At 37.4% G+C, this 576,551-nt stretch overlaps 4 protein-coding genes and 1 long non-coding RNA gene across 18 annotated transcripts; 4 read left to right on the top strand and 1 right to left on the bottom strand.

Annotated features, from left to right (window-relative positions):
* Positions 1–1,381: 1,381 nt before the first annotated feature.
* On the top strand, positions 1,382–9,360 carry FBXO43 (F-box protein 43). The gene is made up of 5 exons (XM_057400556.1): positions 1,382–1,423; positions 2,055–2,131; positions 5,755–7,280; positions 8,171–8,278; positions 9,207–9,360. Exons 3-5 carry the CDS (start codon positions 5,803–5,805, stop codon positions 9,217–9,219), a joined length of 1,599 nt encoding a protein of 532 aa, XP_057256539.1. The 5' UTR covers positions 1,382–1,423; positions 2,055–2,131; positions 5,755–5,802; the 3' UTR covers positions 9,220–9,360.
* RGS22 (regulator of G protein signaling 22) lies at positions 9,275–81,011 on the top strand. Its single transcript, XM_057400561.1, has 27 exons — positions 9,275–9,392; positions 21,810–21,869; positions 22,531–22,559; positions 25,063–25,125; positions 33,238–33,459; positions 37,826–37,911; positions 39,317–39,482; positions 39,833–39,995; positions 42,849–43,518; positions 44,072–44,233; positions 45,194–45,374; positions 46,761–46,900; positions 47,433–47,538; positions 49,394–49,519; positions 51,083–51,184; positions 57,243–57,437; positions 61,688–61,780; positions 62,292–62,458; positions 65,369–65,531; positions 66,146–66,304; positions 68,110–68,169; positions 70,172–70,333; positions 73,150–73,329; positions 74,850–74,990; positions 77,692–77,826; positions 79,221–79,343; positions 80,869–81,011. The coding sequence occupies exons 2-27, from the start codon at positions 21,845–21,847 to the stop codon at positions 80,977–80,979; spliced, it is 3,930 nt and encodes a 1,309-aa protein (XP_057256544.1). The 5' UTR covers positions 9,275–9,392; positions 21,810–21,844; the 3' UTR covers positions 80,980–81,011.
* Positions 81,012–96,366: 15,355 nt separating this feature from the next.
* Positions 96,367–102,169, top strand: LOC130594569 (cytochrome c oxidase subunit 6C). The gene is made up of 4 exons (XM_057400559.1): positions 96,367–96,503; positions 97,348–97,475; positions 99,082–99,219; positions 102,047–102,169. Exons 2-3 carry the CDS (start codon positions 97,362–97,364, stop codon positions 99,199–99,201), a joined length of 234 nt encoding a protein of 77 aa, XP_057256542.1. The 5' UTR covers positions 96,367–96,503; positions 97,348–97,361; the 3' UTR covers positions 99,202–99,219; positions 102,047–102,169.
* A 2,354-nt stretch (positions 102,170–104,523) lies between these two features.
* Positions 104,524–546,826, bottom strand: VPS13B (vacuolar protein sorting 13 homolog B). 14 transcript variants are annotated; one of them, XM_057400543.1, is made up of 61 exons: positions 546,615–546,826; positions 539,009–539,152; positions 505,596–505,716; positions 503,184–503,351; positions 501,921–502,102; positions 498,635–498,809; positions 491,516–491,784; positions 488,797–488,892; positions 488,321–488,443; positions 486,816–486,953; positions 485,481–485,568; positions 480,353–480,544; positions 479,579–479,748; positions 477,190–477,384; positions 475,332–475,456; positions 456,888–457,072; positions 415,597–415,731; positions 414,532–414,705; positions 353,791–353,900; positions 346,236–346,383; positions 335,100–335,227; positions 327,081–327,315; positions 316,095–316,315; positions 311,114–311,320; positions 301,311–301,482; positions 300,215–300,329; positions 299,008–299,074; positions 295,893–296,301; positions 289,934–290,045; positions 267,762–267,965; positions 259,027–259,153; positions 257,196–257,339; positions 221,593–222,295; positions 211,876–212,013; positions 200,244–200,651; positions 188,278–188,477; positions 184,832–185,039; positions 184,307–184,491; positions 167,555–167,751; positions 160,539–160,720; positions 158,419–158,768; positions 151,816–151,977; positions 142,516–142,671; positions 141,044–141,307; positions 140,805–140,888; positions 140,462–140,637; positions 139,188–139,358; positions 138,343–138,544; positions 137,520–137,708; positions 136,976–137,122; positions 135,621–135,904; positions 133,955–134,082; positions 133,173–133,372; positions 130,490–130,608; positions 128,472–129,295; positions 123,894–124,070; positions 122,812–122,982; positions 115,995–116,171; positions 113,447–113,549; positions 112,554–112,803; positions 104,524–106,589 (listed from the first exon to the last, which is right to left on the bottom strand). In XM_057400543.1, exons 1-61 carry the CDS (start codon positions 546,759–546,761, stop codon positions 106,344–106,346), a joined length of 12,027 nt encoding a protein of 4,008 aa, XP_057256526.1. In that variant the 5' UTR covers positions 546,762–546,826; the 3' UTR covers positions 104,524–106,343. The 14 variants fall into 14 exon arrangements, 12 of the variants coding, with proteins under 12 accessions (XP_057256526.1, XP_057256523.1, XP_057256525.1 ...); XM_057400540.1 differs by lacking the exon at positions 299,008–299,074 and adding an exon at positions 298,097–298,238; XM_057400542.1 differs by lacking the exon at positions 299,008–299,074 and adding an exon at positions 298,097–298,238 and having other exon boundaries at positions 128,472–129,292.
* Positions 467,676–469,685, top strand: LOC130594576 (uncharacterized). The gene is made up of 2 exons (XR_008971120.1): positions 467,676–467,742; positions 469,160–469,685. It is a non-coding gene; the product is annotated as an uncharacterized LOC130594576 (long non-coding RNA).
* Positions 546,827–576,551: the final 29,725 nt, after the last annotated feature.

Below are 576,551 nucleotides of genomic sequence, written 5' to 3'. Positions count from 1 at the left end.
CTTCTAGATGGTAAACAAACGCGGTCAGAGCCAAGCGCAGCGTATGTTGCAGACTGTCTTACCTCGTTTTGTTTAGAAGCAGTGTTCTCAGGTTTGGAGGGTTTGGGTTTGTAGTGTAGGTTTGCATTTTTCTGATTCGTTGGTTGGTGGGTGTGTAACGCATTTTGTTAAATCGCGCTTTGTTTTTAGCGCGATGTCTCTGTTTATTGCATTAAATGCGGCAATTACAAATTGTTACTTTTTTTTTTTTTTTGTCTATCAGGGTTTGAGTGACCAGACAAAACTTGCAGCTACTGGCCCGCTTTAATGAGCTAGCAGGCTGCCAATTTCACAGAAAAAAAAATCATTTATTTTATAAATAAATACAACTATTTGAATCATGTTTTCTTCTGATACACGTGAAATAGACGATATTACAGAAGGCACTTCTGGAAAACTTGTATTACATGCTGGAAAGTTTCTAACGATTTCTTCTAAAAAGGAAAGAGCAGATACCCTGACTTTTAAGCCCGTGTTTCCTGAAGCCACTCTGAGCCTGCCGGGCAGGTCGGCTGTCAGAGACTGGAGGTTGCCAGAGGGGAACGCTGCAAATTTGGGGATGACAGTATCTCATTTCGGCCTTTTTTTTGAAAGCCTCTACTTTGCTTCTTTAGATGTAGGTGTTGCTTTTAGAGTCGCACACGGCGATTTCATATCTCTCCTTCATTGTCCTGGTGGAGGAAGAAAACTGGAAGTGTGAAGAGGGAAAGAAGCAACAAAATTAGAGATAACCCGGAGTAATACTAGCGAGATGAAGGGGAATAACACCCAGCAGAAGGAGAACACTACAGTGATTTAATTGGGTCTTCTTTATGCCCCTGTGTAGCAAGCTCCTGCTTCCCCCCCCCCCCCCCCCCGTGTAGCCCCACGTTATCCTTACTGAGCTCACAAAAAAACAGGCACCCAGGTACTCGTGGGTTTGTTTATTCCTTTTTTTTTTAATTTATTCTTAATATACAGATTAATTAAAACTAAAACCATGCAAAACCTAAGCGGCTTCTCACTGTCTTCCACCCGACAGTTTATTTAGATGGCGCTTGACAAACGCTCGGTGATTGCTTTGTTTCTGGGCTGCCGGGTACAAACGTACTAATTACTCGCATTAATTAGCACCCTTATAATTCAACCTTAAAAGTTGTGGTGTAAAGTTCGTAATGTGTGAAAGTCTGTCGCTGGCTGAGATCAAGCCGCGTCTCTGCGGCCCCCCAGCCCTGGCAGCCCCAGCAGGGAGCTGAGGGGGGTCCCACAGAGGCGGGAAAACCGCGCCCTCCCCAGGCACCTGAGGAGAAGCAGGGCGCGGGGAGAAACGACTCGGGGGTGTCTTTAATGGTGGGCTGGGTGCGGCGGGGGCCGCAGGGCTGAAGTATAAAGTGTAAGGAGAAGGGTAAGCCCTTTCGTATCTCGGAGGAGTGGGCTTTCACGTTCGGCGGAGCCGTCCTCCCCAGGCTCAGGCCCTCAGCCCGCTGCCCTGCCCTGCCCTGCCCTGCCTTGCCTGTCCCGAGGGCCGCAGCACGAAAGGGGTGGGGGAGGCAGTGTGGAGCGGTTGGTGCGGCGGGTAGTTCAAATCCAAGCGAGGGAAAGCGGCGGCGGCCGCACGCGAGGAGCCGGTGTGGGTGGAGAGAAGCGAAGCGGCTCCTCACTAAGGGCAACGGGCTTCAGAGCCGGGAGGAGAGCTGCTGGAGCGGTAGGAGCCCTGTTCTCTCTAGTCTGCAGGTCCTTGCTTTCAGCCCTCAGGGGGTCCCGCCAACCGGCTCAGCTGCACCCGGTGGTAGGGGGCCTCTATGCTCTGAATCCTGTGCCCAGCCGTTTGCCAGATGAGGGAGTAAAGCTGTTACTGTCCGGCATCCCAGGTGCCTGAGGTACCCTCGGGGGTTGGTCCCTAGGTAGCCGTTACCTTCATCGCTGGATAATTAGATATTGCAGTAAACGCATAGATGAACTGACAGTTGTGTCTTAGCTAGGTAACGTTTCTTTTGCACCTCTCTCTCTTCTCTCCACATCCTTTCTCACTTCAGGTAATCAGTAGCGGTAAACAATACTTTGACTATAGAACCTTTCCTTTGGAAGATTTGTAGTTGCTTCACAAATTGAGGTAAGTGACCCACATCTTACAGATAGGACCTAGCTATACCATCTTCAATATTAATACCTTTGAAGGCACTCATAACTTCCCTGTTTTTATATATGGATGCTTACAGAGCAGGGTCTTCAGATAATTTTACTGCAGATATGGTATCTGTTTAAATCACAGAGAAAATAAGTCTTGTACCACTGGAACTTTGCCTTTATCTGTTTTGTTAACAATGGTGGCAAGGACAGAAAAGTTCAAAGCATCAATGTTCAGTGTGTGTTACTGGGGAATGTAAATTAGTATTGCAAACAAGTGTGACTCCGTCCTATGATCTCTGCTTAAGTTAATAGGCACCATATAGGCATCACTGCCTTCTATGACCAACATTTTTATCTCTTTAGGACACTGTAAGACTGAGCTTGTCAGAAATTATGTCTTGTCTAAATACCAGAATCCTGTTCTTTATTTAGTTTGGGACTCTGAATATGAAATATTTTGTTCTGTAAATTGCAGTTGACTTGTAGATCAATTTGAGAACTACAAAATTGGTAATAGATGTGAAAAATGCATACAGCACAAGAATCTACATCTAGAAGATAAGGATTTTAGTCCTTCCTTGGTAACTGACTTGCTTGTATGACCAGTCTTCGCTGCACATGTGTTTTATGATGTCTAAGCCAAGGTTAACAACACTTTCAGAAATTACCTCAAGATCACCAAATGAAAAGAGCTTGATGTATTGGATATAGTAGATGAAAATTTCCCCTCATAAAAAATGAGTGTTTTATAATTTAGATAGGTCATAAGAGGTTTTACTAAACATCTCTTATGAATGTGAGTAGCATCTCATTTCATATGAGAGATGTTCAGCAACTCTGAAAGCCTTTCCCTTCTGTAAAATGAGACTTTTTGTTAAACTTAAATCTTCATTTGTACAAGGAAAAAAAGTATATACAAACCTCAGCTGTATACCGGGACTTGCTGTAAAGAAGCGTAATGGACTTTGTTCGCTACTGTATTGCAGCAGCTTGCTTAAAATTTCTTAAAGTTGTTCTCTCAGAATCCATCTAATAAGTTTACAGGCTCCTCCTGCTGGGCGCTAGCGTATTTACAACGTATTTACAGTTTGAATTACCAGCATTCTGTCAACTCTACTGTTCTGTTCTCCCCTACAGCTGCAAAAACTTGTTTTTCTATGATTTTTGTGTTATTTGAAGCACAAGTTTGCTTAAGTTATTTTATGCTGTAATATTTTAAATTTCCTCTGCTTTCAGTTGTTCATAAGGCTAAGTGATTGGAATGTCCAAGAATGAAATTTGAAGAGTGAGGTTTTCCTTTTGTTGTTTCTTTAGCATGTTGGCTGAACACTAAGTTTCTAAACCTGCAAGCCTCTGCACTTTTGTTAAATGTGTGTTTAGTTTCACTGTGTTTAAGGAAAATATTAATATTTTTAAAGGTAAGTGTGGGTATGTGATTTTTGGGGTGTGGGGGATGGAGGCATTGAGATTTTGAATAGCCAACTCGAAGTAACACTCAAAGTTTAAAGGTCTGTTTATCAGCGTTTTTGGTAGGAATATCTCCTGACAACGTTTGTGAACTACTGCACTTCCACAAATTTCAGCATAGAAAACTGAAAGCTCTATTCTTGCAGATTACACAATGATAATGCCTTATTGTTACTACAGGTTTCTTACAGGTCTTCCTCCTTTTATGAAAACAAGAGATGTTCTTATGTGGTTCTCTGCTCTTAGAGTAAATAATCATCTGAAGAGCAACTACAAAGACTCTTCATACCTTTTTCCTATATTTTAAAGTTATTTTCTAGTTCATAACACAGCATTTTCAGCCTATTGCCTAAAATGTTGAAAAGTGAGGCAGTTGAAATGGTAAACACTGCTTGGAGTTGGTCCTCCACTGTTAAGGAAGTTATCCCTAATTCATTTTGTAACTAGCTTAATGCTGTGCACTTGTGTTTCCTATTTGTGCTGTCATTTATTTCACAAAATGAAAGCAAGGAATGAGGACAGATTAGTGAGGGGAAAACAAATGTGAAAATAAGGTACCTGTAGAGGTAAATGGGAGAGGGAAAAGAAAAAGGCCAGACTTCAGAGTTTGTTGTCATCTTGGAATTATTTTTACATACCTTTCTTTTCTGGAAGAATTTTCCTCAATTATATGGATAGATTCTTTTGTTGTTGCTGCTTTAAATCTATTTGATTTCATACTAATCCAACATGATGCTGTAGGACTTTATGCCAAGTTCTGTTTGCTGTTCAAGATCCTGTTCTTTTTGAGCTTCTATACATTGCTCTCTCCTCCAGAGTAGAAACCAAAACAAAGCATTTTCTATACTGCAATGATCTTCTAAAATGCCTTCAGTATGGGTCAAAAAATGCTAATTAAATCATCTAAAATCATCAAAGGATAGTTCCCCTTTAACCCTTTGGCAATTTGGGTTCCCACTGCCTGTATTTGGTGTCTAGGGGCTTGACTAAGTCGCAACTTTTGGAATATTAGCTATGTCTTAGTATTTGGTGTTTAAGCCATCTTTAAAGTTTCCTGTGTTTGTCTGTTCTGAAAATTCAGCCACTATTTCCAGGCTTTATGTTCCAGAATACCAGTTCTAGAGGCCAGTAACATACCCCAGTAAAAGGTGCCAATTCAAACTTTGAAAGTCTTTCAATGTTGATGTGAACTGCTATGGTCTCTGTGAGAACAGCCCTTAGACTGGCATTTATTCATAACATTTTTTACTGTGTCTTGTGTTCAGAAAGCAATGACCTATTGCCACTCTGGTTAACGCATGAACGGCAGAAAATAAGTCTGTATTCTTATATCTCTTATTTCAATGGATGCATTGGTCACTTGTAACTTTATTCTAGGAAAATATGTAGTAGTTCTTAAAAGCTTTTATACTTAATAAGTTTGAAGGAAACTTTATTTCTGTGTGCGTGATGAGAGAATGTGTATAGCCAGCCCATCAGTTTCCTTAAAGTGTAAAGCTTCAGAACACTCAGTTTACACACAGAACTGAGCAAAAGCAGAGAGCTTCTTTACAAGATAACATTTAAATGCAGGTAAGAATGCACTACTGTTCCTGTTGTAACTAGAGGTCAGATTTTATTCCACCCAGGGACTGTAGGGGTCTAAATAAAAGACTTGTGGACTTGTGACTTCATGCTTAATCCTCTCATTTTTCTCAAGGAAAATTTGTCTAAACCTTCTTAATAGCTCCTGCTAGTTCTTAAGACTGAACTGTTAGTGGTTGGATGTATCAATATTGTAGTGCTGATAAGAATCTTGGTGTTGTTGGAATGAGAGGGAGTTTTGTCACCAGTTTCAGCCCAGATGAGATTAGCTGCTGTGCTACTTATTTGAAATGTTTTTCCTTGGATGAGGATTGGCAGATCAATTGGCTAACTAGATGTACATTTTAATATGCCTCCTGGTATACTGTGTATTTTAATTAGTCATTCTAACGATCTACTTGATTGTAATTTATCTTTGTGTTCAACTATAAGCACTATTTCTACCTAGGACTAATATAAATACTTTTTGTCATGGCTGCTAGCTTGATAGATTTACAAAAGGCTTTCTCACTAATCTGAGGGTGATTTGGTGACTACTTTTATCATTTGTTTCAGAAGTAACACTGGTATCCTCATTTACAAAGTCAAAGTACCAAGCAGAAGATGTCGGACAGTAGTTCCATAATGTTCAATGTTCTTAAAAGAAATAGATTAACCTCTCCCAGCAGCAGCTTGAAATACTCCAGTTTTAAAGACACGTGTTGCACTTCATTATTTTTGGACAGCAAATGCAATGAGCCAGTAAAAGATCCTGATGTAGAACATAGAGAAGGACTGAGTGCAACAAGTTTATCTTTGCTACAAGAGCATTCTGAGCACATTCGTCCAAATGTCCCCTTTCCTGTGTCACCATGTATTGAAAATGAAATTAATTCTATCACCTTATCAGAAAGAAAAGAAGCAAACAGAAGTGCAGATTTTTTTGAAACTCCTAAAGTGAGTAGAAAAAGCTCCTCACTACGCAGGAGGCTGCTTTTATGTAGGGCTGTTCCAGCTGACGCAACTGTAGGATGCTGTGAAAGACAAGCTGGTTCTTCAGGAAGCATCCCGGGGAAAATGCTCTCCTGTGTTTTGAGCTGTGAAGAAAAACTTTCACAAACTGCTTCAGATTCTCTAAAAGATAAAGGTTACAAATGTCTTACAACTAGTACTTCAAAAACTGAGGACTCTATTCCTGATTGCTCAAAGAGGAGACTTTCCTTTTCACAACAAAGAACTTCTACACTAGATGAGTCCAAATGTAAGGATCCCATATTGCTAGAACCGGAGTGTTTATCTCCAATTCAATGTAAGGATGTTATTGTTAGCAATGCTGATGAATTCAATGAAAGTGCCCTTATAAGTGTTACTGACGGGTTGCTTAGGACTCCTACTTACAGTGTGTTACCTGAGGCCAATGAGGGTAAGTTTCTGACTTCCATCAACAGTCCTATAGAGAACTTTAACTTTGAACTATGTGATATAAATTCTCCCCCTGTTAAGCTGGCAAGTTACCAAGATCTTTCAACACCTGAGGATAGTGGATATAATTCACTTCATTTGGACAAATCGGGAGACTCATTGTCTGATCATGAGGGATCTTTCCAAGAGTTATCCCAAAAACGTAAAGAAGATTCCAAAATTCTGGATAGTAAAAGAAAGACAAGAAAACTTGAACGAGTTAGAAGGTTATCCACTCTTCGTGAACAGGGCTCACAGTCAGAGACAGAAGATCGTCATGGCAGTCCTTCTACTTCAGCATGTATGTTAACAGAAGAAAGCAACTTTGTCAGTGAAGACCATGCATTAGTTTCAGAACAGCCTACTGGAGATGTAGTTGTAAGTCATGGAGATCTCTCAAGAACTCCAGCTCTGAAAGTAGTTCATGAAATTTGCTTGCAAAGACAAAGATCAGACCAAAATCAAATATTGGAGAATATTGATGGAACAGAAATATTTGCATTAGAGCATGTTCTTGCTGGACTTATTGGCAAGAAAATGGGCCTTGAAAAATTAGATATTTTAACAGAGTTAAAATACAGAAATTTAAAACATGTTCTTGCTATAGTTTTAGATGCTTTGACAGTGGAAAGTCTATGCAGGTAAGTACTACTGCTTCCTTCTTCCCTCCTGCCCCCTCCCCCAAAGAGGAAAATATGTGTTTCTGCAAATAAATCAGAATAACTTCTGGAAAGGTGTCAATAGATTTTGTTTGTAAGGAAATGAAAAAGTTTTGTTGCCATTAACTGAGTGGCTCTTTCTGTGTAGTTTTAAAAATATATTGTATGGGGGGAATTAAAAACCAAAACAAATGAAAAGCCAAGCATGGGAATTAGTAAATTTAAAACTAAATCACAGTATTTTTAAAATGTAAAATGTATGAAAATTTTATTTAAATGTAGGAAGTTCTTCTCATTACAAGTTCCCCAACAATGTGTAGTACTCAAAACACATTTTCTAGATTTTTTTCTTGTGTATTTAATTTCCTCAGTTATTTCTAAGTACAGAGATGCTCAAAGAATTTTGATTCCTGAGTAATGTTCTAGATTAGTTTTTAATTAATAGAGGCTGTCACTTATTTCAAAGAAATCAAGAGTGCCATGTGTTCCATAGTTAGAGGGAATGGGAGAATAGGTATAAAGGCATGGATTTTTTTGGTAACATTTAATGCATGAAAATGTTACTTTGGAAACAAACTTGGTAAGTGGAAGGAAGGAACTTAAATAATTTTGTAAGTCAAAGATACTCTGTGTTATTTATATTGCAACTGTTCTTTAGGCTCTTCTACTATTCTATATAGTGGTGTGTAAGAGTACATGAGAGCTATATTTCCTAACAATATGGTGAACTAGAATATAGCAGTAGTCTGTAAAATGACCAATAGGACATGAAATCATGCAAAAATCTTTTAAAGGTAGTCTTACTAACGTGACTTCTGTACTTCTTGGCAAAAATGTGCAGGTGAGTAACTTTTTTCGTTAATTTGTTCCAGCATTTGGGAAGTAAGCAAAAGCTGGCGTGAAATCATTGTACAAGATAAAAGTGCAGATAAGAGGAGAAAGTTGTACATAAAACACCTGAAAGAAGAAGCTGGGGTAAGGTTGGTCTCAAAGGTAATTTTTTTATGTTTTTTTTCTTCAAATGTGGACCAAGGCAGGTCAGAGGAAAGAGGAAACATGTTGTAAAGCTACAGAAAGGTAGCTGGTACATTTCCAACATAAGTATGTGAAGGATTCTAGTAGGAGAATGTAATAGCTTTTATTACTTTTCAACTGTCCACAGTCTGAGTACTAGTCTTTCAGCTATGCAAGACACTGCCCTGCCCCATGCCCCTTGAGAATCCTGTAGGATCTCTTCCTTAACTGATTCTGGCTTTAGATCTGAAACCTTGTTCACACCTTTGTGCCATACTTTTCCTCATTTTCCATTTCACTCTATGCTGTAGGAGGCAGCCTAGACTACTTCCTGTTTATTTTCAGGACTGCTTGTAGCAAGGCTTCTTCATGGTGTACTTGTGAACATCAGGACATGTAGGAGTTTTTTAAGGGGCATCTAGAAAAGCAAGCATGTTAATAGCAGTATATATATATATGTTTGGGTTGGTTTTGGTTGGTTGTTTTTTTTTTTCAGATCCTCCACAAGTGTATACAGACACACTTCACTGTAACCTTGCTTTAATTGTGATGAAACTTATACTTGCTATTTCCATGCTTGCTGTTGAGATGTGTCCAGATTTGGAAACATGAAGTCTTCTGGTAGAGAGTGCTAAAAGACAGTTGGCTTTTTACCCTGTTCATGGGACTTTGTTTTTAATAGTTCCTGTCTTTTGTTCTCTTACTAAACATAAATATTTAAGGAAAATACAGGCACTATACATAATTTCATTTCCTAATGTGTTGTTGCAGAGGGAAAACAAAAAAAAAGGGCAAAACCCAGCTGCAAATCTTAACTAAAACCTTATTTCCTTTTGTGTGTTTTTGTTTTTTCTTCTCTCTGCTTGCTCCCCTTCCCCCCATGAACTTTAACAGGAATATTTATTGAAAGCTGAAGATGCTGCCACAAGACTTAATGTCCTCAATAGATCTGCTCTAAGACCTGTTCAAGCTCAAGCCAGAACTCCTGTCTTACAAACACCATTTTCATACACTGAAGTTACACCTAGGAGATGCAGTTCTGTTCCCCATTCAAGCAGTAGACAGGAAGAATACATCAAAGTAAGTAGCTAAGAAACTCGTCATTTTCAGTTTTTAGAGACTTTTCATTTACAAGGTCTGAGCAGCTCTTGTCTCCCTCCTCTTGCTACAGGTTGCTAAAACTCTGTGCACTGATGAAGCTATAAAACCTTGTCCAAGATGTCAATATCCTGCTAAATATCAATTGATAAAGAAACGGGGACTATGTAGCAGAGAGACATGTGCATTTGAGTTCTGTATTTTATGTTTGTGTGCATTCCATGGGTCAAAAGAATGTAATAGTTCATCTGCAAAACAGAACAAAAAAGATGCTCCTCCAGGAAGTGCCCAAAGCAAAAGAAATTTAAAAAGACTCTAAATTTGTAAGACATGTAAGTCCATACATTTAATTCCCTTCCCCCTTCTAAATTCCTAATCTTGTTCATATTATTCCTAAATACATGCATTTTGAAAGTCTCAATGTGTTTTTGCTGACTTGTTAAGATAACTTCTCATGTATATATCTTAATTTAGCAGATTTTTTTTTTCTGAAAAAAGTGAACATTTCAAAACATTTTGTCATATTTTACCTGTTGCGTAGTAGGTGGGCATTTGCTAATATCTGGATTATTTTAATAAAGTGTCTTAAATGTAGTCTTCAATATCTGGCTTCCAGCACCTCATAGATGTTTAAAAATGCAATTTTTGTCTTAATGACAAATTAAAGAAAATTATTTTTTAAATAAATCTTTTTAATGGAATTTATTTATTTGCTTTAAGTTACAGTGAATGTTATAAAGTGGAGCACTAGGTACATACCCCCAAAATACTCCTACCTATATAAATGATGATACCTCAAAAGCAATATATTAGTTGTCTGAATTTTGTATTAGAATAATTACTTTGTTTTTCTCTTAGCCTCTGTAATGTAAGTCAAAGGAATAGCAATTTCTAAACCAAGCTGTACTATGTGAATGTTACATTGTACTGTTTTTTTACAGATTTTGTCTTTACTTGAAAAATTCAGGTGATACTGTATATATTCACACATCTAAGCATGCTGTTGCATTACCCTTGTTGCTTTGAACTTAGTTTTATACTTTGCCTGACTTTGGCTCCCGGATACTGGATTATCTTCATACTTCTGCTTGAATTAGAGGATTATCTACTGCTAGAAATCATTCTTTCTCTATCTGAGGATTTAGTTAAGGGAATTCACTGATTTTTGCTCTTGAACTGAATATGCTGAGCCTTTACAGTAGAAGAACTCAGTCTGTCTCTTATAATACAAAAATCATTTGAGGTATTTTTTTGTTTGCCTTTTTTTTTTCCCCTTGAAATCCAGGTGACAGAAGTGGACACAGTACCTGCTCTATGAAGAGGTAGTATCAATTTACTTCTATTTCCCCTTTCAAGGAGTTAACTCGTCACCAGCATCTTGCAGAGTGCTTGTAGTCAGCTGGTGTTTCTTCCTCACTCTTCTTCTGATTTTTGTCCTATGTGTTATATTTGTGATGATGCAATTTTACTGTGTTTGTAGGTAAGCCTTATCACTGAGCTATTTAAAAAGTAGTCTTAAAAAAACCCCAACTTTCAACTAAGCATAATAAGCTGTGTATTTGCCTCTAATATTTATTAACGTATATAATTCGGTTCAGGATGTTCTATAAACATAACTTCCTCATCTCTAACTGTTGTGATTTGTAATTTGGTTAGTACTTTCAGTGTATCTGACTTCTGCGGTAGTAGCTCCACATAGCATTTGGAAGGAGGAGAAATAACATGGTTAATAAGATGCTTATGGAAGTTTTGGTACTAAATCTATTAACCAAATATGGTATTATTAAAGAAGGGATCAGTGCAATATATCTGCCAGAATCCTGTTTATTGCATGAATAAAATTATCAACACTTTCATTCCATGCATACTGGTATTTGCTAAGCCTTTGCATTATACTTGTCTAGGGTTAGACTGGTAGCACTTGAACTGGAAGACTGAAAAAAGAGTCTGTATAGAATCAATTCTGAAGAAACAATTGAGGGGAAGGATTTGGGAGCAAGGTAGGGGTGTAAATTGGTTCTGGTATAGGCATTATTGTTTTTTAATGGTAGCATCTTGAATATCTGCAGTGTCCCTCCAATGAGGACTAGCTTGAGAGGAAAAAATCTTGAATACTATTTCACAATTTTGAGGTTTTTCTCCTGTTTTGACATCTCTAAAACTTTTTTTTTTCCCCTCTTCTAGATCTGTCTCACAAAAATCTTTTCTTGAATCAAATGTCTCTTGTTCAGTTAGGTATCACAAATGTAAGTATGCTCTGGTGTTCAGGTGAAATGAGTTCTCTGCTGTCATCCAGTGCTATACTTAATGTGTGGGGAAAGAATAACATATCTAACAGAGCACAAGCTATGTTATAGATATCTTGTAGCCTGTAAAAGTTTGGGTAAAAGGAAACAGAATTCTTTCCTGATATTTGATTGCTTAGTGACAAAAATGAAGGCTCTGGGGTAGGAGAGTGGAAGTAGCATTTGAGTCCTTGTTCATATGCATTTTCTATATACTGTATCTCTCAATTAGCCTCCATCAGATACCACTAAGCTATATCAGTCTCAACTTGAAATAAATAGAAAAGGAGAACATAGGTTCCTACTTTGTTAAAAAAACAAACACACTCCCCTCAAAACAAACAAAACCAAATCATCAACCCCCACCCCCTAAAAAAAAACAAAACAACACCACAAAGTCAAACCCAAGAGCAACACCCCTCTTGTCCCTGCCCCAACCCAACAGTCCATGAGTGTCAGGGGGTCTAGGGATTCATGTCCAGCATCTTTTTCTACTGGGCTGAATTAATTCCCAGAGACTCAAGGTCAGGTACTAATACAGCTAGCACAGGGAAGAAGGATGCAATTGGTCTTTAGCTAAACATGACAATGATCAAAAGTTTCCAAAAAATATTCTGACCATCATTATTCTCTAGCTCAAGAATTTTTCTTACAATTGACAACAGATTGTTGGAAAGGGAGGAGTGAATTGTCTTTCACTCTGGAAGATGGGGATGATGAGTTAAAATTAACGTTCAAGATAATATTTGGTTTGTTGGCTGCTGAAAGTCTTACTCTCGCAACGCTTATTTCCCTTCAGACAGACGTGATCTGTAGTAGGAGGAGTGATATTACCTACAGAGCATGCCCAGGGAATGCTTTAATGCATTTAGTTTTTTGGAGGTGATGGTTTGAGCCAGACCTGTGGGTTTAAATTCCTGAACAGAAATCTTAGACGTAACATTTTGCTCCTGACAAACGTTGCTGCAAGAATTGTACTTCATAAATCTTTATTTTTTGGAGCAGCACCCATAAACCTCAAGGTTTGTGAGAAGGGAACTGAAATTACTTAAGCCTCTGATCATTCTTGGTGATAAGAATGGAACAGATTAGGCAAAAAATTTGTTATAAATCTTTTGAATTGTTTATAGGATAGAGCATTTGTATGTTCTATCACTAGTTAGCTAAAAATGATAAAAAAAATTTGTTTCTTAATTTAAGGAGCTCATCAACACCTACCATATTATTTTCCTATTCCATATGCTGGTTATTCATTAGTACCCCTTAGGCAATTTAGGCAACGTAGGTTAATTTTAATAAAAGAGGTAACTCCCTTTCTTTCTGTTTCCATAGGCACATGAAGAAATACAGCATTGTCAGATTAGAAAAGGGATTCCTGGAGTCTAGCACCAAGCTCTTAAATCAACTCATCAAATTCTGCCTTAAAACTGGATATGATACTGTCTTATGACCTTTATGTTGGAGACCTTTTGCTCTACTGTTCACTTAATTGATTGCCTTTTTTTTTAAGCATTGTGATTCAAGTAACTATTCTTCCACTGAGACTTTTTTCCCACAGTGTTGTTATGACTGAGTGGTACAAATACCACCCCACTCTTTATTTCATTGACAAAAAACTCTTAACTTAGTCTCATCTCTTAGATACAACCTTTGTTTCTTGTACTGTCTTAATGACCCTTTACTGTTACCATTGGAATCTGTTCTTTCAGTCAATGCAACCAGTATTCCAGGTAAAACCTCCTTAAGATCTTGAATAACATTAGGGCTTTCTTTTCTGTGGCAGAAATAATTGACGGGTGCATATGAAGACTAGCATTTTTTTTACGTCTTCTGCACACTCACAATTTAGTGACTAGGTGCAGTACTCCCATGTTCTCTCACAAATTTTGAATACGTTATTTTTTTCCATAAATTCTTACTGAATCTTAAGTGGGTAACCTTGTACTTTATGCTCCAAAGCTTCAGGCTTTCTTCTTTCTCTACTTCAATGTTGCAATGATTTAATATTTGATGTGATTATATTTTTTTATAAATTAAAATTCTTTGTGGTGACTCTTACATGATTTTTGATGCAAAACATCTAGCAGATTCTTTTATCACTTGTCAGATGCCCAAAGAAAATCTGACTGTTTCTTGGGAATGATGTGTTTCTTTTTAGTTAAACAAAAACAAAGCTTGCTTTTACTTTGAGCTCTGATTAGTTGAAATTCTCATTACAAGAAGACTTAGCACGTTTTTTCCTCTTAACTTTGACAAGCCACTGTGCAGTGTTAGAACCTGCCCAAACTTGTCAGAAGCCTAAATGCTCATAAGGCCTTATTGAGTTGGGTGCTAATGGATGAGTAGTAAAGAAACCAACTCTTCAGTTGAAAATATGTGTGGCTTGGCATTCTGAATGAACTCATAAACACTGTTGAATATTAGACGCTTCATATAAAAATAGATTTCTGACTTGGAGACTGAAATTCAGGAGTTAAAATCCTCTCTGATTCCCCTTCTGCACTCTAAAACTCATTCTGAAAACAGTTCTGCAAGGGTGGTTGTGTCTTAATTCCCCCCAATCCCTGGCAAATCGAATGTGGAAACTGTGCCCGCATTTCAGCTGCTTCCTTTCAGTCCTGAATCACAGTGAAAAACCTGTTTCTGTAAGCTGTTTAAACATTGTGTCATGACTAGAACCAGCTGAAGCAGTAGAAGGATAATAACTTCTGGGAAGCAATAGTATCCTAGATAAACACAGTAACACTTGCTAAAAGTTATCATTTGGAGCAGCAAGGTTACTGCAGAATTAGTCAGCAGTTGTGCAGTGGTCTTCCACTTCAGCAAAAATGTTAATTATCATCCTAAAGGACTTCTGTTGCTGAAATGGAGAACTCCTGTCTCATTCCCCAAGTACTGAATTGGGTGTAATGCGTTATTTGGGGCCCGAAGAACATGTTTCTAGAAGTGCTCCATCCTGCTGGGACATGGTAGCTCAGTGCCTAGAGTATATGTAGACCATCACGATACAAAATGAAGTTTTCCTCTGGTATGAATCCATCACATTTCCCTGGTGTACATTTCAATTGATCAGATGCTGCACAGATTGTGGCAATGGCAACATCTTTGGCTCTTAAATGGGAATTTCAGTTGTGCTGGCAACATTCTTCCATCTTTCAAAAAATTTTATACACAAGAAGAACTCTCATGAAATACTGGAATTTCCGATTCACTTTTCCTTTATCCTTTTCCCATTGTCTACTCTGTGGTGTGCAAGAACTATTATTGGGATGCCTTGCTGTTGGAAGCATTTCTGACAAGATACTGTTCCAAGACTCTGTATCGCAAATAGGCATAGTGTGAAGGAGCACAGTGGGTCCTGTTCTCTGCTTGAAACAGAAATGCTTAGTGGTGCACTGTTTATGTTCTGGACTTTTCCTTTATTTTAAAGAATTGTCATAGAGTTGTCCATGGAGAACATTATACAACACAGAATGGATAATAAGAAAACAAACTAATTCTTGAAATGCTTTGCTCAGTTAACTAACTTAAATGTAAAGCTATCTTAAGTGTTGAACTGCTTTTCTCACTGAAAACAGTTCTTGATTTCAAATGACTTTCTGTTGGTAAAAACATTTTATCAGAAGGGGGCACCAAAGATTTTTCTTACAGAGAACTTCAGTCATTTCCCTTCTTGCTTTAACCCTTATACACTAACTGAACAATACAAATGCAAAATGTTTTGAACAGCTTAAAGCAAGGGTGGCCATAATTCCAGTCCCTAGGAGCTTCCTTTGCAGGGTGAAGCTGTGCTGGGCACACAGCCAGGTCCTACAGAAACCAGGCAAGATCATAGAATCATAGGTTGGCCTAAACAGTGGCTGCTGGCTCAGTTCCTCTCTTAGCAATGGGCTTAGATTATCCTGCAGTCTCGATGCCAGCCTGGTGTTGGCTACAAAACGTACCTCTCTCATGGAACTGTTGCAATTGAAGTATTTGAAAAGCGATAGTTTCAGGAGCTGCATGCTCTGGGTTTTATTTCCCAAAGAAAATAATAAAATCCAATATACTTTTACAAAGTATGGATAATATACAAGTGCCTCTTCAATCTACCATGATTTAAAATGATCACAGGAAAAATAACTTATTGTGTATGTCTTATACTTAATTGATGTTCTGATGCCTTTAGTGAACAAGAAAGGGAAATTATTATCTCAAAACTGGAAAGGGACTAAGTATTTCCATGGAAAATATTTTAAACAATATCAGAATGGCAGGATTTTGTTAGGTTTTTGTTAAATGAAGATCGGGTGAGAATTTGAAAAATTAATGTGTTTTTTATCCTTTAACTAAGTACTTTTGGAGTCTAGGAGAGCAGTAAGTAGGAAAGTAGAATACCTACAAAATAAGAAGACTGTAATTTTGTATGCTTTTCTGAAGCATTATTGAAATCTTAAGGAACACTAATTAGTTATGGATTCTTACACCTTTCTTAACATCTATTGTGTTGACACTGCTGTGTTCTGGGAGCTGATGTCCATGAAATGTGTTTCCTTCTTCCTTCTGATTTCTTCTTCTTTCTTCTCCCACTCTCCCTCCCCAAAACCAGATCAGTCTCCCAGTCTGCTTCATTAAGCTGCTGCACAAGCAGCCATGGTGGCATGACACAAAAAGGTGGGAGGTGATGATCAGTGGGATGTGCTGTTTCAAACAGCACTGCTGCTATCCACAGGCTTGATGCACCAGTAGTATCTCTGATAACTTAGCTCTTAGCTGGAGAATCCTGGGTTTGAGGACTGTTGTTGACATCTGTTTGACTGTAACAGATGGAAAAAAGATGGAAAACAGACTGGAGAAAGATATGCATGCTTTTAGTGTTTCTTGTTTGGTATATGCCACCTACTGTCAGGAGATGATCTTGTTAAAGGACCTGTTTGGCATTACTGGTGTATGTTATTCCTGTCTGCTGAATAGTCTTCATACACCTCTTCTGCTGGCCCTCTAGTTGGCTGGAACAGCTTTTAAGCCAAGTTCAAGGAACTGACTGGCTTAAACCAAGCTACAAGTAACACCAGAAAAAAGAAAAAAAAATCATGACATTTGCTTCCACAACTAAAAGAAAGAAATGGTGTTAAACCTGCAAAGCTTAAATTAGCACAGCCAAAATGTATTACAAACCACAGCTCTAGTTTATCCATGTGAAACATTTAGAGTAGACAGTGACAGCACGATCTTTTGTACATAGTGCCAAAATTTCTGATACACCACCTGATAGCAAAATCTCTGTGAGAAATAACTGTTGTAGTTTCTTCTGATCTGTATCTTCTGTTTCAGTTGAAAGCTATGCTATGTTAATTGTAACGGGCTGCTAGGAAAAAAATCTCTCTGCTTGCTGTAAGCTTATGTTCCATGGTAGTTCTTTTATGTTGTATGTGGTTTGATAGCTGTGGGTCTAGTAGTTCTTTCCTAATTTTCATATTTTCATGGAATGACTTTATTTCTAATATACTTCTTCAAACTGCCACAATCTTGGTGAATGTTTTTTTTTTCAGTTAAGTCTTAATGCTCTTTTCCAAACTTAGAAAACGTAGTGTGATACTCTCCCAGAGTTCCAGCAGTTATTTCTTAGGACACTCACACAAATTTGTGAAGGGATAACATGACTGCAGGTATGTATATAGAATTGTAGAATCATAGAACAGTTAGGGTTGGAAAGAACCTTAAGATCATCTAGTTCGAACCCACTGCCATGGGCAGGCACACCTCACACTAAACCATGTCACAAATACACTAAACCATGTCACTAAACCATACCACCAATTGCTGAATGGTCCTTCCAAATCTAATTCACTTTCCAGGTGTGCCTTGTATTCCTTTTGTCTTTTCTAAGACTTGTACTAAACAAAGACTTATACGAAACTTTTAGAATCATAGAATCATAGAATAGTTAGGGTTGGAAAGGACCTTAAGATCATCTAGTTCCATCATAGTGCGGTGCCTATTATATCATACCCCTGTAGACGTGCACACATCTCCACATCTCTAATTCCTCTTGTTTGTTCGCCATGCTACGGGCATTTGTATAGAGGCATCTGAGCCGAGATCCAACTGAAGCCGGCTCATTGGCTGGAGTGGCTGGAATATCTCTACATTGCTCCGAGCATTTATTATAGGTTCTGGCAACTGACTGGGTGTGTTGGGATGGAATGATGCCCCCCTCCCCAACACATCTAGTTTAAAGCCTCCTTGACCGGTCTGGCAAGCCTCCTACCGAAACTGCTCTTTCCCTTAGACCAGCTCCACCACCCCCCGTTAGACCTGGCCTACAAACTTGGGTCCTGTGTTCAAGACACCCAAACCCCTGACTATGACACCACCCTTTTAACCCTTTATTAACCTGGCTGATCATCCTAGATTTTTTTAGGTCCTCCCCTGTATCCTGGAGAATTGACAAAAAGACTATCTGAGCTCCAGAGCCCCACCAGAACCACCTCCTGCAGGGCTCTGTAGTCCTTCTTTATGTTCCCTAGGCTACTACTGTCTATATCTCTAGCACCCACATGTACCACCAGAAGTGGGTAATAGTCTGTGGGACTTACTAGAGCAGGCAGCCTCTCTGCCACATCCCTGATCCGTGCCCCAGGACTTTAAAGACTTTAAACTCTTTAAAATTAAAAACTTCTAAAACCCATTTAAACTTCTACATTGTCCTGGTAGAATAAGATTATTATAGGAATCCTTTGGTTGTTGGTGACACGGACAATTCAAGGAATATTCTCCAGTGACTATCCAAAAAGAGACTTCTGCAGAGGTCTTGCACCCCTTGGTGCAACTTAAGGCCATTTCCTCCTGTCCTATTTCTTCTTACTTGGAGAAGAGACCAATGCCCACTTTGCTACAACCTCCTTTCAGGTATTGTATTTGTTACTTTTTTGAATGAGTAATTAATTATGGGGATGTTCATAACTTCACTGTGACCACTGCCAGGAATCAAACACAAGTTAGCACCTAAAAACACAAGTGCACGTTTGGATTCAATAAAGCTATTCAATTTATGTCTTTACTGAGCAAGTCACAAGGGGACTTGTTCACCCAGCAATCTGACATAGCTTACATGCTTGTTTCTCTTAGTGCAAATTTTGTCCCAGCAGTTTTGATCTGATTTGCCTGAGTGATACTTTAGTTGATAAATTGCTGAAAGCCTAAATTTCTGAGAAATGTGGAGGAAAGGGACAACGACAGCGTAAAGTCTTCACTGAAAGTCCACTTTTCCAAATGGCTCTTTAGTAAGGAGCAGAGGAGGGAGATGTCAGCAGGAATGGAGAGAATCAATCTATGTTTTCCTCCCATTTGTCTTCCTGTGCAGATCTCTTTCTATACCGGTCTTATGCTAATAATTTGAAACCTATTTCTTGTCTTTTTACTTTCTCTTGTCTAGAATTCTCTGTCATGCCTAGCCATTCATCTTTTCTAAAAGGTCAGATGCTTTTTGGGATAGATCATGGCTTTGACTATATTTATGAAACATTCTGTAGATCTTCAGTTCTGCTAAGTTAAATAATAATCAAAATGAAAATAAGAGCAAGGAAAGAAAAATGTGGAAAGGGGGGTAAATCAGCTTAATCAGGGACTGGTAGTGGCAGGACAAGGGCTAATGGGTTAGAACTTAAACAAGGGAAGTTTAGATTAGGTATAAGGAAGAAGCTCTTTACTGTGAGGGTGCTGAGGCACTGGAATGGGTTGCCCAGGGAAGTTGTGAATGCTTCATCCCTTGTAGTGTTCAAGGCCAGGTTTGACAGAGCCTTGTGTGACATGGCTTAGTGTGAGGTGTTCCTGCCCATGGCAGGGGGGTTGGAACTAGATGATTTTAAGGTCCTTTCCAACCCTAACTATTATATGATTCTATGATTCATATCTTTGTTTCACCTGCTGGTGAACTTTTAACTGCAAAATAAAATCAAGACTGAAATGCACACACCCCCAGTACTTGACTAAAATCTATGTTGTTAACTAAGATAATGAGAAAATGATAATGACTGCTAATAGATTATTCATGAGAGAATACAGTATTTCCTGATGAGCTTAATCCAAAATGCAATCGCAATCTTTGAAGCACACTACACAGAAAACAAAAACCTATGAGTTTTATGCCAAAATATATCAGATGACAGGAGAGAAAAAGGACTTCTTTTTCTAATGGACTCATTTCCACACTTGAATTCTATCTAAGCTGAATTGTGGCTTCCACTTCTGATTAAAAAAAAACAACAAAAAACCCAAAAATGTATTCACCATGTTTCTTTGTTTTTGTTTTTGTTTTTTTTTTTCAAAAATTACAAGCAGCTAGGGAGGTTTAGGTATATTATACACCAAAGACTATATTTAAACCTGCATCAAAAAGAAAAAGGGGAAGGGGGTAAAGAAGTGCTTAAACATTTGAAATCATATTAAGTAGTTTGGTTATGAGACAATACAGTCTCATATACAGTTCAGTGCAATTCTACCTGTTGGAAAGGGTTAACTTCACATTTTATGGGTGTCCTGGGTTCAGCAGTAGCAGTCATTTTTCTCCTTCTTAGTAGCTGGTGCAGTGCTGTATTTTTGACTTTCAGCCTGGGAACAACACTGATAACACCAATGTTTTTAGTTATTGCTCAGTAATGTTTAGTCTGACCAAGGACTTTCTGAGTCTCGTGCTCTGCCAGGGATGAGGGGAAGTCAGGAGGAAGAAGAGACAGGGCACCTGACCCAAACTAGCCAAAGAGGTATTCCATACCACAGCATGTCATGCCCACTATATAAACTGGGTGCAGTTAACCAGAAGGGTTAGGTCATTTCTCAGTCAGGCTGGGTATTGGTCGGTGGGTGGTGAGCAGTTGTATTCTCTTCCCTTGTTGTTTTCCTTATTATTATTATTGGTAGCAGCAGCAGTGATTTGTGTTATACCTTAGTTACTGGGCTGTTCTTATCTCAACCTGTGGGAGTTACATTCTTTTGATTCTCCTCCCCATCCCTCTGGGAGTGGGGGGATGAAGCGGGGGGGGGGGGGGGGGGGGGGAAGTGAGCGAGGGCTGCGTGGTTAGTGAGCGAGGGCTGCGTGGTTGAATTGCCAGCTGGGTTTAAACCACGACAATGGGCTATCTTGTCATGCTATTCCTCTTTCATTTACATTAAGTATACCTATTTGAAATATTTCATAATCACAATAGAACAGAATCTTTGAGGGAACTTGCATGCAAAAAAGCCTGAAGCATTTATTCAGTTCTAGGGTCAGAGACTTGCTCAGTAGGGTGTTTTTCAGATCCCACTTGTGGAACACCTAAATTCCACTGAAATCCTCATACAGGAACCTGAATTCCTTCTTTGTATTTAGCTTTTGCTGACCATAACAGAAATGTGACTTTATATCCTAGAGTACCCCCTCAAGCCAACAAAGGAACTAACATTCTGGGAGTAGACTCTATTCTATATCTTTTAATGTCTTTTCTCCTTCTACCCAGCCTAATTATAAACTTTTCCCTAATTGTGGGAACATGTAGCTGCCTTTGGATTTCTGGGCCCTGGCAGTAGGAGGAAGCAAAGAAGGCTGTTACCAAGGCTGCAGGTTGTGTTTCTGGCACACTGCAGTGGGGCTGTTTATACATGTATGGATGCAGAATTATTTGGTATGTGATGTAAATCCATTGGTCATTAGTCATATGTTTGGGGATTTAAGGCAAAATCCCACATGGCTGGAGGCTTTTGCTAATGTAGGAGAAGACAGAATATCATTTTGGACTAAGAACTGCCTAGGCCAGTCAAGAAAAGAGCATTTAATTTCTATTCTTGCTACAAGCATCCTGAAGTTCCTAGTTCACAGGCATCTCTTTTGGGACCGTATCATCAGTATGCCTGATATCCAAGTCTGCTTCAGGGAGATCTGCATCAGCAAGAGAAGTATTTGCTTACTGCTCAGCTCACCCCATGCATTGTTTACAGTGTCATAGCAACGCCCCTTTGCTGGGAGACATGCAGCAGAGGCAGGCTGCCCTGGTGCAGACCAGCACTCACCAGCCAGGTCCAAGAACTCTGCAGCTTCTATTTCTGGTCTGCAGTAAAGGATTTCACCTTTGCAAATGAGATTGTAATCTTGTAGATGTGGGTGCTGGCCCTTACGTGTGTAGATCCAGGATGCAGTCGAAGAGGCTAACCACTGGTATGTAGTACTTCCCACGCAGGGGGATGGACCGAAACTATGTCAGACAGGGGGTCTGACCCAAGGGTGATTGTCTTAGGTACAGAGATGGTGATACAAAAGGGGGGGATTTTGAACTGCTAGGTTTAAATTCAGTAAAATTCCTTCATCTCAAGACAGAACTTTATTCCCTTCAGATGTAATCACGGAAGGCAGAATACTCTTCTAGAATGAGTGAGATTTTGATATCTGGTAACACCAACAATCACATTTTTAAAATTTTATCATATGATTCATAACATTTGCTCTTCGAGGCTCCCCCAGTCTCATAGAAATCTATATTTTCATTAAAAACCAGCAAGATTCTAGTAATCAATTTTGCAGAGCAAAGCTGACAAGTTAACTGATACGTATGAGAAATAATCTAGTTAAATAATACTTGAATTATATTTAAATCATTCTTGTGGTAGATTTTTTATTTAATCCTTTTATCCTTTTTATACATGGGTCAACATTACTGCATGTTCTTAGAGTTTATTTTATTTCCTCAGGCTAAGTTATTTTATTTAAGAATATCCAGGAAGGTTGTCATGCCTCACTACTTTTTGTTTCTGTTCAGTAATCATAGTTGAACAAGCTTGACTGTATTGCTTGAATAACATATTTCATTTTTGTATTTCAGAGCCTCCATGTATAACAGAAGAAGTGTTTGTAAGTATGCTTTATAAAGCTTGATCATTCATTTTGTCATGCAACTGTAGAACACAAAAAGCAAAAGACATTTTTGGAAACTGTTGCCTGATTTCTCAATTCTTTCCTCTCTGTAAGTATGGAGTACTGAGCAATTTCTTGCTATTTTTCTCAGACAAAAAAAAAATTACTTAGTTTGAAAATAATTAGAATGTAAAAAGTAACAGGAAACTATGGAGAAGACGGATGGAAATGAAAAGGAAAGTGAAATATGATGAAGGAATGAAATCATGAGCTCGAATGTTCAACATGACAGGTTTAACAATCTTCTTTATCTTTTCTGCTCTTTGCTTCTAGCTCATTGTAGGATTTCTCTGTTGTTTGCCTTTTTTACCTTATTTGTTACTCTGTTGTTTTACCTTATTTGAAGTGGCACAAGCAATGGATGAGAGGAAATGGCCTCAAGTTGCATCAGGTGAGGTTTAGGTTGGGTATTATGAAAAATTTCTTCACAGAAAGGGTTATAAAGCATTGGAACAGGCTGCCCAGGGAAATGGTAATAAAGAATAAACTAAGTATTCAGAATAAAAAGAATACCCCCCCAAGAATAAAATTAGTCTTTAAAACTAATTTTTGTTGTTGTTGTCTGAGAAAATACTATGAAATGACTCATTACTCCATACTTACTTGTTTGTAGTGGTAAATACCTCCAGAAGGAGTCACCATCCCTGGAGGTATTTAGAAGATGTGTAGACATGGCACTTAGCGACATGGTTTAGTGGTGAACTTGGTAGTGCTAGGTTAATGGTTGGACTTGATAACCTAGAATGTGTGAATATGCAAGTGCAACTATGCTTTCAAATGAAAATAAGACTGACCCCAAAAAAACCCTTCAAACACCAGAGGACAGTATATTGTGCATAGATGCAGTAAGATCAGTAAGTAGCAAAGCTTGCTTTAAAAAGATCATAAACATTTTATTGATTAATCAACCACTGTGTTTACATTTCTTGCTGTTATATGAGACTGCAGAGAATTATATCCTTAGCAAATTAAAAACACATGTTACCTGTATATTCTTAAGGAGCTTATACTTCAGCCAGTAATAAATGAGTTGTTTTGAGTAAGTCTTTCAACACAATATTTTAATGAGATATTATGATATCTGGTTGTCTTCAGATTCATGCTTATCAGTGTCAAATCTAATTTTGCATTGCCCAAACCAAACATAAGGCACACTGAAGCTTGTTTAGATTTTTTTTTTTCTGTTGTTATTATTAATTATGTTAACACTTGCTGAATTGAGATTTCTGGGTCTGATTGATTGCCTAGTGACATTAGGGAGAGGATTTTCTGTTGACTTCAAAATGTTTTGGGTTAGACACTTTGGTAAATTCTCCTATTTAATCAATGCCCTAACATCTCTAGGTCCATGGTACTGCAAGTGCATTGGACCGTGGTCCTGTGATCCAAAAACCCCACTATCTCCGTTATGCAGGAAACATTGCTTTCAGTGTTGTATCTTCCAGGAATAAACGTGAGCTAACTTGCCTGTCCTGTATCACTCCCAGCAGCAATCACAAATGCCAAGGAATAAGTGTTGTCAGGTTAAAGCCAGACAAACACTTTTAACTTAAAGAGAAAAAGGATTTGTCACAAGACCTTTGCTGATATTCGTAAATACATTTGATTTGGGTGAATTCTCCTTGTGTTGCAAGACAGGAATAATAGAATATTCAAGAATCTGAAACTATTACAAACATTTAGGAGTCTTCATTATATTGAAGATAGATTTCTGAAGACCAATGAAATAATGTTCTACTTCTGTCTTCCGTTGAATGGAAATGGGGGCTTCGTGATTTTCAGCAGCGAAAAACATTGATTTCTACTGTGCAGTTTTTGACTCTGATTAGCAGGATTTATAATGTAGGGGTCAGAACAGGTACAAAACCCACCTGCAGATGTAGTCTTTACTTCTGACGAGGTCAACAGGAAACATTTCAGTTCTGTCAAAGAGATGGCATACACTGCTTGCTGGTGAGCCAAATTATAGATCAGTGACCTCCCTTTTATTTCCAAACATCTGCCAAAACATCTCCAAGCAGCAGTGTGGAAGCAGAAGCAGGCTCTAGTGAATGTTTAGACTCTTCTTCTTCCCAGATGCAAGAGAGAAAGGTTTAATGTTGGGAATTTCTAGACTCTTCGCTTAATGCACATTTTTTCGAAAGTAAATGAACAGATTTCCAGCACTTAGAAGCTGTTGGGTTTATGAAGGCTTTATCTGTAAATTTCTTGGCAAAGGATTTACCTTCATGTGTGTTTTTAAATTGCTAAGGGCCTCAGCAATGTGCAATGGCTGGAATACAACAACGATGCAATGATTATATTCTCAAAAGTGGGAAACAACATTTTGCAAAAGTTTACATGTCATATCTCATGGAAAAAACATTGAGGCAATAGTGCATTCAAACCATGTTAGTGCACATTAGTACAAGCTTTGCTTTGTGTTTTTTTTTCTCCATAGGAGGAATTCTTAGCCACAGATGATACGCTTGTGGAATACTTTAATGAATTTTTGAGTCTTCCGGTAAGTACCTTACAGAAATCCCTTGCAAAATATAAGAAACACCTGACTAAGATTAAATCAGCTTAAAATATTTTGCATTTTTCTACTGGGTAGTTAAATGACTTATACAATATATCTGTATTTTAATGGTAGCAACTCTTATTGTTTAATGTTATTATCAGTGTCAGGAAAAATAACAGTATCTGCACTTCTGGGGACAGATATTGTCTTGTAAGTTAACATATTTAAATCATGGCGCACTAAAATAATATGGATTGGAAATGAAAAAAACACATAAATACTTATTTAAATAGTATGAGGAATCCACATCTACTCCAGTATCACAACAAGCCAGCATAACAAATGTTTGTCCTTTTGCATTATTCTGGCAGTGCACTCGGTGATTAATAAACATTTTAGCTCAGAAACCAATTCTGTTTCTCTTCATGGCTGTGCAGGTCTCAAAGGTGGCATGCCTCTTCCTCTCCCATCTGCAGCTGGAAGGATGCAGCCTTACACCGTAGTTTGTGTGCTGATCTGGTTGCAGCTAGACCACTGTACCCAGTGCCCTATATTTAACCAGTTGTCCTATATTTTTCTCCTTTTCCTCATCAACTACCCTTCCTCCCCACACTGTTGTGACAGATGTACTGTCCTGCTCCCTTGACATGGCAGCCTCAACTTCATTTTAGTAGTCTTGGCCCTGACTATCCCCATTCTTTCCGTCTCCACACCTCACATCCCTATTCTCCCTCAAAGTGGCACAGACCTTTCCACAGCATAACTCATGGCTCCCGTGGGGTCTGATCTGAGGCAGAGCTGTCCCATGGTATGTGCCCTCCCAAAGCACTGCAGTCCAACAGGCTGTACTGTGAGAACATACACCTATTTCTGCAATTTGCTTGGCAGGAACCACCACCAGCATTAGGAAGGGGCAGTATATTTTTTGATGCTCCTTGGACTTAAGACTATGGTGTAGCCACCATTGGAATAAATTGTTATGATTCAGGCTTATCAAACTGAACTAGACACAGATGTGCTCTCTAAGCCACATCACAGATTTGTGTAAAAGTACACATAATGGGATTTGCAGAACTAAGGATGGCAGAATGGACTCTCCATACCTATTTTTTATCTTAAAATAAAATCTGGAGGTATTAACTCTGTATCAGAATGTGGGGTTTATGCACAGCAGCGATACTGACTTCCCTGAGGAGACTCAGCCTTTTCATATTTTCACCACACTGCAAGATTCCTAAGAATAATTTTTACAAAGCTAGGGAGACACAGATGGAAGAAAATGTGTGTGAGAGGGCTGTTCCCCCCCCCCCCCCAGCCCTTGCAGCTGTTCTAGAATATCTGTCTAAGTCTAAGCCTAACTACATAGCTTTTAAACCCAGGCCTCCTTCCTTGTGCCAGATTGTTCTTAGCACAGGAATACCATCCTCCATGCCTTTGCTGCTTATTTGGAAACTATGCTTCAAGTTTTCCTCAAATCACAAAGGACAGAGTGGGTAAGAAGTTCAGCTTCTTAGTTTCTGGGTCTCCCTGGATGTGCACAGATCTCAAAACGTTTATTAGAGGCCAAAATTCTCCTTGGCCTCAGAGGGCTCCTCAGCCCCTAGTCTTGGCGCAGCTCAGCAGCTCTGAACTGCAGTGATTGTCCAGGCATTCCTGACCGCTCTGGAAGCCCACAGAAAAGAGTTTACAGACACTCTTGAGTAAACACTGTTTTATGCTGGTAATCTTGTTAGGTTTCTAAGATGACACATGGTCTCTATTCTATATATTGACATATCTTCATGAAAGCATGCTCTATTAGCTACTTTTATCCGTAATGTTCTCATAAATGTTTTTATTTTCTTTGACCTTTTCCTGAGGATTTACCCTCTTCAGGATTAAGTTCTATTAATGCCTGAGTTCTGTGGTTTGAATACCTTATATTCCCAAGTTCCTTCTCCTTCTCAGAAGGCTTCTACTAAAACACCACATTGAAATTTCCATTGCTTTATTCTTGTTGTATTTATATGCAGTTGCCTGGGAACAGTATTACCCAGGTGTGCTAGTAGTTAGGCAACAAGTTAAACTGAAAATATTGTGTGACTTGATACCAGAAATCAGGGGTAGCATATGCTTATTTTAAGGGACTGCCTCTGCATTGATTTATAATGCACCGGTAGTGTATGGAAAATTGTATTACTGGGGACTTGCTGTAGCAGCAGCAGATCAGGGTTGTTTTGTTTTTTTTTTTCTTTGATTTACAGTATATCCTTTAAGTGATCCTGTTGTTATAATAATATTCAATACAATCTGACATGAATATCTAGGTACTCCAAAGCTCTATATACTGTAATGAAGGATAGTTTGTACAGAAAATACTTATGAAAGATAAAATAATACAAAAACCCTCATGAGGGCACTTGTTGCCAGTAGTACAATGACTTCACAATAGCAGAAACCAATTACGTGACACACAATCTAGTAAGTAATCTAAAATGAAAGATTTGAGAGAAACATTGGCAAGAATACACTTCCATTTCTAGCCTGATAGGCATCCCTACAGTTTGAATCTTTTATCCATGTATCTAAAACATCCAGTTTTAATATATTCACCCAAGAATGAAAATTCAGAAGCCAGGAATGAAAATTCAGAAGTCAAGAATGGCCATCCAGCTCAGTGTTGGAGGCTTCAGTAAGAAAGTGCAGTAATGTCAACTTTTTTCTCCTGAACTTTGTAAGCTGACTGCTACTTGTTCTACTCCAAGTCCATGCTGTGGCCTTACCTCGTAATTTTCCAGTTACCACTGATCCTGATGAAGGCACACTCCTCCTCTTTGCAACCTCAGGGAGTTGCACTAGCAACGAAAGTGCTAACTGTACTTCATTTGAAGCATATTCAGGAGATGACACTTTTGGTGGCAAATCCCTGGCTGTGGGTTTTGCTTGCAGCAGAAAGCTACCAAGGGATCACAGTTTCATCAACTTCAGATTTGAAGACTACTTCTTTTGAAATTGTTCTCATTATAAAAGCTCTCTGCTGAGTAGTCAGGATCCAGAATTTGGTGCAGGTGATGATTCTGAAAACAATTAAAGCCCAAGTAATAAACTTTGAGTGAATTGGTCTTTCTGAAAGCAGAATGGTCCTGAAAACCTGGTGCTCTCAAGAGCAGAAACAGCCCTGATCTACAAAGTAGCAAAAGATGGAAAGGACAGAAAGCAATCCACTGTGCTGTATAGTTCCAGCCCTTCTCTGTTTTGAAGATGGCTGTGACTAATTTGATGCATCAATGCATCAATTCAAAGCATCAGTGCATGCTCATTAGTTTCCTCTTGTCTTTTCTAGGTGTGTGGAGGGAGGTTGCAGGTGCCAATGCAACCTCCCTTAAAAAGGCTTTACATTAATAAGGCCCCACATGCATATTATGTCAAGACTCAGGACTAGAACTTGCTTGATATCTTTGACATTCAAGAAAGCAAAAGAAGCATGTTTTACTTTTTTTCTTGTTGATAGTGGGTTTATTCAAAATGTTAATTAGATTGTGATACGTAATTGTGACCTGTGTCTTACCCATCAATGGAAAGGAAATCCTGGACTCATTAAAGTCAAAGGGAGATTTGCCACTGGCCATCTGCAGTGTGAATTTTCCAGATACTTCATAGAACTGCTCAAATTCTCTTCTGGTCTGGACTCTCACTGACATTTAATTATGCTACACACACCCCTGTCTTAAGGAAGTTTTGGCAAAGCTCCTTGATGAGGCCTCTATTAATTCCCACCCTTTCAAGGCCTTAACCTAAGAGGCAGCCAAGCTGTGGTCATTCTATTTCTCCTGGAATCTAACTGCGTTGTTTGGGGCGGGATGTAGTGAACGTATTTACACTTTGTTAACTGTATCTGAAGTTATCTGAAAACTGTTAAGGCAGAGAACAGTGAGATTTATACGCCTGACATCCTCGTAACATGGTGATGGATGCTGTTTTGGTTCCTGTTTTGGGAGGACTGAGAGAAATTTGCCTTCCCTTCAGTTAAATGTATAACTTCAGGTTTCAGAATTATGTATTCTATTTATTCTTCAGCTGAAACCATATTCAATGTGCATTTGACAGTTAAATTTCTTTGCTGTCAAAAATGTACATGCAATGGTTTATTTATTTAATAGTATTGCTGTAATACAATCTGAAAACTGCTTTTTGTTGTTTGCTTGGAGATTTTTTTCTGATGCTGAGGTTACCACACTGAGTTACATTGTTCATACTGAGTTCAAGGGGAGAATTGTCTGAGTGAAACAGTTTGCAAAATCAGCAGACCTCTTATTTGTTGGTATTCTCAAGTCCTAGTTGATCCTATTTATTGTGTTAAATTCATAATGTATGAATCCCAAGCTTCAAGGCTCCTGCCAAACCATATTTATTTTTTCTTAACATCTTGAGGTATAATTTGTCTCTGGAGTTTTCCTTTTCCATCTTCAAGGGATCAAAAATTGGCCCAAACTAGAGAGAGAATGATACACTTAGTCTTTCCTTAGTGTATTTTACTTGTCTGTAAAAAGCCAAAACACTTGCCAAATGTGGGGTAAGAAAGATATTTCTTAATATATTAGATTGGCATGGATGACTTTTTCCCCTTCCTTCCTAGTGCAGGTTATTACCCACTCATTGACACAGGCATCTTCACTGAAGAGATTCATCATTATTGCAATGACCTAGAATATTGGTGGTGCTATAAACCTCTCTCATTACTGTCCTGTGAAACACTGTATGATTGTACAGGTCTTGGCTTCTGTGGAAAAGGTTTTAAGTTCACTACAGGGTATTGAACAGGGTTTTTTTTGTTTTTTTTTTTGTGGCTTGTAATGTGTGGGAATGGTTAGATAGTGTGTTTTGCTCCAAAGTTCTTCACATACCAGAAGGGAAATGGATTGACTGATCCTCTCTCCTTTATTGTAACTGGGAAAATGTTATCTACAAGAAATCACACTTTTTTTTTCTGTTCTCATTTGATTTTTTTGTCTTAACATTATCATTTTATTTTTGTGGCTGGGATGAGTTAAGGAGGTCAGGACTTACCTCTTCTTTTATTATGCTTATAAAGACATTCTGATTTATCATTCTAGTTTTTCTAAGTAAGCAAACTATTCCAAACTATTCTAGAATACTTTTATACGATCACTTTATGAGATGCTCTCTCTAGTAGAATTTGATATCTGTACAGAATCATAGGTCACTCAGGCTGGAAAAGGCTTTGGGGAGGTCTGTAGTCCAGCTTCCTGCTCAAAGCAGAGACAGTGCTTTAGTATTGAAGCCAGATTGCTTGGTACTTTCTCTTGACCTTGAAAACCTCCAACAACTGATTTCATAGTCCCTCCGGACAGCATGTTCCAATGCTAATCATTCTACACACAATACCTTTTTTCTTATACCCAGTTGAGATCTCTATTTCAGTGTATGACCATGGTCTCTTGTCCTCTCACCATGCACCTCCACAAAAAGCCTGGTCTACTTTCTCAGTAATCTTGTAAGTACTTTCAGGTTGTTGCTAGGTCCTCCTAGAGCTGCCTCTTCTACAGGCTAAATAAGCCCTCTTCCCTCAGCCTGTCCTCACAGGGAAAGTGCTCCAGCCTCTGACCAGCTCAGTGGTCTTCTGCTGGACTTACTTGAATATGTGAACATTCTTCCTGTACTGGGAACCCAAGACTGGATGCAGTATTCCAAATGCAGACTTATTAGCATCAAGTGAAGAGGATCTACTGGCTACTTTCTGACTGATACAGGAAGTATGTGATGGCCTTTTGATGTTCTTAGGTGTAGGTAACTACACCTTCGTCCTAACCCCAAAAGTCTGGACAAGAACAACCTTTTTCAGTCAAGTATGTAGTGTATGAAGTTTTAATCTTCTTATCCTATCAGTGTATGTTCTTTGTTCCTCCAGTATATTTGTCTTACAAAGGATTTGTAGTCAGACTCCTAAAACAACAACACACTTTACATTTGAAAAATTGTCGCTTGCATCTGTTTCACTACATTTAAGTTTTTGTGTGTTTTCTGTTTAGGTAATTAGAATGTATACTGAAAAAATGAGATCTAGAGTAAGTTATGAGGGATTAAGTAAAAATAGATGTGTGTGATAAACTAATGTTGTTGCTTAGTTTTCAAAGTTAAACAACATGGAACTAAAACAATCTGATCACATCTAGTCACGTAGCCCTGTATTATGGAATTTGTACTTTGTTTGCTTTTTTCCACAAGCAAGAGAGTTTCAAATCTTGAAAGACTGATGCACCTTGTTTCTTAGTGTACTTCTGTTTCTTTTTTTAAAAACATGAAAAAATAAATAGGGAAGAATACATTTGGAGGTTATTAAGGTTGCACAGTTAGTCACATGAATATTGTTAGCAGCCCAAATTAGGTTTGAAAGTAAATTAAATATACACATAGCAAACTGGGAGGAGGTCTGAACGAAGTACAGAGAAATCTACTACACATAAAAGGCTCTTTAAAATGCTGTTCAGTACATCTGAAAAAACCTCCAGAATACCCTGGAGAAAATTAATGCTAAAAGAGGCACAAGGTGTCAGAGAACAAAAACCAAGCCACGATTTCAGCTGAAGTTAGGTAACTAAACAGACCAATGCAATTCAATGCATGGCTCTGAGCAGTGACAGTCTGATGTCATAGGCACTAACCATACACTTAAAGCTCTCACATGCTACATGTTTTGCCAGGCTGAGCATCCACAGTGAGACATTATGGGATAAGCAGGGAATGTTGTAACCACATGTTGCAGCCACGTGATTCGATCCTGGGCATTACTCTACAAGACTTTGATCAATAAAGGGGCTTCAAACAGAAGCAACAAAATAGCTGACACTGACATGGTTACTTTGGACTTCTATAGGTGTGGAGAAGAATAAAATTGTCTGTGATATATTTCTATAATATATGTAGCATGTATTCAGCATCTATAGTATGTATATGAATTATGTCTATATTCTTATACATGTGATATATAAAAAGTTCAAGGAAATTAAAACCACAGTGCTTGAAAAAATAAAATAATCTTATTAAGTGTAGGCGAACGACAACTGTACAAACACCAGGTGGGATCATGTCTGGAATAAAGCCAAAAAGAATTTTGGCAGAGGGTCTGGATACGGCCAGGATTTTCTTCAGTTCTTAAATACAACATGCCTTCTTGTCTTCCAGCTCTGTGTGGAGATGCTTATATGCTCTGCTTGTATATCATCTCATATTCACAACTGTCTTGGGTATCCTCCATTACTTGTAAAATCCATCCATATTTTCCCTCTTAATTTTAAGGAAGAGCATTTGAAAGATAGTCTTTCAGGGAAATACCTAATACCAGAGCTCAAAAGATGAAAGATGACTCTGTCTTAATGTGTACACATGCAGTGTTTTTTTCTTGTTTTTTTTTTGTTGTTGGTTTTTTTTTTTTTTTGAGTTGACAGAAGTCACAGTTATGTAGCAGAAGTAGAAGTCTGGTCAACCTCATGTCTCAGGCACTATCTGAACTGGTGATGTATAATAACTCACTACAAGCCTTAAAAGTTCTGGTAGGTATTTGACCTAAAAGTAACAATATGGTGAAAAGCCATTCTTACATATGGAAATTTTCAGTTTCATCCTCTTCAAATGCATCTCATTTAAAAGGTCTGCTTCATTGCTAATCTTTTCAAGCCTTGATTGTTTGTGGCAATGAATAGGAGAATAGCACTGGAGATCTGATCCTGTAGGTAAGTAGTCCCCTGCTGAACAGTTACTAAAGTCACTGTGAATGATATATTCCAGACATCTGTGTACTGGGTCTATTATTTGCATATGAAAAAGAATGGTCTGTGATCTAGAATGAATTAACATTCTTCACAATTAAGCGTAGCTGAGATAAAAAGTAGGAATGCATTGGAAAACTACACAGCATAGAGACTAAAGAACAAGAATACAGCAAAAATTATTATTCCAGGCCCCAAACAAAAGTTACTGCGGGCAAGAGAAGGAAACCTCATAATACCAGGTTGCAACCTGTAGGATGCTCCTATACTATAAAAATTAACTTTCTTACATTAAAAAAGTTCCCTTATTACAATGTAATAAAATTTCCAAATATTTTTTTTGCAGACATTTGCCCAGACAGTTAAGTTTAACTCTGACTTTGGGGTTTTTGAAGTTGTTAATGATGCCCCACAATGCCTTGAAAGCCAGCTGAAAAAAAGTCTACATGAGCAGAAATCTCCAAAGCCCATTTATGATGCTCTAAGGAAAGTAAAGAATGATGGGCACCTCTCCAAAATGCGCACTGCTTCTCCAACCTTCAATATTGATGCAAATTACAACACTATGGTAAGCATCTTATAGCCCCTGAGTTTATATTTAGATCTTACTGTAGAGATACTGGCAGTAGTTTTTGTTGTGTTTGGCTTGGTAGCTTGGGAAAAATGTTAATTTATGTTAGGAAAACATAATGATGGGCCAAATTATGCCCTGCAATGCACATGTGTCTAGCAGACAAGTGAATGGAATTACAGATGTACATCCTGTAGCACAGAATTTTGAAGATTCCGTAGGGCAGGATTCAGTTGTGTGGTCTGAATACTTTTTAATATTAAAAGAAAAAATATTATGACAACAGTTACTTTACTAGTGATCCCTGGAATGTGCAAATTGACTGAAACTAATGCATCTCAGTCTTTCCTTATTAATTAATTTCCTTGTGTGGCTATGAGCTCATCTGTGGTCTGGCAACACATAAGTCTGTCTTCTATTAATTCCCAAAGGATTTACATGGTTACCATCAATTGAAATGGCCAGAGAAAACAATCTTTGGCAAAAAGAAAGCAAAATTAATGGAAAGATAGGTTGGATTTTAGAAAAATAATCTTGTTTTTGACTTGCCCAGACATTATCGATTTTGGTATTCTTACCTGTTTACTTTACTTTCAGGGCTTTCTTCAGCACCAAATTATTCAGGTTAAAATCAGGAGTTGAAGCACCATATGCACCTGAAAGAATACAAGACAGTATAATTAGTTGTGGGACTTTACCTTTAGGCAACAGCTTTTGAGGAGAAAAAAACGTTTCACTGGGATACTTGGTTTATTCTTTTCTTGCTTACTTTGCATAGGTGTGACTGCTGTGACTTCAGTTTGTTTCATTCAAGGCCAGGCTAAGGTATTTCTGTATTTTTAGAAGTGGCTGCTCTAAATTATGTCATAGCTGGAAAGCTGAGAGAAAAGCAAGGAGCTGTAGCAAACTGCTATTTTGCCTAGTATAAGCTTAATTATTTTCACAAAAGAAAACAGTGTTGAGAGAGGTCAAAAGGCAAACATGTTTAACAAAGTTATAGTAATGTGAGATAGCAATTATCTGCATCTAGACTGAAAAAATGCTGCAACAGCACAAGGCTCACAGGCATCCCTACCATGTTAAATAATTATTTTCACAAATATTTTGCTTGAGAGCACAAAACTGGAAGAACTATTCTTGATTTCTTACTTTCTCTCAGGATTAAACTGAGGAAACATTGTGTGCTTGTGCAAGTGTGGCTAACACTCTGTGGGATAACATTACATCACTGCAACTGTGGATGGCCTTTCTTGACAAATTCAAAGCCATTTCACTATTGCTTACATCTTTCATGTGGTTTGGAGCAACACAGCTCCTATATTATTTAAGAATACATTGCTTTCTCTGGGCCATTTTCCATAGATGATGGTCTTTTGTGGAGTGATACGCCTCAGTATGCTTTCTTCTTGGGAGAAAAGGCTGAAGTTTTTTCTTATTTTTGACTCCTTCACTGGGTAGGTAACATACATTCCTCACCCAGTTGATAATGCCTTGGCATCTCAAGGCTGAACTGGAACAACATGGCCTGCACACCAGCATATCAAAAATTGTTACTGCAACTACACAAGGTGAAAGAAGCCAGCTTCATTCATTGTGCTACGCTGTGACAGAACCAGAAGAAGTCATCCCAGACCAACTGCATCAAGTAGTTCAGTTCAGCTCAAATAGGATTTGATCTTTCAGGCATCAGCTGATGCTAGCCTTTTTCCTTTAACTTTCTTCACACTGACTGAAGAGACTAACAGTTGCTTTGAATGTTACATTGCTACAAAAAAGTAGCAAGAGGCCATCACTGGCACATTTCTAACGAAAATGAGCTATGGTTGGAGAATCCTAGTAGGCATTTCAGGCTACAGCTTGAATTTAAACAAATCTTACCTAAGAAATACACCTACAGGTATTTTTCTCTGTATTTTACTTCCCTCTTAGACTGTTACAAATTTACAGATAAGCAAAAGTTCTCTGCACGTGTGCATGCACACTTGCAAATTATTGATACAGAGGTAAATACCTTCTTATCAACAGTCAAAATCAATCTGGTGTAAAATACATTAAGAAAATAAACCTGCTGAGCTGGGTAGAATTGATCACAACTATGGAAAAAACCTGGCTGGCATCCCACATACCTTACTTCAGAGAAACCCCAGTTCAGCAAAACACTTAAGTATGTGTTTAACTTTAATCAAGGGAAGTTAAACACATGCTTAAACTTAAACACGTGCTAAAAGCTTTGCTGGATTGAGTCCCAGCAAGGCCTAAGGCTGACTGGGTAAGGAAGCTAACCAAGGTAACAAAACTCATCAGATTAAATGTAGCATCTTTCTCTGGGGGAAGGGGAAAGAGTAGAGATTTTTTTGTTCTGATAGTATATATAATGTTGTGTACCAGCCATGTACAGACACAAACATGAATCACTCAGATAAAAAACCTGGGCTGTTATTCAGTAAATACGTAAATATTAAATGCCAAAATAAAGAGACAATCTTTTGTATTTCAAAAAAGCTTGTCAGTTACCAGAAAGAGGCATACACTGTGTGGTTGGGACTAATTAGTCTCTATCTCCACAAATTAGTGTATGAGCCACTGCCAACATAAGCTTTTCATATTTTGAAATATTTTCTTCTCTCTAAATGAAACCACCCACATTCTGAGTAATTCAGATTTTTTTTAATCCCCTACAGATATATATGAGGCAGAATAACCCTTGTCCCTAATGGAATATTAGCTCATGGAAATAAAATTTAAAATGTAATCTACACAACTGATAATTTGATATAGCAAGTAGCATTCATCTTTGCCCCAGCTTCACCTGTTTTTATGGACAAGAAGAGTTACTGCATTCTTCCAAACCATCAGTCTCACTTTCACTAGAAGGAAAAATGCACCTCAGATAAATAAAACAGCTCATCCCCTAAGAATGGAAAAAGTACACTCTTAAAAAAAATATTGAAGTATGCTGTGTGTCATTTCTAAGGGAAACAGCTATGGATCACTGCGGTCCATAGTCAGAGATCTTGCTCTCTGTGTAAGTTCTTAGGCATTGTTTTTGTTTGCTGGCTCTGTATTGCTCGCTGTTCAACACATCCCTTTCACACCCCAGACCACTCTTTGGAAGCACCTCCCTTTCTGCTTTGATGAGGCACTGATGCTTGGGCTGCCTAAGCAGAAATCTGTTTCCAGCCCGATTCATAAAATACTTAGGTTTCCATTATAAGTGTTACTTTGTGCAATGCAGTTCTGCAAAGCTCTGACATAAAAGTGAGAATCGTTTTAGCTGATAGGCTTTTTATTTGTTTGATTTTGTTTTTAATATCTACAGCTCTCTGATTCTCAGAGTCTAATTTAATATAAGGGTTTCTTAGTCTTCAGATTCTTGAAGAAAAATAGTGGGTTTTTATAAAATGTGATGAAGTCAGAAAAATTAGCTGTTTCCTGTTGCAAAAAAAAAAAAAAAATCTATTTTGCATTTTGATTTGTACAGCAAAAGCACGATCGATGCACATACTATTTCTGAAGAAAAAAAATCACGATTTGTTAAAAAAATTGTACGCTTATAGATGAAATCAGATTTAGACCTTTTTAGCTGTTGATAGGAAAGTAAATCAACTCAGTTATCCCAGCATGATAAAGGCTAAACTGGACCTCACTTGGAGTATTGTGTACAGTTCTGGTGTCCTCAACATAAAAAGGACATGGAACTGTTGGAGCAAGTCCAGAGGAGGGCCACAAGGATGATCAGGGGACTGGAGCACCTCCTGTATGAAGACAGGCTGAGAAAGTTGGGGCTGTTCAGCCTGGAGAAGAGAAGGCTGCGTGGAGACCTCATAGCAGCCTTCCAGTATCTGAAGGGGGGGCTATAAGGATGCTGGGGATGGACTTTTAGGGACTGCAGACATTAGACTGTAGTGATAGGAAAAGGGGTAACGGGTTAAAACTTTCCAATCTAAACTTCCCCTGTTTAAGTTTTAACTTATAAGGAAGAAATTCATTTATAAGGAAGAAATTCGTTTATAAGGAAGAAATTCTTTACTGTAAAGGTGGTGAGGCACTGGAATGGGTAGTCCAGGGAAGTTGTGAATGCTCCATCCCTGGTGGTGCTCAAGGCCAGGTTGGACAGAGCCTTGGGTGACATGGTTTAGTATGAGGTGTCCCTGCCCATGGCAGGGGGGTTGGAACTAGATGATCTTAAGGTCCTTTCCAACCCTGACTATTGTATGATTCTGTAACAACAATAATGTCCACTGCATATTTGTTTTCCTGAGAAAATGTCTCTGTAGAAGGGGATTGGAGTGAATCAGTTACATGGCAAACAAAGCAAGAAAGTCAAGAAAACTGCAAATCTTTGGCATTTCTTTTTTAATAGTGCCTTGATAGAGAACAAGCAATTCAGTGGATTAAGAAAGAAAGGCTTCCAGCATTTCTTGAAAGTGACTGTTATTTTGAATACAGGTATTACAATCTTTTATGCTTTTGATTTTAAATTTGTGTAGTTTTTCTCTTCTGTTTAATTTATCTTGACAGTACTCTTAATATGTTTTCTCCCACCTCTAGGTCTGTTTGTTTAATTTTAGTATTTTTGTGACCTGGATAAAGTAAAATCAGAGCCTTTTTTTTCACTCGGCTGTTTGTAATTTTCCTTGACCATGAATTACTGATTTCTGAATTTGTGTTCCACAGAGATATCATGGTAGTAATGCATCTTTCTCTGATCAGTATATAAGCCATGTAAGTGGAAGTTATGAATCCATAAAATCTATTTAGAAAAAAATAAGCCAGTCCTTTTTATTTCAGTTACTAGCTTTGTGTCTGTGGGACCCACTGTCAGACTTCCTTTTGCAAGGTTCTCTATGGGATGCTGTGGCATAGTTGGATGATGCACTGTTATATACCTGCTATATTTTTCCAGATGTCCTTTCAGCAGATGTTCTTCATGTATGCCTTTTTGAAGATCTGCCTCTACATCCTTCAAGGTTCTGTCTAGATCAAGATAAACCGAGATGCTAAAAGGGAAACTTGCATTTATAGATGAAGATACCCCAACCCTAGAATGAAATCCTATTTTCCTTCAAATAGTGAGGACAAATTAAACTGGGCATTCACTCATGGTCGTAGGCTCAGACATAGGCTTTGTTTTCCCTTCACATGCACCTTGGTTGGTTTTGTACTGCTTTCTAACTTAGCTAAGTTTTGCCCCAGTTCTTGAGCCCGGAACACCAACATTATCAACATATGGTCCTAAGATTGCCTTTTTTGAACATCCTGATGTTCACACTAACACAAGATAGCACCAGAGGGCTCTTCAGTCCTATGATGTCCTCAGACATCTGCCAGTTGAATACAATAGCGCCAGTTGTCAGTTGTCATCTGAAAGTTTAATTAGTATGATCACTCCTGTGGCATCACTGCTGGAAGATTGTTTGTATCAGGAAGTGTAGTGTCTGCTGATGATACCAGACTTCTGCAATCTGGAACAATAGTTCCATTTTAATGATCAAAATATTTGAGGGCTTCTTGGCAGGGCTTGGGACTGCATAGATACATGTAAGAGCATCCTGACAGAAACTGGTTTTACTGGTAAAGACTGATAATACAAGGCAGGTCACCATCTGTAAAGCTGGTGGACTACGGAATGGCAGTACTGGTGTTTATGAACATGACATAATATGGGTGAAATAGTATGATCTGTGAAATAACATGATCGATAATATGATCTGCTGATCATGACCTTCTCTGTAACAATTTATTTTTAGATGGGTCATGGGTTTTATTGCCTATTCTGGGGAAAAAAACCTCAACTTTTTCTCTGATTAAAAGCTAAAATTAGCTATTTTCTTGTCTCAACATTTAATTTCAGGCTAGCTAAATTGATATCACAGGTAGAATGGAGCAAGACTGGCATTAATTTCATTATCGATAATGACTACTATCCCTGGATAAGGAAGCAAGACCCAAGTCCTTCCCCTCCTGAGGAGGATGACACTTCGATGACTGTGAGAAAGTTAAATATATCGCTTGGAGTGGTAATATAAAAATGTTTAGTGGGTGTAACATCAAGATATATTGAATGCATTGGGTGAAATTATGTAAGTGAGGTCACAACATTATTGGACATCTGATTCTCTGAATATCCCTCATTTTCAAAGCTTTTTGTACTGCAGATGAAGGTTTTTGGTTTGTAATATAGCTAAAACACAAGCTGTGTTACAAGTATGCTCAGCTATCATCATACAGCTCTCTTCACTGGGAACTAATGGTACAGAAATCTACACAAACAAACTGCACAAAATGACTACAGACAGTAAGCTCTGCTCTCAGAAACACTGCAATAAACAGAAAAATTTGAATTGTTCTATGACATTTCTTTTCCTAGGCTACAGTTTCTCAGACAAAGGATTGTTTTACATTAGCAAAAGGAAGTGAATTAATGAAAACTACAGATTCATTCTCACATCCTATAGCTTCTAGTCAAACTCAGTGTTTGTCTGGACAGCGTGAAAGAGATGATTCATTAAGTGAAAAAGATAGTCTTCTGGGTAAGTAACAGAGGCTCAGCCATAGTATTTATAACAGAACTCTGACTAGGTGGAAAGAAAAGGCATTCCAAGAAATTGCTGCTAACTCGTTATATTCTATCAGACGATATCTTAGGTTTCAGACAGGGATTTGTTTCCACAGCCACAATGTTAAATGAAATTTTGAGCTACAAACCAAGAAATTTTGTGATAGTAGAAGTCTCTTTTCTTACATATTTCTGTTTCATAGATATCTGTAAGTTTCAGCTGTTTTTCTTGTTTGTTTTTCCATTTGATATGTTTTGAAAGACTTTCTTCATAGAATCATAGAATGGTTTAGGTTGGAAGAGACCTTAAAGATCATCTAGTTCCAACCTCCCCTATCCCTGCCTTCTTGTCTGGATTCTTTGGGTATTTGATAGTGTATGGTTTGTGTTGCAGCCATCATCTTAGGGTATTTATGAGAGGCACTTTCAAAGGCCTTCTGGCTGCCAATTTTTATGAATCTTATAGAATGTAATTGTGACAATCCTGTCAAATTCAACTGAAATTGTTCAGCAGGTTTCAAAGAGAGAGAATGCATGTGAGAGAACATAGAGATGAATTATGGACATACCTGCTTGCAGGTTAGGGACATTATGGGCATACCTGATAACCTTGCTTCTGTTAGGTAGGCAGTAGCAAGATGAACAGGGAAGTCTCAGCTTATGTTAGGAGTTCTCTGGCCCCAATTCTTGGGGGAAAAAGCTGCCGTTCCACTCTGAGGCTTGTTCTGATGGGACTATGGTGTCTAATGGCTGGATGGAAAATTGGAAGACATGATAACTCCAGAAGTCTGTCTTCTTCCTCAAACCTGTAAGGATCATCCCAGGATATATATTGCTGATGCATGGTTTATTAATGAAGTTATTGAAACTGCTTTTGTTTGCAGCTCATGACTTCACCACTAATTATTGCAGTGCTTTGAGCAGAGAGGTCACACATGCACCATTCTTGCAGAGCTTTTATGTAACTCTGTGTTGCAGTGGGCTGGGCGTAAGCCTACAGAAAGCCTCTCTGCCCTGTTTGCCTGAAGCTGTCCTGCAGTCAACAACATTTTGCCTCAGTTAATATTTTACATCTAAAAAAATTATTTTATAACATAGACCTTCATTTTCCCTGTGCTTATTATTCTTCTTTATGCTAATTTCATGGGAAATCCAGCATTTTTTGTCAGAATTTCTATTCAGGCACAGTATTCACCTGGTGTCAGGCACTGGAAGCAGTAAAGGGCATTAGTTAAGTTTCTCAGAGTCAGCCTGCAATTAGAAAGGGTTTGAATTCCTTGCTCACTGCTTCAGTTGGATCAAGGTTATCAATTAATGTCTTGAGCAAAACCCTGATCCACTTGACTTTTGATTATTCAAGAACTGTGTTTCTCCCTCCCTAATTGCCTCAGGTCCTGTTAAATCATTCTTTATGTTTCAATTTCACAGAAATGTGTTGAGAAGGTATAATTTTAGTTTGTCAAGTGAAAACATTTGAATGCAATTGTCTGTCTGTGACAATGGCCAGCACTAGTTAGATGAAGCTTCTTTTTTGGAGAAAGATGGAAAGAATGTTTAACTACCATTGCCATTTATTGACCAGGCCACCATAGATGGTTGCACTAGCTGATGACATTACAAATGTGAATTCAGTGGATCTGAGAGATTTAGCCCTTTTCTGTCGCAACCTTATGTAGGACATGTGCTCAGAGGTTGTATCAGTCTCCTCACTGACAATGTTTTGCCTACCTACAATAGTGATACAACACCTGCATCTTGGCTTTAGGGAAATACAGATTCAGTCTATTCTGTAGTTTAAGCACTGGATTGATATGAAGATATTGTAGAGCCACAGCTGAACTATGACTTTTTGTTTTTTCTTTATTTCACTTAGATTCTGCTGCTGTTCATAATACCTGTAGTTATTCTGCTCAGTTTTATAGGACTGACTTGTACAGTGACAGCAGCATTAACCTAGCTGAGCAGTATGCATAGTCAAGGTCATCTTTGTTGACATGCTCCAGAACTACTTGATTTGCTGAAAGTCTGGCAGAAGTAGAAAATGTATTTGAGCAAGTTAAATCAGTGAATTTCTTTCTCAGCAGACCAGGATGATGGGGCATGATTAATAGCATGGAGACACTGAGGGGCTGGGAAAAAAGGAATTAAATAGAGAAGTGTAGGCAAAAAAAAACAGGGCTGGTCACTGTTATAAACTTGTTAGTTACGAAATATTTTTAAATCTAAATGAGCCATTCCTGGGTGGCAGATTGGACTGCAGGATTATTAAATGTTTCCAGAGCCCTTGACATAATCATTTGTTTTGTTATCCCATGTATGTCAAGAATTTACCCAATTGACAGAGGCCTGTTTGATGCTTTAGTCTTTTCCAATAACCAACTTAAATAGACAAGAATTATCACTTACTAGTTTTCTCAGGCCTAAACAAAACCCAATCCTGCTACATACTGTGACTTTGATCACACTATGATCACAGGCTCAGGAAGAAAACAGACCTTGCAGCACAACAAGGTGGTTTAACAAGTGCTGAGGAGCTGGGTTGTTCAGCTGAGTAAACAAGACAATTAACTCCAGAGGAAGTTACTCCTGAACTCTCCTGCTCTGCTGGAATTCAACAGGGAATGAGTTTCTGAGTCATGGGGCTGAATTTCTAAACCCATAGCAACGGCAGAAGCTATTCCCTGCTCTGCAGTGTGACATGGTCTGATTGTTCGGCAGTAGAGCAATATAAAAATATATTTGCATTTTTTAACTTGGAAATGTTGATATGCAAGAGAACGGTCCTGAATCTAAAGAGTGTTCAATGATCTTTTCTGATTTAATGCAGAAGCAGGTTCCCTGTCTAAGGAAGCCCACCAATGGAGTTTCCTTCGCCCTTCAAGGAAAGCAAAAGCCATCATTTTAAGGAAGACATCCAGAGAGGCTGAGGAGGGCTCTTCTGTGGCCATTGCTGAACTACCTGCTCATACTCAGTTAAGAGTGTATGTAGACCCGAAATGGGACAGTGCAGCAAAAAAAAAAAAAGAACAGGAAAGCGTAACTATTCAGACACCAGGAGAATTCATACCAGATTATACCCAACTTGTAATGAAGGAACCTGCTTCAGAATCAACTCACCAGCCAACTGCTGACATTCACAATAATGTGGATTTCCACAAACAGCCTGAACTATTTATACATGAGCTATCAAATAATGAATTTGCCCGTGGCACTGCAGAGTCACTCCTTTCCCAAAGTTCTCCATTTTCTGTCTTGGACTCCCACAGAGATGTAAGAGAACAAGACACTGAAGAAGTAAGCTTAAAATCAAGTTCTGAAAGTGGTGGGTCAGACAGTAGAGCCTGGTGTATTAGTCACAGGACTTCTGATACTGGCAACAGACATGAGTTTGAGAGATTCAAGAAGTTCATTAAAGGAACACTTGGGGAGAGGTACTGGTGGCTCTGGATGGATATTGAAAGACTAAAGGTGCTCAAAACCACTACAAGGCAGCAAAGGTACTTCTCATTATTTAATGGTTATTCCCATTGTTTTAATACTTGTAACCCAGATGGATTAATGCAGGTTTTGAGATTTCAGAATAACTTGTAAAGTTTGAATAGTACAGACACATTTAAAGTAATCATGAGTGTCATAAGTTAGGAATGACTCGGTTGAAGCCGATAAAACCGTTTTTGCAGTCATGTTTGCAAAGCTTACATGAAGTCAAAATTACCATAGTATTATGGCATTGTTTAGAAAGAAATTTGGAAAACAGGTGACAATAAAAAAAAAACCAAAAACCACCCAAAAACTTAAATTCACAAGTAGGGCATTAAGTATAACAAACCGCTTTAACGAATGGCTCTGTGGAACTCAGATTGTCTATTCTAAAGCACTGTACATTTTACACACAACTTGTCTCTAATTTGTGGATTTTTTGTCTTTTGGCCTCTGCAATTTTCTATTAAAAACACTTTGCATGACAGCAGTTTAACCAGTAGGGTGATCTGTACTTGGTTCTGTCTAGCATTTGGTACATGCTTATATGACTATTTTTATTGACTCAAGGCAACTCAATAAGATGAAGAAACTGTATCTTTTGAGCAGTGGAGACTACTTCCTCAGTTCAGAAGTGTTACTCAGACTTAACTTGTTGCATGGAGATCAGTGGAATGTAAGGCATTTAAGACGGATTCAGCCTGAAGCAGTGAAACCTCTGCTTCTTTACTGGTATGAAAAAGTGAACATAATATATTTTCCTTTTCTTTAATAAGCTTACTAGGTTTATTTCACTTCACTTATCCCATGGCAATTATGGGGAGCAATGTCATCATAAATACTAGCAGATGTTGCATCTGAATTTTTAGTTGATCCTAAACTACACTGCAATCTGCTGACAAGTCAGGTAGATCTGTCTTACTGAGCCCGTTATTTTACTGCCAGAGCATCTGAGCTACTTTGTGTATAATTATCTTGGATACCATTCAAGTAAACTTTAGGCTGCAGGTTAGAGAAACCCCTCCAGGCATAGAAGGTTAATTCTGTCCTAAGCTATTCCCCATACTGCCCTTCTCAAGTTTCTGAGGATGCTCTGTGTATACATCTATGTGGAAATTGACCCTGAGACTTTACTCTTCAATGTCTGTCATACAAAATGCCTTTTGCTTTATTGACAGCTTAAACAAGGATACAAATTCTAACCTGTTTCCAAAACATAAGCTAATTTTTTGAACATATTCTCTCCTCCCCAAGGGGGTCAACAAATTGCAGACATAAACAAGTACCTGCAATTGTGAACTTTGCTGTGGAGCCTCATGAGAGTTGTGGTGTATGTTCTATGACCTACAATCCTTCCCTATTATTTGCTGTAGGATGGATGGGGCATATCCTACTGCAGACTCACACAAAGGCAACTATGTAATGGTGCAGAATTTGCAACCTAAGTTTATTTATGTTTGGCTTGGTTTTAGATTTGGAAGAGTGCAATGTCTAAACATATCTTTAACACTAAGTGCTTTTTAAATTTAGGTGCACATAGCTCCATATTTTGATACAGGAAACACCATTATGGGGGAGGGGAAAGAAGCCAAATAGCCCAGTATTTAATGTTTTGTGAAAGTTCTACTTTTTAGATTTGTGTTTTGTTTTGTGTTTGGGTTTTTTGTTTTTTTTTTTTTTTTTACCCTCTAGGGGTCCCAGATTTCGTGTCACTGATTCAACAGCAATACAAACTGCCAGTGCAAAACTGAAGATGTGGCACACATGCCAACAGAGACCAAGGGTGGACATTGATCCTTTTCCACATATAGTATCATTGCTACCATTGACACTTAAGTCTTGCATGCCCAGGATACCACCTTCCCTTTCTCAGGTAGGTAGGATCACAAAATAGAAAAACAAAGCCTTGTCCCATCAAAAATAAAGATAAAACTCCTTGAATTCAGTGGAATAAGAATATAGTACTTGATTCTTATGAAGCCAAGATTTAGCAAGCTGGTCTGTGGCAGATGCTTGTATATAAAAATGCAACACTATTTTACTATACTTTATGCAACAGGATGCTATAAAACAAGTCAAATTATCTTCTCAGTTACATCCTGGCTATTTCATAGGTCTTTTGGATTGAAATGTAAAATGAAGTATCTATTGGCACAGATTATGCCCTTCAACCAGTTTTATCTTAATTCAGATTAATCCTTACTTCACTGTAGTTACCCTGAATTTACCCATTATGTTTGTAAAAAGGACACAGTTCTTATCTTCTGTTGCCTGCATCCTTCAGTCAACTACACATGATTTTTGCTTCTATAGAGGGTCATAAACACAGACGTTTTTGTAGCATGTCACTTGCAGGTGGCTACTTCAGTTTTGACTCTTGCTTGAAAGCCTGAATTTGAGAGATAACTGCAATGAAAGCTCCTGGTTTTCAGCAGCACAGTGTTAAGGCTCAGGACAGAATGTACCTGGAGAAAGTGACTCAGGTCTGTGGTTCCAGTATCAAGAACCATGGATCTGTTCACACACGCATCTCTTACTTTGAGTTGGATAGTTTCAGGCTACAATTTTATTTTTTAGAAAGCAAATTCATGGAGATACTGGAGGAAAAGCAGTGGGACAGATTTCCTGTTCAGAAGAAGCTGGGTTCAGGAGCCAGATTCCTGCTGATCACAGCAGGAATGGGAGCCAGGCACAGCTGCCTCTTACAGAGACCCGTTCTGGCTTCACAAGGTGTGCTAATGATCCAGGACTAGCTGTAGGTTAGGCAGACAGGATCCTAACTCTGCAGGTTTTCCAGTCCCTGTTGAGTTCAGTACTTGAAGAAAATGATGACCTGGCACCCATGCACCTCACAGAATCAGCTGATGGACTGTTTCTTGCTGCTTTCCCTCCCCTCTCCTCCACTCCACTCCCCTTCCCATCCTGAGTGACTGTATCTATTTTACAGTGACCTACTTAAGGCAGTCCTAGTAAAGAGTCACAAAACATGTTCAGGAGCTTTTCACCTGACATCTGCTGTAATTTCTACCTGTTAAAAATACAGTTTTAAAGCTATAATGGTTATTACGATGTGCTGAAAAATCTTGCAAAATATTCAGAGAAGCTTTTTGCAATTTGCAGTTTTCCATACTGTGATTGACAAGGAAAAATAGACCTGAAAACTCTTGAATATTTTTTAGTAGTTAATGAGAACATGTTAAGGAAACACAAAGGTGGAAAAATAACCAGAATTGTCTTATTTTTCTATTATTTATTTTAGAAAAGTAGAACAAGCTCACCAGCAACTTTATTAAAACCACCTATGTCAAATTTCTCTTTGAAGAAATCATCAAAATTATTACCTACCCTACCATCAAGACAGAGCCCCCAAAGGGATGACATTTCTACCAGTAGAAAGTGGTAAGTACAGAAGTCCCTTGTACTTCTTTCTGCATACCAGTGTACCTCAAATACTTATGAAAGACTTTTAGATCCTACTGTTTTAATGAATATTTTTCGTTACTATAATGATCTGCTTAGGGAAGCACACTTATGGTACAGATTACATGCATGGAGAATTCCTCCCTGGCTGATTAGTTTCCCATTTGTTTGTGCCACCACACAGAACTGTTTATTTCTCCAAACACAAGTGTTTTGCCCTCATTTGTGTAATAGTTGATATTCTCTACATACATTAATATTCTTTTAACCTGTCTCAAAGCACTTACCCTCAAAGACATGCTGTATCAGTGATTTCCACAGGGCTGCATGAAAAAGTAGTCCTCTACATTTCTTACATTTATTGTAAGTTTGAAATCTATAGGTACTTTTTCCTCTACTGTTCACTATGTCATTCTACCTCTTTCCATGCCCCTTCTTAGTTGTTTATTTTATAAGAAGTCCTAGCTTTTCTTAAGTATGTATTGAAAATTTTGTTTATTTGTGAATCCAGGCCAAAGTCAGCCAACAGAGACATGATTTATTGCTCAGCTGTGGATGACACCAAAGACTCAAAATGCCAGGGTCATAGAAAGTACACCTATGCTGAGCTGCTCCAAGTAAGTACTACTTAAAAATAATAGTAATCTTGAATCATGGGTTAAACCACTTTATTCTCTAGTATTAAAGGGGAAGTAGTCAACTATGGGGAGAAATTGCTTTGATTACATAAATCTCCATGCCTTATGCAGAGGTATAATTAGAATGTCAGCATTTTCTGTGTGGTATCTTTCACCTATCTGGTAGGAAATCATGGCATATACAGAGGTTTATTTTCACTAGAAAATGTTGATCTTCTCCATGGTGACCATGTGTTCAGTAGGCTATTATGGAAAACTCACTGAAGAAATGCTTCAGTAGAATCACTGCCTAGAAGAGTATACCAGACTTACAGTGAAAACTGAATCTGCCCTAGAAAGTCATTAAAATAATAAAATCCTGAAGAGAAAAAATGCTCCACTTGTACTATTCCTCTTTGTTGCTTGTGTAATCCACTCTTTTCTTTGTTGAATTATTGCCTGCTAAGCAGGCCCTCAATCCAGCAAACTTCAGGAGGCACAGGCTACACAGTAGAGCCTCTTCTCAATAACTGTTAAAATGCTGACAAACTGAACATATGCGATGTCAAGATCTGGCAATTTACAATATATTCAAAACCCTTCATGTTTGTGGAATGGTCTTAAAACAGCCTGCTGTTTCAGTGAGATATTGATACCCATGGTCTCACAACTAGAACAGCCCACCATATTATGAAATCTGGGCTTGTTTACATATGCATGGAGTTCACTGATCACTTGAGCACATGATTGATTGTTTTCTTACATAAAAATCATACTTTATTACTTCACTGCAACCATTTTACTTCTTTGTTCATTTTGACAGAAGAAAAGGCTAGTCTTCGCAATTAGGGGACATTTGCAGTCAGAAACTTACATTCAGGAAATGTTCACACCATGAACTATTAGTTTTTATACAACTTCATAATTCAAAATTTCCCTCTAGCTGAGAGAAGAAAATACTATCCATTTACATGTACAAGGCTAGATGGGAACCTACAGTCACTACCCCAGTTTGCCATGATGCAAAGGGGAATGCAGGAATTCATAGTTCAACTTCATACTGGGGAGGGAGTTCTTCCTAATCTGCTTCAGAAATCTGGCTTTCTCCTACCCTTCTCCATCACTGTTACTGTTGGGAAAGAAGCTTGTTGTCAGCCCCCAGACTCATTTGCTCCCACTTCAGCTATCAGAGACAGCAAATCAGTGAAAGTTTCTCTCTTGTGATCATCAGAAACTTACCATTTTGTAACCTCCTCCAGCTTCTCTGTGAGCATTGTTAAAATGGATATATCCTTCCTCAAATGCTTCAGGATTAAAAAGCATGGATTTCTTGCCCCCTAAATACTCATGATTTTGTTGCTGATGTCAGTATGTAAGCCCAGAAAACAAATCTTTTGTTCCATGATAGTTAATTGTTTTGAGGCTTGACCAAATAGCCACCTGTTAACTTAATCCCAAACATGGTAGCCTGACCTCAGTCAGCTTTTGACAGCTAAGTAATATGGTCTAGTATCCCTGGAATTCCCTGAATTCAGAGCTAGAGTTAATGACAGAAATAAGGCCGGATTTGCTTTTCCATTTCAAGTATTGAAGAACCACCTAAAGGTTACTATGGCTATTTTGCTACTCTGTGTGCCTTCAGTCATCAGACTTATTCCATTGGATGTGAGTACCTGGTGGAGAAAAGGTATGGAGAGTTATGATCAACTGCATATGTAATAGAAAATTGAGTCTAATTTATTGGGTTGAAGATACCAATTGAACACACTGCATGGCCCTCCATTGCAATATACTGACATTTGAAAATAATGAAACCTTCTTATTCTTGCTGTATAACCGTATTTTATTTGTCCAGGGGAAAAGTGCTTCTGGCAGCGCTGTCTTAAGGGGATCAAGAATGGAAAGCATGCTGCAGTCTCTTTATTTGGACAACAGAGCAGGCTACTACTTCACACAGTTCTGTGAGAAGTCAGGGAATAAGGTATGATCATTTTCCTACCCTGTGATAATTTAGTCTACAATTGACTGAATGCCAAGTTATAGAGGGCAGCCAGACTGAAAAAAAAAATGGAGAAAGAAAGATTGATGACTGGATGAATTATTACTTATGAGACTTCAATCCCTCAACAACAATAAACTGTTCATGTGTATATTCAAACTAATGACAGGTCTTAACCAAGCTGTCAGATCCTAACTGTCTCAGACCGACTGGAAATCTGATTGTACCATCAGGGATAAAAAAAGACTAATTGTTCTTAAAAACTAGCCTTTAACTTGGCAGAAAAAATGAGGTCTTAACCCACAAAAACATTTTTTAAAAAGATGGAAAATCTGCTCTGCTATTACTCATGATAATATACCTCCTTCTTACTTGTTGGGTTAGTGATGTCCAAAATCTCCAATGTTTTAAAAACGTTCTTCTGCTTCCATGAAGCTTCTTGGATTTCTGGGAAACATAACACTATTTCTTCGCAGTAGTCAGCAGATCCATCATTCATTGCTGGGTGTAAATTGAGGATTGGTTGGAACAAGTTATGAATCTGAGTCAGTGTTCAGTGGCTTTGCAGAAAAATTGAGTCTTTAGGGGAAACTTGAGTGCAATCAAGATGGCCATCTGTTTCACTGTTGGCACAACCCAGAATCCAGCAGCAGTAGCTAAAAATGCCTTTGGCTACCAGGAGGCAAGAGCCAATATTTCTAAAGCTGAATACCTTAATCTAAAACTGTTAGATGTGTATAGATAGAAATCTACATAAAAGTAACTTATTTTTTCATCAGAGATAAGCACCTACCCACATGGCCTGTAGTCTTTGCAGGTGCCAGACTCCTTTGAAAATTATTTCCTTAAGTTTCAACTACAACTGTGGAGCCTATTTCACTCATATGCCAGGTCTGGCAGCCTACAGTTTGTGGAACAAAGTTCCCTGCCCTTATCTTTTTGAGACACTATCTTTATTGTTCGGTGGTAGGGTTTTCAGGGTATTTTCAAGATCCAAACCCCATAAGCACATGGTTAAAAGAGAGGACCTGGGGAAAGACTCCTCCTTCTGAAATAACTTTTGATGTTTGTTTGGATTTATGAAATGAGGCCAAGACACTGTGCCTCAGAAATGCATGTAATAAAAATGTAATGACTGTTCCAGTAACATACATCAAGTACACAATATTTAATTGTTTTGGTTACTGCTGCAAAATGCTATTTCACCAGGGTACAAATCTTGCATGTCCATTATCAGCATTTCTTCTTTAGTGCTGGCTTTATGCCACTGAAATGTGGTTACTCTTCAAATGTTAACTACAATGTTAACAATTTTAATGGCCAATTATGCATAAAGGATTCAATAAAAGATATAATATCACAGTGATGATGCCATTAAATATGTTGTCCTTCTGCCAATATGCCTCAGAAGATTAAATCCATCTTAGATTGAGCTTGATTTATGGTGACCCCAAGGAGATAAATAACTACTTGCATTGGAAAGTGAACCTTTTATAAAGCTGTGATATTTGGGTAGCAATAACTTACAATATTTTTCATCTGTAGTTGTGGAAGAACAGCGTGTACTTTTGGTTTGACCTACAAGCTTATCATCAGCTTTTCTACCAAGAAACTCTTCATCCTTTCAAAATCTGCAAGCAAGCTCAAGTAAGTTGTAAATAATGTGTTTTCCCTTCAAAAATACACTTGTTCATTCCCTTCGAAAATACATTTATTCAGTGTAAAGACTGAAAAGAAGATAGAAAGCAGAAAAGTTTCCAAACCTTGACAACCCACACCAAAGTAAATCTGGATTGTGGACAATAAGAGAAGCTCTTTGGATTGGTTCCATGGTATTTCTTGATTTAAATGTTAAACATGCATAGTTTGATTTCTAGGCTCTGCTGCCTGTTCCAGTTTTATCTATTACACTCAGCTTACCTAATCTCCCCTTTGCTACTCTGTGTCATATTTGAAACTATCTGCTTAGTGTTAAGATCAGAGATAATATTTTTCTAAATCATCTAATTGTGCTTTACCTTTGCTTCGACCTGTGTGAGTTAGAATTGCAGGGCTCACAGTCCAGACCTTAGATAATGACCTTAGTCTTGAAAATGGATCTTTCACTGGTCAGTTCTGCTTTTTCTGATTGTCAGGGCATCAATATGCTCTTTTTGCAGTTGTCATCCTTTCCATTTGATCTTTAGACCCTCACTTAACTGTTGAGAGGAACTGGTATTTCCTATAAACAAGCACCCTTAATTACGCATGCACTGTGAGTCAGGGAATTAACCGAAAGTTAACTGGCTCATCACAGGCCATGCGAGCTGATGCTGTCAATAACTGCAGAATACTCTGAGACTGCCAGGGAAGGAGGCTGCAGCAGTGTGATATCATTAGAACTCTCAACTTTTAAAATTACTTTGTGAAACTTCGGTCTGTTTTCCTTCTGCAAACCTTGTGTAGGAGTATATCGTATCTGCGTATTTCAATATATGCTGTAATAAGCAAAGCTACTTCACATGTCTTTCATGTCTTTGAAATTAATATCATAGAGAGCAGTGGCTTGCTCTCTTTGTATGGTTTATGTTACTGAGTGTCTGGACTTCCTTCCATTTGTCTTCTTTTCCTATTTGGAGATTTTACTGGGGCAAATGACAGACTTTTGTGTATTTGTCCAGAATTACCACTTGAGTGTTATTTGTACAGAAACACCAAGCAGAGGCCGAGGCTTCCTTCTGCCACACACTGGCTAACTTAAACTGCTACTCTATTTAGTTGTTTTTCCCTCCAGCTCTACTTATGGCCTGAGGCTGACTGTCTCCCCTGACAGCCCAGCCCAGTGGCTAGGGACACTGCTCACAGCAGGTTAACCATACCTAGATTGTCTTCATTTTCCTATATGTTTTGTTGTAGGCCAAATCTTAGCTAATGGTCCATGGTAGTTTTCAACTTGGTTTCATTTCACACCAGCTCATATTCTTTCTGCAGTGGTTGCATGGCCCAGGTCCTTTTTACTTATTTCCAGTGCTGGCCTGGTGGTGACAGCAGAACATCATACAATCAGTGTTACCAGGCAATTACAGAGAGCTCCATACACATGGCCATTAAAGTAAATACATCAAAACGAAATATGTGAAACTGTTCCATTAGCATAACTAACAGCTGAAATGTAACATAGCAAATCAACACATGTGCTGTAACATTTGGTATCATTCTGTAGCTTGCCTTTTAAGGCTGCACAAATATAATTCTTGTTTTCACTGGAACACTGTAAAGAGTCAAGCTGCAACCAATCTACAGGGTCTGCTTATCGAAGAGATGCCTTCCCAAATTATGTGCTCACCTTTGGCACAATAAGATAGTCATTCCAAATATTCCTAAGAGAATGTGGGTCAGATTCGCGCAACCCATCGTCATGTATATTTTACTATTTATTACAGAAAGTCACATCCAAAGTATTCTGTATGTGTTCTGCCTGCTTCCTATTAGAAACAAGAGCAAACCCGGATTGCTGTGTATCTGTTAGTCATTGTTTCATTTGTTAGGCATTTTTATGATAGAGTAAGAAAATGCGTTCCAAGGTATATATTCATTCACCCAGGAACAGAAACTACAGTGAGAATGAAATGTGATGGATAAAAATAACGATGAGTACTGGTAATCATCCAGGAACATATATGGTTATTCACTATAAACATACACACATGAGTGTAAAATAAATTGAGAAAGAAAAGCAATAAAGAAAAAGATATTGTAGTTTTGGATAAAAAATAGTTATTTATAGTTAGAAGATTTAATGCAGTTATAGCAAGCACAATATTTTAACACTAGAATCAATTTAGACAAAGGGAATTATCATCACTGTTAACTTTTAGGGTCAGACATAAGATTTATGTTAGTGGAATGTGATGACAGGGTTAAGGCAGTTTAACCTTTCCATTTTAGACCAGCCAGTGCATTGTATTCTTCCATCATATGATTCTGTTGAGCAGCTGCACAAGCCCATCGTTTAGATCAGATCAATATTCATGCCTTTGGCAGCAATACAAGGCACTTGGAGTTCAATATTTTTCGTGTTTCTTGCTTCACTCTAGTCATTCTGAAATTGCTTACCAAAGTCTTCTCATGTGGGGCTGAATTCACACCAAAACCCAAGGCCTAAGCAAGTCCTGATTTGGAAAGTCATAAATGAGGCTAAAGACTTAATCTGAATTTCTTAAGTGTTCTGTATCTTCAGATTTGTGCCATTATAAGATGCAAGCTCTGATCAAATTTCCAGATAGGTTTCTGGGTTTAATCCATCACTTATCCTAATGTAATTATAGGAAAATGTATAGCTGGCAGGTAGGGAAATTCTTTATGTGTTACAAAAGGAGCAAAATACTGAATAAATAAAGTATGATGTGCACTTGACATCGCATGCGTAAGATTTTTGTATGAATTTGATAACCTTTAAGTTCATTTAATGTCATTTTTTCCTATTAATGCTTTAGGAGATTAGCCAGTAAAACAGTTTCACTAATTCATTGAGATTCAGAAACCCACAAGACTTCCATGACATGGGAGTCAAAAAAGGCTATGAATATTCTTTTTTAAAGGATAAAATGTATTTTCCCACTATCTCTTGCTAAGTTCATTTCCCAGTGTTGAAGTCTGTGAACACAGCCACTTTTCCTCTATTTTGGCATGTCTAGAACTTGTATCAGTTGGTTTATCTGCAGTCCTTGCATGCAAATCTAGATCTACAAATGCACCTGAACCCTCAGCAAGGACACAGGGAAGGATGCTCCTTCTTTTTTCTCCCGTCTGCATTCACTTTGTCACCTTGTGAAGTTATCTTTCTACTTGGTGGGCCAAATCCCATAACAATGGGTTCTTACTAGAATTCAAGAAAAAGATGGCATTATGCCAAATCCTCAGACACTGTAAATCTGCATCCTTCAAAAGTGAAGAGGCCATCCTGATTATAGCACTGAGGGTCTGGTCCTTTATGTTAGGAAAAGTGGACTCCTGTAGCTAGCCTAACCACCTCTAAATTTCTGCTTCACATGTATTAGCCCTAACTATTCACATGTAATAGCCCTAACTATTGTTTCTGGGAAAAAAAGTCTGTATTTACCATGCTCCAGTTTTGCATGTGAAATGATACAGAACTGGGGATTGGGGGGGGGGGGGGGGGGGGGGGGGGCGCGCGCGCGCGCGCGCGCGCGCGCGCGCGCGCGCGCGCGCGCGCGCGCGCGCGCGCGCGCGCGCGCGCGCGCGCGCGCGCGCGCGCGCGCGCGCGCGCGCGCGCCCGCCGCGCGGGGGGGGGGGGGGGGGGGGGGGGGGGGGCTGAAGGGGTGGGGTTGTGGGGGGCATAGGGCAGAAGGAGTTCTGCAGGTAGAGCAGCCTGCAAAAGCAGACCTTAAAATGGCAATATATTGTGACAGTGTTTATGTGAACAGATTGTCAACAGTTTTTGACTAGAGCTTCCTTAGTCTGGGCAATTTCTGACTCTGTAGGCTGAAAGTTTTTGTCAGCTCTAAAGAAAAGTAGCAAATATACTCAAGTTAACTCATTTCATACAAAATCACAAGGGGAAAAAAGAGTTTCATCCAAGAAACTTGTGCAATGTTTGTTTTGATTTTATTCTTAAAACTATGCTAAAAATGATCAGCCACTTAAGGAACCTGGTTAAAATATTAAGGACGTGTTTTGGACCCTTTTCACTAATTTATAGATCTCTTGTGTGATTATATGACTCATAATAGGTGGAGCAATGTAGCCCTAATGATGAACAAAATGGTTAACCCCTCTATTTTTGAAGATACTATGTCTTGGTATCATTGGACTAGTCCCTTCTAATTTGGCTATTTTATATGTTAAATGTTTTGGATCAGAGTAGAACATGATGTAAATGAAACTTTTCTAGTGTTAGGGTTTTTCAACATAACTTCCAACTTTTTGATATCACTAATTGTATCTAATTAATGCTGTCTCTGTTAAATTTAAATTTATTTGGGGATTTGCTGAGGAGGGCATAATTTAGGATAAATGTGATTATTCTCAACTTGCTATGACTCTTCTTGTGGATGTCCTAATTCTTTGACCTTACCCTTACACCTGGGGTCTTTATTGCACTGATAACATGGATAGCCACAAACCATCTTTGTTTTCAGTGATCAGATCTATGTAGAAAGGGGGTGGAATGCTGCATAAAGAGTAAATATAGTAATCATAACAACTTCTAATTGGGGAATGGATGTCAGCCATCATAGCCCTGTATTCCTCAGTGACCTGGTATCAGGAGAGTCTAAAGGGTGTGTTTCAAATCGTTAAGGTCCAGAACAATAAGAATGTAGTCTGGTGGTTTTAAATAAAGAGTCTAATAGAACAGAATTTCATTTAAAACAAACAGAAACATGATTATTCAATGTAATCAAACATTCTCTCACTATGCTTGAAATTTAAACACAACAGTTTTATTACTGCTGAACATAGAGTAAATATATTATTTTCTTCTTCTCTACCACTTTGTACATCTGCTAGTTACAGCTAGATTTCAGCAACATAAGGAAAATGCAAATTATCAGAAACCTGCATTCTTCACTGTCAAAACTGTGTGATAATAAACAGTGAAGGTGGGCTCCTCGAGGCCATCCTAGAGACAAATTTGATTATGCTACTAATCTGATTCCTTGAACATATGTTTGAATATTAGTTAGACTTTGAAAATATGAAGAAGAGAAAACATTTATAAGTACATGACATCTACTATGGCAGATTCTTTTTTCACTCGCTTTCCTAGCTGCAGTAAGAATCATGCTGTATTAGAAAGATACTCTAGAATATCTTCTTCCAAGATATTCCTGGCAGAAAGTGCTTTTTCACTGAGTTTTCAATGTTCTTTTTCATGGCAATTTCTGAAACATTTAAAAACCAAGAATTTGACTTAGGGGACTATTTGGACGAAAAAAAAAAAGAAATAAAAAAAATTACCCTATGCTTCAAGAATGAACTGATAGAGAGAATGAAACACTCTCCAGGTTCAGCTTTCTTCTGTCTGTACATGGCAAACTCTGTGTGCTCCACAAAAAAGCATACTGTAATCTCTGCTTTGCTAAGTATTTAGAACTCAGTTGTGCAGTGCTATCTCCTGTTATGGATCCTATCCCATGATAGTGTCACTCATATCAAAGAACTGTGCATGAGAATCTCCACATAGAATTACAGAATTAAATCACTTTTTCACTTTTTCACTAATTTTAACCTTAGATTTACAAATTCCCATCTATTCAGAAGAAGACACTTTCACAAGTTGGCCTAGCACATATTCTGCAAAACAGCAAAGCAACTTCATGAAGAATGCAGTTGCTGTAATGGTTGTGGTTCCTGAATCTAACAAGGATCAGTCAATATTTCCAAATAAAAATTACATTAAGGGTTAATTTGTGATCTAACTTTACTTAAAAAAGTAAAAATGGCAAGGAAGTCAGTTATGGCAATAACTGAATTTCAGGCAAAATTGTAATATTGGTGAAAACAAGGCAGGTTTCTGATAGGTTAGTATCTATCTAAATAGAGGTTAGTATAGGTTAGATAGGTTAGTATCTTAACTAGATATATGTTTAGAATATACAGCAAGGCAGTATGGGACAAATATGCATTAATTCTCTCCTCTAATGGACTGTGACCATTGGAACAGATGATGGCTTAGAATAAGTTTTCTTCTGTTTTATTGTAGTTCCTTTATGCAACTTACATTGCCCCATCTGCCAGTATGGACATTGGACTTCATCAGAGGAAGAGAAACATGATTTATCAGAAAATTGACCCAGCTTTTGAAGATCTTTTTGACCCAGCAGAAGAATATATCCTCACTGTTCTGATAGAACCGTGGATGAAGATGATGGAAGAAGACAAATATACTTACGGAAAGGTAACTCATCTGGATGATACAGCAAAAAATTCTTATGATGGTGGAAGAAAACTACAAGAGCCTTCATATGCAACCCTGTTACATTTCTAGTCAGAAAGGGAGAAGTATTATGTGGTGTTTTGCTCACCCACTCCTTTCTACACTGATGAGTGGAGCAGGCTGGGCTTTTTGCAGAGAGCAAATTTCTCATCCGAGAGGAAGGTGCAAGCCTTGTGGACCCCTTGGTCTGTGAATTAGGGAGGAATGTACCTTACTATGGCAAAATTTCTCTTTGTACTCAGGAAGTGTCATGTTTCTGTAATCTTACCATTGATCAAATAAAAATAAGCTGTGTTTCTAGAGCATTAGTACCATGATGTTAGGCCCATATTAATTCTATCATCTATTTCCTGGTGTTCAGAATTAAAGTGCAGCTACTACTTAGCATAAGAGGAAATGTGATATGGTAATCCAGCTGTATTTGCCCTGAACACTTTTTAGATAGCTGCCCTGCTGTGTAAGGTCTAACTGTGCCCTGCAGGCTTCCTGAAGCAGGTGGCTCAGTGGTCTACTCAGTTCTAATTTCAGAAAGCCTCTGAAGGCTTGAATTAAGCAGGCTCATGCAGGTCAGAGGAAATGGCTGCAATCCTGACTGTGCTTTTGACAAATCAGAAATGGTGGAGCAGTGGTGGATGCTGTGGCTCTCTGCAGTTCATACTTTCTTACAAGTTACCAGCTGCAGGTCAAACTTCTAATTCCAAGTCTTTAAGATCTCTCTCTTTTAGGTACAGAAGGAGAAACTTACAATAAGAAATCAGGAGTTGGAGGGTGGAAGTTAGTTCTTGTTCCTATTTTTCTCCACTATGACCTTAGCATCTCCATTTTTTACAGTAAATATCGTTACTTACAGCTGATACTTCTGTCAGCATGTAACGAGAATGTGCATGCATGCATTGACCCCACAAGATTCTGAATTCCTTTTGTGGCAGTTTTGTAGTACAGTGTATTTTTGTTACTATGTTGTGCATGCATGTATGAATAACCAGGAGAACAGATACCCAAAATAAAACTTGACAATGACCTTTTAAGCCTATTAAATTGTGGCCAATATTAAACATTTAAGAATATAGTATAAGAACAGGAAAAAAAAAAAGGCAGTATTGCCAGCTTCAGCACTCTGCAACTGAGGAGACGAACGAAGCAGTGGTCTTATCCACATTTTTGTGTCATAATAGTCTTTGATGAGTAGGTTGGTTTTTTCCCCCCAGGGATTTATGTAAATATGTCTTGAGTAATTTTCTATCTTCAGCCTCAGTGCAGTAACGGGTTCTGTGTTTTAGCCATACAATAGGAGAAAAAAAAGTGTATCTTGGTTTTCTTGCAAACCTCTCCCTGATAATTTCACATGGTGCCCTAGTTTTGTATTTTATGAGGAACAGTGTACAATTGTTATCTTGTATTCTTAATGTTGTTATGCTTTTACATGTTTTTGTTTTACCCCACTTCGGTTACATCTCTTTGAAACTCAGGAACCCTAGACTATTTGTCCTCTCCTCTCACAGAAGGCATTCCATACCTTTATTACACTTATCACCCCCATCTGTTAATTCATATATTTGTGATGAGATGTAAGCAGTACTCAAGATCTGAATGCACTAAGGATTATTCAGTGGCAGAATCATGTTTTCTGTTTTGATCTTTGTTCTTTTCCTAATTGTTCCTTGATTCTAACTGCCTTTTGACTCCTGGTGAACTTTGAGTGGATGTGCAATATGTAAGCTAACAGCCATTTGCAATGATTCCAACATCTCTTAACAGAGTAAGAACAACTAATTGAAAGCCCAATTTGGAGCTTATTAGAATGACTTAATTTTTGTTGTCCTTTAATTCAGCTGCCCTTTTATCATGCAGATACTGAAGTGTCCTGAAATCCTGCAACTCTTCAAAGTCAATATACTTTTTTTTGCCCTGTGTTTGCAAACTTTGCTGTATCCTCACTCACTTCCTTTTCCAGATAATTTCTGATGTTTAAAGAAAACAACCTCAGAGCAGATCCCTGTGAGACTCTAATGGGAACCCCACCCCACAATAAAATTTATTTATTTCTGTATTTTGCACTTTCTACCTTACAATTAATCCACACAGGGGCTTTCCCTCTCATCCTGTGATAACTTAATCTCCTTCAGAAATGTTGAAAATTTGAACTTTGAAAAAAACCTTATCAAAATGAAATATACTAGTCCAAACACATCTGCAAAATATTCTCTTCACTTTTCAGCATCTTTTCTCAGCTTTCAGGTAAATTATTTTTTTCTAAGCTATTTCAGCTATAATTGTTCATGAACTGCAGAAAACCATGTAATTGATCTATGATTTTATTAATATGAAGTTTTTGGTCAGACATTAATATGAAGTTTTTCTATCAGACTAGTTTTAGTGTTTTGTAAATCTATATTTTCCATGTGTATTATCAAAACTAGTAGTCTAGTAGTTGATGCCAGTCCCCACTGAGTCAGGTCATGGACTCAGCCAAGTATTATACATCATTTTTATACAAAAAGGATTCTGCTTTTGAGCACTCTCCAAATACAGTGCTTTCACTGCTTCTAGTGATTGAAGAATTCCTCCAAAGTAAGAATTGAAAATATAAACTTTTGCTTTAAATTAATGTGTTTGTCAGTTTATACCTCCTTGAGTTAACTGAGGGATAGTCTATTGCCCTTTCAGTTTAGATGATGCTTTGCTTTGCACGTGTAGTTAGGTGCAGACTTCTCAGTGCCCTAATAACACAAACATCTTAATCAGAGCATGAAAAAACAAAACTAAATACTTTTGAGCACACAATACATGTGTTTGTGAAGAGTTATAATGCATAGATATAACACGACCTGTTCTAGGAGGCACTAGAGTCTCTTTGTACTAAGCACAGACTGATGCTTAGGCACACACTCCTTCTCAGCACAAAGACAAGGTCTGCTTTACGTTTTGTTCAGTCCCTGGCTCTACTCTTCCCTTTTGTTCTACCATACAGCAGGATGTATTTGGCCCATTATGAAACAAGATACTTTAACAAGAATTAGGTGAGTCCAAAATTGTTTCTTTGGGACATAATCAGCATGTATCTACATTTTTACCTTTAAATGAACATGAAAGCAGGAGATTCCCTTTTTATTGTTGACTCTCATCCTGCCTCTATCTGCTTTCTGTTTAAATTATATAAAAAATGTTTTGGATTATTTTCCTATTTACTTTTAAACTATGTTTTCTTTTAAAGGAAAGAATATCCAAAAGCACTTTATAACAGTGGAATAGAATTATTTCAAGCCTGAAGGCATTCAGATAGCACAGTGATTAGTGGGTGTTCACATGTAGACAAAAGCATAATGAATATTAATTTAAAATCGGCCTTCTCTCTCTTGCGCATAAATGCGTGTATAATAAGACCATAGCTTTCTAATCTTTGTAGTGGGTGTGCTGATCTGTATAACACATTGGCTTAATTTTGCTAAATATCCTAAAAACTGCATTTGAATGGTTTAGTCAGCTGAGAGGCTCATCAAACTATTCCTTATGCAGTTACTGATTGTTTTCATGTAACATCGAGAACTGCTCTAGTTATATACATGAAGCTTCTAATTAAATTAAAGCACACCAATGCTTCATGAGTTCTAACCATGGGCAACTTATTATTTTAAAGCATTACCTGGTATAAAACTAAGAAGGTGCCAAGAAAGTCTGAAAGCTTTCACCTTTGTTATTTAGATATTTTAGCATTCTTATTTTAAATTTCCGTTTCTGGAAGTCTGTGCCACTCTTATCTTTTTGACATTTCCCACTGAGAGTCACAGTTTTAAAAACTTTTTGTGATTCTCAGTGACAGTCTGATACATAATTTGCTGGTATAAGCAATCAGGTGCATTTTATACAATATACACAGCAGAGTATATACACAATATACACAATAGATTGTATGCACAATATAATTTAGCAATTTTTTTTTATACAAAGCTATTTTTTAAAAGATAGCTTTTTCGTGGTGTTCTGTGGAAATCCACGTTATCTTACACAGATATGAAGATTTTGTTCTACTAGAGCTTTTAATTGAATTGTTTCTCATAAAGATGTAATGTCTAGTATCTTCTAAACATCAACCTCATTACTGCCAAATGTATCCTTTTCTATCCCCTGTCACTGGCAAGGTGCCTGTTCAGTTCTCTCCATCTTTCTATAACGTGTACTGTAGGGATGACATAAGATATTATTTTTATTAGGTGGAGCTGGTGGAGGAAACTCGACAGCTGGACTCCGTATACTTTAGAAAGCTCCAGGCTTTGCATCAAGAGAGTGGTTCCAAGAAGCATGAGGTAAGACAAGTACCTACTAACAAAAACAAACTCATTTTTCTATCAGAAAGGGTTGAGTATCAGCAGTGAAAGACTGACTACTTGCCAGTTTGGAGAAGCTAGTAGTCTGACTTCTACCATTAATTCTGGGGAATGATTGACAGGTATTGTGTTAATTACAAAAATAGGTCTTCTGCCAGTAACATCAGCATCAGACCACTGTATGATTGGAGGCAGTAACAGAGTTTCCACTGAAGTCTGTGGAATGTATTTTGGGCCCTTAATCTTGAGTAAATACCTACATTTCAAGTAAATTACCAGTATATATTTGTTTATTTGATTATGGAACCTGGTATGTTTAAAGCAAACATAAAACTAAAGCTGATTAAGAGCTGGAGCTTTAATTTATTTTCTCAGCAATCAAAAGCTGTTCTACAGAGACAGAAGTTATCTAATGCAAGGATTATCAGACTGAGCAAAACATAGAGATGAAAAAAAGCAGTTATGCAAGTGAAAGAATTTCTTCCTTCAGAGTACTGTTGCTGACACTGGTCTGCCATCTTGCCCTGATGCTCTCAAAGAAGACAAGCACTTGAGTCAAGTTCCCAAAGAATTGACAGGTCCTAATCTATCTGACCTCATCCATGACAAAGAGAAGTTAGAACACTTCTGGGCTTTTCTTAACGAGCGTTCTGCTAGGTATGTTTTTTTGTTATTATTATTTTTCCCATTTCTAAGTTCAGAAGAAATTTTTGCTGGGGATCTTGGCTATCTAAATGTTCACAGATTTTAGCCTTTTAAAAAAATGTGTTTGTATATTTATGAAATACACATGCACATTGTTCCTACAACTGAATTGCCTTAACATTTTGGGGTAAAAAGTCTCCCTACATAACATGCTTGTATTACAGTTCTGCTTTCAGTTTCTGTTTTCATTAGTGGCAAAGCCCTGAGGAGAACAATTAGCCTACAGTGAATAAAAATTTCTCTTTTTTAGTACAGACTCAATTTAGTGCATTTTAAAAATTAAAGCTGGGTATTATAACAATGTACAAATAGAAGACAGACACATTATTCTTACAGTGTGAGAACAACTGCAGTTTTGTGTTTGCACTGATCTAAACAGAATTAAGGACCAGCTTGTAGCAGATACAGTTTATGCAGGGTTTTTGGAAAAGTGCGCCCATTTGTTTGAAAGTGAGCATCTAAACAGAAGTTCTAGTACTAGCAGAAGTAAATGTGATTTTGCCCCCCCCCCCCCCCCCCCCAAATCTCTATCCTGTTTTAGGAAAAGGCAAATATACTTTTTAAGTAACTGCTAGCAAGTTCTGAAACTGTCACTTCCTTCCTTTAACCTGGGTTCCCATAAACGGATGCTTTACGTACTGCCTCTTGTTTCTAGTCAAGCACTGCTATCATTTTAGACCAGATACTGGTCAGCTCTTCTGCAAGTGTCCAGAGATAGACATCTAGGACAACTCCTCTGGCCAAAATTCAGTGTCATCACTTCTGCAGGTCCCTATGTTCAAGTGAATTCTGAGTTAGTTATCTAGACCAGTGGTCTCCAAATGTTCTTGATTGTGCACCCTATCAGTAAAAAATTTTTGAGCATGCACCCTTGATATATGTATATTTATTTTTTATAAATTATATACATGTCCTACTGAAGTTCTATTATTTTCTTACTGTTCCCCAATGAACCATCTCTTTGTACACCCTGCTTTGGAGACCACTGGTCTAGAGTTTGCCTCTAACTGGGTAAATGGCAGAAATCACCAGATAACAGGTCACTGGCTAAGATCAGGTCTTGGGACAGGTACACTGAGTTACCCTCGGGACTTCCTGCCTCCCTGTTAATCACAGACAAGTCCCATTTTACATGATAGACCCAAGCAGAGAAATATTTAATTTATGGAGAAATTTTATTTTGTAAAAATTTATAATGAATTAAAAATTTGAAAAAAGTCTCACAAAACAGTGTTTCAGAGCTGAGTCCAGATCTAGTAACTCTGAAGTCCAACCGGCATGCTACAGTTAAGATACTTAATGGTACTATAAGCTTGAAGTGATCCTACAATTAATGCAGTCTAGAAAATTTCAGCAAAACCCAACAAATATGTCATTTGCTTCTTAATCAAAATGTGTAATTTTGTTATTGCCTAATTACAAGAGATCCAAGTTTCAGGAAGGACAGACTGATTACCTCAGCACAAATTCTTGTTTGAAAAGAGTTCCGTCAATAAATATTTTGTTAAATATATAGGACATATTCACACAATTGCAAAGCAGTTACTTTACCCATTACTTTGGGTTAGTGATTTACCACCTATTAGTCTTGCCAGACTGCCTATTCACATGCTCCTGATCTGTTGAAAGGAAAAAGTAGAGTATGGTAAGACAAGCCACCACTGTAAACAGTTTAACCTAACACACTTTCCAATTAGATATTTTGCTTTTTAAATAAAATGGACATATTTGATTGTTTGTCATTGGCAGATGCCAAGGAGTAGCTCCATAAACCACAGTGACTTGGATCACTTGCATTTGGGTGAACTTACGTTGTGATGAACTAGCAAATGAAAGAATTTCAGTCTCAATAGAACTTAGGTCTCAAACTACTTTTGAAAGTGGACATCTGTTCTTAAATCAGTTAGATGCTTGTGAAAATTTTATTTCTAGATTAATTCTTTGAAAAAAACAGTTATTAACTGAATGGAAAAGTGAAACAGATTTGTCTTAATTTAATGTTTCATATTTTCTTCTGCAAATATAGTGAATATCCTCATTAAAGTGCTCACAAAACTTCAGATAATAAGATACTATCAGAAAACAGCCTATAAATAAAACTGAAACTGTAGGTATGTCACTTATTCTGTCCTCTGGTTTAAGGAACAAAACCAATATATGTTCCATTAAACCAAACTTAAATTAACAGTGTACACATAATCAAATATGAACAAAGTTTAAGAATTGCATATGGTGATTAATTATCATTTACTATGAATATTGAAATAAGTAGTAGAACCAGTGATTTATGGAGAGGCAGCCTACACAAAGCCATAGAAACAAAAGCTACCATAAATTGTTTTTGTCTGATTGACTGCAAACTGACTTAAGCTCTAGCACTTCACACAGGGTAGGAACAGCGTGATTTCTGGGGCTGATGTTTCCAGATGTCATCCCTCCTCCTTTCTCAGGCAATATGACAAGGAGGCAGAACAGGAAGTGTCAACTCATCTCTTGGTGGCTCACAGCCTCAGTACTGCTTCAAATTCTCATCTGTTTCATTTTTCATTCTCTCTGTGAGCTCTGCACTATGACTCTGGTTCACAGTCCCTGCTGGAATTAGCAGCAACACACTGCGGAGGTTACTTCTTTCAGGGTACCTCACAAGGGACTTTAAAAGAGATCCCAAAGATGTGTTTGATCTGCCTGTTCAACAAGTGGCATGGTCTCACCAGATGGTACTAGCAAATTAAAAATGACATAAAATTTCAGTCCAATCTGACCTGATATTTCTGGTGGCTTGTGATTAAAGTAATAACTCTCCAGAATGTTGATGAAATTAACTCAATATTGAAAAGACATTCTGTTTAAATTTGTTTGTAGCATGGATCTCATGTGCTGGCTAGATATTGAACAGTTCAGAGAGACGCTCCACAAGGATAAAGAAAATAGGGAGGAAAAATCTAAAGACATTAAAAACAAGTACTTCAACAAACAATACTTCTTTGGACCCAACAGCCCAGCTACCAGAGAACAACAAGAACAGGTACCAGTTACAAAACTGTTCATAGAAAAAAATCACACTGAATATGACTGAGATAAAAGTCCATAAGCAGCTTTGCTCCAGGTTTTCCCCTGGCTATCTCCTAAAATTTTACCTGTATTTTTTGGCCAGAAATCTGGTTCTGGTTGTGGCAGTCTCTTCCTTCCTGTTCAGGCTCTTCCTCCCACTCTCCTTACAGAACATCTCTCTTAAACCCTGATCTGAGGCTGCAGCCAGCGCATGCACAAAAAAGCTCAGAAAAAGCATAAAAATGGCTGTCAGGTAGAGTGACTTGTTCCAGGTTCCTATCTTAGTACATCAGTAAAGCTACAGACAGCAAGTCTGAGCTGTGGTACTCTGATATGTCTTGATACTTCAGAAATTTACTTGGTCAAGCTGGGGTAGTATTTGCTGGAGTCTGTATTCTATTATAGGTAGGGACAAATGTAATCTGTTCCCTTTTATGAAAAGTACATGTGAGCCTTGGGTAAGCATGCATTAAATGCTTTGCTTACAGTTTAAGCTCATGCTTTGCTAAATCAAGGATGTAGAAAGATGAAGGATTTTTGGTATACACAGAAGTTTATGTCATGTGTTATTGTATTTGGATTGCTCAGATAATTCATTCAGGTGGAGGATGGGGACAAATCCTTCAGGATCAATTTTCAGCAACAGTTCTGCTAGAAATTCAGCAATGTGTCCAGAAGAGATTAGAAGAACAATGGCTGCCATTGTTCCTGGCAGATGAGCACCATCGGGTGGAGGGACAAGCAAAGGTAATTTTTTAAGAACAGCAACACATCCAGACTTTGCGTGTTGTTTGGCTCATAATTCACTGTTGGGATAAAATGGTTCAGATGAAAAGCAGCTCACAACTCACATTCAGTTAATGTTTAAAGAGACACTGTTGCATGTACAGGTTGAAGTATTTAGCCTGGTAACTGTGAAGGTAGTTCCTCTGAACGCTTAGTCTAGCTGACAGTATTATTGTTCTATCCTAAATGTGAAGAACCTGGTGTTAGTTTTGCTGCCAGCCAGGCTGCCAGAAGAGTAATCTAATCTTTGCCATAGTGCTTTACTGTCTATATGACATTTTGCCCTAGCCATACCCTTACATACAGAAGAAACGCTGCTTTGTATAAAAGATTTGCCCAAGGGGACAAGAACACAAGCAAATGAGTGGGCTTTCCCTGCTGTATTCTCTCTCTTCCTCTCTCTTTAATGCTGCCTGTATTCTCCCATCTGGAGCTGTGGTGTAGAAATTACTCCAGGGCTTGTGAAATCTGCTGAGTGGGGATGTTAACTGCTACAAGCCTTGTTTCAATTGGTTACTTCAGAAAGTTGCCAGAAAACTGGGAATGAGGAGCCTTTCACTCCTGCTGGCTCATTAGAAGGACTGGGGAATGGGCAGAGCTAACATCTGCCTTTTATGAGTGTGCCTATGTGGCTGGGATCTATGTAGGGAGATCGTCCTGATGGTGACAGATGCAAAATGACTTGGCTTTTTGCACTTCCACAATTGCTTCTGAAATGCAAATGTCACATCAGAAGGAAACTTGACAGTTCCACCAAGCAGACAAATACGCGCACTGTGGTGATTCATAAAACTTGTTTTCTATCCTCTTTTTAATATCAAAAAGGTTATCAGAAGTGTTGTTGGAAGTGCATATGAACTGTAATTCTTTTCATTGATTCAGAGCACTAAGCAATCTGAGAAGTATAGGTTCTGATAAGACAAACAGTGATTTTAATAAAGAATATGCTAATTAGAGCAAAATTTCCTAACCCTCTGCCCTTTTCAGCTGACCTCTGCCTCCTTTCCAAGCCCTGGCACAAGACCATGCACTAAGGCTAAGCTGCTTCCAGGTCTGGAAGCTAGCTCATGCATCTTCTTGCACCTGCTGCACTGTGCTGGCAGGGAGAATAGCCCACACAGTTTGGAAGATGCTGTATTCAACAGTTTATAGGAAATACATACTTCTAATGAGCTTTCAGTCTTTCTACTCCATTGATGTCTGAATTCTCTTTTCTCTTTCTTATTGCAAATTCAGAGGATGAAAAGGTCCTTTGAAGAAAGTATTTCAGAAGGAATGAAACCAGATGACATTCTCAAATTGGCTTCATATTTCACAGTGACCAAGTACAGTGGCCATGCTCGGTAGTCCTTACTCAGAAAATCTGCCCTTGATTTGAGGTGTATTTTTCCTACAAAGAAGCTGTGAAGTCAAGTCTGTGTTTCTGATATAGCTGTCCAAAGGAACCAAAACAATTTCATACCAAAAAAAGAAAAGAAAAAGTCCCAAATTTCTTTCTAACATAATTGATCCCTCAGAGCATTATGGATAAGATAAACCAGTGGAAGAGTGCAGTCTGACCGCTACTGCCTGTTGCCTTCTTTAACTTCCCTCTCTTGATGAGCATGTGCTCATTTATAGCTGAATGAGGGATGGCATTCAGTGTGGGTCCACAACACGATTCAGATATAAGCATCCATATGAAGATGTATCAACTATAATAGTTACTGAGCTGAACAGGAAACAAGAAGAGTTAAAAAAAGCAATTATAATCTGTTCAATCGTAGATAAGGGACATAACTGAAGATCTTTCACGACAAAAACAGAAGACAACTAGGCTGTGGAAGGTAAGTGAAGTTTCCTGACTCTTGTGTCTGCAGTTTCACCGTCTTTTTCATTTGGACCTTGCACATCCTTCACAATTTCCATGCTGACAGTGTGTGGCCCAAATGTAATGCTGTTGAAAGCAGGCATGATTGTATTGGCTGCAGTGGACTGATTGCTCACATCACTGGTGAATTTAGATCCCTGCTGGGTGTTCATGGTAGATTTCTCTCCCTTCCTGGCTGGGGAAGTCATACTTGAAAAAACATGTCTCTTGTCCTGGGCTTTGGAACACTAACCCTCCTCAAACTGATATTGTACCTTTAATTCACATTTATCTGTATTTTGCATGCAATGGACTTATTGGGACAAGCTGTTCATTCCAGCATCTGGTAGTTTATTTATTATTGCGAGTGGATTACGTGCAGACACAAAAGGGAATGTGAAGTATGCAGTGGAGTGGGCAGGTTTAATCGTATCTCACAGTATCTGTTTCATTCAGAATTGTATTTTAATCTTATAGTACTGAGATAATATCAATTTTAAACATCTTAAACCTCTGTAATAATACATTTCATCAGATGTTTGCCAGTTTTTTCCTCTTGAAGAGCAGTGAACTCTTTGTGATTGCCAACACACAAGTTGTGTACATTTATTCAGTTGAACTTTTATTGTCTGTTGAAATCAAACTGGAGACCCGGTCACCAATTATTCATGCAAACCATCAGCTCAAAAGGGATCCGAAGGGCATGTGGGTTCTGTTAGCTGAGTTTTCCCTTTGTCTGTCAGGAAGATGGTTATTTTCCCTGTTCTGCTTCAAGGTTGACCCATAAAATAAGCAGTGTTCATATATTAGTATAGGGATGGGAGCAACATTTTGTTCTTCCCTTTATGCACATGCCCCAGAAACATGTTTTCCAAAAAGTTGCCTAAATCCTGGTCACAGGGGGCAGAACATGACTGGAGAATTGGAAGAGGGGTGAGATGATCCCATCTTACTGTCTAATCTGAGCTGACTTTATTTTAACCAAAGGACCTTTTGGACAGCCACCACTCACCCTTTTGGTAGGGTAGGCTCCTACCCCTGGCAGCCTCTGTGGCAGGACGTAAAGTATAACCCCTGTTCTTAAGAGAAGCTGCAGAAAGACCTTCAGGTTAGAGTCAGGTTAGATTTCCAGGGCTGTCTGCAAGAACTAAAAATGCCTTTGTCCTATGCTGACCATCGAACAGCACTCCATCCCTTCAGGACTTCAAGAATTTTATACTGTTACAAGACAGTTATCATTCATCCATCTGATAACAAAAGTGGGTTGTTTGGCTTGCTTCTCAGTGACAACACAAGAACTGTTTGTTCAGGAACGCAGGCCAGCCTGAACTTATTTCAAACAAACTGTCTCTGAATAAGCCATTTTTCTTTCTCCACCCTTTCCTGGCTGCCTACCACTCTGTGCTTTGCAGCATGTCTCGATGACTGTGAAATGTCTCGATGGCTTTAAATTTCCTTTTACTATTGGTGGCTTTATTCCACAGAGAGCAAACTCTCCAGCTTCTGTTGGTGATCATTGCAACACATTTCAAAGCTCATTTTGTTGGTGAGATCCCTGTCAGAAGCATTTTACAACTTTAAGCTATGTGGTTTTTCTGTGTCTTTTTCTTTGTTGTTTGTTTGCAGAAAACTCAAACTGTTCTCTAGAAAAGTAGCCTGTTGCCATAATCAATAACAATAGCTGTTTCCATACTTTATAGTATGTAGTCATATGGTCTAAATCATTGTCAGTCATTTCCTCTCCCATCACGTCTTCCAAAAAATGCTGCCCAAACCAAACTGGAAAAAAAAAAAGAAGAAAGAAGGAAAGAAAGAAATGAAACCTTGCCACATTCTATTCCATCCATGCCATAAACTCTTAAACTACTGAAAGCTAGGGTCAGTGCAGATAAGAATCAGACAGTTTATGCTAACTATCGCCTTTGTTATTGCTTTCTGAAACAAAGTTTATTTGGTGCATTTATTTCTTCTTTTGACAGCATGCGAACAATAAGTGTGTTTCTTCATCTAGTGAAGTAATTGCTTTCCGCAAAGCACTGTTGAATCCAGTAACAGCCAATGAATTTCAACGTTTTGTGTCACTGCAAGGAGATCTACTGGCCAATGGATTGCTCTTTTGGCAAGAGGTCCAGAAGTATAAGGTACAGTGGCGAAATGGAGCAAGGGAGTGTCACTCAATTTGTAAGCAAATGCATTCAATACTGCATATTAGGAGAATTTTAACAAAATATCTCTAGGTATTTTCTTGTTCATCGTAAAAACTATTTCACTGTTTAAACCTTTTTTCTTCTACAAAAATTCTCACTTCTTAAAGGTAGATATTTTAAATTACTTGAATGTATTATTCCTACAGTTCTTTATGTTTTTCAAACTGTAATATTCTTCTGAGTCTCTAAAGGGACACTACTAACTAGCTAATGCCCAGATTTTGGTATACATCTGCTGAGCAGTACAAAATACGTGAGCATTAAAATGTTCATTCTGTCTTTCTAGTTGCATACTGTTAAATAATGGGATTATTGCTGAATCCGGCAATCACTCAAAAATCAGAGAAAACTAAACTTTTAAATTCAATCAAATGTACAGATACAAAGACAGTATCTCCATAAAAAGCTTATATGTACAATGCAGAACCCAGCTCCCTTGCATTTTGTAGTCACTTTTGACTGCAGCTGAAGACATGGCTGAGATGAAATGTGATGGGGAAGGTCAGCAGGGATTTCCACTCTCCCAAATACATTACCCTTTGTGAAATTGCTGCTCTGTGGGGTGAAACACAATGGGAAAACTCTGGAGTGAGCTTTAAATCACACTGCAGTCTCCTAGCATCACCCTGGACTGAGCACAGGGACACCACATATCTTTCACATGTTCCTCATTCCTTTTGCTTCTGCGATGTTGCTGATGCAAAGGTGCTACCACAGTGCAGAGCCTTTCCTGAACTCCTAACCATAGGCTGTGTGCACATTGCATGCAGGAAGCATGAGGTTAGAACAGGCTCAGAAATTAGGAGGTAAACACAGCTGATGCTGCAGTAGCACATGCATCAGCATCAGCACTGGAGATCCTGCTGTAGGCATATGGGTGTAATTTCATTGTCTGATTTTACACATTTGAATTTGGGGTCTGCTTAAGAAGCTGAAGCTCCTTTGTTTCCAGGGCAATCTCCCCTCACATCCCCAAGCAAGGAATCATTGGCTGAAATGCTCTCTGGGGGTGCTGCTGTCTCTCATTTTTAGAGTGAATAGCTTAGACTAGAAGCTTGACATGAAGGCACCTGAAATTCCAGGGCATAAACCCTTCTCAGATTTATGACTCTTCATTGCTACATTGTGGAGGACATGTGGAGTGTAGTTTAGACTGTTTTCTTTGTGGATCTACTCTCTGAAGAAAGGCTTCATTGTTTTTTGTCCCACCCCCTCTCTTTCATTTGTTAATTTTACTTGTCTTCTTATCAAGATAAAGTACAATCTGACCATATTTTCACATGCATGAGATTTGTCATGGTTTGCAGTTGATGCTCTTTTATAGAAGCAAAGGGCTAGAGTATTAGGAGTGTTGTGGGTCAGGCTGAACTGGAGGCACATTGCCAAAGACGTGGGCAGCACTTTGCACAGTGCATGCTTGTATTGTCTGAGCTCTATCATGCCATCAGTTTAGACAGAACTCCCTCTAGGAGTCAATGACTGCATCGCTCCCTGTAACCCATCAGGCTGGCAGCACATCTTGGGACAATCCCCAAACATTTTTTATTTCTTAAACAAATACAAAAAAGATAACTCTGTGGATCATTTCCATCTGCTCCTCTGTGCTCATGTCTCATCCCTCTTCATATCATATGGCTTGTTTGTCTTCTCACTACGGCTCTCTGCCTTTTCTTCTATGTTAGATGAACAAAGGAAGCCATAATATATTCTTAGGATATATTGAATATGTTTTTGTATTGCCTTACTTTGTTCATTGTAGCTGTTATCGTTCTTTTTTCCATCACAAAACTATTCATAATAATAGAAGCCAGCTCTTTCGCATACCACATTTCTGGTTAAAAGCCCTGTTTTTAATTTCTTTGCAAAGTAAATATCCAGCCTCCTATACCAAAACTAAATGTGTATTCTTCATTTAGAGCTCTCTTCCTGAAAATTCTCTAGAGGGCTCATTGTGTCTCTAGTAGATAGACGAGATGATCTCCTAATGTTACAGAAATTTCTTGGTGTTTATGGATAGATGGAAGGTTTGTGTTCCAAAGCATTTGAAGGATGTTCACTGAATTATTTTTCCTTCTTGTCAAAGTCCAATTGTAGCACTGTCAGAGTGTGAAGACACAGTAATAACAGGCTTTACAAGAACAACAATAGGATCACATTAAAAAAAGGTAGCAAACCTCCAGTGTTCCTTTGACATCTCACCCTTGTAAGTTCAGGTTAATTTTATTTTCTGTTCTGCCCAGAGTGTTTTCAAACACTGAGGTTTTGGGAAGCTAGAAAATGAATGGTGAAACTAGTAGATTTCAATGAATGGAAGATCATACTGGTAGTTTAGGGCATGGCTTTGCCTTTTAGTTACCATGGGTATGCTAGTCATAGCAGGCTCATTGTGAGAATCAGTGCATTTCATGCTTGTAGGTGTGTTTCTCTTTTCAGAAATGCCTCCTATTTGACAGTAACAGACTGAATGCAGAATAAATACTATCATGTTTCATTAGAACGTGCAGGCAGAGATTATTACCTAAAAGCAAAGATTGCTATTATCTGCATTTGCAAACCAGAAGGCCTGCTCATGTCTTAACTATGTCTTTGACCGTGCACATTTGCTAAAAGAATTTTGTCCTACATACTGAAAGGATCTACTGTGTAATTATTTTTGTATGACTATTACTCTTTGATCACTGGGCCCCTGGAAAGGGTCTTGCCTCTCTCTCTCTCTTTCTTGACTGAATATGCTATTTTTCATCTTTCAGGACTTGTGCCATTCTCACTGTGATGACACCACAATCCAGAAAAAGATCACCACTATTATTGACTGCTTTATTAATTCTGCCATACCTCCAGCTTTGCAGATTGACATCCCAATGGAACAAGCAAAGAAAATTTTGGAGCACAGGAGAGAGCTAGGACCTTACATTTTTAGAGAGGCACAGGTAAGAAGCTGGGAGAATCTTTATAATGGGTCTGGCTAGAGTCTGCTTGTCTGATTTTAAGGAGAGTCTTTGTTGCTCATGTGACAATTTGGACTCCATACATAAACATGGGCATGAAGGAGAACAGTATAGTAATGCATTTCAATGAAGATTGTACAGTGGAGATGACAGAAAGGCTTCAGATTTACTGCTCAATAAACCGGGCAATCTCTGACAGCTGGCAAGGCATTACCCAAGACTGTGTTAGGAATTCTGGCAGTAGAAATCACTTATGTCTATGTTTTTAATTGCTCGCTCTTTACCACTTGGTTAATGAAGGCAAAGTAATTTGTAGGTAGAAAGTTTGTAGTTTTTGTAGTTTGTGAAAAAAACGCAGATGTGAGTAAAGCACAAGACAGCTTCACTTAATATCTTTCCCTTTATTACAGAAAGCCTGTATTAAATGGCAGTAGACAATTTTCTCTCTGATCTTCGTACTAATCAGACTGAACAGGAATTTGTTAACTTTACTATAGACTTACTATTTTCTTATTCCTCAATACTGTCTTCTCTGATCAATCTTCTAAACTTAAGAAAGCTAGTTCTTCTTGTTTTCCTTAAAAATCATTGCCAACACCTTTAAGCATCAACTGTGAGTTTATAAAGTGTTTGGACCACAAAAGACGAATGGTTTGTCAGAGAAAAGTGTACCTATAGGTCCTAAGAGAAATAGAAGTGTCATTTCAGCCTGTGTAAAACCCACTGAACTCCAGAAACATGGCACAAAACCAAGGGAAGAACTTGGCCAAAAAGCTGTGACAGGCACATGAGAGGGACTCGCATGTCACTTTCAAATCCAGAAGCAGTGAGGTGCTGAGCATGTTTGGCTCCTTTGAAGCCCAGTTTCTCAATGAGAATTAAACATCTAAACAAATTGAAAAATGTGAGCCTTAGTACGTGCAGCAACAGAATTGACTGACCCCCTCTGTTTGCTTTTGTAAAATTGTTTTTCTTATTCTAGTTCAAAAAAGACCCTGTGAGAGATTATATCATTTAGAAATTATCCAAGATTTGCTCATAGATCTGTAATGTGGTTTAAGAGCCTTTCCAGAGGCAAAAAAGTATTTCCTTTCTCTTAAGGAGGGGAAAAAAGCCCTCCTCCTAATGAACTGAATATTTGAAATACTTGAGCAGAACAGTGGTGCAAAGGCAATTCTACTGGTGTATATGTTATCAAGAATACTTGTAAAAAATGATGGATGTTTTCATTAATGCAAACAATTGTTTAGGGAAATATATAAAAAAAGGAGGTGCCTTTTAGCTGTGTTTTAGGAAGATTTCTCACCAATAATAAACACACTGATGAAAAGCATGTGCTGAGCAAAGCTGGGCTGAAATGTCAGGACACAGTACGTGGGAGGAACAAGGCTGTATATTGAAAAAGAAATAGTTATTTCATTCTCATGGTAAACTACATTTTATTTTACAGTAAACTGTTTTCTTAATATAGTCAAGATTGACTTTTTTTTCTTTCTGCACAGATGAGTATTTTTGCTCTTCTGTTTAAATTTTGGCCAAAATTTTGTAAGCTTCAAAGCAATTTGGCTAGCGACAAAATTCTACTTGCCTTGGAGAGAAAAAAGGGAAAAAAGATGCAAAAGAAGGAAGATGGAACAGCAGAGGTAAGGTTCACAAAGTTTCGGGTGGCAGCTGACAACCACATAAAAACTCCTTCATGAGCAAGCACACATGAATTGTAATATACCCTCAGCCTGATCCAAAGCTACCAACATCTTTTTGTTAGAATTCAAGCTTTACATGCAACCCAGTCCTAGGGCGATTAGTTCCCTATCCTGCCGATGCATATACATATGTTTAACTTGAAGCAGATGAGCCAGTGGAATACTCCTTTTGTTAAGCAGAGAGGAAAATGTATTTTAGTCATCTTTTGTGCCAAGAGAAGAGCGAAAAAGAGGGCTGAATTTAAAAAAATATAAATCTATGTATGGTCCATGTGTACAATGGACAGCATGCACTGTCGTATTTTAGAATATACAGTTCTGGGTCACTATTGAAAGCTAAACAAAACAAAACAAAACCAGATTTCATATCTATTTTTCAGAGGAAGCATTTGAAAAGTCTGCACATTATTAAAAAAAGCCCAACAAAAGTGCTAATTGCTTTGTCTTTGTCTTTTCTTGAATATTTCTCAGCTTTGACAGTGAATTTGTTAGACTGTTCACAATGAGTTTCCAGACAGTTTCAGTGTATTAACAGAACTATGACCTCTACAGAGGAATGCTTGCTTGTAAAATTGTTTTTCTTGGAATTTTGTTATTAAAATATAATGGATTTTTTTTCTATTGATTATAGGCTTTGCAAAAGTTTATTTTTTACAAAATGCAATTGTTTGGCCAGCTTTGAGGAAAGAACATTCATTTAAGGGCAGAGAAATTATTGGACTTGCAAACCATCATAAGTAGCATTAAAAGACCTGCACATATTTTAAATACTATGTACACATGTGTTGAGATGTTACTCATGATGAGAACCACATGAGTACCTGGACAGATAAAGACATATATGCCCATAAGAACATGTACACATTGTGATCCTCTTTCAGACACATGAAAACTGAGGACCAGTGAAGCATTACTCAAGGCCACACACCAGTGTCAAGTGAAGCCTAAAATCCAGGAACTCATGTTCCTTTCTCCAAAGCACGTTGCCTCCATACAGATATATCTGGCAAGGCCATTGGCAATACTTACAGTACAAGAATGCAATATTTCAAAGTAATGCACTTCTGCATTTTCACAGACTTATATTTTCCATCTGTTTGTTCCCTCTCTATAAGATTTCTGATTAAGATCAAGGAAGTAAAGAACAAATCTTGGCCAGGAGCACAAAAGCTCAGCTTTTATGGAGAGCAAACAGGAAAGGTGAATTACCCTTCTAAGCTGGGAAATAGGATAAGAAATTTTAGAAAGTGACAGGCAGAGAATGCACTTTAGTAAACAGTCTGCAGACTACTCTCACAAAAAAAAAAAAAAAAGAAAACCAATTACCTTGTAAAATTTCTTGAAAGAATAGGTGGAACAGGTAAGTTTTTAAAACCCTTTTCCCTTCCTGTTACTGTTTAAGGAATTTGCTATTTCCTGTTCTCTTGCCTAAGATTTCTGTCCTCTCGGTAACAAAACTATTCAACTGATTCAGTATCCCTGAAGAATACTGATAAGGTTCATCTAAAGTAAGTGATAGCAGGTTCACTTGGCATCTTGTAGAACGTGATGATTTCTTGGCATTTAAAGTAATGTCTGTGCTCCCCAGTCTTGCCAGGCTCATGCTGAAGGACAGTAAAGCTCTGGCAAGGGTTAAAACCAGTATCTTTTTATATATATCCCCCCCATCTCTGGCCCCACAAATCAGTTGCCATTTTGGGTTTATGTCAAACAGAAGAATGAGCAGCCTGAAAGAGAAATACTACTTTCTCTTTCCTCACAAATATGTCCCTAGGGTGCCACATCTACCTGGGCTCACCTCAATTTCTGAACTGACAGGGTAGGAGTTGGACTTTCATGTAGTACAACAGAAAAAATGGGCAGACAAGGAAGTTTTCACTGGACAACGATGCATGACTTAGTATGACTTAGTATTATTTGACAATAATTTTTGTGTGTGCCTAGTTGTTATTTATGGAGCAAACCGTATCAAAGGCTACCCGGCAATTGACTCAGGGCAAGGGAGGAGTGGCTGACAGCCACTCTCCCCACGGCGAGGGACGCCAACCAAGCACGGTACAACGCAAAGACCTCTTATCTGGAAAGCAGAAAGGGGTAGGTACAGGGTGAAGTAAGCTTGAATGTTCAATATAATGTGATTACTTCAGTATAGAGCTGAAATAGTTGTTTTGAAAGATACTGCCTTGGGAGAGTATGGTTTGCTTCCATTTTCACATATTTGCCCTTAGTGTGACAGAGCTATACGGACTCATCTTTGGTTCATCTGTGGATTTGTTCCTTTATTAACTGCTAGATCCACATGAAATATACTTAAAATACTTTTTACATATATCCCTCCCCCCATCCCTGGCTCCACAAATCAGTTGCCATTTTGGGTTTATGTCAAACAGAACAATCATGTTCGTGAGGGAGAAATACTACTTTCGCCTTCCTCACAGATTTGTCCCTAGGGTACCACATCTACCTGGGCTCACGTCACTTTCTGAACTGACTGGGTAGGAGTTGGACTTTCATGTAGTACAACAGAAAAAATGGGCAGACAAGGAAGTTTTCACTGGACAATGATGCATGACTTAGTATGACTTAGTATTATTTGACTATCTCAATAATTTTTGTGTCTGCCTATTTGTTATTTATGGAGCAAACCGTATCAAAGGCTACCCGGCAATTGACTCAGGGCAAGGGAGGAGTGGCTGACAGCCACTCTCCCCACGGCGAGGGACGCCAACCAAGCACGGTACAACGCAAAGACCTCTTATCTGGAAAGCAGGAAGGGGTAGGTACAGGGTGAAGTAAACTTGAACGTTCAATATAATGTGATTACTTCAGTATAGAGCTGAAATAGTTGTTTTGAAAGATACTGCCTTGGGAGAGTATGGTTGGTTTGCTTCTCCATTTTCACATATTTGCCCTTAGTGTGACACAGCTATATGGACTCATCTTTGGCTCATCTGTGGGTTTGTTCTTTTATTAACTGCTAGACACATACTTAAAAAAGTATCATTAGTCATTTTTTGCAGACTTCCTTGATGCCAGTATCTGTAATTTGTTGTATATACAACTGCATTTTACCTCCAAAGTACATTTTGGAATTTTTACTTTCAAGTAATAGTTTCAACTTCCGCTGTAAATCTGTACTTACTCCTTCCATGCCCTTCGCAGAGAAAGGTAAAACCATAATCATTGATTTTCCTTTTCCATTATTTCCCTCACCTCTGTTTAATCTTCTTAGCAGTAAGTTTATTTGTTAGTAAGTGGTATGTCATGGGATAAGACACTGGTGCAATGTCATGGGATATGACATTGCCATAACATTGCCTAATTTATTATTCAAGACATTATTAAAGACGTCACTTAATTCACCATTCCCTAGCAAATATAAACTGCAATATATTATTATACATGCTACTGTTATATTTGCTTTGGCATCTCCATTCCATTGAGTGGGCCACAAAAGTTAGTAAGCTGGCTTCTAGAGAGAAGAAAATTGCCTGGGCAGTTCTATACCCAAAAGTCATCCTTACAGATGATGGGCTCATAGGACAGTGGGTGTGATGAGGAAGGAAAGGCACCTTTTTATAATTTTGGTATCATTGGACAGAATTTACAAAGATGCAGCCCCAGTAAAACACTAAACCAACATGAAAATGACAAATAGTTAATCACCAGACCACCTTACCAAGGGTTACAGTGCCTTGTCCTTCACTTTGAATGTTTTAAATCAGATTGCCTGTTTTCCTAACATGTATACTGTAGTTCATTCACAGATACTGGACCAAGCTGGAATTAATCATGACAAATCCAATGTTCTACATTTATACCTGAGGCCAAATTAGAGGATCACAATGGCCTCTCTGTCCTTAAAATGCATTCTGTTTCAGATCTGCCCTCTCACTTAGCTGTATTTTGGAGCAGGTATTGAATCTGAAAGGACGGTAGTCTGCAGGAGTGAAGAGGTCAGGAAACTTTGCTTAGGACAAAGAAATGCTTTTTAATCTTCTGCTACTTTTCATTATGCCAATGTGAGGAATTATGAAACTGGGCTTTACAAAACGTTACTGCATATGACACTATCTTGTTCCCAACGTTAATTTTTCCTTCCCCAGATTTAGCTTTTTACTTTAGCTCAGTAATTATAATTTCCACCTAATTATGAGTACTTCTTATTAGCAGGGTAAAGAAGGGGGGACAAAACCTGGGACAAAACCCATCAGTTTGCTAAGCAGTGCTTTCACAGATGAGACTGGTGTGAAGACAGGACAAGCACCATTTTCAGTTGGACATGAGTCACAGGTGAATAATAAACATGTTGCTATAGATGTCATCATTCAAGAGAGGGGAAATGTCTTGGAAGAATGGGAGGGTGGAGTTTGGTTTTGAATGCTACTGTCACATGGTTCTTCAATAATTATTTATTCTTCTACAACTAACTTCATTGTTATAAGTTTACCTACCTTATAGGTGATTTTTTTTTTAAGATTTAGGTTCTGAGGAGTATTACTATCCAGCAACATATTAAACTCTTTATGTGTGCAGATTTAAAGATCATTTTAATTTAAAGATAAATTGAAGACAATTAAGTTCAATTCTGGAATAAGAAGCTTTAAATTACTTGTGAATTTCATGTCCTGAAAGAATTTGGTTTAGGCTTGAGTCCTGTTCTGCTCAAATGTCAAAAACGGAAGCTGAACTCATTTAGGAAATCCAGGTACTTGAATAGAAAACCTGTCAGAAAACAGGTTTTTAGTATTCCAGAACAACTCTCATGATGTATCAAATCTGTAATGAAAAGGTAACAGTCACTTTATTGGAGAAACAGGAAGAACAGACATGCCACCTTGGGCAGATCAAGGGATCATTTATAGCTGAGTTGATACTGCCATAATGGGGAATCTGTGCAACCACATAATCACAGCTATGATGTGATGCAGGAGTAAACTGCACTTTGGTCACTCCTTGTATTCCACTGAGCTCTGCCCATGGCATTATGTTAGCGATGAGCAGAACATAGAAATAGGCAGCCTGAAATACCCCAAAAATCTGAAACCACCTTCCAAACCTCATAGTTAAGCTCACACTGTTATCCCTTAAACAGACCTTTTTACCTTTGCTCATACTTACTTTTAAAAAAAAAAACAAACTTGAGTTGAGTGAGCCAGTATATCACTATCATATGTCTGAGCCCTCAAGAAGAGGCCAAAGTACAGTTCTCATACTGATTTGAGAGAGTGACCTTAAATTTACACGGAACCTGAACTGTGGTTGTTGCAATGTAAAGAGCAATTGTTCCTTAGAAAAGGGAAGGATGAGATCTCCAGTTGATCTGCCTGTAGCAGTAGCAGCATTCTGCTGGAGAGGGCAGGGAGAAATAACTGTGAGATTAATGAGAACTTTGATGATTTGAGGAAGGGCACACAGGAAGGATGTGGCAGGGAGATTAAATTAAGTCCTCAATAGCACAAAAGACTGATATTTTGGGAGGGAAAAGGCCTGCTGTATTAAGGTTTTGAAGAAAAAAGGAGAGAGAATAGCACTCAGATCAGGGATGGAGAATAAATGAATATAGACATCATATCTATCAAACTTGCTTAAATTGCCTTTCATGGTGTTTCGAGATTCACTTATTTGCAGCAACATATTTTTCTTTTTTTTCCCCCAGGATTCCAGTATTATCGTGACAAAATTTCTCTTCTTAATAATTGTAATTATTCAATATCAGGGATATAACATAAACAAGATTTTTGTCTTACTGTTGAAATTGACCAGGAACTGCAAGTGATATGATCTGGAGGCTGATCATTTTTCATGGTTCTTTCAGGCTTCCTGGTCCTATTCCAAGTACATAGAAGCCTTGGAGCAGGAGAGAGTACTTCTTAAAATGCAAGAAGATCTGGAGAAAGCTTCATCATCTGTCCTTACAGCTTGTTAACCAAGCTCTGCGGTTTAGGAGAACAAGCTTGTAGCTTAGGTGAAATTCTCACAGTGTTAAGGATTTTGTTCTCCTTTGGAATTGTGGATATAAATCTCTGCCTCTCTTACGCTGTCTGCAGGGGAGTTGCTCTCTGCACCATACTTGTGAGTGACAGTAGGTTTCCTAAGAAAGGGAAAGTGAAAGTTGTAGGCTATCAGCATTGCCTTTACTGCAGAGAGGAATATGGACATTTCTTCATTCTGCAGAGTGACATGGCAGTCCTATTTGGTTCACATACGCATTTTACCTCCCTGGCTTCTCATGCTTCATCAACTTACATACAACCAGAGAGATGCAACTTTTTTCTCACCAGTTTGTCAGTGTGCTTTGGGGGTTGTAAGAGGCATTGCTTCATCCTTGTTTCAGCTGTGAATATCTTCTTAGGTCTTCCCAAAGGATTTGATGACCTGTTTGTTCATTAAATAGCTCAATTTAGCAGTAGGGCTAGCAACAGCACTACGTAATATTAAACCCCTTCAGTTTCCCATTATTTTAATTTTCTTTTCATATGCAAATACCTCATCTATGTCCTTCCCCAAGCCTTGAAACTCTGAAAAATCCACAATTTCTCCAAAGATTAGTGTGATGTTGAAGAAACACTCAAATCTTCCCAAGAAGCAGAAAGTAAGTACCAGATGCCAACAAGCGAGCTTTGAAAACTGGGTTCTTAAAAGCTAGTTTTCCTGCTGTCAGTGCTGATGCTTATTAGTAGCAAGTTATCCCACTCCAAATCACAGTTAACTGAAGCTGTACAGCCTCAACATGAAGGCAAGATCATTCTTCACTCCAGTCATGGTAAGCGGACTTAATGCTGACCAGATGGACTTTGTTGCAAAATGGTACTCTCTGAAATGCTGTTAAGTAAGCTTTCCAGTTAAAGTACTTTAAATAGGAGTGTGAGATAACTGGAGGAAGCTCAGACCCCATGGAGTTACTGGCAAAAGCTTGACACAGAACTAGTAATAGATCATCTCTGCCAAAGCCAATTAAATATTAGAATGGGAGAAAGAAGTGGGACAGCAAAGAGGTCTGATAAAGACAGAAAATGAGATTCTGCTTGAAAGCTTGAATTCCTAGAAGGAACTATCCCCTGGAGGTTTTGGTTTGGTTTGGTTTTTCTTAAGCCTATGCTGAAATTAGATGGACTTGAAAAAATTAACAGAACTTGGACTATTGCTGCCCTTCCTCCTCTGCTCCTCTTTCCTCTTCTAATTCTGTACTTCAGCACTGCTATTTTAGGGAAGTTGGTGTCCTGCCCTTGCTAGTCCTCTTGAACTTCTCAGTGTCTGAACACACTCTTCCCATGGCAGCATTTTCTTTATGCGGCTTTAGAGATAACTGCAGCATTCCTAGGTTTTCCTCATGTTCTCTTATTGTCCTCCTATCACCTCCTCTAGTTAAAGTCATCCAGTCACCTTGGGTCTTATGCACCCCTGCAGGTGTTACTGTATTTCATACATTTATGCCTTTTGTACTGCAGTTCTGCTTCACACATGGCTACATCACTGTGGTGTGTCCTTATGCAGGGGCTCTGGTCCTCTTCTGTAGCTGGGAAACTTCCAGCTGTGCCCAGCGCTCAACAAGGGCCTCCAAGGCAGCTGCAGCTCTTGCTGCAGGACAACCCAGCAGTCCCTGGCCCTCCCTGTATTCAAAACCTGAAGTTGCATTCCTGCCAGCCATCAGGCTGTTCTATGGGCTAACACAGTGATAAAGTAGTGGTCTTGAGCTGTTGGAGAGGTCTCTCCCAACAGCTTCAGTTGCAACTTGCTATGCAATACCACTGGAGATTTGCCAGCCCTGCCTAGTCCCTCCCAATAGCTTGTGTTCCCACGAGTAGTTTCCTCTTCCTCCACCATGACCCACCATGTCCTCAGCCGTGCTCTGCAGTGATCTGATCGCTCTCCTGGTAGGGTGAGGTATCTATAGATGACTACTGCTGCTCTTGATGGAGCAGCTTCTCTCCACTTTGCTACAAAGGTGTCCAGACCTTGTGTATTGGCTATAAATGGCAAGGTGCAGGCAGCAGGGGGGCTGTAGGCGCAGCCTCTGTGAGGAAAGTCAGGGGCTGCTCCATGCCAGACACAGCTTATTGCAGTCAGCTCCAATGGACCCATCACAGGACACAGCTGAGCCCCTTATGGTGGCACCTTGGGGAAATGTGTTTAAGAAAGGAAAGAAAGACAGAGAGGAGGAAGGAATTAAAAGAGTGAAAAACAACATAGGGAACACCAAGACCAGAGAAAGAGGAGGAGGTGCTCTACGGTGGAGCAGATATTCCCTGCAGTCCCGGGAGGACCCATGCTGCAGTAGAGGAAAAGAATGAGAAGAAAGAAGGGGCTTCCAGTGCCTCGCCAAAGGAAATGAGTGCAACTTGTGATAACAAGGAGAGGAGAAGAGGTGCTTGGAGTGAACTTGAACCTGGGAAAGGCAGGAAAAGTGTCTTCTCTAAGTGTGTAAATGTTTGTTTCTTCTTTTTCTTGTTTTTGTTTCCTACTACCTGAATCAGTAAGGATTTATTCTAATTGACAATATATTAATTTGCCCAATTCAGGTCTGTTTTGCCTGTGACAGTAATTGGTGAACAACCTTCATCTTGATCCACAAGCTTTCTCTTTCAAGGTTTTTCTCTTTTCTCTCCTTGTCCTGCTGGGGGGAGTGGGGGAAGTAAGGGGGTGAGCAGCTGGGTGGGAGACTGGCTGCCAGTGAGGGTCAACACAACCCGACCTTGTTTTCCTCATTTTGATGCATTTGTTGAAGGACTGTTCTGATGATTTCAATTGGCTTCAACACAGCAATGACATTCCTTTATCTTTTGCAGTCAAATTAAAATCTCTCTGAAGGAAGGGAATGCTGAGACATTCAATGAAGGTGGTCAGGAGACACAAAATTAATGTGCATGGAAGGTTTGTCCTTACATTTCTGAAGCAAAGATGATGACCTGGAATATTATTAAGAACCATGTGACATTAGTCAGGGGTAGAAAATAAACATCTTCCAGTGTGTTCCATATCAGCATGATTGTGATGCTGACTCTTGTGTTACTTATTTATTTAACACTACACTTTGAGGTTCAAATTAGAGTAAGATTCCACTGAAGTATGCATGGTACAAACAACTAAGCAGTCTTGGGCCTAAAGATCTTATAATTAAACCCAGTTCTTCAGTGTGTGATCTAATGAATAAGTGAAACACTGCACTGAACTGACATCCCTGAAGCTGTGTCTTGGCACACTATGATCTCAGTACTACTATTCTCGCAACTTCTGTTCATCAAAGATAACTCAAGAGGTGTCTGAGCTATCATAAAATCAAATGCTGTTGTGGTTTATTCCCAATCCTGTCTGATTTCTGGTCTAAAGTACATCTGCTTCATTTCTAGTTTTGATCCACCTGAAAGGCGTAAAATACATTAGGGGACAAATGTGATTGAGAACTTTTGTAAAATGTCATTAGTCCCAAGGTATTGCTTACCAGAAGGTTGCAGGAGCTCTTAGTGCTTGTGCAGCACTCTACTTTCTTGCTTCTTTTCACAATTTTAAGAGTTCAAGAAAGAAATGGGTTAGAGTTTATGTTGGGACTAGGGCCAAAGGATTAATTGGGAAGTTAAGAGGGGACAGGGGCAGAATTAACTGCTAGGCAGGGGACAGGATGACGATAGACCTCTCCACATTTTCCAGACCACTTTAAACACCAGTCCCTAGCCACAAAGTTGTTGGCTCCATTCATCTCTACATATGTGTAACGCATGTAAGAGAAAAGGCACTTCAGTGAGCTCCAGCTTGCTGAGTCCCTGAGGACTACTCCTGTGTTATGGATGGGATTGTCTTCCGTTATCCCTCTCAACCTCTTGGGCAATGAGAATGAGCCATGCAGCCCTGTCTCAGTTGTCAAAAATAAAGTTTTTTAACTTGGAGCTCTTAGACCATACTGCTAAGGACCATTCATGAGTGCTTTCCTTCTCAGTGTGAAGTGGCAGCTGACTAATTGTCTTTTTATTTTTGACTCTTGACACAATGACCAAGAGTTGTATGGGATTTCCATCAGGAGTCACTTCAAACAGACTGTCAGGGAAGAAAGACATTCTCTTTTATGGAAATAGCTGCCCTGCTCATACATCCTTGCAGAAGGAGCAATGGAGGTAATTGGTTCAGTTCCTACTTTCCCCACAATCTGCAGAGTTTGCTTCATGCTTATCTCCATTCCTTCGGTGTTTGGATTGTTTGCTTGTGTGATATAACCTGAGAAAGATGTCTTGGGTAGAAGCCACAAGAGAGTAAAACATAAAATTCTTGTCCCCATTTTTCAGGTTTTCCCAAAATTTAACAGAAGCAGTAAACTTTAATGCACAGTATGTATGAAGAGGGTGGAATGTAGCATCTTGTAGCGAGTAGAGCACATGTGGTACTGTGTGGCCTACCACTCATTAATGTGAAAGGCAAAGAAGAATCATGAAATACCATAAATGCAGTGATGTATATCAGTCTAAAAAACATGTGAAAGGCCACCTTCTACTGCTGTGGTCAGAACAGTGCACGCAACCAAATGCTGTAGCGCAGCAGTCAGTTTCAGTTTTGTTGTATTCTTGCCTTTGTGGCATTTTGAGACAAATAATATGTAGACAGTGCTTATCTTATGCTGGTAGCTTTGACTTGAATCATACTTGGTTTACTTCTAAAATGAAAAATATTACTGAGATATTGTCACAGATGATGAAACCAAGTCTTTGTGAATATGTTCCAGCCTTGCCAAATTGTTAATGAAAATTTACCAGCCCCCACGCAAAATCTACTGTCCCAGACAGTTACTATGATTAATACCATACACATCTATCAAACTTAAAACCAAAGGAAAATAAAAGTACTTTCTGTACTTCCATGAGAGAGTAAAATTTCACAAACCGGCTCCATGCACTCAAAGTTCCGCAAACCAATGACAACCTTCAATCCAGTTTGCAGTTCTGTCTCCATGTTAACTAAAATATATATGCATGTATATATGTGTGCATACACACACACATGCACAGTCACTTATAGCCCATGTCTCTAGTATGCCACTGAGGAGGATAACATGTGTTAGTAATGCTAGAGACACAGGTCATACCATTATGCCAATTTAATGTGTTAATTTCAAAGAAGTATTGAGCAACTGGACAAGGAATATATTAAGAGACTTGGACCCTTTCATTTCTGGGTTACTGAATCTAATCTGATGCAATGGTAAATACCCCATAACTGCTATTTGGTGATACATCTGTAACAGAACCATGGTTTTAGTCTCGTGCTGAGAGAGCAAGTAACAACTACTGCCAGTTCCAGCACAGAGTTTGAGAACTGAACAGGTACAGAGATTAACTAAACCTTATTGTTCTAAATGAAGACTCCCTTCAGAAAGCCTGCACTCCTACTGCCTTTTTACCTTGTTCTTGAGAAATATTCCCTCTCAGGTTGCTGATCTACATCTATATGAACTCAGCAGTTCTAAAGGGCTAGAAAGTTTTATTCAACGATTCTCATACCTCTCCTTTTAGATAACTGTTATTCCTTGTTTGTTTTAACTATGTATACTTTGGGAGTTTCAGAAGTCTATAGCAGAGCAACAGTTCTCTGTGGAGTTTGCTCCTACAGACAATAAAAACAATTCTTTTTCCAGAAACCTGCAAACCTAGAAACAATTCTAGGTAAATTTATGCTTTAGTGGCATTCAAAATACACAATCCAATCACATTCATTCAAACTTACTTCTGTTGTTTACTCCAAAGCAATGCAACATCTTGGGACTATTTTGGATTTTGTTTAAGCCATCACTTGGATTTTTAAATATTTATGCTTAGATGCTAGTAGTGTGTATTTCACTTTTCTCCCATCAGACTTGGCATGTTTATTAAAACATTTTATAATCTTTGAGGGTGCAGTCCTGATGCTGCTCATGCAAATACTGTTGGTATCAACACAAGCCATGCCTATGCAACTCAGGAAGGGGCTTTATACATTTTGCCTTGACTTCTGTCTTGCTACTGCATGGCACAAAGTATCAGACTAAGATGAATTCCTGAAAATATGTAGCACTGGATTATGTTATTAAGGTGCACACTTACACATTTATGACAGTGGTAGTGGTCATTTAAAACAGGGAAACAGGGCAAAATGCTTTCTCATTTGTATCCGTAAAATGCTGGTTTTGCCATTGCCTCTGTACTCCTCAAGTTTTCTTTTGAGGTACGCTTTCTTGAAGTACTATTAACAGGGAATGGTCTTAAAACTCTAAGTAAGTTGTGAATTCATTTGTCCCTTCCAAGGTGTGGAAATCTCATATTTAATCATCAGGCACTGAGACCAATGAATGCAGAGAGGTACTTTGCAGACACAGCAATAGACCAGGTTCAGCAGACTGAGTTTCTATGTACTGGTTCTCTTATTATACAGTACTGGGTGGCCAAGGCTAGACTGGTTTGTGACACACCTTCTATATCTTTTACGTGAGAAGAATCAGTGTGACTTGCTTTGCAAATAAGATTGACTTAAAATAAAGAGAAACCTGAATTAATAAAGTCTGCAGATAAAAGCACCAATGAACTGGGTATTTTCATAAATGCAGGGCGCTCGGTTTCCTGCTGAGTACTGGAAAATGGCAGGTGTCCATTGCTCCTTCTGTGCTTTTAGCCTTGTGTGGTATCACAGACATGGGGACATTTTCTATCCTGTACCACTCGCATGCTTGTGAAATAGCCAGCCTCAGTCCCACCCAGTGCTACTGCTCTAGTCAGAACTATTTACTTTAACTTATGTGTGTGTAAAAACGATTGAAAAGAGACCAGGTGTTTCAAAGTTCTCTCCCAAACTTGGAAAAGAAAATCCTTAAATTATTTATGTTTCTAATGTTAATAATGGGCCATGCTGATCACTGTGCAGCTGTATGCGGCCAGTGGAGCTGCAGAAATTCAGCTTGAATTTAACCTGTTTGAACTGTGCAATTACATTCAACAGAAGATTTTTGTTACTGCCTTTTACAGAAATGCTTTTAGTCAGTCACTGTGAATCATGTCTGAATACAGCTAAGATGGGGTTAACTGGTATTTATTTTTTAAGCTTATGGAACATTGCTGGGTTCAATACATTCAGTAGCTGCTGTAAAAATGTTAGGGAAAGACAGGTTTGAACAAAAATTTTAGATCTGAATCTGTGCTCACAGTTCAAGCCTACCTCTAATGACCTGATCTGGAGCATACCCAGGATTTCAGAGAGTTATAATTCACATCTGTGTTTCTAACTCCTTCATGCATGATTGTTTGAATGTGCACATTTGGAACAGGTCCACGTCTAACAGGCTAAATTGTAGTTCCCAAATCAGAAGCCACATGGTATTGCTATGTAGTTTTTCATTTTCCCTTTTATTACATAGCCTTCAAATAAGGTTCTGCCAGTCCAGCAGATTGGATTAACACAAAATACCAAAGTCTACATTTTCTGCCTACCTGCTAATGAACTCACACATTCTGATTTCTACCAGTGATTTGAGAAAGCCTTTGCACAATGGCCACTCCACCAAGTAATAATTAATCAGAGTGCTGGAGCAGACTGGAATGATGCAGGACCCACCAAGCTGTCCTAGTATGGTAAGGGTAGTCAACGCACAGATCTCTTATTTTTAAGATTCATGGAGCCAAGCTAATTTATATGTCGAGCACAGGCTGCATTTACTTGGATTTCCCTCTATTTCTCTACTAACTGAAATATTTTAGTTTCATGGTAACATATGTGAAAGCGTTGACAACAGTATTGCTTATTCCACATGTTAATTATGTATTTGTTCAGAGTGCGCATTTCTCACGTTAAGATTTCATTTCATGTCAAAGGAAAAGTTGAAATGTAGTTAAGTGGATTTGTGCTTTTAATTTTAGATTAAAATTATAAATTTTTTTTTCTTCTAAACCAATCTTGTACATGATTCCTCTGTACCATATGCATTTGAAAATCTGGTGTTGGCAAGAAGTTTAAAAAGAAAGTAATACTCACTTCTCAGAAAAGGATTTTTGAACAAAGCAGACCAATTGTGCCATTAATGAGAAAGTTAAATGAAACAAATGACAAGGCAGACAAGAAAAAAACACAGCATCACACTCAAGGAATGCATAGGCACACAATAGCTTATGCAATATCCCCCATCTGTCAGAATCAGTAAATACAGATATATCATTGGAAATATTCATTACGATCAGCCATGGTGCCTATGGATCAGTAAATGTAATCAACAAGCTTACAGCACTCTTAGTAGTTTTCACCTGTAGGCAACCATGTTAATTTCATCCCAGCTGCAAGACCCAACTGATCAGTACTGGTTTTGTAAACCCCAGACCACAACTGGTTTGAATACCACTCACTCCTGAAAAAGGTACTTTGGGAGTCGAGTCTGTCACATCTCTAGAGTGTATATGTGTACGTGCAGGCATTTACACGCCTATAAAATCAGCACTTCATGGACTTGTGTTTCTGTGCAGATATAACTATATATACATTATATACATATATGCATAAAATTACCTTGTTTGGTAAACTATTTTACTGTCATAATCACATAGTGCTTAATTTTGTTGTATATCACCTTTTTCCTATTCCAACTATTTTCTTATATGTGTCCTTTTTTTTTTTTAAAGAAAGGTCTTTGTGTTTGAATTCGTGCTCACTTGCATTTGAGAGAATGCAGCCATTACACTTGCCTTGTTGAGGATTATGGTTCTTTCCAGAGGTTTGCATGGCTGCTGGAAAGAGAAAATAATGCACTTTTTGGGAGTTCTTTTCCCTCTAGATATTATATACAAGAAAAAAATTAATTTCTCTTTTTTTTTTCTCGCAAATGAGAAAGTAATTAACAGCACGTGTTGGGCCATTCACTAAAGGCTATGATAAATGATCTATTATTTTCAAGCTAATGAATGGAATGTTTGTTCTAAAAATGGAAACTGTATGATTGTGTTCATCTTCCAGTTATGACCTTTCAGTTCAAAGATCGTCTTAACTCCTGGCTGCCTGATCCTGAAATTTGCTGAATGTATTGAAAGTTCTTCTCTTAATTCAGATCTCCAGAGGTGCTTCGTAGGCAGTCGTAGGCCTTCAGAAACACTGTGAAAGCAAGGCTTTGTCCTGCAGCTCCACACAAAACTAGGTTAAAAAAAACCCAAAGCAAAACAAAATCAAAACTCAAGGCTTGCCAAGGTAATGTAGTACTAATCACAGATTGTATTCCAAGACAATAGTTAAGCATTGGAAACAAACTGCCCAGAGAGCTTTTGGTATCCTTATTGTCATCAGAGGGGTTCTAAAACCAGGTAAGATACACCTATCTGCCAGGGATGTATTTTGAGACTCATATTGGGGCAGAGGAGTGAGTAGACAAACTCTTGAAGGACTTACTTTTTTTCTGAATCCATATTCAGGTTGTTCTGAATGCAAAAGCTTAGACTTTGCTGAGGAATCTTATGAGAGTCAAGGGCTGTGACACTTCATTTGCTCTGCACCCGAAACTCCCACTGAAGCCAATTATTCAATCTAATTTAACAAAGACCACAGCTTCTCTGGCTGTGCAATTGTTGGTAACCATCAACAAACTGATTCATCCACAATTGGGCCAAATGTTACAAAATCTGTTTCTGAGTTCTTGTTTGTACCCCCATCATAAGATTACACCAAAATTAAAGCATGCAGTACTTGAACTAACTTCAAAGGCTGAGCTTACACTTCTAGCTAGTTCAGCCTTTTTACTGGTTCATGTTTTCCATTTGGCTTCAACATCCTGTTCCTTACTGATGCCCTTCTAGAGTTTCATTTACAAATATTACATCCCTGGTTAGTGAGCCATGCTAATTAATACTGTGGTGGAGGCTATGGATTATAGTAATCTCATGCCTCCTGCTAGGAAAAACGCAATTTTTCCAGACATTTACATGTAATGCTGTATTGAACATGGCCAAATTTGTCTTAGGAAAATGAACTCATTTAATCAAAATATATTCAACCAAGGTTTCTTATGCTGTTATCTATTGCCAGTTTTGTTAATCATGAAGCCCAAAAATTTCAATGCAGTAGAAACCTGAGAGCCACAATCTCCTAATTAGATTATTTCAAACAAAACACTGAAGTTAAAACAGGCTGGTTTAAGTATACATATTTTTAAAAGTTTATGCCAATAACAAGTTTGCTAAAAAAACACGAACAGATGATTTGACTACTTTCTGGAAGCCCCACATGTCTGACTGTGCCTCACCTTTCAAACCAGGGACCACAGTCTGACACGGATTTTAGCTCCACTGGAGACTTTGGTCAGAGACTCCCTTGACTGGAACTTCGAGTGTTGCCTAATTTACAATTGTAAATTGATATTTACAGCCATCAAATACCAACAAATATGAAACAAAAGCTATGGAGCCTTTACACAACATAGCAATCCTAAGTCAACAGGTTCTTCCAACACCAAAATAAACAAAAGCAATGGCAGTTTTTAGGAAGAGCGGTTATCTTTTATTAGACCTGGTGATGTAATTGGAAATAACGGAGGAGCTTTCAGGCTCACAATTCATTCACCATGTTAAGAAATACATCATCCCTGGGGTACTTATTATTTTATTTTTGTTTTTAACTCTGTTCATGTACTCTCTTTTCACAAATGGACACAATTTGGTTGACATGACTTCAGTATGATGATACAAGTCACAACAAACCTGAAAGAGTTTTCCTCTAGACTCTCCCCCCTTCTAGACTGTCATTTCAGACCCAGAAAACTTGTCAACATCTCCTAACACTCACCACGTCATCACCTCAACACGAATGAAAACAGACCAAAATGAGAGGTTTAGAAACCTATGAGAAAAGGTCTAAAAACTTGGTACAGGAAACAACTGCAAAGTGGCATTTTGTATGTAACCTGGCCAGGTTTTTTGTCAGAATGAGCTGTACCGGGTGAATTGAATAAGGGGCACAGATGTCTCTAGGTTAAATCCTATACAGTCATTCTCTCAGGCTGCAGTCCATACCTGAGCAAGGCCTCTTCTCTCCTCTCCATGCAGCTTCTTCCTCTGAGGGGAGCACACTGAGTCAGGACCTGCCCAGAGCAAGCATGTTGAACCTAACCAAGGAAGGGGCTAAAGACAGTGCCTTGTGGAAAGTGAGTCCTACCTTCTATTTGAAGGAGACTTTCCCACTTCACAGCCACTGTTTTATACCCACAGGTAGGTTGGTCTGTCATTTTCTATAAGAATTAATTTCTTGAAAAAAATTGCAGCTGTACAAACAGCAGTAGTTGGCCACTTTCTGCTATCCTGGAGGTCAGAAAATCACTGGTCACATCAAGGAAAAACAGAAGCTATCAGAAGGGCCTGGTCTAAACCCTGTGAAGGTATGAAGAACACTCCTTGTTCCAATGGCTTTGGACTACTGAAGGGCACCCACAAATCTGCTGATTAGACTTACTGTAATGCATCCATGACCAAGGAGGAGAGTACTGGTGAAGGTACCAGATGCATGCACGTACAGACTGACCAGGATTGCTGGACAGGACATGCAGACATTTTCTGCCATATAATCATTTCCATAGGATGGATGATGTTTGGAGCTAGAAAGTTTCACCTTGTGTGAAACTAAACCATGCCACAGCACATCCTCCAAACTGTGCTTTGAAAAGAGTGTGAGAAACTTGGCCTTCTGTCCTTGTGTTACAGTCCTTGCTTTCATTTTCAAAAGGAGGAGCTCTGCTCCTGCGCTGTTCTTACCCTGGACACTTGCCGGAGCTGACCCAGGATAGGAGTGCTTGTAGACTACATCTGATGGGCGGTCAGTTGCTGAGCTGGGAGTGGAGGGACTGAATTACATGTAACAAGTCTACGGGTTGACTGGAGTATTTGTCTGTATTGGTGGTTTAACTCCAAAGATTCCTGGTAAAAACAGGATAAGTAATGAAAAACTTTATTGGATAAGGTACCTCTGCGCAAATACAGATTGGTATAGTGGTTGCCTTTGATGAGTTTATTTCCAATGCATACAGGCTACATAACATTTTAAACCACAAAAGACAGACTAATCATAGAATAGTTAGGGTTGGAAAGGACCTTAAGATCACTTAGCTTCAACTCCGCTGCCATGGGCAGGGACACTTCACACTAAACCATCTCACCCAAGGCTCCAATTGGCCTTGAACACTCCCAGGGATCGACCATTCACAGCTTGTTTAAAAATCCAATTTATCTAAACAAGGTTTTCCCATTGCTAAAACAATCAGTGTAAATTTGTTTCAGAGAAGGCCTCTGAACGTGGAGGACTTCAGAGTGAGAACAATACAAACCATACTCCAGAAAAGGAAGCGGGTGTCACATGAAAATGTCTCAGCTGTGGAACCTGGTGTGTTTCTAGCTCTTGGGCCTGAATACACACATTAGCCATGTCTTGACTGCAAGTTGGGAACTTGAGAAATAGTTGTCTCTCCTTAACAATATAATTCCTGATGGTACCAAACACACGATTATTCACATAATTATATCACTATTTGAGGTGTATAAAATTACAGAAATCTGTCTCTTTATAAGTTGAACAAACTTAAAAAATTAGTTTGGTTTTTTTTTTTTTGAGATTTTTCTATTTCAGAAGCATGCATAAAATCAGCAAAGGCTTGTGAAATCCCTGTCTGCTTCATTTATTCTGATCTGAACTCTTGCTTTTTTCCTTAATTTTTTTTTCCCCTCCTTTGTTTATAATGAGCTTTTGGAAGTATAAAAATATTTTTCTTCCCCTACTAATTTTGACTTTTTCCACTTAGGAATCATTGATTCTCCCTCATTTTTTTTTTTTGTACAGCTGTCATTCCAATTCTGCTAAATAACTTATTGTGCCACAATATCTTTCTTTGTTCCACAGCACCGATTGATGTCGACAAAACCATGGCAAAAGAGTGTTTGATTAGTTAATTTTTGTCACAGAACTGGGAGAAGGAGCACAAATGTATGTGCTTTCGTATGTGGCACATAGCATTGTTTGATTTTTCTTTTTCTTCTGTGATAGAGAGGTAGATTTTATAATAAACTATTTAGGAATGCATCTGGCTCAGGGGATTGCTGATGTCCTATGTGATCTTTTTCCAGTAGATTGGTTCTAATTTGATCCAGATTATGATTATCTAAAGACTTTTTGTGGCATATGCAAAATCACTTGATTGTCACAGTCCTGTTCCTAGTTGGCTCCTGTCCACACCACAGAAAGTACAGTCCTAAGTATCACAGCTGGCACTCTTTGTGGAAAAAACAGGGATCCACTGCCTGAATTTTCTCTCACTAAAGTCAGAGGTAAATTTTATTTTAAATTTCAGTGAAGCACAAGCAAGAAACGATTTAGCATTGATGACTTCCTGCACTCCTCAAAAGACGATCCCTTTCAAGGATACCATGAAGAAGTATTAACTGTTGCTGGTGCTACAGTATTTTCGAGATGAAAAGAGGACTGCGCATTCTAGTCTGGTAACTGTGGCACCTTTTGAGCAAACAGTCCTAATATTTATGTCCAAAACACAACTGGAGCAGGTGCCAGAAACCCCAGGGACTGGATGGACTGGGAAGGAAATAACTGCTGTTGCTGTATTGTATGCCTTGGTGTTTATTTGTTTTGATGCGTTTGGATGCATAAGGTCTGCTCAGGTCCAAAACCACATTCAGATTTATAATTCCTTCAGAAACTGGAGTGATAGGAGCAACTCTGTGCACTGACTTAATGGAGCTGATTATCCTTTCCTTCCTTTCATGGCTCTTTCTTCCAATGTACTCTCCATCCTTTTTTTATCCCTTGATCGCACCATCCTGAACTGCCCTTTATACGGAACAATAAGGAGTTGGCTGTATATTCCACACCAATGACATCAAAGAATAATAACAACTAGCACTTCGTTTAGCATCTTAACTATAACACAAAGATGACTAGCTAGCACTGTCTCAGGCACATATTTTCTTTGTATGTGACCAGTTTTCACATACATAGAAAAGAATTCAATGACCTGGCCAGTCATGAAGTAAGCTACTGAAAACAGCAATCAAAAGATTTTTTTATTTGCAGACCTAGGTCCATCCACCAAAATACTCTCTCTCACCAAGACTGGCATTTATGGTAAAATTCCTCATCAATAATTTATAACAATAGTAACCACAAAACCTGCTATGCTTTTATTCCAATTGATTTCACATCCTCTTTTTCTGACATTGTGAAAAACGAGGGCAAGTTGAGTGCAGATTTTAAGATGCCCTAGACAACTCTCCCTGCCATTTCTTTCCTGGTCTCTCTGAATGACTGCACAAGCTCTCCTCAAGAACAGCAGTATGCTTGTGGACCCAGATATTTTCCTTAGACCCCCCACAATCAAGTTACAGATCTATCTTGCCATTCCTTCTGCAGGACGTCATTAACATTTGTCTTTTTGTGTTAATCCACATGGGAAGGATTCTTGGGCAGACATTCTTTATTTTGGTCTCAACTATTGTAACAAACTTCTCTTCATTTTGAGGAACACTGTCCAAATTGCATCTATTCAGACTGCTGTAGCAAAGAACACTCCCAGCTTGTAGCCACGGCTGTACGATTTCTCTCTGCACTTTTCTACTGACACTCTCCTCTTCTTCAATCCCATCAACGGAAAAGAAACTTCAGTTTAAAGGGCCATCTCCCCTGTCATTTGATGTCAGGATCTGCTGGCTTTGGCAAGGGAGCGCAAGGCTTTAATGAGTATCTCGCTGCGCAGGAGGGGCTTCAGTTTCTTCAAGGCAGGAATTCACAGCATTTAGTGTAAATCCCCCCGAGACTCCCCAGGAATAAAAACGACAATACCACATGCAGGCGGTGATCAGGTGGAATCCATGGGCAAAGCACACATGTGCCTCATTTCCGAGAAAGGTACAAAAATTGGCCAAAGGATAGCTAGAAAGGATTATCAATTGCTTAATTTGTTTCTAGGCTTGGCCAACCCTTCTTAGCAAACTCTATAAATGATTATTATTTCATGCACTCTGGTATTCCCGCCGTTTGGGTTTGATAGCCACGCTGGAGATCTGGAAAAGCGACTGATGTCTCCTGGAAGGGCAGAAGGCACCGATTTGTGTGGGGAATGGTTGGGGCAGTGGCACCATGAGGGCTCTTGGTGGGCGTGAGGCCTGCCACCCGTCTTGGCTCAGCACGCTTCACCAAGACTGCTCCATGCCGCTCCCTCTGCTCTGCACCACAGCGGCGCGCAGCCCGCGCACAGCCCTCGGTGGGCACAACCATGCCCCCGGCGACGGCTCGCAGCTGACACCGCTTCCGCGCGGGCCGCACCGCCCCCTCCCAGGCCCGGCAGATCGCGCACTGCCGGGTTTGGGCCCAGCCGCTCGCCGTACGCCGTCGCCGCCCCGCGCGCATGCGGGACAGCGGGGCCGCAGAGGGTGCCCTGCCGGCGGTGCGGAAGGACGTTGGTGCGCCAGCGCTGAGGTGAGGTCGTGCTCGCTGCTCCCTCCTCGTGCCGCGGGTCCCCTGCCCCTAGTGCCCCACCACAGCCCAGCGCCCGCCGCCGCCGCCCTCCCCACGTCTGCCGCCCGCCCCGCAGCCCGTGACCTTTGCGCGTCCCTGAGGTTGCGGGGACAGGCCCTGCGGCCTCTTCCTGCGGTAACGGCGGGAGGGGGGCCTCGCGGGGATGGTTACTGTGAAGTGGGAGAGGAGGGTGGGCAGCACCAAGGGCTTTGGGGACAGCTTGGTCTTCTCTCGGGCTTCGCTACCGCTCCGGGGGCCTGTCAGCGCAGGGGGCAGCACCTTGCGGGCAGCCGCAACTGACTGAACCTTGCTTTAGACCATGTGGGGTTTTAGTAAAATCCTACCGGATAGGAGGATATCCTTTAATGCAATAAGGGTTGCAGTTACTTAAAAGAAACCCCAGACCACTACACGCGCTCGGGAGTTCAAGAGGCATGTGCTTTTCCTTAGAAATGAATAAAATGTGATCAACGTTATGAATGTCATCTGATGTAAACACCAGGACAGCAAGCCTGAAATGACAGATCTTGCAGGAAGAGAAGAATTCAGTATGAACAGTGAAAGCCTGTCTTGATCTGGCTGTAAAAAAACTTATATAGATTCATGTCATAAATACATTGCCCTTGAATGTCATCCCTTAAACACTCTCATTAAAAGTCTGATAGGAGCGCTGTTGCTTGTACTGTGAGCGTAATTGTTGCACCATACAAAAAGCACGATCTTTCTAGAGTAGAGCTGCAGAAAATTATTTAAGTAGAGCGTATTGTCCCATAATTCCTTTTCTTTTTTCCTTTTTTCCTTTTAGGAAATACAATCACCATGTCGTCTGCACTGTTACCTAAGCCACAGATGCGGCGCCTTCTGGCCAGGCGGATGAAGCTTCACCTATTTGGGGCATTTTTTGTATCTTTGGGATGTGCGGCTTTATACAAGGTGAGCTCTGCAGTCATTCAGTTATAAACGGGGCTCATTAGAGTGCTTTAAGAATTCATAATATTTCTTTGTTGAGATTTGGTTGAGCTGTTCATCAGAAAACTTTAGTAATATATTTTTGTAAGCATGTTTCCAGAACATAAATAAATCTTCTAATCTTCATTTGAAGAAATCATATGACTAACCTGATGCTTTAAGCTGTGTGATCAAGATCACGCAATTCATGACAACTTAACCTTGAGTCTCCTTGTCCTAGACTACTCTTAATCATGTACATTAACTCTAGATAGTCTGTGTCTCTGTCACAGTATCTAAGACAGTATCTAAGAGTGTTGTCAGATTCTTATTTCTAGGCTGACTTCAGAAAACTTGCTCAAAAGCAGTTTGGAAAACCCATCCTTGATGTCAGTGTGGGGAAGGCTGATGTGGTCATTTTATCCTTTCTTTTGAAGAATCGTGGAAATGGAACATTACATTTCCAAAAACACCCCACCCACTTATAGATCGCTTTTCATGGTCCTTAAGAGACTTTGGTAAAGATATGAGTTGTATTTGTTCTTGTGTGCCTTTAACAAATGATTCTTGGATCTCATACACACAGCAAGCAACACAGAGTTACTGTGGAAGAAGTAGATCATGGTTTGCTTGTTGAACTCATGCAAATGTGATTTGCAGCATTTGAGTACTCAGGAAGCTGTTGATAAAAGTGACTAGAAATTAAGCTGATTTCAGGTTGTTCGTCACAAAAATATCCCAATCTATGTACACTTCTCAGAGATCAGCAAACATCTCAGAAATGAGTTTGCACAGTTTAAGTTCAGCATGTACGTAAGACCTCTGTTAAGAGGTAGGCAAGCTTGGTTTTTGTCAGACTTACGATATTTTTTTTATTAATAGTTAATAAAACATAAAAGGTTTTGTACTTTCTTTGGCACTCCCACATTAATACAGTAGTAAGGCAGCAGACCATATTTAGAATTGAGTAACATGGATCTCAGTCGTGATTTACTTTATTACATGTTAAGATACTTTTGGACAAACCCGCCTTGGACTTTCCTTCACGTCTGGGGGCTTTTGAAGCATATCTGTGTGCTTTGTGTGAATGAGTATCCAACGAGTCAGGACTGTTTCTGTTGGTGAGCTGTATGAGTGGCTTGGAGGTATTGTAAAACTTTACCAACTTCTGTAGCTGATCTACAGTGTAGCTCAAATGTAATTGTTCAGGACACCTTTTTATCTGGAGTTAGAGTTCTGCAGCTGCCCACAGGCATAAAACTTGCCATAATGGCGTGTTTTACATACAAAAATATTAACAAGGAGGTTATTGGACACTTAAATGTCAATATAGGTGGAGTGTTTCTGGATCTTAAAAGTATAACGTGCTATCTTGTAACAGACTTTCTTTTTAAGGTTTTACTTCACATAATTGTTTTCTTGACCAGTGGTCAGGTAGACTGAACTGTGGATTTGAACAGAAATAAAATAATATTTTACTTATTTGAGAGAAAGGCTTTTAAGACCAATGATACAAATCATAGTGCCAATAGAAGAAAAGTCCTGGTTGTAAACCTTGGCAAGGTCTGATTTTCTGTGTGTCACTTTCCAGTTTGGAGTTGCTGAGCCCAGAAAACGAGCTTATGCAGAGTTCTACAAAAACTATGATCCCATGAAGGACTTTGAAGCCATGAGAAAAGCCGGTGTGTTTGAGTCTGCACCACCCAAATGATGGCATCCTGATTTACAGGTAGTAAGCTACTCTGCAGTAGAACAAGAATAAATTAGGTTCAGTGAAACATCTTGCTTTCATTTGGAGGTTCTTTCCTTTTGATCAAATAGAAGGATGCTCCTAAAGAAATAGGATATAAATTGCATTTGAGATACCTCTGGGTAATAAAAATACGAAGAAATATGGGAGCTGGGGAGAGGGAATAAGGGCAGAATACAAAGCTCTTGATACCTTGTGGATAATTTGTTTAACTTCCGTGATACAGGAGACTTGCAAAGAGTGATGCCAGGCCTTTCACTCCTCACGCAGCCATGGAGAAGAGACTTGCCTGATACCACTGTTATGCTGCTGCTGTGACACCTTGAACTGCTTAGCTTTAGGCTATCTATGTGTACTACTTGGGTAATTGGGGTAGCACAGTGAGATGAGATAGAGAGGCTGTCTCTCATAGCATGCATCTGAATGTAAGGGAGAAAGGCAGGTTCCACACATCCTTTTGTCTTTTGAAGTTGGTGATGGGGAAAGATAACTAGTCCTGAGAGGAAATATATTTAAATATATACACACACACACATATATAAAAATTGCAGTGGCTCACAGCTCTGTGTGCTAATATTCAGATTTTTGCCATCCTGGGTGAGATGGTTTAGTGTGAGGTGTCCCTGCCCATGACTGGGGGGTTGGAACTAGATGATCTTAAGGTCCTTTCCAACCCTAACTATTCTATGATTCTATGAATTAAGGTTGAATAGAGCTGTGTTCATGATACTGTTTTCCTAGCACTTAATGCTGCCTTTTGTTTGAAGACTATCAGACTTTGTCCTCGCTTAGTCTTCATAACACCAGGAAAAAAGTCCTGATTTCAACCTTGTCTTAGTTATTAATGACCATACTCACTAAACTGCACGAGCTCATGGTGTGACAACTCAATAAAGAATTCCTCCCCCTTTCTTGATCCAAATTTCTTACATTGAGTTCTCTGCTTCTCTTAAAATTACTTCTAACTAATCTAGGATGATAGCTTTTTCATTCTTTTGGAATGTTTTCATATTATGATCATTACGTGATAATCTGTGGCTCTAATTATGCCGGCCAGCTGGATCTTCTCAGTCTGTTTGCATAAAGCAACAAGATTGAATAAAGGATTTGTACTCAACACTATTAATATTAAATTCTGTTGTGTGACAAGCTAGAATTATCTGATTTCTGAGTAACACCATTACATTAAAAAAAGCAGAGGTCTTCTGAAAAGTTTAAAAGTTAAAAAAAGAAAAAACCTCTGTGACAGTCCCTTTGGTTTGGGATTTTGTTTTTTTTTGTGAGAGGGAAACTTCTGTCCTTTAGCTGTGACTGCAACAAAGATAAATAACGAAATGCTACATTTACCTGGTTTTATTTTTGTTAATTCTGCCTCTGGTTTGGTCCCATTGCTTAATATATTGGCACTTCTAAACTTTCTTAGACACTGGAATTGCATTCTTTAGTCAGGTGGCCTTCATCAGTGTTCTGAAAGGCCATCTGGTGGTAAAATCATATGAAACAAACACTGTCAACAAGGATGCATGTTGAATATTTAATTGGAATCATGAACAAGACTTTTTTTCAGTGCAAATAGAGCTTTGCTCTCTATTAGCTGATGTTTGCAGCTTAAAAAAAATTGCACGTTGTGAGCACCTGTTAAAATTAAATGTTTCCTAAACATTTCTTCCATTCTGTAATTACACCAGCTCAAAAGAAAATGTGAAAGTCAAGGCTTTAGATGGGATTTTGTTAGTATTGCTCATGGTTCTTATTCCTTAGCCTGTTTGTATCATAACTGATACTTTTCACTTCTTTACAGTGGAAAGAGTTTTTGGGTTCTTTTTTAATGTATGCACATGAATGCTTGAGTAGGGAAAAGCAATGCCAGTGTTTCAGATGTTCTGGAAAGACACTGAAAATGACAAGTACACAGAACAAATGGAGGACATTTTCATTTGCCTTAGTAGTTTAAATCTTGGCTATGGAGATTGGATGGAGGTTGAATTTGATGCTTTTTTGCTGTACTTACCCAAGGGTATAGTGGTCATGCATGCGCTACATCTCCCATTTTACTGGAACATATTCTGTATGTGGCAGTAAATACAGTGGTTTAACCTCATTGAATACTGACTCTGGAATTAGCACTTAGCCCCAAAACTGAGGAAAGGGAGGGGAGTTCCTTAGCTAAGGTATTAGCTTGGCATGCTGCATGGAGTTTGTTCCTGCTGGGCATGCAGGTAACTTGGTACCTATGGGTGAATTGGCATGGACTTTGTGTGGGGATATTGATAGTGAGTACAAGTGTAAATTTGAGGAGTATCCTACCTCTAAAGTGTGCTCAGTAACAGAAGAAAGGGGCAAGCTAAGAGTTTGGTGCTAACCCCCACTTGCATGACTTGTCATGGCGCACAGCTGGTCTTGGGTTGTGCTCAGTAATGTGGAGAAGCAATTTGAATTTGGTTTTCTTCCTTTCTTGGTAGGTTGCCTACACCACTTGTTTCCTTTCTGGCTTCTATCTGAAAGCTACATTCCTTTCTCTTTCAGGCCCTTAGCAAGATTGATTCAGTTATCGGTGCAGCATGTATAGTGGATCTGACATGCTGTGCAGTATTGTTCCAGCTCTTGATTTGTTCCATGTTTCACTTCTGTTTGCCACATGAAGGGTGTGTGAATCTTAACCCATAAGGAAATAACAGGGGGAATTCCTTTAGACGAAACCACCACATAAACATTTCTCTCTTGCTTTGCATTCATACATGCTAATAATGTTTACTTAGAGCATGAAGTTTGTCTAACTTAACTTAGTATTTTTTTTATCTTGCAGATACCCGTCAGCCTAAGGAGATGTGGTGACCGAACCTTATTTGTTCACTGAATTGTAAAGTGTAATGCACTTCAGTGCATGGCAAACTTTAATGTAACTCAAATAAAATACATCACAGTGGCATTAGTTGTCTTCATTAATGTTGAAACGCTTAACTGCTCAGATGCTGGGAGGAGTGATGGAAAGTCTTCATAAATTACTCAAGGTGACCAAGTCTCGTTTTCTTTTCCCCAGGAACTGTTTGCTTCTGGTTTGGCCAAATTCCATTTTTGATAACAAAGTGTATCATCTTAAGCAGTTACAGCTAGGTTGTCCTAGGTGCTGATGGGAATGTGCAAGAGGATAGTTGTTATAGGGAGAGGCTGGATTTCTGGAAGGGTCTGGCCTCTGGCTCCACAGGGTTGAACTGGCCTTGACATGAAAGTCTTTGGAGAGGAATTCTGGAAGTACGCTGGCCAACCTTCCTATCTGTTTCTGTTGTCATCACTGTGTTGCCATTGTTGCAGAAGCCAACTGTTATATCAAGACCTAAAAACTGTGCAAATGCCCACTCTTACACATGGTATGCTACTCTAATGGAAAAATGACTTTAAACTGCAGGTATTTGATGTATAGGGAAGGGGAAAGATAAAATAAATATTTTAGGGTATTACAGTAATGAATATCTTTGCATGCTGCTTCTAGACATGTATTATTTCAAGTGTAGTTTTGATCTCTGCTACGCTCTGTGTAGTACATGACCTGATGATCTGTGTTCTTCCACGATACCTGTCACGTGGAAACATGCTTTGTGCATTGTCTGTTGCTGAGGTTGATGATGAATGGTACTGGGACTGTGGCTCTTGATTGCTGAGTGTGAGTTCTGAGAGAGGAGTTGGAGCTGACGGTGTGAAGGGAGGGAAGGCTTTGTACGGAGCAGCATGACAAATTAGGCCATCTGTGTTGTATTTGAAGGTCTTCAGTTCAAATCCTGTTTGGAGTAACTCTTATTATTTTAAATGGATCATTAACTACTTAACACTTAATAGGTATCAGTGAGCAACATTTGTACTAATGAAAGCACGTAGGTAATGTATTTGATCGAGAGCACTATTACAGAGCAATGTGGAATTTTTAAACTCTCCATACAGGCAGTGCTTCCTTTAAGCAAAGAAAGAATTTGACATTAGTGGTGCAGGGGGAAACCATCTTGTAATCAAAATACCCCTGCTCCTATAAATGTAAACCAGAGCTTAACAATAGCAAATGATACCCATTTATCTTCCCAATGTACAATATAAACATTCCGTGCCATTGAGTACTGACTAGCGTTTTCTCAGGCTTGTCTGCAGGTTTAAGTAGACAGGGGTCTTCAGTCATACTGACAGCTTCCGAGGCAAAGAACTTGCTACTGCCAGGTGTGCTGGCTAGCAGACCTGCCTTCCCTTGCAGCTCTACCCTCTACTCTTTCCCACTGCTGTGAATTAATTTACTTTTAAAGCCCAAGTTTCTTCTAAACTGTTATAGCCAACAGCTGTTATTGTTGTAGTCTGTGTTCCTTCAGTTACCAGCATGTGCTGATTTAAAGAAATGAGAGCTTTGTGACTGACGGTTTCTTTTTGACCCTACAGCAGAGCTGTTTCTAGCTAAATCTGTTCAACCATGACAAGGACAGGTGAGCTTCAGCTGTTATGTCTGTGCTTTGAGAGGCTGCATGGTAGAACTGTTGCTTTCTGTGTGTATGGATGGGTATAAAGCAAGTGCTTCCTTTCAGCGGCAAAGGTAAAAACTAAAAAGACATTTGAAGTTGTGAGCTTTCCAGGTCTAAAGAGCATTATGAGAGCAGGCATGTTTTAAGAGTACACACTGGAGTGCTTTAGCTGCCAAGTAGAGGCAGCTGCTCTTTGGACAACTTTGTTTTCGTAGTTCACACAGCCCACATGTAGGAGAGTCTTATTTATATGCCATCTCCACACGTTTCCATCCATGTGGTCGGAAGGGGGAGAAGAAACCTGCCTAACACAGTAAAGATGCCAGCTTGATTCACTGAGTGTGATTCATGGAGTGTAATTTAAGCAAGTGTTTATTCCAGGAGAATATAATTCAGAATAACACAAATGTATCTTAAACGATGGCTTCAGTCTGCACTCTACCAACTTTTAGAAATTAAACTGCTGCTTTCCCTCTTTTTTTTAACAGGTGTGTGTGCATTTTCTTGGCTGGTCTGTGTACTACATAAATAATGAACGGATTAGACTAATTCACACAGTAACTACACTGCTGTTTTGATTCAGTCACAAAAGCAGAAAACTTTTCAGCACTCTTTTTTTCAGCAAGCTAATCATCAGTTTTTACTTACCATGTATTGTCGTGATCTATTGCATTTTTTAGGACATGAATCTGATGGGGTCTTACATGAAGCTTGCGTGTCTGTCCTGTTCTACACAATGACCTGTTCATTCCCTGTAACCAAATTACCAAATAGCTCACAAACCCAGTATTATAGGAATAGCTTTATTATCTCTAAACAATCTCATTATATTACAATTTGTCCACCAATATGCAAAATTAGAAGTATTAAACTATTTCCATAAAATATTTAGGAATTAAGCATGTGTGCGTATATACATACATTTTTTTAAACAGCATTATTTCAACAATGAATAAGTTATTAAATCACTGTATGAAATGTTGATAATGGATGGGCTTATTTCACAGTCAGAAAAGGGCGATGCAGATCCCAGGCTTCTGTATTTTTGGTACACGAGAGACATGGCTTTTACAAATACCCTTTAACAAAACAGAACTCATGAGAAAAACATTGCAGTTACTAATTCACTGTGCATTTGGTCGTATCAAGTATGCATAGAAGTTATTAACTATAAAGCATATGCATCTGCTTCAAATGATGATCAGCTTTTATTCCAGTTCTTGTCTCCAATTCTGGCCATGTTCAGGAATCCCCATACAAAATTCATGTCCATAAGTACATAGAAAAGAGGGGAAAAGTAAGACACATAGTTGAACACTAAGTAAGCTTTTGGGTTTTAAAACTGCCATAATCATATTTGGTTTATAAAGTAATCAAACTCTGCCCAGAAAGAGTCTTTTTTTTTTTCTCACAAACTGTAAAACAATCTGAAAAATAAGACACTTACTTAGAAAGCTCTTTCATCTTGATGTGTTTAACATATATTTGTAAGTGTATTGTGATGGCATCATGAACTGTTAATGTAACTGGTGCCTGTGGGTCCATAGTTTTTACTCACTCAACTTGAAAAAGAAATCTCACTTTGCTTAGCACACATTTGAAAGGTCATGTTTCTAAATATCTCTGGTTTTATCTGTTCGAAGATGATAACAAAATGAATCCGGGCTCAAGTGTAGTAGTAGCTGATCAGAAGTAAGCAAGACCCAGCAAGGCTATATTTACCACCTGCACATCTATGTTACATTGTACTTGTGGGTTTTTGGTAGATTTTTAAGGAGACTAAACTCTGTTTCTTAAATTTTTGAACTGCATGTTACCGGCTTAGAGCTAATGACCAGACAATGCACGATGTCATATATACGTTGAAAGTCCTTCTGAACATTTGACAGTGGATAAAATAAAGCTTCTGTATCCAGAGAGTTTTAAAAAGAAATTCGTGTTGTAGTTCATGTTTTGCTCTCCAAACCACACAAAGGCACTAGTTTACATTAAGGACTAATGTCCTGCAAAACTTCAGTCAAATAAAAGAAGCCATTGTAAGGTTAAACTGGTGCTACAACCCAGCTGTCACTAGTAACTTACTTATACCAGCCACACTGGGGTTTTCAGATTTAGTGGGGGAAAATGTTTTACCTCGGGACATACATGTTGGTAGGGGTGCGTGTGTGGGGGAAAAAGACTCGGCCTTGAGCAAGTTTTTACAGCCCAGTTATAAAGCTTGTTTATAACAGAAACTGGCAGACCCTAAAATACGATATAAAGGGTACTGATACACATTGTGTATGTGTGGCAAAACTGTCTGTATGCACACTATTTTTCCTTGTTCTCTGTTTTTTGGCTATTGAAAGGAAAAAGGATTTTGATAGAGCTACAGTCCAAGGCTGTTTGTTTCTTTTCCCTTTAATCATCTGCTATAACACTTGCCTTCCAGCACTAGTATTTTGGCTAAGGAGCAGGAATGTTGTCAAGATTAGAAAAAGCTATTGGGCTTTGTTATCATCTCCTACCTCCTCAAAAATTGTATGCAACTCTGCTTGATGTAGGTTACTGCAGAGAAAGCACTATTTTCAAAACAGGAAGACATGACTATACTCACCACAATTGTTATTAATTAAATCCTTTTCTCAAGGCTTTATTTTTCACCATGGTGAATTTGCTAATGAATACTTGGGCAAAATTTGGATCAACTACATATTGGTATGTTTTCATTGTAGTTGGAAGGTGTTCAATAGCCACGGTCTGCAACGCTGGCAGTGTTGAGGTGCTGGGAGCGAGGTGATACGATGTCTTTGTGATGTACTCCACAAGGCGGTTGTATTGTTGTTCTGATAGTCTCTCTCTAGCTCCATCTGCCTGAAATGCAAATGTAATATTAAATAGCAATATATAGATAATATAGTTACTAATTGACAGTAGCTGAACTTGGTAGTAAGGGCAGTTAACTTCCACATTACTTTCTGTAGTTAAAAATCTTCGTCCCTGGGATCTTTCTTATAATGGTCTAATGGTCTTTCTTATAATGGATGTTTTAATCAAGTGTTCTCCCCATAGTTTAGTGCTTGGTGGATTAGTCATCCTCTCCTTTACTATTTTGGACACTTTTGAGAAGCTCTAACTGTGCCGTAGAAAATTTAAGCACTATCAATCATCTTTTGAACAATTTCAGGGATGGACACCTTGGTCAAAAGTAGATCTTTGCAACAGATCAACTCTAACTTCAGACAGGAAAAGCATCTGAACCCTTTTTAGAAAGATGTCGGTAGCTCTCAGTAGTGCTTAGCAGATGACAGCAATTCTAATTAGCAAAAACATTTTCTCACAAAGTCCAATTGAAGACAGCCCATAGATATATCTGGGCACTTAAGTTTAAGTAAATCTTTAACTTGATTTAAAATAAAGCCTAGAAGCTACTTTCCAGATGAACGTTCTATGATGGGATATATCCATCTGTTTCTGGTAACCAAAAAAGCCGTCCTGGGTCAGAGGACCCAAAAAACCTTTTTTTTTTTTTTTTGATTTAAACAAAAGGGTTTTACTAAAGATGGCTTGGGGGTGTCATTTCTGGAGAAGAAATCAAGGTGTCTGTGCAAACTGCCTTTTCCACCACCGTGAACTGGTAGGGTTTCTTCCCTGCTTGAAGGCTGAAATACATAGAGGTTCAAGGTTCTAGCAAGAGGGATGCAAATAAGCTACCTCTAGCAGAAAAAAATACAAGAAAACAAATGCTGTCAACAGAAAGGTGGCTTCTACCATATATACTCCCGATAAAGTATTAGATGAAAAGCCACAGGCAAACCTGGCTTTGGAAGATCAACCTGCTGTGCCCTTTTTGAAGAAGAAACTGGAGATGACTATGACCAGCTTCAGAATGGAAGGCATGCAGGCAGGCATCAAGCTAGTTGCATAATTTCAAACAAATGTATTTCAGAAATACCACCATGTATGCCACAGAGGTTTCACTAGCAAAGTCATCCAGACTAGAAGTTACTTCCAAAATACGACCGTGAGCAAAAAGGCAGAAGCTATCCTAGGGCTTGATGGTTCCACACTGACACTGAGACAACTGCTGACCAGTTTCATTTTTGGAGGGTTTAAAATGTCTTTGTCAGATGTCATGGTAAAGATTCAAAGACTGCGCTATCACCTTCTGACTTTTTCAGGGAGTTTTACACATGCCTCACTAGATGTGGTGGCATTTTCAAACAGTGCCGTTGGATTCAATTTAACATCCATGATCAGTATCTTGTCACATCTCTGGACTGCAAGGCTCATTTTAAACAAACCCTTGCTTATTTGAAGAATGAATTAATATGACTGATTGACAGTGACAGATGTCACATCCACATCAAAACCGGCCCCTCTGGTTTTTTTTTACTGTGCCTTTGGAGATACATTTGCTGCTCAGCAAGTAGAAACACTTCTGTTTTCAATCATCACCACAAAAATGCTAAAGGAAGCAGGCTCATGAACAAGCTCAGAAGCTCAAGTTGGAGCCCATGCCTAGAAAGAGCGGAAATGATGAAATGGGCAGAGGAGAGTGTGGTTTCCATGAATGACCTTAAAGGGAGGGAAAAACGGTGGAGAATGGTGTCTGAGCCGTATAGAATCACAGAACAGTTAGGGTTGGAAAGGACCATAAGATCATCTAGTTCTAACCCCCTGCCATGGGCAGGGATGCCTCGCTCTAGACCATGTTGTGCAAGACTGTCCAGCCTGGCCTTGAACACTGCCAGGGATGGAGCATTCAAAACCTCTTTGGGCAACCTGTTCCAGTGCCTCACCACCCTAACAGTAAAGACCTTCTTCCTTATACCCAACCTGAACTTCCCTTGCCTAAGTTTTAACCCATTACCCCTTTTTCTATCACTACAATCACTGATGAAGAGTCCCCCCAGCATCCTTGTAGGCCCCCTTCATCTTCAGTCTGGTGACACAGAAAAAGTATCATCTCAGCAGTTGTTTTACCAGTTGAAAAGAGAGAAACATGCTGAAGTCCCACCTACGTAAATAGATTTTAAGTTATGGGGTAAATCTTGCATGTATGCGGCTCCACCATTTTTTCTGATTTCTACTTCAGGACAGGTAAGCCCTGGGAAGCTGGGTTATAGCCCGACCTAAAGACCCACGTTAGTTATTAAAGGAGATGGAAAGGGTGCTGGTATCCCACACACCTGCACTTGTGAACCCATTCTTCATTCACCCCCAGGCTATATTCCACAAATGCAGCATAATTATTCAGAAGGAAATACTAACTGCCCTTGGATGGTTTTCCAAAGTAACTGGGACCCTACTTGCTCCCAGCTGACTGCAACCGTCTGCTTCTCCAGACAGTTTCAGTTTACCTTATATTGTCAAGACAACACCACAAACTTGGAATTGTTGTTATTCTACATTTTTTCCTAACTGGGACTAAACGTTGTCACTAAGTGCCTTAGCCCACTATTTTGAACACTATTAATAGCCAGAACATTCAATGACTCATAAGTGAATCAAGAGCTGCTTAATGCACCTGCAAGAGGAATCTTAAAGATACCACGTGCTGTCATGCTATAAGGCCATACTTTCAGGTTAAGAACTCCAGTATTTTTCCAAAATTCCTCCCGTTACAGCTTATAAAGAATAAACCTTCAGCAATTCTAACTCTACAGTAGCTACAGCACCTTCATGGTGCATTCAGATGTGTGTGCCACTGGTGGGCTGCTCTGTGCACACTGACTCTGGTTCTTTAGGGTTTTTTTTCACTGCTTTAAAAACTCCTGAGACTGTTTTTCATCTCCAGCCATGATACCATGTAGCACTGTCATGGAAACCCTCTTGCAGATTATCACAAAGAAATTCTGGAGTATCTGAAATTTCAGGGGCCTTAATTTTTTTTGTCATCTTGACATTTTGAGCTCTACCAAGAGCAGCTGGAAGAACAGGCCTTTTGAGTTTGATATCTGTCTGGAAGCAAGCGGTGTCTCAATTACTCTGGAAGATAATCCAAGTACAATTAATGCTTCCCTTTCAATAACAATGTTGTCAGTGCCAGAGTTTTCAAGATTCCATCCAGACTATTCTTAGCCAGATGGATTAAGTTATATATTGTGGAAGCGAACAAGCCATCAGGCAAACCTGTTGCTGAACAAGTTAAAATATGCTCTATAACATCTCTGGTGATTACAGCTGTAGAATAACTCATGTTTTGTTTCCTAATAGTTCCAAGAAACTGAGGAGAAGGAAGGGAAGAAACTGGTTTGGGTACAGCTGAAACAAAACTTGGCAATTAGTTTTGTGAGCAGTAAGACAAAAAGGTGGATTTTTATAATATTGAAACTACACGGTTCAATCTTTGACTAAATTAGTCAGAAAAATAGACACAATTTACATTTGGTAACATTACCTCCATTTTGCTAAACTTACCATAATATTTTGGTTGACCTGACTGGGAATTTTCCAGCTTAAAATTCTGGCCATCTTCACTAATATAATTGTGTACAGATGTGCCTGCACTTCAGCTGAGGACAGCTTCAACGCAACAGGATGGCCACCATTCATAGTTTGGGACCATGTCTGTTTAGGCGTAGCTCTCCAGCTCTGAGGCTGCTCACTGCAAGTCACAGCTTGCTGCTCCTAAGGTTCCTTTTCCTAATCATGTTCTAAGGGCTTTTAGAAGCTCCTGCCAGCACCAATGCTGTACACAACACCGCAAGCACCACAGAGAGGAAGCTACTAAATATGACATTTCCCAATCCACTGAGAAAGAAAAAACACTGTAATAAACTTTATATAAAAGAACATTAGTTTAAGTAATCAGTAAAACTTTATGAAGCTTTTGGAATCTCTTACTGTCTAGCTGCCTTAGCATAAAAAACCTAAAACTTCCTTATTGTTTGCCTTACTTTCAACTGCTCCTCCTTGCTTATCTCTTTCTTTAAATTTTCACACAAATTTCAGCATCAGCATCTGCATTCTGAAGGAATATTTTTCCAGGTCTGTTTTGCAGAGCCTCACTCAGCTTTTGCTGTCTTGCCACCACTAACTTTGCACAACTGGAACATTGGCACTCTTCACTGCTTGTGACATATCATACATTTTCACTGCACTCCCAAGAGCCTGTGTCAGCAAAAGAGATTGTGTGCTGAGGCTGGGTGGCTCAAAGCTTACAGCTCCCGGCACTGCTACACTGCTGGAGTAGGACTCCCATATTTCTACCCAGAAATTCAGAAAAAAACATGTATTTGGTCCAGGGCCTCCCAAGCAGGTCCCGTTCAGTGTGTGTACTAGCATGTGTATATGGGAATGCTGGGCTCTGCACATGCCATGTATGGTTGCACTGTGCATGTACTGCAGCCACTTGCCCAGAAGTCCTGTACATTCCCTGCTGCAGCAGCGGTGGGACTAGAATTAGGCTCCCTGTCCCTCACCTTCCCCTCTCCCTTTTGGGCAAGCAGCCCTAAACTCAGAGCAGTAGCTTACTCCTCACCCCTTGCACAAACAGATGCAAAGACAAGAGTCATCACACTAATAAAAGAAGATCTGGGCTGGTGCTAAAGTTAGGGTTATGATGGGTTGAGTGCCTCAAATGCCTTAGAGAGAACAAACTATATTCCTCTTCTCTCCAGGACAGTAGCTCTGGACTGAGCAGGATAGTCTGGATTCAGTCTGACTTGTCCCTCCGGCAACCACTCAGCACTCAGGGATAAAAAAAGCTGAGCTTCGCCCACCTACATTAAAATTTAAGTAATGCCTCATGTAGCTTTGTGGTGAGAGAAGGCAACTTCAACAGCACTCTGTGAGACTGAGGTTAGTGGAAAGACAATACATGTAAATAGAGAATTCACCACTAAAAAAGGCTTTCATGAAAAAATCTAAGCATGGTCATGATACAGATGAATCCTTGTTGTGTTGGAATTGATGGCAAAGCTCTTCAGTGACTTCAGCGAAGTTAGGATTTTACTGAAGGTGCTGAAACGTCCCCTACTTTTTGGCACACCCCATACTTCACGGGTGTTCTTTTCTTGTATTTGGAACAGAGAAATTAAGCAGTCTATGAACTACCTGACATAGATTTAGAAAAACAATAACTGGGATATGTGTGTTTATTTTTGAAATGATCTCTCATATGATTCCACTTGAGAATTTAACACAATAAACATTGTTTCCCGAAAGTGTAAAAATATAACATTCTTCTACCATTAAAAGAAGATAATTCATCCAAAACCTCAGTATTCAAATGGCTTAGAGATCTTTCAATATGAAGATGAAGGATTTCTGCTCTTACTGGCAAACTTGGTGCATCCAAACTCAGCAAAAGAACTGATCCGTTTTAAAGTTAGCATTTGCAGAAGAAGGAAGATCTAAGCAAGTAAATACAGCTAGCAGCCAAGCAAGACCACTGCACTGGAAGAAGCAAGATAAGAAACATGCTGAAAGGAGCTGTTAGATGTCACAGAAAAATAAAAGGAACTGTTCTCACTGTGACTCTGTAGGCACAGGCAGCCTGTAACTTGCCAAACAATAAACAGCTCATGCACATACAGTTGTGAGAACCTCTTAAGAAAAGAGGTGGTGCTTACCAAGAACCCAGACTTCCTCTACTTTATTGCTGTCACAGATATGAAATGTCATGATCAATAAGAGGACAGAAGGAAGAAGCCAAGTCCCTTTCATCCAAAGTTGATTGAAGTCAACCTTGGGGTGCATGCAAGCAGCAGTGCTACAGGTTTGGCACTGAGACCTCTGGCCTCCTGACCCAAGGTGAGTATGCCCATTGCTAAAAGCCTCATCACTGGTGTAACTTTATCTTCAAAAAACCCACCATACTCAGGTCTTTACCTCCAATTCAGAAGGCACTCGCTGTTGTTTCAGCTGCACCTTCAGCACATCTTTTTGCTGATCATCTTCCAGACAATCTATTTCAGTCACGGGGAATGCCTGCTGCTGCGTGTCTTCACTGATGCTGACCACAAAGAGTACCTCTGAGGTGAGCAGCAAGCAGCCTTCATGCTGCTGGCCTGATCCACTCACAATCATGACGTCTAAGGCCATATGGACCTCTGGCTTTCCCAGAGATTGCAGCATTTTCCTGCATTATCAAAGGGAGGGTGGAGGCAGAGGAGAGAAGAAGAACAAAAAAGTAGTCAGTGTTATGCATTGGCTCCTCCAGGACTTCTTTTGAACACTTAAGCCTGTAACTATCACCTCAAACTTTAAGCCAGGGAATATTTTTCAAATCTCCATTACTGAAAGATGTAAGACTTAAGATTTAGAGAATGAATGTGAAACTGTTACTTATCAAAACTCTTTAATCTTTTGCTGCAAAATTGGCCTACTAACTGTGCTAGGTCAGCCTATTTCCCATCCTAATAGAAAAATTACCCTGAGAAGTGGCTTACAAATTCAGCACAGAAAATAAAGCTATCTTCACTAACAGCTGTTTCTGGAGAGGTGCAGTATTTTTCTTGGGCTCAGCACAATGATAAATAAGTAAGAACTCACTGAATGCCATTAAATAAAGATCAGCTCTGTAGTTCTAAAGCTGGAAGCAGGTCAGCAGCCCATCATTTGCAGATTGGGTTTCTATGCACTACCTTTGTGTTTAATGTTCCTAAACAAACTGCCATAACTCAGCCTTTCCTAGAGAAGCAGCCTGTTAACTTGACCACGGGCCAGAACCTATTAATAAACAATGTGGATGTAAAAATGAGCAAGTGTCTAAATAATTTTACCAGACATATTTGACGTGGCTATTTGGAGCCTGCTCAACACGTTGATCATCTGGATGAGAGCGCTGCTTGGGAAGCTGAGAAAGTCCAGCTCCATGCAAAATACCTGTGGTAAGAGAACGTAAGTTTTTAGTAGTTGTTTTCTACAGAACAGTTACGTGTTGCAGTGATGTCATCTGTTTAGAGCAGTTCATAAAATAGTGCAGATCCAAAATGATGTCACATCTTTGGAAGCTGTAGTCGAGATAATTCATTAAATATTACAACGCAAGAGTTGTGCACTTAACCCCAGTGATCTTGCATTAGCAAGAAACAAAAAAACTCCACTGTGTGTTCTAAAAAGCAGCCATACACTTGCAATCAAGAAAAACACAATGCTCCTGAGAGCCATCATTCCAGAGTAGGATCGGACACATCACTTAGCATTTATGCAGAAAACTCAAGACCTTTGTTAACTTTCTTGCTTAATATTAAAATAATTTCATATATGTGTCACGATTAGTACAAATTAGAAGGCAAGTTTGCCTAGATACTGTATCTAGATGTTCAGTTACTTAATCCAGGCATTAAACAGATTCATATACATTTATGAGATCTCCCGGGGCATCTGGTTTATTGTGAATTCTTCCTAATGCCAGCAGAGAACAGAGACTACAAGCAGCAGTTACACAGGTTCCTAAACAGACTATCCAAAGCTGAAGGCGATATGGTATGTATGCTTCCAGCTAGCCTGAGAACTCTTAAAGATGAGGTACGGTCACCAGAAAGAATGAGTGGCTTGAAAAAGAAATCAGAAATTAAGTAGTTTTACAAAGTTTTACAAGGCAGACAGGCAGTAGGTTACGCAGTGAGCCCTGCAGTGAGGCAGCTCAGTGCGAAGTTACTCTTTAAAGAAAGACATTTTCTTTTGTCTAATTAAGCATTCCATGGAAGCAAAAGGCATTTTTGCATAAGGGTGTCAATAACTCAGATTCCTTTTTACACAATGGATAATAATTTAAACAAAACATCAGCACTGAAAAAAAAAACCTTTAATTTTTAGCACAGATGTTGATGGTAGTACTTAAAAGCAGCATCCCAGTTGTAACAGTTGGCTTACCGAGGTTCTCAGCATTATGTGCGTGAAAATGTTATTTACAGATGGAGGAAGAGAGAACATGTGTTTATTTCTGTGTGGTCCCCCACCCCTCGGTCTCCCCCAAGAGGCACGGTCCCATTTCCAATCCAGTTGTGGGTAAGAGTTACTTGAACTCTGTGTGTTTTCCTCTCACGCACCATCAGCTATTATTGATACAGTTTTTATGTTTTTTTTCCTGGCTAACTCTTTTTGTCACATGCTCATGGAAAACATGATGTCTTGTATATCGTATCTGCCATGAAAGTGTCCTTCTACTGTTACAAGTTTCTTGATAAAGACTGCAGCAGAAGTAAATCTAGAAAGAGTAACGCTGAAGGCAGCAAAACCAATGCACAGGCAGCCAGCAACAGACTGAAGTTTCTGATTTTACTGATATGGGTTTTATACCTATGGGATGCATAATTCAGGAGAACGGTTATTATTTACACTCATCAAATAAGATAAATTTAACTTGAAAGAAGTGTAATAATTGTTTCATTATTTCTTTAAGTAGGTTGCTTCAAGGAATGAGTTCTGCATGTGATGGGAAGCATGGAAACAATATCCTGAACTTAAGCCCTGGGAGAGCTACTCATATGCTAATCAACATCACAAACATAAATACTGCTAGCAATTAAAGACTTAAATCTTTAAGATTTATCCTGTGTAATTTGTGAAGCAAAATTATTGACACATTGTTCTTATATCAACAGGTCACCCTCCTTTTCTTTCCTGACACCCCTTTTAAATATCCAGACCAACAGCTTTGATTTATGGATACTGGAAATAAATTAATTAGTGCATTTTCAGATTTTTATCTTTTATGGTTTTTGGTCATTCAGAAGTATTCACATCACTTTGACAGGATTCATCACTGCTGTCACAAAGTGCTCAGCCTAGCTGGAAAACCCACCTCTGGTTGTTAAAGGTTACTTGTATCTCCAAAACCAGGACTCTCTTCTCACAACTCCGCAGTTTAAAAGGGATGCTCCCACTACATGACTCACTTCTTTCTCCCAGGAAAATAACTCTCTCTTTGCGTAGAGACAGCACAACTCTTTCCTTGCTATAACAAAGCAATCTCAAAATAACACTCTAATTGGGTATAGTGTTGCTCTAATACTTTTATGTCAAAAGCTCTTTTGTAAGCACATATGTTTCTGTAACTAATTCTACTGTATTCCAAGAATTACTTCATGCTTTCTGCATTCTGTGTTGCTGTGGCTGTACAATGCTGATCAGTAACACCACAGAGAAGCAGAACAGGATGGCTTTTAAGGAAACGAGCACATTTATAACTATTCAGCACTGGCATTTTTAACCTTTCTCTAAGTAAGCCACACAGCTACTGAGCCAGGTAAGAAAGACACAGCAGGTTGTGCCTGAAAAGCATTTTAGAATTCAAATGGAGATGCTGGAAATAGAGAAACTCACCGTAACCTGTCTGGGAGACGAGCTCAGCTGCTCCTCCGATGGGCTTTGTGAAGACCCCCATGATTCCTTTCCCCACACCCGAGATGACCCCTCTGGCTTTATGCCCAGCTGAAGCCTGGGCCTCAGACACTCGCTGAAAATTCTGCATCGGCTGATCCACAATCCCAGCAATTGCACCTGAAAAAACAGGAGTCCCAGCAATTAGTGAAGATTAATATCCCAGAATAAGAGGAAATCTTACTGCTGGACGTGAATGTTGCCTGGATTACCGACTGTACCCCACCCTTCTTATTACAGCTATTTAGCATGCAACCAATTAGCTAAACACGACCTTAGCTGCAGTTTCAGATAAGTCTCAGCTTCCTCTTTTTTTTAAAACACATTTTACTTTTCAAACATTCAGATCACCGAACCTGACAGCGCGTTTTCATCTTTCAACTACTTTCGCTAAATCCTTTTGCTGAGTTGGTTTAATTTAGCTCATTTTGTGTAGCAATTCTGAAAATGCTGGGCTTGGAATAAAGTCCACCAGTTTTAGAAGACCGGAGCTGCTATGGAAATGAGATTTTCATGTAAGCCTCAGATTGACTTCATGAGAATAAAAACTGCCTGTATTCAATACATCATTTTTATATCCTCTTCCACTGCCAGAAATGTTCATAAGCTAATGCAACTTTTGATATATTACTAAGATTTGCAGAATTAGACTTTGAGACCTTTTGTTACCATTTTGTGAAAACGATCATATTTTACTTTAATGTGCATGGGTCAAACTTTTACAAGTGACACAGTGACCTTCCCAGCTTTTAGTATCAACAGAGAACTCCAGCTCAAATCTTCCTAAATGTAAACAGGTATGTGTGGTGGTACATTCCTTTGATCTTGAGTTTACGCGAGCCACTTAACCACAGACATGTCTCTAGTTATTGCAATTTTGATAGATAAGCTATTTGGAAATTGCTAAGAGTACAGGGATTGGACAAAGTGACATCAGTTAGGAAACAGTGTGCCTGATCCGAGGTTCTCTGCTCAGTGAAAAGCAAGTTTGCAGGCTCCTTGGTACCTTCAGCTGCAAATATCAAGATAAAACAGCTATTTAAGAAGTAGGCCCCTGTGTCACCTTGGTGACTAGGCATTTTTACTGCAACCCAGACATCTCTGAAGATTCGGCTTTGAATGTGGAAGCAAATCCAGGCATAATTCCACAGATTCGGACAACCACAGCTGAGGTATTTGGCCACATGTGGTTACCAGCATGAAATGCACTAGTCAGCTAGCTGCTAACCGGTTTTCAGATGGTTTTAGTTACTGTTACTGGATAAACGGAGAAGTTGCTGACTTTGAACAACAAGAACTAATATCATACTTGGACACTGGTATCCTGTCCAAACAAAAAAAAGAGACAAGGATGAGAAGCAGTACACATTCCCCTAAATCCCTGTCCCTGAGATACTATCTATCAGCAATTCAAGAAACTTGCATTCCCTATAAATGCCTCCCTCTCCTCTTAGAGAGATTGTTTCCAACTTCTACATGTGTATCCTTTACTGATAAATGTATGGTATTTCCCAAAAAAATGCTGGTCTATTTTTTACGTGACACCCAGCTTTTACTGAGCTCCCTCACTGAAGCTGAGCGTGCAGCTGAACACTCACCCTCTGTACCACAAAGGCCGTGAAGCTTCCTCAATGCCATGCCATGGAAACGATACAATTTTCAATTCAGTTCTGTTTCATTAGTACTCACCAGCTGCTCCTGCTGCTTGACTAAAATAATACCCCAACACGGCACTACACAATTGGGATTGTTCATCCAGTCTTTTCTTTTGTACAATTGTGATGCATTTGAAGACATAAAACAATACTTGGTGTTCTGCTAAGTTACAGTATTATGTTACCCTGTGACCTCCATCACCCTATCTATTGAGGTCATCCACAGCAACTGCACTTTCAGGACAGCAGTTATTGCCTTATTAAATGTAATCCACCTAAGTCCTAGCACTAGTAAATTATTTACTGTGATACACTTGAGCAATGTTATAAGGTAATAATAAATAAGAGCCTACTCCAAAGGACCTGTGGTATGCTCCAGGCACTTCTCAGCTGGAATTAGGCCCAGGGGACAAGGAAACAGAATGGAAACTACTGTGACTGTGTTATATAAAATTATTTATATAGTATCCCAAATAATATATAGCTTAATTAACCAGTTGTTTAGTACTTCCACACTTTGTTATTCTGCCATTTTATGCATCCTCTGAACTCGCCTGTGAAGCCATTGCCCTTTTGTACCTGAAATACTTTTGCAAGTTGTGTCTTTCTACCTGCAAAAAATATAACCAATGATGTTCTCTTCTCTCTCTGCTCACCCTTTTTAATCTCTTATCTTGAACTGCAAATCAATGACAATTCATTCATGTACTGTCATTATGCCCACAAATCACATAATAAACTATAGCTTTACTCTTTCATTCAAGAGTGGCTGGCCCTACCACCCTTGCATTGGAGGCAGGATCTGCGCAGCTCCTTTCCTGGGTGCATCATGTGTGGGCAAAGGAGAGGGAAAAAAACACAGAAAGGTCGAAGGCTGAGCAACCTCAAAACCTGACAGCAGTGGGAAAATGATGACACACATGTGAGGTTCACTGCATCTCCTAGTACCAGGAACTGTGCAAAGCAGATGCTCCCTGGGTCCATGTGGCTTCTTTCTTGTGAACATAAAAGTTAGTGGTAGCAGCACCATGCTGGATGGGCTTACCACAGAAGGTCTCTCCCCCAAGATTTCAGTAGGGTATCAGGGAAGCACAGTCTGAAGACAGCTATGGTGTCCTACTTCTGTCCCTGTCTGTTCTCTGTACTGTCCTTTGCCCTTTATTATTTTTTAAATGAAACCATTCTCTATTTTTGTTTTCATTCCTACCCTAGGCATTTAATTTTATACGCATGTCCACATATGTACACACAGATTATGTATGTATAAAGAAAACCTCAATAAAATTAAATACCAAAGCAACAAAACATATTCTTCCATTACTGGACAAAGAAGTTCCAGCAACACCGTAATATCTGCTAAACATCAGATGGGGTGCAATCAGGTTAATGCATGTTGCTCAGTAAGCATAAAAAGATACTTTGATAACTACAAAATTCAGATAGAATCATAGAATCGTTAGGGTTGGAAAGGACCTTAAGATAGCTCAGAATATATCCCTGTATTACTTCAAGAAGAATTTGATTATGGGCAGCAACTGCTTTGCACGCAGACTGACAGTCTTTGGTAAACGCAGCATGGCTTTCAGAACTCGGCAAAGCTCGGCTTGCTTGTGACAAACTCTTTCAGACCAAGAACTAGTTGGGGAAAATCCCCCACCAGCAGAAACTGTCCATGCGCTGCCACGAGTCTGGAAGGTAGCCAAGCTGAAACCATTTTGTTTCCTTTTCTTTTCTCTGTTGTCCGTCAGGATTGCCACAAGCATTTCACACTGAAAACACAGCTGAAGCCTAGTCTCATCACAGCAAACATCACATAAAAATACAGCTAAAGGGAAAGAGCACCTGTTGGTGTGCATTAATATATTTGCAGAATTAGTGTGTGGAATAGCATACACCTTCAGGATTAGCATGGACTCTTAGTATCTCGCTTGTAGATAGGCAAAGTGGAGTGGCTCTGATTCAGTGATAGCTGCACAGCAACAACAACCACCACTCATAATATCAAAAATTTGAACTACTCAAATCCAGGCCTTACCTTCTCTAGCAGCACAGTTGCACTGTCAGTCACTACTACTATCAGTTCACTTTCCCCAAAAGCAAGCAGGAGTACCTGAAATGTTGAGCACTTTTGCCATTGTGAAAAATGTTGTCAGGTTTTTGGTTACTCTGAAATGCTCAACTCCTAAAGGGAGCTACTTCAATACGATATTTTTCACTAGGACCAGTAGTTGAAAACAAAGCTTATAGTTTTCATCTCTTCTTTTATACAGTTACAAATTATTATTTTAAAGCCTGAACCCAGCATGCAAAATGCAAAAAACAGCTCCTTGGTGGGGAGTGCCAACGATCTAAATATTTTACATACAATTCCATTGCATTTTTGTCTAATATGAAAGAAAAAACACACCTATCCCAAAGCTTTTGCTTATTTTCATGCATAAACATTGCTAAAGTGATCCAGAAGTCTCCCTCAAACCAGAAAAGAAGACGACAACCAGCCAAAGATAACAATCAAATCAAACAACACCCTGACAGTGCTTGAGTCATTTAAAATGAGACAGGACAAAGCACTTAAGAATGTACCACAGGGAACAACTTGCACTGAGGAGGAGACAAGAGTACATGATTTTGGCCCTCATTCAGCAAAGCACTTAAGCATGTGCTTAAGTGAATCAAGGCCACCATGAGCCAGATTTTCAGAAAAATCAGGAATGCAACTCTTCCTTCTGCACAGATACCACAATGTATCAGTGAACCGCGGGCTCCTACACGCCCGTGCCTAGGCGCGAAATCTGCATTTGCAGTTCTTAAAGCTGCTTGCCTGAGTCAGATGGCTTTTACAAACATGACAGTCCTGTGACTATCCCAGAAGTCTTTCTCACGTGGCTCAATTATTGCCATTAGAAAGTTATAGAAATTGTGGCTTCCAAAGGTCTTGCTCCCTGCGTCCCTGTGCTCGTTGGAACTCTTCATGATTGTGAAGGGAGATAAGATAGCAGTTTCATTTTGTTACGTATGAAGAACATGGAAGTATTTTTTAGAGTAAGCATCTTCATGTTTACTCTTAACATGCTGGTAAAAGAAAGCAGCACGGTGATACCTCCCCTTCAGCTATGACTGGTTGTGGGGGGAAACCCACAATTCTTTAAAATAAATGGTGAGGACAGAAACAGCTTTCTGATGTGTTTGTAAAAACTGAAATGCAGGTCTAGTCATAATTTAGGTCTCGACACAATTTACATGAACGCTGCTGTGCATACAAAGAAAACACACCTTTTAAAAATCCAGTTTAAATAATTATGGCTGATACAAATTCAGAGGAATAGTTCCAGTTATTCCCTTAGTGAGAGGTCCCACACTTGTCGAATCCAGCTACACATTATCAGTAGCTATTTATCTGGGTGCTGCATTGCCTCCACTGCTAAGAAGAGAGGAATTTTGCAGGCAGGAATCTCGTAATGGCAGGAGTAAGAACAAGATTCTAGCTTGCAGAGGAGCACTGTCTTAAGTGCTACTATGAAGCTCTAAGCTTCTAACATGAAGTCTGATTTTTCAGGAACTCAGGGACGCTGAAATTCTAACTCCTTTTTTTTTTCTGCTTTTGTTTTTAACTCGGGCATACTCCAGCGGCAATGGAAACCTTGTGCACAGGGAGGCACAGGCGCGGTGCATTTGTGCATGCATGGTACGCGTTCCCCACTGTTCTGAACAGCAGAAACTTTGCTTTGCTGCAGCCAAAGCGACAAAGTTTTGCTCTGCAGGCTGTACAGCTGATGCTTTTAGTTCTGAAGAGCTCTGGTGTGTCACTGAAGGGGACAACCACCACATTACCTCGCTGTTTTATTAACGACTGAGCCAAGATCACCAAACCATTTCATCAGCAGATACACACCACGCTGACAGAGTGCTTCTAAAAGTATAATCTTTCCTCCAGCTACTCAACCTGACCGCCCTTAGCCCAATAAAACAAGAAGGAAAAATAAAACCTTCTCCGAAGTGCCTTTGATTTGCAACACCAGTAACAGCTTACTATTGGGAAAGTAGCTACTAATATATGAAATTTCTCCTTTATACGCATTTCTCCCAGGACACTTGCTTGCAGCTTTACAGGCATTATCAAATGACAGTGCTTCACATCATCTAACGTTATTGCTCAAAATAATTTCCAGTAACTTAACCCAAACTTGTAACATTTTTACCACTTCCTCTTCAGGGCTTTCAGGGTTGCGGTTGCAAATTTAGGAGTTGTGTACACTAGTGAAGATTAGGAAAGAGGACAAATCCTTTCAAGCTTCAGCTCTCCTAACCTTTTGCACTGTACTGCTTTTGGTCACTTTGATCTCGAAGGGATTCATACTCTTTAATACGTACTGAGGAACTCTGCCAAACAATACAGTTCTGCATTCCTCTGCTGTGTGACAAGAAACCTAAAAAATACAGCCCCTTACTGCAAAACTTCTCAGAGATTTTTTCCAGTGTGGGTTAGTTTTTGAATTTTTAGGTATTATTTTGAAAAGGCCAGAGTAATCTTCACTTCTAACTACCAACCCCCTTGGCTGCTGAGCAAATACAATTACACTGAATCAGGATAATCTGGGTCTTTTGGTAAAAGCAGAATTCCTCATCAAAGCTTACTTAACATCTGCACTAAGTTCAAGTGGTTTTCAAACAAAACCAAGAATCCCCAATATCTACAGTGCAGCAAAACCAAGCAGGTTTGGAAGGCATTCCTATAACTCATTGGAAAGTAAACATCGGCATGATGACGTCTTTGTGCTTAGTTACAAGTCACCCTGCCCTGTGCAGAATTATTTGTTTCTTCTCAGAGATGCATTATGTACCAATGAAAATATTTCACTAATAGAGTGCAAATTCGCTCTATTAATCTCTGCAATTATTTTATCAGGAAAAAACATACACAAAATTCACGAAATATAATTCACTTGATAAAAAGAAACAGTATCTCATATACATACCGTGAGGCTATTTCACAAGAAAATACCAAAATAAACAGAATTTGCAAGTATAACTCACATGTTGAAAAGGCTGGTGAGCAGATCAGAAAACAGTATCATCACTCAACTTGATATTTAATAGTACATTACCTAGAAGGCTAATGCCTAAACGAGAGAGCCCCTGTCTCAGTCCTTCTCCCAGGCTCTCTGGAAGCTGCCTTCTCCATTCTTCTTGTCTGTTGTAATGCTCCTCATCCAGTGACAGCCTATCCATATTCCGAGCAAGACTTGTTGCCAGATTGGTAATTGATGTCAGTGTACCTAAATACACGGAGATATACATTTGGGTCTGGATCAAAATGCTTTAATTTGAAACACGGAGGCTTTCTATGCCTCACTGCAATACTGAGCTTACGAGAACAGCAAGTCAGCTGAAAAGTCACCCATGTGTAACTTGCTTTACTATTTGTTAAGCATCACCACACTGCTTCTACGGTCTACGTCACGCCTTTTACATTAGCTGGTACCAGGTTTGCCTGTCCAGTGGGAACAGCAGCTCACCCAAACATCAATTCCCAGCTCCCAAACTTCTGTGGGGCTGACCCAAACGGAGGGGGTGTGTGTGTGTGTGATGGAAAGGTAAACAACCGTTTACAGGAGGAGCCAGGGAGGAGGTGTCCTGAGGGAGCCCCCCAGGAGGAGCAGCAGGGTCCTGCCGGGGTCTCTGCAGGCGGCAGAGCCACGCGATGGCACTGTTTGTACAGACTTCGCAACACAAAAGCTGCTCCTGCTCTCCGGCCAGCCCAGCCCTGCTGTTAAAACCCATCCACGCACTTACACAGCTATGACAACTGTATCTATTCTCTCTTTTTTTAAAGGAATAATGAATATGATGAGGCGACAGAGTGTAGAATTTCTGATGGTTAGCAGAAGTACAGAACACCTTTCATATTTCTGCAGTTATCACATGAAATACCGGCTGAGCCAATCTCCATTTCCCACTGGGAGGTTTAAAATTCTGAAGTTTCTGAAATGTTCTTACGCACTGTAGTTAAGCGGTGATCTGTTTAATACATATGATGTTATATGTGAGCTTTGTTACCCTCCCAGCACTTCGCCGCAGCCTAGCAAGCCAAACAAAGCTGCAAGCAATATTGTTTAAAACTTTAACACATCCTTTAACAACGCCTGACAACAAAGCAGTAGTTGGAGCAACAAAGTGAAAGCTCTACCTTTGGAAATGTGTTTTACAAATGATGTTGTTCCTCTGGAAACTCCACTGACAAATGCTCCCGGGCCTCTGGTCAGCCCTTCATAGGGGAGCCTAAAGAAATCGGCTATGCCATTCCCTATACTTCTCACCAGGCTAGCCGGGCTCCCAAGAATTTCCAACGATCCGACAACCCAGCCTGCATGGAAAAACAAGACATATGTTATGGCTGCAAAACCTGCAGGAGCAGCAGTTGTGAAAAGGTTATTCCTTAATTATCTTTTTCACACTAGTATTCATCGCATTCTGACCTTCCTTTGAGCAAAACACAGGAAATAACTCATCCACTATGAATTCAGAAATTGCAATCTTTCATACTTCGTAAATCAAAGAAATCCTTTTGGCAAACTCGCAAATAGCTTTAGAATGACTTCCTTCCAGGAGCTTCCCGTATTTCTGCTAAAAGTGTGCTAGGGAGGCAGATGCTGGAACCTCACAGCTACGGAGGGATGGGACTGCAAGTTCAGATCGCCAGGTCAGTTTTAGACACTATAAGGCAGCCTGGTGATCTCACATCCTTATGTGATAGAATTGTGACAGGGAGTTTACACTGATACAATGTACTGCTTTACGGGAGTGTGCAGGTCAATTGCTTGATGGAGTGTTAGGAAAAGGGATGCAGATTTTTGACAAGTGCTTAAGAAGTTATTTTAAATCCACCCCAATGCTTCTAAGCTGATCATTTTCTTTCAGAGTGCAGTGAAAGCCAGACAAATGTCTTTTGCTCAGTACAGTTGTGTAAACAGCAATGACATCTACATGCTGATTAGGTTACTCATAGGGGAGTATTCCTTATGCATATCCCAGGAGAGGTATCTGCAGATCTGGTTTCCTATATAAGTGCAGGGCTGCCAGCAGCTTGCTGGATGGCCAAGCATGCAGCAATCTGTTGCTGGAAAGCTGTCTGCAGGTCTTGTCTTTCTCAGGCTGGTTGGCAGCAGATTTATTAGGAAATAGTGCTGCATAACTTTCAGCCCTGAGAGAACGATTCAGAAATGGCAATAAACCTTAAATGGGAACTGCCTGGTCTTTGAGTCCTGGTACCATGAATTCCAGCTGGCACTGTGAGAATGACACTGGGTGTGACAGGGCTGGGACACTGAAAGATGGACAGCTTGTCCTCCTGTTCTCCTGCTGAGGGCCTTGATCTGCGCTGCCCTCCTCATTCCCATCTCACCACTGCAAACTCCTGCTATCCAGATGCTTTTCTTGTTTTCTATTAGCCCCTCCCAGTCACTCCTGTGGAAGGCTGAATCATGAAACTGAACAGAAGAGAAAATGTTACTCATATGCAATGAATTAATCTCATACTATCATTCTAAGCTCCTGGAAAATCTATTATTCTTGTTGAATCTGTCCCACATTTCAGCCCTGGCAGCTTGAGAACTCCAGTATCCATAGCATAAAAAGCGGGAACCACAGCAGACATAAGGGAGAGGGTGGGATGGACTATGAGAACAAAAATCAAGTGCTACTGGCAATGCAATAAGGAAGGCAGCAACAAGCACTGTGGCCCCGCAGTGCCTGCCCTGGAAAGGAGCATCCCCTGGCAGTCTCTCCCTGCTGGGACAGGGGAAGCCAGTACTCAGGCTGGGCCTGTACTCCCTCCCTGTAGTATTTTTAATAAATTATCTGTGCCACTGTGCGAAGTGCTGAAAAGCTGGAGGGGTGGGGAGGTGTGTGCAGATGGAAGAGATGTTCTTTCTGCTTGCTCAGATCAATAATGTTACAATAATCCCTTACAGCCTTCGTTGCTTGTTTTTTTTTTTCTCTCTAAATATTCTCATCATTCGTTGTCCTGAGGTGGTGGTGCAATGGAAAGCAGCTGAATGACACCACAGCTTAGTGCCTTGGTGCCCTCCAACTCCCCCAGCAGACACTGCCAGGCTGGAACATGGGAGACTCCAACTCCACTCACCTGTTTAATCAGCTGGTGTGCTCAGGAATGAAAACCACATGAAATGCATGAATGAAACCAGGTAAACACAAAGCTGAGGGGTTGCCTGGTATCCTGGGGGTGAGCTGTGACAGTCTGCCCTGGCTGGTAGGCTGCCACTTTTGGGAAGCTCTGGAAGGAGCATGCTCACCCCTGGAGAGCACATGGGAGGAACGTGCAACCTGCATCAAGTGTGGCCCTCCTTGGCCAACACTCAGAGCAAACCAAATGGCTCCTCACTGCCAGCATGGACCACCCAATCCAAGGAGGAAGGTGTGGGAGTAAGTAAGGATAGGAGAGTGATGAATCAGGAATAGTTCCTCCATTCAGAAGCTCTGTGCTGCATTATACTTTGCAGAAATACAGTATCATGTCAGGTTACCATTTCCCAAAGTATGCTTAGTAATTATGTCCACTAGTATGACTATATCAGCAGAGAGCCACTGCAGTTTCTTTCTAGGCAACTATAGAGTTAGATCTGGCTGATATCAGTGATCTTTTTAAATAGAATTTTATTAACTTTTAAATAGAAGTCAACTTAATTAGAAAAGGATGGGAGATTTCCATTGCAAGCTTTGCTAATTTGAGACAAGCAATGCTAATCAGCATATCTGAGCAAAGCTCTCCAGCGCTACTCACTGCTTACAAGACATATATTCTAGCCACTCTTTTGGAACATATGGGGGGCAGCATGACACACCCCTTTTAGCAAGCTATGGGGTCAATCCTGCCCTCTCCCATAGGGCAGCAACGATCCTTCATACAGCTAAGGGCAAAATGAGACTAACCTGTTTGGAGCATAAGGCATACCTGTTTGGGAATGCCATTTGTGCAGATGCTACCATGATTTATGCATTGGACAGTGGTTAGCAGAAGGGGGTCAAACAACCTGTCATTTTGCAGATTAATGTGGCTAAAATGCAGGAGAGCAAGGTCCTTTTCCACAAGAGACCAATCCAAGAAGTGTAACTCACCTGATGGTGAGGGAAGGTCTCACGGTTTGCAGACCATATAAGGTTTTTGCTTATTTTTTTCCTCCTTTTTAACTTTGTTGACACAGCCTTCTGACAAGTGTCACAAACTCTTCAAAATACAGCATCTTCTTTGCCCAAGCAAACATTAATCAATATAATTCACCATTTTAATAATGGTAACCCCTTTCAAAAAATCTATTTTAGTTTTATTGCTTTGAGTGTGGTTTAAGCAATGACTAAATATATGCTTATGTATTTTCCTGAAGAGAAGTTCCACTGAAGCAAACCTGACTTCATAATATTTAAACCTGTTTGCTTCCATCTACATCATGAGCCCAGAGCAAGGGGTGGCCTTTGCACTGCACCCTGCAAGGGTAGCACAGGAGGTAAGCCCAAACCAGGCTCAGGAATCCCTAACTCTCATATGTACCTCACCTGGGATGTTGCAGATGAAAAGCCGGTATAACCCCAATTTCCTGTCGCAGTCTATCACCACTTGTATCACCACTCCTAGGCAGTTGTGGGGAGAAACATTCACACTGGGCCATAGTTTCACTCTTAATTAGCAAGAAACTACATCTCCCCTTTTGTACTATGGAATTTGACTGTAAAACAAATCCAAATAAGCAGTAAAAGGAAAAACCTGCAAATTTTTGGAAGCAAAATAATGCAAGAAAAAAGTGAATCAGTGCACACTGTGCTGGTGCAAAACTGTGAGAAAGACCAGATCAACATCTCACTATTTCTATTTATAAATACCTGAAATGCATGCGTACAATTTTGGAAATTGTGCACAGAAATCAGGTCACAGCTATGCTTCCAGCACATCAGGATTCCAGAAAATCTGACGGTTAGTATTGCAGGAAAATAAATCCCATGTTTCAGTGTGGATTGCATTACCTACATGTGAACATGGAGAAGCTTCCTCCTGTCTCAGGTAAAAATTCTGTTCCAGACTAAGACATGTCAGAGACCAAATTTCATAATTTCTAAATTAATATTTATGGGAAACAGAATACACCTGCTAACCTAACAGACTAATTGCTTACTATTGATCCTATATGGGAAAAAGTTAGTAACAGCAAACTTCATAGTTCTTGGATCAAAGGACAACAAACATCTGTGTGCCAGTTTAGCATGAAGGCTGTATGAAGAAAGACAGAGTCCTAATCATAAACTGCAACCAAAAGGAGTTTTAACAACAAAAAACCATCCAAGGCTATAATTTACTTCTGAATGCAGAGCAACATGCTGAATAATTTGATTAAACTTAGTTTTGGGGAGTTTATGTGAGGAATGTGGGTTGATTCTGACTAGTGCTATAATACAAAATGACAAAACCTAAGCCTGCTAGAATACATTTTTATGCTGTGTTCAGGGTTTCATAAAGCTTTCAGGTGGCTGGCTAATGTTTAGCACAACCTTACAAATCTTCGCTGGTGTCTGCTCAGCCATTTTATTTCCCTTCTGTTGTATGGCAGAACATGAAAGGTGCCTGAAAATATCATTATCAAAGAGTGTCTGAGGAAAACAATAATGTATGGTTAACATCAAGGTTATTCAGCTTGAGAGACAGTCACAGAATCCTGGTACCTAATAAAAATGTTACGTGTTAAGGAGAAGTACTGACCTGCTCGGAAAAGTGCTCCAGCAGCATAATGCATGGCCAAGGCATGGACAAGTTGCCTGGCAGTGGTGAAGATGGGTCCTCGCTCAAACACAGAGAAAGAGAGAGGGGTGTGATCTGAGGCTATATACAGTTTCAGTGAAGCATGAATACTGACAAGGAGATTAACAGGTTGTATTGTTAATTTTCTTAGCTTCACTGGCTTGACCAAAGCTCTTGCATGCTCTCTCACTTGTTCAGGCAGCACCAGGGTAGTATCTGAAGTATGCATGGATTGAAAAGTGGTTTTGTTTTCTGGAAGATATGTATCAAATAAAGTCTTAATGTAGTAAACAAAGGTGTCTTCCACATACAGCCTAGCTGGTTTGAGCTCAAAGCTGAGGTCATTTATGTGAAACATGAAATTCTCTTCCTCAGAAAAAGCAATGCAGAGTTTTATAAAACAGCTTTCTTTATAGCTTTCCAAATCTTTGTTACAAACAGTGAGGTTGCTCACTCTGGACCACTGCACAGTCTCATTTTTTTCTCCTTGGCACAGCAGGACTGCAAAATGGAAATTGGACTTGCTGTACAACTGATTGTCTAGTTGCAAGTCTTCACAATACACTTGGAGACTATGAAACTGGGGGAGGCCTTCCATGGTGTCCCACTGGAACTCCTGTGATAGGGGTCTCAGGTAGCTGTTGGCTGGAGCCATGTGGAGGAACATGTGGTCTGCTGTGAGACGCAGAAGTTCAGATGACACTTTGTGGTTTGTAATATCATCAAAGGCAGCAAGACTCAACTGACCGATGAACATTTTCAGTGATAGGGTCTGCTCTTGACTTCTAGAAAGGAAAAGCAGTTTTGTTGCTTCATGTACTTTGAGTTCACCCAGCATCTTACTTTCTAGAAAGCTGTCAGAAGAGATGTTCTCTATAATACACAGGAAACTCACTGTACAAGTCCTGTTACTCTTAATGGGATCTGGCAGCTTCAGCCACCACTGTGGATAACACCCAGGAGGTCTTCTAAGAAATGGGATATTTCCATCTATCCTCTTTCTTTCTTATCAATCAACAGGATCGTTTGGACAGGAACATCATTATATACACAGTAATTTCCTATACTTTTTTTTTTGTAACAGAGCCAGATGTTAAAGCAGACAACATTACAATTTTCTGATAATTCACATACAGCCTCAGATGTTACAGTATTTTCTGAGAGACACTACTGAAGGTTACTATTATGGATAATTCATTTCACACCACATACAATGAGTGCCCTCCAAGGAAGCCACCACAGCACTGAGAGCCTCCCTCATGCAATGTTAACTGCCCATTGCCAAGTTTAACTAGCAAGTGGGCTATTATGTATCGCTGATGACCAGTTTCTTGGGGATTAATACTTAATTACTGTGCAAATAAAAACAGTACAACAAATTCCACTCTAATAGTAACAGCATTGCTGGAGGTCAGGCTTTTTGCGTCTTAGAAAGAGGTAGTGTTATAATTGCACTTGAATGGAGCTGAGGTTGCAGTGTGTTATGGAAGTGGGGAAGTCTCCTAAGAAGAGTGTTATAATGAAGCACGGTTATTTAATGACTGTAAGACTATTTCTACAGCCCTTGTACTTCAAAGTTCCTGCCAATTTTAGTGGGAGCCTGTACAGTTACAGATGGCAGGACCTGGCTAAATACATTTTATACTGAAGAACACACTCAAAATTAATTCTGAAGGGAAAATCTGTGTTTTTTGTTGTGTTTTTTTTTTTTTTAAATGAACAACACAGGACTTCTTTTTGTACCAGGCATCCAGTGTTTACCCTAAAGTGACATGACTTTGGTGTTAGATTGTCCTTTTTTAACTGTGACATACAAAGCGTAACATCTGGTCTAAACATATGCCACAGAGCACGCAGCAGTATTAAACAAAACAAACAGTTAAGCCAAAGTTTGTTGGTTAGTTAACACTTAGAAAGCTGACTGACCAGTCAGCACTTTTGGCAATGCTTTTTCATCACCTTTTATGTGCTTTATGTACCTGTTGAGGTTGATCTCGACAGGTCCTGCTCTTCCTTCTGGGGCCAAGGTTATGACTATTGTTCCACACTGATGGGCAATGTCCACATAAACATAGCCAAAGCCAGTTAAGAACACAATCTAGAGAAGAGAGTTAGAAACATACGGAATGCCACTGAAATTACTATTTTTAATGTCGGAATAAGAATTAATCCTATTAGAGATTTCTTACGCAAATCATGACACTTCAGGAAAAACAGAAACAGATATCAATACTAGAAAATAACAGCTCTGATACTTCAAGTATTTCAGTTGAACAGCAAGATGAAATTTGCACCTCATCCTTTAACTGCATAACTGAATATATTTTAATATGAAACTTCTTCTCCAGAAATAAGCAAGATGTGCTGGAGAGGGGGGAAGTTATACGAGAACAGAATAAAAAGGAAATTTTAATTTGCAATTTTAGATGAAGGAGAAAGGCACATTCCTAAAGCTCTGCACAATAACACCTCCACTGGAAAACCAACCCTAAATTAACATTATGTTGCTATGCCCTAGCTCAGAGCTGGTTAGATGAGTGGCTGATAGCATGATGCTAAACACATGAAGATTAAAAATTAAAGTAACATTCTGGATTCATGAAGACTTGCTTAACAACATTGAACACATTCTTAAGCCATCTAACCTGCATTTGAGAGACAACATTCAAAACCAAGGTGTTGCCACAAAGAAATGGCAAAAGTATTAGAAAGCATAAAACATTTTAAAAGGCAGGAAAATGGGAACTTGACAAGAGGTTTGTGTCTTGCTTACAGATGAGCAAATTTTCATTCTGAATAAGTTGTCCTTAGGAATAAATATTCTACTTAAAGAAATAACATATTGGTTTTTGTAGCTTAATTCTACAATAGTTCTGAGCAAGTTTTGTGTTCTTCCACAATACAGAAGACAGGTCTTTTCAGGCTTGGAAAAGTCACAGCAGTCTTTGTTAGAGCAAACTGACTTCTATTTTGTAAGGCTACTATCAGCACAATTGTTTACAAGATTGCAATGACAGAAGAGATAATTTAAAGGAATACAAACTCAAGAGATAACACAAAGATAATGGGCTAGCATAGGTAAAATAAACAGTTGTTTGCTTTGAAGAATCTTTACTGCTGTTAACAAATCACCAGAAGGAAAGCACTTGAAGTTTAGTAGATCAGCACTTAAATAGATTCTCGTTACACTACATATAACAACCTTGCAGAGATAATTAAATTTCATTTATCAAATTATGTCTTATTCTTCTGAGAATTACTATACAAGAATTCATAATTGTGATATTTCAGTTTTAAACTTCTGCTTATCTGAAAGAGATCTGCAATCCTGCATGATGGACGTGGACAAAAAAAGGACACTGAATTTTCAATACACCCTCATTATTCTAAAAACCCCTTACTGATCTTAAAGATTGGAAATTTTAATTCAAATTTCAGATGTTATTAATTTTTGTAAATTAATAACATTTTCATTTAATAGAATAAGTACCTATCTGTGACTAGGTAGAAAGAGCACAAATTACTCAAGATCTTCTAAATCCCAGTTGTTTCACAATCTGAACCAAGCATGTGAAGCTATTAGCTTATTCCTTATTTACTTATAGTTTCCTAAGATGGACTGAGAAATCCTGGGGAAATTCTCTACTTGTAAACCCTAAAACTTTGTTAACAGAAGGCTACACTTCTTATTTGGAGAGTTCTTCAAATAGACAATGATCCCCAAATGTTGTCTTAGCATCTAATTCCTTGTAGGAGCCAGATACTTATAAAGAACCCTGGTCTGGCATAACATTAATGGCTGAAATTTGAAACCTTGCATTGCTTGACTGGCTTGCTGAATGAAACTGAACTACTTGCAATATAACATAACACTCAATAATCAAGAGCATTTTTGTGATTGGTCCCCAGGGAAAACATCTGAAACTAGTATTTCTTTCAAAGAGAGAAGCAGTTTATGTTGATTCCATGTAAACTAATGACTTCAAAGATGGAAAAAATTCCCATCAAAAAGAATTACTCCAGTCAAGGAAGTTTTCATTTACCTCAAAACAGGAGAAAAATAACAGAAGGAAACAAAAGGTTTTTTTTGCTTTGTTTTGCTTTAAAAAGACATGAGTAGCTTCTGTAAAGACACAGAGGGAGAATGACAGTGATGATTCTTACAAGATGTAAATATAAAAATCCTGTGTTAATTAAGTCACCAAATAGAAGGATTTTCCTGGATCCTTTGCTTATAGGGGATTCTTTGTTTACAGGGGCCAGAAATTATCAGGACTGATTTTTCTCCAGGGAACACCAAGTTGATGAAAAAGAAGTGAAAAAATTCAGTGCTAGAAAGCCTGTATTTTTATCTAGCTATTTTTAAAAATAGCCAGTGAAGAAGGTAATCTGTATTCTAAAACTTCCACAGATTAGGGAGGAGAACTCCCAAAACTTAAATTAAAAAAAAAAACAACACCAAAAAAAATTGCCTCAAAGCCCAAAAAACCCAACAGCACTTAGAGGAAGAAGAGCTCCAAATACTTACCTAAAAAACCCCCTAAACCCAACAGAGTTTAATTAACCAACAGAGTATGCTTCTTGCAAAGGAACAATATACTGTGCAGGTCAGAAAGACAACCATTTATGCTGTGAACTCGGAAAGAGTTCATAATGATTTACCTGTGTTCCTTGATTGTTGATATCCACAAAATCACTCCATTCATTTACTAATTCATCATATGACACCACTTTCAGAAGAATGCTGGGCAACAAATCTCTTGTTTTGCAATCTGGATAGCTGGAGACTTGATGGTAAAGTTCATGATGAACTGAACATTCAGCTGGAATCCTTCTACAATAAACTTCAAACTTTGGTGTATCTGAAATTTCATAAAATATACAGGATTAGAACTTTCTAAAACCTGCACGAAATGAAAACTCACCTATGCTTACACAAACAAGGAAGTTTCTGTCTAAAATATTACTAATAAATAAAAACATTACTCTTCTATTGGTTACAATTTTATATGTTTGGGTTTTTTTTCCCTTTCTTTTTCAATACACTAAGGTTTACATAAATAATGTTCTACTTATCACTGCATTAACATTAATGTTTTGTGTTACACTTGTGAATCTTAGGAAATTAAAATGTTCCATGGGATTGAACTGATGTCAAAAGGACTCTACTGCCTACTAGTTTCCTACAGCTGAGTCACCTTGATGGATGCAACTAGGGAGACCCAAAAGCCTGGAGTCATGTAAATTCATACTTCTGACCTCATGCTTAGCTCCATTAGCTTCCAGGCTTCAGTACCTTCCAGAGTCTGTCACTTTCAGATGGATCTTCATGAGGGCATCAAGTTCTTGTTTTATCAAAAACACATACTGAACTCAATTTTGCACTGGAGATACAGAAAAATAATCTATACTATAACACTGCACTGTTTCTGCATACTACCTACCTTTGAAGTTTTCTTTTACAAGCAATGGAACAGAGCACCTATTGTGAATAATTATACGAGGGCTAGGATCTTCTGTAAGTGTTAGGTACGTCACACCAAGATGCTCTTGGTAAGTGAGGGCTATAGCTCTAAAACAGAAGCAGATATATTTGATTATGCATGTTTTGGATGAAATCTTTACATATCATTACTCTGAACAATAGAAACATTCAAAATTAACATCTTTAAGACTCTTTATAATCAAGTTCTTAGTCACAGATATTTACAAATATTTAGGCAAGTACATATCTCCACTGAGAGTTATACTGAAACAGAGAAATGCGTGGAAATACCACAAAAAACAGTATTAGAGAAGAAATCACTTAATAGAGACAACTCATGAGTTAAATCAAGTATGTGTGTTTACAAGATGAGAGCCCTGGCCAGCAGAGATTTATATTAAATTAAAAACATGAGATTGTAGGTCCAAATTTTCAACATAAATCTTTAAAATTTTCCAGAAGAATTTGCACGCATACTTTTTTGATACACATGAAAGATATTTTTAACAAATACATAAATTTGTAACTGACTGCTCGCCTGGAATGATCCCCAATGCTATCGCCCCTTCAAATGTTAATCTTACGGATCATCACTACATAAATTTCTAAAATGAAAATAAATTAATTTAGTTCTACTTATTAGCTGCATAAAATGTCTTCATGCATAAACACAAGTTCATGTTTTCTTGTGCAAATTTATTGGCTCTTTCTAAAAAACTTCACCTCATGGTGATTTTAAAAAATCCAAACAGTCTGCAAATTGGATTAGGATCACGAGATTCTCTGTATCCATCTCGCAATCATGAAGAAGCTTTTCCGTGTTCTTCCCATTATTATTTTTGTTTTAATCTGAGTCTTTATGAGAATCTTTAGTACCCACACTGATACTTCTTAGACTACAGAGGAACAGTATGTGGGTTTGAACGATATCAAGCACTTCAGGCAAGAGGAAGATCATATTGCTGCAGCTTCTCTAATTTCATCAGATTGTTTCTTGTTTATACCAGTATAAGGATAAATAGACTCAGATACGAGGTCTGAGAACTGAAGTTGGGCATCTGACTAGTCATCGGACTGTTACTTTAAACTAGCTGGGTGCATTTGTTTGTAAGTAGAATGCACGTTTCGATCATTTCAAGATTTAAAACATGGATTTTTTTCCTTGTCTCAAAACAGTTTCATTCCTGTTTTGCTTTTCCTGTTTATTTTCTTATTATTCTTGCTAAAATGTATTTTTACCTTTTATAAACAAAACTAAATTTCTGTATTGTATCATTTCATACTGTCCTTGAGCACTCAAATTGTTACCTGCAAATTGAAAAAAGACCATAATCTCAAAAAAACCCTTTTCATGCTCTTATTTTGTATGCACATAAAAAATAGCAGTCCATGCATTATAAAAATAATTGTACAACTTGTACACAGTCATAACATGAAACCATTTATAATAAAAGCATCAAACCCATCAAAAGATAACAATTTTTAAATTAAAGTAAGGCTTGCCTCTACATATGGGGGGCATGTGTTACTCTGACTTCTGCATTAATGTCTTATGGTTTCTTCCTAGCTGAGGCCTTATAGCAACACGCAAAGATCATTATTCATGACTGTTCAGCATACAGTACCTGGTACAAAATCCACTTTCACTAAAGACCCCTGTGGGCACTGCCACGCTCTGTCTAGCGAACTCTTGTTTAATGACAGCTGGTAGACTCCACAGCTCACAGCTCCCTGCACAGCCGCCTGGACTGAAACTCAGCAGCATGCGTTTTTCAGTAAGAGGCACCCCTGAAGTTAAGGGAGTGGTGTCTGACATCAGGTCCCAGCAGGGCACAGCACTCAGCACCTCACTAGGTGGTGCCCCAGCTGGACTGATGCTGAACACCGTACTGTCTGGTGAATGGAAGTCCTGGGAAGAAAAAAGATGGTGGTAGCATGACATACTGGCTTCTAACAGGAAGTTTATTCATGATGACCTTGCACAGAACAATCTCAAGTAGCTAATGACCACAACTAACTAAAGGTTGCACTAAGCTGACTGCATTAAAAGCCGTTGGGCCAAAATCTGTCTTTAGGTATACTTATGCAGTTAACTAAGCACAGTTATCTACAGTCCAGTCTACATCACTCTACCAAAACCAATAGTTATATCACTGTAATAAAACCATGGGAAGAAAATCCATTTATAGATACAAAGCTAAAACCAGGTTTTAGCCTTAACGGTTTTCCAGTTCCCCATCCAGTAAGACTGCCACAAAATGTGTGATGCACAAATGTAGATACTGATGTGAAGAAAACTAATGCAGAAGGAAAACAAAACAAATAGGGAACTTTTTCTGTTTACCTGCCAGCTCCTCTAGCAAGTTCAACCCTGAGAATTCTTTCCACATATTTTACTATAAATGTAATCTTCAATAAATATGTACAAATGGTTGATTAAAATATATTGACCATGCATACATTTCGGTTCCTGCAAACTAGTCCTTAGATACACTGTGCAATTATTAGAAAACTGATATTCACAATTTGATGCAGTTTGCTGAAATACATAAACTTTGGGCACGTCTCTAGTTTTGCAGCTTTGTTCAGATAACTGGAATCTTCCCAAAAGAATAACAAAAAGTTTTCAGCCTGCCAGGCCAATGCACCTCTTTTACACGCAAACTCAGTGAAAATTCTGAGAACAATTTCAACAGCTACTACGGATTACGCTGCCTGTTTTACAGAAATGGCCATTAGTGCCTGAACAGATGGAGAACAGGCAGAACTAATTCTGCAATGTGCAAGAATCTCCTGCTTTGCACAGATTCCTGATCCCAGTTAATTACTGGAGTTGAATTTACCCAGGATTCTGTACTTTAAATACTTTAGCATTGTTATGTCTAAAGATTTCTGTTCAAGCTCTTCTATATGCAGCTGAAACCATACAAATCTAAACATACTGCAGATGACAAGCAAACCAGTACCGACAGTGCTTTACCTCTTCTCCTGAGTGGGTTTTGGAAATTGAAAGCTGTGGCCTATAATAGATTTGATATGGTGTACTATTGATCACTGTTGTCTTATCTTCTATTTGTAAAATTTGTATACCTTGTCGAACCATTGAAGAAATGCAGAACTGACACAACTGTAAGACAATAAAGAAGATGATAAGGTCACAGACAAAACCATAAAATAAAGTGGCAGATCTGCCATTTTCTTTTTAACTGTGGAAATCCCATCTATATCCACACACTTTGTAGCTGGAGCCACATCAAATACTTTTGAAGTTGCATCTATCAATGTTTGCCAAACAAGATAGAAAATTCATTAATTATTTTCCAGGAAATACTGTATTATCTTTATGAGTTGGGCAGAATGATTTGGAGATGTAATTCTTTAAATTATACTTCATACACTGTTTATACTCTCATTAACATAATTAGGGAGGAGCTTTCACACTGCTTACACTTGATTGCTTTCATTCACTATTTGACTTAGTTTTTAAATGATAAAGTTATAAATCAGGATAATTTTCTTCTAACCTTTTGATGACCTGGAAAAGCACCAAGTTTTATCTCAGCTTCAACAAAACCTTCTTCATCCAATGTTACTACTTCCCCATTATCGGCATCCTTCCATTTTGGGGAGGTCACATTATGAACCAGTTTAATTGCCACTGATTTGTGCACAGTATTAGTGTTTGCCCAGTATATTCCAACCTGAAAAGCTTCCTGCAAGTGAAAAATGACCGATTATTACTTGTTGGCAGTTTGATACAGCTCTACTAGAGTTAAATGTAGTTTCCAGTATGAAGTCAACCTCATTTTTTGCCTTTCTCCCTCCTAAAGAATCTTCTTTGTTTATAATTCACCCTATCTCATTATCCAGTGTTTCCTGGTAGCATATGAAATACGAAATGACTCAATCTAAACCGCTCTCAAACCAAACATTCCTTCCAGGTGGTCAGCTTTGCTACTGCGCTCAATCCACTTCCCAGGGGCTGGTCAGCACAGCAGGGGCCAAAGACTTTATTTGGCCTTTACAGCAATTTACTTGGGCTGCTACATTTTGCAGATTCACTGGCTGAATTGAGAGGGAGTAGGCTGCTTAATCAGATGGCGTGAAGGTCTTCTTCCTGCAGTAAAAATTTTTAACTATGCATCTTTAAGACATGTTGCTCTTCAAACATTGCTAGTATGTTGTGCTACTCACTTGGTGAGTCAGCATGGCAAATTTCTACTGTTATTTCTACTCATCATATGACTAACAGTGACTGGAAAGTGGGAATCATCTGCATTAATAACCATTCTTCAGAATCAGAAAGTTTACCAGAACTATGCCTGTTAACATCAATGGTAAAGTTACCTCAAAGTTGGGAGGTATAATTATTTTCCCAGTAGGTACTTGAAGAACAATCTTCTCTCCTTCAAACAGCCACAGGTCCCACCTGGACTGATTGATAAGCAAAGCCCAGGGCAGAAGTTCAATCAACAGAGTTTTAACACACGGTTTCCACACCGACAGCTTTACCCGCATTGGGCTATCCCACTGGGAGAGTTGCTCATTGCTGTTCCAAAACAAACCAACAAACAAATATAGTCAAAGGAATAACGAATTCAAGATTACAAATGATAAACTGTCATTTTCAGAAATTTGCAAGGCTTTTCTGGTTCTGAAAAAGAAAAACAACCTCTTCTTATCATCCTGGAACATACCCAGATGCTTTCAGACTGATTTAGCTATGTGTAGGCTACAAAGACATATTTTCAACTGCATAAGCTCAACCTAAGTTGGTCAATTAAAGAAATATGTTCACAGAATTATCACTATCCTTCAGAACTAAACCTGTAACTTTTAGAGTCATAAAATCACATTTCCATTGGTTTTTTCTCAGCAACTCCCTGTTTCTGTACTTAAACAGCTGCTGAATAAACAACAGCCTCTAGAGTTGCAGTAAAGAAGGTGCATTCACAATAAAAAGATTAATTTTCCTTTAATCCTTGCTGATGTTCACAATGTAATCAAGGGCAGCCCCTAGGCTGACTTCTATTTTTTCCTACCCACGACAGATTCTGCAGCTTACATACAGGAATCACATAATTATTGAAAACATATTCAATGTTGAACACATATAGTCTTCTTGAATGTGATTTAAGTTTATTCGGAAAAGGCAATGCAATAACAATGAAGAAGGTTTAGCAAAGAATTACCCGTCTGAATCCTTCCTATTATATGGCCATGTAGGCTGTGGAGGATTAGTGGCGCCATAGAACTCGGACAGTATTTGGTTGACATTGCCACCTGCATGGGATTTAGTCGCTATCTGTTTAATTAGCGTGGTTGAAATAGGGACTGCACACTCTGATGGATCATCTTCCTCCCTGTCATTGAAAACAGATTCAGTCACTCACACAACAAGATTAAGGATTAGTAGCATAAACATTTTCTTAAATGAAGCTTTCCAAGCTTACTCTACAGTAGGAACAATCACAAGCTAATCACAGATGAATCAAGTTACAATGTCTAACAACTTCCTGAGCATTAACTGATACACGTGAATTTGTTATGACACCGTAATGACCTTTGCGTCTGAGACCCTAGAAACTCTTCAGTATTCCCCCAAAAATATTTCAAGATCATTTAGGAATTTATTTTTCAAAACATAAACCCATGGACTGCTTAAGCAAAAAATGCTGATGTGCTTAGGACAGTTATACCAAATTTAGTATGTTCTGTCATATAATTTCAGGCCAGATATGCTTGTTCTGTCCTATCTCCTTTGCATATGCTATGCTCTCAGAAACAATGCACCAGAAGTTACAGTGTAAATTATTCCTTCTTGTCCTGGGTTCAGCAGTAGCAGTCATGTTTCTCCTTCGTGGTAGCTACCACGTGTAGCAGTGCTGTGTTTTGACTTACAGCCTGGGAACAATGTTGGTGATACCGATGTTTTCGGTTGTTGCTAAATGAAGTTTACCCTGACCAAGGACTCTGTGAGGCTCATGCTCTGCCAGGGAGGAGGTGAAGCTGTGAGGAAGCAGAGATGGGGCGCCTGACCCGGGCTAGCCAGGGAGGTATTCCATACCACAGCACGTCATGGCCGGGGTGGGGGGTAACTGGGAGTTACCCGGAAGGACAGGGGCTTCCGGGTGGAACTCGTTTTCTTGGCCGGTGGCATCGTATTCTCTTCCCTTGTTATCTTCTCTTATCATTGTTTTAGTTGGTGGTAGCGGTGGTGATTTGTGTTGTACATTGGTTGCTGGACTGTTCTTGTCTCAACCCGTGGGAGTTGCACCCTTTCGATCCTCCTCCCCATTCCTCTGGGAGCGGGGAAAGGGAGAGCCCCCAGTGGGGGGGGCCCTCGATTGTTGTCAGCCCAGCACCACTCACTGGGAGTGAGTGAACAAGTTCCCTGACTGGATTTAAACCACGACAGTTCTTTTCCATACAAATGAACCATTTTCAAGGAAAGCGAGTATTTTACCTGGCTTGAAATGTCAGGTGGTGTGTAAGATCAGGTTCTATATTTTGCAGTGCTTTCTCCTGCCCTTTCCCTGGAATCACTTGTGTTTCATTCAGTCCCAGACTTCTTTTCTCTAAATGTATGATAATTGGGTCTGGAAGATGGCTCCTTACAATGAAAAGAGGGCTGAAAACAATCTACAAAAAGAAAATAATATACCAATTCAAGGCTAATTTTATTCCAGTATTACAGCTGTTGAAACAAGCTATTAATAAATCTGTCAAGTAGGTCATTCTACCCTTGATTTATTATATGACATGTAAGGCATAAAAGTTTAGATTTCAGAGACATTAAGTGTACTTACTAATCGTTGCTGTGCATTAGAGTTGGGCTCTAAAGTCAAAATGGTGCACCACACATATGTAATTGAACTCTCTGAAGATGGTACCTGTATACAGAGAGATCAGCAGCATCACACTAAAATTATTTCAGGATGATAATGTTCAACATTTTATCATATTAAGCGGAAGTCTAAATGCTAAGTCCCCAGCTTTCTCAAACATTTTTAATGCTATAATTCCATATACCTCTTTCTAGTCATACCTGAATGACAGTGCTGTGTTCTGTATGTTTAGAACTTAGACATACATCTCGGGACCAGTCTTCATCTCCTGTAGCTTTCACACTCAGTTCAGTAAGCTCATTATTTTCTAGGACATATGAAGGCAACTTCTGCTTGGCTGCGAGGCAGTTGATGTGTTCTTTTACTATGGCCTGTCCATCCTGGCTAATGTAATGCTGAACCACTTTCAGTTCAATACTTTCGGAAAGGTAACTACAGACAGTCTGCCTTCCACAGATTAGGATCTAAAACACAAAAATATGCAGCTCATATATAACAATGGTGAAAAAGAAAGGTCAAAATGGAATTACAGACTGAAAACCTGTACAAGAATAATCTCCCTATTTTAGGTTTTCCCAAGCACTGCTGAAGGCAATGAATGGTAAAACATTATTTTTGTTGGCCAAATGTATGTGCAATTTCATAGAAACCTAGGCATTAAAATGCCTGAAATATTGCTAACGCAGTATCCGGGCTTGAGAGAAACATGTAACATATCCACTTTCGTTCCCACTGAACTCAGCAGTACTGCCCAAGGCTGACATAGCTCTGGACTGGATTTTAAGAGTACCGTGATGGTCTCTGAATGCTGAGCCCTTTCTGAGCAGACACAGTGAAAGGTTTCTACTGACGCCTCACTTTCCCAGCACAATCCAGCGTTCTAGACCTTTCAGTATGTTTCCTGTTTTAATGCTTATAATTCCATTAAATGGCTGTACCCTATTTCTGTATTTAAGTGCACCCACCTAGAAAATCATCAAATTAGACTCAGAGTTGTTGCTGTCCATCATACACGAATTGTTTATCATAGAACATATAGCTGACTTTTTGTAAGCTATATGAAGAAACAGTATTCCACGTGTATCCCTGTGTAACCATCTTCATTTGCTTTTCATTAAGGAGGGTGCACACTCTAGCTACAACCTACCAAGCAAAGTCTCAGCAGGGCTTTCAGTAAAACACCAGGCACTGTTCTCATCTGAGAAGGTATATTTCTGTTGCATAACATAAGGTGCTCTGTCGTATCCATGAGCTGAACATGTTACGTCCACCACATGCTCTGGCTTCTGCCAATGCAGGCTTCTGGACTGTGGTGTTATTAAAGATCTCTTTACAAAGATAGTATGTGAAAAGTCACTGCACAGAAGCCTATTTTCAAATATTAATTGGGTCATTACTTCTTTCTCCTTTAACAAAACTGTCAAAACTTACAAACCATGCAGAGATGTTTACTAGAATATGTAAAATACATGGTGGCAATTGAAATTTTAAATGTTAATATACATATGAAAGTGAAGAAAAATTTGCAAAATCTCCCCAGAACGCCCCCAGAAGACCGCTATATTTAGTGTGGGGTGTTTTTTTTCAGATCCCAGTAGGAGAGAATAAATAACAAGGTGACTAATTCGTGAATTGCCCATGTTATTTTTTCCAAACTGGATCAAATACTTACTTGCTTTTGCACTCCACTGAGCTGCTGAACTTTGATAATAAGTGATGCTGTCCGGCCCTTGTACTGAATGGTACGAATAAAGGTCCCTGTATTGTCCACACTGAATGGTTCAGACCACCGCCAGTTTCCCCAGCCTTCAATACAGATGTGTAACAGCTGGAAAGAAAGCAATTACTGCTTCAATACATAACTGGGGGGGGGTGGGGGGGAAGCCTTTCAGTAGGCTAGGAATTCCCATGACAGAAAAATATTCTTGGCTTTAAAACTCAGCAATGCTAAGCACACCAGTTCGCTGACTGATCCACTCATTCTGTGATTCTGTGATTTCAGATACAAGCAGAAGAATCAAAAATACTGTAAGATAGCTCTGCATCATGCATGCCTAGAAATTACCTGCTTTAACAATGTATTTGGGACGGTAAAAATCCAGCACACAACTGCTTCAGAAAAAAACAGTATGTAGACTAGAAAGATAAAACAGGAAATAAGAGGTTTTCTTTAGTGCCCTTGAAATTGTTCTAGAAATCCACCCTCTTAATTATCAGCAAGGTGATAGGGAATGCGGTCCAGATGAAATTTCTGGCCTTCAGAATAAGAGAAAAAATTACAAATACTCTTCCCTTCAAAATAAAGATGAAAATCTGTATGTCTACGTGTACAGCTCACATATAAATGTGCATTAAATGTAGAACTTAGTATATTGCTGAGAGATGGGAAATATTTCATTTCTTACACAAATGTGGTGGCAAGTTCAAGCTTGACTGCATGAGAAGAAATTTAACTGCATAATTATACTCCCTGTGTGATTTATTCCGGAAAAGGAGTGGCTTTTTTCCAGTTTAACTTAAATCACTTCCAGAGCAATATAGTCTTTCATCATTTGAAGAGCCTTTCATCCATTTACCCACCATACGCACTTACCTCTATCCCATGGAGATTCTTTAAGCCAGAGTAGTGAAAATTGGTACTGTTCCATGTAGGTCAATGAAGTTACATAAATTTACACCAGCTGAAGATCTGGCTATTTAGTTCTGTATAGATCTTTTGTGGCTGTGCAAACTTAAGGATGTGAGTTACATATAAGGGATCAAAGCAATAAGCATTCTGGGTAAAACTTATTCTTTGCAGAGGGCCAGCAGAGAGCCTAAGCATCACTTAAGTCCTTTAAGACAGTTATATAAAGGCCTTGTGGGAATTCTCTCAAGGGTTGAATTTCACTCTGATTTTGGACATCTGTCATTAATTAATTTAAGTAATTAAGACCAGGATCAGGCCCAAATTATTTATACTAGCAAAAATTGAACCTTGTAAATACGATGTTCTCACGTGATTTGTTTCTAGAAAGAGATAGCACTGGCCATGGGTCTGGCCAGATGGACTTAGTGAAGGGCTGGATGATGGGGTTTTTCATTGTTTTAAGAAACAACCGCAGCAACAACTTTCAAAGACATTACAACTCAGTAGACTGTTTGCAATTTGTGGTATCCTCAGCACAAGTTACACACAGAACAATAACATCCATTCAGTGGGTGGCTTTTGAATTTGCAAGAGTGATGACTGTTGCGTTCAGATTCAAATTAGTTTTATGCTGGAAGCACAAAGGCTAATATGTGCCAGTGTGAACATGGGCATGCATCTGGATGTGCACATGGCTGGGCAGAGCATAATATTCTAGAATACATTGAGGGAAGCTATGCACTAGGACACTCAAAGTCGTAAACAAACACGTCACTTTAATTCTTAAGTATTAGTTACAGAAAAGGAAAAACAAAACAAAACAAAAAAGTCCAACTGCAGTGGTTGGAATCAGTTCAGTTTCTTACAGAGGCAGCTGGGAATAAATCTCATCACATATGAAAACTAAGAGAAACAAGAAAACTGTTTACTTTGGAGAGACTGGTAGCTTGAAATGACAGCCAAATAATGAGAAAAGGTACTAAAGCTATAAGGCACACAAAACATGGTGTGCTCCAAAGACAGATGTCATATAAATGCCATAATTGATGTTCAGTAATTTTATGTAGCTCCAACATTAGGATGTCTCTCACCCTGTATAAACAGCTTTGCTCACGAGCTGAATGTTCCCAAGGAAGGCGCTGTCAGCTTTTCCCGAGCAGTCATTAGAACACAAATGTTGCCTTACTAATTTTCTTTGTAACATAATGATTAGTCTGCATTTAACTTCATGGTTCAGAAAGCGAAACAAAAAAGATATACACATACACATACGGGTAAATGCTACATACAACGGGAACAGCCTCTGTAAATTAAAGATATCCAGTATATTTGTATTAGTGACATAACAATGTAAGAATTGGGTACTGCATAAGTTTACTTCTGAGCCAAGAAACTGCATTCCATGAAAATGCAAAGGGATCTCTGGGCAAATCAGTCATTTAAATGTGAGATTTCTGGAAAACATGCCTAGAAGTAATTAGCAAATGACACTAAGCGATACAGAGATATATGGCAGGAAATAAAAATTGAAGCAATTTTAGAAAATTAAGTAATCAGGTTTAACATTATTTTAGCAGAAGACGTCGTAATAGATGGCGTTAGATACTCAACAAGGCAGAGCTCTAAACCTGACCAAATACTACAGATTCACAGTAATTGCCATGAAACTCCCTTTCATTTATCACACTTTAAGTGAATTCTAAGTATTTATTAGATACTCTGCTTAGAGAAAGTTCAACAAGTACAGCTACGCATGGTACATATATTAGGAGAAAAGAGAAGTCATTGCATAAAGTTAAAAAAAAAATATTCAATGGACTTCAAAAGCATTCTAATAAATATAATCCAGTGATTAGTGGCAACTTCTAGTCTAGAGAGAATTTAAAACAGACTATCTATTGTACATGTGAAAACAGGCACTCATTTGTGTAACCATTTGATTTCTGCATTTTCTTTTAGGAAAATGGATAAACAGATAACACAGAGTTTTTTGTTTTGACTAGATTTTGACAGGTTTGGATTTTTAAATCTGAGCCATTATAGATTTCTGTTTCAAGAAGGAAAGAAATTACCTTCAGGGAGGCAGACTAAGGTGAAGCTGCTCCTTTTGGAGTAAATGTCTAGAAAACCTGTATTCTTTACAATGTCTCTTTACAGAATGTTTCTATGTACTCCTCAAAATTCACTTAAGTTTTCAGCTAGCTGTGTGAGTGAAGGATAAGTTCTGAGTAAATAAGGCTAAGTGTCATATGACAAGGCATGAAGACTAAAATGGGGGATTAAAAATGAGACTAAGAAGGGAGTCTGTCCAGAAAAGGCAGCATTTTCCAGCTGTGTAAGTAATTTAAAGCTTGTGGCCTCAAAATGCTTAGTGATACAAATTTGATTTCTACTTTGCTTGTAGATCAACCAAAGTTAGCTTAGTTTCACTGTAGTTAGATTACATCTGTCTTCTAAGTGAAACTAGAAAATGCTTTTGGGGAAGAATAAGGGTTATTACTCTCGACTCGAGAGACTGTGAGGAATCAAGTGAGGACCTGGTTAATGGTGTGGAAGCAGTCATTTTTTTCTAAGAGATATAAGACAGTAAAATAAAAGCTGTGATGACACAGAAACATGGAGGAAATGGAGACCTGGAGATGGGAGCTGATTTCTAAGTCTTGAAGGTATAGTAAGTTTTCATTGAAAAATTAAAGGAGAAGGATGATCAGCATTTTATGGTTTTTGGTTCAGGATACAAGGAGGCTCTCGACCAGGATTATGATATGCCACAATAAAATTAATTAGTATTTGGGAAAACAGTGATTGAAATGTTCATTCTGCACATTGTCAGATACAACGACCACCAATTCAGTTTGAATTTCAGTTTGGCTTCATTTTCTCATGGACCTGGGAGATCTGACCAGTTCTACATCATTGGGCCTTGTAAGACAGAAGGGCAGTGCAGAGCATGGGAGAAAGCAATTTCCATAATCCCATGCTGGCTAGTAGCAAAAAATGTCACACTTGGTAGATAAAACTCTGAGCCTTGGGGTGTCCTGGAGATGTTGTGAGCCTCAACATAGTCTGCAAAGCCGGTCTGAACCTCACGGGTAAACCTAGCTCTACACATCGTGGAAAAGAGTCTTCTGATTAAGGAACAGTAACCAAATTATCAGGGTTCATGTGATTCATGGATGATACCAATCTTTATCTGCTCCAGATATTATCTAGAGAGTCAATTACATATAACATAGTATAACCATTGATTTCAGATGCAGGACTCCAAAGGAAAGCCACAATACATTTGTCACTACTTGAAAAATGTAAAACAGCATAAACCAGCTTTTTTTTGGTTTTTTTTTTGTTGTTTTTTTTTTCCCCCTGATGTTATTCTGTAAATGACCTGTGAAGGATTATATAAAGTACAAAAAGTTGTGCAGAGAATTTGTAAGATCCCTAAACAATAAGACAGGAAAATATCCCAAAATAAAAGTGACAGGTTCTAAGTTCACAGTTTCCACAGAGTATTGTATATCATCTTATACTTTATATAACCCAACACCTGAAAGAATGGCAACTTCGAAATAAATAACATTGAATTATGATCCTGCTGGACATGCAACATACATGAAAATTTGGCTTCAGTCTTTTCTTTGTAGGAGGAGATTCTTAAAGCTATTTCCAAATCTACATCTACCTTTAAAAATTATGTTTATAAAAATCTAGAAAAAGTTGTGCTATGCAGGCACACTATTTAAAATAAGAGAAAAACAACTTTAAAAGGGTTTCAGAGAAGGTATTACTAATATACTAACCACTAATAGCTATTAAAAAATTTATAAGTGTGCATTTAGAAGAACAGAAAAGCAAATGATAAGAGATGTTCTCCCCCAAATTCTATGTAAGTAGCAATAAAGTGACAGAGAGCTGTTTCAGGCATATTTACCTACTTTGATATGAAATAAAACTATAATGTTTATAACCAGTAATTTCACCACATTCTCACTGAAGTCATTGCCCAAATCAACATAGGAACTAATTTTTACCCACTACACTTCTCAACTGTTTCAAGTCAAGGATGGTGAAAAGTGAAAATGGGCATCATAACCTTGGAGGAAGGCTCTGGAGAAAGGTCAGGAGCTGCTACTTTAAATGCAGACTTCTCCTATGCAACAAACATTATGTTTTGCTTAGGAAGTAAAATAATGAATATAGATCCATTATTCTTTGCTTTTGCAGAGGACTCTGCTGAAGTTTGAGTGTGGGGAGAATAACTAGTAATAACTAGCATGTTATAGAAGATTTCTACTGTTTATTCACAAGGAAATGATCTCTGCCGAATATGTTCATGGGACTCTCATGTGAATAGCTGGGTTTTACATTTGCTGTGATCCCCAGTGTGACCCTCTGACTGCCTACTGTCTTGCAAGACAGAATTCCTTAACTGAGTAAATTGCTAGGAAGGTCTGATCTCTCCTAACTTCGGAGTTTCACCCTATGTATCATATGCTCCAGTTCTCCTAAAAAGCACAGCTGTCTTGGAGACAAACATGACTTTTGACATAACTGGGGCCCATCCCACAAAGCAACTTGAAGATCAAGATAAGGAGCGCAGACTGGATCCAATAATAACGTAGGAGCCAGTGTTGTCTGTAAGGCACAGGAGTGATGTAGCTTCTCTTCCCTTTTAATGATATCTAACAGACCTAACTTTCATTAAAATCTGCAAAAGGAACTCGTAAGGTCTGGCAACTTTGGCTAGAATTGCTTAAAGCCTTAAATATCATCAGTTTTGGACTTACCCCAACTCTGAAAGGGACTATATAGTTGGGGGTGTCTTATCCCTAAGGAAGGACAAAACCTCATGAAATCTGAGGAAAACGTGGGGGATGGAGCAGAATAGAAGAGAGCGCATTGGACCTCAGACTTATTACTGAAATATTAGCCAAACTAGCGAGACCTGCAGGAATCAGAGCGAAAGTTAAAAGGGAAAGGTTAGGTTCCCTGAAATGTAGAATATCCGGGCTGTGAAAAAATGAAGGAAGGAAGGAGCTTTAAGTTAAGCCAAACAGTTGGAGGGACACCATCAATAGCTGATAAATCCAAATCCTTGGTGTGCTATAGCTGATTTTGTAACATGAAAAACAGTTTTTAATTACAGACTATTGTAGCTTCATTAATATTAATTCTAAATGTAAATAAAGCATTATATAGAATATAACTATGAGCTACTACAAAAATAACTTTAGGTATATATATGTTAAATAATTCAAATGGGCAATTACTGCATCTCTCACTATGCTTAATTATCAACAAAAGAAAAACGGAGAATTTTCTTGATGTGAATGTGAAAGAAATACAATCCTTTTAAAACTATTTATTTTCATTTAACTGAACTGCCTTGCCATACTAGAAAAACATTTTGCAGAGGTTAAATAAAGTATTTCATGGCAACCGCTGCTTCTTAGTGCCTGTGTAACAAGAAACATGAGCCAGCTGAAGTTGTGCAAGTTGGTTTTCTTTCCCAGTAAGAGAATGTGGTATCTAAGACCTTGTCCTAACTCATTTTATCCCCAAGAGTAAGTCAAGTAAGTCAAATATGAACTAATGCCTGGAGGGAAGTCCCTGACTCCAGAAGTATGGATTATTTCACATTTATCTTACAATCTGCTCTCAGAGTTCTTAAAATTCACTAACTTGGCAAGTCAGGAATTATCATGAGAAATGAAATAATTTCATAACTATGAAGTCATCTAGCATTCCACGAATATGACACTTGGAGGGTTTGTCCATGCTTGGGCATTATTCTGACCTTTGGATAACAAGCTGTTAGATAGTCTTGCATGGAAACAATTAGAAAAGTGCCATAGCATAATAGGGACAACCTGATGTCTTGATTGAGTCTTTGTTTTCATTTCAAGGATTTGTATTAATCACTGAAAAAATTTACATGACAATAATATTTAAACAAACTTATTTCGTATGATCTAAACTGACAAAGGATTGTGCTGTTTAGACTGTTTAGACGAACTGCCATTCAGAAGCATGCGAAATTTAGCGATTCATATTTAGCATTAACCAAATGAACAAACCTTACAGATGGATGCCAAGATTCTCTGACCTTTGTAATGAAAATTTGCTTCTATCTAAATAGTGTGTGGAAAGCCTTATATTTTTCAGTGAAATTACCTCAGTGCTATTTTTTAGTCTCTAAATTTCCCATTAAGAAATGGCTGTTAAAAACATTTAAAGAGCAGAAATATTCTTGAAATGATTCCAAAGGCTGGGACAAGGGAGTTACAGCCCCTCTACTAGAAGAGCCTGCTGCCAACAATGTGGTTGAGTGAGAAGGAGGGAGCTGTTGTTAGATTCACCATCTCCTGGGACATGGGAATCCACCAGGACACTCCTGACTGTTTATGAGCCCAGTTGTTCCCTGAATCTGAATCTGATCAGAGCAAAACAGAACGGGGAAACCCTTTGACATCACCAACTTTTAGCTGAAGAATGAATATCTGAAAAATGACTCTTAAGTTCCTACTGTCACCTCACCCACTCCCTAATGTGTGATTTGGTTTAATGCTGGATTTCTCCACCTTTCATCCTACACTTTTATTTTTCATTTAATAACAGACTTACATAGTGGCCATGGAAAAAGAATATTTTGCACTGCTCAAGCCTGTGACTGAAAGGACAAGCTAAAGATCAATGTTTAAATATTAAAGTTCTGCAGGTGTTAGATGGCTAATGCCATATGTTGGGCTGGTGGTCTTTGGCAGCTCAGCTGGAACAGATAGGAAGTATCAGCAAACAAGCAGCAATTTTAACTCTTCTACTTTTCACTCTGCTTCAGATAACCTTCATTAACCTTCATTTTCAAAACTCTTTAGAGTTTGCACCACCATCAGAAATACACCATTATTAGAAATACACCATAATCAGAACGACACCATTAGTAGAACTACCTAGAATGATGGTCAAAAATAGGATTCTTCCAACTGGACAATTTTATATCAGTAACCAGAAAACGGATGCAAAAAACTGTTATGGGACATCACAGGCATTTGTTTGTATGAGAAAACACATGTCCTTTTCGAAAACGCAACAAGGGCCACGCAGTACTCCAGTGTCTGTGTCTCCAAAGGTCCCCCCTCTGTGTACTATGACACCAGCACACACCATTTAAACAACTCCTCTATCCCTGGGGTGAGACTGTCCTTTATTAGGCTGCTTTCTCTTGACTAAGGCCTTGACTTCAGCGTCAACTTCAACTGTTTAGTCTGGCTGAATTTGCTCTGCACAGATTACTGTATTTATGTAAAATTCAGTAGTTTTGCATATCAGCAACTGACATATGAAAAAAAAACACAGTAAATTGGCCATCTCTGCCTCTCAAAGAAACTTGAAAGTTGTCAGCAGTGAAAGTGGGCACAGCTCCTGTTTAGAATTACCAGCCAAATTTCACCTTTTTCGCATGCTAAGGCTGGTATTTTCCATGGCCCTGGAAGAGTTAGGAACACCCAACCATTACACTTCTCCCATGAGCTATAAAAGTTTTAGCAACTGTGCAGTGCAGGACTACTGCTCATCAAGTAGGGTGGCACAGGTCTCTAGTCTCCCACTCAGCAGGAGATGGGTATATATTAAAAAGAGAGAAGAAATGGCTTTGCTGTCTCATAAATGCTTATTTTTAGATTTAAATTCTTGCCCTGTCTTGAATCAAGATGAAAAGTCCATTTTTCACCACCACTCACAAAAAACAACAACATGGTTTCATTGAAATATTTCCTGAAGATAATTTTAAAATAGTTTACTTCAGTTTCACTGTTTATCCTTAAAAAAACACCCAAGAAACAGAAATGGCATTATTTAAACTTTGTAAGTGGGGTGTTTCTGACAATTTAAAAAATCTTTTCTAATGCAAGCACATGCTGAGTTGAGAGATTTGTCCAGTTTGACCCTGTTCTGCAAACAATTTCAGGAACAGATGCTTCTGGTAAAAATAATTCATTAAAAAAAATTCCCCAAACCTCTAATGTACATCACAGAAAACAGACACTGATCACTTAGTTATAAAAACCTGGCAAGCGATCTTCCTTTGCTTCTTTTTCAGAAGCTTCAGTTACCACAACTGCTCAGTTTAACAAAAAGCGGTCTTGCACATCCAGTTCTACCCTCGAGTAACTTCTAAACACTTCTGGCTTTCCTCACTTTTTGTTTACCTTTTCTCTCTGATGCAGCCCCGGCATTTGACTCCTGAAGGAACCAGAGCTTTAGAGATAGTTGAGACCATAGAGAAAGCCATAAAGCCACCAGCCAGCTTTAGTAACTGCTGCATTCAAAGGGCTGTTTCTGACATACCTGTGGGGACTTGTGAGAGCGCCAGCTGTACTGGTGACTGTGGAGACTAGCCAGCAAAATATTTTCATCAGTATCCACCTGGCCAAACCTCAGTGTCTCTTGTGTGTCATTACAGATCACAAAATGGCTGAAGACCAACTCCTCTGCCTCAGGGCATTGGTTCTGAAAGGAAAGGGATATGAAAACCAGTAAGCATCAGATTAATTGGAAGACATTTGGCAGCTGACTGCTCAGTGGCGACTGTTACAACACAGAAATGCTTCAAGATCTCTTGCCATTAGCTTTGGTCTCATAGTACTCTACTCTCTGCAAAAAAAAAAGGTGTTTGGGTTGACAAAATATATGCTAAGACTTAACATATTTTACTTTATGTTTCTGTAATACTTAGAAATTTAAAACTACAATAAAAACTTGATTTCCTCATCTATGTGAAAGACTTCAATGAAATTAAATTCAGTGGGAAATGACAGATCACATAGGGCAGATGGGGCACTGCAGGCTGAACAGCATGAAGAGGTTTCTCCATGCTGACAGCTGATCTCTCAGGCAAACAGGCTGCACTTCCTCTTCCCCAGCTGCTGCTTCTTTGAGATGCTGTGGTCGGTCAGGAGCAGAAGACACTCTGCTGATACCACAACACTTTAAAAAAAGGAAAAAGAAAAAGCAGGCTAGTCTGAAAATGCACCATGCAATTTGACACAGTCTAATAAGAAAAACAAAAAACTGTTACAGGTTTTAAAGCATTTTATATTCTACAATACTTTTTCTCCTGCTTGCAGCATCCTTCCATCCCTCTCTTTCTGTTTTTCATCTGGCTGCTTGTCACTTTGTTGACACAATGAGATTATATGATAGTCATAAAAATTACCAGAGCTACAGGTCTTCCGTCCCTGAAGGCATGAACCCTATACAGGAGAGGTCAAAGTGTGACTGACAATTTGATTTGGAGATCATCTCTCATATATTTCTGTCCTAGCCATTACTGGGCTGGCACCTCCCACTTTCAAGCAACTATCTAGCAACCATAAAAATTACTCCAACAAGGCAACATTTGGATAGTCTTCACGCAATTTAATGGGTATAACACAAAGAACTCTTCATCTTCTTCTTTTTGTTACCTCTTTTTGACCCATCTTTCCTAGCACATACTTTTGACAATGCTTTATTGTTGGTTGGTTTTCTTCTCTCCGCAATATAGCCCAGCTGCTCTTTTCTCATCCTTTCTTCCCATGATGTTTGCTCCAACTTATGGGCCCTTCATGGTCTTTGAGAGCTGATTCTGTTTCCCTCCTTGCTCTCTCAGTGGACATTTTAAACAGACAAAATAAAGCTAGCACCTCCTCTGTCTACGATCATATGGGTCTCTAGTTCTTTGATACCAATGTGCCCGGAAGCATGCAGAAATTCAGAGATCAAGCAAGAGAGAGAGAAAATTTTTTCCTCATAGACCCCTATGGATCATTAGTTACCCATGAAGAACTGTTTCGTACATTGCTTGTAGCAGACTGCTGGGTGACACACATGGAACAGATTTTCTGAAAAGTGAAGTGTGCAAGGTATTTGAGCTTGAATGCACGTTCACAACTGTTATTAACTTTAGAAGAACATAAGGTACAGGCAGGTTGCAATTCCTTTTGTGACTGGATGTCAGAATGGTTGGCTGGGAGCATTTGTGCAAAAACCATATTCACCCTAGCAGATTTAAGCATATTTACATTAAAGCTTCTCTTCAAATCTCATTAATTTTTCTGCATAAGATCAGGTATCTTCTGTGAAACAAGATTCAGGGAAGCATAACCAAAATCTCACTTTTTCAAACCAGTAAAACTCATTACAGAGCAATATGTCTGTATCACATCCAGTAGCAGATCTGGGTATGCTAAAGGCTGACATTTACAGTGCCACTTCAGAGTGCAGAATTTATTTTGGCATTTTCTAGTGGCAGATCTATGACTTTCTACTGTCAAGCTGCCATACCCACATACTCATAGGTCTACCACATGTATAATATATATATTTTCCTGTTACAGCTTTGCAAAATGTTCTTTTTAAAAGGGAGGATTTACTATCCACAGAGCTCAACATGTTGTTATAGTCAAATCTATTTATAACCCATGGGGAATTGAAGAAATTGTTGGTTATTGTTTTTACTCCAATACATTTTCTTGCCAATTACACAGAGACTGGAAGCACAATATCAGAAGATTGTCAACTTCCTTCTTTTTACCTGAATAACTAACTTAGTTTCAAGTAAGTTAACAAAAACTGTAGGTTCTTGTATTTTCCAGAGGGAAAAGAGAATTTAGCAAGTTTTTGGCATGTACAGAACTCCTAAATTGTACTGGGGGAATGTTATCCCATCAGAAATTATAACAAGACTTGCACACATTTTGGTGCTTATAAATGATGGTCGTTAATCATTAGTCTTAAATTCTAGATTTGCTACTAGAATCTACTGCTTTTAACAGCAACATTTCTCAAAGTAAACCAAAAGAGGTATTTTAATCTCAAATTATAACACTTCCAATGTTTTAATCAAAGAAACATCAACACATGAGGAACATGGACTGCTTCAAGTGAGTCTAGACGAGGCCACAAATCTGCGCAAATAGCTGAAACACCTCTCCTATGAAGACAGGCTGAGGGAGCTGGGCTTGTTCAGCCTAGAGAAAAGAAGGCTCACGGGAGACATAACAGCAATCTTCCAGTACTTAAGGGGACCTACAAAAAATCTGGAGAGGGACTTTTTACAATGGCACACAGCGACAGGACAAGGGAGAGTGGCTTTAAACTGGCGGAGGGTAGATTTAGATTAGATATTAAGAAGAAATTCTTCACTATGAAGGTGGTGAGACACTGGCACAGGTTGCCCAGAGAAGCTGTGGCTGCCCTGTTCCTGGCAGGGTTCAAGGCCAGGTCGGACAGGGCTTTGAGCAACCTGGTCTAGTGGGAGGTGTCCCTGCCCATAGCAGTGGGGCTGGAACAGATGATCTTTAAAGTCCCTTCCACCCCTAACCATTCTATGATACAATTCTGTGAATACGGCATTGCTCCATGCTGCCAGGCTTAAGAGAGAGCTACTGATACCTCAAGTCTTGATAATAACAGCTGACTAAAGGATCACCAAAGAAGCCTGGGAATATTTTAGCTCAGTATGGCAACTACACACTGTACAGGCAAGTTTCTAGGAAACTTTTCTTCTAACTGCAGTAAATGCAGGGGATTTTTGCCAGACAGTACCTCCCAAGCTTCTTGTTGCCTGAGGAACTACAGAAGTTCCATGTACCCATCATACGTAACTGGATCTCAAATTTGCTGCTAAAGTCTGACAGCAGAAGCTTCTAGGATAAGCAGAAAGTAAAAACAACAACAACAAAAAAATTAAAGAAAAAAATAGCAAAGGATGGAGTGAGGAAATTTTGATTAATAAAAGAGAGTGCAGAGAAATTAGACATAATAAAACCAAATAGAACTTGGCCACAGCAGATCAATGCTCGAGTCGGGCCGGGTATCGGTCAGTGGGTGGTGAGTGGTTGTATTCTTTCCCCTTGTTATTTCCCTTATCATTATTATTGGTGGCAGCAGCAGTGGTTTGTGTTATACCTTAGTTACTGGACTGCTCTTATCTCAACCTGTGGGAGTCACATTCCTTTGATTCTCCTCCCCATCCTTCTGGGAGCTGGGGGAGAAAGGGGAGGGAGTGAGCAAGCGGCTGCGTGGTTCTGGGTTGCCAGCTGGGCTTAAATCAAGACACACATCTCAACTCACAGCTATTTCAAAGCTGGATCTGGAAAAAAAACACACCACTATAAAAGCCTAGGGTTCTTTATATGCACAAAGTTATTTTCTGTGTGCTTCACAAGCTACCGAAGACCTGTGCAAGCCTTTTTCTCTCTCTCCAACGCATACACACACTCTCTCTCTTTCTAGCACCTAGTAATGTTTTTTGAATCAAAAATTTTAAAGTGTTTTTAGCAATTTCTCATCTCCCTCAAAACTCCTCTGAGAGAAAAGAACACTTTCCTTCTGATAGTTTAAACTTCATTCTTACGGCAGTATCCTGATGCTCTCAGCTAGAAAGGTAAACTGAAACGACATGCAAATTTTCTGTACCTTTTTCCTTTGTTCTCCGTGCTTACGGTAAAAATATGGGTAAACTACTGTGATCACAGATGTCATTTTGACTGATCCCATCTCATTAAGAAAACTTATGCAACTGCCAACAGAAAGGTTAAGCACCACACAGACCTCAAGGAAAAGAAGTTCTAATGGTTTAAAACAGGTTTAAAACAGGAGCTTTTATAACTTCTGAGGGGCCTGGGAAAACATTTGCCATGTGAGACCACAAGTTTTTCTCCCTGGGAATACTCACTTAGAACTGTACCTGGGGAGCTGTTTTCTCACCTCACCCCGTGTATCTAGATACCACAGGACACCAATGCTATAAAATAACTTGTGAAGGCTTAAATGACCAAGTAAATGGGAAAAAAACCAACATACCCCCAGGTATACTCACAGGAGACACACATTTTCTCTCTCACTAGATACTCTGCGTGTTATTATTAAATAATAAGACTAAATTTTAAAAATCCTAACGTTCCCTGCCCAGTTATTGGATTATTAAAACAATTATTTTAGCCTTGCATTTAGATGTACATTAGTCTGTTTCTGCTTGTACTTAAACAAGGATTTCAGACTAGACAGTGAAATACGTCAAAAGGGGAAACTGTCTTTAAAAACTGCTAATCCTCTCAGATTTTCAGCATGTGACTTAGAAGTATAAAGCAAGTTGTATGCCTGGTGTTTTTTACACCTATCTTCTTTCAAAATGTTCATCATTACTTAAACCACAACAACAAAAAATCAGTCCACATCTAAGAAACAAAGACACTGGCAGAGGCTTCTGGTAATCCTGAACTCTTGACCTAAAGGTGCAGGGGCAAATTGCTTCATGCTTCATCTGCATGTCCACTGAGTACAATATTACTTATTTCAGGTATTAATCCAGTAAAAAAATATGTGGAGAATTCAAATAACCTTTCCTGCTTATTAAATTCATGCTTCCAGTTGGCAACATTTATATTGTACTTTGTGCGAACAGCAAACATCAAATAATGATTATCATTGGGAATTTCATTCCCTCCCGGTGCAGTCCACCCCTCCAGATCTGGAGGTAAAGCCACATACAAAACGTCTTGGTAATAACTAATTTAATAAGCTGTTTTGAACTCAATTGTGTGTTAACTGTTCCCTAATTTTAAAGTAATGCAAGTTTTTAATCTTGAATAGTCAGGGCTAGATACCCACCACATCAGAACATGGTGGCAAGTACCCTTGACATGAGAGGAAACGAGAAAATTACAGCAACAATTACAGAAGTATATCCTCCTGTGGCTCATGTTAACATTGCCAAATCCATGTATAAATCAGTACCAACTATTCATAGAATGTACCTGTCAGCAATATACTATGCGACATATGGCTCTACTTAATCAAATATACAATTCCATTTTTTCAATTCAGAATATTCCTTCAAGGCACAGAGTAGTCAGTCAGTCATTCACACTCTGATGTGGTTTAAAACATTTAAATATTTATGCACCATATTTTATTTATATGTATAGTTATGTCTGAGAGATCTTTTCTTTTTTTTCCATCCTAAGAGGAAACTGACCTTTCTGAAGGCCATTTTGCAGTAGTTGCCACACATGTCTTAGATGAGGGACTAGTACTAAGTCAGAAATATTCTGGGTTTAAACAGCCTATCAACGACTCTTTTCTACTTTCAATGTTTGTTTTTTATTAAAGGCATTGTTCAAAATATGACAAAAACCAGAAATTGGAGCTACAAAGATTTTTGTTCACATTGATATTTGAGCCAGCTGTAAAGATTTAAATCACACTAGATCTTGTTTTATGAATGTCCTTTTGCAACAAGAAAACCATGGAATGCTGTTAAAAAAGAATTTTTTGATATAAAACACATGTTCTGTCCTTTTTGGGGGGCTTTGTTATTGTAGTGCCATGATAGGTAATTAATTCCCAGGCTCCACATAGGTTTTCAGGCAGATGAAGAGAATGATTTGATTTCAAGGCTACAGTGGAATAAGGGAATTACAGGCCTTCGTGGGGTCACTGAATAAGTACGGTTCCTTACGCTGGGACTGGCTTCAGCCATTAATGCTGCTTGTGCAGAGTGTAATGTGAAACTAGTGCTGAACTTCAATAAGGATAGAAGTAGTAGCTGGAAACAATATGCTCTACCACTCAGACTGAGCTGTGCTTACATACCATGCATCATTCACCTTTTCATAAATTAGTGGAACATTATGCATTTCAAGACCAAGATCCTGATTATTTTGATATAAATCCATGTAGTTTCACAAAAACTCAAGCAGTTCTGGCTACATTTACCTTTACATATAGCATTCATTGCCTCCTAATTTTCATTTTTATCATGGAATGAATGTTTATTAGCAGAAAGCACTTTTAAATTAAAGCTTTTGCACCTTGGAATAATTTTAATGAATGCAGTTGGTATTCTAATTTGATATGCAGTTAATTGCAATAGCTACATTTGTTCTCATTATTGTTTTTGCCTACCTGCTGCCAAGCTTGAATTGCTGTATTTAGAGAATGAAGTGCATATTGGCCAAAGTTGATGAAAACGGGGTCCACCATTATTGTGCAGTCCAAGAGCCTTCCTACTGTGCTGCTGGAAATAGCAATCTGCCCCCAGATTTTGAAAGGTTTCACAACACTCTGCATAGTCATGTTTCGGCACTCCAGAAGTTTACAGTCGGCTCGAGTTGAAAACTGGATCTCCTGGAACACTAACTCATCGCTCCACTGACGAAGATATACATGAGGCTCAACAAAGGAAATTATCATGTATTCTAGTTCAGACGGCATGTTCTTATCAGATGAAAATGGCTGAAGAAACTTTGGTGGTGCTGAAAAGTAAAAGAACGAAAAAGATCAGAGCCTCACCATTGAAACATTCTGTTTGGTTTTGTAAATTGCGTTTTAACTGTTTGTACATATGATGAAAAGAAGTGAAATTCGTAAGAGTCAACTCTTCTGAAATCTGAAATTAATCCTGTTCACACTGTTAGATGTAAAATAGAACTGTAATTAATAGCAGCTGCAAACAAAAAGAATCTGCAAACCAAAATCTTTTTACCACAAATAGATTAGCCACCCAAACTGCTTTATCAGCACACTGCAGAATACTTCAGATTGCCACCTATTTGGAGCAGAGACCATATTTCTGTGAGAATTTTTGCTGTAGTACATATATATGATAGCATGTTTTGAATACAATAAAAATTAGCAATATAATATTTGCTGACACATGACTGTGCAGGCTCGCAGGCCTCAAAATGAAAACGGTCTTTACTGCAGTGACAGAGTTCAAGACCAGAAACCCACTGAGATGCTACATATTACTGCATAATAATAGAAATTAAACAAAATAATATCTTGAGACTAAAGTATGAGAAATATATTTATAAAAACTGTTTTATCATGTCCACTGAAGTCTCAGTCCTGGCATAGTGATGAGCACTGTGGCAGCAGATACTGCAAGGCACATATGCCACTTCTGCAGCATTCAGCATATGAATATTTCCTCTGATGTTATTATTTATGTTGCTAGAACTACTCACATGCTTAAAATCAGAATATGCTCAAGTGCTCTACAGATTTGGAACCAAAACACTCATCACTTCCTAGAATCAAGCCCTATTATTCTGCAAATGCATAATGGATACAGTAAGTTTTGTGCTCCCTTCGTGTACAACATAAGACAAAACAGAGACCCAAAACTTAAGGTCTATAACAGGAACAACAGCAGCATAAGCATAAACTCGGTTACTGTTGAAAAATGAAACAGCTGGGCTTGACTTTAATCTGATTTTTGCCTTTTCCAGTACATGTAATTTTAAAGATTGAGCATCTGGAATTGGAGTGTAATAGTGCGGGAGATTATAGTGATAGAGGTAAGCCTATAGACAAGAAATTATTTGCTAGACATTGAGTGTCGGTATGATTTGATAATGCATATATTATAATACTTGCAGAAACACAAAAACTACTCATGGAGAAAGCTGTCCCTGTCAAAATTATCTAAGATATTTGCTCATCTTCCACAGAAAGTATTCCTGGCATCTGCAAATCAGACAATAATCTAAAGATCTCTTGGAATGTATTTGCCATTAATGCAATGACAGAGAGCACTGAACAAAACCAGATGTAGCTCCAAAAGTGATCATAACTGAAATAACAGTTAAATCTGCAGTTCTCAGAGCCTTTCCAAGGAATTCTTACTATAAGGGGGTTTCAAAATCTTCAAATATTTTAATAGTACTGTTAATATGCTGGAAAATTTAAAAGACAAAATTCATTCATTAAGATGGCTCAAAACTGAAGTGGCACCTGCTGTCACTGATCAGACTATGGAAAACAACGGCTTCTACAGTTACCCATTCTGGAGGGAGGAAGGGGACTGATCAGGCAGCCCCACTGCCTACCCTATGTACTTTCTCAATGCACCAAAGTCATCCATTTTACCCTCAAGTCTGCACCACCAGTGGCTGCTGGTGATAATTTATTGCAAGAATTCCTGTCTGAATGAGGAAATGTGGACTACCTGCAGCAGAAGTGCGATTAAGCAGCATGTGTGAACTATGTATTTTAATTTTTCTGTGTAAAGGAATACATACCTGTGCCTAGTTGATCAAGATGATGGCAGAGGTGGACTTCCACATAGGTAAATTGGATCGACACACTCAGTGATGGCACAAACCAAGGAGTAAAACAGGAGTCAACCCTGGTACAGGCTGCTAATGCTGTGGGAGTCACAAGCTGATCCCATGCACTTTGTGAGCCAGATTCACTTTCTGAGCTGTGGAAGGTACATGACAAAATGGCAGTTCAGCAGTTCCAGGATTTTATCACTTTACAACAGGACTTGGGCATGTGCTGTGCTGGTTTTCTGACACAGCCAATGTCATAGTTTTCTAATTGCTAACGTCAGTGTATGTGCTTTTTCCCAAGCAGAACATAGCAGACAAGTCTGCAATTCGACATTGTTTTTATCATGCTGCACTTTCAATTTACAAACTGTAACTGCAGAAGCAAAGTGTACTTACAGAAAATAAAACCAAAACATACCAGGTATCTTTAATTGCTGGTATAGTTGAACAGAGTACATTACTGTTACTAAAGCTGTAAGAATGAGCTGAAAGTTAATCTGGTCAAGAGAAACATTTCTTTCATTTTAAGGAGACCAACTCACAACCATCAAACTACTGCTATGTATAAACCCTGTCCCTTTAAGCTTTCTTTCCTTTGTCCTTCTCACTCTATAGAGTCATCATTTAAAAAAACAACTCCAAGTATCGTAAGCTCAGCCTGGAGCCTTTTACCAGCACCTATTACAACATATTAACTATACATTTAAAATGCCATCCCGCTGATTTTTTTTCCATAGCCGTGCTCCTGACGCCATGAATTTCCAAGCATTATCTTTCAGTCTCCTGAGAGACACTAACACTACATTACAATTCTACAGGTTGCTAAGACACCACTGAAGCACAAATAAACTTTCTAATTTAAGCCAAATCTACCCTTAATGTTCCTTATTCTCACTCCCTTTGCAGTTTGGCATTAGAGTTTTAGTTTGAGTCAAGAAAGCTAAGGTCAAATCCTCAGTCAAATAATGATCTTATTTTTAAAATAAAATTTAATGAAGGACTAACTAAGGCCAACTTACTATTTTTGTCAGAAAGTAATAGGCTTTTACAAAGCACTGTGAATAAACATTTTAAAGATAGTTTAAATGCAAACTTAAGTTTAAATTGGTTTTCAAAACAACGTCTTAAGCCTTTAGGACCAAAGTTTTCATAATTCCACGCATGTTAATACAAAATTATGTACAAATATAGTAGATACTCAAGAAGTTCAGCTGCAAATGCTTAAAATTCCATGGATAAGTAAATTTATCACTATTATTTTGTGTTACGGTAGCCAGCTAGCACGGTATTTATTTATGGAGCTCAAGTCCAACTTCAGATTTGTGGACATAAATTAAAATACTTGTTTAACAGTAAAACATAACTAAAATTAGCTTGTTATCAAAGAATCAAGACAAGACATCAAGAATGGATTAGGTTTGTGAAGGATGAAAGACAGATAATCAGATTTTTAGTTGCTTTCCTGTGCTTCTTTACGTCTTCAAATTGCCCGCTCACATTTCAAAAATGGTGTTGCAGGTTTTTAAGAACTGGCATATTAGGAAATAAAATTATTCTTTGTGTTTACATGACAAAAGATCTGTGGGACCGGACTAGGGTCAAAGAAACGGGATGCTTTGCTTTGCTCTGACATGGATACTCCTTAGATTGTTTGGAACCAAAGCATGGAAGCAAATCCAAAAGCTGCCAAAATCTGGAGGCTGATTTAGACCATTTAACACTTCTGAATCTATGAAACTGGTTAGTTCTCTTAGAATAACTCTTCACATTTTAATTATTGTTGATCATTGCATTTTGATTAGAAACAGAAGTTCAGGGACACATGGAATTAAAACAGAAAAAGGGCAGAGAGGTGCAAACAAATGTTAAACTATGAGGAACTTTTTTGCTTTTAATTATGTTTTAATACTTTCAGTTATTACTTAATTTGCATCAAACAGCTATAGCACTATCTGCACTAACAAAAAAGGACATTTATTTCTAAAATTTGAGGTTTATTCTAAAATGATAAATTTCTTTTCCTTAGAAGCCTATTCCTCAAGTCACCTATCAGTGACTTAGCATTTTAATTTCCTTAAAGATGTTTTTTTTGGAGATGGATGTTTTCCATAAAATAAAAACCCAAACAAAATCTCTAAATACTTAGTCAAATTTTATATACCTGTTTTTTATTTATCAAGCATTCTACTGTGATGGGACCTTTCTCATTTCTCATTCATAACCACACTGATTACAGGGCAACATAACATGCCTCATGCAGGAGGAAATGTGGCAGGAGCTTCACACCAGGGAAATAATTTAAAGCATTTAGCCATACTTTGCTCGACCTTTCCTGCCCCACAAGCAGCAGACCAAGAAGACGTAATATTCTGGAAGTTAAAATGATTGGAACAGTAAGATTCAAAGTGACTCATGGACAATCACTATAGAAACCAAAAAGACCCACCACTAAAATGATTCTCTAACAAACTTCAGAGTCCAACCATATGCTTAAAAAAATATCAGAGTGAAACAGCAAATGAGGATGGGACAGTGTTGCTCCCTGGGACAGAACCGGCTTTGCATCTTCTCCCATGCAAGGGAGGGACAAATGCTGGCAGTGAAGGACTGAGAAAAGCAGGAGAATGTGGGACAAGCTACATTTTAGAAGGGAAAATCACTCTTCAGAGATGAGATCACCTTTTAGAAATCATTTAAAAAGAAATGCAATGAGGATTCGTTCATCACTGTTTTCCTATCTGTTCCTTGTTCAAGTATTATTATCTGTGGAGTCCATTTGATTTTTACTCAACTAGAAACCATAGCAAGAATTATAGCCCCCATGTCATTATGAAAATAAAAATGCGTAACAGTATAAACCAGTTACAGTACAAAATATACTGAAAGCAGCATCCAAATTACTGTAGTATTGATTTAAAATAGAATTGTAATAAGAGATCACAATATAGAATGAGCAGTTTTTTTAAGGCAGACTGCAGTCCTTACAATCGGTACCGTGACCCTTCGATTTTAAATTAAATCCCATTTAAACTTTTTGCCTAGTAGACTTCCGTCAGACCTTTAGCACTGCTACTTTATCCTTTTACCTCGCATAGAGCACAGAAATCAAAAACACAGTCCTTCATCACATGCTGTGCACAAACAGAAAATAAAGCAGCGTTACCCAGGTAACTTTGTATTAAGTCTTGGTGACCAACAGTAGGAGCATTAACATCATAGCTAGATCTCACTGTGAAATCAAAATCTGTGCATGAAATGAATACAGTATTTAAAAAAATTCCAGCATTCCCTTGGCTGCTTTGGAGCTCCAAAATGAACTGTCAACTGTCCACAATTTTTCAGCTGGGGAAAGAAGGAATAACCAGCTTCTACTGCTTTGTGTTTGGCACAAACACATGCTGAGAGATGGGTGTAGCAAAACCAGAGGAAATTCTACACAAAACTGACCTGACGTTAATACTAGAAATTTCTTTTTGCCTTTTTTTTTTTTTTTAATCCTATGAAACAAAATTTTTAACATGGAAAACACCTCCATTCAAGAAATTATATATTATAAAATATGATAGCTTCACATCAAGCAAAACAGTTCAATTTAAATATATGGCAACTGGGAACAATGACTTAACAGTGACCTGCATTATTCTTGTTATTTTAAGAGTGGAATATTTAAACCAAAACTGCCATTTGTGATGAAACCGCAACATGGGAAAATATCCACTGGGAAGAAGAAAGAGACCACTTAATTCATTTAATTTATGACTCAACTGCTGGTCTGAACCCAAACTGTTAGAGGTCAAAATCCAGTACATCATTACTTTGAATAAAAGCTAAAACAATTAGCAAGAAACATGATCATGATTCCTTACTTTAATTTTTAAAAAGTAGCAATTTAAGGCTCATTTAAATGTTTTTGTACTTGTTTCACGGTTCGTATCTTAAGGCATTTTCAATTACTATTTCACATTAGTATGTCAGTAATTATAAAAATACTGTTTACATTACACCGGAGATGCACAAATATATAAAACATCTTGCAATGGAATCCACTTAAACAAAGAATGATAAACTCCTCCCAACCAAACTAAGGAGGAGCTTTAGTGTCTCACCAGCCAAACAGAGCTTTAAACAAAAGTTATTTTGATTATAATTTGCTAGTACTCCAACACAAAAATACAACCTCTGAAAATATTTTATGATAATTTCCTTTCAATTCCCTATTTTATGGTCTTCCATAAAAAGTCATTTATGCCATATATGATTCCTTTGAGAGACAACACTATGCTGAATCCCCATGGGAATGCAAAATTATTTTATTTCAATCTTACTTCAGATTTGTTCATTCGTTGAATAAACGTTGCTAAATGTTCATTCAAACCTTATGCATTCATTGACTAATGAGTGGTCTGCAAAACTCTTAAAAATAAGCAATATATATATAAAAATTATGTCCTTAACCAGATAGCTCCTTGATTTTTATACTTCTAATTAGTTTCTGATCAAACTCAGGAAAAGCTTGCATACCACAAGATTCTGATCATGAAATCTTTGCATATTCCTATATTCATTATTGGTTGATATACTTCAGCCTGCCAGCTACTGCTGAACATATCAGCTGGATCTACATCTTCTCACAAACATTGTTGTTTTCCTGTCACATGAGCCACATAAATTTCACACTTTATAACTGATGCTAGGAATCAGTAATAAAGTACTTAAAACACAAGGGACTAGCTTTCTGCTATTAATAATTAGCATATCATAGAGGTTACCACAAAAAAAACACCTCTGCAGAATCTGAAGGAAAAAATATCCTTGAAGAGCAGCTGCATGCATATGGCAGCTCTTAGTCTGACCCCAAATGCAAGATCAAACTGAGAAAATAAACTTCAACAAATCTAAGCATTTTTGTATTTTATAATTAATAGTGAATTAAATTTGCTAATTAATCACACAGTTACAGAATGTAATTAATGAGAAATCATAATGAGTGTCCAGGATAGCAAAGATCCTCTCACTTGCAGATCCCTCAGCCTTGAAGTTCCCTAGTCTAACACTTGGCACTAGCTTTGAGCATGGCTCCTTGCGGCTCTTCTCACAAGTCTGTACCATCTCATGTTAAATGTCTACTTCAGGAACAAGCCTAGCACTGAAATTTACCATGATATGGGGTAGTCTCCTCCAAAACCAAAAAAGTTTGGCAGTTTTGGCCAAGTAGAATCCAGAATACATTTTAGGGCTCTTGGTCACAAGAAAATATCCAAACTGTTAGCAGTATGCTTGTTTGATGAAGCCAAAATCTCAGCAAAATTACTGCCAGCACAGACTTCCTATCTGCTACTAAGGGTCTAGAAAAGTTGGCTTTCTCTACGGGTCCACAGCATCTGTCACCATCTCCTAACAAGGCTTTCCCTTAATAGAACATGATCCTTTGGGGCTTAACTGTTACCTTAAACTTGTTTTGTAGCTGTAACTATATGCATTTCAGTGTTTGTGAAGAGTCTCAAAATCTCCAGGTCAGTGACATGTGACTGGTGTGATCTGCTTGAAGACACAGCCAGTGTCTTCAACAAAGCAACAGTGTGCCTCAAGCACCATACGTCAAAGCTTCATCTCTGAGGTTTTTCTGATCTGTAAAGTTTCTCTGAGAAGAATCACCTCAGGCTGGTCACAGAATCATAGAATGGCTTTGGTTGGAAGTGACCTTAAGTATCATCTAGTTCCAAGCCCCCTGCCATGGACAGGGACAACTTTCTGAACAATTTCAATGCATTAGATTATCAGATCTCCCTGAATGAAACACTGCATGTAGTGATGAACCCTATTTGAGCAGAAAACAGTAAACACAATTAAACTGCCAAAATTTTGATGAAAAAAAACCTACTAAATTTCACTACTTCATTTTCAGTTCCCACCGAGTTCACATTTCTGTGGTGTTAAGCTGACCAGGAAGGCAATTTTGCCAAGGTCCCACATTCAGAGGAATTAACCTTGTCTAAAACACTTAACTTTTCAATGATGAAACTGCATTCTTCCACAATTAACATCAAGAAATCATTTCCAACCTGATACTATTAATGGAAACCAGATGTTTAGTTTTCTTCATTGATTTCGTTAGCCATGTTCATATGTCCTGATTTCTCTGATTTCTGTAGCTTCACATAACATATATGTTGGATGCTGCACACTCATTCAAGCATGTGTTCATATACAGGCAGCAATAATCAGCAAAAACCAATGATTCAACAGGGTCATTCTGGGTTTTCTGCTCTAGCTATATTAAGAAGATCTTTGAAAGCAATTCCACTGCTGTTTGTGTAGAGAACTTCTACTCATTTCTTCTCACTTTACATATTAACCAAAACTGGATGAATGCAAACAAGAGTATTTATCATTGTACATTGTTTCCAGCTGTAAACATAATGAAAAATGGATCCCAGTGTTTGGAAACACTGATTAATTTTCTTTAGCATTATAAGCAAGCTTTGTAAATAATAATGTAATGCTCTTGAAGTACTCAAGTTTTGTTTAATATATTTAAAATAGTCACTTGGCTTATTTTACTCATTGACTTGCACTGAGGACAAATTAAAGGTGATGTATGGAGAGTACATGGAAGAAGAATGCTTATTACTATGTTATACAACGGATTGTGCCTCACCCTTCTTTTGTCAACTAGCTAATTTTACTGCATTGTGCAGCTAAGAGGTTTCAGTACATGGCCTGTTTGTCTTCATTCTACAGGAATCCTTGTATTCAGAAAATGGATGAATGTAATGCTGCCAGGCTGCCTATAAATCTAAGAGAGCCCTTTTTGTGCATAATACATGCCCTTGCCTGAAGATGAACTACAAGTCTGAGGGTCATTTAAGACCAGCTACTCTTACCGCATACGAAAACAGTATCTTATTTCCTACGTCTCTTTAAAAAGATCTCTCAAGAGTGTAGCATTAGATTTCTGTTTTTCTCTCCTCCTTTAAAATTACCTTTGGTCATCAGCCACATTCTGACTGCTATTCAGGACAATCCTCCACAGGTCGGAGGCTATGAGTTCTTTCTGATCATTCACAAGGTTGATACTTGGTAGCTGTAGTTCACAGACTTTGCTTTCTGACAGATTGAATTCCCGGAATGCAACAAATGATTTCTGAAGCTCATCCCAATACTCCAAGCTGCAAGGAATCTGTGATAAAAGGGAGAAGGCATAATTATTTTATTCTTGATCACAAATATAATGGGATTTACTGTACACACTAAAAGTGTTTTTTAGTTTATTTAGTAAATTAAATTAAAGCTGTCATATAGAAAATCAGAATTTTAACCACTACTCAGATTCTGTGCTATCTTTACTTAGAATGTTTTTACAACATCACTGCAGTATAATGCTTCAAACTTTCTCTTGCTGGGCACAGAAATAGCTACTTGTTCCACAGTAACTTGTTCCACAACTAAACTGATCGTTACTTATATTTTGCAGCTAAAAAAGTCATCAGATGTGATCACATTATGGTATCAAGGCAAATCATTTTGAGAACCCAAACCCAATAAATACATGGTAGCTTCAGTTTAATTACATCCCTTATTTTTAAATCTGTATATAAGCCACTTGGATTATTTCTGGATGTATCATTGTACCTGGAGAGAATGTTATTAGAGATACTTCTGAAGACAGTAGAAAATTTTAATAAAAGCATGAATTTTAAAAGATTGGGTCTTAGGCCTCCTTTTTTTCTTTTTATTTTTTCTTTAATAATAGCATGAAAATGAACGAAAGTATGAATTTAAAACACATGCAAACTCAGTGAGATATGAAGATTTTAGAATTAAGATACAGAAATCCAGTTATGGCATTTGCACATGCTCAAGAAATAATAAAAATCAAGCTGACATAAAGCAAACAGTAAAAAAAAGTGCTATTACTTTTTTGTATCCCTTTGTTTCTTTGTATAGACGTACATATATAAATAACCACAAAAGAAAGTAAGAATGTGGTACAGTTGTAAGAAAATCTCAGCACAGCTAGAAGAAAGAGCTCTGTAAGTATTCTTCATTGCTACTCAGTAAGGACTATAAAGCACTTGACGGTGACAGCAGGCTAATTAATTAACAGGAATGAAGGTTAAGAAGGAAAATTCAGGGAGCTCAGTGGTTCAAGCTGGGGAGGGCAGGGGACCATAAATAATCACCAAAGAATTCTGGAGGAATTAACGTGTGGAACCACAGAGCCTGAAACATGGATTTTTACTACATGTGTCAAGTCACAATGATACCTGAAGACTGCAAAAACCAACTACAGTCACTATCATTTTTTAGTTCAGGATGGAGGAAAACCAACCAAACAAAAAAAGTGCCTGACAACTGCCTGCAAAACTCTGATGCCAGTAATGTATAAAACAGAGAGGAGCATAGCAATATCTATCAGGAGTGCTGATTTAATTTCAAAGACTACAGTCTGAGAAAAAGGAATTATTTTAACATCAAAAAGCACACATCATATACATAAAGATAGCAACACATATGTTTATAAGCTGCAGATTCAATTGGAAATGGTGAAGATACGCAAATGTCAGCTGGAAAATTGTGGGGCACTATGACAACGCCTGGAAAAAGCAAATGCCATTCTGAAACATGTCACGTGAGATACTTCCAAAAGCAAGAGGCAAATAAGAATTAACTTGTGTAAGACACCAGTGGGGCCTCCTCTGGGATATGACACGCATTTCCAATTCTTCATGTTAAAAGTGTATTAACTCACACTGGGATCTGTGCAGAATTGAGGACCAAATGAAGGACATCAAATGGAACATGATTCTTCTACCCAGAAAACTCAGGAGAGAAATAATTAATGGCAGAAAAACTCTGTAGAAATATGGATCAAAACAGAGTTGCTCTATGAATAAAGTGTAAGGCTAGAAACCCAAAAGAAACAGATAGAGAGGTTCAAGGACAGCCTTTGTGCCTGTGACAGCTGCTTTTAAAAGCTTGATCTGATAATAAGCTGAAGACAGTAATAACCACTGGAAGGAGGCTGGGCTTGATGACCCAGAAAACATCTTTCTTGGTTTCGTTAACTAAGAGAACAGTGCTAACTCTACAACAGTGCTGTGCAGCAATATGAAATATTATATTGTTGTGTTTGTAGTCATATTCTTTTTTGCTCTTTGTGTCACTATAGTTTTAGATTTCGGTACTTCTCAGTAGTGAATTATTTTAATGTTTAATGCCTGTGAACAAACACTCAAGACAATACCACAGCAATATTCCTACTCTTCAATTACAGATGTATCCAAGGAATTCCCCTATGTTAACTATGAACACATAAACAGCAACTTCCATCATTTGCTGTCTTTCAGACTATATTGTGAAGTCATTCACACTCACATACTTCTTTTTTAAACCTCTACAGCCTACATTTGATTTTATTTAAAATATTGCAATACTTGGCATATTTCGTATTTGAATAATTTCTTACAAAAGGTTGCAGGCTTTCATGGCTGTACAGGTACTTCTACATACAGCAGCGTGTATTTCTGTGTATTTTTAAATCTCAGTCCTTAAAATACCTCGAGACTCTTTTGGAATCTGATTCAATATATTTGAATAGCTGGTTTGATCTTGTGCCTCCTATTGCCTATCAACACCCAAGTTATCTTCTCCTGTCAATGAGTAACACGTGTGCAACAGAAGTCCCATGAAGCTATCCTATTATTTAGGATATTTATTTCTTTTAAATTACACCTCAAACAAAACTTCCTTTGTTTTAATATGCAAGTCTCCCTAATGTGAATCTCACAAAATTGGATTAGAATGGCAAGTAGGGGACATTGAATAAGAGACTAAGCAAGGTGATGAATTCTATTCCCACTAAGATTAATGATCTGGAAGAACAAGTTAAAGAGCACAATAAAGAAATTTTGTAAGTAGCACTACAATAGGAAAAACATAAAACTATCAGTAAGGCCATTCATCTCTCTTTATATATACATGTCTAAATATATACATATATATAATGTATGTGTGTATATATATATATATATATATATATATATATATATACACACAGAGACCAGTAATGAGTGGTGTCCCTCACGGATCGGTGTTGGGACTGGTCTTGTTCAACATCTTTGTCGCTGACATGGACAGTGGGATTGAGTGTGCCGTCAGCAAGTTTGCCGATGACACCAAGCTGTGTGGTCCGGTTGATACGCTGGAGGGAAGGAATGCCATCCAGAGGGACCTTGACATGCTTGTGAGGTGGGCTGATGCCAACCTCATGAAGTTTAACCATGCCAAGTGCAAGGTCCTACACCTGGGTAGGAGCAATCCCAGGCACAGCTACAGGTTGGGCAGAGAAGAGATTCAGAACAGCCCTGAGGAGAAGGACTTGGGGGTGTTGGTTGATGAGAAAATGAACATGAGCCAGATTCAGTGTGCGCTCGCAGCCCAGAAAGCCAACCGTATCCTGGGCTGCATCAAAAGAAGCGTGACCAGCAGGTCGAAGGAGGTGATCCTGCCCCTCTACTCTGCTCTTGTGAGACCTCACCTGGAGTATTGTGTGCAGTTCTGGTGTCCTCAGCATAAAAAGGACATGGAACTGTTGGAACAAGTCCAGAGAAGGGCCACGAGGATGATCAGGGGACTGGAGCACCTCCCATATGAAGACAGGCTGAGGAAGTTGGGGCTGTTCAGCCTGGAGAAGAGAAGGCTGCATGGAGACCTCATAGCAGCCTTCCAGTATCTGAAGGGGGCCTATAAGGATGCTGGAGAGGGACTCTTCATTAGAGACTGTAGTGACAGGACAACGGGTAACAGGTTAAAACTTAAACAGGGGAAGTTTAGGTTGGATATAAGAAGGAAATTCTTTCCTGTTAGGGTGGTGAGGCACTGGAATGGGTTGCCCAGGGAGGTTGTGAATGCTCCATCCCTGGCAGTGTTCAAGACCAGGTTGGATGAGGCTTTGGGTGATATGATTTAGCATAAGGTGTCCCTGCCCACAGCAGGGGGGTTGGAACTAAATGATCTTAAGGTCCTCTCCAACCCTAACAATTCTATGATTCTATGATATTTTTTCCCTAAGAAAAGTAGGTACTTCAATATTCCTACCACTTAGGAACTTCAGGGTAACCTCTAAGCGAATTATGAAGAATTTGGAAAGGCACAGGAATGACTGCTGGACTTAGTAGTATGAGTAGCCAGAAAGACCATATCACCTAACAGTTAAAGCAGGCTGCTAAGCACGTTGAACAGATTATTCCTCTTTATTTTTGCTCACTGATTTTGTCCTGTGTTGTAATATGTCAAGAAATCTACCAGAGCAAGAGACAGCATGTTTCAAGATGCCGTCTGCACATCATTAGAAGTAAAAGGTCAAAGACACGCTTTATGTGATTGCCTATACAAAACACAGCTCATGCTTTGGGACTGTCTAAACTGTAAGCTTTCTAGTTTTAAGCTTGCAAAAGACTTAGTTGACTTAGAGTCTTTGATTCTTACATATCTAGCTTTATTTGTTCTATGGGGTTTATTACTAATGCCTGATCTGGATAAGTTTAAGGAAAGATGGTAGCTCTGGGCATTATTAGCTGCCAAAAATAATAGTTGTGAAAGCCTGGAAATGGGCTATAATGCCAGAACTGAGTCATAGGCAGTGGGAATAAGTGAATTAACTGCAACAAAAAATTCCCCACATGTAGAATTAAATATGGTGCTTTTACCTTTAAATATTTTAATAAAACCTAAGCTATAATTCAGACAATTGTTATCTGTTAGAAAATGTGAGCACTAGCACTGCCCCTATAAAACCGAACACTAACAAAGCATAGCTAACCACAAACTTCTCTGCCAAAAACCAAGCATGTTTCTTCAACAGACACTTCTCCATAGCTTTTTATTTTCTTTCCTAGATCTCCAAGAAAGTTTTAATCGCAAGGATTTTATTCACCTGTAAAATGCAAACAGAACCATCACTGTACAGTCCCTGTCACTCACATGTGCATAAAACTGTGATTTAACTCAGATTTAACCAAGAATCTCCTAGTTTAATTTTGCAAGAAAACCATATACTATGACACAAACGTTTGTTTAGAAGGATGATTACAGCAACAGAGAGCATAACAGCAGTTAAATGTTTTTTTTTCAGCAGCATTAACGACACAGAGCAGAAGCAGAAATCAAAAGCTACATGAAAACAGCCTGAACACTAAGTACTTATAACAAAATCTGTTAATAAAATAAATACATTTAAAGCAAAGCAGAGGTTTCAAAAATTCCTCCTTTTTCTCTTTACTGATGTTAGCTATAGACATGGGGGATCTGATAATTGCTTGCCACTGTTCTGATAAAGAATGGAAATGGTATTAACAAATTCTGATAGGAAGGAAAGCAGTTTCCTCCAAGTGACAGTTTCAGTCCTGCCCCCGCGAGTACAGGACACAAAGAACGACTCAGCTGAAATAGCTGCCTTGGAGCAGAAATCTTTTGAATTAGGAGTGTGTGGATTCCTGTTCCTTATGGATTTCTCTTTTTGTCCTATTTTATGGGAAAAAAAATCATATATACTACATTAACATAGACATTACAAGAATCACGTTTGTGAACCCACATCAACTCTCTACAAATAGAAGCAATTTCAACATTAGCAGAGCTGAAACCTTTATCATATCCATTTCACAAAAAAAAGAAAAACCCCAAACCAAAAAGAAACTCAAAAACGCTCTTAAAAACCTGTATCCCTCAAGAAATTTCCCACTTTTGTCAGCTTAGTAGCAAGTCATTGTTAATAACCAACTGAAGTATGACCATTAATGAACTGCAATGTGATAGATCATGGTTTTTTTAATTCTTCATATAATGTTTACATATTACCTATACCAGAATCAATGAAGTCCTTTTTGGAAACCAGATGTCAAGAAATGCTATAGAATCTGTTAATGCTATGTTACATATCAATATCTTTATGCATGTGTTGTACACGCTATTGACCACATGGATACTCCTTGTTCCCTCATAAAGCTATGTGTAATAATAAAACACAATGGGAGACAAATGCCTGTTGATCCATATGTGCTTTTTAAAGGCTTTCATAATCACAACATGCTTCTAGATTTTCCCATGTCCTGATGTTATCCTCCCAGCTTTAGAATACTTTGCTAATTTGGATTTTAAAAGCTTTGGGTACACACCACTTACCAGTAGGTATGCTTCTATAGCTAAGCTCTCTAGCTGAACTGAGGGCCAATACTAGTGCACTTCCACAAGGTGTTATGTTACTGTAAATGATCAATACCTATTATTCACTATACATATTGTCATAAAGCCAACAGATCTCAGATAGAGACATCACTGCCATTTGCGACATAAATACTTAAAATATCTCAATTTCTCAGCTAATCCCATCTTTTTCACAGACATCTTTTTCACCTCTAGGAAAAAGTTACAGCCATCTGCCTACTGCTTTGAGGTTGCTGAATGACAGCTATATAAAAGTATTATTGCTTTGTTACTTAAATACCAGAACATGTAATTTTTAAATCAGTATGAAAATGGACTTTTAACTATACATGTGTAGATCTCTTAGGCTGCAAAATACACCTTGTCCAACTGAGAAAGAAAGATATTAACAGCTGGGTTGCAGAATGTGCTTAATGTTGTTTTCAGTGATGCTTCCTTTAGATTCACGTTTTTCCTATAAAATAAGCTTTCACAGAATACATGTTCATTTCTTGAATCTCAGTCCCTCAGATCGTGGGCGCTTCCTCTTGGAAATGAAGTTATTTTTGTTCCAGAAACAACTACTGTACAAGAAAATGTACACAGAAGACAGGAAGCGTGTGTGTGTTTTATCTCCTCCAAGCAGGGCCACCTAAGTGAATGAGAGGCAGAATACAGTACAAACTAGCACTTTGTGTAAGACATCAACCCATGCTGAGATTTTAACTCCAGCTTCCTGAGCATGAGTAAACTGATTACTCTGTCATAAAGCTATTCTGTTATTAGGATATTTTACTGTTTTAGAGCCAACTGCCTTAAAAATACAATTCTCCCCTTAGGTGAACAGTAGTAGCAGGAAATAAAAAGCTTTATCCAGATTTTCATTAGGGAAACAATTCTGGCAATAACTACCAAGAACTTTACTTTTAAATTTGATTTGGAAGTATTATTTATATAAAACAGCAAAATAAATATACTTTCCTGTGGAAAAATACATTACAGAGAAATGAAAAAGAAAATCAATATTAAGTGGAATAAAACCTCTTTAATATGCCTGTTCACAGAACACACACAGTCCAATATGACCAGTGGAACAACATTTTGAACAATTGTACGATACTTCAACATCCACGCTGCTGTTTATCTTATGTGACTGACATTGTGAAATCATGCTGCAAACCAAACTGCCCGTTGGATAACATTTTTTTAGCCTTCCTCAGGGCTAAGATTGTATCATATCAGTGTGGAAAACAGCCTCCCCTGGCACAGCTACAGACCACCAATTTTCCCTTTTCATGAAGATCCAAATAACAACAAAAAAAAAAATCTAGTGGTTTACAGTGAGGTAAAAATTCAGCTGAGTATTAGTAGTATTAAGATTAGCAGTAGTAGTAGCATTAAAAACATTCTCGTTGTACAAGGAATTTGCTGTCCTCCCGGCTCGATCCCCTTTGTGTTTTTATTATGGTTTTCTGTACTTTGACACCATTTTGACTTGTTACATACTCGTATATTTTGGGCAGTTAAAGTTATTCCACGGTTCACTCTCAATTTTCAACACTCGGGAATAATCAGACACCACAACTCTAAAAGTTTTTCAAAATTATCTAATATAATTTCTTCACTGAATTTGTTTGACTTCTCTTTAAAATCTATTAAGAAATTTCTCCTAAAGCTAGAACATTTAAATTATAAATACCCACTTTAAGATCAAATATGCAATATCTGCTTAATTTTTTCCCTATTCATACTGAGGTCTTTAGCTGAATAATGAAAATAACTACTATTTTGCTTCCTGAGTAATAACATATACCTTAGTTCTTTCAACTCTATTTAACAAATTTATTTATGGTCCTATTAGCATATTTATTTCATTTAATTTAAATTTACATCTATACTGCAATTTATAAAATAAATATTAAATACTTATGATAAATGTGTGTAATAGATGTGAAAGAAAACTCCTGTCTTCTGAGAGAAACTGTTCTTTAAAAATATATAACTGCCTTTTAGCTGACTTTGGAAAAAAACTTCTATACATCTTCAACTAATAGAAGCTATAAAAAACCCTTTGTAATATTGGAACCAGTTGAGAAACCACAAGTATTCAAATGCAGGAAATCATGATTTTATAACATTTTAATGTGATCTACTCTTGGGAAACAAAGTTAACCAAGCCCTATTTCTGTACAGGAAATATTCCACTGTACAGTTGTAATACATTGTGGTGAGGGGTACAGCTGCAAGTTTTTCACCTGTAATGCCCCACTGGTATTGTGGCTTACTGAATTGCATCAAGATTGCCTTCCTGTCCGGAAAGCCCTCTAAGTACAAACAAGACTCTAAGCCCAGTTTTTATTTTCCCTTGGTATCAGAATATGGTAATTTAAGAGCCCTGAGAAATGCTTTTTAACCTTTTAGAAGAAATATGTAGCATTCTTTTATTAGGAATGATGTTCTTTGCCTTTTTAAAACAACATGTGACCAACTTATCAATTTATCAGGCTAGCAGGTTCAGAGCAAATGCAGGTGTGTATAGTAATGTAATCTGTCACAATACTGGCTTTTTTCATTACTCTAAACACACTAAAAGCTTTTGTTAAGAAAGCACAGAATAGCGCTGTGCTATAATTGAGACTTCTGCAGGACATTTTAAACAGGAAAATGATACACAAGCCCGTATTTTTTACTAACTGTCATTCATCTCTCAAGATGAACTGAGTTTATGTGAAGATCACTTTTCTAATAGCAAAAGCAACAGTATTTAATTTAATTTATTAGTGTCAACCTATTGTTGCAAGTATTGAGAAAGAAAAGCATACAGAGAAGAGATCTTTCTTACATTAGGGACTTACCTCCTCCTTGCAATACTCCTTATTCTCTTTTTCTGATAAAGGAACAATCTGACAACAGTTTTCTAAAGGCTTTTCATTTTCTAAGCTTCAGTATTTATTAATAATGTAAGCACTATGCTGTTGATATGTAGTCACCTCTGGGATTGAGGGTAGCAGTCTATTAATACATAAAGTATGGCACAATTTTCAGATACAGGCTATTTTGACCACATATTCTCACCACAGTAAAGCCTGATTCCTACAAGAAATGTCACAAGATCAGTGTACAGCAGGAAGGACTTGGGTTTGCAAAGTTTTATAAATCAGAGTTACAAAATCTGCAAAACTACAGAACACGAGGAGAGTGTAAATCTGTCATTAAGATAATCTGATGGTTTCGTCAGTCCTCTGGCACCCGGTAGAATTTTCACTGGCTCAGTAACCCCAAAGGGTAAATTTCAGTGTGATGCAAAGGCAAATTATGCACAACTTCCATTAACATTCCCAACAAGTTACGCTTAACTCCCTGCAGACTGCACAGAAACTATAGGCCAATGATACAGTCTCATCCTGATGCAGTGAACACTAAGATCACACAGCAAAATAATTAAGATTATACACACAAAATACAGTAACAAAATAGTAAAGTCTGAGATAATCCTACTCTCAGGCAAGGAAGTTCACAAATAATGTTTAAAGCTGGAATTTCTAAAGAGAACAGGCTCTGTTTCACCATCTGCTTAAGACTCACTGTATAATACTGCAACTCTTTTAGCCCCTACTTCCTTCCTTGCAAGAAAATGAAGACAATGCTTATCATTAATAGTCAGAGTTTTAACTTTGGGAAACCTGCAGAACTCTGCACAGCATCACAAAACTTGCTAGCATCAGGCTACAAGCCCTCTTATACAGACCAGTTGTTTATAGGATGACCTGCATACATTTTGGATGGATGTAAACACTTTCTACTGACAGGAAAGCAGTTTCCTACATTATAATTACAGGCATTTGTTACAGTTCCAGTTTATCATCAGATACGCTCACTAATTACACTGTACTGTTTCAAGCTTTTTGCAACTCTTCACACAATAGAGTGCTCATAGAAACTCCGTATGCAGTCTATGTATAGGAGGAGTAGGATTAGTACAATCATTTTGAGTAACATCAGAAAGTAGAATTAACAAGAAACTGAAGTTTTAAAAAGCAGAATCCTAGTCAAAACACCAAATTTGCCTTCTGAGTAATCCACAACAGCTAGACAAATTATTTCACCATCCATCTAAAAAACTGATTATTTGAAGACATGTGCTGAACTGCGTAGCAGCAGAGCTAAAAATTTGCAAACTGAAAGGTTTATTGATAAGCACAGTTGAACTTTACGGCTTATTATCTAATAATACTATGAACTTAAATCAGTAATGTGTCACACACAAATCATCTGGATTTCCAAAATAGTTCTTGCTTTGGGAATGTAAAGAAATAAATCAAACATGAATAAAATCTGTGGTTTCCCCAAAAGTTCTTTTCCCAGACTCTCAAATGCCCAGCTGAACACTGCAGCCCCAATAGGGAATGAAAAGTAAAAAGGAAGCAGAGCCAGCCAAAAATGAGATATTCTCGGTTAAAAGGAAAAATGAATGTCTTTGACATTGATCGTAATTCTTTTCCTGTTGACTGTCATGTCAAATCCTTCCTGGAATAATGACTTACAGTAGGTCTAATGTCAGTCATTCTTAAGCTCATGCTTCCTTAAGCCACTGTTTAAACAGCCACAAGGTGTTAGAAAATGACTGTTTATTGGCTGACAGCGTTGAAAAAATGAGATTCCAGACTTCAGAGCTTGTCAATGCTTTATTTAAATAACCTAAGCACGTAAGGCAATGCAACAGACAATTCTTTGAATCCACATCTTTTGAAGTTGGAAATATTTTATGTTCTCTTACAAGGGATTTCACCATCTCAGCAAATGCTCTGAGTGAATTTTACCAGAGTAGTTTTATTTACCTAGTCTTTCCTCATTAAATCTCAGTTAAGCCCTGGCAACCTCAGAACTACACTCATTGCCCTGATTTCCTCCAGCAGACCTTGAAATTTGGTTAATTTAATCACCACTTTTCTAAACCAGAAGTGCTCTGTTTATTAGGACACTATATAAAGAAGAAAGACCTCAGCACATATTCATCTTTTCATTAGCTGTTATAATGCTGACTATGCTTGCATGCAATAGGAATTCTAGCAGGTACACAAGGGAAACATCCTCAAATACAAACACTTGTCAGGGCTATAGTTCAGTAGATAGTTTATTTTAACTTCATATGGAGAAATGAACAAATGTCACAGATTATCTTCCTTTTGTCTTGTAAGCTTTAAGAGCTTGCATCTTTCACTGGATGACAATCCAGAAGAAAGAATTTTAAGTCTCTATTGGTGATGCAGCTTATATAAATCAGAGAGCTCAGAATTTGGAGCATTACACATTATGTGATCACTTTGATTAGACAAATCTGCTTTTCTCCACCTTTTAAATCCATAACCACTTGTGTAAATGCTCTTGTAACAATACATATCTGCTTTTTTTTTTGAGATATGGAGCAGTGTCAGCAATATCCTTTATTGGAAAGATACCTCTACAATGGATGGCAAACACTAAGCATCTCTGTAAAAAGTTCACGAGCCAAAAATAGGCCTTCAGCTGCACAGAAAATCATTTGCATGTCCTGTTCATCTGCCTGAACAGAAAAGAAGAACAATTCCCTGACATTACAGAAATTATTTTCCTATTTTGCTGAGGTCGCTCTCCTGCCAACCCAAACTTGTCAACCTCATTCTTGGTAAAGATAAATGATATAAATACGTGGCCCAGATGAAATGAGAAAAGTAAACCAACATAGGCTAACCAGAGATGAAGGCAAATGTAAATCTGAGGTTCTCAGAATGCAGGAAGACACAGGAAGAAACTAAGTGCATAATGCAAGTACAGTTTTAAGCTCCATAGCAAAGATACCCGACAGCACTTTCTTTGAGCTTAAACACCTAAATATAGTTAACTCGATACTGTATCTGTACAATTTTAAAGTCATCATATGCCATAAAAATCATATTTTCCTTGAAGGCTATTACCAGGCTTCAAAGTCCTCAGGGGAAGACATTTTATGCACAGATTCACAAGAATGAGAATCATCACTACCAACAGATTCCAACTTTTAACTGCTATGGAACAAGGACATCACAGAGCAAATAACAGACCTTTTGCACAATTTTTGCTATAGACACTATCTGCATAAGAGAGTGTCTTAAAAGTAACACTAACTTTTGGAGCAAGAACAGTAGGCTTTGTCTCCCTGGTTTTGTGTGCATAATTTCTGTAAGTACATAATAAAATAGGCTTTTAAACTTGCTTATCCACATATCTTCAACCCAAGACTTTCTCTTAGCAGTAATTTACTTGAATCAAGTAAAAGTTTCACCTGCTGTAACTGAGAAAGTCTCAGAGAGCATCCCTTTTGATGCACCAATATAAATCTTCAATATTTTAAATTAATGGCATTGATATTTCATCTTGCTTATTACCTTTTGAATTAATTTTTTGAATTTTTTTCCAGGTTTGGACTTTCCTCTGCTCCTATGGTGTGAATATGATTCTCACATCAACACTGTTCCACCCTTTGCCCTTGCTGATTTGGGCAGTAATGGATTACCCTGCTTTACATTGATATTAGATGAAGTCAGCACTGGAATTAACTTCACTCTTAAGAAAGGTGCGCTGTCTTAAGTAAAGTTATCAGTGGAACACACTTTTTCTTCTTGATGTATTTTAAAAATAATCTTAGCAGCAGTCAAGATCAAAAGGGCATGCCTTTACTAAGATTTGAGTTCCTGTTTGAAGGTCTTTCTTTTCGGTAGATGCCCCTTATGCAAGGGGTACACCAGAGGAGGCTTACAGCAGTATTAATCACATAACTTGGACAAAATGCAGCCTATTTACTTTTTCTTCTGGTAAGAACATGAAACTACTGCTCGTGTGTATACTCCACCTCACATTGATCTTTACGAAGATATTTAGCTCTATTTAGAGCTTTCTAAACACCAACCAAAAAAATCTCACAACTTGGAACACAGGCAATCATTAGTAGAAATAAAAAAGAAAACTGGTAGAACAGACAAGAGTTGATAGTTTTGATCAAGGAACTAGAAAGATAGTCAGTTTAGAAGACTAAGGAATATTCTACATCAATACCACATCTCTTTCTAGAGAACGCAGTATTAACTTCTGTTCCCAGTTAGCTACACAAGGTTGCACCCACAAGCACAGTGTCAAATTGTTTTTTGCTTTACTTAATTGATTTTGTGTTCTGAAAATAATGCCCGTGTATATCCTTCATTACTAAGAACTTGCAAATATTACCACATAAACTTTGAGAAGGTATATTCAGAACAGATCTTGGCAGTGATGTAGGAAGAGGTACCACGGAAGTCTAAAGGTGTTTTCAAGAAGGATAAATCACGGAGAGCCAAAGAACATTTGTAGCATTTGCAGCATTTGCAAACGGGACAATAAGGGAAGAAAAATTAAATAGAATGGGGTTGCAATGTCTGGTAATCAGGGAGAACAAGTTCAGATACTCAATCTCCCAAAAGAAACACAATCCTTATGTAGTTTCTTACAAGTGCATTTAGAATTCTCTCTCACTTCCTTTAAACAAATAGATCAAACTTCTATTTCAAATCAGTAAAGAAAACGCAACATGTTGTGCCATGGCAGAAGCATCAGTTGCTTTTTTCCCTTCACAAATAAAAGCAACAATGTTGGGATTGTAAAATAGCATTACCAACTCAATCAGTGAAACATCTTTGCAACAACACAAGTAAAAGGACAAGAATAAGCTCTTGGGACAATCTAGAGATAGCAGCAAGGTAAGGTTAAGAGAAATATATCTTACATCAACTCCTATAATCTGAAGCTGTTCACTTATACAGCAGATGACAAGCAACTTCAATATCTAGAGAAATTTTTTTTATGGTGATGCTTTTGCAATTTTCAGGAATTTAATAGCTATCAAAGCAAAGCAATTTCTAAAACCTACCCATGAATAAAACTATATGGCTAAAGTTTAACAAAGATAGCTTGATGAAATGTCACAGCAACTTACTCAAAAAAAAAAAGAACATGTAACTGGCAAACTTCTAAATCAAGACAAACTATGAAGTGCACCTTTGCCTGTGTTTATGCAAATTAAAAGACTGAGGGAAACTGGTAACACAGCTGGTGACATTATGGGTCCTCTTAGCATTTGAACATATACACAATCCAGGGAAAGTTTTAAAATGTATTTTTAATGTACTACGTTATCATTGTATTTAAATTTGGAACCTTTTTTCAAAACAGTTGAAGTCTCCGGCTTGCAGATGTTCATCTAATGGTTCATGTCACAAAGTGAATAAAAGTGTTGTTTTGTCTTTTTTATATTTTGTGAATTTTCCATATGCGCTAAAGAAACAGACATATATCCATATGGGGAAAAAAGTGGAGCTGACAAAAGACTTCCTGAATAAAACAGAATCTAAAGACTGTGATATTTCGTAAATGCAGTTTACCCAAAGAATTTGAAAATCAACTCCATATTACTTATTCCATCCATCTATGTTAGACTACTAGAAGAATGCATACTGTCCACATTTAAAATGTCTGTTTATAAACACTGTGCAGAGCTGCTCTGTGTAGGTGCATGGCCATTTCTGGAAAATATGATAAATCACCACCTAGAACCAGGCAACAGTTATTGCCATAATTAATGGCCCACTACCAAAATATGGATCGTCTTGCAGGCATTTCTGCACTCTGTGTGCCCCAAATCACAGTTTTTAAATAGATGTCCTCTAATTTGGCTGACATCCTTCATCTCTTCCTTGTAACTAAAAAGTCCAAGGTAGTAATATAAGACTACGAATTAATCAGTCATAAAATTGACAGACCTTAAGAAGAAAGTGTGCCGCAGTAAAAAGCATTATGGAGAGAAGGTATACAGGAACGCCTGACCACAAATCTAAAACAAGACTAAAGGAAATAGTTCTCTATGGTCACTGTATAAGATTAAATGCAAATCTGAACAATTACATGAAGACCAGTAGAAGCTGACAGAACCTGAACACTGATAGCTGAGTGCTTTCCAGTTTCTGTCTTACTGTCCAAGGCAATCACAGGTGAAATGAAAGATGACTACGACCACCTTCTCTTCTCTAGACCATGGCATGGAAGTACAAAGCAGCAGGACGGGTGTGACAGTAGAAATCCAGCTGTGGATGCCCACTTTAAGGACCGATGTTACCCCTATACAGGGTCATACTATTACACAAGCATGTACATTATGCACATGATGTCTGTTATCTATAACGGAAGCGTAATGTAATTATACCAAAAATTTGGTGTGCTGTGCTCTGAAAACACCATACTGAAAGAAGGTAAACTGATGGCTTTCATAGCGACCTAATAGGGTCATCAAGACAGCATACCATAACACAATTTTGATCTTTGATTCAAACCTCATGCCAAGTGGTGCTGATTTTTTTCCACTTAATTTTAATTTTCATATAACTAAAAGGAGCTGACATTTGACTGTCTAGAGGGCAAAGAAATTGGCAGGACACTTACATGATCTCACTAACTGTATGTGCACGGTAATAACATTATACCATTTATCTGAGGAAGATTATCCTACTTATCCATAACTCAAAGCATATTGGTGCATAATTCAATTTTAAAAGCAATTTTTAATGTTATAGCAAAAATGAAATATAATTCAAGATTTCTGAACAAATAGGAAGAACTGGGAGATGCTTATTTCCCTTGACTCACAACACTATTCAGACTAACCGGCAGACTGAAATAAAAATAAAGTGATAGACCAAATTTGTAATACAAAAAAAGAATCTGAGATTAACAAAATTAAAATTGAGCTAAAATCAAAATAGCTATGCAAAGAGTAAGAGAATTTATAAAGATGAATTACACTAAACAGGAGAGAATGTAGCTTTGGAAAGTGAAAGCAAAAATTCTCAGAGTTAAAGATAACTGCAATTTTGAGTTATGGTCTATTTTCTGGGCATAGAGTCACACAGCTGCAGCACTCAGCCCTTCTCTGAAGGCCAGTTCCATGATCTCACACAGTCAAACTGAAGCCCACTTCAACCCTCTCAAAGCAGAATGAGAGAAAACAGATTGTTTCTTTCTACGCCACAGATCTTACTAGAAGAAGGACAGCCACCTGTCACCGTGGAGACATGAGAGGAGGGCTGGATTGGAGATTTAAGTTCAATGATTTCACTGAGTCCTGGCGATTTCAGACCAGGTCATTCCTCAAATTTTTCAGTTTCAAATCAAATGAAGTCTCTAAAGACTGATGGATGAAACCACAGGAAGCCAGAATAAAAACTCTATATGCTTGCAAACCAGAAGTTGTAAATTTGGCTATAGCTTATGCCACGGAAGAACGTTACAGGTAAGTGATTAAAATGTTTGCACAAGTAGTTTGAAAACCAAAGATGTGCTCAAGCTGTGGAATTTACCTCCTAGTGATTTTACAGAGCTCCCCAGATTTGTTTTGTGCTCATTGTTAACAAACCCAAGTTTGAAAATTTTCACTTTACAGCAGTAATGTTTTCTTTTGTTAATAAAAGAAGAAAACTGTCATTACTCACCTGAAGAACATCTCCAAGGTCAGCAATGCTAATATCTGGGTCTTCAGTGGTATTAAAAGGAACAGGGTTAATTCTTACAAGAGTGAGCACTCTGGGTTCTGGATACCTCCACAGCATCATCCCTGGACTATCCTCAGTTTCACTGTAAAACACAACTTCGTAGGCACCAGGCAGTTTTTGTGCTTCTGTAAAATGAAAGAAAGCTATAATCTGTTATATAATTTCTAGATAGAAGCATGCTGGTTTATGAGACCAAAGTAGTTAAAAATAAACCCCTCAGGATCAAAAGGAGAGAAAATAAAAAAGCAATTTCCCTGACTTTTAAAAGATTACGGCTTAATGGAAAGAAATCAAAAAAGTATTTTTCTTTTTAATTCTAGCAGATGTCTTTTCAACTGCTCTTCCAAAAGCCATAAAGTTATTTGCTGTAAGAGGCAAATAATCTTTAGTAGATTACTACTGTATTTATTTTAAAATAAAAAAAGAAAGAAAAAAAAAACACGAGAGCAATAATTTCCTTCTTACCTGCATCTTGTATATACTGGAACAGGCCAGTTCTCAGATCATCCAAGGTATGCTCAGTTTTTGAGGCCTGATTCCTTTCCATAGAAAAACACGTGGGGTGTGTATGCTTAGGTATCAATTTTTCTACACTGCCCTTTTTATTGAGGTACTGCCACAGAAGGTCCTGGAGAAGAACTAAACAGTTCAAATGCTCCTGACCCCAGAAAACCTAAAAAAAAAAAAAAAAAAAAAAAAAAATGGAGAAGAATAGAAAAGAAAAAGATAAAACAATTACATACAAATATTTAGTCATTTTTGACAAAAAAAAACCCTCCCCAAACCAATATAAACTTTATCTACCTTTCATACTGTTCTCCCTATACCTCAATTGCTTGCAAGTATCCTTAGTATGAAGATAAAGAACAGGAACAACAAAAAATCTCTACAGAGCCATTTGGCAAATTTGTTCTTTTCATCGGTCAAAGGAAAGTATTAATTATTACCACTTACAACTGATACTGTTGCTGCCTGGAAGAGCACAGACCTTAGAAGTCATATGCAAGAACTTACAGCTGAGTGCAGTACATAATGCTAGGACTGGTCACAAGTTTTGCAGTTTAAGATTATGACACAAAAGCCTTAGAGATGCAAACTTTAAGCTGTTCAAAGAGCTTATTTGTCCAAAAGTGGAATTCTGGAATGCATTAAAATCTAAGTGAAATGGCAAGAAGATGACTAGAACGACGTACAAAAGATCGTCTAAACCACAAATACTGAGTATATATACAACATATGAATGGGATGTACTGAAAGTTCTCACAATGAGGTTTAAAAGTGTAAAGTTCTGAAGCTGTAAAATTTAGAAAAATATTTAATAAAAAGTGGCATTTAAAGTCCAGAAGGTTCATACACTTTACAGCAAAATAATAAGGGAAGTAGACATCCCTCTCCCCCCGCTTTTAGAAGCAGCATTGCTCTTCTGAAATCAAACTCCTGTTTGAGAGAATCACATTAACAGAGACTAGTCCCTTAGTCGTCATGTGCAGGAGTGGGCCCAGAAGCAACAGGGAAGACAAGGAAGCAACTAGCAATTAATAAAGAAATAAGAATTAGCACCAGCGTGGGATCAAATAAAAATAATCAGACAGCAACTCAGAAGTCCATGGTATGGGTAGGAGTAAAGTAAACAGGTCAGGTGTGCACATAAAGAGCAGCGCAAATATTCAAATATGAAAAACAATTCAGAAGATGCCTAAAGGGAGTGTAGTAAGTCTGTCACAAAGGAAGTGTTTCCTTCCCCTGCATATACATGTGAGCCCATGGAACTGATCCGGAGAAAACTCCAGGAACAAACTCGCCAACAAAGTTTTCAAGCTGACAAGCAGGTATTCTTTATTGTGGTGCCGGGAGACACGGGGGATAGCTCCTCCTAACGTGTGTCTCCCCATTGCCACACAAGCTGTCCTTTTATAGCCACTGGGCATGCATACATATTCATAAGGCTACGTATGGATTACATAATTTTCCAGAAAGTTCCCCGCATGCGTACAGAATTGTGGTGGTGGTCTCTGAGGGTCATTTACTTCTTCCAACAATCTTCATCACTTCTGGCAGCCTTTGAAGCATGCACAGTAGATGCTCACACCAGTTTAACGGGTTTGTTAGCACCAGAGACATAATAATCTTCCTACTTATCAGTTAGTTTGACTGTAGCCCATCCTGGACACCTGCGGTTCCCAGATACTCCTTATCCCCGTGTCCTGTTTTTCTAGGCTGTTTTTCTTAAACTATGTCACAACTATAAGAACTATAACGATTTATCGCATGAGAATTCTCAGTATGTTCTCTAGCTGTACTCTATTTTTTTTTCTCTATGTATCATGCACCTCAGTAATTTTCCATTGCTACTGTTACCAAGCCATCAAACTTAACATTACTTAAATCGAATTGTAAAGGTTTCTATATTCCATTTTGTGATTTTGGGCCCCCTTGTTTCAGAACAAAGACTCTTGAAACAGAGCTAAACAGCCAGTCCTGAGCTAAACACTCCTGGGCTACTAGGGCACGAATTTAGTCCCTCAACTGCATTTTCTGAGTACGTCCAAGCTCAGGGTCCCACCCTTGGTTGAGTACCACCTCAAAGGAGCCCCGTGTCACTTAAGCTCATCTCAGGGGCCTCAGTCCCCAACTGACAGAGGAGGGAGGAATGCTTTTTCTCTCCCACTTCTGTTAATTTTATTTTTAGGCAGCTGGAACTCCAGAGCATGGAACTCCTGCCACAACATTCACAGATGAGGCACCGATTTCACGTACCTTCTCTAGGCTCGGCTGCAATACAAATTAACAGTGGTAGAAGATGAGGTCACATTTAGAGCTGGTAATATCATTAAATAAATTAATTTGAAACAGAATTGCTAATGCTTTTGTCAGCATTCTCAAATTTATTCTGCCAGACCAAATACTTAAAAGTTTTCTTCAAAAGCTAATTACCCCAGTGTATGCTCTAATAGTAAAGGGCTATCTCAGGTTTATAGATATTTTTCTGTTCCTCATCAAATCCCCACTATTTTGGGATAAAACCCCCCAACACTTTATTATTAACAACAAGTAGATCTAGTCAGCCAAGTACCTGTAAATAACAAATAAAAAAGAAGAAGAGAAACAAACTGACTTTAAAGATACAGTTTTTAAAAATGTATATTATTCAATTATCCCTATTCCCAGGGCTGTGGTTTTAGGAACTTTTAATGCCAATTCTGGGAAAAGACCTAACGACACAAGTAAATGTCAAAATTGCCTTTTTGTCTTTTATATGCTTGATTTATATATTTATTTTTAAACATTTGGTGTGTATAGATACTACAATAAAAATAATTAAAAAAAGACATATCTTAAAGCCCACTTGTTTAAGCCTCACAGAATCTATTTTTCATTTCCAGAACTCCCACACTTCTTGGACTGATTTCAAGTTGTGGGGACTTCCAAAAAGGAGAGGATATCATGGAAAACTGAGTATTAATTGCTACAAACAACAGCTTATAATTACTCCCAATGAGAAATTGGTGTAAGTTTAAAAAGAAAGGATACGTATTTCTTAAAGCTACCCCAAAGCATTACAGATGCATAGCTCATAGACAAACACACACATAACAGAACAGGGTCCTAGATATTAAGTGTTAGTAATTTGACCCAGTAGTTTAAAGGGAACACACACATACAGCTACAATACATGACTTAAGCAGTATTAAGAGAAAACAAACCCAAAACATTGTACACAATTTTTCAATCAACAGTTTTACATGAAAGAACAGATACTTATTTTAAAAGGTTAAATAAACCCCACCAACCCAAGGAACTGTTGTAACCTGCAATTTATTTATGAATATTTCATGAAATTTATTCATAAAATCTCAATCACCCAAAGCCAGTACAGTTCAACAGCAGAACCATAAGCAGCTTATACAGACCTGCAGCAGTCCTCCTCTCAGATCGATGTATATTTTTGGAATAGACTGCTCCGGGCCAGGATCACCACTGTGTTTACACCACTTGGCTTCCACATTAACTGAGCAGCAGAAAGGGCCCACCAGAGACCTGGCTCTTTCTTTGAGACTTGTTTTAAGTAGGAAATCTTTTATGTCAAGGACGAAAGACGATCCATGGATTCCTAAAAAGACAGAAAGACAATTAATGCCGCTCGTAGCTATTCTCCCAACATTCATGTGTTTATTTCCTGAATACACTTTACCATGAGCCAGGGAATCTCTGCCCACAAGAAATTAGGCGCTCAATTAGTCCCACTGACTTCCATGGAAATTGTTCTGTGAGCAATTGCTCTCCTCTCCAAGTGAGGGCATCACATTTGGGCCACAGGACTTGTGATTTTATAAATTTTATTTGGTTTATTTTAGCTTCTGTCTTCCAATCCTATTAAGAATACTTTATATGGTGCTGCAGTTATGAAGCAGGTATGTCTCATGCGCATTCCTTACATAGAGACATTTGCCAAAACATCATGACTTTTTACGTGTGTATTTTAAGGTTTATGAGAAGAGACATTTTTCAGTAAACTATGATTTTTTTTTTGAGAAAGAATACATTAAGAACAAGAACAGCTGATTCACTTGATTATATTTTAAACTGATAGGAAAAAGCTATTTTTAATGATTCTCTCTGCTTTTGTTCAGGTTAGTTATTATAAAATATTGCCTTGCCAGACTTTAGAGAGCTGAGCAGGAGAATAAGGGTAATGTCTGAATTTAAATAATTCAAAACAATTACTGTAACTCAAGATCTATAATGTGTGTTTACAAAAAAAAAACCCATTTAATCTAAACTTTTCACATCGTGATCACTTGCACTTTACATAGCTTTATAAAACACAAAATGATAAAGGCAGGTTAGATTTCTGACAGAACTTATATACTCTCATTAGATACAAATATTTTAAGAAAGAAACACGATCTAGAAATGTCAGATCTCTTGTGAATTTAACTTACTGCAAATCACTGTTTAATAAAACAAAACACAATATATCTGTATTTCTTTTGTATATTTGCATGAATCAAGTTTGGGTTAACTTTTTTGTTTTCTGGTGCTCGTACTTTGACTCAAGACTGAATACTGAATGTCACCATACTTTACAATGCCCACAGCTTATTTTTCTAATGAAACACGATTATTCACAAAAGGCAAAAGATTAAAACACACCTAAGGCTTACATGCAGATTTTTCAAGGTACAGTCCCATTTCATATTTTCACACTTTTTCCGCTAGAAAAATCCCACAGAAACACAACTCATTGTTTTGAATACATGCAGTAAAACGCCTACAAATCTCTCCTGGAATCCAGAAGTGACAGGAGTTACGCTTTCATAATACCATGAAATATTTCGTGATGAAATATATTGCATTTTTCTCTCCCTCTTTTTTTTTTTTTTTTTTAAACCCAGCATCTACTAGGAAGTTGGTGCAACAGTCCCTATAGCGATAATGGCACTGAATTGCATCCACCCTGAGTAGGAACCACAAAAAAGAAGCAGCTCCCCCTTGAGCAGTTTAGAGTTCAGTATGAATCAAGGGCTTGAGCAAAACTTCATCCTATGACGATCAACAGGACTGCTGTCAATGATTGGGAAAGGGGCTTTAGCTCTGGGCTATTTAGGTTGGCTTCTGAACCCCCGCATCTGGTCTCATGTGAAACAGGTCTGTATGACAAAATCTGTTCAGTCTTTTTTTGACACTGAACTTCAGCGACAATCAAGAAAACTTAACATCAGCACCCCCTGACACCTCTCCTTTTGGTATTAGTTCAGACTTGATTCTGTAAACTGTGGATTGAAGCACCTTCCCAAACAGTCTTAAACTGAAAGAAAAAAGAGGAAGCCCTTTACAGGAAGGGCTCACCTTCACCCTGCTATGCTCAGTCCAGTCATTTTAAGAGGCAGTACAATATTTGGAAATTAATTGTTTTGATATACTGTACGCAGAATTTTGATTTTAAAGAGGAGAAATTCTCAGTAACTATTGCACAATTCTGCAATATACAGAAATGTTCTATAGTTTTATTGGAATACGTGCCAAGTTACAGAAATAACAAAAGGGAAAAAGGAATGCCAGAATACAAGTGGTTTTATTTATGTTTTCTTTCACTGGGATTACACTTGGAAGGATTATACTTTGCAGTCTTTTTCTGTTGTCATCTCCGCTCCACAAAGTACAAAGAAAACACAACATCCAGTGGCTTAGAAACAAAACTGAGCACATAATACTGCTGGTTCAAAATCAGCACTGCCTTTCTCAAATGCCATGCAAACAATGATAAATGTAGACACAATTAAAAATAAGGAAGTGTTGGTAAATTTTAAATAAATAAGATATTACAAGACACACGTTGGACTGTGACATACAAATTCCAGGAAAAGTTTGGGGATTCAGTAAGAGCTTTTTTCTTTTTCTTGTTGCAACCCAGATTGCTCTTGTAGAGGCAAGAATCACATCACCATTCTAGGAAGGAGCTTATTTTAACATTGCTAAATGCCATACTAACATTGAAAGTATATACTCAGTTAGTGAAGTTGCTTTCCTATGACTAAAGCAATGATCTCAGAAAGCAAAAGATGCAAAACTATTCTGGTTTTTTCCCTCCCCCACACTATTTTCAGTCTCCTTTTCTGCATCTCTCACAAACTTCTATTGTAGAATTCTAACTTCAGTTTAAACAGATTAAATGAAAGTCTCCATCTGAAATGAACTTGAGATGGCACCATATAGAAGTAATACATCTTCATAAACAATTGCTGTCATATGTGAAAGTTAACTTGTTCTGTTTGGATTACTGTTCACAAGCACCAACGCACTTTCCAGTACGTGCAATAATTTACTTCTAGGAACAAACAGTTTCATGACTTTTAAAATACTCCTCCAAGAGACTAATAAATATGAAGCACTTGCTTTGGACAGTGTTTAAAAAATGCTGCCAGCCCTCTGTTGTCAGCCTCCACCCAGACCCACAGCAGCATCACAGTGTGCTGCCACGCTAACTGAGCAAAATGCAATTTACACCAGGCTTCTACAGGCCATTGGAAGAATTTATGATGACATATGGGCAAAAGGAATATCCAGGTATTTTAATCAGCTGGAAATAATGTAGGAGGGTTTGAAAAAAAGTACTTGCTTGGTAATGTCAAGAAATTAACTTGATTGGAAATTAAAGATGTGTATCATTACAATAGAATAGTGAAGAAAATTCACTAAAAGAAAACACTGCTTTGATACTCTAACATCTTTTTTTTGAGGCAGTAGAGACTTGATTTATGCTAACATTTCCAAAGGCATCTCACAGAATATGAGTACCCTAATAGAGTTATAAATATAGTTGTATTAGGGTTTATATATGATAGCGCTTATCAATAACAGGAGGCTCCATTTGTTAAACTGCTTTGTGTGCATAAATTCATTTGTGCGTATTGAAAAAAAAAAGAGCTGATCAATGTTAATAGATGCAGCAAATGCATTAAAACAACCCTTGCCTTAAAGTAACAACCACTCAGTCTTTAGGCAAAACAGGTGTTAAGAAAGAGTTCTGTTACTTTTTCCGGCTCATAGACAAAGGGACAGACAATGTTTTGACATTACAGACTGTTTTCAAAAATATTTTAATACTGATATTTGAACCAACTCCAAATGAAACAAGTAGAAATGCAGCCGGAGTTTTTCCCCTTCTACTATGCTCTGTGCATTTGCTCTTCCTTAGATAGCTGCCAATCCTGTTTGGTTCACTGCATTGTCACCTAATACAACGCAGAGCATGACTGTAATTGGGAAGCTTCGGTATGGGAAAAGAGTTTTAAGAAAATGGAAAAACATACAATAAATATAGGAAATGGTGCTGGGCTACAGTCAAGCTATCTTTTAAAAAGTCTCTTGAAGATATTAGCTTTGCAGTGCTAGGAAGAAAACTGTTTTTCTAAGTTTGGGGCAGCTCAGAAGCAAGCCTGCATCCCAGAGCACAGAGCCGGGCAAGCTGTTTCCCACTGGGCAAGATGCACGCAAGTGATGTGGTCTGCACTAACTGCAGCAGCTGGGAAACTTCATTCCCACCCAAAAGGTCGCTGCGCACTCTGAAGTCCAGGCTCTCCCATGGGCCCTCCATGCCTGGGTGGCAGAGATACAATCTGGCTGCTGAAGGTATATTAGCAAGTGGTTTTCCTTACTGCCTTCTGCTTTCATGTCACACATTACTAAGGTGATAATTCTTGCTTCTGGGTGTTCACTCTTCTCATCTGCAACTTCAGTAGCTAAAGTTGCCAAAGATACTAAGCTTTTAATATGTAAATATGCTATTATAGCTAATATATTGATACATTTATCTATGCGATTTTTTTTTTTCCTCCTAAGGAAACTTCAGATACAGCAAGTATTGAGTATTTCTACTTAAGTTACACTGCTCTGTTGACAGGTATCCTCTATGAAGCAGTGTCTGAGAAGAAAGGGTAACAAAGCTACGAAAATAATTACAGCAGAAATACTGCAGTTAATTTAAGAGTCAGCCAATTTATTCAAGCCTGGAAACAGTAGTAGCAAACAAATGGTGAGATGTAGTAAAGGACAATTTTCCAGGAAAGGTTTAGTTAACAATACACTGACCGTACTGGATTTTTCATTAGTGTTGAGCTGAATCTTATGATAGTTCATTCTCCCCATGAGAACAATATTTACACATTACCAATTAACTATTCTTTAGTGAAAGAGTTTTTCAGAATTACATAGGGACACATATGGACTCCGTAAAAACATGAGATGTGTAACACACGGTAAACAGAATGTAATGATCTTAAACAGGCCAAACCCTTGAATTCGTCACTAATAAATGTCCCCATGCATTCAGCAGTCCTGGCTGCTGGGAGCCTGTTTTCTTCAAATACTTCAAACACTAAAATCCAGGAACATTTATTATTTTAATCCATTACAGGCAGTGCTTGATTTAACTTTATTGGTTGTGGTGGTGGTAGTAGTTATAGTGGGGGTAAAGCTATGTTCTTTTACACATAATTTCAAAAGGGCTTAATTATATTTTATAGCTCAGGCCAGGAATCCTGCTTGTTTTGTGTCTAACAAGGTTCAAATGGAGTTCAGGTCAGTGATGAATCAGAAGAGCAGTCAAAGATGGTTATCTATTTGAAATGAGCTCATCTCCCTTAAAGAATAACTGGCAGGTACATCATGTTCGTTACTGCATACTACATAGCTGAAAAATCTCTATTCACTTATGATTTGGCAATTTTGGATTTTGTAATGCCTGATCAGAGAGGGCATATTAGACTTAAAATCTTAAGGGATCTTCATTTTTGGTCAAGGCCATCTTTGGTATACAAGAATTTAGAATATATTTGTAAAGGTCTCTATTGCCCTCTTATTCTTACATTCTTATTATTAACTAGACAAAAATACATAATGGAAAACAACAAATACTGTGTTCATCTTGCATCCATGAGTCCAGATTTCAAAACTGAGTGCTATGCTGACATGAGTAACACTTGTTTCTTGTATCATAAACATTTTATTTTTAGATTATCAGCAGTTTTCAGAGAAGTGACTGAACAGTCTTACTCCTGTGTTACAGATGGGCATGGAGAGTTTTTTAAATTAAAAACCCCCAAATCTACGTCTTTTCATATCTCTGTTTTAGATGGCTGGTTGAAAACTTTATTTTCAGGAGATAGCTGGTACCTAAAACTGTCACTGATTTATACAGTTGTAGATACATCGCACTACTAAAAGATCAAACACTGAATAGCTGCACAGTAAACGAAGCATTACAAAACAGTGGGTGCCACTCAAAACGTAGCCCTGTATAATTGCCATAAGGCTGAGTTAAAATTACAGGTTTGGTGTCTTGCTTCCCTGCTCTACGCTTGATTCACTGGATTTCAACTGCTTTAATGAAGTAAATGGTCCATGAACTAGAGGGTAACTTTTCTTTATAAATAAACCATCCTTGATGATCATGCCTGACAGCACCTGAGCTGTTTTGAGCCTCTATAACCCAGCAAATTATGCTTGTGGAAGACTAAGGCTTGACAGATATACCCAGGCCACACAAACTGAACAGGTTTCCTTGCAATCTTTGGATGTGGCTCCCCAGGATTAGGGCCAGTCGAGGTCCAGGTTCCAATGTTCCTATCTTCTCTCCCCTTCAATCCTTCCTCTCACGCCCTCCTTTACATATTTCTCTGAATCCTCTTTTGTGCTGGCATGGTCATTAAAATGTACCTGTCCAGTAAGCCAGCTGAAGGAGACAATCTTGCTGGAAAGCTTTCTTTCCTGTCGGGTTAGTTTTCAGACAGACCAGTGACCTGACTCAACAAACAGCTGCCCAAGGAACAGAGCTACCACAAGGCAGAGTGTGGAAATGTGCAGCCACAGTAACCTGAACCTCCTATGGAATTGCACCTTTCGTTTGGGCAGCAAGCTGATGATCTCATCCCATAAAAAATATTCTTGTCATAGAAAAAGAAGAAACATGTTGTCAGTATGTCAACAATTTTAAACACCTTAAGGAACATGTCCTTAAGACAGGGCAGTAATGCCTAATATCTGTGTTCTCTACCTCAAGCTCCAAAATATAGATTGAACTGGAAGAAATGCACAGAAATCATTAAATGTATAAAGAAAACATTCAGCTTTCACTGTTATCTGTATCTTCTCATGAATGTAAATATTCTATAGACTTGACTGTATCCAGGAAAATGATGCATCACCTACTACTACCATGTACAGCACTGGGATCCACATAACAAAAGAAATCCCAGTCTCAAAAAAATATGCAATTGCTTTCACAATAAAATCTAAAGAGATTAAAAAACAACTTTATTTGTTCTGAATCAAATTCACTTGGAGTCTAGTTTTAAAAGTCAATTTATTTAAACTGAAAATGCAGTTCTACAAAATTAGTGCATACTGCCTTGATTCAACTACCTACAACTAACCATTTTTTCTTTGTTTTTCCCCACAAGTTAACATACTAGGTCATCAGTAGCAATTCTGAACCCTGTTACAAAGTACCAGTAGGGAATCTGACCAGGATTAATAGTGGTACTTAGTCCTGGGATTAGGTGGTGTCTTGTTTCATGGATTTTAGGCCATCTGTTCTTCTCCCATACATTATACTCCTGCAGAACTATAAACGCACCTCCACCTCAGGGACTATAGAAAGGAATTAGAATTCTTCTGCTTTTCATTATCACAAGATTCAGTAACTCATTTCATTGTCAGGATAATCCCCTTTTACTCTTTCTTTTGCGCTTACAGGGTATGCCAAAATGACAAATAAAATCCCAGATGCTAGAGGCTTGATGAGGTCTCCACCTTTTCTTGAGAGTTGGGTTTAAACTACTTGGGACACGGTGTCAAACCTGACAGGACCTTGATGCCCACACCCAATGTTCATTAAGGTTTGTTAGTGATTTGTATAGCTGTCTACAAGCTGCACTTCCACCTCAGTCCTCAGTGGCCATTTAAATATTTAGTTTGTCCTCTGGCTTTTACTGACAAAGAATTAATTTCCTATTGTTCAAGTGTTAGAAAGAGTTTATATTTCTTTCTAAAAGTAACAAATGTCTTCTGGGTGTTGTAAATGGCTTGTTACTGCTGCATATTATTTTAGGTAGTCATATCTAATTTAACGTTTTATTTCCCCATGGGCTAACTTGCATATCTGCAGCATCCAAAGGCTATGAAAACGCCTTAGCAGAGTTTTCTCAAGAGAGCCAGTTAACTCCAAAATGAATCTTGGTCTTTGCTCTACACTAATTAATAGCTTCATTTAATTTTTAGTATTTCTGTAAAAGTATCTGAAGTATGCAATTTCTTTCAGGTTTAGTAAAAATACTTGCCATTATCATACGCTCAACTAGTGTTTATTTTTTCCCTTTATTTATATGCTAAAGTAATCATCTCTGTGTATGGGATGAAGAGCTGGGGAATTCTGTCTATGCTCTTTGGAATATTTTATGTCCATAACTCTCTTGGTTCAGACACTGAACAGCAAGACTTCCCTCCTGCATCCAGCCAGAGCAAAATAAGGCTCCACTGAGAGGCTACGGGCTTCTTGCTGCCTTTCACTCTGGGGAGAACACAGTCCTCAACCTCTCTCATTTATCTGCTCTTTTGGCAGGTAGGTAGTGCTAATTTCAACACTAAATCTAAATTAACCAAAAACTATATAATTGCTTTCTATTTGTTCATATTGATTGCTAAAAATTATTTCAACTTTACTGGCATGTGACTGCTCTGGAGTGAGCTACGTATCTCAAGTGAGATACCAAGCAATCTCAAATCTGACTGGGTACATGGAGCTCAAGGGCTCTAGCCACTTTGTAGGAGATGTCACATACTTCATAGGAAAGGAATAAGTAAACCAGGTCTAACAACAGTTGTTGAACCTGGAGTTTTCAGCAGCAGTACATATAAACTGCCAAAATTGAGCTAAATGTCTGTTATTTGCTTTTTACAAAATGGATACAAGTTTTAATTTGCAACTTTAAACCACTAAGTATAAAATGACTACAGATAAATATTCTATTTAACATCAGTATGACTTAAAGTGCTGCCCTTAAGAGTATCAGAAAAACAATACTGGTAGCCTCTAATAAAAATGAATAATACATATTTTTTTAAGTGGATTTTGTTTTGGTTTGTTTTTTGCCAATACGCTGCACCACATTCTACAATAGTATTACTTTACTAAAACCAAAATACTTGGGATTTCACCATAGGCACAGAGGAGAACATAAGTATTCTAGCAGAAATAGTAACCATGTTGTTATAAGTAACTATTGTATTAAAACATGAAAAATGTCCAAAAAATGAAATCCCTTGACACACTAAAGGTTTAGGGTTGTATAACAGTGCAGCAGGATATGTAGAAATGGTGGTGCTCTAATTTGATCCAACTGGAATTCAAGTGTTCAACACTTACAATTTATTTTGTTGAGAGTGAAATAATTCAACTAATTAGTCCCTCCGTTTTTCAGAAGCTACATCATTTCACTTTCATAATAAATTAAGAGGAAAAATTAAGACAGAAGGCCTTGAGATTCCACAATTAAACCAGGAAAGTCTAGAGGGAAAACTGATAATTATATATAAAAAAGTTACATAGTAAGCTTCCTGCTTAATTTCAGCTAAAAAAATCAAAGCATTACACAAGGTCACGCACTTTTGTTTTCCCCCTATAAGGGAGGAAAAGCTGACAATACATTCTTGCGAGGTTTTTTTCTAAATAATTCCTAGCAAATAGGATTCGTTACAAACCAACCTCATCTCCTACACTAAAACTCATCTGGAAAGGGGTCATTTACACTGTTTATAAAATACTGCCACATAAAATGTGTAAAAAAACATATTTCACTAAAAATAGCTTGCGTAAGTAAGGGATTAGAGTAGTTTCTACTGCTGTAATTGTTCCTTTGTAGTTTTTTCCAAGATGTTTTTGAACAGTGTTTTTAACTATGTTTATTAAAGTCAGCACATCAAAAAGGATCAAAGAGAAAGCTAGTGAGAACCAAAGAAACCCCAAGCGTATTGTGTTGTCTCACTGGGGAGTTATGCAGATTCAAGTAAACAAGTGCAAATTGTTGAGGTTTTAATGAAAATTTTCTACAATTATTGTATCTGAAGTCATTCTATATAATAACATCTGTACAGCAGATGGCCATACTGTACAAAAGGCAAGCAATGCTCCTTTTTCTTCCTCTGTTTTAACAGTACATCTGAGATGACTACTTTTGTCATTGTGCTTAGTTTGGTTCAGCAAATAATTCGTAAAATGCAGCTGCTGCAGATGGTCACAATAGTTATTTGACTGTAAAATCAAAGCCACAGTGAAGTATTTGCGTATTAGTTTCGTTCTATAAAAAAAAGCTGACATTAACCCTGTTCAGCTCAAAAGGTATATCTATAAAACCTTTTGTAAAAAGAAAAATAGTGAAGAACTGATATATTTAAATACTCCTTGCTTCCAAGACACAGCTACTACATTTGTTTAATTCAGTTAGCTTGCATAATTTCTTTGCAATAATAAAACAATCTTGTTAGTAACTGTGGTATTCTTCCAATGTATTTTTAACACCAGATTATAATACCATTTTCCTCACACTGAGTAATTTATCTTCTTCCCTGAAGTTATAATTTCCACTTTGGTTTCTATCAGCACTTCAAATTCAAATTAATAGTTTTAAATAAATATAAGATAAAAAATATTAAAAGATTTTTCCACTGTTTCAGTCAGTTTTGTGAAAGTGTCTTGCACTTCTTGACACTTAGAACAATTTACTGCTCCACCATAATAACACGCAAAACCTCATGCACAAGTATTTTCTTTTCATAAAGCAAAGATAAGGCAACTTCAACTGGAAAAAATGTGAAAAAAGTCTGCTGATGTCTACTTATTGTCTCATCATAAGTTATTCATATAGAATGACTGATTTTCATTTTCATTAGATTCAGCATCAGTATTGCTTTACTTAATAATGCTTGCCAGACTGCAAACATACTGAAGATTCATGTATAGCTTGTGACATGAAAAATAAAGACTGGCTTCCTCAGACTGCCAGAAGAATTAAAAAGCAGAACTTCGTAGCAGAATATTTCTGAGGCTTAATGTGCAAGACAAGGTATGTCCTTCTCCTGGGAGGATGAAAAACTCCAGGGTAAGTGATATACACTGCTGAGTTTGCCAAACTGCTTTATAGTACAGACAGAACAGGCTTGGCTTTGATATACTGAAGCTTGCTGTGGACACCAAAATGTACCACGGGACAGATAATGTATAAATGATAGAGGGAAGATGTAGAACGAAAGAGGATTATTACACAGAATGAAAACTAGAACTATTTAAAGGACATTAGAAAGGCCTTTTACTCGGTTGCATTGCTTTCTATGCTAGATTGCAATTCGATTGGAAAAGCGTGGGAACGCAGGCACTGCTCCTGCCTGCACTGCTGTTTGTTTATGGATGAATCGAGAGTTTCAGGCTCCAGCACATTCACAGGCTTTCATGTCCTATGAACCTTAAATTTTTCATTTTTAACTTTTAAAACAATAAAGAAACACTAAAACTTGCTGGCCTGAGGAGAAATATTTCTAATGAAAAAGAAATAAATCACCACCTTGCTTGGCTTAAAACTTGTTCCTCTCAGCTACAGACCATTTTACCTTGCAAGCTGTTCTGCCAACTACCTACATCTGGCTCATCTCCACATCATGTAAATGTACCATCTTATTAATTTTATTAAAAGACTAATAAAAGATTTTACAAAGACACACAAAATGTCTTCATTTTAAATGACTCTGGTATCCTGTTAATTGTACCCAAGGCGTAAAGTTTCCTTGCAGTTCTGCAGTAATGAGGCCAGAGCGCCCATTTTCCCTGGGTGATTCTCAGCTGTGCAGAGGAAGCACGTAAAAATTGAAAAGTTCACAAACCTGAAGAAGAGTAACAGTATGGCCCAATATTTACATAGAAGAATATCTCAGGGCTCTGAAAATTATTTTTGTATCTTTGTAAGCAGGAATATAGGGTCCTAACAAGAAAATGTAATTGTAGAGTGAAAACCATCAAAATGTTGCCCTTTGAAGTATGTGCTGAATTATCAGAATACCAGAATAGTGGTTCTTATAACCACTATTCCAGCCAGAATTCCATCAATGAATTAGTAATTACAAGATGGGGGATATTAACTACAAAATTAAGCACTCCTGAGTGCTGCCTTACTGAAAGGAAATGGAGTCAGTCAGGGATTTGTTATTTTCTGTTGTGGATTTACGATGTTAGCTAGAGGAGTTCCTCTCAAAGCCCCACAGTTTAAAATGGTAACTAGGCCACCACTTGAACAAATCAGTAGCACTTGCAGCTTTCAAAACCTCTTACCTGCAGTTTTATGTCCACTTTTAACATTCAGGCTCCCTCTGAGGTTTGATACGGAGAGTAACAAACAAGGTTTACAGGGATGCGGGATGGTTTCCATCGAAACAACCATTTGAACGGTGTGAATAGAAATTTTCTGGAAGCAGGAAAGGGCTTGCCATAACTTTTCTTGTAGTGAAGCTTTCTGCACAGCATGGGTGTGCACTGCAGGTAGCACATCCCTTGTACCGGGATTTCTGGTTATTGAAGAGCCATTCTCGTCTGGAATAATGCCAGCTGATGGGTCAGCCTCCTTCCTGGGTTCATCATCATTTGTGGTTATGATTTTCTTCAAAAACTGGTTTATTTGATCAAGTCTGGCAAAACTGAGATTTGCTTTCAAAGGTTTTGATATGTCCACATTTATGTCAGCTGTAGGAGAGAGTTGGAGAAAAAAATATGAAATGCTATAGTGCAATTATTCAAGCAATGTAAAAATATTAGTCATTTCATCGGGATAACATTATTTCTACCAAGTTTCATGAAAAGGACTGAATGTTAAAACATAATGAAACTAGCTTTTTTAATAAATCTGAATTAAAACATCATGAAAAATACTACAAGGAATCTTCACAAAACACAGTTTTAAAGGAAAAAAACATATCACAATGTGGATCTTATTTCTCTGTTTCTACCCAGGGATCACCACAGCTATCTGAAAGACACACACTTTATCTGAGCGTGTAGGAGGGTAAATACATTAGTCCTTTTGTGTCAGAATGAAAATATACTTCACATTCTCTTGAGTTTTGCATCCAGTAAAACTATTTGACTGAACTCCAAAGCCAACAGCAAACATTTTAAACACATTTAAATGAGTGAGTAACATGTATATTCCATTGTTTTCTATACAGCTAGCATGCAGTATTCTTCAATGCATTTTCATGATGAAATGTGAAAAAAAGTCAAATATAAAAGCCAATGTATGTTGAGATTTCTTTGTTTTCCAGGGAGATTGGAATAACCTAATATTTTCAAAATGTTCTTTGTCTCCTTAGTAAAGGATTTTAGTACTTCCCAGACTGTTTAAAATCTCACAGAATTTTTAGAAATCACAATTAACATGAACAACATCGACAAAAGTGACATTATAGTAGTTGAGATGTTGCAATTACCAAGATCATTTCACAGATGGGAAGCAGGATTTTATGACGGTTGAAACTCCCTTCTGTGCTAACTACTTTTTTATCAGTACATTACACTTCATTACGGAAATCCAGCTTTAACTTAGCTTTAAAAAGTCTTCATTTCAAATTCAGCCAGCAATGAGACAGCTACCCTGGGCAGGGGGAAAAGGTTTGCTTTTCACTTTCCTATTTCATTCCCATTGCCCCACCCCCAAGAACCCACAATGATTAAAATTCTGTGCACATATCTAAGCTAGATTAAATGTTCAGAGAAAACAGCACTACTTAGTTTCAAGTTTCACTATAGATGTATTTGAGAAACACTGTTTGTTCAAGGTTTTGCACAGATTAATAAGTATTTCACCAAAATTAGGACCTAGTTTCAAGTTGTCCAGGATCACATTCTACCCTTCCTGTAGATGCAAACTGATGAGCTCAATTCTCCCACTCTTTAGGTAAATTAGAAGTTTTCAAAACAATGGTAGGGCTGCAGGAGCAGAGTTTCAGAGCTGTTCTTAAGTGCAGGTTTATACTTCAGAGAGTCCCAGGCACAGGACAAAGCACTTTTCTGACCCCCCAAATATCTGTGGGGTTCTAAATTTCAGTTAGATTCTTTGGTATCTTAACAGGCAAGTCTCTGAATTATAAGCTAGCATTTTTTTCTACAACGGTAAGTGCAACTTACTAATGGGCATATAGGATTTATTACAGCTGCACTAAAAAACTCCCAGCAATCTTAAAAAAGAAGTCTGTAGTATTCCACAAGCCACAGATAACTGAAATTTAAGACTAAAAATCTATTTTAACTTAGAATTTTAATTAACGGTTTTCTGAAAATGCTTTCTCTTGTGTTAAAGTCTTCCATGCTGAACTAGGAACTGTGGCAAGACACTTGCTAATGCATGGGCCTAGTACAAAGGCAAACATCAAAGCTAGGAAGCTGGACATCACAAGAGAACAGACCTTTAGGCATCCAAAATCCACACATGATCAACTTGGAAGATTTTTCAAAATGCTTATGCACTGATATTTTTAATTAAAACCAAGGGAAGAGAAATGTCATAACACTTTTGAAAATCTCTCCACCCTTCTTGGCAGTAAAGAATACCCCAAGTCTCCCCTGCCTTTTTGCACACATCACGGGTTCTCTCCTCCCTTTGAGTGGAGAAAGGAGACACAAAGAAACTGAACACCCACGTGACAGTATGATATTTATTTAATTATGATACTCAAATAGAAAGTAGTGTTATTCTAATTAAATGTTCTAAAAATAAACAAACAACCCAACAAACAAATAAGCAGCATTTTTAAAATGACCCAAGTTTGAAATCCAAACTGCACTAGGATTTGGGCTTCTGAACCATTTAGGCACTTTCCAAACAAAACCTTTATCAGCTTAATTTTGTCCATTAGTGACGTAGTAGCACAGGAATAAAACGTATGTTCTTGGCTTTGCTACAGAATTAAGTTTGTAAACAGAGGAAAAGGACCCTTATCGCTTTGTGATACATCTTTCACATCTAACTGCTTTGTCAGTGGCACATTTTATTGCAAACACTTTCTTATGTACTTATGGCAATATTGCCCAAAAGAGGAAAAAACAACAAAACCCCTACAACCTATGATTCTAAACCCCAAACCAATCAGATGTAAGTTGACAGAACAAATGCCAAGCTAAAGCCATAGAGTAAAGTGATTGAGAAAGATTTAAAAGGAGATGAATATGAGAGCAGCAGTTCTCTCTTGGGCTTCCTCAAGACAGAGGAGGAGGAAGACGCAGGGCTCTGGAGAAGCTCACCAGTGGAACAAGCATACGGCACCTCCTGTCCTAGCCTGTGGTTTATCACTGCTGTTAGTCACTTGTTTCCATAAACAAGAGAGCAATAAAAAAATGGACACTAGGACACCAGAGAAATGCAAATGAGCTCCCTGTTTTCTGTTTGGAAGCTGTACATGTTACACAGAAAAATGTTATCATGACTGATAACTTGACAAAGATTTGTCTTAAGTTGTTACTATTACCTAGTGCATCAGCCTTGACTGAAGGTGGTGGCAGACACACGGATAATTGCAGAAAATGTAATTCTGGATCTGTCAATGCAAATATTTTAACTATCTATCTCACAGTGACACAGGTTATTCTCACAACTGGGGAAAGATTATGTAAGGAGATTCTTTGGCATTTTAAGTAAAACGTTCAAAAAAAATAAAAATCCAGCTGATCAATCAACATTTTTCTAGTTTTTGTCCTGCTTTACACTTAGCACTATAAGAGAAAATTTAACATTTCTTCTAAGAAAGCATATTTAATGCACAGAAACAGTGAAAACTGTTGAAATGTGAAGAGCTATTTATAGCAGATGATGAAGACAGATGTACAGCAGCTTCTCCATTCACTCAAAATGGACTAAAAAGAGATGTTATGATGTAAAGGGTCACCTAGATGCAGCTAGAATAACACTTCCAGGGTTGAAAATCCAAGGGTACCAGCCTTTTTAGATGATGTTAAGCACCTTGGGAAGCACATCACAGAACACTGTAAAGATTCTGTACCACTAGGAAAACACAGGTTCCTATAATACAAACAAGTCATTGAATTGTCCAAAATTACATGAAAATTGGGACAGGGCAAAAGGTAGCTCAAAGCTGCCTTTAACTCCTCAATTACATCAGTCTCTTCTTTGGCTACCAGTGACTGGCTACCACAATTACAGCCCAATGCTTTCTTCAGATTTAAGACATAATACATAATAGCAGTAACTCCCCCCTCCACCCCCCCCACCCCCCCCGATGTTATCTATTTCCAGCAAATAAATAGTAAAGAAATTACTGTGCTTGTAAAGATTGCATTCAAGTGAGTTATTTCTGGTTATGTTTACATCAGACTGAACTAGATGATATCATGATATCAAAGCTTCAAAGCTCTTTTTTTTTTTTAATTACAGTGTATCATTTGAATGTAGATTTTGACTTGTCTTTCTTTCGTTTTCTTCGCTACAACTTTTTAGATTATCCAGTAAATCCATGTCTGTCAATTATTAGTTTCTAATTACCCTTCACAACTTTCTGAACAGCTACTAGGAAACAGAAAGATGAAATAACTATTGAGTTAAAAGGAGATTAGATAAATGTAAATAAATTACACTTATTATATGCTCCCACCACACCAGGAGATGACTTAACAGTGAAAGGAAAAGAATCACGTTGCAATAATGAAATCAGAGAGGGAATTCAGGTCCCAGAGGCGATTCTATGGAGTTTATGTTAATGTACACCTTGTGGGGGACCAAAAAATAAACTGGAATAGTTTCCTGAAAACCGTTTCCAGCTATTTTCTCATTTAAAAAGTTCCAACTTCACTTGACCCATTAGTCATCATATTACTTACATTTATTATGTATTTTGAAATCTATTACAAAAAACTCAATGGATTCAATATGGCCTGTTTGAACAAAATCATAACATCTATAAAAGAAAACCTATGAGCAGCACTCTGAAACTTCTGTCTGAAACAATTTCTTTCTTTGTCGTTTTATTACTCAGAGCTGCAGATAAAAAATTTCAGGGTTATGAGTATTTTACTCTTGGTCTCCATAACATTCAGATTTGTACTGTGAAGGTACAATTTTATTCTGTGAACTTGGGGTAAATGATATTACTCAAAAGGACTTTTTATTTGGTGGGCTATGAATGAATAAGCAACACAAAAATAACAGAGCTCCTAGCAAGTTGCATTAGGTCAATCCCAGCTCTTACTAAAGTCAGTGAGCTTATTAAGTTAATATACACCAGGTAACTACTTCTATGACTAATAAACTACCATAGTATACTCTGAATTTGAAAAACCAGAAAGTAAACTCCATTAAAATTATTTATAAACTTTATTTATAAGATTGGGATCTTTCCACAGACTATGAGAAATGCTGAACCATAAGAGAGAAAAATATGGCATTTTCCAAGAATTTGTTCACTTCCCATAACCCTCATTCTCCAGTAGATCTTTTATTTCTTACAGCTAATATAGAAAAGTTCAGGTCTGTTGTCCTCAAGTTGGACATGCGTCTTGCTCTCCCCTACCCCAAGAAGACTGTAAAATATTAAAATTCTTAATAAATCGTAGTGCTATAAAAGAAACTACTATTTGCCCTAAACTCTTAGGACGGTTGAATTTCCTAATCCTAAACAGTAGAAGAGCACACAACAGACACGGAACATTTTACCACCAGTAACATTCTTTCTCCGGGAGCCACCCATCCTGATGTAGAGAGTTTAAACAGAGGAAATCTGAGGAAGGTAAAGGTAATCTTGAGCCCTGATTCTGATTTGGAGTCAGGGTGGCCCTTCAGTAACAGGGAAATGGCTGAATTGCAAAAATTAAATTTATAAAAATAGGAAAGAGAGAGACATGTAAAGAAAAGACTTGCTGTACTGTTCTCAATTGTCCCTACTCAGGCATCAAAAGAAAGACAAATTAAAAGAAATTGAAAAGCAAGAAGAATCCAAACGAATTGTTTTTATCCTCTAATTCATCATTCCCAATTTGGATCAAGGGAAAAGAAGGAAGAAACTTGAGACAAGGCTTCAGAGGCCATCTGCAGTCCATCTTGTATTCTGCTTCTGTGAGACAGATGCCAATTAGTCTGGGGGAGGCTGGTAGTCACTACTCAGTATTTCTACCTACTGCTGTCTGTGTGCTGCAGCCCCAAGGAAGCAGCTCTCTAATGCCAATATGGCAAACTAAAGCCTTATGGGAGCTTCATCAACTTGAGCCATGAGGGATGTCCTCAGCAGTAACAACTCCTGCTTCCATAATCTAGTATGTCATCCACATGATGTGAAGGTGACACTGAAACATTAACAGCTCTAGCTAGCCAGTAGCTGGGCTTGAGACCTTGGACAAGGGTCAGAGTGATGTTAGTCTATTAATTTTTTTAAACGGTCACAACTGAACCAAAACAAATTGTTTTAGGTCGAGAAGACCAAAAATACCATTAATAAATGATGGAGGGTTACTTCTATGCACAGGATGTTGACTGAAATGAAACAACTATGCAACTACCAAATACAATACAGAAGTGTGTTAAGGATTGCGTGGTGAGGCCAAAAACTGTACTGTGAAATGAATACCCTAGCTAAGGGCAATGCTAATTCTCAGAGAGTCAGGGAAGTTGAAGCACACTACAGTGAGAAAAAATAAATTGTTCCAGGTCATGGAGCATGTTTATGGAAATGAACCCATAAGTACTAACTCTGTATTATCTGCTTAGCTGCCAAATAACACATCTATATTAAGACATACACGGGGGGGGGGGAGGGGATGAGAGGATTTCAGAAAAATGAGCAAATGCTTGAAATAAGTTTTAAAAGAATGCCAATACACTGGAAATACACCAATAAAATATTTTCCAAGTTATCCATGTGGCTTTGGTGTGCAGGTTTCATTTCTAGTACTTAGAAGTCTAAGAAACTAAATATAAGTAACTGTTGCAGACACTGCTTTTAGAAAGGTACATTAATACACTGATACTACAGACAACAGATGTGTCAAAACCAAGGCAATACCTACAGGCTGCTACACCTGTTTGGAATATTTCTCTTTGCCCTCTTAATCAAATAAATATCATTTCATGGTTACAGTGTCAGCGCTTTAAAACCTTGTTTGCAAAAGAGCAAAGGGAAAAGAAAAACCTACTAGAAAGCTCAAAAGTTTTGCAAATGACCCAGAGTTAATTAGAAAAGTCTGCACCCTGGCCAGTTCCCTTCTCACGTGTCAGCTCTCATTAAATCAAAAAATTCTCATTTCAAAGTTAACAAACACCATGGTTAACAAAACTGTTAAACTGGGATCAAGTGGGCACATTCCTAGATTTATATATGATGTCATGCTAAGCAGCCCACAGCTGAACTTGCAAGTAGTATGAATAATTTTTCAATATATTAAGTATCTGATCTAATGCTAATTTTCTCTCTATAGGCTAACTGTGCTGGGAACAGGTGGCCCTGCTTTCAATTACGGAGGGCTAACATGCCAGTGTGAGGCCTGGATTAGTTCACCTTCTCACAGGGAATTTGCCTCGGTTGGGAATGGATTTATTATGGCTTCACACATGGAATGGAGCTCATGTCAGCTGAGGGCAGTGATACATCATATGATTCAAATTAACCTGCTGTGGACTGTTCCGCAGGGCAGATATTGTGTATTAAAATGACGACATTTTTAAAACAGCTTGAAAGAAACCAGGATTGCTGAAGTGCAATGGTTCCAATTTGTTCCAACTAATCTATCACCTGCTGGAGATATTATTATAGTGGGTTTCTGGTAGCTGCTATTTTCCAGGTTTCTCCAAACCACTGACCTTGCTAATGGATACAATTGTTGCCTCGGCAAACAAGGGGGGAGAAAAGCTGGAGAGAGAGTGCCATGGTGCAGTTCTGTTTGCTGCTTTTTATGCACAACCCTACATCCAGCGCTGTGCCCCCCATGGCGTCCAAATGCTGCCACGGAGGGACTGCCAAGACAGAGCAATCCCCCGGGCCCCCCTAGTTCTCACTTTATCTTTCAGTGGGGCACGGCATTGTTTAGTTTGCCTGGATAGTTTCTTCTGTAGAAATTATTTCCAAAGGTGAAGTATCAAGGACTGCAGTTATTTCACACTGTGCAGTCTTCCCAAGAAACTACTGAGGGAAGAGGACTTTGGCATAAACCATCCATATTTTGCGCGTGATAAGTATTTTAAGACAATTTGTATGAAGCTGCACTTACATGAACATGTTCTGTATCATTTGCATGCACAAAGAATGCATCAAAAAGACAGCTTTTATAGCCAAGAAGCACAGTTGATTCAAAAAATAAATCCAACGAAAGGACTAGAGGGCAAAGTGAATAAATTTTCAAAACCTATTAAAACAAGATGGTCATATTTGTTCTTCACCTAATGAATAACATCTAATGCTGAAGCAATAAATAGCTCACTTACGTATTCAACAAGAATTAGATGTACAATCCTGTAAGAGACTGAATATAAAAGAGGGTAATGTAAACTCATGTAGATGGAATTTAAAAAATTTTAAATAATTAGTTACTGTAGAAAGAGAAAGAATAGTCCTTTAATACACTGTGGGGTTAAAGTTGAGGTCTGTTCCCACAGGCTTGATGATGAATGCTTATTTCTCCTAGGATCCTATTACCTTAAATCTGGAATATCATTTTTCTTTAGTTGCCAAAAATGTACAAAATAATCAACTCATGTGGCAAGAAGTGCATTAATGTATCCTGTTATTCTCATTTAATTAGTGATTTCCAAGTTTTGCTACTTGCTGTAATTTTTTGATCTCCGAGCTAATACGGACTAACAACCTGGTTTCCTGTGTGGTGAAACCATGCTATTTTTCTATGGAACACTATCTACTTATTTACTTCAGCTAACAAACTATTTACAAGGAGTACTGGTTTTATCTAACACAGCAAACACTGGGAACCCATTTCTTTCAACAGCTTGCATGGTAGTTTGCATCATAAAACATAGTCATGATTGATTGCTGCATTTGGAATTTAACCTCAGCATAGCGACAATGTATTTTGTAAGAAAAATTACATTAAAATTAAACCCCTGAACTTTGCACTCTTAAAATACATACAGAAAACTGTATAGTTATTCCAACTGCTACATCCAGATTTTTGTCTGCCTAGGCACAGCTGTCATCACATATACTGACTTCTCAGAACAGGAGATCAGCTCTACCCAACAGGTAGCACCTACTGGTGCATCCACTGCATTTTAATAATTTACTTTCCGCAGTTATAAAACGCACATGCATGAACAACTATGAAAACACGGAGTATGACCTTAGAAAATATGCAGTTAGCAGCACCATTATTTGCCAAATGTTCACCAAGAAAGAGTACACCTTTCAGTCCTGCAACATAAGCATAATCCAGAAGTGCCTTTATTTATTCAATTTATTAACTGTGATGTCTCCCATCACAAATATCGTTTGTCTGATGACATTAGAAGAGCTCTCAGGAGTTCTGCTGAGGTTCTTGTCCTCAATGAACAACAGCAAGCTTAGTTAGGATCTGGCGAAGCGGACACTTTCTCCAGGCTTGTTGACGGCCAAGCTACCTCACCATGGAAGAAGTTGTGGTTAGAGGACTTCTTCCCCCCAAGGAGTATTAGTAACTTGTTTTCCAGTAGCCTGCTGAGGAGCTGTCAAGCTTTCATAACTCTTTGCATGTGCTGTTCTGACGCAATCACATGCAGAAAGCGCCTATCATTACTCATCCAGTGAAATCTCCAGCCCCCAAGGAATGCTTCTTGGTAAAGGTTAGTTTATTTGACGAGGATCTCAGAGTGGCAACAGCTGAGTTCAGAAAAATCTGCAAAGGAATGCAGAGCTGTTTTGCTATATTACAGCAGCAAAACACTTCATTAAAATTCAGGCTAATTACTGTTGAATCCTGTGTAATCATAGCTCCAATCAGCAGAAAAAAAAAAAAAAAAAAAAAAATTTTGGCTAAGAAGAGATCCTAAAGGAAATCTCTGACGTTTTATCTGCTTTGTGAGAAGAAGTAGACTGAAGTTTATGATGCATTAATTTATGGGTTTTCGGTTCTCTATTTAGCCAAATACCATGGAGGGGAGAGATTTAACACCGATTCGAGATCTGACTGAATTGCTGAGAATGGGGTAGACACTTAGGCATCTTGTGAATATACTTTGCAAGCTGGTACAACTCCCAAGTTTGCTAGTTTAGTTAGAAGTCTGTCTTACTGACAAGAGAGCAACAGGGAAACACCTTCAAGCGTGTAATAAATGAAATATACAGGCTGAGCCAAGAAATTACAGTGAGAATCTTGAGGAAAGGGGAATGCACAGGAGAAGGATCTGGGAATATGGGAATCTGACAGATATGGGGAGAGAGGAAAGAATTGGGGGAGAGGGGGGAAAAGGAAAGGATGGATAAAAGAAAACCAATCTAGCAGCAGTGTCCAAAAGGCCACTGACAGTATCTGTCTCTACCTCTCTTGTGCTGGTTATGACTAGAATGAAAATATACTATTATTATTAATTAATTTTTCAGTTCTAATGATTGTAGGTCTGAAGGTTCAAAGTCTTATTAATGAAGCCACATAAGGATCAATGTAACAAAGGCTCTGCATTATTAGGTGGTTATAAATCTTCTCTTAAATGATGCATTTAAGACAGCACAGAAAAAACAAAAAAGGGGCAATGAGGAGGTTGTTCATGTACTTTATTCTTTCCTCAAGGTTCCTGCCTGCCTGCATGCAAGAAATGGATTTTCAGGTTACTTAACCACAGTATTTATGGTCAGCAGTTAAGTATGTATGTCTCATTCTATGACTGTTCAATTTGATGTTCTGGGGTCTGATATGCAGAAGTGATACTGCTGCACCCAGGAGCAGCGTGAACTGTACTTCCAACATCTAAATTTCTATATTTTTAAGTATCTTTAAAACTGTGTGTTTTAAATTGGTAACCTTAATATAACAAGAAACCCTTTAATTTCCCTGTGCCTCAGTTGCCTTCTGTGAAATGGCAAGGGCATACTATTCTACCACCCATGGGAGGGTTATGCAGATAAATTAGTATTTCCGTAGTGCTTGGATCCTAAAGTAGTAAGCAACATAGAGAAAAAAAGAAATGCTGCTCTAGAGCTGGGTTTAGATAGTGTGCTGTATGAAAAGGTCATGGAATGAAAACAAAAACACAGTACTGAAGAGCTGCTCACTAAGTGACTGATTGAGAACAATTCATACTGCATAATGAGTGAAGTAAGAAAGGGGAAAATACAGAACTCTACAAATCGTAACATATAACAAGAGAAATGAATGATGGTGGCACAGGTAAACGTAAATGAATTATCTAACTTTCAATATAACCATATATTATTCAATATAACCGTATTATTCAATATAAGTCACATTATTTTAAGTAAATACTAATAAACCTTCACACTACACCACATAATATTGTATGTGAAAGAAACACGGTATCAATATTTTTAAAATTTCACGGTGCCAACACTTTAGATGACAGGAATCTGCAATGCCAGGTACCAAAGAGCCCCAGAGAACATGGCTTATAAAAATCTTCAGAAACATTTTAAAAGTCGGCTTTTACAATAAACATAACTGTAACACAATTTCAGCTGTCCCAGGGCTAGAAGCAGGTAGGCTTCATTCCTTTGGAGATTCCTCAGCCTCTGTGAGGAGTAAAATTTCTAATTTCACTCTGGGAAGAAAATAAAAAATCAGAGCTTAAACCTATGGCTGGTCCAAGACTGACCATTCCCCAACTTTGGCTTCAATTCAGAGCAATTGCTGGAAAAAAAATTCACATTCATTAGCAAAGAGTAAATTTTTCTGATGATCTGATGTGTGTGTGTCTGTATGTGCATATCTACAAAGAGAATACATTAGAAAATGGAGGTTAAAGTGCAATGTTTACCTGGTCCATTAAGGAAGTCTTTGATTTGCACAGTGATAAGAGGTGGAGGAATACCACTTTTAGCATCTGCCTCTCCTGCTACTGTTTGCAACCAGATCTTGCAATAATCCAGAGCTTCCGGTAGAGTCTTCCCAGGATCTACAGATGATAATGATTGTAAGCCATCAATGATATTCCAGGAAGATAATACATAACAAATTTCTACATACAAATTGATTAAACAAAATTAAAAAGTTTAAAATGTATCACAGTAAATACTACTCCTAATTTGACTGCTATAAATAGCATTTGTGCCTACAGACAGATGCATGTGTATAACAATGCATGCATACACAGGCAAAAGGGCAAAGCTGTAATTACACAAAATGTAGAAAACCCACAAAAATATCAAGTAAAATATGAGTAAAAGACATCAGTTACCATAAGATGACTTAAAATAGCACAAAATTTTAGCTTTGATTATGATGATACTTAAGCAGTCCTTAAAAGAGAAATCATACTCAAAACCTGCTACTTCTAGATTGTGTTTTCACAGCCAGGTAGAAAAAATAATAATGGAAAGATAAATTATAAAGGCTAAAAGACCGAAATGCTACCAGATCTCAGGAATAGAGTATAACGACAATGCAGTTACATAATTCTCTTTGGAGTTTCACTCAATAGCTAGCCAGTAGCTATTCTTGCATACCACCTTGAATTATATCCCTTTGATCAGTCTGTAATATGACAACATAATACTACATAAGTAATTTCCTCCAAGTGCTATTCTTGCCTTCATTTTTCACATAACGCAAATGGCAAAAACAGTAGTATAAAAAGGCTTTTTCATCTTTAGCAACTTATAACCTTCATTATAACAGTTCTCAATTCTGGCACTACAGGTCTTAAATTCTAAATAATGAATTATCCTATATTATTCAGGCTGCTATGTTAAATACTGAATGTCTGCCTCATCCTTAACTAAGGAGATTTTCTTGATGCTATTCTCTCCTCCCACTTACAGTTAATTAAAACCTGCTGTAATTGCTTTGTTTGAGTGGATTCCTTTCAATAACAGTATTTGCATATCCACTATTATAGTCAACATATGGTATTGTAGTATCACAATCATATGTGGACTGGGTATACAAAGTCAGCTTTGGAATTTGTATTTCTTGACATTATCATGTGATTCATATAAAACTTGGCACATATGAACCCTTATGCGATTTCAAAGAACCTACTGAAACCAATTGATCATGACTTTAGATCTATGGAAAAGATCAAAAGTTAGCACATTCTTCTGTTTTTATTTGATCAATTTTCAGGCAATGACTACAGCAGTATTTGTACTGCATGGCATATACATTACAGCCTTTCCTTCCCTTTATTCCTGCTATACATTTATAAAGTCAGCTCCTAACGGTTATTTAAGAGCTGTCACTGCATACAGCAGATTTGTATATCTTCCATGTGAATTTCTACATCTTTATGGTTCTTAGCCCATTCCTTTAATTACATTAACCAGAATGGTGTGGCACACTCCCTTTTCTATAGTAAATGCTTTAGGGAATATCTTGTTTCCTGTGTCTGGGGTTTGTCTAGTATACTGAAACTAATAGTAATAAAAAATCTTTACCACCAAAGTGTACATCTTTTCCAAAATATAGTTTTGTAGTTGTTCTGAACAGGATGTTATCTCTAACTTGGATATAGAGCTATATATAATATCTGATAGCTCATCATAAATAACATGCTAATGTTTTTCAGACTATATAGTGTAAAGCATTGTAAAAATTACTGAATATTGTGCAATAAATATCACTAAATCAATTAAATTATCTCTACGTTATTGTTCCTTCAGAAGTACTAATATAAACATTTATGTATACCAATATGGGGCAAAATATTGCAATATTGCATTATTTTGTCTCATTCCTGAAAGATATAATCACAAACTGTATACAGCAACCTAGATCACCCACTGGCTTTTCAGAAAATCCAGTAGATACATACAAACATTTCTTCTGAAGAATGCATTTACAGGTATTCCTATTATCCTAAGATGTGCTTATGTTATAAAATACCTAATAGTTATTTCAAAGTTGAAGCTGTTTCAAGATGAAAATATCTCTGATGAAAAGAACTTACATAGCAGAAAATCCTTGCATGACATAATACATTAGCTATACACACACTGCCCTCAGGGCACTGAGAATGGCAGCACATAAGCAGAGAATCAAAAAACCTAAAGGAACCATGGGGCTCTCAGGAGATTATTTTGCTCTGTCAGGTCTCCAAGGACTGCAGCACCATTACCTCATTACCTGGGGCACTGAGTCCAACAAAATATATTACTTTTAATCCAGCACTGGCCTTTCTGATTTCAAGCATTTCTTTCTTTTTTTTTTTTTAACTTCTTATTCTGAAAGTGAGCTAATTCTGGAAGCAGGATAGTTGCCTTGATATGATTTGTATTCAGAAGTAACACTCCCAAAGGGCCAGGGAAAGAACTAGTTTGAGTGCCTCTAAGTCCATGGCATATGGTTAATTTGGTACCTGGGTTAACAGACTTGACCGTACATCCAAATATGCCAGATATGGATCAACAAGCAAGCTTTTACATAATGAAAAGAAAGCTAAAATCCAGAGGTTTCAACCCTGACTGTGACGGTGTATGTGTAAAAAGCTTGAGGCAAGTTCCAAACAGAACTTACAAAATATATCTGGATAAGAAAAATTCTTTTACATCAAAGGACTGAAATATGTGTACCTTAATTAAAACAACTGCTAAAGTAAAAAACAGCTATGCATTTTCATAGGATTAAGGATCAGAAAAGGAAGAAAGCAGTAACAATCAATCAATCAATCCCTATGCCAAGGGAATCTCCAGAGAAGCATTTGAATGAAAAAGAGAAAATTTAGACTGAAAAGTGAGGAATTCCTGATGGGGAGAGCTGTCAGGAAAAGGACTCTTCTCCTCAAGGAAATGATGGAAACATTCAGAACGTTTAAAAATACACTTGACAGAACACTATAAAATATACAATGGGGAACAATTATGCATCAGCAGGGAACCGGTCTGAATAATGTATTATAATAGGTCATTTCCATTTCCATTTTCTATGATTCTCCCAAAAATCAACACTTAAATTTGCAGTTATTTGTATAAAGAAAATGCTGGAGAAAACCCAAGGGATGCATATATAAGTAAAAGGAGAGGCTAGAATTACTCCACAGCAAGCCAAGAGAGAGAAAAGAAAGGCTTGAGAAGTCAAGAGTGGTGAAGACGGCCAGAAATTCTATCCTGTGCACCATGTGAAAAATTTGTCTGTGGCAGCAAAAGGCAAATAGTGAGACAACTATCACAGACTGCAACCAAGACTGTAATGTAAAATCTGTAAGCCTGAGAAGCTGAGGCCTTCAATACCTCCACATTTCCAGCCCTCTTTCTTCTTTCCTAGAAAAAAAGTCAAGCCGTTTTAGAAGCCACCTAAACATTCAAAACCCTTTCAGTCTTGCTAACATCCAGACCTCAGCTCCAAACTTCACAGTTTATGAAGTATCTTCCTAAACTTAATTTGAATTTGCAAGATTTTGATTTCAGCTGCTATCCCATCATTCATATATTAACATCAGACAGCAAAACACAAACCTCTGAATTAAAAGGAGAGTTAGTTAGAGGAAGGGAAAGAAGGGAGGCAGGATAAATTTCACATCCTGAAGCTTTGCATTCTCCAGAATGCAGTTTTGTTCCAGTTTGTAGCTAAGAGCCAGGGCAGCTCAGGGGGAATAGCTCTTCGGAGGCTTTCATAGAGGGGGCTCAGCAATCCACAGCATCCCTGCAGTCTGGCAGAGGACAGGGCTGCTGAGTGTGTGCGTGGAATGGCAACTTGGACTGTTCAGCTGGAACTTAACTCAGACCAAATGAGCTCTGCAACATGCTTTTATTTCAATGGATGAATCATATTTTGGTCTACAATCAATTTTAAAAGCCAGTATGATGCTGCAATCATCTCTGCATTTCAAACTCCGAAGTGGAACGTTTGGTCTTGTTTTAAAAATGGTTTCCACTGGAATGTAAAGAACACAAGTGGGAAAACATTTCTACAAGTGTACTCACAAGTGCTGTGTCAGGAAGTTCAAAAATGAGCTCTTACAGTAACCTGAGGAATGCACATTCCCAGGCCAGCCTGTCTTTACGGGAGGGGGCTGTACCCCTATACGTCCATGGATACAAATGTAGTGGACAATAAATATACTTGGAGGGGAACAGGTGACACTCCAGCAGAACTCCCTCAATGCTATGCTAGGAAACAGCCTTAAACCCTCTCTCTGCCTCGTAGGAAGCACAGGCTGACTGAGAGACTGACTGAATCAGACTTCCTGCCAGAGCCAGCCTGAATTGCTCTCCACGCAGCCTGGGCTTTCCATTAGATCAGAGGTTACATGTGGTCTTAGCTACTGCATCTGCTCTTCATGGACCTCCTGCCATCAAAGGCGTGGGTGTAAAGTAAAATAAAATAAAATAAAAAACAAAATTAATTCTGGACGGCCTCACAATGCTTGCTTTTTGCAAACGCTTCACTGGCGGATGTTGAAGAAATTCCATGCATAGCAGTTATTTACTGAGAAATTTCTCTCCCTTAAAACAACCAAGCACCACAATGTCCTCTTTGAAAGTAAACAAACAAACAAATAGAAAAAAGATTTTTCAAGAATGCCCAGAGCACAATGGTCAGGAAATGAGGCAATTTTGTATCTGGATTACATTACCTGAAACAAAGCAAATAAAGATTTAAAACAATATTTATAAAAGCAGCTTATGAGATTACATTAAAAACAATTGCACCCACTTTTATTTAAGTGGAAATGACCAATGCTCTGTTTGCAAAAACTAACAGTTAGCAGATGCCTTTTTGTTAAATATAGGATGAGCACTGAGTAAAAAAAAAAGGTTGGTTTATAGTATCTTGCAGGCTATATATACAGAATCTTACAAGTAAACTCAGGGAGCAACGAGCCTTCTTAATAGTGCTTATTAAGCAGTTAATATTTATTGCATTAATTTATTTACTCTGATTTGAAGTTCCTATAGCTGGCAGTAGCATAATTGCAATCTAGCTGTGCAATTACAAAAATAATTTAAAACCACAATTGAAGCAGTTCAGCACAACTATAATAAACTTGAGCTAACATTTTAATAACCTAAAAAGTCTCCTCCTCCTCCCAACTTGCAAGTGGACTTGGTTGGAGAGAAGATCTGAGGAAATTGAAAGCACAACTTTCAAGCCTTTAGCTCCAAGGCAGACAAATTCTCCCACATACAGACACTGGCCGATGGAAATGAGCTGCTACTGCTAATTAACACACTAACAATACTTTTAAATAGCCTATTTCCTCTTATTTTATTCTTTTCATTTCTTGCATGCTTCAGAGAGTAAAATAACAAAGCTAGTGACGGAGGGGATAACATCTTTGAATGTAGTTTCGTGTTTTGGCCCCTGTGCAATACTCACAAAACCAGTGACAGCTTAATGTGCAAGATCCTGAATTTTAAGCTCTACTACTATGAATTCTTTCAAAAATAAGAACAAACCTGGCAGTGTACAAGGTCAGGCTGCACAGAGCCTTGTGTGACATGGTCCAGTGTGAGGCGTCCCTGCCCATGACAGGGGGGCTGGAACTAGATGATCTTAAGATCCTTTTCAACCCAAACCATTCTATGATTCTATGATCCAAATAAAATATATGTGGCTTTGTAAAAGTATTAAAAACTTCATTCCTATATATATGTTCAAAGAGTAAACCATTCTAAAGTAAGTTTACTTTTGTCATCAGCCCAGGATTAAGAATTTTTCACCTTGAATTTCTTGCTGGTGCAGTCTTACAGTATAATTTATTATACTGTATATTTATTATTATTTAATTTATTAAAACCTTCATAGAACAGACTCTCCTCACACTACCAGTTAGGCCCATTTCTGAATTCTATTCTTCGTTTATTTACAGCTGATCAATATATTTCTTAGAAATACGTTAAGGGGAGGTAAGGGATGGAAAACAACTAGATTCAGACTATTACCAACATTTTTTTTTTACCCTAGAGATTTTCTTTTTGCATCAAAAAATAAGACCCTCCTAATTTCACAATAGAATTCTGTATTTGCTTCTGCCTTGCAAGATTTGAGAGTTGTTTCAAAACTGGGTTTTCAGTCTTTTAGAAAAACTTGAAGAAATTATAGCACATATTTCATAAGACCTGAATCTACTGCTGTTAAACTAACAGCAGTCAAGTCTTCAGAATTACACAACAGAACTGACTGAAAAAAAATTTAAATGCTTTAAAACATTCCTAAAATATTTGTATGCAGTGTATATGGTGTGTGTATATATATATATATACATACACACGCACACACAGAATGATGATTTGAAATGGTAGAGCTTTTATTAGTATGTTTTGGATGTAATTACATATTTCATATATAGCTTAACCATATTAGTATAAGTAATGAGAAACCACCCCCACAGGAGTACCAATAAAACTTTATAACAAACATCATGTATTTTATCCTTTTGCCCAAAGAAATCTCAATCTTTCTAGGTTATTATGAAATTTGCAATCTCCTCATGTGCTCGATCTTCTGCACTGTTGTTGTGCTGGTGCTTAACTCCATCATGTGATGTAATGCACACAATGTTCTCAACAGGCCTGCTTACCTAGTCCCACTGTTTAAATGTCTGTTGTTTGCTTTTTGGTTTTGGGGTGGAGTTTTTTGTTGTTGTTGTTGTTTGGGTTTGTTTTTTTTCCCCAGGAGGAATACACTCTATCACTTTCTATAATGCAGTTTTAATACACCTTTTATGTTTACCTTGTGTCCTCTTTCCCACCCTACTTCAGGACTACAGAGACAGCTGCATGCATACATACAGACAGAAGAAAAGCAGTCTTCTGAGAGTTTAACGGGAAATACACTTTAGCAATATTTGCTGGAAATTAACTGTCATTTATGCCCCCTTCCCACCCTCCAGACTTTGATATATAGAGAAATACAAGAATGTAGTATACAAAGGCAGAAAAGCTTATTTCTTTCAAATAAACTTTATAGTGTTCTGGATTTGGATGACACATCTCTCTCAGATAAAACTTTCAGCAAATAGTCATAACATCAAGACAAATTGGTGTGATTGATGAAATCAACTGCAGCAACACAGAAAATGCCATCTGAGCTTCTGATGCTGTATTATAAGGTATACAATATATAGAATGTGTATATGTATGTAATGATAGGACAAGGGGTAACGGGCTCAAACGTAAACAGGGGAAGTTTAGGTTGGATATAAGGAGGAAGTTCTTTCCTGTAAGGGTGGTGAGGCACTGGAATGGGTTGCCCAGGGAAGCTGTGAATGCTCCATGCCCGGTGGTGTTCAAGGCCAGGTTGGACAGAGCCTTGGGTGACATGGTTTAGTGTGAGGTGTGCCTGCCCATGGCAGGGGGGTTGGAACTAGATGATGTTAAGGTCCTTTCCAACCCTAACTATGCTATGATTCTATGATTCTATGTTATATACATATATGTTATATGTATGTATACATATATATAAAACACATAGTTCATGACTATTTTCCCTCAAATAGGTGTGCTAGAAATGAAAATTAGAAATTTACAAAACTAAGATGCTTCTACAGTGGTATGACATTAATCCCAAACAATGCAATTACGGGCACAGCACATCTTCCTAAACAAGAGGCAATAAAGACTTTACACTCCTACTTTGCTGTATCAATTGGCATGTGACTTGAAGCATGGATTAGTTTTATTAACTTATTAATGCATTTAGCATAGTGTTTTTAGGCACTAATACTTTGGTACCCACCTCTCAAGCTCTTCTGAAAAGAGCAAGCTTCAGTAGCAAGCACAGAGTTCTGTCTGATACATGAACAAGGTAATTACTACCTCTCACAAAGGCTGAGACCAGAACTTCTGCCTTCACGTAATGTCTGACACCTGCCTCCATACTCTTTCACCCTTGCCTGACAGGGAGACAAAAGCCAAAAAAAAAGGGCAAACCCCATGTACAGCTGATTTTTAGTCCTGCAAGATGACTCCTCTGGGTTTCACTTGAACAACTGCCGGTGATGAAGGAGCTCTCTGGCTGAATGTTACTACTATCTTTATAATTTAAACTTCTGCCATGCTTATGCGCTCTATGATCCACTTGCGATTTGTAGGAAGACTTTATTTCAGCCTGTGTTTTCTAGAATTGTTCCCAAAAATGTGATGGTGGAAGATTTCCTTGTAAGAGCAGAATGGAGAGAACTTTGCCTAGTGCATTGGTAATGTAGTGGCAGCTAGTACAAGAACACACTTCAATGCCTCAGACATGGGAAGTCCAATAGCATCTTTCCAAAACACCAAGTTAATGAAGTTGAGATCTTTAATTTACAACTACTCCCAATTTGCCTTCAAGCTTTGCTTTGTTAATTCTTTTAACTGTTACAATGTCCACCTTCTATATGGTATTTAACAAATATACATGAGAATCTGGAGTAAATCAAATTCATGACAGCTGTGCTTCTTTTAAGACAGGATGGCAATAGCAAAAACAAAAATGCAAGAATGATAAAATAAAGTGCATCAGAGAATGAATCTTCACCCTATTTTAAGTATCTTCTCTCTGGCTGTCTAATCTTCCTCACTGTTTAATCCCTCTTAAAAGGTACACTGTAATTTGGATTTCTAACCAAAGATAAGATCTATTAAAACCAGCACTTTAGTCTTTTGCATAAGGACATTACTTTAATGCCAGTTAAAAAAAAAAAATATTCTCAAAGATTCGGTATAGCTGCACAAAAATGCATATCACTTTTCACAACTAGCGTTATGAACTCTGGCAAGGGAAAACTAGCAGTGGTTTTTACCTACAGGTCTCATTCAAACCCCCCATAACTTTCTGGCTGTGTGTTCAGCATATCTCTGTATCCTCATTTACACTTTTGGGGGCTAACACACTCTAATGATGTACCTCATCTAATTCTTATACCCAATATTGGCTATCAGATAGATGAACTGCAATAATTTGATTTCTCTCTTCTGCAGTACAGATAAGACAGAAAAAGAAAATTTCAGAATATTTTCTTATGAACAGTTATTCAGATATTTCTTATTATAAGCTTTGCACATATGTGCATTCATTAAGAGAACGAAATTCTTGCAAAACACTATTACTCATCTGAATGAAAACTCAAAAATATATGACATCATGAGATACCATTTGGAAGATCACTATAATTTTCTTACAGTTTATGATCAAAACACCAGGTGCTTCTACAATGTTTATCTTTAAATTCTATCAGTAGGTTAGTATAGGAAAATATTGTGACCTTCAGTCATTAAAAAATGGCTTTTATGAAATCACCTTGGATTACAACTCTTCCTTACAAAACACTGAGAAGTTAGAGTAATGCAATAATCCCTGTCGTAATCTGGTAATGAGAAAGTAATATTGAGGAACAGGAAGAACTGGTTGCTAAAAGGTTAGATCTTAATTAATTTCAAACATTTCACACACTTGATTCGGCTGTGGGGTATAATCTTAAAAATATGTATATTTACTGAATGATTTTCAAAGACATGTTAAAAGTCTCCCTGCTGTTTCCTACCACTCTAGTTAGCTTTGAGATGTGCAGTTATTTTGGTAGTTGCAACCAGGAGTGAAAGTTAAATGCTCTTACCTGTGGACTTGTAGTCTGAGGCTACTCCTTTAAGACCAGCATCGAACACTGATATTTCTACCTTTTGCTTTCTGTGGTGGCAGCTCAGTAGCACAGAGGGCTGTGAAACGATGAGGTAGAGAAATGGCTGTAGCTCTATGTCCCCAGCTCCTCTCCGACCAGGCTGCCGAACAATAGTTATACCCAGGGCTTGTCGAGCAGACGATCTTGTAGAAGCATGCAGACTTTCCAGTGACAAAAGACCTCTCTTGCTCCCAGCAGACAGGGGAACATTACTGTTCAAAAGATCGTCTGCTGTGATGGAGGAAATAGATGGCTGACTGGACTTCTTGGTATCATGGTTGCCACCCGAGCCCGCTTTTGGAAGGTTCAAGGAGCTTTTGCTTATTTTCTCTCCATCTTTCTGATCTTGTACTGACTTTGATTTAGGTAAGGCAATGCATGAGTAAGTCATCAAAGAGATTCGACTTGCTGTAACAAAAATGTCAAAAGGAATGAAATTGAGGTTCTTCACGATGGAAGACTGGTGGGAAGGACGGGCAATGCGGTGCTGGCTGGTACCACTCTGCTGCTCGATCTGAATGATTCTGATCTTAACACTGTCACTGCCAATCCCACTGTCCTGTGCCCCGCTATAACGGGATAAGGTCTCAACTGTTCCTCCATCAGACACATCCATTTTTTTCTGCTCTTGTTTGGAAACCTGCAAAGGAAAATATTATATTAACTCAGGATACCCATATCCCAATTATTTCCATTTCAGTGGCAGCAAACAATCACTATATAAGCATGATGTCAAAAGACAGAATTATAAAAAAAAATATCTGCCAAGTTAACTTTAACACAGTAATCACTCATGAAAACACAGCAGGTTCTGTTCCAATGAAATGATGACTCACAACGGACGAAGTGCCAAAAAACATGAAGGGGAAAAAAAAAAGGGGTAATGATTTCTAGGCTTAAATGACTCTTTCTTCTTCTTCAATTTAAAATCTTTCTTTAAAGACACTACAAAAAATGTATGGATTCATATTAACCCATATCTTTGTGAAATAATGCATTGTAAGTAGAAAGCCTAGTCAGAATTGTTTTTCAGTTTTGAGCACTGATGGTCAAAAAGTCCTCTTTGGCGCGAAAATATTTTACCATGATTAGATGAAACAGATTTAATTCTAATCTACTGCAAAAATCACAGAAAGCTGTTAGGAAATTGTAAGCTTAAATGTATAAATATTATATTGTAGAAAAAATATTTTTCTTAAGAGAACTGGAAATGACAGCTGCCTTAGATAAAACACCAAAGTTAAAGGAAACATCACCATTATCTAAAGATTGGCTCTGTGATGGGGTAAGAGCTCTTAGTTTACCAAGGATCACCAAGGCTACATATGGTCTTGGCTGTGACATTCACGGGGTTTCACATGAGAAATCATTGCATATTGAAATATTTCAAAAGGAAAAGACACCACTGATAAACAGGAAAAAGAAAGTTACTTCTATCACAGAAAATATAAGAGTGAAGCAAAAAGTTGCAAATCTGCGTCCAGGGACTAATAGCACAAGGTCAGGAAACAGAGATAGCTAAGATAAGAAAGTGCTTCAGAAATAAAACACTTTCAGTACTGCTTGTGAAGCAAGTAGAAATCCTACAAAGAGCTTGGGGACAAGATGGGAAGCATATGCTAAAATGTTTGGACCTCTCTGTAGAAATTCAATAATGATAATAATAAAAAAATTGTGTACCTAAGTCCTCAGAGTCACATGGAGTTTAGAGTAATGCATTCACCCTGTATAGCTTCCACAGCACAACTAACACTTCTATCTGGGCTGCCCAGAAGTGTTTCTGCTCTGCTCCATAGAAGAGTTAACAGAAGAAATGCCCAACTTGGATTCATGACCCATCCAGCCCAGTACACCAATTCTAACAGCACTAGCAGGAGATTGACGAGAGAGACCATGGACCCTGGCCACTTTCTGCAATCTGTTCCTCTCCTGCTCCCCAGGCATCCACAGCTGTTGCATTTAGGATCCCAATGGTACACGCCTGTGTAGTTGTTTTAGTAACTATTTCTGGACTTCTCGTCCATGAATTCATCTACTTTTTCAACATGTTGACAGTGTCTGGGCTTCTCAAACTTCTGGGAAAGCAAGTTCCATTTTTCTTTCTTTTTTTTTTTTTCTTTTTTTCTGTTGCCTTAAACCAATCTCCTACTAGTGTCATAGCATTTCCCTGATTTTTGCAGTACATGATTTGAATATTCAGGTCCACATTCAGCTTTATCATTGTTACTATGACTTTGTAAACCTTTATCATAGCTTGCCTCAGCCTTCTCCTCTCCAGAAAAAGAAATCCCAGCCTTTTCAGCCTCTCTTCTACCTTTAATAATTTTAGATTCCCTTCTCTACTTCTGTAACTCCATTAGTACTCTACACAGTACTCAAAGCAGAGGGATCACTATGGTTTTATACAGCAGTAAAATGATGCCTTCTGTCTTCTTCTCAGTCTCCATCCTGATGTCTAATACTTTGTTGGTTTTCTTTGGCTGCCACTGCACACTAAGTCAATGATTTCATTTCTTTGTTCCAAGACCTACTTCATTAGCTTCTTTCTACCTTCTCCATCCCACTGAATCTTTCAAAAGGCAGACAGAAACTAGGGAAAACCATACCTTAACATCCTCTTGAAAAATAATGAATTACAAGTACTTATGTAATTTATCAGCAACTTAACTACAGAAATGAAGGGCACTGAATTAGTGAATTTCTTCAAACTTTGGTCTTTTTGCAGCAATATTAATAGATTCCATGTATACTGCAGAAACTGGGCTGTGGGAGAGCTAAAGAAAAGCAATTTTTTAAAGGTTCCTTTATATTGTATTTTATGAAACAATGAAAGCAACCCTCTCTCCTTTTCTTTAAATGAATGAACATACTAGAAAAAAAAGTATTACAGAGGAAATCCTTAAACAGAACCATTAACTAGCTGAGATTTTCTTTGAGAAGGTTTTTGCCAGCTCTGGTTACAATCTTTTCAGATTCACTCTTGTACATATTTTTCAAATAACTAATAAAATTCCTTGCGGCTGATTTCTATGGCAGACTCATATCACTGACTTGTAAATGTGATACCACTTTTAATGCAGCCTCTGTAAAAATAACTAGAGACCATTTTAATGAATTACTATACTGTGAGCCAAGAAATCCTGATTCCTCCTGATTCCTTAGCAAAGTTAGGCTACTTACACCTCACCCTCTCTGGTAAACTATGAAGTGCTTTGCCCATATCCTGCACTGATGGAACTTTCAAAAATGGTATAGATGGTTTTATATCACTGATGAATTGAGGGCACGCGGAAGGCAGAAAGGATGGAGCTGTGAAACAATCTGCTCTATGATTTCATGGAAATGCTGCCTGAAATGAAGTAGAGGGCATATGCTGCTAAACCCAGCAGTTTTTAATTGCTCCATAGGCATCAGTTCAGTCTGATGTAAAATCTTCTTAGAAAGTATGGTTCTGTAGTGAATGACCCTCTTGTGGGTACTACATGTTATTCTCTTGTTCTCTATGCAGCAGGAATTTCTACAGCCACCTGACATTTAGGTTATGCTTGTCTTGGCTAGAGGGATTGAAAATAAAATGTCATCCACTAAATGACAATCTCCAAGGAAGAAAACCATTGCATGTGTATGACTGGCTAGAGGGGAGAAACCACAGGACTTTTGGTTTCTGAATGGGTCCTCTTTCCTCATACTTAAATAGATTTGACTTGAAGCCTAGCTCTTTTCTTCTGCCTCTTTTTATAATCAGGTATTCATTAAATGTGCTGGTCTATGTAAAGCACCTCAAAGAAGGTAAGAAAGTAGCTCTGCTTCCATCCCCATTCAGACTATAGTTTTTTTGCAAAAATTACTGCAAAGGTGCTAATTGGTCCCAACTGCCGAGTTTCCTGTTGTGCGGACATTTGACTACAGAAACTTTACTGAGACCCCAAATCAATTCATGCAGGTCACTGAACAGCAGTAACTTTTTCTCACTACTAAGCAGTATGGAATACGAACCAGTGCCTGAAAGGTGAAAGACACCATATCCTATTTCGGATTTCCATGCCACCTGGTTCCACAATGAAACTTTGACTTATATATGTTCTTACCACATATATTATAAAAGTTGGAACAAGTGAGTAATGATTTGCAAGACAGCTTTATATAACACAACTTGGTACAAAATAAAGGTGCAGAAGTACCACTATATCTTCTTGCATCAATTTCAGCTCTGTAAGCATCAAGCCTTCCAACCAAATATCACAGTTTACCTGAAAATACACATAGTAATAAATTTGGGAATCATTTAGGTATTCCTCTACAGGTTACACTCTGAGTATAACCTAAAAAGATTCTTTGCTTTATTATGGAATAAATGGGCCAATACTTAAAAACGTCAAGAACAGCAATATCAGCTTGCTGTTAGCAAATGTAATGGTAACATTTATCATTGGGCTGTATTGTATCAGTTCTCTTAGTCTTTACATAACCCATTTAAAATGAACAATAAAAGTTTTCTTTAATTAGCTACTGGTGTGCATTAACATGATCATGATTAAACCATAAAAACCAACCGTAAGTTACTCTGGTCCCCTATTCAATGTGTTTTAAATTATTTTAGTTGAAAATGTACTTTGAGTCCCTTTTAAAAGTTCGACCTTCTCCTTTCAGAGAATTAAATGCATATTACTGCAGTGGAGAAGATAATGTTTCAGACCTCCAGGCATATATTAAACGCACTGGCAGCACATTAGACAAAATGCTTTACTTATTAGATACTTCCTATTCTAAACAGTGTCATCAAAGGCTAAAAACAAAATCCATATAAAAGCTGCACAATGCTTCCACACAGAACCTGTGCCAAAATCCCTGTACTTTCCAACTAATGAGGAAAGGATGTGTACTCTTAACATATGAATGTAAGATTTTCCAAGCATTCACTTTAGGAAACAGGACTATTGATTCCACATGGCCTATGTTAAATGAAACTGTATTGGTAAAATAACCTTTAAGATATTTGGCATGATAACTATAATTAAACAGTATTCAAAGGAATAAAACAAAAGGGAATTTGGTTCCACAATGGCTAATTAAAATAAAATGAAAAAACACAGCATGTCATCTATCAAGATAAATTGTTATTGTTTAAGAACTATTTAAATACTGTTAAAATATACTTTTAGATAAAATCTGAAAGGACTGGAAAAATATTTGTGGCTTAAAAATGGATAGTTTGGTGAAGAAAAAAGTATAGGACGCTGAAATTTTATGCTGAGATAATAGCTTTAAAGCTTTGAGCACAACCAGATGGTACTTAAATCAGAGGTATTCTACAGTTTCACTGTCAGAATGAGCTGCAATATGGAAAGGTTTTCAATAGCTAGAAAAAACATGTCAAGATGATAGTTTACTTCTTAGATGACTTCAGTGCATTTTCTTGTCCTTTCACAGTTATATATCCTATCAATACTAGACACCATAGAAAAGGCGTTGAAAGCTACACTAGTAGCTAGGGAACTGTGGCTAATTCTTTCTTTTCATGTGCTGAGATAGGTAACTTTACTAGTTTAACCATTTGAGTTCAATAGGGCATATGACACATATATCTATCTAGTGAAAGGGCATGGAAATAGCATGTCCTGTAGAACACAGAGGTAAATACATCATAAAATCAGGGGTAAAGAAATAGATCTGCTTTCCAAAACTATCTGAGGTGGCTTCAATCTTAACCAGGTAACTCTTATTATTTTCCATTCTTGCTAAAAGCACTTAGATGGTAGAGACATGTCTTCAAAGATTTCACTCCGTAAAGAGAGGCAAGTAAAACCATGAAGGCAAACACACAACCTAATGATTCAGACCAATAATTAACACATTTTCCAAATTGGATGGGTGATTTACAACAATTGGCAATGGTTTTTTTTCCATTATATTTTAGCTGTTTTAATCTCTCAAGAGTTTTCAATAATAATAAACGCAAGCATGCGCAAATTTCACTATAAATGTTTCTATTGGTTTTAGTTTCTTTTTCTGATACTTCACAGGATGACTATTTAATTAATAGAATAATTGTAAGCAACAATCTTTGGAACTGCAACTGCTCTAGATAAAAAGCATCTACATCTGCATAGTTTTTACAGCTTCTCATATTAATTATGGTTATATAATGACACTACTGAAGTAAAATTTCCATCCTTGTGAATAGCTGTTCCTTAACTCTGATCACAACCCTTCAGCCAATCATGAGATCATTCTTCACATTGCATAAATTATGGGAAGAGTCACAAGTGTGAAACCACAGAATCAAAGTGCCAATCACATCTGCTCTATCACTGTGGCATGTGACCTAGTTTTATTTCTGTTGCTAAAAAGTAGTAATATTTTTACAGAAATAAAAATCTTGACTACCGCACAAACTCAGCTACAGAAAGTACTGAAGCAGTGCTAAGGAAAGGAACATATTTTCTATCTTTTCTACCTTTGTTCTAAGAACTCAATCTACTCCATCTGAATGAGTCTCCCAACAGTTTAGAAATCTATTTGACGTACCATTGTTAGCCAAGAAACCTTTTATTTTTTGGTTAACCAAAGTTTGCTACTTTGTTCTACTGAGCACTTCAACTAAAACACTTCAGCTAAAAGTAAACCATATTTTTTTTGCATATGACCTACATTATTTGCTTTAATTCCGACAATTAAAAAATAATTTTGTAAATTGACATATTAATCTCACATAGAAAATATGACACACATACAAGCATACCAGACTGCTAAATTATGTCTTACAGTCTAATAAAATTCCTCTTTTAAGTTTTAAATTAAAACTTCAGTCCTACAGTTTAATCTAGGCAGATTTATTTCTACCTGTATCAATCCAACTGCAGAAACATGAATCCAAAGCTGTCCTCCAAACAGGGAACTATTAAATCAAGCCAAAATGAGGCAACAAAAATATCAGAGATGTCTGAAATAGTGCATTTCATACAACAGCCTAGTTTTTGTTTGTTTGTTTTTTTTTTTCCACCAAGGAGCTTCCTTTTTAACAAAAATTTGCTGCAAAACAAATGATACAAATTTGAAGCACAATGGTGTATAGGAGCTCCCAAATCTACAGATATTCTTCTGGCAGGAATTCAATTTTAGTTTTGATAGTAATTCAGGAATTATGTGAAAGATGTGAGGGCAAGGAGCAATACAAACTCAGCTTCTTTGTGCAATATTTTTCCAACTCTTCAAAAGTCAGTAAGAGGCTATATTCTGTTAAACACTGATCCAAATATTCATAAATCAAAGCTGTGCTAAATGTTCCAATTGTAACGTGTATATGCAAATGCTAAATCCTTTCTAATGGCAACAGAATTATTTTTTTTAATCTTAATACAAACCATATGTTTGTTTTGCTACTCCGTTAAATGCCAGTAAGAAACTTTTGTGTTCAAAAGAAACACTTTCAGTTTAAAAAAACTGGCCTGAAAGCTGGCTGAGTATTTTGCCCAACAGTAATTTTTTATTAATATTTTTTACTAGAAGTATTAGCTTTTTTGTGTTGTTTTTCAAATTTAATTTCAGAATTTTAAGTTCATATTTTTGTTTTTGTATGAAAAAGTCTCGATTAAAATAAGCACACATTTACTTTACACAAGGTGAAGGTTTATTCATTTTTGCACTTTTCTTTTTGTTCTGGTTAAAGCCAAGAAACAGCGGTTTTCCATGGGAGTCTACTTGCACATTTCACTTGTACACTTTAAAAAGCAGCAGTTGAAGCTTCAGCTTGATTTTGTATAACATTCTCTAACATTTCAGTGTTAAGGTTTCGGTACAAGACTTCAGTCCTTTCAGAAGGCTGAATTAACTCTCATTCACTGGTGTGCCTCAGTACATTGAGAAAACTGAAAACACAACAAAAAACATTCAAGGACTTACATTTTTAAGTCATTAAGGCTGTGGTTTCACAACAGAAAGCTTGCCCTCAAACACTAGACAGACTAATTACCTAATTCAGTGCCCAGACTGGCTGTATAAACAAGTTTGGCATTGAAACTGGCATGTCACAGCCCATGGTGGGATTATTCTAAGTGACCAGTCTGGGAAACCACAGAGCTACTACTGGGTAGCACCTACCACAATAACGGGCTTAGGTGCACAAACCCCTGGAACCTACATATTGATGTTTGCTTGATCAGATGTTCCATCGTAGATCAAAAACTTTCTCACTTGATGAATAATTTTAAAGAACTCCCTGAACAACTCTTAGATACAACAGTTTAAATAATTTAATAATAGTAAATACGGAAATATCAGATGATTCACTGTTATGACATCCAGAGATGAGAAATTCAAGACAGTTATTTACTACCATTGGAGTAAATAGAATATTCTCCCATTGACTAATATTCAGTGTTCTGTAAAATAAATGAAAACATGTAGAAGCAAATGCCAAATATCCTGGCAGAGATTCAAAGTAGGATTCAGCAAAGCCCCAGAATGCAAATTAAGGCATCATTTTTAGGAGAGAATGAATGAATGCATGAACAATGAAGAGTCATTTTTGTAATGCAGCAAAGTAACTTGGTACTTGACTTTCATACTACAGAATCTACCTACAACCTCTTAACTGAATTAGTGTACAGTTAAGTTAACTATCCCCAAAATCAAATTCTACAGTCTTTTCCCTAGAATATATTATAGCCTTTATCTGTTTTGAGCATCTTAAAGGCAATTAAATTAACTAAATCCACAGCAGACTAAAAGATGCCATGTAAAAATATTGCCCAACTAAAAAAAGTTCCTTCTACAATATTTCCAGTAATATTAAGTCAGACTGAGTGAGATAATATGCCACAAGCAGAAAAATCCACAGCACAGGAGTATCCAGTGAGAAATATCCAACTGCTCACAGATGACTGCTCACTGAAATGCGTGCTGGTATCTCAGGTGCCTTAGGTTTTAAAGCTCCCAGATGTACAGAAAATTATCTTTCCTGCCTTACTGCATTTTTTTTTACATTGTTAAATTTCACCTGTATCAAGCCAAATAAAGTTGTATCTGGCCTAATACTTGAGTAAATCATGTTTCACTTTGCCAAGAGTATCTTGTAACAAGACTACATGAGGAATTAAAGCACATGAAGTAACATGAACTAAAGACAAGGAAATTAAGAATTCCAGAATACGTGTTTTTGGTAACAAGATCATCACAAAATATCTCCACTTTCAGCAAGCTGTTTATCACAGCCTTGGTGTGCAATTCCATGCCAGACTGAACTTGTGTCTCCTCATTTGTGCCTTGTATGACTGTGTAAAATAGCCAGTTCAGGGTCTTGAAACATCCAAAAAATAATCCCAGGAAAAAACAACCAAACAACAAAATCAAAACAAAAACCTGAGAAAAAATATACTTGTTTTTTTGGCCTGTTCCATTTCCTGCACTGGCTCATTGTACAAAGCGGAAAAGGAAAAGGACAGATTGTGGCAGCCCAGCTTGGATTAGCTTAATGAGCCTCAAAATTGCATCCTAAATTGTGCCCTCTGAACTCGTTTAAAAATAATTAAAATACAGAGAAGAACTGTGGTATTAGAGCAGGAACAAAAGGTCAGAAACAGGACCTCTGTAAGCCCACTTCAGGCGTAGATGACACACAGAGCTGCATCTTCAGGCTCTTCTGAGTGATCAAGCCTGGCAATATTCCAACTGCCTTAGTCAGTGCTAGGAGGCTGCTTCAAAGCACCCAGCACTCAAACCATGCTGAGATTTGACTTTATACCTTATTGGAAAATCAATGGAGAGTTGTTATGAAACACATCCTGCAGCAGTCTGCCATTTTCAAAGCTTGTAACTGTACCACCAAGATTTAATTGGAGCCATCTCTCTGTGGGCTGACAATAACATTAAAGACAATTAGAGGGCCTAGATACAGTGGCTAGTTTTCTTCTTCATGAAAAACATTCTTGGCCTTTACATGCTTCTATACAGCATTATTAAGGCACATCATATTAAAGATGAAAAAAGACTGCAGGTATTACTGAATATTATTTACATATACTGTAGTATTTTTCATAACAATGTTTTTCCAGTTTTTGGGCCATGGAGCTCCTGTTGGTTCACGAACAATTGCTGCTTTTCTCTGCTTCTTCCCTTGTTAAATGTTATTGAAATACTTCCTAATATTAATCTAAGTACAATGTTTTTAAAATTATGCAACTGCTACAGTGGCCATGCAGAAAATACACACTGTTGTAAAAGGAAATGCACACAGCATAAGAACACTGTGTCTATGCTCCACACTTCCAAGTATTTGTGAGGTGCTGCCTTAAAGCTAGTGTTCCAAATACCTTCCAATTCAGCTACAGAGACAGTGCAATGTATTCCTTTTGCACAGCATTTAAAAAATGGCTCTTATTCCTAGTACTGAAAAAATGACCATTGAAAAGCAAGCTCAGGCAGGTCCATCTTCTGGAACCTCCAGACAGGCAAACACTGGACAGAACTGCTTTATCTATTTACAGGTAGTAAAACGATGCAATTTGAAATGATCATACTTTAATGTACTGCTATAGATTTTTTTTATCAAAAACAGTCTTTGAGGAAGTATCAGCATTTTCTGTTTGTCTCTAAAGCATTTTTACAATACCAAACCTGCGGTGCATAAAGTGGTATGACACCGCTATGAACAACATTTAATCATACCTTCAATTTATAGCAAAATAAAAGGGAGAAGCATAAAAGTAATGAATAGAACAAAACCCACACTCCACCTAAGGGAACAATGTTCCACTTGAATTATTACATAAAATACTAACAAATTTTAACTGTTCAGTGTGATGATCATTTCTATATACACATATATAGTCATATATACAAATATATATAAAAAAAAGGTTTTGTTTTTTTTTAATAAATTTTCAATTTTATGGCACATACTGGAAAATTCCAAGTCTGTCAGAATGCAGCACATAAAAACATGGGAAACTTGCTGCTGAATTCAGGTTCAGCTTGCTGATAAATTCATAAAGCCCTGTTCAAACAGCCAGGATGCACAAGTTAGCTATGCCAGCTTTCTGAGTTTGAATTATTTTGGTAGCCGGGACATACTGATCCTGGGCACGAATCCATTTACTACAGTGGACTTCATGGTGGACATATCTGGACAAAGACTCAATGAGTCACCCAGCCCAGACCTGTCCATCGATTACTTTTGATAAGCACCAAGGATCCAATAGGCACATTCAAGGTGTAATCAACATTCATCTGGCGAAAAGGCCTTACTGCCAGATAGACTGAATTTTATGAAAAACAGGGATGTTTTCAAAGGCACATAGAACAGTTAGGTGCCCATCTCCCACTGAGAAAAATAAGAGTTCGACAGATAATTTACTTGTGATTCTGAATCTCTCCTATTCTCTTCTGTCTGTGTTTTGGAAAGCAAAGAATCAGCAAAAGCAGCTGATCCGTGGATACCAGATCACATATTTACCGGAAAAGCAACAAAAGACTTATAAATTACTGCAAGTATACAGCTGAACTACTGCAAACACACAGATCTATCCTTGTAGCTACGTGAAGAAAAAATGCCTGACTTTCTAAAATACTGTCTTAACTCACCATTTTTCAGACAAATATGAGTTTCATGAAACCCACAGGCAGGATCCCTACTAGTAAAGCTAACATTTTCAATTTCATGGATTCTCTATTTTAACCAACATTCTAATAATTTGAAGTAGTATTCCCTGTTAATTTCTGAGTATACTCTACTAAGTCACTATTACTGTTGTGCTTTGATGAAGAAAGTTAAAATTAGTGGAAATCTTTACTTAGGAGATGTTAAGAATGAAGCTTTCAGTCTTGATTCATGCAATGAGTCACAGGCAATTTGGGGGGAAAGTACAGTGAAATGAAAATAGTTGGAAATACTGCCTGGAAACTTTCACTGAGGAAAATAATTGCTAATATGCAAGGTTATTAAGCAAACCCTTTAAGCATAGCAGAAACACCAAAGTGCATACTATGTATGAACAACTGAGAGCTTTACAATGTCTTCCCTCTAGATAGGTACTGGTGGCCAATTATCTGCAGAAGTTCAGAGTAATTGGAAATGGATGCAAACCTGAATTTGATTCAGTAAATGTTATTAGTATCATGTGCATGACTCATATGAGTGTCTTATCACAATCATAATCTATGATTTCACTGTTTGATATAGCAACCAGTAACTAAATCAGAGTGAAGTTAGCTCTAAAAATCGAAGTATTATCTTTAATCTTCTCCATATTTGTCAAAAACACTCTGCAGCGTAAATCAGCGTGACAACTACCTCTATTATCTAAATGGAAATAGAAACACGACTGGGTTTTATCATACTTATCGAAGTCAGAGATCCTATGCATGTACTTTGTGGCCTTGTCACCAAAGAGTGACACAGTATTAACATGTAACTCACTGTAATTTTACTATAATGGTTTTTGTGCTAGATGGCAGAATACATCAAACATTAGAAATAAATGAAATAGAGTGAGGCTTTATTATCTTTACAGTCTGAACACCGTATGTCTAGGAAGAAACACTATTACATTCTCTACCCCATTCAAGGAAAATCCAGTGCAATATTCAAATGTTCAAGGCAAGTGAAAACTTATTATTACTGAGACAAGTGAACTTCGCTGCAAGCAGGACATAGAACAAAAATGAACTGTTGGGATTCAAAGAGGCTTAGAAGCCCACATAATTCCAGAAATTAATGTGGCTCATCAAGGTGAGGATATTAATCTCAGAGAATTATTGTCTAGTTTTGGAAACCTGAAGTGTAAAGTACCAACTATATTCTTGCATTCAAAATACCTAGTTCAAATTCAGCCATCTCTAAACTTTTGCACTGTGGATACAACTAGGGCAGCATTGCAGGGATGAATGAAGCTCTCCAAAGCAATCTAAAATGTTAAAAGAAATACTTAGATTTGAAACCTAAAATTAAATTATGCATTTTTACAAATTCCAGATTAACACACACTTCAAAGTATTTGTCACGAGAGTTTTTCACTGTGTGAAATCTCTGTGCCTCTGTGTCATCCACATACATGCATATGTCCTTTCGAGTAATCCTCTTGTGTTTTGCCTTCATATCTGCAAAATGGACCCTTTTTCTCCAAGCTTCCCATATTAGTGTGAATTTACTTCAGTCCCTGAATCCCAAAGATTTCTGCTTTGAAGAGTCTTAGTAAAATCACAGCTATTTTCTCAGCACAAGAATTGCATCTACGTTTCTACTGGAATGAAAATGTTTGCTCATAGGAAGTATCAAAAAGTACGGCACAGCGCTTCAAAAAGATATCTCCCTGCTGTTTTTGGCAACAAAATCAAATGATGAGACAAAGCTTCCTAACAATGGAAACGTGGTAAGGCAATGACTTAAGATACTGGCAAGGACTTTATTTTGATAGTGTCCTTGAACTAACCAAAGATCACTTTATTTTCAGGAAAACATCCGACAAGTGGCTTTGTGGGAATCCAAGTACTGGTAAAACTACCAGGAAAATGATGCAAAAGTTACTCAGCTATTCCAGCTAAGGGTTTTTATTGGCATCATCAAGAAGTTACACTTTTGGCACTATCTCTGACACTATCAAGCTATAAGTTTATGCTTAAAACTGAACCGAATAGCTCAATGGTATAAATTATCAGAAATTAATGTAATTTATATTTAAAAAAAATTAGCTATTCCACAGATTTTAAGTACTATATCAACAGCAAGACTCGACAGAAAACAAAATAATGCCCAAACCATCAGATAACCCAAACCAGACTACCTGTCCAAAGTAATACAAACAGTCTATTTTACCTTCATGTGAACTACTAACATGTCAACTTGTCAAAGAAATGACAATCTGGCTCAACGGAAATTGTAAAGCAAGAATCTAATGCAATGAATTTACATATACTGTTAAGAAAAATGGAGAAACACTTTTTTTTCCTTCCCAAGAAAGGGAGTAATTTTCACTATGTTTTTTCTCAATTGAAATAAGAACTTATTTCAGATTCACCAGCGTCAGAAACTCTCTTCATGCAGCATGTACATTATTTACAGGCTTTCAAGATAAGTTTCTCTTCGGCCTGTGACTTTCATTCAGGTGTGAATACTCTGCATGTGGTACAATTTCATTACCGCTAGAACAGTGTCCCACCTATATAAGCATCTACTGTACTGCATGCTATTAGACTTTAGCAAGCTAAAATTAATTTTGACTTACTGCACAACATCAAAAAACAAGGCAAAAACCAAGAGGGCAATACTTTTTCTACCTCAAGTTAAAGAAAACATTTGTTAGAGATCAAGGTATTTGGACTTTAATTTTCTTATTATCTTTGTCATGAAGAACTCATGCAATTTGTAGGATTCAATCTAGTAAGTCACACTCACACAGCTTCCTTTCACATTTCAAGGTTTCAGGTCCTTTACATGAAGAGAAATAGGAAACGTATGTCACCTTACAATTAAGCAATGACCATTTTACAAAGGAGCTGCAGAACACAGATTTTCAGATTTAGATGAGATCGATTCAGATGCCATTCTTTTACTAAGGCCTAATGAATAAAGAATTGGATTTTTATTTCTTTTTTTTTGTTGTTGTTGTTTAAAACATTAGAAAAATTACTAAACTATAACATGGCTATAGTTAATCCTGCTCAGCATACAACTGACAGTAAATGGCCCAAGCATACTATTGCAGCTCAGGCAAATTAATTTGAGAGGAAACAGTAAACACCACTTAACTACGTCCAATAAAATAACCTGACCTCTTGAACATCTCTGCATGCATTTGATTTTATACACATAGAAGCCTGTTGTCTTTAATGTTTAAACTCACTACTGATAAAATAGAATCATAGAATGGTTAGGGTTGGAAAGGACCTTAAGATCATCTAGTTCCAAACCCCCTGCCATTGGCAGGGACACCTCACACTAAACCATCTCACCCAAGGCTCTAACGAACGTGGCCTTGAACACCGCCAGGGATGGAGCATTCAAAGCTTCCCTGGGGAACCCATTCCAGTGCCTCACCACCCTTACAGTAAAGAACTTCTTCCTTATATCCAATCTAAACTTCCCCTGTTTAAGTTTGAACCCGTTACCCCTTGTCCTATCACTACAGTCCCTAATGAAGAGTCCCTTCCCAGCATTCTTATAAGCCCCCTTCAGATACCAGAAGGCTGCTATGAGGTCTCCACACAGCCTTCTCTTCTCCAGGCTGAAAATCTACTAATAAGTAGTCTTGTCACTCTTCAAACAGTATTAATAGCTCTTGAATTTCTGCTACAACATGCAAATGGATTTTTGAGAAAATATCTGTACTTGTTCCCTGCACAAACCTCTGTCATGATCTACAGGATGTACCATTCTACTAGGCAGTCTCAGATGCTGCAGCAGTACCTGAATTTGAAAACAGACAACAGCTGGCCAGAAAGATGGAAAAAGTAGGAAGGTAGCTAATGTGCTTAATAGCAGTACACTCTAAAAAAAATTATGCTTCATTGCTTAAGAGACTGTGGGGTACTAAAGTGAAGTTCTGGCCTTAAAAAAAATAACATCTTCATCGCTAAATGACCACCTGGTCCATGCAAGCCACAAAAGTGGCCACTGCCTACTACTGAATAACAGCTTTCCCTCAGTGGCAATACCTGCTTTAGTTTCTCACCAAACATTTACTGATCTTGACAAATACAAATAATAACTAACTCTGAGACTTCATTCTGTTTTTAATTTGGCTGAGAAGACAAAATATTACATATTATTTGAGGAAGAATGACATCTACAGTGATCACATTAACTTTATTTACTTCTAAAAATAGGCTGAATTGCATGAAAAAGACTGTTTTTCATGAAGGAATGCCAGAAAACAGTGAGGATCCTTCCTGCAAAGAAAACAGGGAAGTTGAACATCAAAACTGCTGACTGCTCACGGACTACAACTTCTATTACCTCTTTACTGGCTTCAGCTATCCTTTCTCCTTTTATTTCCCAGCTTCCCCTTTAAGAAAAAAATCCCCGTATTATTTCACTCTAAAATGAAGAGAATTATAGAATCCATGTGTTTACAATTACTGTCAAGAATCAAGTTTTCTTCACTACCAAGCAGGTGATGTTCCATGTAGGGAAGAAACTGTAACTGGTGCTGCCTAATGGTAATGTTGCCACAGCGTCAAACTCTACTGTATACAAGTGTCAGATGACTTAAAGGAGAAGATTAGCCAAGATCAAAGAATGCAGAACCCTCATTCATACATCGTGTGACATAGCACTCAAACTTTTGTCTCCTCATCAGATGATTAAGCAAATCATCACTATGACACATTCAAGGTCCACAGTGTGAGAAAGTCCAAGCACGTGTTCTCTCACACTTCTGTTTAGAGTGATTTTGAGCCACGGTGTTCTCTTTATTGATTTTGTCCTGCCTGCATTTCAACAACCAACTATATTTGTTATTTATGGCAAAACCATAATAATTCTTACATTGTTTCTGGTTTTCTAATCCCTTCTTGCAGAAATGAACCAATTTGTGGTCTTGCACATGTTCAATTAATAACAGTATTTGTATTATCTCTGTAATCAGTATTTCTGATTTCTTGTTTAACACATTAAATTATTCAAAATGGCAAAGTTTTAAATTAACTTTACACACCGTTTAGTTATTAAAAGCATTTTCTTTTGATAAAAAGGTACAATAGTATTTAATTTACTGATAATAAAAATAATGTCTACAAGTTATGTTCAAAATATTGCTAGGTAAAATACATATTAAAGAGATTGGACAGAATATTAATGTCTTTTAGACTATTCCACTAAATGTATTATGAGACAGAAGAAACGTAATTCATTGAGCAGAGACAGGAAGGTATGGATCAGATAATCAAATAGTATAGGCTAAGGAGGGTGGAAGGAAGTGGACTGAAGCCCAACTGCACTTAAAACTCATGTAAAAATTGTTCTATCTCATGAGGCTCCATTTTAAAAACACTCGGAAAAATACCAGAAGAGAAAAGAAAAAAACCACCCAAACCCCACAAACTCTGAGAGATTAATTACTATTAATGAGAACACAGAGGAAAATCAACACTTTGGGGTTTTTTGTTTGTTTCTGTCTTATTACAAGTTTTTATTTTGCTGTTTCGCTTTTTTTTTTTCAGAAAACAACAGTCCCTATGAGGTGTTTTCCCATTAGCTATGTTCCAGCATGGCAGCTTCAGTACACTTTAAGAAAGCAGGAAGTCTTTAAACACTATTGATACAAAGCTCCACAGTATTCTGATTAAATACTTATATGTTTCCTTTCATTAACAATACAAAATATATTTCAATGTTGAAGCAACATTCTTTGGAGTGTCCATAAAAGGAAGATTTGGACACATGCCTATAATCCACAAACTTATTTGCAGGTTATTGTTTTGGGTAAATTCCTCCCAGCTATATTTTATGTGTAATCTTAATATGCATGAACATCTTACCAGCTTAATTTAAGCAGTCACAGAAAGTATTAAGGAAAACGTCAGAGAAATTGGTCCTGAATCTTGCACGCTGTTTAAATGACTATGGGCTACAACTTCCAATACTCTTCCACATAGTTTGTGTGCTTGTGGACATACAAGACTAGAAGGATAAAATGGTTAATAGCAAAAAGGAAACACACTTTGATTCTATATTTTCAAGATTGGTTTTACTATTCTAAGAATTCCTTACCTTGTAAGTTTAATATCATTTGTTTGTTGATTGTTCCTAACTACATAAGTCAGAATTGCTTATTAAACAGAACACTTCATTGTAAAATTTTTCTTAGCTTTGTATCTCAAAGAAAGACCATAACCCCTATTTTTTCTTTTATTTTATATTTGCAGAGTCTGAGCATAAAGATTTCTTCAATACAGCCATTTTAGTTGCAAGAATCAGCTTAGAACATTTGTGGGGGTTTTTCCTAGTAATTCTACAACAGAAGCTAAAGATCACACATATTAACATTAAAACATATTTTCTTTTGCCTCCTAGTTCTTCACTTGCCTTTTTCACATTCTAAGGACATTCCTTAGATCGATAGCAAATAACATTTCTCCTTAGCAAAACTTTGTGAGCTTTTAGGTTATGAAGTGATTTACTTTTAAAAATTTATGTGGGGTATAGAAGGAATAGTCTGGATTTAAAGCATACAGAAGTGGCCTTGGTATACAAGAAAGGAAGCATGAGAAATCTAATGCAGGTGACAAAAATCAGAGCTACTTTGCAGATCTACTTGTGGTGTATGCTTCGGAACTACAGCTTTCTGCAGTCCTTCTCACCTGAGAAAATGTTTCTCTGGAAATAGTACATTATTTCCAAAGGCATAAAATAAATGCAGTAAGAAGCCTAATTTTAACCCCTTGACAAGATGCTTGAGAACCTCTGTCAAACGGCTTCAAATCCAAATAATCCACATTTTGTTACTTTCTCTTTACCTTGCTTCTTAGTGCTGTTAACTTAAATTTTACACTTTGCAATCTAATTTGAAGTTTTATAATATCTCACGCTTTTAAACATACAATTATGACAAGAAAAAGAAAAGGAAGCTACATTTACTGATTAATTATTAATGCAAAAAATGAAGGCAACACATCTCGGGAGAGAATTGCTAACAATTTTATTAATTATACATATTAACCAGCTGCAATAAATTGTGATTCTCCAATTAATGTAGTGCTAGCTTGCCAGAAAGCATCTCACAGCCCAGGATATCAAAGATATAGTATTACATGCTGCATGATCTGCTATTCCCTGAAAAGAAAATTTGAAGCTTTAAAACATGGGGAAAAACTGAGCAGATATGCAAGAACTGATCAATAATTGTGCAGCCTAAGAGAAATATGAAATTCTCTGAGAAGTATTTTACTAGTTCACATTTCAATACCTACCATTTCTGGGACATTACTGTTGCCATATGCTAAGTTTGCTCTGCTTCTAGTCGTTGCAACAAATTTCAAATGCATAATGATAAAAGTCTTTAAAGCCTCAGGAAGCTATCTTCACACAACATTACCTGTTTTATGTGCCAACAGAGTTTCAGATATCAAGACACACCTAAAGTCATCTGATCTATATAAAATACAGAAACAAAGACCCTCTAACACTGATTACCTTAGACCTTAGTAACTAAAAGACAGAAGATAAACAGTTTCTTCAAAAGAACCTTGTAAATGAGGATGCCAACTTCTCAAAGTTTCAACATACTAAAAATACTTCCAATTACAGAAGCTTTCCATAAGGATACTAACCAGTCAGCACAACATCTGTGCAACATGTGCATCTGCCACTTCACACTTTGGCTGTCTGGCTTCTTAAGTAGTATTATCTGGAACTTATTTTACCAGTTTTCTGATTGTTATTATTTCCAAACAAAATAAAAAATGGAAAATAAATTTATGTTTGCTTTAAACAAAAAAATATGGTATTATTTGATTTTTTTTTAATTCTCCACAGAAGTAATACATTGATAACCTTGACTAAAGTTTAATTAAATTACTCTGTTGAACTACCATCAGCAAAAAAGACTGCTATAAACTACACTATCATTCCTTCAAATTTTATGTGTGATATAACTGTAATAGCACTTTTGAAAATACCTCCTGCTGATCATGTTCTTTATTTTACAGTGAAGTTACAGCAACAACAGAGGGTTGACAAGATTTCTGTAAACAGAAATAAACTACAAGGGAACGTAAGAATGGTACCACTGGGTCAGACCAAAGGTCATTCTAGACTGCTGTTCTCTGACAGCAGCAGTAAGTGGATGCTTAGGGAAAAAGTATAAATAAAACAAGCCCATACTTCAGCATACTGTTCCAGACTTCCAGAGCCAGCATGTTACAGGGTATTACATCTTATCAGAAACACTTTCTTAAGCCTAATATGCAGCAATAGAGAATGGCTTATATCTTCTGCAGATATTACTGCAGTATCTTTAATATGACAAATCAGTACACAGTTTGAATTCAACCAGGCTAGAAAGGAGTCAGCTGCTACAGATGAGTTTTCTCTGCCTTCTCCCTTTTGGAGGCCTCTCAGTTAACAATTATTTTGTTGTAATTAGCATGTTGCCTACTACTCACGAAGCATTTGCTGATTTTTGGGTACCTGAGCAGATCGAAGCTGTACTTCCCCCAGCCTTTCCCATTACTGGGATAACTACAAGTAACAATCTGTTCACTGTAAGATATCCAATTTTTACATTAGTTAAGACTCCAAAAATTATTTTTGTGGTAAAAGAATAAAATGCCAAGGTCGAAACAACTTTTGCTTTTCCCCTGTCTTCTTCCCTCCTTTCCCACCCCAAGCTCTCCATATTAATATAATTTATTCATTTATTCAGGAAGCTGGTAATGTTTTTTCAATTTATCAGAACATGGGAGTTAGCCTTATGGAACATGTCGCATCTGCTGGTGGGGTTTACCCAAAGTGAACCAAGAAACAGGTCTAGAAGAAAAATATCATCTGTGAGGCTGATGAATACCACTGAGGCCAGTGCTTGGGCAGCCTAGACAGAGTGCTCAAATATCTAGAAGCAGGTATTACAAAAGCAGAAAAATCTAGAAAAATCTAGAAGCAGGTATTACAAAAGCAGAAAACATTAGCCAGCAGGTTGCGCCTTCAACTTATGAGAGAAAACAAAGCTCTGCCCACAAGAGTTTTTCCCCCTTTTTGCTCAACACTGCCCCCAGGTGACTGACAGTTTGTGTCCATTGGCTTTGTCTGCAAATTGTGCTTAAAATACGTAACAGTTATAAATAAAAATTCCAACCAGACACTTCAGTCCCAGGTCCTTCTTTGTGTGACCATTTTACAAGTACCTCTGACCCCATCCTTCACCAGCTCAACCATTAAATGCAGCTCTTCCTCAACTTTAACAAGATTTTTTTTTTTTCATATGTTTTGGGGAGAAGAAAAAACTTTTTAAGCATCAAATTTGTGCAGAAGCTATTGTATTCTAATGGCTAGCAACACATCAACACAATAAGAGCAAATACCCTGAAGAATTCTGGAAGCTTTCTTTGTTGCTCAGGCAGAAATGACAGAATGCCAGAAAGGAACAGGGAGGTCTGAAAGCCATCCAAAACAGGGACAAATTTTTGGTTTCTACTTATACTATGAGCAAATTTTTCTGTATTTGCAACAACTGATTGTTAAGTGCTGAGTTCCTCACTGCAATTAAAAACTTGTAAATAAGAAATGAATGATGGATGCAAAAGATGATGATTTGGCTATGATTCTTTCAAGAAATAGCTTATTTTGGGTATTAGTCTATTAGCTATCTATTTGAATTTCAGATTTTATGGGACAGATACGGCCTTGCAGCATACTGAAGCATGTATCTGGGCTAACAGAAAATAAACAAGACTACGTAACCTGAAAAAAGGGATGGAGGGGATAGGGGACAGAAAATGGGTGAACACTTCAGATGACATCCTCTGGAAAATACCTCAGATGTCTAACTTGCCTTGAATTTTAAAAGCAAGCATCTTACATTCACTAGCATAACTGATTACTCTCCTTGAGCCATAATCCTCACAGAGATTTTGTGAAGAAAAAGTAAGAATTCGGAAGTACCTTTTAAGTTCTTCAGCGAAGATGCAAAATAACTGTGTTTTGTATTCATAAGTACCTCCAATCTAGATAGTTATTAGCCAGGAACATTATTTAGGGTACCTGTAAGCAAAATGATTATTTGTGCATAAACTAATGTTTTCCCCAAAATCTAGCCTTACTCTGAAGCTTACAGAGGCATACTTTGTACAAAAAGATAGTTGGTAATGACCTCAATGGCTGTATTTCATGGAGGAGTATAAGATGCACTGACTTTCAGCAAGATTCATTATCCATGAATGCCTACATGGACAGCAGCAGACCAAGATGAGTGCTGGTTTGTACTTAATTTCTTTTTCAAAGAGGAGCTCTTCTATTTTCCACTTCTAAATGCTGATAGGACAAATAAATGCTCTCTTGCCAAAAATCTCCAGGTGGTAAGTGATGGACATCAGGAAATGGATCTGCCAGACTAAGAAAGAAACTCCTTGAGAATTCACCTGTTCTATCACTGATCAGCAGTAAAACTGCTTATTGTTTATACTGGAAAGACCATTACCAGAATATTAAACATTCTTTTAAGAATGAGGAAATGTTGTCTTTTTATTAACAATGCACCTATAATCTTAAGTGCATCACTGAACAAAATTGTGACATAAACTTTACTCATATAGTTGTATTTCTTTTCCTGGCACTTCTGTTTCTGTTCTCCATGTGCAGGTATTATACATTCTTGCAAGAATTTGGCATATATTAATTCTGAAAAAATGAATAATTATGAAAAGGCAGCAATATTCTTTGCCCCTCGGGTAATTTATCAGACACCACATGTGTGTCCCTCCTCTAAACCTGTCAAGCAGATCAAAGCAATAGTCTTTGCAATAATAGACTATACTTTATGAAGTCAGTAGAATAGGTCTACTGTACATCAAAGATGAATTTATAAAAGAGTATAAAGCTAGGGCTTATAATAAGTAAAAACACAGCACTGGAGAACTGGCATGAAACTTTTTATAGAATATTAAAACACTTAAAAAAAAGATTTACCCATAAATCATCACTTCTTTATTATTTTTGTCTACACTAATCTTTTACAACATTGCCCTATAAACCATCAAATACAGTCCATTTGGAAATCACACCTTTAGTTTAAACAAGGGGTTGCTACTTTAATGACTGCCAGTATTTATGTAACCAATTCATAAAACAGAGAACAAAAATGTATTTTATTTTTGAGGCAGGAGACAATTATTTAATCCTTCTATTTACCAAGAACTTCCAGTGAAATCAAGCTTCCTAACTAAGATTAATTATGTTTATAGTTGTTCAACAATCCTCAGGATTTATCTAGTCAAATATTTGGAGGAGAGTGAACTTTTTTCACATCTTAAATGCTGCTTTTTTTTCCATTTTTCCCATTCCTCTCTTTCAATACACATTAAAAAATAAAAAATAAACATTCCAATGAGATTCAAAGCAAGTATATATCCAGTGTATTTTTTCTTCATTATTCCAGCTATAAACAATACTATATAAAAATATAGTTTGCTATTTCAAATATGGTTTCCAGACAAAAGGGAGAAGAGGTAACAAAGACTGCCATTCTGACATTTGTCATTAAAAGCGATTATTGAATTTGTGAAGTCATAGATTGTCAATTTTTAAACAAGAAATAAGATGCACTTCTCTAGTTAAAACTAGAGAACAATTACTTCTTGGAGAAGTTTATGTATTATTATAGAGGATTCTCTATCACTGAATTATTATTTTTTAAAAATTATTCAAGAGGAAATAATTTAAAATCTCTCTAATTGAAAATATCTCATCTTAAGATGAATTGAAGGAAATCTTACAGTCTGAAGTAATTCCAATCACATTAATTTCCACTGTCACCTTAATCAAAGATTCTATGAAAAACACTCTAATGACAGAAAAGCTAGCACACACTTTGCTTCCAGTGTTTGACAGATTGATGAAGGACATCCTCTCTCTTTGCCCACATCGGTTTTAATGCCATTTCTTTCAGCCTTAACACAGTACTTGTCTCATTCAGGCTATTCATAGAACTTTCTGAAATTGCACCCATCTATTTTCAAGTTAATACTTTTAATTTCATTTTGGCATTTGTCGTGGCTTAAACCCAGTCAGGTAACTCGTTCACTCACTCCCCCCCTTCTTTCCCTCCCCCTACTCCCAGAGGGACGGAGAGGAGAACTGAAAAGAATGCAACTCCCACGGGTTGAGATAAGAACAGTTTAGTAACTAAGGTATAACACAGATCACTACTGCTACCACCAATGATAATAATGATAAAGGAAATAACAAGGGAAGAGAATACAACATCTCACCACCACCTGACCGATAACTTGCTCCCCCCCAGCCCGACCAAGCTCTGACCGATGCCTCCTCCAACCCTGCAGTCCCCCAGCCCTTCCAGCTAACTCCCAGTTGCCTCCTTGTCATGACGTGCTGTGGTATGGAATACCTCTTTGGCTAGCTTGGGCCAGGTGTCCTGTCTCTGCTTCCTCCCGGCTTCCCCTCCTCCCTGGCAGAGCATGAGGCTCACAAAGTCCTTGGCCAAACCAAAACATCATTGTTATCAGCTCTGTTCCCGAGCTGAAAGTCAAAACACAGCAGTGCACCAGCTACCAAGGAGAAAAATGACTGCTGCTGCTGAACCCAGGACAGCAATTAACCTGTTTTCATTAAAATTTGTTAAATCTCCTACTTCCTTAAGGTCATAAATCAGTAAAAATTCCAGTCATTAGTTCTACCTTACATAGTGACTAAAATAGAAAAAAAATCCAGTATCAATACCAATCCTTCAAAACCCACTAGATGCCTCTAGCAAAGCACTGATGATTTGATAATCCCTTAATGAAGTCAGACTCATTGTGATTGATGAAACAGTGTCATTCAGTGTAACTACCCTTGGAAATAAAGAGCAAGTAGATCAGCTTAAGTTAGTGAACTCATTATTGGTTATTTATAGAATTGGTGCCTGTGACAATCTAATATCATTCTAGCCCGCAATGCTAAACTGTTGAAAGAAGAAAGTTAAGAACTGCTCTTGGCACTTGGAAGGTTATAGCAGGATTTTCAAGTAGGTTAAACAGAACTCTAGCAATCCTTACTACTCTGCTTTTATAACCACAATAAATATTCCAGGAAATTCAGAAATGCCAAAGCTTCAACTCTCCTATTTCAGTAACAGAGCAACTACAACTTACATTTTGATCTTATGTTCAAGGCACATGTACAGAATTCTATTTTTAATTACAATGTTCTGATAAAAAACAACAGTATTATGCCTTCTAGCCCAAATAAACTATTTTTTATGTCAGCAGAATCAGAGATCTGGTTGAATTCACATTGAGAAGTCGCAGTCTTACCAACTGAATAATTGCAAGTTCCTTCAATTAAGTTATGTTTGTGGATTTTGAGCCCCATGGATAGATTGTTCCAAGTTATAAACATATTTAAAAGAAAATACTGTTATAATTACTGAGAAAAGCTGGCGAAGATCCTATTTTTATCTAAATACTCAAAGAGGTAAGAGTTTTATTTCCTGCACTATTAAATGCCCTTTCTAAACTTTCCTTAACTATACTTACTTTGAAAATTCTTCAGATGTCTTTGCAAATAGCACATAATAAATTCCGGAGTACTGTCAAATCAAAACATGCTAAATAGCTGTCTAGCTTTAGTGGTAAGAAAGAACTAGGAGAGCTCTTCCCTTTTACAGCTAATTGCAAAATTATAAATTCATTTTCAAGATTGCCTTGCGGAACTGATTGCAACAGATTCCTAGTAATAACAAAAGCAAATATATGTAAAGACATAGAAATATTTTAACGGTGGCCTGACTTGAGGGTCAATATTCATTTTCATACATTGTAAAAACAGAGATAAAATTGAAAAGGAATCCAATGAGATCCTCTCTAGCAGGTATCAAGTACTGCCCCTGTTTTTAAAAAAAACAGGAAAAAATGGTATTGTGACTGTAGGAAAGCTTTGCTGACTATCACAAAAAATAATTTCAGAATGTGACCTTAGCATTATTTCCCTGTTTCAGAAAGTCTTTAGAAAACAGGACCTACATGTTTTCCGTTTGAGAAGTTACCAGAAGCAAAATAAAGCTATTAGGCACTGAAAGACTTCTAATTTTCTGTTTGCATGCTTTTTAAGGGGAGAAGATTTTTTGTTTTGCTCCTACTCTGCACTAAAGAGGACCAGCATTAGAAATATCATCAAGATAGCCACATACATTACTAGAATATAACTGCCTTAATTTATCTTCCCATTCACTCCAAGTAGCAGTGCATTTTATCAAGAGTAAGATAACTCTCAGATAATCTACATCAGTAGCTTTTAGCCATGTTTTCAAAGACAAGGATTACAGAAATATCTGTTATCAAGGACAAGCATACTGTAAATTACATATACTGAGTCTCAAAAAAGACCATAAAGTTTTGAGAACATGTACAAGGCATTTCTCACATGTAATTTAGCAGGTATCACCAAGGATTAAAACATCCAGACAGAAACTGTCAGAAGTATTTTGCACTGAAAACTTTTAATACTGATGATTGGCACTAATTTGCTGTAAGCCAAAAAGAATATGGGAAAAGGCAACCAGTTCATTCTTCCTCTTCTCTTTAGAGAAAGAGCATCACTGCTCACAGACATGTAATAACATTCCCTTAAGTTATTTATTCCTGTAAATAATGAGCTGCACACATGCTTTTTTTTTTTGTCTTGGACTGGATGCTAAGCAGACTATAGCCTTTCCAACACTTGAACCTAAAGTTCTTGATTTTATTTGAAACCCAGCATTAGACCATCATGCTGCCACAGGAGGCTGGGGAGGGAAAAGCACAAATACAAATTTCCTATTTGTCTAAAACCTAAAAAAATCCTACCACAATTACTTTCCTGACTCCAAAGGTCAAATGTTTATTAACACTTCCAAACAGACACTTGCAAACTCAGGGTATTTCCAGTCTTCCTTACTTTATTGTTTAAAACTCCATCCATAAGTTTATGATAATTATGGATTGTTATTATAACCTATAAACCCTGACATTTTACACTTCAAATTCATATACATACCTATAGTTCTGGGCTAAAAGCCGGGCTCCAAAAAAATCCATTTACTATAATCATGATATTTTGAAAAGATAAATGTCTAGTATCCCATTAAATTAGTGCTGCAATTTTACTACCTTTACAATTAGACAAAACCTAACTCTATAGTTATAAGATTTTTCAATTTCACTTAGATACAGAAATTACTTTGGTTTTGAATGCAATATCCATGCTAAATGAACCCCCACACTATTGGAGAACTCCGCATTTCTCTATAGAACATTCATTATATTGGCTGAACAGCAGGGATGAGTGTGCATTTATGTAAAATTTATGTAAGAAAATAATTTCAATTTTCAGTGTGTAAGACGTGTAACATCCATGGTACCTAATGGAAAACATCAAAGGAAAAAATGTTTTCCTTCCAGTGACTGGTGTCAAGCAGGTCATATCCCTTTCTGGTACTGAACATCTGTTGGGTGTGAATTAATTTCAGTGGCATAGGTTTCCTTAATGAGTGTTGTGCCAAAACTGTGATACAATGTGGATAGCCACCTGCTTTCAATCTACTTATATTCAGTCTTTTGAAAACTTTCCATCCCTTTTTTAGTATATCCTCACTTACACATTAGAAAAGACAAATGAAATATTAATTATACAATGGCAAGGATTCAACTTAATAAGGGCAGGAATATTCATGAATGTCACTGCATTTTTTTTTTTTTTAATTAAACTAAGTTTGCTTGCATAAAAAATATTTCATTTCTTTCCTTTAAAAATAAAGAACAAACTGTTCAACTCCTGTTGTTGAAGAGCCACAATCTCTTCAGCTGTTCAACTATACCATAAAGATTGCTTGCTTTCCAACAAAACAGGCTAAACACTGAAGAAAAAGCTTTCTAGGCATAAGCCCCAGTGAGATACAATAGAAAGAGGAGGTGCTGAGAAACCTGCTGGTTCTCTGAAGCTCATTTCAAGGGCAACTGAAGAAATCCATGAGAAAAAAAAACCACTGAAGACTATCAGGTACATAGACATCACCATTATCTCTGCAAGTGCCTGAGCTGCAAATACTGCATTACAGCTGGGAAAATAATGTAGGGATGCAGAATTAATGCATCTGTTCTTATATTGTTTTAAATTCATATGCTAATATAGGTCTAAATAAATTTAAGCCACTACGGCCATTACTACACCGTGTGCAAATATGAACTGTATTTATCTAGGCATGTCAAACATATTTATCTAGTATTGGGTCTGAAATCTTTCTGTTAATCCCTATCTAGATTCTGGGCAACGAATTAAAAAATATTGATGAATTGTCACAGGAAGTACTTGTGAAAATTTCAGGTACTTACACAAACAAGACCACCAAGCTGTAAATTTGTAATGGTGCTTTCCAGAATTAACAAAAACACTGGATAATATGGGACAAAAGCAGTGAAAGGAGTAAGTACGCCATCCCTTCCAAAAGATAATCCAGAAAAAAACCAACAGATTTTAAAGAAAAAAAAATGAAATTTTGGGAATTCTGAACAAAGGCGAATCTGCAACTGAAACTATCAAGCACCAGATCTGTTTCTTTATGACCCGTTTTCTTTAGAGTTAACAAACACACAAACAAACACACAAACAAACAAATCCCCACCCAACAGCAGAAGGTACCATAACATTCTGAAGAATTTTTCTTGCTGTGTGAGGAAAAAGACAAGTCTTCGAATAATTTCAGAAGACACAAAACCACATTTATTCTTGCTTTTATTACATAATTTCTAAACCAGAGTGACTCTGCACAAAGAAAAGATTACAGTAGATGGTGGGAGACCAAGAATAAAGAAGTAGCAGGAAGAGAGTCAGAAGACTGGGAAAAGGAAAGAATGTTACATTAGCTTCATCACTTAAGGGTGGCTCTTTTACTGTGGTATACTAGAATATATACATAGATCAAAGAGCATCCTCATCTCTGGATTTCCTAATGATGTGGTTCATCCCTGCCCCCTTAAAATATGTTATTTTTATTTTGGTAAGAAGCATAAAGATTTAACTTGCTTGAAAACACGGGTTTCAAAATTGGTCACGTGATATTCTTTATATATGGCTGGTTTTAAAGTAGACTTAATATGATGACTACTTGACATTAATGAATAATGAAATTTCTTACTATTGGTAAAACCACACGCCCCAGGTAGTCTTAATACACCAAAGTTCCTCTGTATCTAATAAAAGAGATTTACCTGTTTGATGATTTTTAGGCTTTAGAGAATGCAATTCACTGATTTTTTGCCTTAACTAAGTGTGGCTTATTTTTTCAAATCCAAGGCAGATTAATAGGATTTACTGAACTCAAAATCACATAGATTAAAAATTGATAGGGAGTTGTTATGGTTAGTTGGAGATTATAACATTAGAACCAATTCAGTTATAAAATCACAGCAGATAGACTTCTGATACAAAAATCAGTGAAAGGACGCCAACATCTTCTTGTCATGTCCCTCAGCAGTGTTCTACACCAAATAAAGACTCTTCCTAACATCCAGACTTGAATAATGTTTCCTTTCATTTTTAATTATTTACCTACTTGTATATCTCTGTAATTGTCTACACAACTCTAAATGATTCTACTTCAGCCTTGATGTTTGCACTTCTTAAATATTTGTGGCTTCACAGCTCCAAAACATCAATCTTGCAGCCAAGGTGCATGCATTTGACTCTTACAATCCACCACCTGCCCCACAAATCATAAGCAGAATCCCTAAATATTTTGTTATCTTTGGTTAGCTTCAAAGAGCTGCTTGATGGAAGAGCTATCATCAGCTCACACAGTTGGGACCCTTGTGTGCTCACCTAGCTTGAGAAAGAATCAGCAGGGAGCCTACATAAGGAGTGCTAGAGACAAGCAGAAAAGGAGTCAAGCTTTATATATTCAGAGTTGGACATTTACGACCAGCAGCAGAAATTACTGGATCTGGAAAAATACAAAGCATTCCTAAGTGTCAAAAAAGATGAACACAGCTAAGTGACAAAGCTAAGATGGTGAAAACAAAGCTTCTGATATGCTTTGCCCTTCCTCAGAACCCACGAAGCAGGTATCTATCAGATTACCCGATTACCATCTATGATAAAGCATCTGGATCTGTGGACATGGGTAGAACAGTGGAAGTCTGAAAGAAAGGCATTTAATACTTCTGCAAAATTCTTGAACCTATGTTTGGACATTACAGTCTGGCTGGGTGAACTGACAGATGGAAATTAGAGGAATGACTGATTTCAGAGGGTATCGATTAATGGGAAGCAGTGTATATGTGCAAGAGCAGGGATGCTATCCACAGGGACCTAGACAGGGTAGATGAATGAGCCAAACAGGAACCTTTGGATGTTAAACAACAGAAATGTGAAGTCCTCTACATGAGAAGGAAGAACCTCAGCAATGACAGAAGCTGCTGCAGAGCAGTCCTGGTGGGCATAAGCAAGTCACGTGCCTGGGCAGTAAAGGTGGCCAGCAGTATTTTCTATGGTATCCACAGAAACATGGTCAGTAGATTGAGGGAAGTCATTATTGACCTTTAGTCAGCACTCATGAAATCACATTTGGAATGCTGTGCCCAGTTTTGGTGCTCACAGTAGAAGAAAAGTATCAGAGGGAACCAAGATGGCTACAAAATTAATACAGCAATATCAGATGATGACAGAAAGTTTAATCGGATGGCATCCATGGGCATATGTACAACTACCTGACTGTAGTCCATTGAGAAGATGGTGCCACTCTTCTCAGAGATGCTCAGTAATAGGACGAGAAGCAATGGATACAAGAAGGAACACAAGAAACTCCAACTGCATATTAGGATTTATTTAAAAAAAAAAAACACATTTGGGTGGTCAACTAGTGCCCAGGGAAGTTGTGTGATTTTCATCTTTGAAGGTATTTAAGACTTGACTGAAGCCCTAGAGCAACTTGATGTAATTAGGTGTGCTGTATGCAGGGGCTGGAGTATATGAACTCTGTTCAGTCCCTACTGACCTAAATTATTCCATGATTCTATCCTATCTTAAGCTTTCTATGTTAAAAAGCAAATCAATCATAACTTTACACATATGCATAACAGTGTTTGAACAGACACAACCAGGAAATAAATAAGAGATGAATAAACAAGTCATCACTACTGACTTTTCCTTTAAATAAGACCTCATACTGTAAAAACAGCTTCCTGAAAACAGGTCTCACCACATCTTTAAATGTGGCTGAACACCTCTTGCCTGCAGGAGATTTACACAATCTAGATTATTATCTTAATTAGTAATAACAGGAGTGCCTAAAGGAAAGCCAAGCAAATACACTCATTGCTTTAAATCACTGTCATACAAAATTCCATTCATAACCTGAGTTCCAACCTAACTTTCCTTTTGTCTCTCAACCCTAGTGCTCACACCTTAAATTGCACTAAAGCTTTCCACTAAGTCTGAACAATGACTGTGTATTCCATATGCTCGGTTTTGCTCTTTTTTTTTTTTTCTTAAAAAAGGCTATGTCCCTACTAGCAATATGGAATTTTCATTAGCTGTACTCCTTCAGAAACAGGAATTTCTGGTAACTTTCAGTAGTCAGATCTATAAAAATTCAAACGCATTTCTAAGAGTTTTTTCAGTATTTCATCTGCAGTGCCTTTAAAGTGGCACTAATGCATTAAAAAACCGTGAAAAACTTCCATTCTGGTTCTCTTCCTACATTTAAGCAACTCTTGAATCCTACAGCTTCTGTTACAGCTCATTTCAGTATAAAAGTACACTTTTTGACAAATACTCTACAAAATCTTTAACAAGAATCTATTTCAATCTTATTATTCTAGCAGACAAAACAGGACAATCAAACAAACTAATTTCACTTATGGTCAGTTATCTCAAGAAATTCAAGGCATTCTTTTATCCCCTTTCTTATTCAGAGAATGCCCATGTACACCATTTTTACATACTTCCATTTATTGTGTAGTTATTCGTTCAGTCATAAGTCCCTTATGAGAAGCACTGTATGTAATGGGCACAGGTTCTGAATACCCTTGAAAATAACTGAGTAAGTACTTACTGCAAATTCAGTTCAGTGGTGTAATGTACCAATATAATATTTATTCAAAAATGTTCTATTCCTTTCAACTTCAAAAAAAAAAAAAAGGAAAAACAAAAATAAAAAATCACTGCCATACTATCTTGGGGTAGGTTTGGAAAACAGGTTTCATACATTCTGATTTGGAAATTAAACTTACTTGGTTTCTCCATTTAATTTTGTACTTTCCCATGGGGAATACAGTTTCTTCCTACTCTTCTGTTAATCATGCTTAAGCATCTAATAGAAATATTGGTGAAAATCCTCAAACACTACAAACAAGAAGCTCTAAATTTGCAAAGAAAATAGGCGCTGTGGGTAGGAGGGAAATCTGTTTTCTATGAATTGTCCTGCTGAAGAAGACTGTGTTGAATGCAACTGCACAATGAACACTACAGCAGGAGAAACAGCACAGGTTCTGTGTATCACTATGATCTGCCCAACAGCCTAGGTAATTTGCAACACCTCAGTAAAGCCTTTGGAGGGTGGATAACTTCAGCTCAATTTTTCTCTTATAGACATAACGCATCCAAAGGTGTTTGATGAACTGGGTAGTGCCACTGCTGGGGTTTTCCTTATAATGTGTGAAAGGGCATGCTGTCTGGGACAGTCTTTGATATCTGGAAAACAGTAAATGTCATGCGCATCTTCAAAAAAGAGCACGGAGGAGGATTTAGGGAACTACGTGATAGTCAGCCTTACTGTAGTCCCTGGGAAGGTGAGAGAACACATTTTCACAGAAGCAAATTACAGGCACTTTAAGGGCAAAAAAAGCTTTGGGGAACAAATAACACGTATCTACCAAAAGGCAAATCATGCCTTCCCACCATCTAATTGCCTCCTATAATGATTGAATCTGGATGCCCTTTGCTCTGACCGTAGGAAAGTTTAGACAGTTTTCCACAGCAGCCTTGCATCCAGTGTGAAATGAATGGGTAGATGACAAGGTGTGTAAAAACCAAACTGGATCACTAAAATCACAGACTAACGGCGCCTGTTCCAAAGAGTAGCTGAACTCTAGTCATAGAGTGACATTCCTCAAGGTTTGATCATGTTTAATATCTTTATTAAAGACTTAGCAATGACACAAAATGTACCCCAAGAAAGCTCACAGATGACACCAAACTGGAGGGAGTTGTTGATACAGTGAGGGGTAGGGTTGCCATTCAGAGGGACAGTGGCAAAATGAAGGAACGGTTTAACAGAAACCTCATGAAAGTCAAAAATAAATGCAAAGACCTGAACCTGACATGGAAAAATCCCCAAACTAATACAAGCTGAAGGCCAACTGCTATAGAGTAGCTTCGCAAAAAACAATCCAAGGGTTCTCGCGGTCAACAAATTGAACATGTGACAGCTGCATGCCCCTTTAGAGTTGAAGGCTAAGCACTTACCGGGCAGCATTAGCAGATCAGAGGTGACATTTTTACCTTTTATTAGATACTTGTGAGTCCACAACTAGAGTACTGTCTCTAAGTGAGCTCAATAGAAGAAGACTGACAATAAACCTCAGCGGGCGGAGGATCATCAAGAGAGTTACTGGTTAAAGCACAGGATTTAATAGGTAGGTGGTTTGTTCAGATAGAAAGAGAGAAGGCTAGGGATGGTGGTGGAGTATTGCTGTTTACTGTTACCTAAGCAAGGTTACAAAATGGAGTCAGCTGGTTTTGGAGATGTATAGTGAAATGTTGAGATGCAATGGATAGAAGTGGTACTGAGCAAAACTCTGAATGGATGTAAATACAAAAATGTGACGGAGGGTAGTTAATCTCAGGACAATTATCTAGATGTGTGGTACAACCTTCTTCCTTGGGGATACAGAAAGATTTGGTGGAAGAATACACTGAAAAGCTCATCTAGCTTTGACATTAGTGTTCTTAGCAAAAGAATGGTCTCCAGAGGCACCTTGTAGCCTAAAATATGCTTCGATTCTTGGTATGAAATAATTAGTGGGTGTGAAGTACAAATAGCCACATGCGGGCTTCAGACTTCATTCACTGAGGTGAAAACAGCAGGATACAATCACTGTATTATGTTTCTCTCTGCTAACTAAAGGAGAAACATGAGGACAATAATAAATGTGCATATATCAGAGGGCAGGATTGTTTCATATAGGCATAAAAGACTACAGAACACTAAAGAAAGAACTGGACAAAAAGTAACCGACTAATGGATTTCATGTTTTCAGTATAGTAAATCAAGATAAAATTCTGTAACTTATTAAAGAGAAGCCACCGCCTTGAACAAGAATTATTCCATTACTCATTACAGGAGACCTCAATAATTCAAGTGAGATATTAATGAAGAACAAATAGGCATCTTGGATGTAGTCAGAAAACAACCTGTCTGAAAACACGTAGCAAATTGCTTTTAAGCTTATGCAGTGAAATCAGTCATGCCGCACTTCTGCACAGCACCAACTCAAAAGTAAAATTCTTGGTATCATTTAAATATTCTGATTCTGAAAACAGGAAAACAGTGCTCCACAAATTATTTATTGAAGATATTCCCATATATACTTATTTATAATGTTCATCTCCAAAAGAGGCCCTGTATCTGTGAAGTATCCAAGGAAAAGAAAGATACACAGCATTTTTCTATATCTTTCACGCCTCAGCATGTTAATAAAGTGCCTTTTATTTCCCTCTATCCTCGGGAAGGGATAAAGCAGCAGGGGGTGATGTGATGCCTAGATTAGCAGGTACAAACAACTTTTGAGATTTTGACAGGATGAGGAGAGAGAAATATAAGTAGTTTGGCTGCTCTAGAGCATTCCTCACTTCCACCCAGATTCACATGAATGCCGAATCTGAGAGATTCAGGAAAGGAAGATGAAAAGTTTTTTTCAGGTCTCCCATTAGCCAGATTCTTCAAAAGGAAGAGCTGATTGCGTATTTCTCTTTAACTCCCTCTTTAGCTCTTGTTCCTATTTATGAAGATTTCTCAATGGTCCAACAGCTATTGCACGGGAATTAGTGTCCTGTCATACATTAACTTCTATTGTCTTAAAGATTACTATCAGCCTGACTAGATCCTTGGTTTTGAAGAAATACACATTTTTTTTTCTTAGGGCAAAGTTTTAACTTTCTTTTCTTGTATCTTTTTTTTTGTATCAGCCCAGAAGTTTAATAATTTATAGTAACAATTCAAATTAATAATTTAATTTAAAATCTGTCACAGTTGGAGATTGGTCTTCAATGAAAACTGAGGTATCAATTTCCAGATAAAAAATGACAAATTCAAAATATACTTGCTGAACACAGTAAGACTGCAGAAAAAAGGAGACATTAATTGTTCAGAAGATAAAGGACCCTTCATGATGTACACATCCCCTTTCTTACAGGAGAAGTATAAGAATATTCAGAGGTGGACTGAATATTAGGGACTTCAGTGAAGACAGTTAATGTTGAGTACAAACAGAGAAAATGTTATAGTTCACTGACTTTTGTGAAGCACAGTGTAGTATGCGAACTTACAAGATGCTGAAGCTTCAATAAAAGTTAAACACCAAACAGCCTCAGAAACCTAGCTCAAAACTGATTTCCTTCATTGTTTACATAATTCTTTTCATAAGATGCTATAGAACCACCTTAGTCTAATTTACTGAATAATATTCTTGTTAAAATATCACTCATCCTGTTGTCAGAATACTCAGATTGCATTTTAAAGCTGGCCAAAGAAACAATAACAAACTTGTATTTCATTTACCTTTTAATTTTACCTAGATGATACAAACACCTGAGCTGTGGCACTCTAAAAAAACCAAAAGCAAACCAGAAAAAAACCTACCTCAGTGGTACTACTGGAAGGCTCCAGTCCAACCATATTGGCTTGTACCAGCTGCTGAAGAAGTTGTACTTGAGCTACATTCAGGAAGAAATCCAGGTTTGTTGTTACATTTACCTCCAAAGAATGACCACACACCAAAATTTCCTGTTGAGAAATTAAGGGAAAATACAAGATAACAGCCATTCTGGAAATAATTTTCAGCCTCTATGTAACTGTATTGTGATTCTCTGCTGTAGTCAATGCTTCAATATTGACTTATTATGACAAATTAATACTATATAAATCACAGTATTAATTTGGTCTTTTTCAGGAGAAAGTAGTGTCTCTGGCTTCTAAAAATGGATGTAGCTTATTCTTTCCTTTACTTTAAACAATATAACTATTAAGCCAAATTTTGCAAGAAAAGCATCTAATGTGTTAGGTCTTGTTTCCATCTCTTGGCAGTACCAAACAGTGGACTGTCGGACTGTCAGATTTTGTTTTACACTTCCTTGGCAATAACTCCTATTGTCCTTTACTTTCAAGAAAAGGGTATCTTTTTTTTTTCTTAAACATAAAATTGCTTAATATGTAATGAAATCCTGTGTTGGAACTCACTGATAACCAAGCTAATTGATTTCTTCTTGCCTGTAAACCATTATTAAAACCTTGGCAAAGCTAGCTGGATGGCCACTGTTTTACTGGTGTTATCTAGCACAAAACAAGCTTTCCACCACAGCTGGCAAGTGATAAAGAGACGAAAACCAGAACCAATGCAGAAGGTTTGCTTAATAAGTAGAAATACTGCCTGTTCTCCTCAGAATGTTGCATAATGTTCAAGCTTTTCGTAATCTAAACTAGACCTCTCCATCAGGGAACATCATCCTGGGAACAGGTAACAAGAAGAATGTATGTACAGAAAACACTGAAATTCTTCAACATAAGGATTAGTAAAACTCAGAGATTAGTTTTTAAATAACTTCTATGAATCCTAGTTACCCTCCAAGCTATTTCATCTTTACATGAAATAACTTGCCACCTGCCCTTGTGATGACCCTTTACACACAACACGAAGCTGTCATTTTTTCTTTCTATACCCATTGGCTATTATTTTCCAACAATGTACACCTATTTTGCATTACAATACACACCTAATACCTTTTAAACTCCTGTACCAGTTTTGCTCTTCCCAGGAGGTAGCTTTTACAAGAAATACTTCTTGTGAACAGAAAAAATCTTTCTGATATTTCCCCTAAATAAAATCTTTTAAATTCTTGAGCTACAAATTAATGCCAAAAAGTGAGCCAATACCTTTTGTCTGTAACATGATCACTAACAAGCTGACCCACAGACTGGTAATGGTGATTGCTAAATCTGGAGTACCATGAAGTGTCCACAGTAATGGTGGGGAGTAGATGTTTTGTGGCAATCTGTGGGCTTGAAAATCTGGCTAAAGAAACTCAACTCGACTTCTTATAGATACTGTACAGATTGCTTTTCCAGGCTTCTTTGAGAATACATTGAATACAATGTTTCGTAATAGCGCCTCTTCTCAAACCTTTCCATCACTTTTAAAAATACTGCTGGAAATCATTAAAGGATTCCCATTTTCCGATTTGCAAACAGGATTATCTACCTCTAGACAGGCTGCCTTGAATATCAAATGCTATACACAAATTCTTTCTCCAGTAGAGAACAAACATTTCAGCTAGTTACTAAAACTCTTACCCCTCCTACCAGGGTGATCTCTGTATTTGAAATCACACTGGGACACTGCAAATGGTAGAACAGTAAAATTAAGATTATCAACATATTAAAAGTTATGCTTTTTCTGTTCATGCTTTGTACTAACCTCTTGGTGTAAATTCTCTGCAGCATCAATTTTTGTAAAAATAATTGCAGGAGCTGCTGTTATTCGAACTGTGAAATCTGTCAGAATTGGAGTCAAAATCGCTCTCCTTTCCTGATGCCGCCTTATGCTAATAAAACAAACAAACAATCTGTTAAACCATTAAATGAAATTACATTATATATTGTTGAGGGGAAAAAGCTTCTTATATTCTTCTTTACATTCAGCACAGGTACCAAACTGCTTCAACACCAGTTTGGCACTTGATTGCTTCCTCAGCATGCATTAAATATCATCATTATAAATCATGTTAATTGCCATCTTGTAGGCAGACTTCTACCTTCATTTCACAGAAAAAGTATGTCTAAATATTTGACTCTTCATCACATCTCCAGGCAGACAAGTTTGATACTGCTTCTTCTACTGTTTAATGAACTATACATAATTATTTGCACAAAGATACAAACTTTATTATCAGCATTTTTCAAACTTGCCTGTGCATGCCCTTCATTTCATAAAAAGCTGTCCTGACGTCTGTACAGTATTTGAATTCATGGTATTCAAAGTCTGTGGTGAAAACATTCTGCACGCAACAACATAACTGACACAAAAATCAAAGACATGAAATATTAAACTAGCACATCCCATGAAACTCAGGGGTTCACACATTAAATTTATAGTAACTATTGCCCACGATGTTTAAAATGCCTTGAAAATTGAGACATGTCAGTCATCTTCAATGCTTCTGTCATCGTTTTTTCTTTGTTGATACCTTTCAATCTAAATATTGCCATTTGCTTGCCAATAATATTCATGCATTAAACTTGATAATTACATTTGTTTTCCAGCTGGGTGTTTGCCTTTGGTTTTTTTTTTCCTTTCTTTTTCTTTCTCTTTTTTTCCTTTTAACCAAATGCTAAGCCTAGAGGCACACCTCTGTTGTAGATGGATCACTAATAGCTTATGACAACACATTCCAAATAGCCAGAATCTTCTGGGTCAGGTCAAATAAACTATTGACACAAAATGCCATCTGAGAGCCTCTGATCAGGGAAAAAAAAAAATGTAACGAGATCAAGATGGTGTTCAGCCCTAAAAGAGGATACAGTTCAAATTCCTGGGAGAACCCTTCTATCAAAATAGGTAATTCTTTTCAGCTAACATCATTTATAGAAATGCTAAATATCTGCATTTCACCAAGGAGAACTCTAAAAAACAGTAAGATGCTTTAGTCCATGGTAAGTTTTCCTATGCTTACAAAATAGAAAGTTATCAACCGTGAAACAATGCCAGCTAAAAGTATACACTAAATTATGCAGATATCTATCATGGTATAAAAGGAAAGACCGAACTACACTGTCACATAGAGGAAAAAATATGTATCTATGCAGAATTTTTCAGATCTATCTGCATGTCAGTTAGGTATCCCTGTCTTTCCTTTTATATCTCTATCGCCAGTAGTGGACACATGGTGTTTTGGACATCAGCATAAATCGCGCAAGTGAGCCAGGTGCACATACTGTGCAATTAGACAATTAGTCTTTACCATCATCTAGAGCTACCCTTGTTAATGTCATTAAACAATATGGCTGTATGCCTGTCTATGCGGAAAGCTCTGGACTGCATGTGGAATAGGTAATTAAATCTCTTGATTAAGACTGGTATTGATATACACAGTCTAGTAAAGTAATAGTTCTGAAATGGATTCTGTTGAAAAGTAAACAATCTCAAATGATGATGGTTTGTAGGCCAAAAGTTAGGCCAAAAATAAATCCAATAGGTATCATAACGTGACTGTAACGCTGTCAACTTCAAAAGATTCAAAATCCATAGATGACAATTTATTGCTTAGACTATTTTGATGTTCCAAATTCTACTAACAATTTGCATGTGTCCTCAAAACAGGTAGAAAGCACAGTAATCTATAAGGATTATGAACTATCAGACGCAGGTAGGCCTGAAGCCTTTTCAATTCATTATGGGCAACAGCGTACAGAAGTTAACAGCAGATGCTATAGGGCACAGAGCTAGTAATTATTGAGCACAAATCTAATAAACTTGTGCTTCAAATGACCTTCACAAACACTGCCGGGCAGGCTGCAAGCTACTGTATGTAGTATGCAGCATGCTTAAGAGCAAGCCAATTACTGAGCTTGAGAAACCTACCATCTTACATTAAAAGCTTTACCTTCCCGGTCAGCTGTAGTTCTGCTGATCTTTAACAATGTTTTTTAAAGCAAGATTAGTCCAATTAGATCCCCAAATTAAAAAAGCAGAGCCATTAGTGGTTAGTGTACACCTTCAACTGAGAAAATGGCCTTAGATTTTGCAAGTTCTACAAATGTTTCTCTCCATGCCATCACCTTCAGTTTAAATTTAAACCAGATGGCTTTGTATCCAATTCCTACTTCCCCTTTTCAATCGGATGAGACAGAAAAGCTTTTGTTTTTGAGGAAAATGAAAGAACTAAGTAGTAGAACTATTTTATGAAGGAACACACAACTATATATTAGAAAACCCCTATTTGAAGGGGCATAAAAATGCTAGTAAGTACGATTTCAATATACAAAACAGCTGTAGTAGCAAGTTACTCATTGAACCCCAAATGTAAAATTAGCTCTGTTCAATCATTGTTTAAATTATTTTTAAGCTCATATATATTCTCATTTATTAATTTTAAATGCTATTCTAGTAGATAGTACAGTGAATATTAAGGCACATTTTCTGTAATACAGATTGCTTGCTGATTTTTGTTCCTATGTGGTATCCCTGTCCTGCTTCCATATTTCTAGTTGGTGAATTTGAAGTTCAGCCAAATCAAGTATTAGCAAAATAATTGTAAGTACAAACAGAAGGCAAACAGAGCACGGTAAATAATGAATGGGGAGGATATGAGAAAGAGCACAAAAGGAACAAAGAAACAAATTCCACTTTGAATTATTAAGTCTTCCACACTGCACCTAAGTGCACCATTAACTTAACACAGGTGTACGCCACATGAGCTTATGAAAAAACTTGATTGTGAAGAGCGTAATGATGGCTCTATGTCTGCAGCACATTCATTCCATGGTTCATTTATGCATCTGTTATATATTTGTCTTGGAAAAAAAAAGAAAAAGCTAGTACTTTTAGAGATGTTAAAGCAGTTGATCATCTATACTTAAAAGAACAGCACATTTGAAAGACCATATGCTAACACAAAGCAACAAGGCAGCAAAGCAGTTGTGATCAGGCCTGGAAGTGCCTTTTACTCAGTGCTGAATTTGGGCTATATCAGCATGATCACATGAACTCTGGTTATGGCGCACAGATACACACTATAAAAGCATGGGACAAAAATGGTCTTTGTCCTCAAAGGCTTACAATTTAACTATAAGAAAAAATATGCTCACACTCAGGGAACTACAAGGGAACAATTAACATTACCATAGGTAATAATATCTGTACAGTGGCAAATTGAAAGCTATCTTATGAGTTTTTATATTACAGTATAGTAGAACTGAATGTTTTGGAAGGATTTGGAAGAAGACATTGCAATAACTTTGTGAATGTTCACAGGAAATGCTTTTATAACATACAGGTTAGCTTAGATGTAAGCAAGAAAGTGATTCTTTGAAAATTAAATGCGGCAGCCCTGGTAACTGGTATGATGAGGTCTGATAAGCAGTGAGCATAGATGTGTCAAAATAAACGTGAGAAGACATGTAAAGGGAAATGGATAGATACAGGAGTCCGGAAGTACCTTGAAAGCAAAGACATATGTAATAATTAATAAGACAAAAAATGCTGTGGAAAGAATAGAGGAAAAAAGTGAATAATAGAATCTTGTAATCAAAGCAACAACATTTGATTACATCAAATCAAATCATCAGCATTTGATTACATCCTCTCAGAAGCACATTGAAGTTATATGAGCAGGAAGTACTGCCAAAAAGATGATGTTGCACTAATTAAGAGATGTGATGATGTGAGGCTGGATAAGCTGTGAAAATGCACAAGAAGGACTATAACTTGGCCTTCTTATGTGGAAAAAACATAATCAAAACAAACAGAAAACACTGGCCAGTAAGAGCTAAATATAACCTAGATGTGAAACCTGGAAATTAAGCCTTCTTCTTAAATATATTTTTTCTTAATTAATAATACCTTACTGAATCTAGAGTTTAAGCCCTTATATACTTAAAAAATACACAAGCCAGGAAGCAACTCCTATATTCAATTCATGAATGACCGTAAGTAGCTCATTTATACCATGTAAGCTTACTGTCTACAGAGAGATACATCCTCACAAAGAATTTTGCAACATAGAAAGGTAAAACCCCCAAGTATTAGTGTGGAATAGGCCACAAAATCAAACCATCCTCTAGTAGTGCGAGGCATGCAAAACTAAAGATGTTATGTCGGTTAGCATAATAACTTAGAGCTTTGACTTGCAGGTTTCCCATGTAGTTGCATAAATCAGTTAATCACTGACTCACAAATGTACTAGGATATCTAACTACTAGTAACACCATCATGCCTTAAACCTCCAGCTCCCAGCGGGCAAAACAGTTCACATCCTTTCAGCTCTCTGAGGTGTTGCAAAGACACATTGTGGGACACTGAAACATAGCATCATCATGAGGACTATCTAATGAGCAAAATTAGACAATGAACAAACATACAACATCTGGCTTTACAGAATGGGTATTGTTATATAATTATGGCTCAGTAAAACTAATTTTAATCTTATTAAAAATGCCATGCAATGTTTCTTTGCTGTGGAGTAACAAAATAACATATTCCATCTTACTAAGGCTTTGTACAATATGAACACACCACGACTTCAGGAACAATAGGTACAGGAATTAAAATACAGGAGTGAATATAAATGTATTATTATATAAATGCATTATATTCTAAAAGATCCACAAGGAATGGCCATATTTCCCTACAAATGGATCTACAGATCACTTTTATCTGGTCTTTCTTATTAGAACTTCGCAAACTACACTTCAACTTTCCAAAAAGCATGAAAATGAAAACTATTCAAAGAAAAATCTGTAGGAAACCTTTCTGAGGATCCTTGCAAAGCCAGAGTGGTATTTTGTTCAGTTTTGCACAACAGATCATTGGCTCCCTGACGTACTCAATGAGAGTTGCAGAGAGCTGTTCCAGATGGTGGCATGCCAAGGATAAAACTGTAATGCAGTATATTGCCACACTCAATTCATTACCACACAGAGAAATAATGCTTTTAAGATCAATTAATTTTTTTTTAAATAGAGTTTATTCAGGCTGCAGGAAGCAGAAGTTGCTGCTGGGAGCTGTAGAAGGATTGTTCAGGGACGGGGGCGAGGCCTCAAGAGAGGATATATTTCTTTATTTCCTTCAGGGCTGTTGTTTTTTCCATTGAGAGGAGGGAGAGGGAGGAGGATATCTGCAAGCTGAAAAAGCAGTTTTCAATCAAGAAAACTTCTTTTGGTTAAGTACTCCCAGTTCCCCACATGCTGTTTGGTAAAGGGAATAAATGTGGACAGGTTTCATTTGTACATAACCTTATTAGAGCTGTCTGACTGTTTCCAGTATTCTTTTTATATATTACCATTAGGGAGCTTTTTATAACATCTACAGTGAAGTATAAACATTTCATAATGGAAAGAGTTATGATTCCCTCATACTCAGTACAGTACAGCATTTGGATGTTTTTTTCTAGGAGACAGCACCCACCCTATCAGAGTGCTCCAGTGCCCCCATTCCTCTTGAGGTGACCTGCAAGGGCACAGGAGGCATCACACCAGCACTTCACAATAGCCCCCTCCCCGAAGAATTTTACACTAAAAACATTAAAATATTCAACACTTAGTCTCAAAGCAGGACTCCTTGCTTTCCAAATTACAATGTAAAAGTAAAAAAAATTCAAACCCATGCGATATTAAGTACTAGAAACACTGAACTCTGAAAAAGTGGTGGGAAAATGTGAAGGATTGACTTTCTGCGTAAAGATTGTTAAAGCATTTAAATGATAAGTTATGTCACAAGCTTTCACATCTGTTCGTATATCCATAGACATTATATTTACAATTATTTGGTTTTCATGCGAATTTTTAAAACAAGTCCAAATTTCAACCCAGTAGGCTAAATTATAATATAGCTTTTTTGACAGGTTTTAGAACTTTTATTAAAAACAAAATTACAGTAATGCTTTTAGGACTAGGAATATTTTTCTGTAAAGTAACTGTATGAAATACATGGATATAGGTTGGATTCCATACTGCACCACACAGCACCTAAGAATTAAAAAATGATGGAAACAGATCTCAAAAAAGAATCTTAAAACCCAGTGAACCTAATAAACCATAACACTGGGCCTAAACCATAAGTAAAACCAACAGAAATATATTAAAACCAAACAAAGAAATTAACCCTAAAATAACTCGGTAAAAATAATTCATTATGTTCCAGGTTAAACATGTCCAAGGAACTTAAAGAATTAAAAAAGAAAACGGTATCACAAATAGGTGAAAGAATAAAGCTTCTGTGACAGTTGCAGGAAATCTTAAGATAAACTTCATCCTGGAAACACTAAGCACGATGTAAAACACCATCCAGCTACCCTCTTGGTGCATGCTGGAAATATCTCAGTGGATAGCAGAGTTCAATGTAGGTTCTTCCAGTTCTCAGCACACCACTTCCACAGATCATAAAATAAACCCAGATGCAGCAAAACTGACTGCCAACTAAAAGGCAAAAATGCAAACATCCTGAAAAAGAACTGTTGTAAATGTGTAAAATTTTAAGCCAAAAGGATGAGAAAACACTCATAGTTCTCTTTAAACAATTTCAAGCTGGAATTAAAATACTGTATTGCATACCACAAAGGGAAAGCTAATTACAACTGAGAGAGATTAAAACCCAAGTAGAAGATTCATTCAAAAGCAATTTCAAAGCAAACATACTTGTTTGTCAAATATATTTTAATAAAAGTTTATTTTGGACATTTACTGAGGAAAAGAAGAATGCACAAGCAGTTATAAAAAAAAAAAAAAAAAAAGAGAACTCAGATTATCTGCAATAGCTGTTTCCCTTATCTTAATAGCTGTTCAGGGATCCCACCAAATTTCCTATTCAAATCTATTAACCACAAAGCTCAGACCAAAGTGTGCTGGCAATACGATTCCAGTCACCAATGGGAAGGAAAAGGAAAGACAATTCCTCAGTGGCTGGTTTTGCTCAGTTAGCTCAACTCTCTCCTTGGGAGATTGTTATCTTTTAAGAAATGCCGGTGGCTCTACACTATTCTGTGAGAAAGAACTTCATGGGCAACCTGCCCAACATCGAGGCCCAAGTAGAAGGTCATAACGTATTTTTTCCAAGACTGAGAATTTAAAAGAAAATTCTCTATCGAATTACATTAGCTAAAAAAAGGAAATAAATTGTTAAAAGACGGGAAAGAAGCAGGTGATCCTGTAAATTAAGAACAGATATCATTACTCTATTTAAATTTTTATCTGTACTCATGTCACTCCATGTGGTTTTATCATTACTTTTGTTAGATCTGCTTTTCCTGCTGTTTTTCAGTGACAAAGTGGAATTCATTCTTGATCACATCTTTTTCCTGCATACGCTCCTCCAGAGTGAGCTTATTTGCTCTCTTGGTGATTCATAAACACAACACTTACAAAGCTCAGTCTGCCTGCCATCCTCAGGTAGCTTCTTCTGCTACAGCTTGCCACACTTTCAGAAAAATCTCTGAGTCCTCATGTCTCCCACCTTTCTTCGAAAATTAAACCAGGAATAGTTCAATTTTTGTCTTTCCTTATGATTCTGCCTGTTTTTCTGTATCACTTTTAGGAGCACATCCCTTGATTCAACTATCTTAAGAACCATGAAATGACGCACGCATTTCATAAAATAGTATTGGTTTTGTATGAATTAGATATAAAGGTCTTTTAAATGAAAATGAATAAATGTGTGGGCAGACATCTTCTAGCAGAAATGCTTCTAAATCCCCAAAATTACTTCTGAAAGCCCGATCTTGGCCATCAGATATTATTCCAGTCAGGTTAAAGAGAGAACTTCAACTCCTACACAGTCTATAAAAATTAGTTTCAAACAACCTGTATGAATTTTTAAGTATAAAAAATATATTAAAATTACAGAAAAATTTTCAAAATTTCACAAATTCAGGTTTTAAATTGGTTATTAAAAAATATTAAAATTTAGAATACTGTGCAAGTGTATTTTAATGCTTTATCTTTCAATCCTGTTTAGATAGAGGGTGGGGCTTTGCATGCACGTATCATACAATACACATTCTCAAAACTCATCTGATTTTACTTGCAGAAGTGTAAATACCAGTTCAGAACCAGCTCAGAAATGTCCACGCTGGTTTCCTCAAGCTTTGTAAAAATACATACAAACTAAATTAAAAAAAAACACAACCCAAAATAAATCCAAAACCTCCCATTGCTTGTAGACTGAGAAGCTGAAGTCTCAGCCTCTGAGATTACTTTTACAGATGTACAGTAAGCCACTTAGCTTATAATGGAAACAAATAACAACTAGACAGTGACTGAAGTGTAACAATAATAGTAATGTGCATTGCAAATTTAGAATACAAAACTCCATGGAAACGTGTTTGTGTAATCTACAACAAAACCAATACAGAATTATCTGATTCAGATATGCTGCAAATGGTACCCGCAGTGCTGGTGCTATGTAATTCTGGAAAAGAATAAATTAAAAAACCTTCTTACCTGCTGGCCATGTTCCATTCAAGTGCTGGATTTTGAGAATTTCTTTCACTCTCTGTCAAAACCCCTCCTTTTCCATTTTCCTTCTCTGGTTTCAACTGATTCCAATGAGCAGTACCAATGTTTATAGACTGAAGATCTATTTGGTACTGTCTGTCTTCAACCTCTGATCCAGGGTCTCGAAGTATTCCTAGATTCAGTGCTTTTCTGTAATGCCAAAGGGACAAAAAATTTTTAAGAAAGGAAAAATAAATCAGCAGCAAAGATCAAAATCAGATCAATCTGATACACATTAAGATACAAAGTTAAGAAAAGTAAGGCATCAATTTTGTCATTCTTGATTACAAATAAGCATTATTTTAAGCCTAGATCTTCAGAAGTATCCAGCTGCCTCTTTCCTATGGAATTCAGTGGGAGCATGCAAATAAATATATTTCAAAATTTAGCCAGAGCCACCAAAATTGATACGACTTCAACCCACTGAATTTACTGCACTTTCAACTGGGTTCATATGAGCAGCCTTAAGGGGAAGCAAGATTAATTCTTATCTACTGGATAGAGGATGTCACACTCGTGTCATCAAAGAGAACTGCAACATATCAGTATCACAAACAAATTTATTGTGAGACAATTGTTGCACTATTCAAATTTATTAAAAGAATAAAAATTAAAAAAAAAACATTCCAAGATGATGGATCTTTTTAACGTGGAATCTCAGTACAGTTCTCTGTTATTAAAATACTTACATGTGAGGAAAAAGCATTTCTGAGTGAACCACATTACTTGCGGATTCTTCTAAATTCTTGGGAAATTGTTATGCCCAACTTCAACAAAATATTCAAGAGCTACTGAATGAGTGGAAGCTGGTGAGACCATTTGGTTTTACCAGTACCAGAGGAGTCTCCTACTACCATTTGTCTTTTGCTAATAAGCAATAGTAAATCTTTCAAAAAATTTTCCTGCCTTTTCTACATGGGGAACAATACAGCTTTATGTGCACTGCTCACTTGATATTACAATAAAAATACACAATTGATCTAGTCACTGTTTTTCAAAACAAGGGAATAAGGGTATCTTAGTTATTATTTGCTTTGAATCTCTGATCACATCAAATTTCAATCTATTTTTATGGATCTCATACATCCCAGTGAAGTTTAAGCTTCTTATTTGCAGATGCCATCCAATCTACTGTTCTACTTTAGGTTGTTGTCTTATGCCAGAATAGTTATTTAGTATATAACTGCTGTCTCCACAGAGAATTTAATAATTCTGCAGTTTGGTTAATTATTGATGCTAACAAGCAAACAATAAATAAGGTTTTAAGCAGCACATCTCAACCTGTGATGCATGCATTGCATGCGACCTATATGTGCAGGTATGCAATCGATTTCAAGGTGCAATCCCAATGCAGTCCAAATCCAAACATGGTTGAAACTGCTGATACCACCACATTGTCACTAATGGAGTAGGCTAGCAATTAAGAAAATTCAGTAATTAATCGTATCTACCTACAGAGTCATGTGAATGGCAGGAAAGCCGTTTTGATCACATCATTCCTGGTGAGGCACTGTGATGGCATTGTTCAGTAGCTCTAAGAACTTCCTTATATGCTTAGCAAAAATACACTGAAAATCTGTTATGTCAGTAGTGCTATTTCAAAATTAAATGTGGTTTCTTAAAACTCAAGAATGTGTTTGTCAACTTTCCACATACAGAGATCTAACCACAACAACTGTGTCGTCTATTATTCTTTCTAGGCATTATTTCATCAATTTGAATGCAATTCTTTAAAAAACAAAACAAAACACACAAAAAAGACCCACAGATTATTGTATGACACAGTGACTATTCTCATAAGTTTTCTAAGACAAGTAAATATTATGTGGTTTTTTTAAATATTACTGAAAATAAGGAAAGATGTACTTATTTTATGAAATCTATGAAGTATGTAATGAAATGAAAGTATGCAATGCAATGAAGTATGAAGTATGCAATGAAGTATGTAATGTAATGAAGTACTTAAAATACAGAATATGATACTAATTTCACCTGCATAACGAATGCTTCTCTCCTGTACTCGAGCATAAAGAATCCTTTCCATTTGTTTTATTTATAAGCAGTTTAATAACATACATTAACCTGCACTTGGCACTATATTCCTGAGGCTTGCTCAGCACAACCACAACCTTGTGAAGCAAATTCTTCAAGCAAAATGTTGTTGTAAGTGCCAACCTGTGACACTCATCATTGTGACACTGGCTTTCTCCCCTCATAAATTTACTTTTTTAAATATAAATCACAATGAAGTTAGTCTTTGACACACATATTTAGATGCAGCAAAGGTACTATTCAGATACAAGGTACTAGTGTACTGCACTGCTAATATAAGGTTTATCTGTCTATTAGAGCTTTTCTGATTCAATCCAATCAATTCTGTAGAATCTCAGGGACTGGCTGTTTGTACCGATTTGCGTTATCACAGCCTAATACCTTCCCACTAGCATAAAACCTGCATTTTCATGCTCTTTTTCATTCTCTTCTTCCCTCTCTACTATCAATGATCTCCTATATACAATACAAAACTCTTCCCCTGATCTTTTAGATACACCATTGAAACCCAAGCAAAAAATTTCTGTTTCTAGAGATTACCCCTTTCAAGATACACATTTTATGCATATGCGTAAAATACGAGGAATAGCTACTAATGCCTTGATGTTTCAACTAATCCAATTATTGCTTTCTTGGGAAGTACATCCCAGTAGCTTCTGCTCTTAGGCAGAAGCTACATGCAGAGAAGCTCTTGGAAACTGAGTTCAAAGAAGTGGCATGGAAAAGACCCATTGCCGTCAGCAGTCACATGCAATCAGGTTAGTGGTAAACTTGTCAATTAATTTGTCTGCAGTCAAGCCTGAACCTCCTTTGAACCTGCATCTGGAAATGACAGAGGAAGGTCAAATGAAGATCTGCTGGTCCGACCCTTTGTTGATGCCATACCCACTTCAGTATGAAGTGAAGATCTCTGCAAACTCAGGTCAAAACAGCTGGCAGGTGAGTCAGCTCTGCTCCTGTATTTTACAGTGCAGGTTGGTGGGTTTCTGTGGAGCCCACGATTTCTTAGCACGTTCCTTGTCCTTGGGCAGTGGATCTGGTGGGTTGAGAACTCTCCTTAGGCAGTGGTGGGTCTGGTGGAGCTGGGCAGGGCACACTGAGCTGGTGTGTCCAGCGGACCCTGGTAAACATCAGCAGTGTGCTGGTGAGCTGGACTTGACATCTGTTACACTACACTGATACAAGACCCGTCTCCTTTTGGGTCTTACGCACAAACTCCCATCTTTCTTTTTGGATGAAATACTAGACTCTGTGAAGTCTAAAGGCAAAGGTCTCTCTTTTCAGCAGCCCCCAAATTCCATGATATGTTTAATATTTATAGCTTTTATTAGTGAATTGCTTTTTCCTGTTGCTACCACACAACTGTCTCTGCAATAAAAAGGAGCTGTTATTTAGGAATTCATAATGAAATAACACGTTTTCCACAGAGTCATGCAATCTCTACCATATTTGGATTTACATAGATTTAAAGAAGGAACCTTTTTTTACTGAACTTGATACCTAAAACCTACTCTCTAGACTCTTTGTTTTGGTTCTGTCTGTCTTTCTTCGTCCTGTTTCATTATACAACCATAATGGCTTCTGATAATCCCACAGATGATTCAAGTTGCTCTGGAAACCTCACTAGCCATAGACAATACACTGCTTGGGTCTTCATACTTAGTTCAAGTGCGGTGCAGGAATCATCATGGTCCAGGGTTCTGGAGTGACTGGAGCACACCATACAACCTCAGCTTGGGAGGTAGGCCTCATGCGGTCACTTATGTGCAGTGTTTTGGAACAGAATACGCCAGCCAGTTTTATACAAGGATCAAAATTTCCCAAAGAAATTCTATACATACAGTCATTTACATTAACACTAATTTCTGGTTTTCCGTATCAACTATTTTCGTTAAGTATGCCACCAACTTATTAGTTGTATACTTCCTAGGAGGTTGAAAGTAAGTTAAACCACAACAGAATTGGCCTAATCTTAAGCATACATGCTGTGTAGGAACTATTCAGCTTTCAAAATCCTTTCGGCAAATAAAACCAGGGAAACAGAGTAAGCCAAATTCATTACTTTTCTACCCCTAGCATAAACACTGTTTTACAGATGAAATGTACCATGGGGGTTATGATTTCAATTGCTTGGTTATGATTTCAATTGCTTCCTCCTTCTGTAAGTAATTTCACTGTCCCACCTGAACCTTTCAGCAGGTGATGTAGAACACAACAGTTCTTTTGGCTAACTACTTTGTGCCCTTTATTTGACAAGTTTTATCAACTGCAACTATTGAGTCATACAGATATTTACTTTCACCCGAAACCATTTTAAAAAGGTCTGATTTCACTGAGCTATCATATTGCAAGAGAAAACAAATTTGGTTTTGAACATAAGAAGAAATTTGGAGAACTGAATTCAATGGTTTGTGCCTACTTTGCACATGTATCTGATGCTGTCTCAAAAGGAACAGAAAATGTTGGCTTGGTCAGAACTTGAGATGACAAATCTAACTTGTGCACAAGAAGGTTTGAGACAAGGGCAGAACTCCTGTGGGCCTGCAGGACATATTTCCCTCTCCCTAAGGCTAGAACATGAGAAAGGAAAATAGGAGTGCCAGATTTCATTCCTATTCTCTCTAAACTCGCTTATTATGTGACTAAGCAGCAAAATCAACTTCTTCAACAGTTTACTCATATATATTGCAGGCACAAAGCCAAAACGATGCTGTGAATATGATTAATTGCATAGAAAACATTTTGAGATCATCTGATATACAGTGCTATAAGAATGCAAATACATAAAAACACGTATAAAAATTAACTATTGCAATTTTCTATCAAGATACAATTCTTATTTTGAAACCTAGTAGGTACATATTCAAAGTTAAAAATAACAACACCCCCCTGCACCCTTTTATTACAGTGCTGGTGCCAGGTGGGTGTTACTATAATTCCATTTGCTACCCATTTAGGAAGGTCAGATTTTAGTGAACCGGACCACACCAAGGTCAGGACTGGTAGCACTACCTTGATCATATAAAAGCTACTAAACACATGAAAGGAATCACAGTAGATCACACATCAAACATTTTGGCTGTATGCTTCCTTCCCCTAGTCCTACGGGCAGGAAATGCTCTACATATCCTGTGAGGTGACCAGACATTTAAAAGTAGCCCTTTGCTCAAAAGGCTTTGGTACAGTAACTGCCTGCAAAGAAGCTGAAGAACTTTGGAAGAACAGTTGTTTTCCAGTTGTATCTGGAAGACAGTATGAATGATCCCTATGATGATAAGGTATGCTATGGTAAACTATAAAGTAATTTCAGTCTCCCTCTCTCGAAAAAAAGCCATAAAATGAAACAAAGCTGAAGCTTGCAGCTGTGCATGTAGATGTCATCTGTTTAATTACTTTTGTAATTTTATTGTTTAAATTCCTCAGCAAAAATAACAGCATGAGCAAGTCTGAACTTTCAAAGATCAGTTTTTCATTTTTATACTGTTTAACGTTTAGACAGTTTGAGAAATATCATTATAGCTTTGAAGCATTCAATAAAATTCAGGGAGCATAGTATAAATATACAGTTGACAGACTGTATAAACGATAAGTACGCACAATTCCAAAGGAAGGTCTGTATGATATTTTTGGATGCCAAATGCGTCTAGAAAAAACAAGTGGAGTAGAGTTTCCTTAAACAGAGTCAGTGAGAAGAGAGCTTGAAGAGCTTAAATGGGTGGAGGGGAAATTGGGGGGGGGGGGGGGGGGGGGTGTGTGTTAGGAAAAAAAGCCAGAATACAATATAACCATAATCTTTTATGCTTTTGTTTCATGGTAGAAATAATTTCACCTCAAAATTTTATGCTCTTCAACAATGAAAGGTCTCTTCTTTTGATTTTTCAAATATTTCACGTGTACTTGGTTTACAACAGAGCTAAGGTAAATAATGTGATTTTTCCCATTGCTTTCATCCTGTATTTTACTTTGTTTTAACTGATTTACCTAGTTTAGTGGTACAATACCTCAGTCTTTTCAGATGTTGTATAATTTCATCTGGAAATACCGAGGTTGAGTTCCACTGAACAGTCTTCACATTTGATGTATAGAATTTCTTCCAATGGTGTGGTACAACCTGGTAGAATGGCACAAGCTAGAAGACATGATGTCCACAGTGCGTTTGATAAGCTGACATGGGACAGGATTTCTTTTTGCTGTTGTGTCAGTATATCAAACTCATACCTGGACATCAGTCAAATTCTATACAAAGTTGAACAGAAATAAATACCAGCTTTCCCTTTATATTAAACAGTATGTACTGATGCATATTTTCAGGATGTGTGTATTTGTAATAGATGATGTTTATAGCATAGATAATACAACAAGAAACTACTCTAAAATATGAATGTTTCACTTTCCAAGTCAATTTACTTGGAAAGTTAATTTAATCTTACTTTAAGTAAGTTTAATTTAATCTTTGGCACTGACTAAAACAGCTTCTCAAGATGTATTTTCTAGTTGTATTTTCTTTTTCCAGAATTACTGTATCAATAACAGCAAGATGGAACCATTTTTAAAACACTGTATATGATATTTTAAAATATGTCAATAACAAGGTCTTTAAAAATTACCTCTAGTTCTTCTTTTCTGAAGTCCTTGCACTGCTTTTTCCATTTAAATATCACTGGGAAACTGCCCTAGTAGAAAACCCAGTTTATATTCATTATGAAATATATTACCTTTCATGTCAAAACCAGTATTTTGTCTTCCTTAAAGCTCCACTATACTATTATTAATGGCACTCCCAAATTCAGTATGAAACCATACCTAACAAGACATATTGAAGGGGAGTTTACTTCTAAATACACTTTTGAAGAGGGGAAAAAAAGGAAAGAAAAAATGCGTAAATGAATTTCTTAGTTTACTCTCAGTGATTCTTAGGACTGCAAAAGGCAGAAATTATTCTTGTTCATAACAAAATAAGAGATACACTGAATAATGTGTATTTCACATTTACACCAGAGAACTTTAGAAAGGAAGTAAAAAACAAGTGACTGTTTGATTACCCAATTCAGAAGATTATAAATTTACTCTCAAAACACAATTAGCTACTTGAGAAATCCAGATTTGCCTGAATGCTGAATTTTTTTCACGATAGAACAATATTTTCACAGACATTCATTGTTTTCCTACTTTCTTCCTAGTTCAGTTGCAAATCAACTGGTTTCTCAAGATACTGATGCATACATGAAAGTCAACTTGGTTTGATAATTGCCACAGTCTCCTCTTCAGAGGCATGTCTGCATAATAATCACATCTACTGTATCGTATTTTGAGGCAAGGAACTTCCAGACTCCCAGTCCTCCCAGTCCTTTCTCATTTTAAAAGACATTATAGCTCCCTAAAATTAATTTTCCTGAAAATGCCTCTTGAATATTTTTGTACCTGTAAGTCTGAATTACAGTTTTGAGTTCACATGTCTGCAGGCAGAATCTCTTGCTACACAGACAGAAGCTAACAAACAGGCAAGATCTGTTACACAGAAAATGATTCTTCCACTTTCCAGTTTAGCTGTTTCTAGAAGAAAGTTACTACCAACTACATATTAATAAGCATTCTCAGTTTGCTTAGTGTAAATGCAAGCACACTCATTTTAATTCTTAAAGGAATGAAGGGGTGAAAAGCAACTGTTCACGCTGGTCTTTCTCTTCTTTTTATAAAATATTACAACTTGAACAATCAAGGTGGTGTTACTAATACAGCACAAAATTAATTTCTTTGGTAGGTTACCTCCTTCTTTTGCTTAGAGAATTATTCTTGAACATAATGAAGTACAGAGTGCTCTCACACTCCCTTTTCTTGCATTATTCTTTACTGGATTTTTATAGGTTTCTTGTCAACTGACTGAGAACCAGATGAAGCATAGTACCCAAGCTTTCCAGCTTCCCTACAATCTGTTACAGTTTTTTCTTCTCAGAAAAAGCTTAGAAACATCCATCTCTTTCCTTATGAAAGTAAAATACCCTCCTGAACAAACCAGTTCCCCACCACTATTTTCCAGTTTGTTCTGGAATCACAGGAGGACTGAAGCAGAGGAAGAAAGTGCTCCACTACAGTATACTTTGTGGAGATTATGGTATACCTTTTGATGGTATTTCACCAGTTCTTTTAGGGACTTAAGGTAAAGCTGTTAGGTATGTTATTACTAGAGACTTCATCTCCTCCTTACTATATCCTTCCTCAAAAAATCTGTGAGTCACACCTAGAAATCAAGAACATTCCCCTTGACTTACAACCATTAGAGAAAGTTTTCAAGAACTAACAACTTTGACAACGGGTGAAAACTTCCACAGAGAAATCTAGGAAGGCTTTCTACCAGAAGCAAGGGACTAAAGCTATTGACGAGTATTCTGCACATCACTGAAAGGACTGGGTTTTTTTCCAAACTTCTTTAATTAATTTCATGAAACATGCAGAAGATATGGAAGGATGCCGCGGAACTTCAAGAGATATCTGCTTGAAAGTTCAGTTTACAAAGAAATCCTGATGCATATATTCTCATCTTAAAGTCTGTAACAAAGCTATGACTACAAGCCACACATTTTGAGTCCTATCCTTACAGTTTTAAGCCCACTAATTCCTCCATATTATTAAATACAGTTACTGCAACTTAAATGTACAAATAATTATTTCAGATTGAACTGACTGTATCTTTTAGTTTCTTCTATAAGGAAAAATAAATTGGTAGCTTTTGTTTTAAAAGGATGCTATACTGCTAAATCTTAAATTGTGATACCAATATATTGAACTTTGTGAAAGTATACTTCTACATGCACACAGATGCACCACTTTAAAGGGGTTATTTCTGTAAAGGTTTTTTAACATATTTAGAATATGCATTAAAAGATGAAGAAAACAAATGAAACCTGTTAGGAAATTGACCTCAAAATTCATTGTTAGGACAAAAAGTATAAAAGACGTAAAAATTTTGGGAGAACCAGAAAGAACAAGTAAAGGACACGAAAAAATAGGCAGAGATCAAACTCAAGAGGATTCTCACTCATTTTAAACTGTTGTTCAGGTAACTTTTAGTGGCAGGAGACAACATATGCTTAGAAACCTACACCGTGCCACAGGAAGCCATAAAATACACCACTGCTTTTGTAAACATTAAAGCCTTCACACTAAATTGGATAAAGCCTACTATTCAGCATGTAAACAGAGCTTGTTAGAGATGCTTTTTAACAGAGGTTTTAAGTAATCTCTGCTTACAGGGCAATACCTGGCAAGAGTCATCCTCATAAACTCAAAATACACTGTGTATTCACACTGACCACGAAAACTACAAATTCCAATGCCAAGTAGTTCAACCTACTCCATGAGGCACCGAAAACATAGAAACAGCGCTGGTTATGAAGAAAACTCAAGAGTGTTGTTTTCTGCCTGGAGCTAAACAAAAATATGCAAGGACACTACACAGATACTAACACACACACAAATACCCAGCTCACTACACTGCCCATTTGAGAAACAGCAAATTCTATCATCTGTGGTTAGTTTGAGTCCAGTTTACTAAAGTTCCTTAATTTTTTTATGAGCTGCAATGTGTAAAGAATACAATATGTAGGTTTAAAATATCATTTTTAGAAAGCAAATTGTACAACACTTCTTGTTACATAATGTATCAGGCACTTTTTTGATTATGCCAAGAACATGGAAAATCAACCACTGAATGCTGTCTGAAGAATAAAGTGCATTGAAAGAAAGCCTGAGCCAACACATACCAGAGAATTGCATCCCTCTGAATTTTTCCTGAATATATATGCACACATATATCCAAACTTAAATTGGGAAACATAACCACTTCAGATTTACTTTGCAGGTGGATTTGCTGATCTGCAAGCTTCTTCCTGTTCCTTGGAAAACTGTGACATAGAAAAATCACATGATACTATTCAATAGTTAAATAACTTTGGTTATCAGGAAGAGTTCAAATCTGTTCTGTCCCTGTCCTGCATTTACAGGATGTATCTATGTATAGATACTCCTACATTCTATTTGTACCACCTCCACACTTGTTTATTTTTCATTTCAGGACATAGACCGTCACTCTAGAAAATGAAGTATCTGTGATTTATGCCAACCACTGACATTGAATCATCATCTCTATGGAGATGCCTGATATTATCTCTGTATTTTATTACTCTCAACATGCACTTGTGTTTGCCATTAACATACCAATGTTAGCCATTGCCTTCTCACAGGAAACAAAAACCCTAACAACAAAAAGCATCAGAGGGCATGAAAAATGTCCTTAGAGGCTGAAAAATACTACATATAACTTTGCGTCCTACAGCTAATAAGCACCCTAAGAATATGAACCAGTCCTAAAAGAAAAAGTAGTGATGGATTCAGATCTTTAAGGAAAAAAAAATAAATATTCTGAAACTCAACATAAACACTGCACATAACGTTTTAATCTGGTTTTAATCTGGTTCCTTTTTTTTACTGCAGCATAATCAGCTGGAGCAATTATGCTGCTGTAAATAATGGGTGATAGATAGTGTGCACAGTGAAAGCTTAAACAGAAGAAACATTAAGCGTGACTTCTAACTGTACCTAAGGTGACTGAATGCTAAGCTACATTGAAAAATTAGTAAGGGCAAGGACTCATGCTCACTTAAACAATACAATTTGATTTGTTCAGGATAACAGTAACAAGGACTTAATTTTGCCATGGAAATTTTGAATAGCATCCCATACAGAAATATACCCAAATAACATGTAACTATTCTGTATATTTCTGATAATCCTTTCTGTTAAATAACTGAAAAATGAATTAGGAATACTCAAAAACATTAAATGGCAAAGAGACACTCGCAAAAAGTTTTGCAAAAGAAAGAAATCTATCCAAAAAGTAGTTTTAAGAACTGTGGTATGAATTTGCCATAGATAAAACCCTGTGAGGGACATCAGAGAACCCACAAATATTTACGGAATGAACCACAATCTGTATACAGAAGTTAACAAATGTCTCATTACAAATGGGATATTGTTTTCCCAGTAACAGAAGCACACAACTTGCATTATATTTACCTTGAGATGCTGTTATAGTAAAAAATGGTACAAATTAAAAACATCTGCTTTATATATTACTGGAAAATGCTTTTCAACAAACAAAATATTTGATGAAACCGAATCTAATAAAACTTACATTTACTCACAAGCAGTTAAGAAGAAAACTGCATAGAATAGTAAGTTTTTTAAAGCTTTACCAAATTATTTTAGGAGAAATTTCTTATCACAGCCAAGACTTCTGGATGTTAATTTTTATTATTAGGAACATTTGTTACTGAAAAGTAATCTTGATATGTAGATTTATTTTAGGAATCAGCAAAGGAAACCCTGGGAAGGAACTATTAGGAGTTTGTGTAAAGTAACTAAACAATACTTAAGTAACTTGTATAGGGGAAGCACTCCAACTCTTAAAATGGCATTAATTCCTAAGGATTAAGTAATTATATTCTCCCACACCTCCCCTCATTCCTTGTTCCCCCAACTAACGGGCAGACTATAAACCTACTTAGTTAGAAAAAAAATAAATTAAAGGGAGGCAACGTGAAAGAAGAAATGTAAAAACGTCAATAATGTTCCCTTATAATATAAAACATACAACACAACTCACATTAAAAAAAAACCTCCAGCTTTGAGATTACCTTTTATTTTCCATTTTTTACAGCTTACCTGAAATATTTCTCATTGCATTCATGTTGCTCAGTACGTAAACTGTGTAATGTATCCTGGGATTTTTAAATGATATTTAATGTCTTTGTGCCTTTTTTTGCTTACCTTTTTAAACTGTTACACTCTGTTTAATAATATTAATGCTGAATCTGGGAACTTTATTAAAATTCTTAGTTCAAAGTGTCAGATTCTGTACTGTGTTTCAAAAGCCCAAAGCATGATGGCATATTAAGCTGATTCAAATCCAGGCTGCTGCAACTCTACTTTTTTGGTAGGGCTAATCCTTGTGTACCTATACAATAAACAAGCTCAGGGCAACGACCTGACTGAAGAAAATTACCTGATGCCCCAAAATTTTTCAGTTCTTTCTGCTCCCTCAGCCAGCACAATATACACAAGTTCTACCAGCCACACCATGGAGCTGCACAGAGAAGGTCTTAGAACAGCTTGACTTTAGATTTGTAACATAGGTGCCACCGTTACTGTTCAAGGAACACCGTGCCTAAAGTAACATTAAAAATCAACATTTACATCCACTCCACTCTGGGCTGACACAAGGAAACCGAGGGCCATGCCTTATTCCTTTAGCCCCTTCACTGGGCACGGCCAGTCTGCACATCACTTGCTTTGGTGCAAAAGGGTGAGCTGACTTCTCTAAGGAGCTCTTAAAACATCTGGCATGTCTTCTGTCCACCATGGTAAATCAAGAATTAATTTTGGGGAAAATTTACAGGTTCAAAAATATTTTCAAATGGGAGGGATGGAGGACCATTATTAAAGTTCAGGGAAGCAAATAGTTACACAACCTAATTTCAATGAAGATTTTGGGTTTTGGCGCTGGTTGAGGAGAAAGAGACATGAGATTTCTGAGGCGTTTGTTTTAAATGTGCAAAAGGTTATGAAACAAAAAAGAGAAGAAATGATTCTTTCTAGGGAGAAGATAACAAGAACTGCAATATCCTTAAGGTCTCAATAAAAAACTCTATGCATAACAGCAATTCATCATCCAAAGATCAGGAAACATTAAGGCAAGTAGTTAAAAATAGTGAGCATTTCAGTATGCAAAATGATAACGGAACACAATAAAAAGTTTTTAAATGTTTAAAGCTAATAAAAGAACAATTTCTGTTGATTTGCTTGATTTTAATTGGCTTCACTATAATGGGTAATAGGCTTCATCACAGCCAGAATTGCTTTTATTTTTTAAGAAATAGAAAAAAATATGTTAAACAGCACCCCAAACCAGTACAAAGGAAGCCCTAATCTCTCCTCCACTCAGTCCCCGAAAACATTCCAAACAGACTTTTGAAATCAACAGATTTCAAAACTGAAGCTGTATGAACTTCACATGTCAAGTTCCATATATACCACACAGCAAATGCTAATTATCTGTGTTAAACCAGTATTTGAAACAGCAAAGAAATATCAGAAGACCAAGGAGACTCTCAGTTCAGGCTGCTGTGTATCTTTAACTTAGCTTTGACTTTGCAGAGCATACGGTAGTTAAGATCACCCGCAGCTGAGAAACCTTTTTATAGAACAAAGTATAGCACACTACCACAACAGAGAAAGCAGTGCCCTTGTGAAAGTTTTACTTTACAACTGCTATTTACTTCTGACCTTAAGCTGTTAAATGATGGCATCTTTATTAAACAAAGACATGGAGTACATGCTACAATAAATCATATAAAATATAGTATTGAACACTTTGTAGCTTCCGTTTTTGAAGTGATACTTCTCTCATGCCCCTCTCAAGTTCACAGCTGAACTGACTGACCTGAGAATTTCAAGACCTGAACACACAGGCCAGTTTAAAGGCAGGCTGAAAACTTATTTCCACTTTAGTTTTAAATCATACGTGTTTAGAATGAACTTCACCTGAATAATGAAACAATCATAACCACACCGTAAGCTCAAAAGCTTTACCAGAAAAACTGTGGTTGCCCTGAGCACTGAGATCTTCACTGTGCTTCAACTCCTTCACCTCTTTGTAAATGGTCTAGAGTGAGGCAAACAGCCAAAATAAAGCCTGAACAAGAGGTTATCATCACCATATTCGCCCACTGAAGTGTGAGTGCAAGTCAGTCATAGCTAGCCAGGCACTGATCTGGAACTGGTACATGTGGCTAGGGAAGACCGCTGCATTGCACTGCACCACTGAAGAACAGGCACCTCCACAACGTGGGGTTATCCTCATCATGCCTCACTACTTGGAGTCCCTCCTAAACGCATCAGCAAGTTCCCATGAACTACCAGGTCAAACTTGAAGGAATCTGAGAGATCTATGAAGTTGCACTTCAAAATCTCTGCCTAACTCTAGAGCAGGACTCTCGGGCACACATAAACACATCTCTGTGAATCTTCATAAAAAATTATTTCATTCCTCCTCACTTCTCCTCACCAAGGACTGAGATGCTGCTAAGGTAAAGAACACGGTTGTGCAAATAACTCAGCCAAGTCAGAAGCAGTGTGCCAACTGAAAGGAAGAACTTTGCAGATAGAATGTATATTAAGTTCCCAAACCAAAACTGAAATATATATGAAAATATTAAGGAGGGATGCTATTTTTAATTAAAATTGTATTTTAAACACATGCATTGCCTGACAGTTACTAGGAGACTTCAAAAAATAACTTCGACAGTTTTACATACTTCAATTTTGCTCTGTTTGAATGAATTATAATTCCTCTATTATTGCCATTTAGTTTTCTTCCTGACCTATTTAGTATTCTTCCTGACATGTTTAATAAGGTTTCAAAATGAGCTGCCTTGACTAACAAACAAATGGATGCTTAAAATGACACAGTATTGCCAGTAGTTTTTGATAGGAATGTTTCTATAAAACATATTTCAATTTGCTTAAGGAACTGCATGAAGAAATTAAAAATTATTGTAAGAATCAGATTCAGTGCTAAGTGAAAGGAAAATATCTAAGGTGGGTACGTGTACTGAGCACACAGTGATTAAACTGAAGAATTAAAGAAAAAAAGTTGCAGAAATGCTTATTTTGAAATTTATTTTGACTGTCATAGTCTGAGAAATTAATTTCAAATATATGCATTTAGGCAAATTTGTTATCTATTATTGCAGATTCCAGTAAAATTGACAATTACAGAAATTCCAAGTAAAAATAAGACTGATAGTTAAAGCTGAACATTTTAAAAGTTGAATTCTGAATATAAATTTAGCTTTAAATAGCTTTTGGTATTGGGTAATTAACAAGCTACATTTCTGAAACTAAATGGGCAGTTCCAGCTGTTATTTTACAATTAGTTTCCACTGAGGGTTTTAAATTAATAACTGCTGCTATAGCTTCAAACATGCCAATGTTAATTAGGAATGGTGTTTCCATGTAATGCTATCCATATATATGAATATTTTACTGGGCAAAAGGTTTAAGCAGACTTTTATTCCCCCCCTCTGCTAAAGATAGAAGAAGAGAAAAATGTAAGGCTGGAAAAGACTTCTTCCAAGCCCTGTTTTAGAGAGAGGTATAGCTTACTTACAGAAGATAAAGATGACATTCTTAAGGTCATTATGCTTAAAACCCCATGGGTTCAGGCACAACAGCAAAGGGCAATATTTAGAACTTGCTATTTCATATGAGCATTTTGATTTAAACCCCAATTCAACAATTAATAAAGCTAAAGATTATTAAATGAAAAAAAAAACAAACAACAAAATGAAAAATCCAAATTAAATGTGGAGAGAATCCTGTTAAAAACAAACAATTATTCAAGGAAAAATAAAGAAACTCAAATCAGCATTAGCTAATTCCTTTTTTACCTATCAAATAAGCTTCAATGAAGCATGGAAAATAAGTTTTATTATAACCTTTATAAAATAATCAACTCTTCAAAGGAAATTATTCATATTAGGTCCATATTTTGGGAAACATGTAGTTATCCTAATATGAAGATTTCTATGCAAAAAAGATTTATTTTTAGCTGTTAATTGGCTTGAAAAGGAAACCATCAAAAAATAACCTCTTTGCTCATACTACAGTTACAGAAAATTCAGGCTTTTTGTAACAATAATTTAAAAGTACAGTTTTCTGAATATAAACACGTGCACAGCAATTTAATACTGTACAAAAAAATATTTCTGAAGAGAAGATGCTTATAGATGTGGGTGCTGCTGAAAAGTTTTGAAAAGCATTTGATTTTCTAAACCACATTTGAAAGAAAAAACAGATTTCCACACAGACTGCTGGCTATGTATGTGCTTCTTACATAAACTCCTTCCATCATTCTTTCCTTCCCCTCACTATCAGCACATACACACAAGATTGTTTATTACTCCTTTTTTTACTGAAGGATTTTTGTTAACTAATTCTGCACATCACACGATTATTACAAGCATGTTCTAGACAGAGGTCCTTAAAATAAAGATAAATATTATTGTTTTGTTATTTGTAAATGTTTGAGAGTTAAACAATGGAAAACAGTAAAATACAAAAATTAAAAACATAGTAGATTAGATAGATTTGTAATAAAAAATACTTGTATGGATTAAAAGTTTTATGAAAGAATAAATAATTTACAACTACCCTTTAATGATTAAACTCTTTGCCATGTAATTCTTCTTTGGGGGATGGAGGGTTAGGGAGATGGGGGGTGGTGGTGGTGTTTAAGGAATTTCCATTTACATTCATAAATTGAAAACAGTCTAAGGACAGCTTTATGCTTTGATCTATGAAAGATCTACACATGAAAATGACCATGGAACATTCAGACCTGGACTATTAAGCTTTGATGTATGACATGAATGAAATCCTTGGATCTCAAAAATGATGAATCCAGAGCATAGACAACAATTAGATTCTTTACTGGCTAAGCTGAGGAAAGCTTGTGATTCAGTTCACCTAAACTTCTGGTACATGATAGCTTAGCAATATATATTCTGGACTTCATAAGCAAAAGATTTTTACAATAGCCTTCCAACAGCCTGAATTCTCTTGTGCTCTTTGTCAGCCATTTCATTTTTGTATTACCAATATTATACTCCATCTGTTTACAGATATTCCCTAAAATTCTATTAATTAATGTTTCATGTCACAGTAGGCCAAAACCAGCCAATGGCAATTACCCACATAACTGAACAGGCAATTTGCACAGTATTTGGTATAACAGAGCCCTTATCCCAACAGAGAAACAGAACTAAATATCTCAATTTGTACTTGGAGCTGCTTCACATTTAAGCAGAGACATGCATCTACTTCCTCTTACTTTTCAGAGAAATATAATTGCTGGGTCTTGTGATGGTTTCCTCATTTTTTAAAGAAATGCTCACTGCTAATAAGAAATCTTAACTGAGGTCCTCCTCGGTGAACAATGCTACAAACACCTCAACTCTGACAAGTCTCTATGTAGTTGCATACAGTTAAGTATCCTAATTTCATAACACTAGCATTGCAGCAGAAGCATACCTTTGGTGTTACGTATCAAGAAATCCATAGATGACAGTGCTTTACAAAGATCTCAAGGAAAAAGAAAAACTTCAGCTGGAATTTTTATCTTATTAGACACCACAGAACAAAACAAGAGTGAGCCCAGGACTGAGAAATTCAATTTTTTGCCTCCAAAGAGATGCTTCATTTTTCTTGTAGTTACAGTATTTATAAGATTTCCTTCTGATGCACTTTCTCTGACTTGCTGAATAGCAGGTCAAGTGAGGTAGTTCTCTCCCTCCACAATGCTCTCGTGAGACCCCGCCTGGAGTACTTCATACAGTTCTGGTATCCCCATCATAAAAGGGACATGGGACCTGCGGGAGCGAGTCCAGAGGAGGGACACAAAGATGACCAGAGGGAAGGAGCACCTTTCTTACGAATACAGACTACGAGGGCTTCGGTTGTTCAGCCTGAAGAAGGCTGAAAAGAAAAGGGGAGGCCTTAGAGCAGCCTTCCAGTACTTAAAATTGGGACCTACAGGAAAGCTGGGAAGGGACTTTTCACAAGGGCCTGTAGTGACACAACAAGGGGGAACATCTTTAAACTGAAAGAAGAGAGATTTAGATTAGATATCAGGAAAACATTCTTCCCTGTGAGGGTGGTGAGGCACTGGCACAGGTTGCCCAGGGAAGCTGTGGATGCCCCATCCCTGGCAGTTCAAGGCCAGGTTGGATGGGGCTTTGAGCACCCTGGACTAGTGGAAGGTGTCCCTGCGCATGGCATGGGGGTTAGAACTAGATGATCTTTAAGGTCCCTTCCAACCCAAACCATTCTATGATTCTATGAGATCAAATAACTGTCTGACTTTCACTCCATCAGGGCATTAAGATAATCTTCCTATTTCAGTACTCTTCCTCCCCCAAAATGCTAGACCTTTCTCTGTTTTGTACAGTGTACTTGACCATTAATTTGGCCACTTCAAAAGTTCTAACATACACAGCATGATTACATCAGGAAATGACCACATCACCTTGTTTTTCTATAGCTTGCTGAGCTGTCTCTAAGCAACAATCCCCTCCTCCCAAATCCCAGGTTTAATATGATCAGGTAGTTAAAACCCATAAAAACATGTTTCTCTCCTTCACTGCTTAGCTGAAACTTCTTTGACCATCTAACTTCTCCTCGGTTTCAATTAACTGCTCTTCCCTCGCTTTAGCAAGGGTAAGCAGCTGCCTCACTTGCTTCTTCATCCATCTCCTTTACCCTGCTCCCCATCCCGAGCCCTTCTGGTATCTACAAGAGTTCTGCTCCAGAATTGGTGGTTTCTTGAAGGTAACATACAATTCTGTTTGAAGAGAAGCATACCTTAGCTGGGGTTTAAGAATCAGAAGTTCATGAAAAATCATTAAAACAAACCAACTTTAGGATTTAGTGGCACAGGGGGAAAACTGAAAAGGAAAAATTGTCTCTTGCTGTGAACAGCTGAAAATGTGTCAACTTCTTCAAGGGGACCTATAGTTACTGTTATGGTATATGCATCTTTGTTTACTGCATAATTAAATTAGCCTGTTTTCTACTGGAGGAAATAGTTATTTTTAGACTAATTTTTATATGCTGTAAGAAAACTGAAGTTACCATGTCAACACATTTCTTTCCAACTTTCAGTAACCACTTGCAAAAATATTTGTGCCCAAACTTTTGAGGCACATGGTTTTCTCAACATTCCACCTTCAATTTAGTTCTCTTTCAAAGTTAAGCAAGTAAGATATTTTTTCCTAAGACACAGATGGAGTCACTTCAGCTTAGAGGCCAGAAGTGGCCTGGCTTATTTAGTATGACCTGCAGCCATTCCAGATTTACCTTTATGCCCTGGCATGCTGTTAATGATACATGAGCACATTCAGGGTTTTTTTGCATGAATTTATGGGAAAAATTCAAAAGATTTTTGGGAATTCTATTCAGCCTTTATCCATGAAAATGTTTCTCAGCCTTTCTTAGAAGAATAGCTTCTAAATAAGAAGCAAAAATTCTTTCTCATGAAACAGTACAAAAGTGACATTAATTTCATGTGGTTGTATTTCAGACCTAAACAGAAGACTTTAAACCAAAGTGACACCGCAAATTAAGTTTGTATCCCCACTCCAGAAACACTGTAAAGACAGTGGTTCAGACAATAATTTATTTTCTTTTATTCTATTAAAAGCAGCAGAAGCAAATTAGAGGAGAAGAGAGGCTGGAAAAAGAAGACAACATGTTGGGATTATTAGAATGTTGTAGCAGCTAATTCTTCAGTAATCAACAGGCTGCTGTAATGGTTTTTTCTTTTAGAGTCTTTAATGCTGCATATTGTACTACTTCTACCTCTGTTGGTATTTACTACGAAATCATTCACCAGAATACATGAGTTACACATTGTGTGGGTTTGCTCATTTCACTAATTGAATTTTAAGCACTCTATATTAGCCTGTTACACATTTTTGCTATCTAGAACCATCTCCCCTGGGCAGGTTAAAAAGGGTAAATACTGCGTAAGTTAAGAAATCTTGCATTTGGAGAAACAAATACTAACATCAGGCCCATGCGCCAAAAATATCCCTGACGCCTTTTTTCATTGAAGACAGACCATGTCCCCTGCCCTAACAATACAAAGCCTTGTGTATTTATCTCATTTTCCAAAGAAAAAATGAAAAATGGTGAAGCTAACTCCACTCACAAGTCCATTGGTCTAATAGCAGTGACTGCCGTGTAAGAAAATGAATGGCTTCAACCTTAACTACAGTATGTTCTGGATCAAAAAAAAACCCCACATGTAATTATAAAATGCACCGACTTTGACTCCTAACTTAAATCTTAATATATTTACTTAAAAAAATATTAATTTATATTGCTTGAAAGCATTGAAGCTTGCTTGAACAGATCAAAATAGTAACCCTCTTCCCAAAAACAAAAGACCACCCACTACCAACTTCAATATTGTCTCATAAAACTCTGCAAAGTAATTCGACACTCTGCCCGATGTATTTTAAAAACACTAAAGCTAGCATAATTGAATGCTTAAAGGAACAAAGATAAGACTGAATCATTTGGCAGCTGCTGAGAAATTAGAAGAATGGTGATAGCAGCAGTTAGAGGAAATTATTGAAAATGGCAGACATTACTCAGAAAAAGATACAGGAAGCATGGTGTTGTGGTGCTGGTCACAAAGAAGTCAGTAGCAGTCAGATGAGAGGTCTCTGTGGCACAGTGCTTGTTTCTACTTTACCCATTTAATGTCTTGATTTCTAAAGGAGGACTGGAGCATATTGTAACTGTATAAAACTATGAAAGCCAAATATACACTGCACAAATCTAGGTGGGAAAATTTATGTATATAAGTCCCAGAGACCCATAATGCAGAAGGGCATCAGGCCCTTTAAGGAACTGAGTGATTTCTGGTTTGAAAAGCACTGGATTTCTGCATTACAGGTAAAGCCACAATTACGAAGATATCATACTCAAAAATATAAATATAAACTGGCATAGCTTCATTGATTTTAGGTGTAAACTGCATCCCTCCTGTTGCTTACTCACTGATTTGTAATGTGTGTACAAGGAACATTACACAGATCCCCTCTAGGTGACAGGAACTGCCTTATGGGAGCTGGAACTTGCAGATTACACTTTATGAATGGGGATTTTCCTCTTAAATTTTTGGTTGCTATGAGAAGTGGAACGTATACTTGGTTCAGATATCAGATGGGAGTCTCTTTGGACTGAGAGGGCAGAAGGAGGTAAAGCCTGTAAAAATCTTGGGAAGATCTCTTTATCTGTGGGCACACAGACAGTTGGATCAGGACCTACAACCCAAAGCTGTTGTTGGTGCCAGGCTGTAAGATTTCATCCATGAAAGTTCAGTAATACAGTAGATACAATGCTCATTTAACAAAGGAAGGAAAAGAAAAAAAAAGAAAAAGAAGATATCGACTACTATAACTAAACATACAAGCAAAACCACTAATTTAAATGTTTCCACATGGAAATATGAAGAAAAAGCCTCTCTTACAACTTCTAAGTGATCAGAAGTGAAACTGGAGATACTTCATGGTCTCCTAAAAATCCTAGTCTTGACAAAAAAGTAAAACTTGCTGTCATTTTCCAGGCAGTAAATGTTTTACTGCTGGGAAAAGATTTTGATGTTTGTAATTTCTATTGAAGAGCACTATGAAGTAGTTAAAAATATTGCCACATCTGAAAAACAGACCAACGGGAAGTATAAGACACTTGTTCATCTGTGACTTTTCTCACTTGGTATTATTTGCAACCATACTTTCATGTCTGGCAACAGTGCCAACTCTACTAAGGATCATATATTACTTTTATCATGTTGATTACATATGTTCACCAGTTTTGCTGCCTATATATGATTTGTGTGGTTTGCACATACTTAGTGACACAATCCAGAGCATGGCATTTTCACAGAAAATGTGTTTACTGCGAAAGTGTTCCTTAGAAGTTTGCGTTCCTTTCAGCTTTGATCTACATGACATCAAGAATCCTACAGTTTGAATATATGTTCACCATTTATATTATTAAGATCTATCTCTTTCACACTATATGGCTACTGAGCACTTTGGTAGTCGCAAAAAATTTCCTGTTCTCTTAGGTGAACTTAGTCGTAGCTGAATAAAAGAAAGCCTCTTAAAATGTTCTCATCTGTGAGCTTAGGCTTCGTAATGACTTGACATTTAAATTCTGGTATTCATCAGCACTTCACAGAAGAACTTGGTTTGTCTAAATGGGTTTGAAAGCCCACAAGTGAAGAAAATCAGAAAAACCTGGTTTTGAATATCAAAAGATTGTATGTGAAAAGTATTTTTACAGGCTGCACGTACCCATTTTATTGATCAATTAACTTCTCCCAAAATGAATTTTTCTGAGACCATACATGAAAACCCAACCCCCTCTCCAACACTTACTGGTAAATGTCTTTTCTGAGCACAGCTCTACTAAGAGGGTTGTCAGCCTGAGGAGCCATAGACACAGATCCAATCTTGAGAACCAAAGTGTCTTCTTTAATTGCTGGATTAGCTGCAGTCAGGAGAAGAGAAAATACGTGTTTGATTAAAAGTCAAATGCTCGTAGCAGAAACTCTGAAAAACTATTTCTTAAAAATATCTAAATAAGAATGTCTGCTAAAGATTCAGTTTTGCACAGGAGCAACAACTAATACATAAAAAACCCCAGAAACAAACCCGAAAACTGAAACACCATAAAAACAATAGCACTGCTGTTTGTAACACATAAAAGACAGAAGTATTGTTATTTCATTTCCCCACAGAGTTTTATCACAAAACTAAATCCTCATCTGTGACCTCTCATTTTCTCTGATGGTTGTATTCCACAGACTTATTTTGTGATTTGCCTGTTTCTTCTTATCTGCTGAAATAACAGCATGTAAAGCAGGCTGAATCATGCCCCGTTTTTAATATGGTGCTTGAGACACGGTAGGATATTTATTGTAACCATCCCAGTAGCATTTGGTACCAGTTGCAACACACATGAAAACTTCAAACGCAAGGACTGAAAAAGAGAATCTGAAATTTGACACATACACAAAGAACAACATGCAACAGTGGACAGTAAATTTCACATCAATAGCAAAATTACTCCAAGAAGAAAGATCTCTGCTTTCCACTTCATGTACATCATAGTCAAATTTCAGCCACATTTACAAATTTTCAGTTTTAAAAACAAACAGTAGTCATAGTAAATAGAAAACCAAAGTTCTGCCCAGAAAAAAATAGCAACACATTTCTCATAGAATAGAATCATAGAATCGTCAGGGTTGGAAAGGATCTAGATCCAACCCCCCTGCCATGGGCAGGGACAACTTACGCTAAACCATATCACCCAAGGCCTCGTCCAACCTGGCCTTCAACACCACCAGGGATGGAGCATTCATAACCTCCCTGGGCAACCCCTTCCAGTGCCTCACCACCCTAACAGGAAAAAATTTCCACCTTATATCCAACCTAAACTTCCCCTGTTTAAGTTTTAACCCGTTACCCCTTGTCCTGTCACTACAGTCTCTAATGAATAGTTCCTCTCCAGCATCCCTATAGGCCCCCTTCAGATACTGGAAGGCTGCTATGAGGTCTCCATGCAGCCTTCTCTTCTCCAGGCTCAACAGCCCCAACTTCCTCAGTCTGTCTTCATACAGGAGGTGCTCCAGTCCCCTGATCATCCTCGTGGCCCTCCTCTGGACTTGTTCCAACAGTTCCATGTCCTTTTTATGTTGAGGACACCAGAACTGCACACAATACTCCAGGTGTGGTCTCACAAGAGCAGATTAGAGGGGCAGGATCACCTCCTTCGACCTGCTGGTCACACTCCTTTTGATCAGCCCAGGATATGGTTGGCTTTCTGGGCTGCAAGTGCACACTGAAGCCGGCTCATGTTCATTTCCTCATCGACCAACCCCCTCAAGTTGCTCTGAATCTCTTCTCTGCCCAACCTGTAGCTGTGCCTGGGATTGCTCTGACCCAGGTGTAGGACCTTGCACTTGGCATGGTTAAACTTCATGAGGTTGGCATCACCACCTCACAAGCGTGTCAAGGTCCCTCTGGATGGCATTCCTTCCCTCCAGCGTATCAACCGGACCACACAGCTTGGTGTCATCAGCAAACTTGCTGAGGGCGCACTCATACTAAACTAACTCTGAAGTTTCCTTAGAGGAAAAGACGGAATCTACTGCATCTCCCTCTCAGCAGACACAGACATACACAAAGCATTTGAACAACATTTTGCCCAGAAGTCAAACCCTCTAGTCCCCACCTAAATATAGATGGTTTGCTTGCCAGAACTAAGGTAGAAAAGTTAAGCTGACAATAACATCCTGTTTGTGACCAAATCAGAACCTGCATTTTCAACTTTTAGATCAAAAATATGGGCAAGGCATTATACTAAGTGTTAGAATTCCTGCCACTGCACACAAAGTTTAGTTGCGGTGTCGGGTTTTTTTTTCCCCTGATACATAAGAAAAAGGAGTAAAGTTACCAAATATACTTCAGATTGTAACTGCAACTTGATTAGGTAGCAGATGTCTAATTCTGAGAACTGGTTCTTAATAAAATAGATCTTAGGCTAAGAATTTTAATGTGTCTGACACTTAGCAAAACCAAATAAACGTAAGACTACTTATCAGAGTCTCTATTATGTAAAGGTTTTAAGATATGGTTCTTTTGTGCGTGGTTCTTCCTGTAAGGTCAAAAAATTAAGTCAATCTTAAACCAGAAAGAGTTACAGGCTTTAATATTTTCAGCTGATTTCTAACAAGTGGTAATGATTTAGGATGCTGAATTCTTATCTCCATACATTAACCCATGACTTCTTCCATTAGTTTTTCAAAATCTGGGAATAATGTATTAAACATAATCACAGTCATTATAAATGTGTAAAAACTGGAGGGGGAAAAAAGTCTACACTACTCAATATAAGTGCAGTGTAGGAAAAAACTAACAGACCAAAGTGTAATAATGTTCACAATCTTACTTGTTTTTACCCACTCATCTCAGTCTTCTTTTTTTGCTGAGATGAACACATTATGCTCTTCTAATCCTTTCTTGTATGGCTTCTCCAGCACCTGATTAAGATTTTTGGTGCTTTTCAGCACCCTCTCCAGTTTTATCAATACCTATTTTTATAACAAAAAGCAAAATGGACATGATATTACAGCTGCAATATGCAGAAGCACAGCTACCTCCCTTATTTCCTTTCACTACGTCCACTGTGACTGTTAAGATGTTTCCAGCCACTGTTTCCCAGGATAGTCTCTCCAGCCTGAGGATACAGTTTGAAACATAAATTGTTTCCTTGATACATAATTCTCAGCTTTACAAGATTTAGTATATTTTCTGCAAGCACTGATTTAAGCACAGTGATCCAGATGCATGGCCTATTGAGTGCTTAACACTATTTTCCTCAGGAAATTCTTTGCAACATACGTTGACATTAACAGCAATGGTTTTACGTTTACTTTCAGATTATTAAATACCAATTTCACTTATTATTCCCAATTGACAACTTGAGTTGGTTTGGGGTTTTCTTTTAGACTACTAGCTAGCCATTTTAAATTTATTTAACATTTGCAAAGATATTGTATGCGGATGTATTTAAATGAGAATACCATGAGACACAACGTCAGACTCCTTACAAAAGTCTAAGATTATCAAACCCTTGCACTGAATTGAAACCATAATGAAGAATGACAATCAGATGTGTTGAACAAAATAATTTTCCATAAAGCCATTATTTAGTCAGAAATAAGTAATACTTTGTTAACTGTACCCTGTAAGAGGTATTTTTCCCTTTACATTCTGTGGGGGAGAGTAATAACACTACCTCTCTTCATTTTACTTGAACATCACACTTTTCATTTTACTAGAAATACCTTCAGCTGTTAAAAACCTGCACTTCCAAGGTGTGTTAAAAATTACCCACAGAAGACTAAGATCTCTGAGCACAAGCTACTCTGACTGATTTGACACTCTTCAACCATAAGCAACGAGGATGTTACAGACATCTGTTATGACAGACTTCAAAGTAGAGTCATGTTCATGTGACAAGAATATATCACTTCTACAAATGCAGGGCATACATCCATTCAGTATGCTGCCTTTTCTTTTTCACTATCATCAAATTTATCATGGCCTTTCTAGTGATTCCTGATACTTCTAGTACGTACTAAAAAAAATTCCTATTGTCCTCAAACCAGCCAGATGTGGATTTTCCCTGCCTTTACCACTTCTTACCAGTTTTTTGCAATTTATGATTTTTATTTACAGTGTTCTGCTAAGCAGTAATTCTTGTTTCTATTTGTTATATATCGCTTTTATATATTGTGTTGCCTTTACTTCATTACTAAGGGTGGGCTGTTGGCCAGAGGTTGAAACACTACCTGATGTATTAACAGATCAAACTGTGATGGAAAGCAGCATTGCTTATTGCCTAGGACAGAAGGCAGCCCTCAAGTCCATTGCAAAAAGAAATGCTAATCTTGTGCTGGGGCAAAACCACATGAAACTAAAAGGTTATAAAAGCGTGTGGGTATATTCATGCTTGTGCAAATGTAAATTCCCCAGCATAAAACCCATGATGTTGCTTATTTCATAGTGTATGTGTACCACCACAGTTAACTGTGCAAGTCTGGTACTGCATGGCATGAATAAAGAACAGATTTGCCTTTTTTTTTTTAACTCTACCCAAAAAGTTACAATTACATGCATTTTTGGGGGGGGGGGGGAGGACAGCTGCAGTAGCTATCACTAGGTACAAGGTACAAACAGCAGATGACTGACTAGAAAAGAAACTGAGGTCAGTGTTTTTCTACTTTTACTGCAGTGATCACAACTTGAAACACCCAAATTTTAAGGGACTAAAAACCCCTCTTAATCAGTAAATGATGAATGATGATGTTGGGGATGTATCTCCACAACATGTAACAAGTTTCTAATCTAGTACACCAGTAACATGGGTCATATTCAGCTCTTATTCCTTATTATTGCTTCTAATTTCTATTGTTCTTGAAGACAATAAGCAGTAGAAGAGAAAAACTATTTCGCATTCAGAAGCAGAGAAGAGTTTCGGATCATATTTCAGATTTTTCCAGTGGAAGAGGTTTGCTGGATTTCTTACTTATTTAGTAAAGCTAATCTTTACTTTATTCTTCAAAAGCATATATAGTTTTTCTTCCTATCTCCATGCTTAACCATTTTGTTCCCACAGTAGCATTTCTGTTCTTTGCTTGCGTTTTCAAGCAAGGGATAGCAACAGGACAAAGTAGTTTATCATTTCTGTTTAACAAAGTATACAGCTACAGAGCTACAAAAATACAGTTTTAAAAAAAAAAAAATAATCCTTGACAGCACACCCCAGAACTCCCTTCCAACCACAATCATAATTCTTTCTTGCCAACACAGCTAGTCTAATTTTTATCTTCCTGTGTTTTCAGGATTCCCAGTTGGAAAATTGTAGAGGATGCTGGCAAAAAAAATTATCTATGTAAATTCTCCTTGTCTGCACTTCTTGCAATTAGGTTGTGAGAAAAACCTAAAGACTATACTCTTAGGATTATATTGTGTGCTATTGTACATAATGGTAAAAAAAACCACCAACCACCCATACCTACAGGACTTATGTAAACATATCAGGATTCCAGTAAAACTTTTCTCTAGGAGAACTGCTGGCAATGGGAGCAATCACACTCCTGCTAGCTGCTACATGCGGGAATTTTAACACCAGAATCTCTTTATTCACGTACACATATTTCAATAGGGATGTAAATATATTTTAAGCATGAATGGAAAAAAATTTATTACAGAAAAAAAGTACTACCATACATAAAGTAGCTACTTACTGTTGTTTGCAAGAACAGCTTATGCTATCCACACCTCTAAACACCTGAAAGCCTCTTGCATAGAAGTCTGAATGGTTAAAATTTACTAAATAAATGATAAACATTACCATCTTTTGGGCATCGATTATAAGGTACACTTTAATAACATTCTCCAAACTGAACTAGAACATCAAACTGCTTCACTACTTTATGGTTTTCTGGGTGCCAATTCCCACAAGAGCTAAGGCTCCCTGATTACACTCCATTGCTGGAACAGGCGCCTATGGAAGACTGAACTGGTATCAGCATAATGAGATTAACGCAAGAATCACCACTGCAAAATTGGGTTCACTTTCCACGATTCTTGACCATATAGGTATTGGGAAAGCAACAAACTTTTCAGCACGTCTGTAGAGAAGCAGCATGGATGTTGGATGTTTCCTAACACTGCTCTTACAACTGAAGGCCCCAGCAACAGTCAGTGATTTAACTTAGAGTACGTGTTTGCAATATTGAACAGCAAAATAATATAAATACTGTACCTTCAGCAGTGTGACGATCTTCCTCATTTTTGGGAAAGAAGACTCTTATTACACCAGTGTTAATGTAAATCAGAGGCAAGTTGCGGGAAGTTAGAGCATGAGTCCTCATAGGCTGGCCTGGTGATTTTCTTTTCTCTTTTTGACTCCTTGGCAACCTGGCTTGAAAAATGCTTGCAATCGCATTAAGCAAAGGAAAACAGAGGACCACATCAAAGGCCTGAGCAGAGAGAAGGATCTCATGGAGGAAGTGAGGAGAGCCATCAGTGTGACCTTCTGATAGTTTATGGAATGTTCGTCGTTCATTTCTTGATATCAGTTTGTGTCGGACATTTTTTGTCACAGCTTTGGTGTAAGTGAGAGAAAGAAATCCATGTTGCTGGTGTGAGCCATCTAAAAGTTTTGCAGTTGTCTGTTTCAAGGAGAAAAATAAAAACAAACAACTGCTGCAAAAATGTACACATATAACATCCATCACTCATATTCTCTGTTAGTTGTTTATGGTTCTATATTTTCTAATAGTTTTCCACTGTCTTTGTATAGTAGAAAAAAATCTTTCATTTTTCTGAAAGAACAATTTGTCCACAGTGCATCCACACTTCACTGTACTGCGGCAGCTAAAACTGATTTGCTGAACATTTTGTTTTCTGGTAATTTATGTTATATGCAATTCAAAACTAATCAGCCAAAACCCCCACATATTCAAGGGTCAAAGTTTACCCATTTTTGTTGTTAATTTTTCACACAGATATGTATTTTGATTTCTCCTTCACTTCAGACATTTCAAAAGTAGATCTTAGTCCCTTGCATTACTCCTTCCATATGTGCAAATGGTGCTAAAATAACACATGGATGCTGAGGTAGCTTCACTCCATCTAAAAATGGGTGTATAAATGACCCATAGTCAACTAAGTACTCTAAGAATTGAACTGGTTTTGCCCTCGTCCCCTCTGAGTATTTAAAGAGAACAGCAGCACCACATGCTAAAGTACATCACTTAAATAAAGCTAAACTGTACTGTACTTTAGAAACAGCAGATTCCTTCAAGACATATTTCCCAGCTAAATGTGACAATTGTATGCTTAGCTCCCAGAAGATGCATAGAACAGTTTTCATATTACCTTTGAAAGTCTTTCAGTAATACATTGTTACTGAGTAAAAAATGTAAAAATAAACACTAAGAAAACCGTTATTTGAACAGTATAATGAACATTTTGATAGAATTCCAGTTTGTTTAAATATTAGCTATAATCATGTGAGCACAAATTAAAGCAACTACATTTTACAAGTAGTTGCTTCTTTCAGCATTTCAAATTTGATTTTAAAATAATTTAATATTATTTAAACTTTTTAATGGAACAATATCTTCTCTTAAATAAACAGGATATAGAGCTTAAATGCTGAAAAACTAGAAGCTTTTATGATTAAGTAAATTAAAACAAATTGGTAAGTTAATTTCCTGTAAGAACTGAAACAAACAAAATAAGAGAAAGTATTACCAATCACTATTCTTGATGAAAATAGACCACACAGAACTTCCACTAACATAAAGTGATTCTGTACATCCATACATTTGTGAAGATAAATAGTCCAATGTCATAACACATAAAGTCTTTCAAGGATAAACAGGCAAGAAAAAAGAGGTTAAATGTGTGAGATATTCTGAATCAGCAAGTAATGTTCCAAGCATTCAAAAGAATAACTCAAATATAAAACTGTTACATAACAGAATTATAGAAGTGATTTTAAAAGGTTGCATAAAGGAATACTGCAGTAATACAAAGTCCTAAAATCCCTAAGTAGATATCCAAATTACAGGAACAAAATGTGGTATACATTAGTGGCTGTTACATATTTGGTTTTCAAACATTACTGTATGTGCTCACTTGTAATAGAAATTAATCCCATTGACTGCACTGGACTGCTGCTACATACCAGGTGGTGAAACATCTACCTTCATTCTTGTACCTACTAAAAAATGACTGACAACTATTACTAAAGACTAAGAGGGAAATAACACAACTAATACAATCAGTATAAGCAATACATGTATTCTGTACCAACAAAAAGAGATTACAAGAAAGAAACTAAAGCCATTTGAGTTTTTTCGTTGCGTTTTTTTTGTTTTGTTTGGATTTGGTTTTTTAATCCAATTGGTATTTATTAGTGGAAGTTCTGTAGTAAAAATTTTTTTTAAAGATTCTTACAGAGGGAAAGAAGCCAGAGAAGTTACTGAAAGGGTCCTGCTTGCTGATGGGTCGAACCAACAAAGTACGTCTGTTCAGCTTGTCAGTACAGGAAAGGAACACACCTCCATATTGCCCCAGAGACCAAGAATCTTCCCCAAGACTTGAGGTAATGAACAAGGCATGGAAGAGGGAAAGAAAAAGAAAAAACAGTTGAAATACATTGAACTTCCATGTTTCTACATAATTGAAAGCTAAAGCCTTTGCCATACTGTCCTGGGTCCAGCAGTAGCAGTCATTTTTCTCCTTCTTAGTAGCTGGTGCAGTGCTGTGGTTTTGACTTTCAGCCTGGAAACAATGCTGGTAACACCAATGATTTCAGCTGTTGCTCAGTAATGTTTACTCTGACCAAGGACTTTCTGAGCCTCTTGCTCTGCCAGGGAGGAGGGGAAACTGGGAGGAAGCAGAGACAGGACACCTGACCCAAACTAACCAAAGGGGTATTCCATACCACAGCACGTCATGCCCAGTATATAAACTGGGTTCAGTTAACCAGAAGGGCTAGATTACTGCTCGGGTTGGGCTGGGTATCGGTCAGCGGGTGGAGATTAAGACCATGAGAATAAAAGTACAGTAAAATCCTGGATACAGAAAGGGGACTTACACCTGGATTTTCAGCAGATACCTTCATTAGAACGAGGAGGAGAATGATTACAAGAATTAAAAAACTGAAAGAAAAGCTATATTCATATATGTTACAAATCGTTGCACTATTTAGAAAAAAATAGCTATTAAGTACTAAAAAGTACTTTGTACTACAATTCCTTTAACATATGAAGAATTCCTATTTAACATATGAAGAATAAAGAAAAATATGTTGCTGAAGAAGAGTTGTTCAAGGTAAGCACCTTAGTTTACTAAAGAAATCTCACCAAAAGCTTTTCTTTGCATTGTAGGAATATTCCTTCAAAATGTCCTGACTGCCAGTCTCCCCCTGGCCTGGAAGACAGAACGTTCACCTTATCTATTCTCTGCTTTTGGCTTTAGACTACAAAGATTTAAAGACAGAGAAAGGTATTCTGAAGATATTACAAAACATAAATGACAACAGTAACAATATTGTCAAGTAGAAGAAGTTTTTGCTTGACTGGTTTGGTTGTTTTTTTTTTTATTTTAAAGCCTCAATATAACTTTAGCAAACAAGTACACCCTGAAGTTGAAAACATTCCTAAGGGAACTTCGGCTCCTGGGAATGAAGTACCTTCTCTCAAGCTTTCCATAAAATCTGTGGACAAAGCAGCTTCTTCAGAGGATGTAACTACTGGGATTCCAAAGCATTTTAAAGCATCATGACTTGATTTTAAAAAGATTTTTTAAAATAAAGTACAAATCCTGATTATAAAATGTTACAAAATACAATGTGTACAAACAATAACTGCATTGGGCAAAAGAACAGGAATTCAAATTTTATGTCTTTTTTTTTCAGGCAGCTGATTAAAAAAAAAAAGTCTTAGAAATGCTTATAACTTTTCTAAACTGATACTGTATTTCCTTCCTACAATATTTTGGGAACAACAGTTGTGCAGTAAGACCTTGCAGACACCAGCTCTTGCTTGGGCACATTGCATAACACTGCGCTGCGTGACAGACACAGATGATCAGCGCAGTTCCCTGTGTTACAGTGCTGCTAAGCCACAGCAAAGGAACAGCTCAGTTTTTTAGAAACTTCTTTTATGCCTAAGAGGGTAGAGTATGGTGCTGTAAGTCATTACATGTTGCCACTTTTTAACACATCATGAAAAGATATTTAAGGAATTTCCCATTCAAAAGTTCAGCTAAAATTAATTACTTTTTTTTTCTTTGTCTAACAGACCAACAGAGCAGTAAGTAGGAAAAAAACACTCTCTGGATTCATACTGATTGCTGTGGTTTTCTTTGGAATCAGATATAACTCTGAGAAAATGCAATTCTGATTTTATTACTTAAAAGGTTAAAATAATTTCACTGAAATTGAACAGTTACCTTCAATTCAAGAAAACAATTAAAAAGGATAAAGAAAAAAAAACCAAACCAACGAAAACACCTGCTGCCTTCTTTCTTCCTACGTGAAATAAAAGTAGAATAACTTCCAGAAATTACCTGTTTCTGTAATGGTCAATATTGAAGCTTTCTATTTTACATTTGATTTTGGTATAGACATCCTGCATATCCACTGAGGCACTGAGATCTTCTACTTCACTGACAACACAAACTTCTGCAATAGACAAAGAACAAAATGATTAATCTGAAATTTGACAGGTTTTAATCTATTTCATTTATTTAATTATTTATTTAATCTATTTTTTTTGCATCAAGTGTCACACTGAGAAAAAAAAACCTTAGAATCAAAATCTTTTTACACAAAAGTGTAGAAACTTGGAGGGTTTAGTTCAGGTGTTCATAGCATAATTCCTGAAAATGTATAAAAAAATATTTGCCAAGATACTTACTCTAACAATATATAACATTTCTTTGTCTCAATAATAGTTTTTTAAAATCAAAGGTTCATGTATATCTCTCTGAAAATTACTTTTAATCATTATTCTCCTTTTTTATTCATATTTCTATGAGTAACAATGTTAATTGCTGAGGAACAGCGTTTCCTAACGAAAAAAAAACAACATAATTTCAAGTCTTGCAGTACATTTACAGAATCTGAGTTCCTTTCAAAAAACTACTGTTCGGATGATAATCCAATTCTAATATCGAAGAAAAAAGAGAAGCTTTGTACCACACATATTTCTTATTTCAACACAAAAGTAGAAACTTCTACTTGAACTCCATATTAAACTTCCTATGACTTTAAGGATTATACTATGATGGTTCAGTTAAATTTGTATTTGAAATTATCAGTAAAAACCTGCGTGTCTATGCATGGACATAAACCACTACTAAATCAAATAAAAATGAAATACAATTGCTTCTAAGGCAATAAACACAGCACTCAAGTAAAACAACCAAGTTATCGACAATTTAATATAATAATTTTTCCAGAAAGGGGAAGTTCATGCTGAAAAACAGTACTGAATTCAGATTACATGTAGTAACCTAACTACAGCTTGTTGCTCTAGTTTAAAAATAGATCTAACCCATTATTTTTGCATTTCAGTGTTTAATATTGTCACGAAATGTTCCATGCTGTTAAATAATGTATGGATTTTAAAATAGTATACTATAGGAAAAAAATGCTAAATACCTGTGCCATTATTTCTAGGATCACGAGCAAACAATTTTATAGTAATTTTTGGCAACATCCACTGCATCCATAGGCTGACACGTCCACTTGAGACTCCGATATTACTTGTTGTTTGTTCCAGTGTAATGGAGTCTGAGAATGGAGAATCATCACCACCCTGAAGAGAATCACCCTATGAAACAAATGTAACAGCTGAAGAAAAAAAAGTGTTCCTTTTCACCACTCCTTTTTTCTTATGCCTAAACGCCACTTTTTAATATTTCTGTTATTTAAAAAAGGTGATTGTCACTTGTGATGTTCTTAAATATATGCCACATTGACAAATGAGCTTGTAGAAGCTTCTGTACCATCAATTATCTCTGTTCATTCCCTAAAACATTAAGGACTCAACAAAGACGACACAAAGATTAATGTTTTCAGGAAAGGATCATGACAAATGAAAGCTTAACTGAAAATCCTGCTACAGTGGCTTATTAAACCCCTGCAGGCATGTTCTGATAGTTCTTGATGGCACAACTGAAATATTATCAGCAATGGGACTTCATCCTGCTCTTTAGCTGGAACCTGCTGCCTCCAAATAGGAAAGGAAAGATGCAAACTTGTAATTGCTCATTGGCTCCTAGTGTTTACAGCCTATTAAACTGAATGCAATGGACACACATATCACTAATAACAATCAGAAGCCATTAAAAATCCACCAGTATCTTCACTTGCAACTCCAAGTTGCAAGTGTTGAATATTTTCTTCATTATTCAAGCACAAAAGGAAAGGACCATGGTATTGTCATTTGGATCCACTAAGGCCAAGTTGTTTCTAAGATTTACAGCCCAATAATCACCCAAAATCTTAACTTCCATTGAAGGTGAGGAGGATTAGGAATTGTAAATTATGATGAACAACATGCTCAGGACTTTTGAGATTTATCTCATGACTGAGACAATGTCTGCAGAAGGCATCCTGGAATCAGAACTACACAGAAAGCATAGCAGTTTGACTGAATTTGTTTTAACCTATCAGGCAAGAAATGACAATGCACTTGCTTGAACTTCAGATATCCCAGAAAAGCTTACTTTCAGTAGCAAAGTTTAAAATCTGACAATACTTGAGTTATTCTGCCGTCCAAGACTAGAGAATGTGTGTATGGAAATTCTGTTAGCAAACTATTTTCTGGATATGTAGAACTTATCCCAAACCAAATGAACATTTCTTGGCTCATATGGAAGCATTTATGTTGATAAATCACATTTTCAATCAACTCAGACCTACAGTTTAATTATAGGATTTCTATCATGTGTACATGTCCTCTTACCACCAGCCTAACAGTAAGAGAAGACAACAAGGTAGCTTAAGATCCAAATACAATGTCTGACAATGCGCTTCTAGAGTTTATTGCATAATGAAGAATATGAGTATTTTTACTACTTTCTTTCTCAGAGAAACACTGAAACACAGCTTCTGCTTCACGCCTTCAGCTTTATATCACTCAATTAACATTTACCGATTTTTTTTTTCTTGTCCCAGCAAAACTCTTAGAGAAAACCGAGAAAACCAGCAAATGACCTTTACCCTTGAAAACCTCAGGGATACCTAGTACAATTGGTAAGAAACCATCCACACTGTCAGTAGCTGAAATAGAGTTATTCATTCATACAAGGAAAGGAGAGCTTGTACAACTAACATATGTACGTTACTCGAAAATAATACCTAAACGTAAGATTAGAATATCTGGATCGGTTCAAAAGATGTAATATGAAATGTTGAAATGAAAATTAATATTCAATTCAGCTTCAATTATATATGGTAATGGTGGCTTTACATTAATCAAAATAAATGGAAGAAACCAGGTATACTTCCATTTATATGTTTATTCTTTAAGCCATTATTGCTTAGCACTCTGAACAAACTACCTGTAGAGCCATAGGCGACCATCTATCCCAGTTTCAGCTGGGAAAGAGTTAATTTTCTTCCTGGTATAATGCTGTATTTTGGCTTTAGTCTGACAATAATGTTGATAACACACCAACGTTTTAGTTGCTGCTAAGTAGCGCTTACCCTAAGTCAAGGAATTCTCAGTTTCCCATGCTCTGCCAGTGAGGAGGGCACAAGAAGCTGGGAGGGAACAGACAGGACACCTGACCCAAACTAGCCAAAGAGACATTCCATATCATAGAACATCATGCTTATTATATAAACTGATGGGAGTTTGCTGGAGGGTGGCGACCACTGCTCGGGGACTGGCTGGGCATTAGTCAGCAATTGTGTTATCTCCCTCTTCACTATTAATACTGCTACTATTATTATATTGTACTTTATTTCAATTATTACACTGTTCTTGTCTCAACCCACAGGTTTTACCCTTTTTCTGATTCTCTTCCCCGCAGCACGCATGTGCATGCATGCGGCTGCATGCTACTTAGTTGCCCACTGGGGTTAAACCACACCATCTTTGAAAATTGTTAAGATCTAGAGATGTAAAAAGTTAGCTGCTGCTAGTATCAGGTTTCTTGGTTTCAGTCTCCTCATCTCGCTCTTGAAAGTGAATGAAAGGAAAGAAATCAGGCTATAGCTCCATAAGACAAAACTTCAGGCTCAGTACTGATGGAGATGCTATATAGCACTGTAATGCTCATTCCGTGGTGATACTACAGAAGTCAAAAAATAAATATCCTATTCTCATCAATGAAGTTTTAAGAAAATCAGTGGTATTTCCATAATATTATATATATTTTATTATAAGCTGGTACATTTTTTAAAAATCATCATAGCTAGATTTAGAAGCAAACTGCAACACTTGCTATATGGACTGAGAAATCAGATTTTGCTTTATGAAATGTCATTCAAATGAAGATGAGCTTTTGCTCTTCAGATATCATTTGTGAAGAGGAAAACAAAGAAATATGAGTCCAATTCTAACTTTACCATGATTCAGGACTATTAATCCATCTAACAGTGTCTTTTCGTTATGAATGTAACTAGCTAGGACCTAATTCAGGTATGTGCAAAATATACCCTGAGAGTTTCTAGAATTAAAGCTTCTGTTTCTAAATTTTAAGTAGTTCAACTTTTTAAATCTCTAGGATTAGAGATTAGTGCTATTATTACTAATAATCAGTGGCTAGGGAACAGCAAATTAAAAAATGCCTGTTTTTTCAAACTTCAGACTGATCTGAAGTGACTGGACAAGGACAAAAGGGTAAGAGCAAGATTAACCAGAAAGAAATCACAGCTGCCTGTGCATGAAGGAGCCACCCAAAGACAATTTCACTGAATCACAGAATTGTTCTGTTTGGAAGGGTCCTGTGCAGATCACCTCATCCAATCCCCTGCCAAACCAGGGCCACCTAGAGCAGGTTAGGCAGGTTTTGAATTTCTCCACAGAAGGAGACTCCATGACCCTCCTGAGCAGCCTGTTCCAGTGCTCTGCCACCCTCAATGTAAACAAGTTCTTCCCCATGCTGAGGTTAAACTTCTTCTGTTTTAGTTTATGGCCACTGCTCCTCATACTGTTGCCGGGCACTGAAACCCCCTTTCAGTCTTCTCTAGACTAAATAGGCCCACCTCCTGCAATCTCTCTGAGCCCTCTTAGCTCAGATCCTTAGATGGATTTCACAGGATATCAAGAATTGGAAGCCAATTATTTAAACCTAATAAATTATTTTTTATTATTTTATATTATTTTATATAAAGGACCCTGCGGTGTCCTCCTCCTTTTTTTTTTTTTTTTTTACAGCTGGAGTATATTTCACGTTCTTTCTGTACTTCAGACAACACTTCAGACACTTAATTTGCCAAACTGTATCTCACAAACTGTGACAGAGGGGGTGGGAAGCACAGTCAGTTTCCTCCTTGCCTTGCACACACACCCTCACTCTCCCACTGGACATGCTCCAAAATGTTTTTTGTATGAAAACTGACTTTGTTCTAAAAGTTTGGCAGGTCTCTACATTTCTGATAGTTAAAAAAAGAAAAATAAAACAATAGTAAATGAAAGGGTATGGTTAAGAGCAAATACGCACTGCCACCATGGCAAGTTCTGAATTTTATAATTGGTTTCTTTTATTTTCGCAATTTAATGTCTTCAGATGTTTTATACATTTTGTTGACTTTTTTTTTCATAGAGAGCTGGTTTTGTTTAGTGGTTTGAGCACAGAGATAACTTTGTTCTGTAGAAAACTGACACTAATTTTCCCACACTTTTCTTTAAGATTAGCCTTCTGAAGATATCAAATGCTGTACTATGGCGCTCAGAGAATCTTCCAGTTGACAATTTTTGCACAAGGTTACCTTGTGTGAGATTCTTGAAGAACTGCATGTATCTAGCATAACCCCAGGCATATATAAAAAGCAAACTAACCCAGGAATGTGCAATCAAATTTAAAAGGAGCAAATCTCAAATTTTAGGGAGTGTGGTTCCCTACCAACTTCCAAGCTTATTAAATCTACAAAGTTTACCAAAAAACAGAGCTACCAGTACAGGCACAGATGTATCATTAGAAACTGCTTCCTCCTTTTCTAAATACATAATGAAATAGACAGTATATCTGATATGCTATAAGCAAAAAATTCACAGATGAGGAAAAGTGGCCAACATGCTTGCAGTCTCTGTTACTATTGCTGAAGCTAAGCATTCACTGGCTTCATTCCAATGATGCTTGCGATGCTGATGCTTGTCTGATTTGCAGATGTTTCTCACACTTCAATTTCTGTAGCAAGTGAGGCGGCTTTATTAAATCATATTCAAAATGTGTAGCACACAACTACATAGCTGTACAACAAAACTCCATTTAGTCAATGCACAAGTAAGGCCTCCACATGCACGTATTTCTGGAAGTGAACTTGAAAAGCAGTCCTTGAATTTCAAAGTCAAAGGAGGATGTTGATGTAGAACATTACCAGAAATAAAGGAATTTGTGAACCTCTGGACACAAACAGAGGCAGAGTAACCTGGGGGTCAGACACCTGGACCTGCAATTGCCAGGGTTTTGGAAGCTGTTCTACCACAGAGCCTGCAAGTCCTTGCCAGGGTCTCAACTTGTGTGCACTACTGCTAGCTAGCTTGAGAGCATAGCTCTAATTGCAGTAAGCCGAGGCTTTCAGCGATAACCTCTTCTTCACAGTGTGCCAGCTGCAGAGCTTATCAACAGACATCCCCAGCTGCTCAACACCATGTCCCCGGTAGCGGTTCCTGGGTTACTGGCTCCACCCACCTCCTACTTCAACAATTCAATGTGAACATACTCTGATATTTTTCTGTCATTCAAACATATGTAAACAGTTGAATTGGACCATTCTTTTCTCAGTGGCAGAAGCACTGCAGATGCTCCTCCAGAGGCAGATACTGCTATACGGCTGTCCTTTGGGAGCTGAAAAATGAAGCAACTGCATTTCTTCTTAGCCTTCTGCTCATGGTACTGTAACCAGAACCACTGGGCAGAGTCGCAGGGGCTAAAAAACGGATGGTCTGCAGTAGCTGATGCCTTTTCTCCCCCTTTTTTTAGCGAGGTCAAATTGTTAGAAATTTTTTGCAGTCCAAAACTAAGAAACTGAAGTGAGACGAGACGGTGCTCTGGTTTCTCATGCAGTTTCAATTTTCATTTTGGATTTTCAGCACCCAGCATGGTATTGTTAAATATGTTTATGCATTAATTTTCTGCTCTGTTTCCAGATCTGCAGAAAAATCAAGCCAGAGTCAGAAACCCTGAACTATTTTCCCACAACTTCTCATGCCAAGTCCTAAAATATACAATTTAATTCTTTCACCAATTGTTGCAAATTGACCAATATACAGAGTTTATTTTCTTAGCAGAATTTATCTTTGTTCATCAGGAAGATCCAAACATATGAGGCCTTCATCCTTGGCCTGCCTACAGCTCAGGGATGATCAGAGTTTGGCCACACTAATGCTATGCCTTATCAAAATAACTTCTGCGTTCTTGCTCAATCACTGAGTTTCCCCAAGGACTAAACACTTCTACCACTGTTTGTACTTAAGTAAACAGTAACAAGTGGCCTGTTGTAGTCTGTACTACCTTTGCTTTTGCTGTTCCAAGGAAGGAGGGTAAAAATGATTAACTGTTTGCAGCCCTCCAGCACTTCAACCTCTCACTCATGTTTCCCGGTCTTACCACCACCACCCAGACTAAAATTCAGTAAGCTAGGTAGCTTTACCCACACAGGCCTGTGGTGCTCACTTTCAACTTGACAGCATGAAAAGAATTACACAGAGATTAAAATATAAATCATCTATAGATCATGTAAACAAATTACTTTTTTAACTGTTTAATATAAACATCTGTGAGAGTTTGCTTTCCTCCAATTCATTTATAGGAAGTCCACTGCAGCTGAAAGAAGCTCTAAAAATAATCATTTGTCTCCCACCACACAAAATAACATATTAACTGTAAAAATCTCTAAACTTAGGAAAAAATACGCCTATCACAGCAAAGTATTGTTGTTTGACAGACTTCAAGATTTCAAGATTTAAAAATACAGGAACATAGAAACAAAATGCAGATGCTGATAAACTTCTGAAAAATCTCCACAAGTCAAAACTGCAGAAATAAATATTATTAATCACTCTATATACTTCATTGCTGCCGAGCAGCAATGACTATAAAATATATAGCTGCAAGGCTGATTGTGGCTGATGTACTCGATTTTTATACATTACCTCTTCTATTTCTTTTATTTAAAAAATTATTGTTACAACAGTCTGAAAACAAGTTTTAGTTTAAAAATACAGGGTGGTATTTTCCAAATCAAACAACATGGATCTGGATTTGCTCCCACTGACTTATTTGCGGGAAACACTAGGTCAATATTAGGTACCTTTAGATTTCTAAAAACCAAAATATATATAAGTAACCAGTACTACCATTTTAGAGAGTGTAAAGTTATAAAGTACACAGTATTTCAAGAGATTTAAAGTATTTTTCTCTTTCACTGAGGATTTGCAAGTTGTTTTCAGACTTCTCAGTATCAAGACAGCAATCAACCAAGGTTTTGTTGGTGTTAGGTCTCTTGGCCAGTAAGTGCCTGCTCTATAACCGCCTCATCTGCTTTTATTGCTCCCTTGACGGAATTCAGAGTCTGTGAGAAGGGAAAGGAGTGGTCTAGTTCCAACTAGCAGCAAAACCACAGAAAGTGATAAATGAGACCCAGGAAAATGGTAGAATGCTGCTCCATTCTTCACAGTTGGCTTCGCCTTCTTTCCCCTCTAGTGCTCACTGAAAGCATGCCTTTTTACAGTCATCCTCTGCTTCCATGCACCACCACATATTAACCTTGGTCATCCAACTAGGTGACTCACCTCACTCAAACTGGTGCCTTGACATAAAATTAGTTCTAAGACTGAAGGGATAATTTTTTTTTTAAATTTCTTTTGTTTCAAACCTGTCTTTAATAATAAGAAAGCACTAGGTCAAGACAACATTGGATGTCCCATAACAATCAAATCATTTAGATGAATCCTCCACTGGATAAACCTTCTTTTTCACCATACAGTACCAGTAAGCTTTTTCAAGACCAGCATCAAAGGTGGTCTTCAAGTGTAAACATTGACTCACAAATTCATAAATAGGATAGTACCCATAAATTCAAATGCAGCATTTTTTAGCTAGTAATCTTACAGGAATCTAAACTCTGGCTTGACTCCCCATGACAATGAATCTCTCCAAGTGTGGAGAGATTCAGTGATTTCAGTCACGGTAATTCAAAACCTTTGTATTTCTCTTTTATTTTTTATACTGTTAATTAAAGCCCTTGTGCACCCTACATATTGTTTTTATTTTAATCACCTCAATACAACTAATATTACCATCCAGTTAACCAGAAATGGAATAAAAATTTTTCTCAGCTGCCAAGCCAAAAATACTAGCTTCCTACTTCAACAACCCTGTGAATCTTTTCCTGACAATATAAAAATTACCCTTTTAATCCTTATTTTCAGTTCCTGACAGAACTTCTTACAATCTCAAATATCTGCCCATGCATACATTCTCCTACCTCACTGTCTCCATTAAGCAATTTACACCTGCCTCATTATGCTTTTCTGTCTGTGCACTTATATATCCCTTGTGCTGGCTCTTCCTTCTCGACTGCCTTCCTAACCACAGACAGAACACTTTAGGCTGAGAGCTCTGAATGGTGATGATGGATAGGAGTTCTATTCCTCAGTCTTTCAGTCATATGAACTATGGCTTCATGCAAACATTTTCTCCTGCTTGTACCTTTCTTCCTCCTCCCATGTCTTTAATAATATCCTCAGACCATGGTCAATTTTTAAATTTATTTATCCTGTCTAAGCACAATGATACATTTCCTTCAAACAATTTTCAAATCTCAGTTGTGAAGTGCTATGTCAACTCTAAGCCTCCTATTGTAAAAAGAGATCCCATATTAATTCCATGTGTCTTAATATAACTTTCTATTTGAAGAAAATTGAAATTATGGTGTTAGTTTTACAGTGGAGAAGACCGAACGCAAATTCTAACATTGCCCTTTGATGGCTGATCCACCAAACTTCCTTTAGAGCAGGAGGAAAGTTAGATAGCCAGTGCAGAACATTTGTTGAGAATGGGAAGAAAACTAAATAAATGTTTTTTGCAAAGGGGTAGGATATGAATGCTAAACTTGGAGCTATATTACCAAAATAGTCTTGGTAACATATGGATTAAAACAATTACTGAATCACTTTCAAATAATGCTCCAAGTACAGCATGTACTCCAAATAGTGCTGTCTATATAGAGGGTCAAAACCAAACTGTTATTTACAAAACTGGTGGTTTCTGAATTAATGAAAAAGGGATTTGATGTGAGTAGGTGGAAAACCACTATTTTTGTGACCATATTGTTTTCTAACTATTATTGCTTACCTTCAATTCTGTATCCATGGTAAAATTTTTCAGAATTGAGATCACATACACATAGAACACATCAAGCCCAATGTTATCTACATAACCTAGAAACATTTTAATGAAACAACTTAAGAACTGAAACTCTAGCTCAAATACCTTTTAATGACAGTTACCCCTCTGTGTGTGTGATGCATATAAAACATAAGCATTAGCAATCAGCATTTAATTTTCTCCAAACCCAGGAATTAATATAAACCATAAACAGGGTGAAAGCAATCCTGGCCAAATGTTGTTGAATATGAAATTGCAATCAGTGTTCAAACTGCTGTGTATTTGCCTATCTTCCAGAAGTGTTCCATGAGGTGCTCCCAAAATTGCTATGTTTATCCTAAAAATGAAGCCCAGTCTCTCAGAGCAGTCTCCCTGCATTTTAATAGCTTCATGTTAAGAATGAAGCATTGCGAATGTACTACACAACACTGATACAAACTCAATTCATCTTACACATTTTTGTCTCTCTCTTGGAGCACAAACAAGGCCAACTCATTGTTCTAACGAGTAAGCCTGACGGGTACTAAGAAAATCACAAATACTAGGCCTGTTCAGTTGCACAGTCTCCTATGATGCACATATTCCACTATGTATCATCTACCTGGTGACTCACAGCTCACAATACTCAGGGATAAAGTTTAACACTGTACTGATGTTGAAAAAAGAATCAGCCTTCTTTCCTTGGCATGTCAGAGAAGCAGAACACCTTCCCATGCCTCAAAAAAGTGTTTTACAGTCTTAGGCACACACAGAGATTAAGATCAGGTACCAGATTTCTCCAGGCACTTATGCAGTGCTGTAAATTAGAGAAGCAGAAATACGTAAAACCAAGGGGCCAATCTTGCTCGCATTTGAAGATGCATATCCAAATTCTTCCATTTTTTAATGAAAGCCTACCTCTGTAGTGGTCCCAATATCAGCTGATGGGCTGTACGTGCTGGTATCTGGTGGAGCGGTTCCAACACTACTTTTAACTGGAGAGCTAGGAGGAGCAGGTCCTGTCATGGTTTCAGTATACACAGATGATTGATAGAGAATTCCTTTCCTCTGAATTTTATTCCAAACTTTAGTTGTGATCTCAGCCAGTTCATACAGAAGTTGCACCTAAAAGAAAAGAAAAAAAACCACCAACCTTTTCTAAGATGAAGCTTTCCTTAAAGGGGTGAAGAAAAATAAAAGTCCTCCACTGAGACCGAGAATGCAGCAAAAATGAACTTCTCACCATTTATGGTGTTCTGATAAGCAGCTACATTGCAACTAAAATAATTAACATCAGTTACAGTATAATGACTGTGATAAAAATAATCTGTTTTTTTCTCTAAACATATGGTATGTAGCTCAAAACCATAACCAGTCTTGTAAAAATTTACTAATATCTATTTTGACAAGTCAACAAAGGTAATTTATAGTACATTTCATATGTATAGGTACTGCCTCAGGAAAAAGGAAAATATTAAAACATTATGATATATTAACAATGCAAGAATTATGCATTTAAATAGTATTAAAATAATGATCGCACACAGCATATGAAACTGTTCCATTTTTGGAAGAATATCCACTATCAAACTCAATTGTCTCCTGGCATATGTCATTCCTATATTCAGAAACACACTGTTTAACTTGTACATTGTTTGACTCAGATCTAAGATATTTACACAAGTTTTTGTAAATAAGCATTAATCACAGATTTTGTATGACAACACACTGCAATATACTGTATAAAACAAGCTCAGAGAAAACTGCAAACAATATATAAGCAGATCCACAGCTGGATACCATACCCAACTTGCCATTATAAAAAATGGAAATTCTCATATTTATAAGAACTTTAAGCCTCAGGACATATCTACTCTATGAAGCTGGCTTCTTATGTGGGCAGAACAGATGCAGAAAAACACTGTTGTCAATCTACATTTGATACAAAACAGTACTTGATTTTGTGCGTGAGAATGTGTGATGAAGTCTCCAAGTACACGCTACAGTTCTTTCTTCAGAGGTACAGTGCTGGAATTTTATAAAAACCTTCTTAATTCATCTTGGATTTTCTTTTGAAGTTTCAAGGCTTACAATGAGCAGGTCATACACTCTTTTGCCAGAATTTTTCCTTAAAGGACATAAACTTTTTTGTGCACTTTTTGTCTTCGTACACAGAGCAATGTACAGAGAAACAATAACTGGCTGTGGCCCAAAGTTCTTTTTAGTTAACCTTTAAAATATTTTGTGTCTGCAGCACTCTGATATGCACTGGTAACCTTTAAATTACTAATTGCAAATTTCTAAGTTTTCCCTAGTCTTTTCCATGTAACACTGGAAGATCAACTAATAATGTCCATCCGATTGACTGAGTAATATAACATTAACTGGTGTTGACACTTTGCTGGCAAAAGAGTCTCTAGAAAATTAATAGGACACAGGCACATATCCAAATCATACATGTTTGCAACCCCTGTCTCCTACTCCCCCTCCCCCAAATATTTTTGGTCAAGAAACCAAAGGACAATTTCAGCTATACTTGTCTTCACGAAGCAGGGCTTCCAGAAATTTAATTATGCTACTGTTCTCAAAGGCACAAAACAACACAAAAGAAGGAGCTTGTATGTCTATATACATACACATATGCAAGGTAAAGAGGTTTGTCATCGGGTAATCCGACACTTAAGAGTTTAAATTCTTAGTGAGGTTGCAACAGTCATAATAATTAAATAATTACTTATGCTATCTTTTAAAATTGCTCAGGTTAGAATCTTTGCAGCCACTCCGAAGCAGTGCCTATTTTAGACAGCAGCGTCAGCTCTCCAAATATTGCCAGCAACCACACACCAAGTACTATGACACTAATACTTCACCCTGCTCTGAAACCAGAGGCAAAACAAGTTCACCAATTAAAAACGGCACACTTTGATAATTTTCATGGAGATACGTTAAAAAGTAAAAAAACCTAAAACTCCTCACACCAAAACCTCTTGAAAACAAAAAAAAGAAGGTGCAAGCCTGCATGCTAATAAAGTTTTAAAACTTCAGATAATTAGCTAAAGTTATATCTTGGATTATATTTAATCCACTTAAATTTACTCCATTGGTTGTTACATGTTAAATGTAAAAATGGAAGGATTTCTACTTCTCCTGTTGGCTGAAGTTTTTCAAGTGATTAGTCTCAGTATTTTGAAAATCCATTTCTGATTTTATTAGAAAAGTTAACGTTAAGTGTAAGGCCTCTTGCCTTTATAAGTATTTCTGAGCATAACAGTTAATATATAATAATTATTTTTAGTACTCTCTATTCAAAAGAAGAAAAATGGTATGACAAAAATAGGAATAACTCTGCCAGGATTTTTTAAGAAAAGTTTCCCTCTCAGGCTGCTTCTACTCCCTGCCTAGCAAAACCACACATAACTCTATAAGACCCCACTGACTACTTGGCAAAAATCTGTGAAGTTCAGTATGTTACAGCATTTTACACTTAAAAAATAACACATTACTACAAAATTGAAAATTATACCAAAAGACAATATCCTGGCAATTTTGCACACTGGAAATATCTCTTGACTTTAACAATCCTCAGAACATGGTTTCCTATTAAATCATAATAGTCATATAGTAAAATACTTCACCTTTGTTGCCATTTAACAAATTCACTAAGTATCACCTACTTTAAGGCTGTCATCTATGGACAAAACACAGTCCATCATTCTAAAGAATCAAATTTCATACTCTATTACAAATTTGTAACTATCAAATGCTGTTTATGCAATTGTATTTTCCATATGCTGTTCTTGAACATCTAGTTAAAGACAGCTGATTAGTTAGGTTAGGTTAGGTTAGGTTAGGTTAGGTTAGGTTAGGTTAGGTCAGTTAGGACAGTTAGGTTTTTTTCCCCTTTTGCATGTGTAAAGAAGAAAGAACAAGCAAGGCAGATATAAGGGAGAAAGGGCAATTCAAGAACCTTTGCTAAATGCCAATAATTTGTCCTCACCCTTTTGGTCACCATAATACTGCAGTAAATGAGTAATACTACAGTGTGCAGAGGAAAGAATATCCTTCAAGACAACAATATATGGTCTGATATTCTACCATACAACTTCACTGTAACGTATCACTATACCCGTAATATGATCTACACAGAACTTACAATTTAAACTTTAAGTACAAATATTTTTCCATAGTTTGCAAAATGAATTATATGATCACACTTCGAAGCTTGAAAATGTATTTTACTTGCTCCATTTTTCCTTTTAATTTGCACCTTAAATTTAGATAAGACTTCCATTTATAAGTTAATACTATTGATGTATTATGTATATTAACCATGAGTAATCCTTTTGGAGATTTAAAAAAAAATCAGAGTTGATCAGACAGTTTGCTGGAATTTCACTGAGAGTACATTGATCAAATGTAGCAAGCTGTTTTTCTACAAAATGTTTGCCAATTCTCTAAATAGCTGTGGTATCAAGATTAATCTTGACAGCTCTATGAAAATTAATACAGAACAAGGCAGGTTTACGAAGGCTGTGAAATTATTCATTGCATGTAATGAAAATACCACAAAGTTACAAAATAAATGTACTTTAAATATAAATATATATCTTTAAATGCAAATTGTCAGAAAAAAACATAATTTTGCCCTTTCCTATTTATACATTTCTAACACAGTAACAACCCTTTATGTGTGCAAACATATCTCTCATACAGCTTCACATTCTGAGTAGATCTTGTTGAGGCTGCTCAATTTTAATTTGGTATGTCCAGTGAGGAGTCTCACTCTACCATTCTTCCTACTGAGTGGAGCCTACCTCGTGCAGAAGACAATGGCATAAAGCAAATGAGTCAGAAATAACTTGTATGGAAAGTAGTGAACAGGGAGGGAGATCCCATATTAAGGGTAAAATAAATACATAGTTTAAATCACTTGTTTCATTCACAGAACGTGGAATGAGGCAAGGGAAAAACTGCATGCGACTGAGAAACATATTGTAATAAGTACACACAAGGCATAACATTAAAATTCCACCAGCCACCTTAGCTTTAGTATTCCCAGACTTAGGCCATAGGTTCATAAATCTTTACAAATGTGATGTGCTGTCAATCAGATCAAAACTATAATAGTTTGTGTTCTTTCCCTTTCCTTCTATTAAGTGAAGCAATGAACAGCCCATTTTGTCCATAAGGTCCTTTGAAAGATCTTCACTATGACTAGAACTTCAGAGCAAACAGCATACGAATGCAGACCCCTACTCAGACCTCAAAAGATTTGCAGTTCCCAAGAAGAGTGTTCTCTTCAGCACTGCTGGAAACATTGCAACTGTCAGGAATGCGTTCTGAGTTGTAGTAAAGATTACTCAAAATTTTGCATAGAAATCCTACTCTATTTGGAGCTACAGCAAACTTGATCCAAGTCAGTAAAATACAGGGTGCACCTTCTGAAAATCTAGCAACATCTCTGCCTTTTAATAAACATAACTGAGGTCATAACTTTTGTTTACATACATTCATCTTTTTTTATGCCATTGTCTGCCTAAAAACATTTTATGCTCAAAGAAATGTTAGTTCTCTGAAAATGTGGTAAAAAATAACATTAAACCACTTCAATGTATGAATCCACAGTGACAGCAGAACAGCATTTAATGGTACATCTGCAATTCATTTCACTCCATCAGCCAGAAGATGCATTTATACTATAGCTATTACATTTTGAGAAGAGTTTAAATTACAAAACTTGAGAGAGCTTCAAAGCAAATCTTAATCTAAGCACCTTGATCTTGATGGATTTAAAAAAAAAACTAAGATAGAAGAGAACTTCTTCCACAAAATGCATAACAATTGTACTTAAATCAAGTTATTTTTAATTTCCTTTCATAAATCAATTAGATGTACGAACCTGGGGGTTGGAGCATTTTATTTCAAGGGACTCAAGGTCGACATGGAGGCAGACAACAAATGAGTGTCTGGATTCTGGCCCCGAAGCAAGCAGTTTCTGTGAAGTGACAGCTAAAGTAGAAGTACAGCCCATTGGTTCCACTAAATTAAGTGTCATCTGTTGCCCAAGAAGAGTATATATACTGAAATGATGCAGACTAATAGTCCATGGAAAAGCATCACCTAATGATTAAAAAGAAGGAGAAACAGTTAAATAATTGCATAATAAAAAACTATGCTATCATTTTCTAGAAACTCATTAAAAGGATTACCCTAAAACCCCTTAGAAGTCAGAAAAATCAACAATCATTAAATTGATCTCAATCTCTCACAAATGTAATTCAACCATCAATTCCATTTTATACCTCAAAGTCTAAGCAATAGCAACAAATTTCTTACAACTTTCTAAAAATTGAAATCCATTGGTAATTTTAACCCCAAGACATGTACATATACAAAACATGTACAACGTAGTCTTTAAAGAAGTCTTTTGGCATTATCCCATTTTCCTCAAACTGAAGAATATCCAGAAACCACTCCCCACTTATTTCAGCATACAGACGGCAGAGGCAGTTCCTTCCATTACATACGCGTGTTTTTATAGGTTTTATCACTAAAAAATTTCTTCCACAAATTCACAGCTCGCATCCAAAGAGAGTGGTGCCAGAGTAAAGCCTATCCCAATGCCCCGCTCAGGTAAACAAGACCTTGATCACAGTACAGCTCTTTCTACTGCTTCCATTTAACTTCCTAGGAACAGAATGGTGATGGATTTTGTAAAAACAAATTACTGCAGACATACATGAGCATTTTGTTTCTTATATGTAGGAGGGACCCTACCCAGAGAAGTGCCTGGCAGTTTACCATGAATCATTATCAAGAATAATATGTGAAAGAATTGGCAGTGTCCAGCTGAATTACAAAAAGCCTGAAACTTTGGTACAATCGGTTTTCTTTAGATTGTCAGTAAATGGGAGTTTCAAAAGCAGGATCACAGAGAGAAGTATCTGGGTAAATCTTGAAAAGACCACCAGGAATTCTTTTTAGTGAGGGAATATCTTCCACAGACTATGGAAACATGATGGCAGGTACCCACCAAAGCTGTTTGATCACTCCCCTCCTCAACTGGATAGAGAAGAGAAAAATATGATGAAAAGCTTCACAGGCTGCAGGTGGGTATCTTCTCCGCTTGCAGTCCTCCCCACTACCAAAACCTTGCCACATAAAATCAATACAATCCCACATATGATAAATGGGTCACAGAGAGGCTCTACAAGAGACACTGAACTAAAACTCAAAACATGCTCAGCAGAAGTGAGGAATATGAAATAGTGACAGATACGTGAGTAATTCTCCTTTCACCTGAAACTTTTTTTTGCATAACAATTATTTCAGGTTTTGGGCTTGTTTGTTTTTTGGTGGTATTTTTTTCCTCTAAGGAAAATTCCATAATTCCATTTATCAGATTTTCTGCTGAGGAATTTGGTCTTTTTTGGTCTCCACTTAAAATGACAGAGAGCCTCTGCCCAGCATGTGAATTTTCTAACCACCAAGAGAAATTTCCTGCCCCAATTCAAAGTAACATCAGAACGGTGGAATGTAGTCTCAGATCCAAGAGTAGGCTGGTGAGCATCCACAAATCTCAGCCTGGGCTGAAACAGTTCATCTTTGTACAAAGTGCAGTCACTTGGAGAAAGAGAAGGAGAGAAGTTCTCCTTCCTAAATCAAAATTCAGAAGATTATTTAGCATGAGGTTTTATCGTTCAAGATTTGGGCCTGGAGCCATGGGTAAGAAGAGTCGAAATTAATCTAATACCCAAAGCATGGGAGCCAGTCTTGAGAATCAGAACAGAAGATGACAGACAAATAAAATGGGATGGGCGTCTGGAGTCTCACAGGGCAACAAAGAATACTAACCAGTATATCTAAAAGGTGTATGGAGAGTTGTTAGCTGCCTGGTGCGGCCTACAGTCAACACTGTCCTGCTGAGAAATGACAATACTAAGAAATGGCACAAATTGTTAACAGTGATTATTTAAAAGAAACTTTAGAAAGGTTTTGAGATTAAAATAAAACTGGATCCAAACTCTTTTTACTGTAGTATTTTAGTAAGAGTTTTATTGTTTCTTCCACAGGTGGCACTGCAATAAATGTACATGGTCAAGAGCATATACCAGAAGAGTCCGTGTGTCTCATTCTAAGAAACTAAAAACTTCAGTAGTTTATTTTGAAGCTATTACATACTGAAAATTCAGCTCAACCAAATTAACTTGAAAATATTTTGGAAAGGGTTCAGATTAGAAATTTTAAAGTAGCTAGTGAGCTGTATTTTTTTCAAGTTCAGTCAGCCAAGAAGTACAAAATACTAATTGTAATAGATGGAAAAAATTCAAATGTGAAGTCAACTCTAATGACATGTTTCTAATTACCACGCATGAACTTTGTTGGTTTTCTTTTTTTCTGTGACCGCCACAGTAAATTTACATTGTTTCTATTTCATGGATTAGAAAGAAAGAATCTCCAAGGAAAACAGCAAATGTTAACTCTACTGTGCTACATTCATTATCTACCTTAAAAGGAAAACACCAATCAAATTTTATCAATGCGCGTAAACCACAGTACACTGAGCAATGGCTGTAGTAAAGATATGGCAAATTTAGAACTACAAAATTCCCCCTAATGTCATCAATTACCTCTTCTTCACTTCCATATAAACTGTGTGACCATTCTAAAATTATACTGGAACTAATCATCCGATAAACCCTTATTTTGTGGTTGAAACTGCGTTTCCTTTTATTCATTAAAAAAAAAAAAACAACCAACCACCAAAAAAAACAAAACCAACCAGCAGTGTGCGCTTGCAGCCCAGAAAGCCAACCGTATCCTGGGCTGCATCAAAAGGAGCGTGACCAGCAGGTCGAAGGAGGTGATCCTGCCCCTAAACTCTGCTCTTGTGAGACCTCACTTGGAGTATTGTGTGCAGTTCTGATGTCCTCAACATAAAAAGGACATGGAACTGTTGGAACAAGTCCAGAGAAGGGCCACGAGGATGATCAGGGGACTGGAGCACCTCCCGTATGAAGACAGGCTGAGGAAGTTGGGGCTGTTCAGCCTGGAGAAGAGAAGGCTGCATGGAGACCTCATAGCAGCCTTCCAGTATCTGAACGGGGCCTATAGGGATGCTGGGGAGGGACTCTTCATTAGGGACTGTAGTGATAGGACAAGGGGTAACAGGTTAAAACTTAAAACAAGGGAAGTTTAGATTGGATATAAGGAAGAAGTTCTTTACTGTGAGGGTGGTGAGGCACTGGAATGGGTTGCCCAGGGAAATTGTGAATGCTCCATCCCTGGCGGTGTTGAAGGCCGGCTTGGACAGAGCCTTGGGTGATACGGTTTAGTGGGAGGTGTCCATGCCCATGGCAGGGGGCTTGGAACTAGATGATCTTAAGGTCCTTTCCAACCCTAACTATTCCATGATTCTGTAATTCCTGATCTACCACTCTCATAGATCAGTATTTTTAAATTTTTCAAGCATCATTACTGATTAAAAAAAAAAGTGTTCATTAAGATATTTCAAGTGCTTTGATAACTTCTTAACTATATAAATACCACTTTCAGATCTTTGGCAGCTGACTGACCCTGTCATCAGACAACTTGCAAAGAACTGGCGTTCATCATTTATCTGCTATTTCCAACAGTTCAAGAAGACTCCCTTCCTACAGAGTGTTTGAGTTATTTTTTGCAAGATATAAATAAGTATTTGACCTTTAATATCCCTCCCAACCCTAACCATTCTATGATTATATGATATATAATAACAAATTTTTGCTATGTGAAAGCACTTTCTCTGGTAGTTATTTGATGCACTTTGTTTCTTAGCTAGAGTAATGCCCATTATAAGCCTTTTCAAATGCATGACATATAATACTGATAAATGTACTTTACTAATAACAGTTACATATTTGCTCTCACTTTTATATGACACTTCTCTGCTTTAAAAACCAGGCTGCAGAAGTGGCAGATGTACACCATGTTGTGTATACAATGTTGACACTTGTGCAAAAAGAGAAATCGCATTTGTTTCAAATCAGTAATGGTAGGAGAGAGATCACAAAAGCTTTATCATGCATACAACCTGGGATCTATTCCCAGACTTCCTAAAGGTATCCTCTGCAATCTTCAAAAAGCATCTTGACAACTCTGTCTTCATTTGCCTTTCCGCACCCACACTGTGGCATTTTACATGGATTTCCAACATGCCCACGTTACCATGCAACATACAATGTTCTTTTTAAAAAAAATATTGCAGTCATTACATGTTAGGTCACTTTAGAACTTCCAGTCATGCAACAGGGAAGCAGTTGTACAGCTGCAAAATCCTAGGTGCACCCAGTCAAAACCCCTAAGGGCTTAAGTCCAGAGCTCACATTCAGCAGATGAGATTTAGTTCAAGACTTCAAATGTAAGCACAAACCCACAGGCTTTTCTAACTTAAATCCAGCTAGAGACCTCCAACAGCTGAACTCAACATTAACAACTTGTTCATGCAGAACTTCATTGCTATTCAGATACTGATGAATGTCATTAAAATGTGACAACTGATTTTATAAGGTCATTAACCATAATAAGTTAGTTAAATGCCATAATTACCAAGTTTTACAGATAATGACATTGAATATAAACTGAAATAAACTGAAAGAATTTAGGTTTAGATTAAACATTTGGAAGAAGTTTTACTATGAGGGTGGTGAGACACAGGTACAGGTTTGCCCCATCCCTAGCAATGCTCAAGGCCAGATTGGATGGGGCTTTGAACAACCTGGTCTAGTGGAAGCTGTCCATGGCAGGGAAGTTGGAACTAGATGACCTTTAAGGTCCCTTCCAACTCAAACCAATTTATGATTATATGAAATAGCACACTATTTGAATGTCAAATATTCATCTTACAGTTTACAGAAATTATGTTTCAGCTGTTAGTTAAAGTTGCACTTTTTTTTAAAATACAATGCAAGACAATAACTTCTAAGAATGCCAGTATGCTGCTGTTCTACTTTAAACATTCAGCCGCCATTTTTTGCAGGTTGAAATCTATATGCTTTTATTATATTGGAGTAGCTTATGTCCAATACATTTCATCATGATTTCTTCACACACTAGTATTAGAAGCCCTAATTTTCTATTTCCCTACAAGGCAGAACTTACTGAGTTTAAACATACGCTACAAAAATCTGTGAGGTTATGTAACTTGTCATATTTCACAAACAAAAGCCACCTCTCAGATTTATATGTTTGGAGTTCAGTGATTTACATGATTGTCAGTTTCCTGTTACCCATATGAGAATGTGAATACGACAGGTATCAATCAATATCAACAACAATTTTAAGGTATTCTGAACATCGGTTTCTAAATGTGTGTTACTGTGTCTTACCTAATTATCTGTATCTTACTGTATCTGATGCAACCACAGATCTTCACAAAGGCTGAATTCATAAAAGTTACCAGTATCATGTCTTTGATTTATTTTCCTATTACAACATATTCACCTTTTGGAAGACAACTCAGAAGTCCAGAAGTCCTGATCATAACAGCATATTTTGTCAAACTGTAAAGTTACTAACTATCACTACAGGTTGGAACTTCGAGAATATAGAGATGATTGTCAAGTGTTTGAAGTGGGACATAGTGTGCACAGAAAGTGACAACTCACCTTAAATGGTTCTCTAAACATTTCAGTTCTGCTTGGACTGAATTTCTAAGTATTCAATCTCTTCTTAGTAACTAGTTTACTCAAAGGGCAGCTACAAACAGGACAGAGGTCCCCCTTTCCACAAGAAGAAGAAAATGAGGTAGAAAAGGGGCAACAGGTACAAGCTGCACCAGAGAAGGATTCATGCTGATATAAGAATTAAGTTTTTTACAGTAAGAACAACCATTCACTGGAACAACCTCCACAGGGATATGGAGGGTTTTAAGAAGTGACTGAACAGGCTGCTGGTTATAATCAATCTCATCTAGGCTTCCCTTGACATGAAAGTTTGGACCAGATGATCATTCAAGGCCCCTTCCAACCTGGGCTGCTCTACAATTCTGCAATTCTATTTTAATATTTTCAGTGAATATTGACTCATGTAACTATAATCTGATTTATTTGAATTATAAAGATAATACTTAGTGTAATTTAATACCTTTATGAACTTAGTGTATTTGCTATTCAACAGAAGTTCAACAGCATATTTCATGCCTTACATAGATAAACCCATTTCTGTTCATATGTTACTTAGTACAACTGAGCTGTTAGGTTTCTGAATCAAAGTACTGTACTTAAAATGTTCTTTTAAGTATACCTATGTCGTGGTTTAAACCCAGTCAGGTAATTTGTTCGCTCACTTCCCCCCCTTTCTTGCCCTCCCCCTGCTCCCGGAGGGACAGAGAGGAGAATCGAAAAGAATTCAACTCCCACGGGTTGAGATAAGAACAGTTTAGTAACTAAGGTATAACACAAATCACTACTGCTACCACCAATAATAATAATGATAAAGGAAATAACAAGGGAAGAGAATACAACACCTCAGCACCAGCTGACCGATAACTTGCCCCCCTCAGCCCAACCAAGCACCGACCCATACCTCCTCCAACCCTGCAGTCTCTCAGCCCTTCCGGCTAACTCCCAGTGACATCCTCGGCATGACGTGCTGTGGTATGGAATACCTCTTTGGTCAGTTTGGGTCAGGTGTCCTGTCTCTGCTTCCTCCCGGCTTCCCCTTCTCCCTGGCAGAGCATGAGGCTCACAAAGTCCTTGGCCAAACCAAAACATCATTGTTATCAGCTCTGTTCCCGAGCTGAAAGTCAAAACACTGCACTGCACCAGCTACCAAGAAGGGGAAAAATGACTGCTACTGCTGAACCCAGGACATTATCCACCCCTTATTCCATGCCATTCACGTCATGCTCAGATCCCACATTTTCAATATACCATCACTCTTATCTCGGTGCACTCTTAACTTAGTGCATGGACCAGTCACTATAAAGCTGCTGCGTCCATCTGGTCCATGTCAGGCTCCATCTCTTGTAAGAGTCTTCCAGAGCAGGAGAGACTGTGTGCAGTGGTCACACTCATGAATAACCTGGGCAATAGTGTCCATTGTTAAGTCCACCCCTCGATCATGAGTCCATCTCTGTGATGCATCTCTGCTCTGATGGCCTGAAGTGCCATGGGCCCACCAGGCTTAAAATAATTCACTGTCCCCTTCAGCAGTTTCTGCAGCTTGCTGCTGGGGACTCCACACAGCTGCCTTCCATCTCCAATGCTTCCAAAGCACTGGAGGGGCCCAGTGGACTAGATACTTGCCCATACTGTCCCACACACCCTGCCACTCATGACTGTCCAGCCTTGGGGAAAATCTCTTGGTCCCCCTGCATCGTTGTCTAATCCCAGACAAGACCCAAACCTGACTCTGCTTAACTTTTGAGATCAGACAAAATGGTTGTGGGTAGAACACAGTCTGTGTGTGCGTCAACATGCTGATCCCCATCACAATCAGCAGGCAGGTCCCAGGGGTACCCAAAGGCCATTCAAAACCTTCAGAACTCTCAGTTGATGCTGCTGTACTTGTCACTGGGGCTGGTGTAGCTGCTGTGCTTGCCGGCTCTCCCACCGCCAGCTTCTCTTTTCCTGAGTCCAGCTCTTCCTCCTCTGCCTTGCTGGGAAATGCTGCGTGGTCTCCTGCATCCTCCTGGGGCTCGGCGGGCGGCTTCCGGGGGATGCTCTCGGCCGTCGCGGGGCTGTGCTCGGCCGCGAGGCTCGGCTCCTCCGCGGGGCTCGGCTCCTCCGCCGCCTTCTCCCTCTGCTCGGCAGCCGCCTCCTTCTGCTCCTCGACCGCCCCGGCCTCCTCCACCGGCAGCCGTCCCCTCGCGGCCTCCGGCCCCGCTCCCGCCGCCGCTTGGTGCCCGGGGCCGCTCTCCCGGGCCGGTTCGGCTGCCGCCGGCTCCCGGGGCCGCTCCCCCTCAGCTCCCCGCAGCCTCACGAAGATGGAGAGTAGGGTGAGGGCCACGACGGTGAAGAGCAGCCGGACGGCCAGGTACAAGTCCACGGCCACGTCCGTCCCGCCCTGCTGCTGGAGCCCGCCCGTATTACAAGCCATTGCCATAAAGCACAGTGAGACAAGAACCTTAGCCCAGGCCCCACACTTGATAAACACTATCACAGCAAATACCGCCTCTACGTAAGTTACAACATTCTGAAGCTGTGAGATCAAGAGAAACAACTCTGAGAGCCAATAAATCGTCATTGTGACGAGTGACTATTAATCCGGACAGATCTGTCGTTATCTCAACCCCTCGTGCCCCACGTTGGGCGCCAAAAAGAACTGTCGTGGTTTAAACCCAGTCAGGTAATTTGTTCGCTCACTTCCCCCCCTTTCTTGCCCTCCCCCTGCTCCCGGAGGGACAGAGAGGAGAATCGAAAAGAATTCAACTCCCACGGGTTGAGATAAGAACAGTTTAGTAACTAAGGTATAACACAAATCACTACTGCTACCACCAATAATAATAATGATAAAGGAAATAACAAGGGAAGAGAATACAACACCTCAGCACCAGCTGACCGATAACTTGCCCCCCTCAGCCCAACCAAGCACCGACCCATACCTCCTCCAACCCTGCAGTCTCTCAGCCCTTCCGGCTAACTCCCAGTGACATCCTCGGCATGACGTGCTGTGGTATGGAATAGCTCTTTGGTCAGTATGGGTCAGGTGTCCTGTCTCTGCTTCCTCCCGGCTTCCCCTTCTCCCTGGCAGAGCATGAGGCTCACAAAGTCCTTGGCCAAACCAAAACATCATTGTTATCAGCTCTGTTCCCGAGCTGAAAGTCAAAACACTGCACTGCACCAGCTACCAAGAAGGGGAAAAATGACTGCTACTGCTGAACCCAGGACAACCTACAAACTACAAAACTACCTCAGAAAAGAAACGTATCAGGGCTCTGAAAGCAAACAGAAAGACCCGATTGTGGGATATTTTACAAGCTATTTTTACAGTACGTTGACATCTCGAGGTCAGTAAGTCCCTGTGAGTAGGCTCCAATATCCCCAAGTGACAGTATAACTATGCTCCCTCTTTCTCTGCTTTTAGTTGTTCATGCAGTAAGAAAAATGAGTGATCATACAGCTTTCTTTAAAGTAACTATGCATCCTTGTAAACAAGCCTTTTACTTAGGTCTTCTTCATAAAAGGACTGATTCCAAAAACAGTTTCCAGGAAAAGCAAGGTTGAATAAACATAATTTCAGAGAGATGGTAACATGTCTTAAGAATGATGGTACATCCCTGAAGACTCGGTCAAAGATAGAATGCAAACTGAGAGACTCTCCCAATAAAAGTCCATAAAAATTATTTACCTCTACATGGGAACAAACAAAGGAGGTGACTTAGAAGCTTTGGAAAACAAAATAACATTCTGTTGGAGTTTTGGCATGGAAGAAGGCAACAGCTCCATTAGAGAATCAAAAATATCAAGATTGTGAGAACTTCTGTTTGGCATTATTCCCAGAACACAAAGCCACACACAAATAAATTCCTTACCATAGGCTTTATCCCAACAAGGGGGATTCTTTTCTCTCACTAGGATCTTTTCTTCAAATCTGGGTTTAACAAAATTCAACTGTCTCCTTCCTTTCATAAATGGTTCAAATTACATTATCGGTTAAAGCAAACAGAATAGTTTGGTTAAATTTATTTTTCTTTTATCTCTCACTTTGATTAGCAAATTAGATCATTCCTACTGAAAATTATTAGGAAAAACATACCTTTCTCTTTTTTTTTTTTTCAGTTGGCAACATCTCTAATATGACAAAACCACAACAATTCTTTCCAAATAATAATAGTTCAAGAATACAATAACGAACTGTACACCAATGTACTGGTTTGGGCTGAGATACTCTTAATTTTCTTCATAGTGGCTGGTATGGTGCTATGTTTTGTATTTGCAATGAAAACTGTTAATAACATGGGGATGCTTTAGTCATTACTGAGCAGTGCTTGCACAGCGTTAAGGTATTTTCTGCTTTTCACACTGCCCCACCTGCAAGTAGGCTGGGGGTGCACAAGAAGTTGGGAGGGGACACAGCTGGGACAGCTGACCCCAACTGACCAAAGGGATGTTCCATAGTATATGATTCCATGCTTAGCAAAAAAAAGCTGGGAACAGGAGGAAGGGGAAAGACAGAGTTACGGCATTTGCTTTCTCAAATAACTCTTACGTGAGATAGGTCGCTGCTTTCCCACAAATGGTTGAACACCTGGCTGCTGATAGGAAGTAGTGAATTAATTCCTTATTTTGCTTTGCTTGCATGTGCAGTTTTTGCTTTACCTATTATATTGTCTTTATCTAAACCCACCAGTTTTCTCACTTTTACCCTTCTGATTCTTCCCCGTTCAGCTAAGGGGGGGGCAAGTGAGTGGCTATTCTATGGAGCTGAGCAGCCCACTGGGGTTAAAACACAAAAACTGGCATTTCCATGAAATTTTTAACTTAATTATGAGGCACTATCTAATGCATTATGGCATTAACATAAACCCATAAACCATAAAGTTTTCCTAACCTGCCTCAGTTCTCCCTCGGGATTCACAACTCACTGCCTCCTTCTGTCATGTCAAACCAATTGTAGGTACACAAAAACTTGAATGACAAAAGCCAATGCAGGTAAAGATTGCACTTCTGAATTCTTTTGGCTTCAAAAACACATAAAACATGACAAAATTAGCTCTCTGATGATGAGTTTCGCTCTTATCTCTGGGGACCAAACCCTGTCATTAGTATTTCTAGCCATCAGTAATACATAATATTAAAAAAGCAGCATAGCACCAGAAGTTTTCAAAATAAAGTGATGATAATTTTCATAACAGTAACAACTGGAAATTAAAGAATAAGTGTATTTGAATTTATCACACTACCTTCTTCCAGGATTGGTCTCAGCACAACAAATGGGATTTCCTGCAATGGTTCCATGTGTTTGTGTCCAGCACTCATAATCTTTATCTGGGGCAAGCAGATGACAAGTATGCCAGGCATACTGGTCTGCCCATGGTACCAGCTTCGCACAGTCCCAGGAATGTCACCCGATACAATTGTACTTGGGGAAGGCAAGCTGTCATTCGGAAGGAATACACAACAAGATTGCACTTCAAGCTGAAAAAACAAAACCAAGAACAATTTCTAAGAAACAGATCACCATTTTTTTTCTCCCAGTGCGGAGTATTCATCTTGGTACAAAGCCTCAAGTTACTCATCTATCACGGTTCATTGAAAACGCTCTTGGCTTTTAGTTGAATTAAGAGGAAAGATGGTATAAAATGATGGCAAAAAATGTATACTTGCAAAGTATGATTATGGCAGGGTAGGGAAGAAGTGTGATTTTGGTCTGTAAATTTGATCAGAAAGGTGTTATCATATAAACAGAACATACCTCTGTCTACATTTCACCAGCTTTTTACAAGAAGCATAATTGAGTCACAAAATGTTCTCACAATAAAGCTGACAAAGGCCTTCTCTTTTTGTAGTTCGTTAGCTTTTGTTAGCAACAGCTAAGCCTCTAAAACTACCCAACAATTTATATGCTGTTACTTTCTATAAAGACTTCTTTTAAGACTTATTTCAGGGAAAATTCCATCTTTACATTGTCAAAAGCAATGAGCATGTACAAAAAGTCTGACCATCAGGTAAACTAGGAAAAATATAAACTGACTTTAAAACAAATGGATGGGTGCATACATACACAAAGATGATAAGGGTGCTTGAGCACCTCCTATATGAAGACTGAAAAAAATGGGGCAATTCACTCTGGAGAAGAGAAGGCTGTGTGCAGACCTCATAGCAGCCTTCCAGTATCTGGAGGGGGCCTACAGGGATGCTGGAGAGGGACTCTTCATTAGGGACTGTAGTGATAGGACAAGGGGTAACGGGTTTAAACTTAAACAGGGGAAGTTCAGATCAGATATAAGGAAGAAGGTCTTTACTGTGAGGGTGGTGAGGCACTGGAACAGTTTGCCCAAAGAACTGGTAAATGCTCCATCCCTGGCAGTGTTCAAGGCCAGGCTGGACAGAGTCCGGGGCGGGGGTCATGGTCTACTGTGAGGCATCCCTAGGGGGTTGGAACTAGATGATCTTAAGGTTCTTTCCAACCCTAACCATTCTATGATTCTATGAAAGAGAGAAATGAATAAAGGTCACAAAGTTTATATAGCTTTTCTCCCGTTTTCATTGCAAAAAGAAGTAGTGCAAATGAAAAAGTGCAATGTGAAATTGCACTTTTTTGTTCTTTATTTTCAAGCAGTGCTGTTACCCTGAAATATTTCTGACATTCTGCCATCTCCTTGTGAGCTTCTAGCAAGGCCAAGTGAACCCAAAGCAAGAATTCAACTCATCACGACTTGTTAACTCGGAGACAGTGTAAACTGCAGTCTCAGTTAGTCTTCCTTGGCTCTTACATGTAATATTCTGCACCTGGATATCAAATAGCCCTAACAGCCTGCACACTTGAATGGTTTATTAAGCAAGTACAAGCTATGATTCAGTTCATGTCTTCACAATGTTTGGAAAAACCTAGTGTATGAAATGTTGGACACAAGATGTTATTTATAGCTGTGACAAAAGAACATTTGTTTGCTGTAAACTTACGCAACAGTGTCTTTTGATTTGACATCATTGAAGACACCACAGCTAGGGTGGTGGAGGGTACTCCTTACCCTCCCCTGAAGGCTAACAGTCCCCCAAGACCACAATAATGATTTGCAATAGAGATGGAATTCCCCAGCACTGTAAGTACTTTGCCAGCCTAGTGAAGAGAACACAGATATTCATCTTTATTTGAACATTTTTGTGCCCTTTTGCTTAGACAAACTGACAAGAATTCACTACAGAAAAATATAAGTATAATTTTGCAAAAACAAATACATTGTTACACGAAGTCTGTGTTTGTTTCTAGTTTTAGAACTGTTTGAGTTGTAAAATGAAGTTAATTACATCTTTGATAAGTAGTTTATTGATCCAAGGTTGCAGGGTGCACTTTATTTATACTGGATGAAAAGCAACGGTGTATTGTTTCAGATGTAATAAATTTGGATTTATTTTTTTTAAATGGTAAATTAGTCATTGTGTCAATTTGCAAAGATTTTTACAGTGACACATTAGATCGTTTTCTGGTCTATTAGTAATAGGTTGCAGGTCAAGCCATTGTGGGATAATGATAAATAGATGACAAGAGAACTTCTGATCAGTGAAACTTCTGTTCTATCTGTGCATTTGCTGAATAAACAGTTTATAACAAATCATCCATTCTCCATATATATGTACCCGTGAGGATTTACATTATATGCTGCCACAAACCATGTGGTAATAATAATCAAAAAATTCCACCACCTTGAAGAGATACTGTACTTCATCACATTACCAGCAGCAGGATCTGCAGGAGATGTTTTACCGAGTACTCTTGAGAAGAGTTCTCAACACTCAGTAGGGTTTTTACACTTAATTTTACAGTTCAGTACATCTTTGTACTGAAGAAAATTCATTAGATCATTTTTGTTGTATTTTACTTTGCCATATCAAGAATATTGAAGTAGAATCACAACAGTTTCACTCCTTCAAATGCCTGATGAAAATTACTGTTTACATAGGCAGCTACTTTGCAATTCATTTTCAAACAACTTAATGGCAGTTGAACCATGAATTTTGGTGGGGTTTACATGACTGCATCAGGGCCTCCATACGTAATATTACAGGTTTGCTTACAGATATGGTTGGCTTACTTGTGCTTCATTTAAATTTTTATACAAATAACGGAATTTTGCAACATATTATTGCAGGATTCTAAGGCCAATACAATGCTCACGGAAAATTGCACATCTTAGTGCAAGGCATGCAGTTATTATAATTACATAAGAAATAGTGAACTTGGACACACAAGGGCCCAAGAAGTGCAAAACTGAACTGCACCTGCTGAATTTCTCAGAGGCAGATTCTGCTGACACCCAACTATCAATTTCAGTGGCATTCATGCACATTTATCTGACAGAATCTGGATATCTGTTTAATAACAAGTGCCAGTGAAGAAATGGAAGAGTGTGCCTAAAATGATGGATCTATATGTTGAACAAAAGTGAGAATGTGCGCTACAGATTGCTTCACCAATCGGAAAGCGCTTTAAAATATATGTAATCCAAATTCTTAAAATTAAACTACATCAATAGCATATACTAAAGCTATCATATAAATCTTTTTACACTTTTTAAATAACTGTTAAACGGTGTGTCTAAAATTGTGAATTTAATGTAAAATGTGACTGATTTATGTAACTGAATATAAATCTGCAGCAGTAAATCTTGCATTAATGTAAGGATCTGACAATCCAAGGGAAAGAAAATGAAGTAATCTGCCAGTAAGAAGTCCTCAAGCTGGGGGTCAGATCCTACTCATGGAAACCATCTGGTTGGGACCCTCCAAGCCACACCAAACACAAATGATCTTTTAAAAAAATATCCTATTCATTAATGCTTCACAGCTGCACTGAGTGTTACTTCATTTTTCCATGGCAACATCCTTTCTGTTTCAAGGATCTTATTTCAGTTTTGGTAGCAACATGTTCTTTTGCCAATACTGAACACATTCGTGTGTTAAAGAGAAGGAATTATTACAAATTCTTGAAACAGAATCACTCCCTATTTTCATTTCTATTATGTCAAGGCCTATACATGCTAAGTAACGTACACTAATGATAAACCAATGAAGTAAGCAGTATCTTCCCTTCTATTTTTAAAATGTTACACAAGGCATTTGCTCTCAGCTTTTACTAATATATAAGCCTAAAAAAGTGCCATGACTTTAAGACTTTTGTACAGAAATGAAAGTATTAAGTTACTGGAATAAATGGAGTATTTTTAATTCATATTCTATAAAAAGCGAATGCAGCTCAATAGAGAGAACAATGATTATATACTGCAGGTCTTCCTAACTGAAAAGGGTAAGCAGGAGGGAGTGAAACAAAAGTGACATGCCGTAGTTATGTGCAACAAAGAGGGACAGGTTGTACAAGAGTCTTTACAGCCTTTCATGATAGTGATACCTTCACAAACCCATATTTTGTAGCTACAGACCAATCAAAGGCATTATAAATGACCCACAAGTGACACTCACATAAAGGTGTTTCCTCAGAAGTGGCGCTTCTGCGCATAAATCACCATACATTACATGCTCTCAGCAGACAGGTGAATATGTTTTTTCTGGGAGTTTCAGGTAAAGAAGGAAATCCTCCAGTGACTCCCAAAACTGAAAAGAACCACCACTACACATCTCATATAGGGGTTCTGGTGTGGTCATTACTGTAAGACCATCCCTCAGCCTCTGACATCCAAATTAGCTCTACCAAATAAGACCATCTGCATTTGAGCCAGACACAAGCTGTGTGTTAGAATTCAAAAAGGCAAACCAGAAATCTGTGTTTTGAAATTAGACAAAAAGTACAAATTACATAAATGGAAAGCACAGCACATGAGTGAGAAAACTGAGAGAGCAGACTACCTGTTCACACAAATGAGTATAAATGAGGATTAGCTGCATTTTGTTTGATCACTTAAAACATTGTATCTTAGCTCTACACAGTATTCCTATTATTTTCTAAGAAAGCTTGATTTTAATTTTTTTTAATTAAAAAAATTAGTAATAGAAAAATTGATTTTTTTGTCAGTTTGTGGTAAGTAAACAACTTAAGAAATCATCCTCTCTCCTAACTGCTGAATAACCTCTGATAGTTGTAACTGCTAAGTTACAAGTCATAGAATCTCTTCCTGACCCATGAATAAAGAGTACTGTTCAAAGACTAGGAACTCTAGCCAACTCTATCCTTTAATTTCTGTTCTTTCAATCAATGCTTCACTGACTAAATTTTGTACAAGTTATGCTTTAAATAAAATATTACTTTCAATAATTTCAGGAAACACTCTTTTTTTCAAATAATTTCTGGGATATTTAAAGGCATGTGGAATATCTGGCTAAATTTTCTATGTAATAATTACACTCTCATTTAGTTGGGGTTCATTGCAACATTACTCATTAATTCATTTGCTTTTAATACAGATCCTTCATTGTTCTCAATGGAATTCAGCATTAACAACCAATTAAAAATAATTGTGTTTATACTACTCCACAATTTTAGCAACTATTAGGATGAAGAACACGTGAAAAGTGAGCACTACCCTTCTACAGGGTGCAACTGCCAAAAAGACTTCAAGGCTGCATATAAAATCCTACAACAACTAAATAATAAAAACAACTTCTTATAGTTAAGTATGAAAGTCTTTTCACTTAAATACTAATAGCTAACCACAACTCTAATGCACAACATTTTCATGCAATATTCCATCATGAGCAAGACAGGGCTAAGGCTAAGCAAGTACCAGCTTTGGGTCCAAAATAAACTTTCCAGTTACTTTGGTTCCAAACACATTTACTTACTCAAACTTCCACTAAAAGAATAATCCTTTGATGATTTTAAGTTATGAAGTTCTGTTTTATCTGATGACAACTAGAGACTTTTCTGTTCTACAATCATGTTAATAAAAGATCCAGGAACATGAAACTAGCTTTAGAAAAAAACTAAGAGTCTATGTGCTCAGCATATAACCAGACAAAACATTCTAGAAATTTGCCTTTTTCATGCCAACTTATAAAAAACCACAGAAAATCAGGATGAACTTAACATAAAAATCTATTTATGTGTTTAATAAAATGAGTATTATGGTTAATAAATAAATATACTGCTCTTGAATTGAAAAAGAGACTCATAATTCTCATCATCTTATCACCTATACATTGCCTTGCAGAAATTTCAGCTTTCTCATTTAGGCTGGTATTGAAGGTAAAAAGCTATATATGTGCATTTATGTCTTGAAAAAAATGTATTTAGATAAAATAGCCACAAGGACTGCTAGGAATAATAAAAAGAACAGCAAGCATATCTATAAATCCTTCATATTTCACCAAGAAGGAGCACTGTGTATTTGTCTGGCAGCATGTTCTGGGACTTTAGTGTTTCCTTGGAGTCTGCTGAAACTTTTCACTGGTAACATGTAATATCCTTCTGGCAAGACCCTGGCAAGTACCTTACCCAGTATGATCAAAGCATAAGGACGAAACATATCAGAAGTGTGTAAGCTGTTGTATGAACTCATAGGGTCTTTTTAATTTCAACACAGAAACTAAAAATGTAATTTCATATTCATGCTGATGAAAATAGAAAGCATGAGTATGTTACCAAAAATAGCTGTAAAAAGCAAATAAATCTAGAACCTCAAACACACCGGAAAGAATATCTAATACAAAAAATCCCCTGCCCACACTAACTGTTTTAACTCTAACCCATGAGTTTATGCTATGTAAGAACAGAAATACATTTAGAAATGACTCTGAGAAAACATGTGCCTATCACTGTCACCATCTTTTATCTCCACAAAACAGTCACTAATTTGGGTGCAACCTTTTTTTGTTTGCTTGTTTGTATTTGGTAACTGACCAACTTCATTTTTAGCTGGTATCTTAAACATTCTTTGAAACAAATACAGTTTGCTCACATAAAAAAGCGTACCTCAAAAAAAAATTCAATTTCTCCCATTTATAAAGGACCAGCTCTTCAACATCCTCATTAGGATATTATTATTTTTATTATGACTCAAACTGTAAGCCTCATTTAGATAGGGAATCTGACTGTGATAGGTACCACTCAGACACATAACAAAAATGAACTGCTTTCTTCAAACAGCTTAAAAGTTACCTCTCTGGACTCCCCTTATCTAGCCATTTCAATCTCCATGACAACATAAGGAAGGAAAACAAACAAAATACTCATGAAATAATGGTGAAAGAGCTGGCTGAAAACTAAACAGCTAACAGAAAGCATCTTCTCAACTTCAATGTTTTGCAATCAAGTCACAAATCTGAAGTTCTTGCTCAGGCAAAACTTAAAACTTTCAGAATTTCTAATATTGTGAACCCAAGGTACTTCCTGCATGAAAGGGGCATAAAACAAACACAGGTTCTGGGACAACACCATATATAAGAAAATATATGTCTTGGTAGGAAGGAACAGATGATTCAATGATTACTTTCTGTCAGATATAAGGGGTCTTTGTATTTTTAAAATTTTATTTTAAGACAAAACCAGTTTTGCTACAATATACTGGAGTACCATAATATACCAATCTCAAAGAATGCACCGTTCAAGAGGCACAAATTATAATAATTGAAGTTAGGGTAATTTCTAAGCAGACACTTCATTCATACTTGGAAGCACAGAATCTTAATCCTAGCATTTCAAAGCCTGCCAGTTTTTGTTCTTGCAGTCTTAACACTGGACTTCAAACATGGCCCTTCTTGTGTATAGTATGCATATATACTGCATATACTGCTTTGCTTTTATTGATCAGTGATCACAATCTAGAAGAATCTGGGACGAAAAGGTTTAATTCAAGTGGTCATCTACTTGTCCTTCATGAAAAGGTAGACAAGAAAGCAGCTGAGACATCACTGTATAACATCATACATACCAAGAAAGTGTTTATCATACATACTTTCCTCAACTATATTCTGCAAATCTAACAATGGATAGAAAGGTGTATAGGTATGTTTATAATATAGAAAAGTATTATAAGCATTTTTTCTTCATTTAATTTTTAAGGATCTTCCCTCTTAGATATAAAATCTATTTCAAAAATTAATATTCTAAACCCAAAGCATTCTTTCCTTAATTGACAAAAAAATCTGTATTTTATTTTTCATTCTCTAAGACTTTGAAACTACTGAAATAAGACAATAAAACTTGGGAGCTCCTTTAAAAAACCTCTAATAAAAACTGCTAGGATGCATAAAAAGAATCATAAAGTTTAGAAAGACATAGGTTTTTTTTCACTTCCTTTTCATCTTACCTGAAGTGTAAGGCACTTAACTGCATTCCACACTATTCCAATAAATTCCTTCATTCTTTCTTCAGGACTTCTGCAGCTTTCAGATGAGTTCAGCATGGTTTTCACAGGAAGTGACAAAGGACGAGATTCTAATGCAAACATCAAATCTCAGTTACAGACGGAATATATAACTAAGTAATATGCTTACTTGTAGCAAAGAAAAAGATTACTTAAATTCTAAAAGAGATTTTCTCTCACCATGTAACTCACTATGGATGCAATAATAGTGTGTCTATTATGAGTTTTAAACTTGGCAATACAACTGTACCAGTTGAGGCCAGTGAGAAACGTAATGAAATGAAATGCTTAAACTTTTTAATGTAAACTGCTAAGAAAATATTATGAAGAATTCTTGACCTAAGCAAATTAAGACAGTTTTCAAAGTGTGATAACCTATTTGGTGACAGAATAGCAACACAAGAAGTAATCACATACACTGATGCCAGTTTAATCTAAAAAACGTTTTCTAAAATTGTTGTAAGAAATGGAGGACAGCCCACATTAAATTGCAACCTTTGATTAGTTTTCTTTTAAAAGTTCACTTAAAAACTTGAGTACGCTTCAAAAAGAAAAAAAAGTCATAAAAATTAAACCATTTTCTTCATCAAGCATAAGGTACTAAAGTATGACATATTTCAGCAAAATTAAATATTTTCTAGTAAAAAGAGAAATTTCCTTAAACTGTTAGTGATTTAGTAACATAAAGATGAGAAGATTTTTGGTAACAGAGCATTTAATTGAATACAAGCATAGTAGAAGTACAAAAGTGGACTAATGAGGAGACCAAGTAGCAACAGCACATTCATTCAAGACTTTATGAATGGTACATAGTTCCTCCTGTCATCTCTTACAGAATATCCTCTTTCTTATGTTTTGGGATACCCACCAAATTATTGTCAGATTCTTCAACATTTCCAGTTTTGGCCTACACGTTGTTGAGCTGACAAAACTGCAGGAATAAATTATGAAGTCTTCGTGATTTCATTTTAAACTAATTGAACTCGGCACAAAGGCGACTATTTGTCTCCCAGTTATACAGATAGGAGAAAACTGTGGCATACAAACTACAGAAAAACTGTCAAAACAAAATTAAGCTACCAACTGAACTCAGATAAGCAAAAGTAGATGCCCCTTGATAGGCGTCACTGGGTCTTCAGTCAGTTTTGGTCGTGCAAGGAAACATGCAAAGGTTTTTAAATTAAACATCTGAGAGGTGAATTTCTGCCAAGAGCATGCAACGGTAATGCCACTTGAGGAATAATTTTGTGACTTTCTTCTCATCAAGGCCATAAAAGACCAGAGTTGATTAATATTTTAGACAAAATCCTTTAACAAATAGTATTTTTAATGACCTGAAAAGAACAAGTATTAACTTTATTAAACTGATGGGGAATCAAAAGATTCAGAGAGAGGTGGTCAAAAGAATGAAACAGAATTTTTACGGCTGCAGTATAATTAGTCCTCCCAGATACTGCTGGCTCCAATTATGGCTCTATTAGAAGATAAAGAATGAAAACTGGATTATGAAAATGTAAAACATGACATCTCAGGATTGTCTGTTGTAGGCCGTGCTGGGGAGACAAACAAGTAAACTATTCATATGGAGAAGCAGCGTGGAGTAGTTACTTCATAGTTTTTTATCACGTGGACACTCACACCATGCAGTGAGTATTCCATCCACATTATGAATGGATTAAATTAAAAACATTCAGTGAGGAATAGCTGTTCTGTTTTAACTTCTCACCCTACTTCAGTTCACACCACCATCTCTGTGTAGTCAGGCTGTACACTACACATATTACAAGGTAAGAATGAGGAACAGCTTGAGTATCAAGAAATATTAATATAAAAGAGTTACTGCATCATAGAACTCCAGAATACAAGTGGGGTAAGGGTTGGAACTCTGGAAATTTCAAAGGCAGGAATGCTTCAGGTCAGGAAGATCAGATAAATACAGTGTAAAACTATACAGCACAACCAGCAGGGAATATCAGCATTCTACATCACTGAAGAAGTGCATTCTTTGTGAGTGGGATCTAAAGCTAGATTTTAGTCAAGTCTCCTATGCTTTGTTTGCTGGGAAACGCACTCTGCTAATTCTCTCTCAATTAGGGAAATGGACTTTCTAATGCCACAAACAACTACCTGTGAATGAAAACCAAAATCAGCTGCTGAAGCACCACCTGTTTCTCCCCATATATGTGTAATCCAAACCTGCAAAACAGAACACCCACAACAGACAACACCTTCCCTGTAACACACTATACTCGATCAAAAAGGCCAAACGAAAAAAACAGCAAACCAAAAAGGAATCATTCAACCAGAAATCCTGGAAAATACAGAAGCAATAAGAAGTGTTTCAGAGTGGAAAGAAGAAACAAGCACAGAATTAACTCCTGAAAAGAAGTCTTCTGTTCATTTTTTTCCTGTCCCAGAGTTTTCTCTGAAGGGATGCTGAGAGAGAACAATGTCTTAATTCCCTATCAGGCAAGGCCATCAGTAGATGACAGCTGCTAAGAGACTGTAGTACTCTGGTGTGGCCATTGCATGTGTTTGGCTAGTCCTCTATAGCAGGCATGTAGGCTGGATCAGCTCCATCTGTCTCACTATGAAGGTTAATCTCCTAAAATAATTATGCTACTCGGCTACTACCTAACTGAAAACCTTAGGAACATTTGCTGGCACTGCAATCAGCCTTGTGTTGAAGCCCAGAGCCAGTCAGCAATAGCTAGATATGAAATATGAATTGTATGAAATACTTACAAATGGATGGGGGGGGAACCAACAACAAAAAACTCATAAACCAATGGAGGGGGGACTGCTTCAGGTTGTACAAATGGAATTTTTAGGGAAACCAGAGTACAGGAACATAAAATTTTCCTACTCACATCTTCTAGTCCTATTTTTGTAAAAAGATACACCACAATTATTTCAATCATAGCATAGCATCAACTAGGTTGGAAAAGACCTTTAAGATCATCAAGTTCAACCAGTCTCTGAGCCTGCCACACTCACCCTCAACTGCAGAACACACACTGGTGATGATCTGAGTTTTCAGAAAGGAGGGCTGATAAGATCAATCAGAATTGAGCTATCAGAAGTAGCAGCTTTCATAATTCATTTCAAAATTTATGGTTAAAGTATAGTGGGAGTTCCCAGTGACAATCCTGCAAAATTAATCATAAACATAACTGTCTTTGTAGGAGATGCCACTAAGCAAGACTTACAGGTAAAAATTCTAGATAGAGGTGCCTTTCTTATATAGATATATTCTTCCTCTTTTGTGGGTTTTTATTTTTTTAGCCTACTGGGAACCGGTTGCTTTAGAAGTCTGATCCATAAAATATTTAGAAGTTCTAAAAATAGATAAGCTCTTTGGGGAAAATGGTGCTATTCTGCGCTATTAATTTTCAGTGACCTAAGGAACACAAAAGCAAAACCACAACTTTTGATGTGTAAAGATTTGTGGCAAATGGACATTTCCTCAAATAGATCAAAGCAGAAAAGACCACAGATCTTCCACATATTTTCCACTACTGGGTTGAGGACTAATGATAACCTGTACTCACAGCCGGCCCCATGCGTTCAGCTCTTCCTCTCCTTACCGATAGTCACTGAACTAAAGAGAAGCAAAATAGAGAGCTAGTATCTTACTCCTAACGTGTATGTGGTGCAGATCTATCATGTCTCATCCCTCTGGCACAAGGTGACTCATTTCCCCCAGCCCTCTGTGTGCCTCAGACACTTCATGCATTAAGAGGGCAGCAGCTTCCTTCTGGTCGGAAAAGGTTATCCTGCTGCAGGCAAACCTGTACTTTCAGTGATCCCTAAAAGCTCAGAGAGCTCCTACTGAACGACAAGGTTCATTGTCAAAAAGCCATGCCTCTCCACCATCTCATTGTACGACTGTACTCAAAATGCACCTGTCATTTGATGTCATTTGAAGCTTTCCTTCCCACATCACATCATCTGCCAAACAGCTTCTCACACATCAGAACTGAGTTAAGCTGAGAAAAATCCCAGTGCTAAATAATCATAGTTACTAAGAAGCCATGACAGCAAAACACATGAACATTAATAGTATTGAAAAGAAGAAAGAAATCACAGGAAGGTAAACTGCTACTACATGTCTCTTTCTGGAAAGATTTTTCCAGGGCTCAAATTAGAAGTAGTCTCCATAGTGGCAAGGAACTCACTGGGATTTCTTAATATTTATTCACATTTTCATGTATTAGATACGGCTTCTCATCAGAAATAAAAATACCAAGGTGTATTTGTTGCAAGACAAATGTAAGCCATTAAGGAAGTGATCAAGAGGCCCAAGGGATTACAAATGAGATTAAAGCGCAGTGGAGCAGAAAATTCAAACAACTCAAAAAAAATCTAAATATCTAAATGGCCTACAGCTTTTTGGGGATTGTTTGTTTGGTTTTTTTTTTCAGAAGATTAATTGGTTTCTTCATATGTAAAACAAAACAAGAACTACACACTGCCAAAAAAAACACCAAAGACACCACCTATTTAAAACTTACTTGCTCCTTTCTGTAAACCAGCAGTATTTGGATTCTACATTCAATATTATGAAAAAGTAAAAATTCAGTGAAGCTTGTTACGTAAAAGCTTGTTTTTCCTTAGGTTTGCATTCCAATTTTCCTCCTAAGTTTACATATTTTTATATTTACAGCAAAAAAGAACTAAAAATATATTTCTACAGGGAGAGATGTATGAGGCATTACAAATGATTCACACTTTTATGTATATATGTACAATGGCCAAAAAAACAAATTGTTTTCTCAACATAATGTATTTCCATACAATAATTATGTTCCATGATTTAATATTAGAACATACAGAAGAAATTGCAAAAACAGAGTAATATCTTGCAAAAAATACTTCATATCTTAATATACAATTTTCCCCTCAATTAATTAAAAAATAGAAAGTTAATCTAAATAGCAGGCTCACAGAAACCATCAGGTGAAGCTCAAAGCTGTACTTACCAATACTTTCTGAACCATCAGTATCATCAGAAGTGTTTCAGAATATTCACATTTTATTTTTGCTGTATTACAAGCTATTCCCTATACCCCCATTCCTGGATGATTGATACCTGAATTGTTCGGGTAAGAGATTTTTTTTTTGTAAGAGTAGCCTATGATCATCTTTATGTAGAAAAACATTGGGATACTTAACAATAAAAGTAGTACTTAAGTAACTTAAATAACAGCAAGAAGTCCTTTTAAGCTTAGAAAAAAATGGAGTATATTTGCCCACATGGTGAAAAGTCTTTGCATAAATAATTTCTTTACTGGGCTTTGAGCATTTTTGTATTCTACATTGCTTTCACTAGCAGTGCAGATAGTACATGACTTTTATCAATCAATATGACAGTTGAGGCACCCAGTCCTTCACAACCAGCCAGAGCAAGTCCTTTACACCCAGGGAAACAGCAGCAGAGAGGTATAGTAACTAAATCAGGATGGCCATTCAATGAGTTAGCAGCAGAATAAGTGTTAAAATACAGAGGCTTTTGACTTTACACCAACATGCCTTTCCTAGGGTACACATATGCCAGTAAACAAAGACAAATGCGATCATAACATTGTTTTGCAAGCATAAAGGATCTGTGTCAAAGTGGGTGTTGGCTAGGGAATGGCTAGAGTCAGCATTTTCTTCCACCAAATTCTTAGCAATTGCTGCATTACTGGTAAAAAATACCTATATAGTTCTGGGGACAAAAATAAAAAACGACTGACACTTCTGTACAAATCAGTAACAGCCATTCACATGCAAAACTGAGCTACTACATTAGTAATTATAAAAATGTGTTATACGTGTGCTCATATCTGAAAACTGTGTCTGAATTTATCTAAATATTAATTATCGTTCCAGAAAAATTTTATACTATGGAGTAAGAATTTCAGCCTTTGAATTTGCAAAAAACTTTCCTGGTAAGTGCGGGAGGAATTCTGGCTAATTTTCTGCCTTCTTAAAAATTCACTGAAAGTTTCTTAGTCTTTCAGATATAATCTAAAAAGAAACACCCATTCTTTTATCTCTACTTTGAGTTTCTCCATACAGAAGGCATGTTTCATATACTACATTGGCTTTGTATTACTAATGTTTTTGACATCCACACTAAAGAAATCATGCAAGGTATGTGACTGTCCAGCCATTTTAAAAGTTACTATAAATCATCTGTGCCTGGAGACCTTCCTTTTAAATAACTCTTCCAGGAACTAAACGCTATTTACAAAGATATAAAAATCCTAGTGTTTTCAGGCACCCCAGGTATGATGTGCGTCAGATTTCAAGTCCTGTATTTTACTTTGCCTATTTAGCGTCTATTTAAGCTAGTTCATTTTCCCAAATAAATTGTCAGTCATACAGTTCATAGCAGGCATGACTAAACGATAATCATTCAGTTCATTGAGCAGAAATACTGACCTACTAATTCAAATACTTCAGATAATCCATTGATTTCTTACCAGCCAGACTTTCTCTCACATTTGACAGATTTCTGCATTCCAACAGCATTTTATCTAGTTCAGCATTCTAGTTGCACTTTAGGGAAAAAAAAATATCAGCAATTGCATCCAGTTTTGCTAACTAAAGGTCATATTCTGCCACACTGTACTTAACAGAAAGTTTATTAACTTTAGATGAAACCAACTAAAAACACTAATACAGCATCAGTTGGTCTAAATAGAGATGTAAGTATCTCAAAGATACATTTCTACAAGGTCTAAGCAGGGGAAAGCAGGTAGAAATCAGCAACAGGAGTTCTGTCCTTACTAGAAATCAGACAATTTGTACAGGACAGAGAATATAAAGGCCATCTAAGACAGAGTTTTTAATTTTCTTGTTATGACACCATCCTCCACCTGCTTGAAATGCAAATGAATAGTGGACTAAATATAACTTTGCACTTAAACTTTAAAATTCTCTAATTATTTCTCTGTATGAACAGTAGCTCCACAGAAAAATATATCAATGCTTCAGAAACACAAATAAAGAGATTTTTCCAAACTGGAATGATTTCATGTCCTACCTATCATTTTCCCCATATGCAGATGCTCTTACACACCACACATACACCTCCTGTGGGACAAACCAATGCTGGATTCTCTGCTCAGCTTTGAACTTGGGACTGCAACTCCATGGTAATACTTAAACTGTAGTGGAACTAAATAACAAGTCCACGCTCTGACCTGTGGACCTGATCAACCTGGCCTATGGTAACGGTGTCAAAACCCCACCATTGTTTAATTCTCTCTTGCAAATGCCCTTGTATTCTGTCCACTGGGCAACAAAATGGAGCAATGTCTGGTCACTGGCACAAGACTTAGTAATGAAAACCATTTGCCTGCTGTCATATGCCCTTGTGTACACTTGCAATGTGGCTAAAATGCAGTCACCCCTGTACCATGACCAAACACCTGGATGCTGCCTAACAAGAAACAGCAAAATTTTATGTGACAAGTGTGCTTTCAGTTATTAAACAGGGAATTTAGTTTTCAGGTGCCTTTGTAAGAGGCTTCAGGACCTACTGCAGCTCTAAGCTTTGTGACTTCTCACACGATACTCTAAAGTAGTTTATTTCATTAAAAGCGTTCCTCATACTAAAGTGCGTGTGCAAGGCTACTTCTCTACTGCTACTGAAAAATTACATGCCATAGTCACTGGGTTACACCTCACAAGACTGTATCAAATTTGTGTCTTAGACATAAAGCACGCACTTTCAAGCACTGCTTAAACGTTGGGTGTCCTGGTAGATGTTGGTGAAATCAAATTTCAGTGTAATGGCTACATAAAGACCTCTCTAGAAGGCACTAACATCGCCCCAAAAAATCAGTTTAATCTTGAAGCATGGTAAATGTTAAAATTAAAATAATTATAATCATTTAATGGCTTAATGTGAATGAAATCTACAAGTCACTTTAGTAATTTATGAGCACCCACCTTGAATGTGTGAAAACAGACACTGGGTTTAATCATTATTTAATAGAGTGCAAAGGGCAGCTTTCAAAGATTGCGCTAACCATCTACTGCAGCCCCTAATATCTTCCTGTGTAGGTATGCTATATACGCTATATATATATATACACATATAGCATATTAATACACATATATAGCAATCACTTTGCCACTATCTGGACGTAAGAGCCACACCTGTGTAAAGCTACAGGTCTGCAAATCCCTTTTCACTCAACTAACAGGGAACTGCTGAATTGCTGAGAAGAGGGGGGAGGAGAAGTGGGTGGATGGAAGAATTGAGGTAAATACTCCTTTTTGGAAAAAAAAAGGAAAAAAAAGTTTATCACCTTGCTTGATAACAGCTGCATCACACAAAATTTAAACCATATATTCTAATATTGTACTCTGGTTTTGAAGCCTCTGTGGTTAAGGGGATTTATAAATAACTACAGGTTTAGACTTAAGAACAGAAACCTTGGATTTTCACAGATACCATATAAATAGTAGTTTTGCTCTTTTCCCATGCTTCATTTTTGGCAAGGTCTCAACAGCCATTAACTAATAAACTGAACTCAAGATCAATGTTTTAAATCATTTTACAGCTGTGATTACAAACTGCTTTCAGCTAATACATAGGGTTGGTTTTTTTAGCAGTTCTCAGGGGAAGGACTGCTGAGATCATGCTCGACTTTGAAAAGGATAAATTCAAAATCACCACCTGAACAGCATGATTTTGAGATACAATCTCAGTTTGAAAAGACTATGCATATGTGTGCTTGCTACTAATGTAGGAACCTTAGCTCTCTGACAATTTAAGGCATATGCAGCTAGAGCCTTGATGATGAAGAAATACAAGGCTGACAAGAATCATTGCCCCTTTCACCTGCAATGCTTTTGTAGCATAGGTAGCATCATACATTCTAGACCTATAATTGCTGGTATTGCTGATTTAAAAAGATTAAACAAATAATGAAAGAAAACTCAGGCAAAAAGTAGGTGAAATTAAAAGATATGAAATAAAGTGAAAAACAGTGGGAGTGATGGACCCAGAAAAATCAGAAAGGAGAAGAATGACAGGCACCCTATTTTAAGTTTAATAAGCTAGTCAGTCATTCATCATATTCCAGCACATTATATTCCTGTAAAGAAATGAATTGTGAAATAAACGATGCACTGAAACTTCTCTGAGAATGAACTCTTGCCTTTCCCACTTGCATCCTTCCAACATTTTCTAACGACTTTAACTGGTGCTTTTGTAATCAAAGAGAGAATTAGTACTATCACCTTTCATTTATTAGTATCAACCTTTATGCCACAAAATTATTTCATAGTGAAGCCAAGTACCTACTTAAGGACAAAACCCTCCAGGATTTAGGCTAAACATATTTGTGAAACCGAATGAGTAAGGTAAATGGTTGCTAACAGCTAACATAAATGAAACCTAAAAATGAAGTTTTCATTTTTGCATTAACGTGTGTTGTACTAAGTAACTGAAAACACATCTTGATATTGACTTTAAATTAAAAAGTGGGAGAAGTTGTGATGCACAAAAAATCCTTCCTTTGCTTCTGGGATGTTATTCATAATTTATTATTTGGTTTTAGCATTTCTGCTCTCACACACTAAACCCGAAACAAAAGCAAAACTGACATTTATGAAATTTCTAGATTTTGAACAGTAACATTTTCTTTTAGTGTTTGTTACTGCAGAAAAGCCAATATTCAAGGTGAAGAATAACAAAGGCTGAAGATCTAAACTGGCTACCAAGATGAGCAGGTATAAGACTGGGATGCTAATTTCAAAAATCAAGTCCAAAGGTACTTCTGCAAACTAAATGCATCATTTTATAAATTGGTCATTTATATAAACTAATCTAACAGCTGTTCAGGCAAATAGGTGGGTCTGAATGTCGAATATTCAACATTTTAAGTTTCTCTAGTGAATTATACTTCTGTGCTTTGTTAATCAGCACAGGTAGATTTAAAGGCAAGAACAAACAAGTCGTATTTATGATATCATGCTAATAGTTATGATGTTGATATAGCAAAAGAGATAAATATAGATAAAAAAGAATATACTTAGTATAGCCATTTCATTGCAGGCAAAAATAAAAGAAATCCACAAATGAATGGTAAAAATGAAAGGCTAAATTGTAAAAATAAAGGATATTCACAAATGACATACAAAGAGGCCTCCAAAATGAAACTATTCTTTTACTACCAGTGATAACATGGCAACCCACATAATACTAAGCAAACAGATTTTCTGGGTTTAGTCCTTTTTAATCTCCAAATAACAAATTACCCTACCACTAACAGACAAGACTGTAATCTTAGCTTCAGCAGACAACATCTTGAAATACTTCATGGTTATCTGGAAATAAACATCAATGCAAAGGAAAAGATCATTTGTTCAGTGTATTTCAGAAGGATTACTAAAAGTCTCAGCTGGATAGTCACTTTTTTTGGATGATCTCCTACTTTACTACTTGCAGACAGTACAATATGAATAAATAGCCTAGAAAATCCCAGAAAGCTTTATCATCTTGATTAGCGATAAAGTTTAACTTCAGCACTCTTAAGGGGCCAGAAAATACTCTTAAATGCAGTAACTGCTTGAATTCCAGAAACAAAAGTGCCAACAAATCCATTTTCTATGGGAAAATGATTTTGAAAACAGTGAATTTTAACCATTTCTGCATAAATCTTAACTTCTATACATACTTTCAGCAGTGTGAACAGACTGACTGAAATCAAAGAGATTAATCACAGTGTATAAAGCCTGATAAAATTATGGACTAAAATATTAGTATCAAGGCAAATAGCAGATATTCCATTTGAAGCGTATCTCCTTTATCTCATTTCTGAAAACATGCTACCTGAAACTATTAGGGACTCAAAGAGATGGCACCTAAATGACAATGAGAAGAAAAACATATATTTCAAAATGCAAGTTTGACTATTTTTTATGTTAAAAAATTAAATTTTCTAGGGGGAATATTTCTTTAAAACTGAAAGTTGTCCCACAGTATTTGCACAGCTGATGCTCTTCAATTGCAGACACATGTAATTCAGGGAGGTTGCAATAGCAGAAAGGCTAGTTTGAATGAAGTGATCATACCGGTTACTGTTTTTGTTTTGACAGGACTGCTGGCATACTCAGAGGCTTGATTTGACTGCTGCCTTGCCAAAGGTGCACTTCCAACTGATGCTTCATCCTCTTTTTTCCGAGTTGCTGACACACCCAGCGGAACAGTTCCTACAGACTGCTAGAAAAAGAAATGCCTTGTGAACCACTCTAAACCAAAACACGTTAGTAAGTACTCAAGACACTGTCAGAAGCGTAACTTAAACTACATATTTTGAAATGTATAGAAGACAACTTGAAACAATGATTGGAGCACATATACTTTGAAAACAAATTATCAAACACTACAGTAAGACTTGCACTTGTAATCATTTCAGTCCTGTTAAGCTGAAGAAAGCTCCATGATAACAACAACAAAAAAGTGAAATATATTTTATTAACTTAAAATATCATCCTTGTTAACCAATCAAATGCATGTGAATAAACCTGGATGATCACCAAAGCAAAATCATTATCTAAATGTTTAATGGGAACTGGAAAACTGTAGCCAGATATGAAGATATTAAAGTTTTGAAAAGAAATGTATCAACCGTCATTAAACTTTGAAAAAGATGCATAGGTATTTATACGTTATTGTATTTTCTCCTGACATTTCAAATATAAAATTCAGTTCTGACCACTACCAATTTTGAATTGTTTTGTCTTTCCAGCACATCAACAAATTACAAAATATTCAAAATATGACAGTGTTAAACAAAACTGAAGGAACTGAAATCTAGTTTGAAACACCACATCCTTATTTTAAGATTAGGAAACAGTGACATGCCTTAATGCACATGGGTTCTGGAACTGGAGGTTCACAAATGAATAGGGTCTACTGGCTTCACTGTTACTTTTTTTATTAACGTAAGCTAGAAAAGACAAAATAATTCAAAAAACTGGATCCTCAGTAACAGTTGGCTGTTAACATTCTGCTATAGCATTAGCTGCTATATAAAATGTAGATGTATCATGGTTGACAAAAAGCAGAATATTTCTACCATTGATTTTGCAGAGGGTTATCATTTAAAGATGACAAAAGTTTTTTCCTAAAGATCAGACATTAGGCTTACAAGCATCTTAATCAATTTTGTGTAATTTAATTTTGCTGGTATTGAAGCGAAAATGTAATCCATATAGCAGGGTAACGAGAAACCTCACACGTTGCAGTAGGAATCTCTGTGGGAAACAAATTCGTGTGAGGCGGGCAATGTGCTTGTAAATTTTCTCCAATAGAAAACAGATCACTGAATCAAGCAGTGTGCAACACGTGCACACATATACAAACCCCAAAACAAACAGAAAAAGCATTTAATTGGAGGAGCATGACTTCCAAACGCCTTAACCGTTTTCCACTATAAAAGTAAATTAAAATAAGAAAGACAATTAACTATTTAATCCCACTCCAGTGAAAACAATCAACTTATATATACAGCGGTATGCAAAGTTAATAGGAAAATACTAATGTCAATGACAAACAGAGTTCTCATCTCTCCTCCTCCCTCTGAATGTACAATCATGAGCTTTGTCTCCAAAAGCACTAAAAAGTCATTCTGGACTATACAGTAACATGCCACTTTGGTGTCCTCTAGCTATTACAACAACAACAAAAAACCATCAGCTTTGAAAAGACGAGCTTTACACCACAGAAATACTTCCCATGTGCATACAGAGAGAGAAGCTGAAGTTTTATAAACTTTCATCAGGCATTTTTCATCAGTTATGTTCAAAATGCAGCAGTTCATCTGATACAACCTGGCATAAGACAAAGCCATCTGCAGCTTTGCCGTGACAGCAACTGTTGAGCCATAATTTGGCAATTCTGGACATAACACTGAAAGAACACTGACTTGCCAAAGTGAAGCAAGAGTTTCTGAAGAACAAACACAGACAGTGCAAGACAGTACTAAAGATAATAGGTTGGAAATACTGTCTGAAGCAGCAGTATCTATTCCTGAACCCCTGAAGAAATGGATCAGCAAAATATAGTAAGTTACACCACTAGTCATATACTGAAAAACATCAAGGCTATCACAGCCAGACAAAGCTGGAAAAAATTATGACCAAATCTTGAGTGCTTGAGTGCTGATCTGGACAATGAAACAGCTGTTTCATCTTTGCTCACTGAAATCAAGCCTGATGTTGCTGTTGATGACGCCCAGTACAATCTTGTCAGGTTTTTGGCATAAGATTTCTGGTTAAAAGAATGCAGAAGATGAAAGATCAACACTGAACTAGATGGAAAAGGATCATCAAGATTTGGGTTTTAGCCACAAACCAATGAGGAAATTGTGGCTTGGGAAATAGCAGATGACAAGAGCCCCACAGCTGTACGAAAAGATGAATCTGATGGGAAAGGAAACATTGCAGGCAAGTGCTATCATAAGCATTCATCACAAGAATCCAAATAGATAGCTATAAAGTAATATGTACTATTTTAAGTTTAATACACCTACTTGGGATGTAAGCTTTATGGTTACTAATTGGTAGTGTTACAGAGCAGATGACAATTATCACATAAAGTTAAGGAACTATGGCAACATTTATATGAGATTGTTTTGTTGACATGAAGTCAAATCAGATTCTTTTCTAGAATACTGACCACAGTTTTATCAATGAAATAATATTTTGTGCCTATTATACACTGGGCACTAGATTAGTAGTAATACATGGTACTCAAACCAAGAAAATTTACTACTTTTCCAGTGCAATTATTACAATTAACTTTTTAAGCAGGTGCTAAATCTACAGGAAAGCTATCCTTTTCCTAACTTAAAGTTTATTGACAGAAATAATCTAACACATTACACACCATGTTAAGGATGTGTACACAAACCACGCATACATATATGCTATTCATGCATGTAAATGGATCAACAGGTACATATTATATTTTTATTTTACTTCATACTGTGCAGTCAACATGACTTTGGAAATTATAAAGATCTAAAATCAGCAAAAGGCACAGACAGTAACAGCTAAAACCCAACCTGCCAACAATACCAAGCCCCAGGTATTTCCTGATGTATGTGGAGATATGCCAACTAACTAAAATATCCTGTAAAGAGGGCTAGTGGAAATTTGCCCCAGGTAGAATAAATTAATATTTTACTTTCCTTGGGATTTTCATTAATTAAATATTTTATTTCTGAATTGTAACCTCCCACAACTGTGAGGCTATAGAGGATTCAGGCAGATCTGGGAACATGAGAAATGTGTTCTAAAGAAAACTTGACCAACTGAGTAGATGAGTAACTTCCATTTGAGGGATGCCTGGACTGTCACATCCCTGATAACAAACCAAACAAAGCAAAAGAATATTCCAAGATAAGAACTTACATATTATTAGTAAAGGGGGAAAAACAATAAAAAATAAAAATAAAAAAAAGAAGCACTGGCTTGTGAAATGCTGAATTCAGAAGCACCAGCTCGGACATGGGTTGCCATCACTAAAATGGCACCAAAACCTGCTATCCCATACAGTGGATACTGAGTGCACAAGGATTGATGTATACATGTGCAGTAACTTGCAAGCAGCAAGCAGGAAATAAAATTAATGAAATCTTTGGAATAGGGACAGATGGCAGTTCCACTCAAGAAATGCAAGATCACTGTCATGCAATCACACTACCTGCCTCAGAGAAGAATATTCATGTATGCTGCAAGACTGTCCAAGCTGTGCCAGAATGAGCTCCAACAATCAGGAGGATCTACCCTACCTGCCTTGCAACAAGTTCTAATATCATGAAATCATAATCGCTGCTTGACTACAGAGTTACATTTCATTGTTTCGATTTCTGAGATAAGCAATATAAGCACGCACCCAAATTGCTTCAGAAAGCTCAAAAAAAATTAGGCAATAGGCCTGGTTTACAATTAAAATTAAAGTAATTAATAAAACTACATGAATTAAGATTAAATTAACTCCTAATTAAAAAGATGAGGCATGCTTAACCCCTGGGGTTCACAAAAGCACCATCTTTCCTGGCAGACGATCTTGCTAATTCAAGTGAGTGCTTCAGGTAGGAATTTCAGGTATGCTTGGAAAACTGCTCTGCTGATAAAAAAGACCAATCATTGATTAGCTGTAATTTTTCCAGACTTATGTGATGAACTGATGTTAGCCAAGAATCCCCACATTTTCACCAATTGCTCTCTGTCTGCAGTTTCAAGGGGCCTCTGAAAGTAGAAGATATAAGGTTCAAGTCCCATGTAGTTTTAGCTCCTTAAGTAAGCAGTAACTCTATTCGCACATCCTTCAGAAACTTGATTGCTTTCCTAGGGGTAAGAGTGACAGATCCTGATAGGGATAAACACAGTGCCTTTGGCCTGCAAGAAATATCAGAAATCAAAATCTATTATAGTTTGAGAAATCTTTGCAGATCAATAGAATTATGTTTATCATGTAAAAATGCTTGTTTTATCAAAGCCTGTCCTAAATGATAAAATTATAATATTTTATGATGAAATGACAAAAGGTCTGTGCTTGTGTGGGTTTGTTGTTTCATTTCTGCCAAACTGAATCTTATAAGAAGTGTGACTACTCATGATTAATATCCACTTACGCTCCTCAGCAATGGCATTATACTGACCTACGTCCAACACCACCAATTAGGTAAGAGGCAATAATGGACAAGACTATAGATATAGAAGTGGCTTATTCTGCACAATGCTTTCATTTCAAGAAAGCAACTGAAGAATTACACCACATATTTCTAGTAGCCATGACAGAAATTTAAAAGCAACATGCCCATTAGTTCAAACTCTGAAAGTGCCTCATGGACTTTGACTGGAACATTCTCATTGTTTCTGTACTTCAAAGGGGAGAATGGAAAACTTGTAGATGAATGTTGAAACTGAGAATGGATAAAGAAAACCAAGTTCTGTTTACACCCATTTACCCTAGAGCACTGACCATATAGCCATAACAGCAACCACAGTGGTCATTATTCAAATATGCAACAGCAGTCACACTTTGGCATGCATTGTCGCTTTGTTACAAAAACGTAATACACTGCAATGCCATTTGCTGAAAGCATCTGGCACCAAATATTCTGTTGCATTTAAGAAAATATGCTGAAGCCTTAAAGACTAGTTCACTGCTGTGCCAAACTTATCATTTAAATAGCTTCTCTTTCCTTTTGCCATTTACCTTCAGTCAGACTTTTATAATCCTCATTTATCATTCATCTCACTTTGCAGACACCATCTAAGAATATATCAGGGCACAAGATACTGTATACTACATAAACATGGTTAAAACATTTCTAATCTAATTGTACAAAACAGACACACTGGGTAAAGGAGGGGAGAAAGTGCAAAGAAGTAACTGTATGAACCATGTAATACAATGGCCCCAGCAATTACACTAGATGTACAATTCTGAGCTGCTGGGAACCAAGGTGCAAGCAGAGGTAGGATTAGCAATAGTCTAACAGTAATAAATGAAAAGGGGTTGTCCTCGCTGAGCTGCATGTGCCCCCACACTCCAACACAGCAGACATTCACTGTTCTGTTCCAGCTGAATAAAATCTCAGTCAGGCCAAACAGAATTTACATTTCTTGGTGGCTTCATCACACAGAAGGTAACACAGTACAGCTCTATGGAAAAATAATTGAAAATCCACGTTTTTTGTAAAAATACATTTACTTCTATGCTTCTATCCTCTCCTACTTCAGCTTACAGAGTTAAGTACGTTCTGGTATTTCTAACTTTTCATGCTTTCATACAAAACCATGCCACCACACTTGTATTACACATAGTAAATGTTGCAGTAAAGATATAAAATGCACATACTACCAAACTGGAACTACAAAGCTGAGAATCCCCTAGGCAAACAAATCTGAAGTTCTGGTATGTAAATGCATACCTGTCTCTGTGGGGAGCCAAACAATCCCAGCCTACCCTGTATGCAATCAGAAGTTTATATGGCTATAGCTGTGGTCTCAGATAAATGAATAATTTGATTTAACTTACTGAACTCAGTGTTATTACTTGACAGAATGTGTATACACATCCAAATGTACTGAAAGATTTTTCTCTGTGTTCAGATAAAACTCTCAATTTTGACTTACTCAAAATGACAGAGCAAAAAATTCTGTTAAGCAGACATGAAAATAATTTCAAATGACTACACAACTCCAAATGCTAATAACTTTAGAAATGTGATACAGTAATTTTAATTGCAATAGATCACAAACAAATTTAAAAGGCCAAATAAGATAATGACAGAAATTACAAAATAACTACTTAATCAAAATTTGGGTAACAATTTGCCACTGGTGATCAAAACCATGGAAAGGTAAGTTTCTAAGGTAGTCACTGAACCTTTCTTGTCACACAGTATACAAGCACAACCAAAAGAGAAAACATTGAGGAACAAATGATTATATATATTAATGTTAAGACTTTTATATGAATGTTTGAAATAGTCAGGCTCAATTATATTTTAGATGTATACATAACAGCACTGCAAAAGTAAATAAATGGTCTGTTTTAAAAAAGAGGTACACCGGGAAATGTTGCACTGCTCCAGTAAGGATGCAGGAATGAAAAATAACTTAACAAATTAAAACCAGTGTAAAGTTATTAAAATGATAAAGCAACAATTCACACATTGAATTGCTCAGATGGTGCTGGTGCAGAATGAGCTTAATGGGACTCAATGTTTGACAATAACTACCTGCCAAGGTCATTCACTCACAAGAAACAGAAATGTTTATAGATGTGTTAATCCTCCACTTCAAGGGCCCGGTATGAAACTACCCTGATGTGCATAGTGTTCTATATTTATGAGAGAAATATCAAAAGGTTCTTATATGGGCCACCTAATAATAGACCACTTGTAACTGAGACAGAACATTAGGCTCAATTATGACAAATTTCAGTTTTAGAATATTCTACTGGTTTGTCAAACAACAGTTAAAAGTAAGTTTAAAATCAGGCAAATCCTGTGCTCTTTCCAGGTAAGGAGTATGAGGCATGAAAATTAAGGTCAAGAATACATCAAAGAAATCCTTGTGCCATGCAGACCCACAGCCTTAACTTCTTGTATTTTTTTTCTGAGCACTTCACATGCAAATACATGCTTTTAACATCATATACAGAATCTGTTCCAGTATTTACTTATGTCAAGTTAGGAAATGTATGAGTCATCTTCTCTTAAAACGGGTTTTAAGAAGAGTAATGATTTTATAAAAAATTATGCAATTATTAAAAATACCATCCCAAGCAGTTAAATATGATTTATTCTCCAGACACAGGAGGCTTATGAGGTCTTAGTAGTTAAAAATAGTTGCAAAATATGGATCCTAAGCAGAGTTCACCAAAAAGAATTCTCTATTCTTCTAATTAAACATTATAAATTAAAGCAATGTGAAATGAAGATTTTACTACACAAAAGCTAGCATTTTTAATAATTTGAAATAAGATCAACAGTATAGGCAGCAAACTACCAAGAACAGGGTGACAGAAAAAAAATATATGCAGTAAGAATGCACTACTGGCATAAAGGAAAGTTTCCCCTCTCCCCATTCCAAAAATACGTACCTGCTGAATGTGTCTACCAGCTCGTTTCTGAGGTTGGTAGGTAAGCCAAGTATGCAAGACTGGATCGATGTTAATTGCTAATCCTTGTATACTGGACAAGAGCACTGCACCTATAAACCATAGAAAAGAAAAGAAAATGTAATCTCCTAAAGAATCTCCATGTATGTGTTCATTTTTCTCACACACAAATGATCCTTGCTGCAGACTTCTGTTTGGATTGGACTTATGAATGTAATTTAAATTCCAATCAAGAACAGCAATTAAAACATAACCTTCAGTAACTTCATGAAAGTGAGAAACTTGCCAGCACTACCAGTTAGGGACACACATATTAAAAAAAAAAAAAAAATGGAAAGAAAAAAGCAGAGAATTACTTTTTGATTTTGCTTATTACAATTTTTGCCAAGAAAAATACTTGTTTTCACAAAGTTGTATGTGTAATTCAATACACACAACACCTTGCCTCAGATTCTCAGCCAAAAATAACATTATTCAAGAAATGAGCCAGTAATAAGACCCTTGAAAGAAACAGAAAAACATAATGCATGACTCCCCCAACCTCAATACAGAAAAACTTGGTCAAGCACAGTGGGTTCTTTTAAGAAAGATTGGTCAACTTTAGGTTAGAGTTCTGCTTAAAGCTGCTCGGGATAAAAGTTTTCCATGTAAATGTGGCCATTAATATTCTTTAGTGGACTAGTTAGGCAAAATAAGGAAAATTTTTGAACTCTGCAACGTTGGCAATTCTTGGTATTGTGAGTTCTTAGGATTTTATCCTAACTTTTCAAATGTATGCAATTTTCTTTATATTCACTTTTGAAGTCCTAGGATTAGAAGATAAGGCTACTATATCTTAAGGCACAAAACAGAAGAAAAACTCAGTATCCAGAAATCTTAGCATATACTTCAAGACAAGGACACCAAAACCAAATTTGTGAAGTGCTATTTCCATTAAAGCTGCATTAAAAATCTGATGATGTACTAGTGAGGCTTTTGTTTTAATAGTACAGGTATAGTATCTATCTATAACCATGCCAAGTCCAAGGTCCTACACCTGGGTCGGAGCAATCCCAGGCACAGCTACAGGTTGGGCAGAGAAGAGATTCAGAGCAGCCCTGCGGAGAAGGACTTGGAGGTGCTGGTTGATGAGAAAATGAACATGAGCCGGCTTCAGTGTGCGCTTGCAGCCCAGAAAGCCAACCATACGCTGGGCTGCATCAAAAGGAGCATGACCAGCAGGTCAAAGGAGGTGATCCTGCCCCTCTACTCTGCTCTCATGAGACCTCACCTGGAGTATTGTGTGCAGTTCTGGTGTCCTCAACATAAAAAGGACATGGAACTGTTGGAACAAGTCCAGAGAAGGGCCACGAGGATGATCAGGGGACTGGAGCACCTCCCGTATGAAGACAGGATGAGGAAGTTGGGGCTGTTCAGCCTGGAGAAGAGAAGGCTGCGTGGAGACCTCATAGCAGCCTTCCAGTATCTGAAGGGGGCCTATAGGGACTGCTGGGGAGGGACTCTTCATTAGGGACTGCAGTGACAGGACAAGGGGTAAGAGGTTAAAACTTAAACAGGGGAAGTTTAGACTGGATATAAGGAAGAAATTCTTTCCTGTTAGGGTGGTGAGGCACTGGAATGGGTTTCCCAGCGAGGTTGTGAATGCTCCATCCCTGGCAGTGTTCAAGACCAGGTTGGGTCTTGGGTGACATGGTTTAGTGTGAGGTGTCCCTGCCCATGGCAGGGGGGTTGGAACTAAATGATCTAAAGGTCCTTTCCAACCATAACCATTCTATGATTCTATGATTCTATTGCAGCAGAATGTAATTGCAGAGCTGTAAAATTCAAAACCAAATGGATTAACAAAGGCATCACTTATACAATACAAAGGGAACCACATACATTGAAAAAGTGTGGTAAATAGTAATCGGGTTTTTTACCTTTTCACATAAGCTTTGCAATTCTACACCAAAAAAAAAATTAAATAATGAAATAAATAACAAAATAAACTCAAACCCAGAAGTGGAGAGGGACTCTTCATTAGGGACTGTAGTGATAGGACAAGGGGTAATGGGTTAAAACTTAAACAGGGGAAGTTTGGATTGGATATAAGCAAGAAGTTCTTTACTGTTAGGGTGGTGAGGCACTGGAATGGGTTGCCCAGGGAGGCTGTGAATGCTCCATCCCTCGTGGTATTCAAGGCCAGGTTGGATGAAGCCTTGGGTGACATGGTTTAGTGGGAGGTGTCCCTGCCCATGGCAGGGGGGTTGGAATTTGATGATCTTAAGGTCCTTTCCAACCCTAACTATGATAAATCCTGGTTACTGAATGGTCCCAGCACCAAGTTCTAGACAGTTAGAGTAGTTCTAGAATTCAAAGAATTGTAGTTCTCAAAGCAATTTGTATTATATTTGCCCTATAGTATGCAATATAATTATTCAGCAATCTGAACTTGATGATAATTTCAAATAAATTCAGGAAGTTTGTCACATAATGTACTTTCAAAAAAAAAAACAAGTAACACATCATCAAAACTGCAAGTGGAAAAACAAAAAGTCATGAGTTTATTGTATATAACAAAATTTTAAAACCAGCTGAACTCCAAATGGCAGAAGAGCCACCAGCCTGGGATGACGCATGCAAAGCCAGACAAGAACAATGGGAAAACGGCAGTCATGAAATACACAAAGACAAATGATCTGCCTTGCACAGGCTTGGAGTTGGAACACACACTGTGAAGAACTCCTATACACAAACTAGTGTCTGTAAGCTGATGGTTTTAAATGTCAGTAATAAACCTTAGAAATAAATCTGCAGTTTAAAGCAAAGGCAATGTCAAGTATACAGTAAAAGGGTAACATGCAATTAAGAAGAGCAGTAAATATGCCTTGAGGCAAGATCTGGAAGAGACCAAAAAAAGGAAGCAGAAGGTAACAGCATAAAGTATATGCTGCAATCATTAGCTTTTATAAGATATTTGGATGCCAAAATAAGAGAATCCTGCATCTTTAAGAGATACCGCCTGTTGTCAGCAATACATAATGAAAGGTTTAATGTGTATGTGATATGACAAGTGGGAGTCAGAGACCTCCCAAAGAGTGAGGAATAAAGTCAGTCTACAAGCAAAGTCAACAAAAAATCCCACATTTAGAACAGACTCCTGAAAAGAAAAAAAAACAGTGTTACTGCAGCACATGATGCTAGTTACTTGGTACAGTTTCTTGTTTACTGCAAAAAAAGTAAACTGAAACTAAAAGGTTGAATACAATTAAGTTCTTCTTTGAACTGAAACTATCTTTTCACTTCAATGAAGTCACACTAACACAGTCCCATAAAACTCTGAAGTAAGGTATAACAGAGGGCAAAATGGTTTATTTTTTCAGTTCTCTTTTGTCCCTGACAGATTGCACCTGGAAGGAAAAAAATGAAAAACCCAGTACAAGTAGTCAGATAAGAAATTACATTATCTGTCATTCAATTTGACTATCAGGTAACTCTGGCCTCCTACCAAGCCACTTCTGCCACATTGAATTACTGAAATTTACTGCCATATTTACTACTCAGCCACTACATTCTAAGAGCAGTCCAATCACCACCACCTATGTGAAGTTGCTTTCTGTGTAACAGCTTTCTTCAAAATAAATAACTAGTAGTCAAAGAAAAGTTTCTCAAACCCCCAAAAAAAAGTCTTAAACTCATGTTTTGTTGCCAAGAAGTAAGAATTCCCCCCAGATTTCAAGGAAGATCTCACTCATGTGAGGACCAAGCTGTAAGTTGTCAGCAGACTCCTTACACGTCTAAGAAAAAAAATCAATTGCTATTTTGTCTCTGTCAAAATGCGATGCTCAAGTTTCCTGGCTTTCATTAAGATTGTGGTGTTTTCTCCCCTCCCATTTTCTCCTTTTAATTAAATTTACATTTCAGAAAACAACAGACCTTAGTCCCACACCATATGAGGTTTCCTTTCCAGATCCCAGCTCTTGCCAGTTATCTATTACATCTATCTAGTAAATTATTTAAAAATAAGAACTGAACCCGACACCACGTAATCACTGAACACTTGACAATTTTCTCAAATGTCATGGTGTCATTTGTGAGGCACAGTTTGGGCAAATAACTTCTTTCCTATGTTTCAGCTCCCTCCTGAAGGTATGAACCAAGGGGATGCTGCAGGCGGGCAGCAGAAGATGAAGAGGAGGCAGCAGAGCACAGATGTGCTTGGCACTCCCATCCTGCAGACAAGCTTCCTGACAAGCTTCCTTGGATGATAACAGCTGCAGCAACAGCACTGGTCTTCCCAAGGGACTGAGGCGGGGGGCGCTCCAGAGGAGAACGTGGGGCCTCCTGCACTTAAGCTGGCTCTGCCACCACCTCTTCCCACCTTGTGCTGAGCAAAGGCTGCTGGAGGAACAGGGAGGAGAAGGGTCACTAGCCTGGGGCTCTAGCCCTACCCTCTCCTCCAAAGTGAAATTCAAGCATATAATAATTGGGAGAAAAAAGGGAATATGGTACACTTCTGGTGGGGTGGAAGAAAACACCTGGTGGATACAGCTGCAGAGAAAAAGAAGCTAGAGGTAAAGGCATCTGTCGTGGACAGGTGAAATGGGGCAGAACCAAGCAGCAGAGTGGTCCCGAGGGATGCTCAGTGGTCATAAAAGAATGAGAAAAGGCTTCAAATATAACAGGAGTTTAGTGAAAAACATTTACTAGGAAGCACAGACGTTAATAGTTCAGTCATAAATTTACTTACTGAAACTCAGCATACAACAGTAACATACTATGACGCACTAGACATTGAGAAGCAGCCTTACTATTTGTGCAATGTATTTACATAATGTAAACTGCATAAATTTGCACCGCATAAAATGCATTTTCTCGCTGAAGCAATTATTGATCACCCCCAGATAATTCTTTCTCTGGTCTGTGTGTGTGCAGTATCCAAACACATCCATATTGCTATATGCAGTAAAAACTTTCAGTAACACATATTTGATATTCCTCTATAAAATGAACAGAAAACCCTCTGCAGGAAACAGAAGTTTAAGTTACAGTTAATGTATACTTTCTGTTGGGGAAGGATCACAAATATGAACAAAGGGAATGACCTACAATAAAAACTAATTGTGACAAGCTCTGTTTATTTTTAGTAACTAAGTAACTAAAGAAAACATTACCATCTTGCTACATAAACTGCACCACGAATTATTTTAGCATTGAGCTTATGACTCCTAGAGGTCTCAGGACACATGAATGATAAGCAGGTGCTTACACAGTTTGATCATCATTAATTAGTACCATTAGCATTATTAATTTAGTATCCAATTATTTTAAAGGCTAAGAAAAAGAAGAAATAATCTTTTTACGCATTATCTTACTGTGGTGAAGGGCATTTCCACTAAGGCATACTATAAAAATGCAGATCTCTGCATATTACAGTCAAGTGAAGAGTTCTTTTTTATAAAAGTATATAGGCAATTAGCTTTTTCTGCTAGCTGACTTGGAACAGATGCATTGTAAATCATCAAATGTGGAAACATCTAACAGTTTAATTTTAGCCTGGGAGTCAACTAAGGGGAAAAGAGTGCCCTTCACTACTCACCTTACTGCCCAAATGCCTCGCTTACCCACATTGCAAACAGGCTTTATCAACTAGCTACCCTATGGCACCACAGCCATTCTCAGTCACATCCCAAGCTGAAGAATGAGAGCTGAAGTAAGAGTGAGAGATTGCAGCTACACAACATGAAAATTAAGTAACTAAAAAAGTTAAGTCACTAAATTAAGCAACCTTTCTGTCCACTTTGGAATATTAATGACAAGACAATATTACGTCTTGCAAAAAAAAACACCTTATCTAAGACATGGAGTCCTGCATTTCATCCTGAATTGCCAAGTCAGACAAGGGAAACAGATATTTCAAGCTACATCAAAGTTTATGTGACTGTGAAAAATTAGTTTTACATTATACCAGCTACAATAGGTTAATAAATTTTGTCTAACAACTGAAATATACGCCTGCATGTCTCCCTATTCAAGGTTGACTTGAATGATTACAGATGGCCTTTTACATAAGTGCTATCCCAATTTTACCTCAGAGAAAAACCTCCAAGTCTACTGTACTTTGATGAAGTTTTATGTTCACCAAATGCTTAAAATAAGTCTAAGATCAATTAATTTAGTTGCTTAGACCGATAGTAGAATAATTCATTAAAACAGAAGTAGTGGGGTAACATTTTCTCATAAACTAAGGCGCTTTGGTCTGTAACGTCAAACACAACTCCTTTACACAACAGCTGTTTGCTCAGGAATAGACACCTCAAAATGTTTTAACACTATTCCATATGAAGTATATAAATAAAGAGCTTTTGATCTTTGGAAACATTGAGTAAGAATGTACTTCTACTGCTACTGTGACCTTGTAATTCTCCTACTTAGATTTATCGCAAAAAGCAGTAAGTGCTGAGACAAAAGAGGACGGCATTATTATTTTTATATAAAAAATAGAGAAAGTGAGGCAGAGAAGTTATTTCATCACACAGCAGGACAGCAAGACCCTGGGACAGAATTCAGATGCTATGTGACACAGCTACATACCTACTGTAACTAGTAGCAAAAAAATCAAAACAAAAGTTGGTGTGTGACTTGTGTTAATCATAACTCTAAATTACATGGGCTAATTTCAAATGAATGTTCTGATAAGCCATCCTTAAGGTTAAAGAAAAGAACCTAGTTCCATCAAAACACATACCCAAATACTCACAAATGCTGAATTATGGAATTATAACATAAAATTGTAGTCAGACATAACACGAGGCAAACCACAAAACTGCTGATCACTCTGGGCTGTATGAGAGACATCAGTTATCTGAAGTACAAGGAGCTACATTTCTGCCAATCAATCTGAAGCAAGGTCTATCAAACCAAGGTGTGGGTAACAACCCCCCATTATTTCATGTCATCTCTGCCCTTTGATGTTAAGAATGGAACTGAGTCCATTTATTATTGTTTCTTTCTTACTGAGGAAAAACTTTCTGACATGCTGAGATGCAAATTTTCACAAAAATGTTAGCTACTCATATTTAACTGGTTTGGTATATGGATGTTTGTTGGTTGGTTTGGGTATTTTGGGGGGTGGGAGGGGAAGGAGGAAGAAGGAAATCTTGAAAGGCTGCTTTGTTTTCCAAAATTCATTTGAGCCAAGTTCCAACCCCCCTGCCATGGGCAGGGACACCTCACACTAAACCATCTCACCCAAGGCCTCGTCCAACCTGGCCTTGAACACTGCCAGGGATGGAGCATTCACAACCTCCCTGGGCAACCCATTCCAGTGCCTCACCACCCTAACAGGAAAGAATTTCCTCCTTATATCCAATCTAAACTTCCCCTGTTTAAGTTTTAACCAGTTACTCCTTGTCTTATCACTACAGTCCCTAAGAAGAATAAGGAGCTCTAAATTTAACTGACAGAAAGGACTACGCAGACAGAAAGCAAGTGTATATTATGACTTCAAAACCATACTGCCAGCGAGTGAATAAAATGATACAAACATTTCAGATGACATGAAGTTAAGAACACAAGGTTTGTTTCATTCATTTTAAAAAATAGGAGAAATACAACTTTCCTGTTGCCCAGAAAGTTGCATTTCCACTCAGGAAACAAAGGGTGGCCCAAACTGACTCCAAGCAGAGGCTGTTACTAGAGGCATTAAGAAACCCTGCCGGGCTTACAACTAACCACTTCAGTTTACAAACGTATCTACTGAAGTCTGGCTCCTTGTCTTTTTGTCACCAAAAGTCCCACTAGAAATCTATCTAGCATTTGATGTTATAAATATGATCATCAATCTGTCTCTAAGTCCTTAGACTGTGTTTATTGTAAAACTCCATGGATAAGACCTGCTCTGCTAGCATCGCCACAGAGCCTTCTCACATACAGAAGAGCTCTGAGGCTACCATCGGCTCTGCCTTTATATCAGATACCACCACAATTACACGTATGACAAAGATTGCTTAGACCTCTAATGCCATGAACCACTCGATCATACCTGACAAGGTTTCAAAATGTTAGCAAAGATTTAAGAGTTTTATCTCATTTAGCTCTGCAACAAAAGAACTCAAATATTTCTGTATGGAACCAGTACAACTTGCAGTTACTCATCCTTGCAGATCCAGAGAAGACTGTACATTCCATTAAAGTAAAAAGTTGTTTGGTGCTCTGCAGAAACTATGAGGTAATTTTCCTAATTTTCTGATTGCTCTACTTGGCTGAGATCTCGATTCTATTTTAAAGGCAGTGGTGGATATTTTTCAGAGTACAATGAATTTTAATCTCAGTTGTAAAATGCAGTAATTCCACAGAACGGATTTCTGATGAACTACTGTAAACAGACTAGAAACAAAAATTCTATGTGGATATTTTTTGTTAAACAAGAATTTTGCTAATTACTACATTTAAAGGACTGGGATTAGAAATGAGAGGAGTCAGGCAGCAAATCCTTTTTTCACTTGATGTCAGGAGTCTAGTACTACTTTTGGATCATATTCTATTCTGCAAGAAAAATGTGAACGGATTTAATTATAAAATAAGAATTATTATGGCTGAAACCCCACGTTTTCCTAAGGAATCAACAGCATAAGGACTGGCAGTATTTCTGGCTGTGTTCAAGGCCAGGTTAGATGGAGTCTTGTGTGACATTGTTCAGTGCAAGGTGTCCCTGCCCATGGCAGGTGGGTTGGAACTAGATAATCTTAAGATCCTTTCCAACCCTAACTATTCTATGGTTCTATGAAAGCAGATTCAGTTACATAATCTACTGGAATTCCCAACACAAATTCCACAAAGTGTTTTATCAAAGGCTTTTAAAGAAACTATGCTACCTGTAAGGTATAAGAGAGGAAGTTAAATAGAAAAATAATGTGAGAGTGGATAAATGATATAGCAGAAAAGCAACAGTGATAGGAAAACACTGTAATTTTCACTATGGAAGAAGGCAGAGCCCTGCAGGGACCAGTGCTGTCCAAGACATTCCAGGAGATTAATGCAGCGACCAACTCTGCTGAACTCTCCAGAGTAACCAAGAACAGGGATGACCAAAGTACTCCCAAAGTATCCCACCTGATTCAATACAGATAAGCATACTTTTCCTACTGATATTGCTGCCTCATATCTTAATTTTACATGTAAAATCATAACTTAGCTGAGTGGTGTGATTCAGAAAACAAGATTTCTGTTTATTCTAGAAAAGTGTTAATATCCAGTAGAAAGGAAGGAACAGGCAATAACACAGAAAATATCATCTACACCACTGCATAAATCCATTGTGTACTGAGAACACTGCATGTATCCCCAGTCAGCCAAAATGATCAGTTTTGAGCATTCAAACTTGGAAACTTCTGTTTCACAACACCATTCATTCAGTATTTATACTCCCTGATTCATTCTATGTTCCATGCCAAAAGCATTATACATTCTCCAAATCCCAGAGCAGACAGCACAGAAATAAAAATGTATACGCACATGTATCTTGAATTTCACTTACTGGTTAAGTAATTTTCTTCAGTTTTAAATGATGGCCTATTTACTATAGTGAACTCCAAAGCAAATGGGTTTTGAACAACTCCAGGTCCAAACCACCTGGACGTGGACCTCAGGGCCTTAGACTAACTGCAACAGCAGAACCTCTTTTCCAAATACAGTATTATTTGCAGAGTTTTATGATCGCGTTGTTGTTAAGTATGTATACAGATGTCTAAGTACCACCAATAGCTGTACTTTACATACTGCTTATACAACCATTAACTGATGAAAATACCAGAGTTTTCTGATATGCAACAAATGAGTTTCAATCACTGTAGGCAACGCTGCAGCACAGTTTGATTAAAAATACCTCAAAATTCCACACAGAAACTTCTGCACAGAGAGCTTCTGCTGAAGGGCAAAGGGCCATGGAGACACAAGCCACTGAGAAACACATTTCAGTGGACAAAGACCTCTTGCAAGCAAGTGAGGGAAATAATGTTTTGACAGTGTGATTGCTGAATTAAATCCTGCAGTTGCTTATGAAGGAGCTTTGTCCAAAACCAACTAGCCGCTCATAGGTATTCTCAACCCTCTTTGAGGGAATGCTGGACATCAGGAAACCTTTTTTTTGGGGGGGGAAGGGAAAGCCTCAAACTGCCTGTTTATTAAATGACCTTTTTATTCTCCCACAACAACAGGACGGTACCAACAATAAGAATCAAACAACTCTGCACCAGCCAGACAGCAGACTGAAATTAAAGCATCCTTATGGACAAATGATTAAGCTTCAAGATGTAAAAGACAGCCTGAATGCTCCAGCTGAAAGCTTGCATAACAGCAGGTTGAGGATCACAGATGAGTCATATAGAACCATTCTTAAACTTGTGAAGGTTAGTACTGTACCTTGTAAAATCAAGATACAGCAGGAGGACATCAGGAAAGAAACACAGATTTACCTGTATCTTTAAAGGTCAGGCTTACCCCTGACTTACTAACAAAGACATCTCTATTGGGTAAATTCTCAGCCCAGAAACGCAGCCAGGAATATAACATTAGAATTATCAATATCCCATACAGCTTAAAAAAAAAAGCAGAAAACAGCTGAGGTCTGCTCCAAGGCTCTGAAATCATGGGAAACAAATCTTTGCTGGAATACTTCATTTCATTCTTGTCCCAGCAGGAAAGAGAGGACCACATGTCATCAATGTATCAGTCACGATCCAAATGTACTAACCTTAACTAAGCTATCAGAATGACAATAAGCTCAATATTTCTACTATGAACACAGCAGAGTGAAGCTTTACTATATACAGTTTAAAACACATAATTTCTATGAGGCATCACAGTGTAAGCACACTGATACCAGGACTGCATCCTCCTTTTCTCTATGCCCAGATTGGTAGAGTGCTATCACACCATTTCTTCTATTGTGATACAACATTATAGGAAGATTGTGAACTAATGATACAGTTACAACAAGCAATGCCTCAATATATCTCCTTCTAAGTGATTTTATGTATCTCCAGTTTGTTGCTTTCATAATATGGGTTCTAAACTAAAACCAGGAAATGCTGCTTTGAACACTGCCAAGAGTTTCTTAATAAAGTTCAGCTTCTGTATTTATAAACACCTCACTATCATCTGCCAAAATGCTATTTTGCAATTTCTTACAGCAGTACTCCTCTGGGAACTGCAACAGGATTCTTCCCCTATGGCAACAAGGCACCGAGGGAGCTATTTTCATTCCTTCTTCAGCAGTTGAAGATTTGTAGTGTTGTGACTATGGATACCAACTGGTCTTGCACTTCAAGTTATAAAACGGAATTCTTTTCAGCAGTAGATGTCTTGTGTGCCTTCTCTTAAAAATAAGCTGAGTAATATACAGCTGTGATTTCTGCTTCCTTTTCTCTTGAACGTAACAGCCTCTCAGAGGCAACAGGGAAGACACAGAAGATTTCACGTAATTTTTTATGTGTTCAATTAAATGAATACACCCATAGGCACTGAGGCTGGGGAATCAGAAAATTATTTAGGAAGGCAAGCAAGCTTTACAGTACACATTCTACATAAGGTTATTCTTTTCTGTAGCAGGGAAAGTATGGAAAAACATGTATTTTCTAAATAGAAAATCCTAATTCATATATTCCTTTATATTGCTTAAGAAGATTCCATGCTCTACACCAAGGATTTAAGACTGAAATAAATAGCCAAACAATGAGCCAGAACAAAAATAGCCGCAGTATATTACACTGTCAAAGTTGTGACGCTACAAGACAGGTAAAGTTACACAGGCAGTTCTAACATTAATTATTTATTTTTTTTTAATACATGCTCTCCAATGGAAGCTTGATATACAGGACTCCAGCTGAAAGCAAATGTTTTCTTCAAAGAAAAAACTTTCAAAAATATGGAATTTGTAGTCCTTGGTTACTTAGTAGGAAGCAAACACAATTTTTAGATAGTATGAAGATAAAAATGGCATGTTTTCTAATGACAGTCAATCCTGGTCCTTTTTGCAGCTGCTGACTGCATAGGCAGTAATTCCAAAAGGAGCTTGCATTTGTGAATAAAAAGCCCATTTCATTGAATATGTGCTCAATTCCCACAAAAAAGGAAAATAACATGTTAGAGGAAAACTTAGCAACATATTAACTCCAAATTTGAAGGAAATTGCACAAGTCTATTAAAGATAATTTGATTTTGAGCTTTAGAGTACCATTTTGATGCACATACACCTGTCATGCAAAACCAAAATCCTCCCTCAGCTTATAAAACCTACATAGAATCATAGAATAGTCAGGGTTGGAAAGGACCTTAATATCATCTAGTTCCAAGCCCCCTGCCATGGGCAGGGACACCGCACACTAAACCATATCACCCAAGGCCTTGTCCAACCTGGTCTTGAACACTGCCAGGGATGGAGCATTCACAACTTTCCTGGGCAACCCATTCCAGTGCCTCACCACCCTCACAGTAAAGAACTTCCTCCTTATATCCAATCTAAACTTCCCCTGTTTAAGTTTTAACCCATTAGCCCTTGTCCTACCACTACAGTCCCTAATGAAGAGTCCCTCCCCAGCATCCCTATAGGCCCCCTTCAGATACTGGAAGGCTGCTATGAGGTCTCCACACAGCCTTCTCTTCTCCAGGCTGAACAGCCCCAACTTCCTCAGCCTGTCTTCATATGGGAGGTGCTCCAGTCCCCTGATCATCCTTATGGCCCTCCTCTGGACTTGTTCCAACAGTTCCATGTCCTTTTTATGTTGAGGATGTAAGAAAGGTGGGAGAACAGGTAAGAATCCCCACATGTACTGACATGGTTGTACCAAAACACAAAAAGGCATGGACTGACATCTCAAATGCTGCAATAACTATTCACACCTAGAAGAGGGGTGCCAGCTTCAGAAAGTCTTGGGAACATGCTGTAGTTTCAAGAGATTCTAGAAAGAAGATTTTAAACTAACTACATTACATATTTGAGAACTTTTATCAATATATATACAGTGTACTATTAACTGAAACATTCCTACACAGCGTAAATACCCAGGAGAACTGCCCTGCTGCTTCATATTGTGAAACTGCCTAAAATATAGACTGAATTCACACATCAGTATATTGAATGTTTATAGTGCAATCCGGATTCCTTGCCTGCAGTTTTGCTTGTTACTTCTCTAACTTTCATCTGGGATGCTAGCAAGCTCAGCAGAATAAATAGCTTCCCTTTGTATAATCTTCTTGTAAATAAACACAAACCCTAGAATAAACAACTAGCTTATTAATCACAGATTTAGTCATCTCTGTATGAATTGTAAAACTGCACCTTTACTGGTAGCAATTTTATCCCCTTCTAGAATAGCTTCATATATACTGGTTAGAAAGAGGAATTGATATGACATGTCCTCTAATTATCTGGTACCTTCCTAAACCAGCATTTATGCTGCTAGAAATGTACAGTAATTCAGACTCTATAGACAATGGTGATGGTCACTGTGAATGTTACAGATAGAGATTAAAGATCTTAGCTGGGCAAGGGAAAGCCTGTCACAGTTCTTTTAAAGAGATGCAGCAAATAATGTTAAAAATGACAGAAAATAAAGGATCTAACAAAAAGCACCAACATGAGAAATACTGGAGGAGATTGTTGACCATACTGCCTTTATTACTCTGGGCCATTTTTAATATTTTTACAGTATTTTTAAAAACTTAAATAATCTCTCAATTCATAGAGATAAATGTTCACAGCTAAATTTAACACAAATTTAGAATTATTGAAATAACTTTACTCAATATTATAATGAATGTTACCACGATCACCAACAGACAAATATAAAAGCATGTCTTTACAGGTCACATAGAAGACATAAAACCAAAGGATTAAATTAAAGGTTAACGTTTAAATATTCACAATGCAGGACAGTATAAATTTCATAGAATATTAAAAAAAAAAGAAAAACAGCAATCATAATATCCTTAAAGATATCGAAATTGCCAAACTAGATTATAAAAGTTATTTTATTTTTCTGCCTGAAACAAAGCTGTGAGCCTCCAATGCAGCAGAAAAGCTAACTGTAAAAAGTAAATCTTTTCACATGAGAAATTAATGCACAAAACTACAAACAAAGCCAAAGGCTGTGCAGTCCCTTTCTACCTGCAGTGAGATTGTTATTTAATATTAACTAGTTGTTTCAAATTATTATATCATTTAGTTGATGCACAATTATGTTATTCTTCTCAATGCCAGCATATCTGTACATTTCTGATGTACAGGTAACACCAGCTGTTAAATTATTCTAAAAATTCAGAAGAGCTAAACATGATGCATCCAAGGAACTGAAATACCTCATATAGTAAACTCATTTTCTTTTAGACTGAAATACACATTCTTGAATGGTGTCAAGATTTACGATCAGTATCTTCTTACTCATGGGGATCTAATCAAGAACTTATTTGTGAAAGGCTTGTTAAATCTCAGAACTAACATTTATGAATTATAAGAAATCTGTACTAGGTTAACTATCCTAAATATGTATTAAACAGTTAGTTATACTATTATGTAAATATACCTGTTTTCAAACCTGCTTTTTAACCTATCACTGCTGAACTTTTTAAAAACTTTGAAACAAGGTAAAGTTTAATTGATTATATATATATTTTGATTAATATATTCAAAATGGTCAATGTTTAAAATCACTTCTTAGTAAAACTGAGAGCAGGAATTTTACTTTCACTTTTGGGGTTGAGTAACTGGTTCTCTTCACTAAAATTAACAACACTGTCCAGTTGGCTATTATTTACAAAAAAAAAATATTTATTATAGTTATTTTTAAAAAGCACATACACTTCTCCGGCACAGGCACTGGAAAATCCAAGGTAAGGCAAATTACAAAACTGCATCTCTTAACTAGTAGAAGTGCAGAAAGCTGCTGTCATACATTTAGGCCACAGTGGGAGTTTTTAAATATGTTGCCTTGAAAAACTGATTTTTAAGTGAAACCAGCTTTCACGTTTTTACAGTGTCTTCTGAGAGTAATGTTACAAATAAACAGAAACATGTAACCTTTAGTATTATTTTGGCAGTAACTTGAACACTGAAGCTTTAGGATTTTACAAAGCTCATTTCAGATTTTTAGAAAAAAAAGTGTTAAGTGTATAAAACATCTGCACAAGCATTATAAGAACATGGAGTTTACTTACAAAGCAAATATTCCTGCAGATGGCTAATGATACATCATGATATACTCAAAGTACTAATTTTCGAAGCAGATCTTCTGGGGATGTGCTCCATAAAAGTGGTTTGTGCTCTTGCGTCATATTTTAGAGACTTGCAGAACCTGTACCTGCTACAAACTATGTAGATCAACATTCACGGCATTTCTTAAGGTACACATCAGACTAAAAATTGTAATAGAAAAGAAAGCAAATCAGGTAAAACCAATCAGAAAATAATCAGAGTTCTAAGCGTTAAAAGAAATGTTTATGTTTAGTTATAACCATGCTTTAGATACTCCACACAATTTCACATTTTCTGCCTGACACCACATGTATGGTCCCTACCATGTAACCATAGCACTAGCTAAACAAATTCTTTGCTAATCTATGTATCTTAGTGCTGTATTTCTGTAGTTGGGCTGGAGAGGTGCCAGTTCTAAAACCAAAAGGTGAACATAACAGCAAATACACCATCATTTCTGTACCTGTAAGAAGAAAAAACCTAGAGGATTTTACCCCATTTTCTTGATATTAAGGGAAATAATTCTGACCAGCTGCTTCTTCCCCAGCTCATTAACCTTATAATTCTTTATTACAATTATAACACTGTGTGTAGAAATGATATTTCTGGAATAAAATGCAGATGCTTATCATAAAGCCTTGTGCCTGTTTATAGCTTTACGTTTTCTGATATTAAGAACCCTTGGCTTTGGGGTTGAGGGTTTTTTGGAGGGGTTATAGTTTGTTCTTTCGTTGTGCTTCTGGTGTTTTTTTTTAAACTGGTGAGAACATTTTAAAACTGTTTAAAAAGTGACTGATATGTAAGCATTTCAAGCATGCAGTCATCATCCTAGCAAATCTCCACCTTAGATCATGGACTGAACAATTTTAAAGGTTCATTAAGTCATGGGTTTAAGAGAAAACCAGTTGATATATACTGTTAACAAAAGGAGCTGCACCATTCATGCTGCGTTTCAGTTGCTTCTCACTCTTTTACATAGAACAAGCTTCACCCCCTTTGTTACTATTGCTGCATAGCTGGTTCCTCCTTGTATGTAAATTTATATCAATTCCAAAGATTATTAAAATCACTAAATTTTCTGCAAATATTAGTCTATGCTCAGCTATCTCCAGAGTGACAAGCTAGATGCTAAACAGTTGTGTGTGTCCAACAGAAGAACGTGTCAAGATAGTTCAAAATAACTCTGTTTACTTAGCTGGTTTCAGTCCAAGACAAAAGCAGATGAATAGTTAACATGACTGCCTTGAATGTTTTCAATTTCATGTTCTTATTTTACAGATATATGTAAAGAAAAGAATCTTTGTCTCTACTTAAAATCCATATCATTTGCCAGAAAATAATTTTGTGTCGCCAATAGCTAGGAATATCCAAGTTATTTTTGCACAGTAACTAACCTGAATACCTCCTTAATTTAAGGAAAATAGCTTCTATTCAGATCAGTCCAGTTGTGTTCGTGGTGTGCCTCGGAGAAAGAAAGAGGGAAGTTCACAACAGCAGTCTGCTACAGTTAGGACATACTGGGAGTACATTACCTAGTAGAATCTGCTCTAAATTCTCATGCTTTCAGCCAGAAACCTCCTGCACGGATTGATACAAAAATAGCAAGGTACACTAAGCAAGACAGCACCTTACTGTGCTAGTACTGCTTGCTGGTTAGGAGAGAATGTTTACATTAGTGTCTGCATCTGTCAAATCTCTAAAGACCTGATAGCACCCGAAGTTATTTCATTAAATACAGGTGTCCCTAGTACCTTTACATACCCTTTGTAACTCAATTATAAACTGAATTCTGTATTAATCCCTTTCAGAAGAGCACACAACTCAGAACATCTTCCTGCACAGCAGCAAATCCTTACCACAAACTGCATTATGACTTTGTGTTTTAACAATCTGCAGCATGTTTACAAATTTACAAAAAATATTATCTCACAGCCTCAAGAATTTGTAATTTTGAGTATATGATTTTCTAGTTCTCCTCTGTCAATATGTTCTGCTAAACACGAGCAGGGTAACAGATTTTACTGGATGTTTAATGGATGTTTTAGATTAAAACAGGCTAAAACTGAATTTTATTAAAACTCTCAGCCACTAAGAAAATTATGTTCCATATTTGACATAATTTTAATAGTGATTAAAAAGAAATACTACAATACTTGTAATGTAATCACAGTAGCATAGTAGGAGTGAAAGAGAACAGAAAGGTATTATTTAAATGTAAATGAATCTTGGTTGTGAGAATACAATAAGCAAATGTATCCAATGTCAAACAATGCTGAAGTACAAAATTCAAGGTAAAAATGGATGGCAAGAGTAACCTCATTTAAACTTCAACTTTTATGTATCTGTCCTAGGTCATGCATTTACCAGCTACAACGAGATCAGATATTTCTTAAATACATAATATATGAAAGTTGTAAGTATCCTGCCACAGAAGTATGCTATAAAGGTAATACACCTGTTAAAAATAACCTGTCTTAAACATCTATTTTGTGTCAGAATACAACTTAATGAATACTAACTGTGCTTAAAAATTGAGGCAAAAGGGTTCTCGGACATGAAAGATGAGTATTTTTAACATCAAAGAACCAACTGTACACCTCTATATTAAACATGACATTTTCACTTAAGCGGAATAAAGCAAATTAATGACTATGTCATCTGTGGATCTAATCCGGCTTTTTTTAGTTGTGCCCATATCTTACACTCTCCAAGCTGCAGTGGCTTCTGAAGCAGATACAGCCACTGAAAGACAATATTGTACAGATGACTTTTGAAACATCCTGTATTTGATATACAGCACATTTTATACTCTGAAACATTATTATGATAAGGAGAACACTGTGGGGGTAATCCCCAGAGTATTTGCAATTAAATAACCATTTACTGATAAAAAAAAATTCACAAATTAATTCAGTCTTGTATTATTTTACAGAAGAACATCCACAAACAGTTTCTTCCCAGTATCAGAGAGGCACTTAGCATTAATTGCTGTAATATATTCTACAGAGATACCACTGATACTGTAACATATAGAAATGTTGAGATGTAGATTTTTTTACTAGTATTATTTTCTTTACAACTGAAGAGATAACATTCTATTTAAAACACTCCTCAAAAATCATATACTGTATTTATTCACAGGATTTGCAGACCGACTCCTCTAACCCTAGGAAAGACTCCTGCCTGAGGAGACCATTACATTCAGGAAAAGGCTAAGAATCCTCCATGGATGCCACTTGAAGAACAAACACACACAGTTCCCAGCAGAACTAGCCCATCCTCCCAGACTCACAAGCCTCTGGCCCTGTTGGAGCACTCTGGCTGCCACATACTAATTCTGCACATTCCTTCACGCTCACATGCTAGAAGCAATCTTGTTCTAACAAATACGTAATAGATGCACTGCTTGTGCCTATCTGCCTATGGCAGATAACCCCAAAACCAGCATTATCTCCAGGTAGCTGGTCAAAGTGAAACTGCAAAAGTAACTTTCACAGTACATGCAAGAATTGAACTAGGTGATCTTTCAGGTCCCTTTCAACCCAAACTATTCTGTGTTTTGATATTTCAATCACACTAGATATCTCACAGGGAATAAAAAAAAAAAAAAAGTCATTTATTCTAGCCACAAACTTCACAGTACTCAAGCTACTGTATAGTTTAAGTCTAATAACAAAGCTCAAATGTAATGTAAATCTTTATTACACAGAAGTTTACTTTCCTGTCACTACTACCTCATTTGGAAGCAACCTCCAGTTCTGAATATCCTTTAAGTATTTTCCATTAGTGCAAAATGCTTGCAAATGTTCTATAAGATGAAGATTTGAACAGATAGCGTTTAGGAAAGAAACTTTTCCTCATCATTCCTTCATTACCAAGTTGGCATATTCTGCAAAATAGATTAAAAATATTGAAAGAACCTATAATCTTCTTTTACTGAGGTATTATTCACAGGCAATGCAATTTTTGTATTGAGTTGCCACAAAGAAGCGCATTTTTTTAATCGATCACTTGGAAAATGTGGATCCTAAATGTCAGCCCATGTATCATATCTTAGGGGCCTGATGTAGGAAGACATGAGGTAGGCTTCCATGGTAAGAGGGAAGGCACAGGGTTGAGGAAGAATATCACCACATCAAACCTCAAAAAAATGTATCTTGTATCTTTTTCTTTCCAGATTGCTTATTGGATCAAAAAGTAAAAGAAGTATCATCAGACAATAAGTTATGAAAAAGTTCCAACTTCCTCTATAGTCGCAGACTACCTCCCAGGCATAACGGAACAGTATGGCCCCCTAAAGAGACCCAGCAGTGCCCTCTGGTGATCCAGGTCAAGTTGAGCTGTGTTACATGGGAAGAACAATGGACCTGTGCCCCTGAAAAACCTCCAGAGGAATTACAAAGAGGCACATCCGATTTGGGTATTTATGTACTGTTCTGTGACATTTCGGCTACAACTTTTTTTTTTTTTTTTTTGCAATGAATAAAAATTATATCTGTATTCGGGGAAAAAAGGCACCAGTATGCATCATGTCCAAAATACCTGTTGCACGCTGTGAGTCCTTTGCTAACACTGAAGATGACAGCAGTAGGTAGAGTAGTTTTAAAGGATGGGACAACAGAAGAGGCATTTGTTTTCTTGTTTGTCTCTCCCTCCCCTTTTTAAAAAAAAAAGTTATGTAAGAGATTCCCACAAAAATATGGCAGGTTCCCACAAGAACATCACAGGCTGATGCGATTTAAATCAACTAAGTGCAGCAGACTTGTATTATTTTTTGGTCTTTTCATGAGTTTGGGAGAAACAATGGAAAATAGCAGACTGGGAAATTCTGGCAATGTTGCTGATCTCAGTGGAAATCCAGAATTCAAAAGCCTCCCAAAGTATTTAGGCGTACAGCAAGATCTACCAGGTTGGAGCCCCAAAAGAAAACTTTAAAAACATATTTTTAAGGCATAATTAAGTTAGGGTCTTAATATACTAACATCATTACTCATGTTTTTATCTTATTATCTCCAACTATGCTTAGTCTTGAGGAGTTCTAACCTTTCTTCCATCCATTCTGTAATACAACAGCCTTCTTCTACCTGCCTCATCTCCTTTTGAAAACTCATGTAATTTATTCCCAGCACACCAGATATCTTTATTCTCATCAGTATCTTCCCCTATTTCTTAAAATGTAGTTCCTTAAGTACATTTAATATTATTTAACATAATTACTTCTGACCCATCAGCATATCCCATACTCTTACAAACACGTTGTCCTACACCTACCCCGTCATTTTTGTTTTTTCACTATGCTGAGCTTTCTGAACCTGTAATACACTTTATTTTTCTAATGTATCATTTACTTTTACAGTGTCACAATTTACTGTCATCCAATTTGAAAATCAATTTTGGTAACTGAAGTTTTCTAACTATCATTATATAAAAGTCTCACATAGGAAATTTCATCTATTAAGTTCCTACTAGATCTGGTTTATTTCTATTTGAAATTTAAACAAAAATGATCAAGGAAGCAGATTTGCTGCCCTGCATACATTTTGATGCTGTAAGCCAAACACTAAATATATTTTTCAGTTGAATAGATTCAACTGGAACATGAATTAAAAGAACCACAAATTCAGAAACAGGGAAAGAGAGCAAAACTTTAATATGGTATTTTGTTTTTTTGAATACAAGTTATGGTTAATATATGTAATATATATATGTAATAATTAATGTGGTTAATAGGGCAAGAAACTTTTACATATTTTGGACTCTCACTTCAGAGAGGCACTGGAATGGTGTTGCAGAAGAATCAGTTAACTCAGACCGTGTGGATCTCAAGTCTTTCCTCTTAGGTATAAGAAAGCACAAGACAAGGAGTGTGTCACTCAGCTCTGCTTCAACAGCTGTTCTTCCACTCCATTTTGTCAGCTAATTTTTCTCTGTAGTCATTTTACTGCTATCTCCTCTGCAACTGGCTTTTCATCTGCCTTAAAATGGCACAGAAAAGCAGCAGATTCATTACCACTGAACATGACTTCAATTTTTATCTGGACTTGTAGCGAGTTCAGAAGTAAACATTCTTTTAACCTAATTCTTCCCTGAAATATTATTACCCCTGCTAATCCATATTGCACCTTAATTATCAATAGATACTTAGGGACATGAATAATATGCTGCTGAGCTACTGTTTCATTTTCCATAGTTTAAAAAAAATAAATGTTTCCATTCCTTTTCTGTTCATCGCAGTAAAAGGCAGCAGCATACATTGGGCAGGCATGTGATTTGCTGACCTGCGCCACTTTGCAGCACCGCCTGTTTGGAACAGAGAACGAACACTTTTGCTGCTAACAGGCAAACATGCAGAGCTTGCTAGCCTTACAATGAGGGGACATTTCTAATTCCTTTTTCATTTCGTCTTTATTTACATTATTTCACGTTAGTTTAATTCCAATATTGCAAATGAAAGCCTCAATCTTAAGGCAAATCAGAAAAGTAAATTGAGTTACTGAAAGGATAACTTACTAGTATTTACAAAAGTTTACTGTAGATATAAAAGTTGTTGTAAATGCCTACATATGCCCATTCCTTCTCCTACAGGAAATGAACAAACACTATCACCTATTTTCCAAATAAATTCACAGTTCAGAGGCAAGATCATGCCTTTTAATTAGAAAACTGAATTTTATCAAAATACACACTCAATGAACAGAAAATAAAAATTTCTATATCTAGAGCTGAAGAGAATGAAAGATGGCCTAGACATCAAATGGGAGAAAGCTATTACAGCATGCAGCAAAAATGGTTGGTCAGTACAAATTCTATGCTCTTAAAAAAAAGAAACCAAAAAACAATCACTGACTACATTTAATAGATTACAAATTGGTGTCACTGTGCAGAACAAATTTAATGTTGCAAATGGTAATGTATATCAGTGTGTTTAAAACAAACTGGAGTTAAGCAAGCATATAGTGTAAGTATAACACTGACTTTGTACTTGTAAACATCCTTTCCACACAGAGCCCTTTGGGACACTCAAAGAATTTACTGAATGAGCTACTTGGAATAAATAAAGAACACTCGACTTGGCCTGTAAGAACACTCGACTTGGCCTGTAACACTTTAACTGATTAAAAAAAAGTTTTAACTGTTCCCCCAGTTGCCTGGAAATGGCCATTTAAAAAAATGCTGCTGTGGCAATAGTAAATCTTTATTAATTCCTCATTTTTGGATTTTCCTGCACAAGGCCTGTTAAAAATAATCCTTCGATCCAACCAGTTCAGGGCTGAAAATACCATACTATAGAGTGAACCACACAAAAGCACAGGAAAAAAAAGTAATTTTTTTTTTTTTACAGAAACCACTTAATTGTGTCAATAAGATTTGCTTAAGTGATAGCTGCATAATCTAAATGCGAAGATGCTCAGTTTATTACTGAGCATACTAATAATCATCTGAGGATAATAATAAATAACAATAGATAATTGCATAATCTAAATGAGAAGATGGCAGATTATTACCACACTTAGTTTTAACAAAAATCACCTTTAACTCAGTATCATGTACCAGTTACATGACTTCATTCAAATATTGTTAGAGATGACCTGTCAAATTTTATTTCGAAAATCCTGAAACCGATTTTAAGAGGTTGCAGCTACACTTACGTAAAAGTCAGTTACAGGAAAACTTCAAGTACTTGAATCTCCATTTTGCAGTAAGACGATTTCCTAGAAAACTTGTAGGCGACAGGTGCATTTGCAAAATTACCAATTATAATTACACTTAAAGTGCATTTCTTTCCAACTTCTCTGTTTGCGAGCATCAGCACGTCCCTTGCCATACCTTGTTTTGTTTGAACGCCAAGCAAGTAAGAGGAAGTTGAAATCTAAGAGCTCAGAATTGATCAAAAAGATTTTTAAAACCGCTTTCTATACAAAATGCCTTCCCTACATCCCGGTGCGTTCTGACTATATCCATATGGGGGCAGTAATGTTAAACAAAATAAACCACCCTAAAGTAGTCACCTTAATTAATTTGTTCGCAGACAATTTCTTGAACAGGAGGCTCTGAATATAATAGTAAATAAATAAATACATTTGAAGGCTACTGCTCCTCAGAACTTTGTTTAAAGGGCTACCAGAGAGTATTGGCTCTTTTCACCATCCAGAGCCTAGATCTATTTATTGGTGTATTTTATTGTTCCTATGAATAATCTATCACTATCTTTGCATTGTACTTACTAAACCTAAAGCAGTACCTATAATGCAGCGCTATCCTAAGACAGGCAACAGATGGGGAGGAACTTGTTCGTCCACTGTGTCTGAAAGAAAAAGGTGCTGAAATAGGTATTATGTATTGTCATCCGAGTAACACGTCCTGGATTAAGAGAACTTTATCTCAATATAAATTATTCTATCAGATCAGCTGCCTTTCCCCTCCATGGAGGGGAATTTTGGTGGAATAACTTCTGCCTAAACATTCAGAGCAGCATCTTCTCTCTTGAATAGAAGCTGGCCTGAATCAACAGCCCTGCAGACTCACAAATGAATGTCCTTTCAACTGTCATCCTCTACCCCTTAGGCACACTTTCCCAAGCTAGATGCAAAAAACCACTATCATGTAGCTCTGAAAAAAAAAAAAGACAAGCTTTACACAAAACTAGATGATCAAATCACCACCAATTATTAAATGGTTTCCTAAACGTACCAGCAATCTACAGGGAAGGAGTCATTGCTAGGTAAAAGGCTGTAAAAGCACAACAACCGACTCTACAATTTATTCGAAGAGACAGACCAGGAACATGAGCTATGGAAGCATAAACGTTTGCAACGTTCTACAGAAAATTCTACACAAAAATCAAAACCCAGAAAGTATGTCAAACATACAGTGATCATTATCCTGATCCCTTCATTAAAACTTACCATTAACATCCCCAAAACAACTTTCTGACTTTTCTAGCACAAGAGTTTTCAACTTTGTGTGGTAAAAGCGTTGTGGAGGTGCACCTCTGTGAGAAAAGGCCCCCCACTCAGACATAGTCCTCATACCACTCAGAAGTTTGAAACCCTCTAGTTTAACACAAAAACCTTCTTTTGTGTTCAAGATGCAATGACAACTACTTAATAACTTATGTGGGACAGAAATTATACAAAAATGGAGTTATTCATATCAACAGAACTCCAAACCACTATCATAGCTGTGCTACCTGGAGATGGAAATTATAAAAGGAATGTAAATGAAAAAGAAATCATCCAAAATTATACAGTGCTTTCTTGGCTCTGAATACCATCAACCTTGGTGGTAAAAGATCTTGAGTCTGACTCACAAAGAATCATATGATTGACTTAAAAATCAACATATCCTAAAACCTACATTATTTAAGGTATATCTAATTTTGAAAAATTGATTGGAAGCTCCTTGCTTCCAACTGCATTAATGCTCCATGCTTCCAAATGTATATACATTTCAGGACAAAAATAGCCCATTCCCATTACCCTTCAATGAAGCTGAACCTGTTTCTCCCTTACTCTGCATTTCCCAAGGAAAATCTATTGTCTTTTCACCTTGCAATCTCCTCCATCCGCTATTCATAAATCTCTCTCAACCTTTCGTTTGATTATTCACAGATTTTTCTTCTGTTTATTCTCAACAATTTCACAGAGCAGAGGGAAACAGGAAAGTAAGGAAAAAGGAAATAAGATTACTTTGAAGTGTAAACAGGTACACTTTATGTAAATATATGTATTTATATTATTTTATATATGATGATTCGTATTGTCTATTTATACATTTATATATTCATAAATTTATACATTTATATATTCATAAATTTATATATTTATAGAGAGAGAGAAAATCAGACTCCAGGAATGATACTACAAACAGAATCACTGTTATTCATAAAAACTCATTTTATCTCAGGACTCAAAACCCCAAATACCTCTTCATTCCCACTATGCTGGGAAATATGCTGACACACTCTACAAAGCAATAGAGTAGTTGATACAAATCTGGAACAACTGCACAAAACATTTTGCTATCAACAAGATGTGTTTGCTGATCTCCCAGCCACTTTGAAAAGAAGAAAAATTATTTAGTTGTCTCTACAAGAAAACAGAAGTCAAAGTTTAAAACCTAGCTTCGAAAAATTCTAATGAGATCTGCAAAATGACATGCAGTACCACAATGCACTGGATGTAATTCAATTCCCAGAGAAAAATAAATTTGTATTTGATGATGATGGTTTATATTTGTTTACTTTTTCTTTCCTAGGGACTTACCAGAATGTCTGTGGCTTCCATAGAAAATTAAAAGGAAAAAGAGCAGAAAACTTCCTTATTTCTTACCATATTAGACAAGTAACTATGCCTGGCAATGTTACCCAGTGATTCTGATGCATGAAAATTTTGAGAGCAGGAATGAAAAAGTGTAATGGGACAGAAGACGACTTTCAATATCAATACAAATACATGGGAGCCACCTAGTCAGTCTGAAGGCCCAATAGCTTGAGTCACTTCTGAAGTAACTGCTCAAACCCAAAGCTTGGCATGCAATTTTCAAAGCAGCAGCGATGAGTTCTTTTACTTTTGAGGCAAGTGGGGACTGTATTAGGACTAAACAGCACCCTTACTTAGAAGAGAATGACAACCTTGAAGCAGATTTCCGGGCAAGTAAAGGAAAGCCTTATTATCTGTGTCTGATCATTAGCTCATGGAACAGACACTTTCCTATATAAAGGGCAGAAAAGGGTCAGAGCCACAGAGCATGTCTAGTGATTATGCTGATAGCTATCATGCCCGCCGACAGCTGGGGGAATTGTGGGGTGCATTACACAAGAAGTTGACTTTATGGCTGCAAAGGTATCAGCTTTCTTCATAATTTGGAACTAACAGGGAGTTTCCTCTTAAGGCAGATGGATTTTTTTTCTGGACATTTGAGAAGGATCTTGGTTGTTAATGCTAAGAACCTGTACAAAGAGAGAGAATGCTAACAACTGTCTTAATTGCACTTCTGACCAGAATACCCACAGAGATCTAGACTAGCAGAGCTACTGTATCAGATAAAATTCTTTCCCCAGACATTTGTTTGTCCTATTCAATCAGGATTTTTCAGATAAACATTTTGGATTTGGCACCAGCAATTCTAATTTTGCTTATGAAAAGAGGTGCTGAAAGGTTTCAGTTTTGAAAAGCAAACATGAAACATCCCTGGTGCACAAGTTCATATTGAAAGAAAGAAATCTCACTATATATCAATCCTTGGCAGGGGGTGGGGGGGTGGGGGGGTGGTTCCTGGTAAAAACTCAGGAGCACTAACTTGTCCCCCTAAATCAGAAAGATATTGTGTTCTCCTTAAGTAATAGAACAATGTGGCAACAGGCTCCAGGTACTGCTATTCTTTGAGTTTCTCTTGGTAAGTGTTACCTGTGAGGAGTGGGAAGAAGAAGAAGGAGGAGAGGGTGGGAACAGACTCTGGCATACGTACTTTTCATTTAGTCTAGTTCCCTTACTGCAAGGAACTAAAACACATTGCCCAGTTTTTCCTACAGGTCAAAAAGTTTGTTGTTACCTAAAAGACAGCATATTCAGAGTTTAGAAGTAATTGTAAGCACACCACAATAAATCAATCAATCCTGAACTCCACCAGAGGTTGTAAGTCAGGCTATTATAAAATTTACTGCCCAAGTTGAGTGGAATGTAGAGTGATTTTTTTTGTCTCTGATTCTTCTCAGACATTCCAATTTATTTCAAAAGACGTTGAGAGTTCCCGCTCTCACAGGGATAGGATGAAACTATCAGGTATCTTTAATTTTCTTAATTATCCAATCAGGTTACTATGCATTTAACCCAACCTAGGACTGCTCTGATGCTGACAGCAGGATGTGACCAACCTGTGTGCTCCTAACAACAACACCCGCAATATTCACAGTAATGAGAGCATCATCCTTATATAATGACAACTAATTATATCAGCTAAACCCAACAACAAAACTATGGGATTAGATACTGCCCTGCCTATTCTCTTAAAAGTAAACACACACACAAATACATACATATATATAGATAGAACATGTACTTCGTCAAAGTTTTTGTCCCCCCTTTAAATGAGTCTAGTATCCACCTGGTTTTTATTACACAGTTAAACAATTTCATACACGAAAATAATTCACTTGCATCAAACCACCAGTTCAGATCGCATTACTTTTTATCTTTAGTGCAGAGTGTTTATCGGATCATGGAACAACGAAATCCATTATTCATGTGAGATAATTAGGCACCGTATCATTTATGTATTTAGGCTTGATTCTCTTTCTGGGCACCTCAGACTGCCTTCTGCCCTCACCACCCCCCCCCCCCCCCCCCCCCCCCCCCCCCCCCCCCCCCCCCCCCCCCCCCCCCCCCCCCCCCCCAACGTCAGGGTGGCTATCATCTTATATCCCAAGCAGCTGTAAGGCTGTTCCAGCCTCTTCAGATACAACATATGGACAAGAAGCTTTCCCACCTTACATATAGGAACATATGTATACATACTGTATATACATTATCTGCATCTTCCAAGCAGAGACGCTTCTTACTATCAGCATTTAGTTTCTTTCACAGATCTCAGATTCATTATTAAACCTCAAAGCTTTATGCACAGTATGATGCTGGGAACTTCGACTATGGTTACATGGCCAGGTCCGTTTATATTCAGCAGAAAACACAGGTAAATGCTGGGCTTTACTTTTGATATGACAGTAGTTACTTGAAAACATATCAGAGGAAAAATTTCTCTCCCCTCTTTGCTGACCCCTCCTCACTCGACCAGCAGCAAGGCTACTAGGTGAACTAACAAGCCTTTTCCACCTCTTGCTTCTTGCGCTGGCTCACAAAAGGAGAGGTTTTGAGAAGGAATTTCAATAGAGATGGGGAAACACGACGCACAACAAGACAAGAATAAAGAAATTAATGAAAACAAAAGACATTTGGGAGATTGGCCAGTCCTTCCTACTTCAAAGGAAAGTGACTTTCTTGACCATTTCAGCATCTTTTCAGCAACAGATGAAACAGAAGTGGTTTACCCTTATATACTTTCCACGCTACAAAATACAAATTTTAAATAATATTACCATTAAAAAAAAATAAATTCACTAGTTGAAATCTCATTTGTTGACTAGAAAACAGGTGTGGGTTTACACATCTAGAGCTAATAATTGCTGAGTTTTCTATCACCACAAAAAATTAACTTTCAGAGGAATAAGATACAGCCAAGGATCTACTAATAAATCAGCAAAATAACAGATGGCAAGTGTGAAATCAGTTTGCAGGTTACAACAGCGTTTTCCAGTAATACTATTAATAAGTAACAATCTGTCATTGTTGCTACTTAAGACAAAGCAGTGTGTTTATACTTTCAGTTATTAAAATCAAAGTTATTTTCCAGGAAATAAGGTGTGTTACACATCCCCATTCTTTTCCAGTAAAAGTTGTTGTTAGGAAAAGTAGTTTGTTGCAATCCTGTAATGAGGTTTTTTATCTTTTCTTACAAATCTCATAAACAGAAGCATATAAATAATTATGCTAGTATTGTCATTTCCCAGTATTGCAAAAATATTGTAAGGAGCCTGTCCTGCAGTCTGCAATTCTAAAATATACACTAATTTCACTAGTGGATTCACAACCAGATAAATATCCTTCTCTTCCCTTCCACCCTCCTCCCCCAGAATATAAAAAACACATATCCTTATCACAGTAAGAATACTACTAGATAATTTCCCCTTATTTTTAGATCATTCGCCTTTTCACTCTGCCTTCTTTACCATCTGGGTTTAGTATTCTCTCCATTATAATCCTGTAAGAGCATAAGAAGTATAAACAAAACAACTGCACAAATTAACCAACTAAGCACTTGAGGACACCTGTCAAGACAATAATGTCTAATGTTACACTTACGAGGGTGCTATCACTTTCTACTTTGGCAAAGTATGGCAAACTTCTCACTCTATCCAAATAAAACCAAACTTACTTGCATGCCACTAGTTTCAAGCATGGCCCTAACCCTGCTAATGTTATCACTGCAGCTACTGATTACACTCCTCCCCACAGTCTATTACTTTCTCCTTAGCAGACCTCACAGAAGAGGAAACAAATAAATAAGCAGGAGAGAAAGAAAAGCTTGATAAGAAAGGTGTTAACAAAGGACATTGCTGTCAAAGTGCTGCAGCACAGACAAATCCATAAATTAGCTGCATAATCCAATGAGACTGCAGTGACAGCTCTAACACCCTAATGCCTGCTCTTTATCAGGCAAAGACAGATCTAGGCCTTTGACATGTGATGTAGAATTATTACGGATTTGGGTTATCAAACCAAGAAGTCAGAAAGAGCAAATCTACCAGCAGCTAGCTGATCTTTTGAGCATCAGCCACTTAATAGTAAGAGAGAGAAAGGCTTCACAGAATCCAACTATTTCTACTTATTTAACACTTGAATTATGGGACTACAAAAGTAGTCCCCCTTAAGAGACATTTAGGATCTTTCCAATAAATACAAGATAAAAAGAACATACAAATTGGTACATCATGTCTAAGCTTTAACTTAATTTTCTGCCAAATCTGAAAAATAAGTGTCCCTCAATTCTGATAATCTACAAAAAAGAGTTGTTACAGCCGAGCTTCCTATGTCTTTTCCTTTTCCAATGTAATAAAAACAATCAAAAAAGAAAAAAAAAAAAAAAGCAAACAAAATAATCAAAATAATTTTGCAGAATCTTTGCTTCACTGAAAGGATAAAGAAAAGCAGCTGAATAATTTGCTTATTCCCCATTTTAAGATTTAATATTCATGGTAGGTTGATACTTTGACTCCTACGATGCCACGGTCATAGCTTATATGATTAAGCAATTTATCTCTTCCAGAAATTATGCTTTCTTAAACAAAACATGGGAGCAGATCTGTATGAATAACGTAAATATATTAAACACTTCTTAAATGACAGTCACCACATAAAATATTTGTCACAACTTGAATCTAAAACCCCACACCTGAGGATTCAGATGATTAATTTTAAATGTTTGCTTCCAAATTTGAGATGCAATATAACTTCACATAACCTGCATGTTTCTTACTAGCCCCCAACTTCTCCTTTGAAAACCTTCTAATGCACTTATTTTATTTTTAAAAGGTATAAATGATACTCACAAGGTAAAAATACAGTGATTGCTGGGCTTAGGGAAGCACAGTAGAAAGAGGTAAAGGAAAATACTGGAAACATTCCCCTTTTACGAGGCTCCCTGCATTACATGTAGACTAATCTGGCTTTTGTTGGGCTTGCCTTCCAACCCGTACTATCATTAGGAGACTTCCTATGTTCTCTTCTGGCCCCAAATCTTACTAGGTTCATGACCTTTTCAGCAAACAAATATAAGTTTTACTAGTACTGGCATTAAACAACCCTGCTGAAAACTTTAAAAGTATTATAGAAAGGCTCTTGCTATGAACAGCTGAAGAACTATCTTTAGTTCCTTGGGAAAGAGCTCACTCCTGAGCCTTGGGAGTACATATGCAGGGATTTTTTACATCTTCCCCAAGTGCTAGTGGCTCAAGGAGTGCATGAGCTCTAAGACTTCTAAAACCTCCCCATGACTTCAGCGGGAGACAACCATAAGCACTGAATGGGGATTGTGAGCTCAAGAACTCTAAACCTGATGGATAGAGTGGAGGTACTGTAACACTGCTTAAAAAACTAATTGTGTACACAATTTCTTTTTCATTTTTTTTTCCAAATGGAACAAATCAATACAATGCTTTTTCACAAATAATGCAACACTATTCAAATCCCCTATTAAATTCCATGTGAAGGAAACTTTCTGCTCAAATCACTGAAGGTTTGCCAGCAAAGTGGGTTTATTGGTAAATACCACACATTCAAAAGAATTAAATGTGGCTACAGATTGGGCAGCAATCCACTTTTGGCTGTCTTCTGTTTTTAGGCTTCTGCTCTCACGACAAGCTCTATCATCCAGTTTTAAACCAGACTGTACAGCCATCAATCCTGGACAGACATTAAAAGGTCACATTAGCTGAAGGTTTATATCTTTTACCCACCAAAACTAACACTGATTTTTTCCTTCTAGTGAAGTAGGAATAAATATATAACTAAGCATTGTCTGCTTGTGTCTTATTCTTGTGATATCTTACATTCTAATTAAGATTCTGCTTTGAAATAACAACAGTTTATAAACGGAAATATCACTGATCCTTTAGTAAAAGATTTAAGGTATGCAATTTATACTATTTCTATGTTTTGCCATCATCCAAGCAATAAATATACCTTTTTAAAAGAAATGTGAAGCACAACCTCTAAAATATTCATCTATAACCATCACTCTTTGCTTTATCTGAAGTAGGGTACAAAGAAATTCTTCAGAAAGAGATGACAAAATACATTATCAAAATCATCATACACCGTTTTTAACTGCTGTTTAAGAATAGCTAGCTAATATTTTACTTTAATATCTACATTAAAGGTAAAGTATACAGTTAAATTGTCCTTAGTAATAAAGACTCTAACTAAACAGCGGATCTTGCAAATTAAAAGCCTCAACAGAAACAATGCACCATTATAGGTGTGTCTGCCTCGATGATCTTCAAGGTCCCTTCCAGGCCAAACCATTATATAATTCTATGATTATAATGAAAGCTAAAAAAAAAAAGGTTTAATGCCCCAGATTTTATAATCATAAAGTAAAATGAACACTTGATTAAAGACCCATTCCAACATTTCAGTGATTGAGAATCTCCTTATATTTAAGACAGACTTAAATACTTAAGTATAAAAAAAAACAAAAACAAAACAAACAAAAACCAAAGGAACGAACATTGTCTAATTTTTATTTTATGAATCTAAGACCTGTTTGTACAATACCTGGAGTTGCCATTACCATCTCATTGGTTTCCGAGACTATAATATTCTGTTTTATCACTGTCAGCAAAAGTTACCCCATTAAGCCCACTTACCTCTTTTTGGAGGAAAAACCAGAAACTAGCCCAGTTTGGCTTAATAAGCACCCAGTCAGTACACTGTGCTCTGAGAATTAATACTGATTACATTTCTTCAAGAACAACATGACCTCTGAGGGTTCCTCCAGCTGCTTCTCTCAAACAATTGCCACCACCTCATCTTATCCGGCTTTCAGCCAGCTTGTTCACATCCAAATCCTGTATCTTCATTAGGCACTGAGAAAGGCACTATCCAAAGCGGACATATGTAACCGGGTGCCGTCCGTGCAATGCAATCACTGTTCCACGGAACAGTATACAACCATACTCAACAGGTTGTTAAAATTCAAATATTTCAAGCCTGCATTTTAAACAAAACTTCTAACTTTTGCTATCACATAGGAGAAAATAAAAAAAAACACAAACCAAACTTCTGAAGTAATCTGAGTGACCAGAAACAATCATGAATGAACTGTGACACTTGACTGCTTCTTACAGAAAGCACACCTGAACACCTACAAGAGTGGTGCCAGCTGCAATCTTAATCTTCATTACCTATCTTCCTTGTGTTTAGTATAGAATCATAGAATCGTTAGGGTTGGAAAGGACCTTAAGATCATCTAGTTCCAAGCCCCTGCCATGGGCAGGGACACCATACGCTAAACCATATCACCCAAGGCCTCGTCCAACCTGGCCTTGAACACTGCCAGGGATGGAGCATTCATAACCTCCCTGGGCAACCTATTCCAGTGCCTCACCACCCTAACAGGAAAGAATTCCCTTCTTATATCCAACGTAAACTTCCCCTGTTTAAGTTTTAATCCATTACCCCTTGTCCTGTCACTGCAGTCCCTAATGAAGAGTCCCTCCCCAGCATCCCTATAGGCCCCCTTCAGATACTGGAAGGCTGCTATGAGGTCTCCACGCAGCCTTCTCTTCTCCAGGCTGAACAGCCCCAACTTCCTCAGCCTGTCTTCATACAGGAGGTGCTCCAGTCCCCTGATCATCCTCGTGGCCCTCCTCTGGACTTGTTCCAACAGTTCCATGTCCTTTTTATGTTGAGGACACCAGAACTGCACACAATACTCCAAGTGAGGTCTCACAAGAGCAGAGTAGAGGGGCAGGATCACCTCCTTCTACCTGCTGGTCATGCTCCTTTTGATGCAGCCCAGGATACGGTTGGCTTTCTGGGCTGCAAGCGCACACTGAAGCCTGCTCATGTTCATTTTCTCATCAACCAACACCCCCAAGTCCTTCTCCACAGGGCTGCTCTGAATCTCTTCTCTGCCCAACCTGTAGCTGTGCCTGGGATTGCTCTGACCCAGGTGTAGGACCTTGCACTTGGCATGGTTAAACTTCATGAGGTTGGCATCTGCCCACCTCACAAGCGTATCCAGGTCCCTCTGGATGGCATTCCTTCCCTCCAGCGTATCAACCAAACCACACAGCTTGGTGTCATCGGCAAACTTGCTGAGGGCACGCTCAGTCCCACTGTCCATTTCACCAACGAAGATGTTAAACAAGACCGATCCCAACACCGATCCCTGAGGGACACCACTCATTACTGGTCTCCAGCTAGACACTGAGCCACTGACCACAACTCTTTGCGTGCGGCCATCCAGCCAGTTCTTTATCCACCGAGTGGTCCATCCATCAAATTGATGTCTCTCCAATTTAGAGACAAGGATGTCGTGTGGGACAGTGTCGAACGCTTTGCACAAGTCCAAGTAGATGACATCAACTGCTCTACCCCTGTCCATCAGTTCCGTAGCCCCATCATAGGAAGCCACCAAATTGGTCAGGCAGGATTTCCCCTTAGTGAAGCCATGCTGGCTGTCACCAAGCACCTTGTTGATTTTCATGTGCCTTAGCATGTCATCCAGCAGAATCTGCTCCAAGATTTTGCCAGGCACAGAGGTGAGACTGAGTGGTCTGTAATTCCCTGGGTCATCCATTTTCCCCTTCTTGAAAAGGGGGGTTATATTTCCCTTATGTATGTAAAACATGACTTCCAAGACAACTACTGACATTAAGTTACATATTACTCTTTTAAAGATTTTTCTTCATGTATTTTTTATTTCCAAAATTCATGAGGAACAGCAAATGCTGTAGAATTCTACAGCTTAAGAATTTAGGAAAAGAGGTCTGAGGAAGACTACCAATGGTTCTATATTTGCTGATTTACTACAGTCTTTGATTATTATAGAAATCTCAGCATGTACTGAGAGAGAGCAGTAATATCGAACCTCTCAATTAATTAATTCTACTGAAAAGCAAGTGGTAAAATTAGCCTTGAAACATAACAACTGTACTTGAACACATATTCTGAAAAAGCCCCCACTCAGTTATAACATTTCCAGTAATAGAGAATACATAGATGGTCCTTTGCAAATTGTTCTATCCTTACCTTTATTAAAATACACACCTCTGAGTTTAAACTGTCCTGAATCAGTTCCATTTGTTAGATTCTGAAAAGAATAAAAAATCTGTTTCCTTACCAATTCATAGATTCTAAAGCTATCTCTTAACTACCTTTTTAATAATCTTAATAAACTGAGGCATCATTATTTAAAATAGGTAAATCACACAAGCCCACATATCATCAGCATTACAATGTGATATTTACTGTGCTACTGTTCACTTTAGCAACATTTGGCTGACAGAAGTAAGCATCTCACATTTCCCTTTCCCTCATGATCATTTTTACTAGCATTCATTGTACCCCATATGCACATGAAATTCCACAGGCATATTCCATAATTTATCTAGAACTGGTATTGGCCAGCAATGCCAATACTACAAAGGTTATATTGTCTCTCTTTAAACCCCTCCTCTTCTTCACCCCTATACCCAGAAAAAACAACACATCAGCAAGAAATACAGAAATCTGTGTCATGATACAAAGGCACTCCCACTCTAAACCAAAGACTACCTGTTTCAGATCACAATTATCCATCCCTTCTCACTGTCATGTACCTAATAATGTTACACAGAAAGCTTAAAGCCCTTCAGGTAAGCCATCCTGAATGAGAAGCACTTGACAACTGAGTAGTGAGATGATGAAGTAATCAAGTAGTTAAGGAGAGAGGATCTGATCAAATTGATAGTTGACAGTTAGGGGCGAGCTTTACTGTAACACAAATAAGTACACCTGCTTCACCAGACCTGATCTGGGCCCTCATCTAACAAGCACCACTCTTACACAGAACAAGAAACAGCTCATCCAAACATGTTTTCATTCTCTTTACACCAAATTCAAGACCAGGTCATGTCTGAATAATATAACTAATTAGCACTGCACTGGTATAAACATTTCAGCTGCTTGGTTCCTTGGGAACTGTGAAGGAAAGTAGTGAATATATTTTCCCCAGAAAAGCAATTACAAATTCCAGGAACTTAAGTTAGTTTAGTCAAATGTTTCCCAAAGTACTACTTTAAAAAAAAAAAAAGTAAAGGTACGGCACAAGCAACCTTCCTCTTAAAGAAAATCTCATTAGTATATTACTGCACAACTGAAAAGGACATAATTTATAAGGGCGTTTTGAAACAGAAACAATTTTAAGGACTGCATTACAACCAAGGGGACGACCTTCAACTTTGCTCCTTTTGCCAACACCAAATTAAAAGAAATGTATGGAGCTTAATTTTAATTACTTTCTTACATTCATACCACCAGTAAACTTCAAAGCACATTTTCCAGCAAAGAGATCCAACTGTTAGCTTAGAATAAATCCAAATGCTTTTATCTTAGCTACTGTCTGCAAGTATCTCCTCCATAAGCCCCAAGTAAGGACTTCATGCATGCTCAAATCTTACATCCCATCCTGCATTCATTACTTCACCCCATTAACATTCCATGCAGAGAGCCCTTTGCTAGTTTTATGAGGCGAAACCACAGACTGTCAGGTTAACAAAGCCCTGCCAAGAACATTCCCCTCAGTAAAACTGTTCATCGGGAGTCTGTTTACATAGATTTGCAATGAATTATTAGCATTATGGAACTGGAGGAAAGTTAAAATGTTTGTAATAAAAATATACAACTCATCTCTATACCTACAAATAATGCTGACCACTTTCCTCATCACTGTTACTATTTAATGATGTAACTGTTTATTAAAAGAAATTAAAAACATAATTAGTATACTTTATTGCTTCATATGAGTGTTTTTTTCTTTTTCTTTTTAATCAGTTTGTTATAGGGTGGTAAAATGGAAAGGCTTTATGGCTTTTAGGACATGTGGACTGAATGTTTTGTGAACTGTTCTGACTTAAAAAAATATTATTACATTGGTACCTGCAATTCATTTGGTGATACGGATGGCCCAAATACATATTCTTATATGCCACATATGTAACATCATCATCATCATGACAATAAAAACCAGGCTGGGTCAGTTATACTGCAGTCTGCCTCATTAGTGTTTAACAGAATTAAATGAAGAAAGCAGTAGTTCTGGAATTTATGTATAAATAATATTAATTTGATAATTAAACTATTATTAATGCACAGATCATAATTAGTGTATACACCTATACATACATCCACAGTAAGAAACAGGCACAACATACATGCATTTACACTGGATCGCATCAGTACTCCCTCCACACCACCCACACCATCTGACCTGCGTTGCTTGTATCTTGCTGCTCTAGAAGCACCTCAGGTGCTTACAGGACTCCAATTGAAGTCCTCTTTATTCAAAAGTTTCTTCCTATTTCGCAAAGAAACATCAATTCTTTGTATCTTTCAACAGGGCCACAGGAACACCTGTATTCATTTTAGACTGAAGAAAACACTACAAAATTACACAGATTTTTATCTATAAAATAAATTTCACTCCCCTAGGAGTTGGTCAGTGCTTTACCCAGCTTGTAAAAAGGGAGATATTGGGTGCTACTTTTATTTTAGTTCTAAGAAAGGATGAAAAGAAAAATCAGAAAAAAGATGTTGAATAATACATATCATGGAAAAGAATGGTAAAGAAATAAAGCAATATGCTTTAGAGATGCTTTGTACAATGTTTACTTTTAGATATTTTCTCTCTAGCTAATGAAATAAGGTTATAGAAACGTAAGATTTTATGTAGGTATTCTCAACCAAATAACAATTAACGTAACTGTTATTCAGGTACAACTTCTCAGCAAACCTTTATGTCTAAATTATCATCACTACAACAACACGCGCTACAAAGCCACGTGAAAACGTTGGTTTGGGTTGGTTACCTCACATAACTTACACTTTACCTCAAATATTCAAAAAACAACAGAATGGGAAAAAAACATCTTGAAATGATGATTGCCACAGGAAACACCAATTCAAGGGAATTTCAAAGCAGTGTCTATTTTCAATCATGGAAAATATTTGCACAGTTCATATACATCACTTTACTGTGGTTTTAAGACAAAACCTACTAGTTTCAATAATTTCCAAAGAGATCTTCTATATTTTCCAAAGGTCATTTAAGCTTGGAAACACAGTAATTCTAATCTTGGGTTACCTGGTTTCATATTGTACCATTTCTCACAAACACGAGTACAGTTAAAGCAGTTCAAGTAAGATTACTTACATGACTGATTTGATTCTCATTGCAAGTCCTAAATGTGGCCTGGATAAAATATTACTCATTTAAAAATCTCATTTGCATGTGACATTACACAAACGGTACATAACTTGAAATAACTTGAAATCTCAGTAGACACATTGCTAAACTACTAATTTTAATTTTGCCCTAAAAAGAGGAAAAAAAAATGTTAAAGGTTAAGGTCATAAGTAAATAAAGAGGTGTATTTTCACAGGGACACTGCTTATACAGTAGGAACTTAGGATAAGGACCATCTCCCATAGGTAGCCAACTGCATTAAGAAATCACTACCAAGTATTTCCAAGATCTGCACTACAACTTGTTCAATCTCGAGTAAAAGGCCACTTCTTTTAGGCAACTGCCTGTTGTTGGTCCCTTGGGTGGTCCAAGACCTGGGTGGTCTAGTAATTTTAGCTTGGACAGCTTATTTCAGTTTTTACTCTATTTAACTGTCTCACATCACATTTTATTCTTCTAGAGAAAGAATTCAAACTTTATTAAAACAAGAAACAGTCTCTTATTTAAATCGTGCTTCCTGAACATTAACGCGGGTCTTACGAGAAAACTGTATCGCAAAACCAAAACAAATAAACAAAAAGCTTTTACACTACATCATTCCAAAATGAGATCAAGGACCGTAAGGACCCAAACAAGTCCTGAACATGTAATACACCTGCACAGTAGTTTGTAATCTTTAATGTTGATGTTATTATTAATGTTCTCAAACCACAATTTCTGGCAGATCCACCTGACAGAACTCTTTTTCCATCATTTCTTTTTCTTATTAGTGTGGGATGCTAGAAGGAACAGAGTAAGTCAGTTCAGGTAAGATTTCTACTTCCACAGTTGGCTATATTGCTCCTGGCGGAGCTCTGCTTTGATTTCCACTGCATGCACTTTACATGCAAACTGTTGTGGTGTGAAATCATTTGAACAACCATGGCATGATGGAGCACTTCTTCTAAAACTGTTCCTTAAGACATGTTACTCTCCAGAAAAACAACAGCAACAACAGAGCTGCACTAATTACTGAACCCCACCACTTAACCAAGTAATGGAGAATAACATTGCATCTGGATGCAGTTCACAACATTGCAGTTTTCCAGCACTTCTTGAGAACTATTGCCCAAGAGCTTTTGCTGGGCCTACTGCAAGCTCAGGTTTATCCTTTATTTTTCCCATCATACTCTTGTTAACTTTTTTCCCTCTCCAAGTACTTATTCATTACATATATGGGACATGAAGACTTAAAGATAATTAAATTGTCTTAGTTATCAAAATGTGTAAAATTTTGCAGTAGACAGCTCAGCTGCTCCAGTGATATAAATATTCATTAAAAAAATTTAGGCAGACTAAAATTCAAAGAATATTCCAGTAAGATTATTTTTTTCAGATTTAATGCAGATACTGAAAAACACAAGATGGTACCGTTAAGTGGAAATAAGGAATGGTGTGTGATCAAAATAAAAAAAAAAAGGAAAAAAAAAGCCCTCACCGAAGGACAACTGCTTATAAAAAAAAAAAAAAGTCACAAACAAGTAATTCTGATCAAATCAGAAAATCCAATTTGAATGTTTGAGCAGCGTTTCTACATTTTTCTACAAACAAAAATGTGTTTTTTCAAATCTACTTCCCCCACCCTTTTTCTTTTCCCTGAAGAGAGATGATTATATTAGTAAGATTCCTCTCACAATGCAGAAAATTTATTATTAACTAAGGTCAAAGAAGTTCTGAAAGATTCAACAAACACAGTCACAAACATGTGAACTGCTATTACTATCTCCCCAGCTGCCTTCAGGAGGATTTAGTAATGACGTTGCTAAAGACATTTGAAGTTTTTCTTCAGTTTCAAACTAAGAATCAATTTAACAACACAGATTATAAAATTTTACTTCATGATTTCTGTTTATTCTTAGCTCATTATTAATGCATTAGATGCTACACCCTGCTTCAAATATACACAGTCATTGCATCCTATGGGAAAGGAACTGTTATCGGTATTATTGGTAATAATTGCGCACTATCAGACTTTTAAACCAGAAAGTGGTTTAAAAAGAACCACTATCCAAGTTCCTAGCTAAGACAGTCCTCCTCCTCTTGGAGAAAAAAGCTTAAGTTAATATATTTGATTTTTTTTTTTTTACAACATATTTGCTTCATCAGTACTCTTAAAATTAATAAATACACATTTAACAAACTAATTCCTCCCTATCAGCATTATTTATGCTGGTAAATAATGCAGTACCCAGAAGTTACCACACCGTCAGCTGGACGAGGACAGTGTCTATGCCCCAGAACAGACACTGACTTAGGAGATTGTCTTTTCTTCACCCAAGATTGGACAGTCTCTGGCATTTGAGAAGGGGAAAAAATAACCATAGAAAAAAAAAAACTGCATTTGTTTCATTTAAGTGCGTTTTAATACCTTAAGCAGGAAAAGAAATCTTTGTTCTGAAGAATTAAGAACCACCAAACAAATAAAAATCCTTCTTTACCACAAGGATAAGCTCCAAATCCCTTACGTGAAATCTCACTGTGGGGTAGAAGCAGCATTTGAAACAGCATAAAAAATACGTTTAAATATACTTAAGTCTTAAGCAATAAACACATTTAAAACTGTTCAGTTATAGAATTCTACTATGTTATTGATTTTCACATGGAAAATGTATGAGCAGCATATGTAAAACTGCTCAAATCATTTTGCTGTTAAACAAACAAGCACATGCCTAGAGGGGACAGAATAAAGTAACTGGTCTCCTATGATGAATAGCATTAACTTGCTCTGGCCTGCCAAGTCAGTAAGCAGTGTGAATTTAATGGCAATTAGCTGAGATCAAAGTTGAAGTACCGTGAACAAAGTAGGTAAAACTGACAGTATCAAAGAAGGGAAGTATATCATGGCTGACTGAAAAAAAATTACTTAGATTTATTTAGAATGTTTGGAGCTGTTAATAGAAATGGACAGATCCTTACACAATGTTTATTTTCAAAACAGTATTGCTGATTAAACTGATTTCTAGGAGACTGCTTTCATGGGTAAATTGGTCAAAAAACCTGATAGTGAAGTAAACTATCCTATAATAGCTCCCATTGTGGACACACTGCTCAGAATGGCATTTTCTCAAGAAATTCAACTCTGAGTCAAAGGCAAGCATTTTCCCTCCTACATGGCAAACAATTTATCAGCTACTCAAAGCAACAGAAAAAGTTCACAGGCATCAGAAAAGCAGAAGGGGAGAGAGTCCATGTGGTTTACATGCAGTAGGCTTTAGGGACTACTAGTAATAGGAAAAATATTCCTCATTAAACCTACATGTCTTAATCAAGACTGACCTAAAAACCTATAAATTTAAATTATAAATGATTAATCTAGGTAAAACAGCTTTAGGGTTGGGGGGGTGGGTTTGCTGTTTTTTGTTTTGTTTTGGATTTATTTTTAGGGCTTAAGGAGACCTCCACTTCCACATATTATTAGCAGGAATTAAATTCCTATCTCAAATATAAGATGCATTAAAAAACCTACAGCATGCTCACTAATTCTTAAAATATAACTACTACCACTATAATATTTCACACTTCATGTAAAATCTTCCAAGCGAGAATCTGACAATATTCTTACGGTAATTCCCATAATATTTCGTGTGGATGGTAACATGCATTTTTACAGATTAAATGATACACAGAGAAGTTAAATAATTACCCAGGACCAGTAAGTCAACAGAAGAAAAAGCAATTAACACAAGACACCTTCTTTCTACTGTAACCACTAGCCAATTTTTTTAATATAAGTAAAATAATAAACAATAAAAGCAAACTGAAATGTTGTTTGAATTAAATTAATTAAACTAAGGGGAAAAAATGGCCAGTATAATAAAGAGCAATATATTTTTGACCTTGACCTGAAGGGTAAAGACTCAGCAGTTCTTCAGCAATTAGACAGTGAGGTCCATGAGAGATTTGCTTGAGCAAGGACTAAGTTTCTCAGAAGATCAAAGATAACTGGTGTTATACTTTGTCCTAACCAGATTCACACTTTCCATTACTTATTTACATTGATCTTATGACTATTTTTATAGATGCAACAGAATAAGTGTGCTTTTACTCTTTTACTAATATTTGTTTAATTAAGTTAATTAATTACAGCTTAACTAAAATATTGTACAAAAGACCTCACGCAGCTTTCAAAGTGTAGGCTGAATCCTAATCCCTTTCTTTTCTTTTAACTAGCAGTAAGGATGAAGTCAATAAATTGTCAATTAATAACATACTTGCTTTGATGGCTCTTCAGTAATTTACTTTCATACCACTTCATAAATTTTAGGAAAACTTCTGGGATCATTGATACAGTACCTCTGCCATGGGAAAATTTGGTTTAAATCTTCTCTGCTGCCAATAAACCAATAAGACGAACTGGCTGATAATCCTCCCACACAACACTGTTTAGGTACATGCACTCAACCAGCGAAAGTTTAATTTGTTCCGCTAATGGCACAGAAAACTACTCAAACTTATTCACCATATAAATTTGCACTTCAGTCTGCTACATTCTGTTACTCCTTAGGCAGAAAACTCAAGCTATTGAATGCTTTGTAATTCAGACTATTTTATCTTTTCCTTGATCCAAAGCATAACAATGATAATAGACACTATCAGTAACTTAATATTAAATGGCACTTCACAGAAGAAACATACTAGAAAGTCTTAGAAAAGTCTGAACATTATTTGCTTTGGCACACTGACCTGCAAGGCACATTCTACCATTGTAAGTCAGTGTAACGTTATTCATAAAGTATCACACTAAAAGCAGTGCTCCTAGCCACCTTCTACATAGCTCAGGCTACCATACTTAGTAGCTTTTGTCTGGAATTTCTAGTGGGATGATATGTACCATTATGAGGTACAGCCTATTTGTTTGGAAATCAGTTTATAAAAGCACACCAATAATTCAGTAAAGAAGCCATATGAAGCTCAAAATACTGATTTTCTTTAAAGTTCAGCTGATAGCATTGATACAGATTTACATAAACTACATCTATTACGTATAAAATAATGTGGCATGCAAACTTCATTGAAGTGTTGCCCATGTCATATATTCATGACAAGTCAAGGCTAGGTGGAGTCATGTAAAAAATTCTTAAAATAACTGTAAAGAAACTATTATGTCATATTTTATTATTGTCCTATTTTATGAACAAACTACTGGAGAACATTAGAAAGACTCCATCAACTGCCACTCTATTTTCTGTCCTGCTGTATATATGGAGAATTTGCATTTCCCCAAGAGATGTCAACCGCACTGCCCTGGTACTGACAGAAACTAGGTAGGATTTGCCAAAAACCACCAAATGTTTGGCTGGCATTCTTCCTGGGGTGTGAAAAACCGACTGGAGATTTTCCAAAGGGACTGAGTTATGGATAAAGCAATTAAAGAAACTGTCCTCTTGTTCCTCTTGTAATCCTCTGGGAAACAAGCATCAAGAGCTGAAAACACTTCTATTTTCTCTCACATTGCAGCTCTCTGATATATTTATAGGGGCATGTCAGTGTCCTGTGGACCACAGGATCATTTCTCTAAGCTTTCTCCCCAGATCTCAACAATACTGAGAACATCCTATTCACAGATACATTGAGAATAGCTATCTTGTTCTCTCCTTACACTTTTAACGCGTGCACGTCTATATACACGTACATCTAAACATGAAGATAGCTGGGAAAATTATGACAGCTGTCTGACAAGAAGTAACTGAGTGCTCTCACTTTTTCTCAACTGCAATTAAGAAATTAACTCTGGCCGTTTCGAATTCTAATTCTGGCATTCCAGTTTAAGAAATTAATGGTAGGAAGATGTCATTATCATTCCCTTAAAAAAAAAAAAAAAAGTTCTCTGGAAAAAGAATAAGGACTGCAAGAATAAGTGAGACTGTAAGATGGGTTACCTTCACATTTCTAATAGTTAAAAGAACTTTTTTATTTGTTGCACCGGTTCTCCTTCCCTGAAGTAGCAGCTGTAGGGAGGCTTCTACGTTCCAAAGCTGTTGTGACTCAAAGCCCTCCGCAGCATGAACCCCTGAACAACTATTCACAAAGGCTAGGTCAAAGGCTTGGAAGCACACAAACAGCAGTCCTACATGCTGGCTGCTACACTACGAGCCAATAACCTCCCCTAGAAAGAGCATTAAGAAAAAGGAACACACAGAGGTATCTGTATTAGACAGAAGCAGCAGACCTTTGCGACTTTCCAACACTGGCCCGATGTTGGAAAGCGTGGCAGGAACTCAGATGGTGCTTTATTTCCTCAAAGCCAGAACCAAAACAATGCTGGTAACTAATACAGAGCTATAGTGGCTCCCAGTATAATAGCATTTACTTGCAAGTGTTTCACTATGGGACCTCACAGAAAATGAATGAAAAACATCTTGTTCCCTTAACATTACCTCATACTACTTTAATACAAGTATGCTTCTTAATTACTAATTTCTATGCTCTTAAAAACAAATGTTCTGGAGTCACTTACTCAAGTATATTCACACCTCAATATACAGAAACCATTTATTGAAGCTAGCTGAGCTGCTGCCATTTGAGAAGAGGTGACAAGCTGTGGTAGCTAAAGCCAAATAGAGCCAAGCCACAGTCAAGGCTAGAAGGGTTAGTGCATCCTTCTTGGAAATATCCCCCCATCAGCTTCTGGGGCAGCTCGTTAGAGTACATCAGTGGAGAAGAGCAATGCAAACCATTCCAAAATGCTCCACTCTTCACGACAGTGTAAGATAATCACTGTCCTCCCAGGCTACGTAGAATTGTTTAGGCTGGAGAACTTTTAAGATCATCATGCCCAACCATTAACTCAGCACTGCCAAGTCCGCCACTAAACCAGGTCCCCAAGCACCTCATCTACACATCTTTTAAATACCTCCAGGGATGGTAACTCTACCACTTCTCTGCGCAGCCTGTTCCAATACCTGACAACCCTTTGGGTGAAGACATTTTTCCTAATATCCGATCTAAATCCCTCCCGGCACAACTTCAGGACAGTTCCTCTTCTATCACTTGTAACTTGGGAGAAGAGACCAGCACCCACCTCGTTATTTTTCAGGTAGTTGTAGGGAGTGATGAGGTTCCCATGAGCCTTCTCTTATCCAGACTAAACAACCTCAGTTCCCTCAGCCATTCCTCGTAAGATTTGTTCTCTAAACCCTTCACCAGTTTTGTTGCCCTTCTCTGGACCCACTCTAGCACTTCCATGTCTCTGCTGTAGTGAGGGGCCCAGAACTGAACACAGTATTTAAGGTACGGCCTCACCAGGGCTGAGTACATGGGGACAATCACTTCCCTGGCCCTGCTGGCCACACTATTTCACACAAGTCAGGATGCTGTTGGCCTTCCTGGCTACCTGTGCACACTCACATTCAGGTCCTTTTCCACCAAGCGGCTTTCCAGCCTCTCCTCCCCAAGCCTGTAGCATTCCATGGGATTATTGTGAACTGAGAGCAGGACCGAGCACTGGGCCTTGCTGAGTCTCATACAATTGTCCTCAGCCCAGCCAGCCAGCCTGTCCACATCCGTCTGTAGAGCCTCAAGCAGATCAACACTCCTGCCCAACAAAACTTACTGAGGGTGCATTCAATCCCCCCATCCAGATCATTGATAAAGATATTAAACAGAACTGGCCCCAACATTGAGCCCTGGGGAACGCCACTTGTGACCAGACACCAACTGGAATTAACCACAACTCTTTGGGCTCAGTCATCCATTTTTTTTACCCAGCAAACAGTACACCCACCCAAGCTAGGAGCAGCCGGTTTCTCTAGTAGAATGCTGTTGGGAATGGGGTCAAAGGCTTTACTAAAGTGTAGGTAGAAAACATTGACAGCCTTCCCCTCCTCCACTAAGCAGGTCCCCTTGCCATAGGAGATCAGGTTAGTCAAGCAGGACCTGCCTTTCATAAACATATGCTGACTGGGCCTGATTACCTGCTTGTCCTTTACATGCCGCACATCATGACGGCACTCAAGCTGATCTGATCCATAACCTCCCCTGGTGCCAAGGTCAGGCTGACACTCCTGTAGTTCCTTGGATCTTCATTCCAGCCCTTCTTGTCGATGGGCATCACACTTGCTCACTTCCAGTCAACTGGACATTCCCAGTTAGCCAAGACCGCTGACAAAAAATGGAAAGTGGCTCAGTGAGCACTTCTGCCAGCTCTCCTAGTACCCTTGGGTGGATCCCATTTTGCCCCATAGATTTGTGTGTGTCCAAGTGGTGTAGCAGGTTGGTAACCACATCCACGTGGATTACAGGGGCTTCATTCTACTCCCCATCCCTGTCTTCCAGTCGAGGGGGCTGGGCACCCAAGGAACAACTGGTCTTAGTATTAAAGACTGAGACAAAGAAGGCATTAAGTATCTTAGCCTTTTCCTCATCCGTTGTCACTGTTTACTCAAGAAAAAAAATCCAATTAAGGATGGATATTCTCCTCAGCCCTACTTTTGTTGCTAATGTATTTATAGAAATATATTTTATTGTGTTTTACAGCAGTAGCCAGATTAAGGTCTAATTGGGCTTTAGCCCTTCTCATTTTCTCCTAGCATAACCTCACAAAGTCCTTGTAGCCCTGAGTGGCCTGACCCTTCTTCCAAAGGTCATAAACACTCCTCCTTTTAATGAGTTCCAGCCAAAATTCTCTGTTCACCAAGGCCAGTCTTCCCCACCAGCACATGGGGCCTGGTCCTGTGCCTTTAAGATATCCTTTATGAAGAATGTTCAATGCCATTCCTGGACATCTCTGTCCTTCAGGACTGCCTCCCAAGGGACTCTGTCAACCAGGCTCCTAAATAGGTTCTGCTGACCCCATTCTCCTTACTTGTCCAAGAATCGAAAACTGTTATCATTTCGTGATCACTATGCCCAAGACAGCCTCCAAACATCACACCACCCACAAGTCCTTCTCTATGCATAAACAACAGGACCAGTGGGGTGACTTCCCTAGTTGGCTCACTCACCAACTATGTCAGGAAGTTATCTTCCTCATACTTCAGGCACTTCCTAGGCTGTTTCCTCTCTGCTGTATTGTATTTCCAGCAGACATCTGGTAAGTTGAAGTCCCCCATGAGAACACAAGCTAGTGATTGTGAGACTTCTCCCAGCTGGCTACAGAGTATTTCACCTGTCTCTTCATCCCGGTTGTGTGGTTTATAACAGACTCCCACCATATCTGCCTTGTCCTTTCCCCTGATTCTTACCCATAAACACTCAACCCCATCATTACCATCATTAAGCTTGAGACAATCAAAACATTCCCTAGCACACAGGGCTACCCCACTTCTTCTCCTTTCTTGCCTATCCCTTCTGAAGGGATTACAGCCATCCACTGAGTTTGCAGCCATCCACTGCAACAGTCTAGTTGTGCAAGTCATTCCACCATGTTTCCATGACAGCAACTATGCTGCACAATGGCTTCCAGCTTCTCCTGTCTGTTGCCCATGCTGTGTGAATTGGTGTAGATGCACTTCAGTTGAGCTATTGATCCCACCACCTTTTTGGGGGGAGAAGCTCTAATTCCTACACAAACATTCCATTCTCAGGTGCTCCTGTTGTTTCTAACACACCACTAACTCTTGCATCTTTGCTACTGTATGGATTCCTCTGCCACAGAGATGGCAGATTAAAAGAACATGACAGCACATCACCCCTCAAACATCGGTGTCCTGCCCTCACGGCCACCTCTAGTGAGCCTGGATTTATCTCTTTCCCCCTTCAAATCCAGTTTAAAGATCTTTCAATAAGCCCTGCTAATTCCTGTGCAAAGAGTAATTTCCAAGAGATATCTCCAACCCCTCTAGTAGTGCTACCTTGGACAAACTTAAATGAAGATTTTAACCATCATACTTCTACCTCTGAGGTGGATTATTCTTGCATCTCAGTTTTCCCATTAACACGAAGGAAGGCACGATCTCTGAGTTCGTGACCTAACTTGCTGCCATTGGGTAGAAAACACCTGTTCCTTCCATCATTGTTCTGGGATAGTGATTTTCCAGAGGAAAAAACAAGTTTGTATGGTGCATGTTAGAGATACCCAGTTCCACAAAACAGACTGAAATTAAGTACAAGGAGTCTTAATTCTACTTGTAACAGACATAAACCCGAAAAAAAAACTTGATCAATCTCTGAATGGTCCTTAAGTAAGCATCCCTGCAGTTTCACCAGCAGTCTCAACTGCTGCAAGATTATTATGAGTATACATGGATAGATACAACATGGATACTGTTGTCTGCCTCCAAAGAACACCACAAAAGCAAAGTTCACGCTGCTCTTACAGATACTCCAACAAGCGAAAGTGGATGTTCCTCCTCTCACTCACCTTATGTCATGGCAGCTCCTACAACTCCTGCAGCAGAAGAGCGGTTACCTCTGTACTGCTTACTTGGAAAGTCTAAGGATACTTGAGACACAACATCTGGCACTTCATATCAAAAATCTGTGATTGTGATCAAAAAAGCTGTGACTGTGATCCCATTCAAGTGTAATGGGACACACACTCTCTGGCATTGTGCAACCATCTGAAGAAAAATTAAAGCTGAATAGTTAATTTCCTACATGTCTATCTTTTCAAAGGAAACATGGGATCATGCTGTGAAGACAAGGAACCTGGCAATGCAGGCATCTGCAAAAGATTGTGCTAGCTGCAATATCCTAACAGTGCAAAGAGGCAGACATTCTTTTAATACATGGCTTTTACTGGCTATTATACCCTTACGTTCTTAGTGAAGATGCAGGTAGCATTTTTTAAATTGCTGTCCTTACACGTGCTTTATTTTGATAGTTTACAATTCTGTAAGATTCCTACTTCCTCATTACAAGCACAATAAAAGTTATGGGAAAATTCATGTATTTATAACAAAGCAAATAAGGTCTTAAAGCTGGAATAATCTGTGCATTAAAACTGTGCAAAAAGCAGATAAATATTCTGATACTTAGGTCCTAAATGTTGAAATGGCTCTTTAAAATAGAAAGTCTTGAATTGAGGATGCCATGATTAAAATAACACTAACTTGGTTAACAGTAAATGATCACATATCCTTTCAGACTAAAAATGTAGACAACAGCTAGTAGCTGACATCTCACTTCAACATTTTACAGCTGCTCTAAAGCAAAGACTTTAGACATTTGAATGCATGCATGCATTCTTATTTTCCCAGGATTTCAAAGTCCACATCCAGGCTGTTGCTCAGCCAATATAAATGAGTAATTCAAGGAGGGCATGACTGCTTCTTGTATTAACTTGATAAAGATGTTCCACTCGAAGTGCATCAACAGTTGTGTTAAGTCATCCCTTTCACAGGCTTATACTCATTCTGTGTTATGTTACCAGTGAAGAAATAAAAAAGTGTATTATTAAAAAAGTCTTTACACTAAATATAGTAAGTATTTAGATTATTATTATTATATTTTTATTATGCCTGGCTTAAAATGTCAAAATACAATCAAATAGACCTTTATTATTTCCTGGTTTTCAATTAAAAACAATTTTACCAACTGACTGCAATCTGCACTCAAGTTTCATTTCATTAGTTTTGGCATGCAACTTAAAGGAATGATATGTTCTCTTTAAAACACACACATCTATTCTGAGATAATTCCATTATACTGAAGATTACTTTATATCCATCAACTTTTGCAAAAGTTGATTTAAAAACAAAACTTTAATATAATAAATTAATTTTAAGCTTACCCTTTAATAATGAATCTATTATCAAATGTACAAAACAACTATTATGCAAGAATTTTAACATCTGAAAATATTAATCCAGGGCTTGAGCTAAAATATCTTTAAAATACTAAAAATACATATTAAATATCTTCTATTTTCTTGTATAAATTTACAGATCACAACAGGGAAAGAAGATTAGATCAATACTGAGCTCCTTTTTCTCTTATCACAGCAGGATCATTGTAAGAGACATCAAAATTAGAGGGAGAAGAAAATTTATGTTCTCCGTTCCTTAACATATTTCCATTTCATAGATAACCAAATGTGAACATAGTTACACTAAATATAAAACATATACTGCAGAATTTATTCAAAGCCCAGAGAGGAAAAAATGTCCAGTTTATTTAGAAGATGACTGATTACATCTGACTGATTACCTTCTATGCCATGGACAAATCCACCACGTGCTCCATAACCCTGTTCAGTGACTAATGTTGAGCCAAACACTGTATTTAATGCTTCATTAGATTCAATCACATCTTCTTTTATTTTTTCCAAGTAAAACTGCATCTATTTACAAAATTTCCATTATTGTTTGCATTTTGGGGGGAGTGGTGGTGGTGTCTGAATCCTTATGATAACCAATTCTAATATTACATTTTATCTTGTATCTAAGCAAAGTTTCTGAATGGCTTAAATAGTTTTATTCCAGAAATAAGACACTTCTGAAGGTGGGAGGAAATGGGAAGAAGCAGTCAGACCCTGAATTATTCAGATTATTATTTGATATTCATAGAATAAAAAAAAAAAAAAAATCACAGAATGGTTAGGTTGGAAAGGACCTGAAGATCATTCAGTTCCAACCCCTCTGCCATGGGCAGGGACACCTCACACTAGACAATATCACCTAAGGCTCTGTCCGTCCTGGCCTTGACCACCGCCAGGGATGGAGCATTCACAGCTTCCTTGGGCAACCCATTCCAGTGCCTCACCACCCTCACAGTAAAGAACTTCTTCCTTATATCTAACCTGAACTTCCCCTGTTTAAGTTTAAACCCATTACCACTTGTCCTACTGCTACAATACTGAACACTAATTTTCAGATTACACCCTATTTTCATTTATGGTTTGTATCATATTATTAGAACATGGGGTTTTGGTATTGGGTTGGGTTTTCTTTTTCCCTCTGGCATGACAGTTATCAACACTGATATTCACAAAGATACAGATCAAACTCAGATCAGTCTGACTCCTTTCATGTCCACCTTCTACAGGCTGTTTTTCCAAGATTTCTGGACATGAAGCAGCATAGTCAAAGCTACTACTCCAGCTTGGCACTGATCCCAGGCAAATGGCCCAAGAAGTGACAGATAATGCACAGGGGCTAAAAGTGAAAGAGTTGGCAGATGCAGGCAGACTCTTACTGTGCCAGCTGTAAGCGTTGACATGTTTGTTCGGGACTTCCCATCCCTTCAGTTCGCATTGTCAGGCCAGCCATTCCTGCATGCATAACCATGCAATGTTCTCATTAATTTCAGATAGTACATACCCAAAGCGATTCACTATTTTGCTTGCAGACACAAAGAATCAATTTTCTAAATCTCTAGGGGAAAATCACCTTTTTTCTTTTTTCCAGACCCACCTACTTCACCTTGAAAATATATCAGGAATTAGGAAAACACTTGGGAAAACCAGACTTCGCATTAATTTGCTAGGCTGTGTGTGGAGCACAGTATAAACAATTAGCAGCAGAACAGTGTCTGAAAGAGTACTTAGGACTCAGGACCGCAAATTGCTTTACTCCAGCACATGTTTCTCCACCTAGAAGATATGGGCAACACCTAAAATCTTCTCTTTCAGACACAGCTTCAGAAAAACAAATTTATTTTTTTCTTTTCTAAACGTCTTTCCTCTACTGAAGTGTGTAAATCAGATTAAAATTAAGAATCCAAAATATTTAGCTATTTAATTATATACCCACTCACTCTAATCCTATCACTACATTTCTCAAATAGATTCAGTACTCCACGTGATGCTGAGAATGTCAAGATACCTCAAATATACAGTATTTGTGCTGGAAGTTGATGTACTTCAAAATGTGTTATATAGAGATACTCAACATTTAATGCTCAAGTTACAGAAGTTATTAAATAGAAAAGTTACACAGTGTACTATGTATCATATTGATTTTAAGTACTTCTGCCACCTTACACCGAAGTACATACACAAGTAACTTGCACATGTTAGTTCTATTTCAATGCACAGGGAAAAGAAAAATGAAATCAGCTCATACATCACAGAAGTGATTAAATGGTCTAAAGGTTAAAAGTGGCTAATGGTTCCTGCCGTTCCAATTTCCACATGGTTTGCAGACTTTTGATAAAAACAGAGATTGATTTTTCAGAAGCTTCACAGCACATGAAGAAAATTAAACTAATTTAAATGTTTCCAAAGTTTTATTCATTAATCTGTCCAAAATCACTTTTGGTTTGGCCAGCTACAGGAATGTGTTTTAGCTTGGGGCTCATCACCAGGGTTGTCTAATGGAATTTTTTAAAAAATCAACATACTACTAAGATTCTAATCTGCTTTGTCTAATCTTGGCTGTGAACTGTTGCTTTCTACACAATACTAACTAGTCAGTCACTCGGTAATGGCCCAACTTTATTTTCTGACCACTAATAGCTATTTTTAACATCATCGGAAGGAATTTCCGTGGGAACTTCAGCACAGTAATATTTGGGCAGGAGGGGACAATGTGGTTGAATATTCACTCTCTGTATTTAAGACTGCTTCCTAAACTATATAAATGAGACTGTTGGTACACTTGCATGTATTGTGTGTTTCTCCCTCCCCTGCGGAAGAGTTTTAAGGCCAGGCTGGATTGGGGCTTTGAGCAACCTGACCTAGTGGAAAGTGTCCCTGCCCATGGTGCAAGGTTGGAATTAGATGATCTTTAAGATGCCTTCTAACCCAAACCGTTCTATGATTCTATGATTATATCCAGAACATTGAAATCTTGGGTGTGACCCGTAGTTTCTTTTTAATCTACTATAGAGCAGAACTACTAAACTTCCTGAGAAAGCAACCTGTAGGTTTAGAAACAAATATAAATTTAGATCATTTCTGCATTAAAAATAATTGAGATAACTCATTTAATGCTGTTTTTCATCAAATGTGCTATATTTCTGTTCAGATATTATTTAATCACTTATTACTAAAATTTGTAAAACAGAAACTGACCTGGTCAAACTGCATTTAGATTTCACCAGGAAAAGTCTACTCATTTTCAGTGATATCTATTTATCATTTCATTACCAAAAAACAGCCATGTTAGATCATTTAGATCATCAAAGCAGTAATGAGAGCAATATTATTCAATAATAAAAGCTGGAAACATTTTAAACACCATTTGAAAGTAAACAGTTACAGTCCCTTATGCCCATGTCTGGGAAGCATCCAAATGAAAGTAGAGATCTCATGGCATTTTTTCTAAATGAGTAGGAGCTATCCCAATATGTTGGCTAACATGTATTTTCTCAATTAAAAGCAGATTTCAATGTCCAAAGCTACGTGTCAGCAATTGCTAAGAGCCTATGCCTGTGACATTTCCAAAACTCTCTACACCATCAATGAGTATCTAGTCACCTTGCTGAATAATTCTATTCCAGATGCTCAAGTGGAAAAGGTGAATGTATTCTCATAAGCACATGAAGCACAGCGACATTACCCTATACTGTTATGGAAATAGAAGTTATCATTGAGCCCACCTTTTTTATTTTTTTTTTTATGTTTCATGCCAGAAGCATTAAATATGATTTTGGTGGCCATATGAAACACTCTGATGCTGCCAGATTGGAAAGTGAACAAAAATCCTATGGAACACACATGCATACATACAAAATAAAGGCAGCAGAAATAATCCCGTATCTGCCATTCCCTAACTTGCACACATTGAATGAGTTAAAAAAGGCTTGTATTTTCTTTTTAGTTTCTTCTACAGAATTTTCTAGGTTATGTGCTGTTTAAAGAGAAGGTGCAGTTTCCTTTATGCCCTTTAAAGCCTGTAGACCTGATGTTACCCACCACTCAAGACCTCAAATCTTCAGTTGCCAATATTGAAGCACCAACTCTTATCCCAAGGACCTCAGGATCAACTACATTACCTATAGGCAGAATGCTGTCATCCTGAGTTTGAAAAAATTAGAAAATCAGGCAATGAGTTCACAATGAAAAAGGTATAAACCCAGAGTTCCAAGTCCCTTATTCAAAAGATTTCCTAATGCTATGTCCTGCTATTTGGAGTCCTCATCCTCACTGTTCAAGTTTTGTTCTTATTTTGCCATATTACTGTTAAGAAAAGGAAACTGGAAAAAGGCAAAAGCACATCTTGGGCTAAAGATACTACTCAGGTTCCATAGTGCAGCTGAACAGTACACCTCAAAATCAGGCTTGAAGGAAAAACAGAAATATTTTCAGGGAACTTAACTATACAGGCTGACTTCCTAACAACTGATAGGACAGAGAGCAGCCTACTTCTTTTTTCAATATAGATTTTTCAACTACCATTTTACAAAACTCAGAATCCTATTTAGTTACAATTTCAGAATTTTAGGGTATTGCTGAAGGATTTATAGCATATTACAAGAAATTGAATGCAACATCAGGAGAGAGATTAAAACAACTCTTCCCCCAAGAGGATTTGCAATTACATGATGGAAAGTTGAACAACCTGCCTTATTTCTGCACGGTATACTTTCTATAACCAGAACTTAATGCCAGTTGCCAGAGCTATGCAACCCAACTGTAATGTTAATAATGGAAATAATGTAAATATTAGTGTAGTATAGTATGTCCCTCCCTGATGCTGCTCCCATGGACATGAAATTTATAATGCAAGCCAGTAGAGCAACAGACTGCACTTGAGGAAAGTTCACTTCCCTCTTAGAAAAAGTACTAAGTGCTGGATCTTTGTAAAGCACTATATACAAAGGTCATTCAGGTCTGGAGAAATTTTTGATACTTATCTTGGCTGTAATGCATAACATATTGAGCTGTGAGGGTAATGGGGAGGATGGAGCACACACAAGCTGGTGAATGTGGAAAATTAAATGCATTTAAAAAGAGGCTTTTCCTTTCTCAGATTGGTATTAACTTGCATTTACCAACTTGCTCTTTCCCACACCAATATCCCTTCCTGAACTGCTCAGCAGCATCACTATCTGCTGCCCCCAATTCAATTTCTGATAAAATTAAAAGATGTCAGAGATTTTCTTTACTACAGCTAATTTCAAAACCATAATAGAGGGAAAGGAAGAGGAAAATTGCATTACCACAAAATACTTCCACCCACAATTTCTGTAACTCTGAAAGCTTCTAAATATAGCCTCACAGTTCAGGCAGTTGAACTGCTATTTTTAATCCAATTCTGAAAACTAGAGGGCATTACTATTTGCCCAAGGAAGTTGTGAATGCTCCATCCCTGGGGGTGTTCAAGGCCGGGTTGGACAGAGCCTTGGGTGACACGGTTTAGTGTGAGGTATCCCCTGATCACGGCAAGGGGGTCGGAACTAGATGATCTTAAGGTCCTTTACAACCCTAACTATTCTATGATTCTACCAGGAAAATTCTTCAAAAAGCATATACTTATCTCAATTTAAATTCACCCTACTCCAACTTCAGAATACATGAATACTGTGTTTTCAGTAACTTATACTATTAGCATTCATATTTTTCCAAGGCAAAACATGAGAATAAGCCAGATTTTAAAAGCAATTAAGAGGATATAAATGTTGTGCACTGCAAGAGCACAGATCTCAAAAGACCAGAGTCCTGGCAACTATCATAATCCTTTTGAAATTGTGCATATTAAGATTAAAGATCACTTTGTTCCTCTATTCCCACAACTAGTTGGTATGGTAAAAAGATCAGTCCCCTAGTTTTATATGTAACATCTTTAACATTTGCTCTCCTTTCTGTGCATGTGATTAAATGTAACATTTCGAAATCCCAAAGTTCTGAGAAAAACATAAATCCTTGTCCACAGCTGCTGTTTGACTCTGGAAACACATGCATTTTCTTTTCAAGCATCTACCATCAAAAATCCCAAAGGACTTGAACTGGAGAACACCTGCATCTCTTCATTTAGTTCCAATAACAGAGTCTAAACTTCAAAATTACAAAAATAGGTTCTATGTTCAGCTGCAGCTACATTCTGCCCCTAATTCCCGTGAACAAAAATGCTAAGAGCATGAAATCATTCAGGCAAGCTCTGTCATCGAGAGGATAAGATTTTTTGCACCAGAAGCCCAGTGGGAACTTGATAGAAAACTGGCAACAATTACAGATAAAGTACATTGTGAAATCCTCAGGGAGAGAAAAGGAAATGTAATAAGATAGATGGGTATAATTTTTACACATTTATGCCCAAACCACAAATGTGACTTGTCTTTAATTACTCCAATATATTAAGCATTTTTACTCATTCATTGTGTCAAATCTTTCCAAAATACTCCATATTGGTTTATGAATTCCCTTTTACAAGTGCTATTTTTTTGTTTACTAGCACAAACATTCACTTAAATTGGAACTGAGAACTTGAAAAATATCATTGTTCCAGTTTTAAAATCCAGATTTTGCAGTCCAGGCAGTCAAAATTCAATTAAAAAATGCCAATGACAGGCTTTTTTAACTGCAAGAAAGGGGGAGTGGGGGCATATACAAGTGTGTATGCATAAAAATGAACATATGTAAAATCGCTCAACTCCTTTCAAGTAAGTTCTAAACAGATAAAAATCTGCTGGTTTATTATAGAAAAAAAAATCATGTTCCTGCCGTTACATTTATGGTACTTTTTTCATGTTTGAAGATATGATTTCTTCAGTCTTAAAAATATTTTCTCTTCACAAATTATTTTTTCCTTTTGGGGACAGGAAGAAAATGGAGTGATTTTATCTAAATTTATAAAATATTGATAGTGGAAAAAAAATCTCCAAATCTTTGTACGTTTAAGAAAAATATCACTTAAATGAGAAATACCAACTTTTACAAGGTTGCATATTTGCTCTTCAGCCTTCATGCAGCTTTCATAAACTAGAGAAGCCTTCTCACTCTTACTTTGCTCCACTGGGTATATCAATTTACCACACATAAGCATGACATTAATACAGGTACTTCTGGTTACTCCCTTATTCCACTGCTGCATTACTGAATTCAAGATCGGCTCAAAGAAAACTTTATTAGCTGTATTTTTTTCTTTTAGTTCCTCTTGATTCAGATGTAACAAAGCTCTCCATACAGCGGCTGAGCACACACTCCCAATTATTCAATATGGCAAAGCCAACAGAGCTTAATCAGCTCACCTCATCTATTCAACAGCTGTTCATAATTAAATACTAACACCAGCGTTCATTTTGCAATCTCCCTGGTTCTCTCAAAGGCCAGGTGAAACAAACAAGGTCTGCAGCTTGCTCCAAGGGTTACTAAAGCCAGCGTTATTTCAGAGAAGCAGTAAGACGACCTTCTAAAGCCTGCAGTAATGGAATAATCTCCTCTCTTGTACTTATTTTATATGCTATAGTTGAGATAAAGACTAGGAAGCATATCCACTGATTTTTACAGCTATGTACAGTGATTTCTGGGACAGTTTTTCATACAAAAAAGTATCCAAAACTAAGCACCAGTATTTAAGGACTGAACGAAATCATATTTATATTCCTCATGGCTAAATACTTCCTCTAACATAGGTGGTTCAGTTTTTCACTGTGTTAATGACACTTGTGCCCCAAACAGTAAAACACTCAAGCTAAGTAATCATGAGTACATGCACTTCTGATATATAATACCTACTCTGCCTGTATATGCTGTACATCACACACTTTAATACTGCCCTTTTTCTAACTACATTTTATAGAGTTTTTTACTTAATTTGTCATACTCAATGCAGCACAGCACTACTAGAATTGTGATTTTTTTTTCTCTTCCTCTCAGTAGCAAGAAGTGAAATAGAAGAAATAAAACACTACTATAAAGTGCTTATCACTCTAATTACAACTATACCCTCAATCTTTGCAGGCAAGCAGTAAAAGGAATTTGCACAACCATCCTGATCACCCTGGATCGTACAATTCAAGTGGCACAAGACAGTAGACAGTTGCTGACTCGACAGGGAGAGGATAGGAAAGGTCCCCTACCTGTTCTCCAGGTAAATTCAAGAACCTCAAGCCATTTGCACAACCTTCTCCTTGGCATTCTATATCCAAATAATAGCTTTGATTTTAGACCAAGTTGCTTTCCCTTCAACTTCACAGATGTATAATGAAATGGTTACTCTTCCTGCATTAATTTTTATACAAGCAAACAATTATTAAAAATCACTTACACAGACATTGTATTGCATTCCAAGATTCTTCAAGAGTACCCAGAAATTCTCCTGAAATTGCTTCTCTCGGTTTTACACACAACAAAATATTGTATCATTCAGTTCTTAGCAGAGGAGGCTAACCTGCAGCTCTTCAGCTTTGTACAGCTCCAATGCACCTCCTGCCCCGCTGCAGGGATGTGACCATCAGCTCCATTTACACTGAGCTTGCAGTTTTCTGAATCTCGTATATGGGGAGAAGTAAACTGAGTTTATCCGAGTGCTGTTTGACAACATACCACATAACATCCAGCCGGAACTGCTGTCTCCCTTGGCTCTTTTGAGAAATAGTGTGTGTATTTGGAAAGTACCAGCTATACAGGTATTTGTATATGTACTTTGTAGAGTCAGGAGATTTGTCCAACACTGGCCTTACTTCCAGCAATCTGGTATCACTGAACAATTCTAGATGATTTCTCTCATCTCTCCCGGATAGATTTTTTTATTATCTCTATAAGCAGGTTGCACTAATCTCTTCACTCTTCTCTGCAGTCCAAATTCCTATTCCTGAACATCATATCTAACGTCATTAAGATAAATCGTTCAAATAGCACAACTTCAGTACTGCACAATCATCTCTAGTAGTACAGCTTTAAACAGCTCTTTTATTCCCCTGAGACATAAGTTGAATTTGCTGTGAAATTATCCAGTATAGCTTTCTTAATTCCCAGAAATGACTGCAACTGACAGCATAAGAGTTTTTATGCTCTCAAATCACTTCATGTTTTCTCTCCATGTAATTTTCACAGTCATAATGAAAGGGATAGCCATATCTCCTGTATTAAATTGCCTTCATTACTTCAGCAAGTATTTGAAAGCAAAGGCTTTAATTAACTCCCTCATCTTTTGTATTGAAGCTGAGATAATTTAAACATTAATGTTTCCTAGTTTTAATTTATATTTTAAAAAGCCTACCAAATCATTTGCAGTACACTATTCTTCATGTTTACTGGGACCAAAGCTTTAGCATAGTAGTCAGATTTTCCCTTTCACTTGTCATCAGTCACAGGTGCCACCTTACAGATGCAGAAAAGCAGAGCTAAAGTCAGAACATGCAGGTCAGGAACTACCACTGAGTGCACAGAATCAGTACAACTTTCCTGAGGCACTTTGGTGGGGGGAGAGGGAGTGATGGTTCCAGTAAATTTTCAATTCTAAAACCTTACCATTTTAAAATGTAGCTCCATTCATCTACAAAAGACATTTGTCCATTACAAACCAATTTTCTGCCTCTCAAAGCCCCTGCATATGACACTGGCCAGCACTTCATTTGTCACTGCCTTAATTCTCTTAGGCATCTCCTGTCACAAACTATCAAGTACTCTCTACTATCTAATTGGACTATCCATAATACTGATGAGCTAAAATGTATGTCATCACTGTGACCTGTAACAAAAAGCAGTAATTCTGTAGTATAGGTATGCACAGCTCCTTTAAAAATGTAACTAATATTTTAAGATAAAAATCAGAAAATTAAACGGAAAAGATCCTAAAAAAGGGCAGAAAATAAAACAATCAAAACAATAATAAATATTATTAATATGAGTATTTAAAAGCTACTTAAGACAACAGGTGTAACAAAGATTTTCTTTAACAAAAAAAAACACATCTGAATAACTCAGAGACTGCTGAATCATGAACTGCTTTTGGGCGATGTTTTAAGAGCAGGAACTTAAGATAATTGTTATAATAACAGTGCTGTAAACATTTCCAACATGATGCTCTCCAAGAAACATACAAGTAGAGTTCCTGACAAAATAACCTAACAACTGCTGGAGTGCATAGTGCTTACAAATATTTACTTTGCATAGGAATCAAGTGTTGCTTACATAGGCACAGAAAAATTACAAACATGGTAATAAATTCACTGTTATTTTTCAGACTAATGGCATTCAACCACGCTTACACATGAAAAAGAATTAGAGGGAAAAAGCACTTTTGAAGTTTACTTTCGTGTTTTGTAATATTGCGATCAGCTAATTCTTTTGCTCTCCTTAAACTAGATCATTCTGGGGTTTGTTTTTCTTCCCCTATTTGATTCTACTCTTATCACAGCAACAGGGTAAACTTTCAAGAACATAAAAGCATTGTTTCTAAAATGCACCATACCGACAGCAAAATCTAGATCCATGTGTATTTCACAAACTGTATTATAGTTATTTTCAACTAGACACATTTCAAAATTCTCAATGTTGCTTAAAACAGACCAATGTTTTGTTTAAAGCACAGAGAAACAATAACAATGTCAGGTAAAAGTATTTATGCCCACAAAGTCAACAACACCCTTAAATTTATCCAATCCACTCTCTGAAAATATGAACTTGTTTCTTATTCAAATCCACCACAATACCAAGTTTGATGATGTCAAATGTGTGCTCTGTAGCATTTTTTAAATAACTTTTTTATTATTAACAAATTTTATGTCAAATCTTTATTTATAAATTATGCTGCAAATTTGTATGAACCATTTTGAATTCAGTATGTAAATTTCTGTGTAAGAAGCTCCACCTAATAGACACAGGGAAGAAAGAATAAAACTTGTCTTCTCAGCATGGATCCTGCCCCAAAAAAGTTTACAAGAGGTTTTGTATAAATAATTTAAAAGGCAACCAAACTCAACAAAAGATTCCTTATTGAAGAAGACACATCAAAATACAGCTTTTATGTTTTCTATCTTGAAGTGAGCTACAGTTATAACGTGTCCAGTGTGTGTAAAAGACACTTTGGCATTTGGCACATTTTATATCAAGCCCCTCTTTTGAAAATTATATTGGATAGGAAAAATGTAATGTGATACCAGCTTAACAAGAGTTTTGCACTTACCAGAATTATGGCAGTAGTCCATATACTGTGGAATTTGGACTGTAAAGGCTACCAAATCTGGAGCTAAGAGAGATTCCGGCTTTCTACTCTCATTGAGCCATTTACTGCTGTGCAAGTCTCTCGTGTCAGAAGGGCCTTGAATTAAAGGAATCAGCTTATCTTTTCCACCATCACCTAAAATAAAGATTAGACTCCTTACAGCTATTAATGTAACAAGATAAATTTTCAACACAGAAACATTCACTAGGTCAAAGAGAATAGCTATTAACATTGTAAGTGCAGAATTAAAATAGGAAACAGAAAGAACAATCTCATATAAACTATTAAACAACTTCCTGAATGTTATCTTGTAAATGTCTTCGCATTCAGGAGGCTTTCAAACAATCAATTCTCCTTAAAATAGTAATTTCCATCCCAACTTTATAAAATAGTATCTTTAAAAATCAGCATGGACACAATTTAGACTTCAATACACTATATTTTTAACGTTCTTGACATCAGCTGTCTTTATATATATAAAGAGATCATAGACATTGACCAGAAAAGTTCCTGCATACTCTTCAAGAAAAATTCTGTTAAAGAAATTTCAAAACTATTTATCACAGAGCCCTCAAAAACTTCACAATCAAAATATATGCTTGTAGCACTAATGGAAAATGAGACCTTAGGCAATAAACAGAATATATCAAAATTATGCTACATATAACGCAAAATGCAACTATTCTGTGCAATACAAAAATGCAGTTATTCCAGTTTCTTTAATTCTTTTAGATTAACATTACTCTCAGCAGGGAAAAAAAAACCAAAACAACCAAACAACCAAAACCATAATCAATACCAAAACACCTTTAATCTTTTATTCAGTGTAAAAATTGACGATACTGGGCCCAGACTAGATCATCCTGGCAGAATTAACAATTAAAAAACTCAAACCAGAATACAAAAACCCCTCTCTGATTCATAGGAACAATGAGTAAATTCTTGTTTCAGTAACTTTCCTTGTAAAAAGCAAGGCCAATTCTCCTATACAGGCAATAAAGTTTTACATGGTCCAGCTGCACATACCTGGGGCTTTGGCACAAATTTTTATTGATCCCACGGTCCCAGAGGCGCATTTGACCAATGATGTGCCGCAGTACTTCAATTCAACATTCTGGATTGAGCCCTCAAGAGTTGGCAGGGGATTCTTAGATTTCACACCTAATAAAAGAAAACTGCAAATGTACTAGCCTGTTGAATTTAAATATTTTTATATTCCTTCACCAAGGCATTTAAACTTAATTATACTTTAATTATCTACCTTAGATGTTCTTATAGCATTTTTGTTGTGATTCACAGTTTTTAAATGGAAGTGAGAGAATGCCATATATGGGCATTTTAACACAAACAGTTACGCATAAAATATATGAGGTACTGTGAGGAAAACACAAGGCCACTTAGAAATTGGAATAAAAATATGTATATATACATATACATTCACTTTTGTTTTCACTTTGTAAGCACCACCTCTGCTATTCTCTTTCATGTTTTTATAGTGACCCTTTCATTTCAGGATCTTAAAATGACTTAAGTGTTTTCAGCTTGCATTTGGACAACAACATTTTACTCAGTAGCAACACAAAGCATTAAATCTGTGCAGCTGAACAGCACAGAAGGCCAGTGGCACACTTGCCATTTTTCAACAGAAACTGGAGTTCAAACCTTGCCTTAGGTCACAAGCGGAAACAAGTTTTGGTGGTCTTTCCTCAGCAGCCCCCATTTGTGCACACCACAAAACTACTGCACAGGTTGGAAGAAATCAGTGCTATTGGCAGTTACTTCTAAAGAGCTGCCTAGAACCGTGGAAGCAGCAGCAGGGGTTCTTACAAGTCAGGACTGAGATATGCTGGCAGAGATCAAGGGCAGCCCCCAAAACAGCCCCAGAGCATGGATGGAGGAAGCCAGCCCTCCTATTCTGTACAGCACTGCCCATCAGAAAAAAACACACACATTTATTTGCAAATTACAAATAGTTTCAGCACCTGTAAGAAATATGAAAGGAAGAATTAACAGAAGTTACTGTTTTTTATGGGTTCTTCATGCAGTCACTTCATGCAGAAGTGACTTGGAATCTGTCCGTTAAAATTGGCAAGCGGCTTGTTAATTATGCAAATGTTAGTATAATTATGGAACTGTTTCCTTGCATATGTAACATAGAATGTGTTCCAAAATCCATAATTATGCAAGGAAAGTATTATGAAATATCAGGTTAAAAAAAAAAAAATTAAAAGCATTTTGATATGTATTTCAAGATAGTTACACACATTAAAAGGAACTTAATATATTGTCTACAGAGTGAACTCACTAGGTTTCTGCACAATCTCTCAAAGACTCAATGCAAAGAACAACCTCTAATATATATTAACTAGTAAGGAAAAATTCCTAAAATGTGACAGGAAACACCAGATTTAGGATTAAGCCTGTTAACCATGCTTAGTTCACTGTGCCTATTCCAGTTCGTAAACACTGAAATGTATTTGGTGGTCCATATAAAATCATTTGGTAAGCAGACTTCTTGATGTACTTCTTAAACATATTTATTTAAATTTTGCTTTGATAACACATTAAAATAATTTCTGAATTAAAAGTACTTTCCAAGGTAGGGAGGGAGAAGCATAATACAAAGGGACACATAAGCATACATTCTTATCAAAATTTAATCTGTGTTCAAGCTATACCCAGCCTTTTCCTAATGTGTGATGCAGGAAGGCTTCAGGCTCAAAGAATGCTCACTGCAACCCATTTGTGTGCTTGTCACTACAACATCCCGTCAGTTCTTAGTCTGAAAGATCAGCTACCAGTTTTAGTCTCCTGAATACACCCCCATTCCCAGTCCTGCCTGGGGTAAGCCTCTTTTAAAGCTGAAAATCCCCTTTGATCTGAGGCACAGTATCAGACACAACACATGAATTTGTTAAAAGCAGATACAGTATCTGTAGGTATTTCCCAGTCTTGGCTCTGGCTCTTCAAACTTCCTATAAACTTGTGCAAATAAAGGCCATTGTGTTGAGGAAAATACACACACACACATATATATATACACAAAGAGAAGTAAAAAAAAAAAAAACAACTTTTTTCCTGTCTTCTGCCTATTCGAAAACAAAGATTATAAAATACTGCTAGTAGCAGCCAAGATTATGGTCAAAGCAAAACAAATCTGAGTTCATAATTTGACCCCCATCTTTCAAGTCTTCTCAAAACTGGTAGCTTCTTGCTGTTTCCATCTTTCAGCAGCTCTTTTATCCCTCAAAATACAAGGTGTTATGTCCAATACATGTCTCTCACTTCACCATGGAAGATTAAGTACTTTTGAAACTAAATATTTTCATCATGGAGTCTCCTTTTACATGCATTGCCCTGGCCAACCTCTTTGCATTTAAGATTAAAACTTCCCATGCTAGTTACATGTGTAACTTGAACTTTGTTTTAGTATCATATTTGAAAACAAGGAACCAAGTTTCACATGACCATGCTTCCTATTTGTTTCTGTTCACTCCTATTCCCTCACAAAATAACTTCTGGACTTGTTGAATTTCAGCATGATATGCAAGGTTATTAAAGACATTTGTTTCCTACAATTTTCATAAAATTGTGGGTATGTTTGTCCTTTTAGCTGACCAGTCAGCATATTCATGTCAGGAAAGCATCACTCAAACTCGCCAGTGCCCTGTGTTTCAGTCAGCCAGCAGTTAGGGCTCATGACAGGCAGCTAGGAAAGCTGAATGGCTTGGCCTTGCAGAAACCCACAAACCCTCAATACATAATCATACAATTAACAACCACATTTTAGTGCATACGAAGAAGTAACTGACAGCAGTAATAAGCTGTTTCTTTGGGGATTAACACTTTCTCAGTTATTTTCAATTTTTTGAAAATAGAACAGTATTAGGAGAACATAGCATAACCATGCCCCTCCTCTTCAAGGTTGCTTTGACATCAAATGGCAACATAATCCTACTCTTAATTTTAACATCTGATAAACACAGCACCCCACAGTAACCAAGAAGAATTTCCAAGAAAAAGCTGAGAGATACTCAGAAAACCAATTTATTAATGGTTATATAACCTACAACGAGGAATAAGGACTTTAGGAGACCTAACAAGACTTTCATCACAAAGACAAAAATCACCTAAACCTAAGGTGATTCTCCCTGCCAAGTTACAAGTCTCTTTTTGAAATCACAGGAAATTTGAAAACTTCTAGTGAACCATCTAAAATGAACAGGTTTAATATAGGGAAGCAGCACATTTTTTTCAGTCTCTGAAAATTTTTTGAAATTATGAACCACTCCTCATAAACTTGTCAAACTGGAAAGCTACTCTACAGATAAGAATCCTTGTTTTTTATATATACCTCTGACTATCTATAGTTTCCATCCCTGTAACTTTAGCTCTTCCTAAATAATCTCCTTTATTGTCTCTTTCATGATGAGACTATCGCTGTAAAATCAAAGTCTCAACAGCTGTACAGATAGCTAAAGTGTTCCTTAAATATCTATTTCAGCAAACTAATGTTTAAGCGAGTGAAGACTGCGGCTCCCTTCCCTCCTCTCTATCTTCATCTTTTTAGAGGCAGTGTCTTCTCAAAGGATTGACTGAGCAGGAAGATGTTAAAACTCCTAGATAAGAAATACTCCATGCCTCCAAATAACAACTCAAACTTAGTATGGAGAGAACCACTCCACTTAGTTAAGATACTGAACATGAATTCAAAGAGGAACCAGAGAAATCAAAGCTATCATTGAAAACAGCAACATTACTCAAATTCAGTGACCTGGAAATGAAGCATGAGGAAGGCTTACTTCCAAAGTGTGAGACAACAAAGCAAAATTTGTGCCACACTCACTCTTCGGGAATCATACTTTCAAAAGTCAGCACTGTCATTTACTTGACTTTGCTGCTCAGTGTAGTCAAAACTGGAGAACAGAGTGATCATGCTTGTTTTCCAGTACACCTCAAATTCTTCAGTTCATTTAGTATTTTCATCAGGAGCATGGTAATGAGACTTTATGGAGATAGATACATATATCTGTCTCCACCAAATACAGCCTATGGCTGCTTCAGATAAAAATGACAATTTTATACCTGTGTTTTTTGTACTGGCAACATCTTGCCCATTACAGAACTATTTGAAGTAACAATCAGGTGTTTCTTTCCCAAGATGTTAACCATATTTATACTTGGTGATCAAGCATTATCTGTGTTAGTTGAATCAGACTATCACACATAAAATACAACACATCTTCAAACTCCTAAAAAGCTAGATTTTCCATACTGCAGAAACCTAAAGTAGGCAGAAAGATTTTCTGCCCTAAAAATCTACTACACCTTGACAATTTACACCTTGTGCACACTAAATCACTTTAACTCCAAGCCAATAGAGCCATTCTGATCTAGAAACACTCACAAAGGTATCACACTGTTGAGGAAGGTTCTCCCACACTTTATAGCAGGCATTCACATCCTCCCCCCGACTTTGATCATCATAGCTTTGTCTCTATGCCTGTATATAACCCACCCAACCATGCAGCCGGCCTGAAGTACCTGCATTCAGTGACATTCTATGTGCAAGCAGGAGGGAATTAAATTCCTAAAGGCAGGTCACAGAAGTGACCTTTCTAGATCAGTCCAGGATTTATACTAACAAGCCTATTAATGCTGAGCAATCATTTAAGACCTGTTAATGAAGTTAACTAATTAGCGATTTTTACCAATGGCCTACACATCTTTCACCAATCCATTCATAATAAGGCAAATTTGCAATGATCAATGGAAAACCAAGAGACAAAATCTAAACTGTTGACAGAAAAGACAGGAAATCAGCAGAAGAGGTGGGTTACTGATTCTGAGGACAAGAGTCAGGACTGTGTGATACCAAATCCCTGAAATACAAGAAATAATTCTTCAGAAAGATCATAAAGAACTGCAAAATATGAAATAGGAAATTAATAAGGCATGACTAAAACTTCTAGAAGCAGCTCCACATGAATACTCTCCATATTTAGGCTATGGTCTGAGAAGGAAAATTTTCAATATTTAAAGCATTAAGTAGCAATAAACTATGGTTGGCAACACAATATAGTAGAAGACTGTCTTATACACGTCAAAATGATTTCAAACTCAGTAAAAAGATGAATCCATGAATAAGCAAGGAGCTATTAACCAAATGAAATAACATCCAGGCCTACGTCTTACTGGAATTAAGAAAAAATATCCAGTTATTTTCACAGAAACATATATTTAAGTTTTATATATCTAACAGAAAAACTAGTGATAATTAAAGCATAAAAGAAACCTGATTTCTTTCATGAGAGATATTCATTTGTATTCAGTCCCTGATTAAGCAGTGAGAATTTCTAAAAGTCTGTACTGAACTTTGTTACAAAGATAGCACTGCTGAGGAACTTGAAGCTAAAACCAACCAAACTTCATTCCTTCCTCCTTGCAGTACAAACATAACAGAAGCCACAAAGACCAGATCTAACTGGCATCAGTCCTACTTTTCATGTTCGAAGTATCAGGGAACACGACCTTTTGCATTCTTTGTTGCAGTAAAACAGCAGCAGCATAGGAACTTCAACATCTCTTTCAATTCCTGTGCTTCCTCACATACAACACCTAAAGAGAGAACACTTAGGGTTTTTTTCCTTCCTTTGATTTTTGTGAGGTTTTGTTGCCTCAGGTTTTTTAAATCAGAAAAACAGAACAAAAGAGAGCTAGATTCTAAAATGTAGAAGCCATGTTATAAATTTATAAATACTTTCTCAGTTTTCTGTAGTAAAACTGAATCTTTGTGATGAAGCTCCCCAAACATCTTACTGTCTTCACAATTCCATGTTTCATCTGTCACCATAGTCCGCCGACCACATTTTGCAGCCCTCACATAGACGTACACAGGCTACTATTTTCTTTCTTCTTCAAAACAGTAATTCAAGCAGCTGATTTCATCGAGGTGTCAAGGGTTGGGTCTATTTTATTATTTTTTTTAAATAACTGAACTTTATTTAGCATTACTGTTGCTATTCTGATTAGCATAATTATTTATTTTCTTGTTACTATGTCAATCGAGTTTTCAGTCTATATTCCTCATTCTAAGCAATTTCTGTTTCAACCTCACCCACTTCCAAGACTCAAGGGCAATAAAAACAGGACTGCGGTAGGCATGTCTTGCCTCTAACGTATGGTGAGCTAGACCAATTTGCTACTATCTTGAGCTTCTTGTGCCACAGTTCCACACCTAAAAGAAACCTGTCCCAAAAAACAGCTCTTGCTTCCATTTTCTTTTCAAACGCGATACTCAAAGAGAAAGTAAGTGAATAGAAGTGTGAAAACAGTTATTGACAGACTGAAATATGCAACAAAATATTTATCAATGCATCTACCATTCTCTTCATCAGAACATAAGCTGCAAAACCCAGATGGACACACATGCACAACACAAAAATGAATCTCTTCATGTACTTCCAGTATGTTCGTGGGCAGGTTTCAGAACCAAGCACACAGCCAATTATACAACGGTCTCCACCTTGGAGATCAGTATTAAAATCTCTGTAACTAACCACTATAATCCTTAAACTGCCTGTAAAGTAATTAAGGCTTCTCCACTTCCAGAACACTAAACCAGATACAGCACCATTATTTAGTAATGGAGATTTACATATTGCAAAAAAAATTCCCAGCTTGCTAAAGAACAACAGTATTTCACCTACAAGGAGCAGGCAAGTCCCTGATGTTACACTCCCATTTTGAGACCTCACGCAATGGCCTTCATACAGGTCTCATCTACCAATCCACAAACTTCTTGATTTTCCTAAAATATTGCTTCAAATGGAAAGGGAGGAGGAGGAGGAGGAAAACAGGACACAGACACACCAAACAAACAAAAACCACAAAAAACACACAAAGAAAAATAGCCGCAATGAGACCACAACAACTTTTCTGAAAATACATCAGAGCTGGGAAATGGTTCAAAACTCCCTCTACCCACCATACTAAAGCCAGCCAGCAACCACTCTCAGGGCAGGGTACACATACAATCCATGCATAGTCTGACTACTGCTCTTTCTGATCTGAGTAGCCAACATTCAGAGAAGGAATTCCACCTTAAAAAAACACAGTTTTGCAAATATTTCTAAAACCTTACTGTGAAAATTGTAGGTTTGGGCAACTTATTATTGGTAACACTCAGGCTATTTAGGCATTCCCAATTATAAGCATTCCTAATTGAAGCTATTATTTTAGATCTGACAACATGATACTGGTCAGGACACAGGATTAAACTGGCTTTAGTGGCACTGTTCCTGTTCTTGAAAACAGAGGTTCATAAAGAAGAAAAAGATTGATTTTCCTTTCTTCATAATTCAAGAGCTGCATTTTGGATACTGCAATATCGTTTGAGACAAATCATAGAAGCCCAAGTTAATACATTAAAATAATTTTTGTCTTCCAAGAAAACATAGAAAAAAACATCAGAATCTGAATTTCTAACTCAAAAATCATGGCCTATCAATCCTTCTGTTACACATCGTCAGGAGACAGATGCTTGAAGTGACATGCTGGAATGTATGGAATGCTTCCACAATACAGATAAATAAGAATTTGAGAAACTTTTACCATAAAGTGTTTGAAACAAGATCCTGAAAAAGACAGACGGAAGAGGAAAAAGCTTACAGTTTCCACCCCTAGTAATACACCCTTTGGTTGGAGACATGCACTCACAATGGGTTGCTTCCATCTTAGTTGTAGAAGTCTTCTATCCCTTTCAAATATAGTACTTTTGCTGTATCTGAGGATAAGCTCAACAGCTCATGAAAAAAGTCAACACATAAAGTGTATTAAAACACTATTTCTCATTAATACATGGTAAGAAAATCACAAAAAACCATGAGCTGCATTTTCTGTCCTGAGATTCTATAAAGTCTAGTTTAAGTTCAATCCAGTACCAGTTCAAACACCTTATCTTCAAATATGCTGAGCATAAGTTGCAATACATTGTAGCCTCTGGAAAAAAGCCTGCATTTTACAACTCTCTTAGTAAAATGGTGTGTAGCAATTAGAGAAAATAGACATCTACAGCTTTCTAGGACAGCAAAATGTAGGATGAAAGAATAAAGTCTTAGAGGAACCACAGGTCATCTCAAATCTCATCACCTTCCGTTTCAACTGTGAAGCTCATTTTTTAAAGACACATCTATTTAAATATGCTATTTGGCAACTATGAAACTAACAAAGCCTGGTTTCCTGCAAGTTTGTGTTCCTTAGAAGTTAAAAAGCTTCATTCAGCAGAGCAGATGCAAACCTTATAGTGCTATGTAACATACCTACTATGAAGGAGAAAAGAAATGCCAGACCTCATCCACATGATTATGAGCTTCCCTGTAACACACATAACACCTGATCACCTGCTTGCTGTCAAACAGAGTATCTAGTGACTGAAATCTCTCACAAGGTCAATTTGAGATAATTGCATTTAGGACAAAACCCATAAAAAAGTCAACAAATTGAGGATTTTAGAGGATGGACATAGTCACTCCTTAGAAGAAACTGCAAAGGTTTATAAAAATTCAAAAGAAGGGCAGATGTGTTCAGTAACAGTATTACCAAAAATAATAAAGATCCTCTAAGGTATAATCAACAAGTTCCTGAGTTGCTCAGGATGGTGGGGGAAGCAAAAGAGAACACTAACATCTTTCACTTGGGAGGCGAAGAAAGTCAGCAGTCACATGGTTAAAAGACAGACAGCAGAGGTTGCTGCTGGGGATGATGACAGTAAAGGAGCAGGAAATGTGAGGAAGACTAATTCAGACAAGGTGGGCAAGTAAAACATGATACAGATTACACAGAAAAATTAAAACACAGTAAACCAGTATTATCTTGAACAGTCTACCCACGATTTTCTTTCTCAGGCCATATATGCTGTTTTAAGGACGAGAAAAGATCTGAAGCTACCCCTCCACCCAGAGTTTTCCACAAGCATAGACAACAAGATTTCACTTTCTTTAAAGATAAGTTTTCTTTCCACCTGGAGTATCATTCTTAATCACAGTATTCTATATTTCGTTGCATTTCTTTTATAGTGCTGTGCTCCTCCCAGTGATTTAAATATACATTGTTTAGGATATAAATTTAAAAACACAATGCTCTAATTTTAACAAAAATGTTTATGTATTTTTTAAAATATTCTACTGAACTACTCAAGACTTCAAGAGAAACAGTACATTTAGTGTCTGGAATGGCAGTTTCTTACACTAGGAGGATATTAACCTTTAATCTTTGAAATCATTAAAGAAATGTTTGTAGAAATATTTTTAGCCTCTTTATCTGGTCAAAGTACTGGAAGTTAAGTCGTGTCTGTACAAACCAATCATTTCACCAGCAGTTTTATATTTCTTTAAAGCCTCATATAAAAAGCACCTGCTTAAAGTGAGTAATGGAGTTTTATATTCATTGCACTTAGGAACAGCGTATGTAACCTATTCCGTTTTCCTCCCTTGTGGAATATATTTCAGCTTATATTGCACAGCACATTACCGATGTGTATAAAGACTCTCTGATCAGCAATTTGGACTGCAGACAGCAACCTGCATGAGTACACTTTTTTCCCCCTCCTTAAATACAGTATCCACTTGATTCACTGATGCAAATTAAAACCATCCTTTAAAGATGATGATCTCACCTTCACAGTGAATACATGAAGCCCATACATGCTAACGCCATAACAACATCAGGCTACAACCTACAGCATATATCCTGCATAACCAACACACACACTGTCAGCATTATGAAAAAAAGATAATATATTATCTTCCCTGGCCAAAGTATCTAAATCTCCATTAGTAGAATTCATTTTTGAAGGATTGAGAAATCTTCCCGTCTATTAGCACATAAGAAAGAAAATCTAAATCCAAATTAATAATAATACAATTCAATCTCAGAAGCAGCATTTTGTCAAAAAAAAAAAAAACATGAAAAAGGATACTTCTGTATATATAGCTTATAAAAGCACATGCTTGTGACTTACGTCCTTGTAGTTGAGAAACTTAAGGAATTCTTCCACTCGCCCTCAAGCATAAGGTTTCCCTGAAGAATTCTTTAGTATGGTATTTTGATAAAAGTAGATACTTGCAATTGCCTAACAGTAGTGTTCTTCAATTATGACAATATTCATAATGGACTTGAGTACATAATTTAGGCATGACCACATAATGAAAAATATATTATTTTTAAGTAAGCTCCTGTTTTCCATTTAAAAAACAACAGTGAATTTGGACAAGTCAATTTAAATAATTTTGCAAACACTTCTGTGCGATTAATGTGTCATATAATTGTATTCATGAATTCATTGTAATACTTATTACTACATTACACTAAGAAAGTCCATCAATTTCAATGTATCTCAAGCAGTGTCTTCAATAGACTGGTTTATCCTCTACACACAAAATCATATCTTCACAAAACCAGCTGCTACCTTAAACAGTTACTCTTTGCATCTTTTTTCACGCACATATCTCTATCTTGTTAAGTTTTAAATAACATGGAAAATACATTTGCCAACCCAACTTAAACTAAGCATAGAATTACCTGTCAATATTATTGCACGTAAGTACTTACTCACTGAACTAAACAGGAAGAAAGGGTTCGAGCCCCATGAACATTAGCTTGATTAGTACCTCATGGAACGCTGCAGAAGAAGTTTTGAGGTCAAGGCAAGTTTACAGACCCCATGAGAAGTGGAAGGAAGAGATATTTTACAGCCACACATTTGAAGAAGTAATATCTGTGATTGGAGAAGTACATGTTTTATAACTTACTATAATTAGGTTAGCACTACAGCAAGCTTGTTTGTTACAAATTTTAACTCCAATATACTTAGTACAGTAAATCTTGGTAAATCTACTGACTATTGAAACATCTGAGGAACAGAGGACTTCAAAGTTAAAATGAAATCCTGATAAATCTTCACAGTGTCTCAGAATGATACCAAAGGGAGAATCTGAAAAGAAGAAAAAAGAAAAGAAGAAGAAAAAAAAAAGTCTGCTTTTTGACACAGAAGAGCATTACAATGAACTTACTCTTTTTTCAATGTTGTTTCTTTTGCCAATTAGACATCCTTACCATAATTTCAAATATGTATTGAATGTCCTTATAAGTATTATAGCTTGGCTTAGTTCATAAAAGGAGGCCTATATGAATGCCAGTTGTACGCTTTTCAACAGAAGGATGTAAACTTATTTAGCGATCTGTTTTTCTCTTTCATCTTATCTCTAGTTTCTGTGTAGATTTATAATGCTCATTGTTTCCAATTTTAACAAATCACCTAATGGCAGAAAGGAAAATATGTTAACCTTGGAATTATTTGCAGTTGTAGAAATCCCTTTTGTCTGGCTCATGCAAGGCCTGCAATCTGTTTTAAACACAGATTGTCTGTCTTTTGTCTGACAGCCACCAAGCTGCACAAATTACTTTCTGCCTGTTCACCTGTTTGCAGCTGTGTCTGTAAGCTAAGGATTCTGTAGTTTGACTGGAGCAACCACTCCAGGATTGATGACATGTGCTGCTGATAAACTGAGCAATTTGAAGAAATTACTGGGTAAACTTATTGAAAGACATCTGTGCATGAGCTGAGAACTAGAAGCCTTCAATTGTGTGTTTGCAACCTGCAGTGGCGGCAATCTGTTTGAAGTGATATCCCTCTATAAGACAGCTGGCCCTGACACAAAATAACTAAACCATCTTTGCAACATATTTCCTCACGCGCCAATAGACTTCTGCTTTTTCAGTCTTAAATATACTTCCTAAATAGAGGATACAACAACAATTAGGACTTCCTATACTCATCTAGCAGAAGTAACTTCTTTTGAAGTGTTTCCATTTTTCACTGAGATTGGGCATTTTGTACTGTTTCTCGGCCTCCTCTGCTATGCAGACTGGTTCTCAGCAGTTAATGGTAGTTTGAGCATCCCACAGGCACTCTCACTCCATTACGTTAGACACAGAGACATGTCTAATCTAAATATTGGGGATTCAGCTCAACTCTTCCTTCCATTTGCAGCACATCTTCAGCTAACTAATTTCGACGCCTGAACTTCTGCTCTAAGATTCAGTAAGCACGAAAGTTTATTTCCGAACCTTGTTAACCTGGATAACGTTTGAGCTTCTGAGGGATATTTGCAGATGTTAATTTTACGCTCAGAAAGTCCATGACTGCTATCTCAGGGTGAGCCTGTCCATGCACATGTGTGTATGTATGAAATTCTTTTGGTTTAAAAAAGCTCCACCAGACAGGGGAGCTGTGTGTGATGGCTAGTCATTTCTAAGCTGTACAATTAAATTTAGCAAAATAAATTCCTAAATCCTTTGGGACACATTCTATGCTGATATACTTCAATGTTGCTCCCATTTCCTTTGTTCTTACACAGTTAGCATAAATGTGTTTCAAGTACACACTGTGACACAGTAAGCCAAAGCAGATTTCTACACATCTTCAAATGTTTTAGTAGCCCAAGGAAAAAAAACCAACCAAACAAAAAAAAATTAAAAAAACAGTAATGATTTAAAAAAGTATTGAAGAGAAAGCATCTTAAGCCTAAAAATGTAACTGCTGAAGGAATTTTCAAAGCCTGCAGTCAGAAGCACAGAAACTGTTCACTTTCATATCTGCACATTAACCCCTTCTTCCCCGAGTCTTCCTTTTATACTTTTAAAAAGCATGAAGCATGCAGTGCTTAAGTATATGAAGTGAATAATGAAAACAAACTATTCATTTCACCTTGTTTTCTTTGCAACTAGTTGATACTAAAAGTCAAGGTAGTGATTGAAATGATCAAACAAGGCATATCTGTGTTATTTGTTATTTTTAGCAAATGAAATTAGTGCTTCCATTTTAACTTGTCTTTGAAAGCAAATATTACTTTTAAAAGTATCTTCACAAATAAGATCTACTAACAATTTTCAGAATATGTATTAAATTTGATGAGAAGTTATCACTGCACTTAAACACATTTGAAAACAGAAAAGCAAAGATTAAGTAGCTATATAAACTGGGCTTTCACATTTCAGAACCCATAAACTGGATTCAATACAGAGCTGAAGTGACCTGGAAAAAAGAATATATAGTACAGTGTATATGCATATAATAAATCAAGCCCTGATTATGTGCAGCTAATAACTATACATCACTAATAATAAAACCCTTAAGATACTGTGCTTTAGCAGATATCTAAGTAAATAAAGTACGTTTTTCTCTTTACCTTCTATGCGTATTGTGAGTCAGAGCATTTTTAACATCAGCTTTTATTTTAAAAGAGCGAAGTCGTGAGAACATTCTTATGTACCACTTCATAACTCTGACACCAAGTATGTATAAAAAGATTAGCCTTTATTTGGTATAAAATCAGTTGGCAGTTTTACATCTGTGCAATGCAACATAAATACCCCAGCTGGCATCTCAAGCTCACACACATATGGACTTCAAAACAGAAACTTCCTTATTTGCAGCACTGCCAGGGTAATTTTGTATACTCTGCATACTACAGCTATTTGTCAGGCCTCTGCAGGTGTGCACTGCACATAAACACACAGCTGTAGTCTAGCAAGCCAAGTGTTCCATCAAACACATAAAGGGAGACCTCAGCAGCTGGATTAGTCATCCCTGCAACAGGTCCAGGGAGAACAATATGGGTTAGTATTTTTGGAAAAGCGTGGATGGTAAATTTATGATTATGCTGGACTTACCAAATAACTGCTGGATTGTGTCATTTTTATGCAATGTCTACTTATTAAAGTTTTTGTTAGAATGGCTGGAACAGACTGAATGTTTTTTAGTTTTTAATATAAACAATAAGGTAGTTTATGTATAAAATAGTTTATTAAGTGCAAAATGTTAAAAGGTTTTTATGCTAGTGGTTGGTTTTTGACAGATGTTACTATTATTTGCATTGGCTTTAACAGACAAATCACTGGAATCAATTATAGTTAGTGTATCATAAAGTTTCTTATTAGCTATATATTATACTTTGTCACATTTACTATAATTACATAGCATTTTTCTATCTCTATGTTTTTTGCTCTAACTGCTTAGATCACAGGTGAGCTCCTAAAAACACTTGATTAAAAAGTGCAGAATAAACACTTTACTGTAACTGGCTTGCTTGCTTGCAAACACAACAAAAGTTACTCTTTCTCAGAACTGTTTGGAAGACACCAGCATCCACAGAATTTCATGGTGGTCATACAGATGTTAAAAGTATTTTAATCAACCAGAAAAAACAGTAAGCCTAATTTTATGCAAGTTTCCTTTAAGAGACTTCATATGTCAAAAGCAACTATGAAATAAATCAATGAGAAAATGAATAAACCTTTTTAAACAATTTGCTACATATTTATCCAGATTGTTAGTGTATGGCATGTATTTTTAAATTTAAAAATTGTCTCAGAAAATATAAGAAACTATGAACACTATCAGGAAAAATCCTACATACATTTCATCCATTAAACTTTGGGTTAAAATACCATGCAAGCATATGTGTTTGCTTCTCCATGGTGTTTGTTTAGAATCACAAAAATTTACCAGATCTTACCCACAGCTTTCTTCTCTGAAGACCATATATTTACACATTCATAATAGCTCTTTCAGATTTCACGTGCTGGGAGGAAGATGTCATTTCAACACATCGGTAGGGTGGACGTCCACCAGCACTGAGAATGTTACCACATTTTTCCTTGTGTACAGCAGTATTAGGCAGCACCTGGGCACACTGTGAGCAGGAATCCATCCCAACTGCCTTTCTTCATTAAGTTATAATTGCATAATTCCAAGAAAGAAGGGATTCCTACAGGTCGCTTTCTTAAACATGACCTAAGAATATTTCATGACCATGTATTTGTCCTCCACGAGAAATATCACTATTGGTGTCTCAGTAGTGTACATGAGGGTTGTGTTAACATTACAGTAATGTAAGATCTAATGATTAAAATTACTGATAGATAACTAACAATCACATAAAGATTTCATCATGTGACATAAAGGCAGCTGTTCTTTGAAGCACAACAGGTTGTAGTAAATGCTGAAAAGGCACACGTGGCACCAAAGACAGAGATGAATGATACTCAGACATACTCAATATTAGAGCCACTAAAACATGGCTTAACAAAATTGTAAAGAAACACTTCAAAACAAAAAAAAAATGGATATTTAGACTACAGGGAAAACAGAAATGGCACAATTAATTATTCCTTTTATGCTACCAAATCTATCTTTCTGTATCAAAACAGAAAGATCTGTAATTTCAGGGATGCATATTTTGCACCCATCTTGGATCTACAGCTTGCAAAAGAAGGCATCCACAAAGCTTTAACCATGGAATTACTCTTTTCCATGTAACTACATTCCAGTACAACTAAATCAAGCCATAGACCATCTCCTAAGTCTAAACAGCTCAGGCAAGGGAGTACTTTCAATGAAAGGTCCTTTCCAGGGAGAAAAAAAAAAACAAAAAAACCTTGAGATAACTGATAGGGAACTGCAGTTTTTACTCTACTGATGAAAGATATATATCTGTCCAGCCAAATGGGCAGGGATTAGTGCTTTTTTTTTTGCCTAGACAAATCAAACAGTATTCAGAATTTCTCCACAATCAAGTCATCTACACTTTTGTTTTCTTTTAATTTAAAAATCAAACTTGACAATTTGTCCACCTTAGTGGGCAGGGATTTTAGGCACAGTTATATTCTATGTACCTTAATCAGTTCCTGCCTAAGACTGTATCAAACCCTTCTAGAATAAATCAAAACTGCTGCAGATAGCATTAAATTCTTTTTATCAAATTAATAAAAGTGCATATAAGACCCCCACCTGAGAAGTACTCAAGAATACTGATGAAAAAGAGCACTGATGAATAAGAGGATTTCATGGCTTGAAAATTATTTAAGCTAATTTTTATTAAGATAATTACTTAAAATACTTAAGACATTCCTGCACAATGTAGGCCACCAAACCTTGAGAATTTTGTAAGGTATATACATCTTGCCTACTGCTGGAAAGCTACAAGCTCTTGCTGGAACAACAAAAAATGGCTCGCTGTTAAGTTCATCCATTCATACAATGCATTAAAGAAGAAAATTCATAAACAATTACTGGAAGGGTGCAGTGGTTTCCTAAATTAAAGTTTGAGTCTCAGCAGTGACTTTCAAATTTTAGAATACACCATCACTACCACCGATGTTCTGTAAGAAACCAAAGAAAATTATGGCCCTGTTCAAAGAGCATACCAACTGAAAAAGGGTCTTGATCGAGGTGGGACAGGCAGAGATACAGTCCATTTATACAAATGGATATAAACGCAAGAGTAGCAAAAAAGATTTCGTAGCAGAGAAATGGAAGGGAAAACTGCAACATATTCTGTAATTTTAGTCTTTACTGCAGTTATATCTTAACCTGGTAAACATTAAAATTAAAATGCCACCTAACATCTTAAAGTGCTTGAGAAATACATATTGATTGCATCTCCACAACATTTTAAAAACCTGATAAAACCTAAATTGAACTTCCTATATTGAGAATACACTGTCACCCAAACAGCTGAAGCAACATTATCAAATTGTAACCAATTCCAGACCCTTTAGGCACCACACAAACCATGTTTACTTCTCTCTCCATTCCTACCTCCACTTTTTTCCCATTTTTCTTAAAATACAAGCTATTTTATAGGGTGACTGTAATATGATACTATGATCATTGCTGATTGCAGTTAGAAACAGGCCCTTCTAATCCAGCTGCTCTCCACTTCAACAAATGCCATTTAAAAGCTACTTCATAAAAATATTATTGCTTCATACTTAAAAGACATTAAGCCAAGATTTTGGAAATTCCATTCACTTGATTATATCAGCAAGTGCACTATATGCTAGATTTATCATTAAAGCAAAATCCATGAGAACTGTTTTCCAGACTTCACTTAATGCTCTTATGACACATTTGGCCAATGAAAAGGGATGAAAAACAGTAGTGCTTTGAAGCAATAGCCAGTAAATGCTGCTGTGGTTTACCAAGAGTGGGATACGCAACATATTAGACCACAGTTAATGACATTAAACCATTTCTTACGGGTTTTTTAAAATATGTCCTGTATTACTTGCTTGGAAACTACACAACTGCTTCGCCTTTGAGACTTCACTTTTTTCTGTGGTAAATTGTATCTCTTACATCTACTGGTAATTAAATCAGTAAGCAACTACCACTGGTTTGTATTTTATACTACTATTTAAGGCAAAATAATAAATAAATAGCATGTTCTGTTCTGTTTCCACATAAAATGAAATTCTAACTTTATGTTCCTTATTCAAAAGATCCGGGGAAAAGATTACTGTGAGGAAAACAGGATAATGTATTTGCATACTACCTACTTGCATAAGATGCTTATCGATAAGTAGTTTCTTTCCACAATATGCCCATGAAATCTGGGCTTAATGTAATGCTTTCTTTACACAGTTTTACAGAAAAAAAATCTCCTGGCATATATTTTGATGCAGTAGATTTTTAAAGCCTTAACTATAGTCTTTATGTACAAGCTCTTCAACACAACAATGAAGAGGCTTATTTACCAAAATAAAACAATTTTTCCTCTCTCTTCTGAAGTCTTGAAGAACAAACAGATAATTAATCTTCAAAACCCATTTGCTTCTCTAGCATTTTTAAGTATTTAAATACTAATTATAAATCTGTGGTTAAATCCTAGCTAAATTAAATCCTTAAGGAGGACTAAATGTCTCCATTATATAACAATACATTGTATATTCTTCGATGTAAATCAACAGATCTGTGAAAACACAGGGGAGCTTCCTCTCAGAATTTAAGACAGAGAGCTCACAGGTGAGAATTAATTTCTTTCTAGCAGTCCAACCTGTTGCTGTCCCAAGTTAAGAACTCAATTCTCGTAAATCCTTCAAGTTTTTCAAATGAAGTTTTTCACGCACTGTATTGTAACACGTTCATTTATGACTAACCTATGTTAATTAATAAACTTTTACAATTACCATAATCAGTTAACAGTAAACTGTTCAGGTCATTTTTACATAGCTTCACTGTAAGAAGACACTACTATTCTTCCCCAGGGACTATCAAACCACAGTTTTGCTAGATATAGTCATCAGCAGAGTGAGAAGATTCATATGCGAGAGATTAGTCATGAAATTAGTCAAAAAAAATATGTAACAGGAAAGGCAAATGGCAACAGCCCTTCTAGCACCCGAAAACAGAAGAGCTACTGTCTTCTGTTTGCTACTTAGAAACTTTTTACTTAATATTTGGAAAAAACACTGATATAAAAATTGGAACTTCTTTTTTTTTGAGGGGTGAAGGGGAGAAAGAAGGAAATAAGAAGATACAGGACCCTACAATTGTAACAGAACATATTTTCAGACAAATCACTTTCCAGATAAAAACATTAAAAAGTCAACAGTGGTGTTCTCAGTATGACTTTCAATACTGAGACTATAACTTCTGGATATATTAAGTCTCCTAAAGAAAAATAAAATTAGACAATTATTGTGCTTAACAGAAAACTGTCCTTATTAGCAGAAGTGTTGAATAACATGGTTTTTAACACAAGTTACACTGCACACCAAAGTGGCAGTGAAGCTCAGATCACATACCCTCATTCCCATGATTATTTTCATATGTCCAGAATGCATTAAATACAGTACCATCTTAAAAATAAAAGGCAGACATTCCTTTGGAAATTAATTCAATATTTAGCATGTCACACTCAGAAAAAACCTCCTCCTCTCATAATGCAGAAAAATCGGAACATAATAAACAACTAAAAAGATCTTTATTATTTCATTTGCCTTATTTTTGTCCTACATGCACAAGCATACACTGAAGCTGTGGAAAGATGGCATTCATGTCTAGAATCCTGTATTCTAACAACATAAGCCATAAGTCCTTCTCTGAAAAGAAACATATACAGATCCTAAAAGCATAATAAAATAAAAATCAACATGGAAACTTCTTTACCATGAATTTCCACATACCTCACATTAACTACTCCTGCTGACAGACTTTGATCTCAATAGTCTCCAGTCACTTTCAAGAAAGAAACACACACATCAGAGAACATTTCTTCTTACCAGATTCTTTCCCCACAAAGAAAAATTTAAACCTACATTTAATGTATATACATATCTTGAATCCATACTTGGTAGCGTTGCAGAAGTAAGAGCTAAGGGGTCCATGCAAGAATGCTAATTAGGAATTGCTGTGAATATTGCTTTTCTTTATGCTGACTTTTGAAGGGAACCAAATTGCTCCAGATACAGTCTGTATCTGGGTTATCCATACTCGATTCTCATGTTAACTTCAACTCTGAGGGCACTTGCATATGGAACAAAACTAAAATTACCGAGTCTGCAGCAGCAGTATTCTTGCTCATTTATAATTATTATTTCCAGAGCAAACCCATGGTTCTTTTCACCATGGTAAATTGAGATCAACTATTATGCCCTTCACTGCGAAGAAATTGATTATTTTTTCTGGATAAACAGGGTATCTTGTGAAAAGTCACCAAGGAATTAGTACGAGGCAAGTAGACCTACGTGACATTCTCCCTGAAGATCATACAACAAGATATGTTAAATTAAGCTTTAACTTGCACTGTATTTCAGGACTTCTCCTTATGATACTACAACAAATACAGAAGTTTCACACATGGGAACTGAAATTAATTTCACAGTTCTATAAAGCCCCTACTCAGCAAATGGATAATAAACTACAATAATGAAACTTTTCAAGTTACATCCATGCTTTGAAGAACATGTATAGATGTGGAGGAGCAAGAGATAAGTTCAGCTATATGACAGAATAAATAAAATATCCTAATGTCATGCTTCTCCATGTACAATGTGCTAACTACTTCTTGTAGTGGTTACACAACATATCAGAGTGTAGTTCCAAGACTTCAGACAATGTCAATAAATACAGGAACAAAATTTTTTTCAACATACTGACCAGAAAGCATAATTAATAATCAGGACATATGTTTCAAATTAATTCCCAGAGGAAACAGTTCACTAATAACCTTTTCACAGAGTACACAGAGTACAAGCAATTTGTAGACCAGCTACATGAAATGGCAACTGATGTTAAACCCACAAACTTTCAATAGGTTTCAGCCTATCATGGGGAACTACACATCTGTCAATACATTCACAAGTGGAAAGATAGGGGTTGCTATCTTGCTAACCCGAAGTATTTCACTGCAGTGGGAGACAATACACTAAAAATACATCATGCAAAAGGCATAAACTATTTACAACAGGAAACCAAGGAAAGAAGGACAGTGTTAACATGATTTATGAAAGTCAATTTGCCCCGTAACAGTGACTCAAATAAAATAAAATAGTAAATATTTCTAACACTGGTGACAAAGCTAAAATAGACATACTACCTTAAGACTTAAATGCCTTTTAAAGAAGAAAATATGTCTGTACTGATACGGACAAACATATATGCAATGTGTAAAATACAAGAAAAAATATGACAGACAACTTATTTCTTGTATAAGGAATTTTCTTAAGGTGTTCTGTTTGGCTTTTTTTTTTGGTTTTGGGGTTTTGGTTTTTTTAATTTTCTCTGGTAACTATGCCATCACTGTAGGGTGAGGCCAAAAATATCCAGATGTTTTAATAAGAAAGATTAAACATCTCACTGATCAAATTTTGTTTTTCCAGAAGACATATATTAAAAATGGAATTAAAAACTGCTGGCAATTTTAGAAAACAGCTCATTTAGAATTACTCCAACAAATCCCTTTCAGTTAATGCGTCTGTCATATTTTTTAAGAAGGGAGCACAGCAGTTTTGCAATTCATTAATCTACTTTTCTGCCACACGTAAGCTGACAATTCTCAGTTACATTCCCTAAAGTTTTGCAGAAGTCCATGCAATTGCAGCAGAAATTTGAAAACCAAAAAAAAGTAATGCTATGCATCTTAGAAGAATATCACCTGAAGAAATTTCATCTGTGTTGCTGATGAGTTACTTTGCTAGTAGAAAAAAAATGTCACCTATACAAACACATGGCATACTCAAAGGGAATGTAAAAAAAAAACAAACCAAGGATGAAAACGAAGACAAACACTCTTGGTCCAGCTGCACCCAGTGATCGCTAAACAGGTAGACCATTTATGTATTCAAGCAACTGAAGGCCAACCTTCCTTAGGAAATAAAAATCCCAAAGGAAATGAAAGTGGAAATGAAACCAAGGGAAAAGGTATTTGGCTCTACACCCTAAGGACTGCCTACAGCAACATATTACAGAGAGGTCCCTAGAATCTGGCTGAGCTTCAACAGCGGCAGTATTACACCATAAGTATGGGGTCATCAGTGGCATAGTTGGCTGATTAAGAGATGAGGTAATGTATTTACTTATTTCAGTAAGAAACACCACAAAATACAGCCATACAGTCTGATGTACAGAGAATTTTTGTCAGATAGCAAATACATCAAAACACTGAAATCAATCATTTAATTAGAAGTGGCTGAGAGACTTCAAGGAGATTGTAGGTTACCTATTTGCATAGAACACAGAGCAAACCAAATTAACCCCACCACCAGACTCAAAAAGAAAATGAAAAAAAAACAAACAAAAAAAAACAAACCCAAACCCTCAAAAAACACCAGATCACAAGCAGAATAAATTTGTATTTGTTCCAATTTGTTCCACAGAAGGACTATTCTTTTTAACTAAGAATTACCTACAGGGCAGGTATAGTAGCTCTTAAAAAGAACACTTGCTTTTATTTTATATTTATGTTTTATAACACTTATTTTATTTTATTATATTGCTTTTACAGTGTGGATAATATCAATGCTTTGAATGGTTCTGGGTACAAATAGCAGCTTTCTTTGCACATCATACCCATGCAACTGTAGAGAGGCTTGCTTTACAACTCTTTACAATTGTAAGATCCCATTGCAAACACAGTCTGCATATGCACCTTCCATAACCAAAAATCTCTTTTGACTCCTACTGTAAATTTCTCCTTTTACATCTCCTAGATAAGATGACAACCTTTCAGTGCTGACTTTTTCCTCCTCCTCTTTAAGGCCTGAAAAAAACACAGCTGATTTTATCTGCAGAAATCCCACCATATGAGATTGGCTAAGTGACAACTTCTAAAATGACCACCAAATAGTAGTAGCATATAAAAGAAAAAACTTTACTTTACAGAAAGTTACTTGCCACTTCAAAATTGAGGACTAAGTCCTACCTACATGCTGGCTACAGATATCTGCTTCACAAATTTTCAATGTAGGGATGTTATTAAAAGAAATTTCAGCTGGTTTACCTCTCAAGACTAATGCCCCAAGTATTTTTTGGCACAATGCTACAAGTATGTTACAGCATAGCAGAATGTAGAATTTCATCAACTTTGACATACTTGTGACTGAGGCAGTATGGACTTCAGTAGTACTAGACAAGGCACAAAGAAGCCTATGCAATTTACATTAGTCGAGCACAAACAATAAGAAGTGGGTATTAGTAATTATTTTTAACACACAAAGAATGCAAACAATCTTAACATGCAAAATTATGCATCTTTTAGAAAGTAAAAGAAAATAAACTGATGCCTTAAAACAAGAGCTTGAGATTACTGCGGAGCATGATAACAAGACCAGCTTAGACATTCATTCATCCAGCTCTAAGGTCTCTCTCTTGGGGCAACGCCATCATTTGCTCTGCCTTGAGCTGTCTCTAGTTCTCATGTGGGCACATTATAAGCCAGATAAATGGCTAACCCCTCCTCAGAAGGAGAAATTTCCAGCTGGATCTCCAAAAGCTGAACTAACTGCTCACGTATCTGCCTGATCATTAGAAGGTGTGGGAAAACTGTCAGGAGTGCAAAGGAGGATCACCTCTTTACACAGCAGTATGATCCTGCAGCAGCTAAAACTAATAGGAAATCACATCCTTTGTAAGACAGTAAGGAGAGGTTTTAAGACCCTCTTAACCTTATGAAAATGCCCGCAATCAAAATCTGGCACCAAAACACTTCAATAGTGTATACAAGAAAAAACAGGCGCCAAAAGTTTCAAAACTGTATCTTTGTAAGAGCTAGATAAAGGGTTTAGGTGTTTATTCCTTGAACCCTTAAAGCCTTCCATTAGCAGTATGACTAGACTGAAAAAAAATAGTTTAAAAAAAACTGGCTCAAACACTGTAACCATGGGGATTCAAAGCAAAACTCTGAATCCATCATAAATGAAAGATGATAATTATCAAGAAAGAACACAAACTACTGCTTTGTTTCTGGAGAATGTACTTAATATCTTTCCTTACAAACCTAAAAAGTATTTGTTCTGAGCTACTGTCAAGCATCAGAGCCCTGTTGTACTTCTAGTGATTCTGAACTAGTGATTCTGAAGAGCAGCTACGAATGCCACCATTATATTAATATACTATTTAAATGTTAAGAACCATTATGGATTTGCCATCATAGCAAATAAAAAAAAAATTACATCCAGAAGATACTATCACATATTAGTAAAGGATGTTTTGAATTTAAAGCACTTCAAGTCTAAGGATCTGGAATCAGGGAAGTGAAGAGACAGATGTGTGGGCAAGACTGACAAACTCAGGAGTTGCAGTTTCCACCTTGCATCCCCGCAAATAAATTAACTAGAAAAATATTACAAATTAGTGCTCAGAAATTTTGGATTTGATTTTTTTTAAATTAAATGACAAAAATCAATAACATGCATTTTTTCAACAGGGTCCCTGTAAGTAATTACAGATCCCATATGCTCAGAGGAAACTCAGATGCTTTGGAATCTCAATTCTCCTGTTGACATAGCACGACACAAAGTCCCTGTTGAGTTGTCGGCTGCTATGATCCCTGCACATTTTCAGCATCCATACTTTTGAAGAGATACTCTTTGTATAAATTTGGTCTAAAATTCTTGTTCAAATGTACATAATCCTGGATTTTACTTCAATGGATCCCATTAACCATGTAATTCAAATCATATTTTGCAACTGCCCTATTACTATCATTTGACATTCTTACTAAATCATATATTTTGCAATACATAATGGTGAGGGGTATTTATTTCAACAGTTCTGTGAAAAGGAGTATTTCTCCTCTGAAAAGTTCTGGAATACTAAACTAGAAAAGTATATTCAGTGTGTTTATAAATAAAATATTCATAACATCATGCAAATGCCACTAAATCAAACAGATGCACAGGCAGTCTTGAGTCAGGTAAATGACATATTAGTATGAACAATCATAAAAAATGCATAAAGAGTAAGAAGCCTATTTAATGAAAAAACATAGAAATGTTTCCATATGTTTTATGAAGTATTCTTTACTTTTTAAATGAGCACATTCAGATTTAGTTGCTGGCTTTGTTTCAGAGAAACCCCATCTGTACACTACATCGCTTACAGGCACATCTCAGTCATGCAATAGCTATGTCACAGCTCATATATCAAATAAAAATCACATTCAAGGCCACACAACCTTATATGCCCAAAGTCTTCCATTCTATTTAAAGTAATCCTAAGAGAGCTCTTATTGCACCTCACTGCTGATGTCACATGACTTTTGTTGGGAAACAGAGTCCTACAACTGAAATATCAAACAGTTCTTAACACAGATGAGAATGATCTAAAGGACAACTCTATTGCACTTAGATATTCTGGAAGGCGCTTTTTTTTTTATTTTTTTACAAAGAAACAGGTGTGGAATTAAAAGTATAAAAATAGTAGCACTGCACATTATGCTGTACTGCGAAAAGCAGGATAAAACACAGGCAACTCACAGCAGGCTTAAGGAATTCCTCTGACACATTTAGATTCCAATGCTAGTAAAGCTGATTGCCCACACCAAGGACAGAAAGTGAAAAAGTTGTTATTTGACCTTCCCAACATCAAAGGTTTCAGTGCCAAGACAATCTCATTTCAAACCCAAGAGCAAGGATAACCGACAAGTGATAATCAATGGCAGTTTATAAACCCATTAACTTTTGTTGCAAGGAAATAGTATGAACAGCCATGTTAGAAATCTCTGAAATCATACAAACACAGCTTATCTCTTCCACAGAACACACTGAGCAAGCAGAACAGTGCTGAAACATTTCTCTATCTCCTTTTTTTCCTCCCTCTTATTATCAGAAAGTTTCCTTTGCCAGAGAGAAATTGTGCAAACCAGGAAAAATATCTGAGCTAGTCAGCTAAATACAAATGCCTCACAATTGAAAACCACTGAATCAACTGGAAACAACTGAAAAATCTTCAGTTAAAAGGAAAGATGCATTCTTGCCACTGTCTGCAGTTACAAAATGTCCCTGAATTACTGGAAATATAGATTCAATAGTTCTTGCCTGGTGACTGTCTAAGCTAAAGAATCTTTCCAGTAGCTTATGAAATGGCCAAGTCACTATATAAGAGTATGTTAGTTGTTTTGTTGGTTTTTTTTTTATTTTAAAGATTACACTGAAGAATGACATGGCAATCATCACAAAATCATATCAGACTTACTTAACTTCAAGAAGTCACTTTTATGGGTTTTTTCCTAACAGCATTTAGTAACTTGTATTTAAAACAGTCAGCAAAGCAAAAGAAAGACAAGACAACTTCGATAACATGTCACAGGCAGCAAGCTTTGTAAACTTTAGGCATTGTAAGCCTGGATTCTCATAATACTGATGAAACATTTCATTTTTCAATCACTACTCGCTACAGATAAAGCTATAAAGTTAATATGCAACAAAATGAACAGAAGCCTCACATAAAGAAAACATATACACAAGATACAAATTAAATATAAACCAATAGCAAAATATAAACTTCAGCTAGTACCAAAAGCTAACAAGGGTCAACTGCATTAAACAGACACAGCCTGATCAAGAGGACAGTTCTGAAATCAGCTGGCTCCAGTTAGAGATCTGAGGGAAATAACATTTCAAACAGAAAATAATTTGTGAAGCATCAAGTAACAGAGAATGAAAAGTAAAAGGAAAAAGCCCTGTGATCATCCAGCCTCAGTTCTTTAAAAATACAGGCCACACAATTCTTCTCCTGTGTTTTAAACAGCAGCATGCATCTATCAAAAAAAAATGCTTGCAATCTCAGAAAGTTGCTGCAGTCATTAACTACTGTCAATATAAAAAAGCATCTTCTACCTGGAATTTCTTTTGGCTGCCGGAATTTGTTACACTTCAATTTGCTAGACAGAAATGTTTTATTCTAAATTCATGATGCAGACAACTGTCAGTAGATTTGCCTCTTACAAAGCAACTTTTACGGGCTTGTAAGTAATTTCTGTTACGAACCTCATTTCCCATTCCGAAGTCCACATGAGCCTTAATATCAGTGGCCTTTCAAATGCCAAAACAATGATTTGATCAACATTTGGAAGTCAAGCTGCTCTCTGAGGGAGGACAAAACAATGTACAGCACTAACCTGACATAAGCAACCTCGGAGCTGTTTCTCAGCATATGCTGGTTTTGTTTATATGCTTAAAATCACTGAAAGCCAAGAAAAAAAGGGCAAGGAATGAAAAGATATTCCCCACTTGAATACAAAGACTTACCCAAAAGAGTGCTCGTGTGTGTGTGTGTATCTTTTATATAGGTAACAGTGAATTACAAAAATTCTACATATTTGAACTCTCTCATCTAAATAATGATTCAATGCCTTATGAAAAGAACAAAGCATCTTGACTCTATGGCCAGCAAGTTTCTGAGCTCCCCTGGTAAGCTTTGTCCAAACAGGGAAGCATCCATAAGAGCACTTAGGCTCTGAATTGTGATTTTAAGTGCAACTGCACCAAGAAGTAATTTTCTAATTGACTAGAACAAAAAAGCTCTGTACTACCTCAATGAAATAGAAAATGACTTCTAAGGAGAGGGGAAAATTTAAGTGTGTTTTACAGAAATGAAGGGCATATTTCCCTTTAGATTGTAAAATGCTAGAAAGACCTCTACTGAGGTATTGAGTTCTGACTACAACTTACTAAACAGCATATTCTTAATGACAAAAAGTTTCAAAACAGCAATAAAGCAAAGTCAGAGTTGGCTAAAAAAAAACAACTACACTCTAGTTAATGATGCTATTTTAACTATTTTTACTTATTTTTCACTGTTTTTACCTATAAGCACATTCTGCTCATTTTTCATTATCACTTTGGTCTTTTCTTTTTCACGATCACTTTGGTCTTTTCTTTTTTCTTTTCTTATATCAAGTTTTTTCAATATCCTGCCACCTTGAACAGTTTTTTCTTTCTGCCATTCTTGAGAAAGTCTTCAAACTGACTCCTGCAGTATTTCTGAGATTTATCAGAAGCTTATACTTTCATAGATGAAGTGTGGACTGGAATTCCAAATGGGCATTCAGGCAAATACTGAGGCTGGCACATTAAAGCTTCAAGTTTCACTGGTCTTTGCAATAGAAACTTTTAAAGTACTATAAATGCATAGGAAACAAACATGCTATCGGAACACATTCAATTATATCCAAACAACTGAGAGCAAAATACCGAAAGAAAAGGCTGCAAAGGAGATAAGGAATGTGATACACATAGAGAAATTGTTAATCCACTCACAAATTTAACTGCATTACAGCAAATAAGAATTTCAAGAGAACACTAAAGAAAACCTCATCAAAAACTAACTAATACACAGCTAATCATGTCATTTCGAAAGCCTAAGAACAAAGCCACCTGATGCAATTAAAACAGTCCCATGTTCACCCTGAAGGATTTGTACAGTTAAGACAGGTTCCAGAAAAGACTAGGCAGTATTATAGAAACATACGACAATCTTCATAGCTCAGATCAGCATCAGAATACAACAACGAGGGAAATACACAAATCTAGTTCTCTATGAATTCATCCATTTTATTTGTTCATGTGCTTCAAAGTATTCTGTTCTGAAGTCTGCAGCTTCTTTTTCTGCAGCCCAGTCTTCTCATCAAAAGCATACCAAATATAGCATATGACTGAATGCTTAATAGATGAATATTAGAAAAAAATATGTGGCAGTGTTCAAGGCCAGGTTGGATGGGGCTTTGAGAAACCTGGTCTAGTGGAAGGAGTCCCTGCCCACGGCAGGTGGGTTGGAACTAGATGATCCTGAAGGCCCCTTCCAACCCAAACCATTCTGTGCTTCTGTGAACTGTATTTCTTTATTGCATCTCACAACCATACATGTAGACTTTACCATGGTTACTGCAATGCCTTAATAACTGATCGCCAGCTCCTTCTGTTGATCATTTTCCCCTCCAGTTTTTAAGTTAGAACAGCTCTTCACTGACATCATTTAAAAAGAAAAAAAACTAACCCTTCCCTAAAGGTTTATACTCAAAGTCAGACAAATAATTCAAATAAAGATAAAAAAGGAACTGGGAGGGCATGAGCTGGGAAGGCTGAGATCATAACAATAGTTTGTTCCAGTACTAGCCCCTTTTTCAGCTATTTTTTCTCTGTATTTACAAAATACTCTGTAAATGCAAGGGTAGTTTTTCAAGCCCTTGTGCAAATTTACAGAAGTCAAGTTTTATGAATTAAAGAAGCAGTTGTTCTTTTTGCTGAATATGGTAGAGGTACTATCTTGGTGATAAGCACGAATCTGCTGGCAAGCTGTGTTTCATTGATAACATATGGGATACTGCAACATATGAATGGATAGCATCATAAAAGTGATCCCACTGGGAAAGTAGCCTGGACACGAAGTACACATCAAAGCAAGTTTTATAAAAAGCTCTCTTGAAAGACAGAAGATCAAGTGCTTAGCACTTTGGTGATCACAACCACCTCATCTAAACTCAGTGGACGGAATACAGAGTTAACTTATGAAACCAGAAGCTATGAGAGCTATAGCAAGATGCAATCATACGGGCTTTCAACAGAACCACAAATGCTGGGATGTCAGTGCCTCAAAGCTTTGCCGTAAAGCTTACAGTCAGTCTAAAAAGAGTAGACAAATATCTATGAACTCCTAATGTTTCTGAAGTGATCAGTTTGTTGGCACAAACAGCATATTTTTAGACGCAATTTCCTATGAGCATGCCCAGAATATTGCAGTTCATCCTGAACTCTACCTTATCTTCGTTACAACACAATTTCACAGCATTTGAAAAGCTACTGAATACATGCAGAAACTGTATTCTTTAGAAGATAAGTGGGAAAAGAGTAAGTATAACAGATATCTAACAGGTGTTTTACACTGTGTAAATTTAGAATTGTGTACCCTAAAATTCTAAACTTGCCAGTCAGTCAGGCATTTACTGCCAAGAGTGTACCAAGCACAGGATTGTAACTACTTACAGCAGCAAATATTCATTGTCAAGCACTCATTCAAAAATTGCATTTAAGCCCTGGGTTAAAAATAATAATCCCTGTTCCCAATTCCTTGTTTTGTTAACAGATCATATCAAAACAACCCTATACTTCGGTACATTTTGGATGGAAGGAGAGACTGTTCCCTTCTGGCAGGCACTGCTACCACTTGTCTCCATTCTCGTGAGTAAAAATGGGCTGACTTCTGATACCAAGTCACAACAGACTCATGTGATGTCCAAAACCTCTGAAAAACATGTATTTTATTTCTAAGTCTAGTCATCCTTTGGAAGTGTAGAAGTTTGAAACCTTATCCTTTACCAAGCAAAACCCTAACTCAATTTCTTACTTAAACTCCTCCTGTTGCTGAACTCACTGCAGATGGATGGCTGACTAATTCTTCATAGTGGTAACAAATCTGAAGATACTCAGAAAAGAGAATAATTCTGCATCCCCATATTTAGTTGGGGTCTGGATTTCTCAGATGACATGCTGACATATATGTTAAAGGGGAGCAACAGAATTTAACATATTCCTTTGACAGTCAAAATATCAGACAATACAAAGTCAGAAAGCTGAATGGACCCAGCTATCACACAGAGGGGTACAACTACACTTGGAGGATGGTTTTTTGCTATCTAAACTGAAACTGAAAGATATCAGATAGCTTCTGAGTACAATCCACTGAGCGCACACTAAATAGGCTGATACAGAGATACCAGGGAAGGGATTTTTCAGGATTTTGAGAAGACAGTAAAAAGATAAGAAAAACATTCCAGAACATATATCAAAAATGGAAATCTCAAGGACTCCCTGACTTCCTAAAATGATAAGTTGCAACAGCTCGTTAAGTGAGCACAGAAACTTTTCTTGGTCAGCTTGTAGTAAAACATGTGACAAGTTTATTAGTGTTTTTACTTGTTACTACTTTTCTTTAGAAACTTTTAGTTAGCAATTTCAGTTACTAAAATACCTAGTTTAAGATTTCTTTGCTACATCATAAATCTGAGATTCCATACAGGAGAATGAAAAAAGACAGCGGAGATAAGAAAAAAGTAGTTGGCACAAAGCTGCTGTATCCAGCTGTGACGTTATTTAAGCAAGGTAAAAACAAGAGATCTAACAGCAGAAGGGAACTTAAAAGTTTCTGCACAGGTGCAAGAATACAACACTAGGTTCTATGATTCTTGTCTTCCTCAGAATCATTCAGTATTCACTTTTCAGAAAAGATAGAGCCAGACAATATGCTCCTACTAAGGTGACAATTCATACGGAAGAACTAAATGTTGTTTCTTAACATGACCAGACACCTCAGAGCAATGAAGCTTTTCTTATTCCAACAGCAGGTGGAGAAAAACCATGCAACATCTTAAATGGAAAAAGTTGAAAAATCACTGCAATGTTCAAAAACAAAAAGGAACAACAAACAAACAAACAAAAAAAAACCCTTACCACCTTTTTATCAGTCTAGACTTAAAGCATTTCTGTAACACTACCCAAGAGCTGCATTTCATCTTAATTTCTGTATTTTCAACATAGTTACTCCACATACCCTGCAATAATCGAGAGGGGGGAAATGGGTACAAAAATCCCCAGAATAAGCATCTTTAATGAGAAAAACATTTGAAACTACAGCCAAGCAACAGTTTTACCCTCCATATCTAACTGATCAGATTCCTTGCTGTTTATTAAAGCAGAAAAACAGCCAAATCAAAATGAGAAAGGAAAAAAATCAAAAGACCACTAAAGCAGGTTGAACATCCAGGGATGTGACATAAAAATAGTGAAAGGAGGAAAATCATGATCACAAATGAGGTGCAGCAACAAATCAGGGTGTAAAGACAGGAGAAATCAGCATAAGAAGGTGCAATATCTGGATTTATTTATCATGTTGTCCTCAAAACAAAAATAAAAGGGGGAGAGGGGGGAAGCAAAAAATAAGGATGAAAAAGGTAAAAACAATGAAAAAGTAAACCACACATTTGTTTTGATGTGTATCCATACCAGCTTTATGATATAATCATAACAGAAAAAATAAGCTCAGACTGGGGACTACGCTTATTTAGATTATCTCCAACTAAAACAAAGGTGGTTTTGGAAATAGCTCTGATTACTTTCTCTGAATCAACAGCAGCCCCGGTTCCAAAGCATGTTTTGTAGTATGTTAAGCAGATGTAGGAGCTCTTTACTCTGCATAAGATAAATCTCCCAAAATTCAAGACGTGTGGTTAGACATAGAAATATGACATCTCCTTAGAATTCAAGCTTTTAATTAACATACCACATAGAATGGTACATATCTTTATTAATGTAAAAAAAACCTACACAACAATACTGCAAGGTAAGGAGTGCTTTCCTACAATAGTGCCACACTTCAAAGCAAGATCAAAGCAGTTCCATCTGCTGTGCCATATTTAATTTTCCTATAATGCTTCACACAAACAGAAGGGACATTCACTGAACACTGTTAAATAATACCATAACAGAACACCTCCCTTTCTTCCTTTATTCCTCCGTAATTCCAAAAGCAAAATCAAAACTGTAAAATATTAATTTAAAAATTTTCTTGCATATTATTGCTTCCTGAGAATCAAATATTTCATTAACTTTGTCTGCCTTATTGTTAGTACCTTTTTAATATTCCTATTTATTTCTACCACTGGTAGAATTTTTCTCCAAAAGAACTGCCCACCTTTAGGGACATAATGCTAACTAAAAAAAACATGGTCAAAGCACCACTCTAATTGTCAGCTAGTGCTGTCCAGTAAAAAAATACTTTCTGTTCTGACCATTACCTTATTAGATGTTCCTTGCATTAATTTTATTGTATGAGTATGAGGTGAGCTATATATGTAGGAGAAACATTATTCTTTACTGCAATGGTCACAATAATCATTCCTCAGTCTGTATTTGAACAGTTTAACAGCTTAATCTCCCACAATATATAGTCCTGAAGAATATACTTGCCTTGACTATCCATGCAATTACAAAGTGGGATTTGAATCTATAATCTCTAGTCTTAAAATAATCATATGTAGCTTTTTACAAAGCCTGATTTAATATAATACTAAATCATACGAAGGCATCATACTAGCAATTGCTATCGCAGTGTTTAATACTCTGGAAATTTTCTATGGCAGGAAAACCATTAGTAGCTATCATCTTACCTTTTCACAACAACCAAAAGGCTCCCATAAGTGGAACGGAGTTTTCCATGTTATTCATTAGAGTCCATTACATAGAAGTAATGTTACAGCATACTATATTTTGTAAACTATTTGCACTGTAGGCACCGTTATGAGTTTCCAGCAACAGTCCAATACTTGGAATCTGCCACATGATTTCAACTTATTTCAACTTTCAGCTGATCAAGACTACACATATTATGCAAACTCACTACTCAAGATCAGTCTTCAATACTGCATGTTTGCAAACAGAGAACATGCTTCTACTGTGTTTAACAGTGTTTAATAGTAAATAGCAACTACAAAAGCCTGAGAACTGAAAATTGTAAACAAAACCCTGTAACAGGCAGTTTTAACAGCTCCCAACAGCTTTGTTTTCATTTTAAGATGAAAGGAGGTCCATGAAACCATAAACAGAAAATATTATACAATTACTAGATATAATTATTGATCATTTCTTCCTGTTGTATCACCTGTATTCATTTTCATTTCCCTCTCAGAATATCTCACTATATAAACTGATTTCATAGCTTACAAAGTAGGATTCTTTAATCTGAAGAGGAAAAGGAAAGATGCTGAGTTCTGAAATTTCCACAACTGTCAAACTACCAGAGTGATCGTATCAGAAGTATTTGATGTCATAAATTAGTATGCTTCCTAATCAAACAACAGTGAGGCTGAGTTTATATTATACATACTTACAGCATCATAGCTCAGGTTACATCTAGTAGGCCTGAGAATCAGAACAGGAAACAGATCCCAGAGCATCATCACTGAGTTTTAAATACCTTGGACTCCTCTGCTATAATTTAATATAAAATGGTTGTATTGAAACAAAAAAGGTTCTGCTGGAATAGGAGGAAAAGTTTTTTCACTGTTTGAACAGTCAAGCAGGGCTACAGGTTGCACAGAGAGGCAGGATGTTCTTACTCTTGGAGATTTCAAAGTCTGAATGAATAAAGCCCTAAGGAACTTGGTCTGATCCATGACTGTAGCAGAAGATGAGACTAGAGATTTCCTACTGTCCTTCCAACTTGAATTTTCTGATGACCTTATTATTTTTTGCCAGGACCAAAGAAAAAGTTTCCGTCTGCTCTTTTGAAAGGCACTGTTCAGCTAATGGTAGCATGACTGGGGTCAGTATTTCTCTTGCAGGACCTCTGCAAGCACATTCTTCTTAAAACAGACACCATAAAAACCCTATGACCTTCTCATTCACATTCTACTCTTACATTAGCGACCACTGGTGGCTTCCTGGTTCACCCTAAATTTGACAGCAAATTCTCTGGGTCATCCCCCAGAAAAGAATCTTTCCTTCTGTTATCTGAAGCTTTTTATCATGTCTGCTCTATGCTCTTCTCATATTTTGCAGATCCTATCATGCAGCATATTCACGACTTATTTCTTCCCAACTGTCTTGTTATAACACTGAATTCCAGTAGTTTAGCCTCAACATGCTCTGCTGCTTTTAGAGAAGAAGCTACCAGTTCAACCTCCCTGTGCAGTTTTTCACCTGATACAGTCCATGGCAGGCAGAACACAGCAAAGAGGCAGCCTACCTCCCTGCTGTCTAAACACACCTTTCTTAATACAACAAGAAGTAACATAAAGCTAACAGCTGAACAAACTAAACAGGTTGCTATTTGTGCAAATAAACTACAGACTCTGGAGGAAGGGCACTATTTATAGCTCTAGGCTTAGGTGTCTTGCTTTTTGCAGGCCACCAACATACCCAACAAGAGTTCACTGTTAATTTCAACGCAGACACTGGACTGAGCTCTCCTGCAATTCTGGAACACAATTCAACTTAAGAAGCTTATATACATATATGTACATCTATAGATCTCATGTATCGCTTTCACAACCTATTGATTTTTTTTTTTAGCTTTGCATTTTCTCTGTGACTCTGCTGTTGACTCTCAGTATACATCCACTTTCACCACAACAGATGTTTTAGAAGTCTCAAGTGGACTTTTAAATACATGAGATTCTTCAGCATGATGTCACAAATCAGAATCAAGCTTGCATGAATGCTCTAAGTATGTCTACCACCATTCTTTCATCAGAATGCTGTATGTTTCATTTTCAAACCTTAATAATATACACTGATTTAACCAGAAAAAATAAAAAGGCAATTCTAATGACTGGTTTACATGCCCACTTCACATGTTAGTTCCTCATTTCAGGCCACTACAGAATCATTACTTCAGGCAGAGGATTTACTAAGAAGCTACTCAACAAGCTGAACTCCACAGATTACATCTTAAAGAGATGGTTAAGTCCCACCTATCCCATGTTCAGTGTCAGTTCATGACTTAAGAATATAACTGAAAATGTTTAGAAGAAGAGAAGAGAAAGGATTATACACAACTATACTGAGTTCAAATAATTACGGGCCAATTTGTGACTAGGTTGCTTATCCACAGTCTTTTTCCACCTGAAATTAGAGTTGATAATCTATCAGACTTCCAAAGAAATTTACAATGCATAAAAATAAATTTATTTACACATTGCATTTATAATCCTACCTGAAGGCCAAGTACACATGTGGATACAATCACCCATGCAAGACAGTAAACTGTTGTCATGGTTTAAACCCAGCTGGTAACTCAGAACCAGAAGGTCAAAAACACAGTACTGCATCAGCTACTAAGAAGGAGAAAAAACTACTTCTACTGCTGAACCCAGGACAACTGTTTACACTGTGCAAGTCTCATACAGCTGTGTCCTGCCACTCTCTAGCAATTACTTAACAGAATACACTCTCACACTTTGATTTTAATCAGAAAGTTTAAGTAGAAATGAATGCAAAAACTGGCTATATTACGTGGAAGAGAGATTAATGCCAATATGCTGCAAGGAAACGATTAGAGTTTAACAACCTGCATTATCACTAGCTTCAAAATGTTGGGCTTTTGGCGGGTTTTGTGTTTTGGGGTTTCGTGGCCAGGGAGCAGGTAAGAGGAAAAAAAAGGTAGTTTTTAAAACATTGGTATTAGAAAGGCAAGTCACTTATTTCAGTCTTTTTCCTAAGTGGTTAAAAGAACTATGCAGCAACTCCACAACCCTTTTTTATATGTACACCTGGGAAGAATACTCAATCCTGTTACTTTCCTCAGCGTTACCCTGATGTGGTTTAGACCAGATGTTTAAATGTTACAGTATGTACATTTTCTTCTCTTCTTCCAAGGCAAAAGCAAAATAAGAGGAATATTTGACTTCACTCCACAAGAGACCTATTTAATAGTTTGGCGGTTATGTAAGTAAAGGTAGCTTGGCTAAGTCAATGTTGACGACATACAGAACGACATGATCCTAATGAGTTGGAAAATATTGGCTCTCATGAGATTCAACCAGATGCTACTGCGCTGAGAAAGCTACTGTATTATTGAATTTCATTTTTATGAGGTAAAATTTATTATTCAACCATTAAGGTATCCCACATGAAATCTTGCATAAAATAGTTTTACAGTTACTTTCTGGAAAGTAGATTTTCTTTTAACTTTAAGACATCATTTACATGAGGGATTCAAATGCCTATTTGATCACCTTCAGTAGAGAAATGTAAGGTCTGCAAGCAATTTTCCCAAAAATACCAGATTAATGGAACCGAACTGTCAACAAAATAATGAACTACCTGAATAGGACAAGGAAAAAGTGGTAGCAAGTTCCAGTTTTCCAGAGTAAACTAAAGCCATGTGTGACTGTGTATATGTTTTCTTGGCTGGCTGAAATGGTTAGAAAACTGAGTGCTTCAGGTACCTACTAACAAATAATGAAAAAATACAGAGTAAACTTATTCCACGGGATTAACTACACTCAACCTTTGGAAGACCTTAACTAGCACTATTGTTCTAAAATTTTGGTATTTTGTACACTTATTTTTGAAAAATAAAGTACAATAATAATTGTAAAACAATTTTATTAACATCAGTGCATCCAATATATCTACTTGCAAAAATGTAGAAAGCGTGATGCATTTCAGATTCACATTTGTTTCCACATTTTTAGTGGACGAAACGCAAAACCAGGATGCTTCAAACATGTGCAATCATAAGAACTAACATATAATTGAACTGACATGGAACCCACTGTTGTGGTTGTATACCAAAAGGATTATAAAATAAAACCACAACACAAACATAAGTTTCCAAAGAGCTCTGTGTGAGCTTTTTTTTCTTTTTTTCTATATGTAATGCATTATCAAAAACTTACTAATGCCTTTTTCTTCACTCATGAAACAGAGCAAGGAGTTGTTTGCAGCTGTTTTATTTATCCATTTTGCATTTTGTCACTTTGTATTCCTATCTACTATTTTAAATTTTCTATTGCTTTTGTTCTTGCATAACTTCTGTTTTAGGCAGCATTATTTTTTCTTGTACTTTTAATGTTAAAGGCTATTTACTCAAGTAATAAGTTTCATGGTTTACGCTTACGTAAAGTTTTTTATTGTCTTGGCTTCTCTGAACCCCAAAAATACCAGTTGACATTTGAAAACATCTTTTGCCATGCAGACACTTCAAAACATGGCTTACAAAAGTGCTATAGTATCACTCCAATGAACAGAGTTAGGTGCTCTCAAAAATCCCATTAAGTCATTACCTGTATTTTTGAATTCCAAATCAGTCATAATTAAAAATGTGTTCTTAGCAAAATTAAACAGCCTCAGGCTAGGGCAGGCATAATATTTAAGAATACTTACAATAAATATCTAGTGTAAAACCCATATAATCTTCTTGAAATGCTCATATAATGAGTCCTTCACAAATTCTGAGCTCAATTAGGTAGTCTCAGTACCATACTGATCTTTCTACTGTCGTTTTAAGATAACAGACCTTACTGATACGTATGACAAACACAAACTTTAAGTCGTACAGGCATTTCATTCTTAAATTCTGTCAGAACCCAAACACACACAACTTCCTTTTGAGACTTCAAAACTTCTTTTTTCAGACAGCCTGCCTCTGGACAAGTTAATCAAAAGAGAAAGTCTCAGACCACCTGATGAAGACAGCAAGTCTAATAACCAGCAAAACTATGAATTATTTGAGGACAGGGGTTTTCTGTTAGTAGAAAAAGGTTTCTGAAGAGCAGGGGGAGGAAGGTAGGTGGGGAACACAAGTTTGATAATCTTGAAGGAGGATTTTGCCCTCCTAGTATTCCATTTATTCCCAACAAGAATTTGTACAGGAAAGAGACTGAGTTTGTACTGAATCCCTACACCATCTTCAGCATAAAATAGTTCTGAAAAACATTTCTGCTCCAGACAAAAGACAAAACCAAAGGACAGAGCCCCCACATACTAGATATAAATTCTGTTCCTATGTTTCTGGAGCTACACAGTGCAGAGCTCCCTTTTTAAACCACATCCAGAGAAAAACTTTCAGGAGTTACCCAGCAGACAGGTTCCCAAAGAGGCCTATTCATACCTTATGAGACTCTCCACAGCATGTCAAAGGGCCAATAGTCATGTGTTTTTCTGTGATGTTCTCTCCTTTTCCTGCAACTCCTGTATCTGTTCTTGTATTAAATTTTGGCTTCCTTATCTTTTACTGCTTTTCTACTTTTACTCTCTCTGCCTGTTTCTCCTCCCACTTTGTCTTCCCTTGCATATCTCTTTCCTTTCTTTTTCTTTTTTCCTTTCTTTTTTTCTTATTTTTTCCTTAATTCATCTGTTCTTTCCCTACAGCATGTCTTATCCTATACTGTAAAGCACAGTTTCTTTCAGTGATGCATTTTTAAAACTGGAGATGGCTGTGTTGGAAAAAGCATAAAACTAGGGAAAATAATTCCTGCTAAAAAAAAATGAAAACCTATGCTGAGAAGATGCAAAGGGTTGTGGTATCACTTTTGAGTTCAAGTAATACTAAATCGATGTTATGGAGACACGCCACTCCCAGAAGCACCTGGCACAAAGCAGCAATAGAGGCATCAGGAGCTTAGCAACAACTGTTTCGGACTATTAAGTCTCTTCAGTCACCACACAAAAAGTGGCAACACGGACACAGGCAGTTGAGAAACATGCAGGCTATGTAAACAAATGACAAACACATCTGAGATGACCTACATACAAGGAGTAAATTATAGAAGAAAAATCTGACATCTCAGTACATTTTCAAAATTGGCATCTGGAATGGCAATGCATAACTAGAACACTTTTATAGGAGGGCACAGTTTGTTCACAAAGGACAAAAAGGAATGGTAGTGCACTGTGTACAAAGAATGTATAAAATCCTGTGATCTAGATGTTAGGAAGGCAAGGTTGCTGGAAATCTCTGGCTAACAGCAGACCATTAAAAACAGGAAGACAAACCACACAACCCATTTCTTCTTCTTTTTTTTTTCTTGAAAATAATGTCATGTCTGGGCAGGGCTTTTTTATTTATTTTTAACAGAGACATAATAATCTAGATTATGAAATAGCTGTTTGTCCTGCTATATTTCTAATTAGTTTGAAAGATGGTTTTAGAAGTTTAGAAACTGTAAAGCTGTAAGATAACTTGGGCAACAGTACTCATGAAACCCCCAGTTTCTGATATTTATAACAGCAGAATAAAGCAATGAATTTCAAGAAAGATCCCACAGGAAGTAGGATAAAGTGAAGGTAAGGAGATCTTTGATCCTATTGTTAGCTTTCCCTGCAAAAATACTACAGTTTCATAGGAACAAATATCAGAAAAAGCTGAGGAACAAAGGAAAAGAGCTATAAAAGAAAATAAAGCAAATACGTTAATACTTGGATTATTTGTACAAAACTGATCAAAGAAACAACATCCACAACACAACAGGATGAAAAGCTATTTTCTTTAACTACTGCTGTGCATAGCTAAACATAAGCTGTGATCAGATGGAAAACACAGCACCAATGATAGAAAGATTGCTATTCCTGTCAGATATTAGGGAAAAGCTCATCTCTACACCCACAAAATTGCTCAGAGTAAAAAAGGCAGGAGGGGGAGCCCAAATAATACTCTGCTAGGCTACTCCCAGGCCCACCACAGGAGCCTTCAGCCCATCAAAGGCTGCAGAGGGGCGTGCAATGGCAAGAGGAAACCCAAATCAAGGACTCCTGAGGAACATTAATCAGCTGTTGATTTATGCTGGAGAAACTGCTGGATATTAGTAAAAGAGTATCAGTGATTAACAGATGTGCCTTGTTCACTGGAAAGTTCCTTGTTGACTACTTTTTTTATTGTTTTTTAGTGAAGTAACTATGAGGATAAAGAAAGCTGAAATTCCAAATTCCCTGTAGAATTACAGTCAGGTTATTTTAGAAGCTTATACACATACATAATATTGTTAAGGAGATACTAAGTACAAGGATGATTTTCAGCAAGGCATGGTATTAAGTTTTATACAAAGGTAGTTTTATGGAAAGAACAAAGCTATGAATTAAGACTAAAGGGTAGACATCAATCATTTCACAGCTATGAACTCAAAGCTACCTTCACTAGTTTACGTGGAGTGCAAGGACAGAAGTGTAAAATTTACCAGGTCAAGAACAAAGCCACAAACAAAAGAAGATCAAAACATGTGTACTGTACTGTTCATTTACTTTAAAATATGTGCTCCATATTTCTGTTCTGCTGATACATTGCTAGCATGGTTGTATCACAGGTCATTGTACTGAAGGACTGAAACATATCAAATGAAGTTAGTTTGGAACTGTGCAAACCCTAGGACCATATGAAATTATCAAATGACTGTATTTTCACATTTCTCTGAAGTGTGGATTGTAAACCTGCTACCTTCAGCAGCACCATTACTTGAAAATTAGAACATGACAGTCTCATCCTTCGGTGACCCCCACAGTCTAGGAATGAAGAGAATCAGTGACTTTTGGGAAAGAAGATAAAACTAAGCATTTAACACAGTTATTCCAAGGGTTACACACCTAGAAATATAACAGGTTTTTTTCACCATTAAATCAATACAGATTTGACTTGAAAAAAACAAATAGACTGAAAAATATGACTGAGAAAAACACAACTGATAAAATGTTCCAGTAGTAGTCTAATCTACTATTCTGCTTCAAGTCATGATTTACTACATCTGAAACACTCTTCTAACACGTTCTCCAAGACTGATAATGAGATTCCAAATGATCTCAATTATTCTTGTTAAGTGTTTATTCACGACAGATAAACAATAATGAGTCTAAATTATTCTAGCCTACATAGAAATATAAAGAAAAAAGGTATCTTCTTCTGGATGATCTTTCTGCTCTTGAAGACTACGGTAAGGTGGTCAAAATCCTTAATTTACTCTACAAATCCATAGGTATTTTGCAAAAGTATGACAGCAACCAATTTCATTATTTATATCATCATCATTGAGACTTCCATATTTTCAGCAGTTTCAAAACAGTTCAGTAACATTTATTTATGAAACTGGATGAGAAACACCTGCAGCCCTTTAAAAAATTCAGTGTATGCCATTGATTAATAAAGCCCTTAATAATCCAGCTTCACCTCTGAATGATCTTAAGTTACAACATTGCACCATATAAGGCAGCAAGGGTGGATGTTTCAGATGAGGGAAGCATGGAAAAATTATCCTATATGGGAAAATTAAATACATCCAGTGATTGGTGCCAAGGAGTGAAGCTTGGTGGCTTAGCTTACATCCTGGATTTTAAGCATAAGCTATAAATACCCATATATATACAAAAAACATTCTGTCTGTTAAGTACTGCAAGTGAAAGCATGGATTTAAAGGATATAGTTGTATGCGCATTCACTAGCAGTGCTCTGTGCAATAATAAATACTTAACCAAATGCATCACATATTTACCTGAAGTTTGGAAAACCTCACTCAGTAAAGCTTCATTTACCACCACCGAACTGATGTTTCCAACAGGATGACACCAGCTCTGATAAACAGTTTGAAGCAGAAGTGTTTGAGCTCTAGTTGCTTGAACTGTCAAATTAGGAAGTTCAAATATGCATTCTCTTAGCGGGACATGAGTTCGCTTGGTCCTGTTTAAAATATTAAGAGAAACAAAAGGAAAATCATTACTTTGATGCATAAAAGTAACAATTTAAAAACTTAGTCATAAAATACCAGACTACAAGCAGTCAGTTTGTTAGGTTGGAGCTGTGTCCCTGTTAAATTGCTTCCAAAAGTTAATTCTACCAATACTGAAATTCACCCTAAACAGGTCTTCTGTTACATGATTTAACTTTGCATCTCTCTCCAAAACATGAAAGGGAAAAAAAAATATATATATTTTATCTAATTACCTCCTGGGTTTATAATATTTAATAAAAGCAATTCCAGATGCTCACACAAAAATAAGAGCTACTCATAAAATCATGCACTTATTAAAAACACAGAAGAAATCTGTTCAAAAATTGAATTTTCTGATTTTTTTTATTTAAAAGCTTACAGTGAATCACTAAATCAGGTATGTTCAGTGTTCAAAGAAAATCACATACAGACAATATCCATACAACAAAATACAAAGAGCCTTGCATTCCATATTTGTCCTCATATTCCATATCTGGCTGACACAGAGTTCATTAAGTGATTCTGATAGTCTCCAATGCCTTTTTCCACATAACTGGGGAGTAGGAAGTGGTGAGAACAGCCATTGTAAGAGTAGTACAAGGTAAAGGACACTGTGTTTGGAAATAAACTCTTCTGTGAAAATACAGTCCACTATCAACAAGAAGTCTCCCCCACAACTATAGTGAAGTCAAGTAAGTCACCTTTTCCTCCTCATTTCTACACTATTACCTGAAAATAAGCAACAGGTTGATTTACTACATCCAACAAAAGCTGTAAAGGTCCTTTAATACTGTCATATTGTCAAAAGATCTTCTCCCTCAATTCCTCGTCAGTACAGCTAACTGAAAACCATTTTATCTGGAGCAAGAGGAATTAAATCTCATCACATGTTGGATACCTATAGTATAAACAAACATCTGTACCTAAACTGGCTGTACAGACCCTTTTAAGGTAAAACGAAGGAAAACAGCACATATATATGTAACAGAGCCATTCACTCTAGATCTGAAGATTAAATTAACTACTTCCTACAGGTCACTATTTCTGCCCACAAAGATTACAATTATCTCAGCTGTGGATGTCTACACCATAGAACAAGATTTCATAGATCAAACCCATCCACAAAAGCCAATTCCATTGCTCCTCACTAAAAATAAAAACCAGGGGATAAAAGAAAAACTGATTCTGATGAAAGAAGATATTCAGGAAAGTTTTGCAGAAAATGGATGAAAATACAAATGAAGGCCAAAGAACAAACAAAAACAGATGTTGTAGACTTCTGTAATAGTAATCAGTATTCTTTACACCAAGGCTTTTCAGCCTCATAAAGCCTGCAGTCAGGATTACCTGTTTGAAAAAACACTGAGAAGGGAGGGGGGGGGAACCAGCAACAAGAATGTCCAAGTTGGAATTCACTTGAAGCTAATGCCACAACTGTGCTGCCACCTTCAAATGCCATTTGCAGAAAAAACATTAAGGAAAACCATTTCATGATCTCCCATAGGGAGAACTCAGCCTTGTGTTTGGTACCAGCAATTACCCTCAGAAGGAAGGAAAAAAAAAAAACCAAAAAAAACAACAACAACAAAACAACAAGAAGAGCAGCCTGCTGTTTCAGTAAAACTATCAGTCAGCCAATAACAGCCAAAAGTAAGCCATGGGCAACACAGTCTAGTGTGAGGCATCCGTGCCCATGGCAGGGGGTTGGAACTAAATGATCTTAATGTCCTTTTCTAACCCAAACCATTCTGTGCTTCTATGATATCAATCAGAATTTTTTTCCAGTATTGCTTCTTTTCAAGCCATGAATTGTGATTTTTTTTTTTTATTATTTATCTCATTACAGAAATGCACTCAACGTTCCTTTCTGTTTTGTCCTGGGTTTAGCAGTAGCATTTTTCTCCTTCTTAGTAGCTGGTGCAGTGCTATGTTTTAGACTTTCAGCCTGGGAACAGCGCTGGTAACACTGATGTTTTTGATGGGTGCTAAGTAATGTTTACTCTGACCAAGGACTTTTTGAGCCTCATGCTCTGTCAGGGAGGAGGGGGAGCCGGGAGGAAGCAGAGACAGGACACCTGACCCAAACTAGCCAAAGAGGTATTCCATACCACAGCACGTCATGCCCGGTATATAAACTGGGGGCAGTTACCTGGAAGGGCTAGATCACTGCTTGGGTCGGGCTGGGTATCGGTTGGCGGGTGGTGAGCAGTTGTATTCTCTTCCCTTGTTATTTCCCTTATCATTATTATTGGTGGCAGGAGCAGTGATTTGTGTTATCCCTTAGTTACTGGACTGTGCTTATCTCAACCTGTGGGAGTTACATTCTTTCGATTCTCCTCCCCATCCCTCCGGGAGCAGGGAGAGGAAGGGTGGGGGGAGTGAGCTAACAGCTGCACGGCTTCTGAGTGACAGGCTGGGCTTAACCACGACATTTTCTTTTTCCTTTTGTTATCCTTTCAGATAACTTACATTTTCTACTATTTCCCTCTTATTTCTGCAAAATATTTTGCAGGATTAGAACTAAACATTTCAGAGAAAAAGTTGCTGAGTATTTCAAAAGACAGGTTCCCTGATGCAAGATGGGGAAGGAAGAAGGTAGAAAACTTCTTTCAACAAAATTCAGGAGGAACATGACTCTGCAATAATTCCAACTGAAATAACATATTTGCATTAACAAATTCAAGTACTCAAGGGGAAGAGAGGAACATCTGCGAAAAACTGTGACAATATGACAGTGAAAAAGGTATTCTCTTAAAAAGTTTGATTACTCGTTTAATACATATTACAGCTACTGTACTGAATTTGCTAAATTTGAAACTTGAAAGTTTCACATAAAATAGTCCCTTAGAGGTAGTAACAGTGTATGATTTTTTTTTTTAACAATATGCAAATTCTACACTTACTCTATTTTAACAATCTCATAGGAGTAAAGTCTACTGGTCCTTTTCAGGTACCTTTCATTCAATTGCAGGAATGGGAAGTTGAAGAAAATAAATCTATTTTTATAGAAAAAAAAGAAAGCAAAGCAGGGGGAAGTACTGTACCATGTGTGCAGCAAATGTTGCTTAGAGGGAATTTTAACTAGACCTGGCTAGTGATGAAGGTACATTTATAATTCAGGATTTATTATAATAGTTTTGAAAAACAAATAATGCATTTAAAAGAACTTAAAATATAAGTTTGCTACCAAACTGCACCTGTTAATACAGAAAATCCATCATTAATAAGGTACTGAGCTATATTTAACCAAGTTTTATGACCCAAGAGATAGATTCAAGCAATAAGTGAAAATAAAAGTACAAATAATTTTTTTCAGTAAACCAAGTCAGATCTGTGTTTCTATATTGTATCATTAAATTTGCATTAAGCATCTGAATATGACTTCATATCAAAACTCATCACCATATTAAAACAGTTATGGCACATGGCTGGAGTCTAAAACCACTATTTAAACTGCACTTTAAAAGTTTAACAACAATAGGAATAATTATTTCTCAAATCTTTACACTCAGGAGTTAAGATGCAGTTCTGAACATATGTTCATTTAACTGAACAGGTTAAAAACCTACCAATTCAAACACTCTTCTCTAGGGGAAAATAAATCCTAATGTAACTAGCAGGATAGGCTACTCATTAAAGCTGAAATTGGACAAGTTCCAGAATAAATTTAAGGAAATATGAACAAGCAAGTCTTGCTGTGTAGTGGCATGGAGTGAAAATGAATCTGTCCAAATTAAATGATTTTTAAATACACTTTGGTTGTACCCCAGTTTGCTGACAAACTGTAATACAGACTTGCTGAAATATTTGGATAAATCTGGTATACCATTAAAGAAAACAGTTTTCTTCACTGTTTTTGAATGAAAACAGGAATTGGTCCTTATTATACCCTGCGCATAGGCACCAATATAACCAATCCATGTATGTTCATAGGCCTGCTATGAAATATCTTCAGTTTGTAGACTTCAGGAACAGCAACTCATTCTTTTAAAATCAACACCTCGGAGTGCCTGAAAGAATATACTGGTGAACAGCTGGATCCAGAGGTTTATATAGTGTCCCCAACTGCAAGGCTGGAACCTGCAAAATGTTTCCAAAAATTTAATTTTTGTTATTACTCATATCCTGTACAGTAAAATACGATTAGTTCATTTTTTCCAAAATAACAAAACCAGTAACCTGCTACTAGAACCCAGCAACTGTGTCTCAGAAGAACCTGAATGTAATTTAAATGCCTAAGTAACTTCAGTCACCATTTGCACTCCTTGCCTCTTAGGCAAAAAAACAACCTATGCTGGTTTTATATTTGACATGACCAAAGGCTTCAACTACATACCTATAACAAATCCATATTTCTACCTAATCTGATCTTTCACATCATCTTAAAGAAAATTAAATGTTGATCCTTTTACTCAATATTTAAGCAACTGGGTAAGGGAAACAATGTCCAGCTACTTTATGACAAATATCAAAAAATCTGAAGAGAGCCTGCACGGAGAAGAAGAAATGGAAAGGAAGTTAACTACTACAGTCCTGGAATTATTTAGCTGTTGCTCCTTTTTTTAATGCAAGAATGAATTCATACATCAATAACTGTTAAATAATAAATCTGCTTTGGAACTCTTCATTCCAAAAATATCTGCAAGACCGATGTCCTCAAAACCTCCTCTTCTATAGGCTTCACTAAAGGCTGCCTGGCATCTTATGTCCCGTCTTACACAGAGGAATTTTCAGCAGCTCCAGGTGCCTTAGCCTCTTACTTGTAGGGAACACCACTACTCATGCAATTTATTACAAGGGAGAAAACAATGAACTTCAAGATTCACCAAATTTTTTTCTTTTTTTTTTTTAATGAATAAAATAAAACAACTTGTTCTGTCTGAAAACTTTAAATAAGGGATTAGAAGGGAACAAGATGATCATTTGAAAACTGACTTCTGTATACTATATTTTTAATATGAGCTCTGGAATTGAAATTGTCAGTGGTGAAACATGTTTGCAAAGTGTTAATTCATACCTGAATTTCAGTAAAAACACAGATTTCCTTGAAATAATAGTGACAAAATAATGCAGGCAAAGTACAACCTTCAATATGTTTCAGATGAACAGAGATTATCTATTCTCAACTTTTGGTACAGTTTGTGTTTTAATGGAACAATAAAACCTAGCTTTATTCAGCAAAGCAAATATAAATGCATTATTACGAAGGAAAATAATTAATATAATCAAACAAATTTCTAAAAGGAAGAAACCTTACCAAAAAAAATCCCTTTGAAAAAATGCATGACTCTGAACATACATGTAAGGAGCTCTAAATTTTGACTAGTTTTAAAATAATTTAGTTTATTTTGTTACATCTGGCCATTAGAAGTTATTATCATTAGATTAAAACTGATGATCATTACATGCACCATCGTCAGATAACAATACTGGTTTGTGAAGCAACAAGGAAGCGAGAAGCAGTGACCTCAGTGGGATGGTTACTGTAACTTTATCTGCTGTGAGACACAAAGAGAAAAATGTAGAAGGCTGAAAGAAGAAACAAATGACCTGGAATGTGAGGGTAGGAAAGTCTTCATTTCCCTCAGCTTGAATCCAACCACACTTAGCATCAGATGAGTCTTTCCACCCACTGGATTGAAAGTTTAAGGGAAAAAAAGGGAAGAAAGCAGCCTATCTCCAAGTTAAGTCACTGCCAACACACTTCAAAATACAAGGGATTTGAAATAAAAACGTGTTAATACCAACAAGGGGAGAGGTTTCAGGACTTTTGGACACACAATAAACCAAACTGGCTGCTAAAACTGTAATGCAGGAACATGTTAAACTTGCAGCTGCATTAGAAAAACATATTTAGGATGTTTAGATCAAAATCAGCTTACTGGCTTTGGGAAAACTCACGAATGGGACAGATGCTAAGGATGTGAACTCCCATCAGATTGCAATTGGAGGTCAGACAGTAATTACTCTTTCTTCCTTTGGGGAAGAAAAAAAAAAAAACATAAAAAATCCTTTCCTAACCACTAACTAATACTTCTCTCCAGAAAGAACCATTAAAGTGATATAGACAATCTATAAAAGACTAAAATTCAAAGTTCTCTGCTCTGAGGAGATTGTAATATGAGCCCTCAGCCTTCTTTGTCTTTACTATATATGGCTAGCTTTAGACACATTATCAACCAACTGAATCTTGTGCATAAAGTTACATCTTTGAAGAACTGCATCTTCAGAACTCCACAAGGTGTGTGTGTGGGAAATCAGAAAACAAGGAATAAGAAAGTTTCCTCATGGAATGCAATTAATGCCAATTAAGGACATTTTTTCTCACACTTTAAACATCTTTCTTTACTTCTGTGAGGTCTGGAACTTTTTAACTTGAATCTAGGAAACTTATTGCCATTGACTGTGAATATAGGTAGCAGGGATATGACATTTAGCTGCATTATGTTCAAAGAGATCCAAATATAAGGTCCATGAGAAAAATCGGTATGCATTACAGTGACCAAAGATAAAACATAATTAAAAAGACAAAACAAAAGAAAAACCACCAGAAAGACATTTGGAAAGAAGCAAGGACTTCTTATAGGGAACCACTGGTTTGATGAAGGTAGTAGAGAGGGAATCAAACCAGAAGCAGAGCACTTTTACATCTACTATATGTTTCAGAGAACTAGCTCTTACTCAGTAAAGCAGCAAAGCTAAAATAAATGTAATCATTATCATTTTCCTCCTGGTAAATGATAGTTTCCGGGGGTGAAATCACCTGGAACTTGGAGATGCTGTAACTAAACAGCTAGAGATTACCAAGACCACCAAAAGCTTACTTAACAGGTAAAAATTGCTAGAGGCCATAACCCTCCAAACAGCAAGGATCTCTGTTTCCTAAAACTTTGTATTTTTTTGTAAATCCAGTATCATTGCTTTGGATACTGCAGTGGAATCTCATCTCAATAGCCACAGGGCTGGAACAGAGTTTGGAAAAATGCCTTCCCACAGAGCAGCCTGCTTTACTGTCCAGAGAAGCAACTCATCATCTCCCTTTTCCTCTATTCCTTCCCCCTTCACTCAGAAACAGCAGCAATAGCTGTTAAATCAATCCTCTAAATCTGCCACACAGAGCCATTTGGTTGCCATTAGAAGGTAAAACAGGGAGCCAGGAGGGCTCGGAAACACACTGGTGCTCAGTGAAGAAAACTACACTGGCAAACAGTCATCTGTTGAACACAATGCCACGAAACAAGAATAGGACACAAAGGCTCCTGCCACTTCGCAAAGAGATCCACACTTCATCTGGTGTTATCAGGAGAGCAAGAGAACAGCAGCCATGAGATGCCGAGAAAAGCATCTACTTCCATCATCCTTTCATGCTGTCAGAAGTAAGAGCAGCAGCTCTCAGAAGCCATCCCTTCAATCTGAGGGAAATTCATACAGTAGCTAATAATCGTTATTTACAAAATATTTCTGTACGGTACAGGATATTATATTGTAGGATAGAATTTTGCTGAATTACTAGGAGTACAAATAAGGATTTTTTATACAGATTTCTATCCAACATGATTCTATGATCTCTTTAAATTGCAGTCATTGTTTTGTTTTTAAGCTACTGTCAAATTACCTTTCTTATTCCTAGCACAGCTCAAAATTTGGCATCTTAAATAAAAAGTAGTTATCTTCTAACAAATTTATTTCAAATTGCACAGGTATTTCATTTCTTAGTCTATTCCACTCTATTCATGATTTCAAATTTCAAACTCTTTTCCTACTCCAAATTTCCAACGAGACTTTCTTCTTTGCTGTGTCTTTCACCACTTTGATAATTATCAGTCAAACATGTTCAAAAATTACATACACATTATGTACAAGAATACAGCCCAGCTCATGGACCCTATCTGTGGTGAGGACCTTTCCATTTTCCAGAGCCAGCACAGCTGACCAGATGAGCCTATCCCTGTGGAAAGAAAAACTTGAGTGCAGAGCTGTATTTTATGCAGAGGAAAAGTTGTCATCCCAGAAGACAATGATTCACGTGTATACACTGCACAACAGCAGAAAAAGTATAGAGGCTGTTAGAATTAATATATTGTGGCCTCACTAATTTGCAACCTCAAAAGAATTTTAAAGGCTACCAGAACTATTTAAAACAAAACATTAAATCCCAGTAAATGCATGCACTTTTTACTTCAAAGACTACAACTGTTAAGTCTAAATTTACCAACTTAAGCACTGACTCTGGCATTGACTTTACACCATTCTTTCATTAAAAATAACACAAAAGCTTTGAGGCAGATTCTATGCATACAGGGGGGTTTGTGTTCAGTTCTGGTCTATTCACTACCTCTATTTCATTACTTAAAAACCTCCACAAACTGTAGTGAGTCTTCAAGACCATCAAAATTATGGTCACATACTATGTGACATGGTCACATACTGAAGAAAAGATACTGTCAGTAAAACACATAAGAAAAACATTTTCTTGCTGTAAAATATGGCTACAGCCAAATCCAAGAATTATGCAAAATAAAAGTTAAGAGTATAACAAATACATGTACTTTAAGAGCAAGCAACTTAAGTCAGTGACAGCGTTATAACAATTCCATTTCAATTTGCCCCTTTAAAACACAAAAATCAGATTCTTAGTTCTGCCATCCTGCATGTATGTGCACATTTCTTGACTACCAAAAGAATATTCACATCATGCTTACCAAATACAATTCCTTCTACTCAATTATTCATTTTGGAATCAGCTATTAAACTCAAAGGAAAAGCTAGTTAGACATCAGCAAATAAAACTAATTAAAATTTATTACAGAATCCGCAAGGGGGGGGTTTAATACATTTTACAATGGATAAAAGTTCTGATTAGTTGAAAAAAATTAATCCACAATTCTATTAGTGTCTCAGTCAACATAATCCTTTCCATCTCTTGCATCAATATCAGAAGCACCTGCAACAGGTATAACTGGTTTCCAAATCTCTTCTGATAAACAGATTTTACTCTCACAGTTTACTGTTCAAGGGCCTCATCTCACATGAGACTAACTTCAGTTGTTCTCTCATTCTTCCTTTTTTCCTCAAGTTGCCCTCTAACGTTCTCATCCAAAACATATACTAAAATCATAGTTCAGAAAGTGGGAGCTGATATCATTTAGAAGATCAAAACCTAACGAAAATCAGGCAGTGCCTTCCAGACATACAGGCCCAGTGGAGGTCCAAAGATTAGTGTGTCTTGAGTACAGTAGCTGTTACTCAGTATGTACAGCTGAAAGGTTTACTTAAACTTATTTTTAAAGGTGTTACTAAAGAAATAGTAATTTTAAAGATAATACAAAGCTATAAACAACTAGGATGAAAGTGCTTGAGTAAAAATGGTCAGGACGTTTCCCTGTACAAAAACAATGTACTTAGCCTTAGCACTTAGCCTAGGACCAAAGGCAGATCCTAATCTATGAGGACTATTCTCATGGAAAACAAAAAGCCTGTCTATGTCTCAAAGGGAACAAGCATGAGGAGAATACAACAACAACAAAAAAAAAAGATACTGGACACAGGAAAGTATGCTGCTCCTGCCTAGAAATGAACAGAGGTGCAGTAAAGCTTCTATGGTATTACGGACTGCTGAACACCCACATAAGCCTTTTTTTTTTGTTTATATGCTGCTCCAAGTGAACACAAATATAGCTTTTTAATAAAATGGTTTTAGTCACCACCTATCATGGTTACCAAATTCAACTGCGTGTGACATTAACTTGCTTGTATAATTTAACTGTATAGATTATGCTTGCATAATTTAATACCATGAAACTGCTGCTACTTCACTCCATGTGGAAATGACGCCTGAGAGTGAAGCTCTGCCAGTGGAAGAAGAATACGCTACTACAGCTTGCCCAGCAACATAACAAGGCTCCATAAGCATAACAAAGGTAACCATAGAAAGATAAACAAAAATCAACAATTCTATACAGCTTGTTCAATAAGCATATAACTGATTCAAGAAGCCCTTAAACATACAACTTTGGTAAAGGAGGATTATTTGGTACACGTGAACAGTAAAATTTCAGAAACATAATTTGATAGGGAACTATACCAGAAGTCCTAAAGCATGAAAGATGATCTACATTTTACTTCAAGTCATTGTATTTAACAACTACAACCTTTTAAAATAGTGCTTTCAATCCTATCAAGACCCACAGCATATTCTTTAAAAGAAATGCAAAGATGAAAGGTAAGAGAACAACTGCAAACACTAAAGCTCACTCCTTCAAAATCCTGTGTGCTAATCAACATTTGAATGGGGCAGGTAGCAGGATGACACCACCATTGACCTCCATGCCCTTCAGTTTCAGAGTACAAGTTTCAAGCAGGTTAAGTCCTTATTTGCAAACTAACGTAGGCCAAGCGCAGGCTCCTGTAATGGCCTGAGGCTGTGTATACAGTTTACCTGTAAGCTTGGTCCCTGCCAGACTCAGGCCACAGCAGCTGGCACTTTCTCAAGCAATGCTGAAGAGACCAAGCGTGCCAGAAGCTGTCCCCATCCACAGTGTGCAGATAAAGTCTGACCATATCCTTCTTAAGTGTTTAATTGTTGTTGCTTTGTTTGGGGTTTTTTCTCTCCTTTTGGGAGCAGAAGGAAAAGCTACTGGTGGGCATGTGGATATCAACTGAGACACAGAGGCCACCAGGCCTCAGGTCCACAGATTGCTTTCTGGAATGTTTTATTTTGCAGAACACACGTCAGCTCAGAGACTGTACTTCTCTTTGTGATTCACAGATGCACTTCAAGGGGGAAGGCTGGAAGCAGAGGTCACCAAATTGCAGGCAAAAATTTCAGAAACAAAGGACAAAAAATGCGTGAACTGCCACCAGTGGATCTTTCTGTCCAGAGTTTACATGAGTAAAGCTTCATAACCAAGAATATTACTGAAAATCCCAACCAGATACTTTCTACATATAAGGATAACACTAAGAGCAACAGAATTTTCTAATACATCTAATACAAAAGGAACATATAGTAGGGATTCAAATTTTCTTTACTATTTATGCTGCTTAGTAGCACTTTAGCTTTAAGACAGCAAGTCTTTCATACATTTTACCAGTCTCAAGTAAAGCAAAATGTGGCTTTAACTCTGAAAATCCTACACATTTTGAAATAAATGATATTTGCTTGTTTCCAGTGCAAATTCCAGACAATACTAGATAACATATTCACCATGTGCAGTCACTTTCCCAGGACAGATAGATATTAGTTAATAGGCTTAGTTTACTTTCACTGAAAAGCCTTAACAATTAGTTAGTCTAAATACTACACTGAAAACTCTACAGATGACCACCCTTTACTGTCAACTCTGCTGACTTTCCTCCTCATGGACAAACTATAAAAATACAACTGCTTCCAATTTACATTGATTAAAAGTGCAGTTTTAACAGATTTGCTGAATGCTGCCTGCCACATCTGCTGCGAAGCAGTGACATTAAATCTGGACTTGATTTAAAAAAGAAAAAAAAAATTAAAATAGGGGTTTCCAACTGAAGTTAATTTGTAGTCACACTAATCAAGCTGCAAGTCATGTACTCAGAATGCAAAACCTCTCCTGGACAGAGGGCTGTTCTTGGTAACTGACAACAGCTCCTTCCAGAAGAGTGCACTTGGAAAGCGCCTCAAAATGTTCATGTTGAAACTTGATATGCCAGTATCACTGCAGATTAGCAAGTGTTTCACACAAGTTCCTTACTCACCTTCATCCTTATACACAAGCATGGCCTACTTCAACTTTTATAATGAAAGATATGTTAAACCATGTTATCAGTAACAAATCATTCTGTTAAAACTAAGTCTTAAATCACCATATATTACTATTCACAAGTTGCTATGATACACTTACATACTTTACTCCTCAAAGATGCACAGCAAACCAAATTTCTTATAGTGTCAAATTCACAGCTTACAACAGTGAATTTGAAAACATCCTGAAAACATCTACCAATAAATTAAAAACAAAACAAAACAAAAATCCCTGATCTAGTATTTATGTTCTCTGATGCATTTATGCATTTTCTAGGTGATGGCAGAGAAGCAGGGAAGTACACAGTGCTGAAGCAATCCAGTGTACTCCCTAGACTGACCATTCACACCTGATGCAATTCTACGCAACCACCTCTGCAGAACCCAAGAGAATGACTATTTCTGTCTGCCTTTGCACAGCCCATATCACTGGCATATCTCAATAGTTCAAACAGGTCTTTACATGTGCTAGCTCTAACTCACATGATGCCGATGTGCCTGAAACCCTTTCCTGTCCTAAACACGGATGGCATCTGTTCAGGCATGTAATCCCAGATCTTTCCTGTTCCGAAGGATACCCTGAATTTTCATCTGGCAGTTATATCCAATTACTGACATAACTAATAGTCACAACTGAATGCCACCAAATGAGTTTCATGTGTTTTCAACCTGTTTCTGCTCCTGACCCAGGAAACGAGCATGCCCCTCAACTGCCCATGTGAAACACAATCCACATCCAATCTAAATTGACATTACTCTTGATTTACTGTGACTAGTCAATAAAAAGGGGCTGTCAAAATCAAGACCCAAGTGTCAATTTATTGGAAAACTTCCTAGATTTATGATCTAATGTTCACAGTCTGTGGATATCTGGCTCTGTGTTTCCTGCCAGCAGAGCCTGCTTGCCTCTTAGTATAGCAACTGCACAGATGCATGTACGTCTCAGTATAACAACTGCATGATGGCTAGGTCCTATGACTTTCAGGGTCAGAAATCTGTGATTTTTAGTGCTAAGCAACATTACTCCATTGGGCATGCCCATAAAAGATGTTTCAATCAAAAAAAAAGTAATAAAGACAGTTCAACTGATTGCCCATTATATACTTTTAACCTTCTCATTAGTGAACAGAAAATCCTGACATGTCCTGCTCTTAATGAAGTAGCACTTTGTTGGTAAAGGCCACATAAGCAGGAGCTAAATTCTTTGCTAAATAACTTCTTACTGTGCAGTACGCCAGACCTTCATCTACTACATTGCTTGTAGATCAACACAAACTGCTCTCTGGTATAAATTCCCTGATACCCTTAAAAACACACGGGATTTTCAAGATGACCCACAGAGCACACATGAGCAGGTGTACATCCTGAGTCATACTGGAGCTTAAATGAGTTTACAGGCTTCTGTAAGGAGTCTAAAGATGAAGTCTGTCAATAAGAATACAGTTGTATGGAATACGACTACATGGCCTTGATTAAGGGAGCGATACTTGCCTTGTATGGGATACATGACAAGAAAATGGAAGTAAAGCTGTATAAAAACACAAAGACCTTTACAGGAGCAAAAGCTTGAGCAGAAATCCAAAGAGCAGTAACACAAGGTCTTTAGAATCTTCAGGTTTTGTAATGTTAAGTGAGAAATTAAAAAAATTAAATTATGTGTACATAGTAATCAGTACAGTGCTGGTGTCCTCAACATAAAAAAGACATGGAACTGTTGGAACAAGTCCAGAGGAGGGTCGTGAGGATGATCAGGGGACTGGAGCACCTCCCATATGAAGACAGGCTGAGAAAGTTGGGGCTGCTCAGCCTGGAGAAGAGAAGGCTGCGTGGAGACCTCATAGCAGCCTTCCAGTATCTGAAGGGAGCCTATAGGGATGCTGGGGAGGGACTCTTCATTAGGGACTGTAGTGAGAGGACAAGGGCTAATGGGTTAAAACTTAAACAGGGGAAGTTTAGATTGGACATAAGGAGGAAATTCTTTCCTGTAAGGGTGGTGAGGCACTGGAATGGGTTGCCCAGGGAAGTTGTGAATGCTCCATCCCTGGTGGTGTTCAAGGCCAGGTTGGACAGAGCCTTTGGTGACATGGTTTAGTGTGAGGTGTCCCTGTCCATGACAGAGGGGTTTGGAACTAGATGATATTAAGGTCCTTTCCAAACCTAACTATTCTATGATTCTATTTGGCAACTACATGATGACAAAGTCAAAATAAAAGCTAGGAAGTCAGGTTAGGAAACACAGATTGCTGATGTTCAGGTTGCTGGCAAAGTATGTTTCTCAATAGCATTGTATAATAGGTAGCCAAAAGGAGGTCATGACCTAACATGCCACTCTAATGTAAATATAACAGATTCTAGAGACACAGTAAATACTTACCTTCACAGTTAAATCTGTGTTGAAATATTAAGAACATATTATATAAATGTTCCTAGGAGTTCATAAAAACAAAGCCTACAGAAAATACACATATATATTCCATGTGAGGATCTTTTTATCTACAATTCTACAATGATGCTCCAGGACTATGAGGGCACATATTAATAAGATAATTACATCAGGACTGTAAACCCACATCTTTCATAAGTGAAGTAAGTGCCATCATATCTCTGAGCAGCTGAGGTGCCCAGCACATGAAACACATGACTTCCTTTAAAACCAAACTTTGAACTTTCGTCAGCTTTTGTCAATAAAAACACTAAAGGAAAGAAACTCAATCTCAACACAACTCAAATCTCATGTTCCAACACAATTCAAATCTTACTTTATCAAGAATCCTTCCCCACCCAGAATTACATGACTATTAGCACACTGCCTACATTTAAGCTGAAATTTATTTCTTAACACACTACTCGCAGAGAACAACTCAAAAGAAAGAATCTTTGCAAAAATTGTATCCATGAGCCTCCCAAAGATTTTGTTTGTTTACTAAGATCTAATTGCAAGTGTCTATTCCAGATTTGTTCTGATAGAGTAACAATTCAGAACAATCAATTAACTGCTGTGTACTCTAATCATTAAAGTGCATGCCATGAAATCCTAGATACTCATTTACCCAGGAAGCACTCAACTTTTTGATAAAAGGTTCATTCACACGCTCAAATTTAACATAACCAGCTATTAGTTAAGTCTGTATTCATGTTTCCTTGCAGACAGCAAGCCAGCAGCTATTGCTTTGGTCTAAAAATGAGAACGAGAAGACTCATTATCAGGGTAACACATTCCTTCAAAGTAGACTACTGGACTAAGAAGCTGAATAGAAAAGATGCAGGGACAGATCACATCATCTCCATTTATAACCTTATTCTACCGATATTTAAAGTCTCAAAGCCTGTCACAGGTGGAGATAGTAACCGGGAACCTTCACATAGTCCTGATAAAGGAAAACCAGAGTCTGAACACTTGTCATAGGAAGGGAATTTAGAGTAGACAGGTAAAGAAAAGAAAAAGCAATAAAATAACACACATAACTGGAACAATATCCAGCTCAAAATATATCAACAACATACTTCACTATCAATCCAGACATGAGAAAAATAAAGGAAGGCTATTCAGAATCTATATTCTTTAATGTTACTTTAATATTCTTCAGAACTACAATAAAGTGATATTTTATAAGTGACAGAGTGTTGTAACACTGAAATGTCTTACGCTAGATTACCTCATCTGTTACCACAGACATTGTAGCCAAAGAAAAAAAAAAAGAAAAAGAAATCAGCTAATTCTTAGGCAATAAACATTCTTGTCATTCATTATAGGCTTTTAACCATATTCTGTTAATTCTCAGTTGGTTTTAGACATCCTCTTGAAAGCTGCTTTACAATCTGGCATGCAACACTACATAAAGTAGTTGTAAAATATTGACATTAACATTGTATTTTGCATCTTGTTATGTCTGACAAAAACAAAAGACCAGATGTTTTTGCTTTCATATAAAAATAGATTAGCTATACAATTTAAAAGATGTCCATGACTTAGTTAAGTAGAGAGCTTGAGCGTATTTCTTTTATAAGAAGAAAGTGCATTAACTGTAATTAAAACAGACATCAATCTAGTAGGTAAATGAAACAGCACTTTTGTAACATTTATGGTTATTTAATGGACTTTACTGGGTCAATGTTGCTGAAATTTCATCTGTTAAAAGATGCTACCTATGTTTATCAACTAGTTTTAAAAAATAAATATTACTGCAGTTTTTTATACATTTTGAGATTATTATATTGAAACTAGAAAAGAAAGCTATTCTACTGATTTATGTCAGAAATAAAGTTGAGATTTTCACTGCTAACTCAAAACACACTACCTGAGGGATTCCATAACAGTTCATAAAATGTCTTTGTTTTTAAAAGGTATGGTCTGTGGTATATATTTTCTATGAAGAAACAGAGGAACACATGTAGCATCAGATGTGTGTACTTTAAGAAACTCTGGAATGTGAAATCTAAAAGTCCAAATAAAGCAGGTGGTATAATTTGGGGGGGAGGACTGAATTTGAGTTTAATGACATTACCAGGTTATCCTACCAGACTAATTCTCACTCACTGCATGACTTCAATGAAGCTCTCAGTCCTCATGCTGATTTCGATTTAGCTCAAGTGCTATTTGATGTGTTTCATCTGGAGTTTTATTCACTTCAAACTACACTTCATTTAACCAAGCTGCTGCTGTACTCATTTGTTTTTCTACTTTATTACCCGCAAATTGGTGTTGCTTAGTTTAGATAAATTGATGGAATAAGTTAATCTTATATAATTATTTCACACTGTTAATAAATAAATAAGCTTTAGAAAGATAATCTATCACAGGGAAAAATGTGAGCAAACTATTAAAATTATTTTAAAATATGCTGGACCACAGTAAGTGCTGGTCTTAGAAGATCTGCTAGTAAGTGCTGATAGATCATTTGCTATTTTAAGTCAGGACCACTCCCCTGCCTCCGGACCCCAAACTACTGTTTGCTTTTATTTCTCTATGTTATTAGTCTACCATGCTCTATTTTCCAGCTGGGCACACATTGTAATGCAATGTGTTTTTAAGAGAGAGAAAGTGAGCAAGACAGAAAGCATGAGAGAAACAGAGAATGGCCGAGAAAGGGAGAGAACACTAGCCCAAGACCATGCACACAAGAGACAGAGCATGACGGCAAGCATGCAACAGCACATGTGGAAAAGTGTAAGAAACTAAGCATGAGCAAGCAAGAGACTGAGTGCAACAAGCACAAGCACACACAAAAGAGAGCACAAGGGCACTCATGAGAAAGCACCAGCACTTGAATACCATAAACTTGTCAGATGACAGACTTTTTCCAACTACTTTTCATCTCTAAAATATTATTTTTGTTTTGCATACCTAATCATGGGTTTTATAATGTACTAAAGAAATTTAAGATTACCACCAAACATTAATTTATTTCTTCAGTTTACTAACAAGGATCACTGACCAGAGCTTAGTGTTAAATGTCAGGTCACGTCAGGAAGGGCTGTCAATCCTACCAGAGTACTGAAGTACTCTGATTAGTGCTGATTATGGGTCATCCTGGTAACATCTACTGTTTTTAGCAAACTGCCATAACAGAACACCAATTAATTTGAAGTAGTTAATACTTTTCTAAACTATTGATGGAAAACATGAGAAAGTCAATTAGGCTGCTACCACCTGGTGGTGTGCTGATTATGCTAAAAACCTCATATTTAACACGGTATCACAACGTATGAGACATAAACTAGTATATAAACTTTCACAAACAAATGTTACAAATTAGCTATACAACACAGTGTTTGAAACCAAAGTATTTAGCACATTAACCTGCTTTTCTGTTATCTTATTCTTTTATGTAAGATTCTTTATATGGATTTAGTCATAAGGTAGTCTTTCAGCAGATAGCTACTGCTCAAAATCAGGGATAAAGAAAACTAATGTCCTGCCCAAAGTACTGCCAATACACATTTTCATTAAAATACTTTTTATAAATACAATTTTTAATTAATAAAAACTATTACATACTGACATTAAAGTTTACAAGATTTAACCTGTAGAGATGAATTTAAAGCCTGAATTTCTGTGGCATTAAAGAAAAAGAAAATTATACAGCTCATTTCATAAAAAAGCACAGAATTGTTTTCAGAACCTGATCACAATGTTAAAACACTTCCAACTATAAAGACCAACAGAAATAAAAGTCTAGAAGAGACTGTCTTTTTGCAGGGCTGTAGTGTTTTGGGCTCCTCCCCCACATTTTTTGCTTTTTATTTGGTTGAGTTTAAAACAGTGTCCAAGTTTCAGCTATCCTTACAACGAAATTTGTTATTCATAACAGACTTAACAGGAGAATATGGCAGAAGAGACGGCAAAGTTAAGGGATTTATAAGGAGCCTGGTGTTTTTAAATCATTCATTAGAAAACCCAAAATAACTGAGTACATTACTTAAATAAACTGTATATGCTTAATGCTCACCAATATTTGGGAAACTTGACCAGCTTGCCATAAACCGCAGTACTGAATGAGGGAATAACTGGAACAGGGATGCAGTACAATCCTTTACTGTCCAAAGAAGTCAGTGCTGCTTGAAAACCAAATATCTGAAACAAATTGGGTTGGTCAAAGGGTATACTATTGCCTGATTAGATTACTTTCAATTTACTTTTACAATATGATACACACATTTTTAAATACAGTCAACTACGACATAAACTGCGCATTATTTTTAGATACTTTATTTTCCCCTCAAACACAAACATAACTACCCAAATCTACGTAAACAAATGTCACAACAGGAATGCATATAAAAAGTATCTTAGAATCATAGAATAGTTAGGGTTGGAAAGGACCTTAAGATCATCTAGTTCCAACCCCCCTGCCATGGACAGGGACACCTCACACTAAACCATCTCACCCAAGGCTTTGTCCAACCTGGCCTTGAACACTGCCATCTTCTTCACTCAAAAAATAAGGGTTAACTGTGCTCTGAATTTAAAAAAAAAAAAAAAAAGCCGATTTATAATTTACTAACTAGAACACATTATTCGATATCCTTTAAACTGCAAATTGCACATTGCCTTTCATATAAAATAACTAATTGTTTGTAATTATAACAACATGGGCCTAAAAAAGTGGTATCTAACAAAATTAGAAGCTTCCCTTAACAACCTTTTTTCATATTAAGAGCATCTAAAGAAAGGTTCAACAACTATTCTTTATGATTTTTCCTCGTTCAATATGGAAAACAAATGGTATTAACTTCTTAACATGATGTATCACGATTCACGTAAGAACAGAACACTTTGGCCTTTATTAAAGATAGCAAATAAACCCTATAAAAGTCAAAACTGAAGGCCCCATTTCGCAAACACTGATCAAACAACTGGTAAAAATTTTCTGAATAGAAAAAAATCCTCTCAAACTGAAAAATATACAGATGATTTGCAATATTGCCATCCCAATCACTTTAAATGAGGTAAACATGTCACCCAGAAAGCTTAAAGCTTGCCATAAAATCCTGAGACAGAATCTGTTTTATGCAGGTAGTAAGAATTTCATCGTTTAACTCTCTATTAAGAGATCAGCACAGAAGTGAATGGATAATTGGGAAAAAAAAAAAAAAGCAAAAAGTAAAATTAACAGTAGCAGTAGTAAATATTTACATTTTAGTAGCACTCAAAAGGTTTCGAACAGACTGAGCACATCCTAAAAGGTTGGAAGGCCTTTTTTTTTAAACTCCTCTTGAGATTCCACTTTTTTGTTCTACTAACATCTCAAAGCAATTTTTCAGGAGCTTCTTAATCTCCAACCTCACAATAAAAATTCTTCTCATATAATGGAGCTTTAATTGAGAACATTCAGAGGTTTTTCCTCTTATAATGAAAAAAAAAAATTGGTAACAGTTTTTGGATGCACACCTTCACCATCATGGTTTTGCTCTATCAATACTGCTAGAAGTGATGTTTTTTCCTCATAACATCCCATAAAGCTTCTAAGTGTAATTCACTGACATCTACATATTCTATCAGCACTATCCTAGAAGAGGGAAAGGCTTCTTTCCAAATTATTTTAACTCAGCCTTGCCACAAAGACCTTAGGGCTTCAGTCTGCATAGTTCCTTTTTGTGAAGTTCTGTTCATGTTACAAAACATTTGGCTCAAGTCAGAAGCAGCAATCCCAAACAATGACATTCTGCAAAACGTGTTCATTCTACGTCCTTTCAGATAAGCTGAAAACCTTCTCCCAGGAACCCTGCTAACACTCAGGATTATCTATACTTGTATTAACTTTTTCTCAGCACACTGCAGTAAGAAACAGATCTCATGCCTTTTACCTTCAGATAGCAGTGTGAGTAACAGTAATGGAGCAGGTTGTCAGACGGTTGGCCAAGGCTGCTGACCTTATGCACCAATTGCTCGGCATACATCGGCACTGAGTGCTCCAGGTTAACCTTATCCACCAAAATTCGGATGGAAGGTAAAGGCCGCAGGGGCTGGAAGCTTGCAGCATTTAATTGACCACTTACATTCTAAGGGAGAGGAGAAAAAAAAATGCAATTATTATGCTAATATGTATTTTCTATCATATTTATATATTCTTGCCTTCCCACACACTCAAGGAAATCTACATGTAATAAAGTGCTTATAGATACCATGGCCTTACAGTCATTATAATATGTATCTTTACAAAAACATTTCTTCAAAGTTTAAAATCCAGAATTGTATTGGTCATCAGTGTCCAGGTGCTGGCAGCGAGGGAGCTGCGGGGGGGGGGGCCTCTGTGAGGGGAGACCAGAAGTTGCCTTGTGCCAGACATGGCCAGTTCCATCACAAGGTACATCTGAGCCCATCAGCACCTCTGTGGAAATGTATTTTAAAAAGCTAAAAAGAGCAGACAGGCTGAGAGGAGTTAGGGAAAAAAAAAAAAACAAAAGTGAGAAACAGCAAGGTCAGAGAAGGAGGGGGAGGAGGTGGTGTCCCAGGCAGAGGAGCAGAGATTCCCCTGCAGCCCATGGAAGAGACCACACACAGCAGAGCAGACCTCCCCACTGCAGCCTGTGGAGAACCCCACACTGGAGCAGGTGGATACACCCTGAAGGACCCTGTAGCCTTGTGCAGAGCCCACACTGCAGCAGACTGTTCCCTCAAGGTCTGCATCCTGTGGGAAGGACTCACACTGGAGCTGGAGAAAAGCGTGAGAAAGATGGAGTGGCAGAGATCAACAGTTATGGACTAACCACAACCTCCCTGTGTTGTGGGCCTGAAGATAGAAAAGTCAGGGAATGAAGGACTGAAGTTCAGCCTGTGAAAAAAAGGGGATGGGGGGAAAGAGTTTATTTTGATCCCTGTCTTTGTTTCTCACCACCCAAATCTATTTTAATTGGCAATAAATTAATTGTCCCCAGGTCAAGTTTGGTTTGCTTATAACAGTAACTAGTAAGTATCTTCTCCCTCATTCATGATCTCAACCCACCCTATTCTCTCCCCCTGTCTTGCTGAGGAAGGAGAGCAGGACAGTGGCTGGGTGAGCACCTGGCAGCTGCCAAGGTCAAACCACTACAGAAATAGCGAAATTGAAATATTTTGTTCTATAAAATATTTGTTTGCATTTTTATCCTTTCAAAGCACTGTCACGAAACGTGCTGATCTAACCTTTACACTGTCATATATTATTATGCATTCACAGTCACGCCAGACACACCCAGGAGCAACCTGCTCCACTTGGGCTTGCTTTGAACAGGACTTTGGACGCCTGGAGATCACCTCCAGAGATCATTTCCCATCCAAATTACTTTATGGGTCAAAAAACTGTATTAAACTTGTATCAAATTAGGACAATAAGTTGATGTGTGCATGACTTCCAATCCAAAATTCAAAATTACTATTTTGAATATGCTTGGCTTCACCCATTATAAAAACACCATCTGTCCACGCCCATAAGGTGAAAAGCACCGCAACCCACTGGGCTACTCCAGGCTGAAAGGAAATAATACTTCCATTAGGCACCCAACATTGTCCCATCCTTTAACACTTACAAGCCTATACCCTAATACATCAAGAGATAACAGATAACCAGTTTCCTCACTCCAGACAGCAGTCTAAATTTTAAAGATACAAACCTTAAGTATACTTACTGAATGACACATGCTTAACATTTTATATATGCTGCAGCCTAGAAACTAATGAATCAAGTGAAGTATTAGTGTATATAGTGTATTTCGATTCACCAATGAATACGGCTATACAAGCACACTGTAAGAAATACCATAAGAGTTTTGTCCTCTGTGCTCTTGCACATACACAATCATAAATCACATCAATAGGCTGTAAATAAGCACATTCAATAAGAAAATACAGCACAAGTCGGTGCTCTCCTAGTCAGCATGTATCTATTACGTTATCAAGGTCTTCATTCCTTCCATCATCTAATACTACTCAAATCTATCTCTAAAACACAAACAAAAACCCCACAACTTTTTCAAATGGTTTTCATCTTTCTTACAGATAAATGCTTCAAAAATATAGTTATTTTCACAACACCTTCAATTTATACATGACTCGACAAGTCTAGCTAGTTGCTGTACAAAGCACTTGTCTTGGGTATCTGAAGTTAAGGCTCCTGGACACTGAACTGATAAGCAATGTATCTGGCACAGTGAGAAAATTTAAATGAAATAGCACACGTTGATATAAAGATCTGAATAAGTATCTGTGAATACTTACCTTCTCACCCATGATTATTGGTATCAAGTGGTCTAGTAAATTGAATTCTGCCACAGGGATTATAATTGTACACTTAAGAACAGTGAACGTTGTAAGTCGAGTGGGAATGTATTCCTCCAATGATGCTACCTCTTCTGAACTTGGTATAGCTCTATTTCCATCCACAATATCTACAGTAAATCAAGATTATATACGATTGATTAAATATATAAAGCATATCCTATAGTTGCTGTTTCAGAAATGGTTAGGGACTAGCAAAAAATTGACAGCTTCCCCCATGCCTTTTATATTTAATAATTTTATCCCACACTGGTTCTACCTAAGGCTAATGCAACCATAAGTGGATTTTTCTTCCTTTGAAATCTGAATAGTTCTTTCTTAGAAATTAATCTTGACAGTTTACCATTGCTTGTTTCCATGTATTTTTACCCTACATAACTAGCATTTCAAATATATACATACCACCTGGGACACTTTCTTCTCTAAGACTCTGAATTTAAGCTAGAGTTGCCAAAGAAATAAGCCCTCCTTAAGCCCTCCACGGAGGCTTGTGATTGAAACAAATGGCCTCCAAAGCATCTGAAATTATCTCAGAGGTATTTCCAACATTGTGGGGGATAACACAATTAATTTTATCATTTAGATTTTGCTCTTTGGACTCATAAAATTCCTTAACATATTTGGAGTTCAACTATTTGGAAGTCACACTTTCAAGAGCACTGAATTTAGTCTGGTTTAATTCTGTATGTATGCATATATGCAATAGGAGCAAACCTGGCTTAGTTCTGCTGTATGGCTCGTATTCATGTTCCAGAGCACAAACTATCATTTTCATTATCCGATGTACTGCACTGCTGTCCAGTCGAAGACTGAGTGGGCCCACAATGAGGCATTTTGTAGACATCTCCTGAACATTTCCAAAATCTTCACTCTTTGCTGAAGAAATGTCTTGCTGATTCCCAGAAACTATAAGAAGTTTTAGAAATGACAACAAATTATACCAAACAATTGGACATACTAAAATTTATCAGCTACTTTTGTTTCAAATCCTGTGATCACAGACTTATAAGTACAGAGAAAATACAGCAATGCAAATCGAACACATAAATATACTGTGACTGGTTTAACATGCTTAAACAAACATTATTCCTTTCAATGCAGAGCAAACAGGGCAAGATCCTGCCCTGCCTCCAAGCACAGCACAACTTAGGAATGTTTCCATTAACTCTGCATCTCTAAGCTTGTGATTCTCTGAGGTGTCCAGACTTCTGTGGCAACTTACAGGTGCCAATGACAGCCGTGCTGTTCAAAACCTTCTAGAGTTTATCACAAAGGTATCAATCCCAAACAATCATGGAAGAGGTGTGTTGCAGAGACACTACAGATACGGGCCTTTCAAATGTTTGAAATGCTGGTACCTGGGCTACAATAGCAATGAAAATCACACACAATTGCACTGTCATAAACCAGACTGACAACTGAAGATAAACCCTTCCTCTCATTCACTGATTAGGTAAAGTATGGTCAGTGAGAATAAAAAAAATCTTTAATTATTATGTTTCAGACCATTTTTAGAAGGACTACCACAGAGAATCTGGACAGCACATACTCCTTAGATAGCACAGTACACCATAATCCACCTGGTCAAAGCTGTGACAAAGAAGAAAGCCAGGAAAGGTACAGCCATTGCCATCAAATTCACCCTGGTTTCCACAATATAATACACCTGCAATTGCAGTGATGTCCCTTTGATATGCTCTCCTTGTACTCACGATCATGTCATGACACAGCAACCAAAGACTGTGTAAGCACTGGACTGACATTTCCCTGATGATCCTTCTCAACGGCAATATTTTTCAAGTGATTTGCAAGCTCTTACCCAACGCAGATCTTGTACACCTACTCAGTGAAAGACAGATCCCATCCCTTCCTCTTTTCACCAATATGCCTTGTACAGATCAACCTATTTCCTTCGATAAATCAATAACCTCCTGCTTTCCTGTCACAGTTACAAACTAAACACACCTGTAGAAAACTATGACCCAAAACCACAGGAAAATCTGTCAATTCCAAATTCACATTATACCATCTTCCTCACTTACACGATCTGCCTCTACTAACGTAAACAGCAAGACAAGCTCGGGTTATCAGATTGGGCAGTGGGAAATGCAGCTGCTGCAGACAGCTGACCTACCCACTTTGTCAAAGCGATGCAGGATCTGTCAACTTCTGAGTAGCTGAGGCTTTGTGGTTAAGCAGCCTGGCATGGTGTGCTTCACAACTTCAAGGTAAATCTTTGAAATCAAGTGGAAGAACATGTTTTACTTCCAGTTGCCTGTGAGGAACCTAGCTGCCTCTCACCCTTCAGGGGACCACTTCCTTTTCCCATCCTCCTTTCCTGTACTAATTCAAAACAGTGTTTAATGGTGGAAGTGAGCTTGGGGGAAAAGGTAGAAAAGATAAGACTGGCTTTTTTCCCCTTACGATGGAATCATACTCCATAAAATGTTGTTGCTTCTAAGGACTGTTGAGGAGAAAGGTTCTGAATAAACCAAGACTATGCTGAATTTAAAACACACCTGCCCTAACATTCTGTAGACTCAACAGAAGAATTAACTTGGTCCCTAAAAACCCAACAAAAGTTGATGATGAGAGCATTTATAGCCACTGCTTCCCTTAGTGATTTGTTTACTATTTCTAAGAAGAAAAAGGAAACTAGAAAAAAGAAGAGGACAGAAAGATACTACCTGATAAAATCTATTCAAATCTTCAGATGGAGCTGAACTTACAACCTTTGTAACAGATCCTGAAAAGGACAGGTTTTTTTTTAAAAGCCAGCATCCAGCAGGCTGACAGGGTATGCTTTAATTAATGTCTAGCTAACACACAATTTTGTGTTTCCAATTCTATACAGTATCTAGTTCAGATGAATGCTACCAAGAAGTCTAAAGAACATTATATTACATTACATTAAAAATATCAAGGTCAAAAGCCTTTAGAAGTAATAACAGCCTACCTTTTCAAAAGACTCACTTGTATATATTGTATGTATATGAATAATATACTGAAATGACAGAATATATACAAACGACTTTCTGGAATAGTTTCGTTTAATTTTAACTAAGACCAAAGAGAATGTGATAGAAAACCTATTAATTCTACAGAAGTAGATGAGCACAGGTTACTTTTGAAACTTCGCAAACACAGAAAGGAAAATAATTTCTGTTCACTGAGTATTCAGCTCTCAATAAACCGTATGTCTAACTGGAAAAAATTATAATCTTAAAAGGAGAGTGCTGCACAATAAACTTGCCACCAGTACAAGACGGGTACACATTATGAAGAAAATGTAACTTCAAAAGTACACCCCATTAGGCGCATAGGTCATGTAAATCAGTGATGAGGGAACAGATAAGCTACACAATGTTCCAAGGAAATTACTGTTTTGCACTGGAATACAAAGCAGAAAATGGAAAAATAAAGTTGGAAGGGAAGGACGGGAAGAATTCCAAAATCAAGACTACTGTTCAGGACTATCTGTCCTGTTTTCATTTAAAATACTAAAAGTGATTAATGCATTTCTGTAAGTGACAGATGAAACTCCTGAGGTTAATGTTATCCAGGAGGCACTTGTGGTTTAATCAGTAATCCTATGCTTCAGGAAAGGTTAAAGGTACAAAGAATGTGTCAAACCAAAATTGCCTTGACAGATAAAAATCTTACAATCACAGTAACTGCCTCCTATAACTTAAGTTGGGTTAGTTTTTTCAGGGGAAGGTGGTGTGCACTGATTGTAACTTAAACGTAGTTAATGTCAAAACAAGAAATAGTCAAATGCAAACTTTTTCAGAAATACTTTAACGCAGACACCACATATTAAAAATGTAGCTAGATTTACATTGTTTTCAAAATCTTGAGGGTTTTATATCTTCATTATAAAGAAATAATTTACACCTATTTGTTCATCTTCTTTTCAGTAACTATGCACTTGACTTGTAGAATGGAAAAATTAGCTAGAAAACTAGCAGAAAATGTCACATTTGCTTTTCTGAAGAACAGAACTATATTTGAAAATTTAAGATTTTAAGTTCCTGATTCTACAACCATTTAAACCATTAATTTAAAAATTATTACTCCATTCATTTATGTAGTCAGGTAGCTGAAATTAGAGGAGTTATACTGAAATAAAAGCACACAGCAGCCAAGCTACATTTTGTGAGATGTCTTCTGGTGAGTGATGCAGAAAGTAAAAGCAAAGGCCCTGACAAAATAGACTGAAAGAAAGAGCTTTCTGAGCTCTGACAAAATAGACTGAAAGCAAAGCTAAGAAGGGGAAAAGACAGTCAGAAAATACCAGTAGCCTGGCCTGAAGGTTAAAAAAAAAAAAAATTAGTAAAAAAGTATTCCTGAGTTCAGCAATTTCTGAAAAGGGTCAGTTACAGTCAGGAAAAGCTGTACCATTACACATTACATTACACTCCTTGTGCATTCAAAAAAAAAGACAAAATACTGCACAAAATCAATCTTTCCTCATAATCAAATAGTCTGTGTGTTAAAATTTCTACAACAAAATACAAAAAGGGGATAAAGCTTACCCTACATCTTCAACTTTCCTACAGAACTTTTACACAGAACTTTCTAAAAAAGTTCTGTGTGAAATTAAACAGTTATTTCCTTATTAGAACCAGAAGTAGACTGCAGAAGAAGTTTGACTTTGTGTACATTTTCTCAGCTTCACATCAAACTCACAGTACAGAGAGGAAAGCCTCAGAGCCAGGAAAGAGCTGTTAATTTACCTAGTGTATCCCTCTCCTATCAAAGGCAATAGCATCACCTATTTCTTTTTATCAGCTTTACATGATCCATACCCTAACCAAACTGGAAGTTTTTCTTACTTACTCCTTTTAAACTTAACATCCAACAAGCCCAGAAAACAAAAACAATTAGGAGTTGAGACTTCTTACATGCAAAAAACTCCAGATGAGTTGGACTAGGTCGTAAGGATAGATAAGAAGTTCAGCCACAAAAATAGCAAGAAGTTCCCAACAGATGTCCACAGAAGTCGACTTCATGATAATAAACACTTAGGTGGGGAAGAAAGGATTGTTTAGGCAATAAAACTGCAGAGCAGCAGTTGTAGATGACAATCTTCCTGGGGGCAGGGGGAAATCACATCGCAATTCATGATAAAAATATCCATATAAAGATATATACATACTAATTGCTGACACATTAACTCATTTGTCCTGGCTTCTATGACACTCACAAAAGTAGATATACTTACTGCATTAAACTGCACTGTACTGTATTGTCTCAGATTTAGAAAAGAATTTGTAGGAAACTCAAAAATTACTTAGAGCTAGCCAATATCTATGTGTGCAAGTTTTAGGCTAATATTTGCTCGCAACATTGTTCAGACATGTATATTTAAAGATTAATTTTCTCATCCTTGCATTTTATTTCACAGAAGAAAATTACAGTCCTTTTTCATCTTCTACTCCAAGTAGATGATCAACTTCATTCTTCAACCAGGGTCTCCTAGAAGAGCTTTTCCTACCCCACCCCCAAAGTCAACAATGACAACAATTAAAAAAAAAAAAATTTAAAAAAACATAGTTTATGAATTCACCACTACAAGAGAATTATGTTCAGTTTAGCGACTGATTATAAAAGATATCATTGTGATTAGTTATGTAAGTAATGAGGCAGGGAAAAAAAAGATCATAATCAACAGCTAACCAGAACAGCTAATCTCAACTATATCAATGAAGATAAAACCATTTCAATGAAGAACCTGATGTTAAATTTAAGGTAAGTTAGAGGACAGTTGGTCAAGGACCAGCTAGACAAGAAAAGTCTTTGTTTCTATTATTTAACATGGTAAACAGAGACAAAAAGGTACCTTTGCCACCGGTGCTTTCCATTGTGTACAAGTAATCCATGTAGAAAGCCCCAAACCTCTGCATTCCAGCTATCTCTGTGTACGTCTCCTACCAACAAAGCAAAGCAAACAAAGAAAACGTTGTATAAGGAAAGAATCCTGAGATTACCAACCGATAGGCTGGTATGAGTGAGATACATTCATGTTTGGATTTGTGCATCAACACACGGAAAGGCTTATCAAAACAAAGGACAGAGGTTATCCCCCAAAGAATTCACCTTCCAATAGGTAATGTAACTTCTATTTGAGGCCACACAAAGGCACATCCATAATTCCAGTGGACATGCCGACCAATTCATCAATAACAACTAGTTAATTAGTAGCTTTAATGGAGTAAATATTCTTCACTTGACCTCTTGCATCCAACAGATCTGTCTAATTAAATATACTGAAAACTGAAGCTCATTCATTCTAGCTTTTTTAAGGAATACTGTGGGTTTTATCTCTAAACAGTAGGAAACTTACTAAGAATTTATGTCATTATTGGGATGTATATATAACATACTCCATTACTACACAGCAAAGTTGCTTCCCCTCTTATAAATAAAAAAAAAAAAACAAAAAAAACAAGCAAACCATAGCAGCACTTAAGACAGGCCAAGGAAAAAGTAAAACTTAAAACTAAAACACACTACGGGAAATGTCTGAATATATGTAAGTACTTGTGATTTCGCTCCACCTATGAACACACCTGGAAGCGACCACATGGGTCATCACATCCAGTCTCTAATAACTGCAGACAAATCAGGGAATAAAAGTTTCCTGCACAATTTACAACAATAACGACTATCAGTGACTGAAAATTTGTCCCTAAAAAAGGCAGAACTAGCAAAACTTCCTCTAAGTAGACAACTGTAGCACACAGTCAATGAGATTAATATTGCCCAAGATCTGGTTTCCAAGACAGCTTCTTAATTTGAAGACCATGAACTACTTCCTGTTTGGGTTATAGAAGTACGTGCTGCTAAAGCTTGACCTTTTGCTAATATTCTCTCATATCTCTATTTTCTCTGCAGGTGTTCTGTAGCTAGTGCTTTTTGGAAACTATGGCATTAATCCATTTTTTTGAAACTATGGCATTAATCCATTTTGGGGGGGCAGGAGAGGTTTCTTTTGGACATGTCTTTGCAGTTTTCTTTTTTTTCTTTTTTTTTGGCCAGCTGCAAAGTAAGACTCAGTTAAATAGGACAAAGTAATGAAAATCAGTCTTCTAACAGTACACAAATCGAAATAATCATTAGAAATCCATTACAGAGCATTAGAAATATTTTTCTAAGACATATGTAACTCTCTGACCTTATGATGAGCAGCATCCAATATAAATTCTGCACGAATACTATTATTTTCTGGACTTCTGTAATCAAATAGTGAGTTGGTAAGGTAGGTCATCCCTTTTGCACTCAAATTTTCACCGCAATTAAAGAAGTAGGCCTCCTTTATGAGGTAGTAGAAATTAGTACGGCAAGGGAGAGAAAAAAATATAATCAAGTTAGCACAGCAGCTTCAGTTCTCTCATAACACACTACTAACATGGTAGCATCCCTCAAGAGCATATCTCACTATGAATACTGATAAGAAAACTAAAGTAATGTCATTCAAATAACACTCCAGTTCCTGACCATTCCCTCCCTATTTTCAAATGATTAAAAATGGCCTGAGCTATAATACAGAACATGCTAGATTCATTTGAACAGAAAAAATCCCCAGATCATTGTTACTCTAAATTCTGCCCCATCCTATTAACCATACATGAGCTTATCACAACATACTCCCATTTCACTGGCTGACCAACACCTTTCAGATATTTTCTCTCCTCTTCATAAACGGTTATTTCAGTGTATGACCTGCTTACTACTGAGACAAGGGGGGGGCACAAAATTGTAAAATGGAATATATAAACTTTTAGAATCAGTTTTAAGTAATGTTAAATTTGATGGCTTTGTAACAGTAGCAACGGAAAATTACTGAGGTGCATGATACACAGAAAAAAAACAGAGCACGGCTAGAGAACAGGCTGAGAATTCTTTCTCATGCAAGATAAACCATTATAGCTGACGTAGTTTTAGGCCCTATGACCTTAGTACAAAATGAATGTAAGAAGAACAGGCTAGAAGAACAGGATGCAAGGATAAGGAGTATCTGGGAATAGCGGGCGTCCAGGATGGGCTACAGTTAAACTAACTGATAAGTAGGAGGACAGGAGGATTATTATGTCTGTGGTGCTAATGAATCAATTAAACTGTTATAAGCATCTACTATGCGTGCTTCAAAGGCTATCTGGATATCTGATTTTGTCTTAAGAGACTGAAGCTCTGCTTCTACTTAAAATACAGATATTAATACTGTTTTACTCCTTCACTTGATATTGTTCTCACCAACCTTATTGAAAAATTAGGCAAAATAATTATTCAGTATTTGAGCCACACTTCTATTATCTTTATCGTACAGTATTCCCATATCTTTCCTTCAAATCTTCTGTTGATTTAAATACTTTGAAAGGTTTTCAACTGTTTTAATTCGTTATACAACATCAAAGTATGCAGATAAACAAAATGATGGGGAGCAGTGGGGTTGTCAAAAAAAGAAAAAAAAGGTCTCATGTTTTACAGCTTCTTACTCTTGGATATTTGTCTTTCCAGCTGTAAGTAACAGACACTGATCTCTATATTCAAGTGACACATTCAAAAAATTTAAATCACAATTGGTAACAGCAGCCTTCCCAATTCTTGCAACCAAATATTTTAATGAAGCATACCAGAACTGCCTATTCAGCAAGTCAACTGACACATCAATATACTTACTTCATCGCTCCTAGTCATGTTCTCTTCAAAATCCTTAATTCCCATAATTCCTTTAAGGCACATAGCTTGGCAACCAACAAAACCTATTTGGCAATCAAAGAAAAGTTCACCTTTCATAAGGACCTAGTGAGGGAGAAAAAAAGTGATATTTTGAAGAATTCTGAAGAATTCTGCTCAACAGGAAACAGAAAAGACGGACAAAAGTGAACAAAATATGGTTAAGTTTATATATTTAACACTCTAATAAACAGCAAGTTCATCAAACAGGGCACTTGGAAGGAAGGTATTAGTCTGGTGTCTGATTACTATAGAGCTAGATCTTTAGAGAATTTCTATCTAAGTGATTATTACAACTAACACATCCAACACAGCAGAATATGAAAAATCAGTAATGAAGTAATTTCAAAATATTTTATTGGAAACTACTTATGGTATTATTTATAATGAATAAAAAAAAACTGTCAATGGAAAATTACCTCAACTGTGGTTCCTTCTTGTTCCCAGCATAAAACTTCTTTGGATTTAACTTTCTGAGGGCTGTAATAACTACTTTCAGCTTGCATTTCAGTGAGCTATGAAACAACAGGATAAACACCTTATATAAGTCAATATTAGTATTAAACAGCAGTAATGTCATTAATACACAAAACTGATGAAGACAAATTAAACTATGAGCCAAAATTTATTAACAAGCAGGAAACAGGTGCAGTTAAACAGCTGTAACACATTATCCATATTAGAACTTCTCATATTCAACTTCTGGTTGAAGTATGCCATAACTGAAAGTTTTAAATCCACTACAGTATTTTTAGTTTGCTTATTTAAAGAGAAACTATGTGAAAAGATGGAACAGATACACAGCTGCGTTATTAACATAGTATCAAATTAGCTTATAAATTGCTGTAAAAGTCCATAAATACATTATTTATTCTTCCCAGCAAATAATTAAACAACATGATAATATTAAGGAAGCATTTTCATTACAAACATACTCATTTTTGTTTCTCATCATGGGAAACATGTATTTATATTTCTTGCATGATTTCAATATAAAAATTTCAAGTGGCAAAACCCACATTCAGGTTTAAAAGCATAGAACCTGCAGCTAAAAAAAAAAAAAAAAAAAGATAAAAAGAGACACAAAATAACAAAGGTGCCATGTTTTGCATTTAAAAATACTTGTTTATTTGTCCTGAGCAGCCTGAACAGTTCAAATTCTCAATTTTCTATAAAAATATCCACAATATCCACAAGCTCTCATTATTTTCAAGAGTGGATACACATGGATGTTGTTTCAAATTAAAATTTTTTAATCCAAATGTCCAAGAAAATTGTATGAAGAAGAAAAAAAAAGTATCACTGATCACCCTTCAGCTGTGTGCAATTACTGTAGAGGAAAAGCAATTAATTGATTAAAAGAACTCAGACATTACAAGAATAATTTTCACCATTATCAAAAATGCTACATTTAATTTGGCATGATTTTTAGCTGGAATGATATCAACTGCTCAGAATGCTAATGCAGAAACTTGACCTTATTTTTTAACCAAAATATGAACCACAAATTAATTCCATACATTCTTTGCATGCAAGCAGAACAATGAAATCTGTTTTCCTCCCAACTGTCACCATATTAGTATCATACATCACATTTCAAATTTATAGAATGCAAGATGTTACATTTTAAGTAGTTTTTATCACTTCTTAATATAAAATGTGTAAACTTGCCAATGAAACATTAGAAAAGCCCAATGCAGCAAATCATATTCTAAAGAGAAATAAGTATTATTTTTAATGAGTTTTTTCATGTGAGGAAAGAGAGCACAAAATTACTACTGTATGACAACGCACAAAAGTAAGAAGATGCTGAGCCACGAAAAATGATAAATTTGACATTTGGTTGGTTGTTCAGATTTAAATTCAGGGTTTTTTAACTAAAGGAGGAAGAAATTATTTTCCATTATTTATTTTTAGCCTGGCTTTTCTGCTGTTTTGGTTTTTTGCTTTGTTTTAAACTATGGCTGAAGCAGACTAACACAAAAGAACAAAACTGAATGTTTGTGGAAGTTATATTTTGCAATCAAATTTGACAGAAGACTGAAGGCTAGCCTCCCCCACGGAATGCTTGCAAGTCCCAAAGTCACTTGTCTCATCCTTTCCGACAGTTGCTGAGCAGCTAAATTCTCTGCCAAACAAAAATAGCTAAGAGAAAGTAGCCATGAAGCCCCTTAAAGCACTCTCTTGTGCACAAATGACAAGCCAAACAGGCAACAAAGGAGCTGCTGATGGTACTGAGAGTATAATCATGCACATAAACATTATATAAGGATTATGAAAAGTACTGCTGTTAATCTGAAAGGCTCAAAGTCATAAAAATCAATCTTAGTTATCCTGCTTTTCATAGAAACGGTAGTATTTCCTGTTCTGAAGGGTTCTGGCCTTGATTTAACATATGTTTAATTGTACAACCAAGAGCCAGTTTCTACTATACAGTTCTGCATACAGAACTGCACGCATATAGTTTGGCATGTGAAAAGTATTTTGCTAATTCAGAAACTTAAATTTTTCATTTCTGTCAGTACATGTCAGTATCTTATTCAGACTTTCCAATAAGCTTATGCATGGACTAGAGAGAAGCTCAGCAACTGTTTTGAGACTGGTTTGCAAAAAATACTCAAATCTTTCTCCACATACATAATTTATAGCCCAGAGTGTGTATGCCTTTTAGCCTTTTGTTTCTTTATTTCAATTCCAACCCATGGAAAATAATTTCAATATTATCAATCTAAATGCATATTTGCACATATTACAGCTTAAAAAAAGAAAAAAGCACACCTATAATTTACAAACTATATGATACTAAGGCTTTTTCATAAAGAAATAAACAAACATCAGATAGAATCTGCAATAAATGTTCATAGAAAACCTTTTATGCTTTCTCTTCCACAAAAAAAAAAAACCTAAGTAAACTAGTTTCTTTTTAAGATGAAAATGTTTGCGCTCAAATTCTAGCTCAAATGGCATAAACACCTTACATTGCAATAACAACACCATACCTTCAATGTTCACATTTTTTGTTATTTGTTAACGTAGTATTCCCTGTTTCAAGTCAAACAGTACACAAGCACTCAGATAACCTTTATGTGCTTTCTCAACAAGCCAAGTAAATCCTATAAAACATAGGGAAATACTTACCTTAAAAGTTACTGTTGCCTTTGTACAATAAAACCCAACTGAAACAATAGGATCCTTGAGGGATTGAGATTTCTGCTGATGCAGCATTGTTCCATCATCAGTTCCAGCAGAATCATTCTCTTCATCATCATAACTCACGATAGCAGGAACAAAAGACCAAGCCCAAGAAACCCATCCTTGTTGCTGGTCATCATCTTGATGTAAGTAAGGATCTTGATTAATATACTGCGTAGGATATTGCATTACTGAGCTTGTTTCATCTTCCGCACCTTTTAAAATGAAAACTAAGTCAAATTTCCAATCAATCATGCTTGAAAATTAATTTATTATACTCGAAATTGTAGTATGTGAAATTTATCTGGGACAGTATTCCACATATCAGATACTTGATTTATGATCATAGAAAATACACAAATTTTAAATTTCTGAATATAAATTTGCAAACACTTGTTTGATTCATTAACATTTTTCTCAAAAAAAGGTCTTTGCAATAGTTCTATTATCATACATCTGCAGTAAGACCAGAATTTGTCATGTTTTCAAGACGACTTCTAAATAATGATCTACTACAATCTTGTCGCTTTCAATTTTAACGTTAAATTAAAAAAGGACCTCAATTGTAAAAGCCCTGATGAGGTAAAAAACCTTTCTTTAAAGTAACTTTTCAGGTATTCAAAGGTACAGGTTTATCTAGACTCAAAAAAAGCTGGTATGCCACTTGCAAGACAAAAAAAAAATATTTTTTTTTCGCAGAAGACCAACAGTTGAGATAACATTTAGGACAAAATATGGGTTTTCCAAAAGATACAAGTCTGAGATTCATGATCCAAATCAGTAACACGGTGCATGTACAAACAGCACAATTAGCTTACCCTATCTGGCTTCATCACCACTCTTATACGACTCCTGCGGGGTATTAGCTACTTCAGAATTACCATTCTGAATGGCACAGTACAGGACAGATACAGTATCGAATGTATTTTTTATCCAAGAACAAAAGTAGGCATAACCCCTATACCCTGTACTCAGAGATACAATTCCTATGCATTTTAAAGTTTTTACTCTTTAGTCAAATTAGTCTTAGTCTTTTAGTCTAATTATTTATACACTTGTGCAATGGGAGAAAGCGCATGAAAAACCACTCATAAGAATTCCCTGCACATACTTAGAGGTGAGGACACCTTCTCCCACAAGGGCAATGCAAGCTTCCTTCCTGCTCTCTTTACAAAGCAGTGTCAGAGATCAGATTTCAACCCAACTGTAAATCTTGAAACACAGGAAATACAGAAGAGGTGCACACAGAGCCTTGGAAATGGCCAAGACTTACTGTCAGATATAGAAGGAAAAAAAACTTGATAAAGAGCATAACTAGAGTAGTTTAACCTAGACTATAGCTGGCAAGTGCAGAAGAAATGGTAGAAGGTCTGCCAAAAGAGAGGGAAAAAAACAGTGGAGGTGTAGGACCTGGGTCATGCGTAACATTCAGCCATCACTTAGCATACCTCTTGCTGCAGGATGTGTACACACAGAGACAAAAGTAAAAGATGCCAAATAATAGTTTGGTTTATAACATTATTTAGTATTTTGGAAGCCAATATAAGAACACACAAGCGCAGCTAGACTACAGTGGAGGTATCTATATACCATGAGAAAGAAGACAGAAAAAGAGGAAGATACACCTATCTTCCATCACTAAATTGAAACTACTACAAACACTATGTATTAAACAGTCCAACTTTGGAACAAACACACATCAGTCTAGTGAGCAACCCACAAAATCCTCTAAATACTTCAAAGTAATACTGACTGTGTTAGTTTGCAACCAGGTAAGGCTGATCCAGCTAAGACTGTAGCTACCTAAATACAAGAGCTGGCACTAGGGGAAGAGGGAGGGAATACGTCACCATCCCTGCTGGCAATACAAGGCATTTTCATCCGGTTGAATCAACCATGAAACTGCCTAAATGAAACTTGGTAAGTACTTCAAGAACACAGCTGTAGATGTTCATTCTTGTATCCCTAAGTAATGTAGATATTAAATTCATTTCCTCATCCATATTTTAGCTGTTATAAATTAAAGAAGTGACTGCAAACTCACAGCTAGGACACTATAATTAATCATGAATACAAAAAAAAAAAGGGATAAATCATATTTAAAAAAAAAAGAAAAGAGAGAGACATTTAGAAGGAGCAAGAGTTATCTGACTGATAACAAATGCTTTGGTGCTGACCTTGAGAATGCAATAGCCCTTAAATCTGTCCTTGCAGCATGACCTGTCCTTGGAGAATCACAAATATAACACCACATATGCTTTCAGGGTAATAAATATTTCCTGTATGACTTTCCTTTGCATGTATTTATGATACAGGGAGGAAATAATACGAACACCAGCAGAAACTAAAATCTTATGCACCAAGCTCTAGTCTGAAAGGCATTCTGTATCTCCTTTTAAAAGCAAATGTACATCCAACACTTTCTAGTTGAAAATCTGATGCCATCATAATTGTAGCACAAATTACAAAGTCACACGCTCAAGTGACTGTATACTGATACATTTAAGAGGTATCACACTTATTTTGTAGACAACAACCCACTACAGTGATTCGTAGCCAAGGTACCAGTACTGCAAAACAGTTAAAACTTCAAGATTTCTTATTTCTCCATTGACAACATAATCTTCCTTAAACTCAAACCTCTGGGTCCTACTACACTAGAATACACTCCCACCTTACAGACAACTGTAAATCCAGGGAAGAAATCATAACTCCCTTCTACTACCAAGTTGCACAGTCCACTCAATATGGAATGAGAATGTAATATTATAAAAAACCTTCAGGTTCAACTCCAGAGAATCTGCTTTCTCATGATATGTATCTCCATCTAGTTAAACAAACTTCCCCAAGCTTCTGCTCCTAGTCTACTTGCCTTGTCTTACTGTAAATTGAAACTACCAATAAATAATGATGCCACAACAATTTTGAAGTGCTGGAATAACACTAATAAAGTACTCCCCATGAAATTACTTGGTGGTGCTAATCAATTACTTTAAAATTCCAATTACTTAAATGATATCCCAACCTCAATAAAATTCAGAGCAGATGTATGAGTTACTTAATGGTGACACACAAAACAAGTGGCAGTGATTTTAAAACACCAGAGCCAGGACAAGAGGTAGGAGATGGATTTTCTATTTTAATGGCAAAGGAGACTAAATAACGCGAAATATCACAACAAAAGGGCAAGTGCCACTGATTTGAGGTACAAATAACTAGGCAGTTAATATTAAAGTGATATGTAAGTGTAGATACCAAATAGGGAGAGGAAGATGTTAGTTATCTGACAATGCAAAACCAAAAAGTGTTTTTTTTATATCTCATACAAGTTCAAGCAGATCAACTGGAAATACACTTTGCTCATCGGAAGCACTAACAAAAAAAAGTTGCTTCCATTCTGCCATCTACATGAAACCACTTTTAAAATCAACAGCAGGAAAACTGTCTTGATACTTAAGCTCTTATAAGTAAAAACTAAAGGCCAACGTGTGACTCCTATATTTCAAAGATTTAGTCAGATTTTGAGGGGTCTCTATTCAAGAAGCATTAATGTTTTAATGGGATCTCAGCAACCAGTTACAATCCATTATTATAGATGCCTACAACAAAGTTAGTTACTGTCACACTATCAGACAGCTGCACAATGGATTGACTCCAAAAAGCCCATTCCAGAGGTGTCTGTCTACGCTGAATCTTCAGTCTGTTGAAATACAAATTGCAAGTATACCTACTGTTCCTGAAGGATACCAAAATATATAGGCAAAAAAAAACCTCCAATAATGGAGGTAGAAAAAGATTATAGGGGTTTACTGCACAGGTCATTTACCCCACAAAACACAGGAAAACATAAAAAGCTGAAATAATATTATATAGCCTGGTACAAAGATCATCTTGTATATGTCCATTTCTAACCCTTATGAGAAGACTGACAGAAAGCGCAGGGATGAGAAAAACACACAGGAAAATGTAACTGCACACATGACCTTTTTTCCTGACATCATTTCAGTCAAACTAGGGGTCATTTTCTCCACTATGTTTCTCCACTCCCCCACCCAAACCCTTTAACACAGGGCGCAGCTGCTTTTCCTCATCAAGTATTGATAAATAAATCTATTTCAGTTCTTCCATTTTTGTCCTATTAGAATACGGCAGAATCAATTCCTTCAACAACTAACGCTCACCTAGAATTTCTCAGTGTAACAAATTACTTGTACCTGGTTTTCTCAGTCAACTCAAATCTCATATTCAGCCCAAAGCTGACAATATAGTAAACTCATTCTCATGACCTGCTTTCTGTTCCATTGGTATCCAAAAAATTCCTCACACTACTGTTCCAACCACAGTTTTCAATGAGGAGCAACTCAGCCCATTAAAAAATGAGTTTCATAGGATCTATGCAACATTTTATTCTGTTTCCTGCTGTAGAAGTGTTAACTACTCGCATTCAAAGGCCTACTTTACTTTCACTTAGCTTTTTGAGAATAAAGATCATGATAAGGTCAGTGTGCTTTACAAATATTAGAAAATACCGTAACATTCCTTTGGGATGGAAAGTTACTGTTATTATTGCCATTTTACACCTGAAAAATACACTTCATATGCTGGAATCACATCTGCCATGGATTCCATTTCATGAAAGAAAATAAAAAAAACAAACCCTAAACTTCCACAATACAGATTCTTAAGGCAAATATTCAGAGTAGGTAGCACCAGAAACTCTTAAAACCACTCTCAGAAGCTCAGTAGCTCATACTGCTCATGATTCCAGCTTCTCTTATCTGTCCCAAGCTTCCTATTCAGCATCTCTTAACATCATCATGCAGACCCACCTCACCTGTCTGTCCAGCTGCCCTGCATCCCTCCCTCAGCAATGCAACTTTCCATTTCTAGTCCACTGTTGTGCACCCAACAAGTGCTAAATTTCTGCTTGAGCTTTTTCTGTTCTTCAGTCATTTCAGATCATTCTTTACTTAACCAGCTCTAGTATTTCAGCCTCAGATCATCAACCTCAACAGCTCTATACAACTAAATTCCAGTCTCTCCCTTGCATCCTGGCTTCTTGTCCTCTTTCATGCCAAAACTGTTTACACGTCTAGTTACATTAGCAAATTTTCCACCACAAAGCAAAAGCTTATTCTCAAATCCAATCCTACCACAAATGCAACCACTGGTTCTCCCACAGGCCGTTGTCCAAACCCTTCTCACTTTTCTATCACTCTGCTTTGAAATACATCGATTTCCTCCTTTGCATTAGCAGGACAGATATCCAGGTCCACAATTCAGGTAGCCCTCTGCCCATCAGAAAAAAAAGCCCTGTCCAGCCCTGAGCAGGAGCATTGTCCAGTGTGCATACAGTATTAAGTGAATTTTTAGACCACATTAAAGTGAGTTTCTACCTGTATTTCTGACCTGTGATTTTATCTGTGTATTTTGAATGCTTTCAGCTTAAACAGAATGTGAGCAGACTTTTTCAGGTAGCAAAATACATGTTCACGACACAGGCTACCCTGCTGAAAAATCTCTAGGCCTTGGTATTACATTGGGGTATACAAGAATAAGCCAACTGCGGCTGGAATATTCTTAGACGTATATAGGTGACTGATTTTATTATGTCAACAGCAACATAATAAATGTAAGTTCTGTCCAAAAGACTAAGAAGTTGTGATAACTGAACCCAGTAAATTATTTAAACTGGAAGGGTGGGGACTGCTTACGAATAAATACTGGGTAAAACTGCTTAATGAATCTCCAGAACTCTTTCAAAGAGTTATAAGAACACAATCTATGACGGAGGTCTGTACATTATTAAATTTAGGCACGATTCCAGTAGAATTAGTCTTGGATTTCATGAAGTGTTACTCTTGCAAAAAAAAAACTGCAGCTAAAGTAGCTCAGCAGATAACACTTGTCATTTAGTATTGGACTTGATCACTTTTTTCTTTTTCTTTTCAGAGAATAGTAGCACATTCAAAGTTTCTTCAGAAAAGCTCAAATCTGTGGTTGGAAAATTGGATAAGAAAGGCACCATGAAGTGCTAAGAAAGTGAGGGGTTTTCCTTCTCGGACACAGACATAATATGAAGTCAGAAGAAAAAAGAAGGTCACAAACTGATGGCATGGGTAACCTGATTAATGTCAATCTGGCACTCCTGCTTAACTGCACTGAACAAGGGGGGGTAAATAATTAGGTATTTAGAAGTTTTATTTATGTGTGTGTATGTATGCCTACATATGGTATGAATGCACAAATGGTATCAGTTTTAGCCTCTATGTGGCAAAACATTTTGCAGAAAAGCCAGAATTGAACTGTTTCTACAGTTCTCTAGCTTCGCAACTAAACATTGTCATCTTGTGTTCTGGAGGAGGCTGTTCTGTCAAATATATATGAGCATATAATTAAACTCAATGACAATTTTTGAGCACAATGTAGTTGAACAAAAATTGCATAGGAAATTACAGATTTCCTCCTTGGTAGTTATCATCACTGCAACCTTAGCCTGACAACTCGTGTGTACATCAGTGTAAGTTACATGATACTATTTCTTTGTTAGATTACTATTTTATTAAAAACTAGGAAGTCATGTTCACAGTTGTTCAAAAATGAACCCAAATAAGAATATTAAGTACTTCTAATCATATGTCTTGGGTAACAAACTCCACATTTCTTGTAAGGCAAATAGTTTCCAGTGCAGAAAGCTATTTGAGCCTTACAGAAAATACAAAAACTGTTTACAGACATCTTATTTGCTCAGTTCCACATAGCAAGAGCATCACTGTTGCATGGTAGTGACAGATAAACCCAAAGCACCCTACTGTGTCACAACTCCTAAAACAGTGGTCTTGGATAACATCGAACCTTAGTTTAGTCAGGACCATCAGAATACTTTTCAGAATAGAACATAAATATATTAGAGCACTTCATACTTACCCAGCACAATGAACTGCCTCTAACAAACTACAGATTGCCAAGACACTTTGCAATGACTAGCCTTGCAATTTATACTTGTAAAAAGCAAAGAAATTAATGTTTTTAACATTTCTTTTTAAAATGTAAAAGTATATTTACCTGTGATATTTCCCAACATATCTTTAGTGTGGCTAATCAAATCTTCGCTTTCCCCATCTTTGAAGTTGCCTATTTCTCCATAATAAAGAGCAATCCCAAGTTGCATTATACGTATGAACATAGGAAGCTGCTGATCAGAGATTGAAAGTTTCAAACTTTCAACTAATGTGTGAATCTATAAAATGAAAGAGAGCAAAGCAAATAATAACAAAGCTCTGTCATTATTACGGCCAACTTTTAAATCATATTCATTTTGTATGAGCATTCTAATTTCTAAAAACAAAATCTGCAATACAACACAAGGCAAAGGGCTGCAAACAATAATTGTCAAAAGTATATGCTCTTTGGGCTGCTGCAGAAGCGATCTGCAGGCTGAAATGTCAGATGTAATACATTTGCGCATATATATATAAATGTTTTGGTTGTTTGTTTACAATTGTTGTTGAAGAAATTTCTAAATCATAAGTCACATAAGAACATCTGATTAAACTTTCATTTTTGTTACAGAGTTTCATAAAAGTCTTTGCGTGCTAAAAGAAAACTTAAATACACTGGTTTTAATATACAAAGTCCTTCATTTTGATTCTTTCCCATCTTTTCTTTCTTCACCTTTGGACCATTATTCTTTGGATCATTATAAACAAATATTAATTCACTTAAATATTAATCTCTCATCACATATCTAAATGTTTCAATTAAGCACATCTCTGAATATGTTCAGAAACAGTATCTTCTTGAAAAAGCAAAAAAAAAAGAAGGTGAGAGAAAGAAAAAACATTAAAAAAAGATTTAAAAGTAAGTAAACTATGTAGAAAATGAAAATACCTAAGAGTTTAGATGGGTGGAGGGGGAGAAGCAAAAGACGGCTTTGAACCAGCTGAAATATGCCTTACAAAGGGGCAGGGGCAATAAATGACCACAAACAAAGATAACTAGAAAAGCTTAATACAAACTTAATTAAATTACTACTGCCTGAGAGTACTCTAGTATGTTTTTTATTTTAGTCCAGTATCCACTGAAAAAATTAAGTAATAATGAAAAAACAATAATTGTCATTTTTACAACAGTATCATTTTAAACTATATGGAAGACTGTGTCAGTATTTCCATTAATGTGTGCTGTCAGAGGTTTATAATTTGATCATAAACTTTTGCTCTGCAAAACTGGCATATAGGACTTAGCCAGGTACAGATTATGTCTCCAAAACTAACAGAACTATATGGTTAATTTAAAAATCAGGCTTTTTAACATTAAGATTCACTGTCGATATGCAGTAACCATACTGTCACCACAGAACATAAAGACCGTAACTAGTAAACTATAGACAGTCCTATGATGATTCGTTATTATCACTGGAGTTCAGAGATATTCCATAGGTCCTACACCTGGTCAGAGCAATCCCAGGCACAGCTACAGGTTGGGCAAAGAAGAGATTCAGAGCAGCCCTGAGAAGAAGAACTTGGGGGTGCTGGTTGATGAGAAAATGAACATGAGCAGGCAGTGTGTGCTTGCAGCCCAGAAAGCCAACCGTATCCTGGGCTGCATCAAAAGGAGCGTGACCAGCAGGTCGAAGGAGGTGATCCTGCCCCTCTACTCTGCTCTTGTGAGACCTCACCTGGAGTATTGTGTGCAGTTCTGGTGTCCTCAACATAAAAAGGACATGGAACTGTTGGAACAAGTCCAGAGGAGGGCCACGAGGATGATCAGGGGGCTGGAGCACCTCCTGTATGAAGACAGGCTGAGAAAGTTGGGGCTGTTCAGCCTGGAGAAGAGAAGGCTGCATGGAGACCTCATAGCAGCCTTAGAATATCTGAAAGGGGGCTATAGGGATGCTGGGGAGGGACTCTTCATTAGGGACTGTAGTGATAGGACAAGGGATAACGGGTTAAAACTTAAACAGGAGAAGTTTAGATTGGATATAAGGAGGAAATTCTTTCCCGTTAGGGTGGTGAGGCACTGGAATGGGTTGCCCAGGGAGGTTGTGAATGTTCCATCCCTGGCAGTGTTCAAGGCCAGGCTGGACGAGGCCTTGGGTGATATGGTTTAGTGTGAGGTGTCCCTGCCCATGGCAGGGGGGGTGGAACGTGATGATCTTAAGGTCCTTTCCAACCCTAACTATTCTATGATTCTATGAATACATAACTTTTTGTTTATAAAACTTGGAATAAGGACATGTTCCAAACTATTATCAGTTACCCTGAGCCAAAAAAAAAAAAAAAAAAAAAAAGAAGTATCCAGCATTTTGTGACAATTATTATCTGGATAAAGACTCATATGGTCACTATCATATCCACAAATTTCCAAATTTGCCCAAAGTAATCAGAAGCATACAGCTGTGCAGCACATACAAGAAACAGGGGCATTCTCCAAATTGGACATGATTCCTAATTAGCTCCCAACCTTAAGTTCACAACAGCCTAGGAGTTCCTAAACCATGAGCCAAACAAATGCAGTATCCCAACTGAAAGAGTGACACTTTCACATCATATTCTTGAGAAATGTCCATCAAAAGTTATCTCAAAATTGACTATTTTGCAGTGCATACACCTGAAGCTTACCTTTTATTAAAACAGGAAAAGCCTAGTATACTGTGCCTTAATTTAGAAGAGTTCTCAACTAATTAAATGGGCACTACCAGCATTCATCGAGAAAGGGGGAAATGAAGGGAAGGAGGAAGGGAAGAGGAATCTTACATGTAAGACTGCTCAGAGCAGAAAAAGAAATGTAGGAGGGAAAGGTATTTTAGTCTCTCCACCAACCCAGGGTTTCGCTTCTGCACTGCAAAAAGCAAACATCACCTCATGTCAGGTGTCCACAAATAATATTGCACCCCTGCTCACTGGGAACTGAGCTTGGCTTGCTAATCCACTTCACACGGTTCACTTCTTAGCGTTAATACGCTGAAGTTTCTTGTTATTTATGAAAGTTTAAGCTACATTTGAAAGAACAACATAAGTAGAAAATCATTTCCATCTCATCGCAGGCATGTTGGGCTTTTTTTTTTTAACAGATTATCTGTAGACGTCGCTTTTTCCCTTACAATTATTATGTTTTCTTTTTTAAAACTTCAGGAAAAACAGAACATAGTAGAGAGCATTACTTCCCTCTTTACATGCTGTTTCTGTGCACAGACTAATTGCATTATAAGAACAAAACACAATCATGAAATCTCATTAACAAAACCCACCAGCATTAGCTTTTCATTTTACTTTAAATCCCGAAGTATATTTCGAAAAACCCTGAAAACTTCATAAGCAAGCAGCAAAATAAAATTTTGGATACCTACTTTAATAATAGATGGCATTTTGGAGTTGAGGTTATCGTAAGTAAAATGCAGACGAGTCCTGAAGGAACATTTGTACAGCAGAGGTTCCTGGTAAAATTCAATTTTACCACTAGCATTTCTCTTATCAAGACATACTGTGCAGTCAGAAAAGTTGATCATCTTCCTCAGTACCAGATCAGTGGCTTTAAAAGAAGTATATAGTTTAAAAAACATAACGCATAAGAAAAATAAGTTAGGCTACATGTTCTTATCTAGAATAAAGCAATACAAAATGGATGGGTGGCCATTATTTAAATCATGAGCTAAGTACTTGCTTATGTGACTAAAGAGAATAATTTAACCTGTCACAGACTTCTTCAGCTGAATACTTGAAAGTGAGGACAAATTAGTTACACCCAATTCAAATTTACATCCCTTCACTGTACCTTAGATCTATTTATAAAATAAGAGTACTGCTTCATGTGCAAGCATAAGACAAATAAATATTATTCTCATTATTCTCCAAGACAGAATCTTGCAGATTTTCCCAAAAAGTTTTCCTTCGAATCTTTCAAAGCAAACAAAAGCTATTGCAGCAATCATAACATGAAACGTATTTTATAATTTTGTCGTATTAGATAATTCTAGCCAGAACAAAGAAATGTGTCCAGTGGTCAGGAAACCATCACGTAAATTCTCCATTCTAACAGAGATCTTCTGTGTGATCTTGGAGTACTCTTACTGTGCCCAAATTCCACCTCTACAGATGTCAGTAAGAACACCTGGACTTAGGTGCAAACACTGGTAATTCAAAGATTGAGACATTTAGACACTGAAGACCAAAACAAAAATAAAAAAGTTGTCATTTGGGGCTTTTTTTCCCTGAAAATACGAAGCAAGATGAAGCACATCCTGCAGTGGTATGCCACGCTCACTACAGTGTAGCACATTTTACTACCTCTCTAGACAGAGAGTTTTAAGATCTCACAAAGATTTGTAATGAAATGCCTTAAGATACTACTGCTCATTCACAAAAATAGAAATAGATTCCCTAAGCACTCACTAACAGCAGCAAGCATAAAACTGAAGGATGTTTGTGCTTACAGATAATAATCAATATAATTTTAATTGACTCTTCAAAATGAAGGACAAGGGAAAAACTGAGAAGAAATTAAAACAGGCAGGAAGTATCTTCTGACAAAGAGCCATTTTTATTTGATTTGATTTTGATATGAATTTGAATGCCTCTACAGTGATACCTAAAACCAAAACACATCCACTCACCAGAGATATCCATAAATGCTCGATCCCAAAACTCATCCACTGTATAGCATTCTGCAGAAGTAATATTCACTGAGAGAACAATATCATCTTCCACATACTTTAATATTAGATTGTTGATCACAATGTTGACATTGTTTACAACACGCCTGATCAGACTCTGAACATAACCTATAAAATGAAACAAATTCTTAGGAGTTATAAGGAAGACATGATGCCAAATTCATTTATTACCAAAATTGTTTTTTCCAACTTGTACTTTTTCTTTCAAAATCAAAATTAAAACAAACTAAGTATCACTAGCCTTTATTTATCCAAAAATCACAGGACTCAGATCTCTTTAAACATTCAGAGCAGTTAAGTCAATCAGAATCCTGGAAATATAATAAACTATAGGGAAAAAAGTGTAACTACTAGGAATACGCTCTAGAATAAAAAATAGATTTTTGGTGGCAAGAATCAACTTTCAAACTAATTAAGAAAAAGGAAAACTACGGATTGTTGTACACAAAGAATTTTAATGACAGTAATGTTTTTACTTGAAAGACATTTAGACATAGGTTTGGAAAAATGAACAGCATTTCCTAGGTTACATTTCAAGTATACGTGTACTACACCTATTTGTTTTAGAAGTTAACTAAACATTAATATGCCTAGTACATTTTTCATTCTAAAAGCTAATATAGCCACATCATGCTCAGTGAGACCCCTGTGACACATAACAAAATCAATTGCTGTCAACAACCCAAATAGTAAGGACCTGCGCTGATGCCTGTTGGGAAGAAATCCATTTACATTTTTACAGCCATAATGTGATTGGAAAAATGACCTCGTCTGTGAATTCCCAGCATGCAGTAAACACTCATATTTTACCAACATGGTAAAGAAATTAAATACTGCACATATTCATGTCTTTTATGTATATTGAATGTAACTATGGAGCTAACTCATTTCTGCTGGGAAAAAAAATAAAACTAGAAATTTCCATGTTTTAAAATTTGTAACATTACTCACTTCTATCTAAAAATACATTCAATACATTCCATAGAGATCTAGTCTGGTAACTATGCTGAAAAAAAAAAGCCAGTTAATGATACAGTTTTAAATTCAGAGGCTTCAATTGTCTAAGACTACACCTTTTGGGGAGTCCATAGATAGCACTGACAGAAACAAACTTGAGGAAACAAAACTCAAGAACTGTCACTGAAGGCCATATAATCACCCAGTTCTTTGGCAAGGCTCTGACTCATAGGTGAGACCCAAAGAATCAAGGACCAAGGAACTGCCAGAGTTGAAGCACTGTCCATGGTAGCAAATTGTGGATGCCAAGAACCTTGCAATTCCAGGCAACCAGAGATTATTGGATCCAAGAGCTTTATGAGAGCCTCCAGATATGGCTCCTCAAGTAGCCCCTCCAAAGCAAGATGATGCTCTGCAGTACATTATATTCCACATGACAAATTTCAATATTATCTCTTGATTCAAGGCAAAGCATAAACTTTCTGTAAAAAGAGTGTTCAAGGCCAGCTTGGACTGGGCTTTAAGCAACTTGGTCCAGTGGAAGGTGCCCCTGCCGATGGCAGGAGGGTTGGAACTAAACAATTTTTAAGGTCCCTTCCAACCCAAACCATTCTATAATTCTATGAAAAGACAAAAAAAAGCCTCACACAAAAAACTTTAATGTCTTTAACCCATCTGAAATACATTCCCCAAGAAAGCAAACTGCAATTCATTCCAGTACTCTCAAATTTCATTCTTCTGCACAAAACACCTCATACTCCAAATTTTTGTACAAACTCAGAGACAACAGTAATCAAACATATAGTTCCTTGGAAATATTTACATGATACAAAAATGCCAAAGTTCAACTGAGCCAAATTCCACATCAGGAAGAGGGTTGGGGGAGGATGGTGGTGAGCACTTCTACCAGTAGATACAGGACTTGAAAAGAAACATCTCTCAGAATGATTACTCTCATAAAGAGAAAACCACACCTTTAAACTATTATAAGAATAGTTGTGAAAACAAACTGTCTGAAAACGTACAAGAAAAGGACTTAATGTGAACCACTGAGCAGTTAATAAGCAGCAGAAAACATAGTATTAAACAGAAGAACCAAAGCAGCAGAGGGTAAAATATAACACACTAACCCTACAGTTTATTTTTCACTCTAATCTACCACCAACTATAAATCAGTTCTGTAAATTTATTCAACAAAATGGAAGGAAAGGTATAAGGATTAACCACATTTTACTGCAATTTGATTCTATTTGATAATATTCAAGTATTTCACTCAACTTTACATGATTTGTAGGTCAACAAAGACATCCTAGTCTAACTTAGACACTCTGGCCACCTGAATGAAATTTAGGTATTTTACATCATTCAAATACAGCTCAGCTTCTGAATTATTACCTGGGGGTAAATCAGGGTCAGGAGAAGCTGACTGCTGAACTCGTCGTGGTTTTACTGCTGATTTCATGCTTTCCATGGTGCTGCGGTTTGTTGAACTGGAACCACAACTTTCGTGGTCTTCCTGATAGAGGAAAGAAAGCAGCTGAGTCAACCAAAAACAAAAAAAAAAGAAAATAAATATGGGGAGAACAACATGGTGAAGTTGTGGTAAACTAAACTTGTGTTATTATTTTTCCATCAATCCAGTTCTGTGCATGAGTCTAACTGCACAAATCATTACAAAACTAGCTAGACAACTTTAAAAAAAAAATTGTAATTAATACATTCACTTTTATTTAAAAAAAATCATTTAATTATTGTCAATTGAACACTTCTCATTTAGCTGCATTTCTGCTGAAATATTCCTTCAGAGACACAGCTCTGCAGACTACCAAAACAAATACAAGAAAATACTGAATTTTATGAGCTCACACAGCTACACATGAAACCACCTCACATGGTTCCAAGATGTCAGTCATGTCCTTCTTCAGCTAATTGAAACTGACTCACAAAGCAAAATATTTTTGCAGACTTTCAGGATAGCTCCAGAAAAGATACATGAACTGAGGACACCTGCTCATCTTGGGCTTATATATAGCTTATTCACCTGAAGGAATTCAGAAGCAGGAAACATGGCTCAATTAGAGTAGATGATATGAACCTTGCAAGGTAAAATTCACAGACACAAGAAAATCTTAATTAGCTGAATTCAGAGTTTTAAACACCTCACTAGTATTCCCATTACATTCCAGAATGACAGTTTAACTACAAAACTCAAGTGCAAGAGAGCCAAGAAAAGTAATGCAAATATTCTTGTATTAGAAAAGCAGGTTAGAAAAGAAGCAAATTACAATTTTTGGCCCAAGCCAAACTATTTCTTCCATTGATGCAGTCTGTTGTAGAAAAGGAACAAAATGCTCTCTGAGTCACGGCACTACTAGGATCAACAATGTGTTCACAAAAGAAGGGTTTGGGGAGCAAATGTCAAGTACTGCAGTATGAAACTGTAATATTCTGTAAATTCTGTAATCACCAAAAAGCAGACAGCTTAAACTGCACTGAGTTTTTGTATAGGATAGATCATGTGTTTCCCTGCATGCTGCTTGGTATTTATAATACTTCTCATATTTCTCTCAGAGAAATTGCAAAATGGGATCCTCACATTACTTGCTTCTTAATAGTTTTATGCATGCAAAAATAGAATAAGAAAATAAAAAGTTACGTTACATGTAATGATGCATTTTAAATAAGTCTACAACTTCAAAAACAATTGAACAGACAGTTTTTTTCCTTCCAGTCTGTCTTTAAAAAAACAGAACTCAAAGGGTAATTCTCTGATAAAGCTGAAATATCATTTCAGTAAGAAAAAAAGATGAGCAGTATAATCTTAGTGGGGCGCATGGAGGGGAGCAGGGAATAAAGCTGAGTTTATTTGAAGAAACTGCAGAAGACAGAAGATAGACCCTAGATAGCTTCTAAAACAAGGCTGAGTTACCATTTCAGGCACTGGAACCGGCTTCCCAGGGAAGTGGTGGAATCACTGTTGCTGGAAGTGCTCAAGAACTGTGTAGATGAGGCCCTTAGTGACATGGTTTAGTGCTGGACTTAGCAGTCCTGGAGTAATGGTTGATGATCTTAAAGGTCTTTTCTAATCTAGTTGATTCTATGATTCGATGTGTATTTTGTAATTAGGAAAGCTCAGTTCCCCTTCATGTCTCCAGCTTACTGAGAAAACTTAGATCATAGACTTTTAAGCTAAGATTTCTGAAATATCTTTTTAACTATACCTTCTTTCTTGGAAACCAGTGCATATGTAGCATGAACATATTTTTTCAGATGAGTCATGCTGCTATTTATGTTTTGAACTTGCAAAATACCCTCAGGATGTCAGAGTGACCAAACAGCTCAATTAGCACATTTCCTCCTTTCCTGAGCACACTTACGGATTGCACAGAATGCTGTGGTGGGACTATTTAGTGATTTGATCTGATAGGATCACATTAAGCTTGCCTTTTAATATTTATGTTGGCTATGAGGAAAAGAAAGGGGGGGGCATGAGGACGGGCAAGGCAGTCTATTTTTGAATTGTTGATTGTATCGACTAGATTCAAGAGTAAGTTTTCTATCTTCATACTGACATGACCACATTAAACGAATCTTCTCATAACTTCATGCAAAATCTATGTGATACTTTAACCATACAGAGTATAACTAATGCTTGAAGATGAAATAAAGGCAGTTTACACTTTTACCACTTTCAGAGAGTTAAGAAAACATACTAGCACACTGGGTTTTGAGGAGGTTTGTTTTAAAGTAAAGCGGCGAGAACCCTTAGACTGTGTTAATTTTGAAGGTCTCCGAGCTTAGCCTATAAATAAGTTCTATACAATAAGCTTTCTATATTTCCCTGATCTACAAGTCTGTTGCAATGGAAAATGGCTGCAACCATTTAGAGAAGTTGGACCTAAAAGCAACCAAAACAAAAACATACATGCTCCAAGATGATGCCATAATAAAACACAAAATTTTATCTCAGAAATCAATCCACATCAAGTAACAGAGCATACCTACATTTAAGAAGAATTCAACCTGACCAAACATTTGAAATAAGTTTTTTAATCTGGGATAACATCCATTCATCTCCTTGTATTACACAATTATCAAAAAGGTTTTAGAGCTGTGCGGATTTTTTTTTTTTTTTTTTTTTGCTCCTGAACACACACCAATTTCCACACAGCTACTAATACTTTATAAAACAAATGTTGTACTCTTTTATTACGGGAAGATGATAACAGCGGCCATGACCTTACAGGAACTACATTCCTATGGAGATATATATCCAAAAGCTTTCTGTATCTGCACGCTCCTGCTCAATGTTAACTTTAAGAGCACACTATTAATTTCTCAAACGTGGCTGCCTCATAAGCCCAGAAGTAAAACATGTTCATTAAAGGGATGGGAAAAAGTTCCAAGCAAACTGCCAAAACTAGCATAATTATGAAACTATTTAACACTGGAACCAACTAGAGTCACACACTGTGTCTAGATCACAGTGATGTCATCAGAAACACTCAGCCAAAAGGCACTAAAACTACTGCGCTCCCATAAATCCACCTCACACCAAATGACAAACATTTGAAAGTTAAAGTCAAAATTATACTGGGGGTGGGAAGGGAGTTACATTCTGAAAGTGCTAATAACTGTAGTTATAGTATGAGATTTGATAAATGCCTGTTCATTTTAGCAGTAACAAGTGATTACAAAAAACAGTCATAACATCGGAAAACTAAAATACTCACGATGTATCCAGAGAGATGGTTTTTAAAGAAAATGTCAGTCATTTACAAAAATATGACACAAGCTAGTGGGAAAAGGTAAGTAAAGCCCAGAAAACTTTAAAAAATTTAACATGAGGTCCTGCCTATGTTATACAAATATACCTTGGATTAGGACAAATAGAAGGTTGCACAGCCCTGCTCCTTCTTTTCTTTCGGCAAATGCACCAGAGCAGGTACTCAGATTAGATGTTTTTATAGAGCACTATGGTTACTTCTAAAACTATCTGAGTCATAAGTAACATGCTAAAGACACCTAGGCTAGTAAATTCACGTGCAAGTTCCTCAATTTTCTACTGCAATATAAAACAGTTACTGCCAGATTTAAAGCAAATTAAAGCTGACAACACCTGAACACATAATAGATGAGGGTTATTACCATTTTTCCTAACAGGCGAAGCTTATTATCTTTGTTTTTCTGTTTTCCAAATTCAAAATACACACTACTTTTTTTCTTTAAAATGACACTTTCTCATTTTAAAATACATAAATGTGCAAGGCCTCCAAAACACATCTTATGCATGCTTTATGCGAAAATACTGCTTCCTTTTGGGGATCACTTAGCTATTTATGCAAATATAGTCCTGCTTTTATCAAATCAAGTTAAAGAAAACAAGTTCTTGGAGAGGAAAAAAAAAAAATCATAGTACACTAATTTCGCAACAAGATTTCTGCTGGCTAGCATAGATCAAGCATTACTTGCAAACAAGTCAGCAACTTTACTACAATCTCCGTAATTCACTGCACAATTATCCTGCAAGGAAATCCTTACTAAGAGTTAATAACAAATGGAAATATGGAGACAGAAGATTAATATTATTTTTCTAACAAACAGCAAACTAGCATAACAACAATGAAACAGAGAAAAGTCAGTGACCTGAACATGACATCTGTAAGTATTTTTGAAAGTGTTAATAGTCTAATGCACATTAACTTTAAAATTATATCGTGTATGTATACTTAAAAATGACAGTATAAAATACAGAAGATTTAGCCAAATCAGACTGTGTTACTATTTTGTAGAATTATTAAGGCATTCTGTATTATATATGGAAATTACACTTTCAAATATCTATTCAAGACAGGCCATTTTCTTTCTTTTGCTGTCACAAAACCCAATTTTGAATCTTGTTGAACTGGCAAACCACACAGAATGAGTGTTCACAGATTAAGCTCTCTCTCTAAGGCAGATGAGAACATGATGGAAGACCTTTATTTTCCTACTAGATTCTTTTTTTTTTTCAGTATTATTTCCCTTAGGAACATGTCAAAAATAAACTATTAAAATTATGTACTCCACTATGAAAGAGAAATACAAAGGAATTTGAGGAAGAGATGCAGTGGTAACAAACCTTGATGAGTGGGGGAACCAACAAGGGTAACCTGGTTAAGAATAATGGACAAACTGGAGCAATCAAGAAATAATTTAACAAGGTCTTTGCCCATATTTCATCTTGTTGCACCTGATCTCAGCTGATGTTAGATTCAGAGAAAAGAGTATCAGCAGTGACCAGCAAGGCACACTAAAAGACCTACACTAGATCTACCTCTTGGCCTCTTATCATAAGCCATATTTTGTGAATTCTATAGTAGCATAGCACAATGCGCTCTGAAATAGAAGTATGAGTTAAAAATCCACGTGAAATCTGTGGACAGGCTGAAATGCTGCCACAGCACCCCAGATGAAATCCAAGAAGCTTGTAGCAAGTTTGTTGCAGTGATCCTGCAGAATGTCTGCTGTCTGCCTACTGATTTCTGGGTAATAGCATCTCCCGGTGATGTTGCCACTGTGTTCATTAGCTGATTATCTGAGATGCTTGAGAGGAATGTTCCTTTTTTTACAAGGAAGGGAGCTGTCAGTGTCTGAAAGCCTATGGTGACATGGCTATAGAGCCAAACATAAATAAAACAGGCTATTCTCATTAAGAGTTCCTGAGAAACACAATCCAAGTTTTCAACACCCAAAACAGAGCAACAAATAAAGACTTTGCAAGTCTTCTTGAGGGAAGTGAGTTGTACAGATATCTTCTATTTTGGAAAGAAAGTTACATTATGAACTGCTAACTCATCATTTAGTAAAGTTTAATACATTTATTGGGGGGGGGGGGGGGGGGGGGTGAGACCACCTACCACGACGTAAATACTTTTTAAATAGAAATAAACATCTCAAAATGGCTTTTCTGCAATTTCTCCTATGACAAGATTTTTAAAGATTTCACTCTTCCTCATGTTACAGGAAATCTGCCCAGAGCTTTGGTTTGGGGTGATATTGTAGGGATATCTTACTCCTGTAACATTATTCTGTGCTTGTTTAACACCCAGCACAGGGGAGTCCTGGTCTTTGACTAGAGCTCTCAAAGCTACAAAGAAGAAAACAACAGAGTAAGAAATATTACGGTATCAACTGGCAGCTATAATAAAGATCTGGCATTACTACAGAAGGAAAGGTGGAAGGGATGAAAACAGAAAAAGCAGTTCCTAAATGTTTGTTCCACAAAACTCCCTGTGCACAAAACTCTTGTCACTCAAGAATTTTCAAACCAGGGTGGCCTGAAAGGAAAAGATTCGGGAAGAGAGACATAGCAAAAAGACTAACGCTAGGCGAGCTCCTTCACCAAAGCTGCTGATGTGGGACATCCTTCACACAGGATTGATGTGGGCTAAAACTGGTCCCTCTCAGGAAAATACTGCAAAAGCAGTGACCTACAATATTTTTATTCTCTTTTCCAACTTGTGCTCAGAAACCATCAAATCTAATAAAATTAAGAGCATTAAAAGAACTGCTGTTTATTAAAATAAATCTTGAAAACTAATCTGAACAAAAAGGAATATATAATTCAAGTTGAAACGGTTTACTGCCATATATAAAAACTCCAGAACAGTTTTGACTGTTCTGCTGTCATCCAGCCTAACACACAACTCAGGGATTGTTACAGGACCATGACACCCACAGACAGATCCAGACACTGAATTGGTCAGCACCACCACAAACACTTTTTTCTTACACCACTGCATTTCCTCTGTATACAGTACTGGTATTTAAGACAGTTACATTTTTTTGTGTGCTATTCTGGAAGACCCTGTACTGAAAACTGGACGTACTCTCATGCTTGTTACAGGTCCCTTGAAATATTAAATAGCTGAGCACCATTTCTCTAGCACTTACCAAGTATGTTGTCCTGTGCACTGCAGGAAGATGGAAACAACCATGGTGAGCATGGCTCAATCACCTCACCAATTCATCACACAACATCTGGGAACCATTAGCAAAAACTTGGCATATCCAGGTCACTCTTCTTGCAATCTGTTCCACCTGCTAGAAGGCTAGCAGTAGTCCCTAGCCCTGTTTCATCTGGCACCAGACACTTCACCATCATTTTCCTTTGTGGTGGCAGGTTACCAAGTGTACTTGTTTCCCCACACCATCATAGAGGGTAGCAGCTCCATTTCACGCTTTCTTCAGGGGGTACTTTAACCCAACACATTTCCTACTGCAATTTATTAGAAAGCCAGATTCCACATGCAAGATTTCCCTCCACCAAGCACCTGCCAAAGATGTAGTAATAGTTTTTATTACAACATAACATTGCCACCCACTTCCTTCAGAGGAAGGCAGAATACTGTCCAGACCAAGTTTTCCCCTAATCCCAAACACTGTTGAGCAGCATACCTACAGCAGGACCCAGCAAACTGAGTAATACACAGCGCTCAAACTTCTAACATCACAACAAACTCTGACACATGACAGGGAAAGACCAGGCAAAAGTCTGTGCCTCAGAAAAACTTATTATCCATGAGAGATCTTTTCATTGCTGGGCATCATTCCGGCAGCATGTGCCTTCAGCAGCTACTGGGGGTTGAAAGAGAGGAAAGGAAGCAATGAACTGGCAATTGATTATACATGTCAATGTCAGAAGGATTAGTATACCCTCTAGGGTCTCCCCAGCTGCCACTGATTTTGACAAATTTATAGGTTATTATCCTTAAAGCAAATAGTTCTCCATCAAAATTGTTTTAAACTAGTCAATATGTTCAAAACTCACTGGAGCAGTGCAAAAAAAAAAAAAGAGGAAAACAAGACTGAATGACAGACAAAATAAAAAATCATTCTGGTTTCCTTAAGATACCAAACTTAAAACCCAGTGCAACTGAAAAGTACTGGGGTCAGATTTTAGCTTATCAGTCCTTTCTTCCTCAGTTACTGTTTGAGATGGGTCCAAGCCAAATTCGAACTTATGGCCATTTTCCTCATAACAATAACTGAATTCTTCACAAGTTGGGAATGGTATTTTTCAAGATATTTTTATCCAGTACAGGGAGGTTCAAGCGAGAAGAGATTTCTCAGTAGCAATACTCAAACTCTCTACAGTTTTCACTGCATTCCACAAATTCAAAAGGACTGGGAATTTCATTAAAGAAAAAGTAAGATCTCAGCAAACAGTAAAATCTACAGCAGGAGACTGACACTAGCAAAAATATATTTCCTCTTTTTAAGAACTATTCTTCACAAGAAAGAATACTTACAATGGCTTTTTAGGGCCATGTTAGGACAAAATTTCATTTCCTAACTTATTTCCAGTAGTTATTCTCATGGAGTATACTTTTTGTGTATTATATGCACATACATGTGCCAAATACATGAATAATATCCAAATAGCTTTACCAAAATCTACTGGGTAAGTATAATGATAAATTTTAGAGACCTCCATACACCTGGCTGAAAAATCATTTGTCCTAATTTAGATTTCTAACTTTTCAAATTCTAAACACAGAAGCCAAGCTAGTGAAGGATTTCACTATTTAGTTGTCTCAAGCAAAACTTCCATAAAAGCAAGATCATGATTTTATCAAAATGTTTGCCTTTAAACTTCCAATTATACATCAATAGCCCTACTGGAATTGTAACAACTCTGAATAAAAATAAAATACTAAATTTTAAGTTGACTTCCAACACCAATATGGGGAAGAATACATTTTCACTAAATGTAATTTATCAATTACATCCTATCTAAATAATGTTAAAAACGGACTAAACTACAAAGCTGGACAAGTGGCTGCAAAAGCTTCCTGGTTAATCAATGTAAAATAAGTACATGCAGGTACAACTTATTCAAAACACATACACTGAGTTTTTACTTACAATCAGTCATTTCTTCTGCAACTGTCAGTCTGTGATGTGTACACCATTTCCAGGAATTTATTGCTCTTTATAATGTACTGCTTTTTAAATAAGGAAGCTTTTGAAACATTACCTTAAACCTAAACAAGCAATAATTTATCTTCTAAAACAGCAATCTATCACACGCAACTACCAGAATGCTATACATTAAGAGAAGTGTAGCTGTCAACACTACATTACAACTGTTGCAAAGTTTTACAAAATACCTCTGAAATTACAACGCAACATGATTTTTTTAGTCACACTGGTTAGTCTAAAATACAGTGTGCCTCCTTGCAGGCAGTAGGGACTCTTTATCAGCATCCAACAATAATTATTCTTTCTAGTGATCACCATGTGCATGCCACTTCCTTTCTTACAAAGATTTTGACATACAAAATTCCTCAAATGAATGTACCCTCCTTGGTACAAGCTGATCAGAAGGAATCTTCTTTTTTTTCTTTCTTTTTTTTTTTGCTTTACATAAAATTCAGAGCAAATCCCCTTCCTCCAAATATGTGCCAATCCCTTTGAATGGAAAATATCAATTTTGTTTCATCCCTGGTCTAATTTGCAATTAAAGAATGAGTACAGGTTTAAAATAAGGGAGGAAAGTGTCAGCAAGAAATGAAGCTGAGTGCCCAAGGGAACAAAACATAAGGAGCTGGGGAGACAAGACTGTGACTGTGCTCAGCTGTGCACTCCAGCCACATGCAGAAGTAAGAGATTAAAAATTGGACAACAGGGTGGAGATGTAAGATTCAAAAGAACTTGGGGAAAAAATATGTATGTGGGAAAGTTAAAAGCCTGGAAACATCCTCTAATCTCATGCATTGCCAAGCAGAAACACTCAGCAAGAATTTAGTGTGGAAGAAGAAAATCATGTATCCTGTTTCAAATCAAAACATGGAACATCATCTGTAACAAAACTACTGAATAACACAGGTTAAGGAATATATTTAAAGCTAGACTCACAAAAATATTCTCTTACATATATAATTTATCAGGTTTTTCTCTATTAATTTATATTAAGAAACCTGTTTTATAAATTTAAGGTTGACCACAGGTAACACACCAGTAAGTCATGAACTCATTCAGGTTTCTCTAATGTTTATCTTTTTATCTGGTTGGGATAGTGGATAGTTTTAGCTTCTTCAAAAACTAACTTCAAGCATACTACCCATAATACTATAAAGTCATTTAAATGCATCTACATTCACACCAAATGAAGAGGGTTTTCCTTGACTTTTGCTTTTTATCTGCAGTCCTGAAGAGCAGTTGCAGCAGATAATTCAATTACTTAGAAGGCACTTCATAAAAAAAAAGGCTTGATGTGAATTCTACATAATACCAATACCTTCAGGACTAGGATTTGGTATTATGTAAAACAATCCTGTATTATCCACTCATGGCAACCTCTCAGGGATCAGGGTTTAGCACCCTCCCATGGCACAGACCATAGTCCATCTACTCGTGGAACCACCATACACAGATAGACACCCTTCACTTATTCTCTCCAGGCTGGTCTCACTACTGTCTTTCCTGCCCCTTCAAACAGCCTGTGGACCACATATTCACCCCACATCTCTCAGTGTATGTTAAGCTACATCACACATGTACCTACAAAGTTGGACACTGCAACTATCGGTTCTGAATGAGTCCTACATACCATTAAAATGAATAAATAACATTTTTAAATGTGTTTTTTTCAACATACAGCATTGATACACATTGTTGAAGCGTTCTGGAAATACAAAGTTCTAAAACACATCAGTTTGAGCAACATTTTTTCTTGAAATCTTGAATAAGCTTTGTCAACTGGTTCAAGAGCTGCTCTTTCTCAAGATTTACTGGTGGGGAGAAACACAAGTTTGTAATTCATCACACAGGTTAAGTATTTGGTTTATAGTTGATAAGAAAAAACACATCTAGCGTTCATATAGCTAACAGGCTGGCAGATCATTATTTCCAAATTTCCTGGACAAAAACCTGGGGTGCAAAGAACCACACACCCCCACTTCATGCTGAACAAACACCAAAGCACAGATTGCTGCAAACAGGCATTTTATATCTATGTGAGCCTCAAAATCAGTTTCTATGGTATAATATACAAGGTTCAAGTAGACAATATGCTACATATTATGAAAGATACCACAGGACATGATTGAATTAATGCATCATACTGATATGAGTCTCAATATAGTCACACTAAGATAACTAAATATTCATCTTTTAAAATAGACTAAATAGTGTTTCCTACATTGTGACTTTCAGTTTTTAGAAATGATCTGGCAGTTAGAACTTCATCCTAATGCTGCTGCCTTTGTGGAAGCACAAAGGTGCACTTACATGTAAGTACATGAACAGCTTTTTTCCATCAGTCTTTTTTAAACCTACCCCATACTCTACAAGCATTAGGATGAAGAATAGAGTTTAAATAGAAAAAACAATATAAGAAATCATTTAAAATAGAATTTAAAAGTTACTGTTTCAACGTAATGATTAAAAAAAATCAAGAGATGCAATACTGGAGATAGATTACCTGTGGGGTTTAGTAGCTCTTGAAAAAATAAAACAGTAATAATACAGAGTAAGAACAAAGAACACCTATATTATGTGAAGCCAAAACTTCATGCCAAATCACAGTACAGAATATGGAAAAGTTATCGATTGTGTATATACTTTTATGATTTTCATAAAAACTCTAGATAACAAAAATACTACTAGTCACAGTGCTATCACCTACAAGTCCTTATAAATTTTTACATGACAAGTATCAATGATAAACTTACCTCCAAATTTATATTATTAATACTTCTAAACATACAGATGAAGCTTTCTAAAATGTCACTTCTAACTAAAAAAATTAACCTGTCATATATAGGATCACAAAAAACAAGGAAACTTTCACCTTTGGTCTTTTATACCTGGAGTATAATCACATTCGTTGCAGTCTTGCTTGTCACATACCTCTGCTCCTATGTACAGATAGATTATATTACAGTCTTTTAACTACTTTTCAAGAAAGATTACTTCATGAAGGCATTGTGTAGTATATAAAAACAGATTAATATACACACAGCATATGTGGGTATACTTATAGCTAAACTGATAGGTATTTACATATAGTCTGTGTATCTATATACATACTATATACTTATAAACTTTAAATAAAAGTGTCAGATTTCTAATATCATTATCTATTCAGACATTATTTTTGCAACTAGTTCCACAAACAAAAGGGTCCCATACATATCTGCATGGACAAAACTCGTACTATGCAGGTTTTCCCCTAGATTTTGTCTGCAAAATAAATTTTAGAGAAAAAACACAGATGGCCCAAATACAGCACAACATTTTCCACAAGTAATCTGTGTTCCTGTACTCAGCTTAGCAAAACAGTGTGTGAAAATGTTTCCTGTGACAAGTATCACATGATATTCATCTGTGGTATTCACAATGTGATATTTTACTAGAAAAATATCCTTGCATTTAATAAAAAACTTTGCATGTGGTACGTGTTGTAGGCCAGGGAAAGTATTTTTTGTCTATTCCTTTTGTAACAAACATCCATAACTTTTCGTAACTACCCCTGTAAATTAAAGATCTTGGCCTGATTTGTTTTTCCCCCCCACTCAGGGTTTACACTTCAATGTGAAACATTTCCTTGTCTGATCAGGTTTTTTAAATGTATAGAGATTATAGACTTTTTAAGACTATAAAACAACAGTGCTAAAAATATATAATGAAAACCATATTTATTTATTTATTGCATAAGAATATGCTTGGTTTAGGAAATCAAGCAGAGGCTTAGATTTTTCTTGTAATATGCAAGCCACTCTCACCACTACACCACTTAGGTCAATCATAACAAGATTTGGAATATTACATTTTTCTAGTTTCAGATGGAAAAATTCTTAAGCTCCAAACATAACAACAACTGAATGCCTCAAAGCCTAACAGGCATGATGTGAGATAGCAGAAGACTGAACACATTTCGCTTGTTTCTACATGATGGGGCCAACTGGGATTTGTTCTAGAATAAAAGCTTTGTGCTCTAATCAGGCCCTAAAGATGAGTCAATATACCAAGACATTAGCTTTTCACTTTCAGAGAGCTTTGATTAATGTAAATCTCTGATTAAATCACATTTGTTGTCTCTCATTGGGATGTTTAATTAAGGTGCACAGCACTGATTTTCAAGGGGCTGAATTTATAGATAGTGACAGCTTTGACTATTTACAATTCCCAAAAGCAGGAAAGCACTTCAAGGCTGCTGAGGATTCACACATAGGAAGGATTGGAAATTACCAAGTTTCAGCGTACTCGGCTTTCATACTCTTTCCTAATCAACTCTGATTTACAGCTGCAGAAAGCAACAGAGTAACTCCTAGCAGTAGCTTTGTGTTCTATCGCAAGGGACAAATGACCAAACACAACAGAAGCATTTCTCTAATGCAGAACACCCTGCATGGTTTAATTTTTTTGAACAAGATTAAATCCCCACAAAAAAAAAAAAAAAAAAATTTTAAACAATTCTAACTTCAGAAGTCTTCAAAAGCACCAGAAACTGAGGGCCTCCAAAAGGAATTTTTGCTGACTGCTGCATCAGTGGCATGAAGAATAGAAAACTGCAGGAATGAAAGAGCAAGCGCTGAAAAGTAGCAAGGCGTTTCAGTTGAATCAAGCACATAAAACCAGAGCTGTTTTTCCAGTCTGAAAACTGGGCATGGTCCACAGAGTGCTGAGGAAACAAACGCAGAAATACATGGTGCACATCACATCCCAGGGGACCCAAGAAGGACCAACATATTCAGCACTTCTTTACTGGTCCCACCCCTTTTAATTTCCCCATCATCACTCTTATGCAAATGCTACACTTGGCTTAATACATTCCATTATGCTTATGCCCATCCACCTGTATTCATGCAACCAAAAGATGACAGCTCATTTTGCCAAATATCTCATGAAGAAAGTATATGCCAGCCACAGACCACTAGTCAAGTCCTTACCCACCTTTCTATTGTTAAAATGATCAAATTACAGTGTCCCAACCTCTGTAACAAATTCTTCCTAATGTCACGAAGGAAAAAGGAGAAAATGCTCTTTATTTCTGCCTTCCACCCCAGAGTCTCATGTTGCTCCCCTTCTGCACTTGCCAATAGGACAGAGCATGCATCTGGGGAGAGTATCAACGCTGTGGCAGTACGTACATCAGAGAGAATCATTAAATCAAACTGAAGTTTTCTCTTGTACTTCCAAGTGTGCAGTAACAAAGCCAGGGATGTTCAATTTCCTGGGGCTGCTATCCCTGCAAATATCCTGATCACATTTTAAAAACAATCCTTCATACCGAAGAAAAACTTTCAGGCAACAAACTAATTTTTTTGGGTGCCATATGTTAGCCCAAGGAGGAAACCTGTTTTATGGTAGCCCTAAAGATGAGGGAAAATTAGTTCAATTCATAGACATCTTATAAGAAAATCAGATTAGATGGTCAAAAGGCTCCTGTTGATCTTAAAAGTCTATTCATCCAGGATAGTAGGAAGCTTCTTAACACCAATATTGACTACTGAATAGTGCCAGAAAGGATGACTAGTAGATTATCACAAATGGAGGTGGATAGTATGACAAAGATGAAAAGAGACAAAGGAAAGAAGAAAGCAGAGTGGTAGAAACAAACAAAAAAAGTACTCCTTTAAAATAGTATCTTTAATAAAGGAAGAAATACAGTCTTCACCAAAAAGTGTGAGTCATAGCATGGCCAGGCATCTGGCTTAATCCAAGGGGGGAGGAGGAGACACAACTAGTAGGCATTGCTGTAGCTCTCTTTCACTGGTATCTCTTTTGCTGTGTAAACAATTATCTCTCTAAAAGATTTTAAAAGGACCAAAATTTTCTAAATGGCTTATATGTAAGGTCTGTAAGTTCACCAAAACAGTTTGGAAGAAGTTATGAAAATGGGTTTCTGAACAACAGCCAAACCAACTAGCCTGAGAAAATTCCCATAAGCATCTCACACCAATACTTCAGTCAACTACAACATACTAAGTTGAACTACACACAGAGTGGTAAATCTTAGTTCCAGCATTATTAAATGGAAAAAGAAACCTCACTCACAGTTGACAGTAAATTTTAATTTGGCATCTGAACGTAAAAGTATGTCCAATAATTTATTTTGATCATACAGAGACAATTACATACACGGCTATTACTAGATGCATATTAAATACCTCAAGATCTATAAAAGTTATTGGAAACAGGTTTTTCACCATACTAGTGTACACTTCTTTAGATGAGTACCTTTTAAAACATCTGAATATCCCACAGCGCAGTGTTCAGAAACCAGGTGCCAGGATGCACCTCAGATACATCCTTTTATTCTTGATATAAAACCAGACCATGTAAGACAATCTAGTTAGAATGGAGATTCTGTGTTCAAGCATTTCCAATAAGCAATGAAAGACACATTTGTTAACCCTCTATACCTAGCAAGGTTGTATTTTTTCCTTCCCCCACCACCACCTTCTGAAGAAAGGAGCTACGTTTCTCAGATGGAAGGAGCCCAAGTTTCCAAGTGACTCTGCCCCAGTATTGCATTCAAGTAGAGTTCGGGACATTCGCCTCAGAGTGGGGAGGTAGGAGGCAGCCAGCAACAAGGGAAGACTCAATTCATTAAGCCTTTTGCTGAAGTCTATGCAGGTGGATTACTGAAGCTATATTACAAAATACCACCATGACTGTGTAACAGCACCTTGTTATGAGCTATTCAGTAAAACACTTTATTGAATAAAAGTACAGCAAAACCAGCTGTAGCAAACTATGCCCTCCAGAGAATCGTGAAACTACCTGCTACTCACATGGTATTTTGTGCAGATGCCACTCATATGTAGGAAATTAAAATGGCTAAGTATGTTAAAACTAATTTTTGGGCAACAAAACTATTGGTTTCAGAACTGCATTAATCAAGAGCAATACAGGAAACACACTGGGTAAAACTACTGAACTAACTACCTGTGAGTTTTGACAACTGGGGAACCTGCTGGGCCACACACACAGTGAGGGAAGGGCTGTGGATAACAATGGATGAGATGCCAACCTTTAGAGTCACGGGCTTTGCAGACTTCTCACGTACAAGGACAGTGAAGGAACAACACTGCCACCCCCAACCTGATCTCCCAGCACCTTAAACACTACACCCTGTAGCAACAAGAAGCCTTTTGCACAACCTACAGAGCCAGTGCTTGGCCCAAACAAAAAAGAGTATTAGCTATTTACACAGTGAACACCAAGAGGTATGCAGTTTCAATATAACAGAGACTAAGGCCCAGAGTAAGGACTACCTCAGAATATGTTTATGTACTAGAAACTAGTTCTAAAGTTTGATAAACCTATGAGCCTTATTACAGACTTTTTCCAAAGACTTACACATTGCTGGAAGTTTGTCACAGCTGCTGTTACATGGGCACAAAAGAACTGATTTACTGAGCAGACACTGTAACCCCAACACGTGGGAATATACTATTTGATGACTTTCAGAAGTTGAACAAGACAGATGAAGCCACTGTTTCTTCCTGAATGGGCTACACATGACAGACAACCAAAACCAGAGCAAAGGAACAATGTGTATTTAGGAATATGCTTTTATTTTTTGTATTGCAGGAAAAATAGGATAACCTTGCATGATCAAAGCTATTTCTTATTCAATAATAAAAGTAAATGTGACAGAACACGTCAATTTATACTCAAGAATAAATACCAAAAATATTTTGATTTGTGCAAAAAGCTGTATCAGCCAAAGATGACACAAAGATACATTTAAATTCATCACAAGAGTGTTCAACCCTGAAAGAAAATCATGCTATACAAAGGAAGCTATTATGACCTGAAGGTGGTGTGAGACACTGAACTGAGATCAGACTCCACCATCCATTGTCTCAAAGATTGGTGTGAGAAGCTGAGGTCCACTATGTCAAAGGTGGGTGTGAGAACCTGAGATAAGACTCCATCCACCATCCAATTGTCGGAGAGATGGGTGGGAGGAACTGAGATAAGACTCCATCCACCATCCATTGTCTGAGAGATGGGTGTAAGGAGCTGAGATGGGACTCCAGACTCCACTGTCCATTGTCTGAGAGATGGTTGTGAGGAGCAGAAATGGGACCCCACCATCCATTGTCTGAGAGATAGGTGGGATGAGCTAAGACTCCACTGTCCACTGTCTGAGAGATGGTTGTGAGCAGCTGAAATGGGACTTCTCTGACCATTGTCTGAGAGAGGGTTTTGAGGAGCTGAAATGGGACTCCACCATCCACTGCCTGAGAAATGGGTGGGAGGAGTTGAGATAAGACTCCAAGGTCCATTATCTCAAAGACTGATGTGAGGAGTTGCTCTCCATTATCCCAAGGATTGCTACCAGGCATGGGCAGTGGAAGAGCTAGCTGCAAGACCAGCAAAACTGGATGCATGTGACCCACCAGGACTGTGCAGTATGTGACATTAAGAACAGAGGTACTTCCCCTTAACTTATTACAAAAGGGGAAAAAGGTAATTGCTGTGGGGCCACCAACTACTGAAGAGAACTATGGACCCTTGGGACACCACTGGATCCATGGTGTTGACTATGTCTGCACCCTGAATGATTGCTTAATCTCTATCCTTTATTCTGACCTATTATTATCTATCTTTTTTTATAATAATCTTTTTATATAATAAATGAAGAGACTGATTGTGGTACTTGACCTCATTTGCATCTTAATTTCACTCTGGGGCTCACGAGGAAAGTATGTCCAACACCAAGTTTTATCCAGTTGGACCTTGACAGGTATTCATAAAGCTACTTTTAGAAATCACTTTTAAAAGTGCTACATGTCTCCCTAGGGCAGGGGTAAACACTGAAAATAGCAGAACAAAACATTCAAATATGTTCTTGCTTTCTGCCTTTACAGGATTATTATACATGAGCCTTTTGCACAGATCTAAGAAATGTGTTTCTTCAAATGAAAAAACAACAGTATAAAACACAAACATGCTACATGTTAAAGATTCAAGTATCATCACTATAAAGATTTTTAATTGGGTGAAGGTATCCAATATTACATATTCATAAAATTTAAAATGTCATACACCAGACATTTTAGATGGGCAAAACTCACAGGTCAGACATCAAAAAAATGAGCAAATGTTAATACTTAGAACAAACTGGGGGTGGGGAGAATAAAAATATAGGATAATTTTGAGATGAGGCACAAGGTAGTCAGGGGGAAAGGAAGGAACATGTATGTGTGTGGTGCTGCTCTCTGACAGCCTTCAAGCAGAGCAGGACAGGACAAAGTTTGAAGTGGAAGGGCACCACCGCTCTTAAGGGCTCAACCCACCAGACCACACTTCCTTGATGTCTTTGTTACAGCGGAATGTCACTAGCAGGGGATCTCTTCAGAACTGCTAGCAGCAATCCCCACAGCTTTCTCTTCTTGTGGCACTACCCATCATTTGTTCTGCAACTCAGAATCACAAAAGACCAGTGTCAGCAGATCATAAACAATTACTTCAAGAGCTGTAATCCATCTTCTATGAGCAAGCAACACACAGTGGACTTGTACCAACCCCACTGGTGCCAAGGAATAGGTAGGATCTTGGTATTAGTATAATCAAATGATTGGCTTAATAATGGATAAAGACATGAAGCATCAGTTTCAAACTAGCTGCAGTTTACCCTCAAACAGTCAGAATCATATAATTGCATCCCAAACGAAGAATCTGTGGGCCAGAGCAATCAACTTCTAGCCAGGTCCATCACGGCTGGAGGGAAGATCAGCGCTCATCAGCTGGCAATTCTGAAACAAGTCCATTCCTCACTGACTGCTGAAACACCAGCCAACTCACTGCAGTCAGACTCATGTGGTCTCATTACCTTGATAACTTGCTTTTAGCACTAATGTACTTTAATACAGACAAAAACAGGGCAGGGAGCAATAACTGGAAGCACCAAAGTTTACTTTCAGATTTTTGAAACACTGTGCTTTGGTACTGGTTTCAAATAAATGTTTCCAATATTCCTGAAATTGACACATCTTTATTTTGTCTGATCAAAATATCTATGTGTGTGAAAAAAACAGGAAGTGAAAGGTGGCCTTGAGACACACTAGTTCTGAGTGTGTCCAGCTCTCCTCCAAAGAAAATCTCCCTGATGGTGTCCTGTACGAGCACAGGATTCATGTCCTTTATTAGGCACTTCAGTGAAAAAGACACCAGTAATGTTCTGGAGGAAACACAGCCAGAAACACAGTCCAGAATGGAGAAACAGACATCCAAGCTACAAGTCACACACAACAGAGCAGCAGCTTAATTAGATACAACTCAATACTGAATAGTCCCAGAAATGTGAGGGTCCTGCTTTGACAAGCCCAAAAATATTGCTCTGTGTTTTTCCAAACACAGTATCTTGTTTCTTCCACGTCCCACCCCCCCAAGACAAAAGAGAAAGTAAGGCTAAAACAATACTGTAACACCATTAGAGAGAAAACACAATTTTGCAGAAATATGTTTTCATAAAAAAATGCCAAAATGAAATGACTGAGCAGCTGTAGCATGCTCTTCAAGTTAATTTGGGTAATACACACACTGATAGAAGCTAATCTCAGCTTTTCTAACAACTATAGGCACAGTTCACTTAGTTTTACTTAACTGAGAACAGAAGTGCTTAATCAATTAGTACACTGTAATAAACTAGTTTTATAAGCCACATTTATGACTGGAATACTCTTAGATATGTAATAAATTAAGAAAATATGAGAGTATCTTGACCTTTAGATAAGTCCTGAGGAGGGAAAGGTAACTGTGTAAGATTTAGCATCACCGATAACTAGAGGATTTAAATGAAAAACTGTTGTGTGCATATAGGTAGATAAGAAAAAAACGTCCACTGTTCACTCCATGCCACCCAATTGCTTTCAGCTTTTAGATGGATACAACCATAGTTCATTTCTGTACATGTCAAGCAAAGTAGAACATCCTTAACAGAGCAGGAAATGAAGTTTTATTTGTTGCACAAAATAAATCAACAAAAATGTAATGTCTGTTGATGACAATGAAACCACTAACATATGCACTCGGGACTCTGATCTATTCTGTCCACCAGATGCTCCCTCCTTGTGGAAGACTGGTAAAAAGAATTAGAGAGTTCATTGTGGCTTAAGCAGATTTTTCTCATGCTGTTAAGTGTTTTTCTAAAGTTTTACTGCAAAATCCCAATGTTCTTCACGATTGTAAGCAAGTATCTAGGATGAACAGCCTATAGCCCACAGGCCATATGTAGTATGGCAGGACAATTCATCTAGCTTGTTCCCTTTGGCCTCCTCTCCTAAAGAGCCTCAGCTGCACACCAGATGACTGTTCTGGAGCAGGCAGCCTGCTCCCCACGACCATTTTATCTCAGAGGCTTGTAGCCTCTCCCCCATCATATAATGAGCCCATATTTAAATACACGCTGGGAAAAGGGTTGAAGAGCTTCCAGGAAAGATGGCCGCTTCCCACTGCCAGAACAATGCATTTACCCCACAGCCCTGTCACTGTCCACATCTGAGGAACATATGGGAAAGAGGTCTATGAGGAACAGGCTGAGTGATTTGTATGGAGTCAGCAGCACACTTGTCTGCCCACTTTCTCAGATCTTCATCAGGCCCTGCTGGGGAAAAACTGCAGGGCAGAAAGCTTAAACACCTGGAATCCAGTAGAAACGTAAAGGCTTCCAGGAGGCAGCAGAACTACACACATACACAACACAGTCCAGATGATACTCACCTACAGAAAGTGTCCCAGAAGCCACAAAATACAACACTCTTCTGCCACTGGGAATAAAAAGCAAACCAAAGAGCAGCCCACCCACCCAAAGGACTGGAACACAACTGCTCCCAACAGCAGACAGCAGGGCAGCACTTACGGGAGACTACTCAGCTCACAGAACCGCATGGAAAACCACTGTGGTTTGTTGGACAGTAGTCCCCTATTATTCACACGATTGTAAAATATCAGCGTTAATAAGCTTTAGGCTTAATTCTAAATAATTATACATTAGTGCTGCTGCAGCAGCTTTTAGCTCATTTCAGGGAATCCTCACTAACCTGAAATACTGGATAATGCTGACAGGCTAACAAGAAAGGGGAAAAAAAAGAAAAGAAAAATTTAAAAAGGTGCTTTGCTGTCTAATGAAACCAAAACACATTTTCAGCTTGAACTGAAAACACTTGCAAATTGAGCAACTGCAATCAGTAGAGCCCCTTACATGACAAAATCTTCCAGAAGAATGAGTCATGCATATAAAATAAAAACGTGTAAAGCAGCTCTGTGTTATTCATCCTCCAATTAGGTGCAATGTGGAAGGACTCATATTGAAAAAGAAGGACAACACCCAACAGCATTCAGGGCTCTTTAGACCTTTGTGTTTTGACCAACAGCCCTACTAGACACCAGCCGAAGTTGACAGGTGCCTGGGTAAATGAAACCAAATGAGGATCCTCAGTAAGCCAAGGTCACAGCCTCAGGACATGGTTTCTCAGAACCACTAAACAAACATGCCAAAGAGAGGACAGAAGGAAAAAAAAAAAAAAGAAGAAAAATCATATACCTCAATAGAGGGATCAAGTTTGTTCCATTTTCTCCAGAGGTAAAGAAAGAAATATTTACAGTTAAGTTCATGTTTATTTAACAGTTGGAGTTAAATCAGGAAGTTGACTGAGACAATTGGATAGTCCAGAGTATTGCCAACAGCACAGTAGAATTTCCTTGGGGTTCTAAGACCTCTAAAAAACGGTAAAACAGGGATTTTTTTCTTCAAAGAGCAAGTGCCCATTTAAACGTGAACATTTCCCTGTTCTTTGGAAGAAGTACAGCTCACTGGGATAAGAGTTTATTACGGCCCGTAAAGCGTTAAAAATAAAATACAATCTATATCAGTTATGCATCAAAATTATTTAGCAGGGACCACTCTAAGTGCAGGTACTATAAGGTAAGTCACAAGCAAAAGGTGAATAAAGGGAATTTTTCTGCTTAAGTTTAATAACTGTATCTAATAAATTATAATTGAATCACACCCTTTCAGAGAAAATACCACTCCTTCCAAAAGGAACAAGCTATAATTTCAGAGTATACTTTGTACATGAAAGAATTAAGAGTATTTTGTCGTTTGGAATTTTAAGATGCTTTTACCAAAGGTGGATAAATTACAGGTTTTTTCCACTACAAAATCTGTAATCATGCCCATTCTGAAATAGTAGGGTTTGCTATAATGAGGAGCTAAAATACATTCCAACAAATTTAACTATGCTTTAATCTATCAACAAATGAGGAAAAACTACTTCCTCTCCAAGGAAATATTTTTAAATGCATTACCTCACCTCATTCCCTGTTAAACCACACCAATCCAAACTCTTCACCTGGCTACATAAAACAAAGCTGGATTGTAGGGTCCTGATTTGATGTCAGCTGGACTGGGACAAATCTGGAATTACTCCAAAGTAAATCAATTGAGGTATTCCAGACCTACGCCAGGGAAAGCTGAATCAGAATCCGACCCTAGACTTCTAGGAATTATGCCAAAGATGATATATAAATCCTTTCACCCTATAGCTTGGAACAAAGACACTGACTATTGGCACTGCATTCCCTCGCTGCAAGTAGTTCAGAAAAAAAGCAAAGTAAAAATCAGTAAAGGTACAAGGATTACTCTTAATCTTTCTACTTTATACACCTGTATCTACACAGCAGAACAGCTTCTCTGTACTTTATAAAAAGAAATACACCACTTACATGTTAGTATTTGCATTTGCCTTAGTAAAGCTATTTATTTTCTAGAATATAAATCAGCAAGGTTGTAGTATCTAGTTTCAACTCCTATATCTACTTGCCCACCTGCAGAATTAAAATAAATAAATACTTTTGTTGGTTTCTACTTTCAGTAATCGAGTGTATCAAAAAAGTTTTTTTCTACCTACTAATCTCTTGACTGTTTTTTTCCAGAAACGTACCACATTCAGCTGCCCTAACAGTAATTCCAGTGTATTCATCCTCAAATCCACCACAGCTTTGAGATCTACAGCTTACTCCAAAGTTCTAAAAGGCAAGTTACAATGGTCACCGCTACATGTTTAACTTATTATGCCATTCATTTTCTTGCAAAGATGGTCCATAAAAGAACTCCAGAAGAAAAAATGGTTTGGCTGGTTTGAGGGAAGGAAGAAAACAAGTTGAACATACACTGACTACCATTCAGCTGGGCACAGGTGAGAGTGTCTGTCCACAAAACAGTCAGAAAAGAGCTTTACTCTGCTACCATTGCCTTACGAAAAAGTGGAGTAACAGGGAAATTATGACTACGCAAATCAACTGTGTACTAGGTGCTATGAATGTTTCTTGTCCCAGCTGTTCCACTTTACCCTCAAGCAATAATGAAAAGCAGTTGGATAGAAAGCTGCCTTTAACATGCATTTATACACACACACACACGTACGCAGAAAGAACCAGCTTTCTACACCAGTGCAGCACAACAGGTAAATAGGTCTGATGCTTCCTTACTTGTTAAGTATCTAAAGCAGTAAGTAGGAAATAGGGAACTACAGTTTTAACTGAGTAAAAGAAACATCAGCTTCCTCTGAAACAAAAACTTCTCCCCTCCACATGGGCAACACTACTGAACTGTCAACTTCTGATATATTTCACAGGTAAAGTGGGAATAACAGAAGTGGGAGATGTATGGATGTGTCAAATAAATGTGTAAGAAGCAGCTCACTAAAATGAAATTGTATGGTAGGACTCATACAGAGATGAGCACAGAAACATGACTACCCATGCAGAAAAGAGAAGCACTTGCTTTTGGTTAAAATAAACAACACATATTTTGTTAACAGTGGCATTTAGCATACATTTATAAGTTCTCATGGGCATGACTAAAGAGAAATGTGCACATTTGGGGGTCAAGGAGCTTTACTGGCTGTTGGTGTACATAGTTTGATTTCCTTTTTTTTTTAATAGAACATAAATTGCCACTGGCAAGTTACAGCCAAATACAAGAATCCATTTTAGAGAATGTTATAGAAGCAAAAATAAAAGAGGAAGGAGGGAGAGAAGAGAGGGAGAGAAATGGGTAAAAATGACTATTACTCATTCCCTATTTGGTAACAATAAAATATTATCAACAATATGCACGTTTCCACAACTAAGACCTGGTGAAACACTTTAGCCAGGACATATTCCCAGCAGGGTTTGCAGCTTCTACACCAACAAATCTCTACCCATAATACATTCCAGTTCCTGGCAAAGTCTTATATATTGACATCTAGCACTTGTTTTCAGAAACAGCAGCATGTATCAAATAAGCTCAGAACACTTCAATTTTCATCAAAGACTTATTTTCCACCAACAATACTATTGAGAAAAATCATACGAACCTGTTTATGAACATATGTTGATTTAACGCTAAATTTTGAGATTCTGAATTCTCACCGTATTATTTCCCAATCAGCTCAGTTTTGAAAAAGGACATAGTCTGCTTCCTCATTCCCTATGTTGAGCTGAAACTGCAAAGTGCATTGACACAGCACTGAAAAGACAGACATCCTGTCCTGAATAATCTCTAGTCCCAGAAAACAACTGCAGCCCAGAAAGCCAAAAGTATCTCTGGCTGCATCAAACCAGCAGGTCGAAGGAGGTGATCCTGCCCCTCTACGCCTGTGAGACCCCAGTTGGAGCACTGTGTGAAATTCTGGTGACCCGAACATAAGAAGGACATGGAGCTGTTGGAACAACTCCAGAGAAGGGCCAGGAGGATGATCAGAGAAAGTTGGGGCTGTTCAGCCTGGAGAAGAGAATCTGTGTGGTGACCTCACAGCAGCCTTCCAGTATCTGAAGGGGGCTTACAAGGATGCTGGAGAGGAACTCTCCATTAGGGACTGTAGTGACAGGACAAGGGGTAACAGGTTAAAACTTAAGCAGGCAAAATTCAGGTTGATATAAAGAAGTTCTTTAGTGTCAGGGTGGTGAGGCACTGGAACAGGTTGCCCAAGCAAGTTGTGAATGCTTCATCCCTGGCAGTGCCCAAGGCCAGGTTGGATGGAGTCTTCGGTGAACTGGTTTAGTGTGCAGTGTCCCTGCCTGTGGCAGGGGGGTTGGAACTAGATGATCTTAAGGCCTTTCCAACCCTAACTATTCTATGATTCTATGATATGAGCTATGTCATTCGGTCTGGGGTACGTTCTACCCATCCAGAAAATTACTAACAGAATTTCCATACTCACATTCTCCAGTCGTGGACAGCAGAATGACTCAAGTATTGTCAGATTTTAAACTTTGCTACTGAAAGTAAGCTTTTCTGGGATATCTGAAGCTGAAACAAATGAATTATCATTTCTTGCCTTATAGGTTAAAACAGATTCAGTCAAACTGCTATGCTTTCTGTGTAGCTGTGATTCCAGGGTGCTTTCCATAGACAACATCTCAGTCATGAAATAAATCTCAAAATTATTGAACATGTTCATCATAATTTACAATTCTTAATCCCACTCACCTTCTATGAAAGGTAAGATTTTGGGGTGATTATTGGTCTATAAAACTTAGAAACAACTCGGCCTTAATGGATCCAAGTGACAATACCCTGGTCCTTTCCTTTAGTGCTTGAATAGCAAAGAAAATTTTCAACCCTTGGTGGAGTTGCAAGGGAAGATGCTAGTGGATTTTTAATGGTTTCTGATTTATATTAGTGACATGTGTCCAATGCATTCATCTTAATAGCCTGTAAACACTAGGAGACAATGTGCAATTAAATGTTTGCATCTTTCCTTTCCTATTTGGAGGCAGCAGGTTCCAGCAAAAGAGCAGGATGATGTCCTGCATAAGACCAACTAACTTTAAAATGCATGCTCCAAACATTCCTTGTGCTAAGCTCACAGTTTCTATCAGATTTATGATGTTAAGTGCCTACTTTTGTAAATATGCTAGGATTCTATAGCAAGACAGAGATGACTCTAGAAGAGCTCTCTTGAAAATGCACATATCCTGCAAACATCCTGTTAAAAATCAAACTTTACCTGCTAAATGAAGAAAATTGGAGTTGCAGCCTCTGCAGCTGCAGGGCTGCTTAACAGCCTACAGGAAGGTCATATATTAAAAGTGAGGTGCACAGCTAGCACCACACAAGCACCTGAAAAAGAGCTCAGTCTCCAAACCTGGGACATTGATTTGGGAGTTAAAATGAAGTTTACGTGTAGTTAGACGCATAAAGAATTAAAATATTAACATATATAACACATATTTATACATAAGTAAATATAACCATATCCAGGGCTGCATCAAAAGGAGCATGACCAGCAGGTCGAAGGAGGTGGTCCTGCTCCTCTACTCTGCTCTGGTGAGACCTCACTTGGAGTATTGTGTGCAGTTCTGGTGTCCTCAGCATAAAAAGGACATGGAACTGTTGGAACAAGTCCAGAGAAGGGCCACGAGGATGATCAGGGGACTGGAGCACCTCCTGTATGAAGACAGGCTGAGGGAGTTGGGGCTGTTCAGCCTGGAGAAGGCTGTGTGGAGACCTCACAGCAGCCTTCCAGTATCTGAAGGGGGCCTATAGGGATGCTGGGGAGGGACTCTTCATTAGGGACTCTAGTGATAGGACAAGGGGTAACGGGTTAAAACTTAAACAGGGGAAGTTTACACTGGATATAAGGAAGAAGTTCTTTAGTGTAAGGGTGGTGAGGCACTGGAATGGGCTGCCCAGCGAAGCTGTGAACGCTCCACCACTGGCAGTGTTCAAGGCCAGGTTGGACAGAGCCTTGGATGACATGGTTTAGTGTGCGGTGTCCCTGCCCATGGCAGGGGGTTTGGAACTAGATGATCCTAAGGTCCTTTCCAACCCTAACTATTCTATGATTCTATCCTTAATTTTAAAGGACAAGCAGACTAATTTTTTGAGGGTAATGGGTTGTTTAAAACTTCAGAAGTGTTCTTTCCTCTTTGCGTAGGCCACATTTCCCAACACACAACAGACATCTTAAAAAGGCAATTAGTCAAAGCCAATATACCTTAATAGTACTAAAAACCAAATTATCTTTAATTCTGAAGATTTAAATTTTAGAAAACAAAAAATGCAATTTAGAACAGATGACAGGAAACCTAGTCCATACGTCTATCAAACCAACTGTATGAGTATATCAAAAGATATAAAGCACCACAAATCACAAGGCACCTAGGGAATTTGAGGTCTTGAACTTCAAAACCCCAGCAGTTGACATTTTTACTTCTGGAAGAAACTTGTTTTTAAACAGTGGTCCTCCACCAATATAGCAACTTAAGATAATCTATACATGTCAAATTAGCTTTAGAGCTACTAGCACTGCATTGCTAAGACTGTCTTTTGATCATTTCTGGAAACTGAAGCAAACCATCAGTTTAGAAAGAGCCAATTCAGAGAAGAGAGGCAGCAATAAAAACAGGATTTTTAGAGCTATACTTCCAAAATGTGAAAAGCAGAAATATTTTGCTCTTTACCAGCACTTGAGTTAGATTCCCACAGCACACATGAGCACAAAACAAAGAGTGGCACCACTTATGAGGTGTTTATGCACCGTAATGAGACTATACTTTGATATCTGTCAATATGAAGGGCATCAGGACTTCACTTGTTCATGCCTAAGAAAGAAATTTCATGATGACAGTCTGAAGTGCAGCTGCACTGCTTAGTTGTGCCAGTATTCATTACCTTCCTTGTTAATCACTGCATCCTCACCTGCCTAAAATTCTTCCAATTAACTCTGAAGTTTTCTTGACAAGTGATCTCATACCAGAAGGTTCTGCTCTATACACAGACTTCCAGACACTGCTGGAAGTAGGATATGAATATTAATTTGCCATCTCCTGTCCATGCCAAATACATAAATATCAAGTGCTGGTACTTGCCTGCAAAACAGGACCTGCTTGACTACCACAGTTAGTTTTCTTCTAGTTTAAGAGAAATTACATTCTGAGGGAGCAAGTACAGACTGTTTGCAGAACATTTGCTACTAAAATCATTATAAAAATTGAGAGTGATAAAAATCTATCATTCTGGAAGCTTAGATTCTGCTTTCTTACCTTTTTCCTCAACCCCTGGATACGAGGAACATACACTTTTACTACAGTCTCGGAAGATGCTAGGGGGTGTGTTTTCATAAAGGAGAAGAGAGGAAAATAAAAGAAGTGGTGTTTGCTCCATGTCAGTTAAGGAGATGTTTTGTGAGATTACTAATGGCACAGACAAGCTAACTATAAAGAGCAGAGAAGTAGGCACTAAGTGTGGGTTAGAGAGATTTTATGAACCAAGTCAGACAGTACAACATCTGAAAAGACCCACAGCTGGTCTAGTAGGATTCACCATGCCCCTAATCTGAGACTACACCATGGCTGGTGATCACGGAACACTGATTCTATTAAAAACTTGCACAAGGCAATGGCTCTTATTAATTTCAGTTAACTGCTGGAGCACATTACCATGCTCCTAGAATACATTTTCCTTCAAGTTTCATCCAAGAGGGATCCAGCTCATTAGTTCCAAGACCAACCCACGACATAGGCCAAAGCACAGTAAGACCAGACAGCCGGATTTTTTCAAAAGCACAAATTTTATCTGAACTACAGCATAAAGAGGTACACAGGTAAGGTCTTGTTCAGAAAGCAACAGGCAAACTGAGAAAAGGCAACATTTACTCACTAGATACTACTGCTCCAACTGCTACAGGCACTGAAGGGAAAACTGTAACTCTACACATAGCTCCCGGCAGCTTCCTTATCTTGCAACACCAGCACTAGCACAGAGCCATACCCTTGCCTTGTAGTCTGTTCATTACACTTGCAATTTGCAAAGTGCATCCATTTGAACATAAAAAAACCACAAACAAACAAACCCACAACCTATTAAAAATCATTGCTATTACACAATCTCAATACATTTTGAGATAACAACCAGGCTGATTTTAGAATCACAGAACATTTAGGTTGGAAAGGACCTTTAAGATCATCTAGTCCAACCATTAATAGTTTTGACAATATCCTTCTTGAACTGCATTCAAAAATCCGACCTCCTTAGCAAGAATATAGCCCCAACTATATTTTTGACGGCTTTTCTGTTCCTGAATCCGGTTCCACAGAAAATATGCCTGACATAGTGTACTTGGCCTCTCTTTTTAGAGATGTATAATGTTGACATTTGCAGGCCTAAGTATTTCAAGGACTGAAACTATCAAGTTTTAAATCTTTCTAACAAGCATTTAATTTTCAGCCAGTTGGAAACTGCTTAGAAGACAAGCTGGCAGAAAGAAAGGAAAACATATCTTGTTTCCATCTTCCATGTACATGTGTACTGTCATGATAAACTGGGGGAATGTTACAACAACCACAAAGTTCAGTCGCAGCGGGCACTCCTACATTCCCTATCGTGCCTGGTCATCTACAGTTTGTGTGGTCAGAAAAGCACCCGAAATTACTAAAATGGTAACAGGGACTTAGGTAAGCAAGCCAGCTATTCAGGTTGAGGCAATGCTATGGCAGTGGACTGACTTGTACAGCTAGAGTATTAAGAAATGTGTTCACAGGCATCTGAACAAATTCACAGCAAAGGCAATTTCTTCTTTTGGCAGCAGAATTACTGCAATTTACAATGTCATATACCTTGCTTTAAAAGTCTTTTCATATGAACATGCTTAGAAGAAAAAAATAAGAGGTAAATTACATGGTCACTCTTGCTTGCCCAGCTAGAACATATGAGTATTAATCCATCTGTAAGCAAAGCTGTTCAGTACCTCCTCTTCAGCCACTCACATGAAAACACTGGATATTCAAAAACAAGTGTGTGAACCAAATGCTGAGCCCTCTTCTAGCAGGTGCACTTACTGCTTCCTCTGCTGAAAGAGTAAGTTTACTAAATATTTTTGCAAGAGATTTGTAGGACATGGTATTTCTCCCTTAGAAAGATAATATCCTTGAAAGAAAATCTCCTACCTAAAACACATGTTTTCTATGAACAGTTTGATGTGAGAAGAACTCTTCAGACTAGAGTTCTTGACAGAAAATGGCATAAAATCCAACCAAAGGCTCTGCCAAAACTTCCTAAACCTTTGGAAAAGATTCAACTACTTAAAGTCCAATTTACATATAGGATTTTTTCCATTTAAAGCAATATGCAAAACTGTTCTTATTACTTACATACACTTCTTTGTATGCACACACACAGAAAATGGATAAAATCCCCTTTGCTATATTAAGCTATTAAAACACAAATAAAAGCAACATGAACTGGCTGCTACATGATGAATTTTATATTAACTTCATCATTAACCTGAGATCATAACTCAACACTAGTGATCACATAGTTTGCTTCGTGTAGGACAGCTCTCGATACAACCTTCACCTTAAATTCCACATACAAGTATTAAAACTCAGTATCAGATTTACTGAATTAAAGATAACACTATGGAAATAAGTAATGAAAATATTTCACAAATGAAGACCTTGATCTTCTACATCAGCAGATGAAAAGCAGAATGGTGGGCTGCTACAAACTCAGAGTTGGTTCTCTGACTTCAAGTCTATTTTTGCTGTCACTGAACAGCATACCTATATACTCAAAAGGGATAAAGAGCACTGCTTGTCCATACAGCCACATTCAACCAAACTTTTATAACCCAGGTGAGAAGGAGAAAAACAGTAAAGCACTGCCTCAGACCTAGAGCTAGCTTTACCACCTAAACCAAAAACTTCATATAACTATACCTTCAAACACAAGCTTTCTGTCTGTACTTTCAAAGTCCTTCACAACCTGCCCGGCATACCCTATCTACCATCTTAATCATTTCCCAGTCACGATCAATTTCTACTTTTAGCATTCTTTGATGGCAGTCTCTACTGACTGTCAGATAAGAATATGTCTGCTATTCTGACAGTCATGATGATTGTGAGCTGTTTTCCACTGTTTCCACAAAGATATTACACTCCATCAAAACTTTCTTTGTAGTATCTCATAAAAAGAACAGTGCTTAATTGTCTGTATGCTGATCCAAACAATTATTCGGCTTCCCTGTGCCCATGAGCACTTGTATCTAACAGTTTTCCACGATTCCATAATTAGTTATCCTTGGGGTAAGGAAAGTTTCCATTTTCATATGCATCAGCATACTCCTGATGCGCTTTGTCCTGATTAAAGACAAGGACACAAAAGTGAAGCAGTAACACAGATAAAAAATTTCTCCTTGAATCTCCTGATTTGCATCAGTTCCAAAACTAAAACCAACAGAATTCAAGGTTGAACACAGAGATTAGTCTTGTCATTAGTTGTAATATCAGGAAGGTGAACAAAACACACACAGGCTTATCTTGGTCAATCTGCACCATATGAATTTAAAGGGGAAAAGCAATGACCTTTGAAAGGCTCAAACTTTGAAATTCACTGACAGTATCACTAATTCTACACCATGGATTTTGTATATCACTGGGCAAACTTATCAGTTATACAACATTTCTCCTTAGAAAAGGAGACTATTAGCATAAAACTAGAAGTTGAGCTATTACTGTCTGCTCCAAACTTTCATTCCAGGTAAGGAGATGCTGCAGTAGCATAAACAACAAAAAACCAACCAACCAACCTAGCACTGAAACTGAACTATGACACAGCATCAGAGTAAAAGCACAGATGTACAAAAGCATTCCCCAGGGGGCTGAAGCTCCTCAAAAACATACAAAAGGAGAGAGGTTTTTTTGCTTACAAAGAACTGTAGGGTCCACTTGACAATAGCTTCTAACAACACTGTGTATTTGAATCCCCACAGATCTTCAAAATCAATAACCTTTGAAATAGCCCCTTTCCAAAGAATACATATCACACTAAATTGAGGTCAGAAACTTTATTTTTTGCTCAGGTGAAATTATGCATGTGCTTATTAGAAGTTTGACCTGAGGAAGGAAACATGGGATCAAGCCAATCAATTTTTGAGAACTAAACTTTCTTGCTAATTACACTCTTCACTGATACGAAGTTCTTGGCAGAACAGCTCCAGTTGGTGCTAAATCCACTGAAAGTTCATTTTACTACTATGTTCCACAGATATATTTTATTTCACTCAGGTTTTTTATTCACTGATTGCAAGCATTTTTGTGACAACTGGCTTTGGCCAAGCACATTGTCACACTGGAAGTTAGAATACAAGAATCTGTCTAAACATTTTCTTTTTATAAAAAAATTTCAAATAGTAATTTAAGAAATAAAATTAAAGCTGTCAACTTTTAAAAACATATCCTCAGAAAACAGCATAAAACTGTTTTCATTTACATTCTTGTTAGTCAAAGATAATCCTCCCATGGCACAGACCCAAATTTTAGCCTCCTGAATGCACATACCACTGAATAATTTGTTCGAATGTCAGTTGCAATTTTCAAAAATCCCTTCTTGCCTCCGAATCTTAAACATCTGTAACAAATACTTGTTTTGAGAGTGCTTTACATTTGTGACACTTGACCTTTTACTGTATGCACCACAAAATTTAAGTTTCAAATACCATGCAAGCAGGAAATCTGATCATTCCAGCAGTAGCCATCTGCGTGGTCCAGTATCAAATATTAGTTCTGGGTTGCACAAAGTCATAGGCTACAGATCTTCTTCTGCAGCTTCTATAATTAGTTGCAATTTGCTGCTTCTAAAACATTTCTTATGGAACATCTGGCCTCAAAATCTTACCTACCATTAGAAAAGCACTTAGCATTTGGCTGTTGGTGTGCATACATGTGTGTATATGCACACATGCACACGGAGTGAACTACAGGATGCAAGTATATGCTTTGTGGTTGGCACACATAGGTTTAGAGATTTCTATTCCAGCAACAAAAGCCTTTTAGCTCTGTAACAGTAAAAGAATATTACAAGAAATATTAAACATAATGGAAACGTGTTTTCAAATGTTTCTGCTGGCTTATGTCTAATTATTGATGTTAAATGTTAACAGCTCATCAAGCACCCTACCAAACACTTGAGAGCTTTGCACAAGCTGGAATTTTCTTTTGCATTATCCTTAATATAGCTGGAGGACTGTGTTGAAATTAAAATGTGAACAAGGCTTTAAAAAGAAAACAACCAAAAAAAAAAACAAACCAACCACAAAACCTCTCTAGGGTTAAAGCACCATACTGAATAAAAAAAAACAAGTGCAACGTTAAAATACCAAAGTACTTTTTGTTAACTAGGTTAGACATATAACAAAATTGAGCCACTGCATATTTCAAGTTTCATTGTGTCAGAAGAAAATCCTTCCTGAGCCTGTGAAAAACAGTGTAATGGCAAATTATTGCAAGCAACAAAACAAAAAGCCCTTTGAGACCCTCTCATGTAAGAAAGCTTCTAAGTACATTCAAGCAAATACTATAACTTCTGAAGGGAAAAAAGAATTCACTCCTGGATCTTTAAAGCACTCCTTTAATAATAACACCACATGTTTTGAAAAATGCCCAATGCTCAGTGGTGCTGCCCACAGCTGTCTCAAGCAACCAGCACTGCTCCTTGGGAGGAAGAAGTTGGAAGTGTGCAGGAAACTACATTGTTCTTGAAATACTTTTTTTGTCAAGTCGTAAGAAAATTCCAGCAAAGCACTATTAACATGCTGTTACATCTGCAAGAACACAGCTACAGCTAATAAAGAATTAAAAATAAGCATAAACAAAGATACTAGCCATGATGAGAACAATATCAGCCTCTTAAAAAAATAGCAGGGACCACACCTTCACATGCCTGATTCTTCAGGTAGCTTTAAAGAAGGTGACCATAGAAGCTATTATTTGCAACCTCTCAATGTTAGAAATGCATTCATCACATTTCTTACCTGAGCCCCGTCCTTTAATTTCAAGATGCATTCCATTGTATTGATGGTGATAACAACTGGCTCTGATCCCAATTTTGTCCATGGCACATGAATCCGAAGTTCATGAATATGCCCGCTTAAAAAGGTAAATGGTAGTTTCAGCTCCTAGCAACAACAAGAAGAGTGGTGAATGAACTACTGAAACACATCAAAATTCAAGGCACATTTGTAACTTAAAATAGTACAGTTCTAGCACAAAACATGTCAGAATTTATTCTGTCTCCCCACATCAGCAGTGTCAAGGCATGGGCCTTGACAACTAGCTTTACAATCACTTGCACACATACAATTAGTCTATTCAATGGAAACATTTGGATTATCATGTCCTTAATAATCAAAGACAATTTAAAGCCACCTCTTATGCACGAACCTATCGCAAAATGTGTCACTGTTCAACGGACAAGCAGAAATGAACCACGTGAAAGTAAATACTTAAAATTATACACAACCTGCATTATTCTGAAGAACACAAATTTGGAATTAAACAAACATTGACAAAGCCACAGCAAGTCAATGTCTTCAAAAATATTTTAGTTATAAGAGATTGGAGCTTAAGATTGGCCTACTGTGGCCACATTCACAACAAACTGCTCCGTAATACAAAGTTATTAAATTTTTCATTCACAAATTCGATAACTCCTCACCAAGGCCCTATGTGTATAACGCACTACTCTAAAAACTGGTGCAAGTCAGCCCAGAACTCCTAACAAATGCCTGGTGCCCCACCCAGTCAATACGTAGATCACACCTCTATAGGACAGCCCTAGTGACCCAGCTGCTGCTGCATGCAGCGAATCAGCAGAAAACAAGGTACCAAGGTTTAAATTCTTTGGATACAAAGTGCTGAAATTCCCCCAGTAGCTCCAGGGGTTCTCCCAGGAATCACGAGCTTAACGCCTATCAGACAAACGATCAGGCTAGAGACCTGGTCCCAGAACTAGACATCAAGATTTGGAATAAGGAAATAAGTGCTTAGTGCAAAATAAATAAACCATATTTGATATTATTACAGAATTTTAAGTTAGCATTTTTAATACTACGTATTCTAATGATAAGACTTCAATGATAATGTACTTCCTGATCTCCTATCCTGACATTTTTGGCTATAAAGGTTTTAAGTCTTAATGGGGAAAAAACAACAGATGTCTTTAGCTGGAGTTGCTTATAGCCTGGTGTTTGTGTCTTCACCTTAGATGCTGGGAACTACAGGTGTGAATATTCTCAGGTTGAGGAAGAAGTGAATCTAAGTCTCCCAGATACTCAGCAATAGTTCTCACCATTACAACAGAATATTTTCAGTTGGAAGGCACCTACAACAATCATCTAGTTCAACTGCCTGACCAATTCAGGGCTGACCAAAAGCTAAAGCATGTCATTAAGGGCATTATCCAAATGCCTCTTAAACACTGACAGGCTTGGGACATTGACCACCTCCCTAAGAAGACTGTTCCAGTGTTTGACCACCCTCTCAGTTAAGAAATTCTTCCTATGGTCAAGACTGAACCTCCCCTGGCTCAGCTTTGAACTACTCCCACAGGTCATATCACTGGATACCATACAAAGAACTCAGCAACTCCATCTCTGCTTACTGTCCTCAGGAAGCTGTAGAGAGCAATGAAGTCACCCCTCAGCCTACTCTTCTCCAAACTAGACAAGCCCAGAGCCCTAGCCATTCTTCACAGGACATTCCTTTTAGCTTCCACCAGCTTTGTTGCTCTCCTCTGGACACATTCAAAGACCTCCACATCTTTCTTAAATTGTGGTGCCCAGAACTGCATACAGTGCTTAAGGTGAGGCCACACCAACACCACATACAGCAGGACAGTCACCAATTTTGACCAGCTGGCTATTCTTTGTTTGATGGACTGCAGGATGTGGTTTGCCCTCTTGGCTACCAAGGCACACTGCTGATGCACATTGAGCCTGCCGTTTCTTAGTAAACTCAGGGACATAAACCTTTGTTCAGCAGAATTTCCCTGGAAACCTGGGACTTAAGCACCTTGGCTCAATTTAGGTACTAGGTACTTGCATGCTCTGACTCGGTACTCCTGTGAATGAGTAGAAGTTAAATAGAGAAGGTCCGTGAAAATCTGAGATCAAGCAGGTAAGGTGGTAGGGAATTTTAGACAAACATCCAGAAGTGGATCCAGAAAGCCTATTTTCCTGCACTTTCTGACTTTAGTCGTACCCCTGCTGTATAGAAGTTCTACAATAACAAAATCTGAGGACGTTTTGCATTTAGTACTGGGCATATATAATAAGTCTACCTTCTGTGAAGCTAGTTAATATGTGCCTAACATCTTGAAACTGTATTCAAATCTTAGTGGCATGTTTTCTAAGCCCACTAAAAATTTTTTCGTAAGTTCCAAGTTGAAATAACTACCACTGCAACTGTGACAGGTTAGCATCCTGACTCTAATTAGTCATCCAAAGGAGAAGCCACCTATTCTTACCCACAAATACCTAGCAACATCAAAGCGACAACAGCTCCTAATAGGAGCAACATTAAGGAACACACTCTCCATTCCACAGATACCTCTTTAGCCTTTCTACTGGTATGACTAAGAAGTTCATCTTGCATCCAAGACCTAATAGTAGATGAAATATATTCACTGCTAACAAAATCTTCAGAGAAGACACCTCACAAAACAATAGCTATACGTTTTGTTGTCATAAAGCTTTCAGTTTGTGAATTAGGTTTCAGGGTTTACTAAGTTTTCATTAACTAATTTAAAAAGCCTCACATCTGTCTCATGTCAGGGAACCTCCTTACTGTTACCTCAGCCATGCTTACAGAAAGTCACATCTAATTCCAAGCCCCCAGTCCAAAAGATGAGAGTTACAGGCTTCCCCATGAAAACAGTTCACAGCAGTCACTTTTTTTTTTTAAAAAAAGAAAGCATTTTTTCTTCACCTCATTCACTAATATACTGAAGGATTTTAGCTGAAAGCCTCTCTCCTAAAAATTTAGCCTTAGGCTTACAGTCAACCCAAACAAAATTTTAACCCACAGAGTCTCAGTCAAGCCACTGAATAGAGATACTGAGCAGTTCAGTACAGCCATCGCTACACTGGTCATACAATAAATGAAAAAGTACCTTATGTCCCACAGCCTGGGGGGAAGAGAGGGAGGAAGGCAGGCAGAAAAAGATATGGACTCTAAAAGTACATTCCAGCTTAAGAGACAATGCTTTCATGAATCAAGACAGCAAGCTATTACTATTAACAGTAACAGAAATAAATTCCTTTCCAGACTTGGAGGCACGTAATTTTTATGTTGCTCATCAATACCATAACATCTATTTATAGCCTGACTTGTGTTCACATGTGTAAGTTACAAGTTTACTTCAAAAGGTACTCTAGAATAGATATTTTTCCACTATTTGCTGGATAGATTTAACATATTCTCATTTTTGTCTATTTAACTGTAAGATAGTTAAAGAAACAGAAACAGGAATTATTTCAAAATGAGGTGATACAACCAAATGCACAGCTTACTTAGAAGACAGTTATTTCTCAAAGGAATTTGCCTGACATTATCCTAATTGCACAGCCAAATTTTCTTAAAGCCATGCAGACAAATCTTTGTTATGCTATTTCAGTAGACAATACAAAACAAATGTGTGCCAGATTTAATAACTTGCTCATAATACAACATATCAAAGACCATTTCTTTCTGTCCTCCTTTTCTGTGCAATCTTTCCCCTTTCACTAAGTACTGAGTGTTTGGTGACCCACAAGTATGCAACATGACATGGAAGTATTAACATAGAATCTGGTATGAGTTGGGAAGGCCCTTAAGATCATCTAGTTCCAACCCTCTGCCATGAGCAGGGACACCTCACACTAAACCATGTCACCCAAGGCTCTGTCCACCCTGGCCCTAAACACTGCCAGGGAGCATTCACAACCTCCCTGGGCAACCCATTCCAGTGCCTCACCACCCTTACAGAAAAGAACTTCTTCCTTATATCCAATCTAAACTTCCCCTGTTTAAGTTTTAACCCATTACCAAATTAAGGACAAAAATACAGAATCAGAGAATAGTTAGGGTTGGAAAGGACCTTAAGATCAACTTCCAACCCCCTGCCATGGGCAGAGACACCTCACACTAAACCATGTCACCCAAGGCTCTGTCCAACCTGGCCTTGAACACCACCAGGGATGGAGCATTCACAACTTCCCTGAGCAACCCATTCCAGTGCCTCACCACACTTACAGGAAAGAACTTCCTCCTCATATCCAGTCTAAACTTCCCCTGTTTAAGTTTTAACCCGTTACCCCTTGTCCTATCACTAGAGTCCCTAATGAAGAGTCCCTCCCCAGCATCCCTATAGGCCCCCTTCAGATACTGGAAGGCTGCTGTGAGGTCACCACACAGCTTCTCTTCTCCAGGCTGAACAGCCCCAACTTTCTCCACCTGTTATCTGTATAGAGGTGCTCCAGCCCCCCAGTCATCCTCGTGGCCCTCCTCTGGAGTTGCTGTTTGCTCCATGCCCTTCTTATGCTGAAGACACCAGAACTGGACATGAACGTCAGCTGAAGTGCAAGGAGTGAGGGGAGAAAGAACAGACTTGTTCCCAAACCTTTTATAAGGTGCTTTGTCCAGGTAGTTGTCACCTATGCTACTGTACCCGAATAATCACTACAGTTCCAGAAAAGCTGGAATTCTCTGAAAATGTTTAAGGCTCCAGACAAAGATATCCAGGGTATGTGCATTTGTATCCAAAGTATAAAGCATAAAATTGAGGCTGTGTTTATGCCAGATAAGGAGCAGGGAACCAGGCTTAGGATAACAGCTCAGGAAAGGATGTTAGAAGACCAGAGCAGTTAAGGCAACTAATTTTGGATATCACAAATCCATTCAGGCAGAAGGACTTTCTTTTCAAGGGAGCTCTCTGCCAGCTGCAAAGGTCTTGGGATGTTGTATTACTACACACTCAGAAAAAGAGTTTTGCTGAGCAGGCATAAAGCAGCACCCTTACCACAAAAAAATAGAAAAAAAAAGAAGAGAGAGAATAGACATCCTAAATACAGTCTGTGCATCCAGGCAAGTTCCAAAGAATAATAAAAGCCAAAATAAGTTCACTAGTTTTCACACAAACATGGAGCCAAATACAGAAAAAAAAAAAAAAAAAAAGTAATCTGAGCTATACTCATAGACCCATAGAACAGTTAGGGTTGGAAAGGACCTTAAGATCAACTTCCAACTCCCCTGCCATGGGCAGGGACACCTCACACTAAACCATGTCACCCAAGGCTCTGTCCAACCTGGCCTTGAACACTGCCAGGGATGGAGCATTCACGACTTTCCTGGGCAACCCATTCCAGTGCCTCACCACCCTTACACTAAAGAACTTCTTCCTTATATCCAGTCTAAACTTCCCCTGTTTAAGTTTTAACCTGTTACCCCTTGTCCTATCACTAGAGTCCCTAATGAAGAGTCCCTCCCCAGCATCCCTATAGGCCCCCTTCAGATACTGGAAGGCTGCTGTGAGGTCACCACACAGCTTCTCTTCTCCAGGCTGAACAGCCCCAACTTCCTCAGCCTGTCTTCATACAGGAGGTGCTCCAGTCCCCTGATCATCCTCGTGGCCCTTCTCTGGACTTGTTCCAACAGTTTCATGTCCTTTTTATGCTGAGGACACCAGAACGGCACACAATACTCCAAGTGAGGTCTCACAAGAGCAGAGTAGAGGGGCAGGATCACCTCCTTCACCCTGCTGGTCACGCTCCTTTTGATGCAGCCCAGGATACGGCTGGCCTTCTGGGCTGCGAGCGCACGCTCCCGGCTCACGTTCATTTTCTCATCAACCAACACCCCCAAGTCCTTCTCCGCAGGGCTGCTCTGAATCTCTTCTCTGCCCAACAATTTTGTATTCATTGCATATTCACATCCCCATTTAAGCTGATAGAACATTAGCACAGGTATATTATGGCAACATTTGCTTCTACAAGAGCCATGACATTAACAGATTGCACTGGATGTTTAGGTACCCAGCTGATAAATTGGCAAAGATGAAGAGATCACCCACCAGCAAACTGCAACTATCTGAGAGGGAAAACATAAGTGACAGCAGCAAAATCCTAACTGTACCCGGTAATGTAGCAAGTTTGATACATCCAACCCAAGTCACCATTTGTTATTTGGACAAACCGTCTCTCTACACAGTATAGCAAGTGGAGGTTTTCACAACCAATACAGGAGATTTCAAAACTCAACTGGAGAAAACCACAAGCTGATCTGACATAATACTGGTAAGAGCCCTTCTCAGAAGAGGAGGTTGGACTGGATAAGCTCCAGAATTCCTTTCTGATCAACCCTTCTCAGATTTCCTAATATATACATTAAAAAGGGCTTCAAATATTCATGGGAGGAACACATCGTACCAACTGAAGTCTAGTATCCACATCAGCTGTATGAACAAGCCATACCAATAAAGTGAAGAACTTGATAGAAAATACACAGGCCACCAGATACTTCATATAAGACAAATCAGGCTCTTTACAAAAGCACAGAAAACGGGACAGGATCTCTTGTAAGATTGTCTCCTCTTCCAGAACAGGATCAGAGATCACATTCTTTCACATTTTAGAAGGTCTCCCAGTAGAGACCATGCAGCCTCCTCAGTCTTCTCCAATGCCTCATAATCCGATTAAAACAAGGAAATTTCCCTTTACGTCCAATCTAAGTCTCTCCAAATGCAATTTATTCCTTGTCTCATCCACGTAATTCTTGTCCTATCTTGTCTCACTTTTTTTTATTCCAAAATTAAAACACATTACCTATTTAATTTTTTTTTCAGTGGCCATATTGCCTAAATCTCCCATTATTTTTTGCTGCATTTCTCTCAGCTCCTTCACTTGGACTACATCTGGACACAGGACACCAGCTAAGACTCACTACATCAACATAAAACAGCTTTATTGGTCTCACACATCCAAATCCTTGTCAACTCAGGTAAGCACACAAGGGAACAGTCCCTCTGCTAAGCGTTAATCAGTTCATATTGACAGCAGGCTCCAGATTCTGTACCAAGTGTTTTACTTGGTCAAGCTTGTCTTTTAAAGGCCGAGAGCCCCTGATCTAATCCACACAAACCAGCTGATCAACTCTGTCCTTCAGTTACTCTGAAGTTAAATACAACTGGAATGATGAAACCTGGAATTATAAAACAATACAGAGAACACAAATCTGCACAATTAAAGAGAGCTCCTACTTTGTGACATTCTGAATTAGTTACTATATGCAATTAGTAAATATGACTGGAAAAGCAATTAAGTTTATGTTCATACTGTAAAACAATAGTTACCGAAATAGGAAACATGTCCACAAAAAGCCGTTCTTTTCACACCCCATAACTTACAGGGTGTGCAAAGAATTACCATTCATTACCAAACAAATGGCATGGAATTAAAGCAAAAATAACTACATGCAGGGAAAATAAAGGGCTTGCATAAGAAGAAAGCCACCAAGTACTGAATGAACATTTATCTGTGCAGACCAACCTAAATTAGTCAACTTCTTTTAGATCAAGGACATAGAGTGAAACTACTATAAACATACCTGTTCAAGCACATCTAGCTTTAATTCAAGTTTACTAAGTACGACATCTCCTCCCCAGAGTGACAACTGTAGATCTGAAGGCTTCAGATTCTTTATGTAGCGATTCACATAACTCATTAGAATAGGAGTAACATAGGACTCCAGCATTCTGGAAGATTTCTGTATTACAGGGCAAGCACTAAGGAAAAAAACAAAACAATGAGATATTATTCATAAATCTGTCAGCCTAACTTTCAATAAAGCAACAGTTACATTGAATAGATGAAAATTTTTATTTCAGACTCTGCTTTGTAAACATGTATGTCTATATGTAGAGATACATATACTTACACATAAAGGTGAAATACATACCAAAATGAAAGCACATTTATTTGCATTTACAAAGTTCCAGTTTATACACATACATATACTAGAACTAAAAACTGGCTTGTTCACTATCAAAAGAAAAGTCAACCTAACCAAACCAAAAAGAGGAGGTCGAGCAGTCTACCATGCTTTCATATAAAACTTAAATGACACAAACCCTGTCATTTTTAATAGACAGAAAACCGTATTAAAACACCCCCTTCGATACACCTCACCGACCTGATAACCTGAGCATCGTGCACACTCCAAAAACGCCATCTTCCTGCCACCCTTAACCCTAAGCAAACCAGCACCCTTCACAACCCAAGCTAAAGATGCATTGGCGCTTGCCACCAATCCCCGCCACCCTCCCGCCTTTTCAGCATCCCGGTGTCCTTAGGGGACCCCACCCCGCACCACCACCACCGCAGCCCCTCCCGGGCACACCCAAGAAGCCAGGAACCCCCGCCCGTACCTTCGGGACACCCCTCACACACACACACAGCCCAGCCCCACGTCCTCTCAGCACCCCTTTACCTGCCCCTCCGAGGGGCGTGAAGCCCTGGCCCCGAAGCGCCGTGCCTCCGCCCTCACCGGGCGGATCAGGCCGCGGGAGCCCCGCACAGACACCACCTGTCCCCGCTCCTGCTTCGCCGCACGGGCACTTCCGGGTTCCCCGGCGCCTGTGCCCTCCCCCAGCGTCCGCCACCGAAAGTCCCGCGCGGGCCCGGGTTTGTGACTCAGCCGGAAGGGTTTGGCGGCAGGACCGGGACGGGGCCGGGGCCGGGGCCGGAAAGCGGGTGTGAAGCCGGCGGAGGTGACGCAATCTGCCAGGCGCTGGCCGCCGGGGCCGGGGCCGTTGGGGAGGTGGGAGGGGCGGTCCCGCGGTGGATCCCTGTGAGCGGCGGAGCCCGTGGTGCTGACCCGCGCCTTCCTCCACAGAGTCGCATCGCAGCGCAGGGGAGCCTGGGGCGGGTGGCTGGTTTTTCAGCCTGTGGCACCATCAGTCCGTGGGGTGTGTTGAAGCTCCAGGTTTTGTTTCACAGTGTGCTATTGATCAATGAGAATTTGGGGCAATCATGGTGATGGCAAACACGTTGTGTGTTTCCACTGTGTTTAATAAGGCACCCGCTCAGAACGGGAGCAGAACTTCACTCAAAAGCAAACCAGCTTGGGTTCTGAGTGTCACCATTCCGCATTTGAGAAGAAAGTAACATAGGAATACCTTCTAATTTGTGCACTCCCAGAGCTGAATATGTTGATCAGAGAGCAAAGCCCTCCCCGCTGCCCTGAGACCTTTAGGGATTGCTCCAGGGAGCAAGTGAATTCCCTGGAAAAGCATGAGGTAATGCACTCCTCACAGGTTTGGCAGGCGGATGATCTGGAAAAAAAGCTGGGACCCGTTTTTCTCCGGGGTGAAGCGCAGCAGGCAGTGCCTGTGGGCATGGCTTTGATGTAGATAATGAAAAACCTTCCACAAAGGCCTCTGATTTGAGTTTTGAAGAAAAGCCCAGGGTATGCCCACTGAGTTACACATTCCTCCTGGAAATCTGAAATCCTGTGTGTTCTATCTGTATGGTGTTACACGGCTGGAAACAGAAAAAAGAGAGCAGTATGTGGCACGCAGGGTGGGGTTGTGTGAAGCTGGGCCCAACCAGTGAGGGCTGAGGTAGGAGTCCCCCTCCCACAGCAGTACCTATGTTGAAATATGGCTAAACTAATCCAGGTCTGAAGGCTCCAGCTCCTGATGGGTTGGCTGGCTGCTCTGCCTCTGGTATACACATAGTGAGTTAGTAATGAATCTACTCTCGTTTTACATACACCATTACCTCATTTGCTGTGCCATCTTCACTCATGAATCACTGCTTGTAAGACAGTATTCACTTCACAAAGGACTGAAGCAGCTTGGACTGCTTTTCCTCTTACTACGGTTACCACTCCCACAGCACATACTGGAGCATATGTTTAACTGTTCTTCAGCAGCTGTGGCATGGTAACCTGTGGCTAAGAGGTGGTAGCAGGTAGGTGAAGGACAGACAAGCGTCAACATGATCAGAAGTTCTTTACTGTGAGGGTGGTGAGACACTGGAACAGGTTGCTCAGAGAAGCTGTGGATGCCCCTGGCAGTGTTCAAGGCCAGGCTGGGTGGTTTTTGAACAACCTGGTTCAGTGGAGGGTGTCTTTGCCCATTTCAGGGGGATTGGAACTCGATGATCTTTAAGGTCCCTTCCAACCCAAACCCTTCTATGATTCTATGATGTGCTTCTGACTTACAATTTATCTAGTGCTAATATTCTCAAAGAGTTCCTTTACACAACTGCTACACATTTCTGCCCTTCCGATAGAGTTGTGGGAGTGGTGAATTTTACTTGTAGAACTTTTGGGGAGTCTGCACAGCAAGACGTGAATTAATCGATGTTAATGGAAGCAACCTTGTTTATAGCACATCCTCCCTATAGAGTTGCATTGACAGAGGGATGTGCCCACAGATAAGTGTAATGTTGAAGCACACACTAAGCATTCATCAAAAGCCTTCCTTTCAACAGAAAAACATTCCTTTGTTTCTTTGTCCATTATGTGATTAGTTTTGAATGACGCGTGCAATCAGCAAACACTGGAGTGTTTTCTGAAAGTTTGGAATTGAAGAACAACGCCCTATTTTGGTAAAAATCAGTAAACTAGAACAAGAGTAGGGGAGACACGTAGTGCTCCTGGCAGCTGCTTGGCAGACCTAGCAGCTCAGAACAACTCTGTAATTTTCCTGGCAGTTGCTAGCATTTCATTATAACTACTTCCATTTCAGTTCCAGTTCAAGTATGTTGACGTCCTGAATAATTTATTTCCTACAGAAGGAAAAAAGAAAAATACAAAAAATGGGAGGAAGGGATCATGAGGGAATCAGTCTTTAACAGAAAGGAAATGGATGGCGTGAAATGTAAGCACCTGGAGAGGGTTACAAGAGGTCTCTTATGTACAAAAGGATAAGAGCTGAGTACATGGGGAATTAAAGGTAACAGGCAGGTGGTGTGTAGTAATGAACTTGGGCACACAAATGTAACGAGGGCATGTCTGCTGGAAATGTCATCTGTCTGAGGCAGTACTATCTATTCAATATTTCAGCAATTTGATGAAAAATGTGCAGGATTGGTATAAACCAAAAGTGCAGATCTAGTGGTGCACACATCTTGTTCATTCATAGAATTTGAGGAATTCCGAACCCCTTAAAAGCTAACAAAAGTAGATACATGAGACTGGGAAGATGTAGGCAAGATTATGTAACATTTCTCCGGAAGTGAAAAGGGAACAGAGCTTCAAGGGAATCCTCAGGAAATGTATCAACCTGCAGGGGACCCTAGCTTGATAAAAGAACGTTTCATAGTGTTGCTGCTGCTATGGATGATTCACCATTTTCAGCAGCAGAAGTGGGATCAATGAAGTGCAAAATGGACAGCAAAAAAAGAGTTCCTAAAAAATTAGTAAAGTCAAGAAAAGGTAGAGGATGATTAAGTGACTGTCCCACTGCCTAAGTCAAGTGGAAAAACAAGGAAATTAGACATCTAAATAGATTTTTTAATGTTTGGCCTAGGCTCTTTGCAGGACTTGAGAGACTCAGGGGTTACTGATGAGGAGGACTGAGAGACAACCTGTAAGAAGCTCCTTTTTTTCACTGCAAAAAGTTTTCGGTCCTTTAGCCTTTTCCATCACTATGTCCCCTAGCTAATACTGAACGCTTTACCGAGTTAGCTTACTGATGTCCGTGTGTATCTTGCTTTGATTCTGCCTGTCCTGCTTCAATGCTTCCAAATACAGTGGCATGAATGTGGGCAGTGGGAGAAGACTTTGCTATTCTATGATTCTTTATACCCTACTGAGGTGCCCTGTAGACAGCAGGAGTCTGACAGCATGAAAGAGATGGTAATGCTAAGCAGTCAATGTAATAGAGATATTTTAGAAACACCTGTGAAGGAAATAAAAATTAGTTGGGTTTCTTCCTCCTCTCCTGTTCTGGGTGCTAAAACTTGGACTAGTTAATTTGTAATGTTTCCTGGTTCCTTTTTCTGTTTCTACTACAAATTATTATCTGTAACAAAATATATTGTGCATTTTATATCTTATATATATGTATATAAATGTGCATTTATTATATATAAATATATTAAGATTTGTTGTCTCTGTTTTACAGGGAATTTCCTGAGTTCATGACTAAACTGACCAAAATTATTTATCTTCTGATATTTTCCAGACATTTAAAAACTACATCAATAAAAGCAAGCAGTATAAATCAATGTTTTACTATTAGAATAGCTTATTAGTAACGTGATGTTATTTAATTATTAAATCATGTATAGCCATCAAAAACTGGGAGACAAAAATTGCCATACCACTTTTATTATTTGAAGTTATTTTCCAGTTGACCAAAATTCACACAGATATGAAATCTGAAAAAAAAATAAAACCTAATAATAAAAAAAAAATAAATTGCACATAGATTTTCATTGTGATCTGAATGTTAGGCATATTCTAGTTTTAAAGGTGCAAACGATTCTCTATCAATAGTTTTGTTTGTTCTTCTATTCCTTAAATTTGCCTGAAAATTATACTGAAGAAACTTTCAGCTATAGGCTTAAAGTGGTAATTTTTTTTCTAGTGTTAAAGAAAATAGATTAAACTGTGGCACTTTTAAAGCAGAAAATCAGTATTAAAATAAAAGTAAAATAATTTTAGAATTTGTAACTCTGATTATGAGCAAGAGTCTGTTGAAACAGTTAAATTCACACTACGTAAAATTGGAAAGCATTAATTCAGTGAACAAAGGTCACGAAGTTCTGGAAGCAAGTAGCTTTTTGATATATAATCCAGCTCATTGCTGCCTCATCTGGCTTTTTAGGAAATCACTTTTCCCACCGCTTTCTAAATCTGGTAAATTTAAATCCCTGTAGCAGCTTGGAGATAGAATGCTCAGGACACAGGGGCGCAAGACACACATGCAGATTTGGGTGCTAACCCATCTCAGGGGTTTTACCAGCTTCCCCCGGTGTTTCCTCTGTCAGGGAGCATTCGTTCTGAGTTAACAGGGCAAACATCTGATGAACCCTCTCTTCAGAAGGATGTGCAATAGACTAACAACCAATTTAACCACTGTGAGCAGGGCTGGGTTGAAAAGGGTCTGGTCCAGATAGTGATGGTGCACGCAAATGTAAGGATGAATTTAACCCACCACAGTAAGTGTGGTGGGTTAAAATGTAAACTGCAGGCATAAATACTTTTTAGATATGTTTAGGTTGCTTTGGGAATTATGAAACCTCTGATGTAGAGGCAATATTGCATTTCCAGAATACCTGTGGTACTGAACTTTTATTCACACAACAGAATGAATGAAAGACAAGATGGGAAACATGAATGGAACAGAATGGGAATGTACAAGCAATGCAGTTTTGATCTTCTGGGAGTATAATTTCCAAGTAAATCATGAGAGGCATGCATGCCCATCTAAACCAGGGAACTTGAAACTTGGAAGCGTCTTCCAAGTTTTTGCTGAATTGGTAACAAAGCAGAGCAATTACCTGTATTGCAGCACTGAAATTTTGGGGTTTATAAAGACATTTGGCCTGTTCTAATATGTGTAAAGGATTTACGTATCCTTTGGGTATAAAGAGGTACCTTTGACTTCTAAACTTAATTATGGCATACATCAAAAAAAGTCAGCCAAGAAGATACTATTTCTGATTCTAGTACATGAAATGTATGTTTGACAATTTTAAATGTCTGTGTAAAGAAACATGTAATTTATTACTGCCCCCAGGCACAAGGAGATTTATGCACTGAAAGTTTCACACAGGTTTTGCTTGACTGTTGCTGTACTGTTCATGCAAAACATATGTATTTCTAATGACAACTTCTAGCTTACATTCTTTTAAAAGTTCTGCGTTTCAAGAGTTAAATGACCACATTTCTCTGATGTTTATTCATTTTTATTTACAAAACTTTACAAGTATATAATTTTATGTGTATTTGTATTTATAAATAATTTCCAATAAATAATAAATACATGAATATACAAAAATGTTTCAAATACATATTTATTTTCCTGATTTTATCAATAGTGTATGTTATCAAAAGATAAAATTTAACTGACAGCTTCTTTCTGTGTCATTGTTTGGTTCTTTAGAGGGTGAAAATAGAAATGGCAAAGCTCAGGAATGTATTTTGCTTGAAGTGTGTTAAATCCAGTTCCCTTTTTCATTTATCGGGAAAATGCATTTCTCAATGAAGCTATAACCTTCTGTGATGCCCCTTCTTTGACTTTTCCTGCAGCTAAAGCTGGGTGCATTTCTGCAGGAGCTGAAGTCTGTTCTAAAGTTTCTTCTTAACGTAAATGAAAACATCCTTAGATTTGATTTGTATATTGTAGAGCTAATATTAATAAATATCAGACATGTTGAACAGCTCCAAGAACTGCAAAGCCAAGAAAACATGTCAGCTCCAGCCACCCTTGGAACCTGATTGGCATCCGCAGCTCCATATGAATAAAATCTTTGTTATTTCAGCACTGATCTCCTGGGTTTCCTGGGCTTTATAGATAACTAAGCATCAGTCCTAACACTGAAATCAGTCTGTATAAATTGAAATCAGTCTGCAAAAGAGACAAGGGACTGAAAAGAGGACATGTAAAGCATAGAATTGAGCTACTTGTATCTTTTATGTGAGGGAAGCTTTCTGTCATTTACAGAACTTCCTTCGGTAATTTTTAGCTCTTCATCCTAGCATATAACTTGAAGCCTTAGGTAGGCTTATTCTTTTCTCTCAAAAAAAGTATACATATATTAGCATTTAATTATTTTCTTACATATTTTGTATGAAATTAAGTAGCTGTTTCACACCTCTACAAAAAACAATGAAAGCTCTGCAAAGCTGCCACTTATGATGGAAGGACTGCTCAGGATTCCTTCTGCCCCTGAAAAACAAGATTTAGAATCTCAGAAAAATGTATGCACACAGCAGGAGGTTTGGAGGAAATTACAGCCTGAAAAGGTGGGCAAAGAGTGGCCATCCCCTGACACCAGAAAGGAGACTGTGTCAATGCTTAAAGCCTGGTGGTTCAATTGAATTTTAAACTGAAAAGACAGAACAGGTGACTACAACACAGAGGTTGTAGAAGAGACCTGGAAAAGGTGATTAGGAAATAGGGATGCCATCCATTCATCTGGTTGCAGTTTTGAGATGGTTTTGGGGTTGTTCAAAGTTTTGAGACACTGTGGGTTGTTACAATGTTGTATAAGGTATTGCAAATAATTTTATTAGTGATGGCTCTTACTCTTTTCTGAATCTTGCTCCATATTGGAGATTCTGAAGTTCTCTGAGAGAAATTAAGGAAATATGACTAACCCTATCTATTAGTAATTTACGTTTGTGATGCAGACTGCAAAAATAAAGCTTGCTGACCTCCAGACACTAGTTTTCTGATAGCTTGTTCAAGCTTTAGATAGACATCTTATGCCTAAGAACAAATATGTATGAATCTATGAGATGGAAAGAATGCTAAAAAATTAATTCTTAGTTTCTCTTTCAAAGATTGACCCCACATGATCATCTCTTTTATGGTAAACATAGGTGCAGGTCTCATAACCTTATATCCAGCTGTTTTGTCATCACCTTTATTATGTTCTCAAACACACAACATTTCTAGAAATTGGAATTAGGTCTAAATTTAGTGTTCACTAAGTTCACTTCTGAACAGAACATAGCTGCTGCTTTTAATTCTGGGTGAAATGAGCCATTTTAGGCTATTTTCTGTTTGTACCTCTGCTCTGCTTCACACAGTTTCTTCTTCATCAAGAAATAAATCTACATGAAAAGGGAGACATACTTGTATTTCATAGGTAAGTGTATTTGCTTCTTTCAGACATACAAATTTGATACTGAGAAAGGATGAATACTTGTTTTAGGGCAGCTGGACAAAATAATTACCAAGGTAATCTAAACTTCACTAATGGAAAACTTCTGAAAATGGAGCAGCTGCTGTTAATTAGCCAAGGTGAAGTTCATGTTCTCATCACGTCATGTCTGAGGTACCACAGCACTTTTTTCTAAAGCACTTGACAATTACAAATTTGCACCATTCCTCTTCTCCACAAAGTACCAACTTCCCTTTGCATCCCTCCATTAATTTCTCTGAGTTTTAATTTTCAGTGCTTTGCATTTCTTTTAAGCACATTACCTTTACTCTCCCTCCTTTAGTCTTGTGGCAGATCCATACTCAGTTCTGCTCTGGCACTGATGCAAATCACCACCCCGACACTAAGTTTTTCACCCCATGTGTTACCACCTAAGTGTCTTTCATGCATGGGGACATGTTTTAAACATCTACAAAGACTCTCACTATACTTTGTCATCTCCTTTCTTAAAACTCACTGTCACCAGGATGTCTACCAAAATGACAACAGCTACGAGCAAGGGAACTGATACCCTCCCTTGTCTGGTGGATCACTGTCATACGATTATGTCCTTGGGCTCCCCGTCCATCAGTCATATCTCCATGTTATCTGTTACCTTAGGTTGTAATTAGGTGCAACATGCCAACTGTTACATCTGGGGAAAGTATAAAGCTAGACGACATCTTTATGTTGTATATTTTTCAGGCACTGACCATCTTTGCCTTCTGAGTTTGTGCAGTGTCTTGTACTACTTTGATTTCTCACTGCAGCTTTTAGCTCTGCTGCAGTGCAAATAATTTTGGTAGCAAAACCCTTTCAATGAGATCCAACCCATTGGACTGGAGTCATGCAAATTCAGTTTGCATTACTTGGATCGCCTTTAAAACTGTTTGAGTTAAAAGCAGTGGACATTGGCTCATGGAGGATTATATGGCTTCTAATCTCTTCCAGCTCAAGGGCTTCTCAGCAGCAGACTATGTGAACTGGCAAGAGGACTAAAAGCCTTCCTGTTCACTGCAGTTCTCAGAATTGTACACTAGATAAAGAGAGGGATATAGTGACTGCAGAGAAATACAGCCAAAAGAAATGTGGTGTGTAAATATGACTCAGAAAGTAAGTGGACACAAGTCTGAGTAGAGCAGGAGTTTAAACCAAAACATCCTAGAAACTTCAGGGAGCTGGGAGCACCTCCAGTAGGTCTGTCTTTGTCCAGATGCAACAAGAAATAAAGCACTTCTTTTGAGACACTGAGGCAAAAAAAGAATGGACAACAGATGTGACATTTTTCCCAGCTAAGCAAACTTCTGATGAACTGGGTCACTCTCACTTTGCAAAGACGAAAGAACAGAATGTAGTACAATCGCCCTTAACAGAGTTGTAACAAACACATAGACCCTGACAGTCTTGCTTTCTGGGGGTATGCTACCTTTTGTGCTCCTTCATAGATGGTTAGCACTAAAACCACTTAAACATTACCATCTCCAACTGGGTGAGAAGCCAGGGCCATGTCACAGTGGTTCTTTGCTTCTGAATCAGTGGTCAATCCATTCTAATGAGAAAAAAATACAGAATAAATATTGTTGTTATTTTACATATCCTGGTAGCATTGTGTCAGTCTGTTGGCTGTATGGTCCGGGAGACAGTGTTCTGGTTAACATTGTAAAGGCTGCTTTCAGAACCTGGAAAGTTAGAACATATATTATTTTAATGAAAGCATAGATTGTGGAGGCTACAACAAAATCCACAGGAAGATCCTAAATCCTCCAACACTTTAGATTTTTCAGCAGCCTGGATTTGGATTGACCCTAATAATGTGTATACTTAGCGCTTAGAATCACATATATGGGGTCCATAGAAAATACAATTTACCAGCTGTGCAAGTATTTTTCTAATGACTCAGACTCTTTGCTTTTTTGTTATTGTATAAAAATGTGATGCTTTTAAACTGAGCAGCATAAATTACATTGTTGCTTCTCTGCTGTAATATAATGTAACCTTTCCCATGGTTATACATTTTAAAAGGGTGGTATTGAGAGTTCTGTGTATCCAGTGCACCTCCTGGAGTTTGGTTGTTCTCTGTCATTAGAGTGGTTTTCAGGTACTTGCTGTAACTCGCTTCCAAATCATCAAAGATGTAAAATCTTCCTCTTAGATATTTGTGTCATAGGAAGCGTGAGATACTGCTGCTTTTGGACATCTTTCTCTTGTTCAAGGGATAGCTTCAATTCTTAAGTACTTTACTGCCATGGAAAAAAAAAAAAGTGTTGCAGTCACAAAACGTACTTTTTGCAGACTGATGCCAAAAAATAAATTACCTTACATGGTAATGTACGTAAGTCTCCCATGAGACTAAACCTGGTAAAAAAACCACAAACAAACCTGTATCTGAGGCAATTTCCCTACAGGAAAGAATGTGGATGAATGAAAAATTTGTTTCCAGGCAAGGAAGATAGCAATTTCATTTTCTCATCATTAAGAGTCTTGATGAGATCACTAGAATCAGGACACAACTGAGCCCTGCATGTAGTAAATGTGGGCGGAACTGAGTCAAAAGTATTGCATTACAAAATCACCAAACATTAATTTCTTCCTTTATTTTTAAGTTTTGGTACTTTTAAGAGATTGCGCCATGCCATCAATCATTAAAAGGTACATGCAAAATATATCAAATGTCTCAGTTAAAAGCAAAGTAGAAGATTCCTCTGCATGATCTCTTATTTACAGAGACAAAACTAAGATAACAATAAAACAAAACATTAAACTGGAAGATGTGTGATGTTGCTTTTCCATGTAGAACATGACACAGCCCATGACTTACTGAGTGTCCTGCTAGTTATGAAAAAACCTGCCCTTTGGTGGGACTTTTGCATGAGCAAATCAGTTTGCAGAAGGGCTATAGGATCTTATTTTATGCTCACTTAAATGTATGGCTGAAGCATCATCAGGAGGCTTGACTGTGGTTTAACAGGTCTCCAATACATAGAACATAGTCCTGAAGGATAATGACTGCCAGGCTGATGCAATGTGTATTTCAAGAGGCAATTTAATGTTAACTTTTGTTTATAATGCACCACAGATTGTACTGTAACAGCCCGTCTTCCAGTATAATTTAAGTTTTCCTAAAGTTCAGCTCGCTGCTGTGTACATTTGTGCATCTTTCAGGATGTTAGGAGAAAATTTTTTTTTTCTTACAAAATAATTGCAACAATTTTAAATGAAATATAATACAAGTGAATGCAGTTTCTTATATCAAAAATAAATATATAGGGTTTGTTTTTCAAGAATATATTACAAAAATATTAATAAGTAATGCAAAAATGTAAGTGCCTAAACATAATTTTGAAACTAGAAACAAAGTTTATACTCTGTTTATTGATAAAGGATTTTTTGTTATTTGAGAGAGTTATATTTGTAAAATGTTGTTTCCTTAGATATGGCAATGCAAAAGCATTTATATTCTTGTAATTATTTGCACTTCTATTTAACTTAAGTACCATGTACATGCTTGGAAACCTAGCTTTCAATAGCAGCAAAGTATGTACATAATTAGTAATGGGGCCCTCAATCATTCTCCCTCTCATGTTCCACTGTTTTCCCATATTCCAGCACAGTTATGTGCCCTTTAAGCTATTTTTATCAAGTGTGACAACTTTGAACTTGTTCCAAGACCATATTGCCTTAGATGTGACCTTCTGGTGTGGAAGTTAAATGTTCTCTGAAAATCTTGCATATAACATGTACTTCTCTATATTTACTCTTAATCTAATATCTTCAAAGAATACCAAAAAGTCAGTGAAACATGAACTTTTTCTATAACAGCCTTGGAGCCTGATCCTTTATACATGACTTCAGTAGGATTTACACATGTGTAAGGACTGTGGACCATGTGTGCAAATATGGACACATGTTGTATCATATTAAGGTTCAATAATAGGGCTGGCCAGGAAACAAGGATTCTGTTTCGTGAAAAATTCTGAGGTTTTGGCATTTGGTTTCATTCTGAAGCAGGGTGAAATCAAGACATTTCAGCATGTTTGAAAGCAAGACAGTCCAAGGAGACAGCAGGCAGACAGACATATCACTGGGGCTAAATAGTTACCTGTCGTAGTGAATCCCTGTTTCAGGCACTGCTTCAAATATGACAGCAGTGATTTAAACCTGGATGTGCCCTGGGCAAGACAAATTTCCTTGCTACCACATTATTAGGTGTCCACAAGCAAGTGAAGCCCTTCCTCCTCATTTTGACTGAAATTCCATTCTAATGTTGAGGTGGGCAGCTCTGGTCCTCTGTCAGCAGGACAGGCAGCACTGTTCGTTAAGCTTTTTGCTTGTGGAGCATCTCTGGACAGGAGATAAATTGTGTGCCAAGAGACCTATGTGATGTATCCTATCACCAGACAGGTGACAGGCTGTGGTGCTGTCCTCTGCTACCTCACAGCACTCGAAACCTGTGCCCACTGGTATTCCCCAAGTGCCCAAAATCTACTCAGCAGGCACTCATGAAGCAGAGTTTGGGGACAGGTGATGTAAGCAAAAGAGCCAGGTGTGATGGTTTTATATCTCAGGTTTTTTATAGTGTGCCGCAGTAATTCCTGTCACTGGAGTTGTTTGTGTGCTATCCCTGCAACTTGTTTGTCGAAGAGGTACAGCTCTTCTCTGGGCTTACAAGGAATCAGGTATACAAGGAATCAAATTTTCTGTTTGATGAATAGTGTTTGCTTATCAAAGAAATGCTGAATGAGTACGAACCCCATCAGCTCTGCTTAATTTCCTCTCATGTGAACGTTAGCACTATTCATTTTGTTCCTTTAAAACAATTGATGGAAAGACTTTGAGATACATATATCAGATGCATCTGTATCACTGCAATAGCAATATCAACAAATTTTTTAAAGTACACCTTGAGCATTTTGTGTCCTAAAAATGCCATTATATTGTGCTGACTTTTTCTTCAGTAATGTTATAGACAATGATAATAAAGCAATTCACACACAATTTATAGTTCCATTTGGATTGTACTGTAAAAAATAGCTTTTCCAGGCTAGATACAAGCTCTAGCAATCACGAGCTGATATTTTAATTTAACTAAATTTGTTTTTAATATTGATTTCATGCAATAAAGTCCCAGCAGAAATCCCGGCAAGCTTGAGTGAAATTCTTATGGACAAACAGCATATAGCTTTGCTTGTGGGTTGAAAAGGACGTGAAAATATTAATGGATGCCTATTTTGTTCAGCTGCTTTACTGTCTGCAAGAACTGAACTGTGATAATGATAGGAAACAGCTAAAACCAGTAAAGAAAACCTTCTAGAAAAGGAAATAGCAATTGACTGATACTGCTTATTTTAAATTTGAACAGTTAGAAAACTGATGAACAGAAAAAAAAAAATCTAGATGTTCCCTTTACATTTTCTACATGAGTTTGTTTCCAGGAGAATTGTCTGAATTTAGTCTCTATGTTTGAAAAGACTCACAGGCGATATTTAAAATAAAACATGTTTGCTTTCTTCATCATTTGTTGCTAACATGACCCAAGACAAGTTTCTGGTACATTTTGCCTAAAGGCCAAAGTAATAATTCCAATCTGAATTTAAAATACAATCCAGCAATTTGTCCTAGATCTTGACATAGGAATCAGCCAAGTAGACTTTTCATCTGTTCTTTTTTATTAAAGCAGTATTTCAAAAGGGAATTAAAAAAAAAACAAAAAAAAAAAAAAAAAAAAACAAAAAAAAAGACCAAAAACCAAAGCAGGGAATCGGAGCTGCCCTTTTCTAAAATCAGATGATGGTTAAGTTTTAACGTATATGTGGTATCACCAAAGAGGCATGACCTAGTCAAGCAGGAACAGATTAACAGATGATATGAAGTGTAAATGCTGAAGATCTGCTTTAGCATACATAGTAAGTATTATAAGTATGGATTATTCCCACTTTGTAGACGTGGAAGCAAATCAGGAAGAGCGTAACTAGATTTTGACCAGAACTTGGTGTTAGATACAGGATTAGAATTCAAGAGTCCATTGCTATTGAGCGTAGTTCATTAGCTGAAACTGCTAGGCATGCTACTAGGTGTCTGGAGCTCTTGGTGAGTGGTGGTCACACCGGAGGCCACCCATCCCAACAACCATAGCTCTGAACACAGCATTTTTGGGCTCTCTAAACTGACCCACTCTGTTAGCAATTGTGGGTACTTGCTCACTTGTTTATGCTCTAACAGGCCACAGCCAAACACAAAGAATTAATTCTTTTCACAGAAATTCTCAGATTGAGCTCTTTCACCAAGGATATATTTTAACATTGCATGTCCCCACTATGCAATTCAGATAAAGTGAACGAGCAAGACAATCTGCAATAATGAAAAAGGTAGATTTAGATAATAATGAAAGAGGGTAGATATAGATTAGATATAAGGAAGAAGTTCTTCCCTGTGAGAGAGCTGAGACACTGGCACAGGTTACCCGGAGAAACTGTGGCTGCCACATCCCTGGAAGTGTTCAAGACCAGGTTGGACAGGGCTTGGAGCAACCTGGTCTAGTGGAAGGTGTCCTTGCCTGTGGCGGGGGATTGGAACTAGATGATCTTTAAGGTCCCTTTCGACCCAAGCCATTCTGTGATTTTGTGATTTTGTGATTCTGTGATTCTGTGATTCTATGAACAATGCCCAGCTGATCATGTGTCAGATCTCTCCAAAATGAAACTTTGATTGCCCTGTGTTCCAGACCTCGGCTGGGAATGGCTGTGAGAGGCAGCATGAGCAATCTGTCTTTGTGGGAAATAAAAAAAAACACAACAGCATTAATGCACACTTTAACAGTAAAACAATTTAAATACCATTTTAACAAACAAATCCATGAATGGACTTCATTGACTGTAAGCCTCTTGTCTGAAAGACAGAAGGTGTCAATCTTCATGTGCTATTGGTCCACCAAGAGTGGTATGAGCAGCAGGGATCTCACAGCTGTACAAAAACAGAGCAAGCAGAATGGTTTAAAACTCGTTCTTTTGGGAGGCTAGACAAACGAAATCCGTCTTTACTTTGATCTCGGTTGTAGATGCAAATGCCAGCCAGAAGAGGGAGCGCATGTCAACTGGAAGTCTATTCCCAGAGCTCTACTGACTCAACTAATTGTTCTGCTGACAAATACAGCCATGTTGGCAAAATAAATAAAGAAGGGCTTGCCTTCTAGAAAAGGTCAAAGCTGATCAGAAAGGAACTGATACTTATATACTCCTCCTAACTGCCCTAGCAGAAGTATTTCCACATTTGAAAGTGGCTTGATTTTAGTCAGAAATGTGTGTCACTCTTGTGCTTTCATGTACATTACTCAGCTCATGAGAGCAACAACAGGCTCCTTGCTGTGCCTCTCTTACTTGCAGCTCCCATAGGGATCACTTATGTCTGCAGTAGGAGTCATTTCTTCCTGTAAAGAGGCCATGACAGTTCATTGTCTTTCTCTTGTACTCTCTTCCTTTTTACTCTCTTTTTGTGACCCTTTTTAGAATACGTTTTGCTTTGCCTTATTTCTCCTGCTGTTCTGTTCTCCAGCTGTCCTTCCACCCTCATCTCCTTAGGCACTGGCATACAGACAGGAAGCTGCAGAGGTCTGGCTGCCTGCAACACTCCTGCTACTCTTGGGTGGCTCACCCTGCTTGCAGAGCAAGCACCAAGTGACTCCAGCCGTAGCTCGCTGCAGCTGGGTCTGTTGGCAGAAGCGCTCCACTTGGGGAGAGGTGAGGTTTCACTGCCACGGGACTCTCTGCTATCTTTTCCTACGCCCTCTGATGCTGGACCACAGCTCCAAATAGCTCTTGGCATCAAGGCTGCACAGCTATGACCATAGGGTAAACCAGAGGGGTTCCATGTGTGTGATTGGGAAGCACTGATTACTCCGAGGGATTTATTTCCCGTTCAGTTGCACACTCATCTGGGGCGGTTTCTTTTCCTCCCGTTTTAGCTTTTTCACCCTGCCTTATTTTATGCAACTCTCTTTTATTTTTCTTATCGCCTTGGCTTCTTATGCTCTCTCTCTGTCCCCACTGACCTTTATTTTTTGCTCTTCTTCTCTGTCACATTCCTTACCTTCCACTCCCTGTTTTCTATTGTTCCTTTTATTCTTGTTTCCTTTAGTTACCCCCTGCCTTTTCCTTCTTTTGCTTTCCCCTTCTTTGTTCTTGCCCTCACCTGTTTGCCCCAATCCCATCTCCAAAGCGGTATCTCACATCTTCATCCTACAAGAAAATAGTCCTGCTTACAAACACATCTGTTTTTCTCTCCTGCTGGTGATGTGAATACATCTTTCCTTCCTTGAAGGGAATAGTCTCTGATCAGGGTTGCAAACATTTATTTTTTTGATGTTTAGAATGAAACAAAGGTTTGAGGAATATTAATTCAACATATTATTTTCTCATTAATGTTTAATATATTTGCTTCTCCTCACAGTCACTGAACTATATTATAGCATATTTTGATCTTAACAGCAATCAATTAATGTATGAACAACAAATATAGAATCATTAAAATTGAATTGCAATGTTTATTTTCATTTGCAGTTTTCCTGATCATATGTGCAAGTTACATATCTGCACTTAGAAACTAAGAAGCTAGGTATATGTATTCATGTTTACTTGTTTAAAATCTGTCCTATAATGTAATTGCAAGTTGTTATTAAAAAATAATTTTGAAAATTATTATTTTCGGTTCATTACTGAACCAAACCGAGAAAACCTTTTTCCTTTCTGTATTGTTAAGACCAGAAGATGTATAAATGACAGTTTTATTTGCATACTGTAATGGGACAAGAGACCATTAGACTTTACATAGTATAGAGTAGCTAATATTATTCTTTTCCATCTTTTTTTTCTTCTTTCTGAGCCACTGAGCCCTTGATCTTTTTAAACAACACTAGGTCAAGTCAGCTATCTAAGGAACAGTTTGCTAGAGAAAACAAAAAAGCAATGGTGTCTGACAGTCTTCAAATGCACTTTGTACCTTGTTGTTTTAGTGTCAGCTATTGACAGATCTAGTTGTGAAAATTTCTGGTCCTATCAGCAGCAACAATTCAATCTTCTACAGCACTTTTCACATCAGAGCACATTACAAATAGAATGATCATCCTTCTGTTGATAGAACAGGAGGTTGCAGTAACCAACAGGTTACAGGTAAAGGAAAGATCTGACTAGAAGAAATAAAATTCCAGCATAAAACAAATACAAAATTATGTCTTTCAGTGACATTACCCCCCAGAAAAGTCTTACATGAAGAACTTTTCAAAGCTTGCTGAAATTCCCTGTCCTTTGATCTGACTTTAGGTATAGTTACAAAAATAGTGAAATTAGGGTCATTTTTACTGACACCATTTTGGATTAGTCACGTCTTTCTTTTTTTCTTGTTTTTTATTTTTCTTTCCTTTTTTCCTTTCTATTTTCTAAAGTACAAGTTTGGTCTCTGAGGAAACATTCCCTTTCTACCACACAAGTGGTAAATAAAATCTACAAATAAATTCTACTATTTCCCCAAATGTATAGGATACAAAAATGTATTCATTAGTGTGAGATATAAAAATGTAGACTCACACTTCTGAAATCTACGACTGTTCCTTTCACACTTGTGCCAAAGGCAAACAAACATAATTCTCCCTGGCAGCTGGACGACATTCCAAACAGCCACCACATTAATTCACTCACCTCCATCAGCCTCCGCCTGCAACCTGCACAGCTTGCTGCCAGGAAGCCTGGCAATAAATTCCACCTCTAAATACCAAACAAGGTAGAAAATACCATACAATGCATTATTCCAAAGGGCAGAATGGGCTTGGCTTGCTTGATAGGGATACCGAGGTAGGGGCATTTCTACTGCCTTTTGGCATTGCCCTTACTGCACTTGTGGAAGTTGGCAGTTGTCATAGAAAATGTAGGTTTGCACTGGCAGTTGAAGGCTGAAATTTTACTCAAAATAGTCAGTGAAGTCCATAGTTGGATGTTTAATGAAAATTAAAATTCTTAATTTTGAAGATTTGCAAACCAATGATAACATCTGATGTGATTATAAGGGATCAGGCTTGGAATTTCTGTGCTTCTGGGGAAGTGCTGTGGACACCATGCTGCAGCTCTGCAACATCTGTTAGTGCAAGGCTTCTTATTTGCCCTCCAACAAATATATGAAAATGGAGGCAAGTGCCAAATAATAACACTATCTATAGTTATAGATTCTGTTTATTTACTTTACCTTTTTTTTTGCATATATACGTATATTCCTATGTATGCATCTTATGTACACAAAACCATTCCACTTTTCTCTCAGTCTTTAAGTTGTTTTTCTTTTAATTTCAAGGTGAAAGCAAGAAATAAAAGTAATTCTGTTCTTGAAGGAAACAGAGTGCACCTCTCTTGCCTAATAGCAACTTCAAACAAAATGGCCACTGTCTCAGGAGACAGATAATTTTTCATCAAGATAAAGTTAGAGTATGCAATAGAGACATCACAAATCCAGAGGTTTTCAAATACAGGCTATTTTGTAGCTTTTTTTCTATTAACATTTTTTAAGAGTGTTGTGTATGCTGAAATAAAATGAATGCAGTATGTTAATTTGGTTTTCCCTGCAATGATTTTCAGCCTGGAAGAGCACTCAGCAATCTAAAAGTTTTCCTATTTCTCAGGTTCTTATGACTGTGAAGATCTGGGCTGGAAAACTCAAGGGAAAAACTGCCGAAAAAGGTTATGACTGGTTTGGCTTAAGGTTGAACTCAGCACACGAGAAAGTCAGCCATTCTGTGCATTAGGATCCCAGCCAAATGTAAGTGACGGGATAGTCAAGGAATAAAATCATTCTCAGAATTGTAACAGGCACTTCAAAACTCAAAAAAGTTCCACTTTGTGTTTCACATAAGTTGCTGACAATAATTTCATGCAAACTGCTTCCACCCGTGTTAGCTTTACTAACTTTGCGTTAAATCACTGCCTTTAGGGATGGCAAAAAAAAAGCTCTCTCTGATTAGTCTTCTCTCTTAACTTTATCTTTCTAGAGTTTTGCAAAGCTGATAAAAATACAGAAGTTCACACAGAACAATTCATTTGGATTTCAGACAACTCTTTGATAAAACTGTGTGCCATGAGCTTCTGTATCAGCAAACATAGCTCATTTTTGAACAATAGGATAAGTAGTTCTTTAAAACACATTTTACATCTTGGAGAAGTGTTACAGTCAGGAAAAGCTTATACCATGTAGATCTATGCATTTTTCATGGGTTTTTTTTGAGTGAACACCTACTCCACGTTACACCAATGATTTATCTTCAGTGCTTCTTTTTGTGGGGGTAGGAGGGTCATTCATATTTCTCCACTTCCCTTGATCTTTTTGAAGTTGCACTAGGCTCTCCACCTGTAGCCTGTTTATTATGTCGAGTGGCTGAAGTTTCTGTAGAATTAGAGCTGCAATTAATTTTCTAATAGAAATTGAATTCAACCTCTGGTTATTCCTCCTTCGAAATTCTAATTGCACTACATTTCCTGCCACTGGATCCTTGTCTGGGATGAGGTTTTGTACTGTAGCTATAAACTGTGCAAATGTCTCCTCTTTTTTTGTTGTGTGACAGCAGAGCTGAAAACTCTCCTTTGTCCAAGTTTGATTTAGTCCACTCTCCACTAGGGCTGATGCTTTCCATCCCTAGTGGAAAGCATATCTCAGAATAATATACACTGTTTTGTGGTCTTCCTAAAATATCAGCATAGGGTAAGGAGCTATAGGGTCAACAGGTCTTGCTGTAATGGCTAACTAGACAAGGACCAAGTGCTGCAGTCCTTTCACATTTAAAACTCCTGTTGACCTCTGCAAACCATAAGGACATAGTCGGTTTTAACTGTCTTCACATCAAAAAGGCTATTCACTGGGGAAAAAGAACAGGAGGCAAAATTACTTCACTTTAGGAATGGCTAGGAGAAATGTATCCTCATTTGTACTTGAAAGTCTTCCAGTGCTTCAGGTTTTGTTTTTTTTTCATACCAGCTGCTGAGCTTTATTCAGGATATGTTAAAATTAATTTACTTTTTTAAGAAATTAACACTATTTTGCTGTATTTTTTCTCTACCTTCTTAGTGGAGATTTGCGGTCTGAGCTCCAGAATTAGAGCTGCTCTTGATCTGGGAGTGTTCAGTTTTGAGAAGTCCCAAGATTTTATCCTGTGTTTCAATATTTGCTTCTTCCTTTATAACTGCCATTCTTGGCTGTAAACGAACCCATGACCATTTTAAGCTTCTTTTCCTTCAAGTGTGTTTCTACCCCTTACATTTGTAAGATCTGAAAATACACAAATTTGATAAAAGGTTGGAAGTTCAAAAATTCCACCTTATTTTTTCTGGAACTTCAGATTTTTAAGCCAGTCTCATTATTTTTGACATCTTATAGGATGCCAGTTTTAGGGTTAAAAAACCTGTATGTGTCAACATGAGTTTAAAACCAAGAGACATAATAAAGTCTTAAAAAACAGATGACCAAAAAAAAAAAGAAAAAAGGAAACAAACACACACACACACACCAAACAGACTTTTAAAAGTGTTTGCAATTCAGCTATTCTTGAACAGGGACAAAATTAAGATCCTTATTTTTCATTTTCTATGATTTCCATATCATATTTGCTGAGTTTACAGGTCAAAAATCTGTTTTTTTCCAGCTGCCAATTTACAGCTTCCACCTGAGATTTGAAAATAAAAAATATTCATTCTGTCTCATAGGTCATTTCTGGTAATAAAGATTCTGCAATAGGAAATTAGCTGACAATATTGTTGATGATCTGCAAAACAGAATAGAAGCCAGCTCACCCTCCCAAAGCTCCATGGCTCTGCAGTGCTAACAATAGTAAAACCAGGCTTTTGGTCAGAAAAGTAAGCAGCTCTAATTCCAGGGTAAGCAGGGAACAGCTCTGTTGAGAAAGAATGTGTACCTTAACATAGCAACTTTGCTGCCCGTAACTCTGCTGTAAGCCGCCAGCGCTCAGCACTGGGGCAGCGCCGCGTTCCAGCGGCAGGCAGCTGGCTCTGCCTGCCTGCCTGCAGAGGTGCACCACCAGCCTCCAGCTTCACCGGGATGGGTTGTCAGTGCTGGAGGGAAAGAAAGAAAGAAAGAGAACTACCAGGTTTTGGGCGGTAAGGTCCTTCAAAGGGAAATGCCAGCGGAGACGAGATGTGCTCTCCTCAGCTGGAATTAGTCACTGGAGCAAACAGGGCTCACCTTTCCTGGGTGGCTGCGTGACAGCTGCGATTATCTCCATCATGAAAGAGAGCTGGTATTTTTCTTTCTTCCTGTCCCTAATAAATAAATTACAGTGACTCTAAGAAAGATATGCCCCTCAGCCCGGAATTATTTTTCTTAAACTATCTTCACGTAAAACTTCATCTGTATCAAAGAACCTTCAGAGGCTCTGTCTCTTATTCCACCCTACAGGAGAGGGAGAACAAGACACAAACCAGGACTATGACTCTAAGTTTGTTCACAGTCTGTTCCTCAGGAAGAGCAACTACATGCATGAGCAGCTTGCAACCCCTTACAAGGTTAAAATCTTGCCCGTGGCAAGGATTAGATTAATGAAAATGCATAAATAACATGGGTTTGTCTGCAATGAAACATTCAGGTGTCTGACTCAGTATTATTACCAAGAATAATTAACGCAGCAACGGCGAAAACACACATGTACACAAATGAGGTGCTGATATTCATGAGATAAATTATATTTATCATGAACTGTCTCACCTGCCTTCTGCTCTGTACGCCATCTAGGCCTCTGTGACTACTGTGAAGCAACCTAGAATATATTAAGAATCAAATAACCGAAAATACAAATTGCCAAATAAAAGTTTTCATTCCTTTTCAGAAGCAGAACAACCATAGGTCTTGGATAAAGTGGTATTTAGTGTTGCACCTGGGATGGATTCAAAGGGGGGAAGAGTGCAGGAGAAGGAGAGCTCTGGAGATAGCAGAATGCAAAATTATGGCATTATGAAACATGGAACAGCTATTTTGGAGCTATTTTAGAGGATTCTTAAATAATAAAATGTTCTTTACTAGGTTGTCTAATTTGACTCATGCAAAATCGGTAGAGTTATTTTAGAAGAGAGTAAAAATATATTCAAATTAAACAATATTTATCATTCAGATGTGGGGTTCTTCATCCAGCAATTTTGGAATGAGTTTCATTGTCAAACCCAGAAAAAATCACAGATGTCTGCCTCTGAAAGAAATTAAATTTATCCAGTTTGTTGATTCCCACAAAAGAAGATAATCATATCATTCCTTTTGGACATTTGCCAAATCCCTTTGGATAATCAGATAGAGATGACTTGGAGTTGTGAATAGTTGCATTTCTGCTGTGAACTACAGTAGCTCTGTTTTATTTTCTTCTGCTGTGGACTTTGCTCAATGAATGCCAGCTCTGTGGATTTTATCTTCTTTCCTGTAGGATTCTAAATACAGTTCCATTTTGTGGTGGCTTGCAATGTAACGAAGCCATATGAAGTGACATCACTGGCCACAGGAGGATTACTGGAGAGATTAGCACATTTATTGCCCTCAAATATCTGCCGAACAAAGTAGGCTTGAGGCAGAAGGAAATATTCTCATTGCACTAGGCAAGAAGAGACACTGGTGTGGTGCAGCACTTCTTATCAAATAGGATGAAAAAAGAGGAGCCCCTCTCTGCATTCAGCAGCGGAAAGGAAAACCTTTGCTTCACTTCTGAAAATATTTAGGAAAGGGAATAAAAAACCAACTCCAGTAGATGTACATCTCCTGTTACAGAGCTACAGCCCTGAGTCCAGCACCACTCTTTCGATGTCAAATGACACCAGGAATTTGCTCCAGTAAGGCTACAGAATTTGGCCCATTAAAAATGACTAGGTTGTTCTTTAATTTTCAATCAGCTTTTCCAAGCCAAATTCTTTTTCTTGTTTACATTCATGTAAATCCATAGAGGAAGTAAGATGAAGTCATTGGTCCCTCAGTTACCCCATTGTAAAAAATTGGTTTGCTAAATTCCATGGGTCAGCTTTTAGGGACTTGTTTTGTTATCATTTTAGCAAACATTCTGAGTCCCAGGGAAGTTCATCACCTGGCAGTCTCTTTTTCTAAAGTAGCACAATACCGAAAAGGACTCAAAAACCACTTAGGAGGTTTTACTTGAGACTACAGATATTGCGGAGGCACAAGTTTTGCCAAGTGGTTAGCTGGAGGCCAAATTTTGCAAGTCCTAGGATTGCGTGAGTATTCCTTTCTACTTGAAAAAGACTCACAATTTGAAGGACTGCTCATGTGAATAGGATCTGCAGGATTTGATATTTTCTGCAAGGCTGAAATCATGGCTTTTCTGTATGCAGTTAACCTGCATTTTGTTTAAAGAGATCCCATCAGGAAAGTGGAAACAGATTTTTCTTAACTATGTGCTTACAGTTGAATTTAAAAATGCTGCCCTTGTCAGAGGTTAAACTGTTCTCTGCCTCACTCTTATAAGCATTTTAAACTATCTACATTCAATACTGTAAATAGAAAATACAAGGAATGAGGCTACAATCTAAGCACAGGAAAATGTAAAGCAAAAGGGCAGTTTTGTTGTTCTTCTTAAAACACATAAAAAGGCCATCCAGCTGATTGTGCTTAACCAATAAAAAGTATGGGTTCACACCAAAGAATAATTTATTCTGTGAATTGAAAGCTTTAGAAGGCCTTATTAGCAATGGTGAGCACTTATACACACAAGCAAAGTCAATGGCCATATGCACATGCTTAAGTAATTGCTAATGCAGATAATGCTGCAAAACTGGGGTTAAAAGTATATAGAATAACTAAACGTGGTTCTGGTAGAAATTAATCAAAGAAAAGGCCAAAGTTCTGAACCACTGAAGTAAAATAAATGGGGAGGTGTGTACACAGAAGTGGCATTCGAGAAAATAAACCAATTTCTAATTTCCATAGCATCCCTCCCTGCTTTCTTGGACAGAATTAAAAATCTTATCTAAGCAGCTTAGACCTATCTCTATTGCTTACTTTCTCAAAGGTCTTGACTTGTTTTCTGTGTGGAGAGAGTTGGAACTTTTTCCTCTGAGGGTGTAGCTAGAAATGTTTATATGCACATCACTGAACCTATTGTGCCTCCTGTCCACCCTCTCTCAATGTCAATATACTCTACATAACATGATCAGTAGTGCAGCAGTGTAATTAGCTGCAGACATCTAACTGTGTGTTAATAAAAGGCCTAAAGAAAACAAAAATCTGTCTTCCAGTAGGAGTGCCTGTCTAAACATTGTTTCCAACCTCCCAGCCTTTACATACCAGTACAGTGCATCTCTTCCCTAACAATACCTATAAATAAATGACCCCTGACTTCAGACAATTTTTATTCTTTAAAAAATTATTCATTGGCCTTTCTTCTGTTTATTTTTATCACTTCGACTTTTCTCTACCTTGCCCTACAGTTTTTGTTATTTTCTCCCCACCATTCTAGATTTCTTGCACAAATTTTGTTCTATTTCTGTTTCCCTACTAATTTTCTCCTTTTAAATTCTATTTTCCACTCTACTTTCAGTTTGCATGTCACTTCCTCTGCCCAGCAAGTTCTTGTAATTCTATATTCTGCTGTTCTTTTGTTTCACTTTTTGTAGCCTCTCTCCTGACTGCCCTTGCTTTGTTTCATTCACCTCCACCTCCTTCTTCTCCCTGGCTTTCTGCTACCCTTCAGTGTACCCTTATGTTTATATCCCACATGTACTTGAAAATCCTGACTGAAATAGTATGGAAGTATCTTGGAACCAAATGCACAAGGAATGGCAGAGAATTTTCCTTAACATGGCAAAATCTACAAAACTTTTAAGAGATGGGAATCTTCTTTAGCAAGTAAATGGGCAGTTTGAACACCAGACAGTAACAGCGATAGATAGATACAGCTGGGAGGAGTCGCTTTTTGAGGTGCTTGTCAAGGCAATGAAGAAAAACTGTTCAAGTTAAAAAGAAAAATCAAAAAATCATGAGAGGTAGCAAGCAACTGGGACTGACCGTAAGGCCTTTTCTGTCTCTGCAACGCATTTTACACCATAAGATCAATAACCCCCCAATACAAAGTCCTCACCCTAGGTAAATCCAACTTACCAAAAGCAATTTTTAAAACTGGCTCCATGTTCTTTGCATTTCTTCAATGTATTCACACTATTTTTCTCATTTTTACTTTCTAATATTTTTTTTCCTTTTAAGTAAGTTACTTCTTGTTACAATGTGCAACAGTTGTTTTCCCCTACTTTTCTCGTCTGATTTTAGTGTGCTGTCACTCCCCATCTCTGTGGATGACTTCTATCGCTCTTTCTCCTTCCTGTGTTCTTCAGTCTGACTCTTCATGTGCTCTCTTTGCATTAATCTTTTAACCCAGATGTTTCATCATACTTCCAACACTGCTTCTCACCACACTACAAATCATATATTTATGCTCAGCTAACATAGCCACAAAAATTGCCTCTCTCCTTCTTTCACTGACATCCGCTTTCATTCCCTCCTATGCACACACATTGCACCAGCACTTCAAAACTAAAACAAATATGTGGATACATGAACATTTCCCCAATATGTGTTTGTATGTGCAGGCTCCACGAATCTATTCAAACGCTGGTTTACAAGCTCTACGCCAGACTCAATTTCTGTGGTAACTGTAACACAGCTTCGTACTGAAACACGTGTTCAACCTCTCTTCAGCACATGTACTCCACTTTCTTCTAGATCTTTTTTCCACATGTGCACAGAATCTCCTTCTCATGTATTTTCTCCTTTCCTGATTGATCCATCCTCAGATGACTTTTGAATAAAGAAGTTCAAGTTTTTCATAATAAAGTATCAAATAGATTGAAAGTAGTTGGGTGAGTAGTTGGTGAGCTGTGGAGGATAGGTTTGCCCCTCTAGTTTGGAAAAACTCTGGTTTTCTCAGGATAGGTTTTTTAGGTATTTATTCCTGAAAGTAACGAAGAACATGTGTTTTTGAAAAGCAGGATTTTGGTAGCAACTTGCTGAGCAACTGGCCTGGACCAGCATTCTTATTTGATCTTAGGAGAAAGCTCAATTGTCTTTTCAGAGGACAGTATTTATAGCATGCTTTTGTCACATTTGGTTTTAGGTTTTTCTGCTTGCCCTCAGGCATATCTAAAAACTAAGATAAGAGCAGTTTCATAACAGAAGTGAGGTTTCTCAAAGTGTAAGGAAGGACAACCATAACTATCAATTCTTACACGACTAGTGACTGCTATGCAAGTGGTACAGTGCTACCAACCCCTCTAAGGGCTGCCTAAGTGCCACAGAAAGGTTCACACACTCCACAGATACTCTGATTTACTTTACAGCTTTTCTCCAGGTAATCTCCCCTCCTCTTGCTCACCTGTCTAAGGACAATACGGAGATGTGACTTCCAGCCTTTCTGCTAGAACACTTTTTTGCAGTCTACCTGTTTTACTGGAAGTCGACAGAGCACTCTCAGCACTACAGCTACATTTCCAGTCTATGTCACATGAGAAGAAAGGGCAGGCACTTGCAGAGGTGGATGGGTCCTCAGCCTACAAGAGCAGTGGGCCAGAGCCTCAGGATGTGGCACACAGCAGCTACCCAGTGAAGATCCAGAGGAAGTGTTTCAAAGTGTGCTTAACCAACAGCCCTTGTGACTCTTGGCCTGTACAACGTTCACCTTGCCAACACCCTCTCAGCTTCCAGAGATTTTCTCTTGTTGATCACTGATGTGCTTAAAAGCAGAATCTTGACTAAAGTTCATTGGACCTGTCTCTTGCCCTGTGTTTAATCTGTTCAGTGCCTCCATCACACAGCAAAAACATGTGATTCAATCCACATGTGCTGCCTTCATCCCTCAAGCTGTTCTCAGGCTCTCCACTCAACTTAAACCCAATCTAGTTGACTCCTCAGCTTCACTGGGAAATTTTTAAAAGCCAAAAAGATCTATTCAGCTCTTCAGACTGCAATTAGACATCCTGGTGTATGGGTGCTTGATGTGTCCTGGGGTTTTGGTTCCTCAGATCAAAACCGGGGATCTGGTTAAAACACAGGGCAGCTCTCTTCTGGACAGGGTACCAAAGTTTTTTTCTGATGGAAATGGAGATGCAATGGAGCTGAGGAGGAAACTGAAATGTAGTGGGAGCCCAGCTTAATATGTATGGGGTTCCTATGCTGATGTGTTGCTTGCTTAACTTCAGGAACTCCAAAATGTTTCCAGGGCCACCAGTCTAAAGAGGTAACTTTAGATTATCATGCCAGCCAAGGAAGCTGTCAATGCCCATCAGCAAGTAATATTGAGACACTTGTCCCTTACTTGTGCCCCAGGAACCTCAGGGTGTTTTCTGTCTTACAAATAAAGGAGCAGTAGGAAGTAGGATAGACTTGGACAGCAACTCTGAGACCCTATGCTTGTCTTACTGGCCAACTATGGCTGGTCTTTCGTAGCAATTGGACTAAACTGTTGATTAATGTCTGTCAATAAACTGTCAACTGTTTATTGAAATAAATTTCAATAGTTTATTATACTGAAATGAAACATATTTTCAGAATGAAATACTAGCCACCTTCTAAGCATAAACTTATTATTTGCATAAAATGATGTCACATCCTTTTTGCAGTCACTTAATTTATCTTATGGTAAGCAGTTTCCAGGCTGATTCACCTGTATGCCAGTTATGTGCCACAGAACAGACTGTTGTCCAGTGGGTTTCTTTGAGGGCTTGATATTGCTTTGGTTTAAAACCTGCATAGTGGCAGCTTCCTCTTGTATCATGTGTGTGAAAAAGCAGGTACACACAATGTCCCTGAAGTCTCAATTCACAGGAAGCCCAGCAAAAACATTGTTTAGTCTCACGCATTAAACAAAGTCCAGGAGCCTAGGACATGTCTCCACTACCAGTGAAGAAACTTCTGCCTGAGCCGGTGAGCCGGTGCGGGTTGATAAGCAGTAGAAGTGTGCCTGGACAAACGAGTTCTGCCTTACACCATCCTGCTGCCAGACCCTGTCTAGCTCATTTGCACAGCAGTGATCTGTGCCATGCCAGCTCGCTGACGTGGCTCACTGCAAGCTGAGGGATCACTGCTGGACTCCATGTACTGACAATGTCAACGAGTATCTGACTCCCAGGGAGTGGTGGTGGGCAGGAAGAGGAGATGCAGAAGAGGGAAGGAAGGCTGACTGCTGACTAATTTTTAACATTACATTCTCATTTTATATTCTTATCATCTTATTTAAATATATTTTTATTACTTATGTTTATGCTTCTCCATACTATTTTCTCTCCTCTCTCTTATTACATTATGAGAAATATTTATTGGTATTTCTTCTAAGACTCTTGAATGTGTGGGAAGCCCTTGGTGCAGCCACTGGAGAAAGATGCTATAGGAAGAAAAGAACTTCAGCATGATGCTGTCATCACACCTATTAGGGAACATATCTCACATCTTTAAATGTAATGACAGTAACCAATAGACGAGCATATAGTATGACGCCATTGAAACAGAACTGAGACATTGCACTGAAGACAGAAATATTCCATAGCTTTTGTGTCAAGGTCACTCCTTCTAACAGGATAAAAACACGTACTGGGAAGAGTGTCTGGCAATAGAGTTATGTGTGTATGTTTAAGGGCAGAAAGTCATAAACAACTTTCAACAAAAGCTTCTGACACTGCAAAACTAGACTACTTCCGTATATACAGAACTAATTTTTAGCCAGAGCAGTCCTGCAGCATGAAAATAGAGAAAATGTGCAAGAATTACTCTGACAGATAGCAAATCCAGCCATATACCATTTTTAACCAGGGATGAAAAAAAAAGTGAGCCTCTGCCCGATGTATGTGAGAAGTGGATAGTTTTCCTTTCTTTATTCTTATACAGCTGTTTTCAAGGCAGGGATTTAGAAAATGTCTGAAAACAAACTTTGCAAGTCAAAGATTTACAAGTGCTTGTGTCTAGCTTTCTGATAGGGTAACCAGACATCAGGGAAAAACTTTGCTTGCCTCTCAAGAATATTGGACCTATCAAGATGAATTGGGCATAGAAGATAGTGTATGTAAGGGCAGCTGGATGACTGAAATAGAAACTCTTGAGAAGAAAGCAGAACCATTTTGGAAGGAAATCTGTATCTGGAGAGCCAGAGGCACAGCAAACTGGCCAACCTATAGCAAGGATATCCAGGAACCTGGTGAGCAGATGTGAGAAACATGGGGAAATGTGGTCCAAGCAGCAAAAGAGACTATGAAGAACTGCAGCATCCCTAGCAGGCCTTGGAGCGTAGTAGGAATGGACCTTTTGAGAAAATGCACCAAGAGAAGTTAAAATTTTTGGGTAGATGTTACTTGGACAGTAAGTATTCGTACATCTCTTGCTAATGCAAAATTAAAGCACTGTCACAGTTGAGTATGAGCAGTCTATATTACTTTGTTTTCATGCTACATTTTGTGAATTGAGACTGTTTACTAACTGAGAGACAGTAACTTAACCCGGAAGTGTGTTAACTTGGGTGTTTGCAGTCACCTGAACACCATATGAGACTGTATCTCTGCAAAAAAGCAAAGAAAATATATAATCAGCCATTCCTGAATAAAGAAATATATGTGCCAAGAGCCTGAATGTTGAGGCTGCAAACAATGTTGAC

Source organism: Pezoporus wallicus, unplaced genomic scaffold, assembly GCF_028554395.1.
Source record: "Pezoporus wallicus isolate ANWC-B61680 ecotype Strahan unplaced genomic scaffold, APGP_CSIRO_Pwel_v1 contig_7985, whole genome shotgun sequence".
NCBI lineage: Eukaryota > Metazoa > Chordata > Aves > Psittaciformes > Psittacidae > Pezoporus > Pezoporus wallicus.
Note: the sequence above shows the minus strand (reverse complement) of the source record. Positions and strands in the feature narration are given on the sequence as shown.

Bases quoted from the DNA above. Each gene is read 5' to 3' on its own strand.
- VPS13B (XM_057400540.1), bottom strand. From the start codon at position 546,761: ATGCTGGAGTCCTATGTTACTCCTATTCTAATGAGTTATGTGAATCGC. The intron at 158,769-160,538 runs GTATGTATTCCT...TTTACTTTTCAG, and splicing joins TCTTGATCAACTAGGCACAG to CACCACCAAAGTTTCTTCAG. The intron at 134,083-135,620 runs GTACTGTATGCT...CTTCTGTTTTAG, and splicing joins GAAAGTGGATTTTGTACCAG to AGCTATAGCCCTCACTTACC.
- FBXO43 (XM_057400556.1), top strand. From the start codon at position 5,803: ATGTCGGACAGTAGTTCCATAATGTTCAATGTTCTTAAAAGAAATAGA. The intron at 7,281-8,170 runs GTAAGTACTACT...AATTTGTTCCAG, and splicing joins ACAGTGGAAAGTCTATGCAG to CATTTGGGAAGTAAGCAAAA.
- RGS22 (XM_057400561.1), top strand. From the start codon at position 21,845: ATGCAGTCGAAGAGGCTAACCACTG. The intron at 21,870-22,530 runs GTATGTAGTACT...TTTGTATTTCAG, and splicing joins GTCGAAGAGGCTAACCACTG to AGCCTCCATGTATAACAGAA. The intron at 57,438-61,687 runs GTAACTCATCTG...TATTTTTATTAG, and splicing joins ACAAATATACTTACGGAAAG to GTGGAGCTGGTGGAGGAAAC.
- LOC130594569 (XM_057400559.1), top strand. From the start codon at position 97,362: ATGTCGTCTGCACTGTTACCTAAGCCACAGATGCGGCGCCTTCTGGCC. The intron at 97,476-99,081 runs GTGAGCTCTGCA...GTCACTTTCCAG, and splicing joins GATGTGCGGCTTTATACAAG to TTTGGAGTTGCTGAGCCCAG.